Here is a 576,716-nt window from a genome sequence, read left to right on the forward strand (position 1 = left end):
ATGGAGTCTTCATTTTGCTTACACATGGATCAATTTTATTAATAATTTAAAAAAGAAGGTGCATTATCAAATATCTCTCTGGATTCAGGATGAAATACAGCGAGAGATTAGAGAAACTGGGTCTCTTCTCCCTTGAAAAGAGGAGACTAAGAGGGGACATGATCGAAACATTCATGGTACTGAAGGGAATAGACTTAGTAGATAAGGACAGGTTGTTCACCCTCTCCAAGATAAGGAGAACATAGAAACATAGAACATGACGGCAGAAAAGGGCCACGGCCCATCTAGTCTGCCCACACTAATGGCCCACCCCCTAACTACCTCCATGAAGAGATCCCACATGCTAATCCCATCCTTTCTTAAAATCTGGCACGCTGCTGGCCTCAATTACCTGTTGTGGAAGATTATTCCAGCGATCAACCACCCTTTCGGTGAAGAAATATTTTCTGGTGTCGCCATGAAATTTCCCACCCCTGATTTTCAACGGATGCCCTCTTGTTGCCTTGGGTCCTTTAAGGAAAAAGAGATCCTCTTCCACCTCGATACGGCTTGTGACATATTTGAACGTCTCTCTAAAGTTAAAAGGGGACAGATTCCGTACAAATGTAAGAACATAAGAACATAAGAAGTTGCCTCCACTGGGTCAGACCAGAGGTCCATCGTGCCCAGCGGTCCGCTCCCGTGGCGGCCCATCAGGTCTATGACCTGTGAAGTGGTTCCTGACCATTTATATAACCTACCTCTAGTTCTATCTGTACCCCTCAATCCCCTTATCCTTCAGGAACTTATCCAAACCTTCCTTGAACCCCTGTACTGTGCTCTGGCCTATCACAACCTCCGGAAGCACGTTCCATGTGTCCACCACTCTCTGGGTAAAAAAGAACTTCCTAGCATTTGTCCTAAACCTGTCCCCTTTCAATTTCTCCGAGTGACCCCTAGTACTTGTGGTTCCCCACAGTCTGAAGAATCTGTCCCTGTCTACCTTCTCTATGCCCTTCAGGATTTTGAAGGTTTCTATCATGTCTCCTCTAAGTCTCCTCTTTTCTAGGGAGAAAAGCCCCAGCATTTTCAACCTGTCAGCGTATGAAAAGTTTTCCATACCTTTTATCAATTTAGTCGCTCTTCTCTGGACCCCCTCAAGTACTGCCATGTCCTTCTTGAGGTACGGTGACCAGTACTGGACACAGTACTCCAGGTGCGGGCGCACCATTGCACGATACAGCGGCATGATGACTTCCTTCGTCCTGGTTGTGATACCCTTTTTAATAATACCCAACATTCTGTTCGCTTTCTTTGCTGCTATCGCACACTAATAAGAACATAAGAACATAAGCAGTGCCTCCGCCGGGTCAGACCATAGGTCCATCCTGCCCGGCAGTCTGCTCCCGCGGCGGCCCAAACAAGTCACGACCTGACTGAATCACCAGAAGGGGCTCCCTTGCCACCTTGGTTTCTCATTGAATTCCTATCTTCCCATCGTAGTCGTAACCCTCCGGTCTTGCACATGAACGACCTGTTGGGTTTCTATACTTATTACCTGGTTAGCTTTCTATACTTGTGTTACATCCCAGCTCCTCCCTCAGTATCCCACGATCCCTTTATCCCTCAGGAATCCATCCAATCCCTGTTTGAATCCCTGTACCGTACACTGTGACGATGCTTTTAATGTTGTGTCCACCATCACCCCCAGGTCTCTTTCAAGGTTGCTCACCCCTAACAATGATCCCCCCATTGTGTAGCTGAACATTGGGTTCTTTTTCCCTACATGCATGACCTTGTATTTCTCAATGTTAAAACTCATTTGCCACTTTTTTGCCCACTCTTCCAGTCTCATTAGGTCCCTTTGTAGGTCTTCGCCGTCTTCCGTGGTTCTAACCCTGCCACAGAGTTTGGTGTCATCAGCAAATTTAATAATCTCACATTTTGTCCCCGTCTCCAGGTCGTTAATAAATATATTGAACAGGAGCGGTCCCAGCACTCAGCACCCAGAGAGTGGTAGAAAACTGGAACGCTCTTCCGGAGGCTGTTATAAGGGAAAACACCCTCCAGGGATTCAAGATAAAGTTAGACAAATTCTTGCTGAACCAGAACGTACGCAGGTAGGGCTAGTCTCAGTTAGGGCACTGGTCTTTGACCTAGGGGCCGCTGCGGGAGCAGACTGCTGGGCACGATGGACCTCTGGTCTGACCCAGTGGAGGCAACTTCTTATGTTCTTAAGTTTTATTGTAAATAAATGGTAATGAGAACACAAGAAGCTGGCATATGAAAACATTTATATGGCAACAAATAAATCACTAATGAGATCTGATCTAATAAGATGCCCTAATAATTCCCGAATGTTATAGTAATTGTTTTCCCTAAGAGAAAATTATTCACAAAAATGTCAGCACAAGTGAAAATATACAGCCCAATTAGGCTCTCTCTCTTTCAAAAAGAGATTTCTAGCTAATCCAAATCATAGGAGTGATCCAAGATTACCTTGTAGGTTATCATGTCCAAGATAAAATGAAATTCACTTTCTCCTCTACTCCGGATGGTTTTAAACAGTGAGCCAAGTCTTCCTAAGCAAGTTGGCCTGGAGTGCAAGGGATGCTTCTTCTCTCAGCCAGGAAGGTCAGGATTTATCAGTGTATGGGATCCAAGACACAACCATAAATCCCCTCTTGTGCCCGCACTATAATCACTTTTGCAGTGTCTTCTCTGTAGATGCTAAGAGAGTCTTTTTACAGAGAGGTTCGGAACTTGGATATCATGTGTAAATCCAATAACTGCTTCTTGTGATTCCTCTAGATTAGCTGTCTGATGACAAACAGGACAGAAGCAGCATCACTGACTAGCTGTGCTCTGAGTCTTCACTGCCCCAATCTAGATTCCCCCCAAAACGCATTGCCACAGGTTGTGGTAAGAGCAGATAGCGTAGCTGGTTTTAAGAAGGGTTTGGACAATTTCCTGGAGGAAAAGTCCATAGTCTGTTATTGAGAAAGATATAAGGCAAGCCACTGGTTGCCCTGGATCGGTAGCATGGAATGTTGCTACTCTTTGGGTTTGGCCAGCATAAGAACAGACTACTAGGCTTGATGGACCACTGGTCTGACCCAGTAAGGCTATTCTTATGTTCTTACGTGAGCCAAATATAGGACAATTAAGCCATTGTAACATCACTGATGAGGTTGGCTCTGAGACACTGTGGAATCAGGCATTATGACATAAGAACATAAGAATTGTCGCTGCTGGGTCAGACCGGTGGTCCATCATGTCCAGCAGTCCGCTCCCGCGGCAGCCCTTAGGTCAAAGACCAGCGCCCTAACTGAGTCTAGCCTTAGCTGCATACGTTCTTGTTCAGCAGGAACTTGTCCAACTTTGTCTTGAATCCCTGGAGGGTGTTTCCCCTATAACAGCCTCCGGAAGAGCATTCCAGTTTTCTACCACTGTCTGGGTGAAGAAGAACTTCCTTACGTTTGTACGGAATCTATCCCCTTTCAACTTTAGAGAGTGTCCTCTCGTTCTCTCTACCTTGGAGAGGGTGAACAACCTGTCTTTATCTACTAAGTCTATTCCCTTCATTATCTTGAATGTTTCGATCATGTCCCCTCTCAGTCTCCTCTTTTCAAGGGGGAAAGAGGTCCATTTTCTCTAATCTGTCACTATACTCGGCTCAGGAATGTTGCTCCCATTGGGGTTCCGGAATCTTGATTTTCTTTGAGATGCTGGAATGTGGCTACTCTTTGGGTTTTGGCCAGATACTAGTGACCTGGATTGTTCACCATGAGAACGGGCTACTAGGTTTGATGGAGCATTGGTCTGACCCAGTAAGGCTATTTTTACGTTCTAAAAACCATCCAGCATGGACAGTGGTCAGCTGCTTCCTTTTTCAGAGTGGAACTCATTCGAACTAGTTCTGATGCAATGTTGCCTCCCAAGGCTGTTCAAGCAATCCACAGAGTGGAACCTCACTTGCCACAAATCCATACAGTAAGCAATAGGCAAATATGGTATTCAGACAAGCAGTGTCATTGATGGCATAGCACATCTTCCTCAAAACTGGAAGACAAGGAATTTAGCAGAAGCCATTACAGTATGGCTCAGAGCATGAGTGTGGAAACACCCCTTCAGTTTGATACTTCGATTCGTAATATAAAGAAGACAAGTTACTCATGGCAATCAGATATATAGAAGTAGGAAGAACACCTGGATAAAGAGGATTATTGAACATGGCTGCATCTTGCTCTCGTGGCCTAAAAGGAAGATCAGCATAAAATATAGCTGAAAAACTGGAATCTTCCATGATAACATATCAAGTTATTTCTCGCATAACCAGTAAATTCAATGCAGTTAGCAAATGTCGAAAACAATATAAATGGGAAAGATTAGATTAGTTAGCAAACAGATGTGTTTTGAGTTGCTTTTGAAAATGATGATAAGACTCAGAGCTCAATAATAGACCCAAAGAGACATTCCCTCCTCTAAGATCTTACAAGGAGTTAAAGAAAGGGATCCGACTACAGTTTTAGAGGGCTTAAAGGCAAACAGGTCTGTTCACAAGGTAGAGTTGCAGATGACAGAGGAATACTTAATTACATATCTTGAAGCACAATATCTCAGTAAGGTTATGGGGTCTCCAAGTTAATCTAGGAACGTCAAGAGAATTCTCCAGTCCAATACAACTGCTTTAGTTTATTTGCATAAAATGGTGATATCTGAAGTTTTAGTTCTCTAAATCAAGACGTATCGAAAGGCGTGCAGCCACCGTATCCTTATGGAGGAATGAAATATCTACTCGGGATTGATGAAGACAACATACCAGCCTGTGCATCCCTCTCCTGCTGGAGAATCTGATGTTAGCATGCATTGGGTTGATTTAGCTTACTAAAAATCGAGTGCCCACCAGCTCAGCTTCAGTGTGCATTAAGCCAAGAATTAAAGCATGCAACGTAGATTTCTACTTTTCAAAAGCATGAAATCTTCTTTATAAGAAAATGTGAAACAAATTTTAAAAAATTGGCAGTTTAAAAACAAACATAAGTGAACTGAAATTTTTTTCCATGCATATCTCTACACACGATTCATCAATTTCCATAAAAACTATGATCACAGAAAGACTTTGAACGGGTGGAATCCCCCGATACACTGGGCTGAATACTGTGTGGTTAATTACTGTAAAACACTTCTCTTTTAATTATGCACAAACTCATTGTGGTCTTTAATCAGGGCAACCAAATCAATCAAGAACAAACTTTGCAGCCCCCATCTGATTAGCGCACACCCCCCATAGCACGGTTCCTTTCACTTAATTTCCTGGCACTTAATTTCCATGCAGCTATCAAATTGACGCATGTAGGGAAAATAATTGAATAATAATATCAGTGTGTTTTCTAGTAATTCACTCTTCTGAGAGGTGTCGTGGTCTGAATGGGCTTTGCTAATTAGAAGCGTATTCCACAGAAGGGACCGGTTTGCCGGCTTTGATTCCCAGGTCGGGTTTGGGCTTCTTCTGGAAGGGTTATTAATCACTGCACAATGGCAAACCCCATGACAGGACTTAGGGGACATCACTGCAGGGATCTGGTACGTAACCTCTCCCCTCCTCCCCTTGGCCATTATTCATCATGGCAAGGCCTGGTCTGTGAGTTAGGGATGAGGGAGGGGGTGATACAAAATAAGGAAATGGACTCGGTCACAAGTTTCAAGTTTATTTAAAATTTACTATACCGCCTACTCGAGACTTCTAGGCGGTGTACAAACCTAAAACAGACCAAGGGAAAAGAACAATTCAAGGACAAAGACGAACAGGAACAAGAGGAAAGAAGGGATAGGAAATCCAATTGTTAGAGAGAAAAGAAAACACTTAAAGGTAAAAACTTAAGGTTGGGGAAATAATACTAAAAGATTTTTCTAAAAATTAAGTTGTCCTTAAAAGGACAATTTAGGTTGCAAAGGCATCGCGGAATAAGAATGTCTTTAGCATTTCCTTAAATTTTATCAGTGATGTATTATCCCGCAAGTAGTTAGGGATACTGTTCCAAAGAAAAGATTGTGCTCCTCATTGTACTAATATGTTGCAATGAGGGAACAGCGAGAAGGTTGGGTGCGGTAGAACGTAGGGTCCTTGATTGGTTATAAGGGATAAGTAAGTTGTTAATAAATTCTGGCTGGCTATTTGCTTTTGTTTTAAAGATTAGTAGTAGAATTTTATAACTGATCCTATGCTCTATAGGTAACCAATGAGCTTTGGACAAAAGAGGTGTAACGTGATCATATTTCTTTGCGTTAAATAAAACTTTTACTGCAGTATTTTGAACCATTTGAAATCTGTTTATTTCTTTTTTGGTGATGCCCTTAAGAAGGGCATTGCAGTAGTCTAGGCAAGAAATGACCAGTGAATGGATTAGGATATTCAAGGACGCGGGCTCTAATAGTTTTGCTAGAGTTTTAATCATACGCAGTCGATGAAAGCAACGTTGGTCCTCTGTGCTGATATGTTGGTGATAAGTAAATTTGCAGTCAAAGGTGACACCTAATAATTTTAAGGAAGGTACAGCTTTCATAGGGAGATTTTTGAGAGTAAGAGGGGTTAAAAGTGAGAGGCCGTCTTTGAAAAGAAAAATCATTAATTTTGATTTATTTATATTCAAGGAGAGCATGTGGGCATCAAGCCAAGATTTAATCTTTTCTAACTTTTCATTAATGATGATAATTTCGTTCGGGTTATTTAGATCGATTGGATGTACTAATTGACATCGTCGGCATAAGCAAAAGTTGTGAAAACCAATAGATTGGCACAGAGTTAGTAAAGGAGCTAAGAAGATATTAAAAAGCAAAGGGGATAGAATTGAACCTTGCGGTATACCGTAATCAGCTGTGAAAGAATCTGAAGAGGTTGAATTAAATACAACCTTGGAAATCCGATCTGTGAAAAAAGAGGAGAACCAGTTGAGGACTTGGTCTGTAATGTCAATGTCTTGTAATCGAGATAGGAGAAGCTTATGGTCAATGGTGTCAAAAGCCGATGAGAGATCTAAACAGATAAGTAGCACAGATTGATGATGGTCTAAATGATAAAGAATTTTAGTAGTTAGCCAAATAAGAGAATGTTCAGTAGAGTGGTGTTGGCGGAATCCAGTTTGATTTGGGTGAAGAACGATGAAATCTGAAATTTGTCGGAAAACAGTTTTCTTGACAAGTTTTGCCAGAAATGAAATATTTGCGATTGGGCGATAATTCGAGACGTCGAGTGGGCTAACTTTGCGATCTTTCAGTACTGGATAAGGCTCATAGGGCTAGATTCACTAACTTGCCTCTCCGTGCTCGCTCCGTAGCTGATCCGCGGCAGGCCGACCAATTCACCAAGGCTCAGCATGCAAATGGGGGCGATTAGAGGAACACCTCCCACCGACCACACGGATCGCTAGTGAGTGATCCTGAAGCATGTGCAGATCATCTGTAGATGGTCTGCGCAAGCTTATGGAGCGGCAAGTTGCTTTTTATTTCTGTTTTTTTTACTACTACGTCGCGAGCCCGTGGTTTTAACCCGCTTTAAACCCGTGGGTTAAGACCACGGGCTCGCACTGCAGGGGAAGGGCAGGAGAGTCAGGGCAGCGAGCCGGGGCGCATGGCGGCGAGAGGAGAGTCAGGGCTGAAGTTGGGCTGAAAAGAGCTGGGGAAGTCGGCAGAGAGCAGGAAAGGTCGTGAGCACCTGGTCCCCATCAGTCGATTCTTCAGTGGATCTTCCAGCCCAGTTAGTGTCCCAGATTTGTTTAGTGCATGCCGTTTTCCCTCATTTGCATGCACGGATCAGAATCGGATTGGTACACAGGTTAGTGAATCGGGTCGGAGGGAAATCGGACTACAAAGGGCTCGCACACCGATCGGTACACGATTGTTTTGCTTAGTGAATCTAGCCCATAGTGTTATAGCCAGATGCAGTTGTGCTCTTCCCAAGCCGCTTGAGCGCCCCTCCACCGCCACCGCCGCACACCCCTTGAAAAATCTGCCAGCCTGAGCAGCATCTTCCACCTCCCGCTCGCGCCAGCCTCGGCCCCCCTCTGGCGTAACGTCCTAGTCCCGCAACCAGGAAGTGATGTCAGAAAGGACCCGAAGCCAGTGTGAGCAAAGGATGGGAAATGCTGCTCACGCCGGTGAACTTTTCAGGAGGAATAAGGGGAGGGGGGCATAGAGAGGGAGAAGCACCAGCACCCCCGGCTGTTTCAGCGTGGCAGGTATGAAATGTCCCGCGCTGAAACGGACATGATGAAACGTCCCATTCCGTGCAGGCACCGGCATAGGCTACTGATTATATGGAGCTGACTGATACTTCTCTGAATAAAGATAGGACTGTGTTTCACGTGGTCCTATTTATCTGGTTTAACATAGCCGGTTCCAGCTTAGGCTGGTTAAGTACCACTGAATATAGATGGTTAGCCCTGGATGAGCAGTTTAAATGGTCAGGAGTCTGTCCAGACCCTTTAAATTGGTTTGGATATTGACCCATTATTTATGAATTTGTAAAATATGATAGACCACCTTCTCTGAACCAAATCGGTTTACAATAAATAAACCATACATCAAAATACAAGTACGCCAACAAAACAATACAAATCAAAATAATTAAACTATATAGAGTATATCCCCTAACAGAGTGGTCATCAGCCTTGTTCATGTAAAGGGCCACAGTGTGACTAGAACAAAGCTCTGAGGGCCAACGAAAGATTTCAAGCTTACACATGCTAATAATTTTGTAAACCGCTCATTCAGACTGAATATTAAACATTAAAAATCAATACTAATATTGTATCTGCCATACTGCAAGGACATATATTAAAATTTTCACTTTATTTTGGATTGTCAATGGTGGCAGATTCCATAAATGAGACACCCGAGTTATGCAGTTTAGAGATTGTCTGCAGTTATTGTATCAAGTGGGCAGGAATGACATTCATTTACAGGGTTTGAGGAACATTTCAGCCAATTGTTTGAGGGCCGCAATAGAGGACTTTGGGGCTGCATGTTGGAGACCTGGATTGGTCACTGTGAGAACGGGCTACTGGGCTTGATGGACCATTAGTCTGACCCAGTATGGCTATTCTTATGTTCTTAACTGAGCCAAGCATAGGGCAATTAAGCCATTGTAACATCACTGATGAGGTTGGCTCTGAGGCATTATGACATCACAATCTCAGCTCTGGAATGTTGCTCTCGTTGGTGTTCCGGAATCTTGCTATTCTTTGAGATGATGGAATGTTGCTACTCCTTGGGTTTAGGCCAGGTTCTAGAGACCTCAATTTGCCACCATGAGAATGGGCTACTGGGGGTTGATGGACCATTGGTCTGACCCAGTATGGCTATTCTTATGTTCTTAACTAAGCCAAGTATAGGGCAATTAAGCCATTGTAACATCACTGATGAGGTTGGCTCTGAGGCATTATGACATCACAATCTCAGCTCTGGAATGTTGCTCTCGTTGGTGTTCCGGAATCTTGCTATTCTTTGAGATGATGGAATGTTGCTAGTCCTTGGGTTTTGGCCAGGTTCTAGAGACCTTAATTTGCCACCATGAGAATGGACTACTGGGGTTGATGGACCATTGGTCTGACCCAGTAAGGCTATTCTTCTGTTCTTATGTCCCAGTAGCATAGTAAGGGGAGGGGGGTGACCGCCCCAGATGCCGTCTTGATGAGAGTGCAGTCACCAATCCTCCTCTCTGCACCACCCCCTCCCTGCTCCTTCCTCCCCCTGGCGCACGTGCACACCGTTTTCCTTCCCCATTCCTCCTTAACGTTCCTTGCATGAGCAGCAACCTCCAACCTGATGATTAATACATAGCATACTGCTTAATAATATGGGTGTCAATATTCTAGCCAGAAACAGCTCCTGGCAGGTTAAATCACCTAGCCACTGAAAGTAACCAGTTAGTGCTAAATAAAAAAAAGGGTATTTTGAGGGCATTGTTGTGGCAGAGTCAGTACTTGGTCAGTTAATAATAATAATAATTTTATTTTTTATATCCTGCCAAAGCCAAAGTAGTTCGAGGCGGTTTACAATAAGAAGAGCTGGACAGTCAGCGAAGACATAACAATGAAGTCCTTGAATACAATGAATATTTAGAATGACAGTGATGTCTTTGAATACATGCATATTTGTGGGGAGGAAGAGAAACAGAGTGAAAGTCACATTGTAGGGATGTTAAGTACAAGTAAGTAGGAATACAGGGGGGGGGAGGGGGAGTCATTGAGAGTTCTTGGTTACAATCGGTTAAACAAATCGGTTGGTTGGTTACAAATCGGTTAAACAGGTTGGTTTTGACTAGTTTTCTGAAGTTAAGGTAGGATGAAGAGTGCTTGATAAGATTACCTAGCCAGCCGTTCTGTTGATATGCTTGGAACGCAAGAGTTTTGTCAAGGAATCTTTTGTATCGGCAAATTTTTATTATTGGGTGGCTGAATATTTGTATTCTGCGTTTTGGCCTGGTAGAATAGTCCAATTTAAAATGGGCGACCAGGAATAGGGGGGGCCAAACCCAGAATGGGTTAACAGCATAAACAGGACCACGTGAAAGTCAGGTCTATTTTTATACCATTACCCAGAGCCGGTTATGTGATGAATATCACACTCAACTATGTGTTAGCCACCTCCAGAACCCTGGATGATATGGGGACAGAATTTGTCGCCGTCCCCAGGGATCACTGCGGGAAGCCATCCCCATGTCATTCTTTAAGGAGAGAGGGAAGAATCAGAGTATCACAGCCACTCCCCCTCAAGCCTTGCATTGAAGAATGCTGGTGAAGAAGGATTGAGGTTGAGATAGACTCTAAAGAATGGCACGTGAATGGTTTCCCGCGTTCCTGGGACAGACCAAGAGTCCATCAAGCACAGCATCCTGTTTCCAACAGTGGCTAACCCAGGTCACAAGGCAGAAACCCGAAGAGTAGAAACATTCTGGAGCTGAGATTGTGATGTCATAATGCCTCATTCCACCAATGCCTAAGAGCCAAACCCATTAGTGATGTCACAATGGCTTGATTGTCCTATACTTGGCTCACATAAGAACATAAGAGTTTCCATACTGGAATAGACTGAAGGTCCATCAAGCCCAGAATCCTGTTTCCACACAGTGGCCAACCCAGGTCACAAGGCAGAAACCCAAAGAGTAGCAACATTCCAGAGCTAAGATTGTGATGTCATAATGCCTCATTCCACCAATGACTAAGAAAGAAACTCATCAGTGATGATTGTCCTATACTTGGCTTACATATGAACATAAGATTTGCCATAGAGAATGACACAGGGACAGTTGTCCCCACGGTTAACTGAGAGAAGCCATCCCCGTGTCATTCTTTAAGGAGAGAGGGAAGAATCAGTACAAATGGGCCCAGCCACTGACCCTCAAGCCTTGCATTGAAGAATGATGGTGTAGAAGGACTGAGGTTGAGAGAGACACTAAAGAAGGACACGGGATGTCGACACATTCTTTCTCCGTGTAATTCTCTATTGGAAATCCAACGTGCAGCATTGGATTTCTGGATTTAACGCTGGTGGCAGTCAGCAAAATGCTGATCACTGCCAGTTGAATATCGGGCCCCTGATAGATAATAAGAATCACCAGCTGTTTGTTTCCATTCACGTCCCACTGAAGCCACCACATTGGCAAAAAAAAGTTCCAGAATCAGCTTCATACATACTAGTCCCTGATTGGTGCATGCACTGTCCTTGTGTCATTTGATGAACAGTTATGGATCAATCTATTTAGAGCTAGTGAGGTTGTTTGCATTCTACCTACTAGATTGGAAATCCACTGGTATGATGACCCCCGCCAGGGGCAGTGGATGAAACAATGTCCACTGCTTAATTATAGGGCCAGTTATTTAGCATGGCTATTCTGGGTAAGTCCCACTCAGTGGTGTAGCAAGGGTGAAAGGTGGCCGAGGTGGTGACGCCCCTCCCCGCCCTCTTCTCTGCCCTCCACCTCCACTTGCTCCTTCCCCACCCCCTCCTGCCGTGCGTGCACCATTTCCCTTCCTGGTGCGAGCAGCAACCCCAAAGCTGCTGCTGCGCTAACATCAGCTCTTCCTCTGACGCAGGTCCAGGAAGTGACATCAGAGGAAGAGCCGGTGCTGGCATAACAGCAGGTTGGGGGTTGCGGTTCGCACCAGGAATGTTGAAGAGGTATAGGGTAAGGGAACATAAGAATTGCTGCTGCTGGGTCAGACCAGTGGTCCATCATGCCCAGCAGTCCGCTCACGCGGCGGCCCTTAGGTCAAAGACCAGTGCCCTAACTGAGACTAGCCCTACCTGCGTACGTCCTTGTTCAGCAGGAACTTGTCTAACTTTGTCTTGAATCCCTGGAGGGTGTTTTCCTCTATAACAGCCTCCGGAAGAGCGTTCCAGTTTTCTACCACTCTCTGGGTGAAGAAGAACTTCCTTACTTTGTACGGAATCGATCCCCTTTCAACTTTAGAGAGTGCCCTCTCATTCTCCCTACCTTGGAGAGGGTGAACAATCTGTCCTTATCTACTAAGTCTATCCCCTTCAGTACCTTGAATGTTTCGATCATGTCCCCTCTCAATCTCCTCTGTTCGAGGGAGAAGAGGCCCAGTTTCTCTAATCTTTCGCTGTACGGCAGCTCCTCCGTTATGAGTTAGTGTGGGCTTTCGCTATTCTTTTCCCAAAGCATATCTTCCTCAGATAAGAAGTTATTACATTCACTCTCATATATGCTCTGCTCTATGGACATTTCTGACCCTGCCAAACTTCCCTGGTAATCAGACAATTCTTGCATGCTATTATCTGCTAGGTTTAATCTCTCATAATTATAACCATTAGCTGACTGAGCTTGCCTGCACGCCCTCCTGGCTGAGTGCTTCAAATCGGATTCCTTGCCTGCAATGAAGTGTTTCTGCGGGTCAGGTTTGCAGTTCCTGTGAGGTCTGGAGCTGGAAAGCTTGGTTTACCTCTCTTTGCCATGCTTGTGTTTGTGGGGCCTCTGCCCATGCCTCTCTAACTGTGGAAGCAGACACTTTCATTGGCTGACTACCAGATTGCTTAATGAGTTTCTCTCCTGTGGATTCAGAAGTGGGTGCAAAACCTGTCTCTGCCTGCTGCTCCTCACTGTGGTTTAAGGCAGTTGGCAGCACACTCAATGCAGTGCCCCAGCCGGAAGGCACCCGGAAGTCGACGCGATGACATTGTGTGGACACGTGACATCATCGCGTCAGTGTCCGCGTGTGTGCGGAGGTTCCGTCTTGCCGCGACCCTGCCGTTACAGGGATCCAGGAGGTGCAGGGAGAAGAGGAGAGAGGCTGGCTCGGAGGAGAGTCGTCCTCGCTGAGTGACTTCCTACAGGATGTGCCTCTCGCCGCGAGAGGCACGTCCTGCAGGCAGGCAGCCGGTGTGGACGGCTCGCCTCCTCGCCAGTGTTTCGCAGCACACCAGAAATCTCAGGAGACACACTGGTGTGCCCCGGCACACAGCTTATGATACACTGGTTTAAGGGCAAATAAACCTTAGTTCCAGGACTATTCCTGTCCCCGTGTGATGTGGCTTGTTGCACGAATGCAGCGCTGTCTGCTCAGTGTTGGTTCATGTGTAAATTTGCATGTAACTCAGCTGCAGCTTTGTACTCAGGGGTGTGCATTCATATTTATTTAATTATTTATTCAATTTTCTATACCGCTCAGAACGGTTCCCATGAATTTATAGGTGTGAATTTGGTTCATTTGTATGCCTAAAACATGTTAATATATGTAAATTAATTATATGAGGAGGTGCTAAAATGTTTTCAGCCCAACCAACCAAAGTCTAGATTCACTAAACTTGGGACTTCCGGATCTGATCCGGGGCCGATTCCAGCAGGCCCGACCAATTCACAACAGCCCAATATTGTAATGAGGGCGATCGTAGAACGCCCCCTCTGCCCACATGGATCGCTAGTGTGCAATCCTGACGCATGCGTTTTGTGTCCTTTTTTAAAAAAAAAAAAATTTAATGGGGGGGGTTCTCGGGCTCCGACTCTCCTGATCTCAAACCGGCCCTTGAAACCCTGCCTCCCTTCTCAAACACAGCACTGGCAGAGCTGACTTCTACTTTTGTAGCCTAGCGAGCCCGTGTTTTTAACCCGCTGTACACCCATGGGTTAAAACCACGGTCTTGCAGTGCGCCAGGCAAGAGAGATTTGGACAGCGATTGGGGGAAGAGCGGTGCGGCAAGCAAGAGAGATTCGGGCGATGATTGGGGGGAGAGCAGGGTGGCAGACAGGAGAGATTCGGGGCAGCAGAGAGCAGGGCAGAAATGGAGCAAGGAAGTCGGAAAGGACGTTTGCGACTGGTCCCCAGCTGTCACTTCTTGGGTTGATCGGCCAGCCCAGTCGGATCGCGAAATTTGTTTTGTGATTTGGGCCCCTGCCTACTTTGCATGCCATTCCCCTCATTTGCATGCGCGGATCGGAAGCAGATCGCAGGAGAGGTTAGTGAATCGGGCCGGAGGGAAATTGGGTCGCAAACTGATCGTTTGCTTAGTGAATCTAGCCCCGACTTCCTAAATTCTGAATGTTATTTTGCCACTGTAGCTAAAGAGTGTTATCTTATTTTGTTAAGTGGCAATTTACAGAAACACAATTCTATATTTTGACATTGTTTCAGATCATTGATTGAACCATATCCGCCTCATTCTCGTCTTGGTTAGGCTGAGAACTTTTCAGCACCTCCTGGTAGTGTAAAGAATTTCAGCCTCTGGTAACCAGAGCTGATACTGTGATGTCATAATGCCTCTTTCCACCAATAAGAGCCAGCTTCATTAGTGATGTCACAATGACTTGTTTGTCCTGTACTTGGCTCATTTTTATGCATTAAAAACAAATGTATGAAACAAACCAATAGACATGCACAAAGAAACACCTGAAAATCTGGTGTCAGGTCAAAAGCGCGCCGGGACAAAGGCGCGCCCAGACAATTGAGCGCAGCGTGGAGGCACGCTCCGCAGAAAATTACTGTTTTTACGGCTCCGACGGGGGGGGGGGGAGTGGGGAGGAACCCCCCACACTTTACTTAATAGAGATCGCGCCGCGTTGTGGGGGCGTTGTGGGGGGTTTGGGGGGTTGTAACCCCCCACATTTTACTGAAAACTTTACTTTTTCCCTGTTTTTAGGGAAAAAGTTAAGTTTACAATAAAATGTGGAGGGTTACAACCCCCCACAACGCTGGCGCGATCTCTATTAAGTAAACTGGGGGGGCTCCCCAACAAAACCCCCCGTCGGAACCCCTAAAAACTGTAATTTTCTTCGGCGCGCGCCTCCGTCTTGCCCTCAGTTGTCGGCGCGCGCCTTTGACTTTCGCGGGGTTGTCTATGAACCGAAAATCTAGAACAATGCAAAAGTTACAAAAATGTACCTGATGCTTTTTGGGCCTTGCAGCTCCCTGATATTTATGTCTGCCTTACAATTAAATTAATTTTCTTTGGTCTTTTCTGGAACATGACAATTATTGTTTGTTTGGTTGCGTGTCCATTCCATTCACACTTTCCTCCTCCGTATCTGTAGGCACAGCAGATACGTACTGGTCAACCCCCATTCCCTCTCCCACCACCTCCTAAACAAGGGAAAAATAAAGCCAAAAAGGAAAGTTCCATAAACCAGTTTTGTTAGGAAGGGAATGATGAGTCACCGATCACTTGCCAGGCAGTGTCGTGGAAATCCATTTCTGATCTGTCCATGCCATGCTGTGCACTGTGATTTTTTTATAAATCTAGATTGTAGGCATTTCGAGACAGAAGACTGCTTTTCCATTTTCTGCCCTACTCATAGGCAATTTTGAGTCATGTGTACGATCAGTGAGACGATGAAGGCAGTTCAGAAAATAAGTATGCAGAGGTCAAAACTAGCAGCAAGCATCTTAAACAGGAGGCCACAGATATCATTAGGATACAATCAATAATTTAGACACGTAGAAAGCACATGGTATTTTTTCTCCTTTGGTTCCTGTCTCATTTAATTCACAAGAAATCTCTAATTCTAGGTGCTCTCAGAGATATAAACTTGGCATTAACACTGTTAAAAGAATGAAAACTATGGCCAATTTTTGTCAATCATTTTCTTTTTTATTCGTAAACGTTTGGAATGACCTTCCTTCTATAATTAGAGTTCTCTCTCATCTAATTACTTTTCGTAAAGCATTGAAGAAATTTACTAATGATCTTTCTTTTTCAAATATAGTGGTACCTTGGATTACGAGCATAATCCGTTCCAGGAGCATGCTCGTAATCCAAAATGCTCGTATATCAAAGCAAGTTTCACCATAGGAAGTAAGGGAAACTTGCTTTGATATGTTTTCCCCTATAACAGCCTCCGGAAGATTGTTCCAGTTTTCCACCACTCTGGGTGAAGAAGAACTTCCTTACGTTTGTACAGAATCTATCCCCTTTTAACTTTAGAGAGCGCCCTCTTGTTCTCCCTACCTTGGAGAGGGTGAACAACCTGTCTTTATCTACTAAGTCTATTCCCTTCAGTATCTTGAATGTTTCGATCATGTCCCCTCTCAGTCTCCTCTTTTTCTGAGTTTCTCTAATCTCTCACTGTACGGCAACTCCTCCAGCCCCTTAACCATAAGAACATAAGAATTTCCGCTGCTGGGTCAGACCAGAGGTCCATCGTGCCCAGCAGTCCGCTCCCACGGCGGCCCCTAGGTCAAAGACCAGTGCCCTAACTGAGACTAGCCCTACCTGCATATGTTCCGGTTCAGCAGGAACTTGTTTAACTTTGTCTTGAATCCCTGGAGGGTGTTTCCCCTATAACAGCCTCCGGAAGAGCGTTCCAGTTTTCCACCACTCTCTGGGTGAAGAAGAACTTCCTTACGTTTGTACAGAATCTATCCCCTTTCAACTTTAGAGAGTGCCCTCTTGTTCTCCCTACCTTGGAGAGGGTGAACAACCTGTCTTTATCTACTAAGTCTATTCCCTTCAGTATCTTGAATGTTTCGATCATGTCCCCTCTCAGTCTTCTCTTTTTCTGAGTTTCTCTAATCTCTCACTGTACGGCAACTCCTCCAGCCCCTTAACCATAAGAACATAAGAATTTCCGCTGCTGGGTCAGACCAGAGGTCCATCGTGCCCAGCAGTCCGCTCCCACGGCGGCCCCTAGGTCAAAGACCAGTGCCCTAACTGAGACTAGCCCTACCAGCGTACGTCCTTGTTCAGCAGGAACTTGTCTAACTTTGTCTTGAATCCCTGGAGGGTGTTTTCCCCTATAACAGCCTCCGGAAGAGCGTTCCAGTTTTCCGCCACTCTCTGGGTGAAGAAGAACTTCCTTACGTTTGTACGGAATCTATCCCCTTTTAACTTTAGAGAGTGCCTTCTCGTTCTCTCTACCTTGGAGAGGGTGAACAACCTGTCTTTATCTACTAAGTCTATTCCCTTCATTATCTTGAATGTTTTGATCATGAATGTTGCATAAACTCGTAACCAATGAATTGGCGTGAATAAAGCTGATTTCTACATGTTAAACTTGATTTATTGAAAAAACAAGTGTGAAATAGTCTGAAAAAAAAATGTATATAACATCATGAAAAAAAAAACGTCCAATATATATAATATGTTGCACTTATGTAAGGCTTAAAAATGAATAAAGATATTTGAAAAAAAAACCCATCCAAAGCACACCCAAAAATTCAAAGGCATTTTTATCTGTGTATATCTCTTGAAGGCTTAATGCATTCATGGAAGGTAATCTTATGACAGGCACCCTGGTTAAAGTGAGCAGTAAAGAGCCTATTTTCACAGCATTTTATAAAGACACACAGGTGCCTATGTAACTTTATAATATATTATCCCCCCCCCCCCCCCACCTTTTATAAAACTGTGATAGTGGTTTTTAGCACAGGGTGGTGTGCTGAATACTCTGCACTGCTCCCAATGCTCATTCTATGAGGGTTGGGAGCAGCGCAGAACATTCAGCACACCGGCCTGTCCTAAAAAGTTTCAAGTTTATTTAAAATATTTGATATAATCGCAGTATCCAAATCCAAATGCGATTTACAAAATTAAAAATAGAAAAAATAAAAAATTTCCAACAAACAGGACATTAAAGACAATTATGACGTAAAAACACTGATGAAGAGGAGGGGGGAAAATGGATTAAATACAATTCGAAAATAAATAAAAAGGAAGGATAAGGAAACAAAAGATTGGGGAAGGATACCCATTTAATTTCTACTTAACAGTGTTCCTTGTCCAGATAAATTCCAGGGAATGAGATAATGTGATTATGAAAAGGGTCAGTTAAAGGCGTCCTTAAACAGCCAGCTTTTTAGTAGGCCTTTAAATTTAGTAGGTTTTATAAAAGGAGGTGGGGTTAGTGCAGCAGTCACGCCTCGATGAAAGGCATGGTTATTGCACCCACTTCATCACTTCATCAGTTGCATAGCCAGACCTCAGTTTTTGAGTGGGCCTTTGGATGGACCGAGAGGGCCTGACCCAATTTGACCCACACATTTCCTCTCTGCCCCCCAGCAGGAAAGATGAACACCATGGCTAGCGGGGATCCCCTACCCACGTCACCTGTAATGTCCTTTCTGGAATCTCCCTGAGCAGTCTCATCCCCGTGGCAGTTAGCCGCACGTTTCCAGCCACTGACACTGGTATTTCTCCCCCCTCTCCCCACACACAATTGAACGGAGCATGCATGGGAGTTGGGACGGAGTGCAGGCATTGGCAGCTGGAAATGCGCTTCCGACTGCCACAGGGATAAGACTGATTAAAGAGATTCCATAAAGGACTCATCAGTGGGCGTTGCCATTGGGTAGGTCTGAAGTGAAACTGGGTGGGCCCCTGCCCCACCTGGGCCCACCCATGACTATGCTGCCCACCCAGATCATATCCACGAGAACACCTAAAATGAAAGTACTTGTATTCATGGCATCGAGTATACAGTACTTCCGCATCTAAGAGATGTTTTACAAAGTATTGTACCGATTAGACATTTTATTTTATTTTTTTTTCCCTTAAATTTACAAGTTTGATTGTGAGGGGGGAGGGGAGGGTACATTTATTGTTACATATTGTATAAGGTATTGATTATATGATAAGAAAGGGTGGGAAGGGTGGGAGATAAGAGCATATTATTTGTATCATTGATGATTATTAAGTGTTATATTTATTGTTAATTTGTTTGGATATATTGTTACCCTTATTGTAAATTTGAAAATGAATAAAGAATTTAAAAAAAGAAAAAAAAAAGAGATGTTTTAGGCATGTATATTGCCACAGGTACACCAAAATGACTTTATTTATTACCATGGAAGGTAATTCTATAAAGAAATGACTATTTTTAGGTGCATATTTGGAGCTTAGCCTAGAAAGGAAAGAAGCAGGGCACATATGTGTGTATATTTTAGGTGTGACCCCTTTTACACCAGCCATAGAGCTGGTTAAATGCTCACTACAAGGGGCATAGCTACCATTGAGTTAGGGTTACTCGCCCCCAGGCCCACCCAGTTCTACCTACCCCTGCCCCATTACACCCCCGCCACGCCCCACCCACCGCCTAGCCCCCCCCCCACTAGCCTCGCCTCCCTCACCCTGCTCGTCTCATTCAGGAAGGCATCCGTGCATGTGCAGAAGCCCCCTTCCGACATGATTAGCTTTTCAAAACCCGGACGGTGTCAGGTCAAAAGCGCGCCGGGACACAGGCGCACGCAGACAATTGAGTGCAGTGCGGAGGCGCGCGCCGCAGAAAATTACAGTTTTTACGGCTCCGACGGGGGGGGGGCGTGACTTTACTTAATAGAGATCGCGCCGCATTGTGGGGGCGTTGTGGGGGGGTGGGGGGTTGTAACCCCCCACATTTTACTGAAAACTTCACTTTTTCCCTGTTTTTAGGGAAAAAGTTAAGTTTACAGTAAAATGTGGAGGGTTACAACCCCCCAAATCCCCCACAACGCCGGCGCGATCTCTATTAAGTAAACTGGGGGGGCTCCCCAACAAAATCCCCCGTCGGAGCCCCTAAAAACTGTAATTTTCTTTGGCGCGTGCCTCCGTCTTGCGCTCAGTTGTCTTTAGCGGGGTTGTCTATGAACCAACCCGGACAAGAGGGGGGGGGTTAGTGTTTGCTAATAAAAGACACAAACTGGATGATGTTTCATTGCCCTTCTCACTACGCCATTGATACAAAGTCTTTTTGAACACAGATAGCCCTTCCCCTTCTGCAATCGTAATTTGATATGAAATATTTTGGCCCCTCCCTATTCCTGCCCATAATGCACCTGCACCACACCTCTTGCCATGTGGACATAGAGCAGTTTTATAAAAGCTTTATAAAATTGGGATCCCGATGTCCACGCAATATAGATGTCTAAATGCCGGCTTTCAGGCATCTTCAGCTTCTAAAATAATCACGTCACACGTTGGAACAGTGAGCAAGGCCTTCTTGACCAGAACGGAGCTGTCTCTTCAGCATTATTCCGGTGTATTCTAGAGACCGGGAGTCCAAAAAACTGTCATTTTGTTTAGTTTCCCGTGTTCATTTTGCAGCCGTGTTCATTCTGTTTGGTGTTAGTCGTCCCTTTTTTTTTTTTTTTTTTTTAGTTCAGGGGCAATGTCATCCAGAGTGCGCCCTCTTTGCAAAGAATGAGGACCGTGATCAGCAAAATGTCATATTTGTTCAGCTTGTTTTTCATTCGCAAATGACACGCAGTGACACGGGGATAGATTGTTGACATTTCCTATGTCATTGCAAATGTCAGCCTAGCTTACTCTCTAAATACGCTGGACCCTGTCGCCCACCTCACACAAACAATTGAATGTCGGCAATTGAATGTGAACTCTTAACAGGAGGCCGTGTAGTGCTCACTGTGAGACTTTCTGGACTTACAGATTTGCATGTTAATGGGCCAAAATGCTCTCCCTAGAGAAGGTATTTTACATAAATTTGCCGAGGCTTACCGTCGGGATCATAATAAATTTTTTGAACTATGAATAGGTTTGAAATATCTACGTATCTATCTATAGCTAGAAAGAGAGAGAGAGAGGTACATGAATATATAAGAACATAAAAATTGCCACACTGGGACATCAAGCCCAGTATCCTGTTTCAAACAGTGGCAAACCCAGGCCCCCAAGTACCTGGCAGAAACCCAAACAATAGCAACATTCCAGAGCTGAGTTTGTGATGTCATAATGCCTCATTCCTCCAATGCCTAAGAGCCAACCTCATCAGTGATATCACAATGGCTTGATTGTCCTATATTTGGCTCACATAAGAATTAGGGTCATCTGAAGGTCCATCAAGCCCAGTATCCTGTTTCCAACAGAGGCCAACCCAGGTCCCAAGTACCTGGCAGAAACCCAAAGAGTAGCAACATTCCAGAGCTGAGATTGTGATGTCATAATGCCTCAATCCTCCAATGCCTAAGAGCCAACCTCAGAAGTGATGTCACAATGGCTTGATTGTCCTATACTTGGCTCTCATAAGAACATAAGAATTGCCATACTGGGACAGACTGAAGCTTCATCAACCCCAGTATCCTGTTTCAAAAAGAGGTCAACCCAGGACCCAAATACCTAGCTAGATCCCGGGAACCCAGACAGTTTTCTAAAAAGAGGGCATGTCTGGGTTTCCCCAGACATCTGGTAACCCTATCTTTAGGCAACCTGTGGAGAATTACCCCCAAATTGTAGAGATACACATGTAAATGCCAGCTTTCTAAAGTTAGGTTTTACAGTAGGAGAAATAGTTACCATGATTTAAAACTGATTTCACCCTGCTCAGCAAATCCTGAACATTTCTGGAGGAAATGACCAAGTTGTAGCTAGTGGAGAGGTGACGGGACAAAGTCGCGCCGACAATAGAGAGCAGACTCCAGCACGCCACTGTAAAAGTTTATTTTAAAGGGCTCCGACGGGGGGTGTGGGGGTGGAACCCCCCTCACTTTACTTAATAGTGTTCGCGCTGCCGTTGGGAGTGTGTGGGGGGTGTAAACCCCAACATTATAAAGAAAATTTATCTTTCCCCTAAAAAATAGGGAAAAAGTTAAGTTTCCTCTATAATAGGTGGGGGGAATTCAACCCCCCCCAAAACCATCCCCAATGGCAGCACAGACACTATTAAGTAAACTGGGGGATTCCCCCCTCACACCTCCCATCGGAGCTCTTTAAAATAAACTTTTACAGCGGCGCGCTGGAGTCTTGCGCTCAATTGTCTGCTCTCTAATGTCGGCGCGGCTTTGTCCCGCAGCACGAATGACTGTGAACCAGTGGAGATGTGTAGTCACTGCTCTTGAATCCAGAGAGAAATGCCCGTGACAAGCAGCGACATCAGAGCGGCAAAAATAAAGAGTAAAGGTAAAAATACTGTATACCCTGTACCTTGTAATCACTTTGGGCTCCTTTTACTAAGGTGCGTTTTTAGCGCACGCACAAAATTACCTCGCACTAAACCGCTGTCGTTAAGGTCTAGCGCAAGCGGCAATTTAGTGCGCGCTATTCCGTGCATTAAGGCCCTAACGCACCTTACTAAAAGGAGACCTTTGTTCACTGCTATACTATATACCAGTGGTCTCAAACTTGTGGCCCGGGGGGGCCACATGTGGCCCGCCAGGTACTATTTTGAGGCCCTCGGTATGTTTATCATAATCACAAAAGTAAAATAAACAGTTTCTTGATCATATGTCTCTTAAGTTATAAATTACAATATTATTATTAAGACTTAGCTAAAAGGAAAGATTTATAAACTGTAAAGAGAGTTTTACCTCATGCAAAATTGTCATTTCTTTAATAAGACATTAATTATTTTTTTTTTGAGGCCCTCCAAGTACCGACAAATCCAAAATGTGGCCCTGCAAAGAGTTTGAGTTTGAGACCACTGCTATATACCATCTTGAACTGAAAAGGTATGACTGTGTGCAATTCTGGAGGCCGCATTACCGCAAGGATGTGCTGAGACTGGAGTCGGTCCAGAGAATGGCCACCAGGATGGTCTCGGGACTCAGGGAGCTCCCGTACGAGGAGCGGTTGGGGAATTTGCAGCTCTACTCACTCGAGGAGCGTCGAGAGAGGGGAGACATGATCGAGACATTCAAATATCTCACGGGCCGCATCAAGGTGGAAGAAGACATCTTCTTCTTCAAGGGTCCCGCGGCAACAAGGGGGCATTCGTGGAAAATCAGGGGCGGGAAACTGCACAGTGACACTAGGAAGTTCTTCTTCACTGAAAGGGTGGTTGATCGCTGGAATAGTCTTCCACTTCGGGTTATTGAGGCCACCAGTGTGGCGGATTTTAAGGCCAGATGGGATAGACATGTGGGATCTATCCGCAAAGATAGATAGCGAGGATCACTGGGGTGGGCAGACTTGATGGGCCGTGGCCCTTATCTGCCGTCTATTTCTATGTTTCTATGTTTCTATGTTCTATGGGATATAAATAAAGCTACTATTATTATTAAAAAGGCAACCAAACTATCCAGTAAAGGAAGACAGCTGAGTTGCAGTCTTAAGAGGTGTTTTTTTGTTAATGGCAATGGACTGGATTTTGATTGCTTGACATCCCAGAGCAAGCTGTCATAGCCCTGGAATTTTCATGTTCCGTCTACCGCTGCTTTTTAATTCGTGTCTCACCGTGTGACAAGTTTCCTTTGCAAAGATATATCATATGGGGGAAGACTAAAAAGGTTAGGGCTCTTCAGCTTGGAAAAGAGAAGGCTGAGGGGAGATAGGATTGAAGTCTACAAAATCCTGAGTGGAGTAGAAACGGGTACAAGTGGATCGAGTTTTCACTCTGTCAAAAATGACAAAGACGAGGGGACACTCGATGAAGTTACAGGGAAATACTTTTGAAACCAATTGGAGGAAATTTTTTTTTCACTCAGAGAATAGTTAAGCTCTGGAACATGTTTCCAGAGGATGTGGTAAGAGTAGATAGCGTAGCTGGTTTTAAGAAAGTTTTGGACAAGTTCCTGGAGGAAAAGTCCATAGTCTGTTATTGAGAAAAACACGGGGGAAGCCACTGCTTGCCCTGGATCGGTAGCATGGAATGTTGCTACACCTTGGGTTTTGGCCAGGTACTAGTAATCTGGATTGGCCACCGTGAGAACGGGCTACTGGGCTTGATAGTCTTACCCAGTAAGGCTATTCTTATGTTCTTATTCAGGCATTTAGTCTTTCTAATCCATTATAGCACAGAAATGTTGTGGGGTCTAATCTCAGTACCACGGAGATGTCCTGGAGGAAGGTGTCTGGCCTGTTCCTTACTGGAAGCGAGACAGTAACAAAGCACTGATACGGTTAATCAATAACTTAGAGCTCACTCTAAACCGTTATGCATAAAGAGGCCCCTATGGAGTGACAGGCTTATTCATTGATTAGAAGGATCCAACTTGCTCCGGTTTTAACCCTTTCTTTGCCAGATGATGAAAACGTCTGCCTTACGTCACTTGATGTTGAACGAGAGCCACCATGCCAAGTAACGGGCATTTGGAGATGCAGATCTCCCATAAGAGCCATAGGAGACACAAGTTGTTCTGAGCAACAATGCCACATAGAGGGTTAAATGTGCTACAGTGCATAAGACCCCCCCCCCCCCCAACAGAGAATTTGCCGAACATCCACACAATGGCAATGCTACTTTGTTGATGACTGGAAGCAGTCTCTTGTTTCGAACTGCACGAAGAGTCAATTTGTAACTTGAAGGGTTATTTGCCCGAGGGCCGGTGCAGAGCTGGAGAAGCCTGCGCCACCTTTACGGTCATCTTGTCTTACACCGTGTGTGGGGAGAAAAGACCGCCAATCTATGGAGCCGTCAGCCAAGCCTGAAGCTCTTTCGTGCTGTTACGGAGGGTCCACTGGCTAGGACGTTTGCTTTTAGCACTCGTGTAAATGTCAGGTTCAGAGGATCAGAAACCAACGTGGATTCCGACTTTCATCCTTACCAGCAGGGTAAAATGAGTATCCGTTGAGTGGTGATAATGTGAACATGTCAGTAAAATGCTTTCTGATTTTAATATATGAGGCATTTTATACACTTAAGTACAACATTATTTTTATTACTTATAAAAGCAGAGCTCTAGGATGCAAAGGAGCAGGGAAAATGGCATTATAAGAATGATAGAGAGAACTGGGTGATAAATCACCATGGCAAGGCTTGTTAAACATGAGAAATTTACTCGTTACAGCAGTGGAGGATGGCATATCCAGGAAATGGAAGGCTATACGCTTTGAGGGGCCAGGTGTACAGGGATTATCTAGAAAAACAAAATGGTGGAATGGAATTACAACAGCGATATAAGCCCGAAACTCCCCCCCCCCCCCCCAATGATAGCAATAAGATGGGATGCAGAAGTTGGGGGCTCCTTGGACTATTTGTGTACTTTATCAAGATGTAAGACACACTTTAGTGCTTGCTAGCTAGGGAAGGACTCAACATGGTGTCATTATGTCCTTCAGTTGACTTCAGTTTGCTAATCTTACTTATTATTATTATTTTTTTTAAATTAGAAATCGCTTACAATCGAAGTGATGTACAAAATAACATAATAAAATGACAAACCATAAACACATCTTAACAAAATAACATCTACATCGTAGAATGGGAAAAACTAAAATACACACATGATTGTATCACATCCTTCCATTGGCTCATTGGGGCAGTGTGAGAGTAGATTATAATACCCTACAGTCAATCCATGTTACATGAACGCATCGACAAACAACTGAGTTTTCAGTTGTTTTCTGAAACATATCCTGTCTTTACATAACCCCAGGAAGGGAATCTTGATTGTAAGTAAACTATGGAAGGCTGTTAGCTGAAAATGTAGACCTCCAAAATACTCACAACAGAATATGCAGTTCCTTCTGCATCCCCCCCTTCAGACTTTAGGAATCCATTCCAGTTCACATCTCTATCTCTGTGCCAGTAAAGGATTTTGCAGGCCTCTGGAGTTCCCTGATCCCCTACTGATAAAAGATACAGAGCGGTGTGAATGAGGTTAACTGCGGGAAACCAGCCCTGTGCCATTCTTTAAGGAGAGAGGGAAGAATCAGAGTATGAAACATAGAAAGATGACAGCAGAAAGGGGCCATAGCCCATCAAGTCTGCCCACTCTATTATCCCTCCTCAAACTACCCTCCAAGGGGTCACGCACAGGTGGCATCACCTCTACACTACCCTCGTAGAGATCCGACATGGGCATCCCATTTTTTCTTAAAATCTTGTATGATGCTGGCCACGATCACCTGCTCCGGGAGTTCGTTCCAATGGTCTATCACTCTTTCTGTGAAAAAGTACTTCCTGGTATCCCCATGAAATTTCCCGCCCTTGATTTTCAGCGGATGTCCTCTTGTGGCCGAGGGACCTTTGAGAAAGAAAATGTTGTCTTCCACCTCTATGCGACCAGTAATGTACTTAAATGTCTCAATCATGTCTCCCCTCTCCCTGAGCTCTTCGAGAAAGTATAGCCGCAATTTATGCAGCCTGTCCTCGTATGAGAAATCTTTGAGCCCCAAGATCATCCTGGTGGCCATGTGCTGAACCGACTCAACTCTCAGCACATCTTTACGGTAGTGTGGCCTCCAGAATTGTACACAGTACTCCAGATGAGGTCTCACCATGGTTCTGTACATTGGCATTATGACCTCCGGCTTCCGGCTAACAAAGCTTCTACGGATACAACCCAGCATTTGTCTAGCCTTGGATGAAGCCTTTTCCACTTGAATGGCTGTTTTCATGTCTCCACTAATGATCATCCCTAAATCCCTCTCTGCTGTAGTCCTAGCCAAGGTCTCGCCATTCAGTGTGTATGTTCTGCACAGAACTTCCTGATATTCATCCTGGACCTGTCCCCCCTCAGCTTCAGTCTGTGTCCTCTTGTCCGTGTCACATTGGACATTGTAAATAGCTGCTTCCCCTGCTCTATTATGTCGAATCCTTTCAGTATTTTGAAAGTCTCGATCAGGTCCCCTCGCAGTCTCCTCTTCTTGAGGGAGAACAATCCCAGTCTCCTAAGTCGTTCCTCATAGTCCAGGTTCTCCATACCATTCACTAGCTTCGTTGCTCGTCTCTGCACCCTCTCTAGCAGTTTTATATCCTTCTTTAGGTATGGAGACCAATGCTGGACGCAGTATTCCGGGTGCGGTCTGACCATGGCTCTGTAGAGCGGTACTATAACTTTCTCTGATCTACTCATGATACCCTTCTTTATCACGCCTAGCATTCTATTTTCTTTCTTTGCTGCCACCGCACATTGCACCAACGGCTTCAGGGTCCTATCTATCCTCTCCGGTCTTTTCCAGAGTTACCCCTGACATACTATATTTGTGATCTTTATTTTTTCTGCCCAGATGCATCACTTTGCATTTTTCCACATTAAACTTCATCTGCCATTTGTCTGCCCACTTCTCCAATTGATTTAAGTCGCTCTGGAGTTCTTCGCTGTCCTTTGGTTTTCTTGACTTTGGACATCCGCGGAATGTAGAGGCTTAGTGCTTCCGTGATAGTATTTTTCAGTAGGGACCATGCCTGTTCCACCGTTGTGACTTTGCCCAATTTTTTCTTGCTCTGCCTTTTTACCATGGCTCTCATGCTGTCGTATCTTCCCTTTTTAAAATTTAAAGTCGTGGTTGAGGTTTTAGTATCTTTCCCTTTTCGGGCATCAAGTCTGAAGTTGATCATGTTGTGATCGCTCGTCCCCAGCGGGACTGTGACTTCTATTTCCTTTCCTGAACCCGTAATGCCAGTTATGATCAAGTCCAAGGTGGCGTTTCCTCTCGTCGGCTCTCCTACCATCTGTTCCAGGAAACAGTCTCCTAGCACTTCCAGGAATTTTGCCTCTGTGCCACAGTTAGAGGTTCCCAGGTCCCAGTCTATTCCCGGGAAATTGAAATCCCCCAAGATTATGACATTACCTGTCTTACATTTTTGTTTAATTTCTTCTATCATTTCCGAGTCAGTCTCCTCCCTCTGTCCCGGCAGTTGGTAGTAAAGGCCAATCTTTATGTCAGCAAATTTGCTTCATGCATATTCATTAGGGCTAGCCTGAAAACCCAATTGGCCGGGTGTTCCTCCAGGACAGGGTTGGGAACCACTGCTCTAAGGTCACCGTGGAGTCGGCCACTGACGCCCAAGCCAATTTCTTTATTATGAAACGATTCAATAGGGCCATCTGGAAATCAATAAATCATTGTTAAGTGACCATTGCCTGTGCTATGTGCAGCCTGCAAGAATAACATGTGGTAACTCTAAATACCGAAGAGGAGAAGTAGCAAAAAGAAGTTTGCCCTTGGTGAAATGATGTGATTTATACGTCTCTGGAATGAAATTATTCACAATTGCATTTGGCTCCCAACATAACCTCGGCAGCCATATGGGAACCGTGGAGGTTTGCCAAGGTATGAGCAATAGCTCATGAGCTAATCACAGTGATTACGAGTGGATCGAAAATGTCTTCTACCGGTTGGAAATATTACAATTAGTCATTGTACATAAATATCTATAAGAAAGAAAGAGACAAATTGAAAGATAGGACAGTTTGGAAGAAGAGAGAGTAAAAATAAATGTGGCTATGTGGTCCGAAAGTATTGCAGATGAGAATAATGAGTTACTGAAGTGTTGAACCAGGTGCTCCTTTTAAAGCTTTGGTTTTCGGTAGGCAAATAAACTAAAAACATTTAACGTACTCAGAAGCAGAGTTTCCAGAGCTCCACTCTCCAGTTACCTCTTGCCGAATCCTAGCTCTCTCTTGCTAAATCATAATTCCAAAGTCTTAAAAGTTCCTTGGAGAATGAGGATCTATTAAGAATCTCAATGGCCCTCAATTACTATCTCATTTTTTCCAATCTTTTGTGAAAACATTCTGTGGGAAACATTATTATTATTTTATGCTAGGGCTTTTGAAATCTATTTTACTGGTGGCAAGGATTTTGTGACCGCACTTTTAATGATATTAAATTTCTATTGGAAATGGCTCTTTACTATATCTGCTGTAGATAAAGTGAGGTGTAGAACAATGTAACATAACATAGTAACATAGTAACATAGTAGATGACGGCAGATAAAGACCCGAATGGTCCATCCAGTCTGCCCAACCTGATTCAATTTAAAATTTTTTTTTTTTTTTTTTTTTTCTTCTTAGCTATTTCTGGGCGAGAATCCAAAGCTTTACCCGGTACTGTGCTTGGGTTCCAACTGCCGAAATCTCTGTTAAGACTTACTCCAGCCCATCTACACCCTCCCAGCCATTGAAGCCCTCCCTAGCCCATCCTCCACCAAACGGCCATATACAGACACAGACCATACAAGTCTGCCCAGTACTGGCCTTAGTTCAATATTTAATATTATTTTCTGATTCTAAATCTTCTGTGTTCATCCCACGCTTCTTTGAACTCAGTCACAGTTTTACTCTCCACCACCTCTCTCGGGAGCGCATTCCAGGCATCCACCACCCTCTCCGTAAAGTAGAATTTCCTAACATTGCCCCTGAATCTACCACCCCTCAACCTCAAATTATGTCCTCTGGTTTTACCATTTTCCTTTCTCTGGAAAAGATTTTGTTCTACGTTAATACCCTTTAAGTATTTGAACGTCTGAATCATATCTCCCCTGTCTCTCCTTTCCTCTAGGGTATACATATTCAGGGCTTCCAGTCTCTCCTCATATGTCTTCTGGTGCAAGCCTCCTATCATTTTCGTGAAGTCTAACTAAACCTCATCGGTTTCAATTGAAAGGAAGCTGTGGAATCAGAGGGCAAAGGATGAAGTTAAGCGGTGATAGGCTCCGGAGTAATCTAAGGAAATACTTTTTTACAGAAAGGGTGGTAGATGCGTGAAACAGTCTCCCGGAAGAGCTGGTGGAGACGGAGACTGTGTCTGAATTCAAGAAAGCCTGGGATAGGCACGTGGGATCTCTTAGAGAGAGGTAGAGATCATGGTTACTGCGGATGAGCAGACTAGATGGGCCATTTGGCCTTTATCTGCCATCATGTTTCTATAGCCATAAAGCTCTATGACCTCACAATGCAAGTGTGAAGAGCCTTAGCCAATAGGGTGAGGAGATGCAAATGTTAAGACCCTTAGCCAATAGGGAGAGGAGGAGATAGTGGATGCTGCAGATGGGCCATTTGGCCTTTATCTGCCATCATGTTTCTATGTTTCTAGGTAGACGTGAGAATGCAGATATAAGCTAGAATTCTATAACGGAAGTTCCACACAGAACCGCCATTAGCGAATTCAGCGTTTAGCATTCTGTATCTCAGCATCTATCTTTAGGTGCCATTTACTGAAACTATCGCATGTTAGGAATCAAATTACACATCCTTTTCTTCAAATGCCTTCTGGCTTACTTCAGCCATTAAACTACACAGGCTACCATCTGACCGCTCTCAGGAATAGTTGTGGCTCTAGCATTATGGACTTGAGTGTTGTAGAACGGCTACGAGTGGATCGATTTTTCACTCTGTCGAAAATTACAAAGACTAGGGGACACTTGAGGGCAAATTCTATAAGAAGCGCCCAAATGTTAGGCGCCTAATTAGGCACTGCTCAGCGCGATTTAAGTCAAATTGGGTGCTGGTTAATGAATCACGGTGAACGGAACCTATTTTGGCGGCGCCCAAGAAATAGGCCGGGCTCTAGGCACAACTAAAAGTTAGGCGCCTAGCTGAGCACTTAAGCGCGCGCAAGAGTGGCGATTCTGTAACAAGGCGCCTAACACTTAGCCACTCCCACGCCTAACATGCATAGCGCCTATTTTTTTGAAGGCCGCCTAAATTTTTAGAGGCGCCTTGTTACAGAATCGCGCTTTCTTGATAGGCGCCTATGTTTCAATCAGTGCTGATTAAAAAGCTTAATTGAGCTATCTAGGCGGCCGCCTCGGAAATAGGTACCTAACATTAGACGCCGGCTATAGAATTTGGGCCTTGATGAAGTTACAGGGACATACTTTTAAAACCAATAGGAGGAAATATTTTTTCACTCAGAGAATAGGTAAACTCTGGAACGCGTTGCCAGAGGATGTGGTAAGAGCGGTTAACGTAGCTGGTTTTAAGAAAGGTTTGGACATGTTCCTGGAGGAAAAGTCCATAGGCTGTTATTGAGACAGACATGGGGGAAACCACTACTTGCCCTGGATCGGTAGCATGGAATCTTGTTACTTTTGGGGGTTTTGCCAGATACTAGTGACCTGGATTGGCCACCGTGAGAACGGGCTACTGGGATAGATGGACTATTGGTCTGACCCCTAAGGCTATTCTTATATTCTTATGCTCTTACGTTAAGAGTGATTGTTTTCTACTTGGCCGTGGAGCACCGGAGGTTACCTGTATTTGGATCATCCTTGATGAATGCACAGGGTCAACGGGGTGGCTCATTAATCACTACTGCCGTCATCGTGCTTTATAAAAATGAAATAGTCATAATGAATGCGTAGCTTTTGGTCTGTAAAACAAATCTCTTATAATCATTGCTTTGTTATTTTTCCATAGCAGAAACAACGGCAAGGAATTAAATGAGGTCTTAGGGCAGGGACTAGATGAAAGCTCTTAGCAACCAGGTGCAGAATAGGATTAGCTGCTGAACAGTCTGAGAGAGCCCTACTGCACTACATTGAATCGGAAAAGCGTCCCTGGTTCTTATTGGGTTGTGGTAAGAGCAAATAGCTGGTTTTAAGAAAGGTTTGGACACGTTCCTGGAGGAAAAGTCCACAGTCTGTTATTGAGAAAGACATGGGGGAAGCCACTGCTTGCCCTGGATTAGTAGCATGGAATGTTGTCACTCGTTGGGGATTCCACATGGAATGTTGCTACTCTTTGGAGTTCTAGAATCTTGCTACTCTTTGGGGTTCTGAATGGAATGTTGCTACTCCTTGGGTTTTGGCCAGATACTAGTGATCTGGATTGACCACCATGAGAACAGGCAACTGGGCTTGATGGACCATCGGTCTGACCCAGTAAGGCTATTCTTAGGTTCTTATACTGATATTAGGATCCTGTTGCATCTATTCCACTAGAAAAATTCTATCACAGAATTTCACGAAACAGTGGCGTCCAGACTTTTTCATGTAAATGGCTACAGTTTGGACATGAGAGAGCTCTGAGGCCCGCCTAAAGATTTCAAGCCTTCACATACTTCTAATTTTGTATCTTGCCTTGATCCTTTTGTTCAAACTGAGTATTAAACATTAAAAATTAATGCTAATATTGATTCTACAACACTTCAAGGATATATTTTCAAAACTCGTTTTATTTTGGATCATCAACGGTGCCAGATTCTATAAATGAGGCACCTGAGTAACCACGCTTAAGATTGTTTTGCAGTTACTATATCAAGTGGGCGAGATTAAAATTAACGCATTTACGTGATCTGATGAGCCTTTTAGCTAACTGAGAGCCGCATTGGAGTCTGTGTTAAGGTTACCAAATTTCTCATCTGGAAAAAGAGGATGTGTGGCTCCACCCTCGGCCTGGCCCCGTTCTGTCCCCCAGCCCCATGCAAACCCCCTCTCTTCGGGCCGAGTCTGGAGTGCATCTGTGCACTCCTGACTTGGCCCCAATCTCAAACAGCTTTTCAAAACCTGGACAAAGTGCCGGGTTTTGAAAAGCCATCCGGAAGTCCGGACAGTCCTCTAAAAAGAGGACATGTCCAGGTAAGTCCCTAGGCTGTGCATTGGAGACCGCTGTTATAACAAGTTCACAAAGAGTGTCACAGTGAGCGGGCAGGGCATTTTCCATCAAACAGACAATGCAATAAAACTTACACTGAAAAGAAAAAAACATTTTAGAATTCACCTCAGTAAAATATTTGCATACATATTAAAATGTGACACCCAGACCTTTCCTCTTTTTAGAGAGCTGTCCGTGCTCCTGGACAGAATTTCCAAAACCCGGCATTTGTCTGGGTTTTTGGAAAGCACCCGATGTGCTCCGGCCGCACATCCGTGCATGCTCCGGGGCCTCCAGACGCGGCTGGAGCTCGTTCGGAAGATTAGAGGAGGCTTTGTGAGATTGGGGCTGGAGGCAGAATGGGGGGTGGGGGGGGCTTGGGAAGAACTGGAGGCGGAACGGGGTGTGGTCATGTGTTCAGGGTTTCCTGGAGGAAAATACAGTAACCCTAATTATGCTGTCTTATAACTTATCTCACTCTATAATGGGCACAGCAATAGCATGGACATTAGCAGAAAAAAAAGTAAAATATACATAAATATTTTGAGCCCTGCTAAGAAGCTTAAAGAAAAAAAAAAAATCCATTAGCAGAAGAAACAATCACCAATCCTCCAAATAATAATAATAATAATATTTTATTTTGTATACCGCCATACCCAGGGAGTTCAAGGCGGTTCACAACAGATAGATGAATTACATACAGTGCGATTAGAAAAAGAGGAAACATAACAAAGCAATCGTAGGGTCAAACTTGTTTACAATAACAATTTAGGGCCAAATACGGGTACATACAGAGTGTGCTGTAGTAGGATACAATTAAGTTTAAGAGAGGGGGGGAACCCAGCATATTAGCTGGGAAAAAAAGGGGGGGGGGCGGAGAAAAGAGGAAGAGGAGAGGGGGGGTGAGATGGGGGAAGGGGGCGTTAAGGGATAGGTCTGTTGCAAAGAAGGGTTTGATCTGTTTTCTAAGGTGGAGAGGGGGAAACGTTATGGCGGAAGAGGGGAGCGTATGGGATTTGGTCCGTTAAAAAGTAGAGTTTTGAGCTTTTTTCTGAAGGGGGGGTATGAAGAGCAGTCAAGTATGATTTGGGCGAGCCATGAATTTAGTTTGGCCGCTTGAAAAGAGAAGGTTCGTTCGAAGAATCTTTTAAGGTGACACGATTTCAGTGAGGGAAAAGCGAACAAAGTTGATCTGCGGGAGCTCTTCTTATTATAGTTCAGGTTGAAGTGGGGGTAAAGATAGGCTGGTGACATACCAGATACGGTTTTGTAGCAGATGCAAGAAAACTTAAATAGGACTCTGGATTCGAATGGCAGCCAGTGCAACTTGTGGTAGAAAGGGGATATGTGTTCCCATTTCTTCAGGCCAAAGATGTTATTTTACTTGATTTAGGTGAATATTCGGCATAGAAGGATGTAATTTGAGGAGGGAACTCAGGGGAGTAATGCTCCTCCCTTAGGCCAGGGGTGTCAAAGTCCTTCCTCGAAGGCCACGATCCAGTCGGGTTTTCAGGATTTTCCCAATGAATATGCATGAGATCTATTTGCATGCTCTGCTTTCATTGGATGCTAACAGATCTCGTGCATATTCCTTGGGGAAATCCTGAAAACCCGACTGGGTTGCGGCCCACGAGAACCGACTTTGACACCTGTGCCTTAGGCCCCGATTCTATAAAAGAAGCCTAAATTTAGGCTCCTAGATCGGCACATGTAGCCAATCTAGGCACCCTATCTCCCTCCCCCCCCTTTACAGAACTGCGCTACTGTTTTAGTGCCAGTCGTCACGGTAACAGCTCCGACGCTCATAGAATTTCTATGAGCGTCAGAGCTGTTTCTGCCACGGCCGGCACTAAAAAAACATGCTACGGTTTTATAAAAGTGGGGGGGGGATGTTATTTTTTGTAAGTTAGCTTAATTTAAAAGTGCCATTAAAAACTAATTAAAAAACGATTGAAAAAATTATCTGGATGATACCTAACTTGGTAGGCACCTACCACTTCGATGTAGGCGTCTATCTCAAGGCGGCTACCAGAAAGTAGGCGTGGTTAGGGATGGATTGTGTAAGGATTTTGGATGCGGTTTGACTTAGGCTCCTAACATAGGGCTCCTTTTACGGCCCTAACGGGCGGAATAGCTCACGCTAAAACGCTGTGCGCGCTCGCCACTACCGCCTCCTTAGCGCACCTTTGTAAAAGGAGCTCTTAGGCTAAGAAAACTCTGGCCTAAATGACAGCTCGCTTAAGGCTTCAGTGCCTGCTGGCGCTTAAGATCACTTAACCGCCGCTAGGTGCAATTCTATAAATGACGCATACATGCAAAATCTGCCCATGATCCACCCACAATCAGACATAACCACGCCCACTTTCTGATAGGTGCCTTGGACTAGGTGCCTGCCTGAAAGTTGTACAGTAGGGCCCGGATTCTATAAATGGTGTCCCAACCGTAGGTGGCCAACTGCTGCCAATCGGGACGCACGTTTCCTAAAAAGGAAAAAAAAAAACCCTCCCGAGGTAGGCCGCCTACATTGGAGGTGCCTCTGGGAGCCTAGGGAGGCACGTAAGCCCACCTAAGGCTAGGCATGGGCGTGGTTTGGCCCAGATGTAGTCTTAAGCGAACCTAGGTGACTGTTCACGTCTCCCTAGGCCAGCAGGAGAAAAATGCTGGCCTGCATTATAAGTAGATGCAATAAGTGGCTGTGACCGTGGCCACCCATACCCCCAAACAATCACGGCAGGGGGGATGCCCAGCCCCTTCATGCCGGCAATGTATGAGGGGGGTTCCAGCAGGAGAGATTGAGCATCCTTCCTGCCAGTAGTCTTCATGGGGGTTGGGATGGGTTGCCGCTCAACTTATCATGGCAGGGAGATCAGCTCAGCGACAACCCGATTCTGAAACATGGAAGTTGGTTAGAGAATCGGGTTCTTTTAGGTGGGCTTAGGCACAATTTTTTATAGAATGCCCGTGTGAGATTCTCAAAAGCCGCTTAGGTGGCTTCTGAGACCAGATGTCCTGTACAGATTCTGGGCCTAGCTGCCTACCAATCAATTCATTTTAATTTAAGCCAATTACTATCCCAATTAAACTTACCAGTGCCAGTTAAGCTTTTTAAATAATTAGCGCTCCCCTTTTTACAAACCTGCGTTAGGCTTTTTATCATCGGCTACAGCGGTATTAGCTCCAACGCATCCTATGAGCGTCAGAGCTAATACCACCGTGGTCAACGATAAAAAAAAGTCTAATAAAGCTTCTTAAAATGGGGAGAATATGTTAAGTGCCTCAAGCCAATGTAGGTGCCTAACTTTAGGTGGTTTTTTTTTAATAGAATCTGGGCCTAGGTGCTAAAAACCAATTGGAGTTAATTGGCATTGACATTTAATTGACAGTAATTAGGTGTTACATGCGCATCTGCCCTGTACTCCGTTGTACCCATGCATGCCTAAATTTCAGACTGCAAACTCCAAAGGGGGATTTTTCTGTGGGAAGGACGTGGGTGGGCCAGAGGTGATCCCAGAAGCCTGGCACAATGTTATAGAACACTTGCCTTTAGCTGGGCGTGAGGATTTAGACCAGTGGTCTCAAACTTGCGGCCCAGGGGCCACATGCAGCCTGCCAGGTACTATTTTGAGGCCCTCGGTATGTTTATCATAATCACAAAAGTAAAATAAAACCGTTTCTTGATCATGTCTCTTTAGCTATAAATTACAATATTATTATTAAGACTTAGCCAAAAGGAAAGATTTATAAACTATAGAGTTTTACCTCATGCAAAATTGTCATTTCTTTAATAAGACATTAACTATTTTTTTCTGAGGTCCTCCAAGTACCTACAAATCCAAAATTGGGCCCTGCAAAGGGTTTGAGTTGGAGACCACTGGATGAACTGTATCCATGACATCCTGTTTGCCTTTGGGAAGCAGAGCTGAGATTGTGATGTCATAATGCCTCATTCCACCAATAAGAGCCAGACTCATCAGTGATGTCACAATGGCTTGATTGTCCTGTCCGCCCCTCAGCCCTCCAACCCAGCCAGCAGATTAGGGTGAAACATAGTTTCTATGTCGGAGAGCTGTCCCCACCCACGTAGACTGAGATTCAGTATGACTATTTATACTACATGAGTTAATAAAGAAAATTGCACTATCAATCTCAGCGTGTCACTCGTCTGTATGGAAGAAAGTTTGTTTTCATGCAGCCGACACTAATGAGGTTTATAAAGTTTAGAAAGTATCCATGAAGATATACCTTTAGAGACCATATCTAATATAATAAAATAAAATGCTAGGCCGCGCATGCGCAGTCCTATCGCGTGGGTCCGTTTTCCGTGAGATGTACAGCATCTCAGATAGGAGTGGCATGTGCCCGAAACACTTTCTCTCCTCCCCTGAGACGGATATCGGACACGGCGGCTGTCGGCCCGTGCTGTTTTTTGATCTGCCCTGCTCCTTGCCTGAAGTCCTCTCTCCTCCCCCGAGGCTGATGTTGGACGCGGCGGCTGTCTCCCCCGAGGCGGATGATCTTATGGGAATCAGTGTTCTTCGCTCTGCCCTGCTCCTTGCCTTACTATATTTTTAAATTGAAAGACCAGGCAGCGGCTCCTCTCAGGATCCCCACCTGCGTCGGAAGTCCAATGCAGTTGGGGATCTTGAGAGGAGCCACCGCCACCGTGTCTTTCAACTTAAAAATATACTAAGGCAAGGAGCAGGGCAGAACGATCTTCAAAATGGCGGCAACTCGATCTCCGTTCCTCCGGGGGGGGGGTCTGGGATAGAGAGCTGCACGGGAACGGGGATGACGGGAATCCCGCGGGACCCGCGGGGATCCCGCGGGTTCCCCCTTTGGGTCACGGGGATCCCGTGGGGACGCCCCCTAGGGTCGCGGGGGTCCCGTGGGGACGCCTCCGAGGGTCGCGGGGGTTCCTGCGGGGTTGGATCGCAGCGGGGTTGGTCGAGCCGCGAGGGTAGTCTCCTTCTCCTTACCTGCCCTGTCGCAGCACACATCCGACCGGAAATCTTCCCGATGTCAGCGCTGACGTCGGAGGGAGGGCTTAAGCAAAGCCCTCCCTTCCTCCGACGTCAGCGCTGACATCAGGAAGACTTCCAGTCGGCTGTGTGCGGCAGGGCAGGTAGGAAGAAGGCAATGGCGTACGAAAGAGGGGGGAGGGGGCGGTCCGCCCCGGAGAATGTGCACAGCCGGTCAGGTCCCCCGATCGACCGACAACAGGCCCGGCCGACAAATCTCCCTGCCCTGTAGCCGCGAATCTAAATTACCTCTTACAGCAGCTTCACTACTCCAGCTGCTGTAAGAAGGTAATTTAGATTCGCGGCTACAGGACAGGGAGATTTGTCCGACCAGGCCTGTTCTGTTGTCGGTCGGGTGCAAAAGCGCCACAAAGGTGGAGGCAGGGAGGGAGGAAAGGTGGAGTGGAGAAGAAAAGACGCTTAAGGGGGGAGAAGGCCGCTGAAAGTACTGGGGAAGACAAAGGGGTGGAAAAGAACGCTGAAAGGACATGGGGTAAACGGGAGGAAGGGGGGGGGAGGAAGGACCCTGAAAGCACTGGGGAAGACAAAGGGGTGGAGAATGCCACTGAAAGGACATGGGGAAGACAGAGGGGGGAGAAGGCCGCTGAAAGGACATGGGGAAGGCAGAGAGGGGAGAAGGATGCTGCCTGACAGGACATGGGAAAGATGGTGGGGGAGAAGGACACTGAAAGGAAATGGGGAAGAGGGAATGGGAAGAAGACGCTGGCAGGGAAGAAGACAGAGGTGCCAGACTATGGGGGGAGCGGAGGGAAAAAGATGGGTGCCAGACCAATTTGGGAGGGGGGAGAAAGGGAGAGGCACAGTAACAGAGCAAATGGAAGACACAGAGAGAAGAGAGGCAGTGGATGGAAGGAATTGAATGAGAACATGAAGAAAGCAGAAACCAGGCAATAAAGGTAGGAAAAAAATTATTATTTTTTTTTTTTTGCTTAAGGATAAAGTAGTATATTAGTTGTGTTGATAAAAATTTATAAACATTAGAGGCTCTGGTAGAAACCTGTTTACAAAGTATGTATTCTTCCCAATTAATATTTCCAAATTAATAAAGTCTTTTTGCTTATTTTTAAATGGGTTTCTACCAGAGCCTTTAATTCAGTAGCATAATTAAATTAAATAACTATTTCTGTAGTTTATAGGGACAGGCGGGGACGTAGGGGATTCCTCGCGGGGACGGGTGGGGACGGAGGGGATTCCTCGCGGGGACGGGTGGGGACGGAGGGATTCCTCGCGGGGACGGGTGGGGACGGGTGGGAGTCCTCACGGGGACGGGTGGGGACGGGTGGGACTTTGGCGGGGACGGGTGGGGACGGGTGGGATTTCTGTCCCCGCGCAACTCTCTAGTCTGGGAGGAGAGGGATCGCGTCCACTCAGCGCCCCCATCGAGGAGCCCAGCAACTTTACGCTGTCATTTGCCGCCCTCACCCCCCTCTTCCCTTACCGCGGGCCCGACTGTCGATTTAAGCTGTGTGTCCAGCAGTCTTCACACGCTGCTTCGGGCCTTTCTACTGCCCTGATTTGCTCCGGACGTGCCAGAGTAAATCAGGCCAGTAGAAGGACCCGAAGCAGCGTGTGAAGACTGCAGCACACGCTGCTTGAATCGCCATGTGTAGTCGGGCCCGCGGGAAGGGAATGGGGGGCCGGCAAAGGACTTGGGCCCGCGTTTGTAGTCGCGACTGTGGGAAGGGAAAGAGGGTAGAGGAAACGCTAATGCAGGCACAGGGAACTGGTGTGGGGGTAGGGAATGCAGCTTTGCACAGACAGACAGAGGGAGGAAGGGAGACAGAAAGACAAGAAGAAAGACACAGGGGCAGGTGCACAGGGAAATGGTGTGGGGGGAGGGAATGCTGCTTTGGACAGACAGACAGAGGGAGGAAGGGACACAGAAAGACAAGAAGAAAGACACAGGGGCAGGGGCACAGGGAACTGGTGTGGAGGGAGGAAATGCTGCTTTGGACAGACAGACAGAGGGAGGAAGGGACACAGAAAGACAAGAAGAAAGACACAGGGGCAGGTGCGGGACAGCGGGAGTCGCGTCAGGAGGGGTGCGGCGGGATGCCGCAGAGGGAACTTTTCCAATGGGTGCAGCTGGGCAGCTGTCGGGAGCCTCTGATCAGGGGCAGAGCAAGGTAAGTGTATCATAGGGATAAGAAGGAGGAGGGGGGGAGAAAAAGGAAGGGACACCTACTGCTGGACAGGGGGAGAAGGAAAGAGGTGCTGATGGACAGGGGGGGTGAAGAAAAAGGAACGGAGGCCTAATGTTGGACAGGGGGAGAAGGAAGGTGCTGCTGGACAGGGGGGAGGTAAAACAAAGGGAGAAGGGGTGCTGCTGCATAAGGAGACCTGTGAAGGGGTGGTGGTGGACACAGGGGAGGTAAAAGGAAGGGAGAATGGACAGGGGGAGCAGGCAAGGGGTGGTGATGGACAGCCAAGGAAAAAGAAAGAAAGAAAGCAGCTAAGGAGAGAGAGAGAGAAAGAAATAAAGAGAGACACACACACATATATTCTAGCACCCGTTAATGTAACGGGCTATAAGACTAGTATACTAATAATATTTATTGAAACACTGGGTCTCTTGACATCTTATTTGGAGTTATTTCTGTAATAAAGACATTAACTATTTATTTCTGAGGCCCTCCAAGTACCTACAAGTCCACAATGTGGCCCTGCAAAGGGTTTGAGTTGGAGATCACTGGCTTAACTGTAACCATGACATCCTGTTTGCCTTTGGGAAGCAGAGCTGAGATTGTGATGTCATAATGCCTCATTCCACCAATAAGAGCCAGCCTCATCAGTGATGTCACAATGGCTTGATTGTCCTGTTCTCCCCTCTGCCCTCCAACCCAGCCAGCAGATTAACCGTTCCCCTTAACTCAGTGGTCTCAAACTCGCGGCCCGCCAGGCCCTATTTTGAGGCCCTTGGTATGTTTATCATAATCACAAAAGTAAAATAAAACAGATTCTGAATCATATGTCTCTTTAGCTATAAATGACAATATTATTATTAAGATTTATAAACTATAAAGTGTTTTACCTCATGCAAAAATGTCATTTCTGTAATAAGACATTACCTTTTTTCTGAGGTCCTCCAAGTACCTTCAGATCCAAAATGTGGCCCTTCGAAGGGTTTGAGATCGAGACCACTGATTTAGACCATATGCCAGTGGGTGTAAGTCCTTGCTTAAGGTACCTACCTGATGTTCAAAAGTAGATGAAATGGAAAAAAAAACCACCCCAATATCGAGACGGAAATAAAGCACCGGGCCTACGTGGAATTAGAAAGCCAGCACTGCTTTATGGCCTTCTTCAGGCAAGGGTGGAAGTAGACAGAAGGAGGTATATATGTGAAGTAAAAGGGATGGAATGAAAAGAAGCCGGAAAGCTTTCTCACTGACATTTGGGAAAAAAAATGCATTTTATAGCACAAGAGAGTATGATTTATAAACAGGAACAACAAATGCAGTGAGCCATATCTCTGGTATTGTTATAGAAGTTATTTCATGCTGATAGGGTGAGAGGACCGTTAAATAAACTACCAGCACCTTTTGTCACACCATAAATTTATACTGTTATAATCCTATTTTTACAGTCAAAAAAAGAGTGGGGAGATATACTTGCCATTTCACCAACTGACACACTCTTGTTTGATATGGCATTAAGTGGAGCGTGAAAAGGACAGGGGACACACACAGACTAACAAGCAGCTGTCCGTAATGACGGCTGTGCTAGAAACTCTACAAAATCCTGAGTGGAGTAGAACGGGTACAAGTGGATCGAGTTTTCACTCCGTCAAAAATTGCAAAGACTAGGGGACACTCGATGAAGTTACAGAGAAATACGTTTAAAACCAATAGGAGGAAATATTTTTTCACTCGGAGAATAGTTAAGCTCTGGAACGCGTTGCCAGAGGATGTGGTAAGAGCGGCTAGCGTAGCTGGTTTTAAGAAAGGTTTGGACAAGTTCCTGGAGGAAAAGTCCCTAGTCTGTTATTGAGGAAGACATGAGGGGAAGCCACTGCTTGCCCTGTTTTGATAGCATGGAATGTTGCTACTCTTTAGGTTTTGGCCAGGTGTTATTGACCTAGATTGGCCACCGTGAAAACGGGCTACTGGGCTTGATGGTCCATTGGTCTAACCCAGTAAGGCTATTCTTATGTTTTTACATGAGCCAAGTATAGGACAAATAAGTCATTGTAACATCACTGCTGAGGTTGGCTCTGAGGCACTGTGGAATGAGGCATTATGACATCACAATCTCAGCTCTGGAATGTTGCTCTCATTGGGGTTCTGGAATCTTGCTATTCTCTGGGATTCTGGAATGTTGCCACTCTTTGGCCAGGTACTAGTGACTTGGATTGGCCATCGTGAGAACGGACTACTGGGCTTGATGGACCATTGCTCTGACCCAGTATGGCTATTTTGTGTTCTTATATGAGCTAAGTATATAACAATCAATCCATTGTAACATAACTGATGAGATTGGCTCTGAGGCACTGTGGAATGAGGCATTATGACATCACAATCTCAGCTCTGGAATGTTGCTCTCATTGGGGTTCCGGAATCTTGCTATTCTCTGGGATTCTGGAATGTTGCCACTCTTTGGCCAGGTACTAGTGACTTGGATTGGCCATCGTGAGAACGGACTACTGGGCTTGATGGACCATTGCTCTGACCCAGTATGGCTATTTTGTGTTCTTATATGAGCTAAGTATATAACAATCAATCCATTGTAACATCACTGATGAGATTGGCTCTGAGGCACTGTGGAATGAGGCATTATGACATCACAATCTCAGCTCTGGAATGTTGCTACTCTTTGGGTTTTGGCCATGCACTAGTGACCTGGATTGGCCACCGTGAGAATGGGCTACTCTGCTAGACGGACCATTGGTCTGACCCAGTAAGGCTGTTCTTATGTTCTTACGTGAGCCAAGTATAGGACAATTAAACCATTGTAACATCACTGATGAGGTTGGCTCTGAAGCATTATGACCTCACAATCTCAGCTCTGGAATGTTGCTACTCTTTGGGTTTTGGCCATGCACTAGTGACCTGGATTGGCCACCGTGAGAATGGGCTACTCTGCTAGACGGACCATTGGTCTGACCCAGTAAGGCTGTTCTTATGTTCTTACGTGAGCCAAGTATAGGACAATTAAACCATTGTAACATCACTGATGAGGTTGGCTCTGAAGCATTATGACCTCACAATCTCAGCTCTGGAATGTTGCTGTCATTGGGGTTCTGGAATCTTGCTATTCTTTGAGATGCTGGAATGTTGCTACTCCTTGGGTTTTGGCCAGGTACTAGGGACTTGGATTGGCTACCGGGAGGACGGGCTACTGAGCTTGTTGGACCATTGGACTGACCCAGTCAGCTCTAAGCTTTTCTATGTACATTCATAGTGAGGACCTTTTCCACAAGCAATGGAAGCAGTTGAATGACCATTTCTCCATGTAAAAAATTATTTGACCCCCCCCCCCCTCCCGCTTTTACTAAGCTGCGGTAGAAGTCTCTACCGCGGCCCAGAGTGCTAAATGCTCCAACAATGCTCCAACGTTCATAGAATTCCTATGAGTTTCAGAGCAACGTCGGAGCATTTGGTGCCCCGTGGCTTAGTAAAATGGGGTGGGGTGTAAACCCCCCAAACCACCACCCCATGAATAATAGTATGTGCTGATACTTTTTTGAGCTGTCAGACAGATAAAAAAAAGTACCTAGATAGAAATATCTAAAGATTCTTTACCAGATGTGATCATTTCCCACCTTAACGTAATGCGTGATCAACTGAGACGGCCTGGCTGCTCCATGTGGTAGGACAGCATTTTTCAATATATTTTTTTTTTTCTCATGATGCAGTGGAAGAAAACACTTATCTGTTGGACCCACTGGAAGAATTATTTATTTATTTAAAAGATTTCTTAACCGCCTATAACTAGGTGGTTTTACAAGAGAGAATCATATAAACTAAGAAACATACAGCACATATTATACAAAGAATATCAGGTCCTTCATATCAGCCATATTTTGCAGCACTCGACAGCGTATCAATACTGAAACATTCGTAATCCTGGGGGGAAAAAAATAATTTATTGAAATGCTTCTAAAAATAAGGTCGTTTTCAGGGGTTTCTTAAACTCCTGAAAATCTACAAGAGCTCAACATGAACAACTGTTATGTTGGATTATATTAGCACAGGGTCTCTTAACTCGGAGCTCCCCCTCCCCCCCTCAATTGATCACTATTCCATCACTTTGCATCTACAAAATCTTTCAGGACATTTCAGGGGGCCCAAAAGGCTTTTGAAAGGGCTGTGTGATTATGTATCTCTGTAAATATATGGATAATGATTATTATTATTATTGCCAAAACTTGATTTCATTGGTGACTAGAAATGTTGAGATGCAGGGCAAATGCTGGAGACCAGGCTAGGGCTAGGGCTCTTCCACCTGGAGTAGAGATGACTCAGAGGAGATATGATAGAGGTGTGTAAAATATTGAGTGCAGTGGAACATGAATCGCTTGCTTACTCGTTCCGAAAATACTGGACTAGGGGGCATGCAATGACACTACTAAGTAGTAGATTTAAAATAAACTGGAGAAAATATTTATTCACTCAGCATGAAATTAAAACTCAGGAATTGGTTGCAAGAGAATGTGGTGAAAGCAGTTAGTTTAACGGGGTTTAAAAAAAAAATCTATTTTTACTCTTTGGGATCTTGCCTGGTACTTGTGGCCTGGGTTGGTGATAGATACTGGGCTTGATGGACCTTCAGTCTGTCCCAGAAGGCAACTCTTATGCTATATGGTGTTATTTATTAACTATCTTTTCATGAAGAGATTCGCTCAAAGCTGTTTACAATACATTGAATAGTAGTCGGGTACTCTTTTAAGTATTTTTCCTATCAGTCCCAGCAGGTTCACTGTGGTACCTGGAGCAACAGAGCGTTGAGTAACTTGGCCAAAAGGAACAGGCAGGGATTGAATTTGCAAGCTCAGGGTGCTGAGGCAGCAGCTTTAACCACTAGGCCAGTGTATCGCAAACAGTGTTCCACAGCAGATTCCAGGTAGGCCGCGAGATGCCAGCAAGGAGGAGAGCAGCTGGCGTCGGCTGACTGTTTACAGGACGTGCCGCTCGCGGCGAGAGGCACATCCTGTAGGCTGTCAGTCGGCACCGGCACCTCTCCCCCTCCCGGTGTCTCTCCTCCTGTCCCCGCACCTCTCCTCCATCCGTAACGCCTACCGGCGTAGAAATAGGCTCAGGGCCGCCGCTGGAGGGCCTCCGCGCACTTATGGAGGCCCTCCAACCCCGGCACTGAGTTTAATGTGCCGTGGCATCAAAACGTTTGCGGGACAGTGCATTAGGCCATCCCTCCACGACTGTCCTGCTTTGTTACTACATTCTATAAATTTGCAGCTAGAAAAGAAATATGGTAGATTCTTGCCTTGAAAAACGGAACTTTTTGCTCAATGGCAGATGTTGATTGCCACTGCAGTTGCCCTGTGCTTGATCATCCATTTTTACATGCTAACGAACATCTAGTCATCAATCCTTTGAATCCATTTGTAAAACGCGCTACCAGAGGATGTGATAAACAGGAGCACGCTACAGGGGTTCAAAGAAGCTTTGGATAGGTACTTGGAAGACAAAGGGATTGAGGGGTACAGATAAGAGTAGAGGTAGATTATAGGGATGGGATTAGAGGTAAGTTACAAAATTAAATCAGGGACCACTGTTCAGGCACTAGGCCTGATGGGCCGAAGCGGGAGCGGACCGCTGAGCAAGATGGACCTCTGGTCTGACTCAGCGGGGGCAACTTCTTATGTTCTTATGTAGCGTCGTACGGTAGCCTAATGGTAAAAAGACAGTGGTCCTTTTTTCATAACTCTTTCTAATCACTAATCGGAACGCTGGCGTATTCAAAGCATGGTCACATCTAGCCCCTGTTTTACAAAGCATCTCATTAGGATTTAAAAAAAACCGTGCTCAAGATAGAGCACTGGCCATGCCAGCCCCTGCGACGAGAGATTAAAAATATCATTGAATTTGCTACCTCCGAAATGCGGTGAATGCATAAATCACACAAAAGCAATCACAAAAATTAAGGGGATTAAGAAGTACTCGAGCGCAATCAAGGCGCTCTCTGTTGCAGTAAATCCAGTTAGCTGGCAACTGATGGAGTAGTTTTACTAGAAAAGGTCGTTCTTAAGGCAAATACATTTGGAACTACAGAGAATCCTTCCTCAAGAAGGAGCCGTTCCACGGGAAGAATGGTTACAAACACGTGTGCTTTTCAACTGAATCAGCGCTGCCCGACGACACTGCTGATTTTCCTTTAAAGCACATTATTTTTGACACGATAATCTTAGAGATGGGTTGTTGTTTTCAATCAAAAAAATAACCAACAAATATTCAGAATAAAGCTGCTAATAGTGGAAGGAAACAGGCTGAAAGGCAAGTAACTAACATGGAGAAAAAGACCTCAGTGTTTCAAGGAAACAACCAAGAAACTATATGTTCAGTTATAAACTGCCATACAAAACACATCCCAGGTCAAAAAACTCTATGGAAAAGATTCATAAAGATACAGTTTAAAATACACAAGTTAAACTGCAAAAAAAACAGCAAAAAAACTGTAAAAACTTGCACTTATCTTCCATTTTCCCGTGGAAGATTTTTTGAAGCAGTTGCTCTCTTTCTAAAGATATTCCCCTGACGCAGCCACTTGGCGAAACAGGGCCTGTCGGGAATACTGAGTTCATTCTTTGAAAAGTGTGTCTGGTTCCGTATTGGAGCAACGGATATTTATTTCCACTGCTTGTGGGAGATGAATGGAAGATAAGTGCAAGTTTTTACAGTTTTTTTGCTGTTTTTTTGCAGTTTAACTTGCGTATTTTAAACTGTATCTTTATGAATCTTTTCCATAGAGTTTTTTGACCTGGGATGTGTTATGTATGGCAGTTTTTAACTGAACATATAGTTTCTTGGTTGTTTCCTTGAAACACTGAGGTCTTTTTCTCCATGTTAGTTACTTGCCTTTCAGCCTGTTTCCTTCCACTATTAGCAGCTTTATTCTGAATATTTGTTGGTTATTTTTTTGATTTTTTTGGATATTCAGCTTGTATACTTTTTGATAAATTGTTGTTTTCAATGACATAGAAACATAGTCACATGATGACAGATAAAGGCCAAATGGCCCATCTGCAGCATCCCCTATCTCCTCTCCAGAAGAGATCCCACAAGCATGCTTTCTTGAATTCAGACACAGTCTTTTGCTCCCCCACTTCTACCAGGAGACTATTCCACGCTTCTACCACCCTCTCTGTAAAAAAAAAAAAAAAAAGCATTTCTTTAGATTACTCCTGAGCCTATCGCCTTTTAACATCATTCTATGCCCCTTTCACTCTGGAACTTCCTTTCAATTGAGACTCATCTCATGCGTATTTATCCCGCATAGTTAGTGTCACAAGCCCAGCACTATAGCTAGCCTTGTTCCAGCTAGAAAGCACAGAAACATAGCCCCGAAGCTGAAGAGAGCTGATCAGTGGAGCAGCTCTCCAATTAGCAGGGATCAGGACTCAGATTCTGGGGAGTTTCCCAAGAGCAGAAGCCCTGGGAGGATTTGGGACATTATGAGGACCAAAACTCTTTTAAAACCTAGGCCAGTCACTAGTAGGACACAGCCTAAGAAACAGGCTCTAGCCCAGGGATCTCAAAGTTCCTCCTTGAGGGCCGCAATCCAGTCGGGTTTTCAGGATTTCCCCAATGAATATGCATTGAAAGCAGTGCATGCACATAGATCTCATGCATATTCATTGGGGAAATCCTGAAAACCTAACTGGATTGCGGCCCTCAAGGAGGGACTTTGAGACCCCTAGCCCCTTTAGGCACACACCTGCTGAGACTAATTGCAGAGTAGGAGAAAGCCCAGGAAAAGCTGAAACCTGCCCATCCCCCACATATGCTTGGGCGTGGCTGAAAGAGAGTTTGAGCAATGCAAGCCAGGGAGAGGGAGAGCTGAACCAGCTGAGGAAGCAGACCCTGGGTTAGGTGCTCCAGAGGTTGGCAAGGAGAAGAAGAAGAAATGCTGGATTGGGAGGACTCCTTACCAGCTAATCATCAGCCATGCTTGGGACTAGAAGAGGCAATGGAAGTTGCTCTGCCACTAGCTGTTGATCAGATAGATGTAAGTTAAAGCTGGCTTTTTTTTATCCATTTCTTTTTGGCTGGATTAAAGAAGCTGACACTGCTCTGTGCTGGGATTCCCAGCAGCTTAAAACTAATTTGGTATTTTTCTTGTTTGGAGCAGTGTGGGCACTGTTCAAGGCCTTGTTGAGGGTGAGGAAAGTAGATCCAAAGCCTGTCTATCTTTGGGAGGGCAGCTGTGGTGAACAGGCTATTTCCCCCCAGCCTGCTTGGGAACCCTGGTTCTACCCAAGCAGTGCTACAGCAAGAGCCAGTGTGTTTTGTATGCTAACTGGAGCCCAGGAATGGACTGTGCTTGTGGGGCCGGCTGAATTAGCCCGAAGAGAAGTTTTTGTTTTGGACTGTTTGAGCTTTGAAACTCAGAAGTAAGAATATCTTTATTTGAAAAGCCTGGAAATTTTATTTTTCCGGTGCTCAAAGAACTGTACACAGGGTGTTGAACTCAAAAGTAATCATTGGACTTATGTTAATTTTTGTTGTTGCTTGATGTTTTGAACATGGGCTGAGGACACAAATAAAGCCTATTTTATTTTCACAGTGGCTGGACTGTGGTCTTATGGTGTTTGGGAATTTTTGACATTCTGACCCTTACTTTCTCAGAACATTATTGTCCCAGCAGGGCTTTCAACTTTTGAGGGCACGCCAAGATCATCGATTGCACTCAGCCAGGGTACCTGCCTCTGGGCCCGACACCGACTGTGCGACAATAGGTATTTAAATGTCTCATCTTCCTTCTCCTGCCTTTTCTCCAACATATACAGATTGAGATCTTTAAATCTGTCCCCATACGTCTTATGACGTAGGCCACAGACCATTTTAGTAGCCTTCCTCTGGACTGACTCCATCCTGTTTATATTTCTTTGAAGGTGCGGTCTCCAGAATTGTAAGCAATATTTTAAATGAGGTCTCGCCAAAGTCTTATACAGGGGCATCATCACCTTCTTTTTCCTACTGGCCATTCCTCTCTCCTTATGCAACCAAACGTCCTTCTAGCTTTCTCCATCACCTTTTCAAACTGCTTGGCCACCTTAAGATCATCACATACTATCGCACCCAAGTTTCGGGCCTCTTTCGTGCACAAAAGGTCTTCGCCCCCCTAAACTGTACCGTTCTCTTGGATTTTTAGAGCCCAAATGCACAACCTTGCATTTCTTAGCAAATCTTAGCTGCCAAATTTCAGACCATTCTTCATGAGGTCCTTCCTCATGTTATCCACACCATCAAGGGTATCTATTGTAGATTTTGGTATCGTCTGCAAAGAGGCAAATTTTACCAGCCATTCCTTCAGCAATATTGTTTACAACAATGTACAATGCAAGCAACACGGAAACCTCGAGCGCCGGATCCAATCAGTGGGCGTACAATTCATGAGGATCCAGTGTATTCATCCTTCTCCTGCATCCCAGTCATTTCTTTAGATGATTCAGGCATCTTCAAGGAGATGAGTAGAAAAGTTGTAATGGAGAGCTGTAGAAAATCTGACCGATGGGAACGGGCGGAAACTAAAGATTAGGGATTAGGGGGAAGCAGGGGGAAATGGGTAGGGCTCGGGCATGCCCAGTGGGGCCCGGGCACTGCACGTGCTCAGAGAGAAAAAAAAAAAAAATAAAATAAAATCTCTCTGAGCTATTGGAGAGCTTATCCGCAAATTGGGAGCTGTTGGGACAACACCCATATGTGGCTGACTCATCCTGCTTGTCCTAGGAGAAACAAACAAACCCAAGAACCGAACCTTGAGGCACACCACTGGTTACATCCCTTTTGTCGGAGACATCTCCATTGACCACTACCCTCTGTCACCTTTCACTCAACCAGTTCTTGATCCATTCTGTCACTTTGGGTCCCAAACTCAGGACACTCAGTTTATTATTATACGCCTGTGTGGAATACTGTCAAAAGCTTTGCTAAAATCTAAATACACCACATCTAACGCTCTTTCTCTAGCCAGTTATGAGGGGGGTGCTGAAAAGTTCTCAGCCTAACCATGAAAAGTTCTCAGCCCAGTCATGAAACTTACAATTTATTTCACACATTCACCCCTCAGTTCAACACACTTGGCATATCATGTGTGAAGTTTCTGTAACCCTTCCCTCTGATGTCTGGTCACTGAAATATTGCTCTGCTGCTGCAATCGCCTCCAAATCACTCGAAACCTGTCACCCTTTTCAAACTCTGTTTTAAGGTCTGGAAACAGAAAATAGTCAAATGGAGCAAGATCTGGTGAGTAGGGTGGATGGCCTAGGCTCTAAAACCCCAACTGCATCAAAAAAAAATCTATTGTTTTGCTAGCCTCGTGAGTAGGTGCATCGTCTTGCAAAAAGAGAACTCCTTTCCACAGCTTCCCTCTCCTTTCATTCATTCAATGCCTCCTATAAGAAGACTTCAAATTATACAGAACACTGCAGTAAAGATGATATTTAATGCAAAAAGTTAGACCATGTCACCCCCCCTCCTTCATAAAGCTCATTGGTTGCCAGTAGAACACAGAATCACTTACAAAATACTTTTACTAACTTTTAAATCTAGACAAAATAGCCAACCCAAATTTATTAATAATCTTCTTATTCCCTATAGTCCTTCTAAGACTTTAAGATCGTCTTCTAAAAATCTTCTATCTATCCCGACTTAGAGGAGACATGATAGAAACCTTCAAAATCCTGTAGGGCATAGAAAAGGTAGACAGGGACAGATTCTTCAGACTGTGGGGAACTACAAGTACAAGGGGACACTCGGAGAAATTGAAAGGGGACAGGTTTAGAACAAACGCTAGGAAGTTCTTTTTTACCCAGAGGGTGGTGGACACATGGAACGCGCTTCCGGAGGTTGTGATAGGCCAGAGCACGCTACAGGGGTTCAAGGAAGGTTTAGATAGGTTCCTAAAGGATAAGGGGATTGAGGGGTACAGATAGAAGTAGAGCTAGGTTATAGCAGTGGTTCCCAACCCTGTCCTGGAGGAACACCAGGCCAATTGGGTTTTCAGCCTAGCCCTAATGAATATGCATGAAGCAAATTTGCATGCCTATCACTTCCATCATATGCAAATCTCTCTCATGCATATTCATTAGGGCTAGCCTGAAAACCCGATTGGCCTGGTGTTCCTCCAGGACAGGGTTGGGAATCACTGGGTTATAGGAATAGCCAGGGACCACTTCACAGGTCATAGGCCTGATGGGCCGCCGCAGGAGCGGACCGCTGGGCCCGATGGACCTCTGGTCTGACCCAGTGGAGGCAACTTCTTATGTTCTTATTTTCTCTGTCTGCACTCCATCTCTTTGGAATAATATTCCGGTCCACTTACGGGAAGAATCAATTCTTTACCATTTTAAGACGAAATTAAAGACATTTCTTTTTCTTGATGCTTTCGAGACCTAAATGTCCTTTTCAGGGCTCCATAGTTTTATTTTATTTTTTTTGCCACCCACCCTATTGTTTTTTCCCCTATATGTTTTATTTTTGCTTGATCTTTGTAGTTCTAGCTCTTTTCCCTTTTTGTTCCTGTTTGTTTTTATGTGTTTTTAATAACTATTATTGTTTTTAAAGATGTACTGTTGTCTTAATGTTTTTTTTTAGTAAATATATGTTTTTATGACATTGGAAACCGTGGATTGAAGACAAAGTTTTATTTTATTTTTCTTTCCAGCTTATGATTTATCTTTAATCTTATCTATTGTTTTGCCTTTTGTCTTTGTTTTGTTCTATTTCTATCATTTAAATTTTCTCTGTTCAACGGCTCCCCCTTCTGCTTCTATTCCTTTCTCTCCTCTCTTCTACCTTCCAAAGTATTTAGATCAATGCTGTCTTGTTAAAATGTTTATTTTATTTTTATTTTTCCTCTAACTCTACTTTTCACTTCTCTATTACTCTCCAGGTACTTTAGTTAGATTGTGAGCCTTCGGGACAGTAAGAGAATTTTTCAAGTACCTTTCTTATTTCTAATCTTAATGTATATTTTCTGTAAACCGCTTAGAACCTAACGGATGTAGCGGTATATAAGAAATAAATTACATTACATTACATTGTACACCACCTAGAAGGCTGATTGGGTGGTATATGAAATCTTGATTAAGTTTGAAACTTGAAACTTGACAATAGTTTTCTGCATTAACTCTTTGGCCCCTTGGAAGATAGTCATAAAACACCTTTCTGATCCCAAAACACTGTGGCCAAGAGCTTTCCTGCTGACTTTTGGGTCTTGAAGTTCCTTGGCCTTGGCCGCCATGGCATGGACTTTTGTTTTGTCTCGGGATCAGAGTGGTGTAATTATGTTTCATGAACAGTAACTAATCATTCCAAAATGTTGGCACCTGCTCGCTGAAATGCTGCAAAATCAAACTTTGGAAATGTCCATTCGACGTCGTTTCTCATCGGCATTCAAACATTTGGGCACCCACTTGGCTGTCAAGCTTCTCAACATGATCGCAATCCTCTGCAAATCCATTAGGGCAGGGGTGTCAAAGTCCCTCCTCGAGGGCCGCAATCCAATCGGGTTTTCAGGATTTCCCCAATGAATATGCATGAGATCTATTAGAATACAATGAAAGCAGTGCATGCAAATAGATCTCATGCATATTCATTGGGGAAATCCTCAAAACCTGACTGGATCGCGGCCCTTGAGGAGGGACATTGGCACCCTTGCATTAGGGTCTACCACGTCTCCAGCCCTATTTGCTTTTGTCTTTTGCAGACCTGCTCCCGGCACTTCAGCTGTGAACACAGAACAGAAATATTTGTTAAACAGTTCAGCCATATTTATATCAGCCTTTATGCATTCTTCCCATTCTCTTTTGAATCTCACAATGCCACTTATGTACTTCCTCCTATCACTAATATATCTAAAAAAAATGTTTTGCTCCCCCATTTTACCAGGTTAGCTATTTTTTTCTTCCATTTCCATCTTTGTTTTCCTGACTACTTGACCAGCCTTTCTTAGCTTTTCCAGATATTTTTGCCTGTTTTCTTCTTTCTGCGATCTTTTGTAGCTTATGCTAATCTCTTTTTCCTTACCTTTTCTGCTACTACTTTTGAGAACCAAAGTGGCCTTTTTCTCCTCTTACTTACTTTCCTTACAAAATGATTTGTTGCCATTACAATAGCTCCTTTCAATTTTTCCCACTGCTTCCAGATGTTTTCACCCAGAGAATTCCTGGACATAATCCCCATATAAACAAAGTAAGTTATTTGTTAAGTCTAGAACCTTTACTTTATCACTGGATGCCAGATGATCACCCACTATAACACCAGAAACACTTCCCCTTTTGTAAGCACTAAGGGCTAGATTCTTGAAACTTTGCGTTAAAAACCGATGGGCTGATGTCGCAGCCGTTATTGTAGCAATTTCAAAAAGGCGAGCCATTCTCCAAAAAACACGCATGCAAATGAGGTAGGTGGAGAGTAGTGAAGGTTTGCTAAATTTGCACGTGACCGTCGCTGGTAATAATAATAATAACAGTTTATATACCGCAGGACCGTGAAGTTCTATGCGGTTTACAATGGTTAAAAGTTACAGATTGAGTAGTATTTAACAGAGTTAAGATTTAGCGGTCAGTTATTGTGGGGAGAGATTGTTCAGTGTAGTTGCCTAGGTACTTTATGAAAAAAATATCTTTTTAGGCGTTTCCTAGATTCCCCATAAGTATTCGCAAGCATGAGTAATTGTTTCAGGTCTTTGCCCCATAATGCTGCCTGATAAGAGAAGAGATATTGATGGTGTCTTTTAAATTTGCATCCTTTAACTGGTGGAGAAACAAAATTCAAGTTTGAGCTTCTCTTAAGTTGATTGGTTGAGGTCAGTTATATATCTGGGGGGTCAGTTACTTATTCCCCATAGTACATCACTTTCTTTAAGATCTACCAATCAAAAACTCTTAACAGTTCCATCACTAAAAGTTATTGGAACTCGACGTCCTGATATTTTTTCTGTAAGAGCCCCACAATTATGGAACAGCTTGCCCCAGTATCTTAGAGAAGAAAATGATCTGAAACAGTTTAAAAGCAGTTTAAAGAGTTTCCTTTTTAAAGATGCGTTTAATTTATAAGCTTAATTAACGATTACTATTAAATTTTTTCCTTTTTTTATTTTTTTTATTCCCCCAATATCTACCCTACCTGTTGTTTTTACCATTTATGTTCTCTTTTATACATACGATTGTAGTTCTACCCTTTCTTCCCCCATGTATCTGTTAGTTTGTATGACATTATTTATTATTTTGTATGATAGTGTGTCAAACCTAGGTATTCTTTTATAATTAATCTGATGTATTTACCTTTTTTTTAATCTGTAAATCGCTTAGCAAATTAAATTAAGCGATTCAATAAGTCAAAAATTAAACATGAAACTTGATATATCTGGGGGCTAGGCTGGAAAGTACCTTGAAGCAGAAACATCCGAATTTAAACTTCACACGTGCCTCCATCGGCAGCCAATGCAGGAGTCGGTAGGAAGGGGTTATAGCGGGGGTAATAGCGATCAGCACATGCGCAGAATAAATACACACAAAAAACTCCAATTCGAGGGATGCCCACTCTCTCCAGCTGCCAAAGTCAAGTCACACCGACTCCCATGGCAACAGGAGAGATGTGCACTCCCTTGTGCCAGAAAAAACGCCTCCCCAACATTCCTTGGCAGTGATAGAGATGTCTACTCCCTCCCACTACCCCCCAGCAGCGAGAGACATGTCCACTCCCTCCCACTGCCATGGAACTCCCACGTGCCTCCGATGACCCCCTCCCCCTCCCCCTTACCTTGTTTACGATGGCTGGCCAGAGGGATGCCTATTCTCTCTGGCCAGCATACCTGCCACTTAAAAAATTGCAGGCTTTCCCCTCCCCGTGTTTTCCTGGGATGTGCCAGGGAGGGGCCTAAAGCTCTGGCTCAGGTTGTTTAAGGCCCCTCCTATGGGAGTGGGCATCTTTCTTGCTGCCGGGGGTATTGGGGGGTGGCATTGCTTGGCAGCAGGAGCGAGTGGGCATCTCTTCCACGGTTGGGGGAGGGGATTGCTTGACGGTGACAAAATTTTCTGACAGGTCTGAGCTATCAAGCCTTACTTTCCTGTCAGTGCCTGAACCAATCAGTGCACAGGCACTGATCAGAAATTAAGGCAACAACAACTCAGACCTATCGGTAAATTTTGGTTGCAAATGTGGCGCAATGAGGTTAGAGAATCACTCGGCGATTATAGAGCCTCGCTCGGAGTGCTCATTTTAATATCAATGACCTCATTGTACTACCTTCAGCATGGCCGTATCGAAGACTGCTAGAAAACTCGGAAAAGACCACAGTAAGCCGTTTTAATAATCTGCTGCTTTGACCAAAACCCTGTGGGGAAGGTGATGTTCAGGATGCAGGTTTTATTGAAAGTACAGTCAAATAATTCACATGACAAGATAGCCTAGGACCCAAGTTGCATCCTGAACATCACCTTCTCCCCAGGGTTTTGGGTTTTGTCAGACCTCCGATTCTGTGCAGTACCAAGGGTCAATCTTTTGTTTGCGCTCTTGAGTGAGCTTTGACAGTAGACAGAACCTAAGCGCACTACCGGGCAGGGCTCTGGATTTCTGGCCCAGAAATATCTGAGAAAAAGGTCCATTTAAATGAAATAATTAATAGAGTGTGTGTGGTTGGACAGACTGGATGGACCATTCGGGTCTTTATGTGCTGTCATTACTATGGGCTCCTTTCACTAAGCTGCGTTAGCGTTTTGAGCGCGCGCGCAGTATTTTAGCGTGCACTAAACCCGCACTACGTGGCTAGAACTAACGCCAGCTCAATGCTGATGTTAAGGTCTAGCTCGCGCGCTATTCCGCGCGTTAAAGCCCTAACGTGGTTTAGTAAAAGGAACCCTATGTTACTATGAAGATGTAGTTTGTTATATTTATGAAAAAAAATTTTTTTTTTTAAAAACTTTTGTTCTTAATCTTTCCTTTTCTATTTTTAATGGAGTTGTTTTCTTGATGAATGTGATTTATGCATTGTAAACCGCTTGGATCCTTTTAGGCCATTATGCGGTATATAAAGTTTTTAATAAACATACTATGTTATATTCATAGAAACATAGAAAATGACGGCAGATAAGGGCCATAGCCAATCAGGTCTGCCCACTCTACTGACCCACCCCCAAGTCTACTATTCTATTCCTGGTGACAGGTTCCCTTGGCTTAACCCTCTAAGGGATCCCACATGGGCATCCCATTTGCTCTTAAATTCTTGCACGCTGTTTGCCTCGATCGCCTGCACCGGGAGCTCGTTCCAAGGATCAACCACTCTCTCGGTGAAGAAATATTTCCTGGTGTCGCCATGAAATTTCCCGCCCCTGAGTTTGAGTGGATGCCCTCTTGTGGCTGAGGGTCCTTTGAGAAAGAGAATCTCTTCTTCCATCTCGATACGGCCGGTAATATACTTAAACGTCTCGATCATGTCTCCTCTCTCCCTACGTTCCTCGAGTGAGTACAGCCGCAAATTTTTCAGCCTTTCCTCGTACGATAGATCCTTGAGCCCCGAGACCATCCTGGTGGCCATCCGTTGCACCGACTCTACTCTCAGCACATCTTTTCGGTAGTGTGGCCTCCAGAATTGCACACAGTATTCCAAATGAGGTTTCACCATGGTTCTGTATAATGGCATTATGACTTCAGGCTTCCGGCTGACGAAACTCCTGCGGATGCAACCTAACAACTGTCTTGCCTTAGATGAAGCCTTCTCCACATGATCAGCAGTTTTCATGTCTGCGCTGATGATCACTCCCAAGTCTCGTTCTGTTGAAGCTCTAGCTAAGGTCTCACCATTCAAGGTGTAAGTTCTGCACGGATTTCTGCTGCCGAGGTGCATGATCTTGCATTTCTTAGCGTTGAAGCCCAGCTGCCAGGTCAAGAACCAAAGCTCCAACAAATGTAGGTCCTGTGTCATACTATCGGGTGAATTGCCGTCTCTCACTATATTGCATAGTTTGGCATTCCTGATTGGTCCAAACCTTTAGCTTAAACCTATAGGGGAGATGGGGGGGCAGGGGGGGAATCCTAACAAATGCTTTTCACTTGGCATGTACGTTAAATACATCCTCTGCTGAAAGAAACAAAGACCGCCAGGGGTCCTTGAAATTATATTTAGGATAGACACAGTTTGAAGCACATGAAACCCAGGCATTGTATAGCAAGCCGCATGATGTCCTCGTTCCCCGGCCTAGAAGAATCGGTGCGTTCCTCTGTTTATTACATTCATTACCACGAATGAGGTTAGCTGTCCCTCCGAGCTAGAGGCTATGAAGACATAATGCTTCGCAAACTGCTTTATATTCCTTTGCATTGCCTTCCATAATGAAAACACCGTTATATTTTGTGCTGCTAACAATACGCAGCGTCTATAGGCAGGAGTCGCGTCCCCTGACTATATTATACTTAACTTCCGTCCTGGGGGGAGAATAAGGTGTGCAGCTGCTTAATGCAGTGGCTGTCGAGTTTGGCGAAAGGAAAGAGTCGGAGAGAGAAAACAGCTTTCCTTTGTGTATTCAGAGCCAGGTTTGTTTAGGCAACAGTGAGAAAAAGCGACGGGGGTCGGTGGAGGAGGTGGGACAAAGATAAATGAGGATCAAAAAAGGACATAAAACCGACGGAAGAAAGACGGGAACAGTACACAGCAGTGAAGTCGCGAGGGTAGGAGGCACCCTCCTCTCCACCCCCTCGCTCCTTCCACGCCAACCCCCTTCGCCACTCCTTTTGGACCCCCTCACTCGCGCTTTCCCTTCCCACCTTGGTACCTCTTTAAATCTTCTCCAGCACGAGTGGCTTCTTTGACCTGCTGCTTGCAATGGCATTCCCACCGATGTCATTTCCTGGCCCCACAAACCCGGAAGTGATTTCGGAGGGAGCCAGGCTGGCCCAAGCAACAGGCTAGAGTAGCTGCTCGCACTGGCAAAGATTTTAAAGAGGTATGGGGGGGGGGGCGGGGAAGGGAGGATGTGAGCATGGCATGGGGGTGAAGAGGTACCAGCGCCCCCACCAAGATAGCACCCGGGGCGGTCTGCTTCCCCCCCCCCTTTACTGTGTTACTGGTACACAGTGTAAAGAGGAAGAGTTGAAGAAATAAAAATATTCTACTAATACCCTTCTGGTTTGAAGCAGATAACATAAAAAGATGCTAGATAATTACCTTTGAAATTACAATCAATAAAATGTATTACTTAGAGAATACATATCTATAAAAGCAAAGGAGGGGAGAGACAAGAGGAGAGCTAGCGAGACGAGATGGATATTGAAAAAGAAAAGAATGATCAGAATCTGTGGGTTATTATCTCTATGTCCACTAAGGCCCTGATTCTATAAAGACACATCAAGTTAAGTGCCCAGATCAGTGCTCTTAGCTGGTCCAGGTGCCTAACTTAGGGCCCCCTTGCTAGAGGCTTTTAGCGTGAGCCATGGAATTCCTATGAGCATCGAAGCACTTACCTCGCCGACCCATGTAAACTCCTATAGCGTAGCTTGTTAACACTGGGGCGGGGGGGGGGGTGTTAATTATTTAATGCGCCTTAATCAGTGCTGTTAAATTGCAATTTTTAATTAAGTCGCCATGCGCCTGCCAGAGAGCAGGTGTGGTTGGGGCGGATCTTTCGCGTGTTTTGACTTGGGCGTACTCATTTAGCCAAAGAAAACCCTTGCATAAATAGAGCGCACCTAAGGTTTCCCAACACCCACCAGCGCCATAGACTGCTATAGATACTGTTAGATGTAATTCTATAGATGGACACGAGCTCCTCAGTGCCTACATATTAGGCGCCATTTATAGAACAGGACCTTATTGCGTACTTCGTTGTTATTATAGAATTAAAATATTATTTAATATGTAGTATGGACCGGATTCTCAAACCAGTGCTGATTTTTTTTTTTTTAGTCACCAGTGGGCACCCAATCTCAGTTAAAAACATTGTCTGAATGGCGAATGTTTTTAACTGAGTTTCAAGGCACCTACCGGCACCTAAAAAATCTACACTAGACTCGCCCTATGTCGGCACGATCCATATAAAGATAGGTGCCGAAAATGTAGGCCTGGAAAACCTTGGCCTACATTTCTGGTGCCTATTTTTCCCGCAGGCGCGATTCTGTAAACGGCGGTGATGAGTGACTGACACGTGATCGGCGGCCGCTTTTTTAGGCCATTATCAACGGCATTTATAGAATCCAGGCCTGTAGGACTGTAGGCGAAATGACAAGAAATGTTAAATTTGGTTCATAATTTGTGTGTGGGTGTACCATAGCTCAAATCATAAAACTGGCATCAATTCTGTTTGTAATACCGAGTGTTAACTGTGACAAAGCAAATGAGGTTACACTCAGAAAACAGAACCGGACCAAAATACAGAGACTAAACACACATTAGGAAGGCAAAGTGAACAGAGCGACAGTTCCAAAGCAACAACAGCCAACAGAGATCCAGTAGGAAAGGGAGATGGATAATACCCTCTGGATAAGAGAAGATTAGGGTATCAGGGTGAGCAGGAGGTTGCCTACCAACTAGGCTAGGAACTGGCAAAGGTATAACAAAGTAACCAATATTTCAGCGCTTATAGTCATATGAGGAAAATTATCGCAAAAACACCCTAACTCTGTATTGTAACACCATTACCGAAGCTCATGTGAACAGCTCTGAGTTGACTCCCCAGTCATTAGTAGTGGTATAGAAGCTTACAATAAACAATATGTATACTTTGGAAGAGGGAAGATAAGATAGAGGTGTTTAAATACTGCTTAAATACCTCCATGTTATAAATGCAGATGAGGCCAGTCTCTTTCAATTGAAAGGAAAAACTGGGATGAGGAGGCATAGGATGAAGGTGAAAGGGGACAAACAAAGGAATAACTGGAGGAAATACTGGAAAATTCGTGAAACGGCCTCCTAATGAGGTGATGGAGACCAAAACTGTAACTGAATTCAAGAAAGCTTGGGACAAGTGCATAGGATCTCTAAGGGAGTGAAAAGGAAATTTCGATGACATGGTTAGACTGGATAGGCCATATGGTCTTTTTCTGCCTTCCTTCTTCTATGAGTAAGAAAATAAGAATACCCTTACTGGGTCATCAAGCCCATTAGCCCATTCTCACGGTGGCCAATCCAGGTCCCTAGTACCTGGCCAAAACCCAAGGAGTAGCAACATTCCAGCATCTCCAGCTAGATTCCGGAACCCCAATGAGAGCAACATTCCAGAACTGACATTGTGATGTCACAATGCCTCATTCCACAGTGCCTCAGAGCCAACCTCATCAGTGATGTCACAATGACTTGATTGTCCTATACTTGGCTCACGTAAAAATATAAGAATAGCCTTACTGGGTCAGGCCAAAGGTCCATCAAGCCCATTAGCCCGTTCTCACGGTGGCCAATCCAGGTCACTAGTATTTTGCCAAAACCCAAGGAATAGCAACATTCCATGGTACCGATCCAGGGCCAGCAATGGCTTGTTCCTATGACTCAGCACCATCACATCTTTTCCAGTGGCAGTTTCACTGTCCAAGATAAGAAAAAGTTTTGCAGACCTCTTTGCCACTTGGTCCTTATGTTTCCTCATTTCTTTGCATCTCTAAAACCAAGTTACTCCCACCTCATTCATCCAGACACTCAAACCAAGTTGAAATCCAGATAGCAGCCGGCCTTCAAAATTCTTTGCTTACACCCGCCTCCAAGACATTAACAGCTGGGTATAGGCTAATGAGCGTTTGCATTCGTAAAACAAACCAGATAAGTTGTGCGGGAAAGAGGGTTAAAGCAAAGCATCTTCCCTGCAGTTAATCAGCTGATGTCTATGCAGAAGGGCAGCGGGGGCAAGATGCAATCTGCAAGCTAAACCTACTGCTCTAAATTAGAGAGCCTCCCTGCTGTAGTCATGCATAGGAAACGAGCCGGAGAGGCTTCGGAATACACCATGTTGTCTGCAGCCCTATTGATTAGGAGAACGAGAGGTGATTCTGGCATTTCATAGTTTACATAAAAAGCAGGTTCCTTCTCTTCCTGTAGAAACTAGTTCGTGTTGTTAACAATGCCACTGGGAGATGATGAAGATGGTGTTGATGGAGGAAGTAATAAAATACAGTGCCTGGGTAATCCATTTATTGAGGATATGCCACGTACTCCTTGCCAACATTAAAATGAAGAAAGGAGAACTGTTCTTAACAACACTGGAAATAAGTGTGGAGAAGCATTTTCGATATGACAGATAAGTCTGCGGTTTGGACGTTTCGGGGGGGGAAATCATCCAAAACTCTATTAGAGAAAATCATTTTCAAAACAGCTAAACATCTATCTTTTATTTTTGCAAGTGACCATTTCTAGTTGTGTTAGCCCTTAGAGCATCTATAAAAATAAATAAAAATCCAAAAGAAAATTGCACACAAACAATGCATTAGGACGTAGGAGCAGCCAGCATTCTTGGCAAACTGGCTATACAGACAGCTTAGCAGAGTACAGGGAAACTCTAGGGCACGGGAAGTCATTATGCCACTGTATAGATCCATGGTGAGACCACACCTGGAGTACTGTGTGCAATTTTGGAGGCCACATTACCGCAAGGATGTGCTGAGACTGGAATCGGTCCAGAGAATGGCCACCAGGATGGTCTCGGGACTCAAGGAGCTCCCATACGAAGAGCGGTTAGGGAAGTTGCAGCTCTACTCACTCGAGGAACGTAGAGAGAGGGGAAATATGATCGAGACATTCAAGTACCTCACAGGTCGCATCGAGGTGGAAGAGGATACCTTCTTTTTCAAGGGTCCCGCGGCAACAAGGGGGCATCAGTGGAAAATCAGGGGCGGGAAACTGCACGGTGACACTAGGAAGTTCTTCTTCACTGAAAGGGTGGTTGATCGCTGGAATAGTCTTCCACTTCAGGTTATTGAGGCCAGCAGCGTGCCTGATTTTAAGGTCAAATGGGATAGACATGTGGGATCTATTCACAGAGAAAGGTAGGGGAGGGTCATTGGGATGGGCAGACTAGATGGGCCGTGGCCCTTATCTGCCGTCTATTTCTATGTTTCTATGGATTTCGAACTCAAATCACATAAGGGGCCGAAATCTAAAACACAGGCTAAGTCGCGGGCCAAATTTTTTTATTAAGATACGTACCCCCTCCTTTACTAACGCCCATTGTGGGCCCCAGTGCCGGCAACTGCTTCGACGCTCCCAGGACTTCTATGAGCGTTGGATCAATCACCGCCAGTGGTGCCAAAACCCACGCTGCGTACCAGGAAAGGAGGGGGGTTAGTCTTAGTAGAAGTATAGGGATGCAACCTCTCCAACCCCATGCCAGCTACATAATAAATAAAAAAGACTTTTCCTCTCTTTTAGGTCCTAGTTCACACTTGCTGTCTAACATCAGCTCTGGCAGGATACACATTTCAAATCTGGCATATTGTAATAACAAAACATAAAATAAAATTATTTTTTCTACCTTTTGTTGTCTGGTCATTATGCTTTTGGTCTCAGTTTCTCTTTCTGATTTTGTCTATCTTCTAATTCTCTTTCCAGTGTCTGCTGTCCATTATTTCCCCTCCTCTTCTCTCTTGCTCCAGTCCCTGTCTCCAACATATTGATTTTCCCTTTCAACTTTTCTCCTTTTTTCTTTTCTGCCTCTATCCACTCAAATCTCGCCCTCTCTGTCATCCTTCTTCTTTTTAAATTTTCAGCTACCTATCAATTTTCCATCTTCTCTTATTCTGTAGCTCTCCCATTTCCCATCTCACTCCTTTCCCAGCCTCCTATTTCCATCTATCTCTCCTCCTCTCTCCTTTTGCTCTAACATTTTGCTCCCTCTCGTTTCTGTTGTTCTACTTCCCTCCCCTCTTTCTCTCTTCCACCCCCAGGCCTAAAATTTCTCCCTTTCTTCCATCTCCAGATCCAACTTCTCTCCCCCTGTCTGCCTGCCTCCCCCCCCCCAGATCCACCATTTCTCCCTTTCTCTTCCCAACGGTTCTCCCTTCAAGTATATTTTTTCCCTCTTCCTCCACACCATCCCAGGTCCAAGCTATCTCCCTTCATCTTTCTCTCCTCACAGCCCAGCATGTCTTTTCTTCCAATGCCGGTCCGATGTTGCTGCCAACCTGAAAAATCTGCCGAACTCGGCAATTCAGCAATGTTGTCCGTGGCTCCCTCCCTCCTGATTTTCGCCTGCCGTGGTCTGTTTCCAATGACGTGCAACTTCCTGTTTCCGCCTGGGTGGACCACAGCAGACGGAAAGCGGGAAGGGGAGCCATGGACAACACCGCCGAATCACTGCCGAGGCCAGCAGAATTTCCTGCATGATGGTGACATCAGACCGGCGTGAGAGGTAAAGACACACTGGGCTGCGAGAAAGGGAAGTTTGGGAGCACTGCTGCGGGCCACATAAAAAGGCCAGGAGGGTTGGATTCGGACCGCGGGCCTTGGGTTTGACACATGTGCTCTAGGGGGTACTGCAGTGAACATCACATAAAAAATTCCAGGTACACCTCTCAGAACCGATCAGAGGGGAGCCTAGCTACATCGCATTCTGGAAGAAACTGAAAACCCTTCTCTTTGATACTCCTTTCCTGCTCGTCTGTCTCTCTCCCTTAATTCTCCTCCTTTTCCCCTTCCTCCCTGATTCTGTTCTGCTCTTTTTCCTACCTTCTTCTCTCTGAAAGTCGCCTTGAGCCTGCATAGGTATGCGCGATGCACAAATAAATTAGATTAGATTAGACCATAACCTGCATATATTGTATGATGAGCCTTCCAAAACTTACTGTAACCACCTGTAAACCACAACAATGCCCTTATGCCTGCAGATGTCAACCTGAGGAATTATCTCTACAAATTGGATGTTTCGACTACAAGGGAACAAGGGCAGGTGGGACATTTTTGTTCTGGCTTATATGCAGCCTGTGGTATGATGCAAGAAGGGACTGAAGTATGTATTCCTGGTAGATGGACTGTGCATTTAAGATTATTTACTACATATGCTTCCTCAAACATAGCTTATCTGTTATTGTGTCCCTGTCATCTTTGTTATGTGGGTCACACTTTGAGGCCACTGAAAATGCGGCTCTTTGAACATCACTATAACATCGAGCGTAGAAGGAAAGAGAATCCTCTCCATTTCGAGGCAATATTAAGCTAGAACAGAAATTGATACTTTTTGATCGGCCCTCGTATTTAAAGGAAAAAAAATATCAGACTTTAATTTTTCTTGCGTAAACAAATAAAACTAGGGAGGCGTGGTTTGGTGCACGTATGTAGGCGACCCCCCTAATGCACATGCTTGAATTTTTTTCCCGCCTGCAGAAGCAGTCAGTCGCCGGCAGACCGCCGATGAGTGAGGAAGTGTTAAGTGAGCGCCGTCGGGCAACATCAGCGCTGGATCTGTTCATTCCATTTTGACTGAGGATTTGGGCTTCAGGAGAATTTCAGCGAAGTTCGTGCCAAAGCTGCTAATGATCAAGAAGAAGCAACTTCCGTTTGGAGATCGCACGGGACGTTCTGGAGACTGTGAACCGTGATCCCAACTTCCTCAGCACAGTGATCACTGGCGATGAGTCCTGGGTTTATGGATACGACACAGAAACCAAGTTGATGTCATCACGATGGAAGCATTCAACATCCCCGAGGCCAAAAAAAGCAAGGCAGGTCCATAGCTAACTGTCTTCTTTGACTCCAGTGGCGTGGTTCATCACGAGTACGCACTACATGGCACAACCATCACCAAGGGGTACTACCAAGAGGTTCTGTCACCTTCATAATGCTGTGAGATGCAATGGCTGGACTTGTGGGCAGCAGGCCATTGGCAGCTCCATCATGATAACGCACCTGCCCATTCGATACGGAGTTTCCTGGCCAAACACAACACACCTGTGATTCCTCTGGCTCCTTTGGCTTTTCCCCAAGCCGAAAATACCCCTAAAAGGGGCCATGTTTCAGTCAAGAGAAGACATGCAGAATGCGACGGACCAGTTGCGAGCATTCTCAAAAGAGGCGTTTCGGCGCTGTATCCGACAGTGGCAGAACCATTGGAAGAAGTGTGTGGCAGCCCGAGGGGACTACTTTGAAGGAGATTAGTATAAGATTGTTGTATCTGCATACGAGTATTTTATATGAATAAAGGTCTGATGCTTTTTGAACGGCCCTCGTACAATATAGTTTAAATCAAAATGTGGAATGGTTTGCATTTTTTTTAAAGGTATGGTGCATTCTGGGATTTCTGTAAGGCATGATGCGTTTTGTGAACTTTTGACTCTGGTGGAGTCCCGGAAATAGTTTCCCCCTAAAGCTGATACAAAGGTGTTTATTTTATGGCTTGCCCTATTGAGAGCTGATAGTGCACGGATTTGAATGATTTCCCCTGATGCAGCCAGGCAATCTGACGAAACAAGGACCCTTGTCAGGATTATGCATTCTTTTTTTCTGGAGCAGTGACATATTTGGAATTTGAAGAGTTTAAGATTTTGTGAACCTCTGGGGGACTATGAACTCTGTGTTTGATTCTCCAGCTAAAGATAAGTATTATTCTAACTTTCCTGTGCACAGACAGTGGTTAGGACTTTTTTGAGATATGGAGCAAGTTGTCTGCGGAGCATTTTTATGCCAGTGATAAGATATAAAGCAGCTATAAGTTTCTTTATTTACTAGTGTTTAAGCCCGTTACATTAACTGGTGCTAGTAAAGCCTCCTTCCTCGCATGTCCCCTATTTTCAGCCCCTGCTCCCCCAAACCCATTTTTAGCCCCCAGCCCCCTTCTCCCATCTTTTCCCTTTCAGCTTCCAGCCCTCTTTTCTCACCAGCAGCATTTCCCTCCCCCCCCCCCACTTCCCTGTGCAGCATCAGCATTTCCCTTCCTCCATCCCCCTCCCTGTGCAGCAGCATTTTTGTTTGTTTCTGGCCGGCTCCCTTACAGTCCCTTGCTAAAGTTATTTTTGAGTTTAAAGCTGCCGCGGCGGCTCTTCTCACGATCCGCGCCTGCGTCAGAAGCCTTCTCTCTGATGTGACATCAGAGAGGCTTCCGACGCAGGTGCAGCTTGCGAGAGGAGCCACAGCAGCGGCTTTGAACTTAAAAATAACTTGGCCAAGGGGCTGTAAGGGAGCCGGCCAGACCGCAGGCCGCGCTGTGTTAGACAGAGTGAGGGCGGGAGGAGGGAGTTGCCTCAATGCGTCCCTGCTTAAGGTGCCTTCGCATGTGCAGAAGAAACCACCGCTGACTTCTACTGCTCATGCGAAGCCAAGGAGCTATAGAGCAGGGATCACGCAGGTAGGAGTGCACATGCGCGCTTAGGGTTTTATAATTCATGATGCTGCTACTTAAGTTTAAGAACATAAGAACATAAGGAACACCTTCACCGGATCAGACCCTAGGACCATCTAGTCCGGCGACCCGCACACGCGGAGGCCAAGCCAGGTGCTCCCTGATGGAGACCTTGATTACCCGTATCCCTCATTGTGATTTGCAAGAAGGTGTGCATCCAACATGCGCTTGAATCCCAAAATGGTAGTCTCCGTCGCAACCTCCTCCGGGAGAGCATTCCAAGCGTCCATCATTTGCTGTGCGAAACAGAACTTCCTGACATTTGTCCTTGACCTGTCGCCCCTCAGTTTGAGCCCATGACCTCTTGTTCGTGTCACATTTGACAATGTGAATAAAGGTGCTTCTTGCTCTATTTTGTCGAATCCTTTTAGTATTTTAAAAGTCTCTTTCCTATCCCCTCGTAGTCTCCTCTTTTTGAGGGTGAACAGTCCCAGTTTTGCGAGGCGTTCTTTGTAGCTCCACATGTTCGTGGCTGCATTTCTTGGTGCTTAAAGATCTCTTCCCAGTGTGTTTCAACGATGGGCCCACATTCAAAACATTTGTGGTAGGGGAAACTCTACCTCAAATCCAACACTGAGAAATCGGGGTGGCACACTCAGAATAATGAGCGTGCAAATTCTTGCTGTGTGGCAGTAATTTGTTACTTATTATTTTGCGTTATTTTCTTGTCAGTGCATGATTGCCGATCGACTCGGGAACTGACAGGAAAGTTGACATTTTAAAGCACACAAACAAATGAGCAAATGCATTAAGCAACCCACTCCTGCCAGCCCACCCTTGCTGCACTTTCATTAAAAAACATAAGCAGGATGGAGTTGGTCTAGAGCAGAGGTGTCAAAGTCCCTCCTCGAGGGCCGCAATCCAGTCGGGTTTTCAGAATTTCCCCAATGAATATGCATGAGATCTATTAGCATACAATGAAAGCGGTGCATGCAAATAGATCTCATGCATATTCATTGGGGAAATCCTGAAAACCCGACTGGATTGCGGCCCTCGAGGAGGAACTTTGACATCCCTGGTCTAGAGGAAGGCAACTAAAATAGTTGATGGTCTACGCATAAGGCGTGCAGGAACAGACTTAGGGCTCCTTTTAGGAAGGCGCATTGGGGCCTTAATGCACGGAATAGCGCGCGCTAGCCGCTACCGCCTCCTCTTGAGCAGGTGGTAGTTTTTCGGTTAGTGTGCGCTAATCCGGTGTGAGCGCTAAAAACGGTAGCGCACCTTTGTAAAAGGAGCCCTTACAGATATCAATATAAATACTTTGAAGGAAAGGCAGGAGAGGAGAAAGATGATAACAGATGTTTAAATACCTAAGTGGCTTAAATACACAATGAGGCAAGTCTCATTCAATTAAAGAAAACTCCAGAGTGAGAGGGTATAGAATGAAGTTAAGAGGTGATAGGCTCGGTAGTAATTTCAAGGAAATATTTTTTTATAGAATGGCTGGTAGATGTGTGGAATAGGTGGTGGAGACTAGAGAATGACGTAAGGGCAAATTTTTCCCGTCCCTTCCCAGAGAGTTATTTTTCTGTCCCTGCCCCATTCCTGCAAGCTCCGTCTTCATCTGCTCATCCTCAGACACTTTAAAATCTTAAGTAGCAACATTCTAGAGCTCAGACTGTGATGTCATAATGCCTCATTCCAACCGAAGTAAAGAAACAATGGTCCAACTGTCTGCAGTGAAAAACAATCCAGAGCAAACAAAACAAAAAACTGCAGACTTTGTACACGATGCAGGCAGACTTTATTTATAACGAATAAAACATTAGATTAAAAACCTTTTACCAGGCAAGGGACCCAACACGGTCCGTGTTTCGTATAATCTTCATCAGGGGTCCTTTTTGACGCTCTTATAAATGTAGAAATAGAGCTCCCGGCCCACATTGAAGCAAATTCTATCCCCGTTACCAGACTGGTCGTTCACGTTCACAAATGAGACTTTCACCGGGTTGGAGCCCTGGGAATTAAAAGGTACCCTATTAGGGCGGCCAAATAGGGAAACACAGACCTTGTTGGGTCCCTTGCCTGGTAAAAGGTTTTTAATCTAATGTTTTATTCGTTATAAATAAAGTCTGCCTGCATCGTGTACAAAGTCTGCAGTTTTTTGTTTTGTTTGCTCCATAATGCCTCATTCCACCAATGCCTAAGCTCCGTCCTCATCTGCACAAGCCTCAAACACTTTAACATCATAAGTAGCAACATTCTAGAGCTCAGATTGTGATGTCATAATGCCTCATTCCACCAATGCCTAAGCTCCGTCCTCATCTGCACAAGCCTCAAACACTTTAACATCATAAGTAGCAACATTCTAGAGCTCAGATTGTGATGTCATAATGCCTCGTTCCACCAATGCCTAAGCTCCATCCTCATCCGCACAAGCCTCAAACATTTTAAAATCCTAAGTAGCAACATTCTAGAGCTCAGATTATGATGTCATAATGCCTCATTCCACCAATGCCTAAGCTCCGTCCTCATCTGCACAAGCCTCAAACACTTTAACATCATAAGTAGCAACATTCTAGAGCTCAGATTGTGATGTCATAATGCCTCGTTCCACCAATGCCTAAGCTCCATCCTCATCCGCACAAGCCTCAAACATTTTAAAATCATAAGTAGCAACATTCTAGAGCTCAGACTGTGATGTCATAATGCCTCGTTCCACCAATGCCTAAGCTCCGTCCTCATCTGCATAAGCCTCAAACACTTTAACATCATAAGTAGCAACATTCCAGAGCTCAGATTGTGATGTCAAAATGCCTCATTCCACCAATGCCTAAGCTCCGTCCTCATCTGCATAAGATAAGCCTCAAACACTTTAACATCATAGATAACAACATTGTAGAGCTCAGATTGTGATGTCATAATTCCTCGTTCCACCAGTGCATCAGCTCCGTCCTCATCTGCACAAGTCTCAAACGCTTTAAAATCATAGATAAGAACATTCTAGAGCTCAGATTGTGATGTCATAATGCCTCGTTCCACCAGTGCCTAAGCTCCGTCCTCATCTGCACAAGTCTCAAACGCTTTAAAATCATAGATAAGAACATTCTAGAGCTCAGATTGTGATGTCATAATGCCTCGTTCCACCAGTGCCTAAGCTCCGTCCTCATCTGCACAAGCCTCAGACACTTTAAAATCACAAGTGTCCGAGGCTTGTGCAGTTAAGGCAAAGCTGGCAGGTATAGGGACAGCGACAAAACATGCGGGAATGGGGACAAATTTGTCCCTGTGTCATTCACTAGTGGAGACAAAGACTGTGTCTGAATTCAAGAAAGTCTGGGACAGGCACACAGGATCTCTAGGGAGAGGAAGAGATCTAATGTTTCTGTTTCTTAGCACTTCATAACCAACCACCAGATAAGTAACTGTTTCTGGCTCTTTCTTACAAAGTCTACATTTGTCTGCTGCATTAGTTGTTTCAAAGCTTACTGTAAACCATCTTTTGTAATCCACTGTCCTGGGCTGCAGCTATCAATTGCTCGTCCTTGGGTTTCAATTCACCTCTCCTGAACTATTCACATGTCCGGCTGCAGTGAGGTTTCTGGTATGCATCCTAGGAGGTGAACAGACTGTCCCTGGGCCTGGTAGCCCCTAACAGCATCCATGCTGGTACCAGTTTGAAAATGTTATACACTTCTCCCTCCGTATTCGCGGTTTTGATTATTCACGGTTTTTAGCTTGCTGGCTCCTCCCCCCAAATGACATCAGCTTGCAGAGAGAAATCGCTGATTCCAAGCGTTTACAGAGAAAATCGCCGATTCCCAGCACTTTCTTCACTGTGTTTTGCCTCTCCTTCAGGAACAGGCCAGGTCTCCCACCGTGTTATTCGCGGTTTCACCCTATTCACGAAGGTTTTTAATAGAAGACAGCGAATAACATATGAAAAAGTTATTTGCGGTTTTTCTGTATTTGCGGTTCTGTTAATCCCCTATCGCAGCGAATACTGAGGGAGACGTGTAGTGATTAGCAAAATTATAGATTTGGGGTGCAGCATATTGCATGGGGATTATTTATCTTGTTGTATCTGAATATTAGCATAAAATGTGACATTCGTGGCGTTTTGTGTGCTTTTCCATTTCATAAATGTAACTTAAGCCTGAAACAAAACCTTAGCAAGCAATAATTATTCAGCTTTCTAATTGACTGCCGGTAGATTCCCCTGCCGCATGTTTACCCCCCAAATAGGCGACAGGAAGAAATATAATTAGAGATTAAAGTATACAGGACCCATGTGTTCCGGGGTTAATTTTCTCACTTTTTATTCAACGGATCGTTAATTCTGCTAATTGGTAATATGGCATCATTCATGGGAATTCTGAGAACCGCTGTAATTTTCATTTTAGTCTGTGGATCAAAGGAATTTTATGATAGAATGGAAGAAAGAGATGAATGTTTTGCTGGAGTGCTGCTGTCCCGGTGTTTTGCTATTGTGTTTGGGACCCATTCCTCCTGCAGCTGCCGTTATCGGACCCTTGAATGATCGCTGTATAACAGTGCCAACCACAGAAAAGGAGGTAAGGGCCTGGCCTTTGCCCAGAGGCAGCAGGAACAGAATAACGGTCGCAGAATTTTAAACTGGAAACTCCGTAGGCTCGGCCAGAAGTCAAAGGTTAACCAGTGCTGCACACAGACAGCTGGAAGGTTTCACTGTTGCATTGCAAATGAGCTGGCTGGACTAATTTTTTTCCCCATGGGCATAACATGGAAGGTGCCCTGCAGTATCTCTTGCCCTGTGGCATTACCAAAGAGACAATCTTGAGGTCATCAGTGGTCTGGCTGCTGCTTCAAAATAACTGGGTAGGTTAAATTTATAACTTTAAGCTTAAGCTTTAAGTCAGATACCTGAATATGGTGTCCTAAACTTAAACAGGACTTAAATAGGGCATGCTTGAATAGCACATGCATTTATGTGGTCCTCGGTATAAGAACATAAGATTTTCCGCTGCTGGGTCAGACCAGTGGTTCATCATGCTCACATGGCAGCCCTTAGGTCAAAGAGCAGTGCCCTATTTGAGTCTGGTTTTACCTGTGTATGTTCTGGTCCAGCAGGAGCTTATCTAACCTTTTATTGAATCCCTGAAGGGTGCTTTCTCCTATAACAACCTCAGGAAGAACGTTCCAGATTTCTACCACTCTCTGGGTGAAGAAGAACTTCCTTACGTTTGTACGGAATCTATCCCCTTTCAACTTTAGAGAGTGCCTTCTCGTTCTCTCTACCTTGGAGAGGTGAACAACCTGTCTTTATCTACTAAGTCTATTCCCTTCATTATCTTGAATGTCCCCTCTTTTCAAGGAAGAAGAGACCCAGTTTCTCTAGCCTCTCATTGTATGGCAACTCCTCCATTTTTGTCGCTCTTCTCTGGACCCTTTTGGGTTTTACCGTGTCCCTTTTCATGTACGGCGACCAGTGTTGGATGCAGTATTCCAGGTGAGGGCGTACCATGGCCCGGTACAGCAGCATGATAACCTTCTCCGATCTGTTTGTAATCCCCTTCTTAATCATTCCTAGCATTCTGTTTGCCCTTTTCGCCGCCGCCGGGCATTGGCGCAGACAGTTTCATTGACTTGTCTACAAGTACTCCCAAGTCTCTTTCCTTGGGGCTCTCTCGGAGTACATCACCGGACATCCTGTATTCGTGCATATGATAAATGTATCTAGAGAGGGGACATTTCTATAATAGGGCATCGAAAGGACTAACAAAAAAGGCAAGGGAGGTGTCTTTTCACAGTCTTTATTTAGAACAGTGGTACCCTTGCCTTTTTCTTTTGTTGGTCTGTTCATATCCCAAGGCGAGGTGTTCTGTCTGCCGGTCTATAAATGAGGCACCATAATTTAGGGGCCTAGAGGTAACACACCAAGCCCCGATTCTATCTCGGGCGCCAAAATTCCATCATAGAATACGCGAACAAGGGGAGAATTCATTTACGGGAGCTCCTGCATTAGTGCATGTTAATTTATTTATTCTGTTTTTTAGCCCGTCCTCCCAAAGGAGCCCAGAACGGGTTACAAAGTACATCCGTAATAATCGAGTCAGGACAGAGATGACATAATTTACAATATAGACATGACAATAAAACAGATGCACTAAGGGCTCCTTTTACGAAGCCGCATTAACGGCTTTATCGTACGCACCTTTTTTAGGGCGCGTTAACTCCTGCGGCGAGCTGAAAAACTACCGCCTGCTCAAGAGGAGGTGGTATTGGCTCGCGCGGCCGGCAAATTAGCGCGTGCTATTACTCATGTTAAAACCGCTAATTCGGCTTCGTAAAAGAAACCCTAAGTGGCATCTGATGAGATTAGGTGGCGTAGGTGCGTTGACTGAGTGGCCTTTCTGGGTGAATGAGTTTAAGGCGCTGGGTTGGTACAGAGGAAGGTTTTCACGGCCTTCCTGAAGCTCCAAAGTCCATCTAGTGATCTAACCCAGTGTTTTTCAATCTTTTGACACCTCTGGACCGGCAGAAATAAAAAGAATTATTCTGTGGACCGGCATTGGTCCGCGGAATGGCGGTTGAAGAACACTAGGCTAAGTCGTGGGCCAGACCCCGCCCCCATAATTGAAACACTATTTTTTCCGTTCATTTTTGATAGATAAGCACAATATAATCTTATTAACAACACATAATGGTTAACCACAACATGAAACTACACAAAGCACACTGACAGCAGATGTGAATTCTCAAACTTGACATAATTCAATCACTAAATTAAAAAATAAAATCATTCCCCCCCTACCTTTGTTGTCTCCCTCCCTCCATGCTATGCCTTACCTTCTGGCCTGCTCCCGCCTGGCCATTTTATGCCGTCCCCAGTGTTATCTTCAGGCCGGCTCCCTCTTCCTCACTGATGAAGTGCACAAAGCTACAGGCAGCGGCTCCTTGCACGTCCCGCGCCTCATCTGGAAGCCTTCCTCTGACGTTGCGACGTCTATTCTTGCTCTTCCCTTCGCCACCCTTGCCATCTATCCTCCCTCTGTCTGCCCTTCCCCACCATCCATATGTGCCATCTCCTCCCTCTTTCTTCTCCCCTATTCCCATCTATTCATAAACAGCATTTCTTCCATCTCTCATCCCTTCCCCGTCCCTCCTATCCCTGTGCACTATGTCCTCCCTCTCTCTCCCCTTCCCCTCCATCTCTGCATTATGTCCTTCCTCTCTTTCCCTCTCCTATGGTCTGGGATCTTTATCCTCTCTTTCCCACAGTCTGACATCTCTCTCCCCTCCTCCCTACTTTATGGTCTGGCATCTCTTTCTTTCCCTCCCCCTGCCTTAGTCTGGAATCTCTCTCTCCTCCTTCCTTTGCCTGGTCTGCAATCTCTCTGTCCCCTTCCCATCCAGTGACTTTACACTTCTCTCCTTCCTTTCCCCCTGTCTCCATTGACCTGGCATCTTTATCTGCCCTTTCCATTCCTTCCCCTGGAGGTCTGGCATCTTTCTTTCCCATCTCCGTGATTCAGCATCTTACTTACCCTCCCCATGCTATCCCCCCTCCCCGGCGAGATCCAGTGCTCACTCACCGTTCTCAATCCTAGCAGAATTTGCTCTAACTGTTCAGGCTTCAGGCAGCGTGAGTGAAGTACACATGCTGCCTCCGGTGACCCAGAAGCTTTCTCTCTGCTACTGACATTGCGACGTCAGAGAGAAGGCTTATGGTTCAGGCGAAGGACGCACGTAGGAGCCCCTGCCTGTGGCTTTGTGCACTGAATCAGTGAGGAAGAGGGAGCCGGTTCGAAGATAACGTTGCATCGATCGCACCGTGGACCGGCGGTGGAAGAACGCTGTTCTGGGCCCGATGCACGTTGTGGACCGGCAGGAAATTTCTGTGGACCGGCACAGGTCCACGGATTGGTGGTTGAAGAAGCCGGCGGGGTAAACGCGCGCAGCATTTCATGACGCGCTAACCCCCGCGCTGGCCTAAAAACTACCGCCTGCTCAAGAGGGGGCGGGAGCGGCTAGCGTGGCCCGCGGTTTAGCGCACAGTATTACGCGGGTCATACCGCTAGCGCGCCTTTGTTAAAGGAGCCCTTAGTAAGTTTAAAAGTCTTCTGAAAAGCTGGCTTTTGAAGGACGCCTTTAACTGAGTCATTCAAATTCTGTTACATTAGGAAACTTTGGTAAGCGAAAATTAGCTCTTGTTTCACTACCTATCCCTTTTTTTATTTGTTTATGAATTGTGTTTAATCCTTTTTTGTTGCTGTTGTTCCCCTTTTTCTCATGTATTGTTTTGTTAAAATTGTACGAATTGTCTGGTTCAATTCATGTAACTTTTTATTTTTACCCTGATTTTATAGCTATGTGTAATTCGCATTGGATTTGGATTTTGCGATCAAATCAAATTTTAAATAAACTTGAAACTATTTAGATAGAAGAGAGAGAGAGTAATAGAGGTTAGAATTTAGGGGAAAGGGATTGGGACTTGTATAGTGCCTTTTTTTGTAGTTTTACAAGTACATACAGGGACTTCAAATATTTTTTCCTGTCTGTCCTGGTGGGCTCATAATCTATCTAATGTACCTGGGGCAGTGGAGGATTAAGTGGTCACAGGGAGAAGCATGGGGTTTGAACCCACAACCTCAGGGTGCTGAGGCTGTAGCTCTAACCACTGTGCCACACTCACCCCCAATACAATAGCAGAAGTGAGCCAAGAATAGAACAATGAAGCCATTGTGACATCACTGATGAGGTTGGCTCTTATTGGTGGAATGAGGCATTATGACATCAGGGAAAGGGGTTGGGACTTGTATAGTGCCTTTTTTTGTAGTTTTACAAGTACATCCAGGGACTTCAAATATTTTTTCCTGTCTGTCCTGGTGGGCTCATAATCTATCTAATGTACCTGGGACAGTGGAGGATTAAGTGACTTGCCCAGGGTCACAAGGAGCAGCACAGGGTTTGAACCTACCACCTCAGGGCGCTGAGGCTATAGCTTGAACCACTGCACCACACTCCTCCAATCCGATATCGGAAGTGAGCCACTTATAAAACAGTGAAGCCATTGCGACATCACTGCTGAGGTTGGCTCTTAGGCATTGGTGGAATGAGGCATTCTGACATCACAATATGAGCTCTGGAATGTTGCTGCCAGGCATTATGACATCAGGGAAAGGGATTGGGACTTGTATACTGCTTTTTCTAGCTTTACAACCACATTCAAAGTGGTTTACTTGCTGGTACTTCAAACAGTTTCCCTATCTGTCCTGGTGAGCTCACAATCTATCTAATGTATCTGGGGCAGTGGAGGATTAAGTGGTCACAGGGAGAAGCATGGGGTTTGAACCCAAAACCTCAGGGTGCTGAGGCTGTAGCTCTAACCACTGTGCCACACTCACCCCCAATACAATAGCAGAAGTGAGCCAAGAATAGAACAATGAAGCCATTGTGACATCACTGATGAGGTTGGCTCTTATTGGTGGAATGAGGCATTATGACATCAGGGAAAGGGGTTGGGACTTGTATAGTGCCTTTTTTTGTAGTTTTACAAGTACATCCAGGGACTTCAAATATTTTTTCCTGTCTGTCCTGGTGGGCTCATAATCTATCTAATGTACCTGGGACAGTGGAGGATTAAGTGACTTGCCCAGGGTCACAAGGAGCAGCACAGGGTTTGAACCTACCACCTCAGGGCGCTGAGGCTATAGCTTGAACCACTGCACCACACTCCTCCAATCCGATATCGGAAGTGAGCCACTTATAAAACAGTGAAGCCATTGCGACATCACTGCTGAGGTTGGCTCTTAGGCATTGGTGGAATGAGGCATTCTGACATCACAATATGAGCTCTGGAATGTTGCTGCCAGGCATTATGACATCAGGGAAAGGGATTGGGACTTGTATACTGCTTTTTCTAGCTTTACAACCACATTCAAAGTGGTTTACTTGCTGGTACTTCAAACAGTTTCCCTATCTGTCCTGGTGAGCTCACAATCTATCTAATGTATCTGGGGCAGTGGAGGATTAAGTGGTCACAGGGAGAAGCATGGGGTTTGAACCCAAAACCTCAGGGTGCTGAGGCTGTAGCTCTAACCACTGTGCCACACTCACCCCCAATACAATAGCAGAAGTGAGCCAAGAATAGAACAATGAAGCCATTGTGACATCACTGATGAGGTTGGCTCTTATTGGTGGAATGAGGCATTATGACATCAGGGAAAGGGGTTGGGACTTGTATACTGCTTTTTGTAGCTTTACAACCACATTCAAAGATGCAGGTACTTCAAGCATTTTCCCTATCTATCCTGGGGGCTCACAATCTATCTAATGTACCTGGGACAGTGGGGGATTAAGTGACCTGCGCAGGGTCACAAGGAGCAGTGAAGGGTATGAACCCACAACTTCAGGGTGCTGAGGCTGTAGCTGTAACCACTATGTCACAGTTGGCAACGCCTAATTTTCAAGCAGCATTTCTAGAATTTCTCCATAAGCGACTGTATGTCTTTTTAAAAATACTAGGGGTAAACGGGCAGTAATTGTGTAATCCATGTTAGCACATAAAACACACACAGAAATCATAGACACCAAGCGAGGTCAACTACGCCTATTCCCCACCCCTCTACCCACACCTTCTTTTCAGGCCGGCCTCGTTAGGCATCGCGAGGCTCCTTAACTTAGGCAATGTTGGGCGTCGCGCGAAACTTAAATTGTTTTAATTTTTTTATTTTCAAATCGGGTTCACATGGCGTGCTCAATTACCACGCCAGTTACACTTCTCCCTCCATATTCGCGGTTTCAGCAATTGCGGTTTCGATTATTCACGGTTTTTAGCTTGCTGGCTCCTCCCCCCAAATTACATCAGCTTGCATTGAGAAATCGCTGATTCTAAGCGTTTATGGAGAAAATCGCCGATTCCCGGCACTTTCTTCACCGTGTTTTGCCTCTCCTTCAGGAACAGGCCGGGTCTCCCACTATGTTATTCACGGTTTCACCATATTCACGATGGTCTTTAATAGAAAACCGTGAATAACATATGAAAAAAATTATTTGCGTTTTTTTCTGTATTTGCGGTTCTGTTAATCCCCTATCACAGCGAATACGGAGGGAGAAGTGTACACCAAATAAAAATAAATTCTGCATGGCGTCAGTTAGGCATCAATGAGGGTGACTTACTTAGGGGCCATTTTGAGACTTGACCCGCTAGTGCTTATCTCATTCAAGAGATAAAAACCAGTTCAGCATGGTAAAATTGCTCTAGACCAGTGGTCTCAAACTCGCGGCCCGCCAGGTCCTATTTTGAGGCCCTCGGGATGTTTATCATAATCCCAAAAGTAAAATAAAACAGTTTCTGGATCATACGTCTCTTTAGCTATAAATGACAATATTATTATTAAGACTTAGCCAAAAGGAAAGATTTATAAACTATAAAGAGTTTTACCTCATGCAAAATAGTCATTTCTTTAATAAGACATTAACTATTTTTTTTCTGTGGCCCTCCAAGTACCTACAAATCCAAAATGTGACCCTGCAAAGGGTGTGAGTTGGAGACCACTGGATTAACTGTATCCATGACATCCTTTTTGTCTTTGGGAAGCAGAGCTGAGCTTGTGATGTCATAATGCCTCATTCCACCAATAAGAGCCAGCCTCATCAGTGATGTCACAATGGCTTGATTGTCCTGTTCTCCCCTCTGCCCTCTAACCCAGCCAGCAGATTAACCGTTCCCCTTAACTCAGTGGTCTCAAACTCTTTAATAAGACATTAACTATTTTTTTTCTGTGGCCCTCCAAGTACCTACAAATCCAAAATGTGACCCTGCAAAGGGTGTGAGTTGGAGACCACTGGATTAACTGTATCCATGACATCCTGTTTGCCTTTGGGAAGCAGAGCTGAGATTGTGACGTCATAATGTCTCATTCAAGTTTCAAGTTTATTCGAAATTTGATGAATCGCTTATACATAAAATACTAAGCGATGTACCTGTACATTATAATCCAAATTTGAATGTACAATAAAATACAAAATAAAAATAAGAAATAAAATACTAAGCGAATTACTATAAAATCCAAATTTGAACATACGTTAAGGTACAAGGTAATAATAATAACAATGAATCAAAAAAAAAGGGGATTGACCTACAGACCAACAGACTCAACTGGATGGAAGGGAAGAGGGATTCAGGTTACAATATTAATCATTTAAAAAAAAGAGAAACATGAAGGAAAAAACATTAGGAGGGGTATTTTTATTTTTATTTATTTTTTTTTTTTTTAAAGACTGCTGCACTGCAATTATTCCATATAGGAGGTATAAATTAATTTTGAAACGACTAATATCTTTTTCGTCTCTTATATATTGGGGGAGAGAATTCCAAGTTTGAGGTGCAACTACTGAGAATATATCATACCGTTTTGTGCTAAATCACTTTCAAAGAAGGGACTACCAAAAGACCTTGGCTTGATGAGCGGAGGGAGCGAGAAGAGTTGTATGGAATGAGTATCCTGTTTATGAATTGCGGTTCGTTTGTGGATAAAGTTTTAAATACCAAAAGTTAAATTTTGAAGATGATGCGATGATTGATGGGAAGCCAATGTGAGGCAATCAGAAAGGGGGGATACATGGGTCATATTTTTTCCCGTTGTGTATTAATTTAACGGCAAGATTTTGAATAATCTGCAACCGTTTCTTTTCTTTTTGGGTAATGATAAGTAATAATGAGTTACAATAGTCTAGCTTAGAGATGATAAGTGAGTGTATAAGAATATTAAGGGATTTTGGTTCCAAGAACTTAGAAATAGAACGGATTTGACGTATGCGATAAAAGCAGGATTTAACTATGCTACCTATGTGCTCATGATACGAGAGATTTTCATCGATAATGACTCCTAATAATTTTAATGATGAAACAATGTTAATAGGAGTGTTATTGATGTTGAAAGTGGAGCACAGCTGTAGTCCTTGTTTGTGTGAAAAGAGCATGGCTTTTGTTTTATTAATGTTTAATGATAATCTATTGGAATTCAGCCAATTTTGAATTGTTTCTAATTTCTGATTGATCTGATGTAGGTCTTCTGATTTTTCTGGATTTATGGGATGAGACAATTGAATATTGTCCGCATATGTGTAAATTGTGAAACCTATGGATTGACATAGGCTCAGAAGGGGCGATAGAAAAATATTAAACAGTAATGGGGATAGTATGGAACCCTGAGGGATGCCGTAATTTAGAGAGAAAGATTTTGAAGTGGTATTATTAAAGTGTACGGTATATTTACGATCTGTTCTCCCCTCTGCCCTCCAACCCAGCCAGCAGATTAACTGTTCCCCTTAACTCAGTGGTCTCAAACTCGCGGCCCGCCAGGTACTATTTTGAAGCCCTTGGTATGTTTATCATAATCACAAAAGTAAAATAAAACCATTTCTTGATCATATGTCTCTTTAGCTATAAATGACAATATTATTATTAAGACTTAGCCAAAAGGAAAGATTTATAAACTATAAAGAGTTTTACCTCATGCAAAATTGTCATTTCTTTAATAAGACATTAACTATTTTTTTCTGTGGCCCTCCAAGTACCTACAAATCCAAAATGTGGCCCTGCAAAGGGTTTGAGTTGGAGACCACTGGCTAAACTGTAACCATGACATCCTGTTTGTCTTTGGGAAGCAGAGCTGAGATTGTGACGTCATAATGCCTCATTCCACCAATAAGAGCCAGCCTCATCAGTGATGTCACAATGGCTTGACTGTCCTGTTCTCGCCTCTGCCCTCCAACCCAGCCAGCAGATTAACTGTTCCCCTTAACTCAGTGGTCTCAAACTCGCGGCCCGCCAGGTACTATTTTAAAGCCCTTGGTATGTTTATCATAATCACAAAAGTAAAATAAAACCGTTTCTTGATCATATGTCTCTTTAGCTATAAATGACAATATTATTATTAAGACTTAGCCAAAAGGAAAGATTAAGAAACTATAAAGAGTTTCACCTCATGCAAAATTGTCATTTCTTTAATAAGACATTAACTATTTTTTCTGAGGCCCTCCAAGTACCTACAAATCCAAAATGTGGCCCTGCAAAGGGTTTGAGTTTGAGATCACCGCTCTACACTAACAAAAGCCTATATAATAGATGTCAATTAGGTTAGATTTTGACTGACAGGGGTGGGGGGGGACGAGATATTTATTGTACTTGAGTGTAAAATCCAGAAATTAGCTTTGAGAATGCCTCTTCTGACTAGTAATTGGTGAATTATATTCTCTTGTGCCCATAATGCAATAAGTGACATTTTAAAACAATGTTAAATTAATTTCTAATATTGTGTCAGGGTTGATTTTGTTTGATTAGACCTATCGGAGTGGTATTAGCAGCCACTTGAAAAGATGCACCGATGAGTGATTTGCTTTCTGGCATGGCTGATGAATGATTCATCAGATGGGCTGTTGAATTGTTTCTTCCATTTTTGGGAGAGTACTTAATGTTCTCGACAGAAACCGTCTGGGATCCCTCTGATGAAAATGCACCGCATGACCATGCAAATACAGGAGGTTTATGTGGTGGAATGAGCTCATGTATATCCTTGTCTATAATATTATTAGGGGCTGATGAAGAGTGACACTTTTATATACACAGGGCCTCATATTCAGACCAGGGCAATTAGCTGGGTTGACGCCCGCAGTCAGCGCTGAGGCCGGATATTCAATTCTAGGTCGTCTCCAGTTGTCTGTGTAACCCCCTGTTTCTCTTGGATGCTAGCAAGGGGCACACAAAGTTAATTTTATTTGTTAGGACCAGAGCTCGGACCAACTTATCAGCTGGAAACCCAGAGCAAGCAGGCACCAGATACCCTGCGTTGCCACCACCCCCCAATGCCCCACAAAAGGCAGGAGGGATGCCAACAACTTCCTCTTGCCATGTGAAACTCCTCCTCACTGGCCAGGCTGGGCCTCCCTCCCTCCCTATACCTTAACCTAGGCCGGCCAGCCAGCAGGGCCCGACCTGGCCCACCCCCTCCCCGTACCTTAGTATATCATTGGGAGCAGGAGGGGTGCTCAGACCCTCCTGCTCTAGACATCCTCCGAGGCCGGCCGGATTACTGGGCAAGGCCCACCTCCTTCCCGTACCTTAGTAGATCGTTGGGAGCAGGAGGGGTGCTCAGTCCCTCCTGCTTCATGTTTCCTCCACCACAAGTGTGGCATTAGGCCACGACCCGATGCCTCATCAGATGCACGGGGAGGGGCCTATGGCCCTGATTGGCTGAGGCGCCTCGGGCTCCTCCCTTTGGAGGGGCTTGGGGTGCCTCAACCAATCATGGACTTCCTTTGGCAAATTGTTTTGGCCAATCAGGGACTTCCCTAGACTCCTTCCTAAGGAAGTCTCTGATTGGCTGAGGTGCCCCAGGCCCCTCCAAAGGGAGGAGCCCAAGGCACCTCAGCCAATCAGGGCCTTAGTTCCCTCCCCATGCATCTGATGATACATCAGGGCGTGGCCTAAATCTGCACGGAGGCGTGGAGTAGGAGGGACTGAGCACTCCTCCTGCTCCCGAAGAGGGGGTACAGGAAGGGGGTGGGCCTTGCCTGGTCAGCTGGCCAGCCTTGGAGGAGGTCTAGAGCAGGAGGGACTGAGCACCCCTCCTGTTCCCGAAGATATTGGTATGGGGTGGGGGTGGGCTGGGCGGTGGGCCGTGCTGGTCGGGAAGGGGTGGGGTGTGTGCAGGCTCAGGTGAGCATGGGGAGGGGGGCTGCGTGGCACAAGGGAGGCTTCTTTTTTTTTTTCTTTCTTTGTAATGGGCCTGATATTTTGCAGCCTATTAAAAAAAGCCGGCCGAGCCCTGACAGCAGTGACAGGAGGCTGCTTCTCCTGTCACTACTGTCAGGGCTCAATCCGATCTGTGAAGTTGATTGGGGGAGTGCCTCCGATCGCCCTCATTTGCATGCAGATGGTTGGCGAATCGGTTGGCTTGTCTCCAATCGCCCACAGATCAGATACGGATCGGAGGGTTACTGAATCTAGCCCTTAGCATGGAAAAGCTTGAGTGTGTAATGGAAAAGGAGGCATGCACATGAGAGGGGGATGGGTGGATCAGGGGCATGTCCAGCAGTTATGCACCAAAATTCTAGAATACTGTCATTTATGCATATAATGACAACATTTAGAGACAGTGGCGTAGCTAGACAGCCAATTTTGGGCAGGCCTGAACCCAAAGTGGGCATCTCTCTCTCTCTCTCATTCCCTTCCTCCCCCCTCCTCCACTGTAGCCCGTGCAGCCTCTCTCTTTCCCTCTCTCCCATCCCCCCACCTTGCATGCCATCGATCCCTGCCTTCCCTGCACCTCCAGACCTGGGACTGCTGTGGGCAGGAGTCGCCCTTTCCTGGAGGCGGAGTTCTGGGCTGCTTGGAGGTGCAGATCTGCTGCAACAAACTCTTCCACGGCCTATGCTGGATGAGTGACTACTGGGCCGTTATCCCCCACATGCTCGCCATGCCTCTGTGAGAGAGACTCGGTGGGTCTGAGCCAAGATTGGGCGGTAAAGGCCCATCCATAGTTACGCTCCTGTTTATTTGTGGTCATTTGCACCAGCCATTTACAAGGTGCAAGCAGCTATACCTAAATGTTGTGTACCATATTTTTTGCTCCTTTTAAGACGCACCTGACCATAAGACGCACCCTAGATTTAGAGGAGGAAAACAAGAAAAAACCCATCCTGAACCAAATTCTCCCTTACAGGCTGTGCACCCAACCCTACACTCCTTGCCCAGCTCTGCACTCTGTCCCCCTCCCTATCAGGCTGTGTACCCTGCCCTCCCCCCCTCTAGTGGTCTAGTAGGTACAGGGCAGGCAGGCAGATTTGGTTTTGCGCCATGACATGCAAAGAGCTATAGCTTTGATATTCTGGAAGTCCATGAGCAATATGAGAACTACGACAAAACTACGGGACAAAACCTGGTGTGGATCGCCCTGTTTGGTTGACCTGGGGGAAGATGGCAACCCTCGTGCGCAGAATTCTGTATAAACGAGCTGCCTCTGAGTCTAATATTAAACAGTATGATGTCCATTTATGCATTTTTATAGGGATTGCTCTGGGAGGTGAGACATTGAAGTGGGTTTATCAACATGTCAGGGGGCTGCCTAGGAGCCCTGAAGTTAACTGGAAGGGGGAAGAAGAAGGCTGAAGATTTTCCTAGGATAGTTAAGGCCTTGCACTGACATTTCTCACGCGGACCTCTGATGACGACCTGCCACTGCCGTGTCCTTTTATTATAGTCTCTACAGAAGTCACCCTCCCCATACGTTCCTACTCCTCCTCCCCTCCAGTAGGAAGCACAAATCAACCCACCCTAAAAATAGAACCCAAAAGGTCCCACGATACATGGCCGTGTCCATTTAAGCTCATTGGTGACCTGAGCAGATCCGAGAGGCGGGTGATTCCTGCCTCATCCCCAGTCCCAATAGCAGTTCATCCACTCGCCCCCGAGGCCAGCTCCTCGCTCACCTCCCCAGAAGCTTGACACTCCTTTAACAAATCTGCTTGCTGTGATCCACGTTGGAGATCGAGTGTCTGGGCGGGCCCAGCGCATCTCCCCAGACCCCAGGGTCAAGAAGGCTACTGCCGCCTCACTCAGGACACCCGCTCTCACGCTCTGGGGCAGCCATCTTTGATCTGAGCATGCAGCGCTCTGCCATTGGCTGACAGGAGAGGCAACATAGACGAGCCAATCAGAGGTGCCGACGCTGCAGTGTGAGCCAGCGAGGGTAAGGCTGGAGGCCTGGCAGGTTGGTGATGGGGGAGGTGGCTTCTTGTGACTGGTGTTCATGTAATGGAAGTACTTTCCTTTGTGAGCTGTAGCGTATCCTGGTTTATGGCTGTGGTCTGAGCGAACTTGGGAGGGTTGCAAAGAGTTTCCCCTGCCAGCGCTGAACCGGGAATACAAAAAGAGGAGGGGTGGGTTTGTGGTATTCGCTGCATAAGACGCACCCTTATTTCCACCCACTTGTGGTGGGGGGGGGAGTGGTCTTATGGAGCGAAAAATACGGTATATATATTTGTCCCTGTCCTACCCCTGCGAGCTCTGTCTCCATCCCTGCGAGCTTTGTTCCCATCCCTGTGTCAAGTTAGGATAAAAACTTGTATTGAAAAAACTTATACTGGTTGATCCAAGATGGCAGCCGCTTGCTGCTGCTGAGAGGGCACTTAGGAGTGTCTCACTTACCTTTTGGAATGCCTAAGAGAAGGGGTAGAAGTGTTGGTGGAGCCTCCCAACGCTCAGAAGCCCCACTGCCTGCAGTAGATGACATCTTTAAGCGCCTCTTAAGGGAGCAAGTTCCATCGGGGAATCGCCCGCTGGGAGCGCTGGCAGAGAGTGCCACAGCGAACTCCCTTGGGCTAGATATTACACTGAGCCCTGACGGAAGGACGCCGCTCTTACAGCTGTTGCTGCAGGGAGTAAGCTCACTGCGAGAGGAGAGCACGCCGGAGGAAGAAGTGTTCTCCTCTCGAGAGGCCAGTGCGTCGGAGGGCTTGCAATTGAAGATAGCCAAGAGTGATTTTCTCCTCTCAGAAGAACCAGCGACAGAGACAACTTCAGCTAAAGGGAATCAAGACTTCAGAGAGGTAAACCAGCTGAGTGAACATTTATCAATGGCACAAGTAACTTTTGTTTCACTTGTTAAACCCTCTGAAGTCACTCTGGACTCTCTATGGGACTTAGGCCCTGATTCTCTAAAGTGCATCCCGATTTTAGGCGTCCTACAGCTGTCTAATCAGCCAATCGGGATGCACGTTTTAAAAAAAAAAATGCTCCCCAGGCAAGCCTGAAGGCACCTCCGGGAGCCTAGGGAGACCCGCAAGATGCCTAAGCTCGTCTAAGGGCCTTAGGCTGAACCTAGGCGGCCCTACGCGTCTCCCTAGTAGAGGAGAAGCTTAAAATGTAGGCCAGCAAAATGCTGGCCTACATTGTAAGTAGACGCGGCCGCTATACTTATCGCGGCAAGGGATCTCTCTGCCGCTATAAGTATAGCGGGCCGCGGCCCCCTGACCAGGAGGGTGCCCAAACCCTCTGCCCGAAGACGCACCCCCCCCGACACTACCGACCGCTCCCCCCCCCGACATTACCGATCCCCCCCGACAATATCGATAGCTGGCAGGAGGGTGCCCAATCCCTCCTGCCCGAAGACGCACCCCCCCCGACACTACCGACTGCCCCCCCGACACTACCGACCGCCCCCCCCGACATTACCGATCCCCTCCCCCGACAATATCGATATCTGGCAGGAGGGTGCCCAATCCCTCCTGCCCGAAGACGCACCCCCCCCGGCGCTAACCCCCCCAAACCTCCACTCCACCAAACCTGTTCTTAGAAGGATCTTGCACGTCTTGAGCCGGCAGGCATGCCTCGTCGAAATGAAGCGGGCCCGCCCCTTCCCGGCCCATCCCGCCGAAGCCTAAGGCCTGATTGGCCCAGGCTCTAGAAGCCTGGACCAATCAGGCCTTAGGCATAGCGGGTCCGCCCATCCCCACTTAATCTAAGGCCTGATTGGCCAATCATACCTTAGACTTAGTGGGGATGGGCGGACCCGCTATGCCTAAGGCCTGATTGGTCCAGGCTTCTAGAGCCTGGGCCAATCAGGCCTTAGGCTTCGGCAGGATGGGCCGGGAAGGGGCGGGCCCGCTTCATTTCGACGAGGCTTGCCTGCCTGCTCAAGACGTGCAAGACCCTTCTAAGAACAGGTTTGGTGGAGTGGAGGTTTGGGGGGGGTTAGCGCCGGGGGGGGTGCGTCTTCGGGCAGGAGGGATTGGGCACCCTCCTGCCAGCTATCGATATTTTCGGGGGGGGGATCGGTAATGTCGGGGGGGGGCGGTCGGTAGTGTCGGGGGGGGGTGCGTCTTCGGGCAGAGGTTTTGGGCACCCTCCTGGTCAGGGGGCTGCGGCCCGCTATACTTATAGCGGCAGAGAGATCCCTTGTCGCGATAAGTGTAGCGGGCCGTTTCTAATCTAACCCATTTCTCTAACCCACGTCTGTAACATGGACGCCGGTTACAGAATCAGGGTTTAGTTTAGGCCGATTCTGAATAGGACGCCTCTCCCGGGCGTCCTATTCAGAATCAGGGCCTAGGTGTCTTGCGGGCCTCGCCTTCAATATAGGCGGCCTGCCTGGGGAGCATTTTTTAAAAAAAACATGCATCCCGATTGGCTGATTAGACAGCTGTAGGACGCCTACAGCTGCCTAAAATCGGGACGCACTTTTAGAGAATCAGGCCCTTAGTGTCTAATCTTGGAAATGCCCTAAATCTTCAAGTAAAAAATTTGGATAAAGAAATACAAATCCAGAAAGAAGAAATTAAAACTATAAAAGAAGAACCGGTATCGTTGAAATTAGATATTCCAGAAGAAAAGAAGAATTTAAAAACAATTAAGAGTAATCAAGATTTATTTGTTAAAGATAATATACAATTATGAAGAGAAAATTGGAAGCTTTAGAGAATAATATTCGGGTTAATAATTTGCGTTTAATTAACTTTCCAAAAGTTTTGTCAATTTCTCCACGAGATATGATAAAGCGGTACTTTCTGGAAATCCTTAAAATACCTGAGAACTCTTTACCACCTCTTACAAAGGTTTACGATTTACTCACAAGAAATCAGGATCCTCAAAAGAAAAAAGATGAGGGACAACCACAGGAAGAATCCTTGGACGTTTCCACTTTGCTAGAGCAATCAGACAGAGAACTGGCTTTTCCAGCCACTCTCTTATTGACTGTGGCTTTGGCCCCAGACAAGGATTGGCTTCTTAAACTTTTCTTTAAAAATAGATCCAAGGACTTCCATATTCAGATATTTCCTGATGTCTCGAGAGAGACTCAGAAGAGAAGAAGGGAATTTTTAATGCTAAAACCAGGAGTGACTCAGATAGGGGGTCTTTTCTTTCTTAGGTATCCTTGCAAATGTCATTAGATACCGTTCCTTTCTTCGAAACGTCTGTACCCATGCAATAATTAATTAGCTCTCTTTTCAGTAGCAGTTTAAGTGATTTTCTTTGTTAATATATTCTTTAATTTCTACTTTTAGCGTTAAATCTTGGATCCGATTTGAGGACTAGTGTGTGATTAAGACATGATGTTTATTTTTCTTCTAAATATTTTGATTTATTTTCAGGTTTGAAAGTAAATAATAATATTATGTTTTCTTGATCTCGCTTTCTGTACAAGATGATATGCTTGATAATAATGAGGAAATGTAATAAATAAATAAAAAGAAAAAACTTATACTATAACTATGACAAATTGTAATCTGTTAACTGTATATTATGTGTGTTAACCTGTAACCCGTCCTGAGCTCTTTGGGGAGAACTGAATAGAAAATGAATTAAATAAAATGCTCACTTACGTTGAATACTAACATGGTTTGTTTCCAGTAGTCGATATTCATTGTTACGGTATCAACTATGAACTTGTAAGGATTTTTGGCAGAATACACATTGTAATGTATTGCCTTAGTGTCCTGCCACCTACATTTTGGCAATTGTTTCATGATGGAGTCCAGGCAATGCCTAATGCTTAGCGCCCTGAGCTGATAAGCAGGGAAGCCCAGTCACTTAACCTTCCATTACTCAAGGTCCATTCCAGGAGCAGGGAAATTCTTCTGTAGCTCAATATAACTCGCCCTGATCTACCACTGAAAAGATGGGAACTAGATCTCAATAAATAATGACACCCCCCCTTTACTGAAACGCTTTCAACCGTTTCTTCTGCAGCCCAGAGTGCTCAATGCTCTGACCCTGCTCCGGAAAGATGGCGTCTTCTCCAACAACTGGAAAGCCTTCTCTGGAGTACCCCAGGGTTCTTCCCTTTCTCCAATGCTGTTCAACCTGTTCATGAGCTCTCTCTGTAACATTATATTCATCAACAATGAATGCCTGTTATCATACCTGGATGACATTCCGCTCCTCGTTCCCAATATGCATAACTAGATGTGTCAAAGGAATCGAAGATAGCATCGACAAGATACGCTCATGGGCCAATTATCAACAAACTCAAATGGAAAGCGATCAAAATCCTCTGGTTCCATACACTCCTCCAAACAGCTCCCAAAAGCGTCGTCCTGCCATCCGGAGCTCCTTTTTCCTAAGCTGCGATAGCGTTTTTAGCGTGCGCTGAATTGCCGCACTCGCTAAACCCGCGCTACGTGGATAGAACGAACGCCAGCTCAATGCGGCAATTCAGCGGGCGCTTTCAAAGTACTGAGTGTTATACTGGACTCCTTAACCTTTTCCTCTCGTGTGTCCCGGATGACGGGACATTCCAAAAATGTCGTTTCCATCGTGGATAAATAGTCTGTATGGACTAATAAAGAACTCACTCAAGCTAAGTTGAATGGCAACAAGTCTCACTCATAAATGACAACCAAACCAAAAAGACTGGCTTGCACACCTATATATATAATCTAACTCGATACTCTCTTTTCAGTTTATAGAGCTCTCAGACACCTGCGCTGTCTAATCAGTGTTGATTGTTCCAAGAGCAACTGCAGGTTGATAGTATCTTTCATAGAGCTCAACCGATATGTGCAAAATTTTGAAAAAAGTGCAAACGTATGTCAACTTGTCTTTTAAAGTGCCTGGGCCCTACGGGACCCGTTTCACCGTGATTCCGGCTTCATGAATGAATAATTAATGAAGGCATGCGTGGCGTTCTTTCATCGCCAGCGCCATTTTTGGTGCTTTAGCTAATGCAAGCAGAGCTGCTCAGTAAGTAACCTCTTTCATGAACTTAAGTATCTTTGGCATTTTAGTATCATTTGCTGAAATATTGTTTTTGTGTTTTGTAGATGACATGCCTAATATCAGACCCCCTGATGAAGCCGGAATCACGGTGAAACGGGTCCCGTAGGGCCCAGGCACTTTAAAAGACAAGTTTACATACGTTTGCACTTTTTTCAAAATTTTGCACATATCGGTTGAGCTCTATGAAAGATACTATCAACCTGCAGTTGCTCTTGGAGCAATCGACACTGATTAGACAGCGCAGGTGTCTGAGAGCTCTATAAACTGAAAAGAGAGTATCGAGTTAGATTATATATATAGATGTGCGAGCCAGTCTTTTTGGTTTGGTTGGACTAACAAAGAGCCAGGAACACAAAATATTTGAATTTACAGACTTCTGACTTATTTACATGATGTTTACAATAGCCGTAAATGATAACGGTGAATAATACAAAACTTTGCTAAAATAATTACGATTGGAACCAGCGTAACGTAAAATTTATTACGCTAGGAAAAGGTTAAACCACAAATCTCAAATCTCTGGGAGAAAACATTATTTTCCATGAGACAGCTGACACTCATAAGACCCTACTTTCACGAACGACACTTCGCCATACTTGTGCAAATGCTAATTTTGTCCAAAGCAGAACAATTAGACTTATTTTCAAGCTAAAAATAATGACCCAGTCTCCACTTATCTCAGTTATTTATTTATTTTAAAAATTTCTATACCGTCTATAGCCTCAATGTTTTACAGGAGTACTGCTAAGCGAAATTTAAGTGGGTAACCTTCCCTAACCTCTTCTCATTATTTATCCCTTTTTATTTGTTTACTAGTCTCATAGCCTGTTACATTAACGGGTGCTAGAATATATGTGTGTGTGTCTGTCTTTATTTCTTTCTCTCTCTCTCTCCTTAGCTGCTTTCTGTATTTCTGTCTTTCTTTTTCCTCGGATGTCCACCCATTCTCCCTTCCTTTTACCTTCCCTGTGTCCACCACCACCTCTTCACTGCTCCCCTTATTCCAGAAGCAGCCCTTCTCCCTTTTTTTAATCTCCCCCCTGTCCAGCAGTAGGCCTCCCTTCCTCTCTCCCCCTCCCGTATCTTCCCCTGTCCATTAGCACCTCTTTCCTGCTCCCCCGTCCAGCAGTGGGCCTCCCTTCCTTTTTCTCCCCCCCCCCGTCTCTTCCCCTGTCCAGCAGCACCCCTTACCTCGCGTCTGCCGACAGCCTCCACGGCCTGCAGACACCGACAGCCGCGGCGGCCTGCAGACCCCAAGAGCCGCCGCGGCCGACAGCCTCCGCACCGCCTAAGCCAACAAACCCTAAGCCACGCATGCGCACTCCTACCTGAGGGGACCTACTGCGCACGGAAAACGGGAGCACACAGGTAAGAGTGCGCATGCGCGGTTTAGGGTTTTATTATATTAGATGGATTATATTTAATCCTTTTTCAAATGTATTATTTTATTAAAATAGTACTAATTGTCTTGGTTTTTATTTTTTATTTTAACCTAATTTTTAACTAAATATAAATCCCATTGGATTTGGATTTTGCGATCAAATCAAATATTTTAAATAAACTTGAATACATAGTAAGTTTTAAGGCAATATAAAAAAACAAAAAAAACATAAATAATCAGATCCTCAGAAAAACAGCAACTCTATTACCACATTTCCGTACCTGCCCCACAAGTGAGTTCAATAATTTTTACATTGGCTATCCATCATTACCCAAATAAACTTCAAACTCTCCTGCATAATCTTCCACGTCCTACATGGAAACTCCGCCATGCCACTCATAAACTTATTCACTTCCTCATAGTCGAACTCAGCCACAAATCTTACCAAGCTTCTGATGAACTACCCCTCAACAAAAGGCCTCAGAAGCAAATGTATTTTCAACACTATGTTTACGTATATCGGCACAAAGATATGGAACAACCTCCCAATCAGATTGGAACCGAACTACCTCAATTTCCAAAAGAAACTAAAGACTTATCTCTTTGACACCATATCCACCAGAGAAAACTGACCCTTGAGCCTACAAAACACCTTGCAACCTCCATGACACTATGCACACCGTCATCCATGTGACTTTGGACCATAAATTACCTCCACCTTCTACCTCGTAGCAACACTCTTTAAACGGTCCTAGTTTATCTCTTCTTGTATTGTACCATCTCTCAAACTGTTTTGTAATGTATTTCCTGTAGCATCCCGGTACTGTACTAAATTGCATCTTTTAAAATTGTACTGTAGGTCACCTTGAACCTATTTAGACATAATGTGACTCGAAAATCCCAGATTAGATTAGATTAGATTTGTAGAAGAGGGCCAAGGCCTTCATGCACAAAATCCCTTATAAAGTTACCTCCATAATGCTGCCTCCTGAGTTTTCTTGACCGAAGCCCAGAGTTTTTCTTCTCCTGTCTCCATCCTATTACTGCTGAAGTGACATGACAGTGTTTATTAGCTCACTTGTCAAGGAGGGTCCGATGTCTTCCACCTCGGAAAGCTAGTCCATTTTGCACTGGGAAGTCAGGGCTGTCTGTTTACCAATCTGCTCCTAATGTCAATTGCTCACTGCAAACAGGCATGACATACCATCTCCTTATCAACCGTCTGCAAGGGCAGCAGTGGCTCACCGGCATTCTCCTCATTTCTGCCGGTGTGACAGCCTTTGACAGGAAAGAGCCAAAAATATAATGCAGTTCAGGGCTTCAGTGCCCTGACTGTTAAACAGCGGCTCATGTAGAACGCAAGAGGGACGTGGACAGGATAATCCTAACACGGCATTAAGAGGGCTGAGCATTGGTTAATTAGTGCACCTTAAAAATCTTTAGTATACTTAGGGTTAACAGACGTCCGGATATACCCGGACATGTGACTGTCCGGTCGTCCGGACGGCTTTTCAAAACTCAGCACTTTGTCCGGGTTTGGAAAAGCTGCTGAGATCGTGGCCGAGTCTGGCGGGCGTCTGCACGTGCGCCGATGCGGTGATGTCACGTGCATGCAACATCATCGCGCTGCATCTGCGCAGGCGTGGGCACGCTCCAGACTCAGCTCGAAGAGACGAAATTTGCATGGGGCTGGGGTCGGAGGGGGGGGGAGTGGAATGGGGTAGGGCCCGGGGGCAGAATGGGGCGGGCCCGGGAGTGAAACGTGGAGTGGCCACACGTCCTCTTTTTCCAGATGCAAAATCTGGTAACCTTAAATGTATAGCGCCTAGCATTATGCATTAGGGAAAAGCAAGGTGTCAAAATAGGCCAAAAATGGCAATTGGGTGTGGAATTACACTTATGCGTGCTGTTATATAATAGTACCTGTTTTTGCACAGATCTGAAAAGAGGGAGAGATGGGGGTAGACCAGGGGCATTCTGCACTCGACTTCTGCTTTGGGATTTCTATCTGGTTTTAGTTGGTGTTAATAGTCGCACTCAAAGTCGGGTGTGCATCCCGTCACTTTGTGCTGTTTGGTAAAGGGTGCCCACCCTGGAGTGTCCTTTTGTATAAGATCCCCCTCCCCCCACAAAGAATGCTTCTGCCACAGAGCAGGAGGCGGTCATGAGATTCTTCAGGGAGTCACTGAGTGTTTGTGTCTGCAGAAGAACTTTGTGGGAGGAGCTGGAGGACCCTGATCTGAGTGACAGAAGGGAGGAGCAAATGAAAGGGAGGTGAGGAGCAGAATAGGGGCTTTTGATTGCCCTGATCTCCCACCAGAGCTCAAGTATTTAGGGATACTCCTGGATAGGGTTACCAGATTTGTTTGTGCAAAAAACAGGACACATGGCCCTGCCTAGTTACGCTTCCAACCCCGCCCCATTCTGCCCCTAGTCCCTCCTCCACACCAACCTAGGGTTACCAGACAACCGGGGGTCTGGACGGCTTTTCAAAACCCAACACTTTGTCTGGGTTTTTAAAAGCTTTCCTTCGTGTAGGATGGCATCCGTGCATGCGTGGATGTCCTGCCAGATGAGAGAAGGCAGTGGGGAGGCGGGGCTTGGGGGCATGATGGGACAGGGTGGGTGGGATGGGGAAGGTCTAGGGGTCCAGATTTTCCACATGGAAAATCTGGTAACCCTATGTGTGGTTACCCATCTCTGTGGGTAAATTTTGAATGTGAGTGACTGCACAGAGCAGAGCCCCTGTGGAGCTTTTAAGGCCTGGACAAATGACACCCCGTTCTACCCCAGCCAAACCCAGTTTTGCCTCCGGCCCCTCCCACTTCTGTCTCCAGCCCTGCTCTGTTCCTCCCCCAAGCCCCACCCCCTACAAAACCTCCTCTCTTCTTCGGGACGAGCTCCAGACACCGCTGGAGCTTGTCGGGGCTTTCCAAAACCCGGACAAATGCCGGGTTTTGGAAAGTTCATCTGGGAGCCCAGACAGTCCTCTAAAAAAAGGACATGTTTGGGTTTTCCCGGACATCTGGTAACCCTATATTTAACCCAACAAGGAAGGCTTCTGCTGGGTGTCAGGTCAAAAGCGCGCCGGGACAAAGGTGTGCCCAGACAATTGAGCGCAGCGTGGAGGCGCGCTGTTCAAAATTACTGTTTTTAGGGTTCCGACGGGGGGGGGCGTGGGGGGAACCCCCCCTCTTTACTTAATAGACATTGCGCCGCGTTGTGGGGCCGTTGGAGGGGGTTTGGGGGGTTGTAACCCCCCACATTTTACTGAAAACTTCACTTTTTCCCTGTTTTTAGGGAAAAAGTTAAGTTTACAGTAAAATGTGGAGGGTTACAACCCCCCAAACCCCCCATAACGCCGGCGCCATGTCTATTAAGTAAAGTGGGGGGGTTCCCCAACAAAACCCCCCGTCGGAGCCCCTAAAAACAGTAATTTTGAGCGGCGTGCACCTCCGCGCTGCGCTCAATTGTCCGGGCGCACCTTTGTCTTTCGCGCCGTTGTCTATGAACCCTTCTGCTGGGTTAAATCGTGCTTGCCAGCCCAGGAGTAGATAGCAGCACTTAGGCAGAGAGTACTGCTGAAATCCTCTCTGTGCACTGTGCCGCTCTTCTGTTAGTGCTGGGGTCACATCGAGGATTATCCAGGCACTGCCGAGATTCAGTGCTGGTTCCCAGAGAGCTAAGTAGACTTGTTGGTCTATATAGCTACGTCCAGTTAGCTATGAGAGAACTTTTATGACGAATGAGTTGGAGCTGGGTGAAGTGCCTGAAAACCTTTTGAGATCCCGAGAGTAGGAGAGTGGAAGACTTTCTTTTGTCATGTGAGAGGGGGAGAGGAGGTATACATCTGGAAGTCCCTATTGTCTATCCAGCAGAAGGGAGTAGGGAATTAAGGTTAGATTCAGGAAGACATTTTGATATTTATGCTGTTGTGAGGCGGAGATCCCCTCCCCCGTGTAGTTGATCATCCCCCCAGGAAAGAGACTTGGGAGTACTGGTCGACAAGTTAATGAAGCAGCGACAGCGAAAAAGGCGAACAAAATGCTAGGAATGATTAAGAAAGGGATCAAGAACAGATCAGAGAAGGTTATCACGCCGCCGTACCAGGCCATGGTGCGCCCTCACCTAGAGTACTGCATACAGCACTGGTCGCCGTACGTGAAGAAGGATACTGTACTACTCGAAAGGTCCAGAGAAGAGTGACTAAAATGGTTAAGGGGCTGGAGGAGTTGCTGTACAGTGAGAGATTAGAGAAACTGGGCCTCTTTTCCCTTGAAAAGAGGAGACTGAAAGGGGACATGATCGAAGCATTCAAGATACTGAAGGGAATAGACTTAGTAGATAAAGACAGGTTGTTCACACTTTCCAAGGTAGGGAGAACGCGAGGACACTCTCTAAAGTTAAAAGGGGATAGATTCTGTACAAACGTAAGGAAGTTCTTCTTCACCCAGAGAGTGGTAGAGAACTGGAACGCTCTTCTGGAGTCTGTTACAGGGGAGAACATCCTCCAGGGATTCAAGACAAAGTTGGACAGGTTCCTACTGAACCAGAATGTACACAGGTAGGGCTGGTCTCAGTTGGAGCACTGGTCTTTGACCTAGGGGCCGCTGCATGAGCAGACTGCTGAGCACAATGGACCTTTGGTCTGACCCAGCAGCGACAATTCTGATGTTCTTATATTCTGGTTCTCCCTGTTGACTGGTTAAAAGCTTGGTTAACAAGGGCATCCTGTACTTGAAGAACCGAGTGCCTGGTATCTAAGATTTTTATGATTCGTGAGGGTTTTCTCACTAATGCATTATTCAATCTGTCCTGTTTATTTTTAAAAGTACTTTAGGCAGGGAGAAGGCCATCTGATCAATGTAAATAGAATTTGTATTGTATTGAGGCCTACTATCACAAGCTTGTCAAATATTTATAATCAAAAGAACTGATGCCTTCTAACAATAATGTGGAGTATCACATTAAAATCTTAGAGGAAGGAGCTGAGAATGTACCGTAATATCTTTCAGAAGTCTGCCTGCCTGAATTGCCAAATCAAACTTCATAGAAAGCATTCTCAAAAGATCAAACTATGTTCTCCCAGGATAAACAGGCACACTAGTTATCCCACATGGGTCTTGCAAGGTATCCAAATTTAGAATGGTCACCAGTGACTGATCTATGGATGAGGGTATGTTTATTGCGGAGTATCAATAATGCTAGGGTTACCATATAGCTCCCGAAAAAAAGGACAGATTGAGACATCTGGGTTGAGACGTCTGGGTTTTCCCAGACATGATCTCTTTTTAAAGGAGTGTCTGGGCACTTTGATGGCAGCTTGGGACCATGTCTGGAGGGCATCTGCGCACGTGACACCCAGATCCTTTTCATGGGCGCTAACCCCCAAGGTGGACCCTAGCATCCGGTAACTGTGATTCAGGTTTTTCTTCCCAATGTGCATCACTTTGCATTTTGTCCACATTAAATTTCATGTGCCACTTGGGACGCCCAGTCTTCTAATTTCCTAAGGTCCGCCTGCAATTTTTCACAATCCGCGTGTGTTTTAACAACTTTGATCAGTTTAGCGTCATCAGCAAATTTAATCACCTCACTCGTTCCCATTTCCAGATCATTTATACATAAGTTAAATAGCACCAGTCCTAGTACAGACCCCTGCGGCACTCCACTGTTTACTCTCCTCCTTTGAGAAAAATGACCATTTTTCATCCGATAACCAATTCCTAATCCACAACTGAACAATGCCATCTATCCCATGACTCTTTAATTTTCTCAGGAGCCTCTCATAAGGAACTTTATCAAAAGCTTTCTGGAAGTCTAGATACACTATATCAACCGGCTTACCTTTATCCACATGTTTATTCATACCTTCAAAGAAGTCAAGCAAATTGGTGAGGCAAGATATCCCTCGACTGAACCCATGCTGACTCCGTCTCATTAAATCATGGCATGGCATGGAATGTTGCTACTCTTTGGGATTTGGCCAGGTACTGGTGACCTAGATTTGCCACCATGAGAATGGGCTACTAGGCTTGATCGACCATCGGTCTGACCCAGTGAGGCTATTCATATGTTCTTATGATATGACTATGCAACTTTTCTTCTAGCAGGCCATCATTAGTTTCCAGTTTCTGCATGTGACCCCCAAAGAGACGAGGTCCGTGTGGACCTGTGGTTGAGGGGGAGGACCAGGGTGGGGTTGTGGGCGGACCAGGCTGCCCTGTGTCCTCTTTTATCGACGTAGAAACCTGGTAAACCTGCTTCCATTGAAAGCAATGGAAGTAAAACCTGGATGTCTCTGTCCTCCTTTTTCTGGAGCCCTATAGTAACCCAATATAATAATAATAATAATAATAACTTTGTTTTTCTCTACTGCCAATACCCAGAAGAGTTCTAGACGGTTTATAGATAAGAAGAACTGGACAATCGGTAATAAAAATACAATAAGCATAAGACGGATATATTGTGATATATTGTGATATATTGTGATATATGGCTCACAGCTGACTCAATATCAGTTTGAAGGACAGACCAAACACCAGCCTGGGTTTTTTTTTTTCTTTTTAGCTTAGGTGGCTACTGAATAAAGATCATGGGTGTGATTCAGTAACTCCCCCCCCCCCACCTTATAAACAGAACGGAAATAGAATTGCGGTACAGTTCTGTAACTTAGCGTCCACTTGTGCGTGTAAAATATACGAGCATAAAAACCCCCCAAAATCAACAGTTCTGTAGTTGGAAAACAAGTATCGAAAACCAAGAGGGAACTGCAGAGATGATGTACTGAAGTCAGGAATTTTATTAAAAGTCAACAAATATTGTATTCCAAATAATGTAATGTAATTTATTTCTTATATACCGCTACATCCGTTAGGTTCTAAGCGGTTTGAAGAAAATATACATTAAGATTATAAATGAGAAGTAAGAAGGTACTTAAAAATTCCCTTACTGTCCCGAAGGCTCACAATCTAACTAAAGTACCTGGAAATTAATAAAGAAGAGAAAATAAAGATGGTTGAAAAAAGAAAAATTCTATGTGAACTTATAGGATGGAAATTAAACTGACAGTGAAGAACTGTATGAAAAATACATATGGAATGCAGTTAGAGAGGGTAGGTTACAATCTATTGATGGTATTTGTTTAATTGGAAGGTGTTAAGGTGGGTAATTTGGGGGAAGGTTATCTGAAGGTAGGTGAATCTTCTGGAGGTAAAAGAGGAGGGGTTAAGATATTTGGATGAATTTTTTGAAAAGCAGGGTTTTGATTTCTTTTCTGAATGTTTTGAGGTTGTCTGATATTGTCATAAGATTGGAGATGGAATGGTTGATTTTTGCTGCTTGTGTTGCCAGAAGGTTGTCAAACATTTTCTTGCGATGTGTGCCTTTGAGTGGAGGGAAGGCGAAAGGGTTCGAGGTTCTTCTGTGTCTTGAGGTGGAGATTTGGTTTAAGCGGTTGTTTAGATAGGAGGGGGAAGAGCCGTGTAATGCTTTGAATATCAGGCAGTAGAATTTGAATTGGATTCGTGCTTGTATGGGTAGCCAGTGAGAGTCTAAGAAGGCAGTTGTTATGTGATCATATTTTTTGAGTGAGTAGATCAATCTGAGGGCGGTGTTTTGTATGGTCTGGAGTTGTTTTATCATAGTGGTTGGACAAGGAAGATATAGGGAGTTGCAATAATCCAGCAGATAATGGTTCTTGTTAAAAAAAAAAAAACACAGGACCCGACCCAGTCCGTGTTTCGAAGAGACACTCCTTCCTCGGGGGCAGGGCAGGATTAGCCAATAGGCCAAGTTGGCACATACCTAGGGCCCGAAATGGTCAGGGGGGGCCCGATGAAGGAGGGCATCAACATTTTTTTTTTCCAAATGGCGATGGGCCCCTCCAGCATCGATCGGGAATGTAGGCCCCCCCCCAATCGGCAATGCGGGCCCTACCCCATCGACGGAAAGTAAGACAAGCAAGCAACGCGGGTAAGAAAGGCAACGGGAACTGTAATTGTGCAAGCGGTGCTGCTTGCCCAAAGCTTCCCTCTGACGCAGCTTCCTGTTTCCGCCTGGGCTCATGGCGGGGCGGGGCAGGGGGGTCCAGTGTACTTGTGTGCCTAGGGGCCCTCGACAAATTAATCCTTCCCTGCTCGGGGGTCCTAGCTGCAAATCGTACCCGGTGTAAGTAGAACCAAATAGAAATAGAAACCATTAAATAAGTGATTCTCAAGAACGTGTGAAAAATAAAAGCTCCCGTAGGAAACGCTGGTCAGCGTAATGCTGTCAGCCGAGCATGCCAGCACTTCCACGGGCAGGGTGCGCTTATGCGAATAAGTGGTAGCAAAGCAAATGAGCATTATTCTAAGAGGGTGTGTCACTTCCACTCACGACTTACAGAATAATGGCAGGCACATGTGCCCTCGCCAAATTTAGAAGCCTGCAGCAATGCCAGGCCTAAGGCTGGTGTAACTAGGGTTACCAGACATGGATTTAGCGAGACTTGGCCTCTTTTCAGAGGACATGTCCAGGCATCCGGATGGCTTTTCAAAACCTGACGCGTTCGTGCATTCGTGTGCACCCCTCCTCCCTCATTCACGTGCACTATTACTGGAAACCGGCAAAACAACCAAATGACCAGAAAATGGAAACTCCAATAACCAACATGGAAAACGGCACAAAATAAAAAAGCTTCTGGCCGTCTCCTATACAGCAGCGCAAAATTCGTTTGCATGTTGACCTGAAAGGAATCAGTTTGTACAACTCGGCGCCCTCCTGATCTGGAGCCAGCACAGAAAAGTTAGTCAAGGGGATTTAATACCAGTTTGGGGGATTTATTGCCAGCTTTTTCTTTTATGTCTCTGGCCTTAGCAAGCAGCTGTACCTTTAAGAGGCAAAAAGGAAGTAACAGCTGTGCGAGGAGGTAACACGGGCTTCTCTGTCCAAAGAAAACAGAAGTACCAGCACGCAATCTGTACTTGTTGTTCTGCGCATCAATATTAGCCTGATAAAATTGTATACACGAGAAATTTTTATGTTCCAAACAACATCTGGTTCGTGCACAGACCGCACTGGCACGTTTTTCTTCTTCATCTTTAGACCGGTGCACGGTGAATCACCCTTACAGCGGAACCTTTGTGCTCACGTGTCCAGCGGGGTTTCTCTGACCAGCGTGTGTTTGTGAGTTTGCATCTCATTAACGTACGTTTTCCTTGGCCATGGAATAGTCTCTTAGCCATTGGCATGTGACTCTATATCACATGGCTTTCTGCATTGACCCCTCTTTCACCAGAGTACAGACTACAGACATAAAAGATCAAATCCACCTGAAAGTGACCTCCTCACAGCTAGGGTTAACAGATTTTCCCTAGGCCCGCCCAGTCCCATCCATCCCCACCCCCTCGTGCTCCGATCCCGCCCAGCCCCACCTCCAAACCTGACCCAGCCCCTCCGCTGCCTGTTCTCATCAGGCAGCACATCCACACATGCGCGGATGAGACACAATGACATCACGTGCGTGGATGCCCTCCTGCACGAAGGAAAGCTTTTCAAAATCCGGACAAAGTGCCGGGTTTTGAAAAGCTGTCTGGAGAAATCCGAACATCTGGTAACCCTACTCACAGGAAATATAAAGGAAGTGAAGATACGGTGTCAGGTCAAAAGCGCGCTGGGACAAAGGCGCGCCCAGACAATTGAGTGCAGCGCGGAGGCGTGTGCCGCTCTAAATTACTGTTTTTAGGGCTCCGACGGGGGTGTGTGGGGGAACCCCCCCACTTTACTTAATAGACATCGCGCCGCATTGTGGGGGCGTTACAACCCCCCACATTTTACTGAAAACTTAACTTTTTCCCTGTTTTTAGGGAAAAAGTTAAGTTTACAGTAAAATGTGGAGGGTTACAATCCCCCAAACCCCCCATAACGCTGGCGCGATGTCTATTAAGTAAACTGGGGGGGTTCCCCAACAAAACCCCCCATCGGAGCCCCTAAAAACTGTAATTTTGTGCGGCGCACACCTCCGCGCTGCGCTCAATTGTCGGCGCGCGCCTTTGTCTTTCGCGCCGTTGTCTATGAACCAAAGATACGGTCTTTAAGTCGGGTTGTATATATTACAAAGTTGCTTTCGGTCAGGCTCCTGTCTATTTCATCAATTCATTTTCAGTTGGTTCTCAGAGGAACCTTAGCAGATCTCATGCTTTCTTTGTATTTCTGCTTGTCAAAGGTTGGAAATTTAGAAAATATCACGACCGCACCCTTTCTTTTCAGGTGGCTCTTTATGATAAAGACTATCGGCATTTGCTATCGACTTCCTATTCCTATTTACATTTTAGAAGGCAATGAAAAACTCTGTCGTTCACTACATTTTTAGATAATTAGACTTCTATTCTGTCGAGCTTATTCAATGATGTCAATTTAACGTAAATTTTTTGTAAACCGCATAGAACTCTATGGCTATGCGGTCTAGAAATCCGATTTTATGTTATGGTGTGCAGAGCCTGAGACAAATCAACCAAACCATAAGGCGGACAGTGAAAATAGCCCGAGACTGAAGGGATAACTGCAGAACTGTGCCTTCAGGTTCATAGTCATTCGCGCACAGGACTTCAGCATGCCGACATTTCAGCGCAGACAAATCGGCGCAAGACTCCAGCGCGCTGCCTTAAAAGTTACTTTTAAAGAGCTCCGACGCGGGGTGTGAGTGGGGAACCCTCTCCCCTCAGTTTACTTCATACTGTTCGCGCTGCCGTTGGGGGGGATTTGGGGGGTTGGAACCCTCCTTTATACAGTAAATTTAACTTTTTTCCTGATTTTTTTTTTATTAGAAAAAAGTTAAATTTTCTCTATAATGTGGGGGGTTGCACCCCACACACACACCCCCAACAGCAGCGCGAAGAGTATGAAGTAAAGTGGGGGGGTTCCCCCCCACACCCCCCGTCGGAGCTCTTTAAAAGTAACTTTTTAGATGGCGCGCTGGGGTCTTGCGCCAATTTGTCTGTGCTGAAATGTCGGCGCGCCGAAGTCTCGCGCGCTTTTGCCCGTCACCGTGCCATCAAGTTGACTAAGTGAGAAAACAAGGTGGCATGGCGGCCTGGTTATTAGGGGTAAGGAGTTTGCGTCAAAAGGCAGCTATCAATTCCACAAGGCCGAGGAGCAGAGAGAGAATCTCTTCCCCCTACCTGTGCATTATCTCAAGGGTTCTTCTAAGGAAAATAAATCAAAACCACTTCTATCCACCATCCCTCCCCTTATTTTTCCTGCTTTAGCATTCAATTAGTGATCTGTGTGAGCATCTGCAATAAGCATGCTCTCTTAAATCCTTACTTACAAATCATATCTTGTTTTCCGAGATAAACTGGGTGTTTTAGAGCTCTTGAATCAATGCTGCTGCTGTTATTACTCGGTGGAAGTGAAACCGACGACTGTGCTGGGAATGCAGAATATGGCATTTTCCCTCTCCCACACAACAGATTGCAGGTTGTCCCTTTCAAATGGAAACGGAGCACAATTTTCTTCCAAATCAGATTAGGATGTTATTTTTTTGTTGTTTCTCTTTCAGAGCTACGAGTATCTGATGACTCGGTTCCTAAGGAATACAGAATTAGCCCCGAGTTAGCTTCTTGCCTTTGTGAATTGTTAGAATAGACCGGTGTCTTGCAAGTTTTGTCAAGCTGCAGCACGCTAAGCATAGTGGCCGTGGCTCGAGGCGTCCGGAAGTGTGATGATGTCGATGCGATGTCATGTGCATGCGTGATGTCATCACGTCGCCGTCCCTGCATGGGCGAAGGCACTATAGACGGGCTCTGAGCCACCAGTGTGAGGGGGGGGGTGCCGAAAGGAAAGACACACGGAGAGAAGGCGAGGTGTTGGCGCTGGTTGATTTCCTGCAGGATGTGCTTCTCGCCGCCGGCACCTTTTCTCTTCCCCGGTGTCTCACGGCGCACCTGAAATCTTGAGAGGCACACTAGTGTGCCACGGCACGCAGTTTGCGACCCACTGGAATAGAGGTCAATCCCCTTGAATTTGAGAATCGGGGCTTCCTTCATGTTTCCTCTTCATGTGTCCAAAATCTTTTCAATTGGACTTCAACAAATATTGGGCCCCTTTTTAATATACTGCGCTAGATATTTTTAGCGCAAGCTGGGGGATCAGAGAATTTCTGTGAGTGTCGGAGCACTTATCTTGCCGGCCCTTGCTAAAAACCTCTAGCAGAGTTTGATAAAAGGGGGGGGGGGGAGGGGTTGTCTCTTCTTTGGGCTGAATATCACTATTTTACATAATCAGAATAAATAAAATAGACCATGCTAACCAAAAGAAAGATCACGGAAACGAAAATGCATATCCTTAATGTTCTTCTTTCACATTACTTACTAGTTCAGCGGTTGGCAACCTTTTTTCATTCAAACAATTTTTATTGATGCAAATAATATCAAATCCAATACTCGGGCGCCAAAGTGCGCCATACACACATATATGCATCTATTTAAATATATTTCAAGTGTTCACTTGTACAGAAAGTTGGTTAGTGAAATATACTTGTATCTAAAATAAATCACATAAACTTAAGAAAATTCTTTCAACTATCCCAACTCAAGTCCACAAAAAAGGATCCAAGATTACATAAGCGAGAATAAAAAAAATAAAATTATAAAGGTTAAACTCTTACAGACAAAACTGAGATTAAGGAGCTGGTTAAATAAATTATAGAGCTATAGATGATTCTTCTTTATCCAGTCGATGTGAGGCCAGAAAAGCAGTTAACTGATAGGGTTCAAAAAAAACATATTTGACTGAACGGTAACAAATGATGCACTTGCAGGGATATTTCAAGTAAAACGTCGCTCCAGATTTCAAAAGTAGAAATTATCTACGACGCTTTTGAGTATCTCTTGAAAAATCAGGAAAAACTTGTACTCTACATCCAAGAAACTCTTGCTGTTTGTTTTTGAAGAAAAGTCTCAATAACCATACTTTATCCATTGCAAAAGCTAAAGTCACTACCATTGTAGAGGGTACTGCTGACTCACTATCTGATGGCAACCTTTTTAAAGCAAAGAGCCATTTTATCCTAAATGTTTGACCCAAGATTTACAAAGAGCCGCAATGGGTAGAGAAGGGGAGTTGAGAAATTCCAGGTCCCTCACTCTCTCTTCCCTCCCCAAGGTCTATTTTCTCTCCTCTTTCTTCCCTCCAACTGGCCCCTCCCCTCAACCCATAGCCAAGGCTCTCTCTCCTCTCCAGGCCCTGACCCTTTGATTTCTCTTCCAACCCCATGATTCCCCCACCCCCCAAAGGCCTACCTAGGTACTGGGTCCAGTGGGAGGGGGGGTCTTTGGGGCAGGAGCATGGCCTTCCCGTAGCAGCTCAATCCCACAATGCCACAACTCCCTCCACTCCACCATGTATAGAGGTAGGCCCACCCCCACTTCCCCTGGTCCAGCAGGGGTCACTGTAGCAGGAGCGTGGCCCTCTCACTCCTGCCTCTTCGCAGCTGACTTCTAAAATGGCTACCGTGACCTTTTGTGGCTGCTCATGGCATTTCCTGGGGGGGCCTGTCTATACATGGGAGAAAAGCCGCAGCCACATGTGGCTCGTGAGCCAAACCCTGTAAAAGATGTTTGATAAGGGGATATTATTTATTACTTAGCCCCAGATGAAATGATAAGTAGAGAAATACACGGGGACAAATTTTTTACCAGCCCCCACGGGAACTAATTTTCCCGTACTGTCCTGGCGAATTCTTTTCCTATCCCTGCCTCATCCCTGCAAGCTCTGTCCTCATCTGCGCAAGCCTCAAACACTTTGAAACCACAAGTAGCAACATTCTAGCGCTCAGATTGTGATGTCATATTGCCTCATTCCACCAATGCCTAAGCTCCATTCTCATCTGCACAAGCCTCACTTTGAAACCACAAGTAGCAACATTCTGGAGCTCAGATTGTGATGTCATAATGCCTCATTCCACCAATGTCTAAGCTCCATTCTCATCTGCACAAGCCTCACTTTGAAACCACAAGTAGCAACATTCTGGAGCTCAGATTGTGATGTCATAATGCCTCATTCCACCAATGCCTGAGCTCCGTCCTCATCTGCGCAAGCCTCAAACACTTAAAAATCATAAGTGTTTGAGGCTTGTGCAGTTAAGGCAGAGCTTACAGGAATGGGGCAGGGACAGGGACTGCAACAAAACGTACGGGAACGGGATGGGGAAATTGACTTCCTGCGGGGACGGAGAAAAATTTGTCCCCGTGTCATTCTCTAGTTCCTAATGTGAACACTCTTCTCAGAATTCAGCAAAGAACTAACAGCAAACATTGTAGCCATTGGCTCTTCAAGATACTTTAAAAATATTAAACTGCATTCCTCTTGGCCAAAATGCACTGGGCTCCTGAAATTCTAGCTCACATATTCAAATCACAAATATATGCATTCAGTCAATTTTCTATACTGTTCTCCCAGTGGAGCCCAGAATGGTTTACATGAATTTATTCAGGTACTGAAGCATTTTTCTCTATTTGCCCTGGTCGGCTCACAATCTATCTAATGTCCCTGGGGATTAAGTGACTTGCCCAGGGTCACAAGGAGCAGCGTAGGTTTGAACCCACAACCTCAGGGTGCTGAGGCTGTAGCTTTAACCACTGCCCCACTCTAGAAATCATAATGTAGCAAAAGTGAGCCAAGTACAGGACAGTTGAGCCATTGTGACATCACTGATGAGGTTGGCTCTTATTGGTGGCATGAGGCATTATGACATCACAATACCAGCTCTGGTTATCAGAGGCTGAAACTTTTCACACTGTTTATTTATTCAATTTTCTATACTGTTCTCCCAAGGAAGCTCAGAATGGTTTACCTGAATTTATTCAGTTACTTGAGCATTTTCCCCTGTCTGTCCTGGCTCATGATCTTTCTAATGTACCCAGGGCAATGGGGGGATTAAGTGACTTGCCCAGGGTCACAAGGAGCAGCGTGGGTTTGAACCCACAACCCCAGGGTGCTGAGGTTGTAGCTTTAACCACTGCACCACACTCTTCCCCCATCAAGCCAAACAGTTGCCTATCACAGAGGCTCCTTAAGTATTGTTCAACACCTCACAATGTACAAAGTACCCCAGTTTTTGTGCTGGTGTGGGAACCGAGTCTCCAAGTTACTGGCAAGGATTTTGGAATCATTGTCAATGCCATTGTGGATTGTCGGAGGGATGAGAAACTTCAGGTAGCCACAAGTTTGACCAGGAGCAGCAGGGCACAGGTGAACTGAGCCCAAGGTACTTATTTCGAGGGGGGCCTACCGCAGGGATAAACCGATGGAGCCCCCAGCTCTTCCCACCAAAGATATTCCCTCATTGGTTCCCCTGTTTTCACTATTATCGGTAAAGGGACATATAGCATAATTGATCATTAATTCTCAATTTGATACTCATGTCTCCTTACAGAGCTCATGGGAAGCAGACTTGAACTGTCATATCTCTGAAAAGGATTGGCTTAAATTCCATTCCTTCAGCCAATTCAGTGCAATCAATGTATTTCTTACATCAAAGAACGAACTGGACACCTCAAAAACTTCACATAGTTGGACTTCTACCCTCCAACAAGTGTTGGAAATGCAACAGATTTCCAGGAACTCTCTTACGTATGTTATTTGAATGTTCTTGGCTGAAAACTTTTTGGAACGAGACTTGGACTATTTTACAAACCATTTTTGGCATGCAGACAAATATCTCGGTTCAAGTAATTATGCTTAAGTCAGAGGCACCTAGCCTTCTGATTCCTGTATCCCAGCATGCCTTGTTTAACGCTTTCCTAGTTATTTCCTTAAGGTTGCTACCATCTAACTGAAAAATCCTTTGATTTGTGAAATGTCAATTACTGGTGGCAATCGTTATTCAAAGTTTTTTTGCTATGATTTTATTTTTGTATTTTGATGAAAAAATTTTGAATAAAATTTCATGTAAAAAAAAAGTAAGTTTTCACAGATCAGGAGAGAAATTGAAGAGAAAGAAAAAAGAAAACATGGCAACAGAGCGCACAATGCTTGTGGTCTGACCCAAACTTGTGTATTTTTTTTTTTAACCGATTTTTTTTTTTTTTAAATTTTCTAAAGAATATACATAGGTTACATACATCTAATACATCTCACAGCAGCTGGTTAGCAGTATTTCCTTAGATTACTCCGGAGCCTGTCACCTCTTAACTTCATCCTAAGCCCTCTCATTGCAGATTTTCCTTTCAAATGAAAGAGGCTCGACTCATGCGCATTTACATTACGTAGGTATTGAAACGTCTCTATCATATCTCCCCTTCTCCTGCCTTTCCTCCAAAGTATACAGATTTTAAGTCTGTCCCCATACGCCTTATCACGAAGACCACACACCATTTTAGTAGCCTTCCTCTGGACCGACTCCGTCCTTTTTATATCTTTTTGAAGGTGGGGCCTCCAGAATTGTATACAATATTCTAAATGAGGTCTCACCAAAGTCTTATACAGAGGCATCAAAACCCCCTTTTTCTTACTGGCCATATCTCTCCCTATGTAACCTAGCTTTCTCCATCACCTTTTTAAACCTATTTGGCCACCTTAAGATCATCACATATTATCTCACCCAAGTCCTGCTCTTCTGTCATGCACATAAGCTCTTCACTCCCTAATCTGTATCGTTCCCTCGGGTCTTTACAGCCCAAATGCATGACCTTGCATTTCTTAGCATTAAATTTTAGCTGCCAAATTTCAGACCATTCTACAAGCTTCGCCAGGTCTTCCTTCATATTATTCACACCATCCGGCATGTCTACTCTATTGCAGATTTTCATTTCATCTGCAAAGAGGCAAATCTTACCCGACAACCCTTCAGCAATATTGTTTATAAAAATGTTAAAAAGAACAGGCCCACGACTGGTAATATCCCTTTCCTCAGAGAGATCTCCATTGATCACTACCCTCTGTCGCCTTCTACTCAATGAGTTCTTGACCCAGCCCGTCACTTTGGGACCCATCCTGAGGGCACTCGGTTTATTTATTAGACGTCTGTGTGGAACACTGTCATAGTAGATACCTTTAGCGCAAAAACAGCAAATGACAGGCAGGGCCGGATTTAGAGGAAAAGAGGCCCTAGGCTATTCCACTTATGAGGCCCTTTCACCTCCCATTTTTAAGTTTGTAAATTACACGAGAGATAATAAAATACATCATTACTGTGATATATATCAATATGTTAAATGAAACATGTTGTTATTGGTACTAACCTTTATAAAAAATGTGACACGGATAATAAATAAAAAAAAGTCGAGAACACTTATTTGGATATTTATTCTCAGCACCATATATAGTACTTGTAACAATAACTAATCAAACATAACACACAACATTGCCCCTTCCTATGTCCATAGTGCCCCCAGTGCGTCCTTCCTCACCTCACCCCCCCTCCAATGCTCGCCTGCCTCCCATCCCCCTTCCATTGAACACCCCCATGCCATCCTGTCTGCCTGCCTTCCATTAAACCCCCCCACCCCCTCCGATGCCAGCCTGCCTGCCTCCCATCCCCCTTCCACTGAAATCCCCCACTCCGATGCCAGTCTGGGCCGCCCTGTCCTGACGGATCCACGTTTTGCCTCTCTCCCTGCGGGGCTGGGTTTTGCCCAGCTGTTTCCGGACTGACGTCTTTCCCTCCCTGATCCTCCTCCCAGGGCGAGAAAAAGAAAGGGAGAAGCCAAGTCGGCGCCACGTTGCGGTCGGAGACAGTTCCGATCCCGAAGCGTAGAATTTATCCTTATTTTCGGTTTAGTGTTTTAGTGTTCACTGTTTTTAGAATAGTGTAATTTTAATTTTGCTAACAATTTGAATGTAGGCCCCTCTTGATCTTGAGGCCCTAGGCTGAAGCCTAGTTAGCCTATAGGAAAATCCGGCCCCGATGACAGGCCACTCGCCCACTATGAAAATAAGCATATGAAAGAGAAGCATTCTTTGCATACTGTATCTGTTCTCTTGTTTTTTATGTTCTAAAGCTTATCTATACTCATTTTATGTTGCAGTTGTAAATGTCAAGAAACATTACTGAACTACAACCATTCAATCATATGGTAATTGTCTAAAAGGGCTGTTAGGAACACGAAGAGACTTCACCAACTTCCCACGGAGACTAAAATGGTCGTTGACTGAAAATTGAATTATTTAAGCATTTATGAATTATTTCTTTGAAACAAAAATCTCAGATGCTCTTAAAAAGCTTTATGAACCTGAGAGGTTTTGTCAAAGAAATGATATATACAGTTTTCATAATTCAAATTTTAGTCAACATCCATAAATCAGCTGAAGATTGCTGGATTTAGTGAGCTTGGATGAGGTCAAAACTATATTATAGGAAGTGTATCTATCAACTGTTAAAGTGATCTTTGTCATCTGTAATTTGTAAGGCCATTGGATACGAAATATTGGACCTCTCTTCCCTAACCGCTGCATTCCCCCTTTTTGGTTCTCTGCAATATTTTCTCCCCACCCCTACAGTGTACCATCTCTCCCCCCTCTCTGTTTTTGCTAAGATGCTCTGACCAGATTTCTAGTGTCGTCATTGTGGTAATATTACTGAAAATCCAGGAAGGGGCCTGGTGAGTGGAACTTATTTGGTAGGAGCCATTCCTATCTGAAAGGCCCGCTAATTATTGCCTCCTTAGTTTATAAATTTAAACATGAGCTTTACACCATAAGAGCTGTCAAACTGGGACAGACTGAAGGTTCATCAAGCCCAGTGTCTTATATCCAACAGTGGCCAACCCAGGTCACTAGTACTTGACAAAGAGTAAAACATATTTTATGTTGCTTATTCTAGGAATAAGCAGTGAATTTCCCCAAAGTCATTTCAGTAATGGCTTATGAATTTAGGAAATTATCCAGACCTTTTTAAACTCTGCTAAGCTAACTGCTTTCACCACATTCTCTAGCAATTAATTCCAGAGTTTAATTACACGTTGAATGAAGAAATATTTTCTCCGGTTTGTTTGTTTTTATTTTTTAATCTTTATTTACATTTTATACTTTTGACAAAATTATTAGTCAAAACAAGAAATAATACAATACCAGTCAACATCTTTGAATTACAAAAATGATATATAAAGAGAAGTAAAAGAAACAATATAAAATAAAGGAAAATAAATTCTTTACCTACAAATACAGTTTCAGTCTTTTCTCTTCATTTTAATAATACCAAACTTATTTCTGGAAATCAAATATACTGGTTTGTATAATTAGACCTTAATTAAGGAGGAGAAAGGCTATGCATTCACTGAAATTTTAAAACAAACAGTATGAAGAAAATAAAAGATGTAGCTGATTAGGCTCAGGAACCTTATAAACTAAGCTAACTGGGGAGGGCTTCAATGGCTGGGAGGGTGTAGATGGGCTGGAGTAGGTTTTAACAGAGATTTCGGCAGTTGGAACCCAAGCACAGTACCGGGTAGAGCTTTGGGATTCTTGCCCAGAAATAGCTAAGAAGAAAAAATTAAAAAATTTAAATTGAATCAGGTTGGGCAGACTGGATGGACCATTCGGGTCTTTATCTGCCGTCATCTACTATGTTATGTTACTATGACCCTTTTTGTATTTTCTTCAATGGCATGCACTGATCAAATACTAGATTCCAATTGGTCAGAATTTCCCGCCTTGGAAGTTCAATCAGCTGTCATCGGCACCAATTGTTCTTAAGCGCATGCTCACCCCTAATCCGAGTTCAAAGAAGCGTGGGATGAACACAAAGGATCTAGAATCAGAAAATAATATTAAATATTGAACTAAGGCCAGTACTGGGCAGACTTGCACGGTCTGTGTCTGTGTACGGCCGTTTGGTGGAGGATGGGCTGGAGAGGGCTTCAATGGCTGGGAGGGTGTAGATGGGCTGGAGTAAGTCTTAACAGAGATTTCGGCAGTTGAAACCCAAGCACAGTACCGGGTAGAGCTTTGGATTCTTGCCCAGAAATAGCTAAGAAGAAAAAATTAAAAAATTTAAATTGAATCAGGTTGGGCAGACTGGATGGACCATTCGGGTCTTTATCTGCCGTCATCTACTATGTTATGTTACTATGACCCTTTTTGTATTTTCTTCAATGGCATGCACTGATCAAATACTAGATTCCAATTGGTCAGAATTTCCCGCCTTGGAAGTTCAATCAGCTGTCATCGGCACCAATTGTTCTTAAGCGCATGCTCACCCCTAATCCGAGTTCAAAGAAGCGTGGGATGAACACAAAGGATCTAGAATCAGAAAATAATATTAAATATTGAACTAAGGCCAGTACTGGGCAGACTTGCACGGTCTGTGTCTGTGTACGGCCGTTTGGTGGAGGATGGGCTGGAGAGGGCTTCAATGGCTGGGAGGGTGTAGATGGGCTGGAGTAAGTCTTAACAGAGATTTCGGCAGTTGAAACCCAAGCACAGTACCGGGTAGAGCTTTGGATTCTTGCCCAGAAATAGCTAAGAAGAAAAAATTAAAAAATTTTAATTGAATCAGGTTGGGCAGACTGGATGGACCATTCGGGTCTTTATCTGCCGTCATCTACTATGTTACTATGTATATGTTAAGTTCTCTCAAGAATACTAAACTTGCTCTTTAGCAGAAATAAATTGAATCAACTGCTGAGGCTAAAAAAATACATATCTATTCCCTTGATAAACTATCACACATTTACAAGGTATCTAAGAACGAATGTCGCACCCAATTGTAGGACCTTTGGTCTCAAATAAGAAATTGCTTTCTTCTCTTTTGGGTTATTCGTGACACATCTGGATACATCCTCACTAATTTTGTCATAAATGGAACATCCTTAAACTTGAAAAACAACTTAAGCATCCATTCTCTGTCAGAGTCAATTGCAAATTGTACTAGCAGCGTAGCAGTTGCCGGTACCTCATTATCAGATCTCTCCAGAAAATTTGTTAAATCTAAACTATCCGCAGATATATTCTGCTGGTTTGGTTTTTGAATTGAAGATTTAATAGGTAGATAATATATTTTTGTAAGAGGCGAATAAGAGGTTTCAGGAACTTTCAAAACTTCTTTCAGATATTTCTTAAATGTATCTTGCACTGGAATCAGTGGTAATTTTGGGAAATTTGTAATCCTAAGATACATCTAGTCATGTTTTCCAACATTTCCATCTTAAAATTCAGGTTTCCACTATCCCTTACTCAGACCAAAACCTGGGACTCCACAGTTTTTATTCTAGTCTCTTGTCCGTCCACTTTATTTTCCACGCTAGATAATCTATTCTTCATTTCCAAATTTTCAGAAACAACAGTAGTATACCTTAATGTAAGTTGCTGCATTTGAGTCCCCAAAGAGATTTGTAATGTTGATATTGCTTCCGAAAGTGTTTCCATATTAGAAACCTAGGGTCTCTGCATGGGTGTTAGTTCAATACCCAGACCTCCTGAAATGTTTAAAGTACCTGGGACCTCAGCTGAAGAAGAATTCAATGTAAGGAAATCCTGAGGGATCTTCTGGTTCAGCTCCCCCGAGTGCCCCGATGGCTGAGTATGCTTCAACCCTCCTCCTGCTGAGTCGACTTCCGCACTCAGCTGGTCTGGAGAGAGAACACCCCGGGACGTTCCTTTCACCAACTGCTGCATCGACGCCCCCGGGTGACTCGGAGGACTCCGCTCCTCCGGAGATAATGATGTTGCCTCGAAGGAGAGTGCAAACGCTTCAGCTGGCGTGCCTCTCACAGCCGAGGAAGACTCTGGCTCAGTCGTTCTTGTCCCTCGCTGAAGTTTCCTCCGGGGAAACCCGGAGCTTAGATTTACGTTTTTACCATCCAAAAGGTAAAAAGCAGCTTCTATTGCGTGGGTATTAAAGATGGTAACCTCCGGGGCGTCTTAACTCCTGCTATCAGCGGCCATCTTTGTTAAGCCCCTCAGTTTGTTTTAAATCTACTACTTAGTAGCTTCATCGCATGCCCCCTAGTCCTAGTACTTTTGGAAAGAGAAAACAAGTGATTCATATGTACCCGTTCCACTCCACTCCATAATTTATAGACCTCTATCATATCTCATGAGCCGTCTGTTCTCTAGACTGAAGACTGACATTTTTGTTGACCTTCTAGAAATGGCGACCAAAGATAGACTCTGGGAAGATCCACTTTAAGTCAGTATTTTGCAAAGAGCATTCTGTGCGGAGTGACCTATACACAACTCGTGCCTAACTGGAAATGAGCACTTACTCCTGCCAAAAGCTGGTGTAAATAATGGCGCCTCATGAATGGCAGTTGGGCATGTAACTGACATGATTTTGGGCTCCTCCTGTGACCACGCCCCCTTTGGAGTTCTGCACCACAGAATTCAGGCAGGCATGTCATAGAATAGGATGCAGGGTAGATCCCACGCATAACTCCTAATTACTGCCAATTAACGTCAATTGATTGTTAATACCTCATTAACTAATTGTTTTACATGTGCATCTGCAATTCATGTCTGAACTTTGGTCAACCTACACAAAATTCCAGGGCTATGTGCGTGCATCATTATATTCACTCAGAAGCAAATTTTATTAAATTTAAGATTTTATTGAAGTACGTTAGCTGTTCTGCACAATTTATTTATTTAGCCCATCCTCCCAAACGAGCCCAGAACGGGTCACAAGAGTACATTCATAGTATAAGTAGGACAAACTTTGGTGGGAAATACAGACTTCCTGGACATAGGGGTTAAAATTTCTGTTACAGTATAGTTATAACATACAGACTTTAATGCACAGACTTAGTGGACATAGGTTGCTTTAAAATGCAGCATTTACCGAATAGACATAGGGTGGTTTAAATGACAGCATTTTCCATAAGGTTTTGGTGAGAATCCGTTTGGTGTATTAGGCGCTGCTTTTGAGATCCATCAGTCAGGGTGCAGACGTATGTTAAGGAGCTAGCTTCGTAAAGAGAAAGGTTTTCATGGCTTTCCTGAAGTTCCATAGACTGTTCCACGATCTGATGGATGGGGGAGATGATGTACAAAAAACAGGGGAAACAAATCCACAAAATACAAAGGAACAAATCAAAGTGGAAATGTCCAATCAGAAAGGTGCACAAAAAAAGTGTCTTTCGACTCATCTGATTGAGTTACTTTGGATGAATAAAGATTTTGGATCAATCAGATGAGTTGAAAGACACTTTTTTGTGCACCTTTCTGATTGGACATTTCCACTTTGATTTGTTCCTTGGGGGAGATGATGTGCCATAATCTGGGTATGAAATGTGAATACGAGCGCTTCCAGGCTGTTTCAGACGTGAGCGAGCGGCCAGGTGGTAGGAACAGCCATTTTTCTGCTTGGGATCTCGGTGATCGGTTGGGGGACATAAATTTTTAGTTTTGACGCTATGTAGCTTGGTGTCATCTTGTGGAATGTCTTGAAGGCTAGAACCAGGGCTTTAAAGGCGCATCGTTTTTGGATAGGTAGCCAGTGCATGGATATTAGCGCAGGGGTGACGTGGTCGCGGAAGCCCAGGTTTTTCAGAAGTCTGATTGCAGCGTTTTGCACGCCTTGGAGGCGGGAGACTGTTTTTGCGGGTAAGCCTACTAGTAGAGCATTGCAGTAATCTAAGCGGGATAATACAAACGCATAAAGTAGCTTGGCAAAATCGCTTTCTGAAAAGTAAGCACGGATGCACAACACAATCTTAATGAAAGCTGAAGTATTTATATTGGTGTGATTGCTTCTTGGCTTTTTTTTATTATATAGATGGTTTTATTGTACTTACATAAAGCCAAGTTATAAGTAGGTAGTGCATTCCCCAAATTAGCATATAGGCCGCCCCCCATATATAGGCCGCAAAAAATGTCTATATGAGATTTAAAACTGGTAGATAAGCCGCCCCATTGTATTAGCTGCGGCTTATCTACCAGTAACTGGGACGGCCTGTACAGTTTTTAAAAATCATCCTCCTCCACCTTATTTCCCTTGTTGGACGGCCTGAATCACTGCTGCCTCGAATCGCCTATAGCCCCAGGTACGTTAGATCAGGGGTCTCAAAGTCCCTCCTTGAGGGCCGCAATCCAGTCTGGTTTTCAGGATTTCCCTAATGAGATCTATGTGCATGCACTGCTTTCAATGCGTATTCATTGGGGAAATCCTGAAAACCTGACTGGATTGCGGCCTTCAAGGAGGGACTTTGAGATCCCTGCGTTAGATAGATTGTGAAGCCACTGGGAGAGATAGGGAAAATGTTTGAGCACCCGATTGTAAAAACTGCTTAGATAACCTTGAAAGGCGGTATATAAAATCCTAATAAAATTGAAACTTGATCTCCATCCTGGCCCCGCGCTGCTTCCTGAATGCCTTTGCCATCAGCTCTCGTGGGACTTGCGAGTCCCGCGAGGACTGAACTGACGGCATCAGCACGCAGGAAGCAGTGCGGGGCCGGGATGGAGATCGGAAAGATCTCTTCTGCCCTGCACTACTGGGTGCGATTTGAGGTGGCAGCGATTCAGACCGTCCAGCGAGGGAGGTAAGGTGGGGGGGGGGGGGATGATTTTTAAAACCGGTTAACTTACATAATATCGTTAGAGCTTACTATTTGAATATAAAGACACCACAAGGGGAATCCACTCCTACAGAAACCTTAGCGGATAAAGTAGTGGATATGAATTTATCTTCATTTTTGGAAAATTCCCTTGAGGTTATCACTCAAAGAACTACCATGTTGTTGACTCTGGCCTTGGAGAATGATAGGGAATTTATTCTTCGTATGTATTTTCGTCATATAAATGATAAGTTTTGGGGCTCTAATGTTCGAGTTTTTCCAGATTTAGCTCAGAGGACTCAGAGACGTAGGAAGGAGTTCTTGTACTTGAGGCCAAGAACTCTAGCCTTAGGGGCTACGTTTCTTGTTAAATTTCCTGCAAAGTGTTATGTATCTTAACAAGATAAGAATTTTCTTTTCTTTGAGCCTAAACAACTTTTGGAATTTATCGGATCAAAAGAAAGATTGGTAACCATGTCTAGTGATGTATGACCTGCCAGCTGGCTGTAATTCGGGAATCTAATGCCGTGACCTTAATTAACTTTGTTATTTGTTATTTTTGTTTGGAAGTTTATTTCTTTTCTTGATCTTCATTTTTGTGGACTAAATAAGATATAGTTAATATTTTCTTCATAACTTTTATTGAATATAATTTCTGGATCTGTAGCATCGTGTAAGGCAATGCTTGTATTTAAAATTGAAAATCTTATAAATAAATTAAAAAAAACATACATAATATAGCTGTATAGTAGGGTTTTGGTGGTCTCAAACTTTCTACCATAAATGTAGTGGGTAGAGTGGCTTATGGGCCTGGGTCCTCCTCTCTATGGTTCACTAGGCCACCCATCAGGCTACTTAACACACCTGTGTGCATCTCTACTAGGCTTCCCCATACCAGGAGCTGCTGTTCTAGAGACAGGTATGAGATCTTTGTGGAGTGGGAAGGGGTTAGTGACTACTGGGAGAGTGTGGAGAGGCCATTACTTTATATCTCCAGTGGTCATTTGGTCAGTTTGGATTCCTTTTTGATACTTAGCCACTTCTAAAACGTCAAAGTTCTATCCTGGACGTCTTGGGGAATGTTTTATTACCACCACAAGATTTCCAAGTGGTGAGCATGCCCAAAGCCTGCCCATGACATGCCTCCAACACATCTCCTTGAACTTTGGACGCACAGCGGCTAAGAAGCCTAGCAAGATGTCCAAAAAGTCGGCTTCGAAAATCAACTCTTGAATGTTTTGGCAAGGAAAATGTCCAAGTGCCACTTTTTATGTTGATGTGTTGGGTTTTTTTTTAAAATTTATAATATTTTATTGAAGGAATCAAACAAGTATACAATAATATAATACAAAAAGATATTCAATACAATTAGATTCACAATAATAATAGTTCCATACATATTTCTATCATTCCTCCAAAATATATTTCCATATCAATTCCCCCTCCCCGGACGAAAGTTGACAAAAATTAAGAAAAATAAAGAACCGGAGTGTAATTTAAACAACCTTAGCTTCAACGTAAATCATTGGGAATTAAACTTCTTGCTCTAGGTGAAAGGTTTTGAATATACGGATCCCAAACTTCCATAAAAAGACGACTTTGTCTAGACGAACGCCTAACCTCCCAAATCTCAAACAAAAGTAAACGATGCAACTGGTTCCTCCAATGCCAGAAACTTGGAGATTCTTTCAGTAACCAAAATTCCATTTATGCCCAATCATACACGCCTTCTGAAATAAGACATTTCCACTTTTTAATTTTTTAATGAACCTCATAAACTTTAGCAGCCAACCTAAAACTGGATCTTCAAAGCTGGTGCCCAGACATAGCCTGGCACTGAATATCGGGAATACAGCCGGCAATGGACATAAAAACGCTGACCGTTGTCAGATGAATATCGACTGACTATTCAATTCAATCACTCTACTGTGATACATTGACTCTCTCCAAATAAGACAGTTAGGAAGTCATAAGTAATCCAAAAGTTTGCTGCCGATCTCTTGTTTTTGGCACAGAGTTCAGCATAATCTTTCTCCCTTGTTAAAAGATCATCATTGCTGATCAAGTTAAGAGCAAAATATTCATTTAAAGTGTTGCATCTTTTGGGTCTTAATCTGCAGCTCCTTGTGATTCTAGACATGTCACTGAATCCCCCATTGCCCCGGGAACAAAATAAGCCCCTCTCGTATAATATGTAAATCACTTTGATTGTAATCACAGAAATCAAATCCCATCCTCTTTCCCATATGCATATAAGTAGGACGATCGATGTGCCGGTAAGTAGGATGATTGATTATGGCATAATTATGCCGGTATTAATAACCCTGTATTGTAACACCACTACGGAAGCTCCTGCATTGTAACACCTTTACTAGGGTTACCTGATTTTCCATCTGATGAAAGAGGACGCATGATCTGCCCTGTTTCGCCCCGTTCTGCCCCCAGGACTGCCCCGTTCTGCTCCTGGGTCCTCCCCATTCTGCCCCCCCAGCCCCGCCCTGTTCTGCCCCACCCCCAACCCAGCCCCACACGAAGCTCGTCTCTTTGGGCTGGGGCTGGAGTGCCTATGTGCATCACGTCGCACCCTGCGCGTGCCGCAGATGCACTCTAGCCCTGGCCCCGATCTCGTCGGCTTTTCAAAACCCGGACAAAGTGCTGGGTTTTGAAAAGGCGTCCGGAAATCCAGACGTCTGGTGACCCTAACCTTGACAGAAGTTCGAGCAAACCACTCTGAATCGACTCCCCAGTCATAACTAGCGGTATTGAAGCTCACAAGAAACAGTATACAATCTGTGGAAATATAATTACCGGTAATGGATTAAATTTGTTGTTGCATGTTTTTTGCATTTGGAAAGTAATGTATTTTAATATACCGAAAACACCTGCAATTAGTGAAAACCCCGGAACAAATCCTTTCCTCAAGAGTTATGTTTAATCTGATGACACTTAAGTATTATTTACTCAGAGGAGGGAAATTTAATGGTGACACCAGGAAGTATTTCTTCACAGAGAGGGTGGTAGATCACTGGAACAGACTTCCGGTGCAGGTGGTCAAGGCTATCAGCGTGCTCGACTTTAAGAATAAATGGGACATCCACGTGGGATCCCTACAGGGGTCGAGTTAAGGAACTAGGTCATTAGCACTCAGACTTGATGGGGTGGGTCAGAAGAGTGGGCAGACTTGATGGGCTGTGGCCCTTTTCTGCCGTCATCTTTCTATGTTTCTATGGCTATATTAGCAGCTGGTTATATGAAAGAGATTTTTTTCATCGTTGTAGTGGTTGTTATATGGAGCACATTAAGTTTTCAGGTTTTATTTACTGAAATGGCTTTTTATTCTGCTGCTTAAGTATTTTATTCTTCCGATCACTTGGGATATGTTTGTGTTCTGTTGTGGTTTGCATTGATGCATGAATTATGTTTTAAATCCTACTCTGTATTTATCGTTTTAGCTGCATCTTGTCTTAAGCAATTGTTTGAAGTTGAGAAAGGAAATCTGATTAAATAGATAAAAAGGAAATATAGAACGAAGACATACTGACATTGTGGTGTGCCAGAATTCTCTGAGAAACCGTCTTGTGATCAAGTTGCCTTTGATTTGTGGCCAGGCACTGAGGTTACAGAAAATGCTAACACCGACTTTCCTGCAGTTATAGACTGCTTATTATCCCACTGAATAATAGATAAAGCTGAATGGGGTGAAATGCATCCAGGCTCACTGCAGTACAATTTATCCGTGGCCTCGTGCCAGTTATTTTGAACTGCAAAAATGTTCACCAGGGCCTGGAGCTCTGTAGATGTCTTGTTGGGTTTGATCCAAGTATCGATTCTTGCTTCATTCTCAAGGTTCCGTTTCCCTTGCAAGGTGAATAATATTTGTAAGCACTGTCTGCGTAGGCTTTTCAGTTTTTCTTTGGTTGCTTTTTTTTTTTTTTTTCGCTATTGGGTTGACATCATTTTTGTCGAAATTGAACCCAAAAAAGGAAACTGAAGCTAACACCTCAGTGAAAACTGGATCCCCGTCTTAATACAGAAAAGCATGTGGCGTGCTTAAGCCGCTATAATGTCTGTCTGGAAGGGAGTGAAATCGGTGTAGCTTTAACATGCGTGAGCAGTGAGATTACTTTTAGGATTTTTATTTAATTTAAATTATTTCTTATATACCGCTATACCGTGAGGTTCAAAGCGGTTTACAATAAAGATGCATTAAAGATACAATAAAATAAATATAAATAAAGATAGGTACCTGGAAGTTCTCTAACTGTCCCAAAGGCTCACAATCTAACTAAAGTACCTGAGAAAACAATTATTTAAAAAAAAAAAAATTAAAGTAAATTCCAGTCAGACAATAGGATCTCTATGAGTCAATGTTAATAGTACGTTAACTAGATATATGGACAATTCGTCATTTGACACTATAAGAGCGCATTTTCAAAGCTCTTAGACATACAAAGCACCATGGATTCTATGATACTTTGTGTGTCTAAGTGCTTTGAAAATAGCCTCATCGTTAACGGTTCATCCCTGAGACACTTCACCACTTGGCACTCAATCACTGTGTCACTTAAGAACATAAGAATAGCCTTAGTGGGTCAGACCAAAGATCCATCAAGCCCAGTAGCCCGTTCTCACAGTGGCCAATCCAGGTCACTAGGACCTAGCCAAAACCTAAAGATTAGCAACATTCCTGCATTTCAAAGAATAGCAGGATTCCGGAACCCCAATGAGAGCAACATTCCAGAGCTGAGATTGTGATGTCATAATGCCTCAGAGCCAATCTCATCAGTGATGTTACAATGGCTTAATTGTCCTATACTTGGCTCACGTAAGAACATAAGAATAGCCTTACTGGGTCAGACCAATGGACCATCAAGCCCAGTAGCCCGTTTTCACATTGGCCAATCCAGGTGCCTAGTACCTGGCCAAAACCTGAAGAGTAGCAACATTCCAGCATTTCAAAGAATAGCAGGATTCCGGAACCCCAATGAGAGCAACATTCCAGAGCTGAGATTGTGATGTCATAATGCCTCATTCCACAGTGCCTCAGAGCCAACCTCACAGTGATGTTACAATGGCTTAATTGTCCTATACTTGGCTCACGTAAGAACATAAGAATAGCCTTACTGGGTCAGACCAGTGGTCCATCAAGCCCAGTAGCCCATTCTCATGGTGGCCAATCCAGGTCCCTAATACCTGGCCAAAACCCAAAGAGTAGCAACATTCCAGCATCTCAAAGAATAGCAGGATTCCGGAACCCCAATGAGAGCAACATTCCAGAGCTGAGATTGTGATGTCATAATGCCTCAGAGCCTACCTCATCAGTGATGTTACAATGGCTTAATTGTCCTATACTTGGCTCACATAACAACATACCCCTTACTGGGTCAGACCCATGGTCTGTCAAGCCCAGTAGCCCATTCTCACAGTGGCCAATCCAGGTCACTAGTACCTGGCCAAAACCCAAAGACTAGTAAAATTCCAACATCTCAAAGAATAGCAAGATTCTGGAACCTCAGTGAGAGCAATCCCATATCAATCCCATCACATCCGCTAATATCCCCTGTGCTTATCTTAACACTAGATCAGTCAGGAACAAGGCCTTTCTAATCAAAGATTGGATCATCAGCAAACAAATAGCCTGCCTCTTTCTAACTGAAACTTGGCTACTGTCTGAAGATGACCCAATAATTACCGATCTCCTTCCTGACAATTTCAAAATCCTTACACTAAACCGTGATGGAAAAAAAGGAGGAGGATTAGCAATTCTTCTCAAAGAAGGATTCGAGTTCGAACTTATGGACTCCAAAACATCCAACCAACTAGAAATCCTAGCCTGTAAAATCAGTAACATCCACTTAGAAGATTCCCTCTCATGCATACTATTCTACGTCCCACCGAAAAGTTGGTCAAAAGCCAAAGAGGACTTTTGCGAATTCGTCCTACACAACTCTCTTAGTTCCTCCTACAATATTATCGCAGGAGACATAAACATACATCTCGATGAAGAGGACAACACAGACACAAAAGAATTCAAAAACTTCCTATCCCTACTTAACTACAACCTCCCTCCTTCCGCACAAACTCATGAAAAAGGCCACCATCTAGACGTAGTAGCCCTGTCCACAAAGGAACTCCCAGACCCCACCATCTCTTGAGCAGGCGGTAGTTTTTCAGCTAGCGCGCGCTAATCCGGTGCGTGCGTTAAAAACACTAGCACACCTTCGTAAAAGGAGCTCTTGCTTTCCGTGGAAGTAAAACCCGGATGTCTCTGTTGCCCTTACTTCCATTGCTTTCAGTGCAAGTAAAGCCCGGATGTCTCAATCCGTCCTCCTTTTTCTGGAGCCATATGGTAACCTTAGTTATGTCTCATTGGAAAATAATAAGAAAAAACACCGCAAAAGATAACAAAAAAAAGAATTAAGCAGAGATAAGCACATAGCCTATGCCATCTGTTGGTAGTGGCATAGGCCAGTGGTTCCCAACCCTGTCCTGGAGGAACACCAGGCCAATTGGGTTTTCAGGCTAGCCCTAATGAATATGCATGAAGCAAATTTGCATGCCTATCACTTTCATCATATGCAAATCTCTCTCATGCATATTCATTAGGGCTAGCCTGAAAACCCGATTGGCCTGGTGTTCCTCCAGGACAGGGTTGGGAATCACTGGCATAGGCTATCGGGTCATCTCTGCTTTATTTCTTCTGATTGGAAAATAATGCCTTGCTAAAGTAAACATGATAATTTAGCTGATTAAATTAGGCAGTGATTTTCAGCATCTCGACTTAACTGCATATATGCTTTGAATGTCCAATTAAAGATAACCGGATAAATTATGCAGTTATCTTTAACCCAATATTCCCTGGCTATCGGCCTCAGTGACTTTTTCAATCAAAGCAAATAAAAAACAAATGGAGGAGCTGGAAATCTGAATCGAAACAACAAAAGCTCTATAGAGATGCACAGTGACTTGGATTTGCTATTTATAATTGGCTTTAATTAAAGGAAAATGTTCATGTTTAATTAGTAGATATTTCAAATTGAAGGCTTCCTTCTGTCGATGCATTCTGTGAAAGCTAACATATTTTCTGTCTGATCTACTGTACAGAAGGTTGATCAATCGGACTAGATATGAAAACTAATTTCTTTGTTCTAAACCAGTGCTCTTCAGCCTAAGGCCTGGGAACCAATGGTGGCCCCCAGGGACCTCTAGGATATACTCTGTTGTTATGCCAATGTATTTTTTTGGCCTGTGGATTGCTTTCTCTTTTTTTTTTTTTTTTGCAGTAAGGATCCCCAGGCCAACATCGGACATCCCCTGACCCACACCTGTGACACTCTTCTGACCCCCCCAACCCCTACCCACCTCTGAAAGCTCCTCCGTGCTGTTGAATCGCCCCTGCCCTTAACACTGCCACAAGAAGACGGAACAGGCCGCATCCTCCCTTGCATGCACGTCATGGGGCAGTTACAATCTCCCTTGTGTTCTGAGGATCGTTGCTGGAAGGGAGATTATAGCTGCCTCAGGCAATGCCTGTGAGGGAGAATTTTATTTGTTCCATTTCCTTCGCAGGCATTTTTCTGGAGCCATGTGGTAACTCTAGACATAAGTAGCTACAGAATCTTTAGCAAACTATCGTTAGTAGCAGATTAAAAGAGCTCACACCCCCAACACCCCACCCTGACACCCCCAATAACCCCCAAACCCCCGACACCTCACCCGGACCCACCCCCGTAACAACCCTAAACCCGCAACATCCCACCCTGACACCCCTGGCACCCCACCCGGACACCATCAACAATCCTTGGACCCCCAACATCCCACCCTGACACCTCACCAAGATTGCTATTATTCTTAGGGGCTGATTCTCCAAATGGTGTCCCATCAGCTGATCGTGGCATGGAAATCCCCGATCAGCTGAGCTGGCAGGACTGCCCGAAGTTGTGACTTCTGGGCGTCTTGCCAGCTCAATTGATTGTGAGAAATTCCTCTACCGTTATCAGCTAAGCCATGCCCTCCTGCCTGACACCGCTCATGGCCCCTCCCCTTGAGATCAGCAGGAGGGATGCCCACTCCCTCCTGCCACTGGGCCCCCTCAAACCCCTGCCACCCCACCCCAGACACCCCTGACACTCTACCCAGACACCCCCAACACCCCATCCTCCCAACCCCATACCTTAAATGATGATCTGGCAGGAGGGATGCCCACTCCCTCCTGTCTGCAGGCCAGACTCTTCAAAATGATGAGCCTTCCCTTTCCTGGTGCATCCTGGGATGCACTGGGAGGGGCCTAAGACCCTAATTGACCCAGGTGCCTGTCACTTCCCATAGGGGAAGGGCCATAGGCACCTGAGCCAATCAAGGCCTTAAGCCCCTTCCCATTGCCTTAGGCCACTTCCAGGTGTTTTCCAACCCAGGGTTTTCTGGCCTACCTTTGATATGATATGGGTTCCAACGGACGCCGTGTGAGTCCATGAACCAAGGTATTGAGGTCTGTTTTTCTCCACTTTGTCTTTTATCAGTTACATGTTTCAGTTATGTTTGTCTGAATGGTGGTCACGAGAAAAAAACAAAAGGAATTGACCCCAAAATATCCACAAAGAAGAAAATCCAGAGAAAATCGAAAAAAACTCTGTGGAGTGACGATGTTCCTAAATGGACTTTATTTGAAAGTGTCAAAGTTCCAAAGGTCCACTGAAATCATCCACATAAAATAATTCCATCCACATAAAAATAAATCATCCACATAAGAGCCTTAAAGGACCTAGTCCGCTAGGGATACAGGACCCAACACGGTCCGTGTTTCGACAAAAAGTCTTCTTCAGGGGTCCCTGGGGGTCCTATAAAGGTGAATACGTGGGAAACAATTGTGTGTTGAGCCGTATTCATTTGACATACACTTCTTCCTCCGTATTCACGATTTCAGTAATCGCAGTTTCAATTATTCACGGTTTTTAGCTTGCTGGCTCTTCCCCCCAAAATTACATCAGCTTGCATAGAGAAATTGCTGATTCTAAGCGCTCTACCTTAATTTCTGATAATAAAGCCATAAAGCAACAGTATCCAGAAAATAATTATTTTCCATGATCTTTGGAAAAGACAGCTTCTGGGAACCTTATTATGCCATCTGCTTAAAAATTACTTGACCACATCTAAAGACTGCTATATGGTAACTAAAAATGACAGAATAATGTTATATAACAGGGTGCCCAATACATCGATCACGAAGGCAAAGTGAGTCGATCACGGAGCCCAATTTACTGGGCCAATCAGCCTTCATCTCCCCGACGTCAATTCTGCCGTCGGAGAGGAAGTTCCGGGCCAGCCAATCGCTGCTTGGCTGGCCCGGAACTTCCTCTCTGACAGCAGAATTGACGTCGGGGAGAGGAATGCTGGTCGGCTCGACGCTTCAACATTTTTCTTAGGGTGTGCAAGACCTTAACAAAACAATACTGTGTAAACATTTATTATTAAAAAGTCGTCAGAGAAACAAGCATGTGCAGGTCATATAAATCCATATAACGCACAGTTAAAAGGTGGGGTATGGACCCGACACGGGCCGTGTTTCGGTTATAAATAACCTTCTTCTGAGGTCCTATGTTAATTGTGCCACTAGGTAAGATTATGCTAAAAAGAGCATCCAGAGAACTGTGAGCTTCAGACTCTAGGTCGCAAGACCTTGCCGTTTTGTTTGTCTTCAATTTGAATCAACAATTCATGATTCGCTCATCAAAAGAATGCAATAATCTTTCCAAAAGCTTGTTGCAGCCAATTCCTGATTTATTCCTTGTTCTTAGCTGTAATGTATTGACCAACATCTGTAAACCACAAAGGCGGCAGCCAGTCAATGTTGCGTAGTAGAAATCTTGATCTGGTAATTTAAGTTATTAACATACTACATTTGCATTATCTCGACTCAGACTGTGGGTTGGATCATTTCAAGTGACTGCTGTGTTGAAAAACAAACAGGTTGCAACTTGATGGGAAATGATCATGAATTTGAGTCTCAAAAGTCACTTCATTTAGGACCCATTCATCCATAACTTCAGGACTTGGAAAAATTGCAGAAGTGGATTCATCGAGTATTGCGTAAAACAAGAATCAAAGGGTGGCTCAGAGATCCGGCATGTTTCAGGGAAAAAAAGTGTAAACCTTAGATATTCAGAGGATAATCTTACAAGGCACCATTCATAGGTGTTCCCAGAACAGGGCTATCATATTTTCAGAAGCAAATACCCGGACACATGGCCCCGTCTCGTTCGGTCCTCAGTCCTGCCCAGTTCCACCCCCCCAGCCCCGCCCCCCTCATAGCCTCATCTCTTCTTCCCCGGCCAGCTCCAGCCGCGTCTGGAGGGCCTAGAGCATGCGCGGATGTATGTGATGGCATCCGCGCGTGCTCAGAGACCCTCCAGACACGACCGGAGCTGGTCATGACTTTCCAAAACCTGGACAAACGGCTGGGTTGCCTGGACAGTCCTCCAAAAAGGGGACGTGTCCGAGTTTTCCCAGTTGTCTGGTAACCCTACCCCAGAAGTGTCTGCGTAGCTTCTATTTGATAAAGCAACTCGTAGGCACCTACTTGTCTATACGGGCAGAGAATACACCGCGAATGTAGGTGCAGTCACTTATACTGTGAGGAGGAGAGACAGGGCAAGAAGGTAAGGTTTCAACCAAAAGGGAAAAAATATGTTTCTTTAAATGAGAGTCAGGGAAAGCATCTGAGCTCCCCTTCTCCCCCCCCCTCCTCTAGTCCTGAGGAAGAATACTGGCATCACTAATCCTTTTTGGATAGCAGGGATCAGCCGCACTTGAGCTAGTCGGAGAACTTGGAGAAACGCACTATAGAAGTACGCAGAGCTCGACAATTTCAGCAGGAGGTCTGCATCTGTGGAATGCACTACCAGGGTACCTGAGATTATGTAGGGACAGGATGTCTTAAAAAAAAAAAAAAAAATTAAAAACCTTGTTATTTGTTAAGGCCCTTTACTAGCTTATTATTCAGAAGGCTAGTTAGAGGTTTGTTAGCACATTTTTTTTTTTTTTGGAAAAGGTTTGATGATACTATTTAAGTCACATTTCTATGTATTGAAACTGTGGATGTTTTTATTGTTATCCGCTTAGTTATTTTTTAATTTATTAAATTTTCTATACTGTTTTCCCCATGGGAGCCCAGAATGGTTTACATGAATTTATTCAGGTCCTCAAGCATTTTTCCCTGTCTGTCCTGGTGGGCTCACAATCTATCTAATGTACCTGGGGCAATGGGGGGATTAAGTGACTTCCCCAGGGTCACAAGGAGCAGCGTGGGTTTGAACCCATGACCTCAGGGTGCCGAGGCTGTAGCTTTAACCACTGCGCCACACTCTCCCCCTAAGCGGAGAGGACATTTTAAAAATAAATAAGCTCCTAGAGCAGGGGTGTCCAATCTCGGTCCTCGAGGGCCGCAATCCAGTCGGGTTTTCAGCATTTCCCCAATGAATATGCATTGAAAGCAGTGCATGCACATAGATCTCATGCATATTCATTGGGGAAATCCTGAAAACCCGACTGGATTGCGGCCCTCGAGGACCGACATTGGACACCCCTGTCCTAGAGTCTATGCAGAAACCTGGGCACAATCCCTCCTCCCTGGGTTGCGGTGGCCTAACCCAGTGGTTCCCAACCCTGTCCTGGAGGAACACCAGGCCAATTGGGTTTTCAGGCTAGCCCTAATGAATATGCATGAAGCAAATTTGCATGCCTATCACTTCCATCATATGCAAATCTCTCTCATGCATATTCATTAGGGCTAGCCTGAAAACCCGATTGGCCTGGTGTTCCTCCAGGACAGGGTTGGGAATCACTGGCCTAACCACTCAGGGACTCAAACCCAGATTTTGGGAAAGCCAGGGGGACAGGTGCTGACAAGGAGCTAGTTACACAGTTTGAAGCAGCAGAGGAGAGCCAAGCGGAGATGGGAAAGGGAAAGGAATCAAACTGAAAGTTCTCCCCAGGAGCCAGAAGGTATGGATTTAAATTAAAAGGGGGAATTGTGGTGGCGATAATCCAGCTAATTATAAGAACATAAGAATTGCCGCTGCTGGGTCAGACCAGAGGTCCATTGTGCCCAGCAGTCCGCTCAAGCGGCAGCCCCTAGTTCAAAGACCAGTGCCCTGAGACTAGCCCTGCCTGCGTACGTTCCAGTTTACCAGGAAGTTGTCTAACTTTATCTTGAATCCCTGGAGGGTGTTTTCCCCTATAACAGTCTCCGGAAGAGCGTTCCAGTTTTCTACCACTCTCTGGGTGGAGAACTTCCTTATGTTTGTACGGAATCTATCCCCTGTTAACTTTAGAGAGTGCCCACTGGGAAGTTTCCAAAAGACTGACATCTGCAGAACCAGCATTTACTCCAGGGGAATGCCTAGGTGAGGAGGAAACTTGGAGAAAGTGTAACTACAGGATTCCTACAGGGTGGCCGGCAGCCTAGAGACATTCAGACTCTGGTTTGGGTGGCTGGAAGCCAGAGAATTGCTCGAAAGATGGCTGTGGACTGTGTATGAAGTGTGGGGGAGGGGTGGGCCTTGAAAAGGACAATTTTTCTTTAGAATCGCCATTCGGAATGCTTATTAGAGACGTTCCATGGGACAAATCAAAGCCCAGTGGACTGCTGGTGGATTAGGGACAATTGGAGTCTGCCCTGAAGAGACAGGGACTGAAAAGGATAGATTTTTTTATTTTTGATTTTTTTTTCATGTTAGAACTCAAAGAGAGAGTGGCTGCGAACTCTCCGGCGTCCAGCCCAAAGATAATAATAATATTCTGAGTTTGTGGGCTAGAACTAGATCTCTGAAGAAATTTAAAGAACTTACTGGGCCAGCTGGCTGGGAGATAATAATGGATGATAAAGAAGTTTTGTTTGGACCTTATTACTCTTATGTGCTCAACCCCTCCAGGCTGAAGGGGAGAAACTCCCAAGTTTTCTTGATTGCCCACTTCATTAAACATGGGGTGAAGTATCCTAAGGGTTCCTTGTTTTCTTTTTTCCTTTGATGCACAAAAGGTCAGAATAAACCAACTAAGGTTTATTGGTGAAAGGCTGTAAATTAAAGAGACATCATGACCGGATTGCTTTCATATCAGGCTGCCTTATGGAATAAGGAGTTGAAATCTCCATTATTGATATCTGTATCTTATTTACATTTTAGGAAACAAGTTAAGAGTTGCTTATTTTCTAAGTTCTTGGGTCCTTAGCTTTGTTTTCTCAGCTATCGTGTATTTTTAACTAATCTTATGTAAACCGCATAGAACTTGAAGGTGATGCAGTCTAGAAATGAATTTTTATGTTATGTTATGTCTATGGTTGGGTATCCCATGAAAGGCCTCAGTGCCCAAGTGACGACAAGCTGGAGGCATGCAATTGGGAGGGCCATGGGTGGATCGGGATAGAGCAGTGGTTGGCAAACTAGCTAATCAATGTGATGGATGTGCTCGTTTTTGACTGCAAATTAACTCAAAATGCGGCTTGATAGTGGACAAGCAAACATGCATTTCATCATCCACCATCTGCAGTCGCTCTTTTTTTTCCCGATTTAATTTCTGTCAGAGCTGAAAAATCCAAGTTTGCAAAGATAAGAAGATCCAAACGATGAGAAAGCCTTGATGCTTTGTTGCTCAAGTTAGGATAACTTCTGCATAAAAAAAATAAAATTCTTTGCTGTTAGTTTTCAAGGACCAGTCACGTCAAAGAAAGATGCTTGCCTGGACGGTTGTATCTTTATGCACACAGATGCTCCTAATATTGACAGACTCTTGCATGCGCTAGGTTAATGTCATCTATTCTTGTCTATAGTTATGAAGGGAGTTTTTAAAAATAAATTAAAATTCTTGAATCTCTCGTGGCACACCCGAAATCCCTTCGGGGAACACACTGTGTTCTGGCACAGTTTGAGAGACACTGGTGTAAACAGATATGCCCAAAGTTAGGCACAGGACCCAGGAATACACAGTATTCTTCAAACGGTGCAAAACACTTTATACCAGTGGTTCCCAACCCTGTCCTGGGGGACCACCAGGCCAATCGGGTTTTCAGGCTAGCCCTAATGAATATGCAAGGAGCAGATTTGCAAGCCTGCCACTTCCATTATATGCAAATCTCTCTCATGCATATTCATTAGGGCTAGCCTGAAAACCCGATTGGCCTGGTGGTCCTCCAGGACAGGGTTGGGAACCACTGCTTTATACACAAAACACAGACAAATCTTTAGCAAAGAGAAATTGAACTGGGAACCCCAAGAAATTAAACTCAGCAAGCATTACAACACTGGAGAAATAAAAACAGGTATGCACACAGCAAAATAAAAACATTACATTGACACATACATAGAGCTAACAATTCTCATAAAATAATAAATCCTGCTTTGGCTCAATATGAATTATGAGTTACAACATATCAGATGGTAACTGATATGCTGCGAAGTGGAGTTCTTCCTCCTGAAGAAGAATTTAGTGAAACACAAAATTGTGTTGAGGAAGAGGCAGTGGACCGTTCAATATATATGTTGCGTTTGTGTTTTTGTGTGTTTTTTTTTTTTGGGGGGGGGGTGTTGTTTCGATTTGAGCCCTTGGATTTATTTTTGGTTTGGACATTGAACACTTGACAACAATGGAACATTTCTGGTAATGAACTTTGATAACATCGCTGCTCTATGTTAATATCAGAGGAGGAGATTGTAAGTTCTTTCGAGCAGGGACTGTTTTCTTACTCTTTGTGACCCTGTACAGTGCTGCGTGCATCTGGTAGCGCTATAGAAATAATTAAGAGAAATAGTAGTGCAGCGATGTTAATAGGAAATCCTTACGTCACCTGTATATGTAGTAGATAGTTGGATTCACACTGAGCACCATTTTTTCATAAACTTTATTTTATTTTTGTAATCTTTTCTAATTTGAAAGCAAAAGCATAGTAGATATAATTGTAAAGGTTTTTTTAAATTTTTTATGTAGATCTTCTTTAGTTTATAAGCATCGGATTTATTGAAGATCATTTTTTGAACATATAAACTCCTGATTAATTGCTGGATTCCTAATGATTGCCAATAAAGTGCTTGCTAAGGCCAATTATTGTTTGCTTGTCAACAATTAACCCAATTACTTTACGCTCTCAACTTTGGGTGACTTATACCGAATCCTCCTGAATATGTAAACTGCTTTGCATCACAGACATGCAGTGCATCTAATGGACCACCCTTGCCCTTCCCTTCATACTTTTTTTTTTTACACAGTCTTGTAGTTATAAAATTATCCTTGCGAGGATAATTGTCTGCTTTATCCAGCAGAAATGTGTCTTTATGAAATCGCCCACCCGATGTGTGAGTAACAGGATGTGGACACAGCCTGTATTCATGCATGCATTCTCACACTGAGCTAGCTGAGGGCTGGAGAGAGGCTTTCGCTGTTATGCAAAGAGTACCAGCCTCACATCAGCAATATTTAGCCCTTTGGGCTCAAGAGGACAGGAGAACTTTTCAGTGAGGGTCTGGTGTGGGGCTGTCGAGTCTAAAGGGGCTCATGTTTCAACGTTGGCAGGTGGGCTTTTGTTCTTGGTGGGTTTAATCACTGGAGGGAGCTGTGAGACTAGCGGTTTGATGAGAACTAGAGAAAGCAAATGAAATATTCATTTCTTTCTTTTATTTTGTCTTGAAAATGAAATGAAATAGGACGTTGACATTTCCTCTTATGTTTCAGATGAAAGCAAATCTCTGCCAATTTATATTGTATCAGTACAGAGCAGGCTTGACAGAATTCTCAGTTTGGACCAACCTGAGTGACTAATAAAGCCAGTGGATGGGTTAGCACATGACTTATTTTTTTTTTTTTATGTTGAATAAGTGCCTTGGTATGGGTATGAGGGAGGATTGATTTTATTTATTTATTACAAGCGGTGATTGCTTTAGATGTGTTCTAGGGTGGTGCTTAGTGATGTAACGTGATTTAGGGAAAGGACCATTGATTTCTGTGGTACGTTGCATCGAGTTCGCTCTAGCAGGTTAATCAATAATGCAAAGACCAAACTGGCCTATCCAGTGTGTCCAGCTGAGATGTGCCCACTCTGGGTAGATGTGCATATACATTTTCTTCCATTACGTCTATGCCAGACCGGTCCAGAAAGAATGGGTTATGTCCATCTACCAGCTGTGGAGAAATTCTGAGGCATCCCAGGACCCAGTCCAAATCTAATCTAATCTGGTATTTTTGAGTCGCGCTTTGCTTAAACAGGTTCAAGGCGATTTACAATATTTTGAATGAGTATACTATATTAAACTAGTTTGAGGAGGACAGAATTATGAATAGGGTAGTAGAGATGAGAGAATGGAGGTTCTTTGATTGTACTGGTATAGCCAAATCCCAGAATAAACAAGACAGCGCCACAGCCTAGAGCCCAGGATTTAGTCTCAAGTAGGGTACAGCAGCCACAGAACAAAAAAGTCCTCAGATATAAGGGCCTATTTACCTTCTCTGAAGTCTGTTCATAAAGTGCTGGCAAAGGGTCCAGAAGCCCAAACTAAAGGAAGGAAGGAAGGAAGGATTTTCAGGTTCCAGACCACCTACATCAATCAGGAGCCAGTGCATACCTGGGAGGGTGGTTAAAACACTTAGGGCTCAGTCAGAACACACATGGGGAAAGAGCCTAGGAAGCCAGCCTGTTCCAGCTCTTAGATCTAGCTCACAAAAGAAGCTAGGTGAGTTCACACTGCCTATGTATCAGGATTTAAACATCTTTGATTTTGAAGAGCAGCCATCTACTGGCTCTAGGTAGAATGCCAAGATAATTGATACTACTGAACCCATGGATTGTGTAGAATAATGCTCAGAGACTCCAGAGGCCTGGGAGTGATTGCTTGCGAAAGGGATACATTTCCAAACTGCTGGGTGAAACAGGCTGCCTGTGTTCTGTGTTCAGGTCAGCAGAACTACAAGCAAGCTAGGAGAGAGACTTTGGATACTTTGAAAAGAAGCTCAAGTAATGTGGTATGCTTTGAAAGGAATTGTGGAGCTAATGCTATGAACTATGATTTATTGAGTCTTTGTGTGTCCCAGTGACTGAAAGATTGTAAGACGGACAAATCTTTGAATTTGAATTCCGGCCCTGGGGCTGATGATAGCAATAGTAACCTCCGGAAGGGAGCAGGGAGGGATTATAAAGAGAAAATCAATTGGGTGGTTCGTTCTCTCCATACAGAACTGGATATAGTGGAGTTCAGTGCTGGTATAATCCAGGGTATTATCTGCATTAGTTGTTGAGAGATGTGAAAGAAGAAAAGGTTCAGAACTCTTTTTCTAAAGCTGCCAGAGCTGAGGGCATGGCATTGCCATTGTCCTGATCAAGGGACCTTGGCCGCCATATTTTCCTTTGCTGGAGAAGTTTTGCTAAAATGAAATGAACTCTTGAAAGCTTCTATTTGAATATTTTGCCAAATAGCTCACTAATTGCCTGCTTGTTTTGGAGCACCATGAGTTTTGAAGTTTGGGAGAAGTATTTTTGCACTATGACTGTGGTAAAATGATGATCTGAAAATAAACCTCTTTTGTGGATCTTCATTTTGGGGAAGAGTGTGCCACAGCGTTTAAAACTACAGCCTCAGCACTCTGAGGTTGTGGGTTCAAATCCCATGCTGCTCCTTGTGACCCTGGGCAAGTCACTTAATTCCCCCATTGTCCCAGGTACATTAGATAGAGTGTGAGCCCACCAGGACAGACAGGGAAAAATGTTTAAGTACATGAATAATTTCATGTAAACCATTCTGAGCTGCCCTGGGAGAACAGTATAGCAAATTAAATAAATAAGCTATTCCTGTAAAGCAATAAAACCTTTTTGTACAACTTTCCACTACTCCATAGCCTGCTTGAACCAGTGCATGTGCCAGATTGGAGGGACCTGACCATGGGTCTGGTCTCCCTTGCCTGCCACACAGTGGATGGAGACAGAGAAAAATCTCCTAGTAGATGGAAGCAGAGAAGAATAACCTTTAAAGCAGCGGTTTCAAACTCCAACCCTTTGCAGGGCCCCATTTTGGATTTGTAGGGACTTGGAGGGCCGCAGAAAAAAATAGTCAATGTCTTATTAAAGAGTTTGAGACCACTGAGTTAAGGGGAACAGTTAATCTGCTGGCTGGGTTGGAGGGCAGAGGGGAGAACAGGACAATCAAGCCATTGTGACATCACTGATGAGGTTGGCTTTTATTGGTGGAATGAGGCATTATGACATCACAAGCTCAGCTCTGCTTCCCAAAGACAAACAGGATGTCATGGATACAGTTAAGGCAGTGGTCTCAAACTCAAACCCTTTTTCAGGGCCTCATTTTGGATTTGTAGGGACTTGGAGGGCTGCAGAAAAATAGTTAATATCTTGTTAAAGAAATGACAATTTTGCATGAGGTAAAACTCTTTATAGTTTATAAATCTTTCCTTTTAGCTAAGTCTTAATAATAATATTGTCATTTATAGCTAAAGAGACTTATGATCAAGAAACTCTTTTATTTTACTTTTGTGATTATGATAAACATACCGAGGGCCTCAAAATAGTACCTGGCGGGCCGCGAGTTTGAGATCACTCAGTTAAGGGGAACAGTTAATCTGCTGGCTGGGTTGGAGGGCAGAGGGGAGAACAGGACAGTCAAGACATTGTGACATCACTGATGAGGCTGGCTCTTATTGGTGGAATGAGGCATTATGACATCACAAGCTCAGCTCTGCTTCCTAAAAACAAACAGGATGTCATGGATACAGTTAATCCAGTGGTCTCCAACTCAAACCCTTTGCAGGGCCCCATTTTGAATTTGTAGGTACTTGGAGAGCCTCAAAAAAAATAGTTAATGTCTTATTAAAGAGATGGCAACTTTGCTTGAGGTAAAACTTGTTATAATTTATAAATCTTTCCTTAATTGCTTCTGATAATTTCAGCTATACACAGCTGAAAGCAATGCAGCATGCAGAAAGTGAAGTTTAGACAGTTTTTCACTTTCTGCATGTTGCACTGCTTTCAGCTGTGTATAGCTGAAATTATCAGAAGCAATTAAGGAAAGATTTATAAACTATATCAAGTTTTACTTCATGCAGAATTGTGATTTAAATTCTAAAGTATCAGCTGCAAGAGACAAGATTTTGGTGTAGTTCTTTAGGCTTTTTTGTAGAGGAGAGAATCAATATCCGACATGTGCCTTGAAAACTTGTCCCTTGAAAACTTGTGCCTTAAGGCCTGATTCTGCAAAACGCATCTAAAGTTAGGCGCTGTTTAGACGTCTTAAGTCAGGCGTCCTTTGTAGAATCACGCTCGGCGGCGTTCAGCACGGTTTAGACGCCTTGCCCTTAGCTCCGTCCCCCTCAGCCTGCTCATCTCGGGCGGGAGTGCCGGGTTTTGAAAAGATGTCCGGGTAAATCCAGATGTCTGGTAACCCTCTCCGCATAGGCGTATGTTGAATAGAAATGTTTAAAATATATAAATAAATAAATATGTAAAACAGAGTGGAGGTGTGGCCTAGTGGTTAGAGCTGCTGTTAGAGAATGACACGGTGACAAAATTCATCACCGTTCCCGTCCCCGCGGATAACCGCGGGAAACCATCTTCGTGTCATTCTTTAAGGAGAGAGGGAAGAATCGGAGTATGAATGGCCACAACCACTGACCCGCAAGCTTTGCTTTGAAGAATGCTGGTGTAGAAGGACTGAGGTTGAAACAGACACTACAGAATGACAGTCTCTGGTATCCAGAGCAGATATTGTGATGTCATAATGCCTCATTCCACCAGTGCCTAAGAGCCAATCACATCAGTGATGTCACAATGGCTTCATTATCCTTGGCTCACATAAGAATCAGAGTATGAATGGCCACAACCACTGACCCTCAAGCTTTGCTTTGAAGAATGCTGGTGTAGAAGGACTGAGGTTGAAACAGACACTACAGAATGACAGTCTCTGGTATCCAGAGCAGATATTGTGATGTCATAATGCCTCATTCCACCAGTGCCTAAGAACCAATCACATCAGTGATGTCACAATGGCTTCATTATCCTTGGCTCCTATAAGAATCAGAGTATGAATGGCCACAACCACTGACCCTCAAGCTTTGCTTTGAAGAATGCTGGTGTAGAAGGACTGAGGTTGAAACAGACACTACAGAATGACAGTCTCTGGTATCCAGAGCAGATATTGTGATGTCATAATGCCTCATTCCACCAGTGCCTAAGAGCCAATCACATCAGTGATGTCACAATGGCTTCATTATCCTTGGCTCACATAAGAATCAGAGTATGAATGGCCACAACCACTGACCCTCAAGCTTTGCTTTGAAGAATGCTGGTGTAGAAGGACTGAGGTTGAAACAGACACTACAGAATGACAGTCTCTGGTATCCAGAGCAGATATTGTGATGTCATAATGCCTCATTCCACCAGTGCCTAAGAACCAATCACATCAGTGATGTCACAATGGCTTCATTATCCTTGGCTCCCATAAGAATCAGAGTATGAATGGCCACAACCACTGACCCGCAAGCTTTGCTTTGAAGAATGCTGGTGTAGAAGGACCGAGGTTGAAACAGACACTACAGAATGACAGTCTCTGGTATCCAGAGCAGATATTGTGATGTCATAATGCCTCATTCCACCAGTGCCTAAGAGCCAATCACATCAGTGATGTCACAATGGCTTCATTATCCTTGGCTCCCATAAGAATCAGAGTATGAACCACTGACCCGCAAGCTTTGCTTTGAAGAATGCTGGTGTAGAAGGACTGAGGTTGAAATAGATACTAGAAAATGACATGGGATTATTTCCCGCGGTTATCCGCGGGGACGGGAACGGTGATGAATTTTGTCACCGTGTCATTCTCTAGCTGCTGTCTCAGTACCCTGAGGCTCTAAATTCAATCCCAGCCTACTCCTTCTGACTCTGGCCAAGTCACTTAGGACTCCGTTGCCCCAGGTAGCATAGTTAGATTGCGAGCCTGCCAGAATAGATAGGGAAAATACTTAAGAGAACCTGATTACTGTTCAATAAATTGTAAATTTTATTTATTTATTTATTTGATTTTTTAGCCCGTTCTCCCAAAAGAGCCCAGAACGGGTTACAATGAATATATTGGTGCATTAAAATGATAAGTAAGATAGGTACTTAGAAATTCCCTTACTGTCCCGAAGGCTCACAATCTAACTAAAGTACCAGGAAAAATGACAATTAGAAGAGTAATAAAGAAAGAAAATAGAGATAGAGGAGAAAAATAAGAAAATAAACATACTAACAAGATTACAATAATAATAATAATAATAACTTTATTTTTCTATACCGCCATAGTCAGACGACTTCTAGGCGGTTTACATAGTAAGAAGGCTGGACATTCAGCGAATATTAAAGGTTTTAAAACAGTACAAAACAAAACAATAGATCCACATACAATACGATACTATACAATACCGTGAGGCTGAATAACAATACTATACATTAAGTCTAAATACAATACTATACATTAAGTCTAAATACAATATCGTACAAAGAGTCTAAACGCAATACAATAGTTTAGATGCGAAAGTTACGTATTAATTGATTGGAGATCTAAGGGTAATGAGTGTCTGAGGGATTTAGAACAACCATGAGTTGGGGTTCTGGGTTCGAGGAGATCAAGGTATGAGGGGTTTGTAGAGAGAGAGAAAATGCGTTTTGTGGGGAGAGGAGACCTGGTGACGTTGGGGACCGTTTTAGTCAATGTATTTTGCGAATAGGGCAGTTTTGATTGTTTTGCGGAATGCATTATAAGTTACGTTGGGTTCGATTATGTGGTTTTTCAGCCAGATTTGCTGTCTGTTCGCTTGGAACTTAAAGGTTCTATCTAGGAAGGCTTTGTATCTGCAGCCTGTAATCTTTGGGTAAGCAAAGATGTTTTTGTTCCTGGTCGTTCTTGTGGGGTTGTGTAGGGTGAAGTGTGTTTGTAGATATGAAGGTGCTGTTCCCCAGGCTTGTTTAAAACAATGATCTAAAGGAATTTGAAAGGTTAAAAAGAGGGGAGATAGGAATAGATGCAGAGGGAGAACAGTTGAGGCAATAGAATTCTGGGGAAATTTAAATGAAATTTGAATGATAAAATAAAACAAAACAAGTGGTAAAACAATAAGTGAGATTAAAAATATATCATAAACTAAAAAGAAGTGAAAATAAAATCAAAACAGTCAAAATTGCTTTGGGTGAATCTCTTTTTGAAAAAGGCTGTTAAATCGAAATAAATAAACATCAGGAGAGTTCTCTATAAAGGAAAGTAGGCACCCTTTCATAGAATTGCTTCCTATATATTCATCCACTCAAACCGATAGGGAAAGGAAAGAAGATGGGACTTGATAGACCACCTTTCTGTGGCTACAATTAAACCGGTTTACGTATTTTGTACCTGGGGCAATGAAGGTAGGGTTACCAGACGTCCGGATTTCCGGGGAGGGGGGGGGTGTCAGGACGGCTTTTCAAAACCTGGCACTTCGTCCAGGGTTTTGAAATGTTTTCAACGTAGGGACGGCATCTGTGAACGCATGGATGCAACGCGAATGCGTGCAAGGTCATGACGTCGCATGCGCAGAGGCCGTCCTGATGCATGAACAGGTTAAGGGGTGGGGCTGAGGGGCGGGATGGAATGTGATGCGAGTGGAACTGGGCGGGCCTGGGGGGCGTGGCCATTGGTCCGGATTTTCCTTCGGGAAAATCTGATAACCCTAAATGAAGGGTTAAGTGACTTGCCTAGAGCCTCAAGGAGCTGCAGTGGGAATAACAAACCAGTAAAACTGAGAAGGCTGGATGGGCCTCTTCATCTTATCTGCCAATGCTTATATATTTTATCACTATGTTCTGAATAGTTTGCAAAAACTGGTTGCTAAGAGATCATTATTCAAAGCAATTTAACAGGCTGTCCACTGATATTCGGCCACTCCAACCACCAACCACAAAACCAGTGGTCCGGAAGGAGTGGGTGGGCGCAGAGTCAACACTTATGCGGCTAAAGAGGCAATTCATCAAGGAGCGCCATCTGTTAGCGTGCGGTGATGGATTTAGCACCTGCTAATAATTAGCAAAACACTAAGACGCCCGTAGGAATATAGTAGGCATCTTAGTGTTTAGCACGAACATAAGAATTGCCGCTGCTGGGTCAGACCAGTGGTCCATCGTGCCCAGCAGTCTGCTCAAACGGCGGCCCTTTGGTCAAAGACCAGGGCCCAAACCGAGACTAGCCCTACCAGCGCACGTTCTTGTTCAGCAGGAACTTGTCTAACTTTGTCTTGAATCCCTGGAGGTTGTTTTTCCCCTACGACATCCTCTGGAAGAGCGTTCCAATTTTCGACCACTCTCCGGGTGAAGAAGAACCTCCTTACGTTTGTACGGAATCTATCCCCTTTTAACTTTAGAGAGTGCCCTCTCGTTCTCTCTACCTTGGAGAGGGTGAACAATCTGTCTTTATCTACTAAGTCTATTCCCTTCATTATCTTGAATGTTTCGATCATGTCCCTTCTCAGTCTCCTCTTTTCAAGGGATAAGAACATAAGAATTGCCGCTGTTGGGTCAGACCAGTGGTCCATCATGCCCAGCAGTCCGCTCATGCAGCGGCCCTTTGGTCAAAGACCAGCACCCTAACCGAGACTAGCCCTACCAGCGCATGTTCTTGTTCAGCAGGAACTTGTCTAACTTTGTCTTGAATCTCTGGAGGGTGTTTTTCCCCTATAACAGCCTCTGGAAGAGCGTTCCAGCTTTCTACCACTCTCTGGGTGAAGAAGAACTTCCTTATGTTTGTACGGAATCTATCCCCTTTCAACTTTAGAGAGTGCCCTCTCGTTCTCCCTACCTTGGAGAGGGTGAACAACCTGTCCTTATCTACTAAGTCTATCCCCTTCAGTACCTTGAATGTTTCGATCATGTCCCCTCTCAATCCCCTCTGTTCGAGGGAGAAGAGGCCCAGTTTCTCTAATCTTTCACTGTATGGCAGCTCCTCCAACCCCTTAATCATTTTAGTCGCTCTTCTCTGGACCCTTTTGAGTAGTACCGTGTTCTTCTTCATGTACGGATACCAGTGCTGTACGTAGTACTCCAGGTGAGGGCGGACCATGGCCCGGTACAGCAGCATGATAACCTTCTCCGATCTATTTGTGATCCCCTTCTTTATCATTCCTAGCATTCTGTTCGCCCTTTTAACTGCTGCCGCACATTGCGCTGATGGTTTCATCGACTTGTCGATCAGAACTCCCAAGTCCCTTTCCTGGGAGGTCTCTCCAAGTACCGCCACGGACATCCTGTATTCGTGCATGAGACTTTTGTTACCAATATGCATCACTTTACATTTATCTGCGTTGAATCATTAGCGTGCACTAAATTCATTGATGCGCGCTAACAGAATTAGCTTCCATTGATGAATTCCCCCCAATGTCAATATTCAGCACTTACATTAGTTTCTGTTATTCCGCCAATACCTTGCGATTCTAGGCAGGTTACAAAAGAATAAGATTCTGGTCATATCTAGAAGATTACAGGGAAGTTATTGGTTGGAACATTAGAGTCTGGTGATGGAGTGAGGATATTGGTTGTATCATGAGTTTGTCTTGATATATTTCTTGAATAACCAGGTTTTTATTTCCCTCCTGAAGATTTTGTAGTTTGGCATTGAGATCAGTAGATTGGAGATGTGGCTGTCTAGTTTTGCTGCTTGCGTGGCAAGTAGTCCGTCATGTATTTTTTTTACACTGAATGCCTTTGATTTTGGTGGGGGGAATTGGGTGAAGGGTGTATGAGTTCTCCTCGGTCTGGAAGAGTTGTTCCGAGTTAGGCGAGTGTTCAGGTGGGATGGTCCATTGCCACGTAGGGTTTTGAAGAGCATGCAGTAGAATTTAAAAAGTATTCGTGCTTGTACACTTGACCACATAAGGCGACTGAAACATATAAAACACAGTTCTGTCTTTACACGGTTCACCTTATGCAAATAAGTGTTGAATATTTCACGTAACCATACGTTTAATTGACTGCATACAACCGGGTATTCAGTGTCAGTGCCTGGAGATGACCTGAGACTGAATAATTAGGCATAAATCTGGTGGCGGCCATAGAAACATGACGGCAGATAAAAACCAAATGGCCCATCCAATCTGCCTTTCTGTAGCATCCACTTTCTCCTCCTTTTCCTATTGGTTAAGGCTCTTAACATTTGCATCTCCTCTTCCTATAGGCTAAGGCTCTTTATACCTGCATTGTGAGGTCATAGAGCTTTATGGTTATAGAAATATAGAAACATGATGGCAGATAAAGGCCAAATGACCCATCTCGTCTGTCCAGCTGCAGTAACCATTATCACTTTCCCTCTCTGAGAAATCCCATGTGCCTATCCCAGGCCCTCTTGAATTCAGACAGAGAAACATAGAAACATGATGGCAGATAAAGGCCAACAGCTGAATATCGACCCCTAAGAGCCTTGAAGGCATATAAAGGCCAACGGCTGAATATCGACCCCTAAGAGCCTATCACATTACATTTCCCTAAAAGAGAGATGGCTTTTCCCCCCCCCCTTCCATTTCCATAAAGAAAAATACGGTTGCCTAAACTCTGATTGATGTGACGAGCTGATTTCCGTGTTCCCTAAGTATTCTGTCAATTGGCAATTCCCTCTGAATGTGTCTGTGATAATGAATGAATAGGAGATTAGGACACGCTTTCAGAATAATCTCCTCCATCATGAATAATAAAAGAGGGGAATCATTTACTCATTTCCCTTATTTAATTCTGAAAATAAATGGTTTATCTGTTTTGGAAGTCTTCTTTTTCCCAGCAGCGTGACGGGGAAAGTCTTCAATCAGTCTTGTAAAAAAAAAAAAAAAATCACTTTTCTCATCAGCCGATTGACTCACGCCTGCCACCCTCACCATACAAAAACCAAACACATAAAGGACAGTGGATTACGGGTCACAGTGAGCAGCTGAGCATTAAGGCAGCTTAGTTTTGGAAATTTCACTCAGTAAAAGATAAGGGGAAGTGTGAAGCTGAGATTTCCTTTGACTTTCTTATTTTTACATAAATCCCGTGTCCCTACTGTGCACCGGCTCATTTAAGAGCTACGATATGTTTTGATCATTGTCACCACTATGTCTCAGTAGAGATGATGCATATTCTGCTTTAGGACGATGTCTGAGAATAAATTTTCAGCCCAAGGACTGCTGTGTGGAGACTTTCACTAGTGTGATCCTTCCAGATGGTTCCACTGAAAATTACGTATAGCTGGTTCATAGACAACGGCGCGAAAGACAAAAGCGCGCGGCGACAATTGAGTGCAGTGCGCGCCGCTGCGCCGCTCTAAATTACAGTTTTTAGGTGCTCCGACGGGGGTTTTTGTTGGGGAACCCCCCCCCCCCCAGTTTACTTAATAGACATCGCGCCGGCGTTATGGGGGGTTTGGGGGGTTGTAACCCTTCACATTTTACTGTAAACTGAACTTTTTCCCTAAAAACAGGGAAAAAGTGAAGTTTTCAGTAAAATGCGGGGGGTTACAACCCCCCCCACCCCCCACAACGCCCCCACAACGCGGCGCGATGTCTATTAAGTAAAGTGGGGGGGTTACCCCTCACGCCCCCCCCGTCGGAGCACTAAAAACAGTAATTTAGAGCGGCGCGGTGATGCGCGCTGCGCTCAATTGTCTGGGCGCACCTTTGTCCCGGCGCGCTTTTGACCTGACACCCATATAGCTTTAAATTGAAATTTAGAAGCTTAGAGTATTTAGAATGGGACTTGTATACTGCTTTTCCTGTGCGGTTACAATGAAAGCGGTTTACTTATTTTAGACAGGTGCGTATTTTGTACATCTTAAATAATAAAATGCTAGCCCGCGCATGCGCAGTAGCGAAACGTGTTCCCTGATCCCTTTTCTGTCGGGATGTGGCCGCACGACTGCGCATGCGCTAGATGGCGCGTTGAGGAGTCATAATGCAGACCCGGAAGAGCGAAGGAAGCCTCACACTGAGCAACTGTATTTACACTGTGCAACGAGCCTCTGCAACGGTCCCGGGTTCCTCTCAGCCCACCCTTCTCGCGGTCTGGCCGGCTACCTTAGTCCTTTGCCGCCGCCGCCACCCCCTTCCCTTCCCGCGGTCGACAAAACTCTTGCCTCCAGCAGCCGCCGCAGCACTGTAAACACGCTGTTTTGCGGCCTCTACTGCCTTCATTTGCTCTTCCGTTTCTCTGATGACGTCATCAGGGACACGGAAGAGCAAATCAGGGCAGTAGAGGCCGCGAAGCAGCGTGTTTACAGTGCTGCGGCGGCTGCTGGAGGCAAGAGTTTTGTCGACCGCGGGAAGGGAAGGGGGTGGCGGCGGCGGCAAGGGACTAAGGGAGCTGGCCAGACCGCGAGAAGAGAAAATCGCGTGAGCCACGAAGAGACAGGGAGGAACTGGGAAGAGGGAAAGGGGCCTGCTATGGGGTAAGGGTGTGCTTGGAGGCACCCAACTTTGCTTGGGGGGGAGACAGAAGGGGGGCTACGGAGAGACAGTTAGGGAGGAATTGGAGGGGTAGAGGGAAAGGGGGCTGCTTCGGGGGGAGGGGTGTGCTGGGAGGCAGATCATTTTGCTTAGGGGGAGAAGACAGAAGGGGGGGCTACGGAGAGACAGTTAGGGAGGAACTGGAGGGGGAGAGGGAAAGGGGGCTGCTTTCTAGCACCCGTTAATGTAACGGGCTTAAAGACTAGTGGGGCAATAAAGTGTTAAGTGACTTGCCCAGAGTTATAAAGAGCTGCAGTGGGAGTTGAACTCACAACATCAGGGTGCCGAGACAGCTGCTCTAACCGCTAGGATTCTATATAGGTCACCTAAATTTGGACACACAGGGCTTAATTTTCTATAGGATGCCGATCTCGGCGGATGCTTAAAAGGTGGTCACCGATCGCGTGCCAACTATGCATTGGCGTCCTAAAGAGAATCGCATCTACTTCACTGAACAGACGCCTTAAATGTAGGCCAACATTTTTGCAGGCCTACATTTAACTCATCTGTCTCATGCCTACAGAGATGCATAGGGACACTTAAGCATGCCGAAGGCCACATCAAGGTGAAACCACACCCACGCCCCGCCTTGGGCGTGCTTAAGATTCACTACGTGTCTCAATAGACTTGTTACAGAAGCCTACAATCTAGACCAGTGGTTCTCAACCCTATCCTGGAGGACCCCCAAGGCCAATCGGGTTTTCAGGATCACCCTAATGAATATACATGGAGCAGATTTGCATGCCTGGCACCTCCATTATATGCAGATCTCTCTCTCATGCATATTCATTAGGGCTATCCTGAAAACCCGACTGGCCTGGGGGTCCTCCGGGACAGGGTTGGGAACCACTGATCTAGACATTCATTGCACAATTTTATTTATTTTTTTTTTTAAAGCATGCATCCTGATTGGCTACCAGACGGAGGTAGGACACTACAACGCTGCACACCTAAAGTGTCTCGTGTGCAACCCAAGAGGGGGTCAGGGCAATGGGAAGGGCATGGGTGGATCAAGGGCATTCCAAAACCTTAGGTGCAGTGTTCTAGAATTCCTTGGTTGCACACCCAACTTGCGTGTCAAGATTTACACCAGGGTTCAACAGGCGTAAGTCCTGACGCCCACAGTTGGATGCGAGAATTGACTCCAAGGAAGGGTTCTAGGAAGGGTGCTTGGCGCTAAATGCAGTATATGGCACTGAAAAAAAGTGAGCGCTAAGGCCCTGATTCTATAAATGGTATTTGCCGGTAGGCGTCTCGATCAGGACACCTATCAATGTAGGCACCTAACTTCTGCTGCAGCGGAGGTTTCTACCATGGCCCGGGGAGCTAAATGCTCCGACGCTCATAGAATTCCTATGAGCGTTGGAGCAGCGATAGAGCTTTTAGTGCCCCAGGCCTCAGCTTAGTAAAAGGGGGGGCCTTCGCTTTTTTTTAAATTGATTAAATGGAACTGATCATTGAAAGCACCATTAAAAACAATTAAAAAAATTAATTAGATGTTAGTCACTTAACTTGGTAGTTATCCACCACCTCATGGTAGGTATCTTCATTAAGGTGCCTACCCAGAAAGTAGGAGCGGTTAGGGATGGTGTTTGAGTGTGGATTGAGTTAGGCGCCTGGATATTAGGAAACCCTACCGGTACCTAATTTGATTTAGAGCGCTGCTAGGCCCGATTCTACAAATGGTGCCTAGCATTGATTGATATGCAGTACCGGTAGGTGTTATTTTCCTTGGCGCCAGCTGACTTAGGCACTTTTTATAGAACTAGGCCCTAAGTCAGGGGAGGGAACTCCGGTCCTCGAGAGCCGTATTCCAGTCGGGTTTTTAGGATTTCCCCCAATGAATATGCATTGAAAGCAGTGCATGCAAATAGATCTCCTGCATATTCATTGGGGAAATCCTGAAAACCCAACTGGAATATGGCTCTCGAGGACCGGAGTTCCCTACCCCTGCCCTAAGTGCTATTCTGTAGACGGTGCTCCAAATTTAGGCGTGAGGAATTGACGCCAACTGAAACCTGGTCTAAATGTTCATGCCTAAATTAGGCACGGATCTGCCTCTCCTAGGGCCACGTCCCCCTTTTTGAATCCACTCATACAAATTTATGCGCACATCTTTATAGAACAGCAACTAGAAAGATACGCCCGCCAATTCAAATTGTTGCCAGTTTGCGCCAGTCATTAATTAGTGCCCAATTATTTTGCTAAGTTGGGCATACGTCCACATTTGTATGCACAATTCTGAGCACCATGTAAAGAATTAGAGAGTTGGCGTGGGGCATCCTTTATAGTAAAATAGTAGATGACGGCAGATAAAGACCCGAATGGTCCACCCAGTCTGCCCAACCTGATTCAATTAAATTTTTTTTAAAATTTTTCCTTCTTAGCTATTTCTGGGCATGAATCCAAAGCTCTACACGGTACTGTGCTTGAGTTCCTACTGCCGAAATCTCTGTTAAAACCTACTCCAGCCCATCTACACCCTCCCAGCCATTGAAGCCCTCTCCAGCCCATCCTCCACCAAACGGCCATATACAGACACAGACCGTGCAAGTCTGCCCAGTAACTGGCCTAGTTCAATCTTTAATATTATTTTCTGATTCTAAATCTTCTGTGTTCATCCCACGCTTCTTTGAACTCAGTCACAGTTTTACTCTCCACCACCTCTCTCGGGAGCGCATTCCAGGCATCCACCACCCTCTCCGTAAAGTAGAATTTCCTAACATTGCCCCTGAATCTACCACCCCTCAACCTCAAATTATGTCCTCTGTTTTTACCATTTTCCTTTCTCTGGAAAAGATTTTGTTCTACGTTAATACCCTTTAAGTATTTGAACGTCTGAATCATATCTCCCCTGTCCCTCCTTTCCTCTAGGGTATACATATTCAGGGCTTCCAGTCTCTCCTCATACGTCTTCTGGCGCAAGCCTCCTATCATTTTCGTCATTTATCCTTTTCCTATCGTAATACATTTTACGTTACGCTGGTTCCAATCGTAATTATTTTAGCAAAGTTTTATTCACCGTTATCATTTACAGCTATTGTAAACATAATGTAAATAAGTCATAAGTCTGTAAATTCAAATATTTTGTAATCCTGGCTCTTTATTAGTATGGGACATACAATGGCAATGACATTTTTGGAATGTCCCGTCATCTGGGACCCACAATAGGAAAAGGTTATAGACTATGCGTTTGGTGTGAATTTTTCCGGCCTAAAGTTATACACCAAGACAACTGAGCACTAAGCGCTATTCTATAAAGTGAAAGCGCTCTTTTAAAATAGCGTTCAACCCAAATCCAGTGCCTAACCTTTGGGCGCTGTACTTATACCTACCAAAAGCAGGTATAAATGTCGGTGCCCAGCTTAGGCGCACTTGGGGTGACTTTTTGAAATCCAGCGGGCAGCTTTTGAAAGGCCCCCAACACGCCCCTAGCCATGGCCCCTTTTCAGATACGCGCCGTTAGAGTTAGGCACTGAGACTTTCATAGAATAGCACGCAGCCGGTTGTGCACGCTAATTCTAATTGATGCCATTTAACTGCAATTGGTTCTCAGCGCCAATTATTGCTAGTTACGTGCTCACTGTCCAATTAAATTGGGCGTGGAACTTTGGCCACTATATATATAGAATCTGGGGATAAATGTTTAGCAGCTAAATCACAGCATAGATGGGTAACTTTTTTTTTTTTTCCTTCGAGACTTGCAATGACCCTAGCTAAGCTCCTCGTTAAAACATATTAATTTAGACACTTAAGTGAAATAAATAACTGAAGCTATGAGGCTAATTCTATAAGTGGGTGCCTCCTTTACAGCCCTTCCTCCCCCCACTCATTTTTCAAAACAATCAAATCAACATCTTTGCTTCAATTCATGTACTTTATTCTCCATAGAGCAACCTAGACTCCACTCTAGAAGTCTGCACGGGAACGGGGATCGCGGGAATCCCGCGGGTCCCGCAGGGATCCCACGGAAATCCCCCCTAACCCACGGGACTCCCACGGGGACTCCCTTCTGGCCCACCGGACTCCCACAGGGACCCCCCTCTGGCCCACGGGACTCCCACGGGGATGGAAGGTTTTGGAAGCAGGGTTCGTCCATATAATATAATGGACGTCAGCCTTAGTAAAAGAGGGGGTTTATAAGTTAATTACCTGAACAGAAAACAAAAAAAGGGTTCCACCAAAGAGATTCCACAAGGAAAACAACAGCGCAAACACAAAAGAAACTGTGGAATTGATGATCCTGTCGGAAATAATTGCTGCTTTTTATGGGGATGGGCGGAGATGGAGGTAATTCCTTGTGGGGATGGGTGGGGACGGAGAGGATCCTGTCGAGGACGGGTGGGGATGAGTGGGATTTCTGTCCCTGCGCAACTCTCTACTCCACTCTTGTCCAACAAGATCAACTCATTACTCTCTCCATTATGTTCATTATGTTGGTCCTACAATTCTAAACAAGGTTAGGGTTTTTGTTTTTGTTGTTGTTGTTTTTTATTTTTAAAAAAAGTTTCAAGTTTTTATTAAAATTTGATTCTGTTGCTTATCAAATTTCTAAGCAAGTTTACAAATTAAAAAGAAAGGGGAGAAGATTAAAAAATAAAAACGCCAAAACACGACAAATATTAATAAAAAGGAGATAAAACTACTTTAACTCAATGGCGTACTTAATATTATACGAGCTAAACAAGACTACCGTGTTTCCCCGAAAATAAGGCCTAGCAGGATTTTTGGGGTAGGTCTTAATATAAGCCCTACCCCCCAAAATAAGCCCTAGTCCTGGGATCCGCCGGCAATTCCCCTTCCCTCCCTCCCATCCCTTGTGCAGCAGAACCCTTGAGCGAGCACCGCCCTCCCTCCCATCCGAACCCCGCCGACTGTGAGCGAGCCCTACATACGGGACCTCCCTAAGCAGCGTCGGGCCGGCAGCACTCTAAACAGGCTGCTTCGGCCTTGTCCGCCCGTGAATTCACTCTGCCGCGTTACTCATCAGATTGGCCCCATAGAGAGAAAGGCCTTCGTAACCTAATCGGTTTTTCCCCCCTGTATTTCACTTCATCGACTTTAAAAGCTGCCCTTCAGTTTTGGACACGTTTACCGGTCCAGTGACTTCTCATTCAACATCAAATCCCGGCTCAGCATTTCGACCTCGCTGCGCTGCATGCGTACAATCGACGTTCCAAGTTGGTACATGTTGCCTTCCTTCTGGCGATACTCATGTTATACTGATAGTTTTCGGATAGCTTTTACCAGGCAAAAAAACTTGAAAGAACTTTTAAGCCCGTCAGATCTAATGAGAAGCATCAGTCCTCAAGACACTCCAACAGGTCATCGCAAATGCGATAAATGTTCCATTTGTCTAATTACTTTAGAACTTAATGACATCTTTACGCATCCATGCACAGGACAAATTTTCAAGTTAAAACATCTTACCAGCTGCACTTCTTCTTATGTTGTGTATGTGTTTATATGTCCATGTCCCAAACTGTACGTAGGACAAACCACACGTCCATTTAAAACTCGTGTCACTGAACACAAGAGTTGTCTTCGCAACAATAGGGTACAAGCCCCTATGGTGACACATTGTCTGGAATATAATCATACATTTTTTGAACTGCGTTGTTGCGTGATTGATCACATTACGGACAATTCAACTTCCAGACTTCAACATTTGTTACGAGCTGAGCAATTTTGGATACATACGCTTAACAGTGAGGAACCTGTTGGACTCAACATTAGATCAGACTGGAACATTGCTCTATAAGAATTTTTGATTATTAATGATTTTCTTTCAGAGGTCCATACATAGAAGTAGTAAGATAAGAAATGAAAACTAAAATAAAAATAAAAATAAAAATTATAAATAATAATAAAAATCAAAAAAATTTTTAAAATAAAGAAACACAAAAAAGATCATAAAATTAAAATTAAGATGAGAGAAAAATAAAGAAACAAAGAAAATTATAGATAGAAAAATACAGTTGATGACAAGAAAGAACCAATACAGTTTTCTTCTGAATCCCTGATATCATTTGTCCTTAAAATGAACATAACTATGTTGTGTCATTTTTTTGTAAACATCCACCGGTTGGATAATGCCGGCTTGTCGTTTCCGGTGTTGACGTAGGCACACGTCATCACACCGACATGATTTAATCTGACTTGCTAATCGTGCCGCCATCTTAGGATCATTTGAGACGTAAGCGAGCGTCCACATGAAAGGTATGCAGTCTGTTCTAGTATAACAAAAGTAGTTATAATATTGATCAGCTTCTTTAAAGTTATTCTGATTTGAATGTTGTTATTTTTAAATTTAGTGAAAATGAAAATGTGATCGGACTTGTTTACACCCTGAGGCAGCTTGACAGTGAAACGCTGGCCATCGTTGGTGTCCCGATCCCTAAGGAGAAAGTTAAGTCACCATCTTCTCTTACCATTCAAATTTGAAAGCAAAAATATAAGTGAAAATAATTTTTAAACACACTGCTATGACCACTATAGAAGGAGGTTTTATGCCAGTGAAGTGATCGCCTGAACACCGTTATTCCACCATAGTGGAGGTGGGTGGGCCCCTGTCTGAGGCTTTTTCCTCCGAATAGACTGGTCTTTGCTTGTGTTCATTATATACCATCATTATATACCTTCATTTTTTCCTCTTGGTGAAAGTGTTTTTTGTATATACTGTAAAAGAAGCACATTTAAATTGCCAAAGCAAGCTCTTCCTGACCCGGTCAATTTTAATCAGGTTTTCCATAATACATACATGTTCTGAAGTCTATCCACCCTGTCTGTGTGTCTTTACCAGACAGCAGCCTCCACTGTGTGGCACAGTGTAAGATTTGTGGAGCTGTAGAAATGATATATTGCAGTTTTCCACTCATCTGCGAGGCACGATCTATGAATATAATACAGAACAATCAGTTTTTTAATGACAAGCAGAAAGAACGGCTGTAGGTTGGAATCATATCCCCGGCTTCTGAGCTTCAGTAGAGGGTAACCTGGTGACAAGTGAAAAAGAAGCTGGATGAGCTTGCTGGAAGCAGTTTTCCAGTATTTTGATACTGTAATTCAGAGGAGAAGAGAGATTCTCTTTCAGAAGATTTGATTACTTCTATAGCTGTCTTTAAAGACTGCACCCAGGTGACTGCAAGTACAGGCAGTCCTCAGGTTACAGACGCCCGACATAAGTACGACTCGTACTTAAGAACGCGGTCGCGGCTTAATTTGATTTCACTGAGCAGTATTTCCATGGGCAGAGACTCCTCCACTTCTCCTGCAGCAGATTCAGGAATGACGCGTGGCCACATTAAGAACAGCGTGTGGTTGTGCGTGCTGTACCTTAGAGGGAACACTGGTAGGGACAGTTGACCCTTTTGTCAGCTGGGAGCAGAGATAAGCAGCAAGAATTTTAAAATCTACAAGTTCTGAGTTACAAACAAATCCGACAGTTTTAAAAATGTAGCTTGTTCTTAACCCAGGTACTGCCTGTATCGGAATAATCAAGCCATTGTGACATCACTGATGAGGTTGGCTCTTAGGCATTGGTGGAATGTGGCCATTGTGACCTCACAATCAACACCCTGCAACTGTTCTCTTGTTAACATCTTGTACCATTGTAAACACCCCCAGTACCTACTCATTTTGTATTATCCTGTATCCTACTGTTAACACTGTACTCTCTCCAGACACGACTTTCACTGTAAACCGCTTCGAACTTAGGGTATAGCGGTATATAAGAAATTAAATTATTATTATTATTATTATTAGAATGTTGCTACTCCTTGGGATCTTGCCAGCAGAGGTAAGCAGCAGGAACCTTAAAATCTACAAGTTCAGAGTTACATACAAATCCGACTTAAGAATGGCTTAAAAAAATCTAACTCGTTCTCAACTGCCAGTACGACTAAAAAGGAGTAAATGGTCATAGTCAGTCGCGCGCGAGATCCCAGCGCTCCGACAATGGAGGGCAGACAATTCAGCGCAAGACACCAGCGCGCCACGGGAAAACTTAGTTTTAAAGAGCTCCGAAGCGGGGTGTGAGTGGGGAACCCCCCCCCCCACTTTACTGCATAGTGTTCGCACTGCTGTTGGGGGTGGGGTTGGAACCCTCCATTATAGAGAAAATGGAACTTTTTCTGATTTTTTTTCAGAAAAAGTTCCGTTTTCTCTATAATGGGGGGGTTGCACCCCCCAACCCCCCAACGGCAGCGCGAACAGTATGCAGTAAAGTAGGAGGGTTCCCCCCACACACACCCTCTGTTGGAGCTCTTTAAAACGAAGTTTTCCCGCAGCGCACTTGTGTCTTGCGCCGAATTGTCAGCGCTCGATTGTCGGCGCGCTGGTGTCTGGCGCGCGATTGTCCCGTCACCAAGTAAATAGCCACCCTGGGCAGAAATGAACCAGTTTCTTCATTAAAATTGCCCTTAAAAGCAATGGGGTTTACGTGACAGGGAAAAAAAAAATCCCAAGGAATTGCTGGAACTCTTCAAGAAAAGGGGAAAAGGTATAGGGCCTAAAATTTAACGGGACTTCTCAAGGATGTCCTACTTACTAGTGTCAGATGCAGATTTTCAGCAGCACTATTCAGTTGGGTTGTACATAACTTTGATACTACATAGCTGTCAGGTGGATGTACACAGGGTTACACGATTTTCCCGAAGGAAAATCCGGACCCATGGCCCTGCCCTGCCCACAGTCCCACTCAGTTCCATCTGCATCACGCCGTGTTCCGTCCCCAGCCCCGCCTTACCTCCTAACGCGATTTTGACAGGAAGCTTTTCAAAACTCAGACAAAGTGCCGGGTTTTGAAAAGCCATCCGAACTCCTGGACATGTCCCCGAAAAGGAGGACATGTCTGGGGAATACCGGATGTCTGGTAGCCTAGATGTAACCTGGGAAGAGCACGGATGAGGGCCCAAAACGTACATCAGAGCTACCAAGGGGGCTAACCCACTCAGTGGAAGATTGAAGGTCTGCCCCGCCCATTGCTCCACTCATTCCTGCCCATTGCTCCGCCCAGCGCTGCCCATTGTTCCACCTGGCCCCGCCCATTGCTCTGCATGGCCTCGCCCATTGCTCCGCCTCTGGCACATCCAATTGGCAACCAGAGGCAAAAAGAGTGGCCCTCCCCCACCCAGCAGCAGCAGGAAATGCTTCATTGAACGTCATCTTCTACTGCCTTGGGATTAGCAGCAGGCGATGACGTTTTGTGACGCGTTCCCTGCTGCTGCTCGATGGGGAGGGCCATTCAGCAGGAGATTACAGCTGACTCGCGTAGGGTTACAAGATTTACCCGGGCATGTCCTCTTTTTAGAGGACTGTCCAGGCGTACAGATGGCTTTTCAAAACCCAGCACTTTGGCCGGGTTTTGAAAAACGTTGAGAGCCTAAATATTACTGATAAATATAAAAACGAAATATTGTAGAGGTGTGGAGACAATCGAATAGGTTACTTTTTTAAAAATAAAAATTTAGGCTCCCTTTTATTAAATTGCGCTAGCGGTTTTTAGCACAGGGAGCCGCGCTGCTCCCGACGCCCATAGGAACTCTATGAGCATCGGGAGCAGCACGGGGCATTCAGCGCGGCTCCCTGCGCTAAAAACCTCTAGCGCGGTTTAATAAAAGGGGGCCTTAGTGAGTGGTGTGAAATGAAGATAAGTGAAAATGTGGGGGGGGGGGGGGGGGGGGGAAAGGGGAGGAGTGTGAAGAACCAGTTTGAGAGCGAGAATAAGTGATACTGCTGAAATAATTAATATCAAAATGGCAACTATTATATCAGTCTATAAAGGAAGAGGAAACTAAAAGTGCAATTTATGCAAAAGTGATAGGTACTAATAGTGACAGGGCTCACCAAAGGTAAACGCGCTGCACAAGTACGTATTGTCACCTTAAACGATGTGGAAGAATTTAAATTAAGAAAAGTGAAAGGGTCGGGGTGGGAATATGGGAATGATAGTAATATACGTGGAGTTATTTGAATTGTATTTGGTTGAATTCATTTATTACAATGTTATATTTAAAAATAAAGGGGGAGGGGAGGGGGAGAGGTGAATTGGGGAAGGGAAGGGGGAAAGGAAATAGGGGGAGGGTTTTGAGAGATTTAATGGGTAATTTGGAAATATATTTTGAAGAAATGAAAGACATTTGATGGAAATTAATTTGGTGAATTGAAATGTAATGACTATTTTATTGTATTATATTATTATTGTATATTTACTGGATTTCTTCAATAAAATGTTATAAATTAAGAACAGTGAAAATTGTATATGGAAAGCACACACCAAAAGGGGTGACTTATCACAAAGGACACATTTAATTTTTTATTTAGTGGCCTTTATTAGTCTTACTAACCCACGAGGAAGAGGAAATTTGAAAAGAAGGAAACATATGAAGCCAAAATGTTATTACGCGGAAGAGTGAGGGTGAACAGCTCGACTTAGAAATGTGAAAAAGGACGCTCAAATGGCTAATAAGTGCAGGTGCATGGAAAAAGCTTTTTTAAAAAAAATATCTTTATTCATTTTGAAATAAAAAAAAAAAAAGTGCAACAGAATATATAATCATATTACACTATAATAGCACCTAAATTCAATCAAATTGTAATCTATGACAAATACATATAACACCCCCCATCTTCATATTCAAAAAATTACACTCAAAGATTAAAAATACTTTCCAACCCCCCCCCCCTCCAACCCTCTACCCCCCACCCTGGACGTGCATGATCAAGGGGCAAAGTCATTCTTTGCGGTATTTTGTCAATGGCTCCCAAATATCCAGAAACTTCTTATAATGCCCCTGTTCTATAGCCATAATACTTTCCATTTTAAAGACGTGACACAGAGACTCCCACTAAAAGGTATAGTTTAATCGATCCCAGTTTTTCCAATTCCTTATAATAAGCTGTACGGCAACCCCTGTCATAATAAAGAGAAGTCTGTTATTGTGAGATGATATTTGACTTTTAGCTGTCATTAAAGTGCCAAATAGCACAGTGTCGTATGTTAGTGCCACTGGATTTTCCATTACTTTGTTCACCTGATCCCAAATGGATCTCCAAAACTGAAGTATCAAGGGACAATAGTATAACAGATGATCTAACGTCCCAGGTTCAAGATGGCATTGCCAGCATCTATTAGACTTGGAACTATCTAATTTATGTCACGAAAAAAAGCTTATGAAAGAAATACAACAATTGAGTGCTGATAACCAACAAAGTTTACCAAAGGAAAATGCTCATGGCTGCGCTGCGCAAAACTAGCATTCTCTCAAACCGTCATAAAAGAACCTGATTTAGAAAATGGACAGGAATGAGAAAAAGTGAAAAAGTGTCTACATTTGGGGAACTCGTACGAAAAAGGGACTTGCCCCCCTCTGCTATTAAACTGCGCTGCTCCTGAGAGAGGTGGTGGAGATGAAAACGGGGGCGGAGTTCAAAAAAGCGGAGGATCTAGAACAGACATGGGCAACTCCGGTCCTCGAGAGCCGGAATCCAGTCGGGTTTTCAGGATTTCCCCAATGAAGATGCTTGAGATCTATTTGCATGCACTGCTTTCAGTGCATCTTCGTTGGAGAAATCCTGAAAACCCGACTGGATTCCGGCCCTTGTGGACCGGAGTTGCCCATGTCTGATCTAGAATCAGAAAATAATAGTAAATATTGAAGAACTAAGGCTGGTACTGGGCAGACTTGCATTGTCTGTATATGGCCATTTGGAGGATGGGCTGGGGAGGGCTTCAATGGCTGGGAGGGTGTAAATCAGGGATCTCAAAGTCCCTCCTTGAGGGCCGCAATCCAGTCGGGTTTTCAGGATTCCCCAACGAATATGCATTGAAAGCAGTGCATGCACATAGATCTCATGCATATTCATTGGGGAAATCCTGAAAACCCGACTGGATTCCAGCCCTCGCGGACCGGAGTTTCCCATCCCTGACATAGACACTCTAATCCAGGGGTCTCAAAATCCCTCCTTGAGGGCTGCAATCCAGTCGGGTTTTCAGGATTTCCCCAACGAATATGCATTGAAAGCAGTGCATGCACATAGATCTCATGCATATTCATTGGGGAAATCCTGAAAACCCGACTGGATTCGGCTTTCAAGGAGGGACTTTGTGGACCCCTGTTTGAAGTGTGTAACCCAGGGGTGGGCAACTCTGGTCCTCGAGGATCGGAATCCAGTCGGGTTTCAGGATTTCCCCAATGAATATGCATGAGATCTATGTGCATGCACTGCTTTCAATGCATATTCATTGGGGAAATCCTGAAAACCCGACTGGATTGCGGCCCTCGAGGAGGGACTTTGAGACCCCTGGTGTAGATGGGCTGGAGTGAGCTTTGACGGAGACTTCACTAGTTGGAACCTAAGCACAGTACCAGGCAGAGCTTTGGATCCTTGCCCAGAAATAGCTAAGAAGAACAAAAAAAAAAATTAAATTGAATCAGGTTGGGCAGACTGGATGGACCTCTCGGGTCTTTATCTGCCGTCATCTACTATGCTAAATTAGTTCTAGCCCCAAACGTCCTAACTGTGCACCTGGACGTTTCCCAAAATGTTTGATTATTGCAGAAAATGTCCAAATCATAAGCCTACCCTAGCCCCCCCCTCCCCCCATCACACCTCCTACACATCCCCTTGAGGTTTAGACATACTGCACATGTACGGCATAGAAATCCATATACAAGATGGTGTATCTTTGTATACACAATAAGGCACCGAAACATTTGATGGATAGCATTGTGCCATACGAACCACAGCACATGTTGCGCTTGGCAACTCACAATGAGCTACATATTCCGACAATGAAACAGCTGCGGTTAGCTGTGTCTGGGCCTAGCATATTTTCATGTGTGGGTCCTCGGGAGTAGAATAAGCTTCCGGGATATTTACGACAGCAAACATGTTTGAGTAGCTTTAAGAAAATGTTGAAGAAACACCTCTTCTGTAAGATGAAATATGGGACTTGATTTATAGTTTTTTGATAGTAGCCTCTGTAATTTTAGGAGGCTTTACATTATCACAGTGATGTTTATTCATGTTCGATTTCTTCTACTGTATGTGATCTGCATGTGATTCTGTCGGTGTATGTACACTTCTCCCTCCGTATTCGCTGTGGAACGCCCTTCCCCAATACCTTCGTAACGAAAAAGATATTTTAATATTTAAAAAACTTTTAAAATCTTATTTATTTAGAGATGCTTTTAATGTTTAAATTAAATTATATTAAATTCAATAATGCTGAGGTTATTAACTCCCTTACCTATTGTTATTTCCTTATTCTACCCCAAACAAAAATTGTAACTTTTATCTTTTCCTTCCCACTGTATGTCTGTTTAAGTTAAATGTTCTTATGTTAAAATGTCAACCCCTTTAGTACTTGATATATTTTTGTTATGTACATCGCTTAGTGATTATAATAGGCGATTTATCAAATTGTGTTAATAAACTTGATAAACTTGATAAACTTGATTAACAGACCCACGAATAACTTTTTCATATGTTATTCGCTCTTTTCTATTAAAAAAGCCATCATGAATATGGTGAAACCACGAATAACATGGTGGGAGACCTGGCCTGTTCCTGAAGGAGAGGCAAAACACGGTGAAGAAAGTGCTGGGAATCAGTGATTTTCTCTGTAAACGCTTGGAATCGGCGATTTCTCTATGCAAGCTGATGTCATTTGGGAGGGAGGAGCCAGCAAGTTAAAAACCGCAAATAATCGAGACCGCGATTGCTGAAACCGCGAATACGGAGGGAGCAGTGTACTCTATTGCGACCCGCCTTGGGAAAGGCAGGGTATAGATAAAGAAATACAAAAAGATAGGTTTCTACAATAGGGAATTGGAAGGGTTTGGCGAGAAAAGCCTCCATCTGCCCCTTTCTGCCACTTTTTTGGATGTTTTCCTTGTTTTGAAAACGAGCCCCTAAATCACTTCTTCAGGGGTTAAGCGCTCATATTCAGTGACAATTAACCGGTTAGGGCTGCTGAAAAAAAATATGGTTAGCATTCAACTCAAAACTGTCTGTTTTGGGGGTAGAGTCTGCGTTTAGACCCACTGGCGTAGTAAGGAGGGGGGGGGGGCAGGGGAATTGTGGTCTGCCCTGGGTACGGTTTTGGTAAAGGGGTGCTTACACATGCTGCTCAATTTTTTTCCTGCGCAAGCAGCATTGGGAACTTGCTGCCCGCGTCGGTGTCACCTCCCTCTGACATCACTTCTGCGCAGGAAGTGACGTCAGAGGGAATATCATTAATTTGTTGGGGTTTTTTTTGTTTTGTATTATGCGGGGATTATTTTGTATATTGTGTATTTTAAATATGTTTTAGATTGTGAGCCCTTTGGCCCTGCATCGCGCAAGAGTATTTACGGTGATTCACCGCTGTTTCCTATTTTAATTTATAACAATTTTTATGGAAAGAATCAAGTAAGAAATACAATAAGATAATACAAAACTACATTCATTACAATAAGAATCATAATAATAATGTTTCCTACATATTTATATCATTCCTCCAAATTAAATTTCCATATGAACTAATCCATTCTTTTCTACGCCCCCCTTGATTCCATACCCTACCTCCCTACCTTTCCCTCCAAATGAAATCTCCCATCCCGGATGAAAGCTAACAAAAATAAAGAAATAAAATAAATATCTGGAATGTAATTAGATAACCTAAGCTTCATCGTAAATCATTGAGAACCAAACTTCTTATTCTTGGTGAAAGATTTTGAATATAAGGATCCCAAACCTCCATAAAAAGACGAGTTTTTCTAGACAAACGTCGAACCTCCCAACTCTCAAATACAAATAAACGATGCAATCGATTCCTCCAATGCCAGAAACTTGGAGGTTCTTTCTACATTTATGCCCAATCATACAGGCTTTCTGAAATAAAAGACATTTTCTTTGGCCAAAAACCCCACAAGCTGATGCTTTACCAAAAATTATTCCCTTACCGGATGACCCCATAAAGAACTTAAAAATAACAGGATGGCAGTTGTTATCCATCAGGTTTCTTTGTTCTGGTATATGGTAGGACCTCTGAGGAAGGAGTGTTTCTTTGAAACACGGACCGTGTTGGGTCTGGTCTTATCAGTCCTTTTGGAAACAAACTGTTTTATGTTTTTTATGATTGTCTAATAAAGCCTTGGCGTCCTGTACATCATCACTGCAGATTTTTGTTTTTTTTTCTCATTTCGATTTTTAACTGCAGTTGTGTTGGATTTTCTGTTTGTTGTTATCTCCTTGAGAAGAGGAGACTGCGAGGGGATATGATCGAGACTTTCAAAATACTGAAAGGAATCGACAAAATAGAGCAGGAAAAAAAATTATTTACATTGTCCAATGTGACACGGACAAGAGGACATGGACTGAAGCTAAGGGGGGACAAGTCCAGGACAAATATCAGGAAGTTCTGCTTCATGCAACGAGTGGTGGACACCTAGAATGCTCTCCCAGAAGAGGTAATTGCGGAATCCACCGTTCTAGGATTTAAGGGTAAGTTAGATGTACATCTCCTTATGAGAAGCTTAGAGTGATATGGGGACTAAAACTATGCCAGGGTGCACCTGGCGGGGCCTCCGCGTGTGCGGATCGCCGGACTTGATGGACCTAGGGTCTGTTCCGGAGATGGCACTTCTTATGTTCTTATGTTCTCATAAACCGTTGACAGAATATATTAAATTTAAAATCAATGACGTGAAAATGAAATGAGTCTTTGCCAAATTAAATTAGTTATTTTAACAGCCTAGATAGTTGCTTTAAACAATTGAGTCCAGGTGGGAGAAAATGAACATTGGATTTAATCTCTGGAGAGGAAAGCAACACCAGAGAGAGAGAGAGAGAGGGGGGGGGGAGGCAGATTGACATAACTGCAGGGATATCATTTAAAACATTCAGTTTCATACCTTGGGGATGTTCTGTTTCACTTTGGTAAGTGAAGTTTAATTTGCACATCTGGTGAGTTTCATAAATATTGCCAGCTATGCTTCAATTATGGCAGTCTTAGGGCTGAAAGCTGTCTCGGAGCAGGAAAGGGCTTAAAGGACAGATGAGAGAAATGATCTATATGAAGCCCTTTTATAATTGTTTATTGAAAGCTTCTATACCGCTCCTAATGATTGGGGAGTCCATTCAGAGCTTCTGTAATGATGTTATAATATATTTTTGTATCTTTTACGTTAGTTTTTTACGGTAATTACTTACTAAATCTTCACCCTATATATACACTTGAGAATACTATATATTTACCCTATATATACCTCATCTTAGCATTTATACTATAATACATTCATCCTACTTATCTCACAAACATTACTAGTATCGTGTAATTATAAACATATTGGTAATCTAGTTTCCCGTACTTTATTTAACATATCCTCTGCTTCTTGGCATATCTACTCTGTTCACCCTGTACGTTATTTTTCCTCCATATATTTTATTTGATGGGTTTTGCAAAATTTTTGCTGCTAATGATATAGGCCCAGTGGTGAAGTAAGGGCCTGGGGCGGTGGTGCCCCCCTGCAACCCCCGCACCCTCCTCTCTGTGCCTCCACTCCTTCCGCATCCCCCCGCCCCTTCCCACCCCCATTCTACACTTGCGCTCTCCCTCACCCCCTCCCCCCGTACCTCCTAATCTTCGCCACCGCGAGTGGCTTCTGCAAGCATGCTCCTCACACCAGCTTTGGGTTCCCTCTGATGTCACTTCCTGGCCCCTTGACCCAGAAGCGATTCAGAGGGGAACAAGGCTGGCTCACGCTAGCGAATATAATATGGAGGTACAGAGTGGGGGGGGGAGGGATGGCACGAGGGTGGTATGGCAGGGTGGGGTCGAGACTTGCCAGCGCCCCCACTGACTTGGCGCCTGGGGTTGTCCACACACCCTGCACCCACCTTACTACGCCACTGTATAGACCCAGCATCAAACACAGATACTATATTTACCCTATATATATACCTCTTCATAGCATTTATACTATAATACATTCATCCTATGTATCTCACAAAAATTACTAGTATCGTGTAATTACACACATACTGGTAATCTAGTTTCCTGTACTTTATTTAACCTATCCTCTGCTTCCATTCCATATATACACCCCCTGAAACATCCCTCCACCCGGCGACCCTCTGACCCCCCACCCAACCCACCTGGCAATCAACCCTCCATCTACCAACCCCCCACTCACCCGACGACCCCCATACCTTGTAAACAAAAGGTCCGGCCAGAGAAAGGCATACACCCTCTGGCCTGCAGGCCCGCCACTGGAAATGGTGGGCCTTCCCCTTTCTGGCGCTTTCTGGGATGCACAGGGGAGGAGCCTAAGGCTCTGATTGGTTCAGATGCCTAAGGCCTCTCCCTATTGTGCCCTAGAGGAATACATAGAGCCACCTAAACTCACCCAAGGAGTCTTCCAGGTGAAACCACAACTACGCTTAGGGTGAACTTAAGCATCCCTATGTATCTCCCTCAACCATGTACAATGTAGGTGGCCTGCCTCAGGGTTTGGTGTTTTTTTTGTTTAAACATGTATCCTGATTGGCTGGTTAGACAGTGGTCAGAGACAGACATTCTTTTCCTAAAAATGATGTTTGTTTTATAATTTGTTTTATAATTTTTAATTGTGAGTCACCTTGTCAAATTTTTAATAAATATAAACTGTTCAAATAACATCCTAAAGTAACCTGCATTGATAACTTCCCCCCTTAACGTGAGGCATTTCAATCTCTGGTAACCAGAGCTGAGATTGTGATGTCATAATGCTTTGTTCCACTAATGCCTAAGAGTCAGCCTCATCAGTGATGTCACAACGGCTTGATTGTCCTATGCCATGGGTGTCCAACCTTGGCCCTCGCCAGGTCGGGTTTTCAGAATTTCCCCAATGAATATGCATGAGATCTAGTTGCATACGATGGAGGCAGTTCAAATTCATTGGGGAAAGCCTCAAAACCCAACTGGATTGCGGCCCTCGAAGATCAATGTTGGACAACAATTCAAATCATAATGAAAAACGTTCCTTTTCAGGGATGCCTTCAACCCCTGAATCGCTTTCCTTTGAAATTTGCACGCTTCTTTAGAAGAGAACCCTCCCCTACTGTGTTCTCACCTTTTTCTTCCCTTCCATTTTTTTTCCTTTTGACTTCGATGTATGTCCTTAGTGCCCCTTATTATGTCCTTAGTGCCCCCAGTGCCTCTTTCCTATATCCTTAGTACCTCTTTCCTATGTCCTTAGTGCCCCTTCCTATGTCTTTAGTGCCCCCAGTGCTCCTTCATATGTCCTTAGTGCCCCCCAGTGCCTCCTTTCCATGTCCTTAGTGCCCCTTCCCATGTCGTTAGTGCCCCCAGATCCAGTATCAGTTCTCCTTTGTGCCTTTAAGAACATAAGAACATAAGCAATGCCTCTGCTGGGTCAGACCTGAGGTCCATCTTGCCCAGCAGTCCGCTCACGCGGCGGCCCAACAGGTCCAGGACCTGAGCAGTAATCCTCTATTTATACCCTTCTATTCCCTTTTCCAGCAGAAAAATGTCCAATCCTCTCTTAAATCCCAGTACTGTATTCTGCCCTATAACGTCCTCTGGAAGCGCATTCCAAGTGTCCACCACACGTTGGGTAAAGAAGAACTTCCTGGCATTTGTATTGAATCTGTCCCCTTTCAACTTTTCTGAATGGCCTCTTGTTCTTTTATTTTTTGAAAGTTTGAAGAATCTGTCCCTCTCTACTCTCTCTATGCCCCTCATGATCTTATAAGTCTCTATCATATCCCCTCTAAGTCTCCTCTTCTCCAGGGAAAAGAGACCCAGTTTCTCCAATCTCTCAGCGTATGAAAGGTTTTCCATCCCTTTTATCAGACGTGTCGCTCTTCTCTGAACTCTCTCGAGTAACGCCATATCCTTCTTAAGGTATGGCGACCAAAACTGGACACAGTATTCCAGGTGTGGGCGCACCATCGCCCGATAAAGCGGCAGGATAACTTCTTTTGTCCTGGCTGTAATACCCTTCTTGATTATACCTAGCATTCTATTTGCTCTCTTAGCAGCCGCTGCGCACTGTGCAGTCGGCTTCATTGACCTGTCCACCATTACCCCCAAGTCCCTCTCTTGGGTACTCTCATTCAATGACATCCCTCCCATCGTATAGTTGTACCTCGGGTTTCTGCTTCCCACATGCAATACTTTACATTTCTCAATGTTGAACTTCATTTGCCATTTTGTCGCCCATTCTCCTAGTTTGTTCAAGTCCCTTTGCAATTCCTCACAGTCCTCTTTAGTCCGAGCTTCCCTAAATAGTTTGGTGTCATCTGCAAATTTTATTATCTCACACTTCATCCCTGTTTCTTGCTGCCCAGAAGCCTTCCCGATGTCAATTCTGACGTCAGAGAGGAAGTTCCAGGCCAGCCAATCGCTGCCTGGCTGTCCCGGAACTTCCTCTCTGACGTCAGAATTGATATTGGGAAGAAGGTTTCAGAGCAGCAAGCAGCGGCAGCAGACCGAGGGGGGGGGGGGGTTGTTGGTTTGAATCGAGGGAGGGAGGCTGGCTTTGGCGTGACAGAGAGGGAGGGGAAGCGATCACCTGTCCCATTGTCCCCGCGCACAGTGTCGGGACACTGTCCCTGAAAATGGGACATTTCGGTGTTCCAAAGCTGTGTGAGGACAACGGGACAGGGGATCTAAAAACGGGACGGTCCCGTTCAAAATGGGACGTATGGTCACCTTACTCATGGCCCCAGTAGGAACCAGCTTGCCAGCTCTGATTGAACTGGAGTACCTGATTGTAAACCGCTTAGATAACCTGCATAGGTGGTATATAAATGCCTAAAATAAAACGCAGCAAGAGTAATCGGATTGAAGCCCTTCCCCCCTCAAAATATATCTGTGCAATTCTATCACTGCACATGTGTAGTCCTGTGCTATGCACATACAAGTGCATGATTATTGACACTTATGCATGTATACATGCTGTTCTATAAAGTAGCTCACAAATGCATTATCATGTATTTACATGGGGTGTTGACATGGGTGGGGCTTAAATTACATATGTGACATGTAGCACTTACTGGAGTCACACCCAGTTGGCTCGTCTTATGTGAGCAGGTCTAAATTTCTATGACAAATCTGGGTTTACATCTGTATTCTCTAATGCTATCTGCGGGCACAGCTCCTGTTAGAGAATTGGCGGTCAGTGGGCGATATCGGGGTGCCTTACATTACGCCCAATTACAGAAATGCCCCCCAAACCATAAAAATAGAAGGTTTTACACAAAAATAATATTACTTAACATAAGAATAGCCTTACTGGGTTAGACCAATGGTCCATCAAGCCCAGTAGCCCGTTCTCACGGTGGCCAATCCAGGTCCCTAGTACCTGGCCAAAACCCAAAGAGAATCAACATTAAATTCAGAATCCAAAAGAATAGCAAGATTCCGGAATCCCAAAGAGTAACAAAAGATTCCGGAATCTGAAGTACTAACAACATTCCATGTTGCTGATCCAGGGCAAGCAGTGGCTTCCCCCATGTCTCTCTCAATGACAGACTCTGGACTTTTCCTCCAGGAACTTGGCCAAACCTTTCATAAAACCAGCTTCCTAGGTAGGATCTCTGGAAATCGATGCTCTGTCCACTCTCTGTGGTTGCAAATAAATCCCACCATGGCTCTTTGCCAGAGATTGCTACATTTATAGCAGGTGGCACCGATAAGGCTACGGGTACAGGTGTGCCTTCTGCAGCTCTACTGCCCCTACCTGCTACCTTCTATACTTAGTAAAACCATCTCCCACATTTTTGCTGCCGACTGTGCCAAGATTAATTTCAGGACCGCCGTCTGCCTCCAGCCCTCCTGCAATATGAATGATAAGGCAGCTGCTCCAGTTGGCAGAGACAGATGCTCCGAGGGCAGGCTACCCGAACCTGCTTCCATTTATTGCTGAGATTGCTGTTGCCGTACAGCGTGATTGTCTGGGGCTGGCAAACGACATTTCCTCTCCTTTGGTTTTAAATTATGCATTCTGCTTTCAGTGATGGCTGGTGCACATGGCACGCTTCGCAGTGTCTAAAAATTCAGGGCTCTGCAAATGGACCTCAGCTGCTGACTTGAATGCCCCCACTACGGAAGCGTTTCTGTTCAGCCTGCTCTGTCCAAGTTTTAAAAGGCTTTCGGCGCTTCCCAGCCTCCCTGCCTTCAAAACTATCAGACAACTGGATCCCAATTAGGAGAGGGACTCTGATAATCATAGCCGAGACAATAGAAAAGTTTCGATGCAAGAAATCCAACAGCCTGACAGCTCTTTAATCGGCAATGCAGCCAGAAATCTATATAAGGCAAAATAAAGAGTTGCCATACTGGGGATAGACTCAAGGTTCTTCATGACCAGTATGTTTTTTGTTTTTTTTCCAGCAGTGGCCAACCCAAATCACAAGTGCCTGGCAAGATCCCAAGAAGTCAAACAGATTTTATGCTGCTTCTCCTAGGAAGCAGCACAGAAAGCTTTTCGGGAGCTTGGTGAGGGCGTGAAACCTTTTGTAAAGACTTTAGCTTTTTCTGAAATACTGCCTGCATATGGAAAAGGAGAGCAAAGAGTGAAAAACACAGAGGACTTTAATAGATGGCTCAGAGCCTGGTGTCATCAAGAAGGCTTCAGGTACATAGGAGGATGGGGAAATACATGGAAGGACAAGAAGCTATATTGCACTGATGGGCTACATATTACTACAGCAGGAAAAAGAAACCTTGTAGAGAAATTTAGACAATATTTTTCTAGGCATTTAAACTAGAAGGTGGGGGTGGTGTATGTACGAAGGACAATTATAGAGACCACCCCCGGCAAAAGAAAAGATGTGATAGTAGTAAAGGCTGCAACATAAGCAATATCAGCAACTCATTTCTTAGTATTGCAACGGAAAGTGAAACGACACAAAAATCCATATGAAAAAGGAGATTATCGCTGAAAAATAGCTGGAAAGCGATGACCACAAATGCTCGCAGTCTAAGCAACAAAGTTCATGATCTGCAAGCCCTGATATTAGAGGCAGATCTAGATATTGTTGCTATCACAGAGACATGGTTCAGTGAATCACATGGATGGGATGCAAACATACCGGGATATAATCTTTTTAGGAAGGACAGAGATGGTCATAAAGGTGGAGGAGTAGCTCTCTATGTAAAGATCAATATCCAAGCGACCAAAATGTAAAGGACCTGGGGAGAGGAAGAAGCGATATGGATTGCTCTGAAAAGAGAAGATGGAACTTCTATCTACGTGGGTGTAGTCTACAGACCTCCGACTCAATCGCAGCAAATTGATAAGGATCTGATTGTGGATATCCAAAAGTTTGGAAGGAAAGAGGAGGTTCTGCTGTTGGGAGATTTCAACCTGCCGGATGCGGACTGGAATGTTCCGTCTGCGGAATCGGAAAGAAGTAGGGAGATTGTGGATGCCTTTCAAGAGGCTCTGCTCAGACAAATGGTGACGGAACCCACAAGGGAAAAAGCGATATTGGATCTGGTCCTCACAAATGGAGAGAGTATCTCTAATGTTCGAGTGGGTGCTCACCTGGGTAGTAGCGATCATCAAACGGTTTGGTTTGATATAACGGCTAAAGTGGAGAGCGGCCGCACGATACTTAAAGTCCTAGATTTCAAACGTACGGACTTTAATGCAATGGGAAAGTACCTGAAGAAAGAGCTGTTAGGATGGGAGGACATAAGAGAAGTGGAAAGACAGTGGTCTAAGCTGAAAGGAGCGATAAAAATGGCTACGGACCTTTATGTGAAGAAAATCAATAAAAACAAGAGAAAAAGGAAGCCGATATGGTTCTCCAACCTAGTGGCTGAGAAAATAAAGGCGAAAGAGTTGGCGTTCATGAAATATAAAAAAACCCAAGAAGAGGAGAGCAGAAAGGACTACAGGGTGAAACTGAAAGAAGCCAAGAGAGAGATACGTTTGGCGAAGGCACAGGCGGAAGAACAAATGGCTAAAAATGTAAAAAAGGGAGATAAAAATTTTTTCAGATATAATAGTGAAAGGAGGAAGATAAAAAATGGAATTGCTAGGCTGAAAGATGCTGGGAACAAATATGTGGAGAGTGATGAGGAGAAAGCAAATGTGCTAAACAAATACTTCTGTTCTGTGTTCACAGAAGAAAATCCTGGAGAAGGACTGAGATTGTCTGGCAAAGTTACACGAGAAAATGGAGTAGATTCTGCGCCGTTCACGGAGGAGGGTGTTTATGAGCAACTTGAAAAACTGAAGGTGGACAAAGCGATGGGACCAGACGGGATCCATCCCAGGATACTAAGGGAGCTCAGAGAGGTTCTGGCGAGTCCTATTAAAGACTTGTTCAACAAATCTCTGGAGACGGGAGTGATTCCTGGGGATTGGAGGAGAGCGGATGTGGTCCCTATTCATAAAAGTGGTCACAGGGATGAAGCAGGAAACTACAGGCCGGTGAGCCTCACTTCAGTTGTTGGAAAAATAATGGAAGTGTTGCTGAAAGAAAGGATAGTGTATTTCCTTGAATCTAATGGGTTACAGGATCCGAGGCAACATGGCTTTACAAAAGGTAAATCGTGCCAAACGAACCTGATTGAATTTTTTGATTGGGTGACCAGAGAGCTGGATCGAGGACATATGCTAGATGTAATTTACTTGGATTTCAGCAAAGCCTTTGATACAGTTCCTCATAAGAGGCTGTTGAACAAACTTGAAGGGCTGAAGTTAGGACCCAAAGTGGTGAACTGGGTCAGAAACTGGCTGTCGGACAGACGCCAGAGGGTGGTGGTTAATGGAAGTCGCTCGAAGGAAGGAAAGGTGAGTAGTGGAGTCCCTCAGGGTTCGGTGCTGGGGCCAATCCTGTTCAATATGTATGTAAGTGACATTGCTGAAGGGTTAGAAGGAAAAGTGTGCCTTTTTGCAGATGATACCAAGATTTGTAACAGAGTAGACACCGAAGAGGGAGTGGAAAATATGAAAAAGGATCTGCAAAAGTTAGAGGAATGGTCTAATGCCTGGCAACTAAAATTCAATGCAAAGAAATGCAGAGTAATGCATTTGGGGATTAATAATAGGAAGGAACCGTATATGCTGGGAGGAGAGAAGCTGATATGCACGGACGGGGAGAGGGACCTTGGGGTGATAGTGTCCGAAGATCTAAAGGCGAAAAAACAGTGTGGCAAGGCAGTGGCTGCTGCCAGAAGGATTCTGGGCTGTATAAAGAGAGGCGTAGTCAGTAGAAGGAAGAAGGTGTTGATGCCCCTGTACAGGTCATTGGTGAGGCCCCACTTGGAGTATTGTGTTCAGTTTTGGAGACCGTATCTGGCGAAAGACATAAGAAGACCTGAGGCATTCCAGAGGAGGGCGACGAAAATGATAGGAGGCTTGCGCCAGAAGACGTATGAGGAGAGACTGGAAGCCCTGAATATGTATACCCTAGAGCAGGGGTGTCAAAGTCCCTCCTCGAGGGCCGGAATCCAGTTGGGTTTTCAGGATTTCCCCAATGAATATGCATTGAAAGCAGTGCATGCAAAGCGATCTCATGCATATTCATTGGGGAAATCCTGAAAACCCGACTGGATTCCGGCCCTCAAGGACTGACTTTGACACCTGTGCCCTAGAGGAAAGGAGAGACAGGGGAGATATGATTCAGACGTTCAAATACTTAAAGGGTATTAACGTAGAACAAAATCTTTTCCAGAGAAAGGAAAATGGTAAAACCAGAGGACATAATTTGAGGTTGAGGGGTGGTAGATTCAGGGGCAATGTTAGGAAATTCTACTTTACGGAGAGGGTAGTGGATGCCTGGAATGCGCTCCCGAGAGAGGTGGTGGAGAGTAAAACTGTGACTGAGTTCAAAGAAGCGTGGTATGAACACAGAGGATTTAGAATCAGAAAATAATATTACAGATTGAACTAGGCCAGATACTGGGCAGACTTGCACGGTCTGTGTCTGTGTATGGCCGTTTCGTGGAGGATGGGCTGGGGAGGGCTTCAATGGCTGGGAGGGTGTAGATGGGCTGGAGTAAGTCTTAACAGAGATTTCGGCAGTTGGAACCCAAGCACAGTACCGGGTAAAGCTTTGGATTCTTGCCCAGAAATAGCTAAGAAGAAAAAAAAAAAAAAAAAAAAATTTAAATTGAATCAGGTTGGGCAGACTGGATGGACCATTCGGGTCTTTATCTGCCGTCATCTACTATGAAACTATGAATAATCAGTGGATTTCCCCAAGTCATAAGAACATAAGAATAGCCTTACTGGGTCAGACCAATGGTCCATCAAGCCCAGTAGCCCGTTCTCATGGTGGCCAATCCAGGTCACTAGTACCTGGCCAAAACCCAAAAGAATAGCAACATTCCATATTACTGATCCAGTGGCTTCCCCCATGTCTTTCTCAATAACAGACTATGGACTTTTCCTCCAGGAACTTGTCCAAACCTTTCTTAAAACCAGCTACACTATCCGCTCTTACCAAATCCTCTGGCAACGCGTTCCAGAACTTAACTATTCTCTGAGTGAAAAAATATTTCCTCCTATTGGTTTTAAAAGTATTTCCCTATAACTTCATCGAGTGTCCCCTAGTCTGTGTAATTTTTGTTGGAGGGAAAAATCAATCCACTCGTACCCGTTCTACCCCACTCAGGATTTTGTAGACTTCAATCCTATCTCACCTCAGCCGTCTCTTTTCCAAGCTGAAGAGCCCTAACCTCTTTAGTCTTTCCTCATACAAGAGGCGCTCCATCCCCTTTATCATCTTGGTCTGTTTGATCGTATTTTTCAGCCAGGAGTCAGCCAGGAAAAAAATACAATGAATTTTCCACTAGCCCCCCACCATGCCACCTCTTGGATTCTCCATTCAATGCACTTTCCTGCCATAAAGTTCCGTGAATTAGGCTCACAGTGGGATGGAGGACCACATAAATCTGCCTAGTATGTCTACAAACAAATTATAATCCTCATGGGTTGGTCAAATTTGACCACAAACTTTTTTTTTTTCCCAGGGAGGAGAGTTAGTTTGCACATTTCTCTTTATAATTAATGGTACCACTGAGCTCCCTCTACAACATTTTGAATGTAATATTTCTTTGCTGAATTAAGCTAGTGGTAATTATTCTGGTGCCGGGACTGATCTTATCACTGCAAAAGTTGACAGCATTATTTGAGTAATAAATCTCCTGGGTGAGTCTTACTACGTGTGAGGAAACATTGTCAGCGCTGAAAACCTCCAGAGCACTGGGGTAGCGGACTGACACTGGCTTAGGGTGTGATCATGACTCATTCTTGACTTTATAATCCCCATTTTAAGACTATTTCCAATCTTTTTTTTTTTTATTATTTTAGAAAGTCATGGCTCCCAGTTCCCACAGCTAGTGGTGTCTCTTGACAGAAGTATTTGTAGGGGAATGCATAGCTAGTTATGGAAGGGGGATAAGCCAACGTGACAAATGTACACATCGTAGCTCTCTCCTTCTTTCTTTGAATTAGCTAGAATGCACAGAACAAGACCAGGTCTCAAAGGCTAAACTTAACTTTGTATACCGGGTCTTCAACCAAAATGAAGCTCGATTCGTTTAACAGAAACTAAAAGAACTACAAAGAAAAAAAGAAAACAACAGTCAAAAAATATTAATGTGACTGATTTCCGAAGTGTTTAGCAAATAAAATAGTTTTTAAAGATTTGCAAAAAAGTTGAAAAGGACCAGGACTCCTTAAGTTAAGAGGAAGTTCTTGCCATAGTTGAGATAGTTTGAAGATCAAGGATTGACTGAAATTCTTGATTCCTTTGATTCCTTTCACTGAAGGAAGGGAGAGTTTGAATTGTTGGGTGCCTCTTGCATAGGAGAATCTATAAGCATTCCATAATAAAGAGACAAGAGGGATGAAGATACCATATAGAATTTTAAAAGTAATACATGCGCATTTAAAGTGAATCCTGAGATGGACCAGAAGCCAGTGAAGGTTTAGAAGCAAAGGAGATACATGGTCAAATTTACTTTTTCCAAAGATTAATTTTGTATCAGTTGAAGGCAGGTCTTTGTTACACCAAGATAGATAGCATTACAGTAATCTAACCGGGATAATATGATAGATTGGACCAGGACAGAAAAGTGGTGTTGATGAACAAGAGCTCTGACCTTCCTCAGCATTTGAAGGCTAAAAAAAGCACTTCTTGACAAGAGAGTTTGTTTGATCCTTAAAAGTAAGAGAAGAGTCTATGAGAACTCCCAATATCTCGGAAGAGAACTCGATCTGCAGGAAGACCCCGGAATCCAAAGTTACAGTTGGAGAAAGACAGTCCAATTTTGGGCCTAGCCCTAAAAGTTTAGTTTTTGTAGCATTTAGCTTCATCTGGACAGACATAGCCCAGGCTTGGAGTTTGGAGATACAGTGATTTATTTTAAAGGCTAGACTGGTGAGATCTGAATCAATCTCAATCAATATAAAGATATTGTCCACATAGATGAACAGTGTTTCCCAAACTGATATCTTGTAAAGGTTCAATGTAGTCATACAGAGGCCTTCTTCACATAAAGAAACCACAGTCAGTTTCAACCACTCGGTAAAACTACATAGTAACATAATAACTTAGGCCCTCTTTTACAAAGGTGATTATTGTGGCGGGCCACAGTAATTGCTCTTATGCCCAGAAAGATTCAGTGAGTACTGGAGTGTTTTCAGCTCAGCAGCCCCTACTATGCCTTTGTAAAAGGGGAGGGGGTGGTAGTAAATGATGGCAGATTAAAACGTATATAGTCCATCCAGTCTGCCCAATAGCCACGTTCATTATCAAAGCATTATCGTAACAAAAAGGCACCACCCTCCCCCCCCCATCCCACTCCACAAAAAAGGTTGCAGAATGGAGGCTGCAAACTATAGACCGGTGAGTCTCACATCAATAGTGAGCAAGCTGATGGAAACTCTAATCAAACGTCAATTGGATACGATCCTGGACGAGGAGAATCTACGGGATCCCCGTCAACATGGATTTACTATGGGGAGATCCTGCCAATCCAACCTGATCAGCTTCTTTGACTGGGTGACGAGGAAGCTGGATGTTGGGGAGCCCCTGGACATTGTGTACTTAGACTTCAGCAAAGCTTTCGATAGCGTACCACATCGCAGGCTGTTGAGCAAAATGAGTTCTATAGGATTGGGTGACACTTTGACAAAATGGGTTGAGAACTGGCTTGGAGGCAGGCGTCAGCGGGTGGTGGTGAATGGCACCCCCTCTGAAATGACGGAGGTGATCAGTGGAGTGCCGCAGGGCTCGGTCTTGGGCCCGATCCTGTTCAATATCTTTATAAGAGACTTGGCAGAAGGGCTTCGAGGTAAAATAACATTATTCGCAGATGACGCCAAACTATGCAATGTAGTAGAAAGGAGTGCAACGGTCAAAAACTCAATGTCCGACAATATGAAGCACGACCTACTCCTATTGGAGCGCTGGTCTAGGATCTGGCAACTAGGTTTCAATGCCAAAAAATGCAAAGTCATGCACCTTGGCAGCCAAAATCCATGCAAAACTTACACCCTTAATGGCGAGATCCTAGCAAGGACTGTAGCAGAACGGGACTTAGGGGTGATCATCAGTGAAGATATGAAGACTGCCAATCAAGTGGAACAGGCTTCATCTAAGGCTAGACAAATCATAGGGTGTATACGTAGGGGCTTCGTCAATCATAAGCCTGAAGTCATTATGCCATTGTATAGATCCATGGTGAGACCCCATCTGGAATACTGTGTGCAATTCTGGAGGCCTCATTACCGCAAAGATGTGCTGAGACTGGAGTCGGTCCAGCGAATGGCCACCCGGATGGTCTCAGGACTCAAGGACCTCCCGTACGAGGAACGGCTGGATAGGTTGCGGCTATACTCTCTCGAGGAACGCAGAGAGAGGGGAGACATGATCGAGACGTTCAAATATCTCACGGGCCGTATCGAGGTGGAAGAAGATATCTTCTTTTTCAAAGGTCCCACGGCTACAAGAGGGCATCCATGGAAACTCAGGGGAGGTAAGCTGCATGGTGACACCAGAAAGTACTTTTTCACCGAGAGAGTGGTGGATCGCTGGAATAGCCTTCCACTTCAGGTGATTGAGGCCAGCAGCGTGCCCGATTTTAAGACAAAATGGGATCGACATGTGGGTTCTCTTCACAGAGAAAGGTAGGGGAGGGTCATTGAGGTGGGCAGACTGGATGGGCCGTGGCCCTTATCTGCCATCTATTTCTATGTTTCTATGTTTCTATGTTTCTACCTCTGTAAATGTTCGCCAGCATAAATAGCATTTTCCACCCGCTGCTCGCGTCAGCCTCGGCTCCCTTCTGACACCACTTCCTGTCCCGGGACCTGGATGCGACATCAGAAGGGAACCAAGGGGAATGCAAGCCGCAAGTGGAAGATACAGCTCGCACCAGCGAACCGAGGTATACCTTCAATTATAATGTGCGGCAAAAAAGCATTTGCTCCGTTTGGTGTGCCGGAGCTATAAAAGTTTGCAAAGACACTGGTTTATAGAATAGGGACATATTCCTAACTAATGCAAATTAGCACTGGTTAAGGCCAGTTATTTATAGATGACTTTCTGGACGTATTACGGGACTTTTTATGTCTCTGCATGCCGCTGTGTGCCCAGAGCTGAAAGGGGCGTACGGTATCTGGAGGAGTGTTTAGGCAGGATGGGGGCCGACCTAGACATAGTCGTCCCGCAGGGATAATCAAATGTTTTACTAGACATCCTGGACGAAATATAAAAGTTGTAAGTTAGATGATGTAAAAACAGGTATAAGTGCCGAAAAAGTTATTCAAAGTGACCGGATAACCACACACACTCCTCCAGTGTTCACTGACCACCTCATACCACCACAAAGATCAGAATAAAAAAGTACATACCTGTCTTTAGAACATCAGCACCTGATATAGGAAAGCCTGGTAGAGCTGTACACAGGTGTCTTAAATAGATTGGGAGGCAGGAGCTAGTGAACTATAGAGAGGACGACCCAGGCCCATAAGCCACTCTAACCACCACATTTATGGTGGAACATGTGCGCCCACCAAAACCCCCCCAAACCCCACTCTACTGCCATATAGGTGCCACCTGCAGCCATAAGGCTATTGGAGTTGTAGACAGGTGGGTATAGTGGGTTTTGGGGGGCTCCCATAGCCTATAAGGGAGTTCTGGTGAGATGTTATCTGGAACCCTTTTTGTGAAGCTCACATCGGTGCCCCCTAAGGTGCTCCACTGCTTTGTTGCCATGTCTGGGTGGCCAGTCCATTGCAAGATTGGCCCCTCCCACATCTAAATGATCTTGTTCTGGGCATTTGGGATTTGGACACAATTTTGGTCAAAAATGTGGTATTAACATAGACATCCTGACGTTCTGGACGAACAATTGCCTGGACGTCCAGATAGATGATTTTCAAAAAAAAAAAAAATTGTAGATATATTTTTCAAAAATGGACATTTTTCCACTGCCGACTTTGGGCATCTGGTACCAAATTCCCAAATCAGACTTAGATGTATGTTTTCTTTATGCCCCTCCACATGTGCCGGTATTCTAATCATCTAGTTTCAAGTTTATTAATTTTTAATATACCGACCATCTACGAAAATCTAGCTGGTTTACAATAAAATATTTAAAAAAGAATAAAAATAATACTAATAGGGAATAAGTTTAAAGAGAGGAAGGGAAGTGTATATTGAAGACATTGACAAGACGAACTTGAGAGTGATGATAAAGAAAAGAAGGGGGTGTAAAGTTACATTATTAGAGGTTAAAAACTAAAAAACTAAAAATAAAAAATGGTTGAAAGGAAATGGAAGGGAAGGGGATAAAACATTGGGGATGGGATCGCTTCTTAAAAGCGGTTGGCTGATTTGAAGATGAGAAGGATCAAGAGCGATAGAATGCATCTTGAAATACTTGGTATTTAAATACTGACACCCTCTTTATAGAAATTATCACCTTGCAGTACAGGCAGCAGTTGGAGATATACTGAAGATATATACATATTTTTTTGTCCTGTCGCAACAGCAGTTATTTAAATTGGAACAGATTGTTGTCTCTTAAGAAGGCTGACCCATGTGAACTACCTTCTACCGGAGGTTGACTTCACCAGTCTGTGACTGTCAGAGCTCCCTTGGGCACATGCGCAGGTTGGACTGATGTTGCATTAATCCAGATTTTTAAGACTGGTAAAAATAACAGAATGGAAGGAAAGCCCAGGGTCCATTCCCTTGTAGGGCTGAAGGCATTGCGCAACCCATTCCATTTCTTGATGGTTGAAAAAGTTGTTGCAATGTAGGGCAGCGTAGCCCTGGCAGATGGGGATGTTATAACCTTAGAGCACTGATACTAGCAAAGAATAAAGTCAGAATGAAAAGGAGCTAAGAACGGAGAGAAGTAGTTCAATTTAAAATAAATGTTGGGTGTTTCCAAAGGAACCATGCCTGTTTTATGAACTCTTCTGTTAGTTTTGGGGTCCTTTTACTAAGGTTGGCACCTGGAATGCGCTTCCAGAGGGCGTGATAGGACAGAGTACGGTATTAGGGTTCAAGAAGGGATTGGACAATTTTCTGAAGGAAAAGGGGATAGAGGGGTATAGATAGAGGACTACTACACAGGTCCTGGACCTGTTGGCCGCCGTGCAAGTGGACTGCTGGGCACGATGGACCTCTGGTCTGACCCAGCAGAGGCACTTCTTATGTTCTTATGATTTAGCGTGCACTAAATGCTATCGCACCCGTAGAATATAATGAGCGTGTTAGCAGTTAGTGCATGCTAATCTTTAGCATGCGCTAAATTGGTTAACGTGCCTTAGTAAAAGGACCCCTTTGTTAACTACCGCCGAAACCCAAGTTCGTATGTTTTATTTTATTTAAAATGCGCGTAATCCGCTTAAGTCCTAAGCGGCTCGCCATAAAAACATGCATAAAAAGAATGGACAGACGCCAACAACAAATAAGGCGAAACAAGGTTGAATGCCCACCCATCTTGCAAAAACTCTTCTTCAGGACTGATTCAACAAGTTCTCAAACCAGAAGGATTTTCTGAGCTCAGTTAAACGCCTGATTAATAACGTCCACATTTTCCAGCTACATCGGAGGTCAACCCAAATTAGGCTCTATGATCTGAGTTGGGTAAAGGTCATAAGAACATAAGAAGCGCCATCTCCGGATCAGACCTTCGGTCCATCAAGTCTGGCGATCCGCACACGCGGAGGCCCTGCTAGGTATACACCTGGCTTATTTTATAGCCAACCATATCTTTATATGCCTCTCTCAAGGAGATATGCATCTAGTTTGCTTTTGAAGCCTAGGACTGTCGATTCCGCAATAATCTCCCCTGGGAGAGTATTCCAGATGTCAACCACTCTCTGTGTGAAGCAGAACTTCCTGATATTAGTCCTGAACTTGTCCCCCCTTAGCTTCATTTCATGTCCTCTTGTCCGTGTCAAATTGGACAATGTAAATAATCTTCTCTGCTCTATTTTGTCGATTCCTTTCAGTATTTTGAAGGTTTCGATCATATCCCCACGCAGTCTCCTTTTCTCAAGGGAGAACAATCCCAGTGTTTTAAGTCGATCCTCATATTCCAGTTTCTCCATACCCTTCACTAGTTTAGTTGCTCGTCTCTGCACCCTCTCCAGCAGTTTTATATCCTTCTTTAGGTAGGGAGACCAATGTTGGACGCAGTATTCCAAGTGGGGTCTGACCATTGCCCTATAAAGCGGCATTATAACTTTCTCCGATCTACTCGAGATTCCTTTCTTTATCATGCCCAACATTCTATTTGCCGCTGCCGCGCATTGTGCCGACGGCTTCAGGGTCCTATCTATCAGTACACCCAGATCCCTTTCTTGTTCACTTTTTCTCAGAGTTGCACCTGACATTCTGTACTCGTATTCCTTATTTTTACTGCCTAAATGCATTACCTTGCATTTCTCCACGTTGAACTTCATCTGCCATTTCTCCGCCCATTTTTCTAACCGACACAAATCGCTCTGGAGTTCCTCACTGTCCTCCTGCGATCTGATTGCCCGGCAGAGTTTTGTGTCGTCTGCAAACTTGATGATCTCACTGGATGTTCCGTTTTCCAGGTCATTGATATAAATATTAAAAAGGATCGGCCCAAGTACCGAGCCCTGGGGTACACCACTAGTCACTTTCTCCCAGTCGGAGAACTTCCCATTTATGCCCACTCTCTGCTTCCTGTTATCCAGCCATTTGCCTATCCATCTTTGTATATCTCCCTTTGTATATCTCATTAAGCTCAGCTGGGGATCCTTTTAGTAAGCTCCAAAAAGCCTTAGTGCACCTTACGTGGGACTTCCCCCCAAACAATAAAGGCCATTTTTACCGCAGCTGTATATTTCTGGCAGAAAAAAATAATATACACCCTCCAGGATACATTCCTTGCTAACAGCTACAGCAGAAGAGTTACTTTTTAAATCTGAAAACTTCTGGACAACCCAACCCAGGAACATCCATCAAAGGATAAGGCTGTGACAGAACAAAAAGATGGTAGTGCTCCCCTATGTTCAAGGAGTAACAGATCACATAGGAAAACTGCTAAAGAAGAACATCAAAACAGCCTAGAGTGCACCGCAGAAACTTGCATCCACAATCGGACGCGTGAAAGACCAGCTACTTCTGCTCCAGACCCCTGGAATGTATGAAATCCCATGCAGTTGTGGCCAATCTTACATTCAAGGTACTGAAGGGAATAGACTTAGTAGATAAGGACAGGTTGTTCATTCTCTCCAAGGTGGGGAGAATGAGAGGGCACGAAAGGGGATAGATTCCGTTCAAACGTAAGGAAGTTCTTCTTCACCCAGAGAGTGGTAGAAAACTGGAACACTCTTCCGGAGTCTGTCAAAGGGGAAAACATCCTCCAGGGATTCAAGACAAAGTTGGACAACTTCCTCCTAAACCGGAATGTACGCAAGTAGGGCTAGTCTCAGGGCGCTGGTCTTTTATCAGAAGGCCGCCGCGTGAGTGGACTGCTGGGCACAATGGACCGCTGGTTGCATTGTAGAGGAAAGGCTGAAAGAGCAAAAGAGACATCACAAGCTTTGCAACACAGAAAAATCAGCTGTAGCTCTCCATGCCACGGCAACTGGTCATACAATTAGATCTGAGAATGCAAAAGTCCTGGAGAAAGAGGCAATAGAGATAACGATAACTTCAATGGAGATAAAGGTTTCTCTATAAAAAAAAAAAAAAACATGGCAACTGTTCATTAAAAAGAAATGTAGTGCAAAAAAGAACTGGGGCCGAGGACAAATGCCGTCTTCCCCGCCTCTAAAAGTTTCCAGCCCTCTCCTACCAGAATTGAAGACAATTATGCTAAAGGACTTTCCTTCCCGATTTTAAAATTGTGACCCATGTTCTTTCCCTCTACAGTTCAAATGTGTGACCAATGAACTTTCCCACCAAAAATTCAAATTCAGGACCAATGGGCTTTCCTGCCTCAGTCACCTCAAGCCCCAGCCAATCAGGTTGAAGGACCCACTCTATATAAAGACAGACTGCAGACCTCACAGCACACCCTGAAGAAAGCCACAGCAGGATTGCGGAAATGTCGGTTCTACCTGGCCAACTGCAACAATCATAACGACAGCTACAGAAGCCTAAGAGAACATATAATAATAATAATAACAGTTTATATACCGCAATACCGTGAAGTTCTATGCGGTTTACAAAAGATTAGAGAAGATACAGAATAATTGGACTTGAGAGTGGAAAGAGTGAGTGATTAAGGGGGAGAACAGTTCAGTTGTATTTCAGGAACAGGTATGTTTTTACATGCTTCCTAAATTCTTCGTAAGTAGTGGGCGAGAGCAATTGTAATGTAATGTAATGTAATTTATTTCTTATATACCGCTACATCCGTTAGGTTCTAAGCGGTTTACAGAAAATAAATAAGAAAGGTACTTGAAAAATTCCCTTACTGTCCCGAAGGCTCACAATCTAACTAAAGTACCTGGAGGGTAATAGAGAAGTGAAAAGTAGAGTTAGAGGAAAAATAAAAATAAAATAAACATTTTAACAAGACAGCATTGATCTAAATACTTTGGAAGGTAGAAGAGAGGAGAGAAAGGAATAGAAGCAGAAGGGGGAGCCGTTGAACAGTAGAATTCTGGAGAAATTTAAATGATAGAAATAGAACAAAACAAAGACAAAAGGCAAAACAATAGATAAGATTAAAGATAAATCATAAGCTGGAAAGAAAAATAAAATAAAACTTTGTCTTCAATCCACGGTTTCAGCGTCAGTGATGAAGTGGAGCAAGTAAGTTTAGGAGGAGCGATTGACGTTTCCAGAAAGGGCTTCTTCAGGGAAGAGACTTGGCAGACAGTCCCAGGATGCCTATGTCTCCTCCCCTGCGATGTTCTCCCATCCATCCATTGCTCTAGGTCTTTACCCCCATAGGGCCGCCCGGTGTGAGAGAAGGTGTTCGCGGTGTTTTTTTCAGTTTGCAACCTCTAACTGGAGGGGAAACGAAGTTTGAATGTGTGCTTCTCTTGCGTTTGTTGGTAGAGAAGCAGAAAAGGTCCGATATGTATTTGGGGGTTAGTCCATATAGTACTTTCAAACAGAGGCAGGCGAATTTAAACTTTACGCGTGCTTCCATCGGCAGCCAGTGTAACTGCCGGTAGTAGGGTGTTACATGATCAAATTTCTTTAGCCCAAAGATAAGTCTGACCGCTGCATTTTGCATTATTTGAAGACGTTGCATGTTCTTTTGGGAGATTGCTAAGTAGGCGATGTTATAATCTTCTCCCTCTGTATTCGCGGTTTCAGCAATCACGGTTTTGATTATTCACGGTTTTTAGCTTGCTGGCTCCTCCCCCCCAAATTACGTCAGCTTGCATAGATTCCAAGCATTTACAGAGAAAATCGCTGATTCCCAGCACTTTCTTCACCGTGTTTTGTCTCTCCTTCAGGAGCAGGCCAGGTCTCCTACCACGTTATTCGCAGTTTCACCATATTCACGATGGTTTTTAATAGAAAACAGCGAATAACATATGAAAAAGTTATTTGCGGTTTTTCTGTATTTGCGGGTCTGTTAATCCCCTATCACAGCGAATAATGAGGGAGATGTGTAATCCTTTTATACTACTTTGAGCCTATCCCTCAAAATATTTTCATGTAGCAATTTAAAGACTGAACCAGCGCCATATTTACCACCTCCCCTGCCGCATCCGCACACTCCGTAGAGCACACACCCGATGGTGTTACCGCTTCCCACAGCAGGAACACCGCTTAACAGCTTCTGCCATAATACACCATCAAAAAGAAATATAAAACGGCTCCCCCGCCGCACACAAGAACCATCGGCCAACTAGCACCAAAACCCAAAGAACAGAACAAAGGAACCAGAGTCTTACCCCGACAAAACTGCTGCACACAGGAAGTTTTGCATAGAGGAGAAGTTGTAGCCTGCATACAAAGTAAAGCACAGGGAGCGAATCCCCCTCACTGGCTCTGAGGGGAGGGTGAGGCAGGGAACTGGGGGGGGGGGGGCAGATGTAACTTCTAAAGTCGGCACCGCTCAGCCGAACATCCCTTTCCCACTGAAGAGGATTCTCAACAGGAGAGCAGACAACCCAAAACAGCCTCAGGATAGCGACCATGACCAGCTGGGAGTTAGAGCATACTGAAGCTGCAGGACACGTTCCATCCAAGACGACCACCTGTTAATCAGTTCTCTATCTCCACCTGCTGATCAATGTGTGCTATCCCACTAGTCCCTGGATTCATCTGCTGCGCCTAAAGGAAAGAAAATTAACAGGTAAGAACATAATTTTTCCTTCCATCAATGCCTAAGCCCTGTCCCCATCTGCACAAGCCTCAAACACTTTAACAACATAAGTAGCAACATTCTAGAGCTCCGATTGTGATGTCATAATGCCTCATTCCACCAATGCCTAAGCTCCGTCCTCATCTGCACAAGCCTCAAACACTTTAAAATCATAAGTGTTCAAGGCCTGTGCAGTTAAGGCTAAGCTTACAGGAAAGGGGCAGGGCCAGGGACAGCAACAAAACTCACAGGGATGGGGAAATTGAGTTCCTGAGGGGATGGGGACAAATTTGTCCCCATGTCGTTCCTTAGTATAGCCCCCTCATGACTGGTCTTAGAGAAATGATTGCCAGCACTCCAATGATTCGCTATAGTGATACTCATATCTAGAGAAGCTGCATTACAATGGCTGTCTGCTGGAAACAGAAATAATCTATGTGTGGCAGTATTGCACAGTGCCTACTAGTGGTGAAAATGTAACCATGGCACATTCTTATACTACTCGACATTTGAAGTCCCAGCTACACCCCCATCATCCTCGTAAACAAAAGTGGTGTCAGCACTGTTATGTTCCATGATAAGTTGCGACTGATCTTGTCAGATTCTAGCCTGTGCAATTCAGTGGCGAGAGGCACATCCTGTGGGCAGTCAGCCGGCGCCGGCGTCTCTCCTCCTCTCCCTGTACCTCCCCTCTTCTAGGATCCCCCGCCAGCGAAGTGACAGGTTCAGGGTCGCGGCCGGAGGGCCTCCCGCATGCGTGGATGTCGACGTCGCACACGTGCGTGGGGGTTTCTGTTCCCTTTCCCTTGTTCTACAGTCAAGCACGTGCGTGACGTCATCGCGTCGATGTCCGCGCACTTCCGGATGCCTTCCGGCCTCAGCGCCGGGTTTAATGTACCGTGGCGCCGAAAGGTTTGCGAGACACTGCTCTATTTCAAGCTGAAAGGGGTAAAACAGAGTACCAATGGGGGGGGAGGAGGTTGGTTCTCCAAATCTGAATCTCCGGAGAAGACTAATTTAATGCAATCAACTTGACATTGTTGTCTACCAAAGGTATTGTGTCTTAGAGAGAGAAGAGACTGGCGGAGGGAGAATTAGGCCGAGCTTCCACCAGCCTTGCATCAAAGCAGCTGCCCGAGGTCGTTTCAAGGAAGTATGCTGAGCAATGATTACACGGCAGTTCCATAAGTCCCCCTTGTCTCCCAGATGCTTCAGGCTTGCACATAGTGAGCGCATCACCACTTTCCACCCTCCTTCTCTTTCCTCTTGGTTTTTCTTTATTATTATCACGGACGGTTCATAGACAACGGCGCGAAAGACAAAAGCGCGCGCCGACAATTGAGCGCAGTGCGTGCCGCCGCGCCGCTCTAAATTACAGTTTTTAGGGGCTCCGATGGGGGTTTTTGTTGGGGGACCCCCCCAGTTTACTTAATAGACATCGCGCCGGCGTTATGGGGGGTTTGGGGGGTTGTAACCCTCCACATTTTACAGTAAACTGAACTTTTTCCCCCCACCCCCCACAATGCCCCCACAACGCGGCACGATGTCTATTAAGTAAAGTGGGGGGGTTTCCCCCCCACGTGCCCCCATCAGAGCCCTAAAAACAGTAATTTAGAGTGGCGCGCACCTCCGCGCTGCGCTCAATTGTCTGGGCGCGCCTTTGTCCCGGCGCGCTTTTGACCTGACACCATCACGGACACTGGGGCTGAGTTTTATTGTTTCCATATTATTGTGTTCTTCCAGCTCCCGTTATCAGCTCTGCGCCCTCACAAAACCTTTGGCATTTGAACCTGGGAATAAATTAAGTGATGGTTGAAAGTTTCAGGCTGGCAGCGGGGTGACGTAAGAACATCCCGTTTCCATATGGAAGTATGAGCTGAAAAACACTTGGGGCTCCTTTTACTAAGGTACGTTAGGGCCTTAACGCGCGCTAAACCTTAACGCCAGCATTGAGCTGGCGTTATTCTAGAAGCGTGCCGCGCGGTGTAGCGTGTGGTAATTTCGTGCATGCGCACCTTAGTAAAAGGAGCCCCTAGTCCAGCGTGTTTCCAGATTTTTCTTCCTGTCGAAAAAATAGGCTTTGTCAAACTCTGCAAAATACTTGTTGACGGCCTCAATGACTTGACGGACTGTGTCGCCATCTCTTGGAAATCTACCAAACTTTTCAAACCACCCTTGTATGTTTTGGGGTTTTGGTTTTTTTTTAATATAAAACATGCTCTTACCAGATGCTCTCTTGGGGCCTATTTATGGCGTCTTCTTTTAGAATTACCCCCAAAATATTAGTTATCTAAGTTTCCTAGTTTATTTAAAATTTGATAAAATCGCTTTTTCAGAATTTCAAAGCGATATACAATTAAAAAAAAAAATAGGGGAAACAAACAATTTATTAGGGAAACACTGACTTACTTCGGACAAGAGGAAAGTAATGGGAGGAACGACAATCGATATAGGAAAGAGAATGTAGAAGGGATAAAACACAGGGGGAATTACGTTGATGGTGCTTTGCCTGCATGAAGAGTCGATGTCAAACTGAGCTGGGATGATGATTATTCGAATAGGTCACTCTTTAATTTCCCTTTAAACTTGCCAAAGGTTTTTTTTTCCTCTCAGTCTAACAAGGAGGCACACAACACTCTCCTTGCCACGACAACCTCTTGAATCCAGCTGTAATTCATAATGCCTATCTAAGGGCCTGACATGTGATATTTATTATGTATGTGATTCTGTGATCTGCCTTGTTAAAGGCAAACTATAAATAAAAAAATCTATAAACTATATAATACATGGGGGAAGCCACTGCTTGCCCTGTATTGGTAGCATAGAATATTGCTACTCCTTGGGTTTTGGCCAGGTACTAGTGACCTGGATTGGCCACCATGAGAATGGGCTACTGGGCTTGATGGCCCATTGGTCTGACCCAGTATGGCTATTCTTATGTTCTTACTGAGCCAAGTATAGGACAATCAAGTCATTGTGACATCACTGATGAGGTTGGCTCTGAGGCATTATGACATCACAATCTCAGCTCTGGAATGTTGCTCTCATTGGGGTTCCGAAAACTTGCTATTCTTTGAGATGCTGGAATGTTGCTACTCTTTGGGTTTTGGTCAGGTACTAGGGACTTGGAGTGGCTACCGGGAGGATGGGCTACTGGGCTTGATGGACCTTTGGTCTGACCCAGTATGGCTATTCTTATGCTCTTACGTGTGCCAAGCATAGGACAATCAAGTCATTATAACATCACTGATGAGGTTGGCTCTGAGGCACTGTGGAATGAGGCATTATGACATCACAATCTCAGTTCTGGAATGTTTCTCTCATTTGGTTTCCGGAATCTTGCTATTTTTGAGATACTGGAATGTTGCTACTCCTTGGGTTTTGGCCAGGTACTAGGGTCCTGGATTGGCCACCTTGAGAACATGCTACTGAGTTTGATAGACCATTGGTCTGACCCAGTAAGGCTATTCTTTTGTTCTTAATGTTTAGAGACCAAACCTTCCTTCCTCATGACAGAATCAGGTACCATAACTGTTGTATAAACATACATAGAAACATAGAAATAGACGGCAGATAAGGGCCCACGGCCCATCTAGTCTGCCCACCTTAATATCCCTCCCCTACCTTTGCCCTGTGAATAGATCCCATGTGCCGATCCCATTTGGCCTTAAAATCAGGCATGCTGCTGGCCTCAATCACCTGTAGTGGAAGACTATTCCAGCGATCAACCACTCTTTCAGTGAAAAAGAATTTCCTGGTGTCACCTCGTAGTTTCCCGCCCCTGATTTTCAACGGATGCCCTCTTGTTGTCGTGGGACCCTTGAAAAAGAAGATATCTTCCTCCGCCTCGATGCGGCCCATAAGATACTTGAACGTCTCGATCATGTCCCCCCTCTCTCTGCGCTCCTCGAGCGAGTATAGCTGTAATTTGTCAAGCCGTTTTTCGTATGGTAGATCTTTGAGTCCTGAGACCATCCGGGTGGCCATTCTTTGCACCGACTCCAGTCTCAGCACATCCTTGCGATAATGCGGCCTCCAGAATTGCACACAGTATTCCAGGTGGGGCCTCACCATGGATCTATACAATGGCATAATGACTTCCGCCTTACGACTGACGAAACCCCTTCGTATGCAGCCCATGATTTGTCTTGCCTTGGACGAAGCCTGCTCCACTTGATTGGCAGAGCAATCCTGTCCTGACCTGAGAAAAGAAGTTCTGGCCTCTAAATGCTAATTGAAAACTGTATTTAGTCCAATAAAATGGAATCATCGTACTCAAATTTTGTTTTATTGTTAATCTCTAGTGCAGGGGTAGGCAATTCCGGTCCTCGAGAGCCGGAGCCAGGTCAGGTTTTCAGGATATCCACCATGAATATGTATGAGATGGATTTGCATGCACTGCCTCCTTGAGATACAAATCTATCTCATGCATATTTATTGTGGGATATCCTGAAAACCTGACCTGGCTCTGGCTCTGGCTCTCGAGGACTGGAATTGCCTACTCCTGCTCTAGTGTAATGATTGTAATATGTTGGTTCTGGAAATGTAATTCTGCTATCTTTTTATTTTGCACAGTACAGGGGAACGTGTATCATTTTTACTATTTCTACGGTGTTGCGCTTTTGCTTCTTGGGAGAGCATTGGGGAGGGGGCTGGAGAACCGGGGGTGTGTGTGTGTGTGTGAGAGGAGAACAATCAGGCTGGGGAACATAGGGGGGCTGTAAGGAGAGCATTGTGGAAGGAGCTGGAAAGCACGGTGGGGCTGTACCAAAAGTTTATAGCCCATTATCACTGGTAAAGTAAATATTTTAGTAGCTTGACAATTTTCATTATCATTTTTCAGGTGCCACATGTACCTTTTTGAGTTAATTAGATATGGAATGGTTCAGCTGACTTAAATATTGTTAAACCAGTAGACGGGATTCCTATTAAAGCAGCAATTATTGGGGGATAAGAAATGAGAAGCTCTTTTTTGTGACGCTCTGGGTGTTTGATTTTTATTACATTTTCAGTAGAGGTAGAATGGGGTTGATTAGCCTTGTTGCATTAGCTGCTTTAAGAGAGAGAGAGAGAGAGGAAAACCTCCTTTCAGAACATGGCATTAAGGAATGCGGATGTTTCAGTCTGCTTTGTGTAGCTTAATTTTGTGGTTTTACCATTATATATTGTTAATAAGATTATACTGTAGGTATATGGAGAAGGAATGGAAGGTAGAGATAGGATTATGAAAGGGTATAGATAGAAGCATAAAGGGGAATAAAGGGTTTTAGACAAGGATCACCTTACAGGTCATGGACCTGATGGGCCGCCGCAGGAGCGGACTGCTGGGCGCGATGGACCTCCGGTCTGACCCAGCGGAGGCAACTTCTTATGTTTTTAAATGGCATTACAATTAGTACTATTATTATGGGGGTGGAGTCTGGGGTGAAGCTTGGGCACCCCCAAACAAAAAAGGTGTTCCGTTCCCTTGCTCTCTCTATAGTCTTCCTCCAAGAATACCTATGGAACATGTAGATTTCAATCCTGCCAAATCCTCCTTCATAGTTTCATACTTTATTATTAAAATTTGATTAAACGCGTAACGTAAAATTCAAAGCGTTGCACAATAAAAGTAGTTGACATATTAATTAAGGGACTGACTACAAATAATGAACATAATCCTTGTGAGACAGACAAACTTGAATGGGGAGAGGACAGGAAAACAAAAGGGGAGAACTGCAATTTGTGAGAAAAGAGAATAGAAACGGATTGAACAGGGAGCACCTAACTGGGCCTCCGCGTGTGCGGATCGCCGGACTAGATGGACCTAGGTCTGGTCCGGTGAAGGCGTTTCTTATGTTCTTATGAAACATTAGGTTAAGACAAGGGGCTTTAATGCGCGGAATAGCGGGCGCTAGACCTTAATGCCAGCCTTGAGCTGGCGTTAGTTCTAGCCATGTAGCGCGGGTTTAGCGTGCGCTAAAAACGCTAACGCAGCTTAGTAAAAGGAGCCCACGGTAGGGATTACATTATCATTTTTAAAAAAAACAACAAATTTAAAGGATAAATCAGTTGTAGGCATCTTTAAAAAAAAAGAAAGCATTTTAAACTACTCTTGAATTTATCCAAGTTTTGTTCTGTTCTGCTGTATAACGGGAGAGCGTTCCAAATTGAAGAAGCCGTGACTGAAAAGATAGAAGCCCGACGGGTGCCAATTATTTTTAGTGACAGAACATTAAGAGTATGTTGTGAAGCAGATCTTATGTGTAGTTCAAGGCAGGTCACGCTTTGCATTATCATTGAAATTGTTCTGGTATATAACATGCGACTGTGAAATTATATTGTAATTTTAGCAAAGACTGAGGTGCTTTTAGAACAATAACAGAGCTTGAGAAGTAGGTTTGTGATAAAAAAAAAAAACTGGATATTAAAAGCAGGCTGGCGTTCCAAATAAATATTCCTTGCACGTAGGGTTTCATATGGTGTTGATTGTATGATAGCAGGTTGATGATCCTAAAGAGATTTTTGAGTACTGAGTTTCATAGGATGGTTTTCTTGTGTACGGAGGACTTTTAATGCAGGGCTTGTGTCTGAAGAGGGTTTGAGGTGGTTGATTTTGAAGAGCCATGTTTTAAGGCTTTTCCAGAAGAGAGTATATTCCGGGATGACCTGGATCTCTACAGGTCGTTTTAGTTTTTTGGGTAAAGAGTTTTGCACTGGATTGACTTGTATTTTATGCCTTTCATGGTGGGGAATGATAAAATCAGGCAATCAGCATTACAATAGCTGGTAGACCTCCCTAGTAATAATAATAATAACAGCTTATATACCGCAGGACCGTGAAGTTCTATGCGGTTTACAGGTGATTAAAAGATGGTACAACTTGAGTGGAATAAACAGAGTTATGAGCTAGTGATTAACAGGTATTGATTAACTGTTATTTTGGAGTAAGAATTGTACGGGTCAACTGCCTAAATACTTCAGGAACAGATATGTTTTTAGGTGTTTCCTAAATTCCCCGTACGTAGTAGGCATAAGCAATCGATCTAGATCTTTACCCATAATGCTGCCTGATGTGAGAGAAAGTGTTGATGATGTCTTTTAAGTTTACATCCTCTAACTGGAGGGGCAACAAAATTCAGAAAATCTGCGAGAGCCATTTGGTGTGTCTCCAAGTAATGGCTTCAAAGTTATGTCGCTTAGCTTGAATTCCATACGTTTTTCTACAGGAAGCCAGTGGGGTTCCATGAGAAGTGGTGTGACACGATCAAAGCGTGATTTATAAAATACGAGTCTCACTGCAGGGGTTTCGTCAGCCGTAAGCCTGAAGTCATTATGCCACTGTATAGGTCCATGGTGAGGCCCCCACCTGGAATACTGTCTGCAATTCTGGAGGCCGCATTACCGTAAGGATGTGCTGAGACGGGAGTCGGTCCAGAGAATGGCCACCCGGATGGTCTCGGGACTCAAGGATCTCCCGTACGAGGAACGGTTGGATAAGTTGCGGCTATACTCACTCGAGGAACGCAGAGAGAGGGGGGACATGATCGAGACGTTCAAGTATCTCACGGGCCGCATCGAGGCAGAAGAGGATATCTTCTTTTTCAAGGGTCCCACAGCAACAAGGGGGCATCCGTGGAAAATCAGGGGAGGGAAACTGCACGGTGACACCAGGAAATTCTTTTTCACTGAGAGGGTGGTTGATCGCTGGAATGGTCTACCACTTCAGGTGATTGAGGCCAGCAGCGTGCCTGATTTTAAGGCCAAATGGGATAGACGCGTGGGATCTATTCACAGAGAAAGGTAGGGGAGGGTCATTGGGGTGGGCAGACTAGATGGGCCCTGGCCCTTATCTGCCGTCTATTTCTATGTTTCTATGTTTCAGTGTTCTGTTATCATTTGGGTTTCTTCCATGAATTTTTTTTTTTTTTTTCGAGATTCCTGAGAGCATAGAATTGCAATAATGGTTGCCTGTACTAGCGTTCTGTAATGTTTTTGAAAGAAGTAGGATCTGATCCTTCTGAGCCGTTGTAGTGTAACGAAGGATTTGTTGATTAGATTATTAATATAATTGTCAAAACTTAACATGCTGTCTAGGATGACTCCCAGTACCTTGGCGAGTTGTTCTCCGTTGAAGTTGGTTCTAGTCGATAGTTTGATATTGGCTGGAATCGTAAGTGTATTTCGGCTGAACCATAGTCATTTTTTTTTTCTGTGTTTAACTTAAGATGATGTTTTGTAGACCACTCATGTATTTTGGTTAGCGTTCACTTACAGTGTGGTTGATAAATCTGTTTGAAGGAATTAAGAGAAAGATGTCATCTATGCAGTGGTGTAGCGAGGGTAGGAGACGCGCCCCCCCCTCCCCATTTTATTGAGGTGAGCTAACCGATTTAGCACGCCCTAAAAATTAGAGCGTGCTAAATGCTAAGACATCTATTATATTCCAATGGGCACCTTAGCATTTAGCACGCTCTAATCTTTAGGGCGTGCTAAATTGGTTAGCACACCTCAATAAAAGGACTCTTTAGTCATAGCTGTCATTATTATTTTCTAGCATCCATAATAATAAAAGGCTAAGCGCGCATGCGCTGTCGAAAATCCGTGAGTCCTGGTGGCGTGAGCTGTGCTTCTGTGCCAGTGCTCACGGCGCCTGCGCTAGCGCGTGTGCCAGCGACTCCTCCCTCCCACTGCCGGTCCTCTTCAAAGCGGCCTGCTGAGGTTCGCCAGCCACTGTAGCGAACCTTGCAGGCCGCTCTAGCAAATCCAGGGAGGCGAAGGAGGGACGGAGGCTGCAATCGGCAGCGGCTGCTGCTACTCCTCCAGCCGCCTAGCTCCTCTCCGCCGGCCCCAGATGTCAGCCCCCTCTTCCCAGTCCTCTCTGCTCCGGTGGCCCGCGCAGGAGAAGGAGCGGATGAAGTAGGGAGACTGTGCAAAGGGAAACAAAGGGGTTGACGGGACGGGAAGGGGTAAGGGAGGTGGAGGAAGCCGAGGAATCTCTAGCACCCGTTAATGTAAAGGGCTTAAAGATTAGTATATTATATTGATACACTTCATTTGAACACAGAGAAGAAGACCAGGATGTTGTGGATTGAGCTTGAATGATGTGATTGTGAAATTGGCACAATATCCCCACCCTATTGTTCTCTCCACCCCCTCTTACCTCCTTCTTAATTTATTTTATCTTGATGAAATTTACTCCTCCTTACCCATGGACCCCTTTGTTACCATATGTCTCTGCCTGTAAACCAGAGGATCCAGAATCAAATCCTCTTCTTTTTTTTTTTTCCTTTAAATCGTGTGCCCTGGACATGTCCTCTTTTTAGAGGACTTTCTAGGGTCCCGGACAGACTTTTCAAAACCCGGCAGTTTTGGAAAGCCCTGACGAGCTCTAGCCACATCAGGAGGGTATCTGAGCACACACAGATGACATTGTTCTAATACTTCCCACATTTTCCCCACCATTAAAATATGTTATAAAAAATATTATTATCTCCACCAATAAAATATATCACTCTCATATATTTTATAAAGAACTATTAATTTGGGGAAAGTTAGCTTGCTCTGTAATAACAATTAAATATATATTTAAGGACCACGATCCAGAACATTTATAAGCAAACTGAAAATGTTTAATCAAGCAGGTAGGCCGTTGTTACAAATGGGACCTTCTGAGCAAAGACAATAAGATTGCACAAGACAAATGTTACTAAAGCAGAAAGAATAATTTATCTGGAAAAGAAAAATTACTCACAATGTGAGTAGTCCTTAAAATGGAGCTGAGGCCGCATGGTGATCCAGGAAGGAGAAGAATTGTAGCTTGATCCAGGCTGGTTCCTGAGGGAGAGTGAGCATCTTTCCCTCCTGAGAACGGATTTTGCTTCATTTTTATAAGGCTGAGACCTGTTCTGAAAATAGAATCCTAGGTCTTTTTCTTTGTTCCTAGGTCAGGGGTGTCAAAGTCCCTCCTCGAGGGCCACAATCCAGTCGGGTTTTCAGGATTTCCCCAATGAATATGCATGAGATCTATTTGCATGCACTGCTTTCATTGTATGCTAATAGATCTCATGCATATTCATTGGGGAAATCCTGAAAACCCGACTGGATTGCGGCCCTCAAGGAGAGACGTTGACACCCCTGTCTTAGGTGGATGATGATTGAATTACAATGGCTTGAAAGGATGTCCCAATATAGAGTATTGTCACTTGTCCTTGCTGAATGTGGTGTGAATCTATGTAAAATCGTGGTTTAAAATGGAGTGATACACTTCTATTGTTCTTGCTGATTGGTGTAGCCCAGAGATGAATTTGGTATGAAGGGCTCTTGTTTGATCTTGCAGACCAGAGATGACTTTGGTGTGGAGGGCTTCTGTTTGATCTACATCCTGTTAAAGTTCTGTTTAGCTCTGGTCCATGTCCTTTGTCTTATCTGAATAGGTGGGCTTAACACTTTCTGAAGGCCGTTGGCTCAGTCCTTCCTTTTGTAATAGGTGCATTTAAGGTACTTAACACTTTCTGAAGGCCGTTGGCTCAGTCCTTCCTTTTGTAATAGGTGCATTTAAGGTACTTAACACTTTCTGAAGGCCGTTGGCTCAGTCCTTCCTTTTGTAATAGGTGCATTTAAGGTACTTAACACTTTCTGAAGGCCGTTGGCTCAGTCCTTCTTTTTGTAATAGGTGCATTTAAGGTACTTAACACTTTCTGAAGGCCGTTGGCTCAGTCCTTCCTTTTGTAATAGGTGCATTTAAGGTACTTAACACTTTCTGAAGGCCGTTGGCTCAGTCCTTCCTTTTGTAATAGGTGCATTTAAGGTACTTAACACTTTCTGAAGGCCGTTGGCTCAAAGACCATCTCAGAAATTCACTTTTAAATCCATCTTAACGCAAGCAGAATTATAAAACCATATCATTTTTATTTTAAGTCTCTCAAAATAAATGATCTATTAGGTTAGGCCATAATTCAAACTCAAAACTCATAACCCCAGCAACATTAATTATATCATGCTACATATTTTAAGATCATACCATAATTATAAAATTATTCATGCTACAACTTCACACACATGTGCCTTCCAGATGCGGCCGGAGCTTTTCGGGGAAGAAGAGAGGAGGATTGTGGGGGCAGGGCTAGAGGCTGAACTGGGAGGGGGTGGGACAGAATGGGGCGGGGCTAGAGGCGGAACATGGTGGGGGCCATGTGTCCGGGTTTTTGCAGCCTGAAAAATGGTAACCCTAACTATACCTGAATATTAAAGATACCTGCAAGCCTGAAGGCTATTGAGGTGATGTACAGTCAGATACAATAGATATTTCTTTGTTCCTTGAAGGCACAGCATTTACAATAAAGTTGTAGAAGTATATGAACCTAGGTACCCTGATTTACAGACCACTGCACTGGCCACTGGGCTGCACCTTTGCTCCATAAGGACATCTATGTGGCCATTTTTGTAAAAATGCTGCTAGACAGATGTCCTTGTCCCTAGATTTTTGGTATTCATTATTTGGACCTTTCAGCTTGTGAAAAGGCTGTTCATTTTGGATGTTCTTGCATATTTTCAAACAGGAGACTCCAATGTGTTTTCTGTCTGAAAATGGCTGCGAAACTGGAGATTTAGTGGGACATTATGAGCAGGACATTCCAATTCAGATTTGGATCCCCATTCAAAAATGCTCCCCCATGACTCCTTGCACGCTGCGTCCCTCTACGTAGGGTTGCCAGATTTTACAATTGTAAAATCTGGACACCCTAGACCTGCCCCCCCAGTCCCGCCCATCTTTGCCCCAGTCCCGCCCTAGCTCTGCACCCCCTCCTCCCCACTGCCTGCATGCGCGGATTGCTTCCTGCCCAACACGATTGAGAGGACGCTTTTCAAATCCCGGACAAAGTGTCGGGTTTTGTGGAAATACGGATGTCTGGTAATCCTACTTCTATGTCCCTGTTTGGGTTGTACCCGCTGCTCTGTACAGGTTACATAACTTTACACCTTGTTTAAAGTGTGAACGTCACTTATGTTTTGCTTTGATTCCACCCTCTTTTTTAATTCTGTCACAGTGTTTATCCCCACCACCATCTCTGGCAGGGTATTCTAGACCAGTGATTCCCAACCCTGTCCTGGAGGAACACCAGGCCAATCGGGTTTTCAGGCTAGCCCTAATGAATATGCATGAGAGAGATTTGCATATGATGGAAGTGATAGGCATGCAAATTTGCTTCATGCATATTCATTAGGGCTAGCCTGAAAACCCAATTGGCCTGGTGTTCCTCCAGGACAGGGTTGGGAACCACTGTTCTAGACATCTTCCAGCCTTTCCACGAGAAAGTATTTCATGACGTTACTGGTAAATCTGCATCCCTGGAACTTCAACTCATGTCCTCGAGTGCTGTTGCTTCCCCATCTCGTAAAATGTTTTGAGTATTAATACCTTTCAACAGTGATGTCATAAGGGGGAACTGGGGGGGAAGGGCGGACCACCCCAGGCACAGTCTTGGTGAAGGCACCGGCACCTCTCCTCCTCTCTGCCCCTCCCCCCTTGTACTTGTCTCTTCGCCCCCATCTCCAACCTGCTGCTTGTGTTGGTTTTGGATTTCCCTCTGATGTCACATCCTGGTCAGGGGGCCAGGAAGTTATGTCAAAGGGAGAGCCGAGGCCAGCACAGGCATCAAGTTGGAGATGCTGCACACGTCGGTAAAGAGCTAAAGAGGTTACGGGGGAGGGGAGATGTGGTTGGGAAGAAGGGGTGGAGAAGAAGGTGGGGCATCACCACCTTAGATTCCTCCTACCCCTGCTACACTGCTGCCTTTTCCTCTAGGACAGTGGTTCCCAACCTTGTCCTGGAGGACCACCAGGCCAATGGGGTTTTCAGGCTAGCTCTAATGAATATGCATGAGAGAGATTTGCATATAAAGGAAGTGAGAGGCATGCAAATTTGCTCCATGCATATTCATTAGGGCTAGCCTGAAAACCCGATTGGCCTGGTGGTCCTCCAGGACAAGGTTGGGAACCACTGCTCTAGGACATATGTATTCAGGTCCTCTTCTCTTATATCACCTCATATTATTTTTTATGCTTTCCTTTAAACAACTTCAAGTCTTTTTCTATCCGTAGTGAGATACCTCCTGCAAAACTGAATACAGTACTCCATGGGGCCTCCACAATAACTTGAATAGGGTATTAACACAGAAACATGACGGCAGATAAAGGCCAAATAGCCCATCCAGTCTGCCCATCCGCAGTAACTATTATCTCTTTCTCTCTCCGAGAGATCCCACGTGCCTATCCCAGGCCCTCTTGAATTCAGACACAGTCTCTGTCTCCGCCACCTCTTCCAGATTACTCCGGAGCCTGTCACCTCTTAACTTCATCCTATGCCCTCTCATTCCAGAGCTTCCTTTCAAATGAGAGAGACTCGACTCATGTGCATTTACACCACGTAGGTATTTACCCGTCTCTATCATATCTCCCCTCTCCTGCCTTTCCTCCAATGTATACAGATTGAGATCTTTAAATCTGTCCCCTTACGCCTTATCACAAAGACCACACACCATTTTAGTAGCCTTCCTCTGGACTGATTCCATCCTTTTTATATCTTTTTGAAGGTGCGGCCTCCAGAATTGTACACAATATTCTAAATGAGGTCTCACCAGAGTCTTATACAGGGGCTATCAATACCTTCTTTTTCCTACTGGCCATACCTCTCTCTATGCAACCTAGCATCCTTCTAGCTTTTGCCGTCACCTTTTCAACCTGTTTGGCCACCTTAAGATCATATACAATCTCACCCAAGTCCCGCTCTTCTGTCGTTACCCCCAAAACTGTACCTCCTCTCTCTGCTGGTTATGCTTGCCTTTGTGCAGTCTAGCATCCTTGTGGCACTGGCCACCTCCTTGTCACATTATCACCCCAAGGTCTCTCTCCTAGTCTGCGCATTTCAACCTGTCACACTCTGTCACAGGATTTCTATACCCCAAGTGCATTGCTTTGCACTTCTTCACATTACATTTTAACTATCAAACCCAAACTAGTTGATTATTAAAGGCTCAGCTTCATTAGTTGAAACAATGAGGAAATCATACGGACATCTGCCTTAGAAAGGAACTGCAGATGGTAAGACCTCTGAGCCAGGACTGAATGATTTTTTATAAAATCTTTGAAGACTGTGACACCTTTTCAAAACATCAAAAAAAAATATTTATAGTATTTATATACCACTTATAGCCTCATGTGGTTTACATTCAGGTACTCAAGCATTTTTTCCTGTCTGTCCTGGTGGGTTCACACTCTAATGTATTAAGTGACTTGTCCAGGGTCACAAGGAGCAGCGTGGGATTGCAACCTACAACTTCAGGGTGCAGACACTGTAGCTCTAGCCACATCTGCTTGCTGGAGACCACAGAGGTCTCTTTTCCATATAAAGAGTGACGTTTCTAAAGTTTGTGCACTGGAACATCTTTATGACTGGTGTGGTAAAAGTACTTGAGTCGCATATTGAGAAGATACATTCCAAACCGAAATTTACGCTCAGAATTGACGATGAAGTTGATTGAGGAAAGAAACCAGGATGTACATTATAAAAAAATTAAAAAAAAAAAAAAATCCCCAACAATGTTGTTGTATCTGTAGCAGGGCCAAGACTTTGGAACTCAATGAGAGACACATTGAGAATATGTGTAGATTTCAAAACGTTAAAAAAAATTACTAAACACATTCCTGTTTGTGAGAACCTTCTCTTGATGGTTTTAGATTGATAGATGATGGAGTGCTGACATCAGATGATGAATTTTATGATATGATCGTATTGTTGATCTTTGATAAATTTGTAGTCTGTTGTATTTATATACATATCTTTTGTTACCCTCTTAGGATTTCAACGGAATAGAAACTTTAAAAATAAATACATAAATAAACCTTAAACTATAAAAATTCCAGTTGTCTTAAGATCAAAGCAGACATTGCAATGTCACATTATTTCTAGAGGAATTTACCAGAAAACCGGGACTAGACTACCTAAGTTCAGGCGGCCGTTTTCAAATAGCTCCAGGTTAAGAGGTGGCAGTCAGTGCTCTCAGAAACTACAGAGATTCTGCATGTCTTTAGCTGCTGCCGTTGCAGTGGTTTATATGTCTCAAACTTCAGGAACTCTCCACTTTTATCTCTACCAGCCAGTGAGTGGAGTGAAGAGTCCACTACCGCCACCTGCTGGTGATAACAGCCAGCTGGTGTTGTGGAGGCATCAGTAGATTGTATCACTACAAAGAGGTATGCCACTTGAGTTTTTGAGGGTGCCGAGGGGATCTTATTGGATCTGGAAGAGTACCCCTTTTGAAAATACACATATTTACTGGAGATTGTGAAGCCTTCCTAAGATTTAGATTTAAGGTACCCTAAATTTAAGTCTATCTGTTATTGCATTTGAATGACGATAATACTGGCACTAGTAGGACTGGGGTGGGGCAGTGCCTCTATTAGACACTTAGAAACATGATGGCAGATAAAGGCCATATTGGCCCATCGAGTCTGCCCATCTGCAGTAACCATTATCTCTTTCTCTCTCTCTGAGAGATCTCACTTGCCTATCCTAGGCTTTCTCGAATTCAGACACAGTCTCTTTCTCCACCAGTGGCGTACCAAGGGAGGGACGAGGGTGGTGGTCCGCCCTAGGTGCACGCCTTAGGAGGGGTGCACAGCTGGCCAGGTCCGGGTCGTCCTGCCCTAATATGCATTAGGACCTGCACCTCAGCACGGCTGCCGGTGGACCCCCTCTGACGTACTTGCTGTGGAGCAGAGTGAGCAGCTGCGCTGAAGTGCAGGAAGGTCCCCCAATGACTCGTCTGCCTGCTTTGCTCCGGAAGAAGTAAGTTACATCGGAGGGGTGGACTTGGCAGACACAGTCATTGCGGGACCTTGCCACAACTCCCTGCGTCTGCCAGGTCCACCCCCTCCGACGTAACTTACTTCTTCTGGAGCAAAGCCTGTAGACGAGTCATCGCGGAACCTTCCAGCATGCGGCTGCTGACTCTGCTCCAGAGCAAGTACGTTGGAGTGGAGTGGACTGGCAGCCAGCAGCTACAGTAAATGAGGTCACATGATGGGGGAAAAGGATTGAGTTATGGAAATACTGAAGGGGGTGAGGGAAAGAGGTGGTGAGCTGTAGGTAGACAGTAAAAAAGAAAATTGATGAAAGGATAGTAAGAACATAATCTAGATGGATGCAGAAAATAAATTGAAAAGGAAAATGAGGGAAAAAATGGAAAGGGATTGCAGAGAAGAGGTGTGGGAGAGGGAAGGAGAGGAGAGAGATGCCAGACCAATGGGGGTGAAAGGAGAGATGGAAGGGGGAGGCATACAGTTTCTGGAAGGGGCATAGAAGGAGAAAAGATGCCATATAGGGGTAGAGAGGCGGCAGACAGTGGATGGAAGGAAGAGAGTAACAAGAAGATGAGGAAAGCAGAAACCAGAGAAGACAAAGGTAGAAAATAAATTTTCTATTTATTTATTGCTTTAGGAGACATGTGTCACAGTTTCTGTGGTGTTGCATTGTATGCAGAGTCCAATTTAATCTTTGTATGCTGGTTCAATTTAATCTTTGTCTATGTATTTCTATTTTATTCCCCCTTTTACAAAACTGTGGAGCGTTTTTTAGCGCCAGCCGTGGTGATAGCAGCTCTGATGCTCAGAATTCTATGAGAGTCTGAGCTGTTACCACCGTGGCTAAAATCCACACTACAGTTTTGTAAAAGGGGGAGGGGTTAGTTTGTGATGACATATTCCATACTAGGCGAAGGTGTTTTCTGTGTTCTGTGTGTTCGAAAGACATGGTTTTCTGTTAGGACTGACTGCAGGATTGATCTGTACTAATCTGGCTTGTTTAGTTTTACAATGGGTTTATTGATGTACTGCTCACTGCAGTATGTAAGATGCTGCCTTTTCCTAGGTACTCATGTGTGATGTGTGGCTTGTTACTAAAAATCATGTTTTTCATACAGATGGGTGTGTGTCAAAAAATGATGGGCCCCGGGTGTCTCCACCACCTCTTCCGGGAGACTATTCCATGCATCTACCACCCTTTCTGTAAAAAAAATTATTTCCTTAGATTACTCCTGGACCTCTTAACTTCATCCTATGCCCTCTCATTCCAGAGCTTCCTTTCAAATGAGACTCAACTCATGCGTATTTACAACTCTCCCTTCTCCCGCATTTCCTCTATTTAAACTATACATATTGAGATCTTTAAGTCTATCTATATGACTTGCAGAATATGTTGTTCTTCCAGGCATTGTGGGGTCAGAATTGTGATGTTAAATGGGCATTATGTTATGATCTCAGGATTTTCATTATTTCATTTAGTTAAAGCGACCTGTGGTTATGAATAAATATCCCCCAACTCCTGATACTCAGTCCCTTCTTAATATCCCCTCCAACCCCATATTTTCTTTTAAACTTAATATTCCCTACATCCATATCCTTCCCAACCCTCCCCCTCCCCAAACCTTTGTCTCTCCATGTCTACTAATAATGAACATTTTCCTAGAATCCCCCTCCCTACTCCTCTGATCTCAAAGTTCCATCTTAAAATGAATAGTCCCCTCCCTGCAAGGCCCGCATCCCTAACTTAAAAGATTATTCCTGGATTCCCCTGAACTCAATGCTTCTGTCTCTTTTTTTTTTAAATGAATATTTCTCTCAGCCCCTTCCTCAATATATACATACCAGACCCCCAGTCCCTTCTTAAAATAAATATTCCCCTTACCCTACACCTCTTCAGTTCCCCCACTCCTTCTTTAAATGAATAACCACTCCCCACCTCAAATCCCCAATCCCTAGATTTATTTATCCATTTACTTATAACATTTATGAGTCAACTCCCCAAAGAATTATCCAAAGCAGTGCATATAAAACTGATCTCTGTGCTGACCAGCTTGCAATGTTTCTTTCACCGCTCTGAAGTCAGCCTTCCAGCTCTTTGTGCCAGAGTAAAGGGAGAATTGTACTGTGCTTGTGTGAATTATCATATGCTGTGTGTTCACAAGGATATTATTTTTATAATACCCACCCGGAGTCCTTTACTAAATCTGTAAAGGGCTCCATTATCTGATATACATTGGTTCCTTTTTACCTTCTTTGCGACCTATCCATGCCATCTTTGGCTTTGTCTTTTCTATTTTGAATAAAGATGACACTTGCCCCCCTCTTTTAAGAAACCGCAATAGCAGTTTCTAGCGCGGGGACCCTCACTGAATGGCCTGCGCTTCTCCCGATGCTCATAGGAACCCAATGAGCGTCGGAAGCAGCGCGGGCCATTCAGCGCGGCTTCTGACGCTCATAGGAACTCAGTGAGCATTGGGAGCAGCGCGGGCTATTCGGCGCGGCTCCCCACACTAGAAACTGCTATCGCAGTTTCGTAAAAGGAGGTGCATGGTCTCTAACTCGGAAGGATGATGTGTTTGTACTGTAAGCTGCTTGCTATGCACAACTATTATGTGATATTTTTTAGATGATTTTTTCAGTAATATTCTGCTTAAACTCGACAGTGATCTTAACCATCTGAGATAATAAACACCTTTTACTATATAGTTTTTTTGGAACCTCAGGCCACCACTCAGAGCTCAAACTCGTTCATTGCTCTAAGCTTTATGTGGAAGCTCCTCATTGGATCCTTTTATATTTTTTTAAGCCTCTTTTTGCTTTTGTGATTAGTTTTTTGTTTTTTCTTAAACAATTTTATACAGACTCAAAGCTTAAGACATTAAGCAATACTTAACTCGATCTTGTGGTCTTTGGATACGGGGGATTTCATACCAACATGCTTCGTCCTATTTAAATTCGAAGTAAAAACGCCGCCGCCATATTTGTGGATAAGTGGTCACAAGTCTTGGCGGTAAATTTGAAAGGTAAGCGAGATAATGGGGCACTCTAGTAAAGTTAATATCTGGTGGTGTTTTATTGAGATGGTAATTGGCTTTTGTTGTATCCTAGGGGTTAAACCTTGATAAAGCTGTTTAGCGAAACATGTTGGTATGAAATCCCCCGTAGCCAAAGACCACAAGATCGAGTTAAGTATTGCTTAATGTCTTAAGCTTTGAGTCTGTATAAAATTGTTTAAGAAAAAACAAAAAACTAATCACAAAAGCAAAAAGAGGCTTAAAAAAATATAAAAGGATCCAATGAGGAGCTTCCACATAAAGCTTAGAGCAATGAACGAGTTTGAGCTCTGAGTGGTGGCCTGAGGTTCCAAAAAAACTATATAGTAAAAGGTGTACTGTAAGCTGGGCACATGAAAATGAAGACAGGGCAATCTTCCATTCTTAAAACAGAAGGCAGACAAGTCATTGTTACCATGGTAGCTTCTGATCTAAGAGAAAAATCTTTAAAAAAAATTACTTTTCACGTTGCTAGTGGAGAAAAACATTTATTCGGCCTATCAGCTGCCCAAAATGCCTCCAGTACGAGCCTTGTCTATCATCGTGAGAACTGATGCTCAGAAATTATTTGTGCATAGTAGTTGTTGAACGCAACAACCTTCATCCTCTATTCATCATTGTCTTTTGCAGGACACAGATGAACTACAGAGGGCAAAGAGAAGTGCTGAGCCCTTTGGAAGAGCCTGTTTCGAAAGGTGGGAATGTTCCAAGACAATTGAAATATTCAAGGGTACATGAGGGGGTGCTAAAGAATTCTCAGCCCAACCAACCAACTTCCTAAATTCTGAGAATTATTTTGCCACTGTAGCTGAAAAAAGAGTGCGATCGTATTTCGTTAAGCTCCAATTTGCAGAAACATCGTTTCAGATCAGTGGCAACGTTTCAAATCATTGACATCGTTTCAGATCATTGATTGAACCACCTCTACGTCATTCTCTCCTTGGTTGGGCTGAGAACTTTTCAGCACACCCTTGTAGGCAATTTTTTTTTTTGTTCTCTGCAGAATGTTCAATTACAGCATGATTGGATGAAGGGAGAGCGTTGGTTTTTGGTTAAGCAATTTGGGAGTAGGCTGGTCACTTGTTTGAAGGTACGATTATGAAATCGTTGCTGGGTGGGAATGTTCCAAGACAGTTGAAATATTCAGTGGTACAGCCTATATTGAGAAACAAAATATTGGGCGGTGCCTCCTATATAAGCACTTTAGAACACCTAACGCCACTTCCAGCATTAGCTACACCTATAGCACACTAATGATTAGCACGCACTAAGGCCTGGATTCTCTATAGCAGTGTTCTTCAGCTGCTGGTCCATGGTGCAATCGATGTGGCGTTGTATTTGGGCTGGCTCCCTCTTCCTCAGTGCTGCAGTGCATAAAGCTGTGGGCAGAGGCTCCTATGCGCGTCCTGCACCTGAACCGGAAGCCTTCTCTCTGACGTCGCAATTTTGCAAAGTTGATTTCAATAGTTTCCTAAATTAGTCTTACTGGGTCAGACCAATGGTCCATCAAGCCCAGTAGCCCGTTCTCACAGTGGCCAATCCAGGTCACTAGTACCTGGCCAAAATCCAAGGAGTAGCAACATTCCAGAATCCCAAAGAGTAACAAAAGATTCTAGAACCCCCAAAGAGTATCAAGATTTTTTGCAGAATCTCAAAGAATAGCAAGATTCCGGAACCCCAAATAGTAGCAACATTCTATGCTACCGATCCAGGGCAAGCAGTGGCTTCTCCTGTGTCTTTCTCATGAACAGACTATGGACTTTTCCTTCAGGAACTTGTCCAAATCTTTCTTAAAACCAGCTACATTATCCGTTCTTACCACAACCTCTGGCGACGCGTTCCAGAGCTTAACTATTCTCTCAGTGAGCAAATATTTCCTCCTATTGGTTTTAAAAGTATTTCCCTGTAACTTCGTCGAGTGTCCCCCTAGTCTGTGTAATTTGACGGAGTGAAAAATTGATCCATTTGTACCCGTTCTACTCCACTCAGGATTTTGTAAGTCGCGGAGAGAGATAATAATCTACATAGAGAGGCATCCCAGCTAGCAGCTTGATAAGACAATAATCGTTGCAAAATCCTCTTATATACACAACCACAAACAGAGCTGTAGCACCCAGCGAACGATTAAGATTGAGAAATGTAAATTGTTCGACTAAATAATTGGGTGCATAATCATGCAGGACCTTATAACATATGGTTCGAAACTTAAACGGCACCCTTGCCTCAACTGGTAACCAATGAAGTTCTTTATAATAAGGTGTAACTTGATCCATTTTCTTTAAATTAAAGATTAAATGCACAGCAGTGTTCTGTATAATATGTAATCTATATAGATTTTTATGATATCCTGCCAGATGTACAATATTGCAGTAAAGAGTAGCCCGAGAGCTAGTCTCGAAGGGCGTAGGATAACACGGGGCTGGGAGCCCGATGACGCCTGTGTTGTCAGGGAGACAGGGTAAGGATTGGTAGGTTTAAAAGTTGCTTAGATAATGTAAAGATAAGTTATGAAAGATGGTGCATGATTGGAGGACAGGGGAAGTGGGCGGCACCGGGGGAGGTGTTAAAAGCCGGGACCTTGGAGGACTCGGCTTTCAGGGTCCTCCAGGGCGGTTTTTTCCCCGCCCACCCACCCTTTAGTGATGGCCTTGGTAGCTGGGGGAGGCGGGTCTCCCGAGCTACTGGGTGCTGGGGCTCATCCGGCGATGAGCGGAGGGACGGCTGGGAGCCGTGTCTTGGGGTCTAATGACCTGGTTAAAGGGGCATGAGGTCATGCCACCCCTCAGGCTCTTGCTGTTCATGGCGGGGTCGGGGGCCATGGATTGATTATTACACTATGTAGCTCGGGAAGAGCTGGCTGATCTTGTGATATGAAATTACAGTGTTAATTATGTTAATTATGTTAATTTATGCAATTAAGTTAATTGCTGTTGTGGTTAATAAATTGAGCTGCGGCTTTATTCCAAAATATGGTGTGTGGTCTCTGTTAGTGGGTTTAAGACATAAAGGTATGAGAGGGGAGGGGGTGGTTTTTGGCGGATGTAGGAGCTATCCAGATCCCGCTGTTATCCAGAATTTTCAACACCAAAGATTGTACCAGTAGCCTGAGTGAAGTAATGTTGAAATATGATCTTATTGCTCGCAATTTCCATAATGTGAAAAAAACCTCGAGGAACAAGGTTAGACATCTCTGGATTAAATCAATACCCCTCCTTCCATGCTCAACTATGGCAGCCCTGATGGAGTGCCCCTAGGCAGAGGCATTATGTCTTAGAGAGAGGAAGAGATCATTGCTACCGCGAATGGGCAGAGTGGATGGGCCATTTGGTCTTTATCTGCCATCATGTTTCTATATTCGACAAAATATGTTTCTATGTTTCTACACCATAAAGCTCTGTGACCTCACAATGCAAATGTTAAGAGCCTTAGCCAATTGGGAGAGGAGGCGATGGTGGATGCTACAGATGGGCAGACTGGATGGGCCATTTGACTTTTATCTGCCATCATGTTTCTATGTCTAGCACTCCGCAGTGCTTGCAAGAGAGAGATGGTGTACCTTCTTCCAGTAAAGACAAAATACTCTCCAGAATAATTTTGGTGAGATTTCAGAGAGGTAATTTAGGTACCAGGCGTGAAGCAAGGTCTTATTTGAGGTGGGATGCTTCCAGGAGGTGTTTGAGGAGGAGTGAAGGGATTGAAACTTCATCATAGCTTTCTGAACTATCAGGGTTTGGGAAGGTTAGGAATAGACTGGGCCTATCAGGTAGGAGATCCATATTTTGGCAAAGGATCCACTTTTCTATCTTATGGGAATGAAACAAAATAATAATAATAATTGATTTCTTATATACCGCTATACCAGAAGTTCGAAGCGGTTTACAACAAACGTGCATACAATTTAAAATACAACTTGAAGAGAAGTTTATACAATCTTAAGTGTAATAAAATCTATAAAAATACATCTTTTAAAATCAAAAGTTAAGATAATAACATAGTTTAAATGAAACAGTGGTAAATAAGGAAGGGCCACTGATAAAATTGTAGTAAATTAAGGCCGTAGAGATTCAAGTAAGTTATGGCCATAGACATGATTTAGGATTGAAACTTGTCAAACAGATGTGTCTTCAATTGTTTTCTGAAATCAGCTCTAGAGGGAGCTTCAACTATGAGTTTACCAAACCATATATTCAGTTTGGCTGCCTGGAATGTTACAGTTCTATCAAGAAACTTCTTATATTGGCATGATTTCAGGGAGGGATAGTTAAATAAAGTTTTTCTATGCGGTCCATCACTAGGAATTAGTTGGGATGATCCTGAATGGTAAGTTTCCATTAAACTGCTCAGTGACCAGCCAGACAAGCCAAAATTGGCTTCAATTTCAGCCACGACATAGCTGCTTTGGTTACTGTTGAAAATGAATTTAAAGATAATGAGTTACAAATAATATAACATAACATTATATTTATAGAACGCGTTACCAAAAAGTTCTACGCGGTTTACAAAAGATTATAAACATTAAACACAATCATATATTTGAAAGAGTCAGCTAGGGTGACGGGTCATAAGCGCGAAACGGGCGCATGCAAATTGGAGCAGACAATTGAGCATAAGACATCAGCGCGCCGCACAAAAACCTTATTTTAAAGGGCTCCGAGGGGGGGGGGAACCCCCCACTTTACTGAATACTGTTCACACTGCCGTGTTGGGGGAAAAATAGGGAAAAAGTTAAGTTTCCTCTATAATGGGGGGGGTTACAAACCCCCCAAACCACCCCCCAACGGCAGCGCGAACAGTATTTAGTAAAGTGTGTGTGTGGGGGGGTTTCCCCCCACACCCCCCCATCGAAGCCCTTTAAAATGAGGTTTTTGTGTGGCGCACTGATGTCTTGCGCTCAATTGTCCGCTCCAATTTGTCGGTGCCTGTTTGTCGGGCGCGCTTATTACTGTGAATAGTCAGCTAGAGAAAAGATAGGTTTTTAGCTGTTTTCTAAAATGTCTGTACGAAACAGCTGTGAGCAACAATGATCGAAATTCTTTTTCATAAGAAGCCGCCTGAGATGCTAAAGAGTGATTTAGGAATTTCTGGCTTGTACAACCTTTTACAGAAGGGAAATTGAACAGAGCATGAGTTTTTCTACTGCATTTGTGCGTAGCTATGGGAAAACTATTAACATAGAAACATAGAAGATGACGGCAGAAAAGGGCTACAGCCCATCAAGTCTGCCCACTCTGCTTACCACTCTGCTTACCGGTCACACTGCTGTACCCATGTGGTGGGGTAAAATCGGGACTGAAACAACCCATTCTGAAATTCTGGAGTTTGGAGCCCAACCACAAAGCGAAAAGACTTTTCAAAGCTGCTCAAAGACTTTTCCCTCTGTCATATTATCGAGAGTTTATTACCAGATCTGAGCCTGGTGACGAAGGATTCTTTTTCTGAGAGTGACCTTTCGCACTAGAGATATGCATTCAATCAGCCAAAGGGAAGAGCCTGACTGCTTAAGGGAGCTGGAAGTGAGGGGGGGGGGGAATGGCATTTTCTAGAGAGCAATGAACTGGTTTAAATCTTTAGCTTTGTTTAAAGGTTCCAGGATCCAGGATGACAGATAACTTAATGATCTTCATTGAGGTTTTATGCTGTAGCAGTAACTGATTGACTCTATCACTTTGTTTTTATTTGTTTATTCAATTTTCTCTACCGTTCTCCCTGGGGAGCTCAGAACAGTTTACATGAATTTATTCAGGTCCTCAAGCATTTTTCCCTGTCTGTCCTGGTGGGCTCACAATCTATTTAATGTATCTGGGGCAATGGGGGGATTAAGTGACTTGCCCAGGGTCACAAGTGGGGGTTTGAACCCACAACCTCAGGGAGCTGAAGCTGTAGCATTAACCACTGCACCAGTCTAATAGTAAAAGTGAGCCAAGTAAAGGACAATCAGGCCATTGTGACATCACTGATGAGGTTGGCTCTTATTGGTGGAATGAGGCATTATGACATCACAATACCAGCTCTGGTTACCAGAGACAATTTCCTATACCGTTCTCCCAGGGGAGCTCAGAATGGTTTACATGAATTTATTCAGGTCCTCAAGCATTTTTCCCTCTCTGTCCTGGTGGGCTCATAATCCATCTAATGTACCTGGGGCAATGGGGGGGATTAAGTGACTTGCCCAGGGTCACAAGGAGCAGTGGGGGTTTGAACCCACAACCTCAGGGAGCTGAAACTGTAGCATTAACCACTGCACCACTCTAATAGTAAAAGTGAGCCAAGTAAAGGACAATCAAGCCATTGTGACATCACTGATGAGGTTGGCTCTTATTGGTGGAATGAGGCATTATGACATCACAATACCAGCTCTGGTTACCAGAGACAATTGTCTATACCGTTTTCCCAGGGGAGCTCAGAATGGTTTACATGAATTTATTCAGGTCCTCAAGCATTTTTCCCTCTCTGTCCCAGTGGGCTCACAATCTATCGAATGCACCTGGGGCAATGGGGGGATTAAGTGACTTGCCCAGGGTCACAAGGAGCAGCATGGGTGTGAACCCACAACCGCAGGGTCCTGAATATGTTGCTTTAACCATTGCGCTACACTCTCCCCTTGTCTTACAATTTATTTAACAGTGCTACAGGGATACGAAATGAAGTTCAGAAAATGCACCAAACAACCCCCTCCTTATACTAAAACACGATAGCGGTTATTAGCGCAGGGAGTCACACGGTACGTTCTGCGCTGCTCCCGACGCTCATTTCGGATCGGCAAACCCAATCGATGTTTCTTCTTCTGCTTAGCGAATCGACGGCTTCCTCCTTCTGCATGCCATTTATCCTCATTTGCATGGGCGGATCGGAACGGGAGGGAGATTGATCGTCCAGACGTTTAGCGAATCGGGTCGGGGAGCGCTCGCAGACTGGTTGGGACTCGATCGGGACACGATCGGCGTGCTTAGTGAATCTGGCCCTTTGCGTCTGTCGTAATTTTCTGCAGTATTCACATGGATAAGTAGCTTTGACTGTCGGGCCCAATATTTCTCCTCCTGAGGCTGCAAGAGATGTTCCCAAGTATCGCATTTTTTAAGCAGGGCAAAATGTGATTTCTGTAGCATGTTAAGAAAGGAAAAAAGCAAGAGTTCACGGAAGCAAATTAACACCAGGGCCTGGGGGCTGGTCGAAGCAATTGCTCGTATGAAATATGGCAGATCACAGCAGCTTGTCGCGCTTCCCAATGTTTTATTGCTAGGGTAAAATAAATATGAACGGATACGCACAGACCTATCTCTGTTGTCAGCGGAATGATATCTGCAGGTGTTTGGGGTGCAACAGTAAAGCCATGCAAATGAACGCGAGCTCCGATTCAACAGGATTACACGTCCCGAGGGAAAATGAAACTCCGGCGGTGATGCGGTTGGTCATCAAATAGGAACTTTCAATTATTTTTTTCGCAGAGCTGGCCAGGAGATTACAGATGTTTCCTTTGTAATTCAAAGTTGTTTTTTTTACATTGATTAGACAACGATCAAGTATTTTTAATAATTTAGCTTCCTTAGGGCTCCTTTTACGAAGTCGCGTTAGCGGTTTAACGTGCGTAATAGCGTGCACGAATTTTCTAGCCACTACCGCCTCCTCTTGAGCAGGCGGTAGTTTATCGGCTAGCGTGGGGGTTAGCGCGCACTAAAAAAGTGCGTGCGATAAAGCCGCTAATGTGGCTTTGTAAAAGCAGCCCTTAGATTTAAAAAATTTTTTTTATATATATATATAGTGTGTAACTGAATGTATGCAGCACAGTCTATCAGTGATATGGACACAGATGAAGTTTGTCCCTTCCCTGAAGAGCTAACGATCTGAGTGGTTCATAGACAAGTCGGCGAAAGACAAAGGCGCGCGCCGACAACTGAGCGCAAGACGGAGGCGCGCGCCGAAGAAAATTACAGTTTTTAGGGACTCCGACGGGGGGTTTTGTTGGGGAGCCCCCCCCCCCAGTTTACTTAATAGAGATCGCGCCGGCGTTGTGGGGGGTTTGGGGGGTTGTAACCCTCCACATTTTACTGTAAACTTAACTTTTTCCCTAAAAACAGGGAAAAAGTGAAGTTTTCAGTAAAATGTGGGGGGTTACAACCCCCCACAACGCAGCGCGATCTCTATTAAGTAAAGTGGGGGGGTTCCCCCCCACACACACCCCCCGTCGGAACCATAAAAACAGTAATTTTGCGCGGCGCGCGCCTCTGCGCTGCGCTCAATTGTCTGCGCGCGCCTTTGTCTCGGCGCACTTTTGACCTGACACCGATCTGAGTGAATGCCTGGAATGATGGGAGATAGAGTGATTAACCTAGGGTCCCCGAGCAGAGGCCTAAACCTGATCTGAGCCACGGCTTCCCTGCTTCTCAGCTACACTAGTCTAACTCTGGACTACTTCCTCTTCCTTGACATGTTGTATTGGCAGAGGAGATAAACACACACACTTCTAATTGTCTAACATCTTGGACCATGATTAGCTGATTCCCAGGCGATGCCATTGACAAGAGGGATGGCCTGAGGAATAATGAGCTAAACTACTACTGCTGGTGTTGCAAAGTGTTGTCAGTTGTTCACCGAATATTGTATTCCTCGGCTCCCACTTGTTTTCACAACCTGTGGGAAGTTTATCAACCCGTAAGAAGTTTGAGATCTGCTGGGAGAATGTTACCAACTCAAAGGAAGATAGGATTCGTTATTTGAAATCTAAAATATCTATGAGATTATGTAAATTATACAATGAGATTATGTAAATTCATACGTCATTTAAGAAATTATTAAGAATACAACTATTCATGGACGCCTTTCTCTAAATTCAGAGGGCTTTGCTTGATCTAGATTTCATCAAATTTTGGTACTAAGGAAAGTTGAAAAGATTACGTTAAGCCAATTTCCTGATGTTTTGCCTGTGTTTACAATTTGTGTATGTGTAATGTTTGTAGACCGCTTAGATTTAAGCGGTTTATATATTTTGAGAATAAATAAATACTATAGTTCTAGGAATTTTCTGCATAGTTAAATGGTAGCACCAATCGGGCATTGCCAAGGCTGTAAAGCAGTGAGTGCTAATAATCCATGCACATGCTCCTTATCTTCCTATTTCCTAGGCCAAAAGCAGTGCCTACAGTTGGTTCATTTAACATACCAACTTACCATGTGCTGTTACCACTGTACAGTAGAGAGAATGGATACAACTGCCTCATGCACCCTTATTTCACAATTCCTGTCAGTAGTACCACAAGACTACCACTAGGTGTCACATGTGACATTTTGAAGCATCTGGAGATCACTTATGTCCTCTAGCTAGGAAGCAAACTTCAATAAGAGCCAGGGGTAAGTGTAAAGGGTAGAGAGGTAAGAGCAATTCTGAAGTCGTGTCAAAAGACTACATCCTCTTGTGATGTCTGTCATCCTTCTTTGCTGCATGCCAACAATGACAATTGTCAATTTGTGTTTACATAGGGTTACCATATGGCTCCAGAAAAAGGAGGACAGATTGAGACTTCCAGATTTTACTTCCATTGTTTTCAATGGAAGTAAATCCCAGATGTCTCTGTCTATCCTCCTTACTTCCGTTGATTTCAGTGGAAGTAAAAGCCAGATTTCTTAATCCATCCTCTTTTTTTCTGGAGCCATATGGTAACCCTATGCTTACAAGAAAGATATTTGCCAGTTGTTTTGAAAAAAATCTACTGTATGTCCTATTCTGAAATCTCATGCAATGGGTTATGATGATCTGTCTAAACTTTGGCCTATTTCTAATCTAATCTAGTATTTTTGAGTCATACTTTACCTAAACAGGTTCAAGGCGACTTACGTTATGAGGAATTACAGAATGTGTATGCTGCATTATAGCTGTTTGAGGAGGGAAGAGTTATGAATGGAGTAATAGGAAGGGAGAATAGAGGTTTTATGGTTCTGGTATAACACTTGAGTTGAGTATGGGATTTAGTAATATTTGGTATTCTGAGTTAGTTGTCTATGGTGTGTATGCTTTCAAAGAGGAGAGTTTTAAATTTTTTATTCAGAATCATGTTCCATCCTGATGTCAATTGGAAGTTGTACTTAGCGGCATTGAGAGTTAGGCACCATTTATAGAAATCCTCACATCCTACAAAATAAGTGGCTGTAAGTGTTCCTGGATAATTTTTTTTTTTTTTAAATGGCTGAATGCTGCTGGAAATGATGTGGAATCAAACTACCTCTTCAGGCCAGATCAATAGATAACCTATTATCCTTCCGTAAGGCTGAGAGCAGAGACAGTATAAATGCTCATTGTTTAATTTGGACATCTCCTTCAATTGGCCATGTTTCGCATTTCCTTTTTTTCCATGAATGTCTTTTATAATAACTCGTTGAATCTATTTCTTGGATCTCCAAATTGAGGACTTGAGCTGAAGTTAAGTTTTAGATTTCATTATTATTTTTGTCTCATATTATCATATTGTATATCTGCTTATTTCCTTAACTCAACTTTTCTGTGCAAGTGGATACTTGATAATGTTATAGAAAATCTGATAAATAAATAAATAATAATTAAAAAAAGAGAGAATAAGGCATAAGCTATCCTAGGCAATCGGCAGGAGCTGCATATCCTACTGACGTATAATGTTATGAAAGTTACATATTGTTTTGAGTAAGGCTTAGTTACAATAGTTTAGCCATGTATAATTTTTAACTTTTTATAGTGATTTTATTGTTATGGTATGACTGTATTTCGCTGATTGTTCAGTTTCTTATGGTGTAAACCGCCTAGAACTCTTGGTAATGGCGGTATAAAAGAATAAATGTATTATTATTAGTTGTCCCGCGATATATTGCATTGATTTGTTTGCTGCTCCAGTGTCGTAGTGAGGGTGAGAGATGCCAGGGGCAGTGGCACCCCTCCCCCACCCCCCATCTGCTCCTTTCTTGCCCCCTCCTGCCGTCCACGTGCGCGCCCTTTCCCTTCCCCCATACCTCTTTAGCATTTCTAGCGTGAGCAGCAAGAGCCAACGCTGGTGCGTGCAGCAAGGTTACATTACATAAATCCTTATATACCGCAGCTACCCTGTGATTCAGTGCGGTGAACAACTAAGAAATGTTAACCATTTTGCAGAACGATCGTAATACATAAATCAAAATATTTGCCAAACAAGTGGGAGTTCGGCGCCCTTCCGAAAACTAAATAAGTGGTTGAGATTGATATTAGAGAATGACATGGTGACAAAATTCATCACCGTTCCCGTCCCCGTGGATAACCATGGGAAATAATCCCATGTTATTTTCTAGTGTCTATTTCAACCTCAGTCCTTCTACACCAGCATTCTTCAAAGCAAAGTGGTTGTGGCCATTCATACTCTGATTCTTATGTGAGCCAAGGATAATGAAACCATTGTGACATCACTGACGTGATTGGCTCTTAGGCACTGGTAGAATGAGGCATTATGACATCACAATATCTGCTCTGGATACCAGAGACTGTCATTCTTTGGTGTCTATCTCAACCTCAGTCCTTCTACACCAGCATTCTTCAAAGCAAAGCTTGCGGGTCAGTGGATTGTAGCCATTCATACTCTAATTCTTATGGGAGCCAAGGATAATGAAGCCATTGTGACATCACTGATGTGATTGGCTCTTAGGCACTTGTGGAATGAGGCATTATGACATCACAATATCTGCTCTGGATACCAGAGACTGTCATTCAGTAGTGTCTATCTCAACTTCAATCCTTCTACACCAGCATTCTGGTTGTGGCCATTCATATTCTGATTCTTCCCTTTCTCCTTAAAGAATGACATGAAGATTGTTTACCGCGGTTATCCGCGGGGATGGGAACGGTGATGAATTTTGTCACTGTGTCATCCTCTAATTGATATATACGTGCTAACTTGCTTGTCCCACAGAGCTGACAAATATGCCAAAGTTTTACTAAGAAATCGTTGATAAGCACATCTCTTTACAAATGGAAAGTCAAAAAATCGTATCATACGCAAGTGTCGCTGCTAGCTCTAGGGATGCCAACGAGGTACGGGGAAGGGGGCGCAAGCGGTAGTGGGGGAGTGGGGGGGGGCAGAGAGGAGAACGAGTGCCGGCACATGGAGCGGACCGCCCCTCCCCCCCTTACGAAGCCACTGTGCTGCTTAATATTCCTCTACCCCCCCCTCTTATACGAAACTGCAATAGCAGTTTCTAGAGCGGGGAGTGGCGCTGAGTGGCTGGTGCTGCTCCCGACGCTCATAAGAACTCCATGAGCATCGGGAGCCGATATTGTTGAATATCTTCTGGCTGAGGATTTTCTATTTTGTCCGTTGTCTTCTAGCTAACTGTGGAATGTACTTATGTAACCTGTTCCGGACTGGGGAGGATGAGCTAGAAACCCAATACAAAAATAATAATAATAGAAATTGGTGCACAGTTTGCCGGACCTATGCTTCCAGACAGATTTGCTAGGGCATCAGGCTGCCAAGTGGTAGAAATTAATATCGGAATATTTGAACAAGGAGCAGAACCAGAAATTGTAATGTATTTGCCTATCCAAAGATTAGTGGTTGCAGATACAGGTCATTTTTTGGATAGGACTTTCATGTTTCAAGCAAGTAAACAACAGTCCTGGTTTGGTAATTACGTTAGTGGAGCCAGATTGACCTACGGCGTTTTTCGGAAAGAAATTAAAACTTTACTATTTGATAGATTTGTTTCCTAAATAGAAGTTACAAAATGTAATAATTCTTAAAAATTGCAATAATTCTACTCTGACTATCTTTAAGTAATATATTGTACTTTTGCTATTTGTATATTGTCCAGCTCTCTTTGATGTAAACCACCAAAAAGTCGTCAGATTGTGGCGGTATAGAAGAATAAAGTTGTTATTATTATTAAAACTAGTCTAAAAGAGATTTGGAGCATTGAAATAAAGCAGCAGATTTCTGCCACTCAGTGGCTACGGATTTGGACTTTGAGGATGAGATGTACAGCGTCAGCATCTATGAGACAAACATGGTTCTTTTGGTTATATAGAGTTTTTTGGACCCCAGTTTGTTTGTAAAAGTTGGATAGTTTAAAGCAGGGGTGTCCAACCTGTGGCCCCGTGAAGTATTTTGTGCGGCCCCAGTCGAGGGCGATGCAGTGTTTTCCTCTGCTGCCCCCTGGTGTTTACCGTCTTGCCGGCTCCCTCCTCTGTCTTGCTGCAGCGTTTGCGCATTTGTGCGGCCCCAGAAACATTTTTTTCAGCCAATGCGGCCCAGGGAAGCCAAAAGGTTGGACACCCCTGGCTTAAAGTCTAATAGATGCTGGCACTGTCATCTTGAAGTAGGGACACTGGATCATTTCTTGATCTATTGCCCCTTGATACTCATCTTTTAGAAATTAATATGGGGACAAATTGATTTGATTTTGGAGTCTTCGATTCCGTTATCTTATGAGGTGTTATCTGTGGTACTTTGTTGGCACCTAAACCTCCGTTAGATAGATATAAAAGCAGATTATTTATCATAATGACTGGGTTAGCCATGCAAATGGTAACTAAAAACTGGGAAAATTGGGATAGACTTAATTTTTCCTTTTGGTAGAATTCTTTATGTTTATGCTATAAATATGAAAAAATGAATGCAGAAATTTTGTGTAATAATAAGATATTTAAATTAACATGGGGTCCATTGACAAATTTTGTTAACACTGATTAGCTGGATTATCCTATTCAATTTGCATATCCAGGGAGGGAGGGTATTATATTTGATTGTATTAATTGACCAAATGAAAGAGTTCGGGTTCTTGAATAAGGTGGAAGGGGGAGGGAAATGTTTTATAGTATAGTGCTCCCCCGTGAATTCACGGTCCGCGATTCACGGTCCCGGTCAATCGTGGTATTTTCCGACCACGAATGACCGGGCAGGAGAGGGCAGCATGAGCGCCAGCGAGTGAAGGAAATCACTCGCGGTATGCTCCGACCGCCTCTTCCTGTACTAAAGTCGGGCCTCGCCAATCAGGAGCTGCTTTGACACGCTCCGGCTGCCCTCTCCTATCTCCCCCGCTAAAAAATGTATTCGCATTTTTTCAACATTCGCAGGGATTCCAGGAACGGAACCCCCGCGAATATCGGGGGAGTACTGTATTTCTTTGAACGATTGTAAGTGCTGTCTTGAAGTCAATTGTATGTATAATTCAATGCACTGTTTTCATACGGAAAATTAATAAAGATTTATTAAAAAATAAAATAAAAAATCAGTGCACAGCCATTAATGGGAGCATAGAAAATGGACTCCTTACTACATGGTGTGTGCAAAATTTTACCACACTTTACTAATCAAGGCCCCTTAGCATATGGGATTGAAATATTTGTTAGGCATAGCTTTATGTGCGAAATATTTTTCTATAACCACATTATAAATGAGTTACTCAGATGCTAAATTACGCAAAGTAGATCGTGAAACTTTGAGCGCCCCGTAAAATCGCATGCAGAAATAGCTTCACTGATGTGATTGTGCAAGGTTTTGAGAAAAATGTTGCACAGCAAAATCGCACGCTTTCTTCACTACAAGTGTGCAAAATTCGATGCACCTGTCCTGTTTAAGGCTTCCATTGAGTTTGACTGTTGAGTTTCCAATGTGAAAAACGGTGGAAAAGCGAGTACAAGCCATAAAGGAAGACAGCCCAATAGATTAGTGATTAGTGATTCGTTTCCCCCCCCCCAGTGAGAGGTTGCAAACTGAAAAAAATCCATGAATTCCTTCTCTCACACCAAGCAGCATCATGGGGTAAAGACCTAGAATAATTACTTTCGCCCTCTACTTATGAGGAATTTAGGAAACGTCTAAAAACACACCTGTTCCTAAAACATCTTGACAACTGATCCACTTATCTCTTTCCTCTCAATAGCGACCTACTGTCCTTTTGATCACTTTTCTCCTCATAGAAACATAGAAAGATGACGGCAGAAAAGGGCCAAGGCCCATCAAGTCTGCCCACTCTATAGACCCTCCCCTTAAGATTAGCCAATGTTTTGCCCTGACCCACGTAGTGATCCCACATGGGCGTCCCATTTATTCTTAAAATCTGGCACGCTGCTGGCCTCGATTACCTGTACTGGAAGCTTGTTCCATTGATCAATCACTCGCTCCGTGAAGAAATACTTCCTGGTGTCGCCGTGAAATTTCCCGCCCTTGAGTTTGAGCGGGTGCCCCCTTGTGGTTGAGGGGCCTCTGAGAAGGAAAATGTTATCTTCCACTTCTATACGTCCGGTGACGTATTTAAACGTCTCAATCATGTCTCCCCTCTCCCTGCGTTCCTCGAGAGTGTAGAGCTGCAAATTGTTTAGTCTTGCTTCGTACGAGAGACCTTTAAGCCCTGAGACCATTCTGGTGGCCATCCTTTGGACCAACTCAACCCTCTGCACGTCTTTGCGATAATGTGGCTTCCAGAATTGCACGCAGTATTCTAGATGAGGTCTCACCATGGTCCTGTACAGTGGCATTATGACAGCAGGCTTTCTGCTGACGAAACTTCTACGGATGCAACCCAGCATCTGCCTTGCCCTTGAGGAAGCCTTCTCCACCTGATTGGCAGATTTCATGTCTGCACTAATGATTACTCCTAAATCGCGTTCCGCTGAAGTCCTGGTCAAGGTCTCCCCGTTTAAGGTATAAGTTCTGCACGGGTTTCTGCTACCTAGGTGCATGACCTTACACTTCCCAGCATTGAAGCCCAGCTGCCAGGTTGAGGACCAGCATTCCAATGTACGCAGGTTCCTCAACAATGAATTTCCTGTCTAATTACTTCTCTTTCTTCTTCCCCTCTTGAAGTCAGTCAATTTGTACCTTTGCTTAATCTTTTGTAAACCGCATAGAACTTCACGGTATTGCGGTATATAAGCTGTTATTATTATTATTATTATAAGTAAAGGGTAAAATAAGAAGTGAAAGGAACCAGACTGCATTTGTCTTGTGTAAGAGAAAATCTTGTTTTTAAATGCTGTAGAATCTAGTTCAGACTAGATCTGTGTATCAGAATCTCCGCCATGCATTCCTGTAACCTGTATGTTCAGTGAATTAGGGCAGAACTGGCAGCCTTTCTTCAGAAAAATGCTCAGTGTTCCTGCTGCAAGTTGAGTCAGAGAAAAGGTCAAGTTAATAGCATTGCAAGTAGCTAAAAGCCAAACCTAGAAAAAAAAAAAAAAAAACCCAAAGCAAATGAAAAGAAAAAAAAAATCTAAAAGCTATTAGACTGAAAAGGGGAAAGAAAAGCTGAAATCAATTGCACCACTCAGATCTCACGCAGGACCAGCTGCTGAGAAGAAACAGGGCAGAAAATTAAAAAAAAAAAAAAAAAAATCTATGCCTTGTTCTTTTGAGTTGGATTTTTTAAAGAAGATCTCGACCAGCAATTACTGATTGCAGATTCATTGATTCATTGTAGACAGTGATAACCAGGCAGACAGGGTGGGCCAGCTGGTCCTTCCCTGCTGTCATCAGCTAGGTTAATAAATCAAATGTTTTTGTCACAACAAGAGGGCTTGTTTTCACAGTGACAGGGTTGAATATTCAAAAGATCTTATTCAGTATAAGTTTAACCAATGAGCCTCGCATCAGTGCTGGGTAAACTAGTAGATACTACTGTATTATAAGGAATAAAATTATAGAGGACCTGCAAACTGGTTTATTGGGACAAAGTCAACATGGATTGAGCCAAAAGAAATCTTGCCTCACCAATCTGCTCATTTTTATTGAAGACGTGAATAATCAAGTGGATAAAGATGAGCCAGTTGATGTGGTGTGTCTACATAAGAACATACAAATAGCTTTACTGGGTCAGACCAACGGTCCATCAAGCCAAGTAGCCCGTTCTCATGGTGGCCAATCCAGGTCACTAGTACCTGGCCAAAACCCAAAGAGTAGCAACATTCCATGCTACCAATTGAGGGCAAGCAGAGGCTTCCACCATGTCTTAATAACAGACTATGGACTTTTCCTCCATGAATTTGTCCAAACCTTTCTTAAAACCAGCTAAGCTATCCACTCTTACCACAACCTCTGGCAACGCGTTCCAGAGCTTAACTGTTCTCCAAGTGAAAAAATATTTCCTCCTATTGGTTTTAAAAGTATTTCCCTGTAACTTCATCAAGTGTCCCCTGGTCTCTGTAATTTATGACAGAATGAAAAATAGATCCACTTGTACCTGTTCTACTCCACTCAGAAAGCTTTTTACAAAGTCCCTCATGAGATACTATTGAGTAAATTAAAAAGTCATGAGATAGGAGGGGACAGTGGATGTGGACCACCCCAGGTGCCGTGTTGGTGGGGTCACCAGAACGTCTCTGCCCTGCCATGCTCGTGCCATCCTCCCCCCCTCCCCCACATAAATCTGTAGATTTTTGCTAGTGCGAACAACTTTTCCTGCCTGTTCCTTACGCCAGTCTGGTTCCCCTCTGAATCAATTCCGGGTCAAGGGACCAGGAAGTGACTTCACAGGGAAATCCAAAGCTGGTGCGAGGAGCATGCTGGGGAAAAGCCACTCGCAATGGCGAAGATTTAGAAGTATGATGGGGGAAGGGAGAGCACGAGTGAAGTGGGGGTGGGGAGAGGAGTAGGTGGGTGCCTCGTACCCTTAGTACACCACTGGGAAGCAATATCCTATTGTGGATTAGAAAATGGTTAAAAGGGTAGAAAACAGAGAATAGGGTTAAATGGGGGATAGAGCAGGGGTGTCAAACTCAATCACATTAAGGAGCCGAAATCCAAAATACAGGCTACGTCGTGGGCCAGACCCCGCCCAATATCTGCCCCAGACCCCGCCCCCATAATAATACTAATTATAACACCATTTTTTCCATTCATTTTTCATGCATATACACACAATATAATCTTATTAACACATAATAGTAATGGTTAACCACAAAATTAAACTACACAAAGCACACTGTATGCTTCTCAACATTCATTCCTACCAGAACACAGATAACCCCTATGCAAATACGGGACCAAAAACTAAAAGTACTAATATATTTGCAAAAAACACCCTAAGATTCAAGATTCTGCATGCAGTACAACCCCCAGAGAAAAAGAAACAAATGTAATGTATTTCTTCCTGAGCAGTGCAAAAGATAGACAGCAGATTAAAATGCTCAAAATTGATATAATTCAAACACTAACTTGAAAATAAAACCATTCCCCCTACCTTTGTTGTCTCCCTCCCTCCATGCTGCGCCTCCCTCCGGCGGGTGTCTAACCTTCAGGATGGCTCCAACCTGGCTGTTTTATGCGGCCCGCGGTCCGATGCCCCCGGTGTCATCTTGTGGCCAGCTCCCTCCTTCTTACAGCTGTAGTATGCATGGAGCCGTGTGCAGCAGCTCCTCATGCATCCTATACCTGAACTGGAAGCCTTCTCTCTGACATCGCAACGTCAGAGGGAATGCTTCTGGATAAGGGGTGGGACGCGCGAGGAGCCGCTGCACACGACCCCGTGCACACTACAGCTGTGAGGAGGAAGGAGCCGGCCACAAGGTAACAGTGGGGGCATCGGACCACAGGCCACATATAACAACCAGGCAGGCCGGATGTGGCCCATGGGCCTTGAGTTTGACACCAGTGCCATAGAGAATTTAAAGGCCAAGATTCAAGACAAAGAAGGTATCCTACCTGATCAGCAGAGGTTGATCTTTGCTGGCAAGCCGCTAGAAGATGGTCGCACATTATCAGACTACAATATCCAGAAGAAATCCACCTTGCACTTGGTCCTGCTTCTAAGGGGAGGGAGTAACTGAGTGACAGTCTGCCCTGTTGGCATTTAAATGTAAGGTTCCTTTGCACTGTTTCAATAAAGTTATTGCATTCCCAGCAAAAAAAAAAAAAAAGGGTCTGGAAATGGAAATGATGAGTGAGGAGATCAAACTTGCAGATGACATAAAAAGGTACAATGTTTTTAAACCATCTGAAGAATGTGAGAGAACCTGTGGAAATTGCTCAAAGTAAATCCACATCTCATTTGCCTAAATATGATTGAGTCAGGCAAAAAAAAAAAAAAATGAACTTAGAGCAGATAAGTGGAAAAACTTGGACATGTATAAGGAAGCAAAAAGAAATCTGGTCATTAATTCACATAACAAATCCAACACAAGCCCACTCGAAAAACCAATAATGCTATCCAACTACACTCTCGACCTGGTTCACAGCATAGTAACCATATACGACATGAGAAACCAATGGAGCCGTAAATAAGATACTTATGATTGCTATAAGCACTGGATATTGAACCCAAAAGCGGACAACCCTCAACCAACACCTCAAAACGCTTCTTCGCTGAAAATTATCTTGAGGTAGGAAAAAGCCTCAGATCCCCCTCCACCAAACCAATAACTCAGGTTATAAATAAGTGGAGGCCAACCGGGGTGCATTGAAGTCATTGGCATAAAAAAACCTCCTCATATAATATTTCACTATAAGAAAAAGCCTTGTGCAATGCAAGTGAGTAAACGTCCACTTAACGTTCAAAACACCAGAAAATTGGGTTTGCTACTAATGCTTACATCAACATTAAAGAGCGATGCCTCACAGAGATGGAAAACAAAAGCACACCACATGTCGACGATTGCCAGCTGCCTCAGGATGTGAAAAGTGGTCAATCCTAGAAGACAAAAAATAAAATACGTAGAATACTTAACGTCTGTAGGAGAGCTTTTTTCTCATCTTCGTTCGATAGACCAAAAGCCCCAGCATACTCTCAATACGGCTCCAAGATTCAACATGGTGGCTCCTCGGACATAGACAGTGGAAAATGCCCCGCCTATTTAACTTGTCTGCTCCAATCGCGCATGCCAAATCGTGATTGGATGCGGTTGTATGTGACGTAGTCTCAAGCTCAAAAATGAGATTAAAATTGAGAACTGTATTTCTACGTTAAAGTATATGATGCTATTCCATTTTGGAATTCAACCCTCCGGGCTCTTCGGTTTCCAAGGTACAAATCCAGAAAAGTTCTCTCCGCAGGAGCAATCGTTGTCTGTTCCTATGACTCATGAGGACATGATCTATAGCGCAGCACCTCAGATCTTGAAAGGTATGGTCATACTCTCGATAATGGAGCCTGCATCTTACCGGTGTTAAGGCAACTTTTATGTTCCGTGATCCGTGTTTTGCGAGACCGTGAAGTTTGGCCTACGTATATTTTCGGGCACGGACATATTATTAAATATACTACATGATCTGTCAAACAGGTAGTATGGAAATGAATAGAATATGTTTTGCCCGTCACCGGGTGTATAAAACAACCAGTTAGATCTGTTGTAATAGCACAGATCTGACATGCCTGACATTTAGAGTGCCTGCCTACAGATTGGCGATATTGTTGTTTGTAAGCAAACCAATCTGAGGGGCTCAATAGTTCTTTAAGATTTTTTTGTCTAGAGTACGCCATACGGAGATGACAATCGGAGAAAGCATGATCCTGACTCAAAAATGTCCCAGTGATAGCGTAGAGACTGGACTACACGTTTTATTGCTGGCGAAAGCTTGAGTATACAAGTGATTGCTTGCGTATCTGGAGAATGTGCTCTAGGCGTTAACAGTAAGTTCCGGTCGACATGTTTGGCCCGTTTATAGGCCTTCTTAAGAGTTTGTGGAGGATAACCTCGATCCTGTAAACGCCAAAAAAGATCATTGCTTTGTCTATGAAATTCCCCAGAGTTAGAACAAATCCGTTTAAAACGTAAAAACTGAGAAGTAGGTGGCAACGGATGATTGCTTGAGTAATCTAAAAATGTGTTTCTGTCAGTGCTCTTGCGGAAAACAGTGGTCTCTAACTTTTGACCCTATCTATTCAGAAGAATATCCAAAAAAGAGATCATGTTAGGATGGACATTAATATGAAATTGTATTCTATCATGTCGTGCGTTGAGCCAATTATAAAATTCAAAAAGAGTTTCATAGGTGCCAGTCCAAGCCATGAAGATGTCATCTATAAACCGAATCCATAGTTTAATATGCATAATAAATGGATTTGAAAGGATCCATTGATTGTTTTCAAAATTTTGCATGAATAAATTGGCTACTGAGGGGGCCATAGTGGCCCCCATTGCAACGCCCGAAACCTGTTGAAAAAACTTTTCACCATATTGAAAATAATTTCTTTGCATTGCCATTAATTCACATAGGCCAACTTTTCTCAAATCGGCGAGTTAAATGAACGAGCATTGGAACATTTACCTTTCCGTCCCGCGGTTAAAAGCTCTACTATAAGTTGATAAAAGGGGCCCTTTTACTAAAGCTTAGTGCATGATAACAGTCAAAAAACAAAAGAAAGGGGAGGGGAACTTTTAAATCGAGGGGGAACAAATCTCAATAGACAAAAATATATATGAATCTCCCCTATATTGAATTATAACTTAAATACTTGTCACATCCACCCGGTATGAAATTTTGCAATGTGGAAAAAATATATGTTCAGAGACCTGGAGGCCTAGAAAAGGGGAACAAGACCCCAAGTATCGCCTCATCACCCAATCATAGCATATACTTCCACAAAGAATTACTTTTCTTGCTATTCTGGACAGTCCTCAATGCTTGAAATGTTCAAAAACTTTCAAAGAACAAATATTGCAAAAGAGAATTCATCTGCTCCAAGGTGCTGACGTGTCACGTTTTGGTCCTGCTTCAGGGAACCTCAACAAAATATGCTTAGAGACGCATTCAACTGTTCAGTGTTCAGTGTCTAATAAAGCTTGACAATGCTTGTATTGTCAAGCTTTATTAGAAACTTGAACACTGAACAGTTGAAAGCATTTCTAAGTTGGGTTGCCAGATTTGACATTAGTAAAATCTGGACTCCTAGACCCCCCCCCCCAGGCTCACCGAGTTTCACCCATCCCCGCCCCGTTATGCCCCAGTCCCACCCCCCCCACCCCCCATTCCGCCCTAGCCCTGCCCCAGTCCTGCCTGACGTGATGTGGAGGAAGCATTTCAAAACCTAGACAATGGTTTTGAAAAGCCATCCAGACCCCCAGACATGTCCTTCAAAAGTCTCTGCTATAAAACACATGAAGTACTTTGGAAAAAAAAAAAACCTATGTGTCTCACGCTTCAGCGTTTAAACACATCCTTAAATAAAAATGGTTTTGTTAAGTTTTTTAAACTGTTTTGCGATACTAGAGTTAGGAACTCGATTAGCTTCCTTTAAAATTATACACTGTAATAATAATAATAATAATAATAATTTATTTTTGTATACCGCCATACCCAGGGAGTTCTAGGCGGTTCACAACAAATAGATGAGTTACATACAGTGCAATTGAAAAAAGAAGAACATAACAAGGCAATCGAAGGCTCAAACTAGTTTACATTGACAATTTAAGTGAAGGAAGGGCTAATACAGAGCGCATATGGTATGTACTGTAAGAGAGTACAATTGTAGTCCCGACACTATCTTTATCAGATAATGTCTCTTCTATGATCCAGACAGTGGACTCCGGGATGCAAGACTTTAAACTCAAACTCAAGCCAGACCAATTAACATCTTTCTGAGATCACAGACAACACTGTAAAGTTGAACAGCTTTGCATACTCTATTATGCCAGTTATGAAAACCATTTGGCCCAGTTCAGGGTCCCTGGAAGCAACTTGGTATGATAAAGAGTTGGTTAAGAGGGCGGGGGAGGGGCACCACTGCCACGGCCCCTGCTTACCATTTGTACGCTACTGGTGGCCGTTTTGTGTGACGTTCAGTGCGGTGCCACCCAGGGAGCCCCACTGCTGTGCTGGAAAGTCTTTGTGGCCGGTCTACTAAGAATGCTGGCCCCCTCCTACATCCCAATGGCTTGTTTTGTGTGGTTTGGGGGGGGGGGGCTGTGGGGGTTCTTGGACAGGTTTTTAAATTTTTTTTTTTTTTAAACGGTTCAGAAAGAGAGACACACTGTGAGGGCAAGCACATCTGAGAAATGGCCATTTTCGAAACAAAAATAAACCCCCCCCAACAGTTTCTGTTTTGAAAATGGACATGTTTGATACTGGATTTTTGTGTGTGTTCCACAAAATATCCAAACTCATGAAAAATGTCCCTCAATATTAGCATCAACAACATAATTTTTTATGGTGGCACTGCTTGCCCTGGATCAGTAGCATTGAAAATTGTTACTCATTAGGTTTTGGCCACATGAGAAAGGGCTACCGGGCTTGATGGACCTTTGGTCTGACCAAGTAAGGCTATTCTTATGTTTTTACATGAGCCAAGTATAGGACAATTAAACCATTTTAACATCACTGATGAGAATGGCTCTTAGGCATTGGTGGAATGAGGCATTATGACATCATAATCTTGGCTCTGGAATGTTGCTGTCATTGGGGTTCCAGAATCTTGCTATTCTTTGAGATGCTGGAATGTTGCTACTCTTTAGGTTTTGGCCAGGTACTAGGAACCTGGATTGGCCACCGTGAGAACGGGCTACTGACCCAGTAAGGCTATTCTTATGTTCTTACGTGAGCCAAGTATAGGACAATTAAACCATTGTAACATCACTGATGAGATTGGCTCTTAGACATTGGTGGAATGAGGAATTATGACATCACAATCTTGGCTCTGGAATGTTGCTGTCAATGGGGTTCCGGAATCTTGCTATTCTTTGAGATGCTGGAATGTTGCTACTCTTTTGGCCAGGTACTAGTGACCTGGATTAGCCACTTTGAGGATGGGCTACTTGGCTTGATGGACCATTGGTCTGACCCAGTAAGGCTATTCTTATGTTATCTGCAGATGGTGGAGGAGCCTGAACCGATTCCTTGTATCTCCAGCAACATCAGCTGATTCAGCTGGCATTTAGAAGTCAATCATTGCATTTAATCATTATTTATGCTTACCTGCAATGACTTGCGTGAGAAAGAAGAGAAGTCAACCCCAGATAGCTGCACTAGAGAAAGCCTTTAATTAGTATGCCTGCCTGATGAATCGTTTGTACTGAGTAGAGCAAGGTCACCAGCAAAAGCATTATTGAATGCTTTCTTAAATGCAGGAAACTAATCTACATTAATTTTGTGATTAAACGGCGTCCTTAGGAAACACGTTGCTCTCCAGAACTATTCACGTACACCCACTGCCCCTGCTTCATAGAGCTTATAACCCAAGGACAGAATGAACATAGAACATAGAAACATAGAACATGACGGCAGAAAAGGGCCACAGCCCATCTAGTCTGCCCACCCTAATGGCCCACCCCCTAACTACCTCCATGAAGAGATCCCACATGCCAAATAGAAACATAGAACATGACGGCAGAAAAGGGCCACAGCCCATCTAGTCTGCCCACACTAATGGCTCACCCCCTAACTACCTCCATGAAGAGATCCCACATGCCAATCCCATCTTTTCTTAAAATCTGGCATGCTGCTGGCCTCAATTACCTGTTGTGGAAGATTATTCCGGCGATCAACCACCCTTTCGGTGAAGAAATATTTTCTGGTGTCGCCATGAAATTTCCCACCCTTGATTTTCAACGGATGTCCTCTTGTTGACGTGGGTCCTTTAAGACAAAAGAGATCTTCTTCCACCTCGATACGGCCCGTGACATATTTGAACGTCTCGATCATGTCTCCCCTCTCTTTGCGTTCCTCGAGTGAGTACAGCTGCAACTTACCCAGTCGTTCCTCATACAGGAGATCCTTGAGTCCTGAGACCATCCTGGTGGCCATTCGCTGAACTGACTCAACTCTCCGCACATCTTTTTGATAATGCGGCCTCCAGAATGGTACACAGAATTCCAGATGGGGTCTCACCATGGATCTGTACAACGGCATTATGACCTCGGGCTTACGGCTGACGAAACTTCTACGAATACAGCCCATGATTTGTCTAGCCCTGGATGAAGCTTTCGCCACTTGATTGGCAGTCTTCATGTCTTCACTCGTTTACTTTTAATAATGACATGCTGCTACATATTGTCACAAACCCGAGCCCAATGCCGGCCTTGTGCCAGTTAAACCCCGGAGAAAACATCCCCTGAAACTAGTCGGGCTAATCACTGTGTCCCTGATAGGCAGGAACAAGACCAGGAAGCACAGGCTGTGTTCAGACCTGCTTTAGAACACAGCCTGGTGAAAACTGGTAGGGCCCCTTTAAATCCTCCATTTTGTGAGAAGCTGGCTAAACAGGATATAAGGCAGCCTCAGCTGAAGGAAGTCCAGCCCCTGAGTAGGACTGGGCGTGGTACAGCAGCTTTGCAGCATTTGGAGAGCTGGCTGTCCAGGGGAAAGAGAGACACTGGAGAAGCTCTCAGGTGGAAGGAGCCTCCAATTCCTCCAGAGACAAAGGATATTGAAATGTTGGACACGGAGCCAGAAGGAACAATCCTGGTAAACCCAGAATATGATGCAATGGATTGCAGTGCTTTACCAGAGGTGGGACTATCTGAGGAAATTGATATTAGTTAAGTTTTGAATTGCTTTTGAGTTAATTTTTGAATGTTTCCATTTCTGCTGGGCATAAGGATTTTCCTTGAGCATGCTAGCTAAAGGGATGTATACTAGCAAAGTGTCTACTTTGATGGGAAGTTTTTTTTTTCTTTTTGCCAAGATGGCTGCTGTGAAAAGAACTTCAGCAATTTCTTTTCATAAGGTGTGAATATCCTGAAAGCTGGGGCAGGATTTGCCCAGCACCTTAGTGAAGGGTTTGCGGGTTATTTTGCTCTTGGTAACAAGGAGCCGATTTGACAAATCCGCCAGCCTTCTGCCACTGCTTTTGAAAGGGCAGCGCTGCACATTGCAGTATGACATAGTTTGTCTGTCAATTTATAAATAAGACTTTGGGAGAGTCAAGGACTGCCAGAGACTCTGTTATACCTGGGACATTGGTAAAAGAACTTTGGGAAAGTTATCCAGACCAGGCTGGTAATCACCATATTATTTTGTTTTCATTATTATGACCAAGATCTTTTGAGTCCATTTTCATTTTATGCATTTTTGCTTGGACCTGTTCAGATGAACAATAAATTTGATTTCTTTATTTCATTACTTACCTGTGTGAGGCCATTCTGTTTTATTCACATAGGAGAATTTATTCACAACAGGGTCTTCCTCCCTCTTGGGGAAGCACGCTGGGAGAATATTTTAAGCGTGGGCTGGTTACCGCAAGCCTTGAGGGCCGGCCACGCTACAATATACAAGAACAAACAGAAACCGTAAATCTCCAATGAGGAAAGAGTAAAGCGACAAACAAATCCCGGGGTTCAGAGAAACTGGAGAAGTGGAGTAGCTGAACCAGCAAGTACCAGGGTTAGTAATATAAAAAGTAATTAATGAATAGTTAAAACAATACACAAAATGATCAAAATAAATATATATAAATCCAATAAGAGCAGCTAATAGCTTGCAATGAAGAAAAGGATTGGCCCTAAAATGTGAAACAGAGAGAGTCCCAAATGCTGTGCCAATATGGTCAGCAGCTGACCCCAAATTGGTGCCAATGTAACTGGTGATGGTAGACTATAAACCCAAATGTAGTGAATCCGCTGACAAACGGTGTAGCAGCATGATGGACTTCGATGGGTGGCCTGAAGCAGGGAGCCTACGCGCTCCGTGTTTTGGCAAATGCATTTGCCTTTATCGGGGGGGGGTCCCTTACTGAAAACCACCATCTGGATGAAGGGCGGATGAATGCGTAAAGCTGGAATGAATATAACGAAACGCCGCTAGAAGGAACGGCTGGGGGGAACGCCGACGCTGAGCAAATGCTGAGCGGTGCCGCTAAAACACGTCATTGGCATTCCCTGTGTCTTTGCAAATGACAGTCCATCCCTAGCATGGGCCCGTTAGTTACCGTGGAGTTGTACCCTGCTGGGCCATGTTCTAACCTCGATGAAAAGGTATTTCTTCGCATTTATTTTCAGCCTCTTCCCGTCCTGCTGCATCTGACAACTTCTTTCCTTAAGCTGGTTGTTTATGTTCACGTTCGGGATCTTCAACTGCTGGTCCACGGACTGGTGCCGGTCTACAAAATAATTCTTTTATTTCTGCCGGTCCATAGGTGTGAAAAGATTGAACAAAACCGCTTTAAAGGATCTGATCTGTGGGGCAGTTGATTCCAATGGCTCAGTATGAAGTGGGCGTAGGAACGTCGTTTATAGGAAAGAAAGATTGTACCAATCATTGCCTTCTATTATAACATCAAACAAAGCCACATAATCTGAAAAATGGTGTTTATTTGATAAATTTTATTTAACACTAGCTGATCACCCGGCATTGCCCAGTTATAAATTCCCTAGAGGAACATTCACTTGAGGATTCATGTCACACAAATTTTCAGTTTTCACTTTCTGTGTAGGCTTCACCACACCACACCACAGCTGCACTTCCTTATATACTGTTGACTGTGACATCATTCTGACTGTGTGATATCATTCCCCAAGCTTCACACTATTGGTCCATCTATATATTTAAATTCTGATGTACCTGTGTGTGTGACCCCCCCTTCCCACCCCCACAGTATTTTTCCCCAAATAGTAAGTGATATGTATACCATGTTTGTTGAAATCTGTCCATGCGTGTCAGAGTTATGCTGGAATATACATACATACATACAATTTTATATATTTAACATAGGGACATACAGTACATTATTTATTTAAAAAAAATTTATATTCTGCTTTATCAACATTTCTAGGTGGATTCCAACAAACATACATAATTTATAAAAAAAAAAAAAAAACACTGAAAAAAACAAAAATGCATTAAAACAGCAATTATTTAATAAGCTTCAAAACACATAATGGAAAAAAAAATATAGAAAATGAGCAATGATATACCTCCTTAAACAAAAACATTTTCAACACAATCTTGAAACAGTCGACATCACCAAGCCCTCACAGTTGTTCAGATAATTGGTTCCATGACTGTGTCCACACATACAGAATATAGATTTCCTTTATTCCTCGCGGTGAATTTCACAAACAGATGGGACTACCCGGGTATTACTGTTCGGGGAATGTAAGTTCCGTGTTGGTCAACCAGTCTAACAAAACTGGAGATTTCCTGCCAGCCAAATGTTTTAAAAACAAGCATCAACAGTTTTTAACGATTACGATACTCAATTGGCAACCGGTGCAATTCTTTAAGAACAGGAGTGATGTGTTAAAATCTAAAGTTCCAGTAATGAACCTTGCCACAGAGCTTTGAGCAACCTGTAAAGATCTCAGATATTTTTTAGGATCACCCATTAGCAAGGAATTACAATAGTCAAAATATGGAAAAATCAGACTTTGAATAAGCAATCGAAAATTAGAACTGGTTAACACTGACTTCAAAAGGCGCAAAAGCCTCAGCTTTAAAAAGATGTTTTTAACGATATAAGAAACATGCTCTTTCATCTTCAAAGAAGTATCCAAATATACTCCTAAAGTTTTAAGTGTTCTTACAAATGAAATTGTCACTTCCTTAAATATAACAAGTGTTGGAAAATCATACCCCCTCCTTTGCTAATGCATAGCGCGGGTTTTATGTATTTTAAAAATTTACATACCGTATATTACCTATATGGTTTCCATAGTTACAAGCATAAAATGTTAAACATACATACACAGTTCAGTCCTATGTGTGTAGGAAACAGTTTCCACCGCTACCAGCACTAAAACCCGTGCTGTGCGTTAGTTTATGCTATGTTTATTAAAAACTTTATATACCGCATAAGGATCCAAGCGGTTTACAATATATATATAATCCATATTCAATGAGAAAAGAACTCCATTTAAAAATAGGATAGGAAAGAATAAAAGCAAAAGTTATTTTTTTTTCCATAAAATACTATAACAATCAACATCTTAATAATAACAATTCTAATAAGAAACAATAAACTAAACTAAACCTTAAGTTTATATACCGCATCCTCTCCATAAATTATAGAGCTCGGCATGGTTTACAAGAGCTTAAATATAGGAAGTAAATAGAATAAATGGGTTGGGGTTGAGTAAAGGGGGAGGAGAGCATTACATTTTTGTGAAAAGATAGGTTTTCAGGTGCTTGTGGAATAGTTGGAAGGAGCTCAGATTTTTTTAGTGGGACAGAAAGATTATTTCAAAACCCTGTGATTCTGAAGAGGAGAGATTTTCCCAGTTTACCCGCATAGAGAATACCTTGTAGTGAGGGGAAGGATAGTTTGAGTTTATGGGTGGGCCTGGTAGAGTCGGGGCTCAAGGAGTTATAAGATAGAGGAATTAGGGGAGGAAGGATACCGTGAAGGAACTTAAAGGCTAGGCAGGTGCATTTGAAATGAACCCTGGAAATTATTAGGAGCCAGTGAAGTTTGGACAGGAGTGGGGAAACATGATCAAATTTGCGTTTTGCGAAGATCAATTTGGCCGCGATGTTCTGGATTAGCTGAAGTCTTTGAAGACTTTTTTTAGTTAGACTTAGATAGATGGCATTACAGTCTAGTTTGGAGAGGATGATAGATTGAACAAGGATGGCAAAATGTTGTTGGCGGAAGCAGGGTCTTACTTTCCTCAACATGTGGAGGCTAAAGAAGCATGATTTTACCAAGGAGTTGAGGTGGTCGTTGAAGGAAAGGGAAGAATCGATAGTACCTAGGACCTTGCTTGAGAACTCAAGCTGCAATGAGGCACCAGAAGGCAGTGAAAAGAAGGTGGGCAACTGTTCTAATTTTGGGCCGAGCCAGAGTAGTTTCGTTTTGGATTCTTCAGTTTCATTTGTACTGAGAGGGACCAGGATTGGAGTTTCAATATGCAAGCTGTTATGTTCTCAGAGAGGTTGGTGAGGTTCGAGTTTGTCTCGAGAAGGAGAAGGATGTCATCGGCATATGGATAGATTGTTTCAAGGGGAGATAGTTGGAAGAGTTTCAGGGAAGACATATAGATGTTAAAGAGAATAGGGGATAGAGGTGATCCCTGCGGGACTCCGCAAGTCGGTTTCCAAGGAGCGGACGTGGTGCCGTTAGTGTTGACAGTATAGGAACGGGAATGTAAGAAGTTCGAGAACCACTCTAGAACGGTGGAGTCGATGCCTATCTCGGAAAGTTGATAAATTAGGATATCGTGGTGGACGACATCAAAAGCTGCAGAGAGATCGAATTGTAATAGGACAGCAAACTTATTGCGAGAATGTAATTGTTGCACCTTTGAGATTAGGGAGATCAGTAGGGATTCGGTGCTGAAGTTGGGTCTGAAACCATATTGATAGGAGAATGGAGAATCTCTCTAGGTAAAATGAGAGTTGGGTAGATATGATGGCCTCTAGCATTTTAGTCAGGAGAGGGATATTTGCTATGGGACGGTAGTTAGATGATAAGGAAGGGTCAAGATCAGCTTTTTTCAGTAATGGAGACAAGGCAATATATCCCATTCCTGCAGAGAATAGGCCTGATAGTAAGGCAGAGTTTATAAGTCTAGTGAGAGAAGAGATGGCCTGTGCAGGAATATTCTCGTATATGTAGGAAGGGAATGGATACAAGACACATTTGCAGGATTTCAGTTTGAGACAGAGTTTAGAGATCTGGGGTTCGGATACGAGTTCAAAGGCAGTCCAGGATCTGTCTGCTGGGAATGAATTAGAGCCGTTGGGGGCCAGGGAATTGTAAGAGACAGCTGGAGGGAAGGAGCTCTTTATGGTAGTGATCTTTTCGTTTAAAAATTTTGCAAGGTCGTCTGCAGATGGGAAGGAGGGGGAATGGTGGAATCGTTTTTTGAAGATAAGGTGCGCCAGATGTTAAACAGTGTACTACTTTGGTTGTTGGATCTGGAAATTTTATCACCATAGAAATTCTTCCTTGCTTTTTTTAATACTGATTTCTAGAACCTGATATTGTCTCTCCAGGCTTGTCTGTCTGAAGGGGATTTAGATTTTTTCCATTTACGCTCCAGTGCTCGACATTTCTGCTTCAGTTCTCTGTGGAACGGAAGATACCAAGGGGCCTTACGGGAGTAGGAGACAGATTTAGTAGATAAAGGGGCAAGAGCACAGTAGGTGGTCTCGGAGAGGTTTACTCAGTTGTGCCAGCTGGATTCTGGGTCAACAGGTTTAGGACAAGAGGAGAGTTGGTTGAGAAATTTGGTCCAGAACATTTTGCTTGTTATTTTTTTGCGGTAGGTAATAGTTTGTGGCCCGGGGTGGAGAACCAAGGTGAGACATGAAAATGGAGAGGTAGAAAGAACCTAGAAAGTGATCGGACCAGGGAGTATGTTCCCAGCGAGCATCTTTGGCCAAAGTTTTGTGATCAGTTAGGTCGAGGAAGCTGATGATGTCTAGTGTATTCCCCTTCTCATGGGTTGGGGAGGGCGCAGGAGTGGTAAAACCTAGAGAGATGAGGAAGTTATTGAATTCGGTTGCATCCTTGCTGGTGTTATTTAGGTGAAGATTAATATCGCCAATGATCAGTAGTCTCTGAAATTTTAGGAAGGCCCTTGTTATGGTCTCGAGGACGAGTTCAGAGGATTTATTCCAGGGGGTTGGTGGCCGGTATAGTAACAAGATACCTAATGGGTAGGGATAGAGTTTGTCGTTGACTAAGGCTAACATGTATTCAGTCAAACCTCAATAAACCATAACTAATACACACAACTAAAAATTAATCATTACATAACTACAGATTACAGCCGCAGGCTCAATTCTTCAATTTGAGAAAGCCAATTGAAAAAAATGCACTTTTAAATGTCTTTTAAAATTTATTTATGATTCTTCTTTTCTCAAGTCTATGGGCAAGTTATTCTATAACTGCAGAACTAAATAAAAGAACGCAAAATCTCTGGTTCACGCAAGATGTGCCTTCGAAATATGAGGAACAGCTATCCTATTGTCATTCAAAGATCATAATAGACGCCTAAGGGCATAAAATAACACCAAGTTAGAGAGATATGATGGCTGTAAGAAAACTGGAACACTCTTCCAGAGGCTGTTATAGGGGAAAGCACCCTCCAGGGATTCAAGACAAAGGGCTAGATTCACAAAGCAAACCGATTGTGTACCGATCGGTTTGTGACCCCTTTACTATCAAATTTCCATCCAGCCTGATTCACTTACCTCTCCTGCGATCCGCTTCGAATCCGTGCATGCAAATGAGGTGAAACGCTTGCAAAGTAGGCTGGGACACAATTCACAACACCAAATTTCCGATCCGAATGGGCTGGTCGATCACCTGAAGAAGTGACTTCTGGGGACCAGTCAAAAACGTCTTTCCGACTGGAAGCCCTGCTCTCTGCCCTGCAATCTCTCCTGCCTGCTCGCCCCGAATGCTGCCCTGCTCTGCCTCGAATCTCTCCTGCCGCATCACCGCTCTCCTGCCCTTCCCCGCCCAGCGAGCCCTCGGTTTTAACCTGCGGGTTTAAAGCGGGTTAAAACCACGGGCTCGCAGGGCTAAAAACTAAGTTTTCAAGTAAAAAAAAAAAAAAAAAAGGTCGTGTCTCAGACGGGCTGCGCAGACCATGGTCTGCGCATATGCGGGGATCACTATAGAGCAATCCGTGCAGGCAGATGGGGGCATTCCTCTGATCGCCCAAATCTGCATATTTTTCGTTCCTGAATTCATCGGACCTGCCCGGATCGGGGCCTGATCGGGCAGGTTAGTGAATCCCAGCCAAAGTTGGACAAGTTCCTTCTGAACCAGAATATATGCAGGTAAGGCTAGACTCGGTTGAGGCACTGGTCTTTGACCTAAGGGCCACTGCAGGAGCAGACTGATGGGCACGATGGACCACTGGTCTGACCCAGCAGTGGCAATTCTTACGTTCTTATGTAACTGAAATAATGCTCTATGTGCCAACATCAGGATCTTAAATTTGATCCTAAATTCCATTGGTAACCCAATGGAATTTTAAATACAAAGCTGTCACATGAGCAAGGCCTAATAATCTAATCGCTGCATTTTGCACTGTTTGTAAGCGAGGGGGATAGACAGCATGACGTGAAAGCAAAATCATTTTTGTCTTCTCCACATTCAGTTTGAGCCGATTATCATACAGCCTAATCTTATCTAAAGAGAAATTCAAGAAATCTAACGTTTCAGCATGACTTGGCAAATCCTTTTACCTGTCATGTGGTCCATATACATTTTAAACATGAAGGAGACAATATTCAGAGCTATTTAGCTGGTTGGCAACGGCTCCTGCCCATCTAAATAGCACATAGCTAGCCATTCGCCAATATTTACTGGATTAGCTGGTGACCTGCTGTGTAGCGTTGATTCAGCTGGTCACTGCCAATATTGAGTGGCTTGCCGGCTAAGGCACTCGGTCATATAGACCCATTTAAAAATCAGGTCTGTATCCTTCTGTCTCCCCCTCCCACCCAAGCAAAGCTGTCTGCCCCCAGCACACACCTCCCCCCCCAAATGTCTCTCCATGGCCCTCTTCTGTCTTCCCCCCAGAGCACAGCTGTCTGTCCCTAGCACACCTCCCCCCAAAGCAGCCCCCTTTCCCTCTCCCTATCTCTCCATGGCCCCTTCTGTCTCCCCCCAGCACACCCCTCCCCCCAAAGCAGCCCCCTTTCCCTCTCCCTGTCTCTCCATGGCCCCTTCTGTCTTCCCCCCAGAGCAAAGCTGTTTGCTCCAAGCACACCCCTCCCCCCAAAGCAGCCCCCTTTCCCTCTCCCACTGACTCTCTCTCTCTCTGGCCCCCTTTCTCTGTCTGTCTTTCTGTCCCTCTCCCTGCCCCTGTGTCTTTCTTTCTGTCTCCCTCCCTCCCTCCCTCCCGCTGTCTGTCTGTCTGTCATTTTCCCCATTTCCCTGTGCAGCAGCATTTCCATCCCACTTCCCTATGCAGCAGCAACAGCATTTCCCTCCTATCCCCCCCCTTTCCTGTGCAGAAGCAGCAACGGTATTTCCCTTCCCCTCCAAGTCCCTGTGTAGCAGTAGCAGCATTTCCCCCCACCCCCCTTTCCCTTCTCTTCCCTTACCCTTCCCTGCTCCGTTCAGCCCCTCCCCCTTCTTTTACTGCCGTTGTCCTGCTCTATCTGGCCTGCTCCTGACTCTCCCACCGCCGACAAACCTTCGGGCTCCAGCTGCGTAGGCAGCACTTTAAACACACTGCTTCGCGGCCTTCTACTGCCGATTTCCTCTCCCGCGTCTGTCTCCGATGATGTCATCAGAGATGCGGCAGAGGAAATCGGAATAGAAGGGCGCAAAGCAGCGTGTTTATAGTGCTGCCTACGCCGCTGGAGCCGGGAGATTTGTGGAGGGTCAACGGCTGGAGCAGGGCTGCTGTCCACCACTCAGTTGCTGCCACTGGTGTTGCCTACGCCGCTGGTTTGGAGGTTTGGAGAAAGCACAGACGTGCGCCTTCAGCCACCACACGCGCCTCCAGCTCCTGCAAGCGCCATGAGGTGTGAAATAGAATAAGAATACTGCCACAGAAGCACACCTCACGGCGCCAGGAATCACAAATTTTCAAGAGCGCATGCACGCTCTAGGGTTTTATTATTAGTGATGAGTATGTATATATATATATATATATATATATATATCATTTTTTTTTTTGGGGGGGGGGGCAGGCTTATCACACTGCCACAGCAGCAAGGTGCAGGATCCAGGCTTGAATGTTTCCTCAACCCAAAAGTAGTCTTTCTGGTCTGATCCTGGACTGAAGATTCAGAGTGAACTCCACCACTGATAACCCCTCCCAAAAGAAGGTTATTAAATACACCAAAACCCAAGTGGATTTCAGGTCTCTCTCGCTCTGTGCTCATACAGTCAGGGTGATGTGTGTAGAGAGAAAATTCTATTATAATTCAAATCAGACACTTGGTTCTCTTTAAAATTCACACACACACACATGCAAAACAACATATCACAGTTCTTTTATAGATAATTCATACTTCAATAAGCAGCATAGTTCCATTAGAAAAAAAAAGACACATGCAAATTAAGCACCACTCTCAATATATGCAAAATGCAGAATTGTCTCTCCCAACAGTCTGAATGCACGTTCCTTAGGATTAAATAAAACCCCTAAGAATCTGTCCAGTCTCATGTCTTAACTGGCTTACTTCTATACTAGGTAGGCCTGTTATACGGTAAAGCATTGAGCACCAAAGGTCACTTTCGTTGTCGTTTCTTAGTTCTATACTATAAATTTTTCCATTGGGAAGAACCTCTCTTCGTGTTCACAAAAAAGGGTTCCCCAAAAAATTACTGGGAAAAAAACTTCACTGTAACGGGCGATATAAAGCGAACAATAGAACCCCTCCCCCCCCAAAAAAAAAATAGAGAAAACACCGGATTCACTGCTTTAGCTTTAATTAATCTTTATTGGTTTTCAAACTTTGACATGCCATACAATTAATTTAGATATAAACACTACAAAGAAGGCACTTTAAATACACAATTAATACATAAAAACAATCATTTTTCCACTGCCCCCTTCCTATAACTTATTATATTAATTAATCTTTATTCATTTTTAAAGATCCCAGTAAGTGTAACATATAATACAATCATTTAGATTTAAATCACACTTAATATATCATCAAATTCTAAACTATATAGAATAATCCCTCTCCCTTGTATCCTATAGTTATTCATAAGTAAGAGAAATCATAAAATATTCCCATCCCCCCACCCCACCCTGGTCGTATATGAACCAAAGGGGAAAAAAATTAATCTTTAATCTATACAATACAGAAAAAAAACAGGGGAAAACAACACCACAACCACAAATATGCACAAAACAGAATGGAATTGTCCAGAAGAAAATGAAGTGCACTAAAATAGTGTCCTCTAATGTGTCTGGTGATTTGAAGATCTTTATTGTTCAAACATCAATAAAACACATTCATCGACTCGACATGTACATGTTTCGGCCATCAAGGCCTGCCTCAGGAGTCTTAGAAATATGAATGATGATATAAGAAATATACTGGTACTCAAGAAGATATGCGACCAAAAATCAATCCGAAAGGAATGTCATCCCGCAGAAAATACGGGAGATGTCTATTCCCACCTTACGTCTCCTTATACAAACACGCACGTCAAGAGACTTTCATATTGCAAACTCAGTCCATCAATACTCTGTGTTTATATATTGAGCATTTAATGCACTTATCTGATAACACTGTGCAACAGAGGTTTGGGGACATGAATTGTAGTGGGTGACACTAAACTGTTCAATATTGTTGAAACGCATGCGGATTGTGAAAAATTGCAGGCGGACCTTAGGAAATTGGAAGATTGGACGTCTTAAGTGGCAGATGAAATTTAATGTGGACTAATGCAAAGTGATGCATATTGGGAAGAATAACCTGAATCACAGTTACTGGATGCTAGGGTCCTCCTTGGGGGTTAGCGCCAAGAAAAGGATCTGGATATCATTGTAGACAATACAATGAAACCTTCCGCCCAATGTGCAGGATGCTGGGAATTATTTTTAAAAAGGGATGGTTAACAAGACTAAGGGCTCCTTTTACTAAGTTGCGCTGGCGTTAGTATTTCCACGTAGCGCGTGGGTTGGCACGCGCTAATCTTCAGTGCACGCTAAAAACGCTACCGCAGCTTAGTAAAAGGAGCCCTAAGAATGTCATAATGCCCCTGTATCGCTCCATGGTGCAACCTTATTGGAGTATTGCGTTCAATTCTGGTCTCCTTATCTCAAGAAAGATATAGTGGCGCTAGAAAAAGTTCAAAGAGCGACCAAGATGATAAAGGGGCTGGAACTCCTCTTGTATGACGAAAGACTAAAACGTTTTGAATCTGTCCCCTTTCAACTTTTCCGAATGCCCTCTTGTTCTTTTATTTATTGAAAGTTTGAAGAGTCTGTCCCTCTCTACTCTCTCTATGCCCTTCATGATCTTGTAAGTCTCTATCATATCCCCTCTAAGTCTCCTCTTCTCCAGGGAAAAGAGACCCAGTTTCTCCAATCTTTCTCTATCTCTCTCTCTCTCTCTCTCTTTATCTCTCTCTCTCTCTATTTCTGTCTCTCTCTCTCTCTCTCTCTCTCTATTTCTCTCTGTCTCCCTTTCTCTCTCCACTCTCTCTATGCCCTTCATGATCTTGTAAGTCTCTATCATATTCCCTCTAAGTCTTCTCTTCTCCAGGGAAAAGAGCCCAGTTTCTCCAATCTTTCTCTATCACTCTCACTCTCTCTTTCTCTTTCTCTCTCTCTTTCTTTCTATCTCTCTCTATATATATTTCTCTCTGTATCCCTTTCTTTCTCTCTATGCCCTTCATGATCTTGTAAGTCTCTATCATATCCCCTCTAAGTCTCCTCTTCTCCAGGGAAAAGAGTCCCAGTTTCGCCAATCTTTATCTATCTATCTCTATTTCTGTCTCTCTCCCTTTCTCTCTCTCCCTTTCTTTCTCTCTTTCTGTCCCTTTCTACTCTCTCTATACCCTTCATGATCTTGTAAGTCTCTATCATATCCCCTCTAAGTCTCCTCTTCTCCAGGAAAAGAGTCCCAGTTTCTCCAATCTTTCTCTATCTATCTCTCTCTATTTCTGTCTCTCTCCCTTTCTCTCTCTCTTTATTTCTCTCTCTCTCTCTCCCTTTCTCTCTCTCTTTCTTTCTCTCTTTCTCTCTCTCTTTCTCTCTCTCTCTCTCTCTCCCTTTCTTTCTCTCTTTCTGTCCCTCTCTACTGTCTCTATGCCTTTCATGATCTTATAAGTCTCTATCATATCCCCTCTAAGTCTCCTCTTCTCCAGGGAAAAGAGACCCAGTTCCTCCAATCTTTCTCTCTCTCTCTCTTTATATCTCTCTCTCTCTCTCCCTTTCTTTCTCTCTTTCTGTCCCTCTCTACTCTCTCTATACCCTTCATGATCTTGTAAGTCTCTATCATATCCCCTCTAAGTCTCCTCTTCTCCAGGAAAAGAGTCCCAGTTTCTCCAATCTTTCTCTATCTATCTCTCTCTATTTCTGTCTCTCTCCCTTTCTCTCTCTCTTTTTCTCTCTCTCTCTGTCTCTCTCCCTTTCTCTCTCTCTTTCTTTCTCTCTTTCTCTCTCTCTCCCTTTCTTTCTCTCTTTCTGTCCCTCTCTACTCTCTCTATGCCTTTCATGATCTTATAAGTCTCTATCATATCCCCTCTAAGTCTCCTCTTCTCCAGGGAAAAGAGACCCAGTTCCTCCAATCTTTCTCTATCTCTCTCTCTCTCTTTATCTCTCTCTCTCCCTTTCTTTCTCTCTTTCTGTCCCTCTCTACTCTCTCTATACCCTTCATGATCTTGTAAGTCTCTATCATATCCCCTCTAAGTCTCCTCTTCTCCAGGAAAAGAGTCCCAGTTTTTCCAATCTCTCTCTATTTCTGTCTCTCTCCCTTTCTCTCTCTCTCTCTCTCCCTTTCTATCTCTCTTTCTTTCTCTCTCTCTATATCTTTCTCTCTCTCTCCCTTTCTTTCTCTCTTTCTGTCCCTCTCTACTCTCTCTATGCCTTTCATGATCTTATAAGTCTCTATCATATCCCCTCTAAGTCTCCTCTTCTCCAGGGAAAAGAGACCCAGTTCCTCCAATCTTTCTCTCTGTCTCTCTCTTTATCTCTCTCTCTCTCTCTCTCTCTCCCTTTCTTTCTCTCTTTCTGTACCTCTCTACTCTCTCTATACCCTTCATGATCTTGTAAGTCTCTATCATATCCCCTCTAAGTCTCCTCTTCTCCAGGAAAAGAGTCCCAGTTTCTCCAATCTTTCTCTATCTATCTCTCTCTATTTCTGTCTCTCTCCCTTTCTCTCTCTCTTTCTCTCTCTCTCCCTTTCTCTCTCTCTTTCTTTCTCTCTTTCTCTCTCTCTCCCTTTCTTTCTCTCTTTCTGTCCCTCTCTACTCTCTCTATGCCTTTCATGATCTTATAAGTCTCTATCATATCCCCTCTAAGTCTCCTCTTCTCCAGGGAAAAGAGACCCAGGTTCTCCAATCTCTCAGCTTATGAAAGGTTTTCCATCCCTTTTATCAGACATGTTGCTCTCCTCTGAACCTTCTCGAGTATCGCCATATCCTTCTTAAGGTACAACGACCCGTATTGGACGCAGTACTCCAGATGCGGACGCACCATCGACCGATACAACGGCAGGATAACTTCTTTCGTTCTGGTTGTAATACTCTTCCTGATTACACCTAGCATTCTATTCGCTCTCTTAGTGGCCGCTGTGCACAGTGTCGTTGGCTTCATTGTCATGTCCACCATTACCCCTAAGTCCCTTTCTTGGGTACTCTCATTCAATAACATCCTAGGAGGGAGCATTTTCCGCCGCATGCCCAGCTACCAAAATACCCCATTCTTGCTGAATAGAAAGCAACAATATAATTGGAGACTATTAGGGCCTGTTTGACAAAGCCGCGTTAGCGGCTGCCACGCGGCAACAGCCCCGATGCCCTTTTAGGGCTCCTTTTACTCAGCTGCGGTAGCGTTTTTAGCACGCGCTAAGCGCGCACTAAATTGCCACGCGTGCTAGACGCCAACGCCACCATTGAGCTGGCATTAGTTTTTGGCGCGTAGCGCGGGGTTAGCGCGCCCTAATGTGCAGCGTGCGCTAAAAACGCCACCGCCGCTTAGTAAAAGGAGCCCCAAATCTCTATGGGCTTTGGGGCTGTTACCGCGCTGCAGCCGCTAGCGCGGCTTTGTAAAACAGGCCCTTAGTCTATGTCTGGAGAACCTCTTGACTTATGTTCCTGCTGTGTGCTTTTTTGGGGGGTCAGCTTTCACATCCAGGTGCAAAGTTCACTGGTACAGCCATGTACGTAATTTACAAAGCATTTCCCCTGGATCGTGCAGCTACAGCATCGGTAAAGTAATTTTCATATCTGCTTGCACAACTGTAAACTGCATGGGTGACTTTATACACAGGTTGTGCACTGATTTTCAAAGGTAAAGTAGAAGCAGACTTTCCACTCAAATTTGCACCTCCTTTTTTCTGAGGGTACTTCCTATCTTGGATATATATGGGATATATATGAAATATATATTATATGGATATATATGGATTATATTATATGGATATTATATGGATATATAATCTTAGATATATATGAAATATATCCTATCTTGGATATATATGAAATATATCTTGGATATATATGAAATATATATTATATGGATATTATATGGATTATATTATATGGATATATAATCTTGGATATATATGAAATATATCCTATCTTGGATATATATGAAATAAAAATTGAAGGCAATTGTTTAATTATGCGATAACCAGAACAGAGCTAGTGAAATGCAACTTACGTACTCGTCTACTGCCTGTTCGATAGTTCGTCCACGCAGAGCACAGCGCTCCAGCCTTTAGTCACGTGGCAACCATGAGGTCAGAAACATGGACGCTCCATTGCAAGATCGCCCCGTCGAAGAACTACGTGGAGCGGTGCGCTTTCTTTGGGCAGAGGGAATGAAACCGGTGGAAATTCACCGGCGGATACTGACGCAGCATGGACATGGCGCCATGAATCAACACAAAGGGCTGCTTTTACTAAAGGTGCGCTAGCATTTTTAGCGCACGCGCAAAATTACCGCACGCTAAACCGCACGCTACGCTTCTAGACTAACGCCAGCTCAATGACCAGAACAACCTTCGTTGGCTACGCCTGCTCTTCTCGCTTTAAACCTTTCTACTCGCTCATAAACTTTGGGCTCCTTTTACTAAGGTGCGTTAGGGCCTTCAAGCGCGGAATTGCACATGCGGTGGCCATTCTAACCACTACTCTTGTAGTGGAACCATGCGAGCCTTGCAAAATTCACCCAAATCCCACTGTACCTGCATGTAAGACCCCTTTTACCTACCCCCCCCCACTCAAAGGCACCCAGCGCAAGAAGATATTTGACAGTCTGCTGGCGACGTATGCAGCGAAACTGGACCACACTATCTCCAACCTGCTGATAACAACAAGCGACTACAAATATTTTCGCAAAGAAATCAAAACCTACCTATTCAAAAAATTTATACAGATGGCTTAACCCCAACTGGACCCCCCTCAACGCAACTCCCCCCTCCTCCCCCCTCCACCAGTTCCCTTCTCTTTAGCCTCAAGCATGTCAACTGCTTCCCTAACGGTATATATACTGGATCTGCACTATTTCCTATTTGTACAGCATCTTGTAGCTCTTGAAATATACAGCTCCATTATTCTTGTAACTTCTCCTGGAAATGACCAGAATTCTCTCTGTAATTATCCTGGAAATGTCCAGTTGTCTCTTTTGTAATTCATCCAGAACTGCAAGGTTGAGGCGGAATAGTATGTATCATAGATTTGAATCCTATGCATATGAGAAGAGAGTTACATTCCGAACCTGCATGAACTTGAAATACAACAAATCTCCATGGTCATTCTTAGACTCCTATGTACGCTCATCTTCTTAGACACTCCTGTTATCCTTTTCTTCTCCTCTCTTCTCTCTTTCATTCTTCTTTCCTTTTTCTTTACTGCTCTCTCTCATCTTTATCTTATATATCCCTTACATACATTTTTAATAACTGGAGCCTTTGCTCCTATACAGTTAAACATAGATTTATATATTTTATATACAGAAAGCTTTATTTTGTTTCTATGTACTTTAAATGATTCTTGTATCCTTTAAAATACTTAATAAAAATTATTGAACTTAAAAAAAAAAAAAAAAAAGAAATCTGTAATGTAATGTAATGTAATTTATCTGGTCATTTTGGATACCTTCTGGGCATTTAGACCTGTTTTCAGATTGCCTAAGTCACTACGTATAAGTTCCATCTAGGCAGTCTCGTTAAACTTTCGGACATACTTGCAGCATAACTAACCCCCTCTTTTACAAAGGTGCACTTGCGCGCTTAGGATTTTATTATAGAGGATTTACGCATTCCCTTGGCCTCAATCTGCCCCTGGCACTAAAGGAGCAGGTTGCAGGGCTCAGCAACTCAGAATCTTTCCTGGTGTAGAGAAAAGGTGGAAGGGGTCTGGATATGGTTCACAAGGGGTGTTGAACTATGAACCGTGGCCAAAAGACTCACCGCTAGCTTGGCCAGTGTATAAGGCCAGGGGTCATAAAAACAAAAGAGATGCCATACGGGGTCAGAGCAAAGGTCCATCATACCCAGTATCCTATTTCCAACAGTGGCTAACTCACTTTCAAGTTTTATTAAAATTTTGATGTATCGCAGTGTTATAAATTCAAAGCGATTTACAATTAAAAACAAGGTCTTAGTTATTACCTACAACAAACAGATGAAACATAGAAACATAGAAGATGACGGCAGAAAAGGGCCACGGCCCAACAAGTCTGCCCACTCTAATGACCCACCCCCTAAATTCTTCCCTGAAGTGATCCCACATGCTTATCCCACTTTCTCTTAAAGTCCAGCGTGCTGCTGGCCTGAATTACCTGCAGTGGAAGACTGTTCCAATGATCAACCACCCTGTCGGTGAAGAAGTACTTCCTGGTGTCACCATGAAATCTCCCACCCCTGAGTTTCAACGGATGTCCTCTTGTCGCCGTAGGTCCCTTAAGAAAAAAGATATTTTCTTCCACCTCAATACGACCCGTGACATATTTGAACGTCTCAATCATATCCCCCCCTCTCTCTACGCTCCTCGAGTGAGTATAGCTGCAACTTACCCGGCCTTTCCTCATACGGGAGATCCTTGAGTCCTGAGACCATCCTGGTGGCCATTCGCTGAACCGACTCCATTCTCTGCTCATCTTTTTGATAACGCGGTCTCCAGAATTGTACACAATATTCCAGATGAGGTCTCACCAAGGATCTGTACAACGGCGTTATAACTTCGGTCTTCCGGCTTACGAACTTATACAAAGGGGAAGTGGGGAGAACTCCAATAAGCCTAGTAAAGGAGACATGAAAGGTGAGTACAAAGGGAGGGTAAAAATTTTAAAAGTATAATAAAAAGTAAAAAGGAAATTAAAAGGGTTGTTTTTTTTTTAATTTCTCAGAACCTACGGCCCTCTTTTACTAAGGTGTGCCAACCGATTATCGCACGCTAACCGAATTAGCACACGCTAAACGCTAATGCGTGCATATTAGTCTCCCCCCTCCCTATTCCACCTGAACTTACAGCACTGTTATAAATATAATCTGTTATCTTCATCTTATCGTAACTTTACGTTGCTATTTATACCCAACAGGTCCTGTCGGACATTACCTACTAAAATATACATATTACATCTTCGCTCAGCAAATTGTATTTCTATACTATTGCCTCCTGAGGTCTCTGATCTCTGTATTTCCTCTGAATATCTACTTATTGTATTTCGCTGAATGTCCAGCACTCTTGATTGTAAACCGCCTAGAAGTCGCAAAATTGTGGCGGTATAGAAGAATAAAGTTATTATTATTATTACTATTAACATTTAGCGCGCGCTAATCGGTTAGCCCACCTTAGTAAAAGAGAGGGTAAAGCAAAGGAAACGCGAGTTTCTGCAATGAACGGCGTCAAAAGAGAATCGGACGATTATGTCTCAAAGGCATCCTTCTACAACCATCATTTTAACCGTCCTTTATATTCACTTAGCGATTTTTCTTCCTTAATAAATGATGGTAAAGAGCTCCATAGTCTGGGCAAGATCCCAAAAAAGTTAAACAGATTTTATGCTGCTTATCTTAGAAATAAGCAGTGGATTTGGTGAAAATTTTAAGAGGTACGGGGAGGGAGGGGGGAGGAAGGGAGGGCACAAGTGTGTCATAGGGGGCGGGGAAGGAGGCGGTGGGTGGAGAGGAGGTTGCCCTCCTCGCCACCCACCTCTTCTCCTTGCTACGCCAGTGCAGAGAATTGGCCACAAAAATCATGAACTTCTGTCTTTCTAATACAGTGTTTTTCAACCGCTGTTCCGCGGCACACTAGTGTGCCGTGAGATGTTGCCTGGTGTGCCGTACGGTCAGGGCCGCCATCAGGGCAGTACCACCAGTCTAGGGAGAGGGGCGGTCCGCCCCACGTGGACAGGAGAGAGCTGGACGGGGGACCCGCGGAGTTCAATACATCTCGAGCCGCGAGGCTCGTCTTCTGTTCCTGCCTGCCCTGCAGCTAACATATAGCCGATCGCAAGCGTTCCCCGATGTCAGCGCTGACGTCGGAGGGAGGGCTTAAGCAAAGCCTGCCCTCCGACGTCAGCGCTGACGTCGGAGAATACTTCCGGTCGGCTATTTGTGCGCGGCAGGGCAGGCAGGAAGCAGAAGACAAGCCGCGCGGCTTGAGCTTCGTTTTGCTGAGAAAGTTGCAAAGATGGGCTGGGAGGCAAACACGAAACACAAAAGGGGGGAGGGAGTGCGTTTTGGACACAAGGCATGAACTTGGGAGAGAGGAAGAGAGGGAAAGAGATGCTGAGGTGGGGGAGGGAATGGGTTTTTGGACACAGAAGAAATGGACTTGGGAGAGAGGAAGGGAGGGAAAGAGATGCTGAGGTGGGGGAGGGAATGCATTTTTGGACACAGAAGAAATGGACTTGGGAGAGAGGAAGGGAGGGAAAGAGATGCTGAGGTGGGGGAGGGAATGAGTGTTTGGACACAAAAGGCATGGACTTTGGAGAGAGGAAGGGAGGGAAAGAGATGGTTGTGTACACGGGGAATAGAAGAAAGGAGAATTTTTGGTCATAGGGAGGGAGTGAGGTACAGATAGTGGCATACCAGGGTGGGGGGGGGCGGTCTTCCCCACCCCGGGTTTACGTCCCAAGGGGGTGCACAGCTGGCCACCCTCCAGTGTTGTCCCTAGGCCGGCAAACTGCGGCTCTTTAGCCACTTGAGTGCCACCGCCGCCATCAGGAACAGGCCGGCGCCAAGTTCTCCCTGCTTTTCCCTGTGGGGCCGGCCAACTCTCGTCACTCGCGTCAATTCTGACGTCGGAGAGGACGTTCTGGGCCAGCCAATCGCTGCCTGGCTGGCCTAGAACGTCCTCTCCGACGTTAGAATTGATGACGGGTGGCGAGAGTTGGTCGGCCCTGCGGGGAAGAGAAGCAGGGAGAACTCGGTGCCGGCCTGTTCCCGATGGCGGCAGTGGCAGCCTATTCCCCAGTGGCGGTGGCAGCATTATAAAATACTTTCTTTGTGTTTATTTGATTCCTATATATTTATATATAGTCAATATAGGCACAGTTAAATTTTTTAACTTTTTCTAATGGTGGTGTGCCTCGTGATTTTTTTCATGAAACAAGTGTGCCTTTGCCCAAAAAAGGTTGAAAAACACTGTTCTAATAGACAGCTCTCAGCAGCATTGAAAGGGTTATGGTATGCTCTTTGCAAAAGAAGAACAATCTTTACCAGGACAAGCTTCAGAGTTACCTATTTCTAGGAAGACTTATAGAAGAAAGAGTCTGTGTTCAACTCGGTGATTAGCTAGAAGAGAGAACGTGGCTAAATGGGTGGATTGGTGTTCTAGGGCTCATGTTTAAGATGCTGCTTTTTCCTAGGTGCACCCTTGTTTAGTGACTTGTGGATTATTACTAAAGCTAATTTTTTTATTTGGGGGGGGGGTGTTAAAAAAATGATACTTGGATACGTCTGCAAAATTGTTGTGCATTTTTCACATGGAAGTTTTTATTTTTGAAAATCGCCCAAAACGATAGACGTGCTAAGGCCCAAAACGTCTACATAGGTCATTTTCAAAAAATAAAAGACAGACGTCTTGCTGTTTTGAACGTGGACATTTTCTCTACTGGATTTCTGCACGTTTTTTCCCCAAAATGTCCAAATTAGACTTCCTATCGAAAATGCCCCTCCGCGTCTATTGGTATTAGACCCCCCCAGTACGTAGTGAGTTAGGATCCAACGTTGTAGCGCAAACTTGTACCGTAACTATGCCAAATTGTAACCCGTTAACTGCATATTATGGGGCTCATAATCAAAACAAAAATACATCTAAAAACCTGCCCAAGTTGGCACTTGGACGACCTACACGACAGGTCATCCAAGTGCCGATAAGCAAAACTTTTAGGCCTCTGAATGCCGCTGTGCGCCCAGAGCCGAAAGGGGCATTTTTTGAACGAGTGGTGAGGGCAGGATTTGGGTGGGACATGGGCCAACCTAGACTTAGGCCCTCTTTTACTAAGGTGCGCTAATTGAATTAGCACACGCTAAACACTAACACGTGCATGTTAGTCTATGGATGTGTTAGCGTTTAGCGCGTGCTAATTCGATTAGTGTGCGTTAATTGGTTAGCGCGTCTTAGTAAAAGAGGGGGGTTAGTCGTACTGCAGGGATAATTGAAAGTTTATGAAGCTGCCTGGATGGAACTTATACATTGTGACGTAGACGTTGTAAAACCAGGTCTAAGGGCCAGATTCTCTATAGGTTGGGTTGCCACTGAGCTGATCGCGGCATGGGAATCTCCCTGCCATGATCAGCTTTGCTGCCACAGAAGGGAACCCATCCCCCTGAGAAGACTTCCCTCTGCTGGAATCCCCAAAGCCACAGCCCCATCCCTGAATGTCCGCAGCGGGAGGAGTGGCACATTCCTCTTGCCGCCCCATGGGAGTGGCCTAAGGGATATGGCCCAGCTGGAGATAAGAACATAAGAATTTCCGCTGCTGGGTCAAACCAGTGGTCCTTCTTGCCCAGCAGTCCGCTCACGTGGCGGCCCTCAGGTCAAAGACCAGTGCTCTAAGGAAAGAGGAGGTGTTTGTGGAAAGTTGTCTAAATCCTAAATCATTATGGGGGGGGGGGGGAATCACAGATCCAGATGAAGAGAAGTACTGAAACAAAAGGGAGAGTCAGTGCTGTACAACTACAGAAAAAGACCACCTCAAATCAATTGTTTCGCACCCATTTGGAGTAAAGTTGAGCTGGAGCATTCTCTAAAGGTCCGTGGCTGTCTTTTGTGAATTTGGCACAGACTTTGGCCTTTGAATCCTTTCGCCCCCCCTTCTAAGACTCCATCCTTGGAAATGAAAGCGCATGCCACCGAGCCTGGGGCAGGAAAGACGTATTTTTGTGCAGATTCCCCGGACATAATAAAGAGTCCCCGAACAAAGCAACTTGTTTCTTTAAAGTTTTTCTTAGAATGAATTCCTCCCCATCCCGACCCTGCTTTAAATAAGGATGCACTTCAGCCGTCTGTGCTGTATGCACACAGGACAAAAGAAAATCACTCAGATTCTTATATTGGTCTCTAATGGTTTGCTGTAAATGAGGGTTAAACAGAAGGGGCTTGCAAAAAACTTAAATTATTATCGGTCTCTCCCCAAGGAGTACATAAAACTCCGGAAGGAAAACAGATTTTCCCTCCCCCCCCCATGCAAAGAAAAAAAAGATGATAAAGACTGATGATTTTCTGTTTCTCTGGCATCCTTTTCTGCATTCCCAGCATCCCCTGGATCGTGAACACAGAAAATGTGCCATTAGATTTTATACACTGCGGAGCTTTTTTGAAACGATTTCTTTCCCATACGTCTAAATCTCCATATAAGAAGTTATCGCCTGAGGTAACAAGAAGGCTGGCTCTATGCTAAACTAATCTACGCTAAGTTGATTTACTACATATTGGTAAAGAATGGCACGTCTTTTGTCAAAAATTGCTCGTTGAGTGACATTGCAAAGTGCTTGCCTCAATCTCCCCTGCCTTCTCCGCCATGCAGGAAAATTAGGTTTTTTTTTCCCAGTGCCTCGTTTACTTGGTTATATTATATAACCCCTATACCGTCTGTTTGTAAATTACAAAGCATTCCTTGTTTACAGATCGGGGAATTCCAAATATTGTAAGCCGACAGGGTCGAACGATTCTTTGTTGAGCTGAAATTAGGCAAACAGAACATGTTTCTCACACTGTATGAAAAGAGGATAAATAGAAAAAGCAAACGCCTCGTATCCCTACCCCAACACACACATCCCTCCCCCCCCCCCCCCCAGGTTTTATGCACTTGAATCTTAAAGCTAGACAGTGGATTGGTATTTTCAGCTCAGTGTATTGATGTCGACAAAGCAGAGTGATCCCATTTGCTGTTAAATAATTGTAATCTTACATGGCTATGCTACGGAATCTACTTTTCATTCCCAGAGCAGACCGTCTTGCTTTCAGTGCTGGTGAATAAGTGGCTGATACATAGCCAAAAAAACCACATCTGCCTTTAAGTGCATCTGTTTGCTTTGTATTATTTTTTTTTTAAACTCTATCATGTTATCGCCGCTCGGGAACGCGGCATCTCGGGCTGGAATAACCAGTTCTCAGGTAAAATTATTTATTTATCATTTTGCAATATTTATGCTGTACACATTGCTCTGCCAGGGAAACAAATGCAAGATGAAGTGGAGGTTGCCTAAGGGTCAGAGCAGAATGCCACTGCTTCTCCCTGTGATCATGGGCAAGCCACTTAACCCTCCATTATCTCAGCTACAGGCTTAGATTATTAACATAGGCAGTCGGGAATACCCGACCTGTAGTCTTACACTTACACATCAAACTCGTGTATTACCAGGCAATGAAGACACATGGACACATACCCTTTTTTTTGGAGTCAACACAAGGCCGAAGCTTTAATAATAATTCCATCATGGCAAGTTCAACCAGAGACATCCAAGCCTTGTCTAATCATAACAGTTTACCCCCATGCTCCTGCCTCATCGTCTAAGCTAGGAGCATATGCCGTTTCCATCGTATGGGTACCCGCCGTGGTTCCAGCTAGGCCCCGTACCTACTTCATAAAAGTTCCCAGCTCTTTCCAGGTGTTGAGCCTGCTGTATAACCAGTTGGGCTCATAGACTTGCCCCTGGCAAATATCAGTATTTCGGTATTACATCCTTATATCATTTGTAAAGCCCACAAGGCTCAGATGCTCCACCATGGGTCCAGGGATTCTCCAGACTACCCTGGATCCCCCCACCCCAAATGTAGGAAGTCTGCACCCCCCCCCCCCCCAATGCTAGCTCCAAGTTCTCCTTTAAGAATAGTTTATTAAAATTTGATTAAATACTTTACATAGCCTTACTGGGTCAGATCAACAGATCATCAAGTTCAGTAGCCCGTTCTCACGGTGGCCAATCCAGGTTCCTAGGCCAAAACCCAAGAAGGAGTAACATTCAATGCTACCGATCCAGGGCAAGCAGTGGCTTCACTCATGTCTTTGTCAATAACTGACTAGGAACTTTTCCTCCAGGAAATTGTCCAAACCTTTCTTAAAGCCAGCTACGCTATCCGCTCTTATCACATCCTCTGGCAACGCGTTCCAGAGCTTAACTATTCTCTGAGTGAAAAAAATATTTCCTCCTATTGGTTTTAAAAGTATTTCCCTGTAACTTCATCGAGTGTCCCCTTAGTCTTTGAAATTTTTGATAGAATGAAAAATCGATCCACTTCTACATGTTCCACTCCACTTAGGATTTTGTAGACTTCAATCATATCTCTCCTCAGCCGTCTTCTTTTCCAAGCTGAAGAGCCCTAACCTTTTTAGCTTTTCCTCATACAAGAGATGTTCCATCCCCTTTATCATCTTGGTCACTCTTCTTTGAACCTTTTCTAGTGCCTCTATATCTTTCTTGAGATAAGACCAGAACTGAACGCAATACTCCAGGTGAGGTCGCATCATGGAACGATACAGAGGCATTATAACCTTCTTAGTCTTGTGAACCATCCCTTTTTTAATAATTTATAGCATCTTGTTTGCTTTTTTTTGGCTGCTTCTGCACATTGGGCGGAAGGTTTCATCGTATTGTCTACAATTTTGCGTGACAACCAAATATTGATGTCAGTTGGCACTCATTAAAATTTGTGTGCGCATTTGGCTATGCGCTAATCTATCAGGCATGATGCCTAATTCTACCAGTGCTTAAATTAAAAGGGGATGTGGCCTTGGGAGCATGTAAGGGGTGTTCCAGCAAATTAGGTGTCTTGTTACAAAATACTGCCTCAGCGGGTCTAACCTTGGTGCAGCATTTACACCAAGGGCTCCTTTTATCAATGTGCGCTTCAGGGGACATTTCATCACGCGCTAACCCCCGCCAATGGAGGCATTAGCGACTAGCGTGGCAGGCGGTTGAACGCGCGGTATTCCGTGCATTAACCGCCTACCACAGCTTGATAAAAGGAGCCCCAAGTTTTAGCACCAAATGTTAGGTCCCAAAGTGACGGACCGGGCCAGGAACTGGTTGAGGGTGAGGCGGCAGAGGATAGTCGTCAATGGAGCTCTCTCTGAAGAAAGGGATGTTACCAGTGCTCAAGGGCTATCAGGTAATATTTACCTCTTTGCTGATGATTCCAAAGTCTTCAATAGAGTAGACGCCCCTGATGGTGTGAACAATATGAGGAAGGACCTAGTAAATCTTGAAGAATGGTCTGAAATTTGACAGCTAAGATTTAATGCTAAGAAATGCAAGGTCATGCATTTGGGTTGCAAAAACCCGAGGGAACAGGACAGTTTAGGGAGTGAAGTATTTATGTGCATGACGTAAGAGCGGGACTTGGGTGGGATTGTATGTGATGATCTTAAGGTGGCCAAACAGATTGAAAAGTTGATGGTGAAAGCTAGAAGGATGCTGGGTTGCATAGGGAGAGGTATAGACAGTAGGAAAAAGGAGGTATTGATGCCCCTGTATAAGACTTTGGTGAGACCTCATTTAGAATATTGTGTGCAATTCTGGAGCCCGAACCTTCAAAAAGATATAAAAAACGATGGAATGGGTCCAGAGGAAGGCTACAAAAATGGTGTGTAGACTTCGTGATAAGGCATATGGCAGTGGTCTCAAACTTTGCAGGGCCATATTTTGGATTTGTAGGTACTTGAAGGGCCTCAGAAAAAATAGTTAATGAAAGAAATGACAATTTTGCATGAGGTAAAACTCTTTATAGCTTATAAATCTTTCCTTTTGGCTAAGTCTTAATAGTAATATTGTAATTTTATAGCTAAAGGGACATGACCAAGAAACTGTTTTATTTTGCTTTTGTGATTATGATAAAAACATACCGAGGGCCTTAAAATAGTACCTGGCGGGCTGCATGTGGCCCCCCGGTCCACAAGTTTGAGACCACTGGCGTATGGGGACAGACTTAAAGATCTCAATATGTTTACTTTAGAGAAAAGGTGGGAGAGGGGAGATATGATAGAGACGTTTAAATACCTACGTGGCGTAAATGCGCATGAGTCGAATCTCTTTGAAAGGAAGCTCTGGAATGAGAGGGCATAGGATGAAGTTAAGAGGTGATAGGCTCAGGAGCAATCTAAGGAAATACTATTTTACAGAAAGGGTGGTAGAACCATGCATCAATCAGCATTGAACATCCAGCATGCAGTTATGTGGCCTTAACCAGATAAGTGTAACTGGACAACGATAGCACTGTGTTTTATGGATAGGCAGTTGAAGGACGTATTCAGTGTTAAGTACTGCTAATATTGACAAACAGCCCCGCAGAGGTGATATAACTAGTCAGGACCCTCGACTACCCTGTTACACTGCTTTGAATATCGACCCCTTTGCTCCTGTGAGAAATTTAATTTTTTAATTTTTTTTTTTTCCAATTCATTCCTGGAAACAGCACAAGAATGGAATGGAGGCATGGTCTAGAGAGGTTAGAGCAGCGAGCTGTGAACCAGGGAAGAGCTAGGGTGAATCAAGCCATCTCATCTTGTGATCTTAGCAAAGTCACTCAACCTAACATTGCCTAGGTACAGGACAATAGCTGGTGAAAGTAACTTAGGTTGAGACACCACTAGGAAGGTGTGAGCAGTGCGAGGGTGAGAGGAGCCCCCCCCCCCCCCCCACGCGCACCCCTTCTCATTCCAGGAACATTTTTAACATCTCCAATGGAAAGATTTGTTGCAATACAGCGCGGTTTTTTCAGGAAATTTCAGGATGTGTGGGAGCCATTTACAAAGTATTGTACCGATTAGATGACATTTTATTTTATTTTTTTCCCCTTAAATTTACAAGTTTGATTGTGAGGGGGGGAGGGGAGGGTAAATTTATTGTTACATATTGTGTAAGGTATTGATTATATGATAAGAAAGGGTGGGAAGGGTGGGAGATAAGAGCATATTATTTGTACCATTGATGATTATTAAGTGTTATATTTATTGCTAATTTGTTTGGATATATTGTTACACTTATTGTAAATTTGAAAATGAATAAAGAATTTTAAAAACCCCCCAAAAAAACCATCTCCAATGCGAGCAGAATGCCCACGTCGGCTCGCCCTTTGGCGTCACTTCCTAGGTGCAGGACCTGGAAGTGACATCAGAGAGAGCGCTGATGCCGACGCGGGCCGCGATGTTGTTCACGCCGGCGAAGTACAAAAAGTGCGTGGGAAAGCAGTGGGTGCATGCGCGAGGCAGGGGGCGGAGAGGAGGAGGGTTGTCGGAACCCTTAGCAAGATGGCGCCTGGGGCGGACTGCTCCTCCCCCACTTATTACACCACGTGTGAGCTGTACAGTATCCTGAAAAATAAATAAGTACAACATTCAAATTTTCTGGCTGCACAAACCTCTACTAGTTAATTTATAACTGCAAAATAGCAACTGTGATGGGTTGCATCCATGAGACCTCAATTACATACTTAAGATACATATTTCTTGTTAATAAGTTGTACCCTCACTACTTGTATCCTGTAATTTACCGACTGTCCAGTTTTATTCTATATTTCGCTTATCCAGTAATCCGCCTTAAACTGTAACTCGCTTTATTCTGTAATTCGCTTCATTCTGCAAGTCGCCTCATTGTCCAGCTCTATTCTAAATTTCGCAGAGTGATCAGTTTTATTCCTTGGGTTGTATACATGAGATCTTTACCACATACAGTGGTGCCTCACACAACGAACTTAATTCGTTCCAGGAGCAAGTTTGTTATGCGAAAAGTTTGTTATGTGAAACGCGTTAAGCGCAGTGACTAACGACTGCCTGCAGTGCCTGCGCGGAAGGATGCAATACATCGGCAGCGATCGTGGAAGCTCGGGCGACTTCATTGTGTGAAACGAAGTTCGTTGTATGAATCATGACATGAAGTTCGTTGTGTGCAGCGTTCGCTGTGCGAGGCGTTCTTTATGCGAGGCACCACTGTACTTAATTTTCATATTTTCCTTTTATCTAGTTCTTATGTAATAAGTTGTACCCGCACTTCTTGCATTCTGTAATTCGCTGATTGTCCAGCCTTCTTCGATGTGAATCGCCTGGCGGTATAGAAGAGTAAAGTTATTATTATTATTATTTGAGCATCAGGTCACATGATTTCCATTCCTGGAAAGAGCTGCAGGAAAGGTGACAATCTCAAACAGCCTGCAGGCAACCAATAACTAATGAAAGTGACCCCCCGGATATCAACAGATACACAGTGGGGGGAGTCGAGCGCATCAGCTAATTCCACCGCGCAGACAGACCTTATCAAGCCTGTTTGGCTGAGATAGAGATGTCAGTGAGAAGCTTTAATTCAGAAGCATTTCTTATATTCTGGTCTCCTTGGCACTTTTTTATTTTTTTCACGAGACTGTTGCACCTTGGATTCCATCCTTTTCATGACATGTGCGAACCACCGACTGTTCACTTTTAAAGAACCAGACCCTTTGCTCAGTTGACTTCCCCGTGATAGGGAGGGTTGGTGACACGCCGCAAGACGGTCCTGTTGATGTTTGCAGCTGCGCCAACTTTTTCTCAGGACAAGAGGACAGATCAAATAATAAAGTCAGCTTGAAAGTATTTTGTTTTGTCACTTGTTTTTTTTGTGCACAGTTAAACGAAACAAACAAACAAACAAAAAAAAAAAGAATGGTACGGTCCTATAAATTAGGAACGCACGTTAGTCAATGAGTTCTGAATTGATTTTATGTTTGGGCTTTTGACTTACTTTTGAAACTCTGTTCTTTCCCCACATTCCTAATGCAAAAAAAAAAAAAAATTAAATGCATGCTTACTAACTGAACACAAACTAATTTGCAGGTTAATGCATATTCAGTTGGGTTAGATGCATCTCCACGTGGAAATAATCAGCATTTAACATGTATAAATCACATGTGTAAATCTTTCGCAGTTATGAGAAACCTTAGACAAGTCCGAAAATTCTTAGAAAAAATACAATTTCAGCTCCTAGTACAATCTCTAATCTTAAGTATCCTAGACTATTTCAACATCCTCTACCTCCCCTGCCCTGCAATAATGATTAAACAACTACAGACAATTCAGAATATAGCTCTGAGACTCGTCTATTCATTGAAAAAACATGATCACATTACTGAGGCATTCATCAATTCTCATTGGCTTCCAATCCAGGAACGAATACAATTTAAATTCTACTGTATACTATTTAAAACTATAAATGGAGACAGCCCAACCTACCTAAACGACCGCCTCATCCAAACCACCTCTACCAGGCATAGAAAAACACACACCCCATTCACTTACCCCCCAATCAAAGAAGTAAAACGGAAAAAACTATACAACGGACTACTGGCCACTCAGGCAGCGAAGATAGACAACCAAGTCTCCAACCTGTTGACAACAACCCCAAACTACAAGATGTTCAGAAAGGAAATAAAAACGAGACTCTTCAAGAAATCCCTTAATAAAGCTTAATACCATGATAAAGCTTAACCCCCCTCTTACCATCCCCTCCCTAACCCCAGATCCTACTTTTCCCTCTCTTGGAAACCTTCTCTGATCTAACGTTGTAACCCTTCTTCCATAACTCTTTTTGTAATCCGCTTTGAACCGAAAGGTAATGGCGGAATAGAAATCTGTAATGTAATGTAATGTAAATGACAGCTTCAGGAAGCCACTATTTCCATGTGGAGATCACCAGGATGCAGAGATTTCAAGAGGGTCTGGCATTGGTGAGTCAAATTTCTACATATGTTTTCCTCATTGTATGCCTGTCAGGTTTTATTCCACCTTGGAGTCATACACAGAGCTTTAACAATTGTTTCACTCTAGGCTTTACATGCATGACCAAGGGATTAAATCTCCTCAGACTCCTATTGTAAAGTGATTGCTTCCATGTTACATGTCTGCAAATATATGTGCACTCCTGCACATATAGGTATTTTACAAGAACCTCTATATTCACAGGGTCCTTTGTAAAGTAGCATCAGAACTGAGCTTATCCTGGCTTGGACGTCTAAATTCCAATCCCAGTTATTTTCTACAAACTGGGCCTTCACGTGTGTACTGGATTTTTTTATGTTCAAATATATTTTATTGAGCTTAACAAGGTAAGTAAGGAAATACACAAGATGAAGCACAAACAAGCTCAATTTTTTTTTTGGGGGGGGGGTTATACAAAACCCCACACAACTCCCCCCCACCTTTTCCCACGACCACCCTTCCCCCCCAAGCAAGTCCCCCCATACCTCTCCCCCCCAGATCCTCTTTCCAAGTGCAACATCAACATAGGTTAAGAAATAACACAATATAATACAGGCATACCAACTGTAACAGAGTGATACTGGTTAACAAGAAATCAACAGTTAAGCAATCGGCTGCGAGCCAAGGGAGTCATGGTAGTCCAAAAAGGTTCCCAGGTGCATTGAAAAACGTGCCCTGGGAGAGTAGTGAAGTCCGTCACATCTCGTCGTTCCCACATCAGGATGGTAATCATCCGGCACCGCCAGATAGAGTAATCCGGTGCCTCACCCTCAAGCCATTTCAACAAGATACATTTCAAGGCAGCGAGGACAGTCCACTTAAGAAAAGCAGCAGCCCCCCCCCCCCCGTATACGAGGGTGATAATGGGGAACAGCTCCAAATAAGAACAAAGGTTAACGTTGAATTTTAATGTTCCAAATGCTCTACAAAATGAAAAATGTCGTTCCAAACAGATTGAATATTAGGACTGGATTTTTTTAAAGGCATGCTAATGAACAAAGGGATCCTTGTATTAAGGTGCGAGGAATGCTAAGAAGCCCATTTTAAACACCCCCCCCCCCAAAAAAAAAAAAAAAAAAGAGAAAAGTCAGCGTTTTCCCTCCCTCACCGAATAGACGAATAGATATCACCAACCCCCTCTCAGACCCAGCAGAAAGACCCTAGGCCTACCTTGTTTCCCTGGTGGTCTAGCGGCATGCTGGGGCAAGAATGATTCCCATTCGCTCCTGCCCATGCTCTTTCAGTGATGATAATAGCTACTTGTGTTGCTGAAAACATGGGTAGGAGCGGGTAGGAGCAAGTAGGATCTCTCCTGCCCATACTGCGCTGCTAGACTACCAGGGAAACAAGGTAAGCATAGTGTCCTTCCTTTGGGTCTAGGAGGGGGGTTAATGGTGTCTGTTCTGGGAGGGAGGGGGAACGCTCTCTTCTCTTGTAGGAGGTGTGCTGATGGTGCAGAAAAGTCTCCCAATTTTTTTTTTTTTGGGGGGGGGGCAGCGGCGGCAGAAGCAGAGAAGGACCACTAGTGGGAGGGAGGGTGATAGGAATGGTACTTCGAGAGGAATTCAAATACTGTTTAAAGTGAGACCACCCCCAAAGCAACCTGGATAATCAGCGTTCGGATAATCGGTGTTCTACTGTATATTGTAGTGTGTATAGTTTCTTCTGCTTTTGCCGGTCTTCCTTTCCATATAAGAACATAAAAATAGCCTCACTGGGTCAGGCCAATGGTCCATCAAGCACAATAGCCAGTTCGCACTGTGGCCAATCCAGGTCACCAGTACCTGGCCAAAACCCAAGGTGTAGCAATATTCCATGCTACCGATACAGGGCAAGCAGTGGCTTCCCTCATGTCTTTCTCAATAATAGACTATGGACTTTTCCTCCAGGAACTTGTCCAAACCTTTCTTAAAACCAGCTACACTATCCACTCTTCCCACATCCTTTGGCAACGCATTCTAGAGCTTAACTATTCGCTGAGTGAAAAAAAATATTTCCTCCTATTGGTTTTAAAAGCATTTCCCTGTAACTTCATTGAGTGTCCCCTAGTCTTTGTCATTTTTGACGGAGCGAAAAATCGATCCACTTGTACCCGTTCTACTCCACTCAGGATTTTGTAGCCTTCAATCCTATCTCCCCTCAGCCGTCTCTTTTCCAAGCTGAAGAGCCTTAACCTCTTTAGTGTTTCCTTATACAAGAGGAGTTCCATCCTCTTTATCATCTTGGTCTTCTAGAGAATGACACAGAGACAAATTTTTACCTATCCGTGCCGTAACTTATTTTCCCGTCCTGTCTTGGCAAGTTCTTTTCCTGTCCCTGCCCCATTCCTGCAAGCTCCGTCCTCATCTGCACAAGCCTCAAACACTTTAAAATCATAAGTGTCCTGTAAATGTGTAGTTAGATATTTATCATTGAAATATATATTTACAGAGCCATCTCAATTGATTAGTTTTCTCTCAATGAAACGTCTTGAAAAAGGAATAACAACGTAATAACGCCTATGAGAAATTAGTTCCCCGCACTTTAGTTAGACAAGGATTTTTCTTGCTTAATTAATTTGAAGTATATAAGTTCTGCTCTTAATAATGGATCCAATAATATTGAGGACTAGTGTGAGAACAGCTAGTTTGGTATTTCCTTGTAGCAATATTAAGTTTGGAATTATAGTTTAATATGTAGCTTGATCTCACTTTTCTGTACAAGATGTATATGCTTGGTAATATTGTAAAATGTTATAAATAAAATATTTAAAAAAAAAAAAAATCATAAGTGTCCGAGGCTTGTGTGGCTAAAGCAGAGCTTACAGGAATGGGGCAGGGACAGCGACAAAATTCACGGGGAAATTGAGTTCCTGAGGGGACGGGCACAAATTTGTCCCCATGTCATTCTCTATCTTGGTCGCTCTTCTTTGAACTTTTTCTAATTCTGCTGTATATTTTTTTTTTTTTTTGAAATATGGCAACCAGAATTGAACGCAATGCTCAAGATGAGGCCGCACCATGGAGGCATTATAATATTCTTAGTCTTATTTACTTACCATCCCTTTTCTAATAATTCCCAGCATCTTGTTTGCCTTTTTGGCTTCCGTTGCACATTGAGTCGAGATGAAACACAGGCTGCATTTGTTGTGGGACAGGATTCCTGCTCTATTGGTCTGTTGATTAGGATCCAGGTTCTATGGGTCTACATTTTAAGCATGAGTAGTTCTTGATGATCGATTGAAGGCTCTTGCAGTAAAACACCTTTGCAGCTTTTATGGAAGAGTCTATGGTGCCAGTTACGATTTTTAAACTCCATTTGATGTTCTTAATGAAATACAGTGGTGCCTCGCATAACGAACGCCTCGCACAGCGAACGCTGCGCACAACGAACTTCATGTCTTGCTTCCTACAACGAACTTCGTTTCACACAACGAAGTCGCCCGAGCTGCATCCTTCCGCGCAGGCACTGCGCTTAACTGCCCTCTCTCCGCCTGGCTCCCTGTGCAGCGGCGGACCGTCGGCTCGCAGGGGCCCGGCGCCTACTGCTGATGCGTTGGGGGGGGCGGAGCTACTCTCGCCGCTTCCCCGATGCTAGAAAAAAAAAAAAAATGAACAGTTAAGTCCCAGTTTTTGCCGCTGAGACTCTGCCTTCTCTCACTGTAAAATTAGACTCTACTTAGTCTGTCTTTAAATTTAAAAAATGTGTGTTGTTTTAAAAAACAATTATGTTTTTAGATGTATCTAAATAAACATAATAACCAAAAATTTATCTTTTTTTATGTCATCTTAGCATATTTTATGCTACAGAACGAATTATTTTTTTTAACATGTATTGTTATGGGAAAACGCGTTTCACATAACGAACTTTTCGCATAACAAACTTGCTCCTGGAACCAATTAAGTTCGTTGTGTGAGGCACCACTGTACCATGCAATCTACCCGGCTCACCATAGCCCTGAACTTATTCCTCAAAATATAAAAGAATGGAATAAGCCTTTAGCTAGAGCAAATAAAAGCTCTGACCTCTCACCGTCTGGAGTCAACCTCCTGCAGGGGAGCACAATATAAAGCCACATCATACTTACCCTTGGGCCATATTAATAATAGGAAACGTTCTCGCCAAGGCCTGTTTAACATTCTGCAACCATGTAACCGGTTTGCTTCTTCTGCGCTAGAAATGTCAGGAGATATCGAGCACGGCCTATTTGTATCTCACGGCTAACCTTTTCATAACGTGGGCATGTGTAGGTGACAGGCGGAGGTCAGCCATCGCCGCCGAAATGACTGGTTCCACTGACGTCGGCGCTGAAGGTTATTTCTCCGGGCAGAGCGGCATCGAAGATGACGTCACCTTTTGAAAGGCATAATTCTTTTTTTTATGCCAACAATATTTATTTATTCAATTGTTTTATATCGTTCTCCCGCTCTGAGTGGTTTACATTAATTTATTTAGGTCCTCAAGCATTTTTTTCCTGTCTATCCCCTTGGGCTTACTATCTAATGTACCTGGAGCAATGGGGGGATTAAGTGACTTGTGAAGTGACTTGTGAAGTGGAATGAGAGCCTGAGAAGCTTGGTGGGTCTGGAAAGTATGCATATGAAGCCGTGAAACCGATACCCCTGACGCAGCATGACAAAGCGAAACGGAAGGTTCCCCGTTGAGTTTATTGGCTGTAATGCCCAGGAGGTGAAATTGTGGACTGAGAAGTGCCTGGACGATAGTAGCAGCTAAGTGGGTTTTTTTCTTTTTCATTTGCCTCTTTTGCATGATCCTGGACTATACTGCTGCCGAGCCCCCTTGCCCACAATATCACAATTTGGGGCTGTGTGCCCCGGCGTGCCGTTTGATATCACTCTGCAGGCTACTATAGTGCTTTTTTTCTACAGTTTTTGTCTGCATGCAGGAGTGTTTATTAGTGAATGCCACGGTGACAAAATTCATCACCGTTCCCATCCCCACAGATAACCGTGGGAAACCATCTTCATGTCATTCTTTAAGGAGAGAGGGAAGAATCGGAGTATGAATGGCCACAACCACTGACCCGCAAGCTTTGCTTTGAAGAATGCTGGTGTAGAAGGACTGAGGTTGAAACAGACACTACAGAATGACAGTCTCTGGTATCCAGAGCAGATATTGTGATGTCATAATGCCTCATTCCACCAGTGCCTAAGAGCCAATCACATCAGTGATGTCACAATGGCTTCATTATCCTTGGCTCACATAAGAATCAGAGTATGAATGGCCACAACCACTGACCCGCAAGCTTTGCTTTGAAGAATGCTGGTGTAGAAGGACTGAGGTTGAAACAGACACTACAGAATGACAGTCTCTGGTATCCAGAGCAGATATTGTGATGTCATAATGCCTCATTCCACCAGTGCCTAAGAGCCAATCACATCAGTGATGTCACAATGGCTTCATTATCCTTGGCTCCCATAAGAATCAGAGTATGAATGGCCACAACCACTGACCCGCAAGCTTTGCTTTGAAGAATGCTGGTGTAGAAGGACCGAGGTTGAAATAGACACTAGAAAATGACATGGGATTATTTCCCGCGGTTATCCGCGGGGACGGGAACGGTGATGAATTTTGTCACCGTGTCATTCTCTACTGTTTATTTTGAAGAAGTGTTTTGCCAGATGAAACGGAACTGAGGCTTTTTCTCCACTTCTTTTTTTCTTTTGTTTTCTTCCTGCTATCTTATATTTGTGCTATGTGGATGACTAGTATGTATGAAAAGCCTTGTAGTGTTGCGGAGTGTGTATCTGTTTCCATATAGGGTTTTGAGTTGAGTGGAATATTTGAAAAAAATTTGGCCCCATTACCGCCCCGTTCCCACGACCACCGTCCCTGTCACCGCCCCGTTTCCGCGACCATTGTCCCTTCCCCACGACTACTGTCCCCGCAGCATCCATACAAGCCTCAGTACTGCAATATTTAGCTTATTCCTTCCTTATAAATCAAAGTTCTGGCTGCTGAACTGGAGAAAGAGATGTTCAGCTGGCAGGGCTTTGTTTATAAATTTTTATCAACACAACTAATATACTACTTTATCCTCAAGCAAAAGAAAAGAAATATACATTTTTTTTCTACCTTTGTTGTCTGGTTTCTGCTTTCTTCATCTTCTCATTCAATTCCTTCCATCCATTGTCTGCCTTCTCTCTGCGTTTTCCATTTCCTCTGTTACTGTGCCTCTCCCTTCCATCTCTTCCTCCACCCCCCCAATTGGTCTGGCACCCATCTTCTTCCCTCTGCTCCCCCCCCCATAGTCTGGCATCTCTATCTTCTTCCCTTCCAGCGTCTTCTCCCCACTCTCTGTTCCCCATTCCCTTAAGCTCCTTCTCCCCACTCTCTCTTCCCCATTTCCCTTTAGCGTCTGTTCATCTCCACCACACCTTCCCCAGTTCCCTTCAGCGTCTGTTCCTCCCCACCCCACCTTCCCCAGTTCCCTTCAGTGTCTGTTCCTCTCCACCCTACCTTTCCTCCCTTTTTCCCTCCCTGCCCCTTACCTTCATGGCGGGTGATTTCTAAATTTCCTTCCTACGAGCAGCTGGAGCGTTGAAGCTGCGTGTGGCTGCAGGAAAGGTCGGCTGCTCATAGGAAGGAAATTAGAAATCGCCCGCCATGAAGGTAAGGGGCAGGGAGGGAGTAACGGAGATGCTTGGACGGGGCAGTGGTGGCGATCAGGCAGCAGCGATCAGTAAGGAGGGAGGGAGATGTTTGAACTGGGCAGCATCGGCGATCGGGCGGCAGCAGTGGAGGCGATCAGTAAGGAGGGAGAGAGCGCGATCGGTGACCGCACATGTTCCCTCCCTTAACTGTGAGGACAAGGCCATTCATCGCTCCATGGGGCAGTGAATGGCCTTGTCCCCGTAGCCGCGGTGAACACTGTTTTTTCCCCACCGTTTCGGCAGGTTACCGGCGGTTACCCACGGCTTACCACGGGTAACAGCTCCATATCATTCTCTACTCCGGAGCTCTCTTTGATATCACTGCTTATGCTGAAGTTAAAAAGGAATAGGGAGGGGCCTGGGGGCGCGCGCACAGGAGACGTAAGAGTGGGTAGGGGATGGAGAGGAGGAAGGGTGCTGCGGCCCCAAGGAAGACCGTGCCCGGGGCAAACCCCCCCCCCTCGCACCCTCTTACTATACCACTGCTACAGGTTTACACCCATTTCTGAACTCAGCCAGCAACATTTATCCTTCCACCAGGTCAGAAATGTAATCTGTCCAGAGATAATAGTGAACTTCCCAAACGTATTTTGTCACTTTATACCACGGTTCTTTGCTTAACCTTTTTAGGTATCACACTGGCAACACATGACAACTGATCTGTTCTTGTAACAGACCAACCTTAAATTCTTTTGTAATCCGCCTTGAACCGCAAGGTAATGGCGGAATAGAAATCTCTAATGTAATGTAATACAAAGTATCAGGGCTACAATTTTTTTTATCCTGAATCTGAGTCTATAGCTGTCCCTGAAACGCTCAAGGAATATAGTTCCAAGTGATGAAAGGTGGACTCAGACTCACTTCCTGGATTGCCTGTTTCAGTACCATGGAGAGAGGCAAGCACGACTTCACCTCCTTCTTATCACACCACTGAGCACTAGAATTATTTCTCTAAACTTGAACCAGGCCAAAACTCTCTTGAATCTTCTGTGCTAGCACATAACACCACTGACAAAAGCATACTTCACTTCTCAAACAGCATTGCAAAATAAAAATAAAATTGGCTTTTGATTAATTGGTTCCTGGTAAAACATGCTACCGGTATTTTGGAAGCCTAGTCAAAAAATATTATGACAGTTCTATATTGTACTTGTCTCACTACCGAGACAACTTCTCTCATTTATTAACACAACAGCAACTGTATTTTTTGGTACATTCATTATCATGTATTAATCAATACCAGGGCTTAATGTACAGGTAACAAGAACATGGAACTGTAGAAACCAGGGACAGGGTGTATGGGCCAGTGGCAAGGGCAGAAGAAAAAGGGTTTTATTACCAGCATGTTGCAACTGTCCCTAGAAGGGAGAAACAGGAGCAAAGCACCCCTGCTGTGGCATAACTGTGTTCCAAGGTTTCCCAGCAGAATGACAGCCCTGGTCAATATAAGCAAGTATTGTTTTCTCTAAATAACCACATGAACAGGCTACACCCCCTCCCCCCCCCCCCCTCAGCTCTTCTTCTATCTCTAGAACAGTGGTTCTTAACATTGTTGGAGGTACTGAACCCCACCAGTTTCATATGCGTGTTCATCGAACCCTTCTTTATTCCCTTAGTTTTGCCGGAGCTAGACTAGAATTACTCAACTTAGCATTGCAAATCATGCAATTAGGACGCTGACTCCCATCACGTTCCGTCATACATGTGAATCCATATTGTACATATTCGTCCGACCACTTTCGTATTTTGCTCGACATAGTTAGTAAGGGATTAAAATATTAAGATAGGTATCACACGACGTACCATCACAACAGTTACAATTCGACTACTGTGCGCATCAAATCCCCTGCAGCACAGATAGGCCAAGCGATGTTGTGTGATCACCTACAGCCAATTATGGACAAGCGGGGCGTATCATCATGAATCATAAGCGCTTCGGTCACGTTCAATCATCTATCAGTTAAATCACAAATTTTTATCAGGAATTGATTGATGTATATAAGGCGTTAGTTACAGATTGATAGATCACGAAACCGAGTACACGATCAGTCTTGATCAAAATCACTGAATAACTGATAGATGATTGAACGTGACCGAAGCGCTATATGAGTCGGAGGTGTGTTTTGACCTCCGCCGAACCCATGAGACTGACTCACCGAACCCCTGGGGTTCAGTCGAACCCAGGTTAAGAACCACTGTTCTAGAAGGAAGCCAAGGAAAAGTACCAAACACAAAAGTGTAGTTCAAACATTCAAAGCCTTTGGAGGTTCTTGGCGTCCTACTAATTGGTAGGGAACCAACCAAAAATCTCCCCGAATTACAAATGACAGGCCATTTTTTTGAGTTTATGACATCATCAGTTAATTCATTATTAAACATACATAGGTGGTACTTCTTCCAACTGTGTAGGTTACAATTACTTCGTTAAGGTCCAATGGTCGATTACATACTCCAGCAATGTATTATTCAAATTTTCCTGTACACTTCTCCCTCCGCATTTGCGGGGGTTGCGGGCAGAACATAGCCGTGAATACCGAAAAACCGTGAATAACTTTTTGCATGTTATTTGTGGTTTTTCAGTAAAATAGACCTGAAAAAGATAATAAACCATGAACAACCCGACCTGCGATATGCTCCGTACAATGCCGAGAGCAGCGATTTCCTTCAGGAACCACCGGGAGCAGCGATTTCCAATGTGAAACGCCGGGTTCAGTGACAAAAATTAGGGGGCGGAGTCAGCAGCCAAAAAAATTGCGAATCCACAGATACGGAAACCGCGGATACGGAGGGAGAAGTGTATCTGCTTTAGGCTGATATCGGGATTGTCTCCAGTTTACCTTTTTCCACATTTTGTGTTGCATAGACCATCAAGAGAAACTAGAAACTTCTACTTATTTGCTTATCCAAAAATTAATGGGTGTAGATATAAGACCTTCTTAGATAGGACCCTGGCATTTCAAGATGGTAGGCAACAATCTTGGTTAGGTAAATGTATTCAGCAAGCTAGGTTATCGGAAATTAATTAAGACCACTTTGTTCGATAAGATTATTACTTAGGGCTCCTTTTATTAAGCCGCTTTGGGCATTAACGCGCGGAATAGCATGCGCTAAATTGCCACGCATGCTAGATCTAATGCCAGCATTGAGCTGGCGTTAGTTCTAACCAGGTAACGTGGGTTTAGCGTGCACTAAAATGCTGCATGCGCTAAAGTAAAAGGAGCCCTTAATGAGAGTTTTATTATTGAAATTCTATTTTACAAATATTTGCATTTTTTACTGTATTATTGTATTTCGCTGATTGTCCAGCTCTTTTTTGTGTAAACCGCCTAGAACTTTTGGTTATGGCGGTATAAAAGAATAAAGTTGTTATTATTATTGTTATTGGTTAGTTTCAAGTCACATGTTTTTTTTCATTAGTAATTTTCCGTAGCAACTGTTATGACTTACGGCCTCTTTTACAAAGCCGCGCTAGCATCTGCCGCGAGGAGACAGCCCCGAAGCCCTTTAAAACTCTATGGGCTTCGGGGCCGTTAGCGCAGTGCAGCCGCTAGCGTGGCTTTGTAAAAGAGGCCGTTAGTTATCGCATGCTATTGGTTTCACCCCTGTCAGCAATAGAGTGGCTAACAACATGTTCACTTAGGACATTATGACCCACTAGGACTCATTTATTTCCCAATCTTATAGAAAATAGCAACTGTGACTTACATCTTTTAAACCTTTAATATTTGCTAACCAAGCAATGTTACTTGTACTGTAACTCTGAAGCATTTCTATCCTTCAGCTTCATCTTTTTATTTATTATATTTATTATATACTAGTTTTATAGCCCGTTACATTAACGGGTGCTAGAATATATGTGTGTGTCTCTCTTTATTTCTTTCTCTCTCTCTCCTTACCCCCTTTCTGTATTTTTTTCTTTCTGTCTTTCTTTTTCCTTGGCTGTCCACCCCTTGCCTGCTTCCCCTGTCCATTCTCCCTTCCTTTTACCTCCCCTGTGCCCACCACCACCCCTTCACTGCTCTCCTTATCCAGCAGCAGCCCTTCTCCCTTTGTTTTACCTCCCCCCTGTCCATCAGCACCTCTTTCCTGCTCCCCCTGTCCAGCAGTAGGCTTCCCTTCCTTTTTCTTCCCCTCCTCCTCCTTCTTATCCCTATGATACACTTACCTTGCTCTGCCCCTGATCAGAGGTTCCCTCTGCCGCATCCCGCACCCCTCCAGACGCGACTTCCTTTTTCCGACCTGACTGCCGCTGCCGAAGATAAATTTAAAGGTAGGACCGGGTGGGACGCTGGACCGGGCTGGTGGATTTAGCGCCAGAAAGCCAGAGAGCCTCTCTCGATCCCCACCTGCATGTAAGGGAGCCTGAGCCGGCAAGACCGCGAGAGAGGAGCCTGCACAGACCGAACAGCCTGAGCCCTGACTAGTTCAACTTTCCGGCGGCTCCTCTCACGATTGCTGCCTTCTCCGACGCAGGAGCGGCTCTTGAGAGGAGCCGCTGCAGCGTCTTTTAAGTTAAAAATAAACTTTGGCCGGTAGGGCCGTATTGCATGAGGTGGAGAGCAGGAAGTCTTGTCTGGCGCGCATGCGCACTCCTACCGCCACAGCCCAACAGATCAGATCTCAGGGAACACGCGGTGAGAGTGCGCATGCGCGCTTAGCATTTTATTATTATAGATTATATTTATTATATTATTATTTATTATATATATTAGCGTCTTTTCAGGTTCCCAGGCAATGGGGTGTCTCATACATATTGGGTTATGGGCCCCTCCCCTTATCCTAATTATCATCATCAGCCTGAATACGAGTTCCATTGATTACAGTTGAACATCTACCAACCACTTTGTAACAGATGGTGGTATTCCCCTTTTAGAACAATAAAGATCAGAAATTAGGAAGCTCAAAAGTTAGAAAAGATGAACTGATTAATAATTAGGGATTCTGATCTCAGGTGACCATAACATGTGAGTGTACTATGGGTGTTCATTTTGATAGCCTCACTGATGTATACAACATTATACAGGGTGGTAAGGACCCAGGTATAACATGTCGCTGTCCTGAGTTGATTTACAATCTAAGTGGGATGACTTCCTTTTGGCTCAGGGGAGATATGATAGAGGCTTAAGAACATATAAGAATTTGCCTCCGCTGGGTCAGACCAAGGGTCCATCAAGTCCAGTGGTACACTCCCGCAGTGGCCCATCAGGTCCATGATCTGTAAGTGATCTTTTGTCTAACCCTTCGGTTCCTACCCCCTTCTTCCCCCTTATAGGTGCCCTTTTTGCTCTTGTGTCCTCCTTTATCTGTAGCCCTCAATTCCCTTATCTTTCAGGAATTTATCTAGTCCCTCTTTGAAACCCCTTAATGTAGTCTGTCCTATTACATCTTCCGGAAATGCATTCCAGGTATCCACCACCCTCTGAGTGAAGAAGAATTTTCTAGCATTGGTTCTAAATCTATCCCCAAAACAAATGCTAATCTTGCTAACGGAGTGAACCCAAAGGCGTCGTAGGATAGATCAGGAAATATATGAATATATGATCCCAGAAACAACTTATGTAACCACCTCTTTTACGAATGCATAGCGGAGGTTTCAGTGCCGGCAGCAGTAGAAACTGCTCTGACGCTTATAGGAATTCTCTGAGCGTCGGAGCACTTACCGCCCCTGCCGGTGCTAAAACCCGTGCTCTGCGAAGTACAAGTTTGGGGTCAGATTCTAATGCAGATGTCACCAGCACTGTTGTTCCCTGGGTTATGACGTCTAATGATGACTCCAAGAAGCCTGTCAGATCCATAGAAGCTTGCTTGCCGCCTCCATCCCTAAGAATCCTTAAGGTAGATTTAAATTTTGAGCTCTTACGAAGGTGGAAGGTGTTTTCGATCATTCCCAGGACTTCTATAAAATGTTTTCTGACCATATCCATAGTGGCTACTATGGGAGACTTCAGGAAATTCAATGGCCAAAAGTCATTTCTCCTTAACTGATTATCCACAAATTCCACTTTTCGATTCCAAAAATCTCTTTTCATAATTAAGAACATAAGAACATAAGAAGTTGCCTCCACTGGGTCAGACTGAGGTCCATCTCGCCCAGCGGTCCGCTCCCGCGGCGGCCCATCAGGTCTGCGACCTGTGAAGTGGTTTCTGACCACTTCTATAACCTACCTCAAGTGCTATCTGTACCCCTCTATCCCCTTATCCTCCAGGAACCTATCCAAACCCTTCTTGAATCCTTGTACAGAGTTCTGGCCTATCACTTCCTCCGGAAGCGCGTTCCATGTGTCTACCACCCTCTGTGTAAAAAAGAATTTTCTAGCATTTGTTCTAAACCTGTCCCCTTTCAATTTCTCCGAGTGACCCCTAGTGCTTGTGGCTCCTCTCAGTTTGAAGAATCTGTCCTTATTTACTCTCTCTATGCCCCTAAGGATTTTGAAGGTTTCTATCATGTCCCCTCTAAGTCTCCTCTTCTCCAGGGAGAACATCCCCAGCATTTTTAACCTGTCAGCGTATGGAAAATTTTCCATACCTTTTATCAGCTTAGTCGCCCTCCTCTGCACTCCCTCGAGTACCGCCATGTCCTTCTTGAGGTACGGCGACCAGTATTGAACACAGTACTCCAGGTGCGGGCGCACCATTGCGCGATACAGCGGCATGATGACTTCCTTCGTCCGGGTCGTGATACCCTTTTTGATGATGCCCAGCATTCTGTTTGCTTTCTTTGAGGCTGTCGCACATTGCACCGATGGTTTCAGTGATGAGTCGACCATCACCCCCAGGTCCCTTTCCAGGTTACTCACCCCTAGCAGTGTTCCCCCCATTTTGTAGTTGAACATCGGGTTCTTTTTCCCTACATGCATGACCTTGCATTTCTCTACGTTAAAACTCATTTGCCACTTTTTTGCCCAGTCTTCCAGTCTCGTTAGGTCCCTTTGTAGGTCTTCGCAGTCTTCCGTGTTTCTAACCCTGCTGCAGAGTTTGGTGTCATCAGCAAATTTGATAACCTCACATTTTGTCCCCGTCTCCAGATCGTTAATAAATATATTGAATAGTAGAGGTCCCAGCACCGACCCCTGCGGAACTCCGCTCGTGACCCATTGCCAATCTGAGTATTGGCCCTTGACTCCAACCCTCTGTTTCCTGCCCGCTAGCCAGTGTTTGATCCATCGGTAGATATCCCCTTGCACCCCGTGGTTCCACAGTTTTTTAAGTAGCCGTTCGTGAGGTACCTTGTCGAAGGCTTTTTGGAAGTCAAGGTAAATGATGTCTATGGATTCACCCTTATCCATCTGACTGTTTATTCCCTCAAAGAAGTACAGCAAGTTCGTGAGGCACGACCTTCCCTTGCAGAAGCCATGTTGGCTCGCCTTCAGTTGTCCATTGTTTTCTATGTGTTCGCAGATTGTGTCCTTTACCATTGCTTCCATCATCTTTCCAGGAACCGAGGTCAAGCTCACAGGCCTGTAGTTTCCCGGGTCACCCCTTGATCCCTTCTTAAAGATGGGCGTGACATTTGCTATTTTCCAGTCCTCTGGGATCTCCCCAGTTTTTAGGGAGAGGTTACATATTTGGCGAAGTGTCTCTGCTATTTCGTTTTTCAGTTCTTTTAGTACCCTTGGGTGGATGCCATCCGGGCCTGGTGATTTGTCGCTCTTTAGTCTGTCTATCTGTCTGTGGACATCCTCTATGCTTACCTCTAGTTGTACCAGCCTTTCGTTGTGTTCTCCATTTATAATCACCTCGGGTTCTGGGATATTGGATGTGTCCTCTCTGGTGAAGACCGACGAGAAGAATTTGTTTAACCTTTCAGCTATCTCTTTTTCCTCCTTTATCGCTCCTTTCCTGTCTCCGTCGTCCAGTGGTCCCACTTCCTCTCTGGCTGGTTGTTTCCCTTTCACATACCTGAAGAAGGGTTTGAAGTTTCTTGCTTCTCCTGCTAGTCTTTCCTCATATTCTCTCTTTGCCTTCCTGACCTCTCTATGACATTCTTTCTGGTGTCTTTTGTGCTCTTCCTGGTTTTCCTTTGTTGGATCCTTTTTCCATTTCTTGAAGGATGATTTCTTGTCGCTTATCGCCTTTTTAACCGCAGATGTTAACCATGCTGGGTTTCTAGTTCGATTTTTCTTTTTGCACCCTTTCCTAAACCTTGGGACGCACGGGTCTTGTGCCTCGAGCACTATGCCTTTAAGCAGTGTCCAGGCTTCCTTTACGGTCTTCACCTTCCCTGAGTTGCTGCTGAGCTTTTTTCCTACCATTTTCCTCATGTCCTTGTAGTTTCCCTTTCTGAAGTTGAGTGCTGTCGTTTTGGTTCTTTTCACCTTTGATGTTCCCATGTTTAATTTGTACTGGATCATGTTGTGATCACTGTTCCCTAATGGTGCTATTACCACCACTTCCTTTGCGGGTCCTTCTAGCCCGTTGAGGATTAGGTCTAGAGTGGCATCCCCTCGCGTTGGTTCTGCGACCAGCTGCTCCATGAAACAGTCCCTTATCGCCTCTAGGAATTTAGTTTCTCTCGTGCAGTTTGAGTGCCCAATGTCCCAGTCTATTCCCGGATAGTTGAAATCCCCCATAACTACCACCCTTCCACTTTTGCACACCTGCCTCAGTTCAGCCTCCAGTTCCAGGTCGTTTGCTTCTGACTGTCCTGGTGGGCGATAGTACAATCCCAATTTGATGTCAGCTCCTACCCCTCCTGTTAACTTCACCCATAGTGACTCCAGACTGTCTGCCCTTGTTGTTGTTTCTGTTCTTGATGAAGGAATGGAGTCCTTTATATACAGTGCTATTCCTCCCCCCTTTTTGTGTGCTCTGTCCTTCCTGTAGAGTTTATACCCTGGAAGGGCCACATCCCATTTGTTGTCCTCTGTCCACCATGTCTCTGTGATTCCTATTATGTCTATGTCCTTATTTCCGGCTATAACTTCTAGCTCCCCCATTTTAGTCCTTAGGCTCCTAGCATTTGTATATAGGCAATTTAAGTCCCAGTTTGTTACCTTTTCTTTTGGATCTACTCTTGATTTGTTGTTCCTGCTGGTCTCCTCACGTGTTGCCTCCTGTGGTGTGTCTATCCCGTCCTCTGCCCGCTTTTTTGTTCTTTGATAGCCCTCTGGGTCCTGCTGTTTCCTCCTTGTCTTGCTCTTTATTTCTAGTTGCCTCTCGGGTCCCTGTGCTGCATCTTTGGGTTTATGTCCATAAAGTGTCCATTTTGTCTCTAGTCCACTATCGCCATTTCCTGTTTCAGTATCCTTGCTTGATACTGTGGTCCGATGTGTCGAGGTCAGATCGACTATCGGCATTCCCCTTGTTATCAGTTTAAAGTCATGTCTATGCAGGTCTGGATGTTACGTGCCAGCATCCTCGTCCCAGCCGTGCTCAAATGCAGTCCGTCTCTCCTGTAGAGCTTGTTTTTCCCCAGGAAGGTTGACCAGTTCCGTACAAAGAGGAAACCTTCCTCGTCACACCATCGCCTCAGCCATCCATTTGTTGCTTGCAGCTCGGTCTAGGATTGCATTTGTTTCTTGCAGGTTTACAATCTTGGAATCCACCATCTCAAATTTGCCAACATGCTGTTCCCGGATTTCAGTTTGAATCCACAAACCCCCCCTCTCCCCATAATTAGAGTTGCATTCTACAACATTACATTACATTGTACTTATTAACCATGTAACTATTAGTTCAACGCGGTTTAAAAAAAATTATCAATAGAAAACATAATGCAAGAAATAAAATGAATTAATTAGTCAAGTACTTGGAGAATAGATAAGTTTTCAATTGTATTGTCAAATATCTATAAGAATGAGCTGTTAACAGGAAGGTTCGGAAATCTTTATCATGATATGATGCTTGAGATGCTAAAGTATGATTGAGAGATTTTATACTTTTACAACCCTGAATAGAGGGTGGGCTCTTCTACTTTGTCTGTAAGAGGCTAAGGAAAATCTGTTAACCAAATAAAGAGGGGCTGTGCCATAAAGAACCTTGTAACAAAAACAAACCAACTTAAACAATACCCGAGACTCCACAGGCAACCAATGCAGCTCACAGTAAAAAGGTGTAACATGATCATATTTCTTCAAGCCATAGATCATTCTAACCCAGGGATCTCAAAGTCCCTCCTTGAGGGTCGCAATCCAGTTGGGTTTTCAGGAGTTCCCCAATGAATATGCATTGAAAGCAGTGCATGCACATAGATCTGAAATCCTGAAAACCCGACTGGATTGTGGCCCTCGAGGAGGGACTTTGATACCCCTGGTCTAGAGGAAGGTAACTAAAATAGTTGATGGTCTACGTCAGGGGTCCCCAAAGTCCCTCCTTGAGGGCCGAATCCAGTCGGGTTTTCAGGAGTTCCCCAATGAATATGCATTGAAAACTGTGCATGCACATAGATCTCATGCATATTCACTAGGGAAATCCTGAAAACCCGACTGGATTGTGGCCCTCGAGGAGGGACTTTGACATCCCTGGTCTAGAGGAAGGCAACTAAAATAGTTGATGGTCTACATCAGGGGTCCCCAAAGTCCTTCCTTGAGGGCCGAATCCAGTCGGGTTTTCAGGAGTTCCCCAATGAATATGCATTGAAAGCTGTGCATGCACATAGATCTCATGCATATTCATTGGGGAAATCCCGACAGGATTGCGGCCCTCAAGGAGGGACTTTGAGATCCCTGGATTAGATGCTTATCTTTCATATCCTGTAGTCGGGCCTCATGCTGCTGTACTGTCTCTGAAGCTCTAGATGTAGCAGCTCTCTCGTTCATATCTTGCAGTCAGGCCTTATGCTGCTGGACTGTCTTTGAAGCTCTAGATCAGGGGTGTCAAAATCCCTCCTCGAGGGCCGCAATCCAGTCGGGTTTTCAGGATTTCCCCAATGAATATGCATTGAAAGCAGTGCATGCACACAGATCTCATGCATATTCATTGGGGAAATCCTGAAAACCCAACTGGATTGCGGCCCTCAAGGAGGGACTTTGAGACCCCTGTAATCTAACCGCTGTGTTCTGTACTAAAGCAAGTCTTGTTGGTTCCTTCTTAGTAATAGTCAAGAATACTCAATAACAATGATTGAACCAATAATCTGAACGCGGCAAATTCAAAGTAAGATCTAGGGCTCCTTTTACGAAGGTGCACTAGCGTTTTTAGCGTGCACACAAAATTAGTGCGTGCTAGCTGGAAAACTCAAGAGGAGGTGGTAGCGGTAGCGTGCGTGGAATTTAGCACGCCTTCATAAAAGGAGCCTCTAATAGTTCGTAGCTTCCATAAAGTAAAATAGCTTTTACGTACTATTGCATCTATTTGATCTTTCATAGTAAGATGCTGATCTAAAATAATACCTAATATTTTAATCGTTGGGTGTATTGTGTATAAAACTGAATTTATTTTAAAAGTTTTACTGGGAGTCGCCACGAAAAACTCGGTGGCAGTTTTGTTCTTACGTGTCTTTCTTTGTGTATGATTTTGTTGGGGATAATTCTCGTATATGCTTTGATTCCATACAACTTTCCAATTTTTTCATCACCGGGGAAAAATCTGTTCCCCTGAATGTGGAAACTCAAGGTTAATTTATGCTGTTTTATAGCTGGCTACATTTATAAACCTTGCTGGCATTGTATGCATTTCTTTATATTTGCTCTTCTTAGTCTAAAATCATGGTCGATTTAACTAACAATTTATTACCTATGAATGTTTTTTTTTTTTTTTTTTGCATGTAATTTTTTTCTTTATTGCCTTTGTCACTCAAGGTCATATTTCAGCTGACATAATAATTTTTGAAATTATAAAAAAGCTAAAAATAACAAACCAACCCCAAAATGTTCCATCTGGAGCCTGCCAGCAGTTCTGAAAGTCAAGCTGAAGAGGGTCTTAAGGCCTTCCACTATGGCCAGGCTTGAATTTAGACCCAGGCAACGCAGGCACTGTTTTCGGCACCAAATTTCACTAGACATCAGACTGTTACTTCCTTTGCCATGGCTGCATTTATGCTGTTCCCAGGTTCATAGTCCAGTCCTTGTGCAACACCAACAATTCCACTAGCAAAATCCAGTGTTGGTACTTTAAGACCTCTTATGTTGGCCAGCCCTGTGGTTTCCTGTCCTCTTCTCTTGCATGGGCTCTCACGACAAAAAGAAGCCCTGATACAAGGCCTGCCAGTGTGTGAGGGCTGAAATTTGTTGATGTGGAGGGCCAATTTTGTCAAACCATCTGCTTCCTGATAGAAGTCATCCATAGACGTGCAAGTCCTTTGTATTCATAGAAACTGTCCAATCGGTAAAGCCTTTTTTAGCTTGTGAGGGCGTCAGTTACTAATTATTAATTGCATTGGCCTGAAAGTATAACAAGAAATTGTAAAAATGTACTTTTTTGTTAAAACGGTACGTGATAAGTAATTTTAAACATGGTTTTCGTGATCAGCAGCCAAATATCTGTAAGGTAACACCCAAAAGTGTTGAAGAAGCAAAAAACTTTGTTGTCCAGTGTAATCATTTCTGTCGTGCTACTAACTAGACATATGCAGCACTGTACAGAAGAGACAGTCCCTGCTCAAAAGAGCTTACAACCTAGTCAAGAAAGAGAAACTTGTCAAGAAGGTGCATCAATACACTCTGCTCTAACCAGTAGGCTGCAAAGAAGGTCTGTGAATTGTAGAATGAGTCAGCAAAAAAATAAAAGATTGGACCGAGGGAGGCCTGCACAAAAGCTTTTGCAATGTTCACATTCCGGAAGACTGACAACCCGAAATGAATGTTTAGTAGAGCAGACAAAAAGGACGGCGTACGGTAGATGGTGGAAATGTTCAGAAGTTGTGAGCGGCAAGTTTTCAAACGACGTGAGTGAGGCGGGCGGAAAATGGAGTCACAGACACCATCACACCGATCCGGCTCGAGTTTCATTCTTTGCCTGCGTACGACAAGACCGTGATGAATCAAGCCCAAAGATGATAAACGAGGGTCGACATTTAAAATGATCTTTAACTAGGCAAGAGTCAGGAGTCACCCAGGCGGTAGCCAAATATCTATCCAGACGCCTGCCACTGAAGAATGATGGTACCTGGTAACTCCCTGCGGCTACACTGTGACTATGTATTCAGCCAACAAATAAAGCAGTCGGTATGGGGGAGAGCAGTTACTAATCAAATGCAAAAAAAGAGGGAAAGATGAAAGAGGGAGAACAGGGGAAAGAAGCCAAGGGAGGGAGAAGGGGAGCAAAATCTTCTCTGTTTTCTTAATAATGGCCATTACGGGTGGGCAGTGGAGAAACACGGGAGAAGCCACCGCTTGCCCTGGATCAGCTTGGCTTCTCACGCAGTTCACCGTGGTTCTGTTCCAGCCTGGATTCTATTACATCACCGCACTCGGAGGTTCCTGATGAAGGACTTTTGTCCGAAACTGACGCGCAGTTGAACCTATACCATCTCCTGCGGTTGAACAGTGACGTGAACTGAACTGGCCAATTTTTTTTATTTTTTGGAGGCTTCGCGGCTGGTTTTCAGTGCTTCACATTGAGCTAAGTCCTTTTCCTGAAATTTGGGGGGAGGGCTGGGCAGCGTTTGTTTTTCATTTTTTGGACAAAGCATTTATTCACTTAACTATATTCTTATTTTTGTGAGTTTTACACTTTCACATTATATGCACAATAGAAGACGCTATGGGGCCCATAATAAAATTAAAAAAAAAAGTTCAAAAAGTGGCCTAAATTGGTACTTGGACGATCAAGAAGACAGATCGTCCAAGTACCGATAATCAAAGCTGGTTTTAGATGTATCTAAAACCAGCTTAGGCCTTTACCCTGCCTCTAAACGCCTAGAGCGAAAAGAGGTGTTTTTAGAGGAGGGGAAGGACGGGAGGTGGGCTGATCTAGACTTAGTCGTACAACAAGTATAACCAAAACTTTAACGAGATTGCCCAGCCGGAACTTATACGTTTTGACTTAGACCAATTCAAAACAGGTATAAGTTTCGAGTAGGGGCTGCTGAGCTGATTGTAGCTGCCGTGATCAGCACAGCAGTCCTGGCAACCTGCCCACCCCCCACCGCAACAATCGCGGCAGGAGAGATGCCCAATCTCTCCTGCCGGTACCCTAACCCTCCTGAAAATACCAGCAGGAGGGAGCCCAACCCCTCCTGCTGAGGTGCAAGCCCCCGAACCCTCCCAACAATACCAGCAGGAGGGAGCCCAACCCCTCCTGTCAGAAGGCAACCCCCACTCCCTTCAAATATAGTCAGGAGGGATCCCAGGCCCTCCAGCTTACAACCCCCTAATTGCACCCTTTAAACCCCCGATCGCCCCCGAACCCCCAAACAGCTCCCCCTAACCCCAAAACCTTCCGACACCCCTCGACACCCCCTCTCAACTTACTTTAAGTTGGATGGATGGACAGGTCTCAAGCCATACCAGCCAGCAGGCCCACCATCCTCCGAATGGCGGGCCTAGTGCCTGATTGGGCCAGGTGCCTAAGGCCCCACCCATAGGAGGAGCCTTAGGCGCCTGGGCCAACTGGCATTGGCCCAGTTGCCTTAGACCCCCCTCCTGTGGGCGGGGCCTTAGGCACATGGGGCCAACCCAGCCCATGTGCCTAAGGCCTCACCCACAGGAGGGGCCTAAGTCAACTGGGCCAATTCCAGTTGGCCCAGGCACCTAAGGCCCTTCCTATTGGCGGTGCCTTAGGAGCCTGGCCCAATCAGGCCCTAGCCCTGCCATTCAGAGGATGGGCCTGCTGGCTGGCCAGGCTTGGGATCCATCCGTCCGGCCAACTTAAAGTAAGTTGAGGTGAGTGTCGGGAGTTGGGGGTGTCAGAGTTAGGGTACTGTTCGGGGGTTTGGGGAGCAATCGGGGATTTGGGGATGATCGAGGAGGGTTGTGGGGTGGTGCACCGTGGGCAGGAGGGCCAATTCAGTGTTCCCTCTAAGCTGAGCAGGAGTCCTCCACCCACAGTCTCACCAATAGAGGGTGCTGTTTTACTGTCACATTTTTCAATTGTGAGGGACAGGCAAGTTCTGCAGAACTCCAGGGAACATACCTGTCCTTAGCGACTGAAAATATTCCACCCCCTAGTGGTAGCAATGCAGCTGGAGGACACCTGCTCAGCTTAGAGGGAGATCCCTCCTGCCTTTATTTGAGGGGGGGTTCTGGAGCTCGCACCTCGGCAGGAGGGGTTGGGCTCCCTCCTGCCGGTATTGTCGGTATTGGGCATCTCTCCTGCCCAATTCACGGCAGTTCGGGGGTGGGGGGGATCGTGATGGTAATCACGGCAGGAGAGATTAGGCATCTCTCCTGCTGCGATCGTTGCAGGGGGGGAGGGGATTCTGTAAATGGTGTTGTTTTTGAAAGATGCCGGTTACAGAATCCAGCTTTTAGACAAAGGGCTGGCCCCACCTTTACCTAAAAGGACGTTTGGGACTTGGGCAATTTTTTGGTTGATAATGCGTTCTAAGGTTAGATGTAGTGGTGGTCTGGGCGATTAAACTGTTGAACGTAGAGGTTGGCCATTCTCAAAAATACCCCTCATTTTGGACATTTTCCCTGCTGCTACTTTCAGCATTTAGGGGCTTAGGTCAAAAGGGAACTTATACATTGGTTTTTTTTTTATTATTATGCCCCTCCACAATGTTGTAGTGTTTGGGCTAGGTCCCATACACAGGTTGAAGTATCAAACGTTTTGCGTTTGTCAAACTTTTCAATCTACTGTACACTGAGTTCTTCTACTAAAATTAAATTTATTATAACTTTTTATTGGTTATATTTCATGATCAAGTGAATTATGCCTTTTCTAATATGTTAAACTTTTATCACCTTTGAACTATCTTTGATATATATTGAGGGTGTCCTCTTTTTCGGGTTTCAATTGATTGAATGCCCTGGATCGGTAGCATTGGGTTCCGGAATCTTGCTACTCTTTGAGATTCTACATGGAATCTTGCTACTCTATGGGGTTCCAGAATGTTGCTACTCTTTGAGATTCTACATGGAATCTTGCTACTCTATGGGGTTCCAGAATGTTGCTACTCTTTGAGATTCTACATGGAATCTTGCTACTCTATGGGGTTCCAGAATGTTGCTACTCTTTGAGATTCTACATGGAATCTTGCTACTCTATGGGGTTCCAGAATGTTGCTACTCTTTGAGATTCTACATGGAATCTTGCTACTCTATGGGGTTCCAGAATGTTGCTACTCTTTGAGATTCTACATGGAATCTTGCTACTCTATGGGGTTCCGGAATCTTGCTACTCTTTGAGATTCTACATGGAATCTTGCTACTCTATGGGGTTCCGGAATCTTGCTACTCTTTGAGATTCTACATGGAATCTTGCTACTCTATGGGGTTCCAGAATGTTGCTACTCTTTGAGATTCTACATGGAATCTTGCTACTCTATGGGGTTCCGGAATCTTGCTACTCTTTGAGATTCTACATGGAATCTTGCTACTCTATGGGGTTCCAGAATGTTGCTACTCTTTGAGATTCTACATGGAATCTTGCTACTCTATGGGGTTCCAGAATGTTGCTACTCTTTGAGATTCTACATGGAATTTTGCTACTCTATGGGGTTCTGCAATGTTGATACTCTTTGGGTTTTTGCCAGGTAAGGCTATTCTTATGTTCTTATTAGAATTATCAATGTTCTGTCTTGCAACCCACAATGTGGGATTCATTTCTAGTTTATTCCACGTGATGCCCCCTGTGCTAAGCATTTTACAGCCTGGAAAAGTGAATAAAGCATGTCAGTGTCTAAAATGTTTTGACCTTGCAAATGTAAATGAGTCCACGAGATAATTAGATACAAGACCTGCTAGTACCTTAAAACAAAAACAACCCAACTTAAACTTCATAAGGGCCTCAACCGGCAGCCAGTGCAGTTGCCGATAGAAAAGTGTAACATAATCAAACTTATTCAAATTGAAGATCAGTCGAACCGCTGCATTCTGAATAATACAAAGTCTATAAAGATTTTTTTTGAGCACTAGCCAGATAGGCAAATATTACCATAATCAAGCCGACTCAGAACCAGGGGTTGCTCCAAAAGTCTGAAAGATGAAACATCAAAATAGGCTCTGATAGTATGCAATTTCCATAATGTATGGAAAGCTCTTCGTACCATAGAAACATAGAACATGACGGCAGGAAAGGGCCAAGGCCCATCTAGTCTGCCCATACTAATGGCCCACCCCCTAACTACCTCCATGAAGAGATCCCACATGCCAATCCCATCTTTTCTTAAAATCTGGCACGCTGCTGGCCTCAATTACCTGTTGTGGAAGATTATTCCAGCGGTCAACCACCCTTTCGGTGAAGAAATATTTCCTGGTGTCGCCATGAAATTTCCCACCCCTGATTTTCAACGGATGCCCTCTTGTTGCCGTGGGTCCTTTAAGGAAAAAGAGATCCTCTTCCACCTCGGGCATCATGTTCAAATTTTGATCCAAAATCACTCCTAGTATCTTGATAGTAGATTGGATGGGATAAATTTTGGAATTTAAAATTACACATGTCTCGATACAATTAAATCTGCTTTAGTCCCATCCAAACCACACCCCTTTGAAATTTAGATGCCATGCGGATAACTTCCATAGAAATCTGTCTACAAAATGGGTTTTGGAAATAGCGAATTGGAAGGATTTGGCAAGAAAACCACCCATCTGCCCCTTTCTGCCAGGTTTTGAGTGTATTTCTTTTTTGAAAATGAGCCCCATAACTCTAAAGATGGCCCCTGAATATCACTGTTATCCACTGAGCCAGCAGCAGTCCCCACTGCCGTGTCCACTCTGCCCTGCTCACTATGCGTGTAGCAGCACTAACCATTTGAAATGGATTTAAATGCTGCAGCCAACGTCACAGACTGTGCATTTGAATATTGACCCATGAGACTCTTATATCAATTAGAAATGCCGCAAGGTCTTTGGAGAGACAAATAAAGTCCGAGTCTCGGGCATCGTGCCTAATCGCTGCTTGACCTAGCCCTGTATTCTGGCACGATGACAGGGAAACCTCAGCTGAAATGATGCAGTCCGGATAATCCAGGGCTTATGCCTCCTCTTCATCAATTCTTCCTCTGCAGCAACATTTTCCTAACCTTGATTCAGGGATTGGCATAACATTTTGCTTTAGGTACAGAACAAATGAAGACCAAATCTTTCATTCAACACAAAAAGGACACCGCTATAAATTAACTTTTTCATTCAACGCACACCTTTGACCAACAAGTGTCGAAGCTCTAAAGCAGTGTCTTACAAAATTTTGCGAGCCGGGGCACACTAAGCCTAGTGTCCCCGGCTCGAGACACCCGGATGTGCTCTGGCGTCGGCGTGATGACATCATGCGCATGCATGACATCAGTGTGCCGCCATCGGCGCATGCGCAAAGGCCCTTCAAATGGGCCTTGCGCCGAGACAAAGACCTGCGCTGGAGAGAAGGGCCGGCAGAGAGAAGAGGTGCCCGGCGTCGGGAGATTGCTTACAGGACGTGCCTCTCTTCGCAAGAGACTGTAGACAGTCAGCCGGTGCCTCTCCTCTTCCCCAGTGTACCGCGGCCAGGGCCGGATTTAGATGAAAAGAGGCCCTAGGCTATTCCACTTATGAGGCCCTTTCACCTCCCATTTTTAAGTTTGTAAATTACATGAGAGATAATAAAATACATCATTACTGTGATATATATCAATATGTTAAATGAAACATGTTGTTATTGGTACTAACCTTTATAAAAAATGTGACACAGATCTTGAAGCCCTAGGCTGAAGCCTAGTTAGCTTAGTTAGCCTATAGGAAAATCCGGCCCTGACTGCGGCACACCAGAAACCTCAGGAGCCACACTGGTGTGCCGCACAACACAGTTTGCGATATACTGCTCTAAAGAGTAAGGAGGATGTTTTTGCCCTTTAGAGCAGTGTTTTTCAACCACTAGTGTGCCGTGAAATGTTGCCTGGTGTGCCGCAGGGCCGCCATCAGGGCAGTACTACCAGTCCTGCATTCAGGGGCCCGGAGCTGACAGGGGGCCCGAGGCAGGGGTGCCAGTAGCTCGCCAAGGCAAAGTGAGTCGATCACCCAGGACTCACTTTGTCTTGGCAATCTAATCTATCGAGCCGATAAGTCTTCTTCTCCCCGACGTCAATTCTGCAGTCGGAGAGGAAGTTCGGGCCAGCCAATCGCTGCCTGGCTGGGCGGAACTTCCTCTCCGATTGCAGAATTGACGTCAGGGAGAGCATGCGTCGGCGTCGGCTTTGGGGCCTGTTATCCATTGGTGGGTCCTGTTCCCCGATGGCAGCGGCAGTGGCAGTGGCTTGGGGAACGGCAGGGAGAAAGAAAGAAAGGGGGCAGGCAGGGAAACAGAAGGAAAGAAGAGAAACAGAAAAAAAGAAAGAAAGGTCAGGGAGAGAGGAAGAAAAAGTTGGGGGAGGGAATGAGGTGTGGAGGAGAGAAAGCATACAGGCTGATAGAAGGGAAGAAAGATTGGATGCACAGTCAGAAGAAGAAAGTGCAACCAGAAATCACCAGACAAGGTAGGAAAAATGATTTTATTTTAAATTTAGCAAAGTGGAGGCAGTATTACCACAGTTTTCAAAGGAATTTGCCCAAATAACTTAATAGTTAACTGGGTAAATTCCCAGAGATGAAAACTTCCCTTCACTTACTATGCACAGTTCTGAATTTATATCTGCTGTCTATATTTTACAATATGGTCACCTTTTACTAAACCGCAATAGTGGTTTTTAGCGCAGGGAGCCTATGAGCGTCAAGAGCAGCGCTGGGCATTCAGCGCAGCTCCCTGCGCTAAAAACTGCTATTGTGGTTTAATAAAAAGGATGGAGGGTATATTTGTCTATTTTTGTATGCTATAAAAACCAAATACAGAGAGAGACTGAGAGCTGTTGACGAAGAGCTACGTGTGTGTCTTTCTTCGATTCCAGCCAGAATATCAGCTTTGTGTTCAGCCAAACAGGCCCAGGTTTCGCACTGAATAAAGTATTTTATAATTTTTCACTATTCTGTTTACTTAATATTTCATAATAAAGTAATTATAAAATACTTTCTTTGTGTTTATTTGATTCCTATTCAAGAGAATTACTTTATATATAGTCAATATAGGCACAGAGTTAAATTTTTTAACATTTTCTAATGGTGGTGTGCCTCGTGATTTTTTTCATGAAACAAGTGTGCCTTTGCCCAAAAAAGGTTGAAAAACACTGCTTTAGAGATCTATGAAGCTTTGCTGTCTCCAGCTAATCCTAGAAATACAGTGACCTGGATCGGCCACTGTTGGAAACGGAATACTGGGCTAGATGGACCATTGGTCTGACCCAGTGTGGCTATTCTTAATGTTGTTATGTGTGGGCCAATATAGTGTTCCCCCGCGAATTCGCGATTTGCGATTCACGGACTCAGTTATTCGCGGTATTTTCTGACTTCCTCTTCCGGTCAGAAAATACAGGGAATGAGTTTGCAAATCAGCCTTCTGCCCAGCCGATTCCTCCTCCTCTTTGCCGCCCACCCCCACCCCACCCCCAGTCAGCCAATCAGCCTTCTGCAGAGCCGATTCCTCCTCCTCTCCCTCCTGGTCAGCCAATCAGCCTTCTGCAGAGCCGATTCCTCCTCCTCTCCCTCCTGGTCAGCCAATCAGCCTTCGGCACAGCTGATTCCTCCTCCTCTTTGCCGCCCACCCCCACCCCACCCCCAGTCAGCCAATCAGCCTTCTGCAGAGCCGATTCCTCCTCCTCTCCCCCTGATCAGCCAATCAGCCTTCTGCAGAGCCGATTCCTCCTCCTCTCCCTCCTGGTCAGCCAATCAGCCTTCGGCACAGCTGATTCCTCCTCCTCTTTGCCGCCCACCCCCACCCCACCCCCAGTCAGCCAATCAGCCTTCTGCAGAGCCGATTCCTCCTCCTCTCCCCCTGATCAGCCAATCAGCCTTCTGCAGAGCCGATTCCTTCTCCTCTCTCCCCTGATCAGCCAATCAGCCTTCTGCAGAGCCGATTCCTCCTCCTCTCCCTCCTGGTCAGCCAATCAGCCTTCGGCACAGCTGATTCCTCCTCCTCTCTTCCCTGATCAGCCAATCAGCCTTCGGCACAGCTGATTCCTCCTCCTCTCCCCCCCCCCCCACCCCCCGGAGCATACCAGGTATGATTTACTGCACCCGCCGGCGCCCCAGCTGCTCTCTCCTGCCTTTTTACAGACTCAAAACCGCATTTGCGGTTTTTTAAAATTCACGGGTGTTCCTGGAACAGAACCCTCGTGAATTTCGGGGGAATACTGTATAGGACAGTCAAGCCATTGTGACATCTCTGATGAGGTTGGCTCTTAGGCACCTACTTGGGTGTTCAGCGGACTAAAGCGTCTATGTAGGTGCAATTCCAGGGCCTTTTATTTAGGTACTGGTAGGCACTTCATTTTTACTGTGTTTTTGCCATTTTAAACAGCGTTTCACAGTTAACTTACCACCCCACCCCACCTTTATACAAAACCGTAGCGCAGTTTTGTGCGCCAGCCATGGCGGTAACAGCTCCAGCACTCATAGGAATTCTAGGAGCATCGGCACTAAAAACTGCGCAACAGTTAAAGGGGGGGGTTAAGAGTAGGCGTCATTGCAGAATTTCCCCTATTAAGCTTTAGTAAAATGACCCCTAAATTGATTTTATAGCAGTCCTCAAGTGACTTAACAAATTCTGCTCTCTTGGATGTTTTATACCCCTCTCATTGTGAGATTACCGTGTTTAGCGCATCTGACGAATCGTGCTGTCATTGTCCACGTAGAACTCCAAAAGCAGGGCTTTCACAAAATGTAGGCTGTGACCTCCCCCCCCCCCCAATAGAGTTGCAAAGCTTGTATTTAAGGTTGTGATGCAGTGGGGCCTCACACAGAGACGTCGTCGGCCCCTGCCTTCAGGGGACGCGTTCACTCACTTCCTGTAGCCATGCAAATGAGGTCGTGACCATAAAAAGGTTGGGCGAGTGCTGTCCTCAAGTGCGGTTGTCTGGTCACAGGCTGATCAAACTCCAGGAGCCAAGGTGAGAGGGATGCAGCCAACCAAAGGAATTAAGGGGGTGTTGGAGGAGTCCATGTGCTCACTGCCTTTATCTATAGAGCCAACCTTTCAGTCACACCTGTTGAGGCAGGGTAGGGAGCATTGGGGAAGGAATCGGTTGGAGAGGGGATGAGCAAGTCTGCAGGAGCACAGAGCAAGGGATTTATTTATTCATTCAATTTTCTATACCATTCTCCCAAGGGAGCTCAAAACAGTTTACATAAATTTATTCAGGTACTCAAGCATTTATTTTTCCCTGTCTGTTCTGGTGGGCTCACAATTTATCTAATGGACTGGGGCAATGGAGTAATTAAGTGACTTGCCCAAGTTTACATGAATTTTACATAGAAACATAGAAATAGAAACATAGAAACATAGAAACATAGAAATAGACGGCAGATAAGGGCCACGGCCCATCCAGTCTGCCCACCGCAATGACCCTTCCCCACCTAACTCAGTGAATAGATCCCACGTATCTATCCCATTTGGCCTTAAAATCAGGCACGCTGCTGGCCTCAGTGACCTGAAGTGGAAGATTATTCCAGCGGTCAACCACTCTCTCAGTGAAAAAGAATTTCCTGGTGTCACTGTGCAGTTTCCCTCCCCTGATTTTCCACGGGTGCCCCCTGGTTGCCGTGGGCCCCTTGAGAAGGAAGCTATCTTCTTCCACTTCGATGCGGCCCGTGAGATACTTGAACGTCTCGATCATGTCTCCCCTCTCTCTGCGTTCCTCGAGTGAGTAGAGCTGTAACTTATCCAGCCTTTCCTCGTAAGGGAGATCCTTGAGACCCGCGATCATCCGGGTGGCCATTCTCTGGACCGACTCTAGTCTCAGCACATCTTTTCGGTAATGCGGCCTCCAAAATTGCACACAGTACTCCAGGTGTGGTCTCACCATGGATCTATACAATGGCATAATGACTTCAGGCTTACGGCTGACGAAACTCCTGCGTATGCAACCTATGATTTGCCTTGCTTTGGAGGAAGCTTGCTCCACTTGATTGGCAGCCTTCATGTCCTCACTGACGATCACCCCTAGGTCACGCTCTGCTTCAGTTCTTGTTAGGATCTCGCCATTTAGGGTGCAAGTCTTGCATGGATTATGGCTGCCCAGGTGCATGACTTTGCATTTTTTGGCATTGAAGCTGAGTTGCCAGGACCTAGACCAGCGCTCCAGTAGTAGTAGGTCGTGCATCATGTTGTCGGGCATTGAGTTTTTGTCTGTTGTACTCTTGGCCACTACATTGCTTAGTTTGGCGTCATCAGCGAATAATGTTATTTTACCTCGGAGACCTTCTGCCAAGTCTCTTATGTAGATGTTGAACAGGATCGGGCCCAGGACGGAGCCCTGTGGCACTCCACTGATCACCTCCGTCGTTTCGGAGGGGGTGCCATTCACCATTACCCTCTGAAGCCTACCCTCAAGCCAGTTCCCAATCCATTTCGTCAGCGTGTCGCCCAATCCTATAGAACTCATTTTGCTCAGCAACCTGCGGTGTGGTACGCTATCGAATGCTTTGCTGAAGTCCAGGTATACGATGTCCAGGGACTCCCCAACATCCAGCTTTCTCGTCACCCAGTCAAAGAAGCCGATCAGGTTGGATTGGCAGGATCTCCCCTTAGTAAATCCATGTTGACGGGGATCACGTAGATTCTCCTCGTTCATGATCGTATCCAATTGGCATTTGATTAGAGTTTCCATTAGTTTGCTCACTATTGATGTGAGACTCACCGGTCTGTAGTTTGCTGTTTCCATCTTGGAGCCTTTCTTATGAAGTGGAATGACGTTAGCCATTTTCCAGTCCAACGGGACGTCACCTGTACTAAGGGAGAGATTGAAGAGTGCGGATAGCGGTTCCGCCAAGACATCACACAACTCCCTGAGCACCCTGGGGTGTAGGTTGTCAGGCCCCATTGCCTTGTTAACCTTGAGATTTGACAGCTCGCAGTAGACACTGCTGGGCGTAAACTCAAAATTACTAAATGGATCAGCTGAGTCAACCCTTGTCTGCAGCTGAGGACCAAGTCCCGGCGCCTCGCGGGTGAAGACTGAGCAGAAGTATTCATTTAACAGTTGGGCTTTCTCCGAGTCCGTTTCTGCATAGTCTCCCCCTGGTTTCCTGAGGCGTACTATCCCACCTGAGTTCTTGTTCCTGTCACTGATATACCTGAAAAAGGATTTATCTCCTCTCTTTATGTTCCTTGCTAAAGACTCCTCCATGCGGAATTTGGCCCCCCTAACTGCTGTTTTGACTGTGTTTGACTTGGTCAGATAGATTTCCCTGGAGTCCTGTTTCCCTGATTGTTTGTAAGAGATGAATGCTTTTTTCTTCTCCTTGATGAGGTCCGAGATCTCCGTAGAGAACCATTGTGGCTTATTGTTCCTACTCCGTTTACTTACCGATTTAACATAGCGGTTTGTTGCTTCCTGTATGGTGGCTTTTATAGTTGACCACATTTCTTCCACGTTATCGGTTTCTGTTTGGCTTTGTAGCACCTGGTGAACGAAGTCTCCCATTTCTTTGAAGTTTGTGTCCTTGAATTTAAGGACCTTGGTTAGTGTGGTAGATTTAGTGAAACCTTTTCTGAGATTGAACCATACCATGTTGTGGTCGCTGGAGGCCAATGTGTCGCCCACCGAGACCTCTGTGACACTTTCTCCATTGGTAAGTATCAGGTCTAGGATTGCCTGATCCCTTGTTGGTTCCAACACTAGTTGCCTTAGTCTTGCTCCTTTCAAGGAATTTAATAGCCTCCTGCTGCTGCATGAAGCAGAGGAAAGCGTGACCCAATCCACATCAGGCATGTTGAAGTCACCTAACAATACTGTGTCCCCACGCAAGGTGATATTCTCTATATCTCCGATTAATTCCATATCTTGGTCATCCTGTTGTCTTGGAGGTCTGTATACTACGCCAAGATACAAGCATTTGTCCTTCCCTCTGGCCAAATTTACCCAAAGGGATTCTCCAGTGTACCGTACATCTGTGATTCTGGTGACTTTAATGTCATCTTTAGTATATAATGCTACACCTCCTCCCATTTTGCCCTCCCTGTCCCGGCGAAGCAAGTTGTAACCCGGTATGACCATGTCCCACCCGTGGGAGTCTGTGAGCCAGGTCTCAGATATCGCCACCACATCCAAGTCGGCATTTATCATTTCTGTTTCCAGTTCCAGGATCTTGTTTCCCAGACTGTGGGCGTTGACGTACATAGCCCTCCATGTTGTATGTTTGTTATGTCTCAGTGGGGACATTCCTGCTATAGCAGCTAGGCCACCTTTAGCATTATTTGCATGTCTCGTATTCTTCCTAGACCCAGAGCTGCAATGTGCACCTTTCCCGGACTCCCCATACCCAAAACTACAGTTTATGGCTAACCCAGACTCAGAATTGTGTGTACTCTGTGGGGGTATTCCCTCTTGAGCAACTTGACTTCCTATAATATAGTTTGCAGTGTGTATTCTGTCGCTGGACCCAGAATTACAATGTGTACTTCTCCTAGTCCCAGAATCACAGTGTGCACCCCTCCTAGATCCAGAATTACAATTTGAACTCCCCTTAGACCCAGATTTACAATGTATACTCCCCTTAGCCCCAGCATAACAATGTGATCCAGAATTATAATGTGACCCTGAATTATAGTGTTTACTTTCTTTAGTCTCCCTTACTTCAGTCTCAAGAAGAAATTGGTAGCTTAGCTCGTCAAGTAGGTTGTTTGTGCCAGTACCCTCCCCCAACTTACCTAGTTTAAAGCCTTGTGAAGTAGACGGGCTAAGCGGTGTTCCAGGACGTTCTTCCCTCTTCTGGTCAGGTGTAACCCGTCTGGTCCCTGTAATCCCTGCAGTGCCTCTCCATGGTGCAGGAACCCAAAGTTCATCTCCTTGCACCATCCTCGCAGCCAGTCGTTCGCCCTCCGGATGCGATCCTCCCTGGCCCTGCCCTTGTCCCTCACTGGGAGGATCGAGGAGAAGACCACCTGCGCATCCATCCTCCTCAGCTTCTCACCCAGGGCTCTGAAGTCATCGGGTATGCTCTCCGCGGTGCTCCTGGCGGTGTCATTGGTTCCGACGTGGATGAGAATCATGGGGAAGTGGTCTCTGGGCTTGATGAGTCTGTCCAGGCAAGTAGTTACATCCCGGATCCTGGCCCCTGGCAAACAGCAGACCTCTCTTGATTGCAGGTGTGGTCTACAAATTGGTCCCTCGGTGCCCCTTAGTAGCGAATCCCCGATGACTACCACCCTGCGCTTCTTAGGGGTGGTTCGATCTGTTGACTCCGGAACTGGAACCGTCTGCTGAACAACCTCCTGTACCTCGTTGTCAGGATCTTCCTGAAGCAGCTGGTATCTGTTCTTAAGGGTGATTTGAGGTGTTGATGTGGAGTTGCCCTGCATGTGAGAGAAAGAAACAGAATTAGGTTTACTGCGTTTTCCTGTGGAGGAAGTCACAAGCTGCCAGGAATCAGCGTCCTCAGTAACTTCCTGAATACCGATGGTTGGTTTTGAAGCTTTGGGTGTCTCTAGGATGGCCCTGTCAGGTTCTTGTTCAGCGATCTGGGACAGCTCCTGTATGACTCCATCGATGAAGGTTTCATCGTCACGGATGCTTCTTAAGCGTTGAACCTCTTCTCTCAGGCTCCTCAGCTCTCGCAGAAGGCTTTCATCAGGCTGAACCATTGCTTCCGTCTGTGTAGAGACTGTAGACATCTTTGAGGGGATGGCCTCGGTCTGTACAGAGACCTCCGCTCTCTGTCCTGGCTTTCCTTCTGACTGTACGAAGACCGTAGCCATCCCCTGGGTACTACCGGCTAATGAAGTGTCTGTCTTGGTTGAAGTCTTGCTGCTTCTAGTTCTGCCTGCCATTAAAAATAAAGAAAAAAATTTTTATTTAATTTATTTTATGTTTTTTTTTTTTTTTGTTTGTTTGTTTTTTTAAGGGGTAGGGGCTGTTAGGTGTAGGTCAGATAAGGGCCACGGCCCACCTAGTCTGCCCACCCTAATGGCCCACCCCCTAACTACCTCCATGAAGAGATCCCACATGCCAAATAGAAACATAGAACATGACAGCAGAAAAGGGCCACGGCCCACCTAGTCTGCCCACCCTAATGGCCCACCCCCTAACTACCTCCATGAAGAGATCCCACATGCCAAATAGAAACATAGAACATGACGGTAGAAAAGGGCCACGGCCCATCCAGTCTGCCCACCCTAATGGCCCACCCCCTAACTACCTCCATGAAGAGATCCCACATGCCAAATAGAAACATAGAACATGACGGCAGAAAAGGGCCACGGCCCACCTAGTCTGCCCACCCTAATGGCCCACCCCCTAACTACCTCCATGAAGAGATCCCACATGCCAAATAGAAACATAGAACATGACAGCAGAAAAGGGCCACGGCCCACTTAGTCTGCCCACCCTAATGGCCCACCCCCTAACTACCTCCATGAAGAGATCCCACATGCCAAATAGAAACATAGAACATGACGGTAGAAAAGGGCCACGGCCCATCCAGTCTGCCCACCCTAATGGCCCACCCCCTAACTACCTCCATGAAGAGATCCCACGTGCCAAATAGAAACATAGAACATGACGGCAGAAAAGGGCCACGGCCCACCTAGTCTGCCCACCCTAATGGCCCACCCCCTAACTACCTCCATGAAGAGATCCCACATGCCAAATAGAAACATAGAACATGACGGCAGAAAAGGGCCACGGCCCACCTAGTCTGCCCACCCTAATGGCCCACCCCCTAACTACCTCCATGAAGAGATCCCACATGCCAAATAGAAACATAGAACATGACGGTAGAAAAGGGCCACGGCCCATCCAGTCTGCCCACCCTAATGGCCCACCCCTTAACTACCTCCATGAAGAGATCCCACATGCCAAATAGAAACATAGAACATGACGGTAGAAAAGGGCCAAGGCCCATCCAGTCTGCCCACCCTAATGGCCCACCCCCTAACTACCTCCATGAAGAGATCCCACATGCCAAATAGAAACATAGAACATGACGGCAGAAAAGGGCCAAGGCCCATCCAGTCTGCCCACCCCAATAACCCTCCCCTACTTTTCTCTGTGAAGAGATCCCACGTGACGATCCCATTTTGTCTTAAAATCAGGCACGATGCTGGCCTCGACCACCTGCAGTGGAAGATTATTCCAGCGATCGACCACCCTTTCGGTGAAGAAGTATTTCCTGGTGTCACCATGTAGTTTCCCGCCCCTGATTTTCCACGGATGCCCTCTTGTTGCCGTGGGGGCCTTTAAAAAAAGAAGATATCCTCTTCCACCTCGATACGGCCCGGGAGATATTTGAACGTCTCGATCATGTCTCCCCTCTCTCTGCGTTCCTCGAGTGAGTAGAGCTGCAATTTTTTCAGGTACTCAAGCATTCATTTTTCCCTGTCTGTCCTAGTGAGCTCACAATCTTTCTAATGTACCTGGGACAATGTAGAGATTAAGTGACGATCCGGGTTACAAGGAACAGCGTGGGTTTGAACCCACAACCTCAGGGTGCTGAGGCTGTAGCTTTAATCACTGCGGAGGTATTGAGGGTGGGAGAGGTAAAAAAGGAATATGCTTCTACAGATGGACAAATGGAACCCATTTTACTAAAACAGAATACCCCTCCTAAAATAAATATTCAAAAAGCCCATCCCGGTGTTTCTTTCTTTTTTTTTTCTTTGGGTGGGGGTGGGGGGTTGGGACAACATAGCCTGATGCATAATATTTTTGAGTGGTGGTGTATGTGTAGATATTCCTGGAGGCAGAAGTTAGGCAGAACTGGAGCAGCATTATGAGATACCTAGGTGTTATGAAAGCCATGTAAACGTAGGTGGAGCTTGCCATAGTGCAGGTATAAATGCCGGCATCTATTTCCAGGAGGGCGGGGGAGGGGAGGGGCTGTTTTACAAGGAACAAAAAATACCACACTTATCTATCATAATAAAACCCTAAGCGTGCATGCGCACTTCAAACGCCGTGATCCCTGCCTCCGTGATCCGTGCTTCTGTGGCAACGCATGCGCACTAGGACCCTGCGGCGGTTTCTCTATCGGCCTACATTCTCATGCGCATACGCGCCAATGGCTTCCCCCCCCTCCCACACCCTAGCCAGCCTGCGCCTCGAAGAACAGCGCATAGATAGGGACTAGCGGCGTTTCCCCGGATCAGCAGCGCAAGCAGCCGCGGTTTCATCAAGCATACACAGACCACTTCGATAATGCGAGGCGGGCTGGCCTAGCAAATGCCCCGAGGCTGCCCGGGCTAGAGGATGCTGGACAGGGGGAGCAGGTAAGGGAGAAGAGGTGCTGCTGGACAGGGGGGAGGTAAAAGGAAGGGAGAAGGGCTACTGCTGGACAGGGGGAGCAGGGAAGAGGTGCTGCTGGACAGGGGGGAGGTAAAAGGAATGGAGAAGGGCTACTGCTGGACAGTGGAAACAGGGAAGGGGTGCTGCTGGACAGGGGGGAGGTAAAAGGAAGGGAGAAGGGCTACTGCTGGACAGGGGGAGCAGGGAAGAGGTGCTGCTGGACAGGGGGGAGGTAAAAGGAATGGAGAAGGGCTACTGCTGGACAGTGGAAACAGGGAAGGGGTGCTGCTGGACAGGGGGGAGGTAAAAGGGGAGCAGGGAAGGGGTGCTGCTGGACAGGGGGGAGGTAAAAGAAAGGAAGAAGGGCTGCTAGCACCCGTTAATGTAACAGGCTAAAAAACTAGTAGTATAATAAACTCAAAGACCGTCAACCCACACACAACTGCTAAAAAGTGCTCAGGCACCTCAGACCTAAATTAGTAAAGTCTGCTTTGTTTGATAAAATTATCATATAATTAGGACTTTTTAACATTGTCATTATTTTACTAACTTTTAATCCTGTTTTTTTAAATCTTATGTATGTACTTCACTGATTGTTCTGTTTCTTATGGTGTAAACCGCCTAGAACTTTTGGGTAATGGCGGTATAGAAGAATAAATTTATTATTATTGTTATTGCGAAACACCCCAACCCAGAGCATCCACAAGGACTTTATGATAGACGATGGCCGTAACCCCGCGGTAGAAGCTGGATGCTCTGGGTGGGTGCGTTTAGCTCTGAGGCACCTGAACATTTTATTTGGCTTAGTTTTTTTCTTGTTGTGCATCTCCACAGTGTTGAGAACATAAGAACATAAGAAGCGCCATCTCCGGATCAGACCTTCGGTCCATCAAGTCCGGCGATCCGCATACGCGGAGGCCCTGCCAGGTATACACCTGGTTTATTTTATAGCCAACCATACTTTATATGCCTCTCTCAAGGAGATATGCATCTAGTTTGCTTTTGAAGCCTAGGACTGTCGATTCTGCAATAATCTCCCCTGGGAGAGTATTCCAGATGCCAACCACTCTCTGTGTGAAGCAGAACTTTCTGACATTAGTCCTGAACTTGTCCCCCCTTAGCTTCATTTCATGTCCTCTTGTCCGTGTCAAATTGGACAATGTAAATAATCTTCTCTGCTCTATTTTGTCGATTCCTTTCTTTACGTTCATTATTTAATCCACATGCCTGCATTTAGGACCACATTTAGAATCATCATTAGACAAATTTAAACGTGGCTTAAAGAGTTTCCTTTATAAAGATGCATTTAATATATAGACAGAACATTCTAATAAACATAACTCCTAGTTCCCAAAGAACTAAACGAATAGGACGTTAATTTGAAATTCTAAGCGTTTTTCTAATCTTACTCTTCTTATTTTTCTTTTCCTTTAAAAGGCCATTAATATTTAAACTGATTAACCAATCCAAACATTATCTTCATATTCTGAAAGATTTCAAAAAAATTAAAGTATTTTTAATCAATTTTTATTATATTCTTTCTTAAATGACCCTTCCTTATGTGCAAACCTTAAATGTTTCTTTTTTTCTATAAATTGTAATTCTACCCATTACCCAATTGTTTCAGTTTGTATTAATTTGTAATAGAACAAAAATGATTAGTATGTATTATTTTATCTTATTTGTATTTGTCATCCCCCGCCTTTTTTCTATATATTAGAAATATGTAATATGCATTGAAATGTTGGATATTGCGTAAAAATCAAAATTTATTAAACTTGAAACTTGAAACCCCTGAAGAAGACTATATTGTCGAAACACGGACCGTGTTAGGTCCATAAATTTCCCAGAGGTTCAGGCCCCAGACATTTTTATGTGGATTATTTATTTATTTGTTTGAATAAAGCCTCCTTCTTGGACATCGACTCTCCACGATTTCTTTGTTTCTTCGATATTACTCTCTGTGGAAGGACCAGGGTCAGTTTTCTTGTTGTTGTTTATTGTCCTGTAAACTCTGTGAAGATTTATTTTTAGGAAGTCTGTTTTATAATGACACCTAGGTGCATATTTCCTCTTTCTAAAATAGACACAACGTACGCACTTTCCCTACTTACCAGTATTTATTTTATTTATTTATTTAATAATAATAATAACAGTTTATATACCGCAATACCGTTAAGTTCTATGCGGTTTACAAATAGATTAAGCGAGGTACAAATTGATTGAATTTAAGAGGGGAGAAGAGGAGAGTTAATAGGACTGGAAATGCGTTGTTGAGGAGAAAGAGATTCATAGGACAGAGATATACCACTTATAACCCAAGTGGTTTACATTAAGGTACTCAAGCATTTGTCCCTATCTGTCCTGGTGGGCTCACACTCTATCTAATGTACCTGGAGCAATAGGGGATTAAGTGACTTACCCAGGGTCTCAAGGAGCAGCTTGAGATTTGAACCTACAACCTCAGGGTGTTGAGGCTGTAGCTCTAGCCCTGTGCATGGAGGCCTAAGGAAAACAAGCTGTGTTCACTGAAGAGACAAGGATTGGATAGAAACATCCACCTGCAAGAATGTAAAAGAAAATATAGCATTTCTGATCTGAAGAAGGGTTACCTTCGAAAATTCATCATAAAATGCATTGAGTTGGTCCGATAAAAAAAAGGTATTGCCTTATTTTCTTTGTTTTATTTCTATATATTTCCTTAGGAAAAGAAACTCGGGGACATGGATTTAATTTAAGATGATATTTATAATACTCTTTTCCCAGAACAAATCTGGTTTCAGGCAGAGTACAGGCGCCATAAATTTCACAAAGACAGTAAATACGGAAAGGCAGGTCATGCTCTGCATATCAAGTTTAGCTCTGCTCACTGGCCCAAAGCAAGAGGGGCAGTAAGCTTAGGGAAATCTAAAATCAAGACTTCAAAACATGCAATCCAATTTTCAACTAATGTTCCAAATAATGCTGATCCCCTGCCTTCACCATCCTAACCTTCCATCATTAGCCAGTAAACCGTACAAACAGAAACTTCTTCAGTGTTTTATGAAACATCAAATGATCTTCCACCAACGTCAGCCGATCGTGATCGCTTACTTATGGCAACGTCAAGGGCATGTCCATACTCAGGCAGGATTAAAGCCCAGGCAAATTAGGTGCAAGTCTAGGGCCAAACATCAAGGTGTGGTCCTCACAGATATGCTAACTCAACAGGTTCACAGGCAGTATTTTTTTTTTTAAACATAAAAACAGATAAAGGCAAAATGGTTCATCCATTCTATCCAAAACAATCCAAAACGAAAGAATCCCCCCCCAAACAGACAATGTAAACCAAAGAAGGAGTGGGGAAGGCACTGAACACATCAACCTAAGGAACAAATGCAATTATATTATTAGCAAAAATAACATAAAATCAGATCATAAATGTAAAACCAAGCCTTATAAAAAGTCCAAGTCTTGTGGCTTTAACGGACCCAACACGGTTCGTGTTTCGGCTTCTGTGGAAAAGCCTTCCTCAGGGGTTGGCCCAGTAGGTGATGCTCAATGAAAGACCCTTCAAATGATAAGGCTTAAAGGCTGGTAAAACAGGATCAAAAAGGGCATATAAGCTACCAAGACGCCGTGGAAATCCGTTTCATTTTTGATGCTGTGTGCAGATTTCCACGGCGTCTTTGCCTTTTTGATCCTATTTTACCAGCCTTTAAGCTTTGTCATTTGAAGGACCTTTCATTGAGCACCACCTGCTGGGCCAACCCCTGAGGAAGGCTTTTCCACAGAAGCCGAAACACGGACCGTGTTGGGTCCATTAAATCCACAAGACTTGGGATTTTTATAAGGCCACATCTATTTGAAATATAGACCAGCATTTCAATGAGCTTCTTTTCAAGCCCTTATCACAGCCCTAGGGCCTAGGGCCATTTAAGCTTGCCTAAGGCTACTTCCAGGTAAAACCATGCCCACACCCGCAACAGACACCTATAGTTTAGGTGGCCTGCCTCGGGTTGTTTTATTTAGAAAACGTACATCCCGATTGGCTAGTTAGACAGCAGTAGGACACCTACAATCAGGATGCCATTTATAGAATATGCTCCTTGGTGTTTATTTGTAGTTATGTTTTGTGCATATCATTTAAATTATACACCACTTCGAAAAATTGTGAGCGATGGAATCGAGGGTGAAATACTCACGTGGATTAAAAACTGGTTGGCGGATAGGAAACACAGAGTGGGGGTAAATGGACAATGCTTGGACTGGAAAAGCGTCACGCGTGGAGTGCCGCAGGGTTCGGTGCTTGGGCCTGTGCTCTTCAACATATTTATAAACGACCTGGAAATTGGTACGACGAGCGAGGTGATTAAATATGTGGACGATACGAAGTTATTCAGAGTAGTGAAGACGCAGAAGTATTGCGAAGACCTGCAACGTGACATAAACACGCTCGAGAAATGGACCACGACATGGCGAATGAGGTTTAACGTGGATTAGTGCAAGGTGATGCATGTCGGTGACAAAAATCTTATACACGAATATAGGATGTCTGGGGCGGTACTTAGAGAGACCCCCTAGAAAAGAGATTTGGGAGTACTGCTCGAGACAAGTAGATGAAGCCGTCCGTGCAATGTGTGGCTGTGGCGAAAAGGGCAAACAGAATGCTAGGAATGATTAGGAAGGGGATCACGAACAGATTGGAGAAGGTTGTCATGCTGCAGTACCGGGCCATGGTACGCCCTCACCTGGAGTACTGCGTCCAGCACTGGTCGCCGTACATGAAGAAGGACATGGTACTAGTCGAAAGGGTCCAGAGAAGAGCAAATAAAATGGTTAAGGGGCTGGAGGAGTTGCCGTACAGTGAGAGATTGGAGAAACTGGGCCTTTTCTCCCTCGAATAGAAGAGATTGAGAGGGGACATGATCGAAACACTCAAGATACTGAAGGGAATAGACTTAGTAGATAAAGACAGGTTGTTCACCCTCTCCAAGGTAGAGAGAACGAGAGGGCACTCTCTAAAGTTAAAAGGGGATCGATTCCGTATGAACGTAAGAAAGTTCTTCTTCACCCAGAGAGTGGTAGAAAACTGGAACGCTCTTCCGGAGTCTGTCATAGAGGAAAACACCCTCCAGGGATTCAAGACAAAGTTAGACAAGTTCCTGCTGAACCAGAACGTACGCTGGTAAGGCTAGACTCAGTTAAGGCACTGGTCTTTGACCTAAGGGCCGCCGTGGGAGCAGAGTGCTGGGCACGATGGACCAGCAGCGGCAATTCTTATGTTCTTATGAATAAACTAATAAATATTTTATGTATCACGATTGTACATCAGTTCCCTGCATGTTCAGCTTTTTTTGTTCGGTCCTTGCTTCAAGATCTTGACAATTTGTTGATATCACACCAGCCTGCTGTCTGCTTTTCTCTCTCTTTTTGACCCTTTCTCAAGCTTCCCAGTATTAAATGAATTATATTGCTATATTTAAATAGTACTGGTAATGATAGCAAAAGTTCTCATGCTCCTTTTATTAGCTAACAATACATTTTTGTTGCTTTTTTTTAACCTGTGGGTATCTTTTTATGAAGATTTTAGGGGGCTGATTCTATAAACAGGTGTCCTGATTGTAGCCAATCGGGACGCACATTTTTAGAAAAAATACCCCGAGGCAGTACGCCTATACTATAGATGTTTGTCATGGATCTAGGGAGATGGGTAGGAACACTTAAGCTCACCCAAGGCTGGGCGTGGTTTCACCTGGAAGTGGACTTCCCTAGGGCCACGACAGAAGCCTGAAATGTAGGCCAGCAAATGTTAAAAGTAGATGCAGCTGGCAGGGCTAATTACAGCAAGAGAATTTCCAATCAGCTGAGCTGGAACCCCAGACCGTCTCCCCAAAGTAGCCTGACAGGAGAGATGCCCGCACTCTCCTGCCAGCACCCCACTGAACTCCCGACACCCCCCAGAACCCCCGACAGCTTGTGATCCTCAACCCCCCCCAAACCCCCTCCCAAACCTCCAGACCCCCACCCCACACACCCCTGTACCTTTGTAGAAGAAAGGCCAGCCAGAAAGAGGCTTACTCCCTCTGGCCAGCAGTCCCGCTTCTTCTAAATGGTGGACCTTCCCCTTCCTGGTGCATCCTAGGATGCACCGTGGAGGTGCCTAAGGCCCTGAACGTCATATCCTTAGGCCTCATTCCCGGTGCATCCTGGGATGGAATGGGCGTAGCTTAAGACTCTGATGGGTGTGGATTGCTGGATGAAAGATTTCAAGCTACGGCTTAATTCAGATAAAACAAAATTTTTCTTTGCATCACCTACTAAGTGTATAGAAGAAAACCTAACATTAAATGGTGTGTCTTATCCTACCATTGCAACCATTAGAATTCTAGGAGTATATCTGGACAGGAATCTATGAGTGCCTATATTGATGTTCTAGTTCAAAACTGCTTCTTTTACACTATGGAAACTGCAAGCAATCAGATCATATTTCAACATTACTTCATTCAGGCTGGTTTATAGTCATTTGCGCGCCGACATTGCAGCGCTGACAGTTTGGCGCAAGACACCAGCGCACTGCTTATAAAATGACTTTTAAAGAGCTCCAACGCAGGGTGTGAGTGGGGAACCCCCCCAGTTTACTTCATACTCTTCACGCTGCCGTTGGGGGGGGGGGAGGAGTTGGAACCCTCCATTATAGAGTAAACTTAACATTTTCCTGATTTTTAGGAAAAAATTAAGTTTTCTCTATAATGGGGGGGGGGTTGCACCCCCCCCCCAAAACGGCAGCGCGAACAGTCTGAAGTAAAGTGGGGGGTTCCCCCCACACACCCCCTGTCGGAGCTCTTTAAAAGTCACTTTTTAGGCGGCGTGCTGGTGTCTTGCGCCGAATTGTCGGCGTTGCAAAGTCGGCATCCTGAAGTCTCGCACGCTTTTGTCCCGTCACCATTCAGGTTACTGGTACAATCTTTGGTGTTGAGCATTCTGGATTACTTCAATATCGGACATCTGACAGGATATCGTGAAAATCTATATAGATTACATTTTCTACAGAACACCGCTGTTCGTTTAATCTTTAATTTAAAGAAAACAGATCATGTTACACCGTTTTATAAAGAACTTCATTGGCTACCAGCTGAGGCAAGGATGCTGTTTAAGTTTGAAACCATATATTATAAGGCCTTGCATGGTTATGCACCCAGTTATTTAGTGGAACAATTTACATTTCTCAATCGAAATTGTTCGCTGCAATCCACAGCTTTGTTTGGCTTTCCCTCTGTTGGGGACTGTGTATACAAGAGGTTTCTGCAATGACAATTGTCTTTTCAAGCTTCATAGATTATTTTCTCTCTCTGCGTCTTACATACATTTTAGGAAATTGTTGAAATCAACTTTGTGAAATTTTTCAGGAACTGATTTGTACATCATTATGATGGTTCAGTCTCTTTAGTGTGTCAAACCACATAGAACTGATAGGTTTTGCAGTATAGAAATCTGATTTTATGTTTTGTTATGTGTCAGGGGTCCTAGGGGGTGGCGGCAGCAGGGATTGGGCATCCCTCCTGCCAAATTACTTAAGGGGGATATCGGGAATTCTGGGGGGGTGGCGGCAGCAGGGATTAGGCATCCCTCCTGCCAAACTACTTAAGGAGGATGTCAGGAGTTCTGGGGGGGGTGGCGGCAGCAGGGATTGGGCATCCCTCCTGCCAAATACTTAAGGGGGATGTCAGGAGTTCGGGGGGGGGGGGGTGGCGGCAGCAGGGATTGGGCATCCCTTCTGCCAAACTACTTAAGGGGGATGTCGGAAGTTCTGGGGGGTGGCAGCAGCAGGAATTGGGCATCCCTCCTGCCAAACTACTTAAGGGGGATGTTGGGAGTTATGAGGGGGTGGCAGCAGGAGGGAGTGGGCATCCCTTCTGACAATTCTGGGAATACTTCAAGTTTCAAGTTTATTAGGATTTTATATACTGCCTATCAAAGTTATCTAAGCGGTTTGTACAATCAGGTACTCAAGCATATACTTGTCGGGGGTCCCCTGCTGCAGCCGGCTCAGCTAATTGAGGCAGGGGTATTTTCATCCCCGATCAGCTAAGCCAGAAGGCCTCCCCAAAGCCACAGCTTCAGGGAGGCCTGCTGGCTCAACTGATCAGGGATTCCCTTGCCATGATCAGCTGATGGCAGGGAATCCCTCGATCAGGCAGACACAATTCTGTTACCAGCACCAGTAACATGGGCGCTGGTTAGAGAATCGGGGATAAAGCATCTGATTTTTTTTTTTTTAAAGACAGGCGCAATTCTGTATAGGATGCCTGTGAGCAATTCTCAGCCGCTGCCGAGACCGGCGCCCTATACAGAATCAGCCCCAAGTTGCCCAAACCCCACGTGTAACGAGATGATGGTCTCATTTCCATACGAGTCCGTATGCTCATGCTTTTTCACCTTTTACATTCACAGCTCTCCTCCACAGCATCCTTGCCAGTCTAAAATGCATAAAATTGTAATTTCCTTCTCTTCTCTCCTGGCCTGAATGCATTTGCTTGCTTTGTTTTCTGTGCTTGTTCCTCTTTTACAAAAGGTGTCAATGTGTTCTGGGCAATCCTCTCGAGCCTATAAAGAAACTGAAATAAAGAACTCGTAAGCAAACAAGAAACAAAATGAAACCACAAAAGAAGTCTGTTTTTGTAACGTGGGTCTTTTGTTCTGTTACAGGTACCGTTGCTTGATTTACAATGGAAAGATTGCTCTGCGGAGTCCTTGTGTTTGGAATGGCGGTAATGGTCAACGCATGTCCAAAGTACTGTGTCTGTCAAAACTTGTCTGAATCACTTGGCACACTGTGCCCTTCCAAGGGTCTCCTCTTTGTGCCTGCTGACATAGATCGAAGGACAGTTGAACTTCGACTTGGGGGAAACTTCATTATAACCATCAGCAGGCAGGATTTTGCCAACATGAGCGGCCTAGTTGACCTCACGTTGTCTAGAAACACTATTAGCTACATCCAACCCTTTTCATTTATTGACCTTGAGAGCCTGCGGTCTTTACACTTAGACAGTAATAGGTTATCCAGCCTTGGGGACGATATTTTAAGGGGCTTGATAAACCTTCAACACTTGATCATAAATAACAATCAATTGTGCAGTATCTCTGATGAAGCTTTTGAGGATTTTCTACAGACCTTGGAAGACTTGGACCTTTCGTATAATAATCTCAAGAGCGTCCCGTGGGATGCTGTAAAACAGATGGTAAACTTGCACCAGCTTAGCTTGGACCACAATCTAATTTACCATATCTCGGAGGGAACATTTGCAGAACTTCATAAGCTGGCCCGACTGGATTTAACTTCCAATCGGCTTCAGAAGCTCCCTCCAGATCCCATATTTGCAAGGTCCCAGTTCTCAACACCTACAGCGGCAACCCCGTTTTCCCCACCTCTGTCTCTAAGCATTGGAGGGAACCCACTGCACTGTAACTGTGAGCTTTTATGGTTGCGAAGGCTTGAGAGAGAAGACGACATGGAAACCTGTGCATCCCCTTCCAGTTTAAAAGGAAGGTATTTTTGGTATGTCCGAGAGGAGGAATTTATTTGCGAGCCACCTTTGATCACACAACATACCCACAAGTTGCTGGTACTAGAAGGTCAAACTGCATCATTAAAATGTAAAGCCATTGGGGACCCTTCCCCTGTCATACACTGGGTGGCTCCCGATGATCGACTTATTGGGAATTCTTCAAGGACGGCTGTCTACGATAATGGCACTTTGGATATTCTCATCACCACTTCCAAGGATTATGGCACCTTTACGTGCATTGCAGCCAATGCTGCTGGGGAGTCAACAGCAGTGGTAGAATTATCTATCATCCAGCTTCCCCATCTCAGCAATGGCACGGGCCGAGCTGCTCCGCCTAAATCGAGGCTTTCTGACATCACCAGCTCCAGCAAGCTGAACAAAGGCGAGGCCAAGTTTCCCCCTGAGAGGGCTGTTGTTGTGTCCGAGGTGACAACTACCTCAGTGCTGGTCAAGTGGTCAGTGAGCAAGGCCGCCCCAAAGGTTAAAATGTATCAACTACAGTATAACTGCTCTGATGACGAAGTTCTCATTTACAGGTAAAGGCTTATACAGATTACTCATTGCACCGAGTAATATTGGGGGATAAGATGTTGAGGGAGTTGGGGGGGGGGCAATGTCTGTTGCTATTTCCATGTAGAGAATGACACGGTGACAAAATTCATCACCATTCCCGTCTCCGCGGGAAACCATCTTCATGTCATTCTTTAAGGAGAGAGGGAAGAATCAGAGTATGAATGGCCACAACCACTGATCCACAAGCTTTACTTTGAAGAATGCTTGTGTAGAAGGATTGAGATTGAAATAGACACTAGAAAATGACATGGGATTATTTCCCGCGGTTATCCGCGGGGACGGGAACGGTGATGAATTTTGTCACCGTGTCATTCTCTATTTCCATGCAAATGAATTATGGCTCTTGGGTATTTGTCTGCTGCTTTCATAATCCTCTGCTGTAAAGCCTTCCTTTTCATGCCTTCACAGTCAGCCCTTGTCAGTACATAAATCCATTATTTCTCAGAACTTGTACTTAGGCCTAGACTCGCTAAACTCGCCAGTCTGGATCATTGTTGGGGGATTCGTGGCCGAGTTTTGCCGAGCGACCGATTCACTACAGATCCAGCATGCAAATGATCTGATTGGACGCACGCCTACAAGCCATCCCACGGATCGCTGTAGAGCGATCGAGACGCATGCGCAGATTATCCTTGTGGGTTGTAGGTGCCATTTGCGCATGAGCTTGCTCTTCGCCCAGGCGAGCTCAAAATAAAGGGGGAGGGGTGGCTGAAGTTTTCTCGCTGGCCCTATGAGTGGCCATTTTGAAAGGAATGATTTGTGCAGCCAGATTATGGAACAGAACACGCTTTAAACCCGCAGGTTAAAACCGCGGGCTAGCACTGCGCTTTTTGCAGAATATATAAAAAGGGAGTTTGTATACATATGTATAGATATTTTACAGTTTTGCAGTTTTATATTTTTAATTTTGATGGTTGGGGTTGATACCGGGATTTCAGGGCGGCAGAGATCAGGAGAGTCAGCAAGGACAGTAAACGACTGGTCCTTAGCAGTCACTTCATTTCGGATCAGCAAACCCAATCGGTGTTTCTTCTTCTGCTTAGTGAATCGATGGCTTCCTACTCATGCATGCCATTTCCCCTCATTTGCATGGGTGGATCGGCTTGGGTGGGAGATTGATCGGGCAGAAGGTAAGTGAATCGGGTCGGGGTCGGGGAATGATCGCAAACTGGTTGGGATACGATCGGTGAGTTTAGTGAATCTAGGCCTTAACCTACACCGCATCATACAAAAATCTGGTCTGATCAGGCTTCCCTCAGAGTTGCTCTAATCCCATTTTCTGACCAGAGACTTATGGCCTCTTTTACAAAGGTGCATTAGGGTCTTAACACATGGAATAGGGCGCGACAGCCGCTACCGCCTCCTCTTGAGCAGGCGGTAGTTTTTTCAGGTAGCGCACGCTATTCCAGTGCGTGCGCTAAAAACACTAGCGCACTTTTGTAAAAGGAGCCCTTAATAGCACTAATTAATTTGTCATTAACCTTCAAAGTTCATACAGACATTCTGGTTAAGAAATGTTATTACGCTCTCTGGAAATTGTGCTCTCCAAGGTCATATTTTGACTTTTCAGCATTCAGGTTATTAGTTCAATCTCTTGTATTATGTACTTTGGATTATTGTAATGTTATTTACTTGGGATCCTTAAAAAAAACCAAACAAACACCCCATCAAGAGATTAAGAATTATTCAAAACACAGCGATTTGACTAATATGTGGTCTGAAAAAATCTGAACATATCGCCCCATATAATAAAAAAAATTACACTGGTTACCAGTCGAAGCCAGGATTATATTCAAATTTGCATGTCTGCGTTATAAGATGTTGTTACCTTTCAAAACATTTTTGCGTTCTCTACTAATTTACGACATACACGTTCTCATTTCCCACGTTGAAAGGATGTGTTTATACAAGATTCCTGGACAAAAACTTTATCTTATCTGGCTGGTATTTGGGGTAAAACTATAAGTGAATTGTTAATAATTTCTTCTACATATCAAACATTTACCCCTCTAAACGATTACTGCACGCTAAACGCTAACGTGCCCATAGAATAATATGCATGTGTTAGTGTTTAGCGTGCTAAATCAATTAGCACACCTTAGTAAAAGAAGGCCTTAGAAGATTTCTGAAAACTTATGTATGTGATAAATGTCTTTAAATTATCTTAGTGATGTATTTCAGGCATGTGGTTAATGGATGTATTTTCGCTGTTATTTGACAGCTTCTCTTGATGTAAACCGCTTTGAACAGCAAGATACTGCGGAATATAAATAAACTTTATTGTTATTATTAGCACACAACAAAAGCCCCAAAATTCCACAGTAATAGGGAAGAATTCCCCCCAACCCCAAAAGGCAAGAAAACCGTGGCGTGCAACGTTCTTGATGAAATGTTTATCCAAATAAAGGCAAGTGCATCCATTATAAGAGCCTGCTGACCCAACAGGTGTTGGCGGCCCCAATACGGTCCGTATTTCGGCTTTTATAAGCCTTCCTCAGGGGTCCAGATCAGATCTATTGGATGGATATAATGAAGAGGATGTAAATAAGGAGAAGAAAGACACCTTGCTGGTAGAATCGAAAGATTCTGGCATTAGCGGCTACTGCGTACTTGCCTTTACTTTAATAAACATTTAATCAAGAACACCGCCTAGAAGGTTCGAGTGGGCGGTATAATAAACTTGAAACATTGTGTTCCACAGTTTCTTGCCTCTTTTAGGGATTCTTCAGAGACTTAATAGTGGCATAAGAGTGTGGAGGGGCATAATCGAAAGGAAGGTCTAAGTCCCTTTTCGTCTAGGCCGCAAGTCGTCCTAAGTAAAAAAAAAACAGCCTAGGACACATTTTCGAAAAATACGTCCAAAATTTTTTTTTTGTTTCGAAAATCGTCTAACTATACGTCCTGCTGACCTGATCGTCCAAGCCACTAAATTGTCTATCTTTATACCACATTTTCGGCCAAGTCAAAAACGCCTAATAAAAGCCCTGTTGGACGTGGGATGGGTCTGCAAAGTGATAGACTGCACACCAAGACATGCCACCTAAATAGTGGGGTACCTTACAGGGCACTGTGAACTTCTCAAAAAGGGTGCCATGTCTTCTCCTCACTACAGCTCCCTTATAGGTCGTGGTGAGCCCCCCAAACCACCTCCAGAATCCCCTAGACCCACTTATCTACCACTCTAATAGCCCCTTATGACTCCAGGAGCCACTTATATGCCAGTAAAAAAGGGTTTTGGAGTGTATAGAGGAGTGCACATGTTTCATTATTAATGCAGTGATTACAGGGGCTTATGGGCATGGGTCTTCCTCTCCATGGGTCCCTAACCCATCCCCAAGATAGCTTAAGCCACCTCTGTGCTGGACGACTAGGCTTTCCTATGCCAGGCTGCCAGGTGATGATGGTCTGGAGGCTGAATTTTAAAGGTGTGATTATGATTTTTATGGGGTTGGGGGGGGGGGTCGGTGATCACTGAGGTACTGTATGGGGGTCTGTGTTATGTGTTTGCAGTGCTTATCTGGTGATTTTAGGTAGGTTTTTGTGACTTAGACCATGTTTTAAATGGTCTGTCACAACGTCCAAGTTCTGTCTAGGCTCTGTTGTAAAACTTTCGGTTATACATGCTGTACGACTAAGTCTAAGCCTGCCCACGTCCCGCCCAAATCCCGCCCTTGACACTCCTCCTGAAATGCCCCGTTTAGCTATGATTGTTCAGCGGCACTAGGCCTAGGTCGTTTAGAACCCCAAAGAGTAACAAAAGATTCCGGAACCCCAGAGTAGCAACATTCCATTCAGAATCCTACAGAACAGCAAGATTCTGGAACCCCAAGGAGTAACAAAAGATTCCGGAACCCCAGAGTACGAACATTCCATTCAGAATCCTACAGAACAGCAAGATTCTGGAACCCCAAAGAGTAACAAAAGATTCCGGAACCCCAGAGTAGCAACATTCCATGCTATCGATCCAGGGCAAGCAGTGGCTTCCCCCATGTCTTTCTCAATAACAGACTATAGACTTTTTCTCCAGGAACTTGTCCAAACCTTTCTTAAAACCAGCTACGCTATCCGCTCTTACCACATCCTCTGGCAACGCGTTCCAGAGCTTAACTATTCTCTGAGTGAAAAAAAAAAATTCTTCCAATCGGTTTTAAAAGTATTTCCCTGTAACTTCGAGTGTCCCCTAGTCTTTGTCATTTTTGACGGGAGTGAAAAATCGATCCACTTGTGACATGCATATTCATCACGGATAGGTCGAATGCTGAAGTGGTTCGCTGTATATGCAGGACGGAGGTGTAGCAGAAAATGCCGGGGTCTAGCATTCCAGGATATTCCGACAGAATATTTATCATTTATCAGACAGAATATTTATCATTTGCATAGCTAGGTTGCCTGGAAAACCAGTCCCGTTTGTGTCTCTTGAGGACTCTGGTTGGGAAGCCCTGGCATAATGCATGTCTGACTCTCAGGGATGTGACCCAGTAGGACCCGATCGTGACACTGAAAAGGCTATGCAGTATTTTAATGCAGCTCAAATCAAAAGGAGCAAACACCGCTGTGTAAGTTTGTGAATATTAGTTTAAGAATGCAAAATACATTTTTTTTTTCCCTCATTGATCGAGAAAACTGCCGAAACCACGGAAGCAAGTCAAATAATGGAGTTTGAATCAGTGAGACAATGTACAGTTTAATTACAGCCTGAAAACTTGGCATATTATTGAGCGTAATGTGACAACAGCATTCTTTTAACAGCCTGAAGCATGGTTTCTTGGCAAATCACTTTACAAAATAAGCTTTCTAAAGATCACACCAACACCCCCACACACACATACAGTCATTAGTGCTGCTCTACGTTTGCAGAGAATCGCATTTGTGTCAAGACAACCTGACTAGGTATTAAATCCAACCCTCGTGCTTTTGTGCGTGTCTGCGCGCCTGTAAGCAGAGCCCTGCAAAAAGGACATTACAGTGGCGCCAGCCCCATAACGATGAAACAACCCCTTTTTAATAACGCGTCAGCCTTTCTCTAGCACATCGCCTCCTTAAACCCATGACCGGACAACGCCTGGGTGACCGAAAATCCAAGTCTCTCACTCAAGTCTGACAGCGGCAGAGATTCCCCTGACAAGGATTGATCGTAGCGGTCCAGCGACGTGCACGCTGTAGCAGACTCCGACTGCTGCAATGCCCAGAGGTCAGCGTTAGCTAGAAGTCAAAACTGCGCTTCCCTAAAAGTAAGGGCGAGGTCTTAGGGAGCATGGATTCGGGAAAGCATGCCGTTCGTCACTTTTACGGCTCCAAAATGCTGTGCTATTCCCGACTGCAATACCAGCTACTCTCAATAGCTCTTACATTTAAAGGGCAAAGTGCCTGAATATAATCGCAAGCAGCGATGACAAGTGTCAGCGTGCCTCGGCTAAGTCTGTTCTGATAGATTGTGCAGACAGCTCCTAATGGAGACCATCTGACTGTCAGCTGCAGCTCATCATCCCTCAGAAAAGCCTAGGGAGAGAAAGTTGCATCGTACTGGGGCCAAAGCACTGATGTAATTTCAAAGGAAACCAAGAGTTTTAGGACCAATGATCCTGTAAGGATGGGCCAGGTGCGTGCAAATTTTTTTCTCATGTGAGTGACAAGTTTTTAAAAAAAAATGTGTTCTATGAGCAGCAAGATCTAAAAAAAACAACAATTTTTCAGATTTGCAAGTATTTCTATGAACGGCCATGTAAAATCTGTGTGACGCTCCTAGAATGTGCGACTGCGAGCGATTGTTCATGTGCTCAGCTTAACTTGAACATAGGACTAGCTCAAACTTGGGGGGGAAACAAGTGGGCGAATATTTAAAAGCACTTATCAGAAGAATAGCACCTACTATCCAGGCTATTTAGATGCAATATGGGGGGGGGGGCAATTCACTAGGATTAGGGGGTATGCGATGAAGCTATTAAGTAGTAGATTTAAAACACACCGGAGAAAATATATCTTCACGCAATGTGTACTTAAACTCTGGAATTTGTTGCCGGGGAATGTGGTGAGAGCAGTTAGCTTAGCAGGGTTTAAAAAAAAAAAAGGTTTGGCTACTTTCCCAAAAGAAAAGTTCATAAGCCGTTATTTAAGATGGACTTGGGGAAATCCACTGTTTATCTATAGGATAAACAGCATAACATCTGTTTTACTCCTTGGGATCTTGCCAGGTACTTGGGACCTGGGTTGGCCCCTGTTGGAAACAGGATACTGCGTTTGATGGACCTTAGTATGGCAACACTTATGTTCTTATGTGAGTCAAGTATAGGACAATCAAGCCATTGTGACATCACTGCTGATGTTGGCTCTTAGGTATTGGTGGAATGAGGCATTATGACATCACAATCTCAGCTCTGGAATGTTGCTACTCTTTGGGTTTCTGTCAAGTACTTGGGGTCTGGGTTGGCCACTGTTCGAAACAGGATATTGGGCTTGATGGACCTTCGACCTGGCCCAGTATGGCAATTCTTATGTGAGCCAAGTATTGGACAATCAAGCCATTGTGACATCACTGATGAGGTTGGCATTTTCTGTTAAGGGTCCTCAATTTTAGAATGGCATATCATTAACAATCAGGAAATTTAGATAAGTTTAAAACTGAATTAAAAATATTCCTTTTCTCTGACGCCTATGAACATAGCAACAATTCAGCATCGAGGGAATCCTGGATAGACTTGTGACGATGTGATTTTATGGTCTTAATGCATTAATTATGGTTTATTTAATTTAAGTAGTTTGTGTAACTTTATTTTTCTTTTTTATATGATTATATGTAATTGCTTTTAGTTGTCTGGCTTTTAGATTGAACGCCACCCAGGAGGTTTTCACCCTTGGACTGGGATAATAAATCTGAATAAACTTGGAAACTCGGAGGCCTCAATTACAAACCAAGATTTTTGGCCCCCAAAAATCTGTTTACGTTCAAAGAATTAAATTCCTTCCTCGCTCATGGATTATTTTAATTCCTGCCCTGTGTGCGTGGTGAATGAGAGAGAATGATGTTTTCATGGATGATTGACAGATCTTTCCCTTACAAAAGATTTTCAATCGTGTCGGGTGTTAGACTTTGAACAGATTATGCTCAAGCTGAAGCAGTGCTACAGAGAAGGAAAACCACGCAGGATGGCTGCCTCAACCGTTCCTGGAAACGTCATATGGGCTTTTGAAAATCTAATTTGTGACCAGATGGCTTATTGTTGAAGATCTTGTCTTTCTCAATGTCAACTGGGAAAGCGAATCCTTATTGACTCATTAAGACAGGCTTGGGGGCTTGTCTTCCCTTTTTCCTTGGAAAAATAATGTCTCAGCAACAAAGCTTCCTCGATTTTATTTTGATTTAGCTCACAGCGTTTTCATTAGTAGCTCAGGGTGAGTTACGATTAGGCACGGTAGGTATATTTCCCAGTCCCCATGGGGCTTATTATGTAAGAGGCCTAGTTTTTAGAGGACTGTCTGGGTGCCCGGTGGAATTTCCAAAACCTGGCAGTTTGTCCGGGTTTTGGAAGTTCCCGACTAGAGAATGACACGGAGACAAAATTCATCACCGTTCCCGTCCCCGCGGATAACCGCGGGAAATAATCCCATGTCATTTTCTAGTGTCTGTTTCAACCTCGGTCCTTCTACACCAGCATTCTTCAAAGCAAAGCTTGCGGGTCAGTGGTTGTGGCCGTTCATACTCTGATTCTTATGTGAGCCAATGATAATGAAGCCATTGTGACATCACTGATAGTAACATAGTAACATAGTAGATGACGGCAGATAAAGACCCGAATGGTCCATCCAGTCTGCCCAACCTGATTCAATTTAAATTTTTTATTTTAAATTTTTTTTCTTCTTAGCTAATTCTGGGCAAGAATCCAAAGCTTTACCCGGTACTGTGCTTGGGTTCCAACTGCCGAAATCTCTATTAAGACTTACTCCAGCCCATCTACACCCTCCCAGCCATGTGATTGGCTCTTAGGCACTGGTGGAATGAGGCATTATGACATCACAATATCTGCTCTGGATACCAGAGACTGTCATTCTGTAGTGTCTGTTTCAACCTCAGTCCTTCTACACCATCATTATTCAAAGCAAAGCTTGAGGGTCAGTGGTTGTGCCCAATTATACTCTGATTCTTCCCTCTCTCCTTAAAGAATGACATGAAAATGGTTTCCTGCGGTTATCCGCGGGGACGGGAACAGTGATGAATTTTGTCACCGTGTCATTCTCTATTCCCGACCTCAGGGCCGTGTCTGGAGGGCATCTGCGCATGCATAAATGTTGACGCGATGATGTCATAGGCATGTGCACAGGCATATGATGTCATCGCTTCAAAGTCTGCGGATCAGGGCTGGAGGTGGAACGGGGCGGGACCGGGCGTCCTCCTTTTTCATCTGGCAACCCTACAAGTTACTAAGCTGTATTATGGCATTAATGTTTCTGGGAGGGCAATTAACATGCTAAAAACCTTAATGCAGGTGAACTGTATTTAATGTAAGTCATTTTAACACAATATGACAAACTGGAACTGAAAAATAATGAGATTTATCAAACGCAAGTGCATGCAAAGTAGCTTGTTATAGTGTGCATAGAACAGGTGCTGTCAGCTTCAGCTCCACCCCTCGGAGAATTAGCGCTCGCTGGTTGCAGTTAAAGGGGCAGATAAGATTTTAAGAAAAGGCTACCCTCGCAACAAATCCCTAGTCTAGTGGCTTATACTCTGATTCTTCCCTCCCCTGAGTGAGCAGCACATCCTATGGTACACACAGTTCTACTCTCAACCCTACGCACACTTATTTTGAATTCCTCTGGTGCTCTGGGAGGGAAGGGGGGGGGGGGGTCAAAAATGTTCCCTTGTCACTCTTGCTCAAGTAGCACCATTCTTTAAATTGGTACTGCCTGACCCCTAGTGGCATACTGGAAGATGCCACTAAGGTTCATGCTGCCAATAAGGAAGTTAAAGGAGACTGCTTCGGGGAGGTTGAGGGGGAACACTCTTTCACCAGAACTTTTCTCCATTCTGGAAGAGAAATGGGAATAGAAACATGATGGCCCATCTAGTCTGCCCATCCGCAGTAACCATTATCGCTTTCTCTCTCTGAGAGATCCCACGCCCCTATCCCACGCCTTCTTGAATTCAGACATGGAAGAAGATGAGTTGGATGTAGGGATAGGGACTTCTACACCACAAAGCGGTTTACATATAGGTACTTCTAGCATTTTCCTTATCTGTCCCAGTAGGCTCACGATCTATCTACTGTACCTGGGGCAGTGGAAGATTAAGGGCTAGACCAGACATGGGCAACTCCGATCCTCGAGGGCCGTAATCCAATCGGGTTTTCAGGATTTCCCCAATGAATATGCATGAGATCTATTTGCATGCCTTCTTTCAATGCATATTCATTGGGGAAATCCTGAAAACCCGATTGGATTCTGGCCCTACAGGACCGGAGTTGCCCACCCCTGGGATAGACTAAAGTCAGTTGATAATACTGACTGGATCGCTGTTCGCTGATTCTCTGGCTGATTGTGGAACAGCGATTGATGCACTACCAAGTTTGCATGCAAACCCGATAGATCAGTCGCTCAGTGAGCGATTGACACATGTGCAGAGCCCTAACAGCAGTGACAGGGGAAGCAGCCTCCTGTCACTGCTCTTAGGGCTTCTTTTTTAATGGCACAGGTGTTGTGCAAGTGTTAAACACGCACAATATGCCCCTCCCCCCCAAAAAAAAAGAAAAAAGTCCCCTTGCGCTCATGGCCCACCCCAAAGAAACCGCCACCACCATGAACCAGCAACGCAACCCCCTCCCATGGCAGCGAAAATGGCAGGAGGAATGCCTACTCCCTCCTGCCTGGCTGACTACCCCCGCGCCATACCCCCACTCAGTCCTTGACCCCCGTGCAACCGACCCCCCCCCCCAATCATCCTGCCATTGGATGTACCCACGACCCCCCCCCCCCCACACACTCCCTGCCCCCCCCCCCCCAATACCTTTGCTAGATTGGAGCTCCAGGTTCCTCCCTAGTCCACCCACAGAGTTTGCGATCCACTGGCCTAAAATGTACACTTCCCCCTCCCGATTTGCGGTTTTAGGACTCACGATTTCGATTATTTGTGATTTCCTAAAACCGGAATCACCCCCACCTCCCTGATCACCCCGGACCTTGCCTGGTGGTCTAGCGGTCTTTCGGGGCAGGAGCGATCTTCCTACGCTCCTGCCCCATGCAGATCACTCATCCAAAATGGCTGCTGTGTGTTCCTGTCGTAGTCTCGAGAGACTACGGGAAACTCACGGCAGCCATTTTGTATGAGTTTATTTTTTGAGTTCACTCGTAGAGTCTTGGATCATTTGAGGACTTGAGAATGTGTGAATAGAGTGAAATTATTGAAAATGAAAAATGAATTACCTTATTTGTCTGTATAAGGCGTTGTATTCATATAATCTTTCTGTACAAAATGTTTGATTTTGTTAAAATGTAAAATTGATAAATACAGAAATGTATCCAGGGGTTTCAATGCCATTATTTGAAGTTACATCAGCAGCAATCTGCCTCACTTGGCGCCCAGTTTTATTTTGAAGGCAGTGACTGCAGATTAAGAAATGAAGCGACAAGCTTTATTCCCTAAAACTTCACAAAATAGCAGTTCCAGGGAGCAGTGAAACACCTTACTGTAAAGCCTTGTTAATCTATAATTACTCAACCTCTCAGAAATAATCACAATGCACCACGGCCTCAAGGAAAGCAAACAGAATGTTGGGTATCATTAAGAAGGGTATTACAACCAGGACGAAAGAAGTCATCATGCCGCTATATCGTGCAATGGTGCGGCCGCACCTGGAGTACTGCGTCCAGTACTGGTCGCCGTACCTCAAGAAAGACATGGCGGTACTTGAGGGAGTACAAAGAAGAGCAACTAGACTGATAAAGGGAATGGAAAAACTTCCATATACCGAAAGATTGAAGCAGTTGGGACTTTTCTCCCTGGAGAAGCGAAGACTTAGAGGAGACATGATAGAAACCTTCAAGATCCTGAAGGGCATAGAAAAAGTAGACAGGGACAGATTTTTCAAATTATGGGGCACCTCAAGTACAAGGGGGCATTGGGAGAAATTGAAAGGGGACAGGTTTAGAACAAACGCTAGGAAGTTCTTTTTCACTCAGAGGGTGGTGGACACATGGAACGCGCTTCCAGAGGCTGTTGTAGACAAGAAAACATTAAATGGTTTCAAAGAAGGTTTGGATAGATTCCTAGAAGAAAAAGGGATTGGGGGGTATAGATAGGTATAGACCACTACTCAGGCAATGGGCCTGATGGGCCGCCGCGGGAGTGGACCGCTGGGCAGGATGGACCTATGGTCTGCCTCAGCGGAGGCAACTTCTTATGTTCTTATGTCCTACTTTTGGGCAGTATGAGGTCAATATTTTTAAAAAAGTTTGTTGGGCAAACTTTGCAGCCATTACACCAGCATTGGCTCTTCCTCTGACATCACTTCCTAGGCATGGGTTCAGGAAGTGGCATTGGCTCAGGAAGTGGCGCGGGTTCAGGAAGTGGCATTGGCTCTTCCTCTGACATCACTTCCTAGGCGCAGGTTCAGGAAGTGGCATCAGAGGAAAAGCCAACACTGGCGTTGAAAGGTCACTTGGTCAGACACAAAACCAGAGATGTGACGAAAGTACAAAAGAATCTTTATTCAGCATATGCAGGACTCCTGTGCAATAAAGGTTCTGCCTCAGAAGTTCCTTTATACCATTCTCATAGGAGGAGTGTGTGGCGCAGTGGTTGGAGCTACAGCCTCAGCACCCTGGGGTTGTGGGTTCAAACCCCGTGCTGCTCCTTGTGACCCTGGGCAAGTCACTTAATCCTCCATAGCCCCAGGTACGTTAGATAGATTGTGAGCCCACCGGGACAGAGAGGGAAAAATACTCGAGTACCTGATTGTAAAACTGCTTAGATAACCTTGATAGGCGGTATATAAAAAACCTAATAAACTTGAAACTTGATATACATATTGGATGCTACAAGGGGGTTTCTATAGGTTAACTATTGACAGTTTTACAACTCATGATTGGTCCTAATACAAAGCATACCATTGGTCATCTGGGTGTCCTTATGAGCCTATAGTAAATACACAGCTTATCTATGCATTGCAATATCAATTTTTACATGTCCAGGAGGGCGAGGTACATTATCACTTTCTTACAGCAGAAACAGGAATGCAACACGTGATTTCCCAGAAAAGGCATCTACTAAGGAGATGAAACTTATCCTAAAATAATGAGCAAGGCCCACATTCCTTCAGGCAAAGTAATTCAGTTATAATCATAATAGAGGTCGCTGACCCCTTCAGTGTGACACTAGGTTGGGGGATTGTTGCTCATGCTAGGAACATTACAGAGGTAGGGCGGAAGGGAAGCGGCACGCACAAGTGGCGGGGAAGGAGCAGGGTGGTGGAAAGGAAGACGGGTGTTAGAGAATTTTTCCCCATCCCCACAGGAACTCAATTTCCCCGTCCCGTCCCCACAAATTTTGTCGCTGTCCCTGCCCCATTCCTGTAAGCTCTGCTTTAACCGCACAAGCCTCGAATAGTTATGATTTTAAAGGGTTTGAGGCTTGTGCAGATGAGGACGGAGCTTAGGCATTGGTGGAATGAGGCATTATGACATCACAAGCTGAGCTCTAGAATGTTGCTACTTATGATTTTAAAGGGTTTAAGGCTTGTACAGATGAGGACGGAGCTTAGGCATTGGTGGAATGAGGCATTATGACATCACAATCTGAGCTCTAGAATGTTGCTACTTAGGATTTTAAAGGGTTTGAGGTTTGAGCAGATGATGACGGAGCTCAGGCATTGGTGGAATGAGGCATTATGACATCACAATCTGAGCTCTAGAATGTTGCTACTTATGAATTTCAAGTGTTTGAGGCTTGTGCAGATGAGGACGGAGCTTAGGCATTGGTGGAATGAGGCATTATGACATCACAAGCTGAGCTCTAGAATGTTGCTACTTATGATTTTAAAGGGTTTGAGGCTTGTGTAGATGAGGACGGAGCTTAGGCATTGGTGGAATGAGGCATTATGACATCACAAGCTGAGCTCTAGAATGTTGCTACTTATGATTTTAAAGGGTTTAAGGCTTGTACAGATGAGGACGGAGCTTAGGCATTGGTGGAATGAGGCATTATGACATCACAATCTGAGCTCTAGAATGTTGCTACTTAGGATTTTAAAGGGTTTGAGGTTTGAGCAGATGATGACGGAGCTCAGGCATTGGTGGAATGAGGCATTATGACATCACAATCTGAGCTCTAGAATGTTGCTACTTATGAATTTCAAGTGTTTGAGGCTTGTGCAGATGAGGACGGAGCTTAGGCATTGGTGGAATGAGGCATTATGACATCACAATCTGAGCTCTAGAATGTTGCTACCTATGAATTTCAAGTGTTTGAGGCTTGTGCAGATGAGGACGGAGCTCAGGCATTGGTGGAATGAAGCATTATGACATCACAATCTGAGCTCTAGAATGTTGCTACTTATGATTTTAAAGGGTTTGAGGCTTGTGCAGATGAGGACGGAACTTAGGCATTGGTGGAATGAGGCATTATGACATCACAATCTGAGCTCTAGAATGTTGCTACTTATGGTTTTAAAGTGTCTGAGGTTTGAGCAGATGAGGACGGAGCTCAGGCATTGGTGGAATGAGGCATTATGACATCACAATCTGAGCTCTAGAATGTTGCTACTTATGAATTTCAAGTGTTTGAGGCTTGTGCAGATGAGGACGGAGCTTAGGCATTGGTGGAATGAGGCATTATGACATCACAATCTGAGCTCTAGAATGTTGCTACCTATGAATTTCAAGTGTTTGAGGCTTGTGCAGATGAGGACGGAGCTCAGGCATTGGTGGAATGAAGCATTATGACATCACAATCTGAGCTCTAGAATGTTGCTACTTATGATTTTAAAGGGTTTGAGGCTTGTGCAGATGAGGACGGAACTTAGGCATTGGTGGAATGAGGCATTATGACATCACAATCTGAGCCCTAGAATGTTGCTACTTATGGTTTTAAAGTGTCTGAGGTTTGAGCAGATGATGACGGAGCTCAGGCATTGGTGGAATGAGGCATTATGACATCACAATCTGAGCCCTAGAATGTTGCTACTTATGAATTTCAAGTGTTTGAGGCTTGTGCAGATGAGGACGGAGCTTAGGCATTGGTGGAATGAGGCATTATGACATCACAATCTGAGCTCTAGAATGTTGCTACTTATGGTTTTAAAGTGTCTGAGGTTTGAGCAGATGAGGACGGAGCTCAGGCATTGGTGGAATGAGGCATTATGACATCACAATCTGAGCTCTAGATTGTTGCTACTTATGGTTTTAAAGGGTTTCAGGCTTGTGCAGATGAGGACAGATCTTGCAGGAATTGGGCAGGGACAGGAAAATAATTCACGAGGATGAGACAGGAAAATGAGTTCTTGCGGGGATGGTGAAAAATCTGTCCCTCTGTCATTCTTTAACGGGTGGCTTCACCCTCACCAAGATGGTGCCCGGGGCGGACTATGCCACTGTTTACAAAACTTGTTACTTCTGAAATCATGTTGTTTTCTTGACAAGTCATCGGTTTTGCTTGTAAGCCTCTGCTCTCTCTCTCTTTTCTGTGGCCCTACAGATATTCCTATTTCCCTAGAATGAATATAGCTCTAAACACAGTCCTCTGTCCCTTTTTGAAAAGAGATGAAAACACGCCCACCAGCAGTCGCAAGGACCCATCATTATTTCATTCTTGAGATTAAATGTGCAGTGATGTTCATAATATCTCACAAGACCGCTGGAGAAATTTGATCTGGTCTTGAGAGCTTACTCTGATATGAAAAAAATGGTGATTTATGGAAAGGGGGCAGCTGTTTATATTTCTATATAGGACCATAGATGAGGGAATTTGATGGAACGTTTGCTGATTTTTTTTCTCCGAATCACTTTTGCTGTTCAAACAGATTACTATGACTGCGTATTCCTTAAATCCATCGGGAGTTTTTTGCCATTTTGCTTAAATAAATGGACCTCTTACAATATTAACACGTGACCCAGAACATGCTTCATAGCCTAATATAATCCTGATTTTTAAAATCTATTTGCTATTAAAGATTCTGGGCCCAGTATTGATACTGCAGGAGGCAGCCTGCCTATCTCTCATGGCCCGCGGCAATCAAGCGACCAGCACTGAATATTTGGGTCAAAGCTTGCACCAAGGTCTTAGGGCTAGATTCACTAAGCAAACCGATCGGTTTGCGACTCCTTTGCGACCTGATTTTACTCCGGCCCGATTCACTTACCTCTCTGTCGATCCGATTCCGAATGAAGGTAACAGCATGCAAAGTAGGCAGGGATGCAATTCACAAAACAAATTTTGCGAACCGACTGGACTGGCTGATCAACCCAAGAAGCGACTGCTGGGGACCAGTCACAAACGTCCTTTCTGACTCTCCAGCTCCATTGCCCCCGTCTCTCTGCCTTGCTCTCTGCACGCCCTGCTCTCTGCTGCCCCGACAATTATCTCTTTGCCCCGAATCTCTCATGCCTGCTTTGCTCCAAATCGTCACCCTGTTCTCCCCCGAAAGTCTCCTGCCTGCCACCCTGAATCTCTCTTTCCCTTCCCGCACAGCGATGCCGTAGTTTTAACCCGCGGCTTTAAAGCGAGTTAAAACCATAGGCTCGCAAAGAAGTTGAGAGAGAGGTTTAAAAAAAAGTTTTTAAAAAAGAGGCTGCTGTTGTCACCAAGGATCGAGTCGGGGACCCCCCCAAAATCCAAAAAAAATCCCCACAGCAAATGAACATGAACGCATTCAGGGAAAGCAGATGGTCTGCACATGCGTCTGGATCGCACACTAGCGATCCATGTCGGCACATGGGGGCGTTCCTCCGATCGCCCCCATTTGGATATCATTGCTTGACGAATCCATCGGACCTGCCCGGATCGGTCACGATTGTGCAGGTTAGTGAAACTAGCCCTTAGCCAGCCAAGGGGAGTGCAAAGAAAGGTTGATAAATGTATCAGATGCTGAAATTGATTGATAAAATGTGAAAGGAAGATAAAAAGTAACGAGAGAACGTCAAATTTGTTCTTTGTGCTTTATAATCAACCTATTAACGATATTCGAATAAAAGTGTGCCAGACAGAAAGTTCAAGCTTAAATAAACCGTGATCACACAGAGCCACTGAATATTGGGTCATTATTCAAAACTGAACCAGCCGGAGACAGCTACTGGCCAGTTGAATTTCCTGACCAGGGCTCACTGCTAATTTTCAGGGCACCCTGGCATGGAATTTCTGGGTTTAATGTTGGCACCGATCAGCAAAATTCTGAACGCCACCAGCTGAATATCAGGACCCTGTAATGTAAGATGGCCTGGCAACTCTTACAGAGCCTCGATGTGATTCCCAGGACCTCTTTCTGTTCCTTGGATTGCTGTGGAGGCAGTGTTCATAGGTATTTTATCAGGGGGGGAGATGGAGATGAGTATCAGCCGTTGCTCAGCAATAAAACATACCCCCCTCATTCTATAATAGGTAGGGTTACAGGACTCCCCCGGTTTTGTCCTCCTTTTTAGGACATGTCTGGGGGTCTGGATGGCTTTTCAAAACCCAGCACTTTGCCTCCTGCCCGACGAGAGCAGGCAGTGGGGGGGCGGGGTTAAGGGGGAATTGGGGGCAGGACTGGTGCATAATGGGGTAGGGATGGGTGGAACTTGGAGGGCCTGGGGGGCGGGTCTATCTGATAACTCTAATAATAGGGAGCTTACATTTAAACACCTCTTACACATTTCAAATCTATAGACTACTCGTACTTCTATGGGCAACGCAACCTTACAGGCATAAATACCAGCAGACCACTCAGTGGTATTCTATAAATTATGCGTAAGGGGGTGTATACATAGGTGAAGCATGGGCAGGGCATAGTCCAGACTCCCAGTTGTGCAGGTAACTTACAGGATATACCAGAAGCCATAGACCTGGCGTTAGCGGAAAGCATATTAATATATACTTCTAGTCTAGAACAGTATCTTTGCGCTCAGATGCCATCATAGAATTTGCGTGCAGTGTGCACCACTGTTGAAACTAAATTCTGGTGCTCAGTTATAGAATTGCTCCCCTAGTGGCCAGTTCTAGGTATATGTTTCCCCGGTTTAAATAGCTATGTGGCATAAATGTACCTGAGGCAAGTCTCTTTCATTTGAAAGGAAGCTCCGGAATGAGAAGGCATAGGATGAAATTAAGAGGTGATAGGCTCAGGAAATACTTTTTTTTTTTTTTTTTTTTTTACAGAAAGGGTAGTAGATGCATGGAACAGTCTCCGGGTAGAGGTGGTAGAAACAAAGACTTTATCTGAATTCAAGAAACTGTGGGACAGGCATGTGGGTTCTCTTAAGAAGAAGAGAAAGTGGATACTGCGAATGGGCAGACTGGATGGGACATTTGGCCTTTATCTGCCATCAGGCTTTAAATATTTATATAACCACTATTCTTTAAGCCCGTTACATTAACAGGTGCTAGAATAGATGTGTGTGTCTGTCTTTTATTTCTTTCTTTCTTTCTTTCTTTCTCTCTCCTTGGCCAGTGTCTGTCTGTCTGTCTTTCTTTCTTTCTGTCTAGATCTTTCCTCGGCTGTCCACCACCACCCCTTGCCTGCTCCCCCCTGTCCAGCAGTAGCCCTTCTCCCTTTATTTTACCTCCCCCATGTCCAGCAACACCTCTTCCTTGCTCCCTCTGTCCAGCAGCAGCCCTTCTCCCTTCCTTTTTCCTCCCCACTGACCAGCAGCACCCCTTCCCTGCTTCCCCCTGTCCAGCAGCACCTCTTCCCTGCTCCCTAATACCTGTTCCCAAACTGCCGTTCTTACCCTCCCTCCATCCCGGCTTCCTGGTCTCTTCTGGCCCACCGGCACAAACCGCTGCCGCTACTCTTCATTCACCTCTTCAAAGCAGCCTGCGGAGAATCGCCGGCCGGCTGTGGCGAATCTCGCAGGCCGCTCTCCACCTCAGGAGCACATTCCCTATGACACGATCCCGCCCCTCCTCTGATGGACAGGATTACGTCAGAGGGAACATGCTCCTGAGGTGGAGAGCGGCCTGCGAGGTTCTCTATAGCCAGCCGGCGATCCTCAGTAGACTGTTTTGAAGAGGAAAATGAAGAGCAGCAGTGACGGCAGCGGTTTTTTTTGTCTGGCGGGCCAATTTTGAACATCCCGCGGGCCATAGAGTGAGTGAGGGCGGGAGGGGGGAGTCGCTGGCGTGTTCTCCGCCCCCTTGCATCCGTGGTCACCATTTAAAACTCCACATGCGCAGTAGGACTGCCACGGAGCTACGTATCACGGACGCAGAGAACACAAAGTTTGAAGTGTGCAAGTGCGCTTAGGGTTTTATTATAGTAGATTAAGCTCTATGACCTCACAATGTAAGTGTTAAGAACCATAGCTTATAACAATAATGTTCCATGACCTCACAATGCAGGTAAAAAGAGCCTCAGCCTATAGGAAGAGGAGATGCAAATGTTAAGAGCCTTAGCCAATAGGAAGAAGAAGAGATAGAAGTGCTGTATAGGTTAAAACATGTTATGGTGCCGCAAGAGAGAAGGGGCATAGTCTGGAGTTGGCAGTAGAGGAGAAGGGTACAACGCTTAAATACATAAGCAATATCACATAGGACTGACTTTTATTTGGTCCAATTTGATCATTATGCAAATAAATGCAGAATATTGGCACTTAACCACATACATGCTCTCGTATAAAGAAAGACTAAAGAGGTTATGGCTCTTCAGCTTGGAAAAGAGATGGCTGAGGGGAGATATGATTGACGTCTACAAAATCCTGAGTGCAATAGAACGGGTACAAATGGATCGATTTTTCACTCCATCAAAAATTAGATCTGCCTCTGCCACTCACGTATAGACAGTTTTCCATTAAGTTGATATACTTAGATGTTTATGTCAGGAGTGTTTTGAGCTGGAGTCATGCCCTATGCAACAAGTCCTGTAGCATTCCCACCCCATTCATTTTCGTGGCCACTGCAGAGGAGACGATTGATGGGGGAACGATGTGTGTGGCCTCATCTCCCTTGTGCCCTGTGAAGCCACATGGTTTACAGAGCCCTCAAGATAGCCCTGGGTTTTTTTTTTATACAAATTCCCAGTGCTCTGAAGACTTTGCAAGGTTTGGCATGTCTCATTTTATCAGGAACATATATCTACTGGGCCCCTGAAACATAAAACAGCTACAGCTTTATCATCTGAACGTTCCTAAAATAGGTATCATAGGAGAACATAGACTATAAGAACATAAGGATTGCCATACTGGGACAGGCCAAAGCATCATCAAACCCTGTATCTGACAGTGGCAAATCCAGTTCACAAGTACCTGGCAAGATCCCAAGGAGAAAAGCAGATTTTATGCTGATTATCCTAGGAATAAGCAGTAGATTTCCCAAAGTCCATTTTAATAATGGTTTGTGTACTTTTAAGAAATTAGCCAATCCCCCCCCACCTTTTTTTTGTGTGTGTGTGTGTGTGTGTGTGTGTGTGTGTGTGTGTGTGTGTGTGTGTTTTTTTTTAAACCCTGCTAAGCTAACTGCTTTCATCACATTCTCCAGCAATGAATTCCAGAGTTTAATTACATGTTGAGTGAAGAAATATTTTCTCTTGTTTGTTTTATATCTACTACTTAGTAGCTTTATCGCATGCCCCACCCCTAGTCCTAGTATTTTTGGAAAGCATAAACAAGCGATTGACATCTACCCGTTCCACTCCACATAGTAGTTTATAGATCTCTATCAAATCTCCCCCGAGCCGTCTCTTCTCCGGGCTAGAATCCTAGTTGCTTTAGCCTTTCCTCCTAGGGAAGCCATCTCATCCCTTGCATGATTTTTGTCACCCTTCTCTGTACCTGTTCTAATTCCACTATATCCACAGGAGCCCTTTAACTGTAGCCCACATGAAATATTTGCAGCTGATGCACATGTATCCATTAATCAGAGTCGTATACAGCCAAGAACAATGATTCTATGCTCAGCTAATACTGCAATCGAGAATAATAGGGACGCTAGGGGGAAAAAAATTATATTGGAGCTAAGCCTTCAGAGCTTCCAGCATTAATTTTAAGGGGAGGGATTTGCTCTGTTTTGATGGACTGTTGCTTGATTTCTTCAGCTTCCAACCTGCAGCCTTGCACATCTTTACGGTCACAAGCAGGGATCCACATCTTGATCCAAGGCTGAACTTCAGGCTGAGGCCTTGCAGTTAGGGTTGCTAGATGTCTGGATTTCCCAGGACATATACTCTACAAGAGGGGTGGAGCGGGGCCACGTGTCCTCTTTTACCAGATGGTAACCCTCCCTGCAGTAATAACTCTCTCTCTCTGTAATTTGGCATCTAGAGATAGGTGCTCAGGATCTCATTCTGTATGCTGTGACTAGGGCTACCATATTTCAGGCCGCAAACCCCCCGGACAGATGACTCTGCCTCCGTCCCATTCTACGCCCCACCCCCACAAACCTCCTCTCTTCTTCCCTGACGTGCTCCGGCCGCACCTTGAGGGCCACCATATTTCAGGCCGCAACCCCCCCAGACCGATGGCTCCGCCTCCGCTCAATTCTACCGCAGCCCCGCCCAGTTCCGCTATGCCATACTCTCGCTATGCCACTGAGTGCACCTAAATGTTAGTCATGTGTATAGGCGCTAAGCGTAACTCTGTAAACTTTGCATAACATTGGAGGTGTTTTATAGACTCACGTGACGCGCTATTTTTGGCGCCAGAGTCGTAGCCGCTCACCACTCCTGTCTAAGCTCCATTGGCTCCCAGTAATCCCCAGGATCCACTTCAAATGTGCGTGTCTGGCCTACAAGATCCTACATGGCATCCTTCCTGCCGTTAGCCCTCTATCCTGGAACTCCCCAACCCCTACTTCCTCCAGATCCTCCCAAATTTTTAAACTATCCTTCCCTTCCATAAAAGGTATTTCCCATGCAGGCAAACTTGGGTCATCCCTCCCCTTTAGAATCACTGAGATCTGGAATAACCTCACCTCCCCACTCCGAACCTCAAGCTCCCTCCAACTCTTCCGCAAACACCTAAAAACCTGGCTATTCTCAAAACTGTAACACTTCCCCCCTCTTAGGCCTCTCACCTTCCCCTTTACACCTAACTCTTTAATCTCTCCACTGTAGTTCCTTTCTCATCCTTCTTCCTGTAAACCGTGCCGAGCTCCGCATTCGTGGAGATGGTGCGGTATATAAACCCAAGGTTTAGTTTAGTTTAGTTTAGATATAGAATCTAGCCCCGATTGCACACGTAAGTTATAGTTATTGCTGGAATTATGCTTGTCAGAGATCTCAGTAATTGGCAGCTTTGCACACAAGTGCTAGGTGCAATCCTATATCGTACACGCCAGCGTCGCTTGGGGTAGATTCAGTGCGGGGGCGCCTGAAGTTAGGTGCTGGGGTACAGGGCGCTAGGCATGAATTCTGGAAGAGCAGCTGTGTGTGGCAACTGCCACTGTATAAAGCGTAGCTTAAGTTCAGATTTTTGCACTCACAACTGGCATTGCACGTACTCCTAAAAAGATGCCTAAATCCTGGGCACGCCCCTGCCCCAACCATGCCCCCCGCCCCATTTGGAGCTGCACGTTGTAGAAATTAGGTGCACTGTTTACAGAATAAAGGCTTAGTGTCCATTGGGCCAATTAGTTTACATTACATTACATTAGTGATTTCTATTCCGCCAATACCTTGCGGTTCAAGGCGGATTACATCAAAGTTTACAGGAATAGCATAAGAGATGTCATAAGAGTTACATAAGAATTACCAAAGAGTTGTTGAGATCTTAAGGTGGTAAGTGTTGGGTAAATAGAGGCATTTTAGCATTAGTTGGGTACTTAGAAGCATATTAGAGTATATTAAGAGCGTACACTGGGTAGGTGGGGTTTAGGCATGTAAATCACCCTATTCCGTGTGCCCATTATGACCCTATCTATGGGCACCATTTATAGATTGGGCAAGAAAGCACATAACTGTGAGAGGTTATATATTTATTTATTCAATTTTTTATACTGTTCTCCCAAGGGAGCTTAGAATGGTTTACATGAATTTATTCAGGTACTCAAGCATTTTCCCTGTCTGTCCCAGTGGGCTCATAATCCATCTAATGTACCTGGGGCAATGGGGGGGGATTAAGTGACTTGTTCAGGGTCACAAGGAGCAGGGTGAGTTTGAACCCACAACCTCAGGGTGATGAGGCTGTAGCTTTAACCACTGCGCCACTCTAGAAATCATAATGTAGTAAAAGTGAGCTAATCAAGCCATTGTGACATCACTGATGAGGTTGGCTCTTAGGCATTGGTGGAATGAGGCATTATGATGTCACAATACCAGCTCTGGTTATCAGAGACTGAGACTATTCACACTGTTTATTTATTCAATTTTCTATCCCATTCTTCCAAGGGAACTCAGAACGGTTTACATGAAGTTTTTCAGATACTCAAGCATTTTTCCCTGTCTGTCCCGGTGGGCTCACAATCTATCTAGTGCAGCGGTCTCAAACACACGGCCCACGGGCCGCATGTGGCTCTCCAGGTTTTATTTGCGGCCCGCGGTCTGGACGCGATCAACAGCATTTTTATTCCCCTTTCCCTTCCTTTTGGAGTCTGCGTGTCTGGCCGGCTCGTTCCGTTCAAAGCCGCGGGTTGGCGGCTCCTCGCGCTATCCATTACTGCATCGGAAGCCTTTCTGACGTCACAACATCAGAGAGGCTTCAGACGCAGGCGTGGATCTCGCAAGGAGTCGCCGCCTGCGGCTTTGAACAGAACGAGCCGGCCAGACACGCTGCTGCTCCAAAAGGAAGAGAACGGAAGGGAAGGGGAAAGAGAAATGCTTCTGCTACATAGGAAAGGGGGACCCTAGGGAAATGCTGCTGCTGCTGTACAGGGAAAGGGAGAGGGAGGGAAAGGGGAAGAGAAATGCCTCTCCTGCACAGGAAAGGGGGAAGGGAAATGCTGCTTCTGTTGCTGCTGCACCCAATTGGGGAAAGAGAGGGAAGGAAGGAGAAGGGAGAGGAGAGGAACAAGAGAAGAAGCCAAGTTCATGGGAGGGAGGGAAGGAAAGGAGATATCAGACCATGGAGGGGGAGGGAGAGATGCCAGGGCATGGGGGAAGGGAAGGAGACAGATGCAAGACAAGGGGAAAGGAAGGAAGGAGGGAGGGAGAGAAAGGAAGGAAAGAGATGCCAGACTATGGAAATAGGACGGAAGAAGAGAGAGATAGGAAGGGAAGGTAAGACATGGAAACAGATTTTGAAAAGAAAGCAGAAAAATTTAACATTAAGTTAATGCCAAAGGTGGATGCAACTTTGTTTCCACCAAAAACAGGGATATGCTACTTCTACAAGTGTCAGTGAAATCTTGGTATTATAAGGAGGAGAAACTGACTAACTGTAATACACACCAATTTCAAGAGAGTGAAATTACTTTAAAGTCTGACGCTCAGAGAAGTGAAACTCTGAAGAGAGAGTGTGATCCCACTCTTAGGGTAAGAGTTTACCATCCAGTCACTGCATATTTAATTTATCACTCTCTGAGAAATGGTGATATTATTTTTTTCTTTTTTCAAAATTTTCTTATAATTTCAAAATGAATGTTTTTTCTCATGCTGCAACTTGATTTCAAAATATATCACTGGAACATTGATGAGATGCACTTATCTCATATATCTTTCCTTTTAACTGTTAAAGGAAAGTTTTATAAACTCTAAAGAGTTTTACCTCATGCAAAATTGTCATTTCTTTAATAAGACATTAACTATTTTTTTCTGCGGCCCTCCAAGTACTTACAAATCCAAAATGTGGCCCCGCAAAGGGTTTGAGTTTGAGACCACTGCTCTAGTGTGCCTGGGGCAGTGGGGAGATTAAGTGACTTGCCCAAGGTCCCAAGCAGTTGCTCTAACCACTGCGCCACATTCTCAGCCATAGTATGGTAAAAGATAGTACGGCAAACATTAACAAAGACGGTAAAACATAGTTAACAAAGCATGGTAAAAACATAATATGACAAAACATGGTATGGTGAGACATAGCATAGCAAGCATAGTATTTATTACAAAGCATGATAATTACATTACATTACATTACATTACATTACATTAGGGATTTCTATTCCGCCATTACCTTGCGGTTCAAGGCGGATTACAAAAGGTTAATTAAAAAAGTAGAGTTACAATGATTAGCTAGAGAGGTAAGTTGTAGATCTTATAAACATTTAACGTGTTGTTGTGGGTGAGGTGGTTTGTAAAAGAATTAATAGGTGGTCACAGTGGAGGTTCTTTTGTTATTATTAGTGCGGTAATGGGTAGGTCTAATGTCAGTTTTAGAGTTGCTAAGAGGTCGTGATGTTATTGCTGCTTCAGGAATTTCTTGAAAAGTATGGTTTTTATTTCCTTTCTGAACGTCCTATAGTCTGGGGTGGTCATCAGAAGGTTGGAGATCTGGTTGTCCAGTCTTGCGGCTCGAGTGGCTAGGAGGCCGTCGTGTAGTTTTGTTCTTTTGACTTCCTTGATTGGGGGGGGTATGAATGGGGAGTGCGTTTTTCTGTGTCTGGTAGTGGGTGCTTGGATGAGGCGATTGTTCAAGTATGATGGGCTGTCTCCGTGTAGGGTTTTAAATAATATGCAGTAGAATTTGAATTGGATTCTTTCTTGGATTGGAAGCCAATGTGAGTTGATGAAGGCTTCAGTGATGTGGTCATGTTTTTTCAATGAGTAGATGAGTCTCAAAGCTGTATTTTGGATTGTTTGGAGTTGTCTAATCGTCGTTGCAGGGCAAGGAAGGAAGAGGATGTTGCAGTAGTCCAATATACCTAGTATTAGGGATTGCACTATAAGTTGGAATTGTGTTCTTTCAAAGAATTTTCGGACTTGTCTCAGATTTCTCATGATTGCGAATGATTTCTGAATTGTTTTATTTATTTGTGGTTGCATAGTGCCGCGTCTGTCTATGGTCATGCCAAGCAGTTTTATGGTGGTTTGGATGGGGTATTTGATTGCGTATGACATGACAAAACATAGCATGGAAGACATGGAACGGCAAACATTGTGTGGTAAACATGGAATGAGAGATCGTAGTTTGGTAAATATGGCGCATGGACAAGGATGGTGTTGACTAGTAATACATAGTGTGGTGCAACATTGTATGAGAAAACACGGCATGTTCAGACATAGGACAAAGCTCATCAGCGTTTGAGACTTGAGATGGGGGAGGGTCGGGGCTCTTTGTCAGAAGGTCCAGGGAACTCGGATTGGCGCACTCTCATAGAGGGTCAGAGGAAGAGGTGAGTTTTTATTGCCTTTCTGAAGGTCAGGAGACCTTCTAATGATCTTATGCAGGGAGGTAATTGGTTCCAGAGGCATGGCAGATAGCGTAAGATCTTTAGCGGGCATTCTCAAGGTGGAGGGCATCCTGAAAGCATGTATAATCGCTTTTCTTCTTGGGAACGAAGCAGTCGATTCGGGTTGTAGACAGGGCAGGATTAACCAATGGGCCAAGTAGGCACGTGCCTAGGGCCCAAAATGGTCAGGGGGGCCCGATGAAGGAGGGCATCAACATTGTTTTTTCCAAACAGCGATGGGCCCCTCCAGCATCGATCGGTAACACGGGCCCCCCCCCCCCAATCAGCAACGTGCCCCCCCAATCGACGGAAAGTAAGACAAGCAAGCAACGCGGGTAAGAAAGGCAACGGGAACTGTAATTGTGCAAGCGGTGATGCTTGCCCAAAGCTTCCCTCTGACGCAGCTTCCTGTTTCCGCCTGGTCGCATGGTGGGGTGGGGCGGGGCAGGGGGCCCAGTGTACTTGTGTGCCTAGGGGCCCTCGACGAATTAATCCTGCCCTGGTTGTAGATCGGAAGTTTGGAGGTCATATAGGCCGGTAGGTTCCATGTGGTGGAAGAGTTTTTAGGCCATTACTAAGCCTTTGAATATACATCATTTGTCGATTGGCAGCCAGTGGGCAGTGAGCAATGCCGGGGTGATCGGGTTTTTTATGTGGAGATTCTTTAGGAGTTGGACGGTGAAATTTTGTACTCGTTGTAGCTGATGGAGACTTTTTTTATAGTGAGCTCCTATATGTGGGTGCAGCATGGGTGGGCCAAGGGCTTTCAGTTGTACTCGTTGCATAGCAGTGCACCAACTTGAGCTGTTGTAAATTTCACCTTGTTGGCGCAGTTTTGCGCTGGTGTTCTATAATGACTGAAGCACGCCCTAAAGCTGTTACGGAATTGATTCTAAACATGCCCTATTAGGGCGCCTGCATCTTCGTCAAGTTCAAGAATTGCTCCTATCAATTCCTACCTCAGTTGGATTGTGAGCCCATCTGGGACAGAGAGGGTAGTTTTAATGTGCCTATTATATATGATTAGCTTTGTAAATTGCTTAATACTTATGTATAGAGTTACCAGACATCCGGATTAAGGCCCCACTTGGAGTATTGTGTTTAGTTTTGGAGACCGTATCTGGCGAAGGACATAAGAAAACTTGAGGCGGTCCAGAGGAGGGCAACGAAAATGATAGGAGGCTTGTGCCAGAAGACATATGAGGAGAGACTGGAAGCCTGGAATATGTATACCCTAGAGGAAAGGAGGGACAGGGGAGATATGATTCAGACGTTCAAATACTTGAAGGGTATTAACGTAGAACAAAATCTTTTCCAAAGAAAGGAAAATGGTAACACCAGAGGACATAATTTGAGGTTGAGGGGTGGTAGATTCAGGGGCAATGTTAGGAAATTCTACTTTACGGAGAGGGTGGTGGATGCCTGGAATGCGCTCCCGAGAGAGGTGGTGGAGAGTAAAACTGTGACTGAGTTCAAAGAAGCGTGGGATGAACACAGAAGATTTAGAATCAGAAAATAATATTAAATATTGAACTAGGCCAGTACTGGGAAGACTTGCATGGTCTGTGTCTGTATATGGCTGTTTGGTGGAGGATGGGCTGGGGAGGCTTCAATGGCTGGGAGGGTGTAGATGGGCTGGAGTAAGTCTTAACAGAGATTTCGGCAGATGGAACCCAAGCACAGTACCGGGTAAAGCTTTGGATTCTTGCCCAGAAATAGCTAAGAAGAAAAAATTTTAAAAAATTTAAATTGAATCAGGTTGGGCAGACTGGATGGACCATTCGGGTCATTATCTGTCGTCATCTACTATGTTACTATGACATGTCTGGGATCCGGACGGCTTTTCAAAACCCGGCACTTTGTCCAGGTTTTGAAAAGCTTCTGGCAACGAGCGACATCAGGACAGCATTCTCGCGTGCAACTCGGCGATGTCACGCCCATGCTCATGCCATTATCGCCTCACACCAGCGCATGTGCAAATGCCGTCCGACGTCACTCATGCAGGTCGAGGGTCTGGGTCCGGGGGCAGAAGAGGGCGTGGCCAGTCACAACGGGGCGGGTGTCGGGGGCGGGGCCATGTGTCCGGATTTTCCGTTTGGAAAATCTGGTAACCCTACTTACCTACAAGCAGTATATCAAATTCAATAAATAGAATATAATGGAATGCATGCCTCTCCTTGGAGTGAGGGTTTAAAGGCTGCTTCTCCAAAGCTTTCATCCTCATCATATGAATTTCGTTTGCTACCTGGCCCAAGGTTTAAGCCTGAACTTTTCCTTTAACCTCTGATCTATTACCACTCATTTAACAGACCTGCAATCCGTTCGGTCGCACGATGGCAGAGAGAAAAACGCAGTTGACAGACTCTGCAATGCATTCTGTAGCTAATTTTCACACCCTTGGGAGGTTTTGCCTTAGCAAATGGTGCATGGCACAGCAAAGCAGCACCCTAGTCGCTCCAGCTGCAAAGCTTACAGCATCGGTAGGACAACAACAACAAAAAAACAGAGAGCCTTTCAAATAATTCAGTTTGTGACAGACCAAGAAAACCATTATTATAGCTCCCTTTTCATTCTGCATGTTATTACTGAAATGAAAGATGCAGGCCTTACTTCATAAAAATGACGGGCAGCCTCAGCTGTGCGCCTTCCAGCAGCTGCCGCACATCTTATTGAAGCGAGGGCCCTCTCGGTTGTTCATGGCTTTTGATTTCACTATTCCCCTTGATTTATTTTTCGTTCTTCCGCCCTGCCTAAACACTCTGCTCAGAAATGCAGCATAACTACTCCTAGAAATGAATCAAATCAAATGGCATTCCCACAGCTGCTCACAGCGTTAATGCACTCCAGATTTCTTAAAACAGAGGACACCTGGCCCTGCCCCCTTCCACACCCCCCTCCACCAACCTCATCTCTTCTTCCCCGAGTCCGGGTCATTTATGGAGGACCTCCGAGAATGCACGGATGCGATGCAATAACATCACACACACGTGCATATGCCTGTGATGCCATCACGTTCCATCCGCGCATGCTCAGAGGCCCTCCAGATGTGGCCCCAAGTTCGGGGTGGGGGGGGTCACCAAAACCCAGACAAACTGCTGGATTTGGGAAATCCATCCGGACACCTGGACTAGAGTTATCAGATTTTTGCTGGGCAAAAAAGAGAACATGTGGCATCTTCCCGTTCTGCCCAGAGCCCCGCCCCCATCCCGCCCACAGCCCCGCCTCGTTCCGTCCCCCAACCCCGGCCCCACACAAACCTCATCTCTTTGGGCTGCATCTGGAGGGCGTCCGTGCATGCTCAGATGCCCTCCAGACGCGGCCCCAAACTCAAAGCTTTTCAAAACCTGGACAAAGTGCCGGGTTTTGAAAAGCCGTCCGGACGCCTGGATAGTCCTCTAAAAAGAGGGCATGTCTGAGTTTTCCTAGACATCTGGTAACAGTGGGCACCGAGTTGTCCCTACTGATCTTGGCGTTTTCTTAGAGTTGCTGCTTACGCCAGTGAAGAACTTGAGGAATGTTGGCGGGGAAAAGGAGGCGCTTGCACGGCGGGTGGCGGTTTGAGAAGGAGCAGAGGGTGGACAGGAGGAGAGATGATGGTGCTTCTACCAACACCCCCCCCCCCCTCTTTGCTGCACCACTGAAACCAGGTCTTCAGATTTTTTGAAACGTTGAAAACCCAGTCAGTTCTGAAATGGAAGTTATATTATCTGTTGCTGTTTACTTACGACTGGCACAACTTTTGCTGCTCTTTTCTGTATTTATGTGAAAAGTTTCAGGGGCAAAATGAGCGGCTGACATTTTTATCTAAGCCTAGCACGGCAGCAAAGACTCAGAAAAGCATGGGGGGGTCTAAACCTGTTAACTCAATTTGGATATCTTTGAGCTGCAGTACAGTCAAGGCAGAATTAATTCTTCGAGGGCCCCTAGGCCCCCCCCCCGGTCCTTCCCTGCCCATGCCTCACCCCCCATTTATCTGTTTTCTTATTTACTTCTTTAATTCCACCTGTATTTCTTTTTCTTTTTTTAATTCAAAACAAATTTACTTCAAAACAAAGATTAGCATACCAATGAACAGTTTTTCTTCTATGCAACCCCAAAACATCTCTGAACAAATCCCCCCCCTTCCTTCACTTCCCACCTACTTACCCAAGACTTTAACTCTGAACTCTTTCCATACGTATATAAAAGTGTTCAACTATATTGTAAAGCAGTAATACTGTCCGAAATATAAGTCTATATTAATAACCAAGTTTACAACGCCTCTCAACTGCCTCACTCTACATCAACCAACTGTTACCCAAATGTATGGATAAACAACCAAATCTGTAACTTTTCTAGTACGTTCCACTCCATGTATGTTGACTTGTAACGAAACAACAAGGCAAGCGGTCCACCAAAGATTCCAACATGAATCAAAAGAAGAAAAAAGGGAGATTCAAATCAGATTTATTCAAGGTGTTCCCAAGAACCATGCCCAAAGCATTTCGCCAACAAGGCTAGTCACTGCTAACAGAATACCATGTCTTTCATACACAAAGAACACAGATACAACCTCACCCCGAATGGAATAAGTAATCACAAACTAAAAATAGAAATATGTAAATAAATAACAAGAAGTTGCAAAAAGTTGCAAAGGTTTTAGGAGTGTACCTCTTGATCTCCTCAGAGCATCTTTCAAGATCACACATCTTTCACTCTTGACAGACAATTGTTAAAATCCTCTACGTGATGCTTTGCCTCTCTCCTCTTTATCAATCATTCAGTTATATTCTAGCTTCTGGGCATAAGCCAAGACCTAACTCTCCTCTCACTATATTTCGTAAGCTCCAATATCTCTCTCTCTATCTATCTGTCTCTCTCTGTATCTGTGTGTGTGTCTCTCTCTGTTTGTCTCTCTGTCTTCATGTCTCTCTCTGTCTGTCTCTCTCTCTCTGTATCTGTGTGTGTGTGTCTCTCTCTCCTCCTCCTCATTTTCCCAGTGCTCCTTTTTACTTTGACCAAGCACATCAGGCTGCACCCAAGACTTGGACCCCCACCTCCTCTCTCTTTCAGCAGCATCCAGTCCTTTTCCTGTAAGGGCTGTAGGCCAGAAGTAGCTTCGCTCAGTTAACTTTCTGTTTTCTGAAACTCAAGATCAGATCTCCCTATTAAGCTATCCCCAATCAGTTTGGTTTCTTTGCAGGCCTCTCTCCTTACTCTATACACTTTCCAGGATGGAGCCTTGTGGTGCCCAGCAAGTAGTGGAGAGGGAAGTAGATGAGCACTAGGCCGTGTGGAACCAGGTGAGAACAGCAACGGATATCCCCAAGTCCTGTAGCCTGGAGTGAAGACGGGTCACAACATCTCTCTGTCATTCAAAGGTACACGCGCACACACTCACTCGTACTCACTCTCCTCCAGTACAGACCCTCAAACCCTTTCTCATAGACACATATTAAGGATGGGTAGCCAAAATTTTTCACTTCATATCATTTCCTGTGTCTTCTATAAGAATGTTCATTTTGTTTGGGGAAGATGGAGGTTATCTGCTCTTGGAAGGGGGACCCTGAAAATTATTTTTGGCAACAAAAGGGGGGGGCCCTTAGTCTTGCACCCTCCACACTCCGCATAGGTCCCCCTAGCCTACTTGAATCCCTAAAGGTGTAGTGGATGTTGGGACAGGAGCAATGCTCATTCGCTGCTGCCTATGGCTGCAGCCACACTAAATAGGTCGGCCACAATAGTCTCATGTTACTACCATGACCCCCTAGTGGTATAAACTGTGGTAAAATTTGCATCTGCCATATTGGATGCAACTGTGGCCATAGGCAGGAGTGAATAGGCATCACTCCTGCCCCAATTATACCTTCTAGAACATCAGGAATTTAGGTAGGGAGGGGAACTGGAATAAGGGACCTAGGATGGTCGGGGAGGGCCTTGGATTGAGGTGTGTGGATCATTAGGCAGCCTCCTGTCACTGGCAAACAAAACCCTGCCCATTTTCATTTGCTGGCAGTTGCAGAAGATTGCTTTTAAGTGAAACGTACCTGCCATCCCCATGATATTTTATTGTCTCGTATCACCTTCCTCTCCGTCATTTAACGCTCCTTTCCCTGCACAGATCCGAACCGGGAGCCCCAGCAGCAGGAAGGCAGGTGCACTGGAGGATTGGAGCCCACGAGAGTCGGTGGGGATGGGTCTCGTCTGCCCGCCATCTTTTCTGACCTGAGCGGAGGCACGAGCGGCGGAAACGCAGGCAGCGTCGTCCGGGAGGTTCCTTTTCAGAAGGATCCGGCACGGCAGCATTTCTCACAAGCTGCCAGCGGCTGCTTCGAAGTTTTCTCTCTGCCGCAACTTACTGTTTCCGACAGGGCAGATCGCTGGCGAGAGGGAAAGCTTCGGAGCAGTCACCGGCAGTTTCTGAAAAGGAAAATTTAGCTTTTTAATATAGCACTGCGAACCGCTGGGCCCCCTGGATCTGTGGGGCCCAGGGCAGCTGCCCTCTTTGTTCCCTAAAAACGCCGGCCCTGGGGCCCCCCCTGACAATGTCGGGCCCTAGGCACATGCCTCTTGGGCCTATCTTTTAATCCAGCCCTGACTACAGTTGTGAACAAACAGTACAAAAAGTATGAGGGGGTGATGAAAGTTCTCAGCCCAACCAAGAGAATGACATGGATATGGTTCATAGAAACATAGAAAGATGACGGCAGAAAAGGGCCAAGGCCCATCAAGTCTGCCCACTATAGACCCTCCCCTTAAGATTAGCTAGTGTTTTGCCCTGACCCTCTTAGGGATCCCACATGGGCGTCCCATTGATTCTTAAAATCTAGCACGCTGCTGGCCTCGATCACCTGCACTGGAAGCCCGTTCCACCGATCAATCACTCGCTCCGTGAAGAAATACTTCCTGGTGTCGCCGTGAAATTTTCCGCCCCTGAGTTTGAGCGGGTGCCCTCTTGTGGTTGAGGGGCCTCTAAGAAGGAAGATGTCATCTTCCACTTCTATACGTCCGGTGACGTATTTAAACGTCTCAATCATGTCTCCCCTCTCCCTGCGCTCCTCTAGAGTGTAGAGCTGCAAATTGTCTAGTCTTGCTTCGTACGGGAGACCTTAAAGCCCTGAGACCATTCTGGTGGCCATTCTTTGGACCGACTCGACCCTCTGCACGTCTTTGCGGTAGTGTGGCTTCCAGAATTGCACGCAGTATTCCAGATGAGGTCTCACCATGGCCCTGTACAATGGCATAATGACAGCAGGCTTTCTGCTGACAAAACTTCTACGGATGCAACCCAGCATCTGCCTTGCCTTTGAGGAAGCCTTCTCCACCTGATTGGCAGATTTCATGTCTGCACTAATGATTACTCCCAAATCTCGTTCCGCTGAAGTCCTGGTCAAGGTCTCCCCGTTCAAGGTATAAGTTCTGCACGGGTTTCTGTTACCTAGGTGCATGACCTTACATTTTCCAGCATTGAAGCCCAGCTGCCAGGTTGAGGACCAGCCTTCCAATGTGCGCAGGTCCTGCGCCATACTATCTTGTAAATTGTCCTCGCTAACCATATTACATAGTTTGGCGTCGTCGGCGAATAATGTTACTTTACCTTGAAGCCCTTGAGTCAGATCTCCTATGAATATGTTGAAGAGGAGCGGACCCAAGACCGAGCCCTGAGGCACCCCGCTGGTCACCTCCGATGTCCCAGAGAAAGTACCGTTAACCATCACCCTCTGACGTCTGCCACTCAGCCAATCTCTGACCCATGCCGTCAGAGTCTCTCCCAACCCCATTGATTTCATCTTGTTTAACAGTCTGCGGTGTGGGACGCTGTCAAAAGCTTTACTGAAGTCCAGGTACACTATGTCCAGTGAATCTCCTTCATCCAGTCTTTTTGTTACCCAGTCAAAGAAGCTGATGAGGTTTGATTGGCAGGACCTACCCTTGGTGAATCCATGTTGATTGGGGTCCCGTAGATTCCCTTCGTTCAAGACCGTGTCCAACTGGCGTTTGATCAGTGTTTCCATGATTTTGCATACTATTGATGTCAGACTCACCGGTCTGTAATTTGCAGCCTCTGTCTTGCAACCCTTTTTGTGTAGAGGAACGACGTTAGCTGTTTTCCAGTCCAAGGGGACTGTCCCCGCACTCAGTGAGAGATTGAATAGCACGGCCAACGGTTCCGCCAGGACATCACCCAACTCCCTAAGCACTCAATGAACTGAAACAATGCCAAAATGGAGAATTTTGTTTCCGCAAATTGGCACTTAACGAAATAAGATAACACTCTTTTCAGCTACAGTGGCAAAATAACGATCAAATTTAGAAAGTTGGTTGATATAAGGTTGCAGTTTACCAGCTCATAATGGTGCCTCATTTATCTGCAGAGAATTTTGCACATTACATATCTAAAAATGGAGCATCAGTTAAAAAAAAAAAAAAAAGTCTTCCATAATTGTGGAAGATTTTGGTGGGTAAGATTAATGACATGTCCCTGGCACACTGATAAGGGAAGCATCGACTGTACACGTTCAGAAATGATGTCAAAGGAGAGAGGTGGCTTGCTTCTAAATCAGGGCGATGGGAAGGATGAGAGGGAGCCTCAGAGCCCGAGGCATTGTCTTGTCAAGTTGTCCAGCTTTCTTGACTGCCGGCAGCGTGCGTGACATTTATCACAAGCTCTCCGCAGAAGAATTCAGCACTGTGATACCTATTGTGCGAGCTCGGTTAAAGGATAAGTCCTGAGGGACCAGATCTTTGCTGATCATTTTTCATTCTGGTGCAGCATTAGAATGAAGCTGATGTAGGATTAGACCGGTATCCTCTCGTAGCTGAAGGGCCCTGCTTTTTCTTGCTCATCTTCTTATGGTGAATAATTCTAGTGTTCCAGCAAATGAATTTCCTGTCAAAGTCACCGGGCTTTGTGTTCAAATGAATTGGGTTCTTAGTAAGGAATGAGAGCCCCTGTATAGTAATGTTATCGGGTTTCTTTCAATGACTGCTCTGAACATGCCCGAAAGAGAGAGACGTTTCCCTCTGTAACTGATTGACTTTTGCTCTTACAGTAAATCAGTTCTTCTGGCATAATTCTGCTCAATTACCGTATTTTCACTCATATACCGCGCACCCGTGTAAAACGCGCACACGCGCACACGGGTATAGCACGCGGGAAACTGTAATTTATGTAAAGAAATTTTTATATACCGCGCACACCCGTATACCGCGCATGCCGCCCTGACTCTCCCGTCACCGCCCGCCCCGACTCTCCTCTCCCCCTTGAAGTCCTGTCCCCCCTTGAAGTCCTGTCTCCACCCTGAAAGCCTGATGCCCCACCCCCGACGTCCGATTCACCCCCCCCCGCAGGACCGCTCGCACCCCCACCCCGAAGGACCGCTCGCACTTGCACCCGCACCCCCACCCCGAAGGACCGCTCGCACTCGCACTTGCACCCGCACCCCCACCCCGATGGACCACTCGCACCCCCACAGCCTCCCCACCCCCCCATCATGAAGAAGCTGCCTACCGTTGTCCTGCTGCTTCCTCTGCCGGCGGTCCCGCCCTTTCTCTGACGTCAGAGAAAGGGCGGGACCGCCGGAAGAGGAAGCAGCGCAGACGCAGGGCTCAGAGAAAGGGCGGGACCGCCGGCAGAGGAAGCAGCAGAACAATGGTAGGCAGCTTCTTCATGATGAGGGGGGTGGGGAGGCTGTGGGGGTGCGAGCGGTCCATCGGGGTGGGGGTGCGGGTGCAAGTGCGAGCGGACCTTCCGGGTGGGGGTGCAAGCGGTCCTGCGGGGGGGGGGGTGAATCGGACGTCGGGGGGGGGAACTATGTAAAAAAAAAAGTGTACAACGCGCTCACGAATATAACGCGCATGGTTATACTCGGTTTGTAAAATTGTGTATAACGCGCGCGTTATATGCGTGAAAATACGGTAAAGATGCTATCAGTTTTCTGAGACTCCTCCTCCCATAATTGTGGATTAAGGAGGTGCAGATATTGTATATAAATTATTCTGTTTTTTTTTAATTTTCTTGTTAAATGATAAGAAAGTCTATGAGGTCCTTACTGTATCAGAGCAGTGGTCCATCTAGGCCAGTATCCTGTCTTCACGGAGGCCAATCCAAGTCACAAGCACCTGGCAAAAGTCCAAATAGTATCAGCATTCCATGCTACCGATCCAGGGCAAGCAGTGGCTTTGTCCCATGTCTGTCTCAACAGCAGACTATGGACTTTTCCTCCAGGAACTTGTCCAAACCTTTTTTTTAAAACCGATGAAAACAAAAACTGAGAATACAGATATTCTGGAGCTAATTTATTAAACACTGACATATAAAACCATGAAAATTCAATAAAAAAAAAATACAATGATAAAAAATACTGTGATAAAAATCCAACCGGACCCAGTGTTTAATAAATTATCTCCAGAACATCTGTATCCACAGTTTTTGTTTTTGTTTTCATCGGTGGATTGTTTTCACTGTGGATCATTGGGTCTCCCCATTTTTCTTTGTTGTGCAAACTTTTTTTTTTTTAAAGCCAGCTATATTAACCGCTCTTACAACATCCTTTGTCAACGCATTCCAGAGCTTAACTATTCTCTGAGTGAAAAAAATATTTCCTCCTACTGGTTTTAAAAGTATTTCCCTGTAACTTCATCGAGTGTCCCCTAGTCTTTGTAAATCCTGATGTAAACCAATCCACTTGTACCCGTTCTACACCCCTCAGGATTTTGTAGACTTCAATCTTAGCCGTCTCTTTTCCAAGCTGAAGAGCCCTAACCTCTCTAGTCTTTCTTCATACAAGAGGGCTTCCATCCCCTTTATCATCTTGCTCGCTCTTCTTTGAACCTTTTCTAGCGCCGCTATATATTTTTTTCAGATAAGGAGACCAGAACTGAACGCAAAACTCAAGGTGAGGTCGCACCATTGAGCAATCCTATACATTGGTGCCGAGACGTAGCTTATACAATGGGCTGAACTTAGGCCCAGATTTTGTAAACGCCTAGTCAAGATCAGCGCCTAGTCAATCTAGATGCCTAACTTAATTTTTTAATTAGCTTCATTGGCGCTATCAATGAACAATGATGGCCTCATAATTGGCAAAAATTTAAATGAATTGGGTGGTGGGCACCCAACTTGGTCGGCACCTAAGACTTTCTGGTAGGTGCCTAGTCCAAGGCGCCTATCAGAAAGTGAGTGTGGTTAAGAGCGAATCATGGGTGGATCTTGGGTGAGTTTTGCATCTAGGCACCTAAACTGGACTTAGGCGCTGGTATTTAGGCCAAGAAAACCCTTGTATGAATAGGAGGTGCCTAAGATTTTGGTGCTTACCAATGCCTAAGTCCAATTTAGTCACCACTAGGCACGATTCTATAAACATTGGTTCTATAAACGAAGGTTGACAAGCGCTAAATGTTGCGTTCCTTGGCACCCATTTTTAGGTGCTGTTTAAAGAGCCAGGGCCTTAATGCCAATTGCTTTCAATATTGCCCCTGAAGCAGCCGGGATTCTGGCGAAAAAAAGGCCCCTTGTTGGGATTTAATGGAATGAATTGGGACCTAGTTCTACTACTATTAATTATTTCTCTACTGCTACCAGATGCACGCAGCGCTGCACAGAGTCAAAAAGAAGAAGAAATAGTCCCTGCTCCAAAGAGCTTACAATCTAAACAGTTAAGACAGACAAACAGGATGTCACGGATACAGTTAAGGGGAAAGGTTAATCAGCTGACTGGGTTGAAGGGCAGAGGGGAGTACAGGACAATCGAGCCATTGCGACATCACTGATGAGGTTGGCTCTTATTGGTGGAATGAGGCATTATGACATCACAAGCTCAGCTCTGCTTCCCAAAGACTGAAACTCTGCACACTCCTATTTTTACTATGAATTATTTCTATAGCACTACCAGACGCATGCAGCGCTGTACAGAGTCACAAAGAAGACAGTCCATGCTCCAAAGAGCTTACAATCTAAATAGATAAGACAGACACACAGGATGTCATGGATACAGTTAAGGGAAACGGTTAATGAGCTGGCTGGGTTGGAGGGCAGATAGGAGTACAGGACAATCAAGCCATTCTGACATCACTGATGAGGTTGGCTTTTATTGGTGGAATGAGGCATTATGACATCACAAGCTCAGCTCTGCTTCCCAAAGACTGAAACTTCACACTACTTCTATGAATTATTTCTATAGCGCTACCAGACGCATGCAGCGCTGTACAGAGTCACAAAGAAGACAGTCCCTGCTCCAAAGAGCTTACAATCTAAATAGATAAGACAGACAAACAGGATGTCATGGATACAGTTAAGGGGAACAGTTAATCAGCTGGCTGGGTTGGAGGGCAGAGGAGTAGGGTTAAGGATTGAAGATGGGTTTTCAGTCTGCTGTTAAACAAGGTAAGGGAAGGGGCTTGGTGGACAAACTCAGCTAATTTATTCTAGTAGGAGTGAATTTGGATATACTGGTGGATTCCAGCTGCAGTGACTCTCTTGTGACTCTGTACAGCGCTGCTTATGTCCAGTAGCACTATAGAAATAATTCATAGTAGTAATAGTAGTATGAAGAATTTCAGTCTTTGGGAAGCAGAGCTGAGCTTGTGATGTCATAATGCCTAATTCCACCAATAAGAGCCAACCTCATCAGTGATGTCACAATGGCTCGATTGTCCTGTACTCCCCTCTGCCCTCCAACCCAGTCAGCTGATTAACCTTTCCCCTTAACTGTATCTGCGACATCCTGTTTGTCTGTCTTATCTATTTAGATTGTAAGCTCTTTGGAGCAGGGACTGTCTTCTTTGTGACTCTGTACAGTGCTGCATGCGTCTGGCAGCACTATAGAAATAATTCATAGCAATAGCAGTAGTGTGAAGAGTTTCAGTCTTTTGGAAGCAGAGCTGAGCTTGTGATGTCATAATGCCTAATTCCACCAATAAGAGCCAACCTCATCAGTGATGTCACAATGGCTCAGTTGTCCTGTACTCCCCTCTGCCCTCCAACCCAGTCAGCTGATTAACAGTTCCCCTTAACCAAGGTCTTGCTTACTTGTGGGTAATGTACTGTTGGTGGTTTTGAGGCTTTTTTTTCTCCTCTATCAGTTTGATGACTGATCTCTAATGATTAACAACCCCTAGATAGACATTTTGAAAATAATTTTTGCTTTAAATATTTAAAGACCTTCGTACTCCTGGCTATTCCGAGATAGTCATTGTTGATGTCTCCAGTCATTTATTTATTTAAAAATGTCTTACTCGCTCTGCATCTGCACTTCTGAGCGAGTTACAAGTAAAAAAGCATGAATTAAACAAATGAACAAACATTAGACAATAAACAGCACAACTGACGAGCAATTGTAGTCATAGGTCCATTATATATTATACACACATTCACACAGCTTTTCATTGCACTTACGATGTTTCAAAAAATGTGAACAGAAAGCACTATTTAGCTTTCATGCAAGGGAAACAGAAATCACTGACATGATCGCGTTTCCAACTGTGCTCTGCATCAAGGTGATATGGTTTTCTTAATGAGTATACAAGATTCTCTATTGGCCAAAGACGACAAAAGGGCCTTCCAGCTCCAGCCTCAACAGCACACAACTCCCGAAGCACAGTTTACACCTGCACTGAAGAAGGTATATATGTGCAAGCATGTACAATGTGTATTTTATCAACACAAAATGCCGTGGAGTCTGATGTTACTGGTGCAGACTTTATTATATCGAATAGATAATCCACAACTTGGGAACAGTGAAAATCATCCACTACTATAAGAATGGAGATGGACCCTACACGGTCCGTGTTTCAACCACAAAGTCTTCTTCAGGGGTCCCAAGTGGTCTCTTCAAAAATATGGGTGGATGTAATAGCCTATGGCCAGTGGCGGAAAATATTTTCCTCTAGCAGTGTTACTCAAAAGGTTCCAGAGAAGAGCGACCAAAATGGTTAAGGAGCTGGAGGAGTTGCTGTACAGTGAGAGGTTAGAGAAATTGGGCCTCTTCTCCCTTGAAAAGAGGAGACTGAAAGGGGACATGATCGAAACATTCAAGATAATCAAGGGAATAGACTTAGTAGATAAAGACAGGTTGTTCACCCTCTCCAAGGTAGGGAGAACGAGAAGGCATTCTCTAAAGTTGAAAAGGGGATAGATTCCGTACAAACGTAAGGAAGTTCTTCTTCACCCAGAGAGTGGTAGAAAACTGGAACGCTCTTCTGGAGGCTGTTATAGGGGAAAACACCCTCCAGGGATTCAAGACAAAGTTAGACAAGTTCCTGCTGAACCAGAACGTACGCAGGTAAAGCTAGTCTCAGTTAGGGCATTGGTCTTTGAGCGGACTGCTGGCCACGATGGACCACTGGTCTGACCCAGCAGCAGCAATTCTTATGTTCTTATGAATAAAATTTCTTGCTTCCCCAGCCAGTCTCTCTTTGTATTCTCTTTTTGCTCTCCTAACCATTCGGTGACATTCTTTTTGGTGTTTCCTGTGTTTCTTCCAGTTTTCCCCGATTTGGTCCTTTTTCCATTTTCAGAATGATTTTTTCTTGTCTCCTATCGCTTTCTTCACTTCATTGATTATCCATACCGGGTCTTTTGTTCGATTTTTTTTTTTTTTTTTTTTGCACCCTTTTCTAAACCTGGGGATGTACAGATTTTGTGCTTCTTGCACCATGTCCTTGAATAGGGACCAGGCTTTCTCGACGGTCTCTGGTTTTCTTGAGCTGTTTCTGAGTTTCTTTCTCACCTTTGCTCTCATAGCATTGTAGTTCCCTTTCTTGAAGTTGAGCGTTGTCGCTGTGGTTCTCTTCACTTTTGATGTTCCTACTTCTAATTTGTACTGGATCGTGTTCTGATCGCTGTTTCCTAGTGGTCCTACTACTTCCACTTCCTTTGCAGGTCCCCCTAGCCCGTTGAGGATTAGGTCGAGAGTGTGATTCCCTCTCGTTGGTTCCTTGACGAGCTGTTCCATGAAGCAGTCCCTCACAGCCTCTAGGAATTCTGTTTCCCTCGCGCAGTTGGAGTTTCCAATACTCCAGTCTATCCCGGGGTAGTTAAAGTCCCCCATTGCCATCATGTTTCCGTTTTTGCATTCCCGCCTCAATTCTGCTTCCAGTTCTTTGTCGTTTGCTTCTGTTTGTCCAGGTGGACAAACAGAAAAGGGATAGATTCTGTACAAACGTAAGGAAGTTCTTCTTCACCCAGAGAGTGGTGGAGAGCTGGAACACTCTTCCAGAGGCTGTTGTAGGGGAAAACACCCTCCAGGGTTTCAAGACTAAGCTGGACAAGTTCCTGCTAAACTGGGACGTACACAGGTGAGGCTGGACTCATTTAGAGCACTGATCTTTGACCTGGGGGCCGCCGTGTGAGCGGACTGCTGGGCAGGATGGACCACCGGTCTGACCCAGCAGCGGCAACTCTTATGTTCTTATAAACTTCTTTCAATTTTTAAATATGAATGTTGTGCTACTATTTTATACAAGCTCTTTTCTGTGTGCATTGGCCACCATTTTGTAAGAGCAGATGCATCTGAGCAATCTGTGACTATTTTATGGTGTTTTAAAGGTATTGTTTCATTTAGTGGAAGAGTCATCCACCATCAAGCATGACGAGACTCCTGAGGCAGGCCTTGCAGCCGAAACATGGCTCATGTTGAGTAATTTTATCGAATAAAGACCTTTACATTGAACATTTGGCTTCCTCAAATATCCTTTCTGCCATCAGCGGACAGTCGTCTCGGCTGTGTGCTTTTGCGTTTTCCTGCAGAGATTTTTATTCTTCTTGGTTTTGCTTTCTAAAACACGTATTACAGATTGAAAAATCTTTATAAAAACAACCCCTCAGAGAGTCAGTTTTCGTGTCGGCAAAATTCGGTGTCAGTATGCAAATGAATGGGTATACTGAGCACTGTTAGAAATGAAATGCAAATGAATATATATATACTGAGCAATGCTCCTTGTGACCCTGGGCAAGTTACTTAATCCCCAGTGCCCCAGGTACATTAAACAGATTGTGAGCCTGCTGGGACAGATAGGGAGAAATGCTTGAAGTACCTGAATGTAAACCACTGCCTTTATTCAGCAGACCTCAGTTAAACATAAACCCCCAATAATGAGCCCATGGCAGTAAGCATTTTCTTAAACACCAGCCACCACGGGCAAAAAATCCAAATATTCAATGGCAGTGTCCGTACAGTAGATGCCACTGAATATCCAGATAATACGGTGAAGTGCTGACACTATCTTTGTGTTAAAATAACCTGTCTTAAAAGTAGCCCACATCGATAATGCCCCCACTACCACCATCACCAAATGTTTAGCTGGGGTTGGGATGGGTTATGAGTGGAAATAGGGTCTGTATTAATTATGACCTACCTGTACGAGCAACTCTATTATATATGTGCGTCAAACTGTCCATTGCAACTTCGTGGGTAACTGACCCAACCTCTTGTAACTTAATCTGACCTTGAACTGAATAGGTAAAGGCGGAATAGAAAATCTGATTCAGTGGCAAAGTAAGGTAGGGGGGGCTCCCGTCCTCCTCTCCGCCTCCCCATTCCTTCCTGCCCTCCCGTGGCGCACATGCGCGCCCCTTCCCTTCCCCCGTACCTCTTTCATTTTCCCAGCGTCAGCGGCATCACGAACTTGCTGCCCGCGTCGGTATCGGCTCTCTCTGATGTCACTTCCGGGTTCCCCCGCCTAAGAAGTGACATCACAGGGAGAGCCGGCAAGACGCAGGCAGCAAGTTCGTGATACTGCTTGCGCTGGTAAAATGAAAGAGGTATGGAGGAAGGTAAGGGGGAACGCGTGCACGGGGGGGGGGGCCGGAAGGAGCAGGGATGGAAAAGAGGGCGGGGGAGGGGCGCCACTCACTCTCGCTACGCCACTGACCTGATTAACATAACTATCCAGAGAGCAGCAATATTCAGCCTCTACAGCTTTTCTGCGGTCCTAAGTTACCTTAATAATTACCTGGATAGCAGTTCTTAGAGTCACCACTATTTGGATAACTCTGACAGAGGAGATATGTAAATCTACGATATGATCTTCCCTACACACTTTCACTAAATTCTGTAGGGTGAATATGGCGGTGCACGAGGATTCTGCTTTTGGATCCTCAATACTGAAAGCAGGCTTCTCCTATCCGGGACTTCGGAGACTTATTAGATACTAAGGTTCAGCATACCATTCCTATTGCACTGAAAAAAAGAGATTAGGTTCTTACCTTGATAATATCTTTACCAATAGATAGGAAATGGTACACTGAACCTTCTGCCCTATAGTTTCTGATTTGCCTGTTTCTGCCTTATGCTTTATGGTCCTCTCCATATCTAAGACTTCTCTGCCATTTGGACTATGGGTTCAGAATCAGTTTGTAAATAGAATCTTAAGAGATAATTGAGCTCCACTAATATTCAAGCTGTTGTTTTTATTTGATGTGTTTTACTGTTCAATGGTTATGTTTGTTCCAGATAAATTTGATTAATCTTATTATACTAATGTAATTTCAAAAGTTTTCTCTAATATCGCTGTCTGTATACAATCTCTTCCTCTATAAACCGCTCTGAACTGTTTGTGGTATTGTAGTATATAAAAATAAAGTTGTTGATCTCTGCTTTGGACCACACCAGAACTATCTTGACTGTGCTGAGACAGATAGGCAGTACCACAGCAGGTTCTGCTTCCTGGATAAGATCTTCTTAAAAATTAACCCTGTAGATTATCCAGACACTCTTGTGACTGAAAATTTTACCACTCCACAATCACTAGGGTTGCCCAGATTTTCCAATCAGAAAATCCGGACCCCCTAGACCTGTCCCCAGGTCCATCCATCCCCGTGCTGTAATGCCCCAATCCCGCCCCCGTGGCCTGCTCATGGCCGGCCGTAGGACATCCGCACATGTGTGGATATTACGCAATGTTGTCGCACACACACGCACACTCATGACATCACGTGGTATCCACGCACGCTCAGATGCCCTCCTGCCCAATACTGATTTCTTCAAAGCTTTTCAAAACCAGGACAAAGTGCCGGGTTTTGAAAAGCTGTCCGGACCCCTGGACAAGTCCTCAATCCAGACGTCTGGTAACCCTACTTCACCCCCTCTCTGATCCTTCACTTTTTGGATAACATTGACCCATTTAGAGGATTTTCAGTAAACACTATCCCTCTAACCTTGAAAAATACACGATTAACAAACTTATACGTTCCCTGGCATAAATCCACCCGCCTGCCTTCATAACATCCACTCTGCAAGAAAATATCCCTAATACAATGGATCCTTCTAGTGAAAGTACTAGACCCACAGATCTCTCCCAGAAAACTCCTTCCATGCCTCTCCTTCCCCTCCCTCTTTGCTATAAGCTCACAAAGCATGCATGGCTTATGACGATACACGGCTGAAAATTCCTCGCCTTGGTTTCTCATTGTCACTGCTCTGCCATCAAAGTGCAGAGGAATAACAACTAAAACCCTTCGCAAAAGTGAAATGAGCGTGGACTCAAGGCAATATATCAGCATCAGAGAGAGGAAAGCATAGATTGGCTTTTATACTATTTTGTCACTGAGTAGCAACAAAGGAAAGAAGAACCTTTTTTTGGGTGGGGGGGGGGGGTTAGAAATAAAACAGGTGCTTATCTCCAGCAAATGTGCAGATAAGATAGTTAAAAAAGCTTAAATAGTATTATAAGCATGAACGAGCTTCACAAACACATTTTTCAAAAAAGTATTTTGAAGCATCTGTCACCAGATGCTTAGCTGAAATGTTTCCCTGGGGAAAGAGAGAACAAGGTGGCAAAAAAAAAAATTTTTTTGAAAGAAAACTCAGGGATGAAGAAGCATGTGTTATCTTCTTTAGAGTTTCCCCCTAAAAAAATATTTTGTGAGAAAAAAAGTCTCAACAACCATCCTGAAAATCTTCTTAGCGGCGACAGTGATTACAACAGGGACAGGAAGAGTTGGGTTCTTTCCTAAGCCCCAAAAATGCCACTAGACTACCAAGTCTGTTAAGGTAGGGCATAGGGAGGGGTCATGGCTTGGGGGTGAAGGAGGAAGGGTCATGGTGTGGGAGGGAGGGAGAGAGAGAGATGGCAGAGCATGGAGGGAAGGATGCCAGCCAGCCAGGGGATAGAGGGAGGGATGCCAGATCATGGAAGGAGGGGATTCCAGCCAGCCAATGGAGATGGGATGCCAGAACATGGAAGGAGGAAGGCCATCCAGCCAATGGATAGAGGGAGGGATGTCAGCCAGCCAGGGGATAGAGGGAGGAAGGGATGCCAGAGAGCATGGAGGGAGGGAGTCCAACCAGCCAGCCAGTCAGCCAGGGGATAAAGGGAGGGAGGGATGCGAGCCTGCCTACCTGCCAGCTAATGGAGGGAGAAATGTCAAAACATGGAGGGAGGAGGGCCATCCAGCCAGGGGATAGAAGTTGGGATGCCTGAGCATGGAGGGAGGAATGCCAGCTCACCAGCAGTCAGGGTGGAAGAAGGAGGGATGCCAGTGCATGGAGAGAGAGAGAAAGAGAGAGAGGGATGCTAGCCAGCCAGGGGGATAGAGGGAAGAATGCCAGAACATGGAGGGAGGGAGGAATGGAAGAATGCCTGCCAGCCATTCTGAGCATGGAGGGGGAGAGGAGAGAGATGCCAAGGGAAGGGAAGGAAAGGGGACAGAGATGCTGGGGGAAGGGGAAAGAAAGGAAAGAAGAGAGAGGTACCAGATTATGGGGGTAGGGATGGGTAGTGAAGACAGAGAGAAAAATGGAGAGGGGTGAAACTGAAATGACTCATGTATAAAGGAGAGAAGGGGAACAGGCTGGATGGAAAGGAAGATGCCATATGGAAAGTGGAGAGGGCAGGATGGAAGGGAGAGAGAGGATGGACAATGGATGGAAGGGGCAGAAAGAGAGAGGGCAGACACTGGATGGAAAAGGGGAGGGAAGGGAAGATGAGGAAAGCATAAACTAGAGTTGACAAAAGGTAGAAAAAAATATATTTTTTATTGTTTTAGAATAAGGTAGTATTGCAGTTGTATTGAAAACTGTTTACCTTATTTCCATTTTCTATTTATAATCTTTTCATTGGACTAATTTTAATACATTTTTTGCTATCTTTCAGAGATCAAAACCCCCTTCCTAAGGTCAGGACAGGATATCATAACAGCAGTATACTGTACTGACCTGAGAAAGGAGGTTTTGGCCTCTGAAAGCTTATTGAAAAATATATTAGTACAATAAAATGGAATTATCTTATTTTCCATCTTTTTGTTTTATTTCTATTTGTTAATTTGTAAAGTGGTGATATTTATTTGTCAGGGTTTGGGTTTTTTTTTCTCCAAATTTACATCTGCTGTCTTTATAATTTGCACAGTATTAGGGGACATGTGTCACTGTTTCTGTTTCAGTGGTGTTCCACTGTATGCAGAGTCTGACTTCTTAGTGATTAAACTGAACATTAGTTTGTCTACATATTTCTATTTTTAGTTTGTACATACTTATCTCATGCTTGGTGAGAGTCCGTCTGTCTGAAAGAGACTAGTTATTCTGATAGCATGTCTGTTTAGAATCAATCTGTACTAATCAAGTTTGTTTAGTAGCTTTGAAGCAAGAGTATTTCTCAAAAACGTCCAAGTGCCGATAATAAAAATGGGATTTGGATGTATTTCTAAAAGACCTAGGCCTACATAGTGCCACTAAACGACCAAAGCTAAACGGGACGTTTCAGGAGGAATGTCGAGGGCGGGAGTTGGGCGGGACGTGGGCCGGCTTAGACTTAGTCATTCAGCATGTATAATTGAAAGTCATACAGCCCACGATCGACGGAACTTGGACGTTGTGATCCTCACACACTGCCCCAGTGATCGCCGACCCCTCCCCCCACCCCCATAAAAATATTAATCACACCTTTGAAATTCAGCCTCCAGACCATCACCACCTGGCCGCCTGGCATAGGAAAGCCTAGTCATCCAGCACAGAGGCGGCTTAAGCCGTCTTGGGGGTGGGTTAGGGACCCATAGAGAGGAGGACCCATGCCCATAAGCCCCTGTAATCACTGCATTGATACTTAAACATGTGCACTGCCCTATACACCCCCAAAACCCTTTTTTACTGGCATATAAGTGGCTCCTGCAGCCATAAGGGCTATTGGGGTGGTAGATAAGTGGGTCTAGGGGATTCTGGAGGTGGTTTGGGGGGGCTCATCGTAACTTATAAGGGAGCTGTAGTGAGGAGAAGACATGGCACCCTTTTTGTGAAGTTCACAGCAGTGCCCTGTAAGGTACCCCACTATTTAGGTGGCATGTCTGGGTGTTTAGTCCATCACTTTGCAGACCCCTCCCACGTCCAACAGGGCTTGTTCTAGGCGTTTTGGACTTCGTCAAAAAGTTGGATGAAAATGTGGTATAAAGATGGACGATTTAGCGGTTTGAACGATCAGATCGGCAGGACATATAATTAGACAATTTTCGAAACGAAAAAAAAAGTTGGACATATTTTCCGAAAATGTGTCTTAAGCTGTTTTTTACTTTGAACGACTTGCGAGATGGACGTAAACGGACTTAGACGTCCCTTTCGATTATGCCCCACCACGGCTCCAGAAAAAGGAGGATGGATTGAGACATCTGGGTTATACTTCCATTGCTTTCAAAGGAACTAAAATCCAGATGTCTCAATTCATTGTCTGTGTATGTAACCACACCCCTCAGAGCAGAAGCCCCGCCTTACTTTACCTTTAATTATTGTAGTCACTAAACAGGCCGATACCTCAGGCAATACTTCACTATGAGGAGCTTGGCACAATTAAATAGGGAAGCGAAGTTTTTAAACAATGAGTTAGTAAGAATAAGTTAGGTGATGAAATCATACTTTAATATATAATAAATAACATATACATAACATAACAATACAATTAGTTTGGTTTTATAATCATATTTTTATCTAAAAAAATAGCCCTAACTAGATTCAGCTCACATATCTAGGATAAATACAGTTTAAAAAATTAATAAATTTAAAAAATTTAAATTAAATGTTCCATATATACAGTCACGTGCACAAAAATTAAAACTTATCTTTAAGTTTCTTTTCTTTGCATTGGCCGGCTTGCTTTTTCCTCCTTGTTCAGACTCTTGGGAATTTTGTCTGTCTTCTTAGTCTTCAGAGTTTCAGCTGCATAAAGAAAATTTACAGACCTAAATCAACTCAGGCTTCAACCACGCTCAGCCTGCTAACCAAGAATGATCAACTTTCAGGCTTCCCTTTAAATAAGCTACAACTGTCAGGCTCAGCCCTTCCGCCCCTAAGTTTAATCTATCTTACTTCTCAGATTGTTGTTCAGTTATACTATTCCTTATACAGTAATCCACTTACAACTTGTTCAGATCTCTGTCAGTGGTTTTAATCCACTCAAGCTATATATTAACTCAGCTTGTATTTATTCCTTACCCAAATTCTGTTATAAATACCCTTTTCCTTTTCTCTGTCAAAAGGAAATATCTTACAATACCAGTTCTCACAACAATACCTCCTATCTGTCTTTCATCTAACTCAGGGGAGTCAAACTCAAATACACAGTGGGCCAAAATTAAAAACTTGGACAGAGTCGCGGGCCAACCTTGATATTTATTGGAAAAAATGTGTACAACTCCAAAAGGAAACTGTAGACAATATTTTAAAAAAACAATATATAAGTTTAAAAAACAAAGATGCAAGGTACAACTAAAATAGCTGACCCAAACTTAAAACGGAAAAACTACAAAGGGATTAAAACCAAAAAGGGACGAAATAAAATACCATGTGAATTAGCAACATACGTATTTTTGAAAAAGCGTAAAAATATAATCATAATAAAAACCATTACGTGAAGCAGAGCAAATGAATAGGAATACAGAAAAACACTAGCACCGGAAAAGAATGAGTACCAGAAAACAAAACGCCAAAATTAGAACGTGATCAAAAGACTATATGCAACAAGGGATTAAAAAGAAGAAAAAATGATGAAAAAATAAAATACTTACCAAAAAAGCAATTGTAGAAGAGTCCAGTGCTGCTGCGGATGCAGTGTGAGACTGTGAAGAGAGCCAGAGAACGCCACGGGAACATGTAAAAACGTCAAACGCGATTACGCCTAATAGGGAAGTGAGCCAATTGGGTCAAAAAAACTGTCTACCGGTGGGCCAGCTCTAGTAGACATTTGATATATTTTTGCGGGCCAAATAAAATTACACTGCGGGCCAGATTTAGGCCACGGGCCTGGGTTTGATACCCCTGATCTAACTCCTCAACTGACTTGGAATTTTCTTTATCCCTATGGTAACATTTTAGCTTGTCACCTAGGGATCCTTTTACTAAGCTGTGATAGCACTTTTAGCACGCGCTATATGCTAACGCCACCATTGAGTTGGCGTTAGTTCTAGCTGCGTAGCACGGGGTTAGCGTGCGCTAATATTCTGCGTGTGCTAAAAACGCTATCACAGCTTAGTAAAAGGAGCCCCTAGTATCCAATCAGCATGAGCGATACAAAAGTGGCAATTGATGGAATATCTATTTGCAAAGTTCTAGGCTCCATTTTGCCCCATTGACTATAATGGAGGGAAACATTTTAAGTATAATTTGGTAAAATTTTAAAGAAAACACTTCCCAGTTGATAAGATGGTCAAGCACATCTTTTCCTATAGTCCTGTGCGTTCAAATTTTAAAATGGTGCATTCATATGGGTGCTGGGCGGTTTTCTCATAAAAGTACACTTTTAAAATTATCCAATTAACTATATGATTCAAAAACCACCTTAACTAATTCTGGTGAGGCTTTTCAGGTGACCCCCAACCATTGGAACTGTTTAAATTGACCTATATCCCCAAAACTTTCAATGACAAAAAACATGATTTCTTTGGAAGTCTGGACCGGATACCTCAAAAATCAAGACCCAGGATTCATTTCTGGCCTACAAGAGGTCAGTTCATGTACTGAACATGTGGGAACTCTTGCACATGCTCACAGCTTCCCAGGAGTTCTGAAGAACCCCATGACAAACAGTAACCTCACAGGAGCCCAGAAGCCCCTCATCCCAAAGGAGGCTCTGGTTACATTTAGGTGTCAAGGTTTTTGGAAATGATTGAGAGAAACTAAGGGTCTCTTTTACAAAGCTGTGGTAGTGATGCTGTCATGGTAAATACACCCTTTGGGCTTTGGTGTGTTTACCGTGGCAGCCCTGTGACTATGGCCTTGTAAATAAAGGCCCTAAGGCAGGGGTCTCAAAGAACCTCCTTGAGGGCCGCAATCCAGTCGGTTTTTCAGGATTTCCCCAATGAATATGCATGAGATGTATTTGCATGCACTGCTTTCAATGCATATTCATTGGGGAAATCCTGAAAACCCGATTGGATTGAGGCCCTCAAGGAGGGACTTTGAGATCCCTGCCCTAAGAGTTCCGTTTATCAAACAGTGGTAGAGCCTTTTACTGCGGACTGGCAAGGTAAATGCTCCGACACTCAGAGAAACTGAATGAGGCCCAAATTCTGCAACCGGCGCCTAATGTTAGGAGCCTATCTAAATTGATTAACCAGCTCAATTAAGCTTTTAAATCAGCAATAATTGAAACTTAGACGCCTGTCAAGAAAGAGCGATTCTGCAATAAGGCACCTCTAAAAATATAGACGGCCTTCGCAAAAATAGGCGCTATGGACATTAGGCATGGGCGTGGCTACGTGTTAGGTGCCTTGTTGCAGAATCGCTGCCCTTAAGTGTGCATAGGTGCTCATCTAGGTGCCTAACTTTTAGGGCTCCTTTTACAAAGCCGCGCTAGCGGTTTTAACGCACACACCGGATTAGCGCGTGCCATAGGGCGCGCTAGCCGGAAATCTACCGCCTGCTCCAAAGGAGGCGGTAGCGGCTAGCACGTGCGGCAATTTAGCACGCGTTAAGGCCCTAGCGCAGCTTTGTAAAAGGAGCCCTTAGTTGTACCTAAAGCTGGCCTATTTATTGGGCACTTCCAAAATAGGTGCCGCTCAGCGTGATTCACTAAATAGCACCCAGTTTTACTTGAATCACGCTGAACAGTGCCTAATTCGGTGCCTAAATTTTGGCCGCTTCTTATAGAATGTGCTTTTGAGTGTCTGAGCATTTACCTTGCCGGCTTGAAGTAAAAGGCTCTACCACTGCTTGATAAAAGGAGACCTAAGTTATCTGCACGTGAACATAAGAACATAAGAATAGCCTGACTGGATCAGACCAATGGTCCATCAAGCCCAGTAGCCCATTCCCATGATGGCTCAATCCAGGTCACCAGTACCGAGCCAAAACCCAAGGAATAGCAATATTCCATGTTACCAATCCAGGGCAAGCAGTGGCTTCCCCCGTGTCTTTCTCAATAACAGACTATGGACTTTTCCTCCATGAACTTGTTCAAACCTTTCTTAAAACCAGGAACGCGATCCGCTCTTACCCCATCCTCTGGCAACGCGTTCCAGAGCTTAACTATTCTCTGAGTGAAAAAATAGTTTCTTCCTATTGGTTTTAAAAGTATTTCCCTGTAACTTCATCGAGTGCCCCCTTGTCTTTGTCATTTTTGACGGAGTGAAAAATCGATCCACTTGTACCCGTTCTAGTCCACTCAGAATTTTGTAGACTTCAGTCCTATCTCCCCTCAGCCGTCTCTTTCCCAAGCTGAAGAGCCCTAACCTTTTCAGTGTTTCCTCATACGAAATGAGTTCTTTGAACCTTTTCTAATTCTGCTGTCTCTCTTTTGAGATAAAGCGACCAGAATTGAACGCCCTTGCTCAGGTTTTTCCCATGTGCTACAGCCATTTTTACAGTAACAGGAAAAAGGCTGATTTTCCATTTTTTAAATAATATTAATGACCATACACTAATATTGCCATTAACAAGTGATCATTGTAGTCTTATTAGAATGTTTATTTTCTTATTTTTCTCATCTATTCTCTATTTTATTTCTTCATTACTCTACTAATTGTCATTTTTCCAGGTACTTTAGTTAGATTGTGAGCCTTCGGGACAGTAAGGGAATTTCTAAGTACCTATTTTACTTATAATTTTAATGCACCCTATTGTCTATTTTTCTGTAAACCGCTTAAAATCCTAACGGAGTTTAGCGGTATATAAGAAATAAATTACATTACATTAAAAAAGTAACGTGTGAACCCTTACCGCCATCCATTTTGTAGGTGATATATGTTTATGCGGTAATCTGCATTAATCAGTAAACGGTAACAAGGACATTAGCACAAGAATGCCTACTCCCCTGATATGACCCTTGGAAAAAAAAAAAAATTACAAATATTCTTAGCACCCAGGTTAGTGCATGCTAATTCAGCAGTTACCGCAGGACCCTTGAGCACGTCCAACAGTATGCCATTTTAAGAGGTCTTAGTAGTGTGACCATATGGCTCCAGAAAAAAGAGGACGGATTGAGACATCCGGGTTTTACTTCCATTGAAAGCAACCAAGATGTCTCAATCTGTTCTCCTTACTTCCATTGCTTTCAATGGAAGTAAAACCCGGATGTCTCAATCCGTCCCCTTTTTTCTGGAGCCATATGGTCACACTATCTTAGGTGCAACTTCGTCAAAGGTCCTCCCTCTCCCATTTCTTATAAATTTGCACTGGCTTCCCATACAAGCACGAGTTGAGTTGAAGCTTTTATCCTCCATCTACAAAATCCTTTATGGATTAGCTTTGGGCCCAGGAGAAACCATTTTGGATGGGGGGGGGGGAGGGTGTTGTTTCTGGTTGTGACAACGATCCCTTACAGTTAAAGGCAAGCAGGAGGTAGCACAGGGGCACCGAAGGGGTTAGTAAGCAAAGAGCAGACTGACCGTTTCTACAGCAGCCGGCCAAAGCGCTGCCACTTCAATACGCTACTGCCTTATTCTACTCGGCCTCCAGTGCTCTGATAGGGGCTGGCAAGGTAAACAATAATCCAGCTCTCAGCACTACATGACAAGTGCAGATTTTATGGCCGCTGTCAATTTATGGGTCGGTACTGTGAAGGCTGAAGCAGTGCTGAATGCTGATCGTTGCAGTGAGTTACGGCTCTCAGGCTGGCCAAAGCCAAGCTATTCATCAGGAATGGCTTCCAGGCAGGCTACGTTGTGTAGACAAATTCAGCAGATCATGGCCCTGGGTAACATCCCTGAGTCTCGCATCCACGGGAGCCAATAGGCCAGACTTTTTTTTTTTTTTCCATCACATGCTTTGGAATTGTTGAGTGAGGAAGCGGCCAGGGAATCGAGCTGCAGGCTTCTGGTCACTGATGAGCAGCAGATTGGATTTCCAAGAGAAACGAGCATTAATTATGTTGTTGCTCAAAAAATATGACTGTGTAATATTGTGTCCTTCAGGTTGCCTGTCTGTTGGCGTCTAGGCTCCAGCTGTCTATTCCCTGGTTAAAATCCCACTTTAACATTCTTTGTGAAGGAAAGAAGCCTTATAGAGTCATCCTGTGGGCATGGGTGTGTCTATAATGGGGAATAGGAGTCTATATGTGTGTGTATGTATCTCAAAATTTATCCTAATTTTGTGTGTGTGTGTTATAAAGCACCTCAATCCCCCTCCCAATCATCAAGCTGCAATGAGAGGTCACAACAGTCATTTTCTAAGTGAAGCCACAAGGGGCAGAAGTAAGGGGATTCTCGCTCCTGCCCCCAGTGACCCCAACAGACCACCAGGAACAAAATGGCAGGAAATGGGAGGGCATTCTGGGGAGTGGTTTGGGGGTTCCTCACGGTGGTGGACTAGGAGGAGGGCAGAGGGAAGGAGGGGGTTTTGTCAGGTAGCTAGGACTTTATAACAGGGGTCCCCAACCCCCAGTTCGCGGCCCACTAGTGGGTGGTGGCTATCTGACAGCCGGGCCACGAGAGATTCCCTTGCACAAAATCTTTCCATCCCTCCTTCCCATCCCGCACAGCAGAACCTCGCCGACCCTCCCACCACGAGGTCGACAAACCTCCGTTACAAACAACAACGGCAGCAGCACTGAAGAGGCTATTTTGCTGCCTTCCCTCTGCATCACTAATGACATCATCAATGACGCGGCGGCACAGGGAAGGCCCCAGCAGGAACGGCTGCAAAGCAACCTGTTCAGTGCCGCTGCCGCAGCTGTTTAGAATGAAAGTATGTCGGCCTCGTGGTGGGAGGGTCATCGGAGTTCTTCTGCACGCATGTCACTGTCTTCCGTCATCCCCAGATGGGATTGTCTGGTTGCCAGAAAACAAGCTCAGGGCTCCCACTGATTCTGCATTATGGCAAGCTGTATAATTTCTATTACGATATTATAACTTAATAATAATAGAAATGTAATGTATATTGTAAATAAAACTACCCTACGAACCCGCCCCAAATCCTCCTCCCCCTCTGCCCCCCTTACCAGTCCCTGGAAAAATTTGCTTCTATAAAAACGGTCCTTGGAGTTAAAAAGGCTGGGGACCACTGCTTTAAACAGACAAAAAAGTTATGCAGCAGCCAACCAGTATTCAGCCAGCTGGTACCTCTTTTGTGCAGGCCCTGGCTGAATATTAGCCGTGATCCTCATAAGCTCTGGCAATCAGCACTGGCCAAATTAGCAAAGGATATGCTGGTGCCCAGACATAGCCTGGCACTGAATATCCGGGGCTAATCTATCTAGCGAAAGTCAGTGTTTAAGAAACACCGATCATTGCTGGTTGACTATTGACTGGCCAGAGGTTTCAAGGTAATCCCAATAGGAGTCTCTTTCTTTCTTTTCAATTTTTATCCAAGTAAATGCATGTCATTGAATTTAGGCTCTGAGAATTTGGTGTGGCACGTTCAGCTTGCACGCGCTATGGAGTTTCCTGCGCGTTTAATGGAGAATTATCTCTCTGGTCTAGAGCAGAAGCAAAATCTAAGCCACAGGGCCTAAGCAGGAACTTTAAGGAAGACGAAACGAATGCAAAAATTCCAAAGAAAGCAGACTCAAAGAAATTCCCGGGCACGGGTTCCTGTTTCTGATACTGTAAGCTGGATCGGTGGAAGGCAGGTACTTGCCATGGTTAAAAATCCAACCCTGAGCTTTGAACGGGCCAAAAACATGCCCTTGGCAAAAGGAGGAAGCAGTTCTTCAAAGCAAGGTTCCTGGGTGGGGAGAGAACACTAAAATACTGCAACCAGGAATTCAGGTGGGGAAGGCTCCTAAAATCAACCTTGGCCACTATTATTCCTTTCCCAGGTCGGGAGGGAGGAGTGAGTCACTTTGCCCAGCAGAGCAGCCTGCGAAACAGAGGATTGAGAAAAGGAGAGGGGGCAGCAGCCCCCAGGAAACCTCAGACCTAGATGGGAAGAAATCAGCAGGAGAGGTGAATAAATTGACCTCAGCTGGCCAGAGCAGCGGGCACAAGCTTTCCAGGCCTGCTGTTTCCTCTATTGGCAGGCAGACTGGCTCCACACAGAACAGCGTTTTCCCAGGGGCTCTGGCAGAAAGGGGCAAGCTGAACACTTCTCAGGAGTTAAGTACTTGCCTTTAAAATTCAAACCCTTAAAAGGAACAAAGGAATATTGCTCTGAAAGGGAGTTGGAGGACAGCCCTAGGAAAGCCTCTGATTCACAGATAGTAGGTGGGGAAGTAATGAATTTTGCCCTAGTGATAGAGTGAACATAAGAACAGCCTTACTGGGTCAGACCAATGGTCCATCAAGCCCGATAGCCCGTTCTCATGGTGGCCAATTCAGGTCACTAATACCTGGACAAAACCCAAGGAGTAGCAACATTCCATGCTACTGATACAGGGCAAGAAGTGGCTTTTTCCATGTCTTTCTCAATAACAGACTATGGACTTTTCCTGTAGGTTGTTAGCTTTCCTTTGGAATCATTGGATACTTAACACGGGAGCCAGTACTCTTGGTGCAATCATATGAAGGCAAAATCCTTCCATTTCTACCCCTTTCTCCATACAAATATTTACTACTCTGGCAGGCTATTGACCCCCCCCCCCCTCCTCACCCACCTGTGTCAAAGGGCCCCCCTCCCTTTTCAGCCTTCAAATCCTGGATGGACTTTTCATCCAAAAAGTACCTACCCATAGCTCTGATGTGGGGCAACAGTGAAGCCCCACTCCTTCATGCCCCTAGTAGACAATTCCGGTCCTCGAGAGCCGGAGCCAGGTCAGGCTTTCAGGATATCCACAATAAATATGCATAAGATAGATTTGTATCTCAAGGAGGCAGTGCATGCAAATCCATCTCATACATATTCATTGTGGAGATCCTGAAAACCTGACCTGGCTCCGGCTCTCGAGGCCCAGAATTGCCTACCCCTGACCTAAACAATTTCTATCAAACTTCAAACACCTAGACCAGGGGTAGGCAATTCCGATCCTCGAGAGCCAGAGCCAGGTCAGGTTTTCAGGATCTCCACAATGAATATGTATGAGATGGATTTGCATGCACTGCCTCCTTGAGATGCAAATCTATCTCATGCATATTTATAGTGGAGATCCTGAAAACCTGACCTGGCTCCTGCTCTCGAGGACCAGAATTGTCTACCCCTGTCCTAGCTGATCTGTTCCCTGATTCTTGCCCTAGGCCAGGGGTAGGCAATTCCAGTCCTCAAGAGCCAGAGCCAGGTCAGGCTTTCAGGATATCCACAATAAATATGCATGAGATAGATTTGCATCTCAAGGAGGCAGTGCATGCAAATCCATCTCATACATATTCATGAAAGTCAGAATAAAAAAGGTACATACCTGCCTCCAGAACATCAGCACCTAGCATAGTTTAAGCCTAGTAGAGCTGGTGTGTCCGAGATCTGGAATATTCCTTTTCGCTGCCTAACTAAATGCCCCTTATGAGAGTTATTCCTTATGATATAGCTCTCTTTGGGCTCCTTTTATCAAGCCGCACTAGTGGTTTAATGCGCGTAATACCGCACGCTACACCACCGGTCAAGTTAGCCGCTACCGCCTCTAGTTTTTATGCCAGCGCGGGGTTAACGCGTGATGAAACGTCACGCGCGTTAACCCCGCTAGTACGGATTAATAAAAGGAGCCCTTTGTCTGTGTTTTGGGGGGGGAACATCAATATAAAATCCCCCATTTTGCCTTGCTTCTCTTCCGCAAGTGCTGTAGGAAGTCGAGTACAATACAATTCCCTCTCCGCTTAATATCCTCCCAGTTTTCAAGAACGGCGCGTGACAAGGTGTAATCTGAAAACTCATGCCTCAATAAATTGGTCAGGCTATAATGGTGTCCCCTGTCTATGTCAATTATGATACAACGATGACCATCCTGTCATTAGCTGTGTGCACTTGCTTTGAAAGAGTCCAAGGGACGGCAGGATCACAGGCTGCTATCACACAGACTGACGTGGCGTCAGCGATTCCTGTTTAACAGGCAAAAATTTGTCACCTTTGAATGAATCTGTCTATAATTATATATAACTGCATAATTTCTTTCAGGGGAATTACTGTCAGTTCATGCCTTGTAAGTAGCGTGTTTAACATGATAAAAATGAAAGCCACTTCACTGCACTTACAACCCAATTAATATGCCAGAGCTGCAAATGGCTCCCGCACAGAGCATACAGTAATATTCCGGTGGTCTCCCACTGGATGGTGTCTTGCCCATCTGCAGATCACCAAAAAATGTAGCTTCTCAGGGGACCTAGAAACGTGATTGCAGATAAAGGCCAAATGGCCCACCCAGTTTGTCCATCTACAGCATCCACTATCTCCTCCTCTCCCTATTGGCTAAGGCTCTTTACACCTGCATTGTGAGGTCATAGAGCATTGTTGTTATAGAAACATAGAAACATGATGGCAGGCAAAGGCCAAATGGCCCACCCAGTTTGCCCATCTGCAGCATCCACTATCTCCTCCTCTTCCTATTAGCTAAGGCTCTTTACATCTGCATTGTGAGGTCATAGAGCGTTGTTGTTATAGAAACATAGAAACATGATGGCAGGCAAAGGCCAAATGGCCCACCCAGTTTGCCCATCCGCAGCATCCACTATCTCCTCCTCTCCCTATTGGCTAAGGCTCTTTACACCTGCATTGTAAGATCACAGACCACTGTTGTTATAAGCTAATGCTCTTTAGACTTGCATTGTGAGGTCATAGAGCATTGTTGTTATAGAAACATGATGGCAGATAAAGGCCAAATGGCCCACTCAATTTGCCCATCCACAGCATCCACTATCTCCTCCTCTCCCTAAGAGATTCCATTTGTCTGCACCACACTTTCTTGAATCCACAGTCTTTGGCTCCACCACCTCTACCGGGAGACTATTCCACGCATCCACCACCCTTTCTGTTTAAAAAAGTATTTCTTTCACATCTTTGGGTGGTGAGAGTGACCACCGGGAGAGTAAAGGGGAGTCAGGCCTTAATCCCTCCAGTAGTCATCTGGTCAGTTTGGGCACCTTTTTGACCCTTATTTGGTTTTAAAATAGGTCTAGCCTAAATGATGGATGTATAGCAGGCCCCTCTCGCACACGAAACGCCTACCTGTTCACCTTTCCCTCCCTAAAAGGCTGCCTCTACAAGAGATTCCTCGATAGATCCCTAGCATTCCAAGCGGGCAAATGGAACAATTGCCTAACCGCCCTCATTTCCAATTCTCCGCCCTACCAATTGTTCAGGAAGTCATTAAAAACCTATCTCTTTGACAAATTCCTCTAACTCCCCTCCCCCTCCCCTGCCCACGATATGCCTCCAAACTACCTTGCCAAGCCACTATATGGCCTTTCATAATCGATTCTGTTTATCTAAATGGCCTGTCCTTGTTACGCCTATATATTATATGCCTTATCATTGCCATGTATGTAACTCCAGAATGTCCAAGTCCTAAGCCCGCCCAAAACAAAACTCTAACGTGCCCCCCTCCCCCCTTAAGATGTAGATGCACTGGAGACAAAACCACCAGAAAGACATCTAGAAAGCCAGTTTTGAAAATTGTCACTTGGACGTTTTGACTAGCAAGACGTCTAAGTGGCGGTTTTTGTCATCTTATGGACGTCTTTTTTTTTTTTTTTTTTAAATGCGCCCCATAGTAAATGACAGCAGATAAAGACTTGAACTGTCCATCCAGTCTGCCCAATAATCACACGCATTATACATTCATGGATAAATTGTCTTTTTTTTCCCCCTTTAATATTTCTGGGTCCTAGACCGTAGAAGTTTACCCGGTACCAATTTTACGTTTCTACTACCAGAGTTGCCATTGAAGTTTGCTCCAGCCTATCCTAAACATCTTGTCATTTGCGGGATAATAATAACAATAACAGTTTATATACCGCAGGACCGTAAAGTTCTATGCGCTTTACAATAGTTAAAAAATGCTACAAATTAAGTAAAACTTGCAAAGATTAAGAACTAGTAACTGAGAGCCCTAAAGATCAATTATTGTGTAATAAGATTAAGCAAATCAGCTACCTAAGTACACTTCTCCCTCCGTATTTGCGGTTTCGTCAGTATGCTGGCTCCTCCCCCTCCCTCCCCCAATTACATCACTGAAATAGCCGATTCACAACTTTTACAGAGAAAATCGCTGATGTCAAGTTTCACAGAGAAAATCGCTGATTCCCACCATGACTGCAAAGCGCAAGAATCCTGGTTCTACCGAAAGTTATTCGCGCTCTTGATATTCCCCTATCACCGCGAATACGGAGGGAGAAGTATACATAAGGAACAGATATGTTTTAGATGTCTCCTAAATTCCCCATAATTCTTAGTAAGCAGAAGCAATTGTTCCAGATCTTTACCCCATAATGCTGCCTGATCTGAAAGAAGATGATGATGTTTTTAAAATTTACATCCTCTAGCCGGTGGACAGACAAAATTCAAGTGTGAGCTTCTCTTATGTCTATTGGTCGAAAAAGCTCTAGAATGTTGCTCATTGGGGTTCCGGAATCTTGCTATTCTCAGAGATTCTGGAATGTTGCCACTCTTTGGCCAGGTACTAGTGACTTGGATTGGCCACCATGAGAACGGGCTACTGGGCTTGATGGACCATTGCTCTTACCCAGTATGGCTATTATTGTGTTCTTACATGAGCTAAGTATAGGACAATTGAGCCATTGTAACATCACTGATGAGGTTGGCTCTGAGGCACTGTGGAATGAGGCATTATGACATCACAATCTCAGCTCTGGAATGTTGCTCTCATTGGGGTTCCGGAATCTTGCTATTCTCAGGGATTCTGGAATGTTGCTCTCATTGGGGTTTCGGAATCTTGCTATTCTCAGGGATTCTGGAATGTTGCTCTCATTGGGGTTTCGGAATCTTGCTATTCTCAGGGATTCTGGAATGTTGCTCTCATTGGGGTTCCGGAATCTTGCTATTCTTTGAGATGCTGGAATGTTGTTACTCCTTGGGTTTTGGACAGGTACTAGGGTCCTGGATTGGCCACTGTGAGAACGAACTACTGGGCTTGATGGACCATTGGTCTGACCAGTAAGGCTATTCTTATGTTATGTTCTTAACCTATGCAGAGAGACTGTTAACTTTCCAGGCCCTCATTAATTTGATGCACAATGGCCTAATTTATTTTGCATTGCAGCTCACAAAACAGTCATCAAAGACTCTTTACTACTCTTCTTCCCCTCTCCGCTGGCCTGAGAGGTTCCCATCACCAATGATCCCAGCGTCTTGACTCTTTGAAGGTCTACTCATTCATTCTGCATCGCCTATCATCATATAGACAAATTAAGCTTTTTAAATCATTCAGGTTATTGGAAAAAAAGCATATGATTTATATCAGTGCCAGCACAAAGCTAGCTAGGCTAAATTAGAGTGGTTTTCAGTTTAGCATGAGGATTAGCACATAATCCCCCAGGCTACTCATTTGTGCTTCACCATCTTGAAAGTGTCTGCCAAGACCTGCCTTGCAAAGTCTGCTTTGTGCCTAGGTTACAGATCAGAGACATCAACCCTCAGACAAACTGAGCCAAGATGTCACCTCTTTCTGTTCCAAGACTTCTCCTATTTTCCAGCTGACAAAGAGGAGGCAGGTCTCATCTTGCTGCTTCTGACGGATCAAGCCTCATTAAATAAACTCTTGTAGACAGATTACCATGATGTTCCCTTGTTCTGTTCTCTAAATTCCCTGGGTTCCCGCAGAAAATGGCATTTTTTTCCAGCTCCCAGCATGCAAGCTGTCGCATATCAAAGGGAGGCAGCTGTAGCACGTTCATATGGGGTACCTCAAACGTTCTGTTTGACTAGAGCCTAATCCACATGATACGGGTTTCCATGGGACCAAAATCAGTCTGCAGTCATATGATGGGCACTGTTGTAGACGAACCTGGTTTGGGTGGCTAGCCTGGCTTGCCCAGATAGGTCAGCACATATATAACCAAAACACAATTGCATATAAAGATAATTTTTATTTGTTATCGTTTGCCTTGCACAAAATAGAATGAATCTGGTTTACCTCAGCCAAACTCCTACAGGCACCAGTCTGTGTTTCCCAAGGCCTTTCTCTATCTCCACCTATCTCTAGAGAAAACTTGAGAGTTCCTCTTTCTCCCTCAGGGACCTCTCTAAAATAAACCTCTGTCCTGTGAGTCCCACCCCTGTGACTCAACGCTGAGCTCCATAGCCCGGTGCATGCTGGGACCTGTAGTTCCACATTTGACTAGCACCTCCTGCTGCCTGGGGGGGGGGGGGGGGGTATAATATTTGCATGGGGGAGGGGAAAACCCTTGATCTGTTACAGGCAGTTCTATAACTGGGCATCAACTGTTAGGTGCCCTGATATCACACAGTGGCATTGATGCGTCAAGGTTCCATTATGGAATACTACGGTCGTTTAAGACTCTAAACATTTGGTGACCTGTCAAATGCGTACAGGACATTGGCGCGCCGACAATTCCACCCCGACATTTGCGCGCAAGACAAATCCGCACCGCCCTATGCCTTCCCATTTGCGCTCTGAGGGTGTTGTGGGGGATGCCCCCCTAAATGCATGCTCTCGTTGAGGGGTGTGGGGGAACTCCGCCCCACTACACTACACTTACAACTCGTGCTCTGAGCACGTACAACTCCTCTGCCACCCTATGCCTTCCCGTTTGCTCTGAGGGGGACTGGGGGGGGCGCGGAGAACCTTTACAATGACGCCCTCAGAGGGGGTGTTCAATGCTGACACGCTCTGAATGAGAACATTGCCGCGACCCAACCCCCGCCTCTACACGTACAATTGCGTCTCCACAATTCTGCTCCCTTCATGTGTGCACTTTGGTGCGAGCATTTGACGGAGCGGAATTGTTGGGGGCGCAATTGTCCTGCGCGCTATTGACGGTGTACCAAACATTTCTGTGCAGCAGCAAGACTAGTCACAGAGGACGGAATTCATCAACGGGCACTAATCGCATTCATATGACCTAAGGCCCATAATTCTGTACTTGGCACCATAAGTTAGGCGCCAGCAGGAATATAACTTAAAATGGCTTGTTTTTGAATTTTATATTAATGTGATCACTCATTTATTATTGCTATTATTGTATGTGTTTAAATTATATATGGCCCAAATTAACAGCCATACCCCTGATGCAGCCCATTGAGGTAAAACGTGGCCACACCGGATATTTCATTTGAATAAATTGCACTTTCTCCCAATTTGCTGGTCTGCTTCATGTTGTGACCTTCTATGATTGCTTGCAGATCATCTTGGCCTGTGTGTGCTGCTTTGCAAGCCAAAGTCAGGGTTCCTAAAAGTTCCAGGTATAACACGGATCCTAAAAGTTCCAGGTATAACACAGTTCCTAAAAGTTCCAGGTATAACAGGGTACCAAAAAGTTCCAGGTATAGCACGGTTCCTAAAAGTTCCAGGTATAACAGGGTTCCAAAAAGTTCCAAGTATAACAGGGTACCGAAAAGTTCCAGGTATAACACAGTTCCTAAAAGTTCCAGGTATAACAGGGTACCGAAAAGTTCCAGGTATAGCACGGTTCCTAAAAGTTCCAAGTATAACAGGGTACCGAAAAGTTCCAGGTATAACAGGGTTCCAAAAAGTTCCAAGTATAACAGGGTACTGAAAAGTTCCAGGTATAACACGGTTCCTAAAAGTTCCAGGTATAACAGGGTACCGAAAAGTTCCAGGTATAACAGGGTACCGAAAAGTTCCAGGTATAACACGGTTCCTAAAAGTTCCAGGTATAACAGGGTACCGAAAAGTTCCAAGTATAACAGGGTACCGAAAAGTTCCAGGTATAACAGGGTTCCAAAAAGTTCCAAGTATAACAGGGTACCGAAAAGTTCCAGGTATAACAGGGTTCCGAAAAGTTCCAAGTATAACAGGGTTCCAAAAAGTTCCAGGTATAACAGGGTACCGAAAAGTTCCAAGTATAACAGGGTACCGAAAAGTTCCAGGTATAACACGGTTCCTAAAAGTTCCAGGTATAACACGGTTCCTAAAAGTTCCAGGTATAACAGGGTACCGAAAAGGGCTAGCACACACTTTGAAGCTGGATGCATGCATACATGGATGAAGCCTGGCATGCCCCGGCACTGAACACTCGCGGTCAGTTCAACCCATGGCTGTGAGCGGCTCAGATGCCCCCTTTGCTCCCTCTCTCTTTTATTGGGCCCAGCAGACATCAAAGAGCAGCAGGGAAAGAAAATCTGAACCCTGGCTGAAGCCCTACTTGCATTACAGTGAAGAAGGTGTGAGAAGAGATCAGATCAGCACAGACTCTGTGCACGTTTAAAATGAGAAAGAGCTGCCTTCAGCATGATGGATGACAGTCTTGAGAAGCACTCGTTAATCACCGCTGCCAGGTAGGGGTAGGCATTGAATTGTTTTCCACCTTGTTTATTTGTAATTTAATAAATGTAAAACCATAAGATGTGCTATGCCAGATCAGACCAACAGTCCATCAAGTCCAGCGCCCAGACAGTTGCCAGTCCGGGTCACTAGTACCTGGCAGGATCGCAAGTAGCAAGTCCATTATTCTTTGTTGCATGGCTAATCGTAGTTTATGGACTTTTCCTCCAGCACCTTGTTTAAATCCTTTTTAAACCCAGCTATGCTAACTGCCTTGATCATATCTTTCCAGATTTGAATTGCATTAAAAAAAACAAACAAACACCTTTTTTTCTGCTCTGTTGTTAACTTAATGGGGTGTCTGTCTCCCCATCTTAGAACTATTTGAAAAAGTAAATAGCGATCCTTATTTCCCTGTTCTACCCCACTAATGATTTTATGGATGTTTCCTATCTCCTGTCAACTGTCTCTTCTTCTAATCTGTTTAGATTTTCTGCATTGAAGAGTTGTTCCATCCCCTGTATTATTTTTGTTATCCTTCTCTGAACCTTTTCTAATTCTGCAGCATCTTTTTGAGGTGGAGCACCCAGAACTGTATAGAAAATCTCAAGATATAGTTAGGGTTGCCAGATATACTTAATAATAATAATAACTTTATTTTTCTATACCGCCAGCACCCCAAAAGTTCTAGGCGGTTCACAGAATAAAGAGGACTGGACATTCTAGTGATGATACAAAGCAAAAAGCAGTACAATATTTCAATAGTGAAAAATACAATAAGAAACTATGACATAGTCATCAATCAAGTAACAAATTTTTTGAACAAATAGGTCTTAACCAATTTTCTAAAGGTACAATAAGATACAGATTGTTGAATCAGGTCGTCTAACCATACTTGAACTTTATCTACTTGATAAGCCAAAGATCCATCAAAATAGTTTTCATAACGTCAATTTTTGGGATTAGGAAAAGTAAATAAACCAGAACGTAGAGGAGGCCTAGTTGAACGGTACCATTCAAAATGAGAGGGGAGATATAGCAGAGCTAATCCAAATAATATTTTATAGCAAATACAAGCAAATTTGAAAAGTACTCTTGCTTCCATTGGCAACCAGTGCAGCTGACGGTAGGAAGGGCTGACATGTTTCTGTTTTTTTAATCCGAAAATTAAACAGACCCCTGTATTTTGGATTAGCCTTAATCTTCCTAAAATGGTTTTATAAGCTCCCAAATAGATTATATTGCAATAGTCAAGAATAGATAAAATTAAAGCTTGAACTAGTAATCTGAAAGAAGTAGGGTCAAAGTATTTTTTGATGGAACGCAACTTCCATAATGCAAAGAAACATTTCTTTACAAGCATATCAGTATGCTCCCCCAGGGTTAGTGTATTTTTTGCTCTATAAGACGCACTTTTTTTCCACCCAAAAGTGGATGGAAATCTCGGTGCGTCTTATGAAGCGAAGGTAAAAAAATTTGAATCCCTCGCATAGCTGCAACACCTCCCCTCCACGTGCATCAGCCGCACCGCTTTGTTAAACACCGCCCGCCGGCAATCCCCCCTCCGGTACAATTGAAAAAAACACCCACCCCGCACCACCTTTCAGGACCGCTCGCCGCCCCCCCATACAATTACAAAAGAAATCCCCGCTGCCGCCACTTTCGTCACTGCCGCCATACCTATTTCCAAGCCCGATGGTCTAGCGTATATCGCTCCCTCAACGGCTCTGTATTATTTTCCGGAAGCAGGTGCATGAGTGAGGAGCACGGCGGTCATGGCCAAGCTTTACACGCTCCCGCTTGGGTCCGCGCCGCTTTCTGAATGGCTGGCGGCAGTTCTTGCATTTCTGTGCAGCAGCAAGACTAGTCACAGAGGACGGAATTCATCAACGGGCACTAATCGCATTCATATGACCTAAGGCCCATAATTCTGTACTTGGCACCATAAGTTAGGCGCCAGCAGGAATATAACTTAAAATGGCTTGTTTTTGAATTTTATATTAATGTGATCACTCATTTATTATTGCTATTATTGTATGTGTTTAAATTATATATGGCCCAAATTAACAGCCATACCCCTGATGCAGCCCATTGAGGTAAAACGTGGCCACACCGGATATTTCATTTGAATAAATTGCACTTTCTCCCAATTTGCTGGTCTGCTTCATGTTGTGACCTTCTATGATTGCTTGCAGATCATCTTGGCCTGTGTGTGCTGCTTTGCAAGCCAAAGTCAGGGTTCCTAAAAGTTCCAGGTATAACACGGATCCTAAAAGTTCCAGGTATAACACAGTTCCTAAAAGTTCCAGGTATAACAGGGTACCAAAAAGTTCCAGGTATAGCACGGTTCCTAAAAGTTCCAGGTATAACAGGGTTCCAAAAAGTTCCAAGTATAACAGGGTACCGAAAAGTTCCAGGTATAACACAGTTCCTAAAAGTTCCAGGTATAACAGGGTACCGAAAAGTTCCAGGTATAGCACGGTTCCTAAAAGTTCCAAGTATAACAGGGTACCGAAAAGTTCCAGGTATAACAGGGTTCCAAAAAGTTCCAAGTATAACAGGGTACCGAAAAGTTCCAGGTATAACACGGTTCCTAAAAGTTCCAGGTATAACAGGGTACCGAAAAGTTCCAGGTATAACAGGGTACCGAAAAGTTCCAGGTATAACACGGTTCCTAAAAGTTCCAGGTATAACAGGGTACCGAAAAGTTCCAAGTATAACAGGGTACCGAAAAGTTCCAGGTATAACAGGGTTCCTAAAAGTTCCAAGTATAACAGGGTACCGAAAAGTTCCAGGTATAACAGGGTTCCGAAAAGTTCCAAGTATAACAGGGTTCCAAAAAGTTCCAGGTATAACAGGGTACCGAAAAGTTCCAAGTATAACAGGGTACCGAAAAGTTCCAGGTATAACACGGTTCCTAAAAGTTCCAGGTATAACACGGTTCCTAAAAGTTCCAGGTATAACAGGGTACCGAAAAGGGCTAGCACACACTTTGAAGCTGGATGCATGCATACATGGATGAAGCCTGGCATGCCCCGGCACTGAACACTCGCGGTCAGTTCAACCCATGGCTGTGAGCGGCTCAGATGCCCCCTTTGCTCCCTCTCTCTTTTATTGGGCCCAGCAGACATCAAAGAGCAGCAGGGAAAGAAAATCTGAACCCTGGCTGAAGCCCTACTTGCATTACAGTGAAGAAGGTGTGAGAAGAGATCAGATCAGCACAGACTCTGTGCACGTTTAAAATGAGAAAGAGCTGCCTTCAGCATGATGGATGACAGTCTTGAGAAGCACTCGTTAATCACCGCTGCCAGGTAGGGGTAGGCATTGAATTGTTTTCCACCTTGTTTATTTGTAATTTAATAAATGTAAAACCATAAGATGTGCTATGCCAGATCAGACCAACAGTCCATCAAGTCCAGCGCCCAGACAGTTGCCAGTCCGGGTCACTAGTACCTGGCAGGATCGCAAGTAGCAAGTCCATTATTCTTTGTTGCATGGCTAATCGTAGTTTATGGACTTTTCCTCCAGCACCTTGTTTAAATCCTTTTTAAACCCAGCTATGCTAACTGCCTTGATCATATCTTTCCAGATTTGAATTGCATTAAAAAAAACAAACAAACACCTTTTTTTCTGCTCTGTTGTTAACTTAATGGGGTGTCTGTCTCCCCATCTTAGAACTATTTGAAAAAGTAAATAGCGATCCTTATTTCCCTGTTCTACCCCACTAATGATTTTATGGATGTTTCCTATCTCCTGTCAACTGTCTCTTCTTCTAATCTGTTTAGATTTTCTGCATTGAAGAGTTGTTCCATCCCCTGTATTATTTTTGTTATCCTTCTCTGAACCTTTTCTAATTCTGCAGCATCTTTTTGAGGTGGAGCACCCAGAACTGTATAGAAAATCTCAAGATATAGTTAGGGTTGCCAGATATACTTAATAATAATAATAACTTTATTTTTCTATACCGCCAGCACCCCAAAAGTTCTAGGCGGTTCACAGAATAAAGAGGACTGGACATTCTAGTGATGATACAAAGCAAAAAGCAGTACAATATTTCAATAGTGAAAAATACAATAAGAAACTATGACATAGTCATCAATCAAGTAACAAATTTTTTGAACAAATAGGTCTTAACCAATTTTCTAAAGGTACAATAAGATACAGATTGTTGAATCAGGTCGTCTAACCATACTTGAACTTTATCTACTTGATAAGCCAAAGATCCATCAAAATAGTTTTCATAACGTCAATTTTTGGGATTAGGAAAAGTAAATAAACCAGAACGTAGAGGAGGCCTAGTTGAACGGTACCATTCAAAATGAGAGGGGAGATATAGCAGAGCTAATCCAAATAATATTTTATAGCAAATACAAGCAAATTTGAAAAGTACTCTTGCTTCCATTGGCAACCAGTGCAGCTGACGGTAGGAAGGGCTGACATGTTTCTGTTTTTTAATCCGAAAATTAAACAGACCCCTGTATTTTGGATTAGCCTTAATCTTCCTAAAATGGTTTTATAAGCTCCCAAATAGATTATATTGCAATAGTCAAGAATAGATAAAATTAAAGCTTGAACTAGTAATCTGAAAGAAGTAGGGTCAAAGTATTTTTTGATGGAACGCAACTTCCATAATGCAAAGAAACATTTCTTTACAAGCATATCAGTATGCTCCCCCAGGGTTAGTGTATTTTTTGCTCTATAAGACGCACTTTTTTTCCACCCAAAAGTGGATGGAAATCTCGGTGCGTCTTATGAAGCGAAGGTAAAAAAAATTTGAATCCCTCGCATAGCTGCAACACCTCCCCTCCACGTGCATCAGCCGCACCGCTTTGTTAAACACCGCCCGCCGGCAATCCCCCCTCCGGTACAATTGAAAAAAACACCCACCCCGCACCACCTTTCAGGACCGCTCGCCGCCCCCCCATACAATTACAAAAGAAATCCCCGCTGCCGCCACTTTCGTCACTGCCGCCATACCTATTTCCAAGCCCGATGGTCTAGCGTATATCGCTCCCTCAACGGCTCTGTATTATTTTCCGGAAGCAGGTGCATGAGTGAGGAGCACGGCGGTCATGGCCAAGCTTTACACGCTCCCGCTTGGGTCCGCGCCGCTTTCTGAATGGCTGGCGGCAGTTCTTGCGGGACTCGCAAGAAATGCTGGCAGCCATGCAGAAAGTGCGCGGGGCCAATCAGGAACGTGGAAAGCTCGCGCCTGACCTCCGTGCTCCTGACTCGTGCGTCTGCTGCCCAAAAAATAATACGAAGTCATCGAGGGAGGGAAGGAAAAATTAAAAAAGGTACGGGTTTAAAAAATAAAAAAGGTACCGGTAAAGAGGGGGGTGGGGAAGCATGATAAAAAAGGTACAAAGGGGCACTATGATTAAAGGTACAGAGGGGGGGATATGATTAAAGGTACAAGTGGGGGATATAATTAAAGGAATGGGGGATGATTAAAAAAGGTACTTGGGGGGCACATGGGGGATGATTTAAGGTACTGGGGGCACATGGGGGGATGGGGATGATTTAAGGTACTGGGGAGTACATGGGGGGTATGGGGCCTGCCTGGTCTGTGCTCTGTCCCTGCCCTGTCCCGGCCTACCACTAGACCACCAGAGGAGGGGGGCGGGGATGGACAGGGTACAGAGCCTGGCAGGGAAAATTTGGCTCAGAATGTTGGTTTATTTTTTCTTGTTTTCCTCCTCTAAATTTAGGGGCGTCTTATGGTCAGGTGCTTCTTATGGAACGAAAAATATGGTAAATGGCGGTCAAGTATGACTCCTAAAATTTTAAGAGACGAGGCTATTGGATATTCTTGTCCTCTTAAACAGAGAGTTTTATCCATAATTTTATCATTGGGACTAGCCAAAAAGAAGCTGTTTTTTTCAGTGTTTAATTTCAATTTAAATTCAATGGTCCATTGTTCAATCTGATTTAGGATAAAAGTAATCTGATTTTTTATTTTAGTGGTTAAAGAAATGACTGGTGTCAGTATTGTGATGTCATCAGCACAAATGTCAAAAATTACACAGGTTCCAGTCGATATGCAGTTGGGACCCAGATAAGTGTCTTATGTGGGTTTAACTTCACTTGAATATTGACTGGGACATCTCTAAGTATCGCTAGCTGCCTCCTATCCAGAGCCTGTACATGGCCTAACATCGAATACAGGTCTAACTTAGCCAGTGATGATTTAAAAAAAATGTTCACTGCTGCCAGCTGAAATTCCCTGGATACATACCAGGAGTGCTCAAGCAGAAAATTTTCATTTCTGCCATTTCAAGAGCATTTAACAGGGAAGCTGATAGGATCTTGTTCTGTAAAGAGAGTGTAGGCTCCTACTTTCTTGTACGGAATACTAGTGTAACCGAGTTTATCTGTACAGAAAATTTAGGCATGAGCTTGAGAGCTGGCATAAACGCTAACGCCTGATAGGTCACAGATTCACGCATAACCTAGATTGTTCTATAAGGTATGCACGCGGGAGCCCCACCCACGCTCCACCCACAGGTACACTCCCTTTGCGAATCTACATTGGGTAAGTTCATAGGTCAAAAGTTTCAGTTATGCACAGATAAAATAGGTATTGCTCACAGGGCAACCGCCTCAGGAGTCCCACATGTCTGAACCTTACATTAAAGAGTGAATTACACTGGTTGAGCTTCTGTCCTCAGGTCTCATTTCACAGGACTTTGACATCTCTGGATTGGCTCTGCTCCGACTACATCCTGTTGGAGATACGACTTCCAGATTTGGACAGGGAAGTCCCATTCCAAGGATTGTACGATTGCTGTAGCCACACAGGGCCTGATTCCACACACGGCGCCTAACCTATGGGCGCTGGTCGGCGCAGTTGTCAATCAACCACTAGGCGCAATTAACAGAATCGTGCTTAACGGCACCCTAAGAGGACTTAGGCGTTGCTAGGTATTCTAGTGGTAGGTGCTGGGGTATTGGGCCTAATTCATCGGTGCCTAATACAGATGCCTACTGATACCTAAGTCGACCATGTCTATTTTCCGTCCCTAACCATGCCTACTTTTCAGGTACGCATCATTAGAAGAGGGTAGGCACCTTGACTTAGCGTTGTTAGGTGCAATATGGTATTCTACACACAACTTTAATTTTTTTAAAAATTAGTTTATTATGGTGTGGCCAATTAAACTAATTTATAAAACTAAGTTGCACAGTTAGGCATCGCTAGGCATCCCCAATCAAGGCGCCTAGCAGCATCTCACCTAGGTACCATTTAAAGAGTCAGGTCCACACAGCACAAATATGGATAGCTGCAAAATTTGCTCCCAGCGCACCATCTCTTCTCATTGGCAGTGACAAAAGTGGGCAGGGTGAGCTGGCAGGCAGGTGGTGGCAGGGTACCAGTGGACGAGTTGCACAGGGCGCCACCATAGCTCAGACTAGGATTACCAGATTTTGCATCCAAGAATCTCAGACGCATGGCCACGCCCCATTCCACCCCCAGCCCTGCCTTGCTCCGCCCCATTCCGCCTCTAGCCCCCTGTTCCACCCCCTAGCCCCGCCCCTACTAAGCCTCTCTTTTTAATCCCTGGCCTCCAGGCCACATCCTAGGGCCTCTGAGCATGTGCGGACGAGTGCGACATCATCCGCGCATGCGCAGAGGCCCTCCAGACGCGACCAGAGCTTTCCAAAACCCGAACAAACTTCCGACTTTTTGGAAAGTCCACTCGGACAGTCCTCTAAAAAGAGGACGTGTCCGGGTTGTCCCAGGTGTCTGATAACCCAAGCTCAGACAGATGAAGTCCCAGCAGTATGTTACAGGCAGCCTGTGCCCTTGTGTTGTTTTTAGTATGAATTCGGAGGTGAGCTGTTTTTTAATTTCTGCTTGGCTGATGCCTTGGGTAGGCAGTCAATTTATTGACAGCGGTGATGCCAGTTTGATAGGCAGTGTTTCAAAGGTTATGTTTCAAAAGTGACGGATCAGGGCTTGTAAGCTGCTCACGAGGAAAAGTAATTGGTAACAGTTAATAACCTAAAAATCTCTATCTACTTGAAAAGAGAGAGCTAATTGACTCAGCACAGCCTTGTTCTGGACGCAGACAGATTAATAACGATAATCAAACTACCCAGAGTATTCTGCACCGTGAGTGGAAACTAATGAAGCCACCACAGATCATTTATAAGCTGGTGTTGGATTCAGGGCAGTCTTTAGCAAGCTAAAATATTGTTTTCTAATATATGCACACATCTGCTCTAGAGGGTGGCATTTTTCTTCTTAACCAAAAATAATATTTCATGCCTTTGCCTCGAAATGAATTTAAGTTGCTTTTAATTACAAAATGTGGTTATATATTTAACTATAACTAGAACCAAGACTTCTCAATGAATGCATCAAATAGTGAAACTTAAATATGAATGTTGAGAATGTAAAATAAACCAATTTTTCACATACACTCAGATTTGTGTAATCCGACCAAGAGCCGTGGCTCCTATAGCTGAACCCACCGTCCCATCACTGTGTATGACTTTGCTATACAAACAAGTGAATGAGGCATAACTTTGTTCTCAATGGCAATAAGAGGAAAAACCACTCCACTTAGCTTTAAGATGTGTTAGCAGGTCCCGACACGGACCGTGTTTCGAGGGTCTGTTTCAAGGAAGATCCACAAGAAAGGTTAATCAAAAAAGCCAAAAGACTAGAAGGTCATAATATTAGTTGACCAAAATGTTTTAGTTTACATGAAGGAAAATGATCTCAGATATGCCACTCCTGCGGATTATATTGTTATAGCCCACATATGGATTAGTGGCGTGGTTTTCTTTCATTGATCTATAAAACCTTCATGATAAACATAAGACTAATTATGTCTAAATTATTAGTTTTTAACCATTACTCTTATTATATAAATATCATTTTTGTAAAAATTTTTCTTTTTAATTTTTCTTTTTCTTTGTGCAAATTATGCAAAAAAGGTTTTCAGGAAAGTGCAGCAAGCATAAATCTATTTGTGCAAATAAGCAATTTACAAAACTGTGCAAACTTGCAAAAAAGTAGGAAAGCAGCTGATTTTTAATCACTGGAATTATGTAAACCAGTGAGAAAAACTCTCGTGTGAATACACAACAACGAGATTGTGCAAGTATAAAAAGCACAAAAAATAGCAACAAAATAGTGCAAATACGCAATTTAAAGCAAAGACACTATTTGTGCAAATAAGCAGTTTTTATAAATGTGAAAACTAAAACATTTTGGTCAACTAATATTATGACCTTCTAGTCTTTTGGCTTTTTTGATTAACCTTTCTTGTGGATCTATTTAGTTTTGGTTAATTTAGTTCTCTATTTTTTCACTCTGTTTCAAGGAACCCAAAGGAGAAATGCAAAACTTCAAATGCCAGAGAAATAGGTGCTATGTGATTCGGACAACAACTTGTGTTCATAATTTGAAACAGTCTCTTTGCCCTCAGTATTTGGGAATACAGCACTCCCCCTAAATTTGCGGGGGTTTGAAAAACCGCGAATGCGGTTTAGGAGTGGATTGGAGGTGGGAGAGGGCTGCAGAGGGGGCAGTTTGGCTGTGCAGAAGGCTGACGGGGTGGGGGGGGGAGAGGAGGAGGAATCGGCTGATTCGTGGACTAAGTCATTCCCTGTATTTTCTGACTGGAACAGGCAGTCAGAAAATATAGTGAATGACTGAGTCTGTGATTCGTGAACCGCAAATTCACGGGGGTCTACTGTTTTCCCTCCTTGCAGCCTTTGACCTCTACCTCTCCGGGGCCAGTGGCAGCCCGGCAGGCGGGAACTTGCACCTGGCACCCTGCCCCAACCTCGGGCACAGGATCCGGGAAAGCACGCACTGGCCTCTTGAGCACTCTGAAAGGCAGCCGCGCTTGTTTTGCTCCGATGCGGGTTGTATCTGCTTGCGCACAATATCCAGCTGCTGCATTTCCTGCGGGAGGAAGCGGGTGAACTTTGCTACTACGACTCGTTCCTGCTGCAGTCTGCATTCTGCAGCAGCAGCTCTTGTCTCGTCTTCCCTCCCTCAGGGCTGTCACTGCCCCGGGCTCTCCGGGGTCTTGCGGTGGATGCTGCTGGAGCCGGCGAGAGGGAAGTCAGGAGAGCAAGCCATGAAAAGAAGATGGTCTGCGCATGCAGCAGAATTGCTCTCCCTGATCGCTCTGGGGTCGGTGTGGGGCGTGCCTCCGATCGGGTCCATTTGCATGAGGACGTATCATAAATCGGTCGCCCGGCCACCGATTGCCCATGGATCGGATCGGATCCATGAGGTTAGTGAATCTAGCCCAAAGTGTACAGTACAATGCAAGAACCGCAATACAAAACTTGGGTGATTTAAAAAACAATCGCGAATATCAAAAATAAGTTGTATTCGTGATTTCACGGTATTCGCGAGGTGGTTTGACCACAATACCGCAAATTTGATAGAAAAAATGATTACTGTTTTTATGGTATTCGCAGGCCAGCTTTGACCCTAACCTCTGTGAATATGGAAGAAGTGTACCTTAAAAATCTGGTGGTCTCTTTGGGGCCAGGAAAGATCCCCAGTCTTTCCTGCCCTCTACCGCCACTGCACCCATAGAAACATAGAAACATAGAAGTAGACGGCAGATAAGGGCCACAGCCCATCAAGTCTGCCCACTCTAATGACCCTCCCTGCCCACTCTAATGACCCTCCCACTACTAATAGTTTCAAAATGGTTGCCAAGACTTCATATGGCAGCCTTGCGAGATTTTCACAAATTTTACAAGTCTGCCTTAGGTTAATGATAATGCCTGTATTGGTTTCAAAGTTCAAGGAAATGACCGAGAGAAAAGCACTAAGGGCTCCTTTTATCAAGCAGCGGTAGAGCTTCTTACCGTGAGCTGGCGAGGTAGATGCTCTGTTACTCATAGGAATTAGAATGAGCGTCGGAGCATCTACTGCACCGGCCTGCGGTAAAATACTTTACTGCTGCTTTTAAGGTTACCAGATTTTCTTTTGGGAAAATCCGGAACCATGGTCACACCCCCAGGACCACCAAGTTCCATCTCTGTCACACCCTGTTCCGCCTTCCAGCCCTGCCCCCATTCGACATCCGTGTATGTGCGGATGCCCCTTCCTGACGCGATTTTGTCGGGAAGCTTTTCAAAAACCGGACAAAGTGCTGGGCTTTAAAAAGACATCCAGACCCCCGGACATGTCCTCAAAAAGAGAACATGTCCGGGGAAATCCGGACGTCTGGTAAACCTACGCTGCTGATAAAAGGAGCCTTAACTTATTTATGTGATATTCTGAGAGCTATTCTTGATTGAGCCTACAGCCTGGCAAACCACTCCTGTACTCTGCCTTGAAACATCACAGGGAGGATCCCTCAATGTACATGGTGGTCAACTCAAAGGCATACACACACACATACTACTTGATTAATTTTTTTTTTCTTTATTTGCTGGCTTTGGTTTGTTGCTCTGAATTGGACATTGTCTGCTTGTGTTTGGTTTGCGTTCACACTGAGAAAAGTACTAAGCCATGTGCTATTGGTTTGCTTTTACAAAGGATAAAAAGCACTAAGCTATTTTTGTGTGATATCCTGAGGTCAGTTCTTCATATGTTTTTTTTTCTACATGAATAATTAGAACCAAAATTATTGTTTGGACTACAATATCACTGGTACTGAGCTAATATTTGGCTTTCTGGGTGCAATACAAAACCCATCATGCCTCAGAGTGGATCAATTTTTTACTCCATTAAAAATTGCAAAGACTAGGGGACACTCGATGAAGTTACAGGGAAATACTTTCAAAACCAGTAGGATGAAATATTTTTTCACTCAGAGAATAGTTAAGCTCTGGAATGCGTTGCCAGAGGATGTGGTAAGAGCCATTGCTTGCCCTGAATTGATAGCATGGAATGTTGTTACTATTTGGGTTTTTGACAGGTACTTGTGACCTGGATCGACTAACGTCGAGACGGGCTACTGGGCTAGATGGACCATCAAGGCTATTCTTATGTTCTTATATTCCAGTTTACTCAGTATTCTGCTTTGAGCACAAAATACTCTTAATGCACTGGTAGAAAAAATACAGTATAAACTCATCTGTTTTTTCAACAGAAACCATGTTCCTAATTAGAAACCGCTCCGCTTGATGTCTCTTAAAATCCTGGAGGTTCACTGATCTTAGGAGGTGCCTTCAGCTTAAGAACAGATCACCAGTTTTCTGACAAACAGCAGAAAATAGCTGGGAGAGGCATTTCAGTCCTGTTCTGCTTTCACAGGTCTGGAGACAAGTGTCTACTCTACATGATGCATCGGAAGGGCCACTGGGCTTAATGAGGACCATCTTGCAAATTCAAGATTCTCTAATTAGCTGCTCACAAGATGGGGGAAGCAAGGACAGATCTCGGCTTCACTTCTGTTTTGGTTTCTCATAAATTGGGAAGGTGGGAAGAAATTAGTAGAATTCATTAAGCCATAATAGTCTGGTGAATAATTGCACTAGTCATTCTGTCTTCCTTTCGTGCAATTTTGGACATTATTTCTGCCCGCTGGCTGTGGAGTAGTGAAGGGTGGGGAGGTCTGACCAACACTGAGGAGGTTGCTTTATAATGCTTGTACACTTCTCCCTCCGAATCCGCGGTTTCAGTATCCACGGATTCGGTTATTCGTGATTTTTTTAAACAAACAACCTATCTTCATTTTTTGCCTATTTTTACGCCGTCCAAGCCTCCCCGGAACCTTACCTGGTGATCTAGCGGTGAAGCGGGCCAGGAGTGATCTTCCTATGCTCCTGCCCCGTGCAGAGCCATCATCAGAATGGCGGCCGGGAGGTCCCGACCTCAACAGCAAGATCCCAAAAGATTAAACAGATTTTATGCTGCTTATCCTAGAAATGTCTCCATGTCAATCTTAATAATGATTTATGGATTTTTCTTTTAGGAAATTAACCAAATCTTTTTTTAAACTCTGTTAAGCTAACTGCTTTTACCACATGTTCTGGCAGCAATTTTCTCTTAATTGCTCTAAATTTACAATTTAGTAGCTTCATTGCGTGCTCCCTGATTCTTGGATTCACATTTACCATTTCCACTCCACTTGTTTTTTTTTTACATAGAAACATGATGGCAGATAAAGGCCATTTTGGCCCATCTAGTCTGCCCATCTGCCGTAACCATTATCTCTGAGAAATCCCACGTGCCTATCCAAGGCCCTCTTGAATTCATACACAGTCTCTGTTTCCACCACCTCTTCCGGGAGACTGTTTCACGCATCTACCACCCTTTCCGTAAAAAAGTATTTCCTTAGATTACTCTGGAGCCTATCACCTCTTAACTTCATCCTATGCCCAGAGCTTCCTTTCAAATGAAAGAGACTCAACTCATGCTCATTTACATTACGTAGGTATTTAAACGTCTCTATCATATCTCCCCTCCATCGCCTTTCCTCCAAAGTATACAGATTGAGATCTTTAAGTCTGTCCCCATATGCCTTATCACGAAAACCACACACCATTTTAGTAGTCTTCCTCTGGACTGACTCCATCCTTTTTATAACTTTTTGAAGTTGCGGCCTCCAGAATTGTACACAATATTCTAAATGAGGTCTCACCAGAGTCTTATACAGGGGCATCAAAACCCCCTTTTTCCAATTGGCCATACCTCTCCTTAAGCAACCTAGCATCCTTCTAGCTTTTGCTGTCACCTTTTCAACCTGTTTGGCCACCTTAAAATCATCACATACAATCACACCCAAGTCCCGCTCTTCTGTGCACATAAGTACTTCACCCCCTAAACAGTACCGTTCCCTCGGGCCTTTGCAGCCCAAACGCATGATCTTGCATTTCTTAGCATTAAATTTTAGCTGCCAAATTTCAGACCATTTTTCAAGCTTCGCCAGGTCTTTCTTCATGTTATTCACTTCTATCATATCTCCCCCAGCTGAGTCCTCCAGCATGAAGAGCCCTGGCCACTTTTGCCTTTCCTCATAGGAAAACCGCCACATCCTCATTATCATTTTCCTCACCATCCCACTGATCTCCTCTCTTCCTTTTTCACTGACTTTCCTTCTTTGTTGATCCTTCGTTTCCTTCCCTCATTCTTGGTGACTTTAACATTTATTCTAAGGATACCTCCTACTCTTTTTCCTCTAGGCTTCTAGCCTTAACATCCTCATTCAATCTTTAGCCATGCTGCATCATCCCTACGCACCAGAAATGCCACTGCCTTTTCTTTTTCTCTAACTACTCTATCACAAACTTCTCCACCACAGTTCTTTCCCTCCGTGACCATCATCTGATAACTTTCACAGTTCATCACTCTACCCCCCCCCCCCCCCGAACCCGGCCAATCTCCACCAATACATTCAGGAATCTTTAGGCTATTGACCCTTGCACTCTCTCCACTGCTCTCACCCCTCCTCTCAACCACTGTGCTACACAAGTCTGTAAATGAGGCTGTCTCCTCCATTAATACCATTCTCTCCTCTGCTCGTGATACCCTCGAGCCTCCACCCCACGTTCTTTATGGCTCGCCAAACCCCAGCCCTGGCGGACCTCTAAAATCTGCTACTTACATTTGTGCACCAGGTCTGCTGAACATCTTTGACTCAAATCCAGGACTCATGCTGACGTCATACAGTTCAAATTCCTCCTGACCTCCTTCCAGTTTGCTTTTTCACTTGCCAAACAAGACTGCTGCACCCGTATGACTAACTCTCTCGGCTCCAACCCTCGCCGCCTCATTGCCGCGCTGAACTCTCAAACTGCCCTCACCTTCAACCCCTCCATCACTCTCCCCCCAGATTATGGCTGAGTACTTCTATGACAAGGTTCACAAGATAAACCTTGGGTTCTCAACCAAGCCACTTCCAACTTTCCTTCTACCAGCTCACTCTGTCAACCCTCCTCCAGCCCCTGCCCTGGTTTTCTTCCTTTCCTGAATCACTGAAGAGGAAACCATACATTTGCTTTCTTCCCCCAAACTCACTACCTGCTCATTTGATCTGACTTCCACCTGTCTACTCGGCACTCTCTCCTACAGTCACTCTTTCCATCTATCACATCCTCAATCTCTCACTTTCCACTGCAACTGTCCCTGATGTCTTCAAACATTCTCCTTCACAGGACCCCACCTGCCCTTCCAACTATTGCCTGTTCTCAACTATTGCCTTGACTTTCTGTCATCCCTAGCTATTCTTGACCAACTCCAATCAAGCTTTCGCCCCCTGCACTCTATGGAAACTGCCCTTGCTGAAGTCTCCAGTGACCTGTTCCTGGCCAGATCCTAGGGCCTCTTTTCTATCTTAACAACTCCAAAACTTTACCTCACTCAATGTGAAGAGAAAATCTTCATATTGATAAGGCTAAATCTCCAAACTGAGATATGCCAAAATATCCACATTCAATATGTTGTGTATCTTTAATACTTGCTGTATTATGACATCTTCTATTCATTTCCGAAGTAAGACAAGCAAATGATGTATGATGGTTCATTCATTTATTATTCTTTAATAGTGCAGAATTACTAGCATGCCCCGACGGGACCCGTTTCGCCCGTATAGAGCTTTTTCAAGGGTTCACAGTAGGCGCTCTGCATAATATACAAAATTTTTTTTTAAAAAAATACAACTTATCATAATTTTCATTTTTATAACAAATCTAATCAATTAATCATGTCTCTATTCACATCTATGATGACTGTATCAACTGTTATCAATTACTATTCAATGCCCTATTCTAAAACATATTAAATTATTCTTATTATTTAACATTTGTAATTAAAAATATATTCAAAATTAAATATAAATTCAATTTCCTCAAAGTGTTCTCAAATCTGAAGATCCTCAATTAATCACTATTGAAATACCAATCATTTATAGGTTAAATAATAAACTCATTTTGTTTAAAATCATAATTAAACTATTATAATTATTTATCCACATATTAAAAACTTTTACCTAAATAATAAATTAACTTAATACCTTTAAAATTACTTTAATTAATTATATGGATCTAAAACTAATGATTAGTGATCCTACTCAATTAATCTCTTTAATTAAGAATCTTAAAATATTTCATTACTACTATTGTGATTAATAAATACTTGTTATGTAAACTCACACGATGCTTACTTAATAATCAAATTACTTTTAAAACAAACTATCTCTATGAATTTGTCTAATTAATTTCAGAAATACTTATCAAAAAACAAAATGATTTTATATAAAAATACTTAAAATAATTATTTGATATAGTCATTTAATTATTATCAATTAGCACTCATTATTTAACATTATAAAACATTATATCTTAAAAAATTCTCATATTATAAACTTAATCATTCCATTGCCTGTATATAATTGCTTACTAGCTTCTAAACATACAAAATCTCACCTGCTTCCGGGCCCAGTTCCAGACATCCGAACGTTGCCTTCTTCATTATTCAGTGCTGCTGAACTTGCAGTCTTCAAAAGGCCATGGGCAGCGGTTCCTATACTGCTTCTGGGTCAGCCGTGGGCAGTGTGTAGGTACCTCTACCCACGGTTTAAATACTTAGCTTAAAACTTGTGGTCATGCTTTCAGGGATTTATACTGCCAACATGTTTTACCCGAAGGGGTTTTATCAAGGCACCATATCCCTTTCTAAAGCTTAACGCCTCTGTACCCGACCACTGAAGAGTTAATTCAAAAGTTTTAGAAACATAAACATAGAATATGACGGCAGAAAAGGGCTGTAGCCCATCAAGTCTGCCCACGCTAATGACCCACCCCCAGACTTCACCCCGCTAGAGATCCCACATACATATCCCATTTCTTTTTAAAATCGAGCACGCTGCCGGCGTTAATCACCTGCAATGGAAGTTCATTCCAATGATCGACCACCCTTTCGGTGAAGAAATACTTCCTGGCGTCGCCATGAAATTGCCCGTCTTTGATTTTCAGCGGCTGACCTCTTGTGGTCGAAGGTCCTTTAAGAAAGAAGATATCCTCTTCCACCTCGATGCGGCCCGTGATATATTTAAACGTCTCAATCATGTCCCCCCCTCTCTCTAAGAGCTCCTTTTACGAAGGCACGGTAAAATGCTAGCCGCTACTGCCTCCTCTTGAAGAGGCGGTAGTTTTTCAGCTGGCGTGCGCTAATCTGGTTCGTGCGTTAAAAACGCTAACGCACCTTCATAAAAGGAGCCCTAAGTATTTAAATTATTTATCCATTAAGGTGGAAAAAAGTATTTATAAATTTAATAGCAAAGTTTGGAAGATCAGGTGAGGAATTAGAACATAAAGCCTGACACAATGAATTTGTACGAGTGCTTGGTGGTCCTTCTGAGGATCTATAAACGTACTATTTACTGTGAAGAGAGTTAGGAGGGGTAAGAGAATATACAGGGCAGGATTAATTCATTGGTGGGCCCTAGGCATCCAAGTACACTGGGCCCCCCCCCATGTCCCCCCTCCTGTAACAGTGTGCCCAGCTCCAGAAGTCCAAGCAGCACCGTCTCCATCCTTCTTCATTATTCAGTGTGGCTGAACGTGCCGTCTGCTCACGGCCGACCCGGAAGCAGTGTAGGAACCGCTGCCCATGGCCTTTTGAAGACTGCAAGTTCAGCAGTACTGAATAATGAAGAAGGCAACGTTCGGATGTCTGGAACTGGGCCCGGAAGCAGGTACGCTGACGTCATCGAAGCAGGCAGTATTCCGGGCCCCCCCTGAACTCTTCAGGCCCAAGGCACATGCCTATTTGGCCTAACCGTTAATCCTGCCCTGAGAATATACACCCTTCCAATCTGAAGTTTGGGCTATACTCTCACAGAATATTTAACTTGAGCTATTTGTTCTCTCTGTATAATCGCATCCAAATTAAAAAAAAAAAAAAAAAAAAGATTTGGCTCAGTTGCTTAATAGGTGCATCCTTGACGTCTAGATTTCTTCAATCTGCTGCGAAAGAGTGGGAGTGCCACTAGTTGTACTCCCAGACCTGTCTCGGTGGCATAGTAAGGGTGAGTAGCGCCTGGGGCGGTGGCGCCCCAACCCCCTGCCGGGCGCGTGCCTCCTTCCCTTTCCCGCACCTTTTCAACGTCCTGGAAGCGGCATCAGAGAGCGCCGATGCGGGCAGCAACCTCGCACCCGGGAAGTAAAAAAGGTACGGGGGAAGGCAAGGGGCACATGCACGCGGCCAGGAGAGGAACGGAGGGGGGAAGACACCCTTAGGAAGACCACACCCAGGGCAGACCACACATCCCCTCCCCCGCACCCCACTTACTACTCCGCTGCTCTGACTGGTCATATTTTGTTGTGACATGGGTATTCTTGTTGGCCAATGTACACAATTCACGTATAACTCCTGCGTGCACTTATCTGTGTTGCGCAAAAGGCTCCATCTTTCTTAGAATTCCTGGGCAATTATGACCGCCCTGACCTGCCTGCCCCCTTCTGATGTAAAATCTGCCTTTCAGTCAAGGCTGAATCGAAGTTCAGAGTCTGCTGAAAGCATTTAGACCTCCAATCATTCTTTTGCCGCCAACTTTTTCCCAGGCTTTGTTTCTTCTTGGTGTTTCATATATATTTCAGGCGACCCCAGGTGACAGAAATCACTCTCTCGTTTCTTCAAGCTTTTTTGTCCACAACTACAGCAGCGAAGGCATTGTTTTTATTATGAAATGTTCTATTTTTTTTTTCTTTTATCTTTCCAGAGGTGGAAGGAGGGAATATATATTTTGCAGATTAAAGCAAGGGCTTTCCGTTTGCAAATGCTCCATTATTTCAAGCTTTTATGAGGCTATTTAGCAGCGAGATTAAGACCAGCGGCGAGACTAGAGTGGGCAATTTTTCTAGCCTTGCATGTTCTCTGGGCCAAAACATTGGGATTTATGTCGCTTCATATACGATTTAGTTATTTGGATTTATATTCCGTGCTCCCAGAAGAGCTTAGAGTGGGTTACAAGTTTACATACAGATTAAAACAAAACAGGGTGATAGTACATTTGTACAGGGTGATAGTATATTTTAGATCGGTGTTTCTCAACCCAGTCCTGGAGTAGCCCCCTTGCCAGTCAGGTTTTCAAGACATCCACAATGAATATGCATGAAAGAAATTTGCATATAATGGAGGCAGTGTATGCAAATCAAGTTTGTGCAAATTCAATGTGGATATCCTGAAAACCTGACTGGCAAGGGCATACTCCAGGACCGAGTTGAGAAACACTGTTTTAGATCATGACATGATAAGGCCATATAAAGGGGAGCATGACAGCACATTTTAGGTCATGATATGACAATTCATAGGAGAGCATGATAGTAGTCAGAAAGCGAATGGCCACCCGGATGGTCTCGGGACTCAAGGATCTCCCGTACGAGGAACGGCTGGATAAATTACGGCTATACTCACTCGAGGAACGCAGAGAGAGGGGAGACATGATCGAGACGTTCAAATACCTCTCGGGCCGTATCGAGGTAGAAGAAGATATCTTCTTTTTCAAAGGTCCGACGGTGACAAGAGGACATCCATGGAAAATCAGGGGCGGGAAATTGCACGGCGACACCAGGAAATACTTTTTCACCGAAAGAGTGGTTGATCGCTGGAATAAACTTCCACTTCAGGTGATCGAAGCAAGCAGCGTGCCTGATTTTAAGAAGAAATGGGATCGTCACGTGGGATCTCTGCACAGAGATAAATAGGGGAGGGTCATTAGGGTGGGCAGACTAGATGGGCCGCGGCCCTTATCTGCCGTCTTTTTCTATGTTTCTACTTAATAGGATATGACAGGACAAGATCTGGTGATGTGGTTAAAGGCACTGCTTCCATCTTCCAAAGGTCATGAGTTCAAATCCCAAGGCTGATCAGATACCCCAGCACATGTTCCTGGAGGAAAAGTCCATAGTCTGTTATTGAGAGAGACATGGGTGGAAGCCACTGCTTGCCCTGGATCAGTAGTATGGAATGTTGCTACTCCTTGAGTTTTGGCCAGGTACTAGGGACCTAGACTGGCCATTGTGGGAACGGGCTACTGGGCTTGATGGGTCATTGGTCTGACTCAGTAAAGCTAGTCTTATGACAGTATAAAGCGTGGTAAGGCAGTATATAACAGAGCTTGGCAGTGAATTAGAACATATAACAGTACAAATACATACAGGAGCATTGCAAGAATATGACAGTGCAAGGCATGGCAAGACAATACATACCTATGAATGATAATATACCCCTCCATCAAAGAAGTAAACGGAAAAAAAACTATACGATGGCTTCCTGGCTTCTCAAGCAGCTAAACTAGATAACCAAATCTCTAGTCTACTGATAATGACGCCAGACTACAAGACGTTCAGAAAAGAAATAAAAACTACAATCTTCAAGAAATTCCTGAAACAGCCATAACTTCAAACTTGCCGTCTTTTGTTTCTTGAGTAAATCAAGGAAAATTTTTGTTGTTTAGCTGCAATTATATCACTTTTTTTTTCAGAGATAATTAAAAAAAAAAAAAAAAAATTGGCTTTGATATGTGAACATTTCTTAAGAAAGAACTGAATATTCCATGGGGTGTCCTTGCCTTTATGTGCAAATATGTTTAGACACTAATACCAGCCATAGAGGCATTATATATGTTTGTGCCTAAATTAGGGCGATACACATGTAACTTTTAACTAGGGTTACCAGGTCCGGATTTCCCCGGACATGTCTTCCTTTTGAGGACATATCTGGGGATCCGGCTGGCTTTTCCAAAACCCGGCACTTTGTCCAGGTTTTAAAATGCTTCCCAACAAAATCTTGTCGGGACGGAGCACCCGCACGTGCACGGATGCCGTCTGGGTGCGGAGCTGGGGGACGGAACAGGGCATGATGGAGGCGGAACTGGACGGTCCTGGGGGCATGGCCATGGGTCCGGATTTTCCCGAAGGAAAATCTGGTAACTCTACTTATAACATTCTTCACACCCCCTCCCACCTCATCACACCACCAACCATCTAGATAGGCCTCACAGGCCCACCTGTATCCCTGTGGACAAGTGGAGGGCAGCAGCTCAACCCCCTCTACTACTATATAATTTCTATAGCGCTACCAGATGTAAGCAGCACTGCATATTAAATATGTAATAAGACAGAATCCCTGCTTGATGGAGCTTATAATCTAATCAAAACAAACAGGACAAATAGGGGTTGGGGAATTTCTTACAGAGGGAATGACAAAACAGCCTCGAAAAAGTGGGCCTTTAACCTAGATATGAATACTGCCAGAGACAGAGTTTGCCCCTCTTCCTCCTGCCTCCTTATGGCGCTTTTCCAAAAATGAATGACCTTATAATAAAAATAAGGAACTGCCACTAATATATCAATTGAGATCCAAAAAAGCAATGCTTAGAGATATTGATAGATGGATCTCAGGTCAGTCTGGCTCCTGCTTGTACGACAGTGGCAGAACCGTTGGAAGAAGTGTGTGGCAGCCCAAGGGGACTACTTTGAAGGAGGTTAGTATATCTGAATACGAGTAATTTTTATGAATAAAGGTTTGATACTTTTTGAACAGCCCTCAAACAAGACACCATGAACCAAATTCTCAGTGGCGTGTAGCCCTGCCAAGAGACTCAACTCTTATAGCGGGACCCACCATCCAATCATTGCAAATGGAATAAATCAAAAAAGGTTTATAGATTTTTAGACTGTACTAATCTTAATTTCAAAGTATTTATGACCCCCCCCCAAAAAAAAAACAAAAACAACCCACTACTTAGCTTTAAGAATATTTAAAGGTCCCGATGCGGACCACATTTCGTCATCCTTTTTAAGGGCCTTTTCCAAAATGGCCACCACAACTTCTCACGGCAGCTTACTGTACTTATTGCCACAGACTGAGGGAAGAATGAGGGAAGCAAGGAGAATTGGGGGGTGGGGGGGGGAACATCTCCTAGCCATATACAGCAAATTATTTTAAATATCAAGCCCAGGAAGTTCAAATGGTGATCTAAATAAATGCAACTACAGTAGACCTGGCAACGATAAAACATCTGTAGAAGGAGGAAACGGACTGTGATCTTGTCAGTGGGTAATCTGTATGAGGACGGTTTACACAACAATTCCCTTATAAAGAAAAGAGCTTGGATACCAGAAGGAAGTCAATAGCTAAATGCTGTCCCCTGGCATTGTTGTTAAGGGAATGGCCAGGGATCAGCGCCAAAATCCTGGTTGGGGATCTGGAACCAAAGACAAGGAACCCTTCCCTTGGGCTGGGTATTTATAACAGCCCAGATTTTCTCTCGGTGGGATGTATCCTTCCACCCTGCAAGTTAGGAAGGAAGACACAGTCTCTGCTCTGGAAATTACAGGGTAAAAAAATACACTGGTTTACTCTGATAAAGCAACTAAGGCAGAACCTCAGCTGTCTATACACCTCTTCCCTCTTATTTTTATATAAAGGCTTCAGATATCACTCATCACTCCTAGATGGAATATTTAAATGTACAGTAAAACCATGGATTGCAAGTAACTTGGTTTGCAAGTGTTTTGCAAGACAAGCACAACATTTTATTAAATTTTAACTTGATATACAGGCAATGTCTTGCAATACAAATACATACAGTATACACACATCACAACTGAGCCGATGGTTCTTCTCTCTCTGACGCTGCAAGAGTGTAGCGACTGTTCTAAACGAGCGAGGTCTTGCAATATGAGTACATACAGTATACACGCGTCACATCATCACAACTGAGCTGATAGCTCTCTCTCTGAGGCTGCGGGAGTGTAGTGACTGTTCTAAACGAGCAAAGTCTTGCAATACGAGTACATACAGTATACACGCGTCACATCGTCACAACTGAGCCGATGGTTCTTCTCTCTCTCTGACGCTGCAAGTGTGTAGTGACTGTTCTAAACGAGCAAAGTCTTGCAATACAAATACATACAGTATACACACATCACAACTGAGCCGATGGTCCTTCTCTCTCTGACCCTGCAAGAGTGTAGCGACTGTTCTAAACGAGCGAGGTCTTGCAATACGAGTACATACAGTATACACGCGTCACATCATCACAACTGAGCCGATGGTTCTTCTCTCTCCGACGCTGCGGGAGTGTAGTGGCTGTTCTAAATGAGCGAGGTCTTGCAATACAAGTACCTATAGTATTTCGTATTACAGTTTTGGGGTTTTGGAACGAATCGTCTTGAGTTTCCATTATTTCCTATGGGGAAATTTGCTTTGAAATACGAGTGCTTTGGATTTCAAGCATGCTTCCGGAACGAATTATGCTCGCAAACCAAGGTTTTACTGTATAGAATTCACAGCAGGATTCCTGCTTGGAATTAAGTCCCCCCCCCCTCTCTAAATTTGGCAGTCCGAACCTATGGAAAACCTGCAAAAAGCAGGTCCCAGTGTAAGGCTGAAAAACAGGGGAAGTATCTCTCTACCTGACAACTTAAACAGCAAAGTGGATAATACTACCGGCTGGTGAGGGAATGAGATATTTCCCTTTGCTTAAGTCAGTCACCTGGTACGTTTTAAGTTATGTTACAGCTAAGATTGTGGTGCTTTGCATAATCTGTTCTCTCGGTACCTCATAAATTATGCCTGCTCACTTTAGTTATGAAAGCAAATCTTTGCTAGTCTCACTTGCTGCAGAACTGTGCCTTGGTGGCAGATGGAAATCACTCGAGAGCCGGGGTTCAGCGATCAGAATCTAACGTGTTGGTGTTTTGCTAATGAGACGCATGTCTTCCTGTTTAAACAAAACAGTTATTTTCCTTTACAGACAAAGCTCTGTTTAGTGCGCTGTGTTAACGGGTTCCTTTCTGCCTCTGCCACCTAAATTTAAAACACATTTGTCTGTACCATCCGTCTTCTTTTGCTCACCAATTATGATGTGGGGTTTTTGGTATCGCAATTCTCTGCTCTAGGAATCTGGCCTTCCTCTGTTATCGGCTATGATCTTATTTTCCTGTATCCCTGCAATTCTAATTTACTGCATTGTCAGGATTTCCCTGAACATGTCCACCTTTTCAGGATATGTCCGGGGGTCCGGACAGCTTTTCAAAACCCGACACTTTGTACAGGTTTTGAAAAGCTTTCCTTCGTGCAGGAGAGCATCCGCGGAAGCGGATGTCCTGCCCGACGAGAGAAAGCAGTGGGGGTGGGTGGGACTGGGGTGAGATTGGAGCCAGGGTTTGGGGGCGTGATGGGGCGGAACTGGGGCGTGGCAGAGCTGGGCAGGGTGGGCCAGGGGACGGGTCTAGGCGTCCGGATGGAAAATCTGGTAACCCTAATCAGAATTACATTTTCTCCTAGAACAGGGGTAGACAATTCCAGTCCTCGAGGGCCACAGGCAGGTCAGGTTTTCAGGATATCCACCATGAATATGTACGAGATGGATTTGTATGCACTGCCTCCTTGAGATGCAAATCCATCTCATACATATTCATTGTGGAGATCCTGAAAACTTTGACCTAGGGCAAGAATCAAGGAACAGATCAGCTAGGACAGGGGTAGGCAATTCCGGTCCTCAAGAGCCGGAGCCAGGTCAGGTTTTCAGGATCTCCGCCATGAATATGTATGAGATGGATTTGCATGCACTGCCTCCTTGAGATGCAAATCCATCTCATGCATATTCATTGTGGAGATCCTGAAAACCTGACCTGGCTCCGGCTCTCGAGGACCGGAATTGCCTACCCCTGACCTAAAGAATTTCTATCAAACTTCAAACACCTAGACCAGGGGTAGGCAATTCTGATCCTCGAGAGCCGGAGCCAGGTCAGGTTTTCGGGATATCCACAATGAATATGTATGAGATGGATTTGCATGCACCTCCTCCTTGAGATGCAAATCCATCTCATGCATATTTATTGTGGATATTCTGAAAACCTGACCTGCCTGTGGCTCTCGAGGACCGGAATTGCCTACCCCTGGCCTAGGATGTGATCAAAATCTTTCCAAAGAGCACCTTGTTTTCCTTCAAATTCAGAGTGTTCATTCTTATATTGCTATGGTTGGTTTCCTGCAATCTCTGTCATTGAGCCAAAGAAGAGATACCAAAATACAGTAGGGTTGGCATCAACAAAACACCTAGATACGAAGGACCGTTTTTAATATGATGTTGAAATCCAAGTTTGGACGTTCACTCTGTAGCTCCTCAATACCTCTCCCTCCATTCCACCACGTAAACTCCATGTGCTAGGTAAGTCTCTATTTGTCTGCAACCTTCTCCACTAGTACGTCCCGACTCTCGACCATCCCTTTGCCATATGCCTGGAACAACCTGCCTGACTCGGTACGCCGGGCTCCGTCTCTGGCGGTATTCAAGTTCAGGCTGAAGACCCTCTTTTTTCGAAACTGCGTTTAAATCTTAACCCTACCAATCTGTAAAGCACCACATTTGTTTGTCGTTCCCTCTGTTGAACCCCCCCCACCCTCTCTACCTCTTCTTTCTTTGTATTTCCCTACATGAGCAGCGTATATTGATTCCCCATTTTTGTCTATCATAATTAGATAGTGACCCGTCAAAATGAGTGAGGGACAATTGCGCTCTGACAAATGCGCCCTGACAACTGCACGCAGGGAGAAGTGCGTACCCTGAAAACTGCACACAGACGCGCACATGAACAATTGCGGCGGTGGATACTATTTTGTTTACTTTTTTGAGGGGTAGGGGTCCCCCCACTAAACTTTAAATTTTCACTTGCTAACTAGTGTTAGGATAAGGCTCCCCCCTTTCTCCCATCCTCTTCAACATTTATATGTCCTCCCTGAATCTTCTCCACCTATCCCCCCTAGAAACACTCTACACTTACGCCGACGATATCCTGGTCCTCATCGAGACCGACGCGAACCTCACCAATCTCGCAGCTAACATTTCTTCTTGCATAACCAAACTTCAATCCTGGGCTCACACTGTACAAATGAAATTGAACGAGTCCAAAACTAAACTACTTTGGCTCGGCCCTAAACTTGATCAATTACCCACTTCCATCCCACTGCCCACAGGCTCCTCTCTACAGCTGGAATTCTCTAGCAAAGTTCTGGGCATCACCATAGATTCATCATTATCCTTCAACGACCACCTCAACTCCCTGATAAAAAAATGCTTTTGCAGCCTTCACATGCTGAGGAAAGTGAGATCCTGCTTCCACCAAAAACACTTTGCCGTCCTCGTACAATCCATTATCCTCTCCAGATTGGATTATTGCAATTCCATTTACCTAAGCTTAACAAAGAAAAGCCTCCACAGACTCCAACTAATCCAGAACACCGCGGCCAAACTTATCTTCTCAAAAAGTAAATTTGACCATGTCACACCGCTCCTATCCAAACTCCACTGGCTTCCCGTTATTTCCAGGGTCTACTTTAAATGTGCCTGCCTAACCTTCAAGATCCTCCACGGTATCCTTCCTCCTTTTATCCCTCTATCCTGGAATTCCTCAAATCCAACCTCCACTAGATCCACTCAAAAATTAAAACTATCCTACCCCTCCTTAAAAGGCATCTCCCTTGTTGGTAAACTTGGCTCTTCCCTCCCTTTCAGAATCACTCAACTCTGGAACAGTCTCCCTTCCCCTCTCCGCAATTTGAGCCCCCTTCTACCATTCCGTAAGCATCTGAAGACCTGGCTCTTCTCCAGAACGTAACCCCGTCCCGCTCCTGGCACTCTCACACCAACCTCTCTTCTCTCATACTTATATAATTCCACTGGAGTTCCGTTCCTTCCCTAACCATGTAAACCGTGTCGAGCTCCATCTGCGGAGATGATGCGGTATATAAACCCAAGATTTAGATTAGATTAGATTAGATAAGGTTTATATCATGATTATGTAAACCCTAATCGTGATATAAACCTTACCCTAACACGAAGACCCTGATTTGCTGAGTCTCAGCAGTCTCAGCAAATCAGGGCCTTCTAGATTCACGGGCCGCAATTGTCCTGCACTCATTTGTTGGTGTACCTAATTAGATTGTAGGCTCTTTCGAACAGAGACCATCAGAGGCATAGTAAGGGTGAGCAGCGCCTGGGGCGGTTCGCCCCTCATCCGCCCTCGTCCCTGCCCCCCCCCCTCGCTGTGCGCACCCCCTTCCCTTTTAATTTCTCCAGCATGAGCAGCATCCTCACATCGGTGCTGGCTCGCCCTTTGACATCACGTCCTAGGCGCGGGTCCCAGAAGTGACATCAGAGAGAGCGCCGATGCAGGCGGCAACCTCGCACCACGGAAGTAATTAAAAAAAGTATGGGGGAAGGCAAGGGGTGAATGCACACAGCAAGGAGAGGAGCAGGGGGGTGGAGAGGAGGAGGGGTGCCACACCCTTGGCAAAACGGCACCTGGGGCAGACTGCCCCCCCCACCCTTTAATATGCCACTGGGGACCATCTCTCGTGTGTGTAATGTACAGCAGTGCCTGCATCTGGTAGCGCTATAGAAATAATAAACAGTAGTAGTTTGCAGAATGCGCACAACAGTCCGATATTCGCGGGGGCTTCGTTCCGGGAACCCCCGTGAATTTTGAAAAACTGCGAATACGGTTTTTCACCTGTCAAAAGGCAGGAGAGGGCAGCCGGAGCGCCGGCGAGTGAAGAAAATCACTTGCGGTCTGCTCCGACCGCCTCTTCCTGTTACTAAAGTCAGGCTACACCAATCAGGAGCTGCTTCGGCATGCAGCTCCTGATTGGTGTAGCCAGGCTTTAGTACAGGAAGAGGCGGGCGGAGAATACCGCAAATTAGTGATGCCGCGAACACTGTACATCCATTTTCAAAACTGCAAAATATCTATCTTGGAGTTTTGTTGGGGTTTTTTTTTTTGCTTGTTTGTTTTTAGAAATGGTAATTTTTAAGATCTTTTTGAAGCACTTTTGAAAAAGAAAATGCATCCTCTTATATTTTCCTTTATACTTGAATTTGTACTATTGCCTCTACCTCCTTCATAGTAGTGGGCTAGGAAGATTCTTTCTAAAGAAGTTGTTTAATTTTGTTTTGTGTTATGTTTATCTTAATCTGGTACTGTTCTGAATTGAACTGTGTTATAAAATTATTATTAAAAAAAAAAGAAAAAGAAAAAGAAAACGCATCCAAAGGAAACACACACAGAGCAAGCCACTGGGATGTAGGAGGAACCAGCATATGTAGTAGACTGGTCCCACAGTCATCCCAGTGGAGCACCTCAGGAGGCACTGGAGTGAACTTCACAGAAAAGATCTCAGGCACACGTCTCACAAAATGGAAAACTTGCAACAGTCTTGACTCATTTGGGGAAATAACACGGTTTTCAACATCTTCCTGAACTATACTTGGCCTGCCTTATCTCAATAGGCGACGCATTCCAGTAAGTCGGCCCCTTCGCCGCTAACAAGGTTTTGCGGGTCCCTGATGGTCTCACCACACTCAAAGATGGCACATCCAAACACATCCTATCGGTGAACCGTAATGTGCGTGCAGGCTGACAAGCATGCAATAAGGAGCATAAAACCATCGGGCAGTTGTCTCTCGGAAGCCTAAAAATTGTGCACACAACCTTGAATTCGAATCATACAGAATGTGGCTGTCTGTGTAGTCTACAATCTGAAGAAGTATGACCAGTTCACACCTTATTACAGACAGTTGCATTGGTTACCAATGGAGGCTCGGATCAAGTTTAAGTTCGGACGTATCCGCTTTAAGGCGTACGCTGGTTTAATTCCTGAATATGTTTTGAATTCAGTTGTATTTACTACCTCAAAACATTGTTGGAAATCTCATGCGCTAATTGTGTTTCCGTCCGTTAAGGGTTGTAAATCTAAGAGATTTCATCAGCGTCTTTTGTCCTTTCAGGCAGCTTCTTGTGGACAAGGATTTGAATTACATTACATTACATTAGTGATTTCTATTCCGCCATTACCTTGCGGTTCAAGGCAGGATTACATCCAAACTAAAACAAGAATTACATTTCAACTTTGAAGAAATAGATTAAACGATGAGATAAAATTTTAAGGGAGAATTATGGGTTTTAGATAATGTTTGGTAACTAGAAAAATGAGAGAGTACTAAGGGTTTATAGAGTGTTGGATGTTGGGTTAGGTTTAACGTGTTTTTTGAAGAGTATGGTTTTAATTTCTTTCTTGAAGGTTTTGTAATCAGTGGATGAAGATAACAGAGTGGTGAGTTGTTCGTCCAACTTAGCTGCTTTGGAGGCTATTAAGTTGTCATAGAGTTTTTTTTCGTTTGACATTTTTGGATGGTGGGTAATAGAATAGTGAATGGGTTCTTCTGTGTCTGATTGAGGAGGAATGATTTAGTCGATTATTCCAGTAGATTGGTCTTTCTCCGTTGATAGCCTTGTAAAGTAAGCAGTAGGATTTGAAGTTCACTCTCGCTTCTATTGGAAGCCAATGCGAGTCATGGTCTGCCTCTGTGATATGGCCATATTTTTTTTAGTGAATAGACAAGTCTCAGGGCTGTATTGAATCATTTAATTTGCGTCCTCCGATACCTATCGCCAATTCAGAGGTGCGTTAAAAACCTATCTTTTTCTTAAGGGCTCCTTTTATTAAGCCGCGTTAGCGACTTTAGCGCGTGCGACTTTTAATCACACGCTAACCCCTGCGCTAGCTGAAAAACTACTGCCTGCTCAAGAGGAGGTAGTAGCGGCTGGCGCGGCCGGTGGTTTAGCGCGCACGATTACGTGCGTTAAACCGCTAACGCGGCTTAATAAAAGGAGCCCTAAATCTTTTGGAAGTTAGATATATTTTGTTTGTTCCATTTATTTTGTAGATCCTCTATCTTTTGTGTCTCCATACCTAAAGAAGGATATAAAACATCACCGTTCCCGTCCCCGCGGATAACCGCGGGAAATAAACCCATGTCATTTTCTAGTGTCTATTTCAACCTCGGTCCTTCTACACCAGCATTCTTCAAAGCAAAGCTTGCGGGTCAGTGGTTGTGGCCATTCATACTCTGATTCTTATGTGAGCCAAGGATAATGAAGCCATTGTGACATCACTGATGTGATTGGCTCTTAGGCACTGGTGGAATGAGGCATTATGACATCACAATATCTGCTCTGGATACCAGAGACTGTCATTCTGTAGTGTCTGTTTCAACCTCAGTCCTTCTACACCAGCATTCTTCAAAGCAAAGCTTGAGGGTCAGTGGTTGTGGCCATTCATACTCTGATTCTTATGTGAGCCAAGGATAATGAAGCCATTGTGACATCACTGATGTGATTGGCTCTTAGGCACTGGTGGAATGAGGCATTATGACATCACAATATCTGCTCTGGATACCAGAGACTGTCATTCTGTAGTGTCTGTTTCAACCTCAGTCCTTCTACACCAGCATTCTTCAAAGCAAAGCTCGAGGGTCAGTGGTTGTGGCCATTCATACTCTGATTCTTATGTGAGCCAAGGATAATGAAGCCATTGTGACATCACTGATGTGATTGGCTCTTAGGCACTGGTGGAATGAGGCATTATGACATCACAATATCTGCTCTGGATACCAGAGACTGTCATTCTGTAGTGTCTGTTTCAACCTCAGTCCTTCTACACCAGCATTCTTCAAAGCAAAGCTTGCGGGTCAGTGGTTGTGGCCATTCATACTCTGATTCTTCCCTCTCTCCTTAAAGAATGACATGAAGATGGTTTCCCGCGGTTATCCGCGGGGACGGGAACGGTGATGAATTCTGTCACCGTGTCATTCTCTACAGCCTAAAATCTTCGGGTATGCAAATAAGTTACAATTCTTGCATACCCGAAGACAATAACAACAACAACAACAACAAAAAAACCACCGGCCACGCCTCTTAAAATAAAATTCTATAAATGGCATAGGAAATGACAAAAGACAAAACTATTTGGACTGCCCCAAATATTTAATGCTTTAGCTAAATTTCTTGTAACTTTCCATTTCAAGCAAGTGCCTTAGAGCGACACCCGGGCTCCCCGTTCTCTATAATCTGCGCAGATGAATTATCCCAACATGATGGCAACGATTGCATGATTACCCCCAGCGTAGGGGCTGGCCCATGCCTCTTGTGTCTTCAGCGTGCTCCTCTGGTTAGAATGGCTCTCCACGCAGATTTCCAGCCCTGCTAATCACCTCATGCCACATCGCACAGTGTGAAGGGAAATTAGCCAAGAAGCGCATTCCTTCATATGTAGACAGACCGAACGTTCAGGTTGTAGCCCCATTTCCTCTTGTGATTATTAAGGCAGGCCTCGCCAGGGAATGCGTCAACTCTGTAATATTTATTCCGAAAGGAGGAATGGACGAGGTGTTGCGTGCGCTGTCGGGGGGAGGGGAGGGGAATCGGGGAAATCAGTGAAGGGAACGGGGATTGGGTTATATTTCCCTTCAGTGAAGTGCTGCAGGATTCTGAAAGCAAAGAGAACCTTTTTTGGTGGCGTTCTGCACGTTTCATATTCCCTAGAAATCACTGCTGGCAAAAAGCAGATATTGATTTATGCATTCATGACTGGCGCACAGTATGTACGATCCATACAGGCATAATGAGAATAAAGACAGCACATTAAATAACTGATATTTGTACGTGGTCTCTTCAGCTAAAGCTAAACTGGTGAGAATGTGTTTGTTGTTTTTTTTGTTTAAATGTCTTTATTGAATTTCAGAAAATACAATAATTCAACACAATTGATCTAATGACATTTAGAAACATAGAAACATAGAAATAGACGGCAGATAAGGGCCACGGCCCATCTAGTCTGCCCACCCCAATGACCCTCCCCTACCTTTCTCTGTGAATAAATCCCACGCGTCTGTCCCATTTGGCCTTAAAATCAGGCACGCTGCTGGCCTCAATCACCTGAAGTGGAAGACTATTCCAGCGATCAACCACCCTTTCAGTGAAAAAGAATTTCCTGGTGTCACCTCGTAGTTTCCCGCCCCTGATTTTCCACGGATGCCCTCTTGTTGTCGTGGGACCCTTGAAAAAGAAGATATCTTCCTCCGCATCGATGCGGCCCGTAAGATACTTGAACGTCTCGATCATGTCCCCTTTCTCTCTGCGCTCCTCGAGCGAGTAAAGCTGTAATTTGTCAAGCCGTTCTTCATATGGGAGATCCTTGAGTCCCGAGACCATCCAGGTGGCCATTCTCTGCACCGACTCCAGTCTCAGCACATCCTTGCGATAATGCGGCCTCCAGAATTTCACACAGTATTCCAGGTGGGGCCTCACCATGGATCTATACAATGGCATAATGACTTCCGCCTTACGGCTGACGAAACCCCTTCTCCCCTCCCCCCCCCAACAAAATTGTAAAAGTAAATGAATTGAGAGTACAACAGGAAAGACAAGGCAATTGGCATTGTATTCTACCCTAGTCATCTAAAAGAGCCCAAACCCTCTTAAAATATCGAACTGAACATCGCCCAACTTCAGCTTCTTCTTCCTGTTTATGCATAAGACAGACCGCGGCCCACCATGCAGGAAAAGAAAGAACTGTACTATTTGTCCATTCGGATAAAGCATATCATACTGATTCTTGTATCCCGCAAATGTTTGACTAGGAATCATTGCGGCTTACAGTAATATTAGAAATGATACAGAGGTGTATAACACGTGTACATGAATGCGTTGTAACAGATCGACGCGGTGAGAAGAACAGATGTGTTTTCAGTGCCTTCCTGAATTGAAAGTGTGTGCTAAGTCCGTCGTAAGCTGCTTGGGAGTTCGTTCCAGACTTTGCTGAATTGCTAGATTCATAAGAACATCAAATAATTTGGCCTTATACATATTTTTTTTTTAAACTAAATGCTTTAAGATAGCAGAACGCAAAAATGACAATTTCATAAGTCAGTTCTATACAGAATCCAAAGATTTCTTGCACTCGTTGCTAGACTTCATCCCAAAACATTTTAACAGCGTGGCATCCAAACAACATATGATAAGAACATAAGGGTGACGGGACTAAATCGCGCGAGACAACGGCGCGCCAACAACTGAGCGCAAGGTTGACGGCGCGCCGAAGAAAAGCACTATTTTAAAGGGCTCTGACGGGGGGTGATGCGGGGGGGAACCCCCCCACTTTACTTAACAGACATTGCGCTGCCTTGTGGGGCGTTTGGGGGGTTGTAACCCCCCACATTATACTTAAAACTGAACTTTTTCCCTAAAAAACAGGCAAAAAGTTCGGTTTCAAGTATAATGAGGGGGGTTACAACCCCCCAAACCCCCCCACAACGCCAGCGCGATGTCTGTTAAGTAAAGTAGGGGGGTTCCCCACCACACGCCCCGTCGGAACCCTTTAAAATAGTGATTTTCTTCGGCGCGCCGTCAACCTTGCGCTCAGTGGGCGCGCCGTTGTCTCGCGCGATTTTGTCTATGAACCGAACATAAGAGTTGCCGCTGCTGGGTCAGACCAGTGGTCCATCGTGGCCAGCAGTCCGCTCAAAGACCAATGCCCTAACTGAGACTAGCCCTAGCTGCGTACGTTCTGGTTCAGCAGGAACTTGTCTATCTTCGTCTTGAATCCCTGGAGGGTGTTTTCCCCTACGGCAGACTCCGGCAGAGCGTTCCAGTTTTCTACCACTCTCTGGGTGCCCACATCGGTTTTACAAGCCCAGCATAAATTAGATCCCTGCGCTGACAGCCTGGAAACCCCATAAGGTGTCCAGTACGCTCGGTGAGCAATAGAGGATAAAGATCGTGTTAATGATGCCGACAGAGTAGGTCGACATACCTTTCTCCAGAAAACGGTCCATATAACATCGATTTCCATTCGGAAATCATGTTCCCAACAACTGCTGCAGCGTAATATATGCATTTAGGGGTCCTCAAAGACTAGCGCGTGGTAAATGCTAAGCCACCCATAGAATACAATCAAAGGACCTCTTAATCTCTTAACCCTTTCAGGACCATAAGGATCGTAGGCCAATTTTTGTGGTTTTGACGACATTTTTATGGTAAAAAGGGCTTGCAGATGCCAAAAAATTGATTTTTTTTGTGAAATATCATTATTTTTATTTAAAAAAATCAAACTTCTGGCTTATGGACAGTGTGGCAAGTGAATCTTCTCGTCAATCTGGCAACGACGCTAATGAATGAATGTCGGAACCAGTTTGTTTACATAAAGGCAGTATCCTATGGAATTCGTACATATCAAATTTAGAACTGACCCAATCAAAATTTATAGGATTTTAAAGTTATGGGACAAATATGTCCCTTGGTCCTGAAAGGGCTACATTTAACTTTTTTATTTTCTGAATTTTTCATCTGCGGGGCCAATTTTGTAAACTCCTCACACAAACCTAGGTTTTAAGCGCTTAAAATAGATGTTATAATTTTACCTTGTTGGACATGTATGTGCAGGAATGTGTGTATAGGTATGTTTTGGGGGGTGGAGTCGTAATGTAAGTGCATTCTTTATTGAATGCGGTAAGCTAAGTTGTTATCTGTTTTCTTGCATACGCTTTGAATGAAAAGATTTAAACATAAACCCTGCGGTATTCAGCCGTCGGCAGCCAGGCTGTATGTTCTGTATATTCGGGGCGTAATGCCGGGTGGCCTGGCTGTCCAGAGGTTATGCGGCTCTGGCCGAATATCAGTCCAGGATCGCATAATATTTTTGGCTATTAAAACTTTAAAAGAAAGATCACCCCTGGAGCCCTTGATCCCCCCTGGCCTTGAGGGATATAGGAGTGGCCTAGTGGTTAGGGCTGCAGCCTCAACACACTGAAGTTTCAGGTTCAACTCAGTACTGCTCCTTGTGACCCTATGCAAGTCACTTAATACTCAATTGCTCCAGATGCATTAATCAGATTATGAGCCTGCTAGGACAGCTAGAGAGAAATACTTAAGTATACTTCCCCCTCCCCCATTCACGGTTTTCCCACTCGCAATTTCACATAATCACAATTTTTTTTGGGGGGAGGGGGAAACCTCCCTCCCCCCATATTTTTGTCTTCCCCCTGGCATCCCGGCCTTACCTGGTGGTCTAGCTGGTTTTTGGGGCAGGAGCGATCTTCCTACGCTCCTGCCCCGTGCAGATAGCCATTAGGAAATGGCTGTGGGGAGTTCCTGTAGTCTCTCGAGAGACTACGGGAACTCCCCACAGCCATTTCTTAATGGCTATCTGCACAGGACAGGAGCGTAGGAAGATCGCTCCTGCCCCGAAAACCAGCTAGACCACCAGGTAAGGCCGGGATACCGGGGGAAGGCAGAAGGGAGGCGGGGGTGGGTCAGAGCCGGATATTCGTGGTTTTTCGCCATTCGCGGTCCGCCTCTGCCCCTATCCCCCGTGAATAACGAGGGAGAAGTGTACCTGACTGTACACTGCTTAGGTTATAAGCAGTATATAAATAATGCTCCTTCAGCACACAGCCATGCTTCTCCCCTGCCACAAAAGGTCATGGTGGTCATTTTTCAAAGGCAACTAGGGGCAGGAGCAAAGATGCTGCATCCCTGCCTGCATCAGCCCCATTCTGGACCACCAGGTATTTACCATTTCCCAAAATACTAGGCTAGGAGGCATGCAATGGAGCTACTAAGTGGTGGATTCAAAACAAACTGGAGAAAATATTTCTTCACTCAGTGTGTAATTAAACTCTGGAATTCATTGCCGGAGAATGTGGTGAAAGCAGTGAGCTTAGCAGGGTTTAAAAAAGGTTTGGATCACTTCCTAAAAGAGAATTCCATAATCCATTGTTAAGACAGACTTGTGGAAATCCACTGCCTATTCCTAGAATAAGCAGCATAAATCTGTTTTACTCCTTGGGATCTTGTCAGGTACTTCTGACCTGGGCTGGCCAGTGTTAGAAACAGGATACTGAGCTCGATTGACCTTCACTTTATCCCTGTATGGCAGCTCTTATGTTTTCATGTTCTAAACTCCACCCAAGCAGCCTCTTCAGTGCAGGTGGGGTAGAAGGAAGCTTCTCCAGCATCTTCTGAGGCAGACATACACCCCCCCCCTCCTCGTTCTGGAGGCTATGTCTGGTATTTTCTTGAGGGTTTCTTAATCTGAACTTCTGCTCCTGAATGCCTTGATGCTCTGCTTCCATCTTTTGTTACAGAATAGTCTAATTTATGTCATTTCAATGCAGAAGTTAATGTCTGAAACCTAGCAGAGTAATATGTTTTAATTTTCACTTCTGTCTAAAATAAAATCAAGGATAGCACATAATTATTTACGTGCAAATTTATGATATTGGTGTGATAGCAAATGTTGCAGTATGGTCTAGTTTTATGTGGTTTTGGTGCTGTGTGGGCTTTGTGAGAAATCTAAAAGATGATCTGAGAGGAACTCATCAAACGCGCTAAAGAGACGGAGTGAAAGTGCACTTCAGAGGTTTAGAGGTTCCCTTACCAGGTTCTTCTTCGGAGCACTTTGTGCCCAATAGCTACAGAGGTGAACAGAACCAAAACTTGCCATTTCAAGGGCTATCAATTGCCACCATGACATAAACAGGCACAGCATCCTGAGCTGTGGGTTCAAACCCACGCTGCTCCTTATGACCCTGGGCAAGTCACTCAATACCCCCATTGCCCCCGGTACATTAAATAGATTGTGAACCCACCGGGAAAAATGCTTGAGTACCTGAATTCATTCATCTAAACTGTTCTGAGCTCCCCTGAATAGTATGAAAAGTTTAAGCCTCTGATAACTAGAGTTGGTATTATGACATCATAATGTCTCATGCCACCAATAAGAGCCAACCTCATCAGTGATGTCACAATGGCTTGACTGTCCTTTTCTTGGCTCATTTGTGCTACATTTTGATTTCTAGAGTGGTGCAGTGCTTAAAGCTGCAGCCTCAGCACCCTGGGGTTGTGGGTTCAAACCCACGCTGTTCCTTAATTCCCCCATTGCCCCAGGTCCATTAGATAGATTGTGAGCCCACAGGGACAGACAGGGGAAATGCTTGAGTACCTGAATAAATTCATGTAAACTGTTCTGAGCTCCCCTGGGAGAATGGTATAGAAAATTGAATAAATACATAAATAAACTGGCTCTATTTATTTAGAAAATGGTGATCCAGGTCCGGGTTTTCCTGCCATTCATGCCTAGACTTATAGTTCTACTTTTCTTGGGGAATTCAGATCTATAGATTTGTGCAAGAAATGAGGTAAAAACACAGACTAGATCGAGCTGTCCTGAAAACATGGAGTCTGTTGATGACCAGAATCTCATTGGGGACTGAAGGGGCATGGCAATATGACAATCCTATCTGTCTTGGTAAAGCAGAGGTCCATTAGCATGGCAGTGGAGAAGAAACAGAAACTCGGGCCTACAACTCTGGCCTCGGTAGCTTACCAGAGAGTAGTCGGTGCTGGAGCAGTCGCAAAACCACGGCCTGCTTGAAGGTGGCCGTTGGTTCCGCTGGCCCCTGCCCTCTCTGATGTCAACTTCCTGTTCTGGGGCAGGGCACCATCAGATCCAATGGATGCAGGACCGCTCTACTCGTCCTCTCATTGCCTGGAGGGGCTACTCCGCCCCAGGTTCCTAGTCCTGGCAGATATGCCATTGTCCAATCTCAGATGCTTTTACTGCATTTAATTATGGCTCCTGAAAGCTTCCAGTACTTTCACCAGAGTTACCCTAAGATGTTAAAATGGTTAAGGGACTGGAGGAGTTGCCTTACAATGAGAGGCTAGAGAAACTGGGCCTCTTCTCCCTTGAGAAGAGGAGACTGAGAGGGGACATGATCGAAACATTCAAGATATTGAAGGGAATAGACTTAGTAGAGAGAGATTGTTCACCCTCTCCAAGGTGAAGAGAACGAGAGGGCACTCACTAAAGTTAAAAGGGGATAGATTCCATACAAACATAAGGAAGTTCTTCTTCACCCAGAGAGTGGTAGAAATCTGGAACGCCCTTCCAGAGGCTGTTATAGGGGAAAGCACCCTTCAGGGATTCAAGACAAGGCTGGATAAGTTCCTGCTGAACCAGACCTAAGGGTTGCTGTGTGAGCGGATTGCTGGGCATGATGGACCACTGGTCTGACCCAGCAGCAGCAAATCTTATGTTCTTATGTCAAAGGTGGTCCGTCTCAAATGATGAAATTTACCATTCCAGCGTGTGAGATTGAAGGCCAATGACTGAGATCTTTCAGGGACTATATCCAAGGTATAGATACAAGTATTGTATTACTTTGCAAATGAAACTAGATAGCTAATATGATATTAAGTGCCTCTGACTTTATTCAAGCTGTAGGCTGTCCATGGTGTGCTACTTGCCTAAGGTCTGCCCTTAGAGGCTAATGTATGTTTGTATGAAGTTGGGGGTGGGGAGAGTTGTATCAAGAGAATTTTCTGCACTGCCCCTACCTGTCCTCTGTGGTTAGAATCAGGGCAACTTTCTTGGACCTTCTGTGTCTGCTTCCTGAACCAGTGTCTTGGCTCACATCTACATCATGTTTAAAATATTTTGTGTGCCCTGGCTTACAAAACAAGGGATTCCGTCTAACTTAAGATTCACAGAAGTCACCTTATGACATATACTCTAAGCCTATGTAATTTGTCACAGAGATGGAGAAAAAGCCGTCAGAGCAGATGGGTAAGGAAACAAAGAATGGGTGGTGCAGAAAAATGTGAAAACGTGACTGTTCCCTAACAAAGCTAGACATTCTAAGTGAACCTTCAGCCGTTACCTCCCCCCACCCCACCATGGTCAGATATCTCCCTTTCTCCTCTGGCTCCCACCCCAGTTGGCCAGCTTCTGATTTTTCCTTCCTTCCCAAACTCATCCTGTACCATAGAAACATGATGGCAGATAAAGGCCAAATGCCCAATACAGTCTGCCCATCCACAGAATCCACTATCTCCTCCTCTCCCTATTGGCTAAGGTTCTTTAACATTTGCATCTCCTCTTCCTATAGGCCAAGGCTCTTTACACCTGCATTGTGAGGTCATAGAGCTTTTTGGTTATAGAAACATGATGGCAGATAAAGGCCAAATGCCCAATCCAGTCTGCCCATTCACAGAATCCACTATCTCCTCCTCTCCCTATTGGTTAAGGCTCTTTAACATTTGCATCTCCTCTTCCTATAGGCTAAGGGGCTCATAATTGAAAGAGAAAAATGTCCAAAAACCGGCCTGAGTTGGTACTTGGACGATCATCAGGCAAAAATGCCCAAGTGCCGATAATCAAACCGGGTTTTGGACGTATTTCTAAACGACCCAGGTCTTCATAGTGCCGCTGAACGACCATAGCTAAACAGGGCGTGTCAGGAGGAGTGTCGAGAGCGGGATTTGGGCGGGACATGGGCCGGCTTAGACTTAGGGCTCCTTTTAAGAAGGTGCGCTAGCGGTTTTATCGCACACACCGGATTAGCGCGCGCTATAGGGTGCGCTAGCCAAAAATCTACCGCCTGCTCAAAAGGAGGCAGTAGCAGCTAGCGCGCAGGGCAATTTAGCATGCATTAAGGCCCTATTCTGTGCGTTAAGGCCCTAGTACGGCTTTGTAAAAGGAGCCCTTAGTCGTATTGCATGAATAACCAAAAGTTATACAGCCCAAGATCGACGGAACTTGGACGTTGTGACTTAGACCATTTAAAACATGGTCTAAGTCACAAAAACCCACCTAAAGTCACCAGAGAAGCACTGCAAACACATAAAACAGACCCCTACACACCACCCCAGTGATCACTGACCCCCACCCACCCCCATAAAAATATTAATCACATCTTTAAAATTCAGCTTCCAGACCATCATCACCTGGCTGCCTGGGATAGGAAAGCCTAGTCATCCAGAGGCGGCTTAAGTCATCTTGGGGGTGGGTTAGGGAACCATGGAGAGGAGAACCCATGCCCATAAGCTCCTGTAATTCCTGCATTGATATTGAAACATGTGCACACCCCTTTACACCCCCAAAACCCCTTTGTACTGGCATATAAGTGGCTCCTGCAGCCATAAGGGCTATTGGGGTGGTGGATAAGTGGGTCTAGGGGATTCTGGAGGTGGTTTGGGGGCTCACCATGACCTATAAGGGAGCTGTAGGGAGGAGAAGACATGGCACCCTTTTTGTGAAGTTCATAGCAGTGCCCTGTAAGGTACCCCACTATTTAGATACCATGTTTGGGTGTTCAGTCCATCACTTTGCAGACCCCTCCCTTGTCCAACAGGGCTTGTTTAGATGTTTTTGACTTGGACGAAAAGTTGGACGAAAATGTGGTATAAAGATGGACGATTTAGCGACTTGGACGATCAGATCAGCAGGACGTATACTTAGACGATTTTCAAAACGAAAAAAAATTTGGATGTATTTTTCAAAAATGTGTCCTAAGCTGTTTTTTTAACTTTGGACAACTTGTGAGTTAGATGAATACGGACTTGGACGTTCCTTTTGATTAAGCCCCTTCACGGTTCTTTACATCTGCATTGTGAGGTCATAGAAACATGATGACAGATAAAGGCCAAATGGCCCATCTAGTCTGCCCATCTGCAGTAACCATTATCTCTTTCTCTCTCCAAGAGATCCCACGTGCCTATCCCAGGCCCTCTTGAATTCAGGCTCTGTCTCCTTTACTGGAAGACTGTTCCATGCATCTACCATCCTTTGTGTAAAAAAGTATTTCCGTAGATTACTCTGGAGCCTATCACCTCTTAACTTCATCCTATGCCCTCTCACTGCAGAGTTTCCTTTCAAATAAAAAAGACTCGACTCATGTGCATTTACATTACGTAGGTATTTAAACGTCTCTATCATATCTCTCCTCTCCCACCTTTCCTCCAAAGTAAACAGATTGAGATCTTTATGTCTGTCCCGTATGCCTTATGATGAAGACCACACACCATTTTAGTAGCCTTCCTCTGGACTTTTTATATATTTTTGAAGGTGCGACCTCCAGAATTGTATCCTGCATCTCCTCTTCCCTTCTTCCTGCTGGACCAGCTGCTGCTTCCCACTACTTCATGGGTTCACACAGCACTGATGATGCTTTAATCTTCCAGATGGCCTGGAAGGAGATTGAAATGGCAGTGGCAGGCCCAACATCAAGAGGGGGAAACGGAGAAGCTTATTGCATCCACCAGAGCCATGTTGCTGCCGCCAAATTCTGCCACCCTAGGCAATGCCTAGACTTACCAGGTGGTTGGGTTGGTACTGGCACCTAAATAAGGAAAGGGCCTTTGAGAGGAAGGGGAGTATCTGCTATTGAACTGAGGTTTTTGAGGGGAGGGGGCTGATGGTCTGCATTTTTTATGCTTTTATAGACTGTTTCAATTGCTTGTGTAGAAACTTCTAGAAGTTATACAAGAAATGTGAGTGAATAAATAAATAAATAAATAAATAGACTGCTCAAACCGGTGGAACATCATCCCATGGTATTTAGATCAGTGAAATTTGTTAATTCTGGACTGATGCCGTTATACTCTGTCCATGTGCTGTTCGGGAGTGTAAATATTATTGAAATGCCTAATTTCCCCACATATCAACCCATATAAATGATGTGATGACATGCTCTTGGTGATTAATGCAAAAGTTCTATTAATTACTGTACATGAAGAATTCTAGCAGCATGCTTGCAGGCTTCTGTAGTTTGCAGTTTAAACTCAATCTATATTTAATACGTACTTCTTTCACCAAGAAAAATAGTATCACTCTTTCTTGAACCTGTTCTTTTTGTTAGCAATCAGATAATTTCTTGAATTTTTAATGTCTCGTTAGTAATTTGACAGGCTGAGCGATCGGACTCATTGCCTTTCATTTAAACAAGTCTACAGATTCGTACAGAGCTCTGGTTTTAGCACTAAAACATTTTAATGTAGAGAGTAGATACCATTTGTTCCAGTACCCCTTCTGCAGGATGGTTGCAATGCTTCTGTAAGTTACAGACCATTAGGATGGGTGAGTGATTTCTTTGGTGAGGATCTCTGTTGTGGAGTGTCCTTTTATTTTAAGGCCTAGTCAGTTTGTGTCTAGTAAGAAGCCTCCCTTGATTCTTGTAAGGAAATTCTTCTTCACCCAGAGAGTGGTAGAAAACTGGAATGCTCTTCTGGAGGCTGTTATAGGGGGAAAACACCCTCCAGGGATTCAATACAAAGTTGGACAAGTTCCTGCTAAACTGATGAGACTGGACTCATTTGAAGCACTGGTCATGACCTTGGGGCCGCCGCGTGAGCGGACTGCTGGGCAGGATGGACCTCTGGTCTGATCCAGCAGCAGCAATTCTTATGTTCTTATGCTCTTATTTATTTAATTTGTTTTCAATCCCGGCCTCCCCAAAGAGCTACAGATTAATGTACATAATATACAGTAACAGGTTACAATATGCCATAGCTACAGTACAAGTTTGTTTTTTTCTGGTAGGTTTTTATCCTAACTCGACACATACTACAGATCTAATACCAATATCCGTAAGATACAGTTTACAGGTTAAATTTCTCATTCTTACGGTGCAAGATTTTTCAATACAAGTTTTTATCCTAATGTGACACATACCGAGGATCTTGTATCAATATACATTTCTTTGTAATCTATCGGTCATGGGAGTTAGGTGAAGAGGTATGATTTTATTGTTTTCTTAAAGTTGAGGAGTCCTTCAAGGGATCTAATCTGCGGGACAGTCGATTCAGTGGCTCGGTATGAAGTGGGAGTAGAAACGTCATTTGGTGGTTTGCAGTTGAAGGGCACGACCAGGGGGGGCCTTTTGAGGTGCATTTCATCCTGGGAGCGGAGGGACCTATTCGGTACGTACAGAGGAAGCTTGGCCATCACGTAGCCCACCACCATGCCATGGAAGGATTTAAATGCTAACATCAGTCTTTTGAATATTATAGTAAGAACATAAGAACATAAGAAATGGCTTCGCCGGATCAGACCCTAGGTCCATCCAGTCCGGCGACCCGCACCCGCGGAGGCCAAGCCAGGTGTTCCCTGTTGAGAAACCTTGTTTACTCGTATCCCTCAATGTGATTTGCGAGAAGGTGTGCATCCAACTTGCCCTTGAATCCCGGAATAGTGGTCTCCATCACGACCTCCTCCGGGAATGCGTTCCAAGTGTCCACCACTCGTTGTGCGAAGCAGAATTTCCTGATATTTGTCCTGGGCCTGGTGCCCCTCAGCTTCAATCCATGACCTCTTGTCTGAGTCACATTGGACAATGTGAATAACGATGTTTCTTGCTCTATTTAGTCCTTATATAATATGCAAGTGAGGTGTTTAGAAGCAAGGAGTGAAATTGAGAGCTGGAGGTAGCAGGAGGAGTGAGGGAGGCCCCGGCCAGGAGCTTCACTGAAGGAGGAGGTTTTGTGGGGAGATTGCTCTGTGGAACAGATCCCAGAGAAGAGGAACTGAGGAGCCTTGCACTTGGGAAGGTTAGCTTTGCACAGATCTAACCACCAGTGGCATATTATGGGTGGGGTGCGGGTGGTGGTCCGCAGAGAGACCGGGAAGGTCACATGTCTGCGGTCAGCCTGAGTCTGGCTATTGCCTCCGCTGGCCCCACCCCCTCTGATGTCAGTTTCCTGCTCCAAGATGGGGAACCAGCAGAGCCAATGGCCACATGCAGGCAGTCCACAACTCCGCAACCAATCCACTGCCTGGAGGAGGAGGGAGGGGTGCTCTGGCTAGAGGAAGGGGTGCTCTGGCCTGGATTCCTGCCCCACCAGGTACACCACTGCTAACCAGGGTGTGTGGACCGACCCGGGTGCCATCCCCTTCTCTCCACCCCCGTGTACCTCTTTAAAACTTCACCAGCATGAGAAGGCATCTTCCTTGCTGCTTGTGCCAGCCCCAGCTCCATTCTGATGTCACATCTGGGTCATGGGTCCAGGGAATGACGTCAGAAGGGCGCCGAGCTGGCATGAGAAACAGGTGGAAAGTTCTTCTTGCGCCGGTGAACATTTCGAGAGGTACACAGCGTGGCGCCAGCCTCCCTCCTCCTTATGGCACTGTTGCTAACCACAAGTGACCAACGGTAAAAGGGGCCACCAACACAGATCAAGAAGATAATTTGGAGAGTAAATATACTGCGGAAATCCTATAACTGAGCACCACATTTTAGGTGCCTTGATGGTGCTCACAGCACCAGTTCTATAAAGGTTTCTGGGTGCACAGATTCCGTTATAAGCCTACTGTTGTGTGTGCAAGGGGGAGGTAAAGTCCGAGCTTAGTGTGTTATAACGCAGGACTTTTCTGCACACCAAGCCAAGATTTAACGTGGCACTTAGCCTGGATTTAAAAAAAATATTGTATTTCAGGAACTTGTCCAAACCTTTCTTAAAACCAGCTACGCTATCCACTTTTACCACAACCTCTGGCGATGCGTTCCAGAGCTTAACTATTCTCTGAGTGAAAAAATATTTCCTCCTATTGGTTTCCAAAATATTTCCCTGTAACTTCTTTGAGTGTCCGCCTAGTCTTTGTAATTTTTGAAAGAGTAAAATATCGACTCACTTTTATCCGTTCTACTCCACTCAGGATTTTGTAGGCCTCAATCATATGCCCCCTCAACTGTCTCTTTTCCAAGCTGAAGAGCCCCAACCTCTTTAGCTTTTTCTCATATGAGAGGAGTTCCATCCTCTTTATCATGTTGGTCGCTCTTCTTTGAACATTTTCTAACTCCATTGTCACATCTTTTCTTGTGCCATGCTGACCAAAATTAAATGAAATACTCAAGGTGAGGTTGAACCTAATTTCCTGTATAGACTACAGTAGGTATCATATAGCCACCCTCCTGGCACCTAAACATAGCTCTCCACACACAAGTCAAGCTGAATCAATCTCAGATCTTAGGTCTAAGGACAAACTTACTGAAATTCATAAAATAATTGACTTCATGTAACCAATATAATTTTAACTCTAATTGACTTAAAGAACTTGAAGAACCATCTGTTCTCAGTGTGATTACTCACGGTTTGGGACCTGTTTATGAAACTATGCACAGTAAACAACTTTGATTGAACATTAAAATGTGATTCTGAGTTGCAGTTAGAAATAATCTGCAAAATTTGGATTTATTGTGAACCATTGTGTACTGTTTGTCCCTAAATCAGATGCAATGTGACACTGTGACTGTGATAATGAGCTGTACCATATGTAAATTAACTCATCAACATAGCACCAGGCAGAAGAGCTCACAGAAAACCCCTGTACAGTATAATACTTGAGAAAAGAAATTTTCTCTTGGACCATTGCTGAGATCTTGGACAATGCAAATAGTGCAAAATGCAGCCCTCAGACTGATATACTCGTTGAAAAAATACAACCACATTACCACTGCCTTCCAAGACTCACACTGGCTCCCTGTAGAAGCACGCATACTCTACAAATGGCGATGGATCAACCTATCTAAACAATTACCTAACCAGGAACAACACATTGAGACCAAGGAGAACACAGGCCCCCTTCACTCACCTCCCAATCAAAAGCGTATAACATAAAATAATGCATGACGGTCTACTAGCCACCCAAGCAACGAAACTAGACCACCACATCTCCAACCTTCTGATCACAATGTCCAACTACAAAACCTTCAGGAGAGAATTAAAAACCAAGTTATTCAGGAAAGTTGTCAAGTCAAACTAACCTTCTCAATATTTCCCTGGACCCTAATGCTTCTTCTAATTGTCTGTCTTGTAATCTCACTGGGTATGCCCAGACCAATTCTTTTGTAATCCGCCTAGAACCGAAAGGTATTGGCAGAATAGAAGATACTAATGTAATGTAATAATGTAATGTAATACACCTGGAGGTGTTATTTAAAGGGGGTGCCCTCTTAAATAATTCCTCCGTGTTCTCCGGAGTATTGCCGAATCCCTGAGCTCCTTCCCTTACTCAGCTCATAAATGTAAAGAAAAGCTGTCTTAAGTTACCTACAGTGATTCCACATTCAAAAAGTGTCACTCCTCCTCTGAAGTCTCCCCAGTCTTCCCCTGGCGTCTGCTCTCTACGCCCTTCTCTCTTGCTGATATCATCTTTCAAAATGATGGCATCTGATTCCAGAATCCCTATATCTCTATATCCCCATATCTATACATTAAAATTGTCTTCTAATAGATACTCTGCGTAGTAAGTTCTGTCAATCCGTATCTTTTCTGCTTGAGTTCAAATTCCATTCTAAAGCATAGGATAAAATGGTGAGGCTGATATACTTTATAAAGACATGTGTTCATTTGAAAATGTTTTATGTTTATTAAAAATCTTTATATTCCACTCAGTTTGCCAAATAGGATCAAGGCGGTTAACAATATAATCCGATGAAAGGAATAAAAAAGAACTCCATTTAAAAATAGGACAGGCAAAATGAATATAAAAATGCAATGAATGAAACCATTTTGGGTTCATACCTCTGAACAAATTGAAAAAGCAAGGATCCTGACAGAGCCACAAACACTCTTTTTCATCACCATTTTAGCAGAAAGAGAAAAAGCGGGAAATGGGATAGAACATATCAACCTTGAGACAAACAATCTTTTATTTCTATAAGCTTAAAATAAAATACATGTAGAAACACATGAATAAAAAGTCCTGTAAAAATAATGTCCTTATTGTGAAAGGATCCAGTTGATGACCCGACACGGTCCGTGTTTCGGGCTCCGGGTGGAGGTATGCCTCAGGGGTATGTTTAGGCCCACTAGGTGTCGCTCCAGTGCTGGGAATACAAACTTTAAAAATAAAGCTTGTAAATGCATCTAGGACTCGTAAAACAGCTCAAAGCTTTTACGTGGGGTTTCTGTTCCCTTTCCTTTGTTCTACATCACCATTTTAGTGCATGGGGCTAGGAAAACAATGCATCTTTTCCTTTGGCCATGGTTGAGCTGCCTTGGGGGAAGAACAGGAAAGAAGAAGGAGAGACTTAACCTATTAGGCTGAAATGTTTTGTCAAGCAACCAAGCTAGCCTATCCCGGCCTTGCTTCTGCCTCATCTCAGAAATACAAGAACGGTACCACTTGGTTTTTGTGGTTTTGTGATAATGCAGGCTTCAGAGGGAAAAGAAGTAAACAAAAAATATTAGGCTTAGAGACAGGAGTAAATCAAAAAGCACGCACGGCTCGACTACAGAGTCAGGCAGACATAGATTGAATTTGTGTGTTAAAGAAATGTCAAGCCGTATGGGTGCAGCAGAGCAGAGAGGCTCCATAGTGAGAAGCTTGATAGAATCTAAAATAAACAGAAAAAAGCACGCTGCGATCAGACAGAGCTGAAGCACAGAGCAGACAAACATAAGAATAGGTAGTATGAGAAGAAAGTCGTTTCCAGATGTTGCATTGGTTACCAGTGGAGGCGCGTGTGAAATTCAAACTCGGTTGCTTTTGTTTTAAGGCTCTGTTTGGTTTGACTCCCAAATCTATAAATGAGCTTTTTTTGTTTACAACTAACAGACATAAAAGAAGCTCAGACTTGAATTTTGTTCCCCCGCCTGTTAAACTCATTTATTGGAAAACTCATCTATTTGACACTTAATCACCTGTATCCTCTCCTCACCCCTCCTCTTCTCTTCTCCCACCCCTCCTCCCCCTTCTCCTCCCTCACCCCCCTCTTTAAGTCGCCTTGAGCCTACCTAGGTATGAGCGACGCAGAAATAGAAGTTAAGATTAGATTAGATTAAAGGATGTAAACTTCAAAATTATCCTCAGCATGGGGCAAAGAGTTAGATCAACTGCTTAGGCTTACTGAAATTGATGGGGAATTTAGAAAACATTTAAAAACACATCTGTTTTTGAAATATTTAGGTAATTTGTAAAATTTTTATTATGCAATAATCAGATCTCTTAGGGTTTTTTACTCATTGGTTTTAATTTTCTAATTCTCTTCAATTCTATTGTATTTTAAATGACGTATTTGTAAATGATGTAAACCGCATAGAACTTCACGCTTTTGCGATATATAAATAAATTGTTATTATTATTATTCAGCTTGAAGAGACCGGCATCTATCACTCAGACTGCAATATTATTGGTTTGGTTGCTGTATCCACTGCTTGGCTATTATAATATTGGGTGTGGTATATCCCATCATACCTTTTCAGTTCAAGGTGATGCAACAGATGCTGTGAAGACAGCAAGGTAACATCAACTAGAATTGGGGCGAGGTAGAAAGACAGTTATGTGATGAGGTGGCATAGGGAAGGAGGAAGAGGCGTGTAAGATGAGGTAGGTGTCACGCAGATTTGGAGGATTAGGTAAATTTGTCGAATAGGTGGATTTTTAGTGATTTCGTCCATTTCATTGCCATCTGGATCTTCACTGCAGATTGAAATCTCAAGTAAAGTTCTGGGTGTCATTATAGACTCAACACTTTTATTCAATGACCATCTTAATTCTCTGGTTTTTTTTTTTTAATGCTTCTTTAGTCTCCATATGCTGAGGAAAGTGAGATCCTGCTTCCACCAACAACATTTTGCTGTCCTCGTACAATCAATCATTCTTTCGAGGTTGGATTATTGCAATTCGGTCTAAGTCTAACCAAGAAAAGTCTTCAAAGACTTCAACAGATCCAGAATACTGCAGCTAGGTTGATCTTTGCAAAAGGCAAATATGATCAAGTTTCCCCACTTTTGTTAAAACTTCACTGGCTCCCAATAATCTCTAGGGTTTACTTTAAATGTGCCTGCCTAACATTTAAGATCTTCCCCCTTTAATTTCATTTAGCTGCAATTCTCCAAATGGCACTGTTGCATGATTGAACGTGATTGGCGCCACTTTTGTAAGTAGTCGCCGATGTAAGTACCATTTGGAGAATACGGCCCTAAGTGGCCATTAATACTCAAACTTGGGCAGGGCCCCTTGGAAGGGCGCGCTAAGGCCACTTTTACCACTGTATGGCAAAAGGGCCCGTTATTTTATTTATTTACCTATTGGGATTTATTAACTGACATTTCGTGAAGAGATTCACCCAAAGCGGTTTACAATTCATTGAGTAGTAATCAGGTACTCTTAAGTATTTTCCACATCTGTCCTGGCAGGCTCACAAACTAATCTCTTTTACGAACGCATAGCGAGGGTTTTGGCGCCGGCAGCAGCGGTAACTGCACCGACGCTCATAGGAATTCTCCCTGGAAAAGCGGAGACTTAGAGGAGACATGATAGAAACCTTCAAAATCATGAAGGGCATAGAGAAGGTAGACAGGGACAAATTCTTCAGGCTGTGGGGAGGCACTCGGAGAAATTGAAAAAGGACAGGTTTAGAACAAATGCTAGGAAGTTCTTTTTCACTCAGAGGGTGGTGGACACATGGAACGCGCTCACGGAGGCTGTGATAGGCCAGAGCACGCTACAGGGGTTCAAGGAGAGTCTAGATAGGTTTCTAAAAGAGAAGGGGATTGAGGGGTACAGATAGAAGTAGAGGTAGGTTATAGGAATAGTCAGAAACCACTTCACAGGTCATGGACCCTGATGGGCCGCTGCGGGAGCGGACCGCTGGGCGCGATGGACCTCTGGTCTGACCCAGTGGAGGCAACTTCTTATGTTCTTATGAGCGTCGGAGCAGTTACTGCCACTGCTGGCACTAAAACCCACGCTATGCATTCGTAAAATAGGGGGTAAGTTTCAAGTTTATTTCGCTTTTGATATACCGTCTATCTAGGAGAATCTCAGCGGTATACAATAAAACAAATTGGCAATGTAAGGGGAGAACCAATAGAGTCTGCAGTCGGGAATATGAAGACAAACCAAAACAAGAAAAACTGCAGACGGGCGTACAATGATGCAGGCAAAGCTTGTTAATAAAATGCGGTTAAAAACAAATGAACCAATGGACCCGACACGGTCTGTGTTTCGGAAAACACACCTTCATCAGGGGTCCCAAATGATAAGAGAATCAGTTAAAGTCACAAACAAGCCGTTGAAACTGTAAGGTAAATTACAAGACTCACTTCAGCGGTTGTATTTTATTAATAAACTTTGCCTGGTTTGTTAAAAATTGACATAATTACAAGAGAGATAAAACCAAATATGGGAGACATAAAAGGAATGAGGGGAAGAAATACAATTTTTTTAAACAAAAAGAAGGGTAAAAGGGAGAGCACAAAAGGAAGGGGGAAAATAAAATATATTTTCACTTTTTAATTATCTTACCTATTATATAGAAACATAGAAATAGACGGCAGATAAGGGCCACGGCCCATCTAGTCTGCCCACCCCAATGAACCTCCCCTACCTTTCTCTGTGAATAGTTCCCACGTGTCTATCCCATTTGGCCTTAAAATCAGACACGCTGCTGGCCTCAATAACCTGAAGTGGAAGACTATTCCAGCGATCAACCACCCTTTCAGTGAAAAAGAATTTCCTGGTGTCCCCGTGCAGTTTCCCGCCCCTGATTTTCCACAGATGCCCCCTTGTTGCCGCGGGACCCTTAAAAAAGAAGATATCTTCTTCCACCTCGATGCGGCTCATGAGGTACTTGAATGTCTCGATCATGTCACCCCTCTCTCTGCGTTCCTCGAGTGAGTACAGCTGCAGCTTATCCAGCTGTTCCTCGTACATCTTTAAATAAAAACTTTTTAAATAAAAACTTTTTAAGATCTGATCTAAACTTAGATATGGAGTTTTCCTGTCACTAAGCAAACCAATTGTGTACCAATCAGTTTGCGACCCCTTTGTGACCCGATTTTCCTGTGACCCGATTTTCCTCTGACCCGATTCACTAACCTCCGTCCTGATCATCCTCCGATCCACGCATGCAAATGAGGGGGAACGGCATTCAAACGTAGGCAGGGCAGCGATTCACTAAACAAAATGAGGGACACCGACTGGGCTGACCGATCCAAAAATAAGCGACTGCTGAGGACCAGTCGCTCAGGTCCTTTCCAACTGCCCTGCCTTCTGCCGCCTGCTCTCTGCCCTGCTTCTCTGCTCTCTGGCCCGATCTCCTGTCCTTCCCCGCAGTGCAAGCCCAGCTTTTAACCCGCGAGTTCAAAGCAGGTTAAAACCATGGGCTTGCGAAGAAAAAAAAAGTAGTTTCCTGCTCTGCCGGGCACGGAGGGCCAGCACTTGCGCAGGTCATCTACAGATGGTCTGTGCATGTGTCGGGATCGCTATAGAGCAATCTGGGCGGTCGGTTGGGGGCGTGATTTTGATCGCCCTCATTTGTATGAGGGCGATTTGTGAATCAGCCCCCCGGACACGGATCGGATCACTCACAGATCGGATCCGATCCATGCCCTTAGTGAATCTGGTCCTAATCTGGTACCTAGAACAATGGGAGGGTTAAGTGACTTGGCCAGAGTCGCAAGGAACATACTAAACTAAACTAAACCTTAAGTTTGTATACCGCATCATCTCCATAAAGATAGAGCTTGGCACGGTTTACAGGTAATTCAATAAATGAGGGAAGGACATAATAAGAAATTAGAGGTTATGAAGAGGATAGCTAGCTTTACATTTTAAATAGATAGCTTTACGTTTTGGAGAAAAGCCAGGTTTTCAGATGCTTTCGGAATAATTGGAATGAGCCTAGGTTCAGCAGTGGTGCAGGGAGGTTGTTCCAAAGCTCTGTGAATTTGAAGACAAGGGATTTCCCTAATTTACCTGCGTACATGACGCCTTTTAATGAGAATGTGAAAGAGAAAGAGAGAAAAAAAGAGAGGAAGAGACAGAGAGAAAAAAAGGAGAGAAAAAAGAGAGGAAGAGAGAGAGGAAAAAAAGAGAGGAAGAGACAGAGAGAGAAAAAAGGAGAAAAAAAAAGAGAGAGAGAGAGAGCGGAAGAGAAATTAAACTAAACCTTAAGTTTGTATACCGCATCTCTCCATAAAGATAGAGCTCGGCACAGTTTACAGGTAATTCAATAAATGAGGGAAAGACATAATAGGAAATTAGAGGTTATGAAGAGGATAGCTAGCTTTATATTTTAAATAGATAGCTTTACGTTTTGGAGAAAAGCCAGGTTTTTAGATGCTTTCGGAATAATTGGAATGAGCCTAGGTTCCGCAGCGGGGCAGGGAGGTTGTTCCAAAGCTCAGTGAATTTGAAGACAAGAGATTTCCCTAATTTAATGAGAATGAGAAAGAGAAAGAGAGAAAAAAAGAGAGAGAGAGAGAGAGAGAGAAGAAGAGAGAAAGAAAAAAAGAAAGGAAGAGAGACAGAAAAAAAAGAGAGTGGGAGAGAGAGAGAGAAAAGAGAGAGGAAGAGAGAGAAAATAAAAAGGAGAGGAAGAGAGAGAGAAAAAAGAGAGAGAGAGGAAAAGAGAGAGAAAAAAAGAGAGGAAGAGAGAGAAAAAAAGAGAAGAAGAGAGAGAGAAAAAGAGAGAGAGAGGAAGAGAAACTAAACTAAACCTTAAGTTTGTATACTGCATCATCTCCATAAAGATAGAGCTCGACACGGTTTACAGGTAATTCAATAAATGAGGGAAGGACATAATAAGAAATTAGAGGTTATGAAGAGGATATGTAGCTTTACATTTTAAATAGATAGCTTTACGTTTTGGAGAAAAGCCAGGTTTTTAGATGCTTTCGGAATAATTGGAATGAGCCTAGGTTCCGCAGCGGGGCAGGGAGGTTGTTCCAAAGCTCAGTGAATTTGAAGAAAAGGGATTTCCCCAATTTACCTGCATATATTGACGTCTTTTAACGAGTATGAGGCTGGGATCATATTTGCAACACAGACAACTTATAATCATCTGGCCCACAGTTGTTCCTTCCAGTTTCAGTTTGACAACATTAAACATCCTTAGCAGTATTCCTGTCCTCCCCACACGTTTTTAAAACTAATTTTTTTAATGTATTTTGTAAATTATTTTAAATGATTAGTTTTAGTGTGAAATTTACCACTCTGTACTCTGTTTTGACCTACAATTGACAAAATACGAGGGGCCGCTGTAAAGTTCTCATCCCAGTCAACAAAGTTGGGGTAGTCTTCATCGAGTATGCACTTAGTCCATCGATTTGCTACCTTTTTTGTATGTTTCTGACGGAACAAAAAAAAGTGGAAAATCGCTGGACTGGATGTAAGGCCCTTGATGTAGACTGCCCCTCGTTAATAAAGCTACACTATTAGGTATTCAGGGATTTTATGTAACATATATGTTACTTGCTGCAGTTTTCCCACGCATGCTAAGGTCTCTTTACCTGCGTTATCTTTTTTTCTGACATGGGCGAAGCACCTGAATTGAAAATTCATCTTAAAGGGGCTCTTTTATAAAAGCTTATGGGGGAATTCAAGGGGCACTAACCGATTTAGCGTGCTAAGGCCCATATTCTGTAAATGGCGCCTTAACCTAGACACTGGTAGGTGCCCTACCAATGCCTAAGTTAAGTGAAGATGCCATTTAAATGATATTTTAAACTAGTTTTCAAGGCACCTACCGACACCAGTTATCACATCTCCATAGGCCTAACTCTGGAAGTGGATGCATGCAGCGAAACTGGACCATACTATCTCCAACCTGCTGATAACAACAAACGACTACAAATATTTTCGCAAAGAAATCAAAACCCACCTATTCAAAAAATTTATACAGATGGCTTAACCCCAACCGGACCCCCCTCAACGCAACTCCCCCCCTCCTCCCCCCTTCACCAGTTCCCTTCTCTTTAGCCTCAAGCATGTCAACTGCTTCCCTAACGGTATATATACTGGATCTGCACTATTTCCTATTTATACAGCATCTTGTAGCTCTTGAAATATACAGCTCCATTATTCTTGTAACTTCTCGTGGAAATGACCAGAATTCTCTCTGTAATTATCCTGGAAATGTCCAGTTGTCTCTTTTGTAATCCGCCCAGAACTGCAAGGTTGAGGCGGAATAGAAATCAGTAATGTAATGTAATAAGGCGCCTATGGAGGCACAATTCATGTCAAAGGTAGGTACTGGAAATGTAGGCCTTGAAAGCTGCGGCATACCTTTCCAGTGCCTACCTTTCCCAGAGGCGTGATTATTCTCTAAACGGTGCCGTCATGTGACTGACATTGCGATCGGCGGCTGCTTTTTAAGATGGCCGCCAACAACAGCACAATTTAGAGAATCCGGGCCTACATGCTAAAATGCCAATTATATTCCTATAGGCGTCTTAGCATTTAGCGCAGGCTAATCATTAGTGTGTGATAAATCGGTTAGCGCCCCTTGATGAATTCTCCCCTTAGTGCGTGCTAATGTCTATTAACATGCTCTAAATTTTGATAAAAGGGCTCCAAAGTCATTTCTTCAGAATGTCCTGTTTCACTGTGTGTGATCTGTATGGTATATTTGAGGAGTATTTTCTTCCATTTCACTTGCATCCTAGAAGTAACGATTTTAAACTTTTTCTTAAGTTGACGGTAAAGAGTGGCCTTAGCTTGTCCTTACACAAGTCATTCCTGTGCACCAAGGCCATTTTATCCACAGGGGTAAAATGGCAGGTATTTCCCGTTTTCTCTGTTGATAGCCATGTGCTCCGTTTTCCCATAAGTGCATGAGCCCCTACCACCAGCTATTTAGAAGCTGGTAAGGGCTCGCGCACTAACCGCGTGCTAATCGATTAGCACGCAGCAAAACAGCTGCAATAACCAATTAGCGCAGAACATGCCTACTCTCTGCCCTCAGACCAGCCCTAAAAAATAAATTCCAAATTTTAGCACTTGGACAGCGCACACTGATCCTAAAATAAAGATTTTTCTTTTCAGATTACGCCTTTTCAATAGAATTCGACCATATTTGTCTCCTGGTATTTTCAGAGTCATTTTGCAGTCAATGGTCCTATCATGTCTGGACTATTGTAACCTTGTGCTCTTGGGTTTACCAGGAAATTTGTTGAGTGCATTACAGGTCGTTTGGAAAGGACCGAGCCTGTCACTGAATACTATGTGAAGCTATACTGGCTGAAATTAGAAGATCGTACACATTTCAGGTTGCTTGCGATGGTATATTTGTGTTTGAATGGTTTGGCTCCTGCAAGTCTGGTGGGTACTATTCATGCTTACGTCCCTTTGTCAAAATTGCGCTCTGTCCATCATGGCGATTTATCTTTGCCATCTGTAAGGGACCTGAGATTGACTTCCTCACATGCGACTACGTTCTCCTGTAGAGGACTCCAGAAATGGAATCGCCTACCTTTATATATCAGAACGCAATGTAATCTTGTTGGGTTAAAGGAGTTATTGAAGAGACACTTATTTTGCAATATGAAATATGGGCATTAAGGCAGCTATTTAGGTGTAAGTGCTGGTCTCTTATTTGTGTGACTGTTATAATATGTATTTTATGTACTTTTTATTATATATGTTTATACTTATAATAATAATAACAGTTTATATATCGCAGGACCGTGAAGTTCTATGCGGTTTACAAAAGATTAAACGAAGGTACAAATTGATTGAACTTATAAGAGGTGAAAGAAAGTGGTTAATAGGTCAAGAGAACCATTATTGAGGAGAAAGAGATGTACGGGTCAGCTGTCTAGATACTTCAGGAACAGATGTGTTTTTAGGCGTATCCTGAATTCCCCATAAGTAGTAGGCGAAAGCAATTGTTCTAGATCTTTACCCCATAATGCTGCCTGATGAGAGAGAAGGTGTTGATGGTGTTTTTTTTCAGTTTATATCCTGATAAAACACTTATGAGCCGCTTTGGGAAAAGCGGGTTATGAATAAAATAAAACAAAACAAAAAACCGTGGGCTGCCTGAGCCTACCCCGCTGTGGTAAGTATGAGTTAGCAAATACCACAGCTTAGAAAAAAGACCCATAGGTTAAAACGGGATCTATGCTAAGATAGAATGAATTAATGCTAAAATAACTTCTCTTAATGATAGCCTATGTTGATGACTCTGCTCCGAAGTAGCCATTTTGTTTTTGGCTTGCTGGTTACCCCACTGGCTTCATTGCAGTATTTACTAATGAGAACGATATGAATTTATATATTATGCAATGCCTGCTGACAAATATTTGCATTACTTAAACTAATAGGTTTTCTGTTTTCTTGAAGGATGATTCCAGCTTCAAATAAAGCCTTCGTGGTAAACAACCTTGTACCTGGAACAGCGTATGACCTCTGCGTCTTGGCCATATGGGATGACACCGCAACGACCCTCACTGCCACCAACATCGTGGGCTGCGCCCAGTTCTTCACCAAAGATGACTATCCTCAGTGTCAGTCCATGCACAGCCAGTTCTTGGGAGGAACTATGATTTTAGTCATCGGGGGGATCATTGTTACGACTCTGTTGGTTTTCATCGTCATCCTGATGGTGAGGTATAAGATCTGTAACAATTCCCAAGGCAAGTTGGCCACCGTCAGCAATGTCTATTCACAGACAAATGGGAGTAATGCTGTTCAAAATGGAGTTCCGCCGCAAGTCAACCCAAAAGTGGTAGTGAGGAACGAGCTAATGGAATTTAATTGTGGCTCCGTTCCGAGCAGTGCCTCCTCTTCCCCTAGCACCACGAACAGCCAAGAGGGTGATAATTGCAGCCTCCACAGCAACCAGAGCACTTTGTCCAACAAGTGGAGGCCAGTCTCAAGGTCTAAACATAACATTGATCGACTCATGGGAGCTTTTGCCTCTTTGGAACTGAGGTGTCAAAGAAAAGAGGACACACTTGACTCCCATAATTCGGCCACAGCCCAACACTCGGACAAAAAGCCTCTACTGGGACATCAGGAGTCCAAATTCTGTAGTCTCCTGACATTACCTCTAGAAGGTAAAACAAAACGCAGCCATTCCTTTGACATGGGGGACGTTGCCACCACACAGTGCTGTACTTATCCAAGAAAGATTACAAACATTTGGACTAAGAGGAGTCTTTCAGTTAATGGGATGCTGTTGCAGTACGTTGACAATACAGAGCTAGAAGGAAGTGCGACTAGAGAGAGTTACGGAAGTGCAGAGTGGGTAATGGAGAGCACTGTGTAAAAAAAAAAACCCCGCTGAGATGTCCTTTTCCCCTAATGTCCTTAATTCCTCTTTTGTTGGAAACTGTGGTAGTGAAAGGGGGGGGAAACAGTCCTATCTGTATTGGAGACCTCCATCCCTCCATCCACAGAACAGCATAAAAATGATTTCATGAAATCTTTTGTAGGTACTCAGCACCGCCATCAGAAAACAGTGTGAGGATGGGCCAAACAATTTTCTAACTGTAACTTCCACTGCTTTTGAAGTTTCACATATTCGAATGAACAATCTAAGAAGGTTCAACACAGCTTGACATAGGTTTTCCATGGGGCTAGCAGGAAGGAAGCAGCCTAGGGAAGAAAGCAACCTAGGGAAGAAAGCAATAAGGATATTTAGGTGACAAAAGGACTTTCCCTTCCCATTACTGCCTGTAGGCTAGTCTGAAGACCGGAGGCACCTTGCTTAATATATCTGGCTGGGCCCCAAGAATCTCTGGATGCCTCAGTAGCTTGGGTGAGAACTTCATGGGGAGTCTTTCTTTTTAAGAATTCATGATAAAAACAAGCAGTAAATTCTATTTAAAAATTAGCCCACCACACCCCCTTTCTTACTAAGCCACAAATTCCTATGAGCATCAGAGCAGAGTCAGAGCATTTAGCGCTCCGGGCCGCAGTAGAAACCAGAGGGTAATTGTTTTGCTGCATTTCCAAAGGCCACCACCACTGTACTAGACCTTGGTCTTCAGAAGCACAACTGGGAATAGTACAGGTCCCCCTCCATATTCACAGGTGTGGCACTCACGACTTCGATTATTCATGGTTTTTCATCTCGCTGACCCACCCCGCCTCCTGGACCCCTCCACTTACTTATTTACTTTTTGAAGTCTCATTGTCTAGTGGTGAAGCAGCTCAGGAGCAATCTTATTATGCTCCTGCCCCATGGTGAGCTGCAAACAGAAATAAGAACATAAGAACATAAGCAGTGCCTCCGCTGGGTCAGACCAGAGGTCCATCGTGCCCAGCAGTCCGCACACGCGGTGGCCCAACAGGTCCAGGACCTGAACTGGAATCCTCTATCTGTACCCCTCTATCTCCTTTTCCAGCAGGAAATTGTCCAATCCTTTCTTGAATCCCAGTACCGTATGCTGCCCTTTTACGTCCTCTGGAAGCGCATTCCAGGTGTCCACCACCCGTTGGGTAAGAAGAACTTCCTAGCATTGGTTTTGAATCTGTCCCCTTTCAACTTTTCCGGTATCTTGAGACTACAGCAGGAACACATGGCAGCCATTTTTGTTAGCAGCTCAGCACCAGGCAGGAGCGTAGGAAGATCTCTCCTGCCTCGCTTCACTGCTAGACCACCAGACTTTGAAAAGTAAGTAAATTAAGAGGTCCGGGAGCTGAGATTAAGGCAGGGGTGGGTCAGAGTTGGCCCTAAAGTTATTTGCGATTTTTCCCTATTTCACGGGCTGGTTTTGCACTAAACCCCCTCAAATATGGAGGAAGGAATGTATAAGCTGAACTTAACAGTACACTCCTCCCTCCGTATTCGCGGTGGTAACGGGTGGAACATAGCCGTGAATATGGAAAAACCGCAAATAACTTTCTGGGGATCGGAGCTTTCTTGTGGATTTTGAGATATGGTAGGAAGTTGCATAACCGACTTTAGCAAATATGAAAACCTTCATTAGCCAAAGTTTGTGTCTGTTAAAAAAATGCCGCTTTCTATGACTCAAACCATCGCATCCCTGTGTCAATTCTGTGGTGACCAGGGCATCTGCTCCATTACCTGGTGTTACAAAATAGGTTTTTAAAACAAATTTAGCCTTTGTCATGGTTTGGCAAAGGAAATGACGGGCATTGCGGAAATGAGGCCTTGCTGGTCAGAACTCGGACTTCAAAATAATTTCCTGCACGCTGAAAGTGGATTATAATTCTTGGGCTGTGGTTTTGTTTTGCTTTTTTTTTGTTCTGATCATAAAAACCGAACCACAGATATAAGTGAATCAGCTGAGAAATTCAACAGCGTTTAAACAAGTATTCCATAAGTTGATTGGGGTGTTTGGGGGTTTTTTTTTGTCTAATTTAGCAAAAGGTTGACATACGAGCAAGCTAACTTTGTGGTACCGGACAGGGATATGGAGACAATTTCATATTGAATGTTTAAAAAGAGGTTGCTTTTAGTTGAGGAATAATTTACATTTCAGCTCTGCTTTTTTCTTGAATGGCATCACTGGACAGTAGGGATGTTCATTAGTGTCCCTTAAAAAAACCTTATTAGGTGTCATTGACTCGTGTTGGAGCCCTAGCGACCCGATAATGATATCAAGTTTTTGTGACAGAATACAGAAGTAGATTTCTGGGCCTTTCTTCTGTGCAGTAAAATTTGATGCCGTTGTCGATCCTCCGATTCCAACACTGCCCATCTGCTGCTGCCCAGGACCTTAGGACAGATTGAAATCTTTAAGTCTGTCCCCATAGGCCTTATCACGAAGACCACACACCATTTTAGTAGCCTTCCTCTGGACCGACTCCATCCTTTGTATATCTTTTTGAAGGTGCGGCCTCCAGAACTGTACACAATATTCTAAATGAGGTCTCACCAGAGTCTTATACAAGGGCATCAATACCTCCTTTTTTCCTACTGGCCATACCTCTCCCTATGTAACCTAGCATCCTTTCCCTGTCAACTTTTCAACCTGTTTGGCCACCTTAAGATCATCGCATACAATCCCACCCAAGTCCCGCTCTTCCGTCGTGCACTTAAGCTCTTCATTCCCTAATTTGTACCGTTCCCTCGGGTTTTTGCAGCCCAAATGCATGACCTTGCATTTCTGAGGATTTATGCAAAGGTTTTCCAGTAACTTTTGGGGTGATACCCAGCATGCCCCCAGTGGCATAGTGAGGGAGGGGATGAGGGGGGCCAGCACCCCTCTGCCCCTTCCCATTCCTCCCCTCGCCACGCGCACGCCACCCTTCCCTACCGTACCTCTAGTTGTTCACCGCCGCAAGCAACAACTTCAGCGTGTTCCTTGTGACCGCCTCGGCTCGCCCGCTGATGTTATTTCCGGGGGCCATGCTTAGGAAGTGGCTTCAGAGGGAGGGGCACCGGGGTCGCAAGGAGCACTCACGATGGTGAACAACTAGAGGTGTGGGGGAAGGGGGGCGTGCGCAGTAGGGGGGATTGTGGAAGGAGTAGGGGGAGAACGAGGGCAGGGGAGGGGCGCCTCTCACCCTTGCCACCCCACCGAATGCCCCCAGGCAGTTAGAATGCAGCACGTTCTTTACTACAGGTTAACTGTGCTCACAGTTCATGCTGCCGCACTTAACCTCTTTTCTTGATGAGATATTTATTTATTAATTTTTTTATAAATCTTTATTAATTTTCAAATGTTAACAGTGCCATACAATGAATTTAAACATAAACACTACACAGAACGCACTTTATGTTTAAATGATTTTTATTATTCCAGCAGTAAGAAGCAAATACAAACAGTAGTACCATTCAGGAAATAACATTTTCAACAATATAATCAGTTCCCCTCCCATCCCCCCCTTCCCCTCCCCTCCCCAAGAATCCATGGCCAGTCCAACAGCTGAGAGTGGGAATAAAATCTTAAAGATTCAAAAGTCTACGGCGAGCACGCGGTGTGAGGTTCTGCCAGAAGTGCTCCCACACCTGACAAAATTTGCGACCCGGGCCAAGAGTCAAGTCTCCCACCATGCGTCTCTCCAGTGTTGCGTGCATTATCATTAGGGATCTCCATTGTGCATAGGACGGGGGATCAGAACGCACTTTAAATACACAAATAGTTCAAAAAACAATCATTTTCTCCCCCTCCTCCCCATAATTAATAGAAGAAGTACATATTTAATTTCAATAATATAGATAATTAAGTATAGCAAACAATAATATTTATTTATTTTTAAAATTTCCATACCGTTTTTATCCAAAACGGTTTACAAGGAGTTATGTACATAAAAAGTTGAGTCTGTACAAAAATAAGAAGATAAAACAGCCACAAAAAGGAAATCCGAAGGCTCCAGATGGTGCAAAACACAGCAATAAAAAAATGATCTTTTTTTTATTATTATTGAAATTTTAAGTCATGACCGTGAAATAACATAACATTATACCATAGATATGATATAAATCCAAACGTAACAAAAACTGTAAGTACAGAAATGGAAGCAGGACATTTTACAGACAAGCTACATTCAAATCTGTATAAATAACAGCCTTTTAAACATGTTACAACCAGTCAAAACATGTCAAACTCGTAGCACAAAACCAGCTTAAAATGTTAGCATAAAAATATATCGCCAGGTATAGTAGTAGAAAAAAAAATGATGATCATGTTATACCTCTTCTGCAAAAAGTTCACTGGTTACCCGATCTCTCACACAGGATCACTTTTAAAATATGAGCCTTTCTTACACTCAGGGTGAAATCAGAGAACTTTCCAGCATTCATTGATAGACTGGTTATTCCCATTCGGAACCTCGAATCAACACCTCCTTGCTAGTCCATCTATTCGTCAAGTTGTTTTACGACACAACCCGAAAAACAATCTTCTCGGTAGTGGCTCCCTTATTATGGAATTCTCCCCCCCCCCCTCCCCCATTAATGAGAAGACAAGAAACCAATATTACAAACTTCAAATCAAGCCTTAAAACTTTTCTTTTTAAAGACTCCTTTGAGGTTTAGACCAAGAATACGCTCTCGGAGATTCAACCTGCCCTCTCGTTTTTCCCTTCCTGCTGATTTTTTTTATTTTACTGAATATTGTAAACCCACCCTTGTCCTTTTGTATTATGTAAAGTTCCCCCTGTTGTCTTTTAATATTTTAATTGTATCGTTAAACCCCTTTTAAATTGCTATGTAAACCGCTTAGGATGTTTAAGGGTGGGATGAACACAGAGGATCTAGAATCAGAAAATAATAATAAATAGTGAAGACCAGTGTTGGGCAGACTTTCACGGTCTGCGTCTGTATATGGCTGTTTGATGGAGGATGGTCTGGGGAGGGCTTCAATGGCTGGGAGGATGTAGAATGGACTGGAGTGGGCTTTGACGGAGACTTCAGCAGTTGGAACCTAAGGACAGTACCGGGCAGAGCTGTGGATTTGTGCCCAGAAATAGCTAAGAAGAAAAAAAAAAAAAAAAACCAACAAATTTTAGATTGAATCAGGTTGGGCAGACTAGATGGACCATTCGGGTCGTTATCTGCCGTCATCTACTATGTTACTATCAAGCTTGAATAAACTTGGAACTTAATTGCATAAGCAGTAACATGAGACAAAGTACTGGCAAAGGCTATCATGCCAGCAGGGTATCAAATCATGTGCAGTCTAGCGTCATATAGTGTGCTAAAGTTCCTCAATGGAGTTCTGCCTTTATTTCTCAGTGTAACCAGTAATAAGGGCTGAAAAGGCAGTATAATACACTTCCAACATCCCTGTCCTCGACTGCACCCAGTAAGTTACTTCCCAAATTTCTTTTAGCCATATATGTTCCACTCATCATCAGAACAAGCGATGTGTTGTTGAGGGGGTTTTTTCTTCCCTCCACTTTCCCTTCTCTCTCTCTCTCAAAAAAACGCCTCTCCAGCGGGCAGATGCTTGTGATGTTTTCCTCCTCCACCTTTCCTCCATGGACAGTGAAGGGAAAGAGGGAGGCCTCCAACCTCGTTAGAATCATTCAGAAGCCACTCCGCAGTCCTCTCTCCCCCAAACAAGCTGAAAATAAAACATAAGAGTACATTGTAGCATGGTAACATAGTAAATGAAGGCAGATAAAGACCCAAATGGTCCATCCAGTCTGCCCAACCATACCCTCTTTTTAAATTACTGATTTAATTTAAATTGTCCTTGTTCCTAGCTATTTCTGGGCCAGAGATCCAAAGCTCTGCCTGGTACTGTGCTTAGGTCCCATCTACTGAAGTCTCCGTCAAAGCCCATCCTCAACCAAATAGCTATATACGGACATAGACAGAGCAAGTCTGCCCAGTACTGGACTTAGTTCTTCAGTGGTTACCATTATTTTCTGGTTAGAGATCCTCTGTGTTCATCCCACGCTATTTTGAACTCTGTCACTTTTCCTCTCCACCACTTCCCTAGTGAGCGCATTCCAGGCATTCGCCTCCCTCTCCGAAAAGAAGAATTTCCTAACATTACTCTTGAGTCTGCCACCCCTCAACCTCAAATTATGCCCGCTGGTGTTACCATTTTCCTTTCTCTGGAAAAGATTTTATTCTATGTTAATACCTTTCAAGTATTTGAACATCTGAATCATATTTCCCCTGTCCCTCCTTTCCTCTAGGGTATGCACATTCAGGGCTTCCAGTCTCTCCTCATAAGTCTTTGGGGCAAACCTCCTACCATTTTTGTCGCCTTCCTAGGGACCACTTCAAGTCTTCTTACATCCTCTGCCAGATACGGTCTCCAAAACTGAACACAATAGTCCAAGTAGTGCCTCACCACCTTCTTTCTTCTACTGGTTACGGCTCTCTTTCTACAGCCAAGCATCCTTCTGGCAACAGCCACTGCCTTGTTAAACTGTTTCATTGCCTTTAGATCTTCAGACACTATCACCCCAAGGTCTGTCTCCCCATCCATATATATCAGCCTCTCACCTCCCAACACATAAGGCTCCTTCCGATTTCTAATCCTGAAATGTATTATTCTGCATTTCTTTGCATTGAATTTTATTTGTTAGATATTAGACCATTCCTCTAACTTTTGAAGATCCTTTTTCATGTTTTCTACTCCCTCCCTCCCACTGGAATAGCCTTACTGTGTCAAACTAATGGTCCATCTAACCCAGTAGCCTGTCCTCATGGTGACTAATCCAAGTCACTTGTACCTGGCAAAAACCCAAATAGTAGGAACATTCTGGAACCGCAAAGAGTATCAAGATTCAACGCAGAATCTCAGAGTAGCAAGATTCTGGAATCCCAAATAGCAGCAACATTCTATGCTAATGATCCAGGGCTTCTCCCATGTCCCATGGACTTTCCTTCAAGGAAATTATCCAAACCTTTCTTAAAACCAGCTACTATAACAGCTCTTACCACAACCTTTGGCAATGTGTTCCAGAGCTTAACTATTCTCTAACTGAAAAAACATTTCCTCCTTTTGGTTTTAAAAGTACAGTATTTCCCTGTAACTTCATTGAGTGTCCCCTAGTCTTTGTAATTTTTGACAGAGTGAAAAATCAATCCACTTGTACCCGTTCTACACCACTCAGGACTTTGTAGATTTCAGTCATATCTCCTCTCAGCCATCTCTTTTCCAAGCTGGAGTCCTAACCTTTTTAGCCTTTTCTCATATGAGAGGAGTTCCATCCCCTTTACCATCTTGGTTGCTCTTCTTTGAACCTCTTCTAGCTCCACTATATATTTCTTGAGATAAAGCAACCAGAATGGAACGCAATACTCCAGGTGAGGTCGCACCATGGAGCGATACAGAGGCATTATAACATTCTTAGTCTTGTTAACCATCCCTTTTTTAATAATTCCTAGCATCTTGTTTGATTTTTTTGGCTGCCCCAGCACTTTGGGTGGAAGATTTCATCGTATTGTTTTTCTTGGACGCTAATCCCCAAGGTGCATCCTAGCATCTAGTAACTATGATTTGATTGAGAGAGAGTGAAACAACACTGTTAGGCTGATTCTGGTTCATATTTCAAGGTATCTTCTCCAAGATTACCTTCTTCAGCAGGAGTACTGGTATTCGTAGGATCTGCTCCTTGGAACATAGCTAGTGGGAACCCTCTGCCAGTTTCCACTGGAGGGGGAATGTTAGCCCCACCTCTTTTGTCCAGCCACCCCAGGGATCCTGTACCTGGGTAGAAGTTAGCTCTTCTGCTAAGAAGCATCTCCAATACTTCATCCTCTGCTTCAGGATTTTTCTATCTAAGGGGACAGATGGCCATTGTCTTTGTCATATTCCTGCTTGCCCTGAAATGGGGTTCTAAAAGCAAGGACCTCCTCCTCATTTCCCTCTGTCTGCTATTGCAACCTTGCTCATCCTGTGGCTCTTTCTTGGCCCATTTCTGACCTCACAGGGAGACTTGCCACATAATAAAATTGATATATATGTATTAAAAAGTTCTTAATGTGCATTAAAAAAAATTTATATAAGTGAATATACAAAATGAAACGAAATAAGCATCAAACACTGAGATCTTTTCAGCAAATTCCCCCCAAAAGAACCAACGGTTTTTCTTCAGACGTAGATTTGCGTGCTGAAAGGATGCCACGAGCTGAACAAACAGATCCATAGCCCTGCAGGACGGTTCAGAACCGAAGCAAAGGAGAACTGGAGACTTCTGGAATTTCATTCAGACGAGATCAACACCCAAACAGACACATCCCTATTGTCCGGTGATATCATGAGAAGAGGGGAGACAAATGAACCCAGAGGTAAAGTTTAAACTCTTCCTCAAATGAAAAGCGTATGACAGGGAGCAAGTTAGGAAAACAGCCAGGATAGCCAATTTGTCACAAATCATTCTATTGGCTCTGCACACAAAGCTGCAACAACAAAAGTAGCCTTAGTGCTCTACTTACACACGTCATTCCTAGTCAATGGACGCTCAACAATTTCACCATTGGTGTGCGGCTATTAAAAAGAGTTGCTCCATGATCCCTTGCCAACACCTATTTTATAGACAGTAAGCACCAGATTCTATAAATGGCACTCTAGTTAGATGCCACTAGGTGCTCTAATTGTGGATGCCTACCAAAAGCTAACTAAACCCCCCCTAATACTAAGTGACTATAGAGGTTTCTACCGTGACCCTGGGCACTAAGGCCCTGATTCTATAAAGGGCGCCTAACGCTGAGCGGGACTTAGGCGTCCAAACTAAGTGGTTAATGAGTCATGTAAGGGTCGTCTAAACAGTGCTGAGCATCGCTGAGCACGATTCTGCAAAGCACGCCTCTCTTGGACGCCCAAACTGCGCCTAACTTTAGACGCGCTTTGCAGAATCAGGGCCTAAATGCTCCGACTCTGCTCCAACGCTCGTAGGAATTCTGTGAGCATCGGAGGAGCGTTAGAGCATTTAGCTTTCCTGGCTGCGGTAGAAACCTCTACTGTGGTATGGTAGAAGGGAGGGGGCGTAAAACTGGTGTGCAACCCAAATTGTTTCACTTGGCGTCAGTGGCGTGGCAATTAACGTTCCATGCAGAGCTCAAGAGCGCCGCCTGACGACACCCAAGTCGAAATGCCCTCAGAAGCCTAACGACTCCTACCTGAAAAGTGGGCGTGTTTGAGGGCGGAGAATATTCATGGTTGAGCTAGGTATCTGAATTAGACGACCATATATTAGGCTCGGTAAAACCTGGCCTAACGTACTAGCGCCTACCTCTATGGTGCCTAGTGATGCCTAAGTCCACTTAGGCACTGATAGGTGCGATTCGACAAGCGGTGCCTAGCGGTTGATTGACGATGTATGGAGTGACACCTACAAAGTTGGCACATTCAGGCATATAGTCTGGCCCTAAAGACCCACATGCTAAACCCACACTAATCAATTACGCCCCCTCCTCCCTACCTTTTACAAAACTGCAATAGCGGTTTTTATTACAGGCCGGCATGCTGAATACTCTGCACTACTCCCAATGCTCACAGGAACTCTATGAGTGTTGGGAGCAGCACAGAGCATTCAGAGCACCAGATGGCGCTAAAAACCCCTATCGAGTTGTTTTTTTTTTTTTTTTAATTCTTTATTAATTTTTGAAATCGCATACAAAAGTGCACAAAATATATAATCATCACTTACATCCAAACAAATAATAATATAAAGTATATTTCCCCCCTCCCCCACCCTCCCTGGATGTGTGTGAAAATCAATTAGGAATCAAAGGCTTATTTGTTCAATCAGTTTTTACAAATTCCGTTAATAGACCCTCAAGTCTCTTTAAATTTTTTATAACGTCCCAGTTGTTCCGAATTCATTCTCTCGTATCTATAAAATTGTCATAGGGTTTCCCACCAAAAGTTGAAATTGTCTGTCCCAGTTTTTCAAATTTTTTTTGTTCTCAACTGCATAGCTATCCTGTCATTATAAGAAGTCTGTTCTTGCTTGTGGTAACTGGACTCTTAGGTTTTAATGAAGTCCCAAATAACACTATGTCATAGGACAATGGAATCAAAGCTTCCAATATTATATTGATTTTGCCCCAAATTAGACTTCCAAAAATTGAGTATCAACGGACAATAGAACAGCAAGTGATCCAGTGTCCCTATATTAAGATGACAGTGCCAGCATCTATTAGATTTTGAACTGTCTAACTTTTGCAAACAAACGAGGGTCCAAAAAATTCTATACAACAGAAAAAAACAAGTTTGTCTCATAAATGCTGACACCAATGGTATTGCGGTTTTGTAAAAAGGAGGGGGAGGGGTTAGTGTGCAGCAGTGCTTCATAGGCTAACGGGTTAAGATGGTCACGCCCACTTTCCACCCCTAAACATGCCCCCTTAGACAAAATTGAATAAAAAATATTTTAGCTCATGGTATATAACATGCAGATAGGCAAATTTACCATAGGATGGCAGCGCGCATCCTGCGGTAAGTCTTTTTAATGTATGGTAAGCGGACGATAGTGCTTGCTATAATTTATTAAAAGCACCCTGATGAGCCAGTCGAGGTTAATTGGCAAAAATTCCTCAAAAACTGCAGAGAAGGTGAAAAATATTACCAAGAAAGGCTGCATGACTGACATTTTCTTTTTTTTTAAATTAAAATAGTTTGGTTGCCGTGTTAGTCCATTTTAAAGATGATAAATATAATTAAAGTGGAAATTAAACAAAAGAGAGAAAATAAAGGTGATGATTCAATTAAAAAAGTTTCACCTTTTTTTAAAAAATCATATTTTTATTGAAATTTTTCAAATAAAAATAATGTAAAAATGAAACAATACAGTAAGCTGCAAATTCTCAAGTCATAAACATAACGATGTTAATTGGGGTTGACATTCCAGTCCTTGCAAAATTCATGGAGAGGGGCCCAGATTTTGGTAAGCCTAGCAATATTATTTTGTTTGAATGCAATTATTTCCTCATATTTCTTGATAACACAGAGGTGATTCCACCACTCACGGAAACTAAGCCTAGAATTATCCTTCCAATTGCAGGCGACATGATGGATAGCTAAAGCGATCATGAAATCGAAAATTTTTTTTATATAATAATATTGTTGAGACATCTGGGTGAGAGGAACGCAGTATGATAGACTTATAAGACATGGGCACCTCATTATTATTCATGTGAATTATAGAAAGAATTCTAGACCAATATATTTGTAGGTTAGGACATGAATAGAGGAGGTGTAATAGAGTCCCAGGAAGCTGACGGCAAGACCAGCAAAGGTCTCATGTTAAATGTAACACTTTTGCCATTTTAACAGGAGTCCAATAAGCCTTATGCAAAATAAAATATGTAGATTGGCAAATAGATGCCGACATAGTAAGTCTGGCTGAGAATATCCAAAAGGATTTCCAATTTATTTCTCTAGGGTTTGCATTAAAATCTGCTGCCCCCATGTCATCAAAGGGGATTTCCTTTTCTCCCTCAATTCCTCAAGATTTTATAAATTTTTGACGCTTTGTTATTTCCCAATAATAAGAGACCTATAATCTTAGAGAAATTAGAGAGACCCGAGTCCTTTTATACAGATATTTATGCTTCACCTTTTTTTGTTTTATTTCTGTCTTTGATTAATAAAGGGTATTACAACTCCCTAGGGGGCCCTTTTACTGAGCTATGGTAAGCACTATGTGTGATTAACGCAGGTTAAGCGCCACAGCGGAACAAGGATCCTACAGCTATCATGGCTTCCCATGATAGCTGTAGGATCGGCACATGCTTTCCATGCCCTAAAAATACTTTTCTTTTTAGCGCCGGGGGGGTGTTTAGGAGGGAGGGGGGCGGAGAGTAGGCACGTTCTATGCCAGGGGTGTCCAACCTGCGGTCCCGTGAAGTATTTTGTGCGGCTCCGGTCGAGGGCGATGCAGTGTTTTCCTCTGCTGCCTCCGGGTGTTTACCATCTTGCCAGCTCCCTCCTATGTCTTGCTGCAGCGTTTGCGGCCCCAGAAACATTTTTTTTCGGCCAATGCGGCCCAGTAAAGCCAAAAGGTTGGACACCGCTGTTCTATGCTAATTGGTCAGCACAGTTATATTGGCGTACACCAAACAATTAGCCTGTGATTAGCGTGGGAGCTCTTACCACTCAGAAAACAAGTGTCGATAAGTGCTCCTACGCTAACGGAGAAATTAGTATGTGTTACCCTTAATAGAGAAAATCGGCCATTTTACAGCCGTGTTAAAAGTGGTCACGGTGTGCAGTAAAGCCCCTTCCTAGGGACAGCTGTGGCCACTTCTTTGCGCAGCTTAGTGAAAGGGCCCCAAGATGTTTTGTTTCTTTGCAGAATTATTTCAACAAAGCTAGACTTTTCGTTGGGTTTGATGCCCCTTGATCAGACTAATGTAATAATAATGCAAAGCTAATATCGCAGCTTCGAGACCATATGGGTCCCTTCTTCATATGTGCATGGTCTGAAAAGGATGGCTACTTCAGATAATTCTTATGTCGGTCCAAGAAATGGCATCGCAGTCTGTTTCTGTCTAGTTTTCTCCAGGATCTTCAGAGCTGTCAGAAATCTTTTAACAAAGTGGCATATAGTCCTGGATAGGGTTACCATATGTAGGGTTACCAGAAGTCCGGATTTCCTCGGACATTTCTTCTTTTAGAGCGGGCGTCCGGAAGGCTTTTCAAAACCCAGCACTTTGTCCGGGTTTTGGAAAAGCTGGTGAGATTGGGGCCAGGGCTGGAGTGTATCTGTGCATGCGTGGATGCGATACGATGACATTGCTTGCATGCATGTGACGCCTTCACAACGCATCTATACACGCGTAGATGCACTCCAGCCCCAGCCTGAAGAGGCGAGGTTTGACCCAGGGCGGAACGGGGCTGGGTCATTCATCCTGTTTTACCAGACGGAAAATCTGGTAACCCTAACCATATGGCTCCAGAAAAAGGAGGATGGATTGAGACATTCGGGTTTTACTTCTATTGTTTTCAATGGAATTAAAACCCGGATGTCTCAATCTATCCTCCTTTTTCTGGAGCCATGTGGTAACCCTATTCCGGCAGGAACAAAAACACATTAAAACAGGGGTCTCAAAGTCCCTCCTTGAGGGCCGCAATCCAGTCGGGTTTTCAGGATTTCCTCAATGAATATGCATGAGATCTATGTGCATGCACTGTTTTCAATGCATATTCATTGGGGAAATCCTGAAAACCTGACTGGATTGCGGCCCTCAAGGAGGGACTTTGAGATCCCTGCATTAAAATGTAAGGGCTTGCTTTTCACTAAGACTTATTAGGGTAAGACAGAGTTCCCTGGAGTTCTCCATCTGCATTGCTGCCAGTAGAGGTCGTACTTCAATGCTGTGTTTTCAACGACTAGAGACAGGCATGTTCCCTGGAATCCTGCACAGCTTGCCTATCCCTCACTATTGGAAATGTGATAGTGTAACAGCACCCTCTACTGGCAGGAGTGTAGACGGAGGTCTTCTGCTCAGCTTAGAGGGAACAGTTGACAGCCACTGATTTTCAATAGGATTATCCGGCCCTGTGAGCATCTTTATCTGCTGTCCTAGCACAAGACAGTGTTGGCATGGTCCACGGGTGGAGCCAACGTGGAACACAAAATTACCTGAGCTTCGCTGGTGCTCAGAGCTGGCACCCAGAAAACTATCTGGCCAAGTTTGCTGTCCAGATGTAGCCAGACAGCTATTTTGATACTGGTACTGAATATTGAAGGCACCTGAATAATTTATGGTGGTCACCTTATACCCAGATATTCAGCAGTGGTATCCGGGCACAGCCTAGGGCTGAAAATCAGGGTATAAATTTAAGCACCACAGTCAGCGAATGACATCAACACCGACCATTGCATTTAATTATTGAGGATTATATTTCTCTTACTTTCAATAATCTGGTCTACTGGGAATCATTTAAATCACATATTTTTATATGGATGTACAAAGAGGGGCTAAGTAAAAAAAAAAAAAAAAAATTCCCTATGTATATTATTTTTTAAAACAAAGTTCAGAGCTATGTTGTAATATGGCTATGTACTTGATATCGTCATGTTTCCTACTTGAAATTTTAGGAAATAACGTCTCTGTGATCAAGATAATTTCTTTCCTTCTTTTTCTTTTTTTTGTTTTGCTACAAAATGTACAGTAAAATAAAATTCTGATTAAAAAGAGAAAGACTGGTATTGTTTTAATTTAATTTAAAGATTTCTAGTCCACTTTTACCATGCAAAGCTGCAAGCAGATTGCGCCAAGAATCACAAACTGCCGGACTCCATATAGAAACATAGAAACATAGAAATAGACGGCAGATAAGGGCCAAGGCCCATCTAGTCTGCCCACCCTAATGTCCCTCCCCTACCTTCGCCCTGTGAATAGATCCCTCCCCTACCTTTGCCCTGTGAATAGATCCCATGTGCCGATCCCATTTGGCCTTAAAATCAGGCACGCTGCTGGCCTCGATCACATGCAGTGGAAGACTATTCCAGCGATCAACCACCCTTTCTGTGAAAAAGAATTTCCTGGTGTCAGCTCGTAGTTTCCCTCCCCTAATTTTCCACGGATGCCCTCTTGTTGTCGTGGGACCCTTGAAAAGGAAGATATCTTCCTCCGTCTCTATGCGGCCCGAGAGATACTTGAACGTCTCGATCATGTCCCCCCTCTCTCTGCGCTCCTCGAGTGAGTATAGCTGCAATTTGTTTAGCCGTTTCTCGTATGGGAGATCCTTGAGTCCTAAGATCATCCAGGTGGCCATTCTCTGAACTGACTCCAGTCTCAGCACATCCTTGCGATAATGCGGCCTCCAGAATTGCACACAGTATTCCAGGTGGGGCCTCACCATGGATCTATACAATGGCATAATGACTTCCGGCTTTCGGCTGACGAAACCCCTGCGTATGCAACCTATGACTTGTCTTGCTTTGGATGAAGCTTGCTCCACTTGAGGCTGCTCATATTTCGGAGCAGAATAGGTCCATGCACAAACGAATTAGCTAATTAGGCATTAACAAATCAATAACTAACAAGTACATAATTGGTAGTTATTAGGCGTTACACAATGATCTGCCCGACTCTCTTTTCTATACTGTGTACCTAAATTTCTTACCCCCTCCTTTACAAAGCCGTGCTACTGTTTTTAGCGTCGGCCACGGCGGTAACAGCTTGGAGGCTCATAGGAATTCTATGAGCGTCAGAGTTGTTACCATGGCAACCGGCGCTAAAAACGCTAGCGCGGCTTTGTAAAGGAGGGGGATAGGACATAATGCTAATGGGGTGTAGCCATAGGAGGGGCATGGGTGGGTCATGGGCATCCCCAGAATTTAGATGCATTGACATAGTACACCAGCTTTTGGTAGACGTTAAGCGCTCACCCCCAAAAGTAGGCAGAAAAGCCCTGATTCTGCAAAGTGCATCTAAAGTTAGGTACAGTTTGGTTGTCCAAAATAGGCGTCCTTTGTAGAATCGCTCTCAGCGATGCTCAGCACTGTTTAGACGTCCAAATTTTGAGACGTCCTTTAGAGAATCAGGTTTTAGGCAAGAATTAAACGCCAAACAATGTCCTTAATGTTATAATATTTTATTACTAGTCTTTAAGTCCGTTACATTAACAGGTGCTAGAATAGATCTGTGTGTGTGTGTGTCTTTCTTTCTTTCTTTCTCTCTCTCTCTCCTTGGCTGCTTTCTGTCCATCTGTCTTTCTTTCTGTCTCTCTCTTTCCTCGGCTGTCCACCACCACCCCTTCCCTTCTCCCCCTGTCCATCAGTAGCCATTTTCCCTTCCTTTTACCTCCCCCCTGTCCAGCAGCACCCCTTCCCTGCTCCACCTGTCCAGCAGTAGGCCTTCTCCCTTCCTTTTATCTCCCCCCCTTCCCTGCTCCCCCTGTTCAGCAGTAGCCCTTCTCCTTTCCTTTTACCTCCCCCCTGTCCAGCAGTACATCTTCCCTGCTCCCCCTGTCCAGCAATAGGCCTTCTCCCTTCCTTTTACCTTCTCCCCTGTATAGCAGCACCTTTTCCCTGCTCCCCCTGTCCAGCAGGCCTTCTCCCTTCCTTTTACCTCCCCCCTGTCTAACAGCACCTCTTCCCTGTTTCCCCTGTCCAGCAGTAGGCCTTCTCCCTTCCTTTTACCTCCCCCCTGTCCACCAGCACCTATTCCCTGCTCCCCCCTGTCCAGCAGCATCCCTTACCTGCTTTTCCTGTTCGTTCGTGTCACGGCCGGCTATAGCGAACCTCGCAGGCTTTATGCACCTCGGTAGCACGTTCCCTCTGACGCGATCCAGTGCGTCAGAAGGAATGTGCTACCGAGGTGCAGAGCAGCCTGCAAAGTTCACTGCAGCCGGCCGCAATCTTCAGCAGGCTTTTTTGAAGAGGAGTGCAGACAGAAGAGCCACTTCGGTGTAATGGATGGAGGACTGCCGCTTCGATGCCTGGAGGAGCTGGAGAGCAGGGAGGCCTGCGCTTTACAATTTCTCTGCCGGACACTGGCACAGCTAAGCACGCATGCTTACTCCTGCCGGCCACAGACCTACGGATCACATATCACACAGGTAGGAGTGCGCATGCGCGCTTAGCATTTTATTGTTATAAATGATGACGTTATTAGAATGGTGATTTTATGGTGTTTTTCATTATAATTGTGATACTGGGAGTTGGATCTGTTTAATGCTTTTATTTATTTCTCTTCCATCAGAGAGAGTGACTGGGATTCGAACCAGCAACATTAGGGTAGAAGGTTTAACCAGTGTGCTACACAGTCAGCTAGCAAGTTGCATAGCAATTGTAAAAATAGGTCCTATAGACATTGTAAAGGAGGTCTACTTTTGAGCGTAGTTTGGGATTCAGATAGATGTGAGTTCTATAGACAGAACGTAGGCACAGTTTGGACATCCTTAATGCGATCTGCTAAATAGCTCTTTGGGTTTTTATTTTTGCCTTATTAAGCTCAAAATACAGTTAATAAGGCACCACATAAACAGGGCACATCAAAACAGATATTGTATGCAAAACCTATTTGTGTGGGCAAACAGCAATGCTTATTTGCTAATTAGAGGAAAAGATCCATTAACTGAAGCAGAGCACATGAAAAACAGAACTTTGGGTTTCTTGCTGAAAAGCTACCCTTTTTTTCTGACTAAACAGTGCTCCAATCAGCTCATTAAGGAAAGCATATGAAAAATATATATAGATTGTATACATAACTTCATTTACAAAAGCTTAATAACTGAAAAAAACCCAACCCCAGATACAGACCTTAGCATGGCTTCTACTTCATTGCAGATGGAGGTTTGCAGCTGCACAATGGTGACCTCATTGTGAGATCATCAATGTGCACCTGCAAAGTAGAATGCCACAATTTAAATATGTGCTGGGATTTGAACCCATGACCTCTGGAAGATGAACACAGGGCTTTTACCCATTGAGCCACAGCCACTTCTTTTCAGTCATGGGGGTTCCTACCATGAGAGCTTAGTGATCCTAGCCATGTGAAGGTGAAAATACTTGAGAAGATCATAGCTTAGCAGATTCCTAAGCTATCATATCAGATGTGAGGAAGAAAGACATTCGTGGAATGGGTAAAAGCCCTGTGCTTATTTTCCAGAGGTCATGGTATCAAATCCCAGGGCCATTGCATTGGTAGAGATTCTGTTGGGAGGGGATGAGTGCCAAAGGTCTGCATGGGGGAGTAGGAAGGGGGTGATGTGCTGGGGTAGGGACATACCGAGGAGATCATAAAGGTGCAGAACATATGAAAGGGAAAGGGATTTGGACTTGTGTACCACCTTTTTGTAGTTTTTGACAATCACACTCAAAGTAGTTTCCATAAAAGTACTTGAAGCATTTTCCCTACCTGTCCTGGTGGGATCACAATCCATCTAATGTACTTGGGACAGTGGAGGATTAAGTGACTTGCCCAGGGTCACAGGGAGCAGCACAGGGTTTGAACCCACAACCTCAGGGTGTTGAGGCTGTAGCTCTAACCACTATGCCACACTCTCCTGAGTTGTTAAATGTGCTCACGCCCATAGCTAGTACATGGCATGCCACTGACCGGTGTTCCAGCTGTCAAGGCAGGCCATACCTTTTCTGTTCACAACTCATCCTTATCCAGACTAAACAGCTAACCTAAGATCTTTACTGCTCTGGCTGGTTTTAGCCTGGGGTAGCTGTTAGCATAGGTCTGAGCTAATGCCTACCATGTGGAAAGGCCTGCTCTGACTTCTTGACACGGCTTAGTAAAAAGTCCCCTAAGGGATCGTTAAAAACTTCTGAAATAATAAAAAAGGGTTTCAAGAGCCTCGTGAATCTCATGTACTGTTTCTCCTGTCTAATTTTAGCTGGGAGCTCTTGAGTATTTTTAACTCTGCCCTTTGTTAACTGGTGAGAAGCAATGAACTTGAAGACGCTTTTCTCAGCTCAGGATTTTTATATAATATACGTGCCATTTTGTAAGGTACTAAAGGGATGGGGAGGAGCTTAGAGTTCCTCCATATGGCATCTAGTTAAATCATCTCCTAGCAAGCACTCTTGTATAATCCCACCTTTTCCTGCTAAAGATCACAGAAATCAAAATTGACAGATATAAAAGAAATATTTTCAGCTGGATTTCTGCTCTGCATTGACCAACATTTGGGCAAATTCTTCAGTAGGAAACCAGATACCAGTATGAATCACGGTATATTAATGCTTCAGAAAGCGAGGGTGATAAGCTGCTGGTGTAGCACTGGGGTCCTCTGTCCTCTTCAGCAAACAGTTCATCTCTTAACCTAGCTGCACCCCTCACCCCCACCCTCACCCCCGATCATAATAAAAATGGCTAGAATATTGTAAGGATTTTATTCAATAAAAATCATTAATACATGTAATGCATACATAAAACAAATGTAATAAATATATCCCAAAACTTGTCCTATTATTCGTGTGGATCGGACCCGGCACAGTCCGTGTTTTGAAAAACACTTCTTCCTCAGGGGTCCTGGATGTTGTTATGTAGAATATAAAAAAACTAGACTGGAAAAACCAAAGTCAGATTCAAAGGGCTTTCCATCACTTCCAAACCTGGCCGCTACAACGGAGAGGAGAGACTGATAGGACGTGGCATCAGGCCAGGTTGCTAGCACTGGATCCCCTGTCTCCAGCTGCCTCGACTCGCTAGCGATCCAGAATCCCTTCCCAGGACATACCATCCTTTCTTCAAATATTTATATGTACAAAGAGAGAGAAAAAAACCCAATTGTTTCTACAGTACATGTTGCCATAATACATATATATTTTTACCATGGTTTCAAATCAGGAAGGATTCCAGAAGACTAGAAAGTGGCAAATGTTACGCCGATCTTCAAGAAAGGTTCAAAGGGAGATCCAGGAAACTACAGACCAGTGAGTCTGACTTCGGTACCGGGAAAGATGGTAGAGGCGCTGATAAAGGACCGCATCATCGATCACCTTGATGGACACAAACTGATGAGGACCAGCCAGCACAGCGTCAGCAAAGGAAGAACTTGCTTGACAAACTTACTGCGCTTCTTCGAAGGAGTAAATGGGCAGATAGACAAAGGTGACCCGGTCAACATCGTATACCATATTTTTCGCTCCATAAGACACACTTTTTCCACCCCCAAAAAGGGGGTGGAAATAAGGGAGCGTCATATGGAGCGCATACCCAAACCCCTCCCCAGTGGCGTACCTAGGGTATGTGGCACCCGGGGCCCATCATTTTTTGACACCCCCCCCCCCCCCATGTAAAAAAAATTTTTTTTTTTTTTTTTTGCAATAACCATGAAATGGAATAAATGGTCAGAATAGAAACAGGCAGTGAAAATTTTCTTTTATTGAACCTCATATATGTAACCATTATTCCAAACATAACATAACATAAATTATGTCTAAATTGTCATGACATTAGAAGTACATATGGAGTAGTTGCAGGTGATGCTTGGGACAGTTCTGATTGTGTTAGTTCGGTTTTATGTGTTTTTTGAATAGAAGGGTTTTTATTTCTTTTTGAAGGTTTTGCAGTCTGTGGTTGATATCAATTGGTTGTAGAGTTGGGGGTCGAGTGTTGCAGCTCGAATGGCTAGGAGGTTGTCGAACAGTTTTTTTCTTTTGACGTTTTTGGTTGGAGGGTGTGTGAATGGTGCACAAGTTCTCCTATGTCTGTTTGAAGTGGATTGAATTATTTAGCTGAAGAAATTAGTTACCCCCCATTCCACACACATTAATTCTCTTCCATTTTTGTTCCCATTATAAAAAACACTGATAAGTTCCCAGAAAAAAAATACATTAAAATAAGAAGTGAAAACAAAGGCCCCTACAGATGAGAACATAACATAAGAATAGCCTAACTGGGTCAGACCAATGGTCCATCATGCCCAGTAGCCCATTCTCATGGTAACCAATCCAGGACACTAATACCTGGTCAAAACCCAAAGAGTAGCAACATTCCATGCTACCGATCCAGGGCAAGCAGACACTTCCCCCATGTCTTAATAACAGATTATGGACTTTTCCTCCAGGAATTTGTCCAAATCTTTCTTAAAACCAGCTACACTATCTGCTTTTACCATAACTTCTGGCCACTTTATTTTTAAGTTTAGATCTTTCCTTTCAAACAGAGACCTTGCTAGATGTCAAATACAGCACAAGGTAACTTCACATGGACTTAGCTGTGCAGGAAATGTGAATCTCCTCATACACCCACCATATAGTGCAAAAATGTGCAAAGGTCTGTTTTTTTCTTTCGATCACTACATAGCCTAATGCCACACAAGCAGCGCTGTTACAAACATATTCTGTAGGTCAATGCTAAGGATAACAAAGTTTCCTTCCTTGGACCAGAAGGAGATAAACCACTGGAAGAGATCCCAAAACAACACCCAAAGACCCACTCAGTGTGTGAATCAGTTGAGTGGAGTGGACTAACTGGGGGGTGGAAATGGGCCCGGAGTTTGCTCAGCAGAATTTCCCAGACCACCTCTTCCTCTCAACACATTGACACGCTGCCACCATCACCACTAGGAACACCTCACTGGGTAGGCCAGCTATGCTATAAACTTTATAAAACACATTATTATATTTTCTTATAAAGCACATATTTTAACTGACCTCTCTGACATCCTCAGCCTTTCCATTCACAAAAATAGAAGGAAGAAAAGTTCCCATTTCCTGCTGTCTCATGTCCCCGGCCTATACAATATTTTTTTTCTGCAGACCCTTCAAAAGTCTGACCAAATCCTCGTTTCACTTGCATTATAAAGTACTGAGGATGCCATCTCTCCCCAATCCCAGGTCCTAAAGTCTAAGACAGTAGCGCAAACTAATGCTGCCAGATACAGGAAAAAAAAATTTTGATTCGATTCAGCCCTATTGAATTGGTTTTTCAATTCGATTTTCCTGCCCAGTTGGGTGATTTTTTTCAAAACTCCTGGTGGGTTTTATAGCTTTTTCACCCCCTTTGGCTTCTCCTAACCACACTGGCGCTGTGGTGTAAATAAAATAAAGAAACAAAAAGGACTTTTCCTCTTTCTGTTAAATCCTAGCTCACGTTTGCAGTCCAACACCAGCTCTGGCAGGATACACATTTCAAATCTGACATGTTATAATCACAAAACAGAAAATAAAATTAATTTTTCTACCTTTTGTTGTCTGGTTATATTTCAAATCTTGTTGGTCCAAGGCTCTGGTTTTCTTCTGATAACTTGCTTGCCAGGGTCTCCTTCTTTCTGCATGCTAACCATCCATCTGCCAACTCTGTCCTCCCTTTCCATTTCCCTTCCCTTCCCAGGAAGTCTGGTATCTTTCCTTTTTTTCATCTCCCTCCACAGATCCACCTTTTCTTAAATACCCTTTCATCCGGCATCTCTCCCTCCTTCCCCACCATCCCAGAGTCCACCATCTCTCCGTTTCTTTTCCTAATTACCCTCCTATCCAGTATCTCTATCCCTCCTCCACACCATCCCTTGTGTCCAATTTCTCTCCCTTTCTGTTCCTTCCCTCCCTAAATCCCATGGTCCATCATCTCTCTCCCTCTCCTCTATTTTCAGACCCATTATTTCTTCCCCCCCCCAAAGTTTGGCATATGCATGTCTCTTTGAACACCCCCTTCCCTCCGTGTACTTCTAAATCATGGTCCCCCCCCAAAGGCCTGTCCCCCCTTAAAGGTCTGCCTGTCCCACCTTGAAGGCCTGCACCCCCCTTGAAGGCCTGTCCCTTCCCCTTGTAGGCCTGTCCCCCCCTTGAAGGCCTGCCTGCCTGTCCCCCCCTTGAAGGTCTGCACCCCCCGAAGGCCTGCACCCCCCCGAAGGCCTGTCCCCCACTTGAAGGCCTGTCCCACCCCCTTGTAGCTTCTCCCCCCCCCCCTTGTAGGCCTGTCCCTCCTTGAAGGCCTGCCTGCCTGCCTTTCCCCCCTTGAAGGCCTGTCCCCCCTTGAAGGCCTGCACCCCCTTGAAGGCCTGCACCACCCCCCTCGAAGGCCTGCACTCCCTTGAAGGTCTGCACCCCCCCCGAAGGCCTGTCCCCCACTTGAAGGCTTGTACCACCCCCTTGTAGCTTCTCCCCCCCTTGTAGGCCTGTCCCCCCCTTGAAGGCCTGCCTGCCTGCCTTTCCCCCCCTTGAAGGCCTGCACCCCCTTGAAGGACTGCACCCCCCCCCCCCGAAGGCCTGCACTCCCTTGAAGGTCTGCACCCCCCCGAAGGCCTGTCCCCCCCTTGAAGGCCTGTCCCACCCCCTTGTAGGCCTGTCCCCCCCTTGTAGGCCTGTCCCCCCTTTAAGGCCTGCCTGCCTGCCTTTCCCCCCCTTGAAGGCCTGTCTCCCCCTTGAAGGCCTGCACCCCCCTTGAAGGCCTGCACCCCCCTTGAAGGCCTGTCCCCCCCCCCTTGTAGGCCTGTCCCCCCCCTTGTAGGCCTGTCCCCCCCCCCTTGTAGGCCTGTCCCCCCCTTGAAGGCCTGCCTGCCTTTCCCCCCTTGAAGGCCTGTTCCCCCCCTTGAAGGCCTGCACCCCCTTGAAGGTCTGCACCCCCCCAAAGGCCTACACCCCCCCCCGAAGGCCTGCACCCCCCTGAAGGCCTGCCTGCCCCCCTTGAAGGCCTGCACCCCTTGAAGGTCTGCACCCCCCCCCGAAGGCCTGTCCCCCCTTGAAGGCCTGCCTGCCTGCCTGTCACCCCCTCCCCCTTGAAAGCCTGATTGCCTGCCCGCCCACCCCACCCTGAAGGCCTGATGCCCCGACCCACCCCGAAGGACCGCTCGCCCCCCTGGCCTCCCCGCACCACCTATGAACAGCCGCAGCAGGATCGCGAAGTCAGCGTCAGCGATCCCTGCGCTGCTTCCTGCACCACGGTCCCGCCCCTCCTCTGACGTCAGAGGAGGGGCGGGATTGCGGCGCAGGAAGCAGCGCAGGGATGCTGACGTTGACTTCGCGATCCTGCTGCGGGCTGCTTCACAGGTGGTGCAGGAAGGTCAGTGGGGCGAGCGGTCCTTCGGGGGTGGCGGGGGACTGAACGGCAAGGCCGGGAACACCCCCTTAGGGCTGGTACCCGGGGCGGCCCGCCCCCCCCGCCCCCCCCTAGGTACGCCACTGCCCCTCCCGTTACCTTTTTGTAAATTCTGAGGCCCTCCCTTGCTGGATGCAGCTGCCTGGTGCATCCAACACTGGTCACCGTACATGAAAAAGGACATAGTACTACTCAAAAGGGTCCAGAGAAGAGCGACAAAAATGGTTAAGGGACTGGGGGGAGTTGCCGTACAACGAGAGGCTAGAGAAACTGGGCCTCTTCTTCCTTGAAAAAAGAAGACTGGGAGGGGACATGATCAAAACATTCAAGATATTGAAGGGAATAGACTTAGTAGAGAAAGAGAGATTGTTCACCCTCTCCAAGGTGAAGAGGAGAGGGCACTCACTAAAGTTAGAAGGGAAAAGTATAAACGTACAAACATAAGGAAGTTCTTCTTCACCCAGAGAGTGGTAGAAATCTGGAATGCTCTTCCAGAGGCTGTTATAAGAGAAAGCACCCTTCAGGGATTCAAGACAAGGTTGGATAAGTTCCTACTGGAACAGAACATACGCAAGTAAGACTAGGCTCAAAGAAGGCACTGGTCTTTGACCTAAGGGCCGCCGCGTGAGTGAACTGCTGGTCTGACCCAGCAGCAGCAAATATTATGTTCTTAATACCCAATGTAGATCCATGTTTCGGCATGGACATGCCTTCTTCAGGGGTAAGATATAAAAACACATATGGTGTGTAGTTCCACAAAAGTAGATGTTGAAAACCACGTGTAATAATAAAAAGTTATCAAATACCAGCTGTCAGTTCTGAAGATGCCATTGCAGAGTCTCTCTTTTGAGTCAAGTTAACAGTACCCCTCTTCCCCATAAAAATGTGTAGCGCCCCCTTCAGGGCGGCTCTGGGTCCGGGTCCCAACCTGGCTGGAGACCCCTGAAGGCAGTCTACATTGGTTCCTCACTTGGTTGGCGCTCGGTGCCTCCACCTTGGGAAAAGAAGGGTTAGCAGGTGAATTCACCCTCTTCTCCCGCACCAGGAAAACCCAAAAAAGTCTGGAATCAACTGCCCCCACAAATCAGATCCCTTGAAGGACTCCTGAACTTTAAGAAAGCAATAAAAACATACCTCTTCACCTAATTCACCTGCCTACAGCTGGTGGATTACAAAGAAATGTATACTGGTATGTGTCGTTAGAATAAAAATGTATATTGTAACAATGAAAATTATAACCCCGTTAACTTATGTATGTTAACCTGTAACCCGTTTTGAGCTCGGGGAGAACGGGATAGAAAAATTAAATAAATAAATGAACAAAATATGAAGCCACATTAGGGTTTTTCATCTCCAGCCAAGGTGGTAACAGCTGTGATGCTCCTAGCTTTTACTGCGATAAAAAACAATGTGGCTTCATAAGGGGGGGAGGGGGGAATGTAAATGCTATAGTGTCTCCTTTTCAATGAGGGTCTCATACTAGCAAATGCCTTACATTCTACTCTGACCCTGGGAATGACGGCTCCCATGGATCAATCTCTGTGTACCAGTGTCTCTCAAACGTTCTCAAGCCGGGGCGCACTATAGGTAGTGGCCACGGCTTGAGGCATCCAGAAGTGTGCGAAGGTCTCCGTGATGACATCATGCCTATGCGTGACATCATCATGCCGACATCCGCGCATTTGCCGAGGCCCTCCAGATGGGCCCTGAGATGCCAGTAGGGGGTGCCAGCAGGGAAGATGGCTGGCGAGAAGGAGAGGCCCTGGCGCCAGCTGATTGCCTACAGCAGTGTTTCTCAAGGTAAGTACCCCCTAAATCTAACAAATATCAACTGAGTACCCCAACCACAGACCTCCCTAGGCCCACCCAAGCTCTGCCCCTGATCCCATCCCCTTTACTAATTGTAATGCAATTTTTTCCATTCATTTTTCATATAAATTCTCAAAACAAACATATTTCAATCACTACAATGTATAAATTATCATATTGTACATTCTCTAGAGCAGGGATAGGGAACTCCGGTCCAAGAAAGCCGTATTCCAGTCGGGTTGTCAGGATTTCCCCAATGAATATGCATGAGATCTATTTGCATGCACTACTTTCAATGCACATTCATTGGAGAAATCCTGAAAACCCGACTGGAATACGGCTCTCGAGGACCGGAGTTCCCTACCCATGATCTAGACTAGAGGATTTAAATGTGCTGGAAAGCTTAGTAAATCTATGGCATTTAAATTGGTGGAGATTTGGAACAAACTCCCAAACTCTTTAAGACTGTTATGCCATAGATTTAAAAACTTGCCTGTTTACACAATAGTTTTCAAGATTATCAACTGAGAAACTGTAATAAAGTATATTTTAGTTTTTTAGCTTTTTAAATTTCTATCTCATGCTTAATTAATAGCACCAATTCAGGAATTGTTACCCCAATAGCACCCTTCTCCATATGATCTTTTAATATGTCATTTCTATCTTTAATGAATTGTAAACCGAGTCGAGTTCCTCTGGGAAATGATCTGGTATATAAACTGAAGATTAGATTAGCTTGAAAATAAAATCATTTTACCTACCGGCGATCCTCTGCAAGCTGCTGTAATTAGTTTTAAAGGTGAGACAGGGAGGCCAGGGGGGAAGCCAGAGGGCGCTAGAGAGAAGGGGGAAACATGCAGGCCTTCGGCGAATCGGGCAGCGCTGGTGCCGTACCGCATAAGGAAGTCAGCTGGCAGGCGCCTCTCTTCCTCCTCAGTGTGCCACGGCACACTTGGAATCTCAGGAGATACACTGCCCTATACCATAGAATTCTGATGACGTTAGTAGACCAGTAGCCATGGAGGCCCAGTTAAGAGCTCTGCCAAGCTAAAGGTTGCACTAGGCAACACTTACAGCTTGCACCTGTGATCTCTTCTGCTGTAGTGTATGCAGTGGGTTGTTTTTTTTTAAAAAAGTCGCTTTATAAGTTTTCAAAATCAGGACTTTCAATGCCAGGTTTTAAAATGCAATATAATTAAGGAAAGGTTTTTTTTTTTCTTTTCTAAACCGAGCCCACACACAGCATTTACATCCTTGGCATAATGCCACGTCCTTCGAGAGAGAAAATAAATGTTTTGAAAATCTCCATGGCATTTAGCTGAATGTCACATTTGATTCTGACAGAAGACTGATAAAATTAGACAACACAGAGCTCTTTGAGTGAAGGTTAAGCAATAAGAAACAGCAAAGAACAGCGGAATACGTTTCAACCTATTGCTGTCAAAGGGAATCCTTCTGGCCAACCACAGCAGAGGAATTTCAGTGCAGCCATGTTTTTCGTTGCAAGGCCCTGGGACCAGTGGCAGCCCCCATTTAGGTCCCTGAGGGGGGGGTAGCAAGGCCCTATTCTCGTGTCTTGCAAACTTTACGAAGCCGTGGCACACTAAACGTGGTGGCCGTGGCTCGAGGGCATCCTGAAGTGCGCGGATGTTGATGCGATGATGTCACATGCATGCGTGACATCATCACATCGATGTCTGCGCATGCGCGAAGGCTCTCCAGTGCTTCGGTTTTGTAAAAGGGGGTTAAGTTCTCTAAGTCTGACCCATACGATTTATGACAAAAGTCACTAATCAATTTTGTAGCAGCCCTCTGGATGGATTCCGAATCTTTAAAAAGATATAAATAGAATGGTCTCCAAAATTGCACACAGTATTCTAAATGGGGCCTTACCAAAGATTTATACTATGATATTATCACCTCCCTTTTGCATGTGGGAAGCAGAAACCCGAGGTACGATGGGAGGGATGTTATTGAAAGAGGGTACCCAAGAAAGGGACTTCGGGGTAATGGTGGACATGACAATGAAGCTGACGGCACAGTGCGCAGCGGCCGCTAAGAGAGCGAATAGAATGCTAGGTATAATCAAGAAGGGTATTACAACCAGAACGAAAGAAGTTATCCTGCCGTTGTATCGGGCGATGGTGCGTCCGCATCTGGAGTACTGCGTCCAATATTGGTCACTGTACCTTAAGAAGGACATGGCATTACTCGAGAGGGTTCAGAGGAGAGCGACACGTCTGATAAAAGGGATGGAAAACCTTTCATACGCTGAGAGACTGGAGAAACTGGGTCTCTTTTTCCTGGAGAAGAGGAGACTTAGAGGGGATATGATAGAGACTTACAAGATCATGAAGGGCATAGAGAGAGTAGAGAGGGACAGATTCTTCAAACTTTCAGAAAATAAAAAAATAAGAGGACATTCGGAAAAGTTGAAAGGGGACAGATTCAAAACGAATGCTAGGAAGTTTTTCTTCACTCAACGTGTGGTGGACACCTGGAATGCGCTTCCAGAGGACGTAATAGGGCAGAGTACGGTACTGGGGTTCAAGAAAGGATTGGACAATTTCCTGCTGGAAAAGGGGATAGAAGGGTATAGATAGAGGATTACGACTCAGGTCCTAGACTTGTTGGGCCGCCGCGTGAGCGGGCTGCTGGCACGATGGACCCCAGGTCTGACCCAGCGGAGGCATTGCTTATGTTCTTATGTTCCTTATAACCAAGCATCTTCTTGGCTTTGACGTCACCTTTACTACCTGTTTTGCCACCTTGAGATTATCAGACACAATCACCCCCAAGTCCCACTCTTCTTTCACACACAGAAGTTCCTCACCTCCTATACTATACTGTTCTCTTGGATTTTTACAGCTCAAGTACATGACCCTGCATTTTTTTTTTAGCATTAATCTTAGTTGCCAATTACTTGACCATTCTTCAAGCTTCGCCAGCTCCCTCCTAATGTTATCCACACCCTCGGGGGTTTCTATCCTATCACATAGCTTGGTATCACCCACAAAAAGACAAATTTTTCATAATATCACTCACAAAAATTTTAAATATAGCCAGCCTGAGGACAGAGCCTTGCGGCGCTCCACTAACAACATCCTTTTCCTCCAAGCAAACTCCATTTACTGCTACTTTTGCCTCCTTCCACTTAACCAGCTTATCCAGGATGATTTTAGTGATAGGTTACAGATCACGAACAGCAAATCAGTAATTTCATGTTTATTCTTGTAGTATCCTGGAATGTATACCATCTGGTCCAGGTGATTTATCACTGTTTAACTTGTCGATTTAGCTCAGTACATCTTCCAGATTCATCAACATTTCTTTCAGTTCCTCCACATCGTCACCCTTGAAAACAATTTCCAATTCAGGTAGATCTCTTACATCTTCTTCCGTAAAGTCCAAAGCAAAGAATTCATTCAGTCTCTCTTTTATGTCATCTTTCCTGAAAAAGTTGTTACTATGAGTTTTTGCCTCTTTGGCAAGTTTCTCTTCATATTCTCTTTTAGTTTTCTTTATCAGTGCCAGAAGTGCTTCTTCTTTTCTTCATTTGGATCCTTTTTCCATTCTTTAAAGGATGTTTGGCTCTAATAGCTTCTTTCACTTCACCTTTTAACCATGCTGACTGCCATTTTCTCTTCTTTCCGCCTTTGTTAATATGTAGCTAGGCATTTCTTCCATAGAGATCAAAGCATTCAGTCTCTCCGCTATGTCATTAATCTTCCTGAGTGCCGATTTTTCTCCTTGATAATCTACACTAAACTAAACTAAAGCTTAACTTTATATACCGGGTCATCAACCTAAGGAAGTTCGACTCGGTTTACAACAATTAAATAAAAACTAAAGTAAAAACAAAGGTTTCAAAAGAAATTAGTTTTCAAAATGTTTGAAAAATAGAAAAGTTTTTAGAAATTTACGGAAAGATTGGAAAGAACTGGGGCTCCTCAGAATTAAGGGGAGTTCATTCCATAGTTGAGAAAGTTTAAAAGCCAGAGATTGACTGAAGATCTTAACTCCTTTAATTCCTTTTCTAGAAGGAAGGGAGAGTTTGAATTGTTGGTTGCCTCTTGCAAAGGAAAATCTGTAAGCATTCCATAGTAAGGGAACGAGGGGAATAAAAAGGCCATATAAAATTTTGAAAGAGATGCAAGCACATTTGAATTGAATTCTAAGATAAAACGGGAGCCAATGAAGACTCAGGAGTCACATGGTCAAATTTAGTTTTTCCAAAAATCAGCTTCGCAGCAGAATTCTGGATTAACTGTAATCTTTGGAGACAGATCTTTGTGATGCCAAGATAGATAGCGTTGCAATAATCTAATGGTCTCACGGATTCCCTCACAGGCTTTCTGCTTTTGATATACCTGATAGGGATGGGACTAGATGAGCTGGAGTTGGAGGAGAGTATTTTGGGAAGAGGAGTTAGGGAGCAGGGGTGGAAAATATGTGGGAGGAGTTGGGCTTAGGGAAAGAGAAAAAGCGTGGGGCTAGACTTGATGTGATATAATCTCCAAATGCACGTGAGCACTCAGGTCAACTGTACCACAGGGGAACTCTTAAGGACTGCCATGTCCTCCCTTCCTCTCCCCCCACCCAGTGCTGATGCCGAAAGTCACACGTGAGTCACAGTGGCATAGTAAGGGTAGCAGACACCCAGGGCGGTAGCACCCCCTGCATCCCTCCCTCACCCTCCACTTAGCATCCCCGCTCATTCCCGACCCTCACTCAATACTCGAGCTCTCCCTTCCCCGCACCTCTAAATCTTCACCAGCGCGAGTGGCTTCTGCAGCACGCTCCTTGTACCAACGTTGGATTTCCCTCTGATATCACTTCCTGGCCCTGTGTCCCAGAAGTGATTCAGAGTGGAACGAGACTGGTGCGAGCCACAGGCAGAAGTTCATGCTCGCGCTAGGGAAGATCTACAGAAATGCTGGGTGGGGGGAGGGATGGTATGGTGTGGCGGAGAGGTGCTAGCACTCCCACTGACATGACACCTGGGGCGGTATGCCTCCCCCCCTTACTATGTCCATACTTAGCATGGGGCTTCAAAATATACTTTAGCAACTCAGTAGTCAATAAGCATGCAAATTGGTACTGCATTAAAAGTAATCCACAACTCATTGTCAAAATGTCCCCCCTTCTAGTTGTTATACGAGCAGTGATTGCCCCACTTTTGTCACAAAGATGGTGATTTTTTTGTTTTAAAAAGTCACCAGATCTGTATCGACCCAAGTATCAGTTTCTCTCCCTCCTTTCCCCTCTTACCCAACCCCTCCGCGCACAACTTTTAAAAAATATCTCTGTTGTCTAGTGGCACCCACTATGTCCCCCCAACTCTCCCCAAAGCATATCGTTAACAGGCAGTACCTGACCCTGCGCCGTGCATTCTGGGATGCTGGTTACCCTGTCATTAAAACTGACAAACATGGGACTTCCGGCGGAAGCATGGGGCTGTGAGCAGGACGGGCTCGTGGCTCCGGCGCGCCCGCTGCAGACTCGATCGATAATCTGCATTGAAGAACTCAGTTTCCGGTGTCGGCGTGCAGGGGAGTGCGGTCGGGCGTTCCTGCTGTGATCTCGCGGCTGTCGGGGGGATGGCCGCGCGTCAGGGAGCCACGGACCGTCAGCGCCGAAAGCAACCCGATTCCAAGATGGCGGCGCACGTGGCATCAGCATCGCCGGAATCGCCTGAAACCCCCAGCTCTTTGTGGGTCGCGGAGGTCACTGCTGAGGTGCAGGCCGCGCTGGAGGGCACGCTGGGAGCTAAACTGCAGCGTATCCTCGACAAGCTGGACACATTGGACCAGAGGTTTGCAACCCTGACCTCGGAGGTTTGGGAGACGCAGCAGAGGATCAGTTCTGCGGAGGATGCGGTGCAGCGGATCTCGCAGGAGCAGGTGGACCACTCTACTTCTCTGGCGGCGCTCCGGGCCAAGGTGGAGGACCTGGAGAACAGGTCCCGCCGGAATAACCTGAGGTTCGTGGGCTTGCCTGAGTCTCTGGGGGACGCTGATTTGGGGGACTTTATGCAGAGCTGGCTGTTGGAGTCTTTGGCCCTTCCGCAACAATTGGGTCCCATCTATATTGAGCGGGCGCATCGTCTTGGGTCCCGGCGGGATGGAGTGGAGCGTCCGCGGGTGGTTATCTGCCGCCTGCTCAACTATCGCCACAAGATTGCGGTCCTGCGGGCGCTGCGCCAGGGGAAGAAGCTGCTCTACAACAACCGGTCCTCTGTTTCCAGGATTACTCAGCGGAGGTTTCGCAGGCTCGACGCAAGTTTTCTCCCCTTTGTTCCAGTCTTGCCCGGCGCAATATTCCTTTCTCTCTTCAATACCCTGCACGGTTGCGGGTGTTGCACTCCGGCAGGCCACACCATTTTGACACTCCGGAGGCGGCTCAGCGGTTTGTGGAGGAGCAGTTCCCGGAGGTGGCGCCGTGATCTTCTGCTGAGTTTCGTTGGGAGAGTTGTCCCTGCTGGGAGTTGGATGCTGTGGTCCTGGGCTTCAAGAGTGCTGCACTGTCTCCCTCGAGGGCCTTCCTCCATGGATGTGGGGGCTTTTGCTGATTTCCCCCATGTTGCCCACTGTTTTTCACTTGTTGGGGTTTCTGCATTATGAGTTTGTTTTTCTTGGCTGTGTGCGTGTGGGGGGGGGGGGGGGGTTGTGTGTTTGGTGTCCTGGTGCCTGTGGGGGGGGGTTGGAGTGGCAGTGGATTGTGGGGGGTATGTTCTTTAGCGTGCAGGGCGGGTCTGGGTCGGGTCTTGCGGTGAGTTCAGTCTGATCGTGTGTAGGGGGGCTGGTGGGTGTTCTGTTTGCTTGTTGGATGCCTGGGGTGCGGGTGGTGGTAATTTTGGTCTGGGGATCCTGTTCTCTGGCTCTGTTTTTCTTGGGGTGGAGCTGGGCCTGCCAGTTATGGGGTGTGTCTGGGGGCTGAGGTGTTCTGTGGGGGGCCTGCAGTGGGCGTGCCTGCTTTCTGGAAGTGGCACCAATTGGGGTGCGGTATATGGTTTGGTGTGGGATACGGGAGGGGGTGGGGGGCGGATGGGGGGGATCTGGGGGAGGGGGTGGGGGGGAGCGGGGGGGGCGGGGATTCTTTTGGGTTCGACAGGTGGGGGATTGGCGGTGTTTTTTGTGTGTGTGGTTAGAGGGGTGGTGGCTGGGATGCTCCTCTGGCCTTTTCAGATGGGATATTTTGTATCTGCTATTGGTTCTTTTTCTAGTCTTTTCTGGAACCTAATTTGATATCTTGGAATGTGGGGGGGATACACTCACCGATTAAACGGTATAAAATTTTGCAAGCCTTGAATCGTAGGAGGGCCTCTATTGCTTTTCTCCAGGAGACCCGGTTGTCCTCTGTGGAGCATGCTAAGCTCTGTTCTTGGTGGGTGGGTACACACTTGGAGGCTCCGGCTCTGGGGGGGAAGGGTGGGGTGGTGATACTTTTTCGCAAGGGCCTTCACCTCCACACTCGCAAGGTGCTTCGGGATCCTGAAGGTCGGTACCTTATTGCTTCGGTCTCTCTCAACAATAAACCCTTATTGCTATGTAATCTGTATGCTCCTAACAATCCCTCTGCCAAATTTTTTCAGAAGTTGCGTAACCTTTTGTTGCAGTTTGGGGATATTCCTTTGATTCTCGGGGGTGACTTCAACGAGGTCCCTGATCCACGGCTGGATCGTTCTTCTTCGGTGGGACGAGAGTCCTTGAGGGCCTGTACTGGGGCTGGCCTGCTTGCTTCCTCTTTGAACTTATTGGATGTTTGGAGGGTTCTTCACCCGGTGGAGCGGGATTATTCTCATCTGTCTCGCGCACATGGGACGCTTTCACGCATTGATCTTATTCTCCTTTCCAGGGATCTCCTTCCTATGGTTCGGGAGGCCATCTTGGGTCCGATTGAGATCTCGGATCATGCATGGGTGGGCTTGCGTTGGCTTTGGGGTGCGCCTCGGAGGGGAGGTGTTTCTTGGCGGTTCCCCTGTCATTTATACCGTAATACCCGCTTTCACGACTTTTTGTTGGCTAAATGGAGGGATTTTCAAACCACAAATCTGCAGCATCGGGAGGATCCCATCCTCTATTGGGAGGCTGCGAAGGCTGTGTTGCGTGGGGAAATCATGTCGTTTGTTGCCTTTGAGGCTAGAGCGCGTCATAGAGAGATTCTGGCCTGGGAGCATAGGGTTCGGATTCTGCGGCGCCGTTTTGCTTGCGCCGCCATTTTGGCGCTTAAGACGCAGCTTTTGGAGGCGCAACAGGCCTTGAATGAACTTCTGCATAGGGGGGCTCAGAGATCCCGGGACCATTATCATTTTCAGCTTTTCCGGTTTGCCAATAAGAGTAGCAGGATGTTGGCGCGTTTAGCTCGCTCCTCTCGTGGGTCTGCGGGGGTCACGGCTTTGCGCGATGCACAGGGCACGCTTCACCATAAGACTGAGGATCTTAGTCGTATTTTGCGGGACTTTTTCGCTGACTTGTATGCTTCGCCGGGCCCGGATGATCTTGCTGGGGAGGTCTATTTGGACAGCTTGGATTTACCCCATCTCTCTCCTGCTGACGCGGCGTTGTTGGAGCGCCCGGTGGGGGCGGAGGAAGTGGCGTGGGTGATTCGTGCTAGCCCATTGGGCAAGGCTCCGGGACCCGATGGTTACCGTGGTGAATTTTATAAGTTGTTGGTGGATGAGGTCGCTCCGTTGTTGTCTGAAATCTTTAATTTGAATGTGGCTAAGGGGTTTTTGCCCCGTTACTTGAACTCAGCTGAGATCATTGTTCTCCCTAAGCCGGGGAGGGACCCCACTCTGCCGGACTCCTATAGACCCATTTCCCTGCTGAACTTTGAGACCAAATTGATGGCTAAGGTGTTGGCGAATCGCTTGGCCCGCGTGCTGCCTTCTTTGGTGTCGGACCAGCAGGTAGGTTTTGTGAGTGCACGGCCGGTATCTAAGAACCTTCGTCGTATCTTGCTGGCCCTGGAGAAGTCAGGAGTGGATGGCACCCCCGCTTTACTTGTAAGTTTTGATGCCGAAAAGGCTTTTGACCGGTTGCGGTGGGGGTTCCTCTTTGCTACGCTGCGGGCATATGGTTTTGGCCCTTTTTTTCTTAACGCTCTTTTAGCGCTTTATAGTGATCCGGTGGCGAGGATCTCGGTGAATGGGGGCTTGTCGGAGCCCTTTTCCATCAATAGGGGGACCCGTCAGGGCTGTCCCCTGTCGCCTTTGTTGTTCGTGCTTTCCTTGGATCCCTTGATCAGGGAGCTGCAATCCAATGTTGATATTAGTGGTCTTTATCTGGGGGCCTCTCATTTTAAGATTGCGGCCTTCGCCGATGATCTTTTGGTCTTTCTGACTGACCCGCAGCATTCGTTATCTACTCTCTTGGAGAGTGTTCGGGAGTATGGGGATTTTTCCGGGTTCAACTTAAATTTAAAGAAATCGGAGGCGTTGGCCTCTGACGAAAATCTGCGGCGTTCTTGGAAGGGGGCCTTTCCCTTGCACTGGGCGGATTCCTCCTTTCGCTATTTGGGCGTTCAGCTGTCTATGGATGTTCGGGAGCTTTACCGGTTGAACGTCGCTCGTTTGCTCTCCACTACAGGTTCCGTGTTGGCCGCCTGGCGTAATCTGCCTCTATCTTTGATGGGGAGGGTGCAACTTTTTCGGATGGTTTTATTCCCTAAGTGGCTTTATGTTTTACAGACGTTACCTTTGTTTCTCTTGCGTAAGGATATCCGGGCTCTCTCCTCCTTGTTGTCCCGGTTCTTTTGGGGAGGTCGGAGACCTAAGTTGCGGTGGCAGTTTCTGGTGGGCTCCTGGGGCCGGGGCGGTTTTGGGGTGCCGGATATTGCTCTTTATAATCAGGCGTGTCTTTTACGCCACGTAAGGGACTGGGTCATGGGGACTGCCCTTTATACTGATGTTTTCTTGGAGCGAGATTATTTTTATCCTTCTCATCTCCTCTCTCTCTTGCATTCTCGGTTGGCGGCTCTGCCGGTTTTCTGTCGCCGTAGTGTTTTGTTTCGCCCCCTTTGGGAAGTGTGGCGACGGGTGCTGCCTTTTTGGAGGCAGGATCCTCATGTTAGTGTGCTGTTGCCTCTGACCGGTAATCTTTCCTTTCTTCCGGGGCTCCTTCCCTCTGTCTTCGGGCGCTGGCGAGCTCACGGGTTTGAGTTTCTTTTTCATATGATGCGGGATGATGGGACATTGCTCTCTTGCGATGAGTTGCTGCGTTGTGGTTTGCCTTCTTCGGGTCTTATCTTTGCTCATTGTCAACTCCGGCATTATGTACAGTCCCTTCCGCGGAGTTCTCTTTCTTTGGAATTTGGGATTAGTTTTCGCGCCTTTTTGGAGGGGGGGGGGAGGACTCTGTCTCGGGGATCTCGGTCTCCTTATATCATAAACAGCTTGGGGCTCTTGGGCCTCTGAAGGATTTTACCTTGGTGCTGAGGGCTTGGCAGAGGGATTTGGGGCGGGAGCTCGGGGTGGGTTCGTTGCTTCGGGCAGTTCGCCGTATTCCTCTTTTGGTGTATAGTGCGGAGCTTCGAGAGTGCCACTTCAGGACCTTGTTGAGAGCGTATGCCTCCCAGAGCCGGGCCTACCATATGGGATGTGTTGATACCCAATACTGTCTCACCTGTCAAGCGGAGGTGAACTCTTATTTTCATGGTCTCTGGGAGTGTGAGAGTATTCAAAGCTTTTGGGGGGCTCTGGCTTCCTTTCTTCAGGGTCTCCTACAAGTTTCTGTTCCTGTCTCTGCATTCCATATGCTGTTAGCTCATTTTTCTTTGTTTTCTGTGTATACCTCTGCGGAAAAACTGTTTTTGAGCAAATGTTATATTTTGGGGAAAAAGTGTATATTGAATTTCTGGCTGGCGGATGTCCCTCCCTCCTTCTGGTACTGGAGGAATAAATTACATGCTCTTTTGGAATGGGAGGCCGCGCTGGCTTCTTCCTCCCGTCGACGGAGCAGAGACTTTGTTCATGTTTGGACTCCTTATTTGGACAGTTTGTCTCCCCGGGTTCGTAGTCGTATCTTGAATAGACTGCAGTTGTATTCCCTTTCACCTGTCTGAGCTGGGGGTTGGGGGGGTTGGGGGGGTGTTGGGAGGGGACTGCTTTTGGGGGGGCATAGGGGGGTGGGGTGTTTTGTAACCTGAGAGGACATAAGAGTCCAGTCCTCTTGGGGAGGGGAGCCCTGTTTTTTTTACGTATGACTTTGCTTGCTGTTTGTACCTGTTGTGGTTTGCTGCTTAATAAAAACAGATTTCACCTAAAACTGACAAACATGTGGCAGCCCCCATAAGCTATGACTTTGTGCACATACACTATGAAAGAGAGGGTTTCATTTTCATTTTATAAAATGCATTCAACCTTTGTTTTATGTGTAAACATTGATTGTGCCTGCATTAATTCATTCTGCAGATTAATGCATATAAGAACATAAGAACATAAGCAATGCCTCCGCTGGGTCAGACCTGAGGTCTATCGTGCCCAGCAGTCCGCTCATGCGGCGGCCCAACAGGTTCAGGACCTGTGCAGTAATCCTCTATCTATACCCCTCTATCCCCTTTTCCAGCAGGAAATTGCCCAATCCTTTCTTGAACCCCAGTACCGTACTCTGCCCTATTACGTCCTCTGGAAGCTCATTCCAGGTGTCCACCACACGTTGGGAAAAGAAGAACTTCCTAGCATTCGTTTTGAATCTGTCCCTTTTCAACTTTTCCGAATGCCCTCTTGTTCTTTTATTGAACTAATTTTTCAGGTGCTAAAATTATATAAAGTGTCCAAGTGAAATGAATACATGCTTATGAATGTACATCCCTAGTAATCTGAAAAGCTGTGATTTAAGTCTAAGGGCTCCTTTTATCAAGCCGCGCTAGCGATGTTACACGTGCTAACCCCCGTGCTGGCCCCAAAACTACCGCCTGCTCAAGGCAGGCGTTAGCGGCTAGTGCGGCCAGCGGTTTAATGCGCGTTATTACGTGCGTTAAACCGTTACCACGGCTTGATAAAAGGAGCCCTAAGTTTAAATAAGGCGACACAGGTATGAAAGCTCTGATGAGGATCTGTTTTCTACACTAAACTAAAACTTAACTTTATATACGGGGTCTTCAACCAGAGGACGCTCGACGCGGTTAACAATAAGTTAAGATATATGCTAAAATATAAGGAGATTAATTTTCAAAATGTTTAGCAAATATAAAGGTTTTTAAAGATTTACAGAAAGATTGGAAAGAGCTGGGACACCTCAAAATTACAGGAAGTTCATTCCATAATTAGGGAAATTTAAAAGCCAGAGAAAGACTGAAATTCTTGACTCCTTTAATTCCATTCCTAGAAGAGAGGGAAAGTTTAAATCGCTGAGTGCCTCTCACATATGAAAATCTATAAACATTCCATAGAAGAGGATCAAAAATCTAATATAATAAAGCCCTAAGCGCGCATGTGCACTCCCACCTGCGTGCTCCCGTTTTCCGTGCACTGTAGGGACCCGCAGGTAGGAGTATGCATGGGCACGGCCCATGCTCGCGGCAGCAGAAAGAAGAGGCCGCACAGCGCTGCGTCTCCCGCGGCTTCGGAGTGTGAACTGGCCAGGGCGACGTCAACGGGGGCCGGACCGGAGCTGAAAGGGAGAGGAGCTGCTCTCCTCCCCTCCCCCAACGGACTTTAATTCCTGGCTCCCAGGCTTCTCCTCCTGCTCCGGCTGGGCCCGCGTAAAAAACCCAAAAAAACCCAGAGCTCGCTTCGGGACTGGCAAGGGCTGTGGGTCCTGAAACCTTCCGATTCAAGCAGCGTCTGCAGCACTCTACACACGCTGCTTTGGGGCCTTCTACTGCCCTGATTTGCTGGGCAGTACAAGTCCCCGAAGCAGCGTGTGTAGAGTGCTGCAGACGCTGCTGGAATTGGAAGGTTTGTCGGGACCGCAGGAAGAGAAGGGGGGTGGGCGGTAAGGGACTAAGGGAGCCGGCCAGACTGCGGGAAGGGAAAGGGGGGTAGGGGAAACGCTGCTGCTGCACAGGGAAGTGGTGTGGGGAGAGGGAAATGGAGGGGGGGGGAATGCTGCTGTGGCTGCTGCACAGGGAAGTGGTGGGAGAAAAATGCTGCTGTAAAGGAGGAGGAGACAGATAGATAGAAAGAAAAGAAGAAAGACACAGGGGCAGGGAGAGACACAGAAAGGCAGACAGACAAAGGGGGCCAGGGAGAGAGACAGACAGTGGGATGGATCGAGAGACAAACAGAAATAAAGACACAGACATATATTCTAGAAACCGTTAATGTAATGGGCTAAAATACTAGAACCATATAAAATTTTGAAAATAATACAAAAACATTTAAACTGGATTCTGAGATAAACCGGAAGCCAATGGAGACTCCATAGCAAAGGAGTCACGTGATCAAATTTGCTTTTTCCATAAATCAACTTCGCAATGGTATTCTGAATCAATTGTAGTCTTTGGAGGCAGATCTTTGCGATGCTGAGATAAATGGCATTACAATAATCTAGCTGAGATAGTATCATTGCTTGCCACTTAACTTGGAAGCCCATGTCGGTGGAAAAGGGATATATGATCCTTCTTTGCACATCCTCCTCAGATATCAGCAGTTCACTACTGGAATTTAGGTTGCTTTAGATAGTCTTGTTTTTGAGCTCCTGTGTTGCTCAAGGACACCTTCTTCTGCTTGAACTCTGCACCTTTATTTCTTCTCTATAGGCTCCTTGGGCACTGCATCAAGTACGTAGCTATCCCCCTTTCAGCAGTCTGAAACTGGATGGCACCAGAATGAACCAGATCTTAGAATATAAGAGTTGCCATACTGGAACAGAACAAAGGCCCATCAAGCCCTGTATCCTGTTTCTAACACTGGCCAACCCAAGTCACAAGTACCAGGCAAGGTCCATAGAGTAAAACAGATTTTATGCTGCTTATCCTAAGAATAAGCAGTTGCTTTCCCAAGTCCATCTTGATATTTAGCTTATGGACCTTTGTTTTAGGAAATTATCCAGACATTTTTTTTTTTTTAAACCCTGCTGGGCTAATTGCTTTCACCACATTCTCCAGCAATGAATTCCGAGTTTAATTACACAATGATTGAAGAAATATTTTCTCTGGTTTGTTTTAAATCTACTACTTAGTGGCTTCATCGCATGCCCTCTCCTCCTAGTATTTTTCATATTAAAAGGACTCCTCCTCCAAGCACTACCTTGAATGGGTGTCAGATCAATCTAGAACCACAGTTTTCTTCCCCTGAAGAGAAACCCATGCATGAGATTTTTGCACCCTCAGTATGAAGATATGTAAAGTTTCCAACTGAGCAATAAAAGGCATAGCTGTATAGGGTGGCAAGTTTTTGCTTTACCTTCGATGAATGTGTCTGGCTGTATTTGTACCAGCCCTTAACCCAAACCTTGTTCGCGCTATTATAGGGGGGTTACACAGATCTCTCCTTTAGATATTTTCTAAAGAGGGTTTCAAAGAACAAAATCTGGCACATGGAAAATTCAAAATATGCTAGTTCTTTGCTCTTAGTCTGTGTTCAAAGGATTCTATCTTAGGATCGTGAATTCTTAACAGAAGATGCGGCCACAGACTGTACAGAAACTCCACAGGAGTCGGACGCAGACAATTGCAGATCCATAAAAGCCAGGTTCAAGTCTATGTTCATCAGCTTAGTGAAAGTCTCAGAAGAAAGCTTACACAACGGAGACACTGAACCTCTGAGGCTTGGTTCCAATCTCTTAATTGCCTGCCATATGTCTGACAAGGAAATCTTTTTCTCTAAGCCAGTTTCGAACCCCAGAGGAGATGTTCTAAAACTGAGGAACTGGCAACGATGTATAGAAAAGTTCCCCAAACTTTTCAAGAGTTCAGAGGGATGTCACCATGGGGAGAACTAGCAAGACCTTCAAATAATTCTGCAGATTAATGGCAGAGAGGTTCACTCATGAGAAGGAAAGGAAAATGCAGCTGTCACACCCAACACCGACAACATATGCTGATCCATTGACTTGGAGGTGGAGGAGGAAGACCTCAAGACTTAGCCTTCTGTTTACCCCCAGGAATAACTAAAAGGCTTGCTTCAAAATGAAGATGCTTAAAAGCACAAGGCATCTGGATAAGTCCATATTCCACAGTGAAGCTTCAAAGGTGCTCCCGAGGGCCATATATGCCCCTTAGGGCACACTGTATCGGCTTTGCTCCTTGGCTGCATGCCACAACATTTAAATATTCTTATGTCTCCCAACAAAGATCCTGATAACGAGGGAGTCTGTTTTACAAGGCAGTCTGGTAGAACTTCTCAATTTTCCATGGTTACACAGGACCAGCTTTCGCCATTTTAAACTACAACCAGCAGGCAAAGCAAATGCTTTTAGAATTCACATGCAAGATTTTTGTTGTCGTTGTAAGATCAGCAACATAATATTCTGTCTTTGATCACTGTATGTTAAGAACATAAGAGTTGCCATACTGGGACAGACCGAAGGTCCATCAAGCTCAGAATCCTGTTTCCAACAGTGGCCAACCCAGCTCCCAAGTACCTGGCAGAAACCCAAAGAGTAGCAACATACCAGAGCTGAGATTGTGTTGTCATAATGCCTCATTCCACCAATGCCTAAGAGCCAACCTCATCAGTGATGTCACAATGGCTTGACTGTCCTGTACTTGACTCACATAAGAACACAAGAATTGCCGAACTGGGACAGATCGAAGGTCCATCAAGCCCAATATCCTGTTTCCAACAGTGGCCAACCCAAGTCTCAAGTGCCTGGCAGAAACCCAAAGAGTAGCAACATTCCAGAGCTGAGATTGTGATGTCATAATGCCTCATTCCACCAAGGCCTAAGAGCCAACCTCATCAGTGATGTCACAATGGCTTGAGTGTCCTATACTTGGCTCACATGAGAGCATAGGAATTGCCATACTGGGACAGGCTGAAGGTCCATCAAGCCCAGTATCTTGTTTCTAACAGTGGCCAACCCAAGTCCCAAGTACCTGATGCAATCCCAAGGAGCGTGTGGCACAGCCTCAGCACCATGGGGTTGTGACCCTGGGCAAGTCACCTAATCTCATTGACCCAGATTGTGAGCCCACCAGGGCAGAGAGGTGAAAAATGCTTGAGTACCTAAATAAACTCATATACACTGTTCTGAGCTCTTCTGGGAGAACAGTATAGAAAACTAAAAAAATAAAGTAATTATTTTATTTTTAATATTTATATACCACTTATAATCTAAATGGTGTACATTCAGGTACTCAAGCATTTTCCCCCATCTGTCCTGCTGGGCTCACAATCTATCTAGTGTATCTGGGGCAATGGGGGGATTAAGTGACTTGCCCAGGGTCACAAGGAGCAGCGTGGGATTTGAACCCACAACCTCAGGGTGCTGAGTCTGTAGCTCTAACCACTGTCATCTCAATAATGGCCTCTACACTTCTCTTTTAGGAAATTGTCCAAACCTTTTTTTAAACCCCGTTAAGCTAACTGATTTCACCACATCTCTGGCAATGAATTCCAGAGTTTAATTACACGGTTGTGTGAAGAAATGTTCTTAAAGAATCTGCAGACCAGAGTCCAATGGAGAGCAAAGCAGTAGTCGGCAGAGACACTGACTCTCGCTGCTTCTTTTGCCATTCAGTTAATCTGAAGAAAGGTAGGGAGACTGGGAGCTTGAGGAAGGAGAGAGAGAACTGAGACAGAGGCTTTAGGAAGGAGGGGACATGAAGGGGGAAGGTGCCGAGGTAACACAGGAGCCCAGTAACAGTAAAACATGGCAGAAAAAAACCTGCATGGTTCTGAGCAGTCACCCATGGTTAAAATTCTGGTTGTCAGACCTTCACCATGCCAATCATATAGGCAGCCAAACATGATGGGGATGATACGTAGTTATAACCAAGACTCCAAATATTGCTTATTCAACTTACCAGTCACGATGTCTTTTCTTCCCCCCTCCCCCCCCCCCCCTGAGCTGCACAGCGCCTCAGATACATTGGAAGGAAGGGAGAAGCTGGAGCAGATGGCGGAAAAGAGAGGGAGAGACACAGGAAGGACTACTGGGAAAGGACAGAGATTGGGAATGGATACTGGGAAGGAGTCAGGGCAGATTTGAGAAAACAAATGCCCTTCGACAGACTGAATTTCACTCCCATTACTGCACCAAGCACTCCGTGATTATCTTAATAGATTATGCCAGAATTAACCTAGACAGGGGCCAAGATGTTCTGCTTACACATAATCTGTCGGCTGCTTTTGATTTTTCTCCAGAAACTGCATCTTTGACCTTATACAAAAACATTATCCTCTACCAGTAGTACTGCAAGACTGCCACTAGGGGTCACTGATGCTATTTTGGATGAAAGCGCCAGCAAGGGCAGGAGCAACTGGGAGTCATTCCTGCCCAGACCAGAGATTTTACAAAGGTAGGCCCAGGGAGAGGACCTTAGAGTTTGGGGGGTGGGGGGAGGCCTTCTGGTGTGGGAGATGGAACTTCCAGGGTTGGGGATTTGATTGAAAGGGGATACACAAGATGAAGGTTGTGTTGGGGTGTACTGTGCCTACAACTATACTGTAGGGGCACCAGCCCATTTGAAATGCAACTTGGAGGCATCAACCTGAAACTCCCAGATCAGTGGAATAATGCTGCTTGTGAGATGGGTCACGGGCAGTGTAATTCTTTTTACACAGCAGTCAGCAGTCTGTAGTACAGAGATACCACCAATTGGTGACTTCCAAGGTGTGGTAAAAGCCCACCTTTCACCCTGTCTTGGTAACCAACCCCCTTAGCAGCCTATGGAAAATGGGGGTTTGATGTCTGATAAAACGGAAAAGGTGACTTGGGAATTTTTTGGAACTTAGCTTAGAAATAAAGCGGATTTGATGCTTGCATTCGTGACAATCATTTCCTTTTGAACTGAATTTGATGTGTTTAGCTGTCTGCATGGATGGGCTGTGAATAATCGTGTGTTCAGCCAGTAGCACATTTAAAATTGCTTTTCAGAGTGCAGGCAACGAAAGATTTCCAAAAGAAACAGTTTGAGGAGGAATAAGATACGAGACTCTTTGAAATCCTGAATGACTTGTGGAGACGTCCATTGGGCTTTGGCATTCTCTCATGCCAGTTGGAAGAAACCGAACCCAAATGAGCTCTAGAGCGGCTCTCAAAAAGGCAAAAGATTAAAACGCCTTATCAGTCTTGAGCTAAAGCAACTTTCCAAGCGTTGAACGCACCCATCTCATGGAACTGCATTTCAAGCCTTGGCACTTTGCCAGAACAGTTTCGAGCAGCTGAGAACGGAACTTTCGCCGCAGAAGGGTTTGGAATCGCATTTGAATCTTTAGCAGTTTCGTGCTGAGATGCTAAGGCTGGTTAGGTGAAACTGTGACTTAGGGCTCCTTTTACGAAGGCACGTTAGGGCCTTAACACGCGGAATAACGCACGCTATATGGCCACGCGCGCTAGCCGCTACCACCTCCTTTTGAGCAGGTGGTAGATTTTCGGCTCACGAGCATTGAAACGCTTAGCGCACCTTCGTCAAAGGAGCCCTTAGGATAAGGATGGACAACTTGCGCCTTGAAAGCCTCCAGTGATCGGTGCTTTCTGCAAGAGATTATGCTCAGACCGCGTTGTTAACCTTTACGATCTCAATATCTTTATTTTTAGTTATGTCAGTAAAATGTTTTTGCAGGTGGCAATTAATATTTTTGGACATTAATACTTTATAGTTTATTTTACACAGCGGGTTCCAAAACGTACATGCGCCAATCAAGTGGAGAAGGCTTCCTCCAGGGCAAGACAAATGATGGGGTGTATCCGCAGAGGTTTCGTCAGCAGGAGAGCTGAAGTTATGATGCCGTTGTACAGAGCCATGGTGAGGCCTCACTTGGAGTACTGTGTTCAGTTTTGGAGACCACACTATCGAAAGGATGTGCTGAGGATCGAGTCGGTTCAGCGAACGGCCACCAGGATGGTCTTGGGGCTCAAGGATCTCACGTATGAAGAAAGACTAAAGAAATTGCAGCTGTGCTCACTCGAGGAAAGAAGAGAACGGGGAGACATGATTGAAACGTATAAGTACATCACGGGATGTGTCGAGTCAGAAGATGATATCTTCTGGCTCATGGGACCCTCGACCACCAGAGGGCATCCGCTGAAAATCAGGGGAGGGAAGTTTCATGGCGACTCCAGGAAGTACTTCTTCACCGAAAGAGTAGTGGATCATTGGAACAGACTCCCACTCCAGGTGATAGAGGCCAGCAGCATAAGGGATTTTAAGAGAAAATGGGATACTCACGTGGGATCTTTTAGAGAGTGAATTCAGGGGAGGGGATACTTGGAATGGGCAGACTTGGTGGGCTATAGCCCTTTTCTGCCACTTTTTCTATGTTTCTATGTTTACACATATGTTAAAGCTTCAATTCCCATATTTCATCTTACAAAAAATACTTTTTCTGCAATTTCTTAAAATTGCATAAATTTCCTTGCTCCCGGATGTATAGAGGGATCTCATTCCATGCCTGTGGGCCTCTACACGAAAACATACCTGCCCTCGACACCTGCAAACGCAAGTTTTTAACAGGCGGAACAAACAAATTACCACGTTCCACAGAACAAAGATTTGGAAGGGGAACATATGGCAGAATACTATTCACCAGATTCCTTGGTGCTGACCCATGTACACACAAGTATACCATAACCAGCAACTTGTAACGTATCCGGTAATCTAATTTCAGCCAGTATAATTTAATATAGTAATCTGACACATGCTCCCACTTGCTCAGTCTAGAGAGCGTCCACACAGCCGATTTTTGTGCAACCTGCAAAGCAGATAACGTCGAGGCTGGCGTTCCCAAAAACACAAGGTTGCAATAATCAAAGCAGGACGAAACTAATGGTTTTGACTAGGAACATGGACCAACTTGAAAATTACAACCGAAGATTAAATATTCGATTTTTGAATTTTCCTAAATCTTATGGTGTAGCTCCTATGGATATTCTGAAAAAATATTTGATAGAAATACTAAAAGTTTCCACAGAGCTTATACCTCCTCCCCCTGCAGTCCATTGGAGAGATCAATCTGCCTGCTTTTAAATATCAGCAGCAGTGGAGATCAACTGCTTTTACACCTAAGCAGCAACGAGACCAGCCACAACCACCGAGAGCACACAGACCCGATCCTACCAAGAGTGTGAACTCTTCCCCCCATGCAATCCGCTAAGAAGATCGACTGTCGGCTCCGGGCGGCTTTCCCGCAGAGGAGAGAATCCTGCATTCACCGTGGGCCTCAACTGGGGCAGCCTCCTTGGAGCAGCTGGGGCACGGGCAGTGTGTCTGGGAGGGAATGCATGGATGGGAGAACATCGCAGGGGAGGAGACATAGGCATCCTGGGACTGTCTGCCAAGTCTCTTCCCTGAAGAAGCCCTTTCTGGAAACGTCAATCGCTCCTCCTAAACTTACTTGCTCCACTTCATCACTGACGCTGAAACCGTGGATTGAAGACAAAGATTTATTTTATTTTTCTTTCCAGCTTATGATTTATCTTTAATCTTATCTATTGTTTTGCCTTTTGTCTTTGTTTTGTTCTATTTCTATCATTTAAATTTCTCCAGAATTCTACTATTCAACGACTCCCCTTCTGCTTCTATTCCTTTCTCTCCTCTCTTCTACCTTCCAAAGTATTTAGATCAATGCTGTCTTGTTAAAATGTTTATTTTATTTTTATTTTTCCTCGAACTCTACTTTTCACTTCTCTATTACCCTCCAGGTACTTTAGTTAGATTGTGAGCCTTCGGGACAGTAAGGGAATTTTTCAAGTACCTTTCTTATTTCTAATCTTAATGTATATTTTCTGTAAACCGCTTAGAACCTAACGGATATAGCGGTATATAAGAAATAAATTACATTACATTACATATTATTTGCCTGTTAAAAAAGCCATGGGAACAATGCCAGAGATACAGCGGAAAGAAGAAACATCTTTAAATGTCACCGAACTGTTGGACTCCACACGTTCTGAAAACACGGAAGGGGCTACTTTATTAATATCTTTCGTATTTGAACAGGATTTGAATGCAGTCATGAAATTATTTTTTCATAATTCTCGATCCTCGTTCTATGGTTAAAAAAAAAAAAGTGTAGTTGTTCCCTAACTACGCAGCTAGGCGAATTGAAACACTAAGGGCTCCTTTTACTAAGCTGCGGTAGCGTTTTTAGCGCACGCAGAAAATTAGCGCGCGCTACGCGGCTAGAACTAACCCCGGCTCTATGGTGGCATTAGCGTCTACCGTGCGGGGGCGATTCTGCGTGCCCTAAGCGCACGCTAAAACCGCTACCGCAGCTTAGTAAAAGGAGCCTTAACTCTTGGAGCAACTTTTCTACTTGTCTATCCATGTCAATGTCTAGTAGAGTTTCTAGGAGTTACCGTCTTTTTCGCTCTATAAGACGCACTTCTTCTTCCCCCACAAAGTGGGTGGAAATAATGGTGCGTCTTATGGAGTGAATACCACAAACCCCCGCCCTGGTACCTGTTTTTGATCGCGGCAGGGCCCCCCCGCCCGTACCTGTTTTTAATTACGGCAGCGAGAGGCAGAGCGGCGAACAAGGCAGGCGTGATATTTTCACGCGCCTGCCTGGTCCCAGCACCGCTGCCTGAATGGCTGCCATCAGTTCTCGCGATGTTTTTGGGATTTGAAGACCCTGGCAATGGGGAACGATCAGATGAATAGTAGTTGAAGATTAAGGAATTTGCTGTTAAGCCTGTTTCCTGTTAATTTTGTTTGCATTTTTTGAGTCTCCTCTAACTATATTATATCCTCTCCTCACATGTGGTGGTCTGAGGAACATAGTAACATAGTAGATGATGGCAGATAAAGACCCGAATGGTCCATCCAATCTGCCCAACCTGATTCAATTTAAATTTTTAATTTTTTCTTCTTAGCTATTTCTGGGCAAGAATCCAAAGCTTTACCCGGTACTGTGCTTGGGTTCCAACTGCCGAAATCTCTGTTAAGACTTACTCCAGCCCATCTACACCCTCCCAGCCATTGAAGCCCTCCCCAGCCCATCCTCCACCAAACGGCCATACACAGACACAGACCGTGCAAGTCTGCCCAGTACTGGCCTTAGTTCAATATTTAATCTTATTTTCTGATTCTAAATCTTCTGTGTTCATCCCACGCTTCTTTAAACTCAGTCACAGTTTTACTCTCCACCACCTCTCTTGGGAGCGCATTCCAGGCATCCACCACCCTCTCCGTAAAGTAGAATTTCCTAACATTGCCTTTGAATCTCCCACCCCTCAACCTCAAATTATGTCCACTGGTTTTACCATTTTCCTTTCTCTGGAAAAGATTTTGTTCTACGTTAATTTTTCCTTATGATGTTTAGCAATAATCTGAATTTTCTAGCTTATATTTTCTGTTTTTTCTTGTACAAGATGATTCTTGTATGTAATATTTGAACACCCTGATTCACTCACTGGTGATCTCCTGCATTGATTATTGTAACGCCCTGTAGACAGGCACAACAACAAAAGAAATACGTCAACTTCAGATTGTGCAGCATACATCAATTAAAATTATTTTCAGTGTTAAAAAATATGATCATGTTCCCCCCCAACCAAAGCACATTGGCTATCAGTAGAGCACAGCATCAGATATAAAATCTTATTATTAACATTTAAAACTCGTTTAAGTAACCAGCCAGAATTTATCAACAGACTTCTCATCCCATATAGACCATCCAAAACTCTTTGCTCTGCGACTCGTAACCTCCTCATTATTCCATCTTTAAAACATATTAATAGATGCAATCGAATATCTTCGTTGTTACCGCACCCTCTCTCTGGAATTCCATCCCAAATTGCTTACGAGAAGAAACATCCTTAAATCAATTCAAAACAAATCTAATAACATTTCCGTTTTCCAACACATTAGGACTGTAATTGTCCTTATAAGGACAAAATACATTTCTTCTGCTGTGGTCTTTCCCCACCTGTCTGTACCCTTTTTCATTTTTTTTTTCCTCCGAACATTGTAGTTCTAACCCACTTCCCTTTTTGTTGGCGTTCGTCTTGTTTTTTAGTCTGCTCGTGGAACTAACAATCCCTAGTGATGTCCCGCTTTATTAAATTCTGTAACCTTGTTTTAACTCTTTATGTACTTTGTACGAGTACAGTAAAACCTTGGATTGCAAGCAACTTGGTTTGCAAGTGTTTTGCAAGACAAGCAAAACATTTGATTAAATTTTAACCCGAGGCACAGCTATACGATGGGAGGGATGTTATTGAATGAGAGTACCCAAGAAAGGGACTTGGGGGTAATGGTGGACATGACAATGAAGCCGACGGCACAGTGCGCAGCGGCCGCCAAGAGAGCGAATAAAATGCTGGGGATAATCAAGAAGGGTATTACAACAAGAACGAAAGAAGTTATCCTGCCGCTGTACCGGGCGATGGTGCGTCCGCATCTTGAGTACTGCGTCCAGTATTGGTCACCATACCTTAAGAAGGATATGGTGTTACTCGAGAGAGTTCAGAGGAGAGCGACACGACTGATTAAGGGGATGGAAAACCTTTCATACGCTGAGAGATTGGAGAAACTGGGTCTCTTTTCCCTGGAAAAGAGAAGACTTAGAGGGGATATGATAGAGACTTACAAGATCATGAAGGGCATAGAGAGAGTAGAGAGGGACAGATTCTTCAAACTTTCAGAACATAAAAAAACAAGAGGGCATTCGGAAAAGTTGAAAGGGGACAGATTCAAAACAAATGCTAGGAAGTTCTTCTTTACCCAACGTGTGGTGGACACCTGGAATGCGCTTCCAGAGGACGTTATAGGGCAGCGAACGGTACTGGGGTTTAAGAAAGGATTGGACAATTTCCTGCTGGAAAAGGAGATAGAGGGGTATAGATAAAAGATTACTGCACAGGTCCTGGACCTGATGGGCCGCCGCGTGAGCGGACTGCTGGGCGCGATGGACCTTAGGTCTGACCCAGCGGAGGCATTTCTTATGTTCTTATGTTCTTATATAGAAGCAAGGTCTTGCAATACAAGTACATACAGTATACATATATCACAACTGAGCTGATGGTTCTTCTGTCTCTGACGCTGCGGGAGCGTAGTGACTGTTGTAAACAAGCAAGGTCTTGCAATACGAGTACATACAGTATACACGCGTCACATAATCACAACTGAGCCGATGGTTCTTCTCTCTCTGACGCTGCAAGAGTGTAGCGACTGTTCTAAACGAGCAATGTCTTGCAATACAAGTACATATAGTATACACACATCACAACTGAGCCGATGGTTCTTCTGTCTCTGACGCTGCGGGAGCGTAGTGACTGTTGTAAACAAGCAAGGTCTTGCAATACGAGTACATACAGTATACACGCGTCACATAATCACAACTGAGCCGATGGTTCTTCTCTCTCTGACGCTGCGGGGGTGTAGTGACTGTTCTAAACGAGCAAAGTCTTGCAATACGAGTACATACAGTATACAAGCGTCACATCATCACGATTGAGCTGATGGTTCTTCTCTCTCTGACGCTGCGGGGGTGTAGTGACTGTTCTAAACGAGCAAAGTCTTGCAATACGAGTACATACAGTATACAAGCGTCACATCATCACGATTGAGCTGATGGTTCTTCTCTCTCTGACGCTGCGGGGGTGTAGTGACTGTTCTAAACGAGCAAAGTCTTGCAATACAAGTACGTATAGTATTTTGTAATAAAGTTTTTGTGTTGTGAAACGAATTGTCTGAGTTTCTATTATTTCCTATGGGGAAATTCGCGTTGATATATGAGTGCTTTGGAATACAAGCATGCTTCTGGAATGAATTATGCTCGTAAACCAAAGTTTTACTATATATTCTTTTAATTATTGTACACCGCCTAGAAGTCTCATTAGGCGGTAAAAGAAATTTTAAATAAACTTGAAACTTGAATAATAAAAGTACAGTTTGAAGTATTGTCTTAAACTACCTGAGAGAAACAGCCAAAGAGCATTCATCAGTTGAGAAAGAAGATGCTTTCTCTCGAGAGAGAGAGAGGTTTTATCTCAGTGAACCGCAAACTGTGTGCCGTGGTGAGATTGCGGGTGTGCCACTAGGGATTGAAGGACACATGATGTAAACCAAGTGTCACAGGCGTTGGCGCCTCTCCACCTCTCTACCCTTACACGAACCTTGTCTCATTTTCCCCTGAGCTCGGGGGCCGCTTCCGGAGGGCCTCCAAGCATGCATTGGGCGTCAGGATGGTATCATGTGCACGTGTGCAACATCGTCGTGTCCACGTGCACACGTTGTGCACATTGCATCAACGTTCGCACATGCTTGGAAGCCTGCCAGACAGGGCCCTGAGCTCAGGGAAAATGAGACAAGGTTCGAGAGGGGCGGGGCGGGGGACAGAATAGGGCGGGGTTGTGGGCGTGCCACAGAAAAACAGTTGCTCTGTTAGTGTGCCGGAGCAGAACAAAGTTTGCAGGGCACTGGTTTTATTACCCATTCCTATCTAGTTATATAAACCTCCTCTCTCTCTCTCTCAGAGAGAGACACTTACCTGGTTAAGTGTACAGAATATAATTTTACCGTCATCTGTTCTCTGCATATAGGGTTACCAGACAACTTAAAACAAAGAAATAAACAAACTTGCAGTCCAGTTGTTCTTAAGGATTTCTTCTTCCACAGAATCTACGCTCAACCAGCACCTCCTAAAGTTAAGGCAAACTGGGAACGTTTATCACACACTTGTGAATTGGTAATACTGTGCTCCAACTTCTCTCACGAAGCTGTATTTTGGCTAGCAAATTCAAAGGAGTAACTAGGTGAGAACAATGATTTTCCTATGTCCCTGTGCTAGGTAAAATGGATTCTGCGAACAGATTGCACAAGAGAATACAGTCAAATAGAAGGTGAGGTGTCAGCCCACCAGGAATACAGCAATGCACTCTGGGAGCTTGTCTTAAAGCCATCAACCTTATTCACACATTCAATGCGCCCTGGCTGAGGGGGCAGATCACTCTCCGCCTGGTATCTGTAGATACTACATTACTACTTGCACTTAATAATACTTCATAGTCCATTCAAAGTCCATGAATAACTACAGCTCGAAGGCTTAATGACTTCCAGCTTATCTTGATGTCTCTGGCGTACAGATGGATTCTCTCTTGCAGTCTCACGAAAGATGAAACGAAAAACTGACAACACAGACAAACAAGCACCAAAAAGAGAGTCTTTGGAGTGGACAACAGTCCATGACGACCTCATCATCAATGTAGAAAGATCACTTCGGTGCCTGGTCAGATGAAAGCCTTGGTTTACTGTCTTAATTTCCAGCTGGCAAACTTTCCCAGCTGGCGCAGTGCGATACAGGCAGTAGTGCCGGCTGCGGGCCGAGCTCATCACACAGAATTTTGGATGCGATTCAGCATTTTTATCTTTTGTGGATCAACCAGAACAGACCCCGGAAGAAGGTTGTCAAATTCCGAAACACCGTGTCTGGTCCATGCCACAGACCTTCTACTGTGTATTATCCGGATGTAAGGACAGGGAGAAAGAGAATAATTAAACCCTCTTAGAAATTTGATGTGGAAAAGTGTAAAGTAAGGCATTTAGTCAGTAAGAATAAGGAATACGAGCATAGAATGACTGGTGCAACTCTGGGCAAGAGCGAACAAGAAAAGGACCTGGGTGTAATGATAGATAGGACCCTGAAACCATTGGCACAATGCGCGGCAGCGGCAAAGAAAGCAAATAGAATGTTAGGTATGATAAAGAAGTGAATCATGAGTAGATCGGAGAAAGTTATAATGCCGCTTTATAGGGCAATGGTCAGACCACACTTGGAATACTGCGTCCAACATTGGTCTCCCAGCCTAAAGAAGGATATTAAAATGCTGGAAAGGGTGCAGAGACGAGCAACGAAGCTAATAACTGATATGGAGAACTTGGAATACAAGGAACGACTCAAGGAACTGGGACTGTTCTCCCTTGAGAAGAGGAGACTGGGAGGGGACATGATCGAGACGTTCAAAATACTGAAAGGCATCGATAAAATAGAGCAGGAAAATAAATTATTTACCTTGTCAAGTGTGACACGGACAAGAGGACATGGACTGAAGCTGAGGGGGGACAAGACCAGGACAAATGTCAGGAAGTTCTGCTTCATGCAACGAGTAGTGGACACCTGGAATGCTCTCCCCGAGGAGGTTCTTACTGAATCCACCGTTCTAGGATTCAAAAGCAAATTAGATGCACATCTCCTTACGAGAGGCATAGAGGGATACGGGTGACTAAAACTACATTCAGGTGTGCACCTGACTGGGTCTAGATGTGTGCGGATCGCCGGACTCGATGGACCTTGGGTCTGATCCGGTGATGGCAGTTCTTATGTTCTTATGTTCTTAAATCTTTTTTTTTTTTTTGTAATTCTTTATTTAAACACTGTGCAAACGCATACAACAAAATGGAACAGTACAGTGCACATCCCTGATGCACCACAGAACCCACACAACCATAAAAGCAGTAATACAGTATACAATAGTTGCCAACCAACCCCAACGAAGGTCCCCCCCAAAGCCCATCCCGACCACCAGCGGTCCGCTCCCGCGGCGGCCCATCAGGTCTATGACCTGTGAAGTGGTTCCTGACCATTTCTGTAACCTACCTCTACATCTATCTGTACCCCTCAATCCCCTCATCCTTTAGGAACCTATCTAAACCTTCCTTGAAATCCTGTAATGTGCTCTGGCCTATCACAACTTCTCTTCCCTCAATTGTTTTGGCAGTGAATTACAAGTTTGTGGGGCTACAACTGAAAAGATAGTATCCCTCCGGCTATTAATACATCTTAAGAATGGGACGGACAGGAGATATTTTTTAAAAGTTGTGCGCAGAGGGGTTGGGTAAGAGGGGGAGGGAGAGAAACTGATAGACTCCCATGGATGTTGGGGCCGATACAGATCTGGTGACTTGTGAAAACAAAAAAAATCACCATCTTTATGACAAAAGTGGGGCAACCACTGCTTTTAAACAGTCACGACGTGTCCAAAGTAAAAATGAGAGGGTGGGCGGGAGGAAAGGGACTTAATGTTTCATATGTAGAATTGAAATGCTTTTATGGATTTTATTGTATTAAATTTTATGCATTTTCTGTATGACGTTATAAAACTAATAAACGGTTGAGACATAGTCACGACGTACCATCCTAGACCCCCCCCCCTTGGAATGCCCGCAAGTTAACTGGTTTCAGCGAGGGTGCAAGCCGTGAAAATTCAGTGTCACTAAGGGCTCCTTTTACTAAGGTGGGCTAGCATTTTTAGCACACGCAGGAAATTACCGTGCGCTACGGTTCTAGAACTAATGCCGGTGTCAGGTCAAAAGTGCGCCGGGACAAAGGCGCGTGCAGACAATTGAGTGCAGCGCGGAGGCGTGCGCCGCAGAAAATTACTGTTTTTAGGGCTCCGACGGGGGGGGGGCATGGGGGGAACCCCCCCACTTTACTTAATAGAGATTGCGCCGCGTTGTGGGGGCATTGTGGGGGGTTTGGGGGGTTGTAACCCTCCACATTTTACTGAAAACTTCACTTTTCCCTGTTTTTAGGGAAAAAGTTAAGTTTACAGTAAAATGTGGAGGGATACAACCCCCCAAACCCCCCACAACCCAGCGCGATCTCTATTAAGTAAATTGGGGGGGCTCCCCAACAAAACCCCCCATCGGAGCCCCTAAAAACTGTAATTTTCTGCGGCGTGCACCTCCGTCTTGCGCTCATTTGTCGGCGCGCACCTCTGTCTTTCGTGGGGTTGTCTATGAACCACTAATGCCAGCTCAATGCTGGCGTGAAGGTCTAGCACGCGGGGCAATGTAGCGGGCGCTGTTCCGTGCGTTAAAGCCCTAACGCGGCTTAGTAAAGCCAGCACGAGCCTCTCCTGCTTGCTTCAATTGTTTTTGGATGCTGGCTAGCAATAATCAAGGATAATTCCAACAAATGTACAGCTGGCCGCGATGGTTTGGGACCAGGCTTTGTTACGGTAGATTTCTTGCTCCAGGAGATTGTCAGATCAAAGCCTCCTAATGGAGTAAGATGTTAAATCCACCTCGCCGGCGGAGTTGCCCTGGTCGGAAGTCAAGCGGAGAATCTTTCTCCTCTAGGGACAAACCCTGCACTGTCAGGGGCTAGAGCAGGCTTCAGCTCTCAATCCTTCTAAATCAGGGCTGTAATTCACACCAGTGGATGGTCTCCAGAAAGGTTAAGGACGTTGACATAGTAGCAAGCATTGCTGGATTAATAAAAAGCGGGCGGTAAAGGTCACGTTTGCATGTACAGTGAAAGACGAATGTGCCTGTAGAGATAATTCCAAACTCATGGTAGAATTCCGCTCCACTTGGACTTTACACAGAATTCATATTCTCAGCAGAAACACGCTTTATTTATTTTTTTTGCATAATTGGTAATTTTACTTACTTTATCTGGCTGGAGCCGCAGGGTGCTCATTCCTGCTCTTCTTGGAACAACGAGCCCTTCCTTATTCCGAGATCAAGACCCTTAATGCCCCTTTTCTACCCTCCTCCTCCCCCCGTCCTGATCTACTCCCCTACCGCTTCTCCCTCCTTTCCCCCCACTTTGCTCCTTGCTGTTCGCAACTCTATGATCAATTCGATATGTAACCACTTGTAATCTCTGTTTAATTAATGTGAACCGCCTAGAACTCTTCGGGGTATGGCGGTATACAAAAATAAAGTTATTATTATTATTATTATTATTAAATTGTGTAGATCTCGGGTCATTTGAGTTTATAGTTTATAATTGATATTCCACCTTTAAACAAGGCGGATTACAACCATGGCGCAGTGGTTAGAGCCTCAGCATCCTGAGGTTGTAGGTTCAAATCCCACACTGCTCCTTATGACCCTGGAAAGTCACTTAATTCCCCATTGCCCCAGGTACATTAGATAAGGCTCTATCAGGGCAGATAGGGACAAATGCTTGAGTACCACAACATAAATCACTTAGATTATAAATGTTAGATAAATACTGAAACACATTTTTTAAAAATGCATAATTAAAAAAATAACAAAACAAGCATGTCAAAAAAACATCAGAATTGCCACTTCATATAAAAAGCATCAACCATCATACTTCATCTTGCAAAACAGAGGACACTTTAACAATTATTTTTAATTTATACAAATCTTTTTTGGCTTGATGTATTCTGGCAGCCTGTTCCACTCAGCAGGTCCCGCACAGAGGAAAGTCCTAGATCTCATGGTCTGTTAGCATAATTTCTTATGAGTTGGAATAACCAAATTACAATGTGTAGCAGAGCGCAATGGTCGAGAGTGCACATAGGGCGTCACGCAATCCTGTAGATATTTTGGTAATAAACGATGTACACTTAAACCAGCAATAGCAACTTATGTTTCACTCTGTACTCCACGGTCAGCCAATACTTCACAATCCCAAACAAGGTTCAAATAATGATGAAACTGCAGGGAAATAATTTTAAAACCAATAGGAGGAAATAATTTTCACACAGAGAATAGTTAAGCTCTGGAACGCGTTGCCAGAGGTTGTGGTAAAAGCAGATAGCGTAGCTGGTTTTAAGAAAGGTTTAGACAAATTCCTGGAGGAAAAGTCCATAGTCTGTTATTGAGAAAGACATGGCGGAAGCTACTGTTTGCTCTGGATCAGTAGCATGGAATATTGCTACTGCTTGGGTTTTGGCCAGGTACTAGGGACCTGGATTGGTCACCATGAGAACGGGCTACTGGGCTTGATGGACCATTGGTATGACCCAGTTAGGCTATTCTTATGTTCTTATATATCGGATATACAAAATGATCCATCAGGACAAGACTACTAGAATACAAGAGTCATTTAAATACATCTACTATTACTCAATAATGAAGGCTTTTGATAAGGTACGTATTTAAAGGCAAGGAAATAGCAGTTACAACAAAGATCAGACTGGTCCATGCCCTCATTTTCTCAGGGGTCAATTACAGATGTGAAAGCTGGACATTATGGAAGAAGACAGAAAAAGGATTGATTCATTTGAATTCTGGTGCTGAAGAAGGATTCTATGCATGCCGTGGACCAACTCGATAACTAACAAAATCAGTTTTGGAAGAGATCAGACTGTATATGTCACTCGAAGCTCAAATGATGAAGTTATGACTATCTTATTTTGGTCACGCTGTTAGAAGAAAGAAATCACTGGAGCGGGACATCATGTTTGGGAAGATTGAAGGAACTAGAAGAGAGCGACTGCAACTAGGTGACCGGATACATTGATAACTATTATTGGGATGATGCTAGAAGATCTTGTCAGACTAGCACTTGACTGACTTTTTGGGACAACCTAGAAGATTGCCCTGATGTATCCACAGGAAGGAAGGCAATACAAACAAATGACACTGTGGAAAAGGATGTTCCTGATGTAGACTTTATTGATCGTTCAGCAAGATAATCCACAACATGATAAATGAGGAGGACCCAACATGATCCGTGTTTCGGCCAAAATGCCTTCCTCAGGGGTCTCAAGGGAATCCTTTTGAGGATCTTGTGGATTATATAATCAAATATCCTTATAAAGTGAGGAAAGTGAGGAAGACATTTTAGTTGAAACACAGATCGTGTTGGGTCCTCCTCATTTAGCACGTTGTGGATTATCTTGCTGAACGATCAATAAAGTCTACATCAGGAACATCAGTTTCCACAATGTCTTTTGTTTATATTAACTTCTTTTGGGATCATTAACTCATCAAGTCTTTAGGACTCAAATCCGAGTCGATGGCATCTAGCACACACTTTTACTGATCCTATGGTAAAACGCTGTCAAGAATATTTAGGAGTTTGGTTTTGGTTTACCATTGACCATGTCTTGAATTTACCTCGTGGAGGCAATTGGGACCTTCAATTGGCTATGTTTATGTTTATTAATCCCTTCCTTTACAAAGCCGTGCTAGCGTTTTTAGCACCAGGCGCAGCAGTTACCGCTCGGACGCTCATAGGAATCCTATGCGCCTCGGAGCTGTTACCGAGGTGGGCCGGCACTAAAAACGCTAGTGCTGTTTTGTAAAGGAGGGGGTGAAAGACTTATATACTGCCCCTCAGAAGCCGTCGGAGTGGTTTACAATATTTAAAACCAAAGACCGAAAAGAACTACAATTCGAAACAGGACAGAAAACCAACGAAAAGAAACAAAAAAAGTAATAATGTTGTGTGCTGCAACAGTCTAAGCCTGCCCTGTGATTCAAGACTCTAGGTAAAGGTGATTTTTAAGGAGGGCTCGGAACCTCATATGTGAGGATTCTGCATGGATTTTCAAAGGGAGAGAATTCCATAAGGAGGGAACAATGGAGAAAAATGCTAAATGACAAATAGAATTAATTTTGTCATGTGAACTGCAGGAATAGTAATACAGTGAGAGGTTAGAGAAACTGGGCCTCTTCTCCCTTGAAAAGAAGAGACTGAGAGGGGACATGATCGAAACATTCAAGGTACTGAAGGGGATAGACTTAGTAGATAAGGACAGGTTGTTCACCCTCTCCAAGGTAGGGAGAACGAGAGGGCACTCTCTAAAGTTAAAAGGGGATAGATTCCGTACAAACGTAAGGAAGTTCTTCTTCACCCAGAGAGTGGTAGAAAACTGGAACGCTCTTCCGGAGGCTGTTATAGGGGAAAACACCCTCCAGGGATTCTAGACAAAGTTGGACAAGTTCCTGCTCAACTGGAACGTACGCAGGTGAGGCTGGACTCATTTAGAGCACTGGTCTTTGACCTAAGGGCCGCCGCGTGAGCGGACTTCTGGGCATTTTGGACCACTGGTCTGACCCAGCAGCGGCAATTCTTATGTTCTTAGGTTCAGTGGGTATCCATAGATCTAAGGGAACGAGCAGGACGGTAAGACTAGCCAGATAATGTGGGAGACCAGTTTGTAATGTTTTAAAAGCCAGGGTCAGAGTCGTGTTAGCAGTTGTGGGTATCCTGGACAAGCTCCTAAATTTGTTTACTGCTCTTCCACTACCCCTGCCTGACAGATTTTTTCACGTTCTCTTTCTCATAGAATTTGTCATTGCATATAGATTAATAAGCCACCTCAAGAACAGAGGAGTGCACTGTATGAATTTAAAGCATGGGATGGCATGGCCGTCCCACACTTTAAGCATTATTGTACTGCTGCCTAACTTAAATCTTTCCTGAGCTGATTTAAGCACAAAAGCTAGGTTCAATAGGAACAGGGTCCATTCTAAGCCTTGAACTGCAAGACTCTTTCCTGGCTGCCTATGGAAGAGTTCCAAGAAATAGCAAAGCATGTCAATCCCTTGTTGAGACACAATATGGCGATTTGGATCCATAATTGGGCTAATCTCCTACTTAGAAGACACTATTTAGATCTACGACCCTTTTGGTAGTGGAGGGGTTTACTTCAGGTAGGCTGGACCACAGATATAGGATTTGGGAATCACAAAGGTTGTCACAACTGGAAAACCTGGTGGAGGAGAGTAAGGTTCTCGCCTTTGCTGAACTTGAGGATGAATTTGGGTTGGGTCATAAGGATCGTCTCCATTTTAAGCAAGTCTCTGATTTTATTCAGAAACGGGCTATGGGGGAACTGAAGCAGGAGGAAACGCCATTGCAATGGCCTATGAATGACAGTAGTGGGAGAGGTTGTATCTGTTCTAGAATACATATTTATTTGGATTTAGCTCACACCTTTTTTTAGTAGTAGCTCGGATTTTCCCTGTCCCTGGAGGGCTTGTAATCTAACCCCCTCCCCCCCCCCCCCCTTTTACTAAACCGTGGTAGAGGTTTCTACTGTGGCCCGGGGTACTAAACAATCTGATGTTCATAGGAAGAGGGCCTAAGTTTGTACTTGAGGCCCATGATCATAAGGGGCAGCAGCAGGATTTGAACTAGGCTCCCCTAGTTCTCAGCCCAGTGTCAGCCGGCATGATAATCCCGGTTCTTTTATTTTCTACAGCTCCGATAGGTGGATCAGTGCTGCTTTTATAAACACTCTGGAAACTTCTTTGTATAAATCAACTCTGTGAAACAGGAGCAGGAACATTAAAAGGAGCTCCACTGTGGAGTCGGGGGAAACCTTTCTTGATCCTGAGTTCCAGAAGCATCTGGAACGGTGTCACACAGCTCTCTTTTCATGATGGAACTGCATTTTCACTTTTATCACAAAATAAATGATCACATGACTTATACATTAGGGTTGACATTTTCTTCATGGATTTCCAGTATCTTAAATGCTGTCATTAGCAAGACATATGTTGCTTTTCTGGTAAGAATCAAGATCTTCATCTTTCTGCAGAATCTCAATAGGGTAAAGAAACCACACCAGACAGCAGATCAATTGGTTAGATCAGTGGCTCAAATGGAGGACCTCACTTTGGTTCTTGGCGCAGATCTTCTGCTCCCTGGGCGATACCTAATGGTCAGATTCAGGACCTGGGGAGGGAACTGCACCTCAACCTATGACAGTGTTGAGTTTCATACTATTTATTCAATACAGCCTATATATAAATAAGTACCCGACAAGGTCCGTGTTTCAGCTATCACACTGAAGCCTGGGTCAGGGGTGTGGGTAAACAATCCACTAGATAGCCGTGAAACACTTTGCATCAATGGAAAAAATACTGTGCAATCACAAATCCGACGAATCGCTCAAGGAGCCACGTGGCTGGGCCATTTGCGAAGTGTTTCAACGCGGATGCGCAGATGCACTTCAGCCCCGCCCAAAAGAGACGAGGTTTGTGTGGGACTGGATTGGGGCTGCAGAATGGGGCGGGGTTGGGGGGGGCGGACCTTGGGGCAGTCGTGGGGCAGAATAGGGCGGAGTCATGCATCCTCTTTTACCAGATGGAAAATCTGGTAGCCCTAAACTAACTAACCCCATATCGGGGACAAGCCCTACCCTGTTTCCCTGATGGTAAGACACTGTCTTATTTTTTTTGGAAGGCCAAAATATGCTCTAGGGCTTATTTTCGGGGGGATGCCTTATTTACATTTTTTTCTAAAAAGGGGGGGGGCTGTCTTATTTGACGGCTGAAGAATCGGTCGGCCGAAAAATCGTACCGTGTATGGCCAGCTTTATCCATCATACCATATATTGTACCATTTAATGTCCCCAATGTTCTCCATCAGGGAAACACAGTAAAGAGATTATTCTGTAGTGCAGCATCAGAGGGGACTTGACAATGTGAAACCATTGTTTATATACCGTATGCATTTTAAACAGGCTTTATATACAGTAAGTGGTATTGCTCACAGCAAAAGAAACCTGTCTGCGTGTCTCACTTTTGGATGTTCTGGCCGTGAACAAACTCCTGCAGTCTCCGTTAGGGAGGGATGAGGGAAGCTGCCTGTGTTTCCTTGCGCGGAGTCACGTGCGCGCGCTGCAGTCCTGTCACTTCCTCCTCTTCACTTCATGACGAGGCGCGGCACGCAGCCATGGAGGCAAATACGGTAGACGGAGGGACCACACGGAGTCACCCACCGTACCACCCGATTCGGGTAAGCGCAGGTATCGGTGGGTGGCTTATTTGCGGGGGGGTGCCTTATTTTACATTTTTTTCTAAAAAGGGGGGGCTGTCTTATTTGATGGCCCTGCCTTATCATCGGGGAAACAGGGTAGTCAGTCCTGATTTTGTTGCACTGTACATTTGGACTCGCAATGTTGATTTATTTAAGCAAAGTGAGCCTAATCAAGACAGCTGGGGGGGGGGGGGCAACAGAGGATGCACAAGTAATGAGATGGAAATTTTAAAACAGACTTGCTTTCCCCCCCCCCAAACAAACATTCATATAACCCATGGCTACGCTAACGGACTCTACTTTTTAATATCTGCAACTCCAAAGATTCTTTATCTAATAAATTGAGAACATATAATATGAGGGAACATATTTATTCAACAAGAACGGCTGCTTTTTTTTCTTTGACAGATAAACTCGTTTTCAAAGGAGCTTCTCGGTTCATTTTGAGAGCTGGGCCCCGAGTGACTTCTTCACCTGCCTCCTTTCCCAGTTAGCTTGAAGCCTTTTGATTTAAAATGGGAGTTTGTGCTCTTAATCTACGGCTGTAATAATGTTTGCCGAGTTACTTCTCACCCCGAGCCTGGGAGGTCCCACAGGATCTCAGGCACACAAAACTGGATCTGTTTTGCATTGATTGTGAGCAGTTCTGGACTTTCAAGCAGGTGGACCTGCACGAATTTGCTTTCTGTCGTTGAAAAACTCTTTGCCACCTGAAAGAAATGAAATGGTTATCACTGATAACCATAAGAATATAAGAATCATATTTACACTTTAGATAGGTGGGTTATAAATAATTTTAAATAAATAAACATTATGAGGACTGAGGCTGAGTATTACCTTGAAAGAAAGCTGTTACTTGGTAAAATTAGGGCTACCAGATTTTCCGTTTGGAAAATCCGGACTCCTAGACCCATCCACGCCCCGGTTCCGCCCCATCATGCCCCCCTCAAGCCCGCCCCAGCCCAGCCCCGCCTCCAATCCCACCCCTGCTGCCTGTTCTCATCGGGCAGGACATCCGCGGTTGAGCGGATGCCCTCCTGCCCGAAGGAAAGCTTTTCAAAACCCAGACAAAGTACCGGGTTTTGAAAAGCCATCCGGACCCCCAGATATGTCAGAGAAATCTGAACATCTAGCAACCCTAGGGAATATAAACGGAAATCCCCATCGTAGGTGGTTCTGCTCTTTCTAGCCAGAATGAGCTCTCTGGGCCCGATATTCAGACCATGGGAGGCAGCCCGCTTAAGTCCAACAGTTGGCGGTGTGCCTGGATATTCAGTGGCAGGCCATTTCCAGTGACCAGTGATTCACATCTACCCTTTCCACTCCACTCATTATTTTTTTTATATACTTTTCAAACATTACGTTATCATAATGAACCAGGACGAAGGAAGTCATCATGCCGCTGTATCGCGCAATGGTGCGCCCGCACCTGGAGTACTGTGTCCAGTACTGGTCGCCGTACCTCAAGAAGGACATGGCGGTACTCGAGGGAGTCCAGAGAAGAGCGACTAAACTGATAAGAGGTATGGAAAATTTTGCATACGCTGACAGGTTAAAAATGCTGGGGCTGTTCTCCCTGGAGAAGAGGAGACTTAGAGGGGACATGATAGAAACCTTCAAAATCCTAAAGGGCATTGAGAAGGTGAATAAGGACAGATTCTTCAAACTGTGGGGGCCCACAACCACTAGGGGTCACTCGGAGAAATTGAAAGGGGACAGGTTTAGAACTAATGCTAGGAAATTCTTTTTTACCCAGAGGGTGGTGGACACATGGAACACGCTTCCGGAGGAGGTGATAGGCCAGAGCACTTTACAGGGGTTCAAGGAAGGTTTGGATAGGTTCCTGGAGGATAAGGGGATTGAGGGGTACAGATAGAACTAGAGGTAGGTCATAGAAGGGGTCAGAAACCACTTCACAGGTCATAGACCTGATGGGCAGCCGCGGTAGCGGACCGCTGGGCGAGATGGACCTCTGGTCTGACCCAGTGGAGGCAACTTCTTATGTTCTTAACAAAGGAAAAAAAGCATTTGTTAACTTAGACTTACAATAATCAATTCCATACATAATTCCTTTTCAAGCCCACATTAATGGGGAGATATACTTCATATACAAAACAAGGTTTATAGGGAAAAAAAACAAGGATAAATTCAAGATCCAACCCTTATGGATCTTGATATAGTCCTAACTTAATGGGAATAATCATTATTTCCTCTTATTCATTATTTTAAAGACCTCTATCATGTCACCAATGAGCCGTCTCTTCTCCAAGCTGAAAAGCCTTGGCTGCTTTAGCTTTTCCTTATAGGGAAGTCATCCCATCCCTTTTATCATTTTTGTCGCCCTTCTCTGTACCTTTTCTAATTCCATTATATCTTTTTTGAGATACGGCGACCAGACCTGCACATGGTATTCGAGATGCGGCCGTACCATAGAGCGATACAAAGGCATTATAACATTTTCATCTATTGTTTTCCATTCCTTTCCTGGTAATTCCTAACATTCTATTTGCCTTCCTAGCTGCACATTGAGCTGATGGTTTCAACGTATCCTCAACAATGATACCTAGATCCTTTTCCTGGGCAGTGTCTCAACTCAGAACCCAGCAACACGTAGCTATAGTTCGGGTTCCTCAGCATCACTTTGCACTTACTGATCAATGGAGATTGCTTCAGTGGTATGCCTCAAGGTTCTGTTCTTGGGCCTGTCCTTTTTAACATTTTTATAAATGATATTGCTGAAGGGTTGTCGGGTAAGATTTGCCTCTTTGCGGATGATACCAAAATCTGCAATAGAATAGACATGCCAGATGATGTGAATAACATGAAGAAAGACCTGCTGAAGCTTGAAGAATGGTCTGAAATTTGGCAGCTAAAATTTAATGCTAAGAAATGCAAGGCCATGCATTTGGACTGCAAAAACCAGAGGGAATGGTACAGTTTAGGGGTGAAGAACTTCTATGAATGACGGAAGAGCGGGACTTGGGTATGATTGTATGTGATGATCTTAAGGTGGCCAAACAGATTGAAAAGGTGACAGCGAAAGCTAGAAGGATGCTGGGTTGCAAAGGGAGAGATATGGTCAGTAGGAAAAAGGAGATACTGATGCCCCTGTATAAGACTGGTGAGACTTCATTTAGAATATTGTGTGCAAATCCGGAGGCCGCACCTTCAAAAAGATATAAAAAGGATGGAGTTGGTCCAGAGGAAGGCTACTCAAATGGTGTGTGTCTTTGTGATAAGGCATATAGGGACAGATTTAAAGATCTCAATCTGTATACTTTGGACGAAAGGCGGGAGAGGGGAGATATGATAGAGACGTTTAAATAACAATGTAATATAAATGTGCACGAGTCGAGTCTCTTCGATTTGAAAGGAAACTGCAATGAGAGGGCATAGGATACAGTTAAGAGGTGATAGGCTCCGGAGTAATCTGAGGAAATTCTTTTTACGGAAAGGGTGGTAGATGCGTAGAACAGTCTCCCGGAAGAGGTGGTGGAGACAGAGACTGTGTCTGAATTCGAGAGGGCCTGGGATAGACATGTGGGAACTCTCAGAGAGAGAAAGAGATAATGGTTACTGTGGATGGGCAGACTAGATGGGTCATTTGGCCTTTATCTGCCGTCATGTTTCTATGTTTCTCTACTCACATTAAACGTCATCTGCCATTTTGATGCCCAGTCTTCCAGTCTCACAAGATCCTCTTGCAATTTTTCCACAATCCACTTGCGATTTAATAACTTTAAACAACTTTAAAATTTCTGACCAACTGACTTTCCCACCAAAATTCAAATTGGTGGACTGCCCTGTTCCCAATCAGCGCCTGGGCCAATCAGGTTTAGGGATGGGCAGACCCAATAAGCCTAAGGCCTGATTGGTCCAGGCTCCTAGAGCTCGGGCCAATCAGGCCGTAGGCTTAGCGGGGATGGGCTGGGAAGGGTTGGGTCCGCCTCATTTTGATGAGGCGGTCTTGCTGGCTGGACAGCAGCAAGATCCGTCCGTCCGGCCAACAATTAGAGGTTAGTTGGGGGAGAGGTTAGGGGAGTCATCAGGGGGGTGGTAGTGTGGGGGGGGCGTTAGCATGGGGGGTCCGGAGAGGGTCCGGCCTTCCGACAGGAGGGGTTGGGCACCCTCCTGCCGGCGATTGGGAGTTTCGGGGGGGCAATGTTCCAGCAGGAGGGGTTGGGCACCCTCCTGCCAGCGATCGGGAGTTTTGGGGGGTTGGGCGGCTTTCCGGCAGGAGGGGTTAGGCACCCTCCTGCCGGTGATCAGGAGTTTCGGGGGAGGGAGGTGCGGCCTTCCGGCAGGAGGGGTTGGGCACCCTCCTGGTGACGATCGGACAGACGGCCATGGCGATAAGTGTAGCGGCCGTGTCTACTTACAATGTAGGCTAGCATTTTGCTAGCCTACATTGTAAGCATCTCTTCCTCTACTAGGAAGACACGTAGGGCTGCCTAGGTTCGCCTAAGGCCCTTAGGCGAGCTTAGGCGGTCTTGTGGGCCTCCCTAGGCTCCAGGAGGCACTTTTAATATAGGCGGCCTGCCTGGGGAACATTTAAAAAAAAACAAACGCCTACAGCTGCCTAAATTCAGGACGCACTTTGCAGAATCAGGGCCTTAGGGTCCACTGATTACAGTTCATATATCCAGCGCTGCTCCTTCTGATGGCCCCTCCCAAATCCAAATGGTCTTGTTCTGGGCGTTTGGGACTTAGACAAATTTTTGGTCGAAAATGTGGTATAAAGATAGATGTACTGGCGGTCTAGATGATTTTCAAAAAATATATATATATATTCTAGACGTATTTTTCGACAATGGACATTTTACCACTGCTGACTTTGGGCGTTTCCGTGGGTCTAAGTGCTTATGCATGTAATTGCACATAGCTGGGGCATAGGTGAGCCATAGGCAGATCATATATTTACATGTGAAACTTGTAAAATGCTGCAAGGTGCATGCATAAGGACCAGTCATGTAGGCATTAATATTTACACCTTTCCTTGTGCCTGAATACTGGCGCTGCTTGCGTGTTTAGAGTCTGGCTGCCAGATGTCAAATATCTGGTACACCCAAATATACTGTTAGTACAATTCTAAGGGATCCCTGAGGAAGACTTTTTTAAGCCGAAACACAGACCATGTTGGGTCCAGCAGTTTCCTCATTGTTTTGCACCCACCGGTACCATCTGTATATCTTCTCATTTTTGATTAAAGGCATTAACAAAGGATATTTTATCTAGATCATCCCTTCCACCTCTTTTTGTGTTACGTTTTTTCATCATTTTGGTCCTGCTTTTTGGCCTGTTCTATTTTAGCGCACAGATTTTTGGAACCCTAATCGTTAGCACCCTTTTTAGAATTGTTTCTATAACATTTAGTGACGAGATGCGTGGCTGTGTCCTGTTATGTTTTAAATAGGGTTACCAGACGTCCAGATTTCCCCGAGCACGTCCTCCTGTTGAGGACATGCCCGGGGGTCTGGACGGTTTTTCAAAACCCAGCACTTTGTCCAGGTTCTGAAAAGCTTTCCTTTGCGCAGTAGAGCATCCGTGCATGTCACGCGTGCACACATGAGGTCGTCGCGACACGTCCGCGCATGCATGGATGTCCTGCCCGATGAGAGCAGGCAGCAAGGGGGCGGGGCTGGAGTGGGATTGGAGGTGGCGCGGGGCCAGGGTGGTATAAGGGGCGGGATCAGGATGGAGATGGGTAGAACTGGGTAGGCCTGGGGGCGAGTCTAGTTGTCCGGATTTTCCAGATGGAAAATCTGGTAACCCTAGTTTTAAAGAACAGACATTTCTCTGTTTTACCAGTGTTATCTAAGCCATCTTGTCTACATTTTTCAATTTATCACCTTTAAATTGAAGTCCATTTCTACTTACCTATTCTTGTGTCAGATTTTGGCCTTCTTGTGACTGCTGAGGTAACTCTCTCTGTATTTCTGACTGTATTTGTGCTTTAGTCAATTGTTTTTCCTCATTTGCTGTTCCAACTCTTCAAAGAGTTTTTTCCCCTGGTTTTGCAGCCTGGTTGTGGCCATTCAATTTCATACTTCAGCACTTTCAGAGCACTGGGATCGGCTGATGTTGTTAAATATGCCTGCAGGCCTATGTATCTGTCACGCTACGTGCTGCCTCTGTCTAAGTTTGTTGTTGTTTGTTTCTGTGTTTCCTCTGTTTCTTTTTCTCTACTCAGACTTTTTATCCTCTAATAGCCTCAACATCTCATTCTGCTTTACAGCTTTTAGAAAAGAGGGTAGATCTGGAAGACAAGCAGGCCTCGTTCCTAACCTGTAACCACAAGGCACAAGGATCTGGTATGTTCTGGTATGAAAGAGGCCATAGAATGAAAACTGCAGCTGTACAAAAAGCCTAGAAGTAGTACCACAAAACTACCACTAGAGGTCAAATCCTCCATTTTGAACTGAGCAAGAGTTACTGGGCATCATTTCTGGCTCCCACTAGTACACCAGGGAGCCCTGCTAAGGCTGCTGGAGGTGGTGGTATCAAAGTGTCAAATACAATATGTGATGATGTTGATAGGGTATTGGAAGGAAAGGGGAAAGGGGGCGGGACTTGTAGACTGCCTTTTGGTGGTTACACATTCAACGTGGTTTACATATATGCAGGTACTTATTTTGTATCTGGGACAATGGAGGATTGAGTGACTTGCCGAGTATTGGAGGGTTGAGGATTTCTCTGCTATGTTGAAAGGGTGTGATGAGTGTGCTCGGGGTAGAGATGATGTCTAGAAGTAGGGTTACCATATTTGAAGAAGTAGAAACCCAGATGCATAGCCCCGCCCCATTCTGACCCCACCCATTTCCACCTCCAGCCCTGCCTTGTTCCGCCACCCCAAAAGCCGCATCTCTTTTTTTTCTGACCTCCGGTCACGTCTGGAGTTCCGAACGCACGGAGGCATGTGACGTCATCCGCACGTGCTTATTGAAGGCTCTCTCCAGACACAGCCGGAGCTTGTGGCTTTCCAAAACCTGGACAAACTTCTGGGTTTTGGAAAACCTGTCCAGTCCTCTAAAAAGAGGACGTGTCCAGGTTTTCCCGGATGTCCGGCAACCCTATCCAGAAGGGGTGCAAGAATGAAGGCATCAATGCTATCAGGAGCAGGTGTTTTTAAAAGCTGCAGATGCAGATACCGTAAACTCTCTGCTGATGATGTCATCAGCAATGCGGCAGAGGGACACCTGATAGATAGAAGGCCGCGAAGCAGCCTGTGTAGATTGCTGCCGAGTGCCGACGCTGCCAGTTTGTTATAAGGCATTCCTGTCTCGCAGTTCAGATGGGAGGGAGAGATGGGTCAGCGGGCAGGGGGGGGGAGGTGCGCGGTGGTGGTGGGGGTATAGAAAGATGCTACACGGGGGGATGGGAGGAAGGGAGGGATAGAAGCTGCAAGGGTTCTGCTGCACAAGGGATGGGAGGAAGGGATAGAAAGATACTGCACAAGGGGATGGGTGAGAGGGGAAGAAAGATGCTGTACATGTGGGGAGGGGGGGGGAAGGGAAATAGGAAGAATTGGGATGGAGGAGAGGAAGGGAGAGAGGATCATTGTACATGAAAAAAGTTAAGACATCCCTGAAAATAAGACCTAGAGCCTTTTTGGGCCCTAAATTAATATGACAGTGTTTTATTTTCGGTAGTAGAGTGTGTGTGGGGAGGGGGGAAGGGGATTCTTGACCTATGACTATTAAAGGACTACTGTAGGTACAGTCGCAATTGCTGTGCTTGTTTTAGCGGTGGCTTTAACCGAGATCTTTTTTCTCTACTTGTGTGATTATATACTCAAAAGAACATACGAATTGCCAATACTGGGTCAGACTAGTGGCCCATTGTGCCCAGCAGTCCACTCAAGCGGCAGCCCCGAGATCAAAGACCAGCGCTCCAACTGAGACCAGCCATACCTGCGTACGTTCCGGTTCAGCAGGAACTTGTCTAACTTCGTCTTGAATCCCTGGAGGGTGTTTTCCCCTACAACAGCCTCCGGAAGAGCGTTCCAGTTTTCCACCACTCTCTGGGTGAAGAAGAACTTCCTTACGTTTGTACAGAATCTATCCCCTTTCAACTTTAGAGAGAGCCCTCTCGTTCTCCCTACCTTGGAGAGGGTGAACAACCTGTCTTTATCTACTAAGTCTATTCCCTTCATTATCTTGAATGTTTCGATCATGTCCCCTCTCAGTCTTCTCTTTTCAAGGGAGAAGAGGCCCAGTTTCTCCAATCTCTCACTGTATGGCAACTCCTCCAGCTCCTTAACCATTTTAGTTGCTCTTCTCTGGACCCTTTTGAGTAGTGCCGTATCCTTCTTCATGTACGGCGACCAGTGCTGGACGCAGTACTCCAGGTGAAGGCGCACCACGGCCCGGTACAGCGGCATGATAACCTTCTCTGATCTGTTCGTGATCCCCTTCTTAATCATTCCTATGATTCTGTTCATTCTGGGTTTAATCCTATTTTTCCTACCCTATCATTGGAAGAGAGTAGACTTCAGTTGTTTATTGTATATAATGGTCCCTCACCACCCTCGTTCTTTTCAGATGTGGAAGCGGTTGGCGTATGGTAGTATCAGTAAGTTAGGAAGCCCAGGAGAGAAGCACTCTTAATACCTTTACTTACACATGGGGGGGGGACATTTTTACACCTTAGACCACTGTGCTTTTACCCATAGGTAGTAGAATAGACTGGGCCAAGGGGTCATGGCCCTACCAAGTTTTTGCTCCAGGAAAGTAGGGGGAGGGGCAGAGGCAGAACCTGTTTTAGCTGTCCCAAACAAAAAAAAAATGTTTTGTTGCCCCTGCAGTTGCCTGTCTAAAAAAGTTTTGAACGTTGTCCCATAATGTATGTATGAAAACTATATTACAGCGAGAGTCCTAATGATGGCGGCCTAGTGGTTAGAACTGCTGCAGTTAACGTAGCTGGTTTTGAAAAAGGTTTGGACAATTTCCCGGAGGAAAAGTTTATAGTCTGCTATTAAGACAGACATGGGAGAAGTCACTGCTTGCTCTGGATCGGTGGTGTGGAATGTTGCAACTCTTTGGGGTTCTAGAATCTAGCTATTCTTTGGGATTCTGAATGAAATGCTGCTACTCTTTAAGATTCTGCATGGAATCTTGATCCTTTTTGGGGTTCGAGAATGGTGCTATTTGTTTTTTTGCCAAGTACACCTGGATTGGCCACTGTGAAGGCGGGCTGCTGGGCTAGATGGACCATTGGTCTGACCCAGTAAAGCTATTCCTTGGGTTACCATATAGAAACATAGAAACATAGAGTATGACAACAGGAAAGGGCCGACGGCCCAACAAGTCTGCCCACTCAAGATCCCTCCATCCCTTGAGAATCCATTTTTTAGGTATAACTGTGCAGCGACCCCACCTATTTGTTCCATCGACTCCTGAAGTTGACTTTTGACTTCCATTTTTTTAAGTGTAACTATGCCGCAACCCCACCTGTTTGTCCCATTGACTCTTGAAGTCAGATACGCTACTGGCCTCGACCACCTGGCATGGAAAACTGTTCCAACAATCAATCACCCTTTCGGTGAAGAAGTATTTCCTGGTGTCACCATGAAATCTTCCCCCTTTAAGTTTTAGCGGATGCCCTCCTGTTGCCGTGGGACCCTTAAGGAAAAAGATTTCTTCTTCTACTTCAATGCGGCCCGTGACGTATTTAAATGTTTCTATCATGTCCCCCCTTTCTCTGCGCTCTTCGAGAGAATATAAGCGCAGTCTGGTCAGTCGTTCTTCATACCGGATATCTTTAAGTCCTGAGACCATCCCAGTGGCCGTTCTCTGGATTGACTCCATTCTCTTCACATCCTTTTGATAATGTAGCCTCCAAAACTGGGCACAGTATTCGAGGTGACGTCTCACCATGGATCTGTACAAGGGCAATATGACTTCAGGCTTTCGGCTGATAAAGCTCCTTCTGATGCAACCCAGCATTTGTCTAGCCTTTGTTGAAGCTTTCTCCACCTGATTTGCAGCTTTCATGTCTTCTCGGATGAGAACTCCCAAGTCCCTTTCTGCAGTAGTTCTTGTTAAGTTTTCACCGTTGAAGGTATATGTTCTGCATGGATTTCCGCTTCCAAGATGGATTACTTTACATTTCTTGGCATTAAAGTTCAGTTGCCAAGTATTGGACCATTTTTCCAGTAAAAGTAGGTCTTGCTCCATAGTGTTGGGCCTGGTTACGCTGCCAGGTTCTGTTGCCCTGTCTACAATGTTGCATACTTTAGCTTCGTCGGCAAATAATGTAATTTTGCCTCGAAGTCCCTGAGTCAGATCCCTTACAAAGATATTAAATAGCACTGGGCCCAAGACCGAGCCCTGCAGCACTCCACTGGTCACTTTCGACATTTTTGAGGGGATGCCGTTTACCATTACCCTTTGAAATCTGCCGCTAAGCCAGTCTTTTACTCATGCTGCCAGTGTATGGCTCCAGAAAAAGGAGGATAGATTGAGACATCCGGATTATATTTCCATTGCTTTCAGTGGACGTAAAACCTCAATCCATCCATGTCTCAATCCATCCTTCTTTTTCTGGAGCCATATGGTAACCCTAGCTATTCTTATAATCTTATGTCTCAGTACCCTGAAGTTGTGAGTTTCATAGGGTTGCCTGATTTTCCTTTCAGAAAATCTGGACCCCTCCCCCTAGCTCCGCCACCAGGACCGTCTAGTTACGCCCATCCCACCCTAATCCCGCCCCCAAGCCTGCCCTAGCTCCCTCCCCCCCCCCCAAGCTGCCTGCTCTTGTCAGGCAGAGAGGAAAACCGCGCATGCCTGGACGCTATATGATGACATCACGTGCAATGGCCGCGCATGTGCGGACTTCCTTCCTGCCCGACATAGCAAGGTTTTGAAAAGCCGTCCAGACCCCTGGATATGTCCTCAAAAGGAGGACAAGTCCAGGGAGATCCAGACATCTGGTAACCCTAGATTTTAATGCCAACCTGCTCCTCATAACTCCGGAAAGTACGCAGGTAGGGCTAGTCTCGGTTAGGGCGCTGGTCTTTGACCTAGAGGCTGCCACGTGAGCGGACTGCTGGGCATTATGGACCACTGGTCTGACCCAGCAGCGGCAATTCTTACGTTCTTATGACAAGCCACTTGATCCCTCCATTGGCCCAGACACCACAGAAAGACTGCGAGTCTGCCGGGACAGATCAGGAAAATACCTGAATACCTGATTACTATTCAGTGTATTATAAACTGCTGTGGGTGAAGCTCATCATGAAAAAAGGTGGCTAAACAAATCCCAATAATGTGGTTTTCATTAGAACATGTCGTGTTGCTATTTCCACCCCTCAGTGTGTCCTGCAAAGCTGAAGAGCAGCCTCGGGAGAAAAGGCTAAAATCTAGAGACGCCGTTATCCTTTCCACCAGCAATAGACAACAAATCCAGACCGCGACGGGATCCGTGAATTAACCACCACCCCAGGAAGAATCTAAAACCCATCAGAACTGCATAGTGCTCCTCGCAGGAAGGAAAGAGAGATGTTAATATATCAATTAATTGCTTTCACCACTCGACTGCCTTTTGCCGCTGAGGGTCTCTGCTCTTCTCTCTTCCCTTGGTCACACACCCCCCCCTCCCCAGCCATCCTCTCAGCCTTTCCTGCTGTGGCAGTCCTCTCTGCCTCGTCACCCCTGACAGCTCATACTGGGAGGGGGGGGGGCAAAACAGCATTGTCGCCAGCAGGGCATCTAACCAAAGCCCATCTCAGCTTAATGATGCATGCCCAATGGACAGGGAAGATAGACAGCTAGTTACCACTTTAAGGGATGGCTGGTTGTTCAGATACTTTTAACGACTCACCGGTGGCCTCATTACTTCACAGCTGACATCTACAGGGTCTGTGTAGACGGCACTGCATCCACAGGAGAGAGGGCTGCAGAACTTACAAGCTGTCTGGATCCCTCCCTCCCCCCCCCCCCCCGGGTCACAAGAGCCTGTCAAACCCATTCACCAACACCTGTTTCCTGTCAACACTACGCCAGCCCCAAACCATCTGTCTACCCAAGGGCCACCAGCCCTTAATTATTGTACGGCTTGTCCCTGCTTGGCATATTGTGCAACTATAGCACAGCTTTGCAATTAGAATCAAATTAAACGCTCTTTTTTTTTCCATTTTCAGGGGTTTAATGCACCGGTTCAGTCTATGACACTGATGACACGTCTCCTTTGGATCTTACACTACGCTGTGTTAGCTGCCAGCTCCATGGGATGCGCTACAGCGACATGTGGTAATTTGAGAATGTATGTGCACTGCTAAATAACTTTTTTTTTTTTTTAAGGGTCATTATCGGGAGAAGAGCGTGGATGTTCCTGTAGTAACCAGATAGCACACTAGAGAATGACACGGTGACAAAATTCATCACCGTTCCCGTCCCCGCGGATAACCGCGGGAAACCATCTTTACGTCATTCTTTAAGGAGAGAGGGAAGTATCAGAGTATGAATGGCCACAACCACTGACCCACAAGCTTTGCTTTGAAGAATGCTGGTGTAGAAGGACTGAGGTTGAAACAGACACTACAGAATGACAGTCTCTGGTATCCAGAGCAGATATTGTGATGTCATAATGCCTCATTCCACCAGTGCCTGAGCCAATCACATCAGTGATGTCACAAAGGCTTCATTATCCTTGGCTCACATAAGAATCAGAGTATGAATGGCCACAACCACTGACCCGCAAGCTTTGCTTTGAAGAATACTGGTGTAGAAGGACTGAGGTTGAAACAGACACTACAGAATGACAGTCTCTGGTATCCAGAGCAGATATTGTGATGTCATAATGCCTCATTCCACCAGTGCCTGAGCCAATCACATCAATGATGTCACAATGGCTTCATTATCCTTGGCTCACATAAGAATCAGAGTATGAATGGCCACAACCACTGACCCGCAAGCTTTGCTTTGAAGAATACTGGTGTAGAAGGACTGAGGTTGAGAATGACAGTCTCTGGTATCCAGAGCAGATATTGTGATGTCATAATGCCTCATTCCACCAGTGCCTAAGAGCCAATCACATCAGTGATGTCACAATGGCTTCATTATCCTTGGCTCCCATAAGAATCAGAGTATGAATGGCCACAACCACTGACCCGCAAGCTTTGCTTTGAAGAATGCTGGTGTAGAAGGACTGAGGTTGAGAATGACAGTCTCTGGTATCCAGAGCAGATATTGTGATGTCATAATGCCTCATTCCACCAGTGCCTAAGAGCCAATCACATCAGTGATGTCACAATGGCTTCATTATCCTTGGCTCCCATAAGAATCAGAGTATGAATGGCCACAACCACTGACCCACAAGCTTTGCTTTGAAGAATGCTGGTGTAGAAGGACTGAGGTTGAAACAGACACTACAGAATGACAGTCTCTGGTATCCAGAGCAGATATTGTGATGTCATAATGCCTCATTCCACCAGTGCCTAAGAGCCAATCACATCAGTGATGTCACAATGGCTTCATTATCCTTGGCTCACATAAGAATCAGAGTATGAATGGCCACAACCACTGACCCGCAAGCTTTGCTTTGAAGAATGCTGGTGTAGAAGGACTGAGGTTGAAACAGACACTACAGAATGACAGTCTCTGGTATCCAGAGCAGATATTGTGATGTCATAATGCCTCATTCCACCAGTGCCTAAGAGCCAATCACATCAGTGATGTCACAATGGCTTCATTATCCTTGGCTCCCATAAGAATCAGAGTATGAATGGCCACAACCACTGACCCGCAAGCTTTGCTTTGAAGAATGCTGGTGTAGAAGGACTGAGGTTGAAACAGACACTACAGAATGACAGTCTCTGGTATCCAGAGCAGATATTGTGATGTCATAATGCCTCATTCCACCAGTGCCTAAGAGCCAATCACATCAGTGATGTCACAATGGCTTCATTATCCTTGGCTCACATAAGAATCAGAGTATGAATGGCCACAACCACTGACCCGCAAGCTTTGCTTTGAAGAATGCTGGTGTAGAAGGACCAAGGTTGAAATAAACACTAGAACATGACATGGGATTATTTCCCGCGGTTATCCGCGGGGATGGGAACGGTGATGAATTTTGTCACCGTGTCATTCTCTATAGCACACTTATGCTGCCATGTACCAACTGGACAGCATGCAGATCGTGCAGGAGCCTTTACTTCCTGTAAAATAGGTGTCAATAACTCCCACAGTAACGGCAACATTATTGCATGGCCATTAATGGAAAAAATGAAAAAAAAAAATATATATATATATCAGGGTTTCATAACCATGATAAAAATGGCCTTAGTATGTGGGACAGACCCATGTAAGGGAGCGTCAAGGTCCATTTTTTTTTTTTTTACCAGGGATTCGTAAAAGGAAGTTACCAGTGCTGGTATGTCCCCTTGCCATTCTTCCAAGTTTCAAGTTTATTAAAAGTTTGTTGTACACACAAAATCAAATGCTTCAATGCGTATGACAATTAAAAAATTGGGAGACAAAATAAAACAATTTGTACAAATAAACATACAATGTATGTACACAAGTAATTAGCGATACAAAAGGGAAGAGGGGTGAACTACAATCTTTAAGGAAAGTAAAAATACATTTAAGGAAAAAGCAACATCAGGAGGGTACTGAAGAATATTTTTAAAATATGTCTAAGCCTAAAAGAGGATAGAGGAGGTTGTGACCTATACATAAGGTCTAGTTAAAATTAGGTATTTGAGCCTGGGATTAATGATGAATTATCCTATCTATGACTCAAATGCGTCTTTGTACAGATGACATTTTAATGTGCTTTTGAATTTTTCTAATGAGGTTTCTCCACGTAGATAGATTGGTAAGTTGTTCCAAAGCTGGGGTGCTATGACTGAAAAAATTGTAGCTCTTCTGGTACCTCTTATTTTTAGAGAAGGGATAGTCAGCAAATGCTGTTCCGTTGATCTTAGAGTCCTGGCTGGAGAGTGTGGGGTCAAGAAACGATCTAGAAATATTGGTGCATTGGTTTGTTGGATTTTGAAGGTTATCAGGGCAATTTTATAGATTATTCTGTGCGAAATTGGTAACCAGTGTGTTTTTCGTAGAAGAGGTGTGACATGATCATATTTTTTGGAGTTAGTAATAATTTTTATTGCTGTATTTTGTATAATTTGTAGCCTTATTATTTCTTTCTGAGTTATGCCATGTTACAATGTGTTACAGTAATCTAGCCTAGAAATAACCAAAGAATGAATAAGAATATTAAGAGCTTCCCTTGAAATGTCTCTTTGGAGCTATAAAATACTGAACCTAAAAAATTTAGTGCATGCCTAAATCTATGCAATATATCTTAACCTAGGAATTAACAATTATGAAGTCAACGAATACATATTAAAATGTTCTAGGGGCTTCAAATAGGTTTTAGTAACTCATGAGGTTACAGGACAGAAAATGGAGGATAGGGTTGAATAGCCATTTTTCTCAGTGGAGGAGGGTGAATAGTGGAGTGCCAAAGGGATCCGTACTGGGACCGGTGGCTATTTAACATAGGTATAAATGATCTGGAAATCAGAACGATGAGTGAGGTGATTCAATTTGCAGATAGCACAAAAGCAGTTAAAGCATATAATCAACTGTGAAAAATCGCAAGGCTTTAGGAAATTGGAAAACTGGGGCATCCAAATGGCAGGTGAACTTTACTGTGGAGAAATGCAAAGTGATGCAGATTGGGAAGAATAATTCATATCATAGTTATCGGATGTCAGGGTCCACCTTAGGAGTCAGCGCCCAAGAAAAAGATCTAGGTGTCATTGTAGACAATACACTGAAATCTTCCGTCCAGTGTGCTGCGGCGGTGACCCAAAAAGCAAACAGTTTGTTAGGAATTCATTAGGAAAGGGATGGTAAATAAGACCGAGCATGTTATAATGCCTCTATATCGCTCCATGGTGAAACCCTGACCTTGAATATTATGCTCAATTCTGGTCACCGTATCTCGAAAAAGATGTAGTGGAATTAGAAAAGGTTCACAAAATGATAAAGGGGATGGAACTGCTCTCGTATGAGGAAAGGTTAAAGAGGAAAGGGCTCTTCGGTTTGGAAAAGAGATAGCTGGGGGGGGGGGGAGAGATATGTTTGAGGTCTACAAAATCCTGAGTGGTTTCTGGGTGAACCGAGAACTATTTAATAAAAATAGATTAAAATGGTGAGGACAGCCTCACAGGATTGTCTGGGCTATTAACCTTTCAGACATTTCTACAGGGGGCACGCACAGCGTGATACAGTCTGACACAGTCTAGAGGCTATTTTGCAAAAGGCAAATTCGACCATGTCTCTCCACTCCTGTCCAAGCTTCACTGGCTTCCAGTACCCTCCAGAGTCCTCTTCAAATGTGCCTGCTTAGCCTTCAAGATCCTTCACGGCATCCTCCCTCCCGTTATTCCACTCTTTTGGAATTCCTCAAACCGTAATTCCGCCAGATCCTCCCCAAAATTGAAACTATCTTTCCCTTCTACATCCCGCGCAGGAAAACTAGGAACATCCCTCCCCTTTAGAGCCACAGAACTCTGGAACAACCTCACTTCCCCGCTCAGGAATTCCAGCTCCCTCCAACTTTTCCGCAAACACCTGAAAACTTGGCTCTTCTCAAAAATCTAATACCTCCCGCTCTCTCGTACCCTGGCCCCTCTATACCCTCTTAGTTCCTTTCCTTTAACCCTTTCAGGACCATAAGGATCGTAGGCCAATTTTTGTGGTTTTGATGACATTTTTATGGTAAAAAGGGCTTGCAGATGCCAAAAAATTGATTTTTTTTTGTGAAATATCATTATTTTTATTTAAAAAAATCACACTTCTGGCTTTTGGACAGTGTGGCAAGTGAATCTTCTCGTCAATCTGGCAACGACGCTAATGAATGAATGTCGGAACCAGTTTGTTTACATAAAGGCAGTATCATATGGAATCCGTACATATCAAATTTAGAACTGTAGACTATCCCAATCAAAATTGATAGGATTTTAAAGTTATGGGACAAATATGTCCCTTGGTCCTGAAAGGGTTAACCCTTCATTGGAATTCCTTTCTGTCCTAACTCTGTAAACCGTGCCGAGCTCTACGCTTGCTGAGATGGTGCGGTATTCAAACCTAAGATTTAGTTTAGTTTAGAGATCCAAAGTAAGCAATATGCCTATCTAGAAAGGCAGCAAATGTCTTTTACTAAGCTACGTTAAGGCTTTAACGTGTGGAATAGCGGGCGCTATGTCGCCGCCCGCGCTAGACCTTAACGCCAGCATTGAGCTGGCATTAGTTCTAGAAGCGTAGCCCTGGTTTAGCGCGTGCTAAAATTCTGCGTGCCCTAAAAACGCTATCGCGGCTTAGTAAAAGGAGCCCTATCATTTCTAAATGTGCGTTTCTATATTGTTGTTTTTTTTTTTTTTTTTTAATGAACCGCTTATCTTTAGTTATCCACTTTCAATGAATTTGACCCGGGAGAGGTAGACCCGACATGTTTCGCAACGAGTGCTGTTTCAAGGGTCCCCCACAAATTTAAACAGTCAGATTCAGGGGAACGCATTCTTCAGTTTCATCAAGACGAGAGAAAGATTGCCGAACTGATGAAAAATGCTACAAGACAGACCAGGGAGGGTGTGTTTGGAGAGGTGTTTGGTAAATGTGGGTGCACCTGGCTTTACTAAATCTGAACAGAAGTTTGCAGCTTGTGTATTCACAGCCACCAGGCTAGCCTTGGCTCATCGTTGGCGGTCTCCTGGCATTCCTGGTTGCCGTGAGATATATAGTCGGCTGGACTACCTCCAGCTGATGTCTAAATTGACAGCTATTCGTCATAATACTTTGGGTAATTATCACAAGGTGTGGGAGAGTTATGTGTAGTGGCGGGCAGCATAGAAGTTTCTTTATTTACTAGTGTTTAAGGACGTTACATTAACTAGTGCTAGTAAAGCCTCCTTCCCTCACATGTCCCCTATTTTCAGCTCCAGCTCTAAACCCATTTTTACCCCCCCAACCCCCTTCTCCCATCTTTTCATCAGAAAGGAGCAAAACCAGTTCAAAACTGTTCCACCCACCCTACCCAGTGTTTAACTTCAAATAAAAGCGCTGCGCCGCGCTGTTGCTGGCCTCGGCGTCTTCTCTCCACTGCGGCCAGCCCTAGCGGAAACAGGAAGTTGCCTTAGCGGAAACAGGAAGTTGCCCTAGCGGAAACAGGAAGTTGCCCTCTTGTTCTCCCTACCTTGGAGAGGGTGAGCAACCTGTCCTTATGCTCTAAGTCTATTCCCTTCAGTACCTTGAATGTTTCGATCATGTCCCCTCTCAATCTCCTCTATTTGAGGGAGAAGAGGCCCAGTTTCTCTAATCTCTCACTGTACGGCAACTCCTCCAGCCCCTTAACCATCTTAGTCGCTCTTCTCTGGACCCTTTCGAGTAGTACCGTGTCCTTCTTCATGTACGGCGACCAGTGCTGGACGCAGTACTCCAGGTGAGGGCGCACCATGGACTGGTACAGCGGTATGATAACCTTCTCCGATCTATTCGTGATCCCCTTCTTTATCATTCCTAGCATTCTGTTCACCCTTTTTGCTGCCGCCACGCATTGCGCAGACGGCTTCATCGACTTGTCGATCAGAACTCCCAAGTCTCTTTCCTGGGAGGTCTCTCCAAGTACCGCCCCGGACATCCTGTATTCGTGCATGAGATTTTTGTTTTCTTTAGGATAAAGTATTATTGTAACTGCATTGATAATTCTTTATTAATAGAAAATGGAAACACGGTGATCCTGTTCATTGAACTAATTTTAACACATTTTTTTTTACTAACTCCTTTCCTCAGGTCAGGACAGGGATACTGTAACAGCAATATAGTTTACTGACCTGAAGAGGTTTTAACCTCTGAAAGCTAAGTGAGAAATGTATTAATCCAATATAATGATATGCCCTAAACTTTCTTCCCGCCATGCCCCTTGCCTCCTACACAAATGCAAAATATAAATTTCTGGGCTTCCCAAAGCCCTGCCAGCTGAAGATCTCTTCCTCTAGGAAGGAAGGGGGCATTTGTTCAGAGATGTTTGGAGGTTGCATAGAAGAAAAACTGTACACTGGCACTGGTATGGCAATCTTTGTGGTTTTGAATTTTAAAATAAAAGAAAAAAGTGGAAATAAAGAAGTAAATAAGAAAATGGGTAAATAAATGGTGGCGGGGGTAAGGGGTGGGGACGGGGTGGTGCAGAGGGGCCCTCGACAAATTAATCCTGCCCTGGCGGTCTCCTAAGCTTTAATAAACTTCAGCTGGTAGGCCATCTGGTCCAGCCGCCCCATTATTGCTATTTTTATAGAGAGGCAATTGTTCTTCTAATTTTTACTATTATAACTGAGGAATTTTGAATTTTTCTAACTACTTTTCAATATTCTGAATTGGGATAGAAGAGTTCAAGATATATAATTGCCGGTAGTATTTTGCTAAACAATTCATCGTTTGCACTGAATCCCAGGTAAAACTGCCAGCTCTAGTTTAATTTTCAAAATCTTCTCTTAGCTTTGATTCTCTATAATTGCAATCACAAAAGCTTATTAGATTCATTAACATGTTCATAAAAGGATCTTTTAGTCATATATGTGAAGTTTTTATTGCAGCAAGTTCTCTTTTTTATCTGAATAAATCTATTCACGTCAGAGCTACACGAGGCTTTGTGCTGTGTTTCAGGCGTAACCACTTTGTTGTTCTAGCTTGAAGATTTTTTTTCTTCCTTTGTTATCTGTTTGAAGAGAAAGAGGTGATATGTCCGCTTCAAATTGCCTTTCATGTCTACCAAACGGTATTAGCTGCCATGTCAGAGTTATAATTAAAAATCAATTATACCTTACATAATTGTATTAATTGGTCTGTAAATTGTGTGTTTGAGAACAATTACGTATTCATAGCCCATCTACGTGGGGCTAAGTCTTCCAACTCATGAAATTCTACAATAATAGAAGTATCGTCTGAAATCAATAGGACATCCGAAAATCTTTCTAAATAACTCTTGAAGGGAAAACCCAATATTCTAGTCATGTGTAAGAACTATAAGCAACCAAGAAAATAGTATAATAATTTTTATTTATTCTAAAAAATTTATTACTCGCTCCATTAAGAACATAAGAAATGCCATGCTGGGACAGACCGAAAGTCCATCAAACCCAGTATCCTGCTTCCAACAGTGGCTAACCCAGGTCCGAGGAACCTAGCTAGATCCCAAGTACTAAAATAAATTTTATGCTGCTTATCCTTGTTAAATCAATAATGGCCTATGGACTTCTCATTTAGGAAATTATCCTAACCTTTTTTTAAACCCTGCTAAGCTAACTGATTTCACCACATTCTCTGGCAACGAATTCCAGAGTTTAATTACATGTTGTGTGAAGGAGTATTTTCTCCTGTTTTTTTTTTTTTTTAAATCTACTACTTAATAGCTTCATCGCATGCCCCCTGGTCCTAGTATTTTTGGAAAAACAAGCTATTCACATCTACCCTTTCCACACCACTCAGTATTTTATAGACGTCTATCATATCACCCCTGAGCTGTCTCTTCTCTAAGCTGAAGAGCCCTAGCCTCTTTAGTAGAGAATGACACGGGGACGAATTTTTCCCCATCCCCGCGAGAACTCATTTTCCTGTCCCATCCCAGTGAGGTTTTTTCCTGTACCTGCCCCATTCCTGCAAGCTCATCTCAACAAGCCTCAAACACTTTAAAATCATAAGTGTTTGAGGCTTGTGCTGTTAAGGCAGAGCTTAAAGGAATGAGACAGTGACAGTGACAAAACTCATGGAGATGGGAGAATTCCTGCGGGGATAGGGAAAGGTTTGTTCCCGTGTCATCTGTACTCTTTAGCCTTTCCTCATAGGCAAGTCATCCCATTGCTTTTATCATTTTTGCCACCCTTCTCTGTACCTTTTCTAATTCCGTTATATCCTATATGAGATACGGCAACCAGAATTGCACACTGTAGTCAAGGTTCTTCCATACCATGAATCGATACAAGGCCATTATAGTATTTTTATTTTTGTTTTCCATTCCTTTCCTGATAATTCCTAACATTCTATTTGCTTTCTTAACCGCCATTGCACGTTGAGCCGAAGGTTTCAACGTATCCTCAACGATGACGTCTAGATCCTTTGCTTGGGCAGTGACTCCTAATGCGGAACTCTGCATCATGTAACTGTAGTTTGGGTTCCTCTTTCTCACGTGCATTGCTTTGCACTTGCTCACATTAAAAATCATCTGCTATTTTGACAGCCAAGCTCCCAAGGTTCTCTTGCAATTTTTCACAATCCTATTGCGATTTAATAACTTTGACTAACTTTGTGTCAACAACAAATTTAATTATCTCACTAGTTGTTCCCATCTCTAAATCATTATCTGTTCAACCTTTACAGTGAAGCCATCTTCAGAAAAGCAAATTTGGAAGAAGAAAGCATTGGTTTCAAAGTTGGTGGCCACAACGCACATCACCAGCAGCAAAGACATGCTCTATCTGCTGAGAAAAGTCAAAGCCGAAAGCCATAACATGGGATTAGAACTGAACATAAATAAGACGAAGATCAAGGAAAATGATGAAGATTTTGAGCTTGAAGGCGATAGAACAGAAGTTGTAAAATATTTCGATCTCCTGGGCTCTTTTGTAAACAAAGACGCAACTAGTAGGGAAGAAATACTCCACAGAATATCACTTAGTCACTCTTCAATGAAGGCTCTCGACAAAGTATTCAAAGGCAAGGAAATAACACTCCAAACGAAGATCAGACTTGTCCACACACTCATTTTCTCAGTGGTCAATTATGGATGCAAAAGCTGTACACTACAGAAACAAAACAGAAAGAAAATTGACTCATTTGAGCTTTGGTGCTGGAGAAGGATTTTAGGTGTGCCATGACAGCCAGAATAACTAACAAATCAAACAGGCTATGTCACTAGAAGCCCAAATGATGAAGTTACGAGTGTCTTATTTTGGTCATACTGGCAGAAGAGAAAGATCATTGGAGAAGGACATCATGTTTGGAAAGATCGAACGGACCAGGCGAAGAGGGTGACCTGTAATCAGATGGCTGGCCACGTTGAAAACAACCATGGGGATAATGTTGGAGAACTTTACCGGACTAGTTCAAAGCTGATTTCTTTTTAGATCTGTAATTCATCAAGTCACTAGGACTCGAGTATGAGTCAAGGGCACATAAGAAGATCATTGATAAATATGTAAAAAATCAATGGACCAAGCACAGACCCTGGGGAACCCCACTATTTACCCTTCTCCATTGAGAATAGTGGCCATTTAAACTTACTCTCTGTGTTCTTTCAACCAGGTCTTAATCCATAATAGGACATTACCACCTATCCCATGACTTTCTAATTTCCTCAGAAGTCTTTCATGAAGTAATTTGTCAAATGCCTTTTGAAAATCCAACTACACAACATGAACCAGCTTACCTTTATCCACATGTTCATTCACCCCTTCAAAGAAATGCAGTAGATTGGTGAGGCAAGATTTCCCTTGACTAAATCCATGTTGACTTTCTCTAATTAATCCATGCTTATGTATATGTTACGTCATTTTGTTTTTTATAACAGTCTCTACCATTTTGTCCAGCACCAACGTCAGACTCACTAGTCTATAATTTCCCGAACCACCTCTGGAACCCTTTTTAAAAATTGATGTCACATTGACCACTCACCAGTCTTCTAGTATTATGCTGGATTTTATAGAAAAATTACAAATTAGTAACAATAGTTCTGCAAGTTCATTTTTCAAATCTATCAGCAATCTGGAATGTATTACCATCCGGTCCAGATGATTTGCTACTGTTCAATTTGTCACACTGACCCATTACATCATCCAGTGTTACAGAGAAGCAGCCAGCAGAGGGGGGTTCATCCCACCAGGCATACAGCAGTGCACACTGTGAGCTCAGGTTAAAGAAATATTCTCTGTTTACATATTCCAGTAAAAGCAATCTTCCCTCAAGAATATGGAGGCAGAACTTACTCTGCCTAGTGACTGTGTGCCTTTGAGCTAACCACTGACTCATGGCTGCATGCACAGTGAGGAATCCTTCCTATGATGTTTTAAGGGAGAGTATGGCAGTGGTTTGCCATTGCCTTCTCCTGTGCAGTGTGTGGCTCCACTATGTTGCTGCTGCCCAACATAAAGCCCTGCAGCCTACAGTACCTGGCATTCCCCAGAGGGACCCCCTCTAGGTACTAGCCAAGAATGACCCTGCTTAGCTTATGATAGCAAGAGTGGGCCTACCCAGAACAGCCAGGCTGTAGGCCGACCATCTGTAGATACCACTATTACTACTCATACTTAATAATACCACATAGTCTATTCAAAGTCCATAAATAACTGGAACTTGATAATTTGATGATTTATGGCTTGCCCTGATGTCTCTGGCGTACAGATGAATTCTCTCCTGTGGTCTTGTAGGAGATGAAACAAGAGATTGACTACACAGAAAACCAATGTAAAAGAGAAGAAAGAGAGTCTGAGTCTCTGGAATGGACAATGGTCCATGATGTCCTTGTTATCATGTTTCTTCACGATGTAGAAAGATCACTTTGGTGACTGGTCGGATGAAAGTCTTCACTGTTCCTTGATTTACTGTTTTAATTTCCAGCTTGTGAATTCCCCATCCTCACTTAGGAAGGTTTTACTGACGAGCCCCTAAGGTCAACTGCTACTCTGAGTTTGGCTGTCCTTCTGGTTCATAGACAACGGCGTGAAAGACAAAAGCGCGCGCCGACAATTGAGCGCAGCGCAGAGGTGCGCGCCGCACAAAATTACAGTTTTTAGGGGCTCTGACGGGGGTTTTTGTTGGGGAACCCCCCCAGTTTACTTAATAGACATCGCGCCGTCGTTATGGGGGTTTGGGGGGTTGTAACCCTCCACATTTTACTGTAAACTGAACTTTTTCCCTAAAAACAGGGAAAAAGTTTAGTTTTCAGTAAAATGTGGGGGGTTACAACCCCCCACATCCCCCACAACGCCCCCACAACGCGGCGCGATGTCTATTAAGTAAAGTGTTCCCCACCACCACCACCCGTCGGAGCCCTAAAAACAGTAATTTAGAGAGGCACGCGCCTCCGCGCTGCGCTCAATTGTCTGGGCACGCCTTTGTCCCGGCGTGCTTTTGACCTGACACCGTCCTTCTTGTAGGTTCGGCCAGTTGTCTTGCCACATATTTTGATATTGAAGAGTAGGTATTCTCTCTTCCAACGCTTCTAGACAATGTATGCGGCATGTTGGAATTGTTTCCACTGATGTTTGTAAATGTTGCCACCCTTGAAATCTCCAGGGGGAGCAGAAATGGCATTGGTTTTCTGCATTCGTAGCATAGCTGGTGTCAGATCAATGGTGGCTCTGGATCTGAAGACACTGGTACTAGAGGTCTGGCATTCATAATTGCTGCAACCTCTGCAAGGAAGATGGTTAAAGCTTCGTGTATTAATCTCAGTTGATCAGTCTCTAACATCATGGTATTAAAGATTTGCTATTCCGATCATGCGTTTCCATGCTCCTCCCATATGTAAAGAATAAGGAGGATTGAAGACCCAAGTCCATTTTTGGTCACATTGCAGATTGGTCCAACATGACAAATGAAATATCTAATTCTCTGCAGGCCTCTATGAAGTTAGTTCCACAATCGGAATTGATTTGCGTGGCTGGACCTCTGATAGAAAGGAATCTCCACAAGACATTAATGTAACTCGAAGTGTCCATTGATTCAATGACTTCAATGTGAACTGCTCGAATATACATGCATGTAAAAATTACAGCCCAATGTTTGTTGTTAGGCTCTTGTGCATTGTGTTATGATTGTGTAATAATTACCCCAAGTTTTTATTTATTCGTTATTGTTTGTACATCGCCTAGAATGTAGAATAGGCAATTAATCAAATTGCATAATAAACTTGATTGGCCAGGGTCTAAAAACATCGAGATCCACATAAGTAAATGGCGGTTCAGTGCTGAGTCACTCTGCTGGTAAACCTGCCATTCTTTGTTCTTGAAACTTGCCCCTCAGACTGCAACATTTTATGCACTAGTGAATTCTAGAAGCGATGCTGCATTTTGCTCTCACGGCTCCTTCTGTGACGCGTCTGTCTTGGTGTTTAACTTACTCATGACAGCGTCACAGAGGCAAAGTTGCAATATGGTGTCGACCTGGAACAATAAGTGGCTTCTCGCCCCTTTCCAATTCTGCTTGGGTAAGGCAACCTCCAACTCTCGGGAGGCCTTTTTTTTTGTCAATGAAGGGGTTCAGCTTCAGTAGTAGGCAGTCAATGACTAGCAATTAGTTGATGGCAACACTCAGTTATTGCAATTAATTGGCAATTCAGATTTGCACGTGTATCTGCCTACGTGCATGCCTCCTGTTGATTGCATTATTTTATGGAGCCACCCTGGGGAGGGGGAGGGGGTGTATGATTGCATTTGTTGATAACTGCTATTGGTTAAAATTTTCTTTGAGTTTTCATTTACCTGTAAGGATTGCTGTATTGAGCTCAATAAAAACCATTTGAACATAACTCCGCATGCATAACTCCTAGCGTGCAACTAACAAAGGGGTGTGGCCAATAAGGTTGCACATGGGGTTATAGAATAGCCTTCTTTCGGTGCCAAAATGCCAGGAGTTGTCACTGGCATTTAAACAGGGTTTCAGCTGGCGTACATATCAACGCTTAGAATTGGGTATGGGACTCGGCATATCAATATGTCCTATGAGTTCTATCTAAGCAAATCTTTTCTTTCCCTTTGTTTTCTGACATGCATATATTATAGATCTTCTGGAATATCAGGGAATTGATGATTTGTAAGGTCCGAGTGCTGGTCGCTTTTGTTTGGATGTCAAGTATTTAGCGAGTGTATGTTTTACGGTGTACGTTCTATTTTGTGAACCACTCTGTAAAAAGCGGGTTATAAATAAATAAATTTAAAGAATATTAGACCATTTTTGTCTATTTTTCATATCATCCTGCTTTCTCCTTGTTTCCTTTTTTTTTTACGGTAATTATTTCTGATGCAGGGCTAAAACATCTATCTGCTCTCCCCTGTTGATCTCATTTTGAAAAACGTGTTCCCTCCAGGGGTTTCATTTTTGTTCACAAATCAGCAGCCTCTAGATGAATGTCTGTTCTAAAATGCTTGATCTAGCTTAGCAATTCCCCAAAACCACCTTTAGTGACGGGTGAATCTGTGCAGTCATAAGAACATAAGAACATAAGCAGTGCCTCCGCTGGGTCAGACCAGAGGTCCATCGTGCCCAGCAGTCCGCACACGCGGTGGCCCAACAGGTCCAGGACCTGTATAGTAACCCTCTATCTATACCCTTCAATCCCCTTTTCCTTCAGGAAATCATCAAATCTCTTCTTGAACCCCAGTACCGTACTCTGCCCTATTACGTCCTCTGGAAGCGCATTCCAGGTGTCCACCACACGTTGGGTAAAGAAGAACTTCCTAGCATTCATTTTGAATCTGTCCCCTTTCAACTTTTCCGAATGCCCTCTTGTTCTTTTATGTTTTCAAAGTTTGAAGAATCTGTCCCTCTCTACTCTCTCTATGCCCTTCATGATCTTATAAGTCTCTATCATATCCCCTCTAAGTCTTCTCTTCTCCAGGGAAAAGAGTCCCAATTTTTCTAATCTCTCAGTGTATGAAAGGTTTTCTATCCCTTTTATCAGCCGTGTCGCTCTTCTCTGAACCCTCTCGAGTAACGCTATATCTTTCTTAAGGTACGGCGACCAATATTGGACGCAGTACTCCAGATGCGGACGCACCATCGCCCGATACAACGGCAGGATAACTTCTTTCGTTCTGGTTGTAATACCCTTCTTGATTATGCCTAGCATTCTATTTGCCTTCTTAGCAGCCGCTGCGCACTGTGCCGTCGGCTTCATTGTCATGTCCACCATTACCCCCAAGTCCCAGTCTTTGCTGACACAGCTACAGTCACAGTTTCAGAGCGACCCTTCCTTGAATTTGTCTCGCTTTGAAAGACTAGTGATGACGTCCCGTGAAACTTTGCAAGAATCTTTACATTGGGGCCCTCTCGCTAAGCTGGGCTACAATGTGCCTAGCGCGACTACCAGGATGGGGGCTTTCTACCGCGCTGAAACCACTTATAACGCTGCCGCAAAATGGCCACGCTTTCTGTTTCCTCCATAAATGGTCGTGCGTTAATTTCTCTAGCGTGCAGCCATTAGCGCAGGAGCCCTTAGGGGAAAATTCTAAAACTGGTGCCCAAATGTAGGTCATCCAAATTGTTCAAAACCTCTTGTAAACGTTGGAAGGGGTCAAAAATAGCTGAGACCACATAAGAGACCTGCTCCGAAGTTTTAGAACTGCCCAGGGCATTTTGAGTTAACAATCATTTAACTGAATAATGAAGGTGAATTGTCAGTTTCTGGGGAATAACCTTTTGAATTTCTCTTAGGTTTTCACCCGGGTATATTTCACAGACAGCGTGTACCCTAAAGCGTGCTCTGGGCATTACCCAAAAACATCTAATATAATAAAACCCTAAGCACACATGCGCACTCTTACCTGCGTGGTTCCGTTTTCCATGAGCTGTAGGTCACTGGAAGGCAACAGTGCACATGCGCGCTTTGACTCCCTCCCTCACTGTAAGTTCACCGCCGTCATCGCCCCCCCCCCCCCCCCCCTTGCACCCTTTCCCGGTGCACACGAACCCCCATTGACCCTTCCACTGCGAGACGACCGTCAAACCTACTGGCTCCAGCAGTGGCCGCATCACACTAAAGACGCTGCTTCGCGGCTTTTCCATGCTCTGATTTTCTCTGCCGGCGTCTTTAGTGTGATGCGGCCGCTGCTGGAGCCAGTAGGTTTGACGGTAATCTCGCAGTGGGAGGGTCAGTGGGGTCGGCTGCAAGGCTGCGATAGTAGTGGGGGGGAGAAAGGCTCTACTGCACAGGGGGATGACTGGCAGGCAGGTTTGCTTCGGAGGGTGTGGGAGGGACGAAGTATGGAAGGCAGTGAGGGGGAGCAGGGAAGAGGTGCTGGACCTGGGGAGCAGGGAAGAGATGCTACTGGACCTGGGGAGCAGGGAAGAGGGACAGGGGAAGCAGGGAAGAGGTGCTGCTGGGCCATGGGAGCAGGGAAGAGGTGCTGCTGGACCAGGGGAGCAGGGAAGAGGTGCTGCTGGAGTGGGGGAGCAAGGAAGAGGGACAGGGGGAGCAGGGAAGGGGTGCTGCTGGACAGGGGGAGTAGAGAACAGGTGCTGCTGGATCAGGGGAGCAGGGAAGAGGTGCTGCTGGGCCAGGGGAGCAGGGAAGAGGTGCTGCTGGACCGGGGGAGCAGGGAAGAGGTGCTGCTGGACCGGGGGAGCAAAGAAGAATGACAGGGGGAGCAGGGAAGAGGTGCTGCTGGACAGGGGGAGCAGGGAAGAGGGGCAGGGGGAGTGCGTGGGTGGTGCTGCTGGACAGGGAGAGCAGGGAAGAGGGACCGGGGGAGCAGGGAAGAGATGCTGCTGGACCGGGGGAGCAGGGAAGAGGGACAGGGGGAGCACGGAAGAGGTGCTGCTGCACAGAGAAGTGGGTTGGGGGTGGGAAATGCTGCTGCTGCTGCACAGGAAAATGGAGGGGGAGAGTATGCTTCTTCTGCTGCTACTGCACAGGGAAGTGGAGTGGGGAGGGAAATGCTGCTGGTGAGAAAAGGGGGCTAGGGCTGAAAGGGAAAAGATGGGAGAAGGGGGCTGGGGAGGGGGTAAAAATGGGTTTGGAGCTGGGGTTGAAAATAGGGGACATGTGAGGGAAAGAGGCTTTACTAGCACCCGTTAATGTAACGGGCTTAAACACTAGTCATATATATAATTACCATCAATTTTTCTTTTTATATAATAATTCAAAAGTGTTCTGTGCAATGAAAATTTTTTAAAAACACATTCTATATAAATGTCACTGTGATTCCTAAATGGAAAAAAATCAATATAAAAAGTTGTAACCGTCAATCAAATAGTTGCTTTCCCAGTAATCTAGGGTGCCTTGACTGAATGCCCTACAGAGACCCCCCTGTTTCGTGTCCTTCCTCAGGGGAAAGCTCACGGAGTTTTTGGAGATGGCGTGATTGACATGCGATTGGCAGCCACTTTTAAGATAGAGAGAGCGGGAGACAGAAGGCCTTGAGCATGTGCAGATGCTCAAGGCCCAGCAGAATCAGCGGCAAGGGGCAGGCGGCAGGCTCTTTGGGCACCGGCACATCCTGTGGGTTGGTGCTGCTTCATAGAAACATAGACTATGACGGCAGAAAAGGGCTGTAGCCCATCAAGTCTGCCCACGCTAATGACCCACCCCCAGACTTCACCCGGCTAGAGATCCCACATACATATCCCATTTCTTTTTGAAATCGAGCACGCTGCTGGCGTTAATCACCTGCAATGGAAGTTCATTCCAATGATCGACTACCCTTTCGGTGAAGAAATACTTCCTGGCGTCGCCATGAAATTGCCCGCCTTTGATTTTCAGCGGATGACCTCTTGTGGTTGAAGGTCCTTTAAGAAAGAAGATATCGTCTTCCACCTCTATGCGCCCCGTGATATATTTAAAAGTCTCAATCATGTCCCCCCTCTCTCTACGTTCCTCGAGCGAGTATAGCTGCAGTTTATTTAGTCTTTCCTCATATGGGAGGTTCTTGAGTCCCGAGACCATCCTGGTGGTCATTCGCTGAACCGACTCGATTCTCCGCACATCTTTTTGATAATGTGGTCTCCAGAATTGAACACAATATTCAAGATGAGGTCTCACTATGGATCTGTACAGGAGCATTATGACTTCGGGCCTCCGGCTGACGAAACCTCTACGGATGCATCCCACCATTTGTCTAGCCTTGGATGCAGCTTTCTCCACCTGCTTGGCAGTTTTCATGTCTTCACTAATGATTACTCCCAAATCACGTTCTGCCCTAGTCCTAGCTAAGGTCTCACCATTAAGAGTGTAAGTTCTGCATGGGTTTTTGCTGCCAAGGTGCATGACCTTACATTTTTTGGCATTAAAGCCCAGCTGCCAAGTCGAGGACCAATGTTCCAATAAGAGCAGGTCCTGCTCCATACTGTCAGGTAAGGTGCTGTTATCTACTATGTTGCATAGTTTGGCGGCGTCGGCGAATAGTGTTATTTTACCTTGAAGCCCTTGAGTCAGGTCTCTTATGTATATGTTGAAAAGGATCGGTGGGCAGGTGGGTGGGGGGGGCAATGCCGGTTCTCGGGGTGGGTTGAAAGCGCACCATAGGCCTCGGGGGAGGGGGGGTCTTTGGGGGATGTGGAACGAATCAAGCGAGTTTCCCTTACTTTCTATGGGGAAACTCGCTTTGATATACGAGCACTTTGGTTTAGGAGCATGCTTTTGGAATGAATTAAGAAGCACAAGAAATCAATCTTAATGATGTTTATAGGTGTACTATGTCGATGGTATATGCAATATTTATAAGCTTTATGCTCAGAATCCCAACACTACCGCCTCACCGCCTAATCATTGCATATAGAAAAGAGTGAAAAGCGATTTCAAATTTGTATAGTTATATACTAATGTGCCACTAGGGCTTCTTATCACTCTTTCTTTGAACTATTTAAGTGCATTACCCCCTTTTTGTGTCTGGAATGAATTAAGCTTGCAAACCAAGGTTTCACTGAAACAGCATAACACATGTGAAACATCTAATAAGCCCACATAAGAACATTCAGATAAGATATAATATGACGCTAATGCTTTTCTACAATACAGCTTATCATAGAGTTACCAGATTTTACATCTGTAAAATTTGGACCCCACCCCTAGACCCGCCCAGTTCCACCCATCCCCGCTCCTAGCCACACACACCCAGCCCCACCCCTGGTTGTCAGGCAGGAAGGGATGCGTGGATGCGTCACGATGATGTCGCGTGCATGCGCCCTCATGTGTGACATCACCATGCTGGATCTGTGCATGCGCGGATGCCCCCTCCCGACGCGATTTCTTTTCAAAACCCGGACAAAGTGCCGGGATTTGAAAAGCCATCCGGACCCCCAGACATGTCCGGGGAGATCCGGACTTCTGGTCACCTTAGCTTATCATGTAGCTAAGGGGTCAAATGCAGATGTTAGGTGGAGACAAGATGTGTGGTACAGAGTCCATGAAGATAAATAGATCCCATTGCCTTCCGGCCCCACTCTTCAGCTTGAGTTTTCAAGTAAAGTCCTGGGCATCATCATAGATTCTTCTCTTTCCTTCAATGACCACCTCAACTCCTTGGTAAAAAAAAATGCTTTTTTAGCCCTCATATGCTGAGGAAAGTAAGATCCTGCTTTCACCAATATCACTTTGCCGTCCTTGTACAATCCATCATCCTCTCCAGATTAGACTATTGCAACTCTATCTACTTAAGCCTAACTAAGAAAAACCTCCATAGACTTCAGCAGATTCAGAATGCCGCGGCTAAGCTTATTTTCGCAAAAAGCAAATTCGACCATGTCTCACCACTCCTGTCCAAGCTTCACTGGCTTCCTGTACCCTCCAGGATCCTCTTTAAATGTGCCTGCTTAGCCTTCAAGATCCTACACGGCACCCTTCCTCCCGTTATCCCACTCTTTTGGAATTCCTCAAACCCTAATTCCACCAGATCCTCCCCAAAATTAAAACTATCATTCCCTTCTACAAAAGGTATATCCCGCTCAGGAAAACCAGGAACTTCCCTCCCCTTTAGAACCACAGAACTCTGGAACAACCTTACATCCCCGCTTAGAAATTCAAGCTCCCTCCAACTTTTCTAAAATGTAACACCTCCTCCTTCTCTGGTACCCTGGCCCCTCCATACCCTCTTAGTTCCTATCCTATAACCCTTCATTGGAGTTCCTTTCCATCCTAACTCTGTAAACCGTGCCGAGCTCTATGCTTGCGGAGAAGGCGCGGTATACAAACCTAAGATTTAGTTTAGTTTAGATCTGTGGCTAAACTCAAGGCACGTTCTTCGTATAAGGAACTGATGATCTGTGAGTAGCAAGCTAGTCCAGGTGCAGAGTGAGTGAACAGCCAGTTTCCCTATGTCAATGGTCTCCAATCCGTGGTCCCAGGGCCACATGCAGCCCCCGAAATTCCCCATTGTATCCCTCAAACAGTTGACTGAAATGCTCTTCAAATCCTGTGAATAAATGATTGTCAATCTTGCCCACTTGAGACCAAAACTGCAATCGATCTCTTCAGTGCGTTACTCAGGTGCCTCACTTATGGATTTTTGCCACTGTTGACAATCCAAAATAAAGTGAGTTTTTAAAGTACAGTAAAACCTTGGTTGGCGCGCAGAATTCGTTCCAGAAGCATGCTTGTAATCCAAAGCACTCGTATATCAAAGCAAATTTCCCCATAGGAAATAATGGAAACTCAGACAATGCGTCCCACAACACAAAAACTTTAATACAAAATACTATACGTACTTGTATTGCAAGACCTCGCTCATTTAGAACAATCGCTACACCCCCGCAGCGTCAGAGAGAGAAGAACCATCGGCTCACTTGTGATGATGTGATGTGTGTATATTGTATGTACTTGTATTGCAAGACATTACTTGAATATCAAGTTAAAATGTAATTAAATGTTTTGTTTGTCTTGCAAAACACTTGCAATCCAAGGTTTTACTGTATCTCCTTAAAAGTGTTGTAGAATCAATATTGGTATTAATTTTTCATGCTCAATACCCAGTCTGAACAAGCAGGACAAGGCGGCTTACAAAATTAATGGTATGTCTAAGCTTAAATTCTTTCGGTGGCCCTCGGAGCTTTCTGGTATTCACAATGCAGCCCTTTACATGAAAAATGTTGGAGAACGCTGCCCCCCTATGTATTAAATGCTAAGGAAAAGAACAGGCTTTCCCCTCCCTTCCTGAAGTAGAAGTAATCTCAAGATCTGGCCTCCATCTAACACTGTTGAATAATAATAACAGTTTATATACCGCAGGACCGTGAAGTTCTATGCGGTTTACAATGATTAGAAATGTTACAGATTGAGTGAATAAACAAAGTACAGATTTAGCGACAGGTGGTTCTTGCGCTCAGTTGTTAAGGGAAGTTGTAAGGGGGAGTGTCTATATCTGCTCCACTTTGAACGCCGCGGCCATATTGTAGACCCGGCGAGTAACACTGAATTCTATGCAATGCAGACTGTTGCACATTTGTTCAAAATATCACACTATAAAAAGTTCCAGTGAGGACGGCTACCACACAATTTCATCGTTTGGCATTCTGAGGAACATTGTGTGATTTGAACACTCATATAGTGGTGGATTATTCGTAATTCTTGGACACTGAAATATTAGTTCCTTTATATTATTTTGAATTGTTAAACTGTAACCATGACATCCTGTTTGCCTTTAGGAAGCAGAGCTGAGATTGTGATGTCATAATGTCTCATTCCACCAATAAGAGCCAGCCTCATCAGTGATGTCACAATGGCTTGATTGTCCTGTTCTCCCCTCTGTCCTCCAACCCAGCCAGCAGATTAACTGTTCCCCTTAACTCAGTGGTCTCAAACTCACGGCCCACCAGGTACTATTTTGAGGACCTCAGTATGTTTATCATAATCACAAAAGTAAAATAAAACCGTTTCTTGATCATATGTCTCTTTAGCTATAAATGACAGTATTATTATTAAGACTTAGCCAAAAGGAAAGATTTAGAAACTATAAAGAGTTTTCCCTCATGCAAAATAGTCATTTCTTTAATAAGACATTAACTATTTTTTTTGCGGCCCTCCAAGAACCTACAAATCCAAAATGTGGCCCTGAAAAGGGTGTGAGTTGGAGACCACTGGCTTAACTGTAACCATGAAATCAACGCAGTCAACTACCCCATACAACCCACTCTAAAATTACTAGGAATAACAATTGACAGATGCTGCACCATGCAACCGCAAATCAATAAAACAATACAGAAATCATTCTCAATCATGAGAAACTTAAGGCAAGTTTGAAAATTCTTCGAGAAAACACAATTCCAGCTCATAGTACAGTCCCTAATACTAGGCCTACTAGACTACTGTAATATCCTCTACCTCTCCTGCCCTGCAATAATAACAAAACAACTACAAACAATCCAAAACACAGCACTGAGACTCATCTACTCATTGAAGAAACACGACCACATTACAGAAGCATATCTCAAATCACATTGGCTTCTAATTCCAGCAAGAATACAATTTAAATTCTACTGTCTACTATTTAAGACTTTATATGGAGACAGCCCAAACTACCTGAACAACCCGCCTCACCCACAACACCTCAACCAGACATAGGAAAACGCACACACCATTCACACACCCACCAATCAAGGAGATCAAACGGAAAAAACTATACGATGGCCTCCTAGCCACCCAAGCAGCCAAACTGGATGACCAAGTCACCAATCTGCTGACGGCATCCCCAAACTACAAAACATTTAGAAAAGAAATAAAGGCCATACTCTTCAAGAAATCCCTGAAAAAGAAATAACCCCGCAAGCTTCAAATCCCGCTTCTCACTAAAGCCCCCAACCCAAAACAACTAGCCATACTCATTTATTACTCTCTTTGAAAATGACCAGATACCTTTTGTAATATCTTTTTTAATATGTCCTTGATAATTCTTTTGTAATCCATCTTGCTAGGTAATGGCGCAAGGTATGAAGAAAGACTAAAAAAATTGCGGCTGTACTCACTTGAGGAAAGAAGAGAATGGGGAGATATGATTGAAACGTATAAGTACATCACGGGACGCATCGAGTCAGAAGATGATATCTTCTTGCTCATGGGACCCTCGACCACCAGAGGGCATCCTCTGAAGATCAGGGGAGGGAAGTTTCATGGCGACTCCAGGAAGTACTTCTTCACCGAAAGAGTAGTGGATCATTGGAACAGACTCCCACTCCAGGTGATAAAGGCCAGCAGCGTGACGGATTTTAAGAGAAAATGGGATACTCACGTGGGATCTTTAAGGGAGTAAATTCAGGGGAGGGGATACTTAGAATGGGCAGACTTGGTGGGCTAGAGCCCTTTTCTGCTGCTTTTTTCTATGTTTCTATGTTTCTAAGGTAATGGCGGAATAGAAATCCCTAATGTAATGTATATTCAGAAATACGGTAATTGTAGGCTATATTCCCACATTTATTTCTCTGAAACCAGCTTTTCACCTAATTTTAAAATTCTAAGAGTTTCCTTCATATGTTGAAGAGAAAAAAAAAAAAGATCCTAAGGGTGTAAATCAAGGCAGTGGAACTGTGTACGCCGAGAGATGGGCAGATGAATAGATTAGAAACACTTCAACGGTCTTATCCAGCTCATTATAGCTGCAGATGAAGAACCTGATCCAATATTCAACAGCTGCAACGCTGCTGTCAGCCTCTTTTTTAAAGGTAACTTATGAGCATCAGAGAGAATGCCGAAGACCGTGAAGAAAAAAGCGCCGAGAAGCCATTTAAGGCCCGATTTCAAAGCAGTTGAGATGCACGGCGCAGTGCCGCGGAGCTCACCTGCACCGTAGCACAAATAAGAGAGACGGTTCTAATCAACTGGGAAAAGACCAACCAAATGTATATGTTTTCCCGAGCACTTCGCCTTATTTACTGCCTCTGAGAACGTGTCAGCTCTTTCTACACAGCTCTCACTGATCCATTAGTGGGAAATTGCCATAGATTTTGCACTCCCAGTCATATTCTGTGTGATTTATGGCAGCTATGTTTTGTGGGGTTTTTTTTTTTAAATCTCTTTTTGCAACATTCTCCCCTCCCGCCTCATACATTCTACTAATGACTTTGATAGTCGCCTATGTGAATAGAGGAAAGCCCCCCTCAAAGGGGGTGATCATTAGCGAAGACATGAAGTCTGCCAATCAAGTGGAGAAAGGTTCATCCAGGGCCAGACAAATCATGGGCTGTATCTGTAGAAGTTTCGTCAGCCGTAAGCCCGAGGTGATAATGCCGCTGTACAGATCCATGGTAAGACCCCATCTGGAATACTGTGTACAATTCTGGAGACCACATTACCAAAAGGATGTGCTGAGAGTTGAGTCGGTTCGGCTTATGGCCACCAGGATGGTCGCAGGACTCAAGGACCTTCTGTATGAGGAACGGCTGGGCAAGTTACAGCTATACTCACTTGAGGAACGCAGAGAGAGAGGAGACATGATCGAGACGTTCAAATATGTCACGGGCCGTATCAAAGCAGAAGATCTCATTTTTCTTAAAGGACCCACGGCAACCAGAGGGCATCCATTGAGAAATAGGGGAGGAAAATTCCATGGCGACACCAGAAAATATTTCTTCACCAAAAGGGTGGTTGATCGCTGGAATAATCTTCCGCAACAGGTAATTGGGGCCAGGAGCATGTCAGACTTTATGAAAAGATGGGATTGGCATGTGGGATCACTTCATGGGCGTAGTTAGGGGGTGGGCCATTAGTGTGGGCAGACTGGATGGGCCGTGGCCCTTTTCTGCCGTCGTTTTTCTATATTTCTTTGTTTCTAAAGCTTTCCAAAGCGTATTATATCACCAGCAATTATTGTTGATTATCTCGTCAGCTTCGCTTTGAACACTAGAGGCTCCTTTTACGAAGCCGCGTTGGCGGTTTAACGTGCGTAATAGCGCACGCTGATTTGCCGGCCATGCTAGCCACTACCGCCTCCTCTTGAGCAGTTTTTTGGCTAGCGTGGGGGTTAGCCCGCGCTAAAAATGTGCGTGTGATAAAGCCGCTAACACGGCTTTGTAAAAGGAGCCCTAGGGGTTTTTTCACTGCTTACACTGACAACGTACCAGCGTTTTACCCAGACCGTATTGTGTCAGACATTCAAGACAGACTCTTGATAAAGGCACAGATGCCGAAACACTGCCATTGTCGAGTCTATGAACCTTTGTGGCATATTTACCAATAACGTGACTTTTGAACTATACACCCTCGGATGATTGCTTGACCTCTTATCCTCACGACGCCATCGTTGTGTGTGTTTCTCTCGTCGTTGAGGCCTCTCCTTGGCTCCCGATTCAGTGACTATTTCAGTAGTCACATTGAGGGCCTCCTTGGTCAGTTTTCTCAGATTTTCTTTTTGTCCTGTACAAATGTAGGAGGGGATTCGATAACTCGGCACCTTTATTTAGGCATGCTGATGCTGTCAGGCAATTTCCATATAGTCTACCTAAAGTTAGGCACCTACATTGGAATGCCTAGCCAAAGTAGGTGCTTACCTTACTCTCCCCCCCTCCCCCCCCCCAATTACAAAGCCGTGTTAGGCTTTTTTATTGCTAGTTGTGGCGGTATTAATTTTGATGCTCACAGGAACTCTTTGCGCGTTGGAGCTAATACCGTCATGGCTGGCGACAAAAAAGCCTAACACGGCTTCATAAAAAGGGGGGGGGAATTGTTTAGTTGACTTAGGGCTAGATTCACTAAACCTCCTTTGCTCCCCTGATCCGTGGCCGATCCATGCAGGCCCGACGAATTCAGAAAACAAAAAAATTCAAATGAGGTCAATTAGATGATCTGCGCATGCGTCTAAGAGCCGCAATTTTTTTTTTTTTTTACACCTTTTACTAGCCCAGCGAGCCCATGGTTTTAACCCGCTTTAAACCCGTGGGTTAAAACCAAGGGCTCGCATTGCGGGGAAGGGCAGGAGAGTTGGGGCGGCAGGCAGGAGAGATTCGGGGCAAGAGCAGGGCGGCAAGTCAGGGCAGCAGGCAGGAGAGATTTGGGGCAAGAGCAGGGCGGCAAGTCAGGGCGGCAGGCAGGAGATATTCGGGGCAAGAGCAGGGCGGCAGGCAGGAAAGATTCGGGGCAAGAGCAGGGCGGCAAGTCAGGGCAGCAGGCAGGAGAGATTCGGGGCAAGAGCAGGGCGGCAAGTCAGGGCGGCAGGCAGGAGATATTCGGGGCAAGAGCAGGGCGGCAAGTCAGGGTGGCAGGCAGGAGATATTCGGGGCAAGAGCAGGGCGGCAAGTCAGGGCGGCAGGCAGGAGAGATTCGGGGCAAGAGCAGGGCGGCAAGTCAGGGCGGCAGGCAGGAGATATTCGGGGCAAGAGCAGGGCGGCAAGTCAGGGTGGCAGGCAGGAGATATTCGGGGCAAGAGCAGGGCGGCAAGTCAGGGCGGCAGGCAGGAGAGATTCGGGACAAGAGCAGGGTGGCAAGTCAGGGCGGCAGGCAGGAGAGATTTGGGGCAAGAGCAGGGCGGCAAGTCAGGGCGTCAGGCAGGAGATATTCGGGGCAAGAGCAGGGAGGCAAGTCAGGGCGGCAGGCAGGAGATATTCGGGGCAAGAGCAGGGCGGCAAGTCAGGGCGGCAGGCAGGAGAGATTCGGGGCAAGAGCAGGGCGGCAAGTCAGGGCGGCAGGCAGGAGATATTCGGGGCAAGAGCAGGGCGGCAAGTCAGGGCGGCAGGCAGGAGATATTTGGGGCAAGAGCAGGGCGGCAAGTCAGGGCGGCAGGCAGGAGATATTCGGGGCAAGAGCAGGGCGGCAGGCAGGAGCGATTCAGGGCAAGAGCAGGGCGGCAAGTCAGGGTGGCAGGCAGGAGATATTCGGGGCAAGAGCAGGGCGGCAAGTTAGGGCAGCAGGCAGGAGATATTCGGGGCAAGAGCAGGGCGGCAAGTCAGGGCGGCAGGCAGGAGAGATTCTGGGCAGAGCACTAGATCGGGGCAGGCAGGCGACAGCAGAAAATCAGGGCTGAGACAGGGCAGCAGATCAGGGCAGAGAAGCAGGGCAGACAGGGCGGCAGAAGGCAGGGCAGTCGGAAAGGACCTCAGCGTCCTTGTATTGATCGGCCAGCCCAGTCAGCAAGCAAGATTTCTGTAGTGAATCGCGTCCCTGCCTACTTTGCATGCCATTCCCCTTATTTGCATGCACGGATCGGAATCAGATCGGAGGAGAGGTAAGTGAATCGGGCCAGAGTAAAATCGGGTCACAAACCGATCGCTACACGATCGGTTTGCTTAGTGAATCTAGCCCTTAAATGGTGCCAATAATTGACAAGTTGCAGCTCTACTCACTCGAGGAACGTAGAGAGAGGGGAGATATGATCGAGACATTCAAGTACCTCACGGGTCGCATCGAAGTAGAAGAGGATATCTTCTTTTTCAAGGGTCCCGCGGCAACAAGGGGACATCAGTGGAAAATCAGGGGCGGGAAACTGCACGGTGACACTAGGAAGTTCTTCTTCACAGAAAGGGTGGTTGATCGCTGGAATAGTCTTCCACTTCAGGTTATTGAGGCCAGAAGCGTGCAAGATTTTAAGGCCAAATGGGACAAACATGTGGGATCTATCCGTAAAGATAGATAGGGAGGGTCATTGGAGTGGGCAGACTTGATGGGCCGTGGCCCTTATCTGCCGTCTATTTCTATGTTTCTATGTTTCTATGTTTCTATAATTGCACTTAATTGGATGTTAGGAACCTAACTTGGTAGATGTCTATCACTTTCAGGTAGGCACCTATCCAAGGCAGCTATCATCTATCATGCTGCCATTCGGTTGTTAGGCCATGCATATGTTCGTGACCGTTTGACACCGCTGTATCTGAAATTCCACTGGCTACCAATGGAATTTAGGATCAAATTTAAGATCTTGATGTTGGCACATCGAGCATTATTTCAGCTACAACCATCATATCTTTCTAACTTGGCGTTTATTACGATCTCTGAATGACAATAGGGTGGTCATTCCCCATATCTCGAAGGCCCATCTTGCCTCAATTAGAGATTGTGCATTTTTTTTATTTAGTTCCACAGTTATGGAATAATTTGCCTATAGACTTGAGAAAAGAAGAACCGTATATAAACTTTAAAAGACATCTAAAAGCACATTATTTTCAATGAGCTTTTTCAAATTGAAGAAACGAGCTTGGGATTGCAATCTGTTCTATGTAGTTATTGATTTTTTTTTTTAAAGAATATTTTTAGATTGTATTAATTAGTTCATTTTTATTATTTTTTTTTTATAATCTTTATTGATTTTCAAACTTTGAAAGTGCAATACAACTGATTTAACATAAAATACAGCAAAAAAACGCAGTATTAATTACACAAGTAATACATAAAAACAATCATTTTCTCCCACCCTCCTCCCAAATATTAATACATTAGGACATATTGTGTGATTACATTATTATAATTAAGGGCTCCTTTTATCAAGCCGCGCTAGCGGGGTTAACGCGCACGACTCTTCATCACGCGCTAACCCCCGCGCTAGCCAAAAACTACCGCCTGCTTGAGAGGAGGCGGTAGCAGCTAGCGCGGCCGGAGGTTTAACGCACGCCATTACATGCGTTAAACTGCTAGCGCGGCTTGATAAAAGGAGCCCTAAGTAATTTTAATCTTCAAAATACATTTCTCTCCCCCCCACCCTGGATGTGTAAGGAAGTCTAAGAAAAGGAGAGATACATAACCATTAATGTGAGGTAACAAATATAGTTAAAAGAATCACTCGCCCCCAAACATCCCGCATTCATTCTCTCATATTTATATGTGTATATTTATAAATTTATAAGTTCGTTTTTATTATTGATATTTGATTGTTATAGAATTTTAAATTTTTAAAAAAAAATTTTTTTTGTTCTTTTTCTCTCTCTTTTCTAGATTGTTTTGAAATATGGATTGTAAACTGCTTGGATCCTTTTTTGGCTATTATTACATTACATTACATTAGTGATTTCTATTCCGCCATTACCTTGCGGTTCAAGGTGGATTACATCCAAACTAAAACAAGAATTCCATTCAAAATTGGAAGGAAAAGAATAAGCGATGACATAAAATTTTTAAGGTAATAAAAAACGTTAGGTAAAGAGTTACCAATGGGAAGTAGAAGTCTTTAGGAGATAAGAATAGGGTGAATTATGGGGTTTTAGATAACGTTTGGTAAATAGAAGAATATTAGAGAGTACTAAGGGTATAGAGAGTGTTGGATGTTGGGTTGGGATTGCTCGTGCTGGATAGGTTTTATGTGTTTTTTGAAGAGTATGGTTTTAATATCTCTCTTGAAGGTGTTGTAGTTTGTAGTTGAAGATAACAGAGTGGTCTAATCTAATCTAATCTAATCCTTAGGTTTGTATACCGCATCATCTCCACGTTCGTAGAGCTCGACGCGGTTTACAGTAGGAGAAATAGGAAGGAACTACAACAGAGGGTTAGAGGTAGAAGTGCTATCTCCTCCTCTCCCTATTGGCTAAGGCTCTTAACATTTGCATCTCCTCTTCCCATAGGCTAAGGCTCTTTCCACCTGCATTGTGATGTCATAGAGCTTTATGGTTATAGAAAAAGAGAAACATGATGGCAGATAAAGGACAAATGGCCTATCCAGTCTGCCCATCCGCAGCATCCGCTATCTAATCTAATCTAATCTAATCCTTAGGTTTGTATACCGCATCATCTCCACGTTCGTAGAGCTCGGCGCGGTTTACAGAGAAGAAATAGGAAGGAACTACAACAGAGGGTTAGAGGTAGAAGTGTGAAGAAAATTTAGAGGACTTGGGATGCCAAGATATAAGAGTCTCCTTGATTCCTAATTTGTGGTGATTTGTCTGTCCAGTTTAGCTGCTTTGGAGGCTATTAGGTTGTCATAAAGTTTTTTTCGTTTGACATATTTGGATGATGGGTGAGAGAATAGTGAGTGGGTTCTTCTGTGTCTGGTTGAGGAGGATTGATTTAGTCGGTTATTCCTGTAGGTTTATTATGCGGTATACAAAGTTTTTAATAAACAAATATATGTAGAATAGGTCCTTGAGTGCCATTTCTATGACGGCATCTGTGACGGGATGGTTGGAAAGGCTACAGTGATCTTACTACTATGAATTATTTCTATAGCGCTACCAGACGTACGCAGCGCTGCCCAGAGACACAAAGGAGACAGTCCCTGCTCCAAAGAGCTTACAATCTAAACAGACAAGACAGACAGGGTGGGAGATACAGTTAGAGGGGATGGTTAATCTGCTGGCTAGGGTTGTGAGCAATGGGGAGTAGGGTTACGCACTTAAGCCTATATCAAAAAGGTGGGTTTTCAGTCCATTTTAAACAAGGGAACTGAAGGATTGTGACAGACAAACTCAGGAAGTTTATTCCAAGATACCATCTAATATAATAAAACGGTAAGCCGCGCATGCGCACTTCCTATGCGCGCGTCCATTTTCCGTGAGCTGTAGCTAGGAAGTGCGCACGCGCGGCTTACGGTCTGGCCTCACGCGACGCAAGACAAGTGCGCATGCACGCCCTTCCCTGCTCTCGAGGCTAAAGGCGGTGCAAAGGCAGTGCGGAGCGGCAGCTGCTGGGAGGAGCTTGAGGCGGCGGCTTGAGGCGAAAGTTTTATGTCTACCGCTGGCGGCCAACGAAACCCTAATGCTGCCTAAAGGAACAAACGCAAACCGACGCCAGCTCTCCCGTTCGGCGCCTTCTCTTTCCCCCCCCCCCCACTCTGCCCTTATGACTTCCGCGTTCCCCGCTACACCCCCCACAAGGAGGACCGAGCGCGGGTGTGGCGGGTGGGGAGCGGTACCACCGGCATCCGAGCAGGATATTTCAGAGAAGTACCAAAGTGACGACTGTGGGCTAGGGAGAGGAAGAAGGAGGTAGAGAGAGATCTGCGAGGTAGAAGGAAGGGAATAGGTGAAGGGAAGAAAATAGAGAGACTAGACTGGAGAGACAGGGGAGGGCTGCAGGGAATGAGAAATCAAGTTTCAAGTATTTACATAAAGATGTACCATTCAGTGTCCCAGTGCTCCAGAGCAGGGGGGAAAAGGATGGGAGGCCTACTGCAGGACAGGGTAGGTAAAAGGAAGAGAGAATGGACAGGGGGAGCAGGCAAGGGGTGGTGGTGGACAGCCAAGGAAAAAGAAAGACAGAAAGCGCAAAGGAGAGACAGAGAGAGAGAAAGAATTAAAGACAGACACACACACATATATTCTAGCACCCATTAATGTAACGGGCTATAAGACTAGTTATAGAATATTAGCACATATCCAAATTGCTGTGTCTAAGGGCTCCTTTAACGAAGGTGCGTTAGGGCCTTAACGCGCGGAATAGCGTGTGCTCAAATGCCGCGCGTGCTGGCCGCTACCGCCTCCTTTTGAGCAGGTGATAGTTTTTCGGCTAGCGCGCGCTAAATCCAGTGCGTGCACTAAAAACGCTAGCGCACCTTCGTAAGAGGAGCCCTAAATTTTGGTGCCAAGTTTCAAGTTTCTCAAGTTTATTAGAAGATTTTTTAAACCGCTTGATCAGGTTTCTAAGCGGTGTACAATATAAAATTTACATAAAAAACATATTAGAACTGGGGATAGTAGATAAAATGTAGGTGTCTTAATAAAATACTAATAAGACATATAGACCAGGGGTCTCAAAGTCCCTCCTTGAGGGCCGCAATTCAGTCAGGTTTTCAGGATTTCCCCAATGAATATGCATTGAAAGCAGTGCGTGCACATAGATCTCATGCATATTCATTGGGGAAATCCTGAAAACCCGACTGGATTGCGGCCCTCAAGGAGGGACTTTGAGATCCCTGATCTACACCCTCCCAGCCATTGAAGCCCTCCCCAGCCCATCCTCCAAACGGCCATATACAGACACAGACTGTGCAAGTCTGCCCAGTACCGGCCTTAGTTCTTCAATATTTACTATTATTTTCTGATTCTAGATCTAGACATGGGCAACTCCAGTCCTCAAGGGCCGGAATCCAGTCGAGTTTTCACGATTTCCCCAATGAATATGCATTGAAAGCAGTACATGCACATAGATCTCATGCATATTCATTGGGGAAATCCTGAAACCCGACTGGATTCCGATCCTCGAGGACCAGAGTTGCCCACCCCTGGGTTACACACTTCAAACAGGGGTCCACAAAGTCCCTCCTTGAAAGCCGAATCCAGTCGGGTTTTCAGGATTTCCCCAATGAATATGCATGAGATCTATGTGAATGCACTGCTTTCAATGCATATTCGTTGGGGAAATCCTGAAAACCCGACTGGATTGCGGCCCTCAAGGAGGGATTTTGAGACCCCCTGGATTAGAGTGTCTATGTCAGGGATGGGCAACTCCGGTCCTCGAGGGCTGGAATCCAGTCGGGTTTTCAGGATTTCCCCAATGAATATGCATGAGATCTATGTGCATGTACTGCTTTCAATGCATATTCGTTGGGGAAATCCTGAAAACCCGAATGGATTGCGGCCCTCAAGGAGGGACTTTGAGATCCCTGATATAGACCAACTTCAAACAATAGGAAAAAAGGGGAAGAACTACAATCATAAAAGAGAAGTGAAACAAAAAAGGGAAAACACAATAGGTTAGGGTAAAAAGTAATCATTTTAATTTTAATTTTTTTGTCCTTAAGAGGACAGTTGTTATCCAAAAGCATCCCGGAACAAGAATGTTTTTAGTTTTGCTTTAAATTGTTTTATATCGGATTCACTGCGCAAATGGTTTGGCAGCGAATTCCAGAGAGTAGGGGCAGTGACGACAAAATTATTGGAGCGCAACGTATTAATCAATTTTAGAGAAGGTATAATGAGAAGATTCTGAGACGATGAACGAAGAGATTTTAAAGTATTATAGGGATTTAAAAGTCTGTTAATGAACTCTGGTTGGTTGTTTAATTTTGTTGTAAATGTTAAAAGTAGGGTTTTATAACTGATTCTATGTTCAACTGGTAACCAATGTGCACTGATTAGAAGAGGTGAAACATGATCGTATTTCTTTGCGCCATAAATGGTCAATGGTTGGTATAAATGGGCAGGACTAAGTACATTATGCAAAGTATGTAATTTATGGTATTCTATGCATTATATAATTAAGTTGGGAACATGCCCGTAGCCCGCACATGCTCTGCTTATGTGTATGTCCCTCTTGCTGTTACATGCTTGCCATATTGGATTATAAGTCCTCTGGGGGCAGGAAAATACCTGCCGTACCTGGATCGAATTCACCTTAAGCTACTAGTGAAAAGGCAGGAGCTAAATCCAAATCCTTTTAGCATTCACCTTCATCCTATGTCTTGGACTGCTCATGTTTAACTCTTCCACCATTCAACGCCTACGCTTCCTCTTGGTCTCAGCGCTGGCCCCCATCCTGTTCCCATTTCACAGAGATGTGCCTTTGTTAGGGCCCATTTGGTTCGTTAGATTTCATAGAAATTTCAATCACCACACAACATCAACCCAATGTCAAATCAGAGCAGTTTACAAATTAAAATACAGATCATCTACAAGCACTAGACAAGACAACTTGAAAACCAACCTCGCTGCCCATTGGGGATGCGCTTTCATTTCAAATGATGGTTAAAAAAAACTATTTTTGTCTCATTTTTAGCCCAAACCCTGAAATGTTGTTGTTTTTTTTCTCCTGTCATAGTCTTTGCTCCTGACTCTATGTACAGTATAAAAACTCATGCTCTGTTCAATTTCCCTTCTGTAAAAGGTTGTACAAGCCAGAAATTCCTAAATCATTCTTTAGCATCTCAGGCGGCTTCTCATGAAAAAGAATTTCGATCATTGTTGCTCACAGCTGTTTCGTACAGACATTTTAGAAAACAGATAAAAACCTATCTTTTCTCCAAATACCTGACTAGCTGACAATTCACAGTAATAAGTGCGCCGGACAAACAGGCTCCGACAAATTGGAGCGGACAATTGAGCGCAAGACATCAGCGCGTCACACAAAAACCTTATTTTAAAGGGCTCCGACGGGGGGGGGGGAACCACCCACTTTATTAAATACTGTTCGTGCTGCCGTTGGGGGGGGGGGTGGTTTGGTGGGTTTATAACCCCCCCATTATAGAGGAAACAACTTTTCCCTATTTTTCCCCTCAACACGGCAGCATGAACAGTATTCAGTAAAGTGGGGGGCTCCCCCCCATTCCCCTCCCCGTCGGAGCCCTTTAAAATAAGGTTTTTGTGCGGCGCGCTGATGTCTTGCGCTCAATTGTCTGCTCCAATTTGTCGGCGCCCGTTTGTCTGGCGCGCTTATGACCCGTCACCCTAACTGACTCATTCAAACATACGATTATGTTTAATGTTTATAATCTTTTGTAAACCGTGTAGAACTTTTTGGTAACGCGGTCTATAAGTATAATGTTATGTTATGTTAGCGCCTACAAAAACTGATGTTGACCAGAATGGTGTGTGTTGAGATTCTAAGAGAGACATGTTATGCACCATACATAGAATTGTGGATTTATTAACTGCTTTTTCCTGAAGAGATTCACCCAAAGTGGTTTATAGTACATTGAATAGTATAAGTACTCTTAAGTATTTTCTCTTTCTGTCCTGGCAGACTCATAATTTAACTGTGGTACCTGGGGTGATGGAGGGTTACGGTAAGTGACTTGGCCAGAGTCACAAGGTTTCAATTTTGATAAATACAGTCAAACCTTGGTTTGCAAGCATAATTCGTTCCACTCGTATATCAAAGCAAATTTCCCCATAGGAAATAATGGAAACTCAGACGATTTGTTCCACAACCCAAAAACTTTAATACAAAATACTATATGTACTCGTATTGCAAGACTTTGCTCGTTTAGAACAGTCGCTACACTCTTGCAGCGTCAGAGAGAGAAGAACCATCGGCTCAGTTGTGATGATGTGACACGTGTATACTGTATGTACTCGTATTGCAAGACTTTGCTTGTTTAGAACAGTCAATACACTCTTGCAGCGTCGGAGAGAGAAGAACCATCAGCTCAATCGTGATGATGTGACGCTTGTATACTGTATGTACTCGTATTGCAAGACTTTGCTCGTTTAGAACAGTCGCTACACTCTTGCAGCGTCGGAGAGAGAAGAACCATCGGCTCATTTGTGATGATGTGACACGTGTATACTGTATGTACTCGTATTGCAAGACTTTGCTTGTTTAGAACAGTCAATACACTCTTGCAGCGTCGGAGAGAGAAGAACCATCAGCTCAATCGTGATGATGTGACGCTTGTATACTGTATGTACTCGTATTGCAAGACTTTGCTCGTTTAGAACAGTCGCTACACTCTTGCAGCGTCGGAGAGAGAAGAACCATCGGCTCAGTTGTGATGATGTGACACGTGTATACTGTATGTACTCGTATTGCAAGACTTTGCTTGTTTAGAACAGTCGCTACACTCTTGCAGCGTCGGAGAGAGAAGAACCATCAGCTCAATCGTGATGATGTGACACGTGTATACTGTATGTACTCGTATTGTAAGACTTTGCTCGTTTAGAACAGTCGCTACACTCTTGCAGCGTCAGAGAGAGAAGAACCATCGGCTCAATTGTGATGATGTGACGCGTGTATACTGTATGTACTCGTATTGCAAGACTTTGCTTGTTTAGAACAGTCGCTACACTCTTGCAGCGTCGGAGAGAGAAGAACCATCAGCTCAATCGTGATGATGTGACGCGTGTATACTGTATGTACTCGTATTGCAAGACCTCGCTCATTTAGGACAGTCACTACACTTCCGCAGTGTCAGAGAGAGAAGAACCATCGGCTCAGTTGTGATGTGTGTATACTGTATGTACTTGTATTGCAAGACATCGCTTGTTTATCAAGTTAAAATTGAATCAAATGTTTTGCTTGTCTTGCAAAACACTTACAAACCAAGTCACTTGCAATCCAAGGTTTTACTGTAATGTGTTCAAGCCCATTAACTATAAGAAAGGGAAAAAGAATGTCAGAAACGTGCTCGGAACTGCTTCAAACGAGGAATGAATCCGGGTCTGACTGGATCCACATTTCCATCACAGACGCTTCAAAAACCTTTCTTGTGTTGCATGCGAGTGCATTGGGAAACTGGGTAAGTGTTAAACTCAAATTTAAGGGCTCTTTTAATGAAGGTGCGCTAGCGTTTTAAGCGCACGCAGCGGATTAATGCGCGCTAGCCGAAAAACTACCGCCTGCCCGGTGGCTTGCGTGTGTGGCGTTTTAGCGCACGCTATTCCGTGTGTTAAAGCCCTAAATGTGACAGTGCCTCCCCACTTGTGTAACCAAATCTTATTAATCCAAATGGGTTTTTTTTTTTAAATCAACTCAGAAATTTTAATTCATACAAGAATGGCAAACCTATTGATCTTGCATGAGGATATCATTTAGATTTCAAAATATATATGCATGAATGTCATTTCGCTGAACGCAATAATTCCATGACCTCCTATGCAAAAATCTGGTCCCCCTTACTTGACTATTGTAAATCAGATCCTTGAATTCTACATTCATTTATACCAGTGGTCTCAAACTCAAACCCTATGTGGGGCCACATTTTGGATTTGTAGTTACTTGGAGGGCCGCAGAAAAAATAGTTAATGTCTTATTAAAGAAATGACAATTTTGCATGAGGTAAAACTCTTTATAGTTTATAAATCTTTCCTTTAACAGTTAAAAGGAAAGATATATAAACTATAAAGAGTTTTACCTCGTGCAAAATTGTCATTTCTTTAATAAGACATTAACTATTTTTTCTGCGGCCCTCCAAGTACTCTATTTTTTCTGCAGCCCTCACATTTAAAGTTTAATATCTTTTCTTTCTCAAAACTGGCACATTTCAATCACTAAATTGAAAATAAAATCATTTTCCCTACCTTTGTTGTCTGGTGACTTTATTTTTCTGTGCTTTTAACTATGTTTCCAGGGCCTTCTTGTCCTTTGACTGTTTTTCTCTCCGTCTTCACTTTCTGCCTTGATCCATCTTTGGCATTAACTTAATGTTCAATTTTTCTGCTTTCTTTTCAAAATCTACGTTTCCATGTCTTACCTTCCCTTCCTATCTCTCTCTTCTTCCGTCCTATTTCCATGGTCTGGCATCTCTTTCCTTCCTTTCTCTCCCTCCCTCCTTCCTTCCTTTCCCCTGGTCTGGCATCTGTCTCCTTCCCTTCCCCCTTGCCCTGGCATCTCTCCCTTCCCCTCCATGGTCTGATATCTCCTTTCCTTCCCTCCCTCCCATGAACTTGACTTCTTCTCTTGTTCCTCTCCTCTCCCTTCTCCTTCCTTCCCTCTCTTTCCCCAATTGGGTGCAGCAGCATTTCCCTTCCCCCTTTCCTGTGCAGAAGAGGCATTTCTCTTCCCCTTTCCCTCCCTCTCCCTTTCCCTGTACAGCAGCAGCAGCATTTCCCTAGGGTCCCCCTTTCCCTATGTAGCAGAAGCATTTCTCTTTCCCCTCCCCTTCCGTTCTCTTCCTTGTGGAGCAGCAGCGTGTCTGGCAGGCTCGTTCCGTTCAAAGCCGTGGGTGGCGGCTCCTTGCGAACTCCACGCCTGCGTATGAAGCCTCTCTGATGTTGTGACATCAGAGAGGCTTCCGATGCAGGAGTGGATAGCGCAAGGAGCCGCCAACCCGCGGCTTTGAACGGAACGAGCCGGCCAGACAAGCTGCAGCTCCAAAAGGAAGGGAAAGGGGAAGAGAAATGCTGTTGATCGCGTCCAGACCGCAGGCCGCAAAAAAAACCTGGAGAGCCACATGCGGCCCGTAGGCCACGTGTTTGAGACCGCTGATTTATACGATCTCTGCTTTGCCTCAACCTGTCTCGAATGATTTTTCAGGCACTTCTTTGGATGTACCATTTATAATATTATATTGTATGCATTACTTTCTTTTTTGTTTGGATTTGTTTGACTAATTATTCTGGTACTTCATTAGAGCATTTTACCTAATATGTTCTATATCCTTTCCATGATTTATGTCATCTTACCTCTTTATTATCTACTAGTATTTTAGCCCGTTACATTAACGGGTGCTAGAATATATGTCTGTCTGTCTGTCTTTATTTCTGTCTCTCTCTTCCTCCCGCTGTCTTTCTTTCTGTCTGTCTCTGTCCCTGGCCCCCTTTGTCTGTCTGTCTTTCTGTGTATCTCCCTGCCCCTGTGTCTTTCTTCTTTTCTTTCTGTCTCCCTTCCTCCCTCTGTCTGTCTGTCTGTCCAAAGCAGCATTCCCTCCCCCTCCATTTCCCTCCCCCCCACACCACTTCCCTGTGCAGCAGCATTAGCGTTTCCTCTACCTCCCTTTCCCTTCCTGCGGTCCCGACTACGAACCTGGCGATTCCAGCGTGTGCAGCAGTCTTCACACGCTGCTTCGGGTCCTTCTACTGCCCTGATTTACTCTGGCACATCCCCGATGACATCATCAGAGACGCGGCAGAGCAAATCAGGGCAGTAGAAGGGCCTGAAGCAGCGTGTGAAGACTGCTGCAGATGCTGGAATCGCCATGTTCGTGCTTGGGTCCGCAGGAAGGGAAGGGAAGGGTGGGGCGGCAAAAGACTCGGGTCCTGGGTGGCGGGGTCATCGCAAGAGCCAGTTCAGAAAGTTGTTGGACTCCTCTCGGCTCCGTTTTTCGGTTCGTCTGGGGGGGGGCAGGATGCGCTCTTTGTGCCCCAGTCCCAGCTTGTGGAGGCGATCGTTGGCTGGTGACGTACAACGCGCATGCGCACTCTCGCCTAGCGCGACAGATCAGATCTCAGGGAACACGCGGCGAGAGTGTGCATGCGCGGCTAGCATTTTATTATTATAGATGCATTTACCCATTAATGATTGTTTCATTTTGGATGCACTTCACACTTGTTAATGACCTTGTTATACTGTGTTCCTTGTTGGAACACCCATATTGTTGGCTTTGTATTTCATACTTATAAAATTAATAAAACTCTTTGAACTAAAAAAATATATATTTATATATATGCATATTGCGGCTGAATTGAGATAAGTTTTCATATTTCAATTTCATTTAAGTCTCTATTTTTTTGGAGCCTTTACGTAATCTTAAAGTTCTTCAGAGTAAGACCAGACGAGTTAGCAGAAGTGCACATAAAAGCAGTGGTCTAGCACTTTTTAAAAAAAAAAAAAAATTTGTTTTATCAAGTTAAATCCACATAGGATACAGCAGAGGTAGGGAACGCCGGTCTTTGAGAGCCGTATTCCAGTTGGGTTTTCAGGATTTCCCCAATGAATATGCATGAGATCTGTTTGCATGCACTGCTTTCAATGCATATTCATTGGAGAAATCCTGAAAACCCAACTGGAATACGGCTCTCGAGGACCGGAGTTCCCTACCCCTGGGATACAGGATGTGAAATTCAAAAAGAAATATACTAAACATTATTAACTAATAGTACAGCATTCCATCAAATCCAGATTACAAGAGAATAATTCCAAAAATTAAAGAAATATTTAGGGATTTGAGGATGTCCCAAATTTAACATTACACAAAATTATTAACATGTCACATAGGGCTCCTTTTACTAAGCTGCCATAGCGTTTATAGCGCTCGCAGGATTTTAGCATGCGCTACGTGGCTAGCACTAATGCAAGCTCTATGCTGGCGTTAAGGTCCAGCGCGTGCGGCAATTCAGCGCGCGCTAATCGAATGCCATAACTGCCGCTGCAGCTTAGTAAAAGGAGCCCATAATTTTCAGTAAATGAAAATCCAGCATTTACTTGGTGTAATTACTTAAGACTCCCTAAAAAAACAAAAAACTCTGTCAAAACTTTTGATTTTCATGCAAGTTAAGAAATTACTCCCGGTTTATCGTAGAATTCAATTCAAATGTGCTTGCATCGCTTTCAAAATTGTATACGGCATTTTTATTCCCCTCGTTCCCTTACTATGGAATGCTTACGGATGTTCCTTTGCAAGACGCCTCTTTTTTTTTTTTTTTTTTTAATAAATCTTTATTGATTTTCAAACTTCAATAATGTATTTCAGTTGATATACCAGGAAAACTGTACAAAAACACATTATTCGCTATATAATTATTACATGAACAATTATTTCCCCCCTCCCCCACCCCATTCTTTCATTACAATTCATATCTATTCATTACAATTCATTGCAATAATTTGTTAATGGCCCCCACACATCTTGAAATTTATTAAAATTCCCTTTCTGAATAGCTAACGTCCTTTCCATTTTATATATATTTATATATATATATGACATGCTGAATTCCACCCAAAACTGTAGTTTAATCTATTCCAATTTTTCCAATTGCATGTTATTTGTTGTATGGAAACCCCTGTTAAAATAAGTAAGAGTTTATTATTTTTGGAAGATATTTGGCTCTTAGCCCTCATAGACATGACAAATAATACTGTATCATTACATAATGCCACATGATTTTCTAAAAAATTATTAATTTGACCCCAAGTTGATTTCCAAATATCCATAATAAATGGACAATAGAACAATAAATGATCTAAAGTCCCTGCTTCAAGATGATATTGCCAACATCTATCAGACTTAGAGCAGTCTAATTTTTGTAAATGAAAGAGGCATCCAACAATTCAAACTCTCCCTTCTTTCTAGAAAAGGAATTAAGATCTTCAGTCAATCTCTGGCTTTTAAACTTTCTCAATTATGGAATGAGCTCTCCTTAATTCTGAGGATCCCCAGTTCTTTCCAATCTTTCCGCAAACTTCTAAAAACATTTTTTTTTGCCAGACATTTTGAAAATGAATTTCTTTGAAACCTTTGCTATTACTTTTTTTAGCTTTTATTTAATCATTGTAAACTTTCTTTAGTTTTTATCTAATTGTTGTAAACTGAGTCGAGCTTCCTTAGGTTGATGACCCGGTATATAAAGTTAAGCTTTAGTTTAGTTTGTAAAGGGTCCCAAAATTCAAACTCTGTATCCCCAAATTTCAATAGCTCTAGCACTTTTTTGAGCCCATGAAGGCAGTGGACTCAGTGGTGGTATCAGCAAGCAAGTGAGCAAGGAGTCCCTGGATTGGTAACATAGCTGAGAGAGCTAGGCCCCAGGAGTTGTGAAATGGAGCACGGAATAGGTCCATAATCAGGAGCAATGACATACTGGGACAAAGATAAGTCCATAGGCCATTATTGAGATGGCTTGTAGAAATCCATTGCTTATTCCTAGGATAAGCAGCATAAAATCTGTTTTATCACTTAGGATCTAGCTAGGTACTTGAGACCCTGGACTTGATGGACCTTTGGCCTATCCCTTATAGCAATTCTTATATGCATGCTGTTTAACTTATATAATAACCAGGAAAACTGATGAAGAGAAAAGCAAAGGCAGAGAACCAGCATAACCACAGGATAAGCCCACTACAAACTGTTGAACCAGTACATAAGAACATAAGCAGTGCCTCCGCTGGGTCAGACCAGAGGTCCATCGTGCCCAGCAGTCTGCACACGCGGTGGCCCAACAGGTCCAGGACCTGTGCAGTAATCCTCTATCTATATCCCTCTATCCCCTTTTCCAGCAGGAAATTGTCCAATCCTTTCTTGAACCCCAGTACTGTACTCTGCCCTATTACGTCCTCTGGAAGCGCATTCCAGGTGTCCACCACACGTTGGGTAAAGAAAAACTTCCTACGACAGTAAGGCTATGTCTGCCTGGCTCTGCTTTGATTTGGTCTCTCATCAAGGAGCCAGTTAGGCAGACTTTCAGTCATGCTATTCGTAGATTATTTTAAATAGATACTGACAGGGGATTTATGCAGGTTTTGCTGCCGGGGATCTCATAAATCCTTTTGAAAATTGATTCAATTAATTTTTAAGGCACGCTAATGAACTGACTAACAGCTATCAAATTCCCCTCCCGAGAGATGAGCTCCACAGAGATAAGCTCAATAAAGAAAGACTACCGGAGCTAAAGCACTGGAAAAAAGTATCTCGCTACCAGTGAGGAAAACAAAGTTCTAACTACATGTAACCCTCCCTCCTGTCTCCTTCAAGTGATGGGGGTCCAGGATTTAAAAAAAAAAAAAATTCCAATAGGGGAAACCCTTATTTCTAGGCCCTTTGAGTACAGACTAAAGTCCCCATGGACTGGAAAACAGCTAACGTCATTCCATTGCACAAAAAAGGTTGCAGAACGGAGGCTGCGAATTACAGACCGGTCAGTCTCACCTCAATAGTGAGCAAACTCATGGAAAGACTTATTAAACAAGAATTAGATACGATCCTGACCGAGGAGAATCTACAGGATCCCCAGCAGCATGGATTCACAAAGGGAAGGTCCTGTCAATCCAATCTGATCAGCTTCTTTGACTGGGTTACAAGGAAACTGGATATGGGGAAGTCTCTAGACGTCGTGTACTTGGACTTCAGCAAAGCTTTTGATAGCGTCCCGCACCGCAGATTGTTGAGCAAGATGACTTCGATGGGATTGGGAGTGATATTGACGACATGGGTCAATGACTGGTTAAGCGGTAGAATCCAGAGGGTGGTGGTTAACGGTACCCCCTCCAATACATCGGAGGTGACCAGTGGAGTGCCACAGGGATCAGTCTTGGGACCGATCCTTTTCAAAATATACATAAGAGACCTGACTCAAGGGCTTCAAGGTAAAATAACACTATTCGTCGACGCCGCCAAACTATGCAACATAGTAGATAACAGCACCTTACCTGACAGTATGGAGCAGGACCTGCTCTTATTGGAACATTGGTCCTCGACTTGGCAGCTGGGCTTTAATGCCAAAAAATGTAAGGTCATGCACCTTGGCAGCAAAAACCCATGCAGAACTTACACTCTTAATGGTGAGACCTTAGCTAGGACTAGGGCAGAACGTGATTTGGGAGTAATCATTAGTGCAGACATGAAAACTGCCAAGCAGGTGGAGAAAGCTGCATCCAAGGCTAGACAAATGGTGGGATGCATCCGTAGAGGTTTCGTCAGCCGGAGGCCCGAAGTCATAATGCCCCTGTACAGATCCATGGTGAGACCTCATCTTGAATATTGTGTTCAATTCTGGAGACCACATTATCAAAAAGATGTGCGGAGAATCGAGTCGGTTCAGCGAATTACCACCAGGATGGTCTCGGGACTCAAGAACCTCCCATATGAGGAAAGACTGAATAAACTGCAACTATACTCGCTCGAGGAACGTAGAGAGAGGGGGGACATGATTGAGACTTTTAAATATATCACGGGCCACATCGAGGTGGAAGATGATATCTTCTTTCTTAAAGGACCTTCAACCACAAGAGGTCATCCGCTGAAAATCAAAGGTGGGCAATTTCATGGCGACACCAGGAAGTATTTCTTCACCGAAAGGGTAGTCGATCATTGGAATGAACTTCCATTGCAGGTGATTAACGCCAGCAGCGTGCTCGATTTCAAAAAGAAATGGGATATGTATGTGGGATCTCTAGCCGGGTGAAGTCTGGGGGTGGGTCATTAGCGTGGGCAGACTTGATGGGCTACAGCCCTTTTCTGCCGTCATATTCTATGTTTCTATGTTAACAGTCTTTATACTCAAAAGGTTGTTTTAACAAAAGTCTTTAACGCTCAGATAAATGATTTGACAATGCATATATTGAGTGGCTCAATAGTATCCATTCACACCCCTAAATATCCTAAGGTTTCAAAATCTTCTTCTTCAACTGTGGCAGATCCTTCTATGGATATATGAGGCAGTTCTTACATATTAAGAACACCCTGGCTTCTATGTATCTGCATGCTGGGAAAAAAACAGACTCTTCAATGTTCATACAATGTTAGTTCAGTCTCCTCGTCTCCAGGAATTTGGCACATCATGTTGGGACCTTGTTACATTAACCTCCTAATTCTATAGATTAATGTCAGTTACTTCTGTAACTTAAATTTGATAATTGTCAAAAACAGAACACTACATTTAGAAATACAGAGACAAAATTTTAACTGAAACGCCAAGGAAGTCTGCCTTTGCAAACAGTGCAATACCAGACACATACAAACAGAACAAAAGATAAAGACAGCAGCTGTAAATTTTTTTAAAAACCAACATATTTCACTTGCTAAATTAAAAATTAATAAATATAAGTAAAATCAACAATGGAAAATAAGATGATACCTTTTTTTTACATGAAGAAAGACACGGTACTACTCGAAAGGGTCCAGAGAAGAGCGAATAAGATGGTTAAGGGGCTGGAGGAGTTGCCGTACAGCGAAAGATTGGAGAAACTGGGCCTCTTCTCCCTCGAACAGAGGAGATTTGGAGGGGACATGATCGAAACATTCAAGGTCCTGAAGGGAATAGACTTAGTAGATAAAGACAGGTTGTTCACCCTCTCCAAGGTACAGAGAACGAGAGGGCACTCTCTAAGGTTGAAAGGGGATAGATTCCGTACAAACATAAGGAGGTTCTTCTTCACCCAGAGAGTGGTAGAAATCTGGAACGTTCTTCCGGAGGCTGTTATAGGGGAAAACACCCTCCAGGGATTCAAGACAAAGTTGGACAAGTTCCTGCTAAACTGGAACGTACACAGGTAGGGCTAGTCTCAGTTAGGGCGCTGGTCTTTGACCTGGGGGCCACCGCGTGAGCGTACTGCTGGGCACGATGGACCACTGGTCTGACCCAGCTGCGGCAATTCTTATGTTCTTATGTTCTGACTAGCTTTTAGAGGCTCTGAAAGTTAGTCTAATAAAAGGGTATCATCTTATTTTCCTTTTATTTTTTAACCTTTAAGTGGACTAACATAGCTACTACATTAGTACACTTCTCCCTCCGTATTCACGGTTTCAGCAATCGCGGTTTCGATTATTCATGGTTTTTAGCTTGCTGGCTCCTCCCCCCCAAATTACATCAGCTTACATTGAGAAATTGCTGATTCCCAGCATTTACAGAGAAAAATCACTGATTCCCAGCACTTTCTTCACCGTGTTTTGCCTCTCCTTCAGGAACAGGCCTCCCACCATGTTATTCGTGGTTTCACCATATTCACAATGGTTTTTAATAGAAACTAGCTAATAACATATGAAAAAGTTATTCACGGTTTTTCTGTATTTGCGGGTCTGTTAATCCCCTATCACAGCAAATACGGAGGGAGAAGTGTACTTCATACCTATATTGCCTGGTCATTTAATTTGTTCTAATTTTGTAGTTTTCCAGGAAGAAGTTGGGGCTTTTCTCCCTGGAAAAGCGGAGACTTAGAGGAGACATGATAGAAACCTTCAAGATCATGAAGGGCATAGAAAGAGTAGACATGGACAGATTTTTCAAATTACGGGGAACCACAAGCACAAGGGGGCACTCGGTGAAACTGAAAGGGGAAAGGTTTAGAACAAACGCCAGGAAGTTCTTTTTCACTCAGAGGGTGGTGGACACATGGAACGCACTGCCGGAGGATGTGATAAGCAGAAGCACACTACAGGGCTTCAAAGAGGGTCTGGACAGGTACCTGGAGGACAAAGGGATTGAGGGGTACAGATAGGAGTAGAGGTGGGTAATAGGGATAGAATTAGGGGTACAGAGTTAGGGGTACAGATAGGAGTAGAGGTAGGTAATAGGGATAAAATTAGAAGATTAGAGGCAGTTACAAAATTAGTCATGGACACTGTTCAGGCAATTAGGCCTGATGGGCTGCCGCGGGAGTAGACCGCTGGGCAGGATGGACCTCTGGTCTGACTCAGCGGAGGCAACTTCTTATGTTCTTATGACTTGTTGTCTTCTCTTAACTCTCTTCTCTCTCCTCCTGTCTTCTTCACCTCCTCTCCAGCACTGAACTCTTCACTTCCTAAACTTGACCCATTTCCAACATTGATCTGTTCCTTTCAACTTTCTTTCATTTATTTTTCAGACTCTCATTCATTCTTACTATCCAGTCTTCCTCTTTTTATAATCTACCTTCAGATTTCCATCTTGTTCCCTCACAAAGGCCCTCCCATTTACCCTTATCTTATATCCAAATTTTCTATAATTCTTCCCTCTCTTCCCTCTACCATCTCCTCTCCTTCTCCATCCATCCAGTATCTGATTCCTCCTTCTCTCCCTCTCTGTCTCTTTACCTCTTCCCTCTACCATCTCCAGAGAAAAGAAAGTGGTAAAACCAGAGGACATAATTTGAGGTTGAGGGGTGGTAGACTCAAGAGCAATGCAAGGAAATTCTTCTTTATGGAGAGGATAGTGGATGCCTGGAATGTGCTCCTGAGGGAGATGGTGGAGAGGAAAATGATGACAGAGTTAAAAAATTTTTAAAAAAGCATTGGATGAACACAGCGGATCTTGAATCAGAAAAACAGTAAGGCCAGTACTGGGCAGACTTGCTCGGTCTATGTCCATATGTGGCCGTTTGGGTGAAGATGGGCTGGGGAGGGCTTCGATGGCTGGGATGGTTTAGATGGGCTGGAGTGAGCTTGATGGAGACTTCAGTAGAAGGAAGCCAAGCACAGTACTGGGCAGAGCTTTGGGTTCTGGCCCAGCAATAGTTAAGAAGAAGGAAAATTTAAGATAAGGTTGGGCAGACTGGATGGACCATTCAGGTTTTTATCTGCCGTCATCTACTATGCCACTTTGTCTGCCTGTCTGCCTCTCCCTCCCTTCTTGCCATGTTACATTTCTTTTCTCTCTCTCTCTCTTTCTTTCTCCCCACTGCCATCTTCTGTTTCCACTGCCACATCCTTTGGCCTGCTGCCTTCCCAGGTCTGCAGCAATATAAAACAGAACAGATGTGCCAGATCATTGCTTGGGGGCTTGGGGGGGGGGGGGGACTCCAGCCGGCTCTACTGGTCTCACTCCATATTTATTTAGAATGTACCATCCCGCCCATTGTACAAGACAGCTGAGTGGCTTACAATCTAAATGCACAGAAAATGGGAGGGGGTTATGCAGTGGCATACCTAGCATATGTAACACCCCGGGGCCCATCATTTTTTGACCCCCCCCCCATCTGTATGAAAAACATGATTTTTTTAGCAATAATCCACGTCACACATGAATATCTAGAAAAAGGCAGCATCTTACATACTGCAGTGAGCAGTACATCAATAAACCCATTGTAAAACTAAACAAGCCAGACTAGTACAGATCAATCCTACACCGTCAATCCTAACAGAAAACCATGTCTTTCGAAGACACAGAACACAGAAAACACCTTCGCCTAGTATGGAATGTCATCACAAACTAACCCCTCCCCCTTTTACAAAACTGTAGTGTGGTTTTTAGCCACGGTGGTAACAGCTCAGATGCCAGCGCTAAAAAACGCTCTACAGTTTTGTAAATGGGGAGATAGATTAAAAATACGTAGACAAAGGTTAAACTGAAGCACCAAGAAGCTGGACTCTGCATGCAATGCAACATCACAGAAACAGCGATGCATCTCTCCTAAAACAAAACAAAAAAAATAAATAAATGGAATTTTTTTTCTACCTTGTCTTCTCTGGTTTCTGCTTTCCTCATCTTTTTGTCACTCTCTTCCTTTCATCCACTGTCTACCCTCTCTCTGCCCCTTCTATATGGCATCTTCTCTCTTTCTATTCCCATTCTAGAAACTTTATGCATCCCCCTTCCATTTCTCCCTTCACCCCCATTAGTCTGGCATCCATCTTCCTCCTTTCCCTCCTCCAATGGTCTGGCATCTCTCCTCTCCTCTTCTATCCCTTCCCTCTCCCACACCCGCATAGTCTGGCATTTCACTCTCTCCTCTCCCTTCCCCCCACTTCCATCAGCATCTGCCCCCATTCTCTCCCTCCAACCCAATTCCTTCCCTCTTATTTCTCTTTCCCTGCAATTCCATCAGCATCTGCCCCTTTCTTTCCCTCCACCACGCTTCCATACCACCCTGACCCCCGTTCTCACCCTTCACCATGATTCCATACCACCCTGACCCCCCTTTGTCACCCTTCACCATGATTCCATACCACCCTGACCCCCCTTTGTCACCCTTCAGCATGATTCCATAACACCCTGACTCCGTTTCTCACCCTCCACACACTTCCATGCCACCCTGACCTCCTTTCACTACCTTACTATTCTCCTTTCTTTCTCCATCCCAAAGGTCCCGCGATGACTGCTTCTCCTCCGGATGCAAGAGGTAAGTGACATTGGAGGGGGTTGGGTCAGCAGACGCAGTTAGGTGCGGCAAGATCCCGTGATGACTGCAGGTGCCGTTCCACCCACCCCCGACATCACTTACCTCTTCCGGAACAGAGGCAGTAGACGGCGTCGCAGGACCTTCGTTCACTTCAGCGCGGCTGCCGACTCTGCTCTAAGTACGGCAGCCACGCTGAGGTGCCGTTTGGAGCAGTGCGGGAGGTTCCGGGTCCGGCTGACTGTGCACCCCTTGGAGCGTGCATCCGGGGCGGACCACCCCCCCTGTTAGTACGCCACTGGGGTTATGCTTAACGTGACCATTTATTTTTTTCCTCAAAATGGGACAGGACTCCCCTCCCCGGATCTTCTTCTCCCCCCCCCGATCCTCCCCCAGAAACACCCAGAGCCCTTTAAATATTCTCAAAATATAGACTACAGATATAAATTCTGAAAACTGACATATTTTGATCACTACATTGAAAATAAAATCATTTTTCCCACCTTTGTTGTCTGGTGAGTCTCTGGTTGCACTTCCTTCTAACTGTGCATCCTTTCTTTCTTTCTCTCTCCTTGCCCCCCCTTTCTTTCTTTCTGTCTTTCTCTCTCCCTGCCCCCTTTGTTTCTTTCTTTATTTCTTTCTCTCTCCTTGCCCCCTCCCCAAGCCACCGACGCTGATGCCGATTTCTCCAAGCCACCGCCACAGCAACAGGCTAGGTGCATGCAACGACTGCACAAGCCTTCCCCTCCCCCCCCCCCCCCCCGACATCAGAGAGGAAGTTTCAGGCCAGCCAGGCAGTTATTGGCTAGCCTGGAAATTCCTCTCTGACATCAGAATTGATGTTGGGGGGGAGGGGGAAAGAGTTTGAGCCCAGGAAGGCAGTGGACTCAATGGAGGTATCAGCAAGCAAGTGAGCAGGGAGGGAGGGAGAGAAATATCACGGTTGGGTCTAAGGAGGTTTAGCATCCCCCAGTCTGTTACCTGGGGTATCTATTTTAAGTTTGCCTGTGTAAAACAGTGTCAAAGGCATTGCTAATATCTAAGTATATCACATTTAGGCCTAGATTCTGTAAACTGCGTCCTGATTGTAGGCAGCTTTAGGCGTCCTACAACTGTCTAACCAACCAATCGGGACAAATGTTTGGGTTTTTTTTAATAAAAAAAGCTCCCCTTGCAGGCCGCCTGGAGGTGTCTCTAGGAACATAGGGAGGCCCGCAAGCCTGCCTAAGGCTTAGGCAAACCTAGGCGGCCGTACATGTCTCCCTAGGCCAGCGAGACATGCGTACAATGTAGGCCAGCATAATGCTGACCTACATTGTAAGTAGACGCAGCTGCTATACTTATCGCAGCAAGGGATCTCCTTGCTGCGATAATTATAGCGGCTAGAGCCACCAGTCCCCCCCCCCCTTAGCGCGGCAGGAGGGATGTCCTATCCCTCCTGCCTGGAAAAAAAAAATCCTGAAGATTTCCGGCAGGAGGGTGCCTATTCCCTCCTGCCGGAACACCCCCCTCCCGAAGATCTCCGGCAGGAGGGTGCCAAATCCCTCCTGCAGGAATACCCCCATGAAGATTGCGACACCCCCCACAAACTCTCCCTGAACCCCCCCATGAAAACCTCCAACCCTCCCCCTCCCTGAACCCCCCCCCAACAAAAACCCCCAACTCCCCGGACCCGTCCGCTAACCTTTATAATGGCCAGCCGGATGTGTCTTCTCACTGTCTGGCCAGCAGGCCCGCCTCCATTGGAATGAGGTGGGCCTGCCCCTTTCTGGTGCATGTGGGATGCACCGTGGAGGGGCCTAAGGCCTGATTAACCCAGGCGCCTAAGGCCCCTCCTATGAGCGGGGCCTTAGGCACATGGGAGAGCAGGTAGTCCTGTTTCTGATTTGTTTGCCTCACCTCTAACCCAATATTTTGGCAATTTTTGCAAGGTTCCTGGTCCTGTTTCTGTTCTGACTGTTTACTCCTACCCCTTACCCAATACTCTGATGATGTCTGCAAGATCCTCAGTTCCATTTCTATTCTGTTTGCTCTGCCTCCTGACCTAATGTTTTGGCAACACCTACAAGGATATAAATCATAGGAGTCTGTGGCATGCAGTCTACACCGGCACATGCTGAAGAAGTTTGCAAGGAATGACTTGGTCCTTCGCACACCTCCTGAGAACGCCGAGGGGTCCTTTTACTAAAGTGCGCTCTCAGACTTAGCGTGCTCTAATGATTAGTGAGCACTAAGGCCTCGATTCTATAAATGGTGCCTAAACCTTAGGTGCCAAGTACTTTGGCCCTTAGGTACAATTCTATAAACGTTAGGCGCTCTTTATAGAATTATGCCTAGGGGCACCTAAAATGGCCTTAGGCATTGATAGACATCCTAACATTCGGAACACCCTATTTATTAAAGGGTTTTCTTGACCTAAATGAGTGCGCCTACATCTAAAACACACTCATGGTCCACCCCTTAACCACACCTGCATTGAGGTAGGCGCCAACCACCCAATTAACATTGATTATGAGAAGCTGATTGTCAATTATCGGTGCTAATTAAGCCTTTTAAACAATCAAGTTAGGTTGTCATGTATTGAATCAGGGTCTAAATGTCATGAAGCCCATTGTATACCTAAAGCCTGCATGGCGTTTAGGCCCGGATTCTCTAACCAGCACCAATTTTTTTTTTTAATTTCTGTATTTATATACCACTTATAATCTAAGTGGTTTACATCCAGGTACTCAAGCATTTGTCCCGATAGGCTCATACTCTATCTAATGTACCTAGGACAATTGTGGCTTAAGTGACTTGCCCGGCGTCACAAGGAGCGGCATGGGATTTGAACCCACAACCTCAGGGTGCTGAGGCTATACTCTAACCACTGTGCCATACACTCGCCTACCCACTGGTAGGCACCCAAACTCAGTAAAAAGCACCGTTCAAATGAAGTTTTTATCTGAGTTTCAAGGTGCCTACCGGTGCCTAATAAATTGGCACCAGAATTGCGCCTCCGTAGACGCTTTAGGCTGCCTAACGCCACTGTGGGGGTGAACATAAGAACATAAGAAATGCCTCTGCTGGGTCAGACCCGAGGTCCATCGTGCCCAGCAGTCCGCTCACGCGGTGGCCCAACAGGTCCAGGACATGTGCAGTAATCTTCTATCTATACCCCTCTATCCCCATTTCCAGTAGGAATTTGTCCAATCCTTTCTTGAAACCCAGTACCGTACTCTGCCCTATTACGTTCTCTGGAAGCGCATTCCAGGTGTCCACCACACGTTGGGTAAAGAAGAACTTCCTAGCATTTGTTTTGAATCTGTCTCCTAACAACTTTTCCGAATGCCCTCTTGTTCTTTTATTACTAGAAAGTTTGAAGAATCTGTCCCTCTTTACTCTCTCTATGCCCTTCATGATCCTATAAGTCTCTATCATATCTCCTCTAAGTCTCCTCTTCTCCAGGGAAAAGAGACCCAGCTTCTCCAATCTCTCAGAATATGACAGGTTTTCCATACCTTTTATCAGACGTGTCGCTCTCCTCTGAACCCTCTCGACTAACGCCATATCCTTCTTAAGGTACGGCGACCAATATTGGACGCAGTACTCCAAATGTGGGCGCACCATCGCCTGATACAACGGCAGGATAACTTCTTTCGTTCTGGCTGTAATACCCTTTTTGATTATACCAAGCATTCTATTCGCTCTCTTAGCGGCCGCTGCACACTGTGCCGACGGCTTCATTGTCATGTCCACCATTACCCCCAAGTCCCTTTCCTGGGTACTCTTATTCAATAACATCCCTCCCATTGTATAGTTGTACCTCGAGTTTCTGCTCCCCACATGTAATACTTTACATTTCTCAATGTTGAACTTCATCTGCCATTTCGCCGCCCATTCTTCTAGTTTGTTCAAGTCCTTTTGCAATTCTTCGCAGTCCTCTGTAGTCTGAGCTCCATTAAATAGTTTGGTGTCGTCCGCAAATTTTATTATATCGCACTTCGTCCCTGTTTCTAGATCATTTATGAAGATATTAAATAGCAGTGGCCCAAGCACCGAGCCCTGCGGGACACCACTCGTGACCCTCCTCCAGTCGGAGTAGTGACCCTTCACTCCTACCCTTTGTTTTCTACCCTCCAACCAGTTTCTGATCCATCTATGTACGTCTCCTTCCACCCCATGGTTCTTCAGTTTCCGGAGTAGACGTTCATGGGGCACCTTGTCAAAGACTTTTTGGAAATCTAGATATATGATGTCAATGGGGTCTCCTTTGTCCATCTGTTTGTTGATGCCTTAGAAGAAATGCAATAAGTTCGTTAGGCACGATCTTTCCTTGCAGAAACCATGCTGGCTGGTTATCAGAAGTTCATGTTTTTCAAAATGTTGATCGATGTTTTCTTTTATCAGTGCTTCTGCCATTTTCCCCCGAACCGAAGTCAGGCTCACCGGCCTGTAGTTTCCCGGGTCACCTCTTGATCCCTTTTTAAAGATGGGCGTAACGTTGGCTATCTTCCAATCTTCCGGGATCTCGCCTGTTTTCAGGGATAAGTTGCAAATTTGCTGCAGTAGTTCCGCTATTTCCTCCTTTAATTCCTTCAGAACCCTTGGATGTATGCCATCCGGACCCGGGGATTTGTCAGTTTTTAGTTTTTCTATCTGCCTACGAACATCCTCAAGGCTCACTTCTATGGATGTTAATTTTTCTGCCTGACTTCCGTTGAAGAATTGCTCAGGTTCCGGTATGTTGGACGTGTTTTCGTTTGTAAATACAGACGAGAAGAACATGTTAAGCCTTTCTGCCACTACCTTCTCCTCCTTCACCACTCCCTTCCTGTCTCCGTCGTCCAGCGGTCCCACTTCCTCTCTAGCCAGCTGCTTCCCTTTAACATATCTGAAGAATGGTTTGAAATGTCTTGCTTCCCTGGCTAGCCTCTCTTCATACTCTCTTTTGGCTTTCCGAACCTCACGGTGACATTCTTTTTGATGCTTCTTGTGCTCTTTCCAGTTCCCCTCAGTTTTGTCCTTTTTCCATTTCTTGAATGAATTTTTCTTATTGCCTATCGCTTCCTTCACTGTTTTGGTTATCCACGCTGGGTCTTTTGTTCGATTCTTTTTGCACCCCTTCCTGAATCTGGGGATATACAGATTTTGCACCTCGCTCACCATGTCCCTGAAGAAGGACCAGGCATGATTTACCGTTAGCCATGTTTTGGAAGTGTTCCTAAGTTTCTTCCTTACCAATTCCCTCATTGCTTCGTAGTTTCCTTTCCTGAAGTTAAAGGTTGTCGCAATGGATCTCTTGCCTTTTGACACTCCTACCTCAACCTTGAACTTGATCATATTATGATCGCTGTTTCCCAACGGTCCCACTACTTCTACTTCCTTTGCAGGTCCCCTTAACCCATTTAGGATTAGATCCAGAGTGGCATTTCCTCTCGTCGGTTCTCTAACAAGCTGTTCCATGAAGCAATCCTGTGTAGCTTCCAGGAATTTTGTCTCCCTAGCGCATTTCGAGCTTCCAAGACTCCAGTCTATCCCAGGGTAGTTGAAGTCTCCCATAATAACCGTGTTGCCGCTTTTGCATTCTCGCTTCATCTCGGCTTCCATTTCCTCATCGATATCTCTGGTTTGCCCAGGTGGGCGATAAAATAGGCCCATCTTTATTTCAGGCCCTTTCCTTCCCGGTATTTTAACCCATAGAGATTCCGGCTTGCTGGCCGTCTCTGCTGTGTCCATTTGTGTGGATTGTATGCCTTCTTTTATGTATAGGGCTATTCCACCTCCTTTTTGTCCTGATCTGTCCTGGCGATAGAGCTTGTATCCCGGTAGTGCTGTATCCCATTTGCTTTCCTCATTCCACCATGTTTCAGAGATTCCAATGATGTCGATGTCTTCTGCGTTGGCCAAGGCTTCTAGTTCCCCCATTTTGTTTCTTAGGCTCCTTGCATTAGCATATATGCACTTTAGATCCTGGTATTTTGCTGTCCTCCTTTCCTTTCCCTGTGCTTCGGTCCATATTTTCTTCTCTTTTGCTGCAGACATTCTAACCACTTCTTCTGGGTTAGTCGACTCCTGCAATTTGTCCCTTGTTTCTTCTTAATGCCGGAAGTACCATTAGGCAGCCTAAACTGCCTATGTAGGCGGAATTCATGGCAAAGATAGGCACCGGAAATGTAGGTCTGGAAAACCCTGGCCTACATTTCTGTCACCTATCTTTCTTGGAGGCACAATTCTCTATACAGCGCCATTGTGTGATTGACACTCGATTGGCAGCCGCTTTTAAGGCAGCCGCCAATATCGGCGCCATATAGAGAATCCGGCTCTTAATGTACACTAATTTATCAATATTCATCTGATTACTGTTCAAATAGGATGTTGACCAGGATAGTCATAGAGCTTCCCTGTTCTACATAAGATAAGAACAACAAGGAAGCACAACCAGTCACAACAGGGTTTGAATGGGGGACGCTCAGAATAAGCTACAACTAGCCTGAAACAACTCCACTCAAGAGGTAAAGGGGGCTCTCAGTGTGAACCATCAGCAATGGGAGCAGAAGCTCCGATGCTTCACTTCCGGGCTGAGGCGGGAAGCCTCCACCACCACACCATCATTGAGCTCCCTATGTGTATATGATAATAAAAGACACCTATAATAAGGCCCTAAATGAATAGTGAAATCAACCAACCCGTGAGCAATTTAACTCAAACGGTGAGACTACAACCTGAGCGACCCCCACGCAAACCCTGCCAGCCGAAACCCGCCAAGATAACAGCAAAACACAATCAAACCATACTTAAATTCAATCAAAATATACTTATCCAAACCAAACTGCCACAATGAAAACGCCAGGAGCCGAAGTTCAACCAAGCTGGTTTCGGGGAGGAGCCCTTCTTCAGGAACCAAGCCCCCGACCGCAAACCAAAAAACAAAAAAATGAAAAAAATGCAAAATGCCGAAAAACGAGGCGGCCCGTCCCGCCTCGTTTTTCGGCATTTTGCATTTTTTTCATTTTTTTGTTTTTTGGTTTGCGGTCGGGGGCTTGGTTCCTGAAGAAGGGCTCCTCCCCGAAACCAGCTTGGTTGAACTTCGGCTCCTGGCGTTTTCATTGTGGCAGTTTGGTTTGGATAAGTATATTTTGATTGAATTTAAGTATGGTTTGATTGTGTTTTGCTGTTATCTTGGCGGGTTTCGGCTGGCAGGGTTTGCGTGGGGGTCGCTCAGGTTGTAGTCTCACCGTTTGAGTTAAATTGCTCACGGGTTGGTTGATTTCACTATTCATTTAGGGCCTTATTATAGGTGTCTTTTATTATCATATACACATAGGGAGCTCAATGATGGTGTGGTGGTGGAGGCTTCCCGCCTCAGCCCGGAAGTGAAGCATCGGAGCTTCTGCTCCCATTGCTGATGGTTCACACTGAGAGCCCCCTTTACCTCTTGAGTGGAGTTGTTTCAGGCTAGTTGTAGCTTATTCTGAGCGTCCCCCATTCAAACCCTGTTGTGACTGGTTGTGCTTCCTTGTTGTTTCTATATTAGGATTTTTTGGCACATTATTGAGTGTAGTGTTGTTTGTTTCTACATAAGATAAGAACATAAGAATAGCATTACTGGGTTAGACCAATGGTCCATCAAGCCCTGTAGCCTGTTCTCACAATGGCCAATCCAGGCCACTAGTACCTGGCCAAAACCCAAAGTGTAGCAATATTCTATGCTACCAATACAGGGCAAGCAGTGGCTTCCCCATGTCTTTCTCAATAACAGACTATGGACTTTTCCTCCAGGAACTTGTCCAAACCTTTCTTAAAACCAGCTACGCAATCTTTGGCAATGCATTCCAGATCTTAGTGAAAAAAAATATTTCCTCCTATTGGTTTTAAAAGTATTTCCCTGTAACTTCATCGAGTGTCCCCTAGTCTTTGTCATTTTTGACAGAGTGAAAAATCGATCCACTTGTACCCGTTCTACTCCACTCAGGATTTGTAGACCCTATTTACTCTGTGTCCTATTGCTGATTTGATAGCCCTGCAGTGAGCTCTGATTAATAGTCAGTCTTTGAAATAGCCTGGGTTTAACCTACAATTTATGTAGTCTTGGCTCCAAGATGGAAAAATTGGCTTACTTGTGCCAAGCCAGCTCAATCCCCACCCCCGCATTTTTCTTTCCATCATTGCAATTGATAAATTGAACGAGAAGGCGCTATATGAGTTTGTGTTCATAACACCATTAGATCAGGAAAAATATTGTGGCTTGTATTACATCATATTGAGGCTTTGATTATTTGAATAATGGATTCAATACCTATGCATTGTCTCTCGTTTTACTGTTCCTTGGGCCAATTCAGCATCCTTGCCTGAATTGAGCGCATTGATCTCATACTTTAGTCTTCTATTAAATGGTTTGATAATTCAGGAAGACATTATATCCATGGGAATAATCCCTCTTTCCCTGGTGACTATTCTTTCATTACATCATTGGAAACCTTAGGATTTACACTTTATTACACAAGTCACTCGTGTTTTAGGACATTGGATCTTGTGGCTATTGACTCCCCTCCTAAAGTGAGCTTTTCTTCCTGTTTGATACCCTGGATCAGGGGTAGGCAATTCCGGTCCTCGAGAGCCGGAGCCAGGTCAGGTTTTCAGGATCTCCACCATAAATATGCATGAGATAGATCTGCATCTCAAGGAGGCAGTGCATGCAAATCCATCTCATACATATTCATGGTGGAGATCCTGAAAACCTGACCTGGCTCCGGCTCTCGAGGACCGGAATTGCCTACCCCTGCCCTGGATGGATCATTTACTGTTTAGTACGATAGTACATTGAAAGTTATATACAGAAACTCTGTTTTATTTGTATGGGTGATGTATCCCAGATTTGAATACGAAAGTCTTTGCGAATACTTCAAATTCTCTGACATTGCTCTTCTAAATCATAAAGTATTATCATGGTTTTCTACTTTACAGCATTTTTTTTTTTAAAGATAAATGTACTCCCAAACGAGCTTTGTCCGATAGAAAACATCTGTTGACAAGCTGAAAGAAGACAGAGGAAGAATCCCTCCACTGTCATTCTTTAGCGTTGCGAGAATGTTTTGATGTCTTGCATGTGTGTGCTTTGCAATCCGCCTAGTTAATAGGGAGGATATAACTTTTTGAAATAAATAAGTGTGAGCTGATGCTTAGATTAGCAAAATGAGAATATGCTTCCTGTCTTATTTGTTCTGGCGAGAATGTTGCCTAACAGTTTTGCATGGTTCATACTCTCTTTCCTCTTCCTCCTCCTCCTATTAATTATTTCTAAAGGGCTACCGGTTGTACGCAACGCTGTACAGAGTTACAAAGAAGAAGACAGTCCCTGCTCCAAAGAGCTTACAATCTAAACAGACAAGACAGACAAACAGGATGTCATGGATACAGTTAAGGGAAGGGTTAATCTGCTGGCTGGGTTGGAGGGCAGAGGGGAGTCAAGGACAATCAAGCCATTGTGACATCACTGGTGAGGTTGGCTCTTATTGATGGAATGAGGCATTATGACATCACAATCTCAGCTCTGCTTCCCAAAGACTGAAACTCTTCACACTCCTACTTTTACTATGAATTATTTCTATAGCGCTACCAGACGCATGCAGCGCTGTACAGTCACAAAGAAGAAGAAATAGTCCCTGCTCCAAAGAGCTTACAATCTAAACAGAGAAGACAGACAAGCAGGATGTCATGGATACAGTTAAGGGGAACGGCTGGGTGGAGGGCAGTGGGGAGTAGGGTTATGGACTGAAGGCTATATCAAAACGGTGGGTTTTCAGTCTGCTTTTAAACAAGGGAAGGGCTTGGCAGGCAAACTAGGAAAATTTATTCCAGGCATAGGGGGCAGCTAGATGATATTTCTGCAACATTTCTTCCAGAAATATCACCAGATCAATTCCAGAGTTTTATATTGAATAAAACAGGGGGGTGTCCAACCTGCGGCCTCGTGAAGTATTTTGTGCGGCCCCGGTCGAGGGCGATGCAGTGTTTTCCTCTGCTGCCCCTGGGTGTTTACCGTCTTGCTGGCTCCCTCCTCTGTCTTGCTCCAGCGTTTGTGCGGCTCCAGAAACATTTTTTTCAGCCAATGCAGCCCAGAGAAGCCAAAAGGTTGGACACCCCTGGAATAAAGTATTATCTCGACATGATTGATACTCGTATATCCTCATTATTTTGCGCCTTTTCCCGGTACAACCAAAATGACAATACTAAGAATGAAACAATGAGTTCTTTTATCTACTTTTCTTTAGGAAAATGGTTATCCTCAATGCACTGTTCTTCGTCTTTAGCAGAAGATATTCCCTCCCCTCCCCCCAATTGATCAAGCTTGCCAGTCCTCCTCCCCAATATTTTTAGATATTTTAAACACTTGTCTAGCAGAGGAACTGTTCCCAAATTTTGAGAAGTGTTCTATGATTTGACCTCGGCTCATAAAAAAACATCCCCTGCTCAAGTTAGGCTCAGTTAATTATTGATCTGTTATAAACCCTTCTTTTCATAGATAAATTCCTTGAAAAGGCAGTTTCTCAACAAGCAGTTCAGTTGTGGGATTCAGCTGCAGCAATGCTTTCTATCCTTGTCAATCAGGATTTTGAAAGGTCAAGAGTACAGAAACATTTCTAGTAAAGACATTGGATGAGATCATTATAGGGATAATTGTGAGGACGTTCTTCCATCGGATTGTCCAGCAGGATTTCATTTGATTGATCATACCCTTTCTCTAGCTAGGCTTGGAAAAATTCCTGTCTCATGAGTAGTATTAAATTGGTTTTGATCATAATTCTCAAGGTGGATCTTCCAGATGTCAGTTAATAAATGTCCTTCAAGGATCTGTTCTTGCGCCAATCCTAAACTTAGAAACATGAAGGCAGATAAAGGCCAAATGGCCCCTCCAGTCTGCCCATCCACAGCATCCACTGTCTCTTCCTCTCCCTATTGGCTAAGGCTCTTTACACCTGCATTGTGAGGTCACAGAGCATTGTTGTTACAAGCTAAGACTCTTAACACTTGCATTGTAATTTCTGATTTTAGAAACATGAAGGCAGATAAAGGTCAAATGTTAAGCATAAGAACATAAGAATAGCTTTACTGGGTCAGACCAATGGTCCATCAAGTCCAGTAGCCCGTTCTCATATTGGCCAATCCAGGTCCCTAGTACCTGGCCAAAACCTAAAGAGTAGCAACATTCCATGCTATCAATCCAGGGCAAGCAGAAGCTTCCCCCATGTCTTAATAACAGATTATGGACTTTTCCTCCAGGAATTTGTCCAAACCTTTCATAAAACCAGCTACTCTATCCACTTTCACCACAACTTCTGGCAACGCGTTCCAGAGCTTAACTATTCTCTGAGTGAAAAAATATTTCCTCCTATTGGTTTTAAAAGTATTTCCCTATAACTTCATCGAGTGTCCCCTACTCTGTAATTTTTGATGAAGTGAAAAATCGATCCACCTGTACCCGTTCTACTCCACTCAGGACTTCAATCATATCTCCCCTCAGCTATCTCCAAGCTGGAGGCCTAACCTTTTTAGTCTTTCCTCATACGAGAGGAGTTCCATCCCTTTTATAATCTTGGTTGCTCTTCTTTGAACCTTTTCTAGTGCCGCTATATCTTTCTTGAGGTAAGGAGACCAGAATTGAACGCAATACTCCAGGTGAGGTCACACAATTGAGCGATACAGAGGTATTATAATATCTTTAGTCTTGTTAACCATCCCTTTTTAATAATTCTTAGCATCTTGTTTGCTTTTTTGGCTCGTATTGTCTACAATGATACCCAGATTCTTTTCTTGGGCACTAACCCCCAAGGTGGACCCTAGCATCCGGTAACTGTGATTCAGGTTATTCTTCCCAGTAACTGTGATTCAGGTTATTCTTCCCAATGTGCATCACTTTGCATTTGTCCACATTAAATTTCATCTACCACTTGGACGCCCAGTTTTCCAATTTCGTAAGGTCTGCCTGCAATGTTTCACAACCCGCATGCGTTTTAACAACTTTGAACAGTTTAGTGTCATCTGCCAATTTAATCACCTCACTCGTCGTTCCAATTTCCAGATTGTTTATAAATAAGTTAAATAGCACTGGTCCCAGTACAGATCCCTGCGGCACTCCACTGGTTAGATTATCACAAGCTAATCTTGAATCCTTCAAAATCTGAAGCTTTGTGGTTTTCTCATTCAAGTGTCCCTACATTTATCTCTATGATTTATCACCATCCCATCTCACTGAGACTATGATCACTTCTCTGGGAGTAAAATGGGATTCCAAATTCTCTTTATCCTCTTTTATCTCATACTTTTTAACTCAATTTTTCTATTTGAGGAAAATTTGTTCTTTGAAGCGATTTTTGGATATGAAGGCAACCAAGATATTGCTCCGCACATTCAACTGTAAGACTGCTTTATGATACTATACAGGAACAACATTGGTTGCCATGTCTTGCCTAAATTAAATTTAAAATCTTGATTCTCACCTATTGGGTTTATTATTCTGGGCTCCATTCTTAATTGTATGCTCCTCTACTTTCTTACTCACCATCCTAACAATGGAGGAAGCGTCGTGGATCAACTTGAAGAAAGGTCTCTGACACAGAAGCTAGACAAAGAGCTGGTTTCAGATATTCATAATCTGAGTCTGAAAGGGGAGCTTCTCTTACTAGGAGATTTCAACCTTCCTGATACAGACTGGAACATCCTGAATACAGAATCGGAAAGAAGCAAAGCGATGGTAGATGCCCTTCAAAGTGCTCTGCTCAAATGGTGATGGAACAAATGAGAGTAGGGACGACACTAGATCTGGTGTTCACAAATGGAAAAAATGTTTGGGTGGGTTCCTGGACCACAGACACACAAAACTCAAAGTCTTGGACTTCAAGCATGCCAATTTCAGTATTGTGATGTCATAATGCCTCATTCCACCAATGTCTAAAAGCCAGCCTCATTGGTGATGTCACAATGGCTTGGTTTCCCTATACTTGAGCCCATTTACTAGATGCATTTGCCTCACTGAAACAAAAAGTATCAAGAAAAGTGTGGAATAACTTGTAAGTTTCGTGGTTCCACATCGTACTGCTAGTTTTTATCCTTGTTATGTGTTCTGCATTAGTGTTTTTAATGTATTTCTCATTCTTTCAATCTGTATTTCGTACCGCTTTGATACTACTATGCTCAAGGTGAATCCATATTGTATTCAAACAATTCCTTTTAATTTAAAAGAAATGAGTTGGTAAAATAAATCAGGCCCATTCATACGCTTGAAGACATTTTTTAAAAAAAGCATCTGTAGGGATAAATATTACACATCCAGAAATCCGAAGAGTAAAATTGATGTAGTTAATGAATTTCCTACAGCCTGGAACTAATGTTTGCCAACTTGTACAAACCAATTACTGCAGTTCACTACTGATAAAAATCAGAACATGCAGAGATAAAAATGAGATTAAGACAGTCCATGAAAAATTGTTACAGATGGATGAGTCAAATATATATATTTTTTGCAGACGTTTTGTGGATTTCACTTTTCACTGATTTCCCTGTTTACAGGCAGCTGACAAAGGTTTGACTCAATGAACTTTAGGTCATCTTACAACCTAGATCAATAAAGAATGGAAAAAAGTAACTTCTGTTAAGGGAACAATGTACATATTTTGCAAAATAATGTGTTAAACTGCAAAATCATCTTACAGTCATGTGGAGGAATAGCCCAATGGGCTGAGATTCTGGGGAACTGGGTTCAATTCCCACTCTAGTTCCTAGTGACCTGGGCAAGTCACTTAACTCGTCATTGCCCCAGGTATAAAAAAAAATGTCACAAGGGCTGGGCATATATATTTTTATATTTATACACAGGGCAGCATTAACCAATAGGCCCAGTAGGCACATGCCTAGGGCCCGAAATGGTCACGGGGGCCCGATGAAGAAGGGCATCAACATTGTTTTTTCCAAACGGCGATGGGCCCCTCCAGCATCGATTGGCAACGTGCCCCCCCCCTCCATCGACGGAAAGTAAGACAAGCAAACAGCGTGGGTAAGAAAGGCAACAGGAACTGTAATTTTGCAAGCGGTGATGCTTGCCCAAAGCTTCCCTCTGATGCAGCTTCCTGTTTCCACCTGTGCGCCTGGTGGGGTGGGGCGGGGCAGGGGGCCCAGTGTACTTGTGTGCCTAGGGGCCCTCGACAAATTAATCCTGCCCTGTTTATACACCACTTATAGCCCACGTGATTTACATTCAGGTACTTAGGTATTTCTCCTTATCTGTCCCCGTAGACACAATTTGACTAATGTACCTGGGGCAATAGTGTTAAGTGACTTGCCCAGGGTCACAAGGAGCAGTGCTGCAGGGTGCTGAGGCTGCAGCCCTAACCGCTCGGCCACTCCTCTGTTGCTTTGGCTGTACAACAGAAAGACTGCGTATCAAATTCAGGATTTTTTAATGAACAGTTACAAATAATGAACCGTAAAGCAGTTCATTATCATGCAGAAGAATAGTGTGGTTTGTATGAAACCTCACAAGCCATGTTATTCATAGAAAGAAAATACCACCGCTAATACCTCTAGCCATAGCCCACTTTCCAATTGTATCTTCCAACCCATCCAAACACCTATTGGGAGGGGGGGGGGGTAATCTCTGGTGGATAATGGGAGGGGCAGGAGTAGTATTACTGCCATGAGGTCAAGCTACCAAAGTAGAGAATATTTTCTTATTTAAGAGCTTGACCCCAAGTGGTTGAACCACGAGACCAGACAGGCCAGCAAAAAAGGTTTTTAAAAATCTTGGTTCCTTGGGGTTTTTTGACCTGTTCCTGGGGTTATTTGGGGCGCTGAATCAGAAAATTGCATTGGATAGACCGCGTGAGCTCTAGTTTCTTAGAAATGGTTGAATTTATTCAATTTTTTACCACTATTTAAAAGATCTCTTCTGCACAATGGGAATGGGAAAAAAACCAACCTTTTAAAAAATTGGACTAACTTAGGGCTCCTTTTACTAAGCAACGTAAGAGCATTTTACCTCGGGCAGGTGAGGTAAATGCTCCATAAAACAAACCAAAGGAAATCACCAAATTGTTCCACAGAAAAAAAAGGGAAAACCAAACAAAGAACAAAACTGTTGTAAAAGTTTTTAATAAAAGTCTTCACAAGTAAAAGTGATGCAGGTCAATTGGTAAATCCATATAAAACACAGGGAGCAAATTTTGTGGTCTGTGTTTCGATGATGAATAACCTTCTGCTGGGGTCCGATCCGATTATGCCATAAGAGTTAGATATGTTAAAAAGCATCCAAACAATCGTGAGTTGAAATTCAAAGCGTTGCCTACGCGACGTACATCATGCAACAGGTCGAGGCATGCAATCTGACCTTCTTCTTCTTTGCATCATGTATTAATCTCCTGAAACCTCTCACTACTGAATGTATTATGTATATTTTAACTCTGTAACCTATTCCGTACTAAACTAAAATAAAACTTAATTTTATAAACCGGGTCATCAACCAATTTGGGGCTCGACTCGGTTAACATTAAGAATGAAGTAATGCAAAAGAACTAAACAGGAGAGAATCTAATTTGGTAGAAGTAGAATAATTAATTTCCAAAGTGTTTGGCAAACAGAACTGTCTTCAGAGCCTTCCTAAATGAAAAGAAGGAGCCTAAGGTGCTCATAATCGAAAGAGAAAAACGTCCAAAAACCGGCCTAAGTCGGCACTTGGATGATCATCAGTCAAAAATGTCCAAGTGCCGATAATAAAAATGGGTTTTGGTCGCATTTCTAAATGACCTAGGCCTTCATAGTGCCGCTGAACGACCAAAGCTAAACGGGGCGTTTCAGGAGGAGTGTCGAGGGCGGGATGTAGGCAGGCTTAGACTTAGTCGTACAGCATGTATAACCAAAAGTTATACAGCAAAGGATCGACGGAACTTGGACGTTGTGACTTAGACCATTTAAAACATGGTCTAAGTCACAAAAACCCACCTAAAGTCACCAGATAAGCACTGCAAACACACAATACAGACCCCCACACACTACCCCAGTGATCACCGATCCCCCAACCCCATAAAAATATTAATCACAACTTGAAAATTGTGCCTCCAGAACATCATCACCTGGCAGCCTGGCATAGGAAAGCCTAGTTGTGCTGCACAGAGGCGTCTTAAGCCATCTTGGGGGTGGGTTAAGGACCCATGCCCATAAGCCCCTGTAATCACTACATTGATATTGAAACATGTGCACTCCCCTATACACCCCCACTTAGCGCACCTTAATATAAGGACACCTAAATAAATAAATTAGTCCAATAAATAAATAACTCGCTCCTTTACAAAGCCACGCTAGCGTTTTTAGCACCGGCCACTATAGTAACAGCTTCGACGCTCATAGAATTCCTATGAGCGTCTGAGCTGTTACCACAGTGGCTGGCGCAGTTTTGTAAAGGAGGGGGATAAGTTAGTCCAATAGAAAAGGTATTTTTTTCCCCCTTTATGTTTTTGTTTTATGAAGAGTGGACTAACAGGGCCACCATACCATTTCACATATGCAGACTCTAAAAAGTACATGAGAGGAAATGAACAATAGACTGTTCCACTTTTTGTAAGTCATTTCTCCCCACTTCAGTACAAAGCTGCAAAACAGGCTCGCATTAGCCAATAACCCACAGAAACAAATTAGCCTGACTTTAACTCTGCTGCATGGGCTAATCTCATGAGACCCTTACAATTTATACATGGAATAAGCTCATTAATAATAGATAGTGTGCAGCTTGTTTTGCAGAGCACCAGATCTTAAAAATGCCAGGTGTTTGCCATTCAGTCTCCGAGCTGTGGCAGTCTGTGTAACTGTAATAGCTTTCTTTCAGTCGGTGGCCCCCACCTCTGAGAGAGGAACATTGAGGAATCTAGGAAATCCATGAAAGGCTTCACACAAAATCTAAGCACTACCTCTAGGGGGCAGAAATCCACTTTTCTTCCATCTCTGAATCACAGAAGGAATCTTTGTGGTCTTGCAAGCTTATCTATTGTAGCATCTTTATCAAGTTTATCAAGTTTATCAAGTTTATTAACAGAATTTGATTTATCGCTTATTGAAATCACTAAGCGATGTACATTACAATATATAATAAGGTAAAAGAGTTTCACAAATTAACAATAAACATTTGACTAAAACAAACAAGTAGTTGGGATGGAAAGATTAAAAGTTACATATTTCATTAAAAATAGAAAATTGGGGAAAAACGATAGGTAAGGGTACATAAAAAATCTCAGACAATAATATTGGGGGGGGAGGGAGGGAGGGGAGAAAATATAAAGGGATGTGGGAGAAGAATGGCCATCCTAATCAGGGTGGAACCTGTTAAAAAGTTGACTTGGAGATTAATTTCCACTTGGGTTACCAGAAGTCCAGATTTACCCAGACATGTCCTCTTTTTAGAGAACTGTCCAGGTATCCAGACGGGTTTTCAAAACCCGTCAGTTTATCCGTTGAGCTTGGAGCCATGCGCGCATGCAATGTGATAACGTGCGCATGGTGTGTGATATCACCGAGTCGCAGCTGCGCATGCGCAGAGACCTTCCAGACATGGCCCTTAAGAGATAAAGTTTATGTAGGGCCTGGGTTGGGGAGCAAAATGGGGCAGGGCTGTGGTCGGAATGAGGTGGGGGCCACACATCCCTAGTTTTCACTCAAAGCAAGAATGATCAGTCCTCTCTGGAAAGTATTTGATGCTGTCAAGACCCAAGAACAGGTCTCAAAGCTGGTGGGTTCCTAAACAGACCTACTTTATTTGCACAGAGAAGTTCTTCTACGTTGCTTTTCAAAGGAACAATAAAAGGCATGAGTCTCAGGTCTTGAGCAGAGCACAAACTTTAACATTGCATAAATTGTGACAAACCCAGCACAGGTTCTAGATTTTTCCCTAAGGAATTTACGGAAAACACATTCCCCCTCGGTCAGAAGAGCCGACCAGGTTAATAACAAAGACCCTGAGTCAGCTGCCTTCTCCTCTGAGAATGAATGTGAACAGGACAGGGGCAGGAGCATTGGTGATAAACAGGAGGTTCCTTGTAGGAGGAACAGACACATTGCAAAAGCCTGGCAGGTTTTCAGTCTTTAAAGAAAAAAGCCTGTGCAGTGGTCAAAACCTTTTGGCACTCTGTATGGGGCACTGTATCCAAACTTTCAGGAACCTATTTCTCTAGCTATTTTGATATATGTGTCAGTTTGAAAGTGGCCCCCACAATATTAGGTGGTAGGGGTTAAGTGAAATGCGCACTGACAGACGCCAGGTCCCAGGTTCAGTTCCTTCACAGAAGTTTCATTAGGGATAGAATCAAATAAGAAGCACAGCCAGGGGTGATTATATAAAGAATATATTATAGAAATAGTCTTAAGCATTACACTTAAGCAGAGAGCAAGCAGTCTCACTGCCTTACAGAGGTCAGAGGCAAAGAGGGACATAGAAGCTTGCAGTTCTAGGAAGCTTCGTGTTCCATAGATAAAGGGAAGGATAGACAGAGAGAGGGGGAGCCAGAGTGCCAAGCCAAGAGCCAAGAGATAGCTAGATAGAAAGAGAGAGAGAGGGCCAAGACCCCTCTCCTGATAGCTCCATAGAAAAAGAGAGAGATAACTTGATAGAGCAGAGAGCAGGCTTTTATACCTTGGAATCTTATTCTGAATAGAGAAAATATTGTATCTCACAGTATCTTTCTGTTTAGAACTTGCAAACTGTTTGAGACAATGGTCAATTTAATTGACAAAGGAGAGTGAGAAACCTGCAAGCATGGTGATGGGATTAAGTCTCTGGCTTGATCTGTGCACCATTGTCCTAAGCACCCTCTTAATCAGACATTAACACCTTTTAGCTAGCCATGATTCAATCAGGGCTACTTGAAACTTAAAATATATCAATCAGGGCTACTTAAAACAGTTTCCCTGCACTAAGAGTCTATCTGCCTTCCCATGCCAGGGTCAGATTGATATAATCTCCCAGAGGCCTCTAGGCTGACAATATGGTAATCTGGGTTTAAATTCTCCAATTGATGATACGTCGGCCAAACTACTACTACTACGCTGTTTATAATTTGTGGTGGCATGAAGTATGTTTAATAATGAGATATGAGAGATGTTATGCGGAGAAATGTGGTCATGTGAATAAACATGAGCAACTCTGGGCGCCTTTAACTGAATATTGTGAATCTTCGTAGATCAGTGACTTTATTTCCATTGACAGTATGTTTTTAATACTGATCCTTTACTGCATTTTTCCTTTTCTTATTGTACTTGCGTTGATGCTTTTGCCCTTATTTGTACTGATTACTGCAGACTGTTTGCTGTTATTGGTGAATGTACTGACTCTGCTTGTACTTGCCATTTTACTGTTTGCTACACAAAATTAATAAACATTTTGAACTTAAAAAAAAAAAAGAAAAGCCTGTTCCTTTAAGACGGCCCCATTCCATAGTGCAAAAAACAGGAGAACCGATTAACCACTATCAAAAAGATCCACAGAGAAGGTTAATCTACTGGAAACAACTGACCATTACTTCTAATGGCAATATATTAATTAATAAACGAAGGAAAAGATCTCAGAGTTGCCACTCCCAGGATAATATTGTTATTGTCCAAAAGGGAATTGTGGCATGTGGTTTCTTTCATTGATCAAAAAACCTTCATTTTTAATTCTTATATTGTATAAACTATTCAAAAAAATTTTTATTAAAAAATTTTTGTTGTAACTACTACCACTCTACTAATTATCTTATTGTAATCGAGGAGTACTTATCTAATATTAGCTAATATTTTTTCTTCTTTGTTTTTACGATCTTATATTGTGCAAATAAAGCCTAAATTTTTTGGTTTTACGATCTTATACTGTGCAAATAAAGCCTAAAGTGCAAACATTTCTTAAAGTGGCTAGTGCTAATCCAGCTTATTGATTTGAATAGGCTGTGCAAAAAGGCTAGTATTTAAATAGACTGTGCAAAATAGTTTTTTAAAATTTTATGGTTACCATTATGAATTAATAAGATATGGAAGGAATTGGGGGTGGGGCTAGGGTGGGATTAGGGTGGGGTTAGGCAGGGCTAGGGCGGGATTGGGGGCGGGACTGACAATTAATACATGTCCCCTTTTGATGAAAAAAAATAAATGGTCATAGGTATATTAGAAGCAAGAAGCCAAGAAAAGAATCACCTCTTTCTAAATTAAGAAAGGTGCTATACAATCATTAAGAGCTGCTTCTTTTGCCTAATGTGAATACAGAATTACATAATGAGTATGTAACTTGGGTCTGATTCTACAAACAGGCATCCCGATTGTAGGCGGCAGTAGGCATCCTACCACAGTCTCAGCAAATCAGGACGCACTTTTTTTTTTTTTTTTAATGTAGGTGTATTTCACATGCCTATGGAGATGCAAAGAGGTGCTTGTGAATGCCCAAGACGGGATATGGGCATGGTATCCACCAGAAGTGGCATTGGGCATGCGTAGGCATCTCTACGCATTTCTGTAGGTGCAAGACAGACGCCTTAAATGTAGGTCTGCAAAATGGCCTACGTGAGTGAAAGTGGACGTGATTCTCTATAGGATGTTGATGCGTGATTGGCATGCGTCCGGCAGCTGCTTCTTAGGCGGACCACCAAGATCAGCATCCTTTGGAGAATCAAGCCCCTTGTGTTTTAACTTTTGCATGAAATAGTTATCAGATTTCACAGATCCTGTAAAGATATTGGCGACAAGTGGGATTTTTAAGGACAAAATGTTGCAAATTGCATATAGAAGAAATAGAAACCTAAACGTATACCACCTGAAGTGGTCATTCCAGTGGTGCATCCTGTCAGATATGTAAAATTATAGGCTGTACTACATGGTTCTGTAACCCAACAGACAGTAAGAGATATAATCTTCAATATGCAATGAAGGGGTAGTTTATATGATCAGATGTCCTTGCAATAAAATTGATTTAGGCCGAACCTCACATAGGTTAACTATCAGATTGAATGAACTTAAACATAATATAGGTAGGCAAAGCTTTGGGGCTCCATTGGTTAGTCACAGTGATCAATACCAATATGACTTTTTAAAATTTATGTGTCGATTCTAGATCGGGTGTCCACGGGAGGAGAAGTGGGGAATATAAAAAAAAAATGTTTAGCACAAAGAGAACAGAGATGAATCTACAAGTTATAGTCTCTGACATCCTTGGGGCGGAACAATAATTTAGAATGGCAGCATTTTTTCTAGACCAATTAGGCTTGCCACTATTTGATTGGTTAAAAAAACTATGCAGGTGACCCGTAGAGGGCAGTGTGATTGGCTTGATCAGGATATAGCATCTATATACACCGAGGTCGCCATTTTGTGTGAATAGGAAGTCAGCGGTTATAACTTTAGAGTGTGAGTATAATATGCTGATTTAGAGTTTCAGCATTCTTATAACTGCGGAGCTGCTGGAAAACAAAACCCCTGATGCAGCAGTATTAATGGTGTTTACCGTGAAACGCTGGCCACCCTGGACAGAAGGAAGCAGCATGATTTCTTGAGCTTAAAAAAAGAGGAAAGAATTAGCATACAGTACTCCCATGAAGAGAAAACCAGCTGACAAGATAAGTGTTTCCCGACATTACATGAAATGTGCTCCTGATTCCCCTTACTATGTGGTATTATAATGAATGAACAAGGTTTGGATTTTTTTTAATTTTTTTTTTTTTTAAGTTTTGAAGTTGTTTAAAATTATATATACACCGACAATTAAAAGTGGACAATGTACAATAATTAAGATAAGCATAAATAGGGGAGGTTTTGGCCAATGATTTGAGAAAGAACAATTAATGGTACAGTACTCCCCTGAAATTTGCAGGGATTCCGTTCCAGGAACCCCCACAAATTTTGAAAAACCGCAAATGCGGTTTTTCACCTGTCAAAAGGCAGGAGAGGGCAGCTGGAGCACCAGTAGGTGAAAGAAAATCACTCGCGGTCTGCTCCAATCGACTCTTCCTTTAGTAAAGTCGGGCTACACCAATCAGGAGCTGCTTTGACAAGCAACTCCTGATTATTGTAGCCTGACTTTATTACAGGAAGAGGTGGTCAGAGCAGACGGTGAATGAGCGAGTCCGCAATTCGTGAACCGCTGTATATCTATATGAGGTACCCGGGGGGTGCTAGCTCCATTTCTGAGGCATTTTTCCTACCCCTATTGGAACATGCCTAAGGCCTGGCCACCCTGAGTAGGCCTGCTCTTACTATTGGATGCTAAGCAGTGTCAGGCCTGGTTAGTACCTGCATGGGAGACCACCTGGGAATGCCAGGTGCTATAGGCTGAGGGGCCCCATGTTGGGCAATAATGACATAGTGGTTATGCAGAGATGGCAATGGCAAACTGCTTCAAGTTTCTTTATTTTTTGATATACCGTTTATCAAACAAGTGCCAACGGTGTACAATAAAATATTATTTAAAAAGTATATATATATCAAAGGTTAAAAATAAGGAGCATACACCTCTCTCTATGTATCATGACCGCCTTCTAACCCTTTTGTTATTTCTTGCTTTTCAAATAATATTACAAAATTGGAAAGACTTTACAAAAATTGACTTCAACCAATGGTGGAATTCTGTCTGTCTCCATAATAAATACGAACGCCGCATGGCGGATCGTTGTAACGCTTCGCTTTCCTATACTAAAACTTGGTCGATTATGCTAGACTTTTGTGGTATGGACCTTTGACTGTACACTTACTTGATCTTTTTGTCTTACTCATAGTGATCTTCAATATGTTTATTATGAGCACTAATTTGGTTGCTGTATTTACCGATTTGATAACTATATGATTGATTTCGTATGACTATAACCAGACATGTTTATTTTTGACATTGTACGCACATGTCACACATCATTTTATATTTCGTATCTCTTTTATATTCACGGTCATTATTGATAGCTGATGTATTCCTATATACCTGTTGTATCGTATTATTGATTATTTTTTATAACCCACTCTCCATTGTTATGCAATGTGATATACTTGCTGGTGTCCTTCTCTTTCGATTTCTTCCGTAGTTTTCGGAAGCTTATCTTACTTTTCTGTAACTCTATTGTTTATAAAACCAATAAAAATTACTGGAAATTTAAAAAAAAAAAAATAAGGAGCATCTTCACTCTGATGTACATGAGACAAGAAGAGAATAGGGGAAGGTGAGTATATAAATGCATCGAGATAAAATGAAAAAATGGGGAATGGAAATAGGGTAGGGCTCGCTTCAAGAGAAGCGTTTTGGTTGTCCAAGTGAGCTCAGCATTTTGGTTTTCCAAGGGACTTCAAGGATTGTAAGTAAGTTATATGTGAAGGCTAAGATTAAAGAGCAAAGGTGTCTTGGAAAAGAAATGTCTTATGTTTAGCTTTAAAATTTTCAAGGGAATTCTCTGCCGTGAACCATCACAGGGTGGATTCCTCATTGTGCATGTTGCCATGACTCGGTGGCATAATTCCATACCACTAACTTTGGTGGGTTTAGTTCTATAGTTTGTATTAGGTTTTTATAAGGTTACCATACGGCTTCAGAAAAGGGAGCAGGCAGCGCGACATTTCTCAGTTATCAGGACAGAATTGTGAATAATCGGGCAGCCAATGCGTGACGCATTGACGTGGCTTCGACTCCAGAGGAAGGCATCTATTTTATGTGCCGAAACACTGGCCGTGTTGAGTCAGTTTTATTGCTGATAAAGAAAAAGCTTCTGCACATAAAAGACTTCTGTTGCTAAATCCCCTGAGTGGAAGTATCTCTTATACCCACTTCTTCTGACCGACTGCTATTGTTCAAATGACGGGAGAATCGGAATATTTTTGTGTGGCCACTTTCTCAGAGAAACGTCTTAGTTCTGATCTGCACTTGTTGTTGGGTGGAAGTTGGATTTCTGGGAACGAAGAAAATGTTTACCTGTAACTCATAAGAACTTTCTCAAGATACGTAACCAAACTTGGTTTGTGAAGCATGGATTGGATGCAGTGAGTGCTGCATTTTGTTTTGTTTGGATCTGTATGGCTGTTAAGATTCAATAAAATTGCCAATTACACACACACAAAAAAACCCTCTATACTTCCTGATTGTAGTTTTGAGGAGGAGCCCCCTCTCCCCTCCCCCCCCCCACAATTCCTGGTTCCTTGGGGGAGTGCGGTGTTAGGGTTCATGGGAGGGCTCTTGGGGTAGAGCACAAGGGGAGGAGCATTGGGTGGGGCATCAGTGGGAAGGGCACTGTCTCATCCCTTATCTCGGGCAGAAGATTGCCTTGAGCATCGTCTGGCAGCTGCCACTGCTCAGGGCATTGGATGGGCCTCCAGTCTGTCGCAGTTCAGCTTAAATAGGCCTTGCGTGCACCACTGTTTCCTGACCTGCCCAGCCTTGGACAAATCGGCTGCCACTGCAGAGGCATTGAGGAATCCTCCACACTCCACCAAGTGTCATGGCTTGCCCACAGCCAGGACCTGACTCAAGAGCTTGTGGTGTGGATCCATCCTGAGCCTTGTCTTGAACTAAATCCAGAACCTCAATGGGGCTTTTTTTGTATTGACTGGAGCAAAGATCTCTACAGAACTGTAAGTCAGAGCCAACAAGTTCTCCCATTGTCCCTTTACTGGTGCCCAGGTTTTTAAAAAAAAAACCAAAAAACCCTGTATTTTATATAGATGGAAGAGGGAGGGTTGCGAAGGACAGGGAAGAAGCTAGGCTACGGGAGGGGTTTGGAAAGAGCAGGGAGGTTGCTGGACTATGATGGGTGGGGCTTAGAAGGGCCTACACAAAAGGTCAGGTCTGGCTACACTGTTGCTTAACCCTCCATGGCCTCAGAAACCTGTGAGAAAAAAAATACCTATCACGCCTGAATATAACTCATCTCAAGCTACATTTGGAAAAGGTGTGATTGAAATCCAAATCTTTCCACTGTTTCCTTCTGTCATAACATTTGGCATAACAATTTATAGAATATACTAATGATTTTTTTTTAAAAAAAGGCTTTAAACCCACTCGGTAACCCTCTTCTTTCAACTTCTGAGAGCATTCTTTACGTGGACAATTCCACTGAAGTCTGATTCACGCCTAGCAGCCGCGATTTTATGATGTATCCTGTTACCTTTAATTAGGCCCACGTGTGAGCTAGCATTGCAAAGTTTTATTTACAGTTCTCTCTCCCCATCTTTTCGCACGGGGCTCTTGATATCAAGGTGTTTCAACATCGTGGGTTCCAAATTTCAGTGCATCTTTGCATGAAGTTTGCTAAAAAGATGAAAAAATATCCATCAGAAACTAAAGGTGGTATAAAACATTCTCATGGCAATTTGGAAATCCAATAGATAAATTACAATTACCACTTCTTCATTTTTTTTTTCTAGCTAGTTCACCCTTTGCAGACTTCCGAGAAGCCATCTGGTAGCTTTACTTCAAAAATGTCTATCATTCAACAGCAAGGAGATGATAATGAAAAAATGGAACAGAACTCTCTTATCTGTCCCCAGTGACCTGAGGCCATCTGCCAACCATATTTTAAATTGTGGGGATGCATGGAAGTGACCATATGGCTGTCAGTCACCTAAAACAAACATTGCAAGTCAACAGTTTTGTACTGTAAGCCTGTTCTGTTGCTGTTACTTTTTGTTGTGTTATTCCACGGATATCAAAACACGTTCGTTGCCAGTAGGTGAATAGCATGAAACATAGAAACATAGAAGGTGATGGCAGAAAAGGGCCACGGCCCTACAAGTCTGCCCACTCTAATGACCCACCCCTTAAATTCTTCCCTGAAGTATAGAAACATAGAAGGTGATGGCAGAAAAGGGCTCTGGAATGAGAGGCTCTGGAATGAGAGGCCATAGGATGAAGTTAAGAGGTGATAGGCTCCGGAGTAATCTGAGGAAATACTTTTTTACAGAAAGGATAGTAGAAGCGTGGAACAGTCTCCCGGAAGAGGTGGTGGAGACAGAGACTGTGTCTGAATTCAAAAGGGCCTGGGATAGGCACGTGGAATCTCTCGGAGAGCAAGAGATAATGGTTACTGCGGATGGGCAGACTAGATGGGCCATTTGGCCTTTATCTGCCATCATGTTTCTATACTAAAAATAAGAGCCTTGCTCTAAATAAGAGGGGTCAAAATGACTTGAAACTCCAAAAACCAGACCAGCTCTCTATTCTCCAGACACCTGAAGGGTTTCGGGCTAACTGAACCCCTTATGCCAAGTGTTTGTTTGGATGTTACAAAGAGAATGTTACATCAGTAAGTGGGAACTCATGTGAAAGGTTCTGTCCGAGTTCACCAGGGTTCAACACCGCCAAATGCACAAACGTGCTTGGCAGACATTACCCACTCACATCATTTTAAAACACTCTGTGGTCTAATCTAAAAGTCTATAATTCATAGTGCAAAAATTTTTTTTTAACTGCTTTTTTTACTTTTTCTCTTTAAGCTATAATTTAATGCAAAAATTGTTATCAATCGCCCAAAACCCTGGTGTCTATATACTGTGGAGAATTAAATTTAAATAGAATTCAAATAAATAAATCAACAGTGCTTTTAAATGACATTGGTGAAAAGCTCCTGAGAAGTATAAAGCCTGGTGAATTTTAAACCCTTAGTAAAATGGCTGAAAAACAGGAACTTATCTGCAAACCGCTGTTTTGTTTTTTCATGCAGGGTGCCAGCTGATTGCCCTACAGAGCCCCATTTCGTATCCTTCGTCAGGGGCATCTCCCAAAGCAGTACGGATCAAAAGCTGGTTCTCCGCAGTGTAAAGAGCCTTAGCCAATAGGGAGAAGAGGAGGAGGAGATGGTGGATGCTGAGATGCCCAGGGACCATTTGGCTTTTTCTGCCATCATGTTTCTATGTTTCTTTTTTTTTTTTTAACACATTCAGTCACTCTAATCTCAGTTTTACCCAGTTCCACCCATTTACTTCTGGTCACGCCAGGGAAGGCTTGGATTTTGCTCACCCTGACACTAGAGTGTAGAAAGCATGGAACCTACCTAGTGGCTAAAATTAAAGTGTGCTAACTGCATAGACACTGCGTCAACTCATGGGATTCTATATAGGGCACCCAAAGTTGGTTGCAGATATTTGGGCACACAGGGCAGATGTGCGTGCAAAGGAATAAGTTAACAAGATGCCAACAGTCAATAATTGCAGTTCATTGGCATCGATTGGATTTGTGCACATCTGCCCTAGTCGCTGATCTCTAACATGCGTGCCTAAATTTTCTAGCATGCGATTCAAAAGGTCATGGGAGGGGTCTATGCAGATCAAGGGGGGCGTTCCTAGAAGTTAGGCGCAATGTTCTAGAATACTGTGATTTACACGTCTACAATCCAACGTTTAGGAATCGGCATTGAGACCAGGTTCTTTCAGGCGTAAATGCTGGTGTCTAAAGTTACCATGACGCTTTGGACAAACAAACCCAGGATAGAAAGATGAGTGGAGTCAATTGTGTAGAAAGAACTTTCCAAATAAGAGGATGCAGAAAGCTAAATTCACTCAAAAGAAATATAATAATGCACTTAATGACAAATAAATATGTGAAGAGGGTCCTCAGTCTCAACAACTTTGCTCAGGAGCCCCTGTTAAGGTAAGTTGTTGCTTCAATGTGAAAGTGAATGAGTGTTGAGTGTTAAGTCAATGCAAAATCAAAACAGTGAGTTTTCCGTAGACTCTAATCACATCTAATCAATATGCATGAGAAAAGTTCCTATTCCACTCAGATCTGCTGGCAATAAACTTTTGTTGAATAATATAGAACACTTTGAAACTCACAGAACAAACAATACAGAATTGAGTACCTTCACATTATTGACTCCTCAACTAAAAATTCAGACTCCTGAGGCAGGCCTCCTTAGGCCGAAACACGATGGTGTCGAGTCTTATTACTTAATAAAGGAGACTGAACACCAATCGGTCGCCTTCGTTGTTTGCATCCTGCCTTTCACGATTTGTGAAGGTGATATCTCCTGTGCTCTTTGAGGCAGTGATTAAAGCTACAGCCTCAGCACCCTGAGGTTGGTGGGCTTCAACCCACACTGCTATGGGCGATCAGCTGGCATCCAGTGATCACTGCATGGTATGGTTTAATATTAAGATGGGTATAGAGAAGGCTCATTCAAAAGTAAAGGTTCTAGACTTAAAAAAAAAACCAACCTAACTTGTTTGGATGGGGAATTACGTTAAGGAATTGTTGTCTGGATGAGAACGTCTGGAAGGAGTAGAAAAGCAGTGGGGAAAAACTGAAAGGAGTTATTGTAAGGGCTACAGACCTTTTCATGAGGCAAGTAACAGGAAAAGAAGGTTGCTTTGGTTCTCAATAGTAGCAGCTGAGAAGGTAAGGAACAAGAGGTTAGCATTCATAAACTACAAAAAAATATCTGGAAAAGTTAAGAGAGGCTGGTCGTGCAGTCAGGAAAGCAAAGATACAAATAGAAGAAAAAATAGCTGACACGGTAAAATGGGGAGACGAGACATTTTTTAGATATATCAGTGATAGGAAGAAGTACAAACGTGATATTGTGAGACTCAAAGGTGAAGGGGAGAAATATGTAGAAGCTGATAAAGAAAAGGCTGAATTGTTTAACAAATATTTCTGTTCTGTGTTTATGGCCGAAGTGCCGGGAGCAGGACCCCAGAAGACAAACGCAAATCGGGATGGAGGAGTGATAGACCTTGATCGATATTCAGAGGGTTGTTTTCGTGAGGAACTAGCTAAATTAAAGGTAGATAAAGCGATGAAGCCGGTTGGTGTACATCTGAGGGTGCTGAAGGAATTTAGGCAATCTCTGGTGGCTCCGCTGACTGACCTTTTCAATGCTTCTCAAGAGCGAAGAGTCAAATATCGGCTAATAATAATAAATTGCTACTTATCATGACAGGGGTTGCCAGACAGAATATTACAAAATATTGGAAAAACTGGGATTGGCTAAGTTACAGTTTTGGTGGAATTCTTTATGTCACATCTTTAAACTGGAATGTGCTATAGCAATTCAACAGGGGCATTTTAAGAAATTTAAGGATGTTTGGGACCCATTAACTAATTATTGTAAAGAATGAATATCGCTTATTCCCTTTGAATATATATGTCCAGGATGGGAGTGGGGGTGGGGATGATTTTTCTTTTCTTATAATTGAAGTTAATTGTTTGGGTATTTGGGGGGTGGGATATTTGATTTGAATTAGTTTCTGTTAGAATATTAAGTGATCTTAAAGTATAAAATGTTTTTTATCTTATTTTGCACTTAATGAAAGTTTTAAAAATGAATAAAGAATTTACAAACAAAAAAGAGTTGGGAGTGGTACTGGAGGACTGGAGAAGGGCGGATGTGATCCCTCTCCACAAAAGTGGAATTAAGGAAGAAGTGGGGAATTATAGGACAGTAAGTCTGACTTCTGTAGTAAGCAAATTAATGGAAACGCAGAGGGTAGTAGTAAAAGGACACTACTCTGACTGGAAAGAGGTCACGAGTGGTGTCCACCAGGGGTCAGTGTTGGGACCGCTGCTGTTCAATATATTCATTAACGATCTGGAAACGGGCACGAAATGTGAAGTTATCAAGTTCGCGGACGATACAAAACTCTCCAACAGGGTCAAAACTGTTGAGGAATGCAAAGAACTACAGAGCGACCTGAACAAACTGTGCGAGTGGGCAAAAAGATGGCAGATGAGCTTCAATGTGGAGAAATGTAAGGTCTTGCACATCGGGAAAGGGAACCCCATGTACAGCTATACGATGGGAGGAAGGGAGATGGGGAAAGGCACCCTAGAAAAAGACCTGGGGGTATTGGTGGATACAACAATGAAGCCAGCGGCGCAATGTGCGGCGGCCTCAAAGAAAGCGAACAGAATGCTGGGCATTATCAAAAAAGGTATCACTACCAGAACGAAGGAGGTCATCCTGCCATTGTATCGAGCAATGGTGCGACCACATCTGGAATACTGTGTCCAATACTGGTCGCCGTACCTTAGGAAAGACATGGCGATACTTGAGAGGGTCCAGAGGAGAGCAACTAGGATGATAAAGGGAATGGAGAACCTTTCATATGCCGAAAGGTTGGACAAACTGGGGCTCTTTACCCTGGAAAGTTTCAAGTTTCAAGTTTTTTATTTATTCTTGATTAATCGCTTTCTCTAATTCAAAGCGATGTACAAATCCAAATTTAGTTAAAAAAGAGCAAACAAACAGACAAACCAAACATTGGGATTTACAATTCTTACAAAGGTTAAAACTTATAAAACTACATTGGGTAAAAATAGGGTTATGAAATACATTCGTTTTATAAAAGATTGAACATAGGAAAACACATTAGGTAAAATAATAAATAAAAAATCAGGAATTAAAAGCATCATTAAATCAGGAATTAAAAGCATCATTAAAAAGAAATGTTTTTAACGGTGACTTAAATTTTACCAAATCTTGATCGTTCCGTATAAAAATTGGAAGAGCATTCCAGGTTTGAGGGGCTGTTACAGAAAATATAAATTGTCGCCTTGTATTAATCAATTTCAATGAGGGTATTGTTAATAAATTTTGATCAGTAGATCTTAACGTTCTAGTTGGATGGTAAGGTATTAAAAGTTTATGAATAAAAGCAGGAGTCTTATATAATAGTGTTTTAAATGTAAGTAAACAGATTTTATAAGTTATTCTATGGATGACAGGTAGCCAATGTGCCTTTTCAAGTAGGGGAGTAACATGATCAAATTTTTTAGATTTTGTAATGAGTTTTATAGAGACATTCTGTATAATTTGTAAACGTTTGATTTCATTTAATGCAATACCTCTAAAAAGAGAATTACAATAATCTATTTTTGATATGACTAATGAGTGGATAAGAATGTTTAAAGATTGTGCATTCAGAAATTTTGAAATGGATCTAATTTGTCGTAATCTGTAGAATGAAGTTTTAACAATATAACTTATATGGTCATGAAAGTTTAATTTGGAATCAACAATTACTCCTAATATTTTCGTTTTATTGACTATCTGTAAAGGGATATTTCTTATAGTAATAGGGGTGACAAATGTGGGATTATCCTTCCAAGGAAAAATCATCAAATTTGTTTTTTTTATATTAAGGGCCAGTTTATTAGTATTTAGCCAATCTTGAACTTGATCGAGTTTCTTACTAATTTCATGTATTTCTGAAATATTATCCGTATCTACAGGGTGTAACAGCTGAATATCGTCAGCGTATCCGAAAACTTGAAAACCTATAGATTGGCACAATGTAAGGAGTGGTGCTAAAAAGATATTAAATAGTAGAGGAGAAAGAATAGACCCTTGAGGAACACCGAAAGTGGATGAAATAGGATTAGATATAGATTCTTTAAAGAAAACAGATGAAGAGCGATCTGTAAAATAAGAATTAAACCAAGAAAGAATTTGATCCGTGATCCCAATAGATTGAAGTCGGTTTATGAGAAGTTTATGATCAATTGTATCAAATGCTGCGGAAAGATCTAGTGAAATTAATAAAGTAGTTTTGTGATGGTCAAGAAAATAATGAATGGATGTAGTTAAACCAACTAGTGATAATTCTGTGCTGTGATGTTCTCTAAAACCTGTTTGATTAGGGTGGAGAACGTTTGTTTTTTCCACAAAATCTAATATTTGGGTATAAACTATCTTTTCCGTTAATTTGGCTAGAAAAGGGATATTAGATATGGGCCTATAGTTTGTTGGATCTGTACTACTAGCATTATTATCTTTGAGAATTGGACGAATTATTGATTTTTTCCAGTCTTTTGGTACTTTACTTTGGATCAAACTTTCTGTAATTAAAGTATGAATAACTGGTCCAAAAATTTGAAAGTATTGTTTCAGAATGAACGGGGGAAGAAGATCTGCTTTTGAGCTTTTAATATTGATAGATTTAATAGCCGACTCAATTTCTTTTTGGCTTGGAAGTTTAAACTTAGAGCATTTTGAGGTTGAAAGTTCAGTTTTTAACTGATCATGAACAATGTTACCTTGTTGATTTATTACAAAGGAGTTTCTTATTATTTTAATTTTTTCTGTAAAGTGATCTGCCAATTTTTGTGCTGTAAGTGTGTTATTATTTTCATTTGACTTCTCCTTACTAGTTGAAATTGATATTCTTTTTAATATTTTATATAACATTGATGGATTTTTGGCCTTTGTTATTTTCTCTGAGTAATATTGCATTTTTGCTTGATTTATTTTTGATTTGTAATATATAATTTGTTCCTTGAACAATTGTAAATTTGTTAAGGTTTTATTTTTTTTCCAAGCACGTTCTAGAGATCGGACTTGTTGTTTAATTAGATTTAATTCTGATGAGAACCAGGGATTGCGAAGTTTACGTTTAGAGATTGTCTTTGTTTGAAGAGGGATTACTTTTTCTAAGAATTTTACAAGAGCTACATTCCATACATTTACTAATTCATCTATTGAATCTGATTTTGTTAAATCAATTTCAAATGAAGAAAGAATAGATTCTATATTAACGTTATTGTACAGTGGTGCCTCGCATAACGGACGCCTCGCACAGCGAACGCTGCGCACAACGAACTTTATGTCTTGATTCGTACAACGAACTTCGTTTCACACAACGAAGTCGCCCGAGCTGCATCCTTCCGCGCAGGCACTGCGCTTAACAGCCCTCTCTCCGCCTGGCTCCCTCTTGCCCCCCCCCCCCCGACTCCCCGACACGATCGGGGCAAGAGGGAGCCCAAGCCCTCTTGCCCCCCGACACGATCGGGGCAAGAGGGAGCCCAAGCCCTCTTGCCCCCCCCCCCGACTCCCCGACACGATCGGGGCAAGAGGGAGCTCAAGCCCTCTTGCCCCCCCGACTCCCCGACACGATCGGGGCAAGAGGGAGCCCAAGCCCTCTCGCCCCCCCGACTCCCCGACACGATCGGGGCAAGAGGGAGCTCAAGCCCTCTTGCCCCCCCGACTCCCCGACACGATCGGGGCAAGAGGGAGCCCAAGCCCTCTTGCCCCCCCGACTCCCCGACACGATCGGGGCAAGAGGGAGCTCAAGCCCTCTTGCCCCCCCGACTCCCCGACACGATCGGGGCAAGAGGGAGCCCAAGCCCTCTTGCCCCCCCGACTCCCCGACACGATCGGGCCAGGAGGGAGCCCAAGTCCTCCTGGCCACGGCGACCCCCTAACCCCACCCTGCACTACATTACGGGCAGGAGGGATCCCAGGCCCTCCTGCCCTCGACGCAAACCCCCCCTCCCCCCAACGACCGCCCCCCCAGCCGACCCGCGACCCCCCTGGCCGACCCCCACGACACCCCCAACCCCCTTCCCCGTACCTTTCTGTAGTTGGCCGGACAGACGGGAGCCAAACCCGCCTGTCCGGCAGGCAGCCAACGACGGAATGAGGCCGGATTGGCCCATCCGTCCCAAAGCTCCGCCTACTGGTGGGGCCTAAGGCGCCTGGGCCAATCAGAATAGGCCCGGGAGCCTTAGGTCCCTCCTGGGGGCGGGGCCTGAGGCACATGGGCCCAACCCGACCATGTGCCTCAGGCCCTGCCCCCAGGAGGGACCTAAGGCTCCCGGGCCTATTCTGATTGGCCCAGGCGCCTTAGGCCCCACCAGTAGGCGGAGCTTTGGGACGGATGGGCCAATCCGGCCTCATTCCGTCGTTGGCTGCCTGCCGGACAGGCGGGTTTGGCTCCCGTCTGTCCGGCCAACTACAGAAAGGTACGGGGAAGGGGGTTGGGGGTGTCGTGGGGGTCGGCCAGGGGGGGTCGCGGGTCGGCTGGGGGGGCGGTCGTTGGGGGGAGGGGGGGTTTGCGTCGAGGGCAGGAGGGCCTGGGATCCCTCCTGCCCGTAATGTAGTGCAGGGTGGGGTTAGGGGGTCGCCGTGGCCAGGAGGACTTGGGCTCCCTCCTGGCCCGATATTGTCGGGGAGTTGGGGAATCGGCGGGGCAAGAGGGCTTGGGCTCCCTCTTGCCCCGATCGTGTCGGGGAGTCGGGGGGGCAAGAGGGCTTGGGCTCCCTCTTGCCCCGATCGTGTCGGGGAGTCGGGGGGCAAGAGGGCTTGGGCTCCCTCTTGCCCCGATCGTGTCGGGGAGTAGGGGGGGGGCAAGAGGGCTTGGGCTCCCTCTTGCCCCGATCGTGTCGGGGAGTCGGGGGGCAAGAGGGCTTGGGCTCCCTCTTGCCCCGATCGTGTCGGGGAGTCGGGGGGGCAAGAGGGCTTGAGCTCCCTCTTGCCCCGATCGTGTCGGGGGTGCCAGGGACCACACGGAGTCACCCACCGTACCACCCGATTCGGGTAAGCGCAGGTATCGGTGGGTGGCTTATTTGCGGGGGGGTGCCTTATTTTACATTTTTTTCTAAAAAGGGGGGGCTGTCTTATTTGATGGCCCTGCCTTATCATCGGGGAAACACGGTAGAAAAAAAAAAAAATGAACAGTTAAGTCCCAGTTTTTGCCGCTGAGACTCTGCCCTCTCTCACTGTAAAATTAGACTCTACTTAGTCTGTCTTTAAATTTAAAAAATGTGTGTTGTTTTAAAAAACAATTATGTTTTTAGATGTATCTAAATAAAAATAATAACCAAAAATTTATCTTTTTTTATGTCATCTTAGCATATTTTATGCTGCAGAACGAATTATTTTTTTTTACATGTATTCCTATGGGAAAACGCGTTTCACATAACGAACGTTTCACATAACAAACTTGCTCCTGGAACCAATTAAGTTCGTTGTGTGAGGCACCACTGTAATTTCTAAAATTTATTATTTGATGTTTTAGATTATTATTAGTACAATGAATGAAGTTATATGTTAATGAGATTAAATAATGATCAGACCATGGAACTGCAGAACAGTTATTTAATGACAAAATATTGTTTGTGGTTTTTGATATTAGAGCCATATCCAAAGTGTGACCTGCCTGATGAGTGGGTTGAGAAATTACAGGATGGAGATCCAGTTGGTTTATGTGTGTCAGAATGGTTCTTGTATAATTGTTATTAGGTTCATCGAAATGTATATTAAAATCTCCCAAAACTATTGGATTTAATGTAGAGCTACAGAAGTCAAAAAGTAAAGATTGTAGCTGGGTGACAGTATCAGCGGAAACTGAGAGGAGACATGATACAGACATATAAAATCATGAAAGGCATAGAGAGGGTGGATAGGGACAGATTCTTCAGACTAGCGGGGACAACAAAAACAAGAGGTCACTCAGAAAAACTGAGAGGGGACAGATTCAAAACGAATGCAAGGAAGTTTTTCTTCACTCAGAGGGTGGTGGACACCTGGAACACGCTTCCAAAGGAGGTAATAGGACAGAGTACAATACTGGGTTTCAAAAAGGGACTGGATGACTTCCTGAAAGAGAAGGGGATTACAGGGTATAGATAGAAGGTTACACTACAGGACAAAAGCGAAAAGCATATCTGAGTTTTAGGGTAGGAGCACTATCAGGTCCTGGACCTGAGGGGCCGCCGCGTGAGCGGACTGCCGGGCACGATGGACCTCCGGTCTGACCCGACAGAGGCAAGTCTTATGTTCTTATGTTCTTAAAACAGAGAATGGTGACATTTCTGGAATCCGGTGGATTACAGGACCGAAGACAACATGGATTCACTAGAGGTAGGTCTTGTCAGACAAATCTGGTCAATTTCTTTGACTGGGTGATCAGAGAATTGGATAGAGGATGTGTGCTAGATGTGGTGTATTTAGATTTAGCAAAGTCTTTGACAGTGTTTCACACAGACGTCTAATAAATAAACTGAGTGCTCTCGGGATGGGCCCCAAAGTGATGAGCTGGCTTAGGAATTGGTTGACTGGAAGGCGACAGAGGATAGTGGTCAATGGAGATCTCTCTGAGGAAAGAGATGTTACCAGTGTTGTGCCTCAAAGTTCTGTTCTTGGGCCTGTTCTTTTTAACATTTTAATAAGTGATATTGCTAAAGGGCTGTTGGGTAAGATTTGCCTCTTTGTGGATGATACCAAAATCTGCAATAGAGTAGTCACCCCGGATGGTGTGAATAACATGAGGATAGACCTAGCGAAACTTGTAGAATGGTCTAAAATTTGGCAGCTAAACTATAATGCTAAGAAATGCAAAGCCATGCATTTGGGCTGCAAATACCAGAGGGAATGGTATAGTTTGGGGTGAAGAACTTATGTGCATGACAGATGAGTGTGATTCGGATGTGATTGTATGTGATGATCTTAAGGTGGCCAAACAGGTTGAAAAAGTGATGGCGAAAGCTAGAAGAATGCTAGGGTGCATAGGGAGAGGTATGGCCAGTAGGAAAAAGGAAGTATTGATGCCCCTGTATAAGACTCTGTGAGCCCTCATTTAGAATATTGTATGCAGTTCTGGAGATCGCACCATCAAAAAGATATAAAAAAGATGGTGTCGGTCCAGAGGAAGACTACTAAAATGGTATGTGGCCTTCGTCATAAGGCATGTGGGGACAGACTTAAAGATCACAATGTGTATACTTTGGAGGAAAGGTGAGAGAGGGGCAATACAATAGAGATATTTAAATACCTACTTGGCGTAAATGCGCATGAGTCGAGTCTCTTTCAATTGAAAGGAAGCTCTGAAATGAGAGGGCATAGGATGAAGTTAAGAGGTGATAGGCTGGGGTGTAATCTAAGAAATACTTTTACAGAAAGGGTGTTAGATGCGTGGAACAGTCTCCCAGAAAAGGTGGTGGAGACAAAGATTGTGTTTGAATTCAAGAAGGCGTGGGATAGGCAGGTGGGATCTCTTAGAGACATGAAGAGATATTGGGTACTGTGGATGGGCCATTTGGCCTTTATCTGCCATCATGTTTCCATATTACTCTGTTTCTATCAGCTACCCAAGAAGGAAACAGCTATGACAACTTGCCCGAAAGGTCCTGAACTCAACTAGCAGCTCTATGTAGGAAGTCAATGGAGGTAAACTAAATGGAAAGTTATTTTCCCAGTAATCAGAAACCATTACACCTTTTCACTTTATTTTTCATTGTTCATCATACCGGTGAGGCAAAAGTGCAGGCCGTCATTAATGAGAGCAGTTCTTTAGTGTATTATTAACAAATTGAATCTGTTCAAAGTGATCAAGGGAACAGACAAAGAGCCCGGACAGCAGCTCACGGCAGATACTGCTGCAGTCCTTTCCATGTCAGTAGGTTATAAATCTCAATCCTATCTCATTAGACACTCTGTGCTACTCATTGAAATGTGCAGGCAATCTAGAATGGTGTCGTAGATACGATATGGGTTGCCTCGGCAACCTGCCGCATATCCACAGGATGCCACAAATTGCCATCACCTTATATCGACTGGAACGGAGGAAGGAAAACCTGAGGGTATTTTTTAACCACACCACCAATATATAGCCAACATGCAACACAGTTACATATACACAAACACATATATATACAGTACACACATACGTGGCCTGATTCTTTGTTTGAAAAGTGAAGTTTAAGATATGGATGACTTTGTGCAATTCTTCTTTCATTCAAGTGAAAGAAAAGTGTGTGTAATTCCCATTTTCTGTTTTGTGGTTTGTGTACCTTTGTAGGGCTGCCCATTTCCTTAATGTAAAATCAGCACACTGAGAAGGGATGTCCACAGAGCTCAAAAAGGAAAGGGAAAAGGAGGCAGGGACATTTGCCTCTGGGAAATTCTTTCATCAAACATGTTAGAATGCTTCATTTTACTTTTTGTACTCTTTAAGGATCCCTTTCAGTTCATTACTAATCTTTTAAATTAGAGAATGACAAAGGCTTGTCTCTCTCTCCCCTCCCCACTTCCATCTAGTGCCTGCCCCCCTCTCTCTCTCCATCCACCCCATTTCCTTCAGC

General features: G+C 44.4%; 1 protein-coding gene across 1 annotated transcript; it reads left to right on the top strand.

Annotated features, from left to right (window-relative positions):
- The first annotated feature begins 47,640 nt into the window (after positions 1 to 47,640).
- LRFN2 (leucine rich repeat and fibronectin type III domain containing 2) lies at positions 47,641 to 419,282 on the top strand. Its single transcript, XM_033935646.1, has 4 exons — positions 47,641 to 47,839; positions 198,520 to 198,584; positions 297,176 to 298,571; positions 417,408 to 419,282. The coding sequence occupies exons 3-4, from the start codon at positions 297,196 to 297,198 to the stop codon at positions 418,333 to 418,335; spliced, it is 2,304 nt and encodes a 767-aa protein (XP_033791537.1). The 5' UTR covers positions 47,641 to 47,839; positions 198,520 to 198,584; positions 297,176 to 297,195; the 3' UTR covers positions 418,336 to 419,282.
- The last annotated feature ends 157,434 nt before the right edge of the window (positions 419,283 to 576,716 follow it).

This window comes from Geotrypetes seraphini, chromosome 3, assembly GCF_902459505.1.
Source record: "Geotrypetes seraphini chromosome 3, aGeoSer1.1, whole genome shotgun sequence".
NCBI classification, from domain to species: domain Eukaryota; kingdom Metazoa; phylum Chordata; class Amphibia; order Gymnophiona; family Dermophiidae; genus Geotrypetes; species Geotrypetes seraphini.

Bases quoted from the DNA above. Each gene is read 5' to 3' on its own strand.
- LRFN2 (XM_033935646.1), top strand. From the start codon at position 297,196: ATGGAAAGATTGCTCTGCGGAGTCCTTGTGTTTGGAATGGCGGTAATG. The intron at 298,572-417,407 runs GTAAAGGCTTAT...GTTTTCTTGAAG, and splicing joins GACGAAGTTCTCATTTACAG to GATGATTCCAGCTTCAAATA.